The following is a 560,815-nucleotide window of genomic DNA, read 5'->3' as shown; positions in this document are numbered from 1 at the left end:
GCATGGCTGAAAAAAGGTTGACAACATCCGTCCTTATTCACTCAGCCTACTGGTCCCACTCGCACAGAACTACCTCTGACCTCTTTCTCCCCTCTCTCCCCAGATGAAATCCTGCGACTAGTGATGTCCAGCTGCCTGACAACCTGCCCACTGGACCAGATCCCCTCTTCCCTTCTCCATATCTTCTCCGGGGACCTTCTCCCATTCCTCACTTACATGTAAACAATTTAGTCATCTAGCAAATGATTTTATCAAGAGTAACTTACAGGAGCAATTAGGGTTAAGTGCCTTGCTCAAGGGCACATCGACAGATTTTTCACCTAGTCGGCTCAAGAATTTGAACCAGCAACCTTTCAGTTACGCTCTTAACTGCTAACTTCAAGGCTACCTTCCTCCCACTTCCCTCATCAACTCATCCCTGACCTCTGGTTGCGTCCTCTCTGACTTAAGGATCCCCTCCTCAAGAAACCAACATTCGACCCCCACTGATGTCAAAACCTACAGACCGGTATCCCTTCTTTCTTTTCTTTCCAAACACTTGAGCGTGCTGTATCTGACCAACTCTATCGTTATCTCGCTTAGTACGATCTTCTTGACCCTAACCAGTCAGGCTTCAAGACGGGTCATTCAACTGAGACTGATCTCCTCTGTGTCACGGAGGCTTTCCGCTCTGCCAAAGCTGACTCTTTTTCCTCTGTTCTCATCCTCCTAGATCTATCTGTTGGCTTCGAAACCGTGAACCATCAGATCCTCCACCCTCTCAGGGCTAGGCATCTCAGGCTCTGCACACTCATGGATTGCATCCTACTTGGCAGGTCGCTCCTACCAGGTGGCGTGGAGAGAATCTGTGTCTGCACCACGTGCACTTACTACTGGTGTCCCCCAGGGCTCGGTTCTAGGCCCTTTCCTCTTTTCTCTATACACCAAGTCACTTTTCTCCATCACATCCAAACATGGTCTCTCCTATAATTGCTATGCGGATGACACTCAACTACCTTTCCCATTCCCCTCTTCTGACACCCAGGTGGACACATCTCTGCGTGCCTGTCAGATATTTCAGGTTGGATGTCGGCCCACCACCTCAAGCTCTACCTTGACAAGAGGGAGCTGCTTTTCCTCCCAGGGAAGGCCTGCTGGCTCCAAGACCTCGCCATCACGGTCGACAACTCCCCCTCCCAAAGTGCAAACATACCTTGGCATGACCCTGTCGTTCTCTCCAAACATCAAAGCAGTGACTCACTCCTGCAGTTTCATGCTCTACAACGTCTGTAGAGTACGACCTTTCCTCTCACAGGAAGCAGTGCAGGTCCTAATCCAGGCAATAGTCATATCCCGTCTAGATTACTGCAATTCTCTGTTGGCTAGGCTCCCTGCTTGTGCTATCAAACCGTTACAACTTATCCAGAATGCTGCAGCCCGTCTAGTGTTCAACCTTCCCAAGTTCTCCCATGTCACCCCGCTCCTCTGTACACTCCACTGGATTCCAGTCGAAGCTCGCATCCACTACAAGACCATGGTGCTTGCCTACGAAGCAGCAAGGGGAACTGCCCCTCCCTACCTTCAGACTATACTCAAACCCTATATCCCAACCCGATGTTCTGCCACCTCTGGTCTCTGAGCGGAAGCTGACCCCTACGGGAGGTCAGCTCCCGCTCAGCCCAGTCAAAGCTGTTCTCTGTCCTGGCACCTCAATGGTGGAACCAGCTTCCACCTGATGCTAGGACAACAGAGTCCCTGCGCATTTTCCCGAAAATGTCTGAAACCCTACCTCTTCAAAGAGTAACGTAAATAAGATATCTTCCTCCGACCCCCCAAAAACTTGCACCTGACTTTTCCTACTAGCACTGACTTTGCTAACAATTTCTTTATTGAGGAAAAATGTACTTACTATGACTGTGATATGTGCTTGTCTCTCCTAGCTATCTTAAGATTAATGTACTAACTGTAAGTCGTCCTGGATAAGAGCGTCTGCTAAATGACTAAAATGTAAATGTAATTGTAGTTAACATGGCCAATTTGTAGGATAGCAGCCTACACAAGAAATAACTTGTAATGTTGGTAGCAGTAACCATCTGGATGTTACCGTAACAGTGTTGTAAAGTACTTAAGTCGTTTTTTTTTGGAATTGTACTTTATTTTACTACTGATATTTTTTATTACTTTTACTTTTACTCCACATTCCTAAAGAAAATACGTACTTTTTACTCACATACATTTTCCCTGACACCAAAAAGTATATACAGTATACAGTATACTTATAATGGTGTGTAAAGACAGTATGGGCAGTATATGAATAGAAAAGGTGTGTACAATCTTTCCATATCCCAGTCTGTTGTTTCCACTTGCTTCAAGATGTCCACCATTGTTCCTGTACCCAAGAAAGCGTTCTCTAGAATGTAGAGAAAAACGGGGAAATTCAAGAGGGTGCTATGAAATTAATGTAAAAACGTAGTTTTCTTTGCCCTATGTCATTATAAATCACATATATATTTTTTTAAATTGTCCATTGTGTATTTCCGTTTGCGGAATATTGAGGTCAAGCCTGGAATAAAAGATAAAGGGCTACCTATAATTAACTTGTACAAATATTTAGCGTCTATGTGGTAAATTGCACGTGTATATATACAGTTGAAGTCGGAAGTTTACATACACCTTAGCCAAATACATTTAAACTCAGTTTTTCATTTAACCCTTTATTTTAAGAATGTGAAATGTCAGAATAATAGTAGTTTGCGCTGTTCTGTGAAGAGCGTAGTACACAGCGTTGTACGAGATCTTCAGTTTCTTGGCAATTTCTCGCATGGAATAGCCTTAATTTCTCAGAACAAGTATAGACTGATGAGTTTCTGTTACGTCCGTTGTTGGAATGAGACCAAGGCGCAGCGTGGTAAGAGTACATCTTTCTTTATTTTGATGAACACCAAAAAAACAACAAAAGATAAACAAATGTAACGTTCTGCAGGCTACACAGTAACTGTACAAAAACAAGATCCCACAAACTAAGGTGGGGCAAAAGGCTGCCTAAGTATGATCCCCAATCAGACAATGAGACAACGATAGACAGCCGCCTCTGATTGGGAACCATACCCGGCCAACAAAGAAATAGACAAACTAGAATGCCCACCCAAATCACACCCTGACCTAACCAAATAGAGAAATAAAAAGGCTCTCTAAGGTCAGGGCGTGACAGTTTCAGAAGAAAGTCTTCTGTTTCTGGACATTTTGAGCCTGTAATCGAACCAACAAATGCTGATGCTCCAGATACTCAACTAGTCTAAAGAAGGCCAGTTTTATTGCTTCTTTAATCAGAACCACAGTTTTCAGCTTTGCTAACATAATTACAAAAGGGTTTTCTAATGACCAATTAGCCTTTTAAAATTATAAACTTGAATTAGCTAACACAACGTGCCATTGGAACACAGGAGTGATGGTTGCTGATAATGGGCCTCTGTACGCCTATGTAGATATTCCATAACAAATCTGCCGTTTCCAGCTACAATAGTCATTTACAACATTAACAATGTCTACTCTGTATTTCTGATCAATTTGATGTTATTTTAATGGACAAAAAATGTGCTTTTCTTTCAAACACAAAGACATTTCTAAGTGACCCCAAACTTTTGAACGGTAGTGTACAAACATACATACATACGTAACATATACAGATTTTTAAAAAAACATTAAAAAAGAAACAGAAGGCATTTGAACCCAGTCTGACACGAAGAGAAGATTCATATGGGAGACAAGCCTATACACAATCTACAGTTGAAATCGGAAGTTTACATACACTTAGGTTGGAGTCATTAAAACTGCCCGGCACCCTCCACAGCAACCCGCCAAAACCCCCACCATTTCTCCTTCACCCAAATCCAGATAGCTGATGTTCTGAAAGAGCTGCAAAATCTGGACCCCTACAAATCAGCCGAGCTAGACAATCTGGACCAGCTCTTTCTAAAATGATCTGCTGAAATTGTTGCAACCCCAACTAGCCTGTTCAACCTCTCTTTCGTATCGTCTGAGATTCCCAAAGATTGGAAAGCTGCCGCATCCCCCTCAAAGGGGGTGACACTCTAGACCCAAACTGCTACAGACCTATATCTATCCTACCCTGTCTTTCTAAGGTTTTCGAAAGCCAAGTTAACAAACAGATTACCGACCATTTCGAATCCCACCGTACCTTCTCCGCTATGCAATCTGGTTTCAGAGCTGGTCATGGGTGCACCTCAGCCACGCTCAAGGTCCTACATTTACATTACATTTAAGTCATTTAGCAGACGCTCTTATCCAGAGCGACTTACAAATTGGTGCATTCACCTTATGATATCCAGTGGAACAACCACTTTACAATAGTGCATCTAACTCTTTTAAGGGGGGGGGGGGGGTTAGAAGGATTACTTTATCCTATCCTAGGTATTCCTTAAAGAGGTGGGGTTTCAGGTGTCTCCGGAAGGTGGTGATTGACTCCGCTGACCTGGCGTCGTGAGGGAGTTTGTTCCACCATTGGGGTGCCAGAGCAGCGAACAGTTTTGACTGGGCTGAGCGGGAACTGTACTTCCTCAGAGGTCCTAAACGACATCATAACCGCCATCGATAAGAGACATTACTGTGCAGCCGTATTCATCGACCTGGCCAAGTCTTTCGACTCTGTCAATCACCACATTCTTATTGGCAGACTCAACAGCCTTGGTTTCTCAAATGATTGCCTCGCCTGGTTTACCAACTACTTCTCTGATAAAGTTCAGTGTGTCAAATCGCAGGGCCTGTTGTCCGGACCTCTGGCAGTCTCTATGGGGGTGCCACAGGGTTCAACCCTCGGGCCGACTGTCTTCTCTGTATACATCAATGATGTTGCTCTTGCTGCTGGTGATTCTCTGATACACCTCTTTGCAGACGACACCATTCTGTATACTTCTGGCCCCTCTTTGGACACTGTGTTAACTAACTTCCAGATGAGCTTCAATGCTGTACATCTCTCCTTCCATGGCCTCCAACTGCTCTTAAATGCATGGAAAACTAAATGCATGCTATTCAACCGATCATTGCCCGCACCTGCTCGCCCGTCCAGCATCACTACTCTGGACGGCTCTGACTTAGAATACGTGTACAACTACAAATACCTAGGTGTCTGGTTAGACTGTAAACTCTCCTTCCAGACTCACATTAAGCATCTCCAATCCAAAATTAAATCTAGAATTGGCTTCCTATATCGCAACAAAGCATCCTTCACTCATGCTGCCAAACATACCCTCGTAAAACTGACCATCCTACCGATCCTCGACTTCGGTGATGTCATCTATAAAATAGCCTCCAACACTCTACTCAACAAACTGGATGCAGTCTATCACAGTGCCATCCGTTTTGTCACCAAAGCCCCATACACTATACACCATTGCGACCTGTACGCTCTCGTTGGTTGGCTCTCGCTTCATACTCGTCGCCAAACCCACTGGCTATAGGTTATCTACAAGTCTCTGCTAGGTAAAGCCACGCCTTATCTCAGCTCACTGGTCACCATAGCAGCACCCACTCGTAGCACGCGCTCCAGCAGGTATATCTCACTGGTCACCCCCAAAGACAATTCCTCCTTTGGTCGTCTTTCCTTCCAGTTCTCTGCTGCCAATGACTGGAACGAACTGCAAAAATCTCTGAAGCTGGAAACTCTTATCTCCCTCACTAGCTTTAAGCACCAGCTGTCAGAGCAGCTCACAGATTACCGCACCTGTACATAGCCCATCTATAATTTAGCCCAAACAACTACCCCTTCCCCTACTGTATTTATTTATTTATTTATTTTGCTCCTTTGCACCCCATTATTTATATTTCTACTTTGCACATTCTTCCACTGCAAATCTACCATTCCAGTGTTTTACTTGCTATCCTTCCTTTACTTGCTATTTACCTCGCCACCATGGCCTTTTTTGCCTTTACCTCCCTTATCTCACCTCATTTGCTCACATTGTATATAGACTTATTTTTCTACTGTATTATTGACTGTATGTTTTGTTTATTCCATGTGTAACTCTGTGTTGTTGTATGTGTCGAATTGCTATGCTTTATCTTGGCCAGGTCGCAGTTGCAAATGAGAACTTGTTCTCAACTAGCCTACCTGGTTAAATAAAGGTGAAAACATACACTAAGTTGACTGTGCCTTTAAACAGCTTGGGAAATTCCAGAAAATTATGTCATGGCTTTAGAAGCTTCTGATAGGCTAATTGATATCATTTGAGTCAATCGTTGGTGTACCTGTGGATGTATTTCAAGGCCTACCTTCAAACTCAGTGCCTCTTTGCTTGACATCATGGGAAAATCAAAAGAAATCAGCCAAGACCTCAGAAAGAAAATTGCAGACCTCCACAAGTCTGGTTCATCCTTGGGAACAATTCCCAAACGCCTGAAGGTACCACGTTCATTGATACAGACAATAGTACGCAAGTATAAACACCATGGGACCACACAGCCGCTATACCACTCAGGAAGGAGAAGCGTTCTGTCTCCTAGAGATGAACGTACTTTGGTGCGAAAAATGCAAATCAATCCCAGAACAACAGCAAATGACCTTGTGAAGATGGTGGAGGAAACAGGTACAATAGTATCTATATCCACAGTAAAATGAGTCCTATATCGACATAACCTGAAAGGCCGCTCAGCAAGGAAGAAGCCACTGCTCCAAAACCGCCATAAAAAAGCCAGACTATGGTTTACAACTGCACATGGGGACAAAGATTGTACTTTTTGGAGAAATGTCCTTTGGTCTGATGAAACAAAAATAGAACTGTTTGGCCATAATGACCATAGTTATGTTTGGAGAAAAAAGGGGGGTGGCAGCATCATGATGTGGGGGTGTTTCGCTGCAGGAGGGACTGGTGCACTTCATAAAATAGATGGCATCATGAGGATGGAAAATTATGCGGATATATTGAAGCAACATCTCAAGACATCAGTCAGGAAGTTAAAGCATGGTCGCAAAGGGGTCTTCCAAATGGACAATGACCCCAAGCATACTTCCAAAGTTGTGGCAAAATGGCTTAAGGACAACAAAGTCAAGGTATTGGAGTGGCCATCACAAAGCCCTGACCTCAATCCTATAGAGAATTTGTGGGCAGAACTGAAAAAGTGTGTGCGAGCAAGGAGGCTACAAACCTGACTCAGTTACACCAGCTCTGTTGGGACGAATGGGCCAAAATTCACCCAACTTATTGTGGGAAGCTTGTGGAAGGCTACCCAAAACTTTTGACTAAAGTTAAACAATTTAAAGGCAATGCTACCAAATAACAAATTGAGTGTATGTAAACTTCTGACCCACTGGGAATGTGATGAAAGAAATAAAAGCTGAAAGAAATAATTCTTTCTACTATTATTCTGACATTTCACATTCTTAAATAAAGTGGTGATTCTAACTGACCTAAGACAGGGAATTTTTACTAGGATTAAATGTCAGGAATTGTGAAAATCTGAGTTTAAATATATTTGGCTAAGGTGTATGTAAACTTCCGACTTCAACTGTATGTATGTATGTATATTATTTTACTGCTCTAGGAATATAATTATTGTTTGGATAACCTTATTTACTATTATGTGTAGATTTTTACCTTACATTTTTTTCACTCTTTATGCGATGCGCAATGCAGAGAACACTGGAAGAATAATGATCATTTAATTACCACAGTGAATTATTGTAATGTTTGTTTATGTGCCAAGGGATGGGTTGCTAATTGGCGATTTGACACGAAAATTTTATTTCATTCATTCATTTTCATTCATTCATTCATATAATGAATCATTAGATTGTTCTCTACAATATTATAATCTTAATATACTTGTATTTGACAGTGTTGATAAAATAAGAACGTTAATTTGCTGTGACCATTGTACCTTTTCCATATTTGGCGTTGGCAGTTGGTATCATTTTGGGGTGTTTCCGTGGATTGGAACAATCACAATCAATGTGATACCCTAGTCATTTTCATCTCCAGATCCTTGGCTTTCATTGGCTATACTGCTGATCAATCTACATGAGAGGGGCTGTTTCTATGGTGATTTAAAGGGAAAGACACAATAAAAACATTGCAGAGGGAGGATATTGAACTTAGCTTTGTCAATAAATATATACTTAGTCCCTACTTTATTTAGTATTCCTTTAGAAAAAGAGTATGTTTTCACTCACGAACCTGCAGCCACTAGCTTGTCAGTTGACGTTTGAAGTTATCACCGTTCTGCCCCACAGAGTTCTATTGAGCAGTGACCACTTTTTGATCATGCCCATAATGACATTCCATTGACTTTAAACATGCTAAATTCTCAGAGTAAATTATTTGAAGCATATATGGTAGAGACATGGGGCTGAACTATTGTTTTTCTGACTCAATTCTCTACTAAATTGACATATTTGCAGAAACCTTGAATATATTAATAATTTAATGGGTGAACAATTACTCTGATGAAAACTGAATGATTCTGACCACTCCAAATCCCAACTCCCAACTTCAGTAGACAAGTTTTGATCCACGAGCATAAACTAGCTAGCTGTGAAGGGTTCATCAGAACAACTGACTGAACCAAATCCGTTCATCTCCTCTCGACTCTCAGCTGCGCGACATACATCATCAGTTTAAGCAAGGCTTGTCCGTATAGCCTCGCCCTAGTACATCACACAGTTTCTTAACCCAGAGGCGCAACATCGCAAAACTTCCGGGAACACTTGAGAAACAGACCAAACAGATCAGTCCGGAGTTTGGAGTTTGAGAAGTCCGTATCCATTGGCACCTATAGCTCTCTACTAGTGCCCATTATTTATGATCCTCCTGGATCAGCCTTTAGTATTTTTCTGTGTGTGTGTGTGTGTGTGTGTGTGTGTGTGTGTGTGTGTGTGTGTGTGTGTGTGTGTGTGTGTGTGTGTGTGTGTGTGTGTGTGTGTGTGTGTGTGTGTGTGTGTGTGTGTGTGTGTGTGTGTGTGTGTGTGTGTGTGTACACATGAGGGTGTATGTAGAGTATGTCAATGTTTAACTACTAATTCAGAGGTGAAAGGTTCAAACATCTCTACACAGTGCAAGGTCATGCAGGATATTCACTTAGATTGAGAGGCAGATTGTCACGGTATCTGATAAGATAATTTTTGATAACAAACTGTTGACAACTACAGACCAAATAACTAATTTGTATTTTACACATGCCAATCAGTTACAAACCTAGGTAGGCCTTAACCTAAATAAAAATGACAGTAATGTGAGAGACGTGATCCCTGGATATCCGGAGCATGGGGCTTAGTAGGGGAATTCAGACCTGCTGAGATACCGTAAGAGGCCGGAGGATGATCTGGCTTGGAGTGAACCCAGATTTCAACATCTTTACTTCTCCTATTTTACTGTGGACGACTACAGAGGCACCACTGACGTGCAGTAGCAAGGATTTGTGGTCACTGCAGAGCAAATGCTAAGGGTGAAGTGTGAAGGTCTTGTGAAACAGTAGGCCATCCTGCTCTTGCACAAGGAAACACTGGTCGGTGACAAAGCAACCATATATAAGTGTCAATTAGTTTACAGTAGTGTTCTACTGTAATTTGTATGTAGAGGTCAGAGATGCTTGGCAAGCCCCTATACCACCCAGAATACAATTACAAGTACAATTAAATGAAATGTATCACTTTCTCAAACAGTGATGTTACACATACAGTATTACAGTTCATAGGTCTGTGTGCAAACAAATAGAAACAACTGAACAATGAGATTGGTGTTGCAAGTGAACCTGACATTGGCAATATGCAGGCAGGCAGGGGCAGAAAAAACTGCCACCGCCTCACGTGATGGAAATCAACCACTATTGTGGCGTCAGACTCACAATGAGCCCACATGCAACGAGATATGGCATCTTTTCCTTCCTGAACAGATAGAGAACACGTTAAAAAGACTGCCTCTTATCAGTACTTATATTGTTATAGGTGAATGAATGTGTGCCTTAAATATACAAAACATTATATTTGATCTGTGAATTGAGTTTGTATAACACAAATCACATTTTATCAGACAAAGAAAAGCTTAGGGTCCTGAACACCTGTCTGTAACTCATTACTGAAAATATTGACCATATTTTTTATGTTAAATCCTTAATTATGTTGTTGAATTAGAAAGTTTAAGCATTTATCAAGTCATTGCTCTGTTCCTCAATGTACTCCTTGAAAACTTCCTAGATTACCAAGTACTGAAAGGGAAGGTCCAGTTTCATTTTTGACAGGATCTTCAAGTTCTTTAAATACAGTCTGAAATTGTTGATACCCTTGATCAAGATGAGCAATAATGACTGTATACAATAAATCATTCAAATACTGAGCTATATTGTATGTTCAAAATAATTGGGAAATTATATTTTTTATACTAGTACAATGAATACGATTTTGTTTAATAAATAATATTTTGGAGTCACTTTTATTGTAAATAAGAAAATATTTTGTTTCAATACACTTCTGCATTAATGTGGATGCTACCATGATTACAGATAATCCTGAATGAATCGTGAATATTGATGAGTGAGAAATTTACAGAGGTTCAAAGATCATACCCCCAAGACATGCTAACCTCTCACCATTACAAATAACAAGGAAGGTTAGCATGTCTTGGGGGTATGATCTTTGAACCTCTGTAAATTTCTCACTCATCAATATTCACGATTCATTCAGGATTATCTGTAATCATGGTAGCATCCACATTAAATGTAGAAGTGTTTAAAAACACATTATATTAATATTTATAATAAAAGTGACTCCAAGATATCACAATACATCATTTATCATTAATTTCTATTGGGCACAAAATAATCTGAAACACAACCAAAACGACCTACAAATGCATCCAACAAGTTTGTAGAGTCACAAGCTTGATGTAGTCATTGCGTGCTAGGAATACGGCACCAAATACTAAATTTGAACTACTTTATTTGTAAGAATCTTTAGGGGTGTCTATAATTTTGACCCCTATCTTTTTGAGAAAAAATGCATTACTCGTTATACAAAATATATTTCTCTGAGCAATTGTATTAGTATACAATAATAGAATTTTGCCATTGTTTGAGCATACTATATAGCTTAGTATTTTAATTATTTATTTTATACACTCATTTTTGATTATCTTTATCAAGGGTGTCAATAATTTCAGGAACCCACTGTATAACAGAAGCAAAATATCTAATAAATGTCTTATTGTCACAGTCTTATCGTCACAGTCTTCTTGTCAGAGTCTTTTTGTCACTTTGCTTTGCAGTCAGGAAAAAAACAAGTGTTGAAGATTAGGAGGTTTCTATTTTTAGCAATTGGCAATGATCAACAGGTTTATAACTATTTTCCATCATTGTTGCCTACTGTTCCAGATGAGTTGTGGATAGTTACGCAATAAGAGCCTTTCATTGTCACCTACACAATGTCTGACGCTCATCCACGTACAGGTGAGCTGGCACAGACAGGCTACCCAACAGGAAATGGGGTGTGTTGACACATTGTTTGAATGGATGAACACTCGACCCACATCAACCAAAATGTGACAAACCTCACGTTTGTTTTAACCTTTCAAATTATTTATATGATTAGGTGTAGCCACAACCATGTATTTACTTAAGTGATAATGCTAGAGGAGCCGGTGTTTAGGGCAAACCGTGCCAATATATCCTCCAAACACCTGCTTCGAGGGCATTATCATTTTATACAAAATAATATTTTTTTCTTAACTGACTTGCCTACTTAAATAAAGGAGAAATGAATATGAAAATAAAATGTAAAATATTCAAATAATGATTGACATATTTTTATTAAAAACACTATTTTGATGAATTTTTGATGAATTTATTCCACAAGATATAGTCCCGACACAAATCTAGGGTTGCTACACAAGTCGACTGGTCTTTCGTTCTATCGGTTCGGTTGGTAGAGATGTGACCCAGTTGTTCAGTCTTTTTGTTCTGTATCTATGGACGCGACCCAGTCATTCGTTCTAAATGTTCCATTGTCATACTGACTGGCAACATTCTTATCCCTTGCTTGCTAGCTAGCCAACTACGGCTAACTTACAGTCACGTCAAAAAATGCAGCCAGAATAACAGCAAAGTAGCTGCATTTGCGTTTATTTAACATGTTTTCTAGTGACATTTATTTGGATACATCCGTAAAAATTAGCTAATAGGCATAGAAAATGTGCTTACTCATCAGGACAATGTTGTTCAGAGGAGCTAGCCAACAACACAGCTAACACTATCACTTCAAACTGAAGCTGGAAAGACTGCAAACTAGCTGCATCTTTTTTCAATTGACATTTCTTTGTATATATCCATAAAAATTATGCCAGCTGATTCATGATATCTACTGGCTGAGAAACGATGCCTACCTGTCTCACCCGGTCTCCCAACATGTTCATTACTTTGGGACAGCTGGAGATAGAATTTGAATATTGTAACAATGTTGCAAATGTCGGAGAGACATAACAAGGTTAATACAAATCTCCACTGTTGAAAACAAAATGTTAGTCTAAAAGAAATGTGAGATAATGTCTAGATGCTTTTTATAGTGGAGATCAAGTTTATAAAGTGTCTGGCTGGGCTGATGAGACAGTGGATTGCGCAGCCACCAGAGCCGTGGTATATTGGCCATATATCACAAACCCCCGAGGTGCCTTATTGCTATTATAAACTGTTTACCAATGTAATTAGAGCAGTAAAAATAACTGTTTTGTCATACCCGTGGTATATGATCTGATATACCACAGCTGTCAGCCAATCAGCATTCAGGGCTAGAACAACCCAGTTTATACATTTCAACATTATATGGCAGCCATGTTAGCTCCCCATATAGTATTTTTTTTTTAATACTTTCAAACTGAATGTCTAGAATTAGCATTATGATGCATTTACATGACACTACAACATTCTATGTCAGCCATATTAGCTCCCCATTAACATTATATGGGCAATATTTAAACTCCCTAGTGGCGCAGCGGTGTAAGGCACTGCATCAATCAATCAATCAATCAAATGTATTTAAAAAGCCTTTTTTACATCAGCCGATGTCACAAAGTGCTATACAGAAACCAAGTCTAAAAACCCAAACAACAAGCAATGCAGATGTAGAAGCGCGGTGGTTAGGACGCTCATCCAGATCAGTGCTAGAGGCGTCACTACAGACCCTGGTTCGATTCCAGGCTGTATCACAACCGGACGTGATTGGGAGTCCCATAGGGCGGCGAAGAATTGGCCCAGCGTCATCCGGGTTAGGGTTTGGCCGGGGTAGGCCGTCATTGTAAATAAGAATTAGTTCTTAACTGACATTAAAAAAAAAAAATGATCCGAAACATACAATATACTTGCAGTGAAGCCGCTCCACAACTACACCACACCAGTCATCCAACAGACCCCCATTCAGAGCGACACACAGAAGCATCCAGAGTTAACTGACTTGCCTAGTTAAATAAAGTTTAAATTAAATTAAATTAAACAATGCTATGTCACTGAATGTATAGAATTAGAACAATATTAAACATTCTCATAGTTGGCTTAACTCTCTAAATAGACTGAGTTTAAAAACCATTAAGAACACCTTCCTAATATTGAGTCCTCCTTTTGCCCTCAGAACAGCCTCAATTCGTCAGGGCATGCACTCTACAAGGTGTTAAAAGCGTTCCACAGGGATGCTGGCCCATGTTGACATTTGTGTCAAGTTGGCTGGATGTCCTTTGGATGGTGGATCATTCTTAATACACACAGGAAAATGTTGAACGTGAAAAATCCAGCAGTGTTGCAGTTCTTGACACCAACCGGTGCGCCTATCACCTACTGTCTCAAGGCTCATGGAAAGAGCAGGTGTTCTTAATGTTTTTTACACTCAGTGTATATGTCTCTGGGTGTAGCTAATGATGATATATGTAAAAATGTATCATAGCTAAAAAAACTGTACATTTGTATCAGTAAATACAGTATGTCATGTATTGGGCAAATAACTGGGGATATCTTCAAAAAAACATTGCACAACCACTGACAAATTGACAATTTCTTCTGCCCCTACCAAAGTATGTACAACTTTGCATATAATGATTACATGTACCAATATGAAAAACAATGCAGTAGTGTCTAATGTTCTAGTGGAGGATGCCCAGGGAAGTCAGCTCAGTGAGGTTTGTTTACATTATCACCCTGTTGTCAACGTCATCAGTTGTTGCCATGTTCGATGAGCGCTGGGCCACAGGAAGGAAGCGGAAGAGGCAGAGCGTGTTGGGGGAAACACAAGCTCCAACGACTCAGGAGGACGTGTGTTTATACGCAGAGCAAACTGCTGTGACCTACATGACTGAACTGAACCTCTTTACACCAAGCCAGACCGCATGTGACATCTCAGCCTTAGCAGGCCTGAGAGTGACGGTGTGTCCACGCCATCAACACCCAGGGACAGGAACTAGTACTAAAGCTCATGGGTTAGTGTCATAACAACCGTCATCAAGGAGATCAAACTCGGAAATTATGTTGTGTTGGTCGGGATAGCAATAAGCCAATAACACTATTATAGTGAAACATCCACTTTCTGAAGATCAGTCACACTTCTATGTTTATTAATGAAAAATGACAAGGACATAATGTTCTCAGATGGATAGATAATGAAAGTGAATTGATCATTTATTCAGTGAAGAACATTTGATGGAGGTATTATGAGACATGCAGCTGCCTGGCCTGCATGCATGACTACCAGATACTACTGTGTACGTACCTTGACTAGACAAATGTGTCTGTTCTGATGACTCAAGCTCTCACAAGTCATTAAACATTTCTCGGATGTGTTTGGTTTCTGGAATTTTCAGAACCCCACTTGGCTTCGAGAAAGTAAGCCACAGTATAAGAAAGATCCTCCTTTTTTATTCTCTCAGGGCCACTCAGGGCTGGCTGGCTATTGGGAAGTTCCAGGTTAATGACTAAACCCAGGACACACATTGGAAAAGCCTGTAGGGCAGGGTTGACTCCCTTTCCGATAAGTACTGATAATGGAGTCACAGGTTCAACAGAAGAGGCTAAGCAAAGAACCAATAGCTAGGTTATCCCTTTCATCCCATTTTGTCACAGTAAGTATGTATAATGAAGATTATGCCTACATTGACCAATGAAGTGATCTAGTAAAAGGCAAATAAATACTAATCAACATTCAGCAACATTTGTTCACAGCAAACACAGACCATGAATATATGCAAAAACTATAAAACTTTATTCTGCGGCTTTATTTATTGACTATTAGGTGGTCAATCATAGGATCAGAACGATACACTATCGCATAAACTGTGCTTATTTTATCATAATCATCATCATTCTCAACAGCATCATCAGTACCACTATAAACCCCACTCTCTGAGGGTGTCTCAGGGGGAGTTTTGATATGCAAAAAAACATGTCCAGTTCACATGCACGTAAACTTTTTTCAGAGTACAGTTTCTTCTGAATAGAGCAGCTCTGCCTTTAAGACCACTTCCTGTCTCTGGCCACACCTTGGTAGTACTTTTCCCAATGCCGATCGGTTCAGCCTGTTCCATCCTGTTCCTTGACGTCAGCAGAGCCGTGTGGTTTGGGAGTGCTGCTATTACTCACTGCTTAGTTGTATTCCTGTGATATGGCATATGGTGAATGGTAGTGGTACAGTGTGGCAATGTTACTGCTGTCATGATAATGCGTATAATGTTACTTTACATGCGTACGTAGTACCATTTGTTTTCTAAGTAAGGGTACTCTGGACCTAATACAATATTGAAGCAGGGATGACCATTACATTTATTTCTGTGAATACTTTAAAAGTATTCCCCTCAGGAGGCTGAAAAGATTTGTCATGGGCCCTTAGATCCTCAAAAAGTTTTACAGCTGCACCATTGAGAGCATCTTGACTGGCTGCATCACCACTTGGTTTGGCAACTGCTTAGCATCCGACCGCAAGGCGCTACAGAGGGTAGTGTGTATGGCTCAGTACATCACTGGGGCCGAGCTCCCTGCCATTGAGGACCTCTATGCCCGGAGGTGTCAGAGGAAGGACCTAAAAAATTTCTAAAACTCCAGCCACCCAAGTCATAGGCAGTTTTCTCTGCTACCGCATGGCAAGCGGTACTGATGCACCAAGTCTGGAACCAACAGAACGCTAAACAGCTTCTACCCCCGAGCCATAAGACTGCTAAATAGTCAGTTAAATAGTTAACCAAATAGCTACCCAGAATATCTGCAGTGATTATTTTTTGCACAAACCTTTTTGTGACATCACATACACAGCTGCTACTGTTTATCTATCCTGTAGCCTAGTCACTTTATTCCTAGTTATATGTACAGAACATATCTACCTCAACTACCTAATACCCCGGTACTGGTACCCCGTGTATATAGCCAAGTTATCATTACTCACTGTGTAGTTATTATTACATGCTATTCCTTCTCTATTTTCTTTCTCTCTGCATTGTTGGGAAGGGCCCGCAAGTAAGCATTTCACGGTTAGTCTACCTACGCCTGTTGTTTACGAAGCACGTGACAAATAACATTTGATTTGAAAAGCCAATTTAATGCAATCTAATAATTGTAGATGTATCCTTGTACAAATAAAATTGCTTTGCCAATATGTATCCTAATGGAGAAAGGGAAAAATACACAAAAACTCATTGTTGACACAATGTTATCTGTTCAGAGGTCAGCCTGAGAATAAGATTCTGAACATGAGTCAGATCCATAACAGTGGTTTAAAAAAAGGATACATATATGGATACAGACAGATAATTATTGATGAGTAGTTACAGAAAACAGGAAAGTATGGGTTATACTGTGCACTAAGTGCCCAGGTATGTGAGTCATAAAGTTGTATGATGACACAAAGAAACTTCTCGACTTGTATGCTTATGTTGAAACCTGAGCTGTTTGTGTTCTGAAGAGCCCCCTTGTGGCAACTTCAAAACACTGGTCTTGCACAGTATGCAATATAGACACAGCCTACCAAGTTCATCACGGTGAAATAATACAGATAAAATGAGAACATTTCTTTGTCAATGAAAATGGAATCTATTTTGCCAGGTCAGCTTTACATGTCAATGGTCAAGTTCTTTAATTCTGCATTGCTAGAAAAGGACACAAGTAAGCGTTTCACTGTTAAAGCCAACTTACGCTTGATCTGAAATGTAATCAGAGGCTTCGTATCGCGGGTGTGACGCAATCGCGGAGTCTGCAGAGGCCAACTCAAACTCCATACCGCATTGCCGTGTGCCTCTCAAATTTCGTAACAATGCCGAGATCTCCATATAGCTCCGCATTGACATGATTGGTTGACAGTAGGTGAGGGCGGGAGGTCATGTATAAAACACTCAATTCCTTGACAACAGCTCTGCTCCACGAAGCGCAAAAAGTATTTTTGCTCTGACTTCTGTGGAGGCCGCACCGGCACCGCAGTAAATGATGTACGGCCACTGCAGACAGATTGGCTATGTACTGTCTTATATCTACATCTGTTCTTTACGAAGCATGAGACAAATACATGAGCAGTTTAAGTCAGAATTAGTTCACAAATGTCATGCAACAGGTCATACCGCTGTACGCTGGACACTTCATATGCTACGGATTCAGCTGCTTAATTAACGTCTGGGGTACAAAGGGTTCTCACCCTATCAAGTCTATTGGTACATCGTGGTTTTCATGGGAGAAGCAGCAGCTCAGAGATGTCTGATATGCACAGAAGATGTTACACTCAATCTGCTCCCTTTGTTTGACTGGCATGGCTGAGCCTAGCTTCAATTACCATTTTGAAGTGGGACATTTGCCACGTTCAAAACAACTGGGAACTCGGAAAAAACAGCTCTGAATGGGAAAAATAATTTGTAACGGTCATCCAAACCTGAATTAGCGACCTGAAGATCACTGACGTCATAATTTGACCTGTTATTTTTCCGAGTTCACAGTTGTCTTGAAACAAACTATTGCAATGCTCTTTCCATTAGAGACAGTTATGATCATTCAATCTCATACAAAATATTGATGGTGCGTTCAAGAAAAATACGAGGTCAAATCATGACGTCATGGATTTTCAGGTCCCCCCAAAAATCCTACATTACCACAGGCTTTGTTTATAATTCTGTATGAAAATAAAATCTTACATGACTCAGATCCAAAAAGTAGAACAAAAATCAGTAGATTTGTTTTTATTTAAAAAAAAAGGAATACAATGGATGTAAATAAAAATTTAAAAAATGGTTGGTGAGCATAAGTACAGAAGAACAGGAACATCTGGGCAAACACAAAGCTGCCCAGGTAGGTACTGTGAGTTCATCATTACTTGCAAATGCATAAAAAAGTCAGCAGAATGAAATCTGATCTAAATTAATTTTTTTAAGTATCAAGAGGGCATGTCCATGGGTAGGACATCATACATTCTAGAGAAAAGGTACAGCCATTTGATTCAGGATATATGTAGTTATTTTTGAGTCACTAAGGTAAACTGAATGCTAGTAGCTGAACTAATCTCATGAAAAACGTGTTTATTTACAAGTGCAGGACGTCTATGTGGAAAAAAGTGAACTAAAACTGACTGCCCTGGACATAACTGATCATCATTACAGTGTTTTAATCCCTGTGCTGGTGTTTGTAAGTTGGTTTGAGATCGCAGGCTCACTGTCCAGACAGGCAGAATGGGTTTTATCTTTCAGAGGCTGGGAAAATAAAAGGCTGATGGTATTTGTATTGCTAGCAAAGGGAGAGGAGGGTTAGCTGCTGCCTGTATCTCCATACAGTATGCTGAGCTGGCATTTTAATGCAACCTCCTGTGTTCAGATGCAATGCTCACCTGATGCATTTCACCCAGTTTGTTTCTTTAGTATGAAAAAGCCTCTGCATTGTTCATCCAAAGTGGGGACTTCTTTAGAAGTCACCATCCCTGAATGATACTGTATATCTAATGGGTTAAACAAATGTTGTGAAATCATTGGAGACTCCTTTATAGCAGACTTTAGCCAAAAGACAGATAAAAAATATGACATTTGTACATTTTTTTTTAAACGGGCTAAAATGTGAACGCAACACCTCAAACTATGCAAAAAAAAGAACAGCTCAATACATGCGTGCAGCACTTCCATTCAAAGCACATCATCAACTAGACACTCCTGTTTAAATGTAAAGTTTGAAATTAATACGTGGTGGGGGTCAGGGTCAAGAACCAGGAAACAATCTCGAATACATTTAAAATATAACTTATTATTAGCTTGTGATGTTTCCCACTAAGACAGCAGATAGAAATAATGCATCAGTAGAAAGCTCAGATAACACTTAACACTTGCGCGCACACACACAGTGTGCCTCCTGTAGCTTTAGCCAAAAGACCCTAAACAGGGAAGTGGTAGGGAGCTCTCCTATGGCCTGTAAATAACCCACTGAATCCACCCCTCATCCAGTGGAAGGAGAGGAGTGCAGTGTCTCCCTCGGATGGTGGCCACCACTTAGCCTCAGCTTACTCCTGGGTATATTACTGCCCCATCATCTCAAGTTCACCTGTTTTCTTTTCACTAACATCTCTGCAGCAACTCATTACGTTGGCACTGCAGGGTTGCCACTAACCAAGCACTGTAACTCCTCCAGAACAATTGTAAAGAACTGCAAAGGAAAGGACTACTTGGGAGAGAAAGGTGAATAGTCAATGGACATTTTTTTGCAAAGGCTGAAACGGAAGAACACATTTGCGTGTTATTTGGTAACTGTATAGAAGGTGCATGTGTCCCGGTAGGGTAGACTACTAGTAGACCATTCAGCTCACAGAACACAGGAACAAACACCTTCATTTACTGACGGTTAGAAAGAAACATTTGTTTACTCATTTGTTTTGAAAATCAACACCTGTATTTGGGATGTGATACCTGAAAATTGAGACCCTGAGCGTCCAAACTGACAGTTCATATGAGAGCTACGGTGGGTGACGAGGAAAAAGGGGCAGTCCCTTTCTCCCACACCCCTGCTCCGCATTTGTAAAGAAAACGAGTGAGTCTGAATCAATCGATTCTCTGAAGTCCAAACAATCCACTTGCCCAGCCAGCAGAGTAAAACCATAGGCAGAGGGCCGGCTGGCCAGCCTAATTCACCCTGCAAAAAAAACAGACAAGAGAAACGGAGGAGCAAGAGAGGGAGGAGGGTAGAGGAGATCAGTGGAAACAGGCCCGGTAACAGACATAAGCACCCAGGGCCAGGGCAGTGCAGAGGCAAACATTGGCCAGCAGGGGGTTCCAGGCCCCTAGAGCCTCAGGGCTATCGTCTCCTGCTGCCTGGTCCTGGTTCAGCCCCTGTTGTTTTTCTGGCTCGTGCAGTCGGTGGGGTTTCGTAGGAGCTTTGGGAGCTGGTTCTTTGCTTCCCGCCTGGCCATCAGGTTGATCACTGGATACAGTGGAAGACTGCGACTGGGCGATAGCACCTTCACCACTGCCCCTCCATCGCAGTTCAGTCTCTGGTGGGGCACTGCAATGGGAGAGATATTCCAGGGGGAGAAGGATGAAGAGTGACACTGAATATTGCGTGTATGAAGTCTAGACTGCTAAAAATCTAATTGAGCGGGCCTTATTTACCTACGAGTGTGGGAATCATTCTGCGCAACAACAACCTCAGGAAAAAATGAGATTGGTTCAACCGTGCCGTTGACAGATAGACCTGGAGGACGGGGGCGGGGCAGGGGAGGTGTGAACTCTGGAGGAACGTCCTCTTCGTTGGAGAGCTCTTTCCACGACTCCTTAAACATTTATGGATTGATGTGGGTATTATTTAAACATTAATAGGCTTTACAGAGAAGATATGAGCTTTCTCCATACATTATGAGGAGAGACATCTGTATCTAGATAGAGCTTCCCAAATAAAACACCCAATTGGCCTACTTTAAATTATTCATTAGAGGACAAGTATAAGAACATTGTGGCTAACCAGTTCCTGAAAATATATACAAAAGGCAAACACATTTTACAAACACCAGAGAACCAATTTGTATGTGCGTGTATGACCTACTATAGCACTTTGGTTCATGGCAGCAACTAAAAGATGGATTCAACTTACCTGCAATGATGCGTCTCCCATGATGCACCTGGCACCTTCAATAACAGCGAGGTAGGAAAATCTGAGTTGGTCGGGTGTTTGAATCAGGCCCATCCGATAGCGTCGCATCTCCAGCAGTACGTCACGAATGTGCACAGATGACGGGTCCTTGCGCATGGACATCTGCAAACAGATATTTCACAGCAAGTTTCATTGGGTAAGCTGACAATTACTTGACATGAAGTCATGATTCTTCATAAAGCCATTGGAAATGAGTGTCTGCACAACTCAATACCACATTTGCACAATTTCGGCTTGTGGGAGGAATAAAGTTTTACATTTCAAATTAGATTTCCAGTGCAGTACTGACCAGTAACAGGCAAGTGTCGACAAGACAGAAGGTTCCCGAGCGTCCGATGCCTGCGCTGCAGTGCACCACCACAGGCCCCTGGTCAGAGTTGAGGCACCCAGACTCCCGCACTTTGAACAGGAAGTTAAGGAAGGAGGCTGGAGATTCGGGCACCCCAAAGTCAGGCCAGGTGGTGTAGTGAAAATGTAGGATCTCTCTAGTTTCCCGAGTCTGTAGAAGGGGGACGAATTAACCAACTAAGCATAAAATAGAGCAGAGATTTCGATTACTGTATTGCCACCACCACCACTAGTATGAACATAAGTCAAGAAAAACTTTATAGGAATCTCAGACAAGCGTCAAAGAATCATGTTATAAATTACTTTGGAACATGATAGTCCTGAGTTCAGTTGCTTGTAGAAGGATATCAAAACACCCACCGAAGCTGCTTCAAAGCAGTGTGGAGGATTTCTAGGAATAGCCTGGATCTCTGCTGATAGTAATGATAATCAACAAGTACAGTCCTCTTATAATGAATGTGGGTATTTATACAACAGGTGGGTCTAATCCTGGATGCTTACTGGTTAAAACTGCGTTCCAGTCAGTGTCTATTCCACAAGTTACCACCGGCAAAGGTTATGACATTGAAATGCCTATTCACTGTTCAATCCACTGTCTCGTCAGCCCTGACAGGCAATTTATAAACTCGATCTAAACATTAACTCCCATTTCTTTGTACATGCATAAAAATGCAGATTCACGCAATCTCAAACTGAAGCTGGAAAGACTGCAAACTAGCTGCATTTTGTTTTGTTTGACTGGTTTTTCTATTGACATTTCTTTGTATATCCATAAAAATGCAGATTCATGATTTTGACTGGCTGAGAAAAGCTGCCTGTCTGTCATCTCAACTCCCGACACGTTCATTACTGAGGGACAGCTGGAGATCGAATTTCAATGTTTCAAATGTCAGACAGCCAGGTTTATACAAATCTTTGCTGTTGAAAACAAAATGCAAAGATTTGTATAAACCTGGCTGTGTCTGACATTTGAAACATTGAAATTATATCTCCAGCTGTCCCTCAGTAATGAACGTGTAGGGAGTTGAGATGACAGACAGGCAGCTTTTCTCAGCCAGTCAAAATCATGAATCTGCATTTTTATGGATATACAAAGAAATGTCAATAGAAAAACCAGTCAAACAAAACAAAACGCAGCTAGTTTGCAGTCTTTCCAGCTTCAGTTTGAGATTGCGTTAGCTGTGTAGTTGGCTAGCTCCTCTGAACAGTGTCCTAGTGAGAGCAAATTCTCTATGCCAGGTGAAATCACACATCATTAGCTCATTATGACATATCCAAATAAATGTCACTAGAAAACAGCTTAAGCAAATGTAGCTACTTTGCTGTTATTCTGACTGCACCGTTTGAAATGACTGTGTTAGCCGAAGTTGGCTAACTAGCAAGCAAGGAATAAGAACGCTGCCGGCCAGCATGGCAGCGGAACATTTAGAACGAACGACTGGTTCACGTCCATAGATATAGAACAAAAAGACTAAACGGCTGCGTCACATCTCTGGCAACCTAAACGATTTGTTTCAGGACTATATCTTGTGGAAGGATGAAATAGGATGAATAAATTCATCAAAATAAAATGTAATGAAAATGTCAATAATTATGTGAATATGGTGGTAACCCGTAGCCGGTGTTTGGAGGATATATTGGCACGGTTTGCCGGCCCGAGACAAACACCCGTGCCAATATATCCTCCAAACACCGGCTTCTCGGGAATGATCACTTAAATATAAACTACATGACCAAAAGTATGTGGACACCTGTGCTTCGAACATCTCATTTCAAAATCATGGGCAGTCATATAGAGTTGGTCCCCCCTTTGTGGCGACAGCAGCCTCCACTCTTCTGGGAAGGCTTTCCACTAGATGTTGGAACATTGCTGCGGGGACTTGCTTCCATTCAGCCACAAGAGCATTAGTGAGGTCGGGCACTGATGTTGGGCGATTAGGCCTGGCTCACAGTTGGCGTTCCAATTCATCCCAAAGGTGTTCGATGGGGTTGAGGTCCGATCAACAAACCATTTCTGTATGGACCTCGCTTTGTGCATGGTCATGCTGAAACAGGAAAGGGCCTTCCCCCAAACTGTTGCCACAAGGTTGGAAGCACAGAACCATCTAGAATGTCATTGTATGCTGTAGCTTTAAGATTTCCCTTCACTGGAACTAAGGGGCCTAGTCCAAACCATGAAAAACAGCCCCAGACCATTATTACTCCTCTACCAAACTTCAGTTAGCACTGGGCAGGTAGCATTCTCCTGGCATCCGCCAAACTCAGATTTGTCCGTCGGACTGCCAGATGGTGAGTGATTCATCACTACCGAGAACGTGTTTCCACTTCTCCAGAGTCCAATGGCAGCAAGATTTACACCACTCCAGCTGACATTGGCATTGCGCATGGTTATCTTATGCTTGTGTGCGACTGCTCGGCCATGGAAATCCATTTCATGAAGCTCCAGACGAACAGTTCTTGCGCTGACGTTGCTTCCAGAGGCAGTTTGGAACTCGGTAGTGAGTGTTTTAACTGAGAACAGACGATTTTACGCGCTTCAGCACTCAGCGGTCCCATTCTGTGAGCTTGTGTCCGAACACTTTGCGGCTGAGCAGTTGTTGCTCCTAAACGTTTACACCTCAAAATAACAGCACTTACAGTTGACAGGGCAGCTCTAGCAGGGCAGAAATTTGACAAACTGACTTGTTGGAAAGCTGGCATACTATGACGGTGCCATACTGCCAATGTTTGTCTACGGAGATTGCATGGCTGTGTGCTCGATTTTATACACCTGTCAGCAACAGGTGAGGATGAAATAGCTGAATCCACTACTGTTCACATACTTCTGTATATATAGTGTAGATCAGTAAATAGGGCACTGTACCAAGAAGTGTACATTTTATGCCTTAGTACCTAATTTAAGATTATAATAGGATGGTAAGAGGAGAACAGAAGATTACACAACGAAGGAAGAGGAATCTTACCGACAGATTTTCTAGCTCCAGCTGACGGACAGTGTAGTAGGATTTGATGTCTTCTGAAACAAGCGTTAGCTTGAAATTTGTGTCTTCAAAAACTGCCTCCCTCACCTCTCTAGGCGGCCAGTACTGGGCACACTTCACCTGAAAAATAGCCAGAAATTTCATAAGTGCATACATTTTACTGGGATGTTTACATTGAATAAGTACAATATTGATATTTTGGGTGAACAAGCCCGTTATACCGAAAACAGAGCAGTACTCTGCAACTGGAGGTCCATAGTGGTTAAAGGGAGCTCGTATAATTATTCTAATATATATACATATATATATATATTTTTTTTTAAATACTACTAATAATGGTAATACTCACAGATCCTTTCTCTATGACACGGTTCAGCATCACCACTCCCATGGTCCTCTGCTCCCATACCATCTCCCAGAAGTGACCACATGTGTTTGGAAGGGGCCCCTTTGGAGGAAGAGGTATTGTTAAGCATCTCGTCCATTTTTTTAAAACGTCTATCAGGCAGTTAAAAACACACCCACTGTAATGCATGTGACAGGCAGGCTACACTAGTCGTAGGCGCATGTCAGTTTAGAATCAAATTAAGTGTTACCAACTTTTGATATACAGTGCATTCGGAAAGTATTCAGACCCCTTGACTTGTTCCACATTGTTGAGTTACAGCCTCATTCTAAAATGTATATATTATTTATTCCCCTCAATCTACACACAATAACCCATAATGACAAAGCAAAAATGGGTTTTTATAAATGTTTGCAAATTTATTAAAAACATTTTTACAAAAATAAATAAAATCACCTGAAATATCACATAAATATTCAGACTCTTTACTCAGTACTTTGTTGAAGCCCCTTTGGCAGCGACTACAGCCTCGAGTCTTCTTGGGTATGACGCTACAAGCGTGGCACACCTGTATTTGGGGAGTTTCTCCCATTGTTTTTTTTTTTTTTTTAACCTTTATTTAACCAGGAAGGGCTCATTGAGATTTAAAATCTATTTTTCAAGAGCGTCCTGGCCAAGTTAGGCAGCACCAAGTCATTACAAAAATTACAGACAAACATGAAAAACTACAAGTAATCTAGTAAAACCATAGAATTCACAAGAGTATAACAAAAATCAAAAACAGCAAATTAAAAACAATGACAGGTCAGGGAATCAGTCTCAAGATCATTCATCAGTGATTTAAAAATACCAATCGGGACAAGTTCTTCCAGTTTAAAAGTATTTTGTAAGGCGTTCCAATACGACGGCGCAGAGTACATAAAAGCCCTTTTACCAAATTCAGTTCGGACATTTGGAACAGTTAGCAGGATAAAGTCCAGCGAACAAAGAGAGTACCCACCACATTTCTGAACAATAAAAATGGCCAAATAAAAAAGGTAGTAAACCCAAAATGTCTTTATAAATAAAAGTATACCAGTGCCTGAGCCTACGAGTGACTAGAAAAGGCCAGCCAACCCTGGTATACAAAGTGCAATGGTGCGTAAGGGTTTTGCAGTTTAAAATAAATCAATGCGCCATGGTAAAGGGTGTCAATTGATCTCAAACACTGAGCGGAAGCATTCATATATAAAATATCCCCATAGCCTAGTAAAGGCATAAATGTAGCTGATACTAGCCTCCTCCTGGCTTCAAAAGAAAAACAGGCCTTATTCCTAAAATAAAATCCCAATTTCAGCTTCAATTATTTTGTAAGTTGTTGAATATGCAATTTAAAATGCCTCCTTGCAGAGCCACTCAAGCTCTGTCAGGTCAGCTGGGAACTCTGGAGCTCTTTCAAAGTGAACATCGGGTTCTTGGTCACCTCCCTGACCAAGGCCCTTCTTCCCCAATTGCTCAATTTGCCCAGGCTGCCAGCTCTAGGAAGAGTCTTGGTGGTTTCAAACTTCTTACATTTAAGAATGATGGAGGCCACTGTGTTCTTGGGGACCTTCAATGCTGCAGACATTTTTTGGTACCCTTCCCCAGATCTGTGCCTCGACACAATCTTATCTCTGAGCCCCACGGACAATTCCTTCGACCTCATGGCTTGGTTTTTGCTCTGACATGCACTGTCAACTGTGGGACCTTATATAGACAGGTGTGTGCCTTTCCAAATAATGTCCAATCAATTGAATTTACCACAGGTGGACTCCAATCAAGTTGTAGAAACATTTCAAGGATGATCAATGGAAACCGGATGCACCTGAGCTCAATTTCAAGTCTCATCGCAAAGGGTCTGAATACTTATGTAAATAAGGCATCTGTTTATTTTTTTATACATTTGCAAAAATGTCTAAAAACCAGTTTTCACTTTGTCATTATGAGGTATTGGGTGTAGACTGATGAGGGAAACAAATATTTTATCCATTTTAGAATAGAGCTGTATCAAAATGTGGAAAAAGTCAGGGTTCTGAAAACTTAAAATGAAACCTCAGTGGGTGTGCATCTGTAAACCTCTTTGGGCTAGGTGGGACGCTAGCGTACCACCTGGCCAACATCCGGCGAAATTGCGGAGCGCGAAATTCAAAATTCGCATTATTAAACATTCATGAAAATACAAGTGTCTTAGATCGTTTAAAAGCTTAACTTCTTGTTAATCCAGCCGCTTTGTCAGATTTCAAAAAGGCTTTATGGCGAAAGCACACCGTGCATTTTAAATGGTGTCACCCCCCCCCCCAAAAAAAATCTGGATGGTTTCTCCTCAGGTTTTCGCCTACTATATCAGTTCTGTTATACTCACAGACATTATTTTTAACAGTTTTGGAAACTTTAGAGTGTTTTCTATCCAATACTATCAATTATATGCATATCCTAGCTTCTGGGCCTGAGTAACAGGCAGTTTACTTTGGGCACCTCATTCATCCAAACACTGTCCCCTATCCCTAAGAAGTTTTAAAAATAATCAATGTGATAATAATAATAAATGTAATAAAACATTTCTTCCAGGATAGGATGATTTTATTTATTTATTTATTTTTAATCGGAGATGCCCTTGCGCAACTGACATTCTGAACGTAGTAAAATTGCTGTAAACGCTTGACATTTTATTCCCAGTACTCCCTTCTTAGCCAGAGTACAAAAACCAGAGTACAAACCTGAGTAAGAATGTAGCTTCTCCGTGCCTCTTCTACAGAAATTAGGCTTGCGTTAATGTAGTCGTTCGTACCCAGTTGCAGGCTGATTCTGCTGTGGTCAACTGCAGAGAATGAAAGAAGGCTGATGAAAAGAAAACACTCAACTTTGCAATATCCCAAGGGACTTAGGATTTCATCTCTAAACACAATAACTTTGGTGCAGCTGTACAGTGCATCCAACAGGTCAATCTGACAAACGCAGCAATGTTTATTTCTTCTTCTATTCTAATCCACTCAACTAAACAGGAAATACTATCTAGGCCATTTCTCCTCATCTAAAACAAGAGAGCTGGAATGGTACTAAAGTAAATACTTCAAGTATTTTGAATGTCTGATGTTCACTTTACATCAAATCAGGAAACAAGAACATATTGACACACTGGTTGACATGTGACCAATCTGTCCCATAGGGTTTAGGTTCACTTTTTGCATCTTTGTGTAAAGAGGAAACCACAACAGCTTTGCTGTGTCTAGTTAACATGACGGAAGACTAAAAAAAGACATGACAACTGTAAAAGCTTGAACTGTTTAACTACTTGTGAGGCATCGGACCTTGAAAGATCCATCCGTTGCCATACATGAGATGTTTTAGACTACAGCTTAACACGGGTTCAGTCACAGTATGTAGCACCCAAATACAAGAAAGGCTATCCTGCATAGTGCGTCAACTATAGTCAATGTTTGAGCCTGTTATTGTAAATTTGTCATGCTTCTGTATACCTAGACCGAGGAATTGCAGGAGCTCAGTCTGACTAAATCCCCTTTTGTAGGCCCATGGATCAATTTCCCTCCCCCCCAAAATTGGGGGAACCCAGTCAGGGTCTCAACTTATTGTTGAGAGTTAGAATAGTAGAAAAAACGAAGGGATGTTTTGAAATTTGGTTGTGCCTCAGAAGCTAGCATTATTTACATATTTTTTTTATTGGTAAATTAGTCTAGCGGCCAGCTATCTAAACTTGTAGTAATCATGGTCGAATTACCAACCGTGGGGTCCCTATAGATTTTGTGTCACTCACAGACATAATCATACCTTTATTTTCACCACATTTAGTTGTGTTACAAAGTGGGATTAAAATGTTTTTTTTTTGTCATCGATCTACACAAAATACTCTGTCAAAGTGGAAGAAAGATTCTAACATTTGTTTAAAATAAAACACTAATATATTTTGATTACATAAGTATTCAACCCCATGAGTCAATACACCTTTGGCAGCGATTACAGCTGAGTCTTTCTGGGTAAGTCAGAGCTTTGCACACCTGGAGTATACAATATTTTCTGAATTATTTTTTAAATTCTTCAGACTCTGTCATGGTGGTTGTTGATTATTGCTAGACAGACATTTAAGTCTTGTCCTAGTTTTGACTTATATTGGCTTGAAAATCTAACTAGGCCACATTCAATGTCGTCTTGGTAAGCAACTATAGTGTACACTGAGTATACAATACATTAAGAACACCTGCTCTTTCCATGACAGACAGATCAGGTGAAAGCCATGATCCCTTATTGATGTATTTTTGTTAAATCCACTTCAATCAGTGTGGATGATGGGGAGGAGACAGGTTAAAGGATTTTTAAGCCTTGAAACATGGATTGTGGGTCTCAGAGGGTGAATGAGCAAGACAAAAAATGTAAGTACCTTCGAATTGGGTATGGTAGAATGTGCCAGGCATACCAGTTTGTGTCAAGAACTGCACCTCTGTGTTTTTTAAAACGCTCAACCATTTCCTGTGTGTATCAAAAATGGTCCACCAGGACATCCAGCCAACTTGCCAATTGTGGGAAGCATTGGAGTCAACATCCCTGTGGAATGCTTTTGACACCTTGTAGTCCATGCCACGACGAATTAAGGCTGTTCTGAGGGCAAAGAGGAGTGGGGGTGCTATTCAATATTAGGAAGGTGTTCCTAATGTTTGGTATACTCAAAGTATAGTTGGCCTTGTTTTAGGTTATTGTCCTGCTAAAAAGGTGAATGTCTTCCAGTGTCTGTCGGAAAGCAGACAACCAGGTTTTCCTCTAGGATTTTGCCTAACCCAGTCCTTGCTGAAGACAAGCATACACAAATTGATGCAGCCACCCCCATTCTTGAAGATATGAAGAGGTACATGGTGATGTGATGGATTTGCCCCCATCATAATGTTTTGTGTTAAGGATAAAGTAATTTTTTGGCAGTATTACTTTAGTGCCTTATTGCAAACAGGATGCATGATTTGGAATATTTTTATTCTGTAGTCTTCCTTTTCACTGTCAATGAGGTTAGTATTGTGGAGCAATTACAATGTTGATCCATCCTCAGATTTCTCCTATGACAGCCAATAAACTAAACTTTTAAAAAATCACCATTGGCCTGGTAACTGAGTTAGGAAGGACTTCCATCTTTGTAGTGACTGGGTGTATTGATACATCATCCAAAGTGCAATTTATAACTTCACCATGCTCAAATGGATATTACATTTCTTCTTTTTACCCATCTACCAATAGATGCCCTTCTTTGGAGGCATTGGAAAAGCTCCCTGGAATTTGTGGCTGAATCTGTTTTAGAAATTCACTGCTCAACTGAGGGACCTTACAGATAATTGTGTGTGGGATACAGAGGTGAGGTAGTCATTCAAAAATCATGTTAAACACTTATTGCACACAGTGAGTCCATGCAACTTATTAAGCACATTTGTACTCTACTTATTTAGGCTTGCCATAACAAAGGGATGAATACTTGTTGACATTTCAACTTTTCATTTTTAACATAATTCCACTTGGACATGGGGTATTGTGTATGTAAGCCAGTGACAAATGTAATCAATTTAAAATTCAAGTAGTAAACCAAAAAGGGGTGTCAATACTTTCAGAAAGCATTTCTCTCCAGCCTATGGCAAATGTATAGAATTGCAGAAAATAAGCTGTAAAATTGCTAAATTGTCTCTTTTTGTGGACCTCACCCCATCCAAGTTGCCCATCCCTGAACTAGATGGCATCAAATTCACAAAACTTACATGGGCTGACATCTCTGTAGCGATTCCGAGTTTTGTTTTCAGGTAATTTAGCAAGTTTGCAGGGCAGCTCACTTGATTGCTGACGGATTTCCTGTGAGCAAAACAATACATTTACTTACATTTCTTACCTTGAGTTTTATTTTTTTTGGGAGGCAAATGGTTGTTCCTATCGTTGCTTGCTCACTGGTATTCTCCCAATGGTGCTCAGTCTATTACAACCAGTTTCAACCCTAACGGAGTCTTAAGGAGAATGTACTATGGTGCAGACTTGTGTTGTGCTGATCCATTGTTTCTGGAGGTGCACATACAATGTTCTAAAGCTAGGGTCGTTCTTTACAACACAATAACAGGATACTTGGGATATCTACTGTAAATATGCAGTCAAGGCTATTTTCCTAAACCACATTTGTCCGCAGTTAAACAAATTATGCTGACACTAAATAATTGTCCCCATCACCTCAAACTCAGATATGACACATCTGGTCACAGCCACCTTTAGGCCTTGTCTGTAATCCAGAGTAGTCTAACAGTGTGTGTTATATATATCGTTAATAAATGTGAATGCAATTGTGGTTTGCCCCTTTTTCTAGTAACATGCATAATCATGTCTGAATTGTGGCATGGAACAAGTAGGGTGGAATCTGTCCGCATTTAGCTATCAATGACACTGTCAATGTGACAACACTAATCTGCTACAATGCATCTACCACGTGCAGGTAAACGTTACAAAATGTAACAACCGTCGCTATAGCCTACTCGATGTTACAAATGTATCATTCGAAACTGAGGTTTTCTAGAGACTTCACACATCCGACAGCACCGTGGAAGTTGGTACGTTAACTAAAACAAAATCGGAACAGGGTAGCCTAGCTAACGTTAGCTATATCAAAATTGGTACCCAGTAAACCAGAATTAATACTTTATAACAACGAGACACGTGTAATAAGTCGTTGTAGGCGCAATGTTCAAATCTAGCCTACTCAAACAGAACTTGCAACTTCAAATCCACCTTGATTTTCCTAGACGAACCTAACATTACCTGGTAAATGGCGTTCCAACTCCCGGGTTCATCGATTCCCCGAAACTCAGCTTCCATTGCCGTGTTACAGCCGCCTCTTTTCCCGACGACCAGTCGATATCTATTTCTAAAGGTTTAGCAAATTTAAGACGTTGTCCAACAAAGTCGACAACTCTTTCTATACTGTTCTTTATTTTAAGTAGCTAGCTAGCTACATAGATTACTGTCGTCTCTCTCGGCCTGGTTTTACCGGAAACACGCTGTGACAACCCCAGTTACGCTCCTCCTTGTCGAGACTGTCCTTGAGGGAATTCGATTATCTGGACCGGGTTACCATGGAGGAGTTTGCACCGGGTGAAAGGTGATTACATTCGTTTTAGAATCCGGGCGTGAACCAGGTGCCCCGTTCAAAGCCCAGGGTAAAATCGTCTCAAAACAAAAGTGAGGTAGTTTATGCTAGATTAAGCACATGTAGCAATCAGTAAGATTGTGTTTTCACACGCAAAAGTGATTGACTTTGATAACGTTATATCTGCCTTCCCAATGAAAACTAGTTTGAAAATTCACCCATATACATACAAAAGTATGTGGACACCCCGTCAAATTAGTGGATTCGGCTATTTCAGGCACACTTATTGTTGACAGGTGTATAAAAATCGAGCACACAGACATGCAATCTCCCTTAACAAACATTGGCAGTAGAATGGCCTTAATGAAGAGCTCAGTGACTTTCAACATGGCACCGTCATAGGACGCCACCATTCCAGCAAGTCAGTTTGTCAAATGTCTGCTAGAACTTCCCGGGTCAACTGTAAGAGTTGTTATTGCGAGGTAGAACCGTCTAGGAACAACAACGGCTCAGCTGCAAAGTGGTAGGCCACACAAGCTCACAGAATGGGACTGCTGAGTCCTGAAGCTTGTAGTGGGTAAAAATCATCTGTCCTTGGTTGCAATACTCACTACCGAGTTCCACACTACCTCTCAAAGCAATGTCTATCAGGAATCAAGGTAAGACCCAGATGCGTTGAATTGACAATGGTTTAATATTCCAACAGCGGCAGGCAATAGACAGGTCAAGGCAGGCAAGGTCAGTAAACCAGAGGTGGGGCAATGGTACCGGACAGCAGGCAGGCTCAGGGTAGGCAGAGGTCAATAATCCAGAGGTGGTGCAAAGGTACAGGTCAGCAGGCAGACAGTCTGGACAGGCTCAGAGTCTGGACAGGCTCAGAGTCTGGACAGGCTCAGAGTCTGGACAGGCAAGGGTCAGAACCAGGAGGGCAAGAAAAAGAGAGACTGGGACAAGCATAAGCTGAGACCAAAATCACTGATCGACTTGACAAACTGGCAACGACAAACAGAGAACACCGGTATAAATAGACAGGGGAAGATGGGCGACACCTGGAGGGGGGTGGAGACAATCACAAGGACAGGTGAAACAGATCAGGGTGTGACAATGTCAGCACAATAACTGTTTGTTGGGTACTTCATGAAATGGGTTTCCATGGCAGAGCAGCCGCACACAAGCCTAAGATCAACATACGCAATGGCAAGCGTTGGCTGTAGTGGTGTAAAGCTTGCCGCCATTGCATAGTGCCAACTGTGAAGTTTGGTGGAGGAGGAATAATGGTCTGGGGCTGTTTTTCATGGTTTGGGCAGGCCCCTTATTCCCAGTGAAGGAAATCCTAACGCTACAGCATAAAATTACATTCTAGAATCTAGATGATTCTGCACTTCCAACTTTGTGGCAACAGTTTGCGGAAGGTCCTTTCCTGTTTCAGTATGACAGTGCCCCCGTGCACAAAGCGAGGTCTATACAGAAATGGTTTGTTGAGATCGGTCTGGAAGAACTTGACTGGCCTGCACCGAGCCTCGACCTCAACCCCATCGAACACCTTTGGGATGAATTGGAACAGCGAATGCGAGCCAGTCCTAATCGCCCAACATCAGTGCCCGACCTCACTAATGCTCTTGTGGCTGAATAGAAGCAAGTCCCCGCACAAAAAAAAAAAAAGATTCAGAATGGTGACATTTGTGCGATCGGTTTTCCATCGCTCATTTGGACGTCACGTCAATGATATCATGTCACCATGTGGGACTGTGGGTCAATTAACCTTGTTGGAGTGGGCATCCTGATTCTAGTTTGTGAGCTAGGCAGGCTACTGCCTGGGAAGGTCTCCCACTCAGAGGTACGAGATGGGGAGGGGGCGGGGGTAGGTTGACCTCAGGTCTCTCCACTGGAAGCCCGAGATAGAGGGAGCGGGGGAGTCTATCAAATAGCGCACCTCTAACTTTGTACAGTACTAATGCAATTAGTTGTGCAATTTAGTTTGTTTCTTGTTTGAAGTGCAATAGTGTAATAATCAGATTCTCTTCTTTATAAGTGTGTTATTCTATTTGTGTGATGTAGGATTTGTGCAATTTACTTTTATTTGTGTTTTGTTTTTGTTAGCAATAGGGTAATAGTGTAATAATTCAATTCTCTTTTTATTTGTATTTATATACTACAATTTGTTTCTATTTGTCTTTGTTACTTCTTTTTGATATGAGTCTTATGTTTGTATATATTTATATAGTTTTAAATGTTATGATTATTTATTTGTGTTGTTCCAAATGTCTGAATTAGTTCGTGTAAAATGGTGCTGTTTTTTTGTTGTTGTATGGGGCGCTGAAGGAGGGGTTCGCCCAGGCACCCATACAAGCTAAAACCGCCACTGCCCGCAGCAATGTTCCAACATCTAGTGGAAAGCCTTCCCATAAGAGTGGAGGCTGTTATAGCAGCAAAGGAGGGGACTGACTCCATATTAATGCCCATGATTTTGGAATGAGATGTTAGACGAGCTGGTGTCCACATACCTTTTGTCATGTAGTGTATTTTATGGAAAAGAGATGTTGTATATTTCTGGACGATGCAACATGCTGCCTTGTTGGCAACATGACCGAAAACGCAGATTACTGTTCGATTTGAGAGGGCGCTGCACTTTCACCTCTTTTTCCTGGTCACGTCACGGGCCATAGACCGGTGTACTGGCTTTCCTTTAGAAAGCGCAGCCACAAAATCAAAGTTGGCTATATTGTAAAAATGCATGAAAACAAAAAATAGCTTTCTGGTCTTAATTTAGGGTTAGGCATAGCGTTAGCAGTGTGGTTGAGGTTCGTGTTAAGGTTAGGTTTAAAATCATATTTTAAGAAGATACATTGTAGAAATAGGCGGGGTTTATAATTTCGTGTCAGTGGGGAGCTGGTGTACCACGGCTCAGGTTAATAGAATTTCCTCCTTGGGGGGCTCTAATCCCCGCCCTCATTTCTTGATATTGGCCTACCTATCTAGTAAAAATGATTACCGAACTGTCAGGAATGAGGCTAACAAATCCAGTCCAATAACGGGGGTGGTGCCTAAAACGTCTATGCTATGGGCCTATCGGACCAAGATTGACAAACATACACCTTGTTTTCTGAATAAAATATATAACAGGATTCACAAACGTATATTACATTTTGTAAATGGTAGTTTACTGTGTCAAACGGATGAGCAAACGTGCATGGCTCAATCTGCCAATATGTCAGAAATGTAGATCCACAAGTTAATTTACAAATATTTGTATCACAATCAAACTATCCCTGGGACAAAATATACTCTTTAAACGTAAAAATAATAAATCAAATGTGGTGCACGATGTTGCACTTTTGGCACCATTCATAAAGGTCGAAACGCCACCTATCCTGAGTCGGTGCCCCCGGTGGTCTAAATCGAGCGCACCTATTTCTAGCAGGCTGTCACAACAGTAAAACAAAAAACCCTTAGCTTAATTTGTGAATAAGGGGAAAAAAATCCTATTGTTTTAATTCTCAGTGTTTGAGGGTTTGTTTGCATTGGTTCAGAGTTGACTTTAAATAGTTAAAAATGCACGTTCGAGGTGTGCGCACGTATGTGACGTATAGTGTTTTTGTCTATAGCTACACTGACTGCGGATAGCTGGCTAGCTAGATACAGTTGTTGCGGCATCCTTGAAATTAATATTTTGTTTCCGCTAGCTTAAGTTAGTAATTAGAAAAACCAATGAGCAATAGCCCACACTATTGCAGGAAATCACACGCTACCATGGATCACATTTGGCATCCTCCAATGTGACTAGGACGTCTGGACTAGTCTAGTGCCATTGGAGTTAGTTAGCAAACAAGCTAGCTAGCTGGTTTGCTTGCTAATGCTGTCTAGCTAGGTGGTGGGTAGTGTTTTTATTGATTAATACTGGGTGTGCCATTCGTATTGCTTGTTTGATAGTTTACCTGTCACATTCGTTCAAACCTTTTACCCATAGTTTGTGAATATTTGAAATGTAGCTAGCCAGCTAGCATAACTCGTAGCTAGCTAGTTAATTAGCTACGGTTAGCCGCGGCTATTTGGCCTTTTCATAACCAGCCGATGGTTAAATATTTTGAGTTATAATGTGACATTTTGTTTAAAGTCGTTCAACTCAAGTTGGACATTTGCCAGTTTAGCCAAAACAACGGAAAGTTCACTAGCAGCGTGAATCCAGGTCAAGGCACCAATGCGACCAACTGGGTTTGAACCCGGGTCATCTGTGTCAGACAGGGCAGTTATTTCTAGATTTCTAATAGATCTAGTTATATCGTTGTTCACTGTAATAAATGTACATTAATGTATTTTGCCTGCACAGTGCGCAGCTGCGAACATCAGTGGTTGAGGTCCCATATAATTTATCATCACTTTGCCATCTTTACACTTTGCCTCCAAACTATGTTAACGCTTTTGTCTTTTTGCCAGATATTGCAGCACGTTGAGATTCTTGAAACTTGAGGAACTCTTTGTCAAGTACAGTACAATGGCTCCCAAAGACATCATGACCAACTCCCATGCCAAATCCATCCTCAATGCCATGAACGCACTTCGTAAGAGCAACACACTCTGTGACATCACTTTGAGAGTGGAGAATACTGACTTTCCTGTACACCGCATTGTCCTGGCAGCCTGCAGTGACTACTTCTGCGCTATGTTCACCAGCGAGGTAACCGTTAGCCTATTTAAATAATGGTTAAAAAAATAAAAATTAAGCACAAGACTGGAGTTAATTTAGGCCTAGATAGACACATATGACACAGCACTTCCACAAAAGACCAATGATGACTGATCATCAGTGTCATCAGCGATAATAACTTTATAAATAAGTTTGCTGGTGGTTCTCTCTCTATATGCAGAAAGAGACAGGTAATAGTTGTTTGACTGGTTCGGAAGTTGACAATGCCCAAAAGAGTTTCTACATATCCCTTGTGCTTAGAACCGAGCTAAGATTTCTGTAGGCTAAAATTAAACTGATATTAATTTCCTTGAGCAATATGTCTTTCAGTGTGACTGCCATCAGTGTGACTGCCATCTGGTTATTTATAGCTTAATAAAAACGTGAATGGATCATATAGGCCTACCTCAAATATTAGGCTATTCCCAAACACGAAACAGCAATGACAGTGCATAGCAGAAATAGTCCAATGCTAATTATTTCTCTGTAGCTCGGTTGACCTAGTTTCTCTTTCCTTTAACATTTTTAGCTCTCTAAGAATCCCCAGGTGAGCATTGCTCTTTTACTAACAAAGCTGACTATAATCCACAGCTGCCTACACAAGTATGACAAATAGTAAACACAAGGAATCAGTAGGCCTATGTTTTTTGCAATGAGTGCGGAGTGCCCTGTGTCTGGCAAGAGCGACTACTAACCAGTAATTTAAACTGATGTGTCTGTCTTTGCCGTTGTGCTTTTGCAGTTGTCAGAGAAAGGGAAATCCTTTGTAGACATCCAGGGGTTGACTGCGTCCACCATGGAGATCCTGCTGGACTTTGTTTACACAGAGACTGTTTTGGTCACAGTGGAGAATGTCCAGGAACTGCTTCCTGCTGCCTGTCTGCTGCAGCTCAAAGGTAAGTTGAGAAATCTAAAAATAATATGAGAACCATTGCACTTTACTGTACATCCACTGTATTTACTTTGTGGAATAAACTACCGGTATGTCAGTTAAATCTAAATCTGCTCTTTTGTAAAAGGAAATGCACACACATCATCTTCCCTTATTAGGTTTGTGCAATATGACTGGCTATATTGTATTGCTAATTTGCTAATATAGTGGAAACATTGTTAATTTATGTCAAGAAGTTTTTACTTGAGACAGACTAGCAAATTAAATACTTCAACATTATTTTACAAAATGAACATACTGCACTCACTTAATGTGTGTATATGTTTCTTTATATTCCTCAGGAGTAAAAAGAGCTTGTTGTGACTTTCTGGATAGTCAGCTTGATCCCACAAACTGCCTGGGCATTCGTGACTTTGCGGAGACCCACAATTGCCTTGACCTGATGCAGGCCGCTGAACTCTTCTCCCAGAAGCACTTCCCTGAGGTGGTTCAACATGAGGAGTTTATGCTGCTCAGCCAGAACGAGGTTGAAAAACTAGTTAAATGTGATGAAATCCAGGTAAGCAAAGTAGATTTGGTGAGGTATTATTATACTTGTCGTAACGCTGTAATTACCATAGTAATAGTCGTTGTTGTTTCATTGTAGGCCTACATTAGGTAGCCTTGTAATTGCATATTAATGGAGTTGCGTTTTTGTAATTCCAACTAAATTTCTATGCAATTAAACTACAATTACTTAAGTACTAAGTAACAATATGTTAATACAATGTTACTCGTGTAATTATGGTGTTACTACACAGATATAAGAGCAGATTGATGTGAAGTGTTACCAAAGTCGAATAGTGTACTGAATTTATTTTTGAATTCAGAGAGCACACAGTCATGTTGCCTCAGGTGCATATCTTATCTCTATTCGCGGCTATCTTTGAATGCTCAGGGGGATACTTTTCACAAAAACCTTTAGTTGAAAGAAAAGGTGCAAGTGGAGACCTGCAGTAATCTCTATTAATGGGGCCCCCTTTGCAGATTTACCTGGCTCTGAAATCATGGAGAAAATAATCTGATTTAAGTATGCCTTTGTGCTCTGGAAATTCCAGTGTTTAACCGCACAGCGCATATCTTGCTGTATAAAAACATAATTGTAACCATGGGACTTGATTTATAGTTTACCAATTCATTCAAATGATTTTTGCTTGTCACGATTTTCGTGATCAAAATGTGTGTAATATACACTTAAAGTGGCTTGCGAAAGTATTCACCCCCCCGTGGCATTTTTCCTATTTTGTTGCCTTACAACCTGGAATTAAAATTGATTTTTGGGTTTGTATCATTTGATTTACACAACATGCCTACCACTTTGAAGATGCAAATATGTTTTATTGTGAAACAAACAAGAAATAAGACAAAAAAAATAAACTTGAGCGTGCATAACTATTCACCCCCCAAAGTCAATACTTTGTAGAGCCACCTTTTGCAGCAATTACAGCTGCAAATCTCTGGGGTATGTCTCTATACGCTTGGCACGTGTAGCCACTGGGATTTTTGCCCATTCTTCAAGGCAAAACTGCTCCAGCTCCTTCAGGTTGGATGGGTTCCGCTGGTGTACAGCAATCTTTAAGTCATACCACAGATTACACAATTGGATTGAAGTCTGGGCTTTGACTAGACCATTCCAAGACATTTAAATGTTTCCCCTTAAACCACTCGAGTGTTGCTTTAGCAGTATGCTTAGGGTCATTGTCCTGCTGGAAGGTGAACCTCCGTCCCAGTCTCAAATCTCTGGAAGGACTGAAACAGGTTTCCCTCAAGAATTACCCTGTATTTAGCGCCATCCTTCAATTCTGACCAGTTTCTCAGTCTCTGCCGATTGAAAATATCCCCACAGCATGATGCTGCCCCCACCATGCTTCACTGTGGGGATGATGTTCTCGGGGTGATGAGAGGTGTTGGGTTTGCGCTAGACAGAGTTTTCATTGATTGGCAAAATGTCACATTTTTTAAATTATTATTTAACTAGGTAGGCTAGTTGAGAACAAGTTCTCATTTACAACTGCGACCTGGCCAAGATAAAGCAAAGCAGTGTGACACAGACAACAGAGTTACACATGGAATAACATGGAATAAACAAGCCAATAACACAAACAAGTCAATGACAGTAGCAAAAAATACATTTATGTCTTATCGGACCAGAGTGCCGCCTTCCATATGTTTGGGGAGTCTCCCACATGCCTTTTGGCGACCACCAAACGTGTTTGCTTATTTTTTTCTTTAAGCAATGGCTTTTTTGGCCACTCTTCCGTAAAGCCCAGCTCTGTGGAGTGTACGGTTTAAAGTGGTCCTATGGACAGATACTCCAATCTCCGCTGTGGAGCTTCGCAGCTCCTTCAGGGTTATCTTTGGTCTCTTTGTTGCCTCTCTGATTAAAGCCCTCCTTGCATGTTCCATGAGTTTTGGTGGGTGGCCCTCTCTTGGCAGGTTTGTTGTGGTGCCATATTATTTCCATTTTTTAATTATTGATTTAATGATGCTCCGTGGGATGTTCAAAGTTTTGGATATTTTTTTATAACCCAACCCTGATCTGTACTTCTCCCCCACTTTGTCCCTGACCTGTTTGGAGAGCTCCTTGGTCTTCATAGTGCCGCTTGCTTAGTGGTGTTGCAGACTCTGGGGCCTTTCAGTACAGGCGTGTATGTATATATATATTATATATATATATATATATATATATATATATATATATATATATATATATATATATATTGAGATCATGTGACAGATCATGTGACACTTAAATTGCACACAGGTGGACTTTATTTAACTAATTATGTGACTTCTGAAGGTAATTGGTTGCACAAGATCTTATTTAGGGCCTTCGTAGCAAAGGTGAAAACATGCGTGCACCATTTTTCCTTTTTTTAAATTTTTATTTTTACATTTTTTAAACAAGTTATTTTTTCACTTCACCAATTTGGACTATTTTGTGTATGTCCATTACATGAAATCCAAATAAAAATAAATTTAAGTTACAGGTTGTAATGCCACAAAATAGGAAAACGCCAATGGGGGTGAATACTTTTGCAAGGCACTGTAGTTAAGTCTTAGTTGACTGTATCTACATCATTAATTAAAACTGTCACTTTGACTTGTTCCTCTTGAAGTGAAGTTGATCTCAGTCATTTGGAGAAATCAGTGTGATTGAGTGAATGCATTTTTGGCCTTGAGTAGTTATACTTTGGGATTTCCGTTATTACAACAAGCATGTTGTTGTCAAGGTGTGTGGTTGTGAATACATGTTGTTTCTGTTTGCAGGTGGACTCAGAGGAGCCTGTATTCGAGGCAGTGTTGAATTGGGTTAAACACAATAGGAAAGAGAGGGAGATTTATTTATCGGAGATGCTGGAGCATGTGCGGATGCCTTTGCTCACTCCGCGCTATATCACAGACGTCATCGACTCAGAGGTGAGGCAGCTAGACCACACACGGTCACATGATGTAAGCAGTTTTCTTGTCTAGGCCTTCCTATAATGGGTTTGTGTTAATAGATCAACAGCCAGTTTCCTCGACATGAATTAAGCATAGTCCTAGACCACTTTTACTCCACATACAGATGCGTACAAAGCTCTCCCTTGCCCTCCATTTGGCAAATCTGACCATAACTCTATCTTCCTGATTCCTGCTTACAAGCAAAAATTAAAGCAGGAAGCACCAGTGACATACCCCAACCAGAAGCCATGGATTACAGGCAACATTCTCACCGAGCTAAAGGGTAGAGCTGCCGCTTTCAAGGAGCGGGACTCTAACCCGGAAGCTTATAAGAAATCCCTCGATGCCCTCCGATGAACCCTGAAATAGGCAAAGCTTCAATACAGGATTAAGATCGAATTGTACTACACCGGCCCCGACACTCGTCTGATGTGGCAGGGCTTGCAAACTATTACAGACTACAAAGGGAAGCACAGCTGAGAGCTGCCCAGTGACACGAGCCTACCAGACGAGCTAAATAACTTCTATGCTCGCGTCGAGGCAAGTAACACTGAAACATGCATGAGAGCATCAGCTGTTCCGGATGACTGTGTGATCACGCTCTCCGCAGCCGATGTAAGACCTTTAAACAGGTCAACATTCCCAAGGCCGCTGGGCCAGACGGATTACCAGGACGTGTGCTCCGAGCATGTGCTGACCAACTGGCAAGTGTCTTCACTGACATTTTCAATCTCTCCCTGTCTGAGTCTGTAATACTAACATGTTTCAAGCAGACCACCATAGTCCCTGTGCCCAAGAACACTAAGGTAACCTGCCTAAATGACTACCGGCCCGTAATACTTACGTCTGTAGCCATGAAATGCTTTGAAAGGCTGTTCATGGCTCACATCAACACCATTATCCCAGAAACCCTAGACCCACTCCAATTTGCATACCGCACCAACAGATCCACAGATGATGCAATCTCGATTGCACTCCACACTGCCCTTTCCCACCTGGACAAAAGGAACACCTATGTGAGAATGCTATTCATTGACTACATCTCAGCGTTCAACACCATAGTGCCCTTAAAGCTCATCACTAAGCTAAGGACCTTGGGACTAAACACCTCCCTCTGCAACTAGATCCTAGACTTCCTGACGGTCCGCCCTCAGGTGGTAAGGATAGGTAACAACACATCCGCCACGCTGAGCCTCAACACGGGGGCCCCTCTGGGGTGGGTGCTCAGTCCCCTCCTGTACTCCCTGTTCACTCATGACTGCATGGCTAGGCACGACTCCAACACCATCATTAAGTTTGCTGATGACACAACAGTGGTAGGCCTGATTACCGATAACGATGAGACAGCCTATAGGGAGGAGGGCAGAGACCTGACCGTGTGGTGCAAGGACAACAATCTCTCCCTCAATGTGATCAAGACAAAGGAGATGATTGTGGACTACAGGAAAAGGAGGACTGAGCACGCCCCCATTCTCATCAACGGGGCTGTAGTGTAGCAGGTTGAGAGCTTCAAGTTTCTGGCGTCCAAATACACCAAGACAGTCGTGAAGAGGGCACGACAAAATCTATTCCCCCTCAGGAGACTGAAAAGATTTGGTATGGATCCTCAAAAGGTTTTACAGCTGCACCATCGAGAGCATCCTGACGGGTTGCATCACTGCCTGGTAGGGCAACTGCTCGGCCTCTGACCGCAAGGCACTACAGAGGTTAGTGCGTACGGCCCAGTACATCACCGGGGTCAAGCTTCCTGCCATGCAGGACCTCTATACCAGGCGGTGTCAGGCTCCAGCCACCCTAGTCATAGACTGTTCTGTCTGCTCCGCACGGCAAGTGGTACCGGAGCGCCAAGTCTAGGTCCAAGAGGCTTCTAAACAGCTTCTATCCCCAAGCCATAAGACTCAACAGCTAGTCAAATGGCTACCCAGATTATTTACACCCCCCCTACGCTGCTCTCTGTTATTATCTATGCATAGCCACTTTAATAACCCTATCTGCATGTACATAATTACCTCAATTACCTCGACACTGGTGACCCCACACATTGACACATTGACTCTGTACCGGTACCCTCTGTATATAGCCCCGCTATTGTTATTTACTGTTGCTCTTTAATTATTTGTTTTTCTTATCTATTACTTATTTTTTTTAAGGTATTTTCTTAAAACTGTATTGTTTTTTAAGGGCTTGTAAGTAAGCATTTCGCTGTAAGGTCTACTACACCTGTTGTATTCGGAGCATGTGACAAATAACATTTGATTTGAAATCCACTTTCAATGGAAATTCTCCATTGAGAATGATTTATGGTGTGCGTCTGGGAAACAGGCCTCAAGTGTTGAGCAGAGGTGTTATTACTGTCTTGATAAAGTACTGTATATGTTGTGACGTGTTCCAGCCCCTCATTCGATGCAGTCTTCCCTGTCGAGACCTTGTGGATGAGGCCAAGAAATTCCACCTTAGACCAGAGCTGAGGAGTGAGATGCAGGGGCCACGCACCCAAGCCAGATTAGGTACAGTACTGACCTCCATTTTTTTGGATTGATTTTCTTGTCCTAATAATAGGGATACAAGACAAGCTTAGTGGAAGTTACTACTTTATTCATGTGGAAAAAGTGATTACCATGTTGCTCTTTCAAGGTGCCAAGGAGGTCCTGTTGGTTATTGGAGGATTCGGCAGTCAACAATCCCCTATAGATATCGTTGAGAAGTATGATCCTAAAACTCAGGAGTGGAGCTTTTTACCTGTAAGTGTTTGTTTTTTTTATTACATATTTTGGCTCTCTGATCATGGTTAACTTATCCCAAGCATGTTTTTACAGAACATTGCTCGGAAAAGGCGTTATGTAGCTACTGTCTCCCTCAATGACCGTGTGTATGTGATTGGCGGCTACGATGGTCGATCGCGGCTTAGCTCGGTGGAGTGCTTGGACTACACAGCAGACGAGGATGGTGTCTGGTACACCGTCGCCACTATGAATGTACGGCGTGGCCTTGCCGGGGCGACAACACTCGGAGGTAGAGGATCTTCTCTGATTGACAGCCCTCATTGTCATGGGGTTTACAAAAACAAATAGCACTGAAGTGAGTTTGACTGACCTCAGGTGTAACAAAACCCTGCAAGTGTTTTCTAATGCAGACTTTCAAAAAGTTGTTGGAACATTTCCTTACATTTCTTTCCTCACTTTTCTGCCCACAGATATGATCTATGTTGCTGGAGGCTTTGACGGTAGCCGCCGTCACACCAGCATGGAACGATATGACCCGAATATTGACCAGTGGAGCATGCTTGGGGACATGCAGACAGCCAGGGAAGGGGCTGGCCTGGTGGTTGCTAGTGGACTTATATACTGTCTTGGTGGGTATTAAAGATGTTTGGTTTAAGTTTGTAATGGTGTTGGTGTATAAATATTTAAATTTTCTCCCTGTTTTTTTCCCCCACTGACCTTAGTGTAAATCCTTACTATGTGGACACCCCATCAAATTGGTGGATTCAGCTATTTCAGCTACACCCGTTGCTGACAGGTGTATAACATCAAGCACACAGTCTTGTAATCTCCATAGACATTGGACAAGCTTAGTGGAAACGCGTTCTCTGGAGTGATGAATCACGCTTCAGGCAATCCGATGGACAAATCTGGGTTTGGCGGATGCCAGGAGAACGCTACCTGCTCAAATGCATAGTGCCAACTGTTAAAGTTTGATGTAGGAGGAATAATGGTCTGGGGCTGTTTTTCATGGTTTGGGCTAGGCCCCTTCCAGTGAAGTGAAATTTTAAAGCTACAGCATACAATGACATTCTAAACATTTCTGTGCTTCCAACTTTGTGGCAACAGTTTGGGGAAGGCCCTTTCCTGTTTCAGCATGACAATGCCCCCGTGCACAAAGCGAGGTCCATACAGAAATGGTTTGTTGAGATCGGTGTGGAAGAAATTGACTGGGCTGACCTCAACCCCATCGAACACCTTTGGGATGAATTGGAACGCTGACTGTGAGCCAGGCCCAATCGCCCAAAATCAGTGTCCGACCTCACTAATGCTCTTGTGGCTGAATAGAAGCAAGTCCCCGCACCAATGTTCCAACGTCTAGTGGAAAGCCTTCCCAGGAGAATGGAGGCTGTTATAGCAGCAAAGAGGGACCAACATATTAATGCCCATGATTTTGGAATGAAATGTTTGACGAGCAGGTGTCCACACACTTTTGGTCATGCAGTGTATGTAATTTATTGCAGGTGGGTACGACGGATTGAATATCCTCAATTCAGTGGAGCGGTATGACCCTCACACAGGTCATTGGACGAATGTTACCCCCATGGCCACCAAACGCTCAGGTGAGTACTCCAGAGTATGAGGGCTGTATAGATTATATACAGTATGGCTCTCTCTACATATGGCTATGGTTAGTATGTCTGAAGGGCCTATACTCTTTGTTACAGGGGCTGGTGTAGCCTTGCTCAATGACCACATCTATGTGGTGGGAGGCTTCGATGGAACAGCGCACCTCGACTCGGTGGAGGTTTACAACATTAGGACTGACTATTGGACCACGGTAGCCAGTATGACCACTCCACGCTGCTACGTAGGAGCTACCGTCCTCCGGGGACGACTCTACGCCATAGCTGGGTAAGCCTAAACATCCCAACCCTGCTCAGAATTTAATCTTTTTATTTTTTTATTTTTAGGAAAGTGTAAATTCACTTTCCTTTCATATGTTTATTGCTTTTAATGACAGACAGATGAGAAACAATGAGGGAGACAGGTGAAGAGGAGATTCAGAGTGAAGGGAGGACACAGGGATTGAACCCCTGTCACCGGCTAACCGTTGTACATGTGCATAGAGCCGGGAGTGTTATCACTCGACCACGGCTCTGCACCCGACTTCAGTATTAAGAGATACTGAAGTGATCATTAATATACATTATGTATGACTCTTAATTGATTTATATTATTCTTGCTTAGATAACATTGTAATAAATCTGAATCATGAATGCAACCTCCTTATGGTCCAGTTTTCGATTATAAGCATGCGAATTATGTCATTGAACACAGCCATATGATGTATTGTTCATCCTCCCCTGTACTCTTTTGCCCTCTCTAGGTATGATGGAAACTCCCTTCTGAGCAGTATCGAGTGTTATGACCCTGTTATTGACAGCTGGGAGGTGGTCACCTCCATGGCCACACAGCGCTGTGATGCAGGAGTGTGTGTCCTCCGAGAGAAGTGAGATTTACCTCAGAACAACCTCAAAGGTCGGGTGAAGCGGAGGAGGGCAGTCATCTAGTCCTGAACCTGAATCTGATATTTACGTGCCACTACTATGGCGCGACAGAGGGATTATTCACTTGGAGGCCAGTGTGCTATATGTCCTCCCGGAAGTCTCTTGATTCTATTCATCAGACTTTCTCATCTGAGTTTAGTTACTTCTGTGTGATAAGGGACAGGGGGTGTACAACAGTGATTAGGAGTTGTTTCAGTCTCTTCATCAACAGTTGTTGCTTCCAAGAAGACATCCATCCCAACCCACTCGGTCGCATGACACACTTTTAGTGGTAGCTGTTGCTGTGGTAACCTGTGAGATTTTTGACTCATCTTTTAAAGTGCAATATATTTCTCTACTTCTGTTATGAACCGTTGGAGTAGAAGAAACAAGAGACTCCAGTTTTCTGCTGCTATATGCCTTATGCCCTTGTGGCCCACATTGAACTGAACATCCATGATGCCTCATTAGGACTGTGATTGTTGTCATGCCATCAAGTATGATGATTATTTAGCATTTGCCAGGTTTTCAGTCAGACAGTAAACCCTTTGTAGATTTTGTAATTCTGTATAAAGCGCTTTTAGAAATAAATCACTTATTGAAGAATTGCCATATTTACCTGACAGTCATTACTTTCAATGTATCAAAGATATTCAAATGAATGACATTTTAGGGAAAGCACCATAATTGTATTGTGGACTGCAGATGATTCCTTGCTCTTTTGCTGTTTCTGTCATCTTGTCAAAATCTCTGTCCTTTGCAATTGACTCCTCTGAAGATGTGTGTATGGTGCATGCATTTGTCCATAGTGGATTTGTTTGGACAAGCAAAATGACTTGACTTCTATTATCCAGGGCAAGTACAAAATCCTGAGGAGTCTTTTGTTACTTGAAAAAGTGAATAAACATTGTGATAATGTATCACTTTTATATTTGTTTTTAGTTATTACTGTAATGCAATGTGGAATTCGATGTTGAAGTGAACTGTTGTGACCTAGTAAAAGCCTAGTGAATTTGTCAAGGGTTTCGGACCTCTTGGTTTAATGGCAAAGTTGTTGGACTGACTGTCACACTCGCAGGGACCCGGGTTTGAGTCCTGGTTGGGCTAATCACCAAGCTAGTTGCATTGATGTCAGAAGTAGAATGACACTACTGTGGGACTATCGGGTGTGGGAGGATGTTCGGAGGGGCAGGGATGTGTTTCCGAAAAGAGGGGGTAGTCTTGTGATCCTTGATAAGTGCTTGGTGACGGACTGCCCCAAGGCCCTGGTTCAGTTCAAACCAGGCTTCCCCCCCCCCCCTCCCCCAAATTTCCAACAATATCTACATGTGCAGTACCAGTCAAAAGTTTGGACACGCCTACTCATTCAAAGGTTTTGCTTTATTTTGACTATTTTCTACATTGTAGAATAGTAGTGAAGACAAACTATGAAATAACACATTTGGAATCCTGTAGTAACCAAAAAAGTGTTAAAAAAATAACTAGGCAAGTCAGTTAAGAACAAATTCTTATTTACAATGACATCCTACCCCTGCCAGACACTAACCCGGACAATGCTGGGCCAATTGTGCGCCACCCTATGGGATTCCCAATCACGCCCGGTTGTGATACAGCCTGGAATTGAACCAGGGTCTGTAGTGACCCCTCTAGCACTGAGATGCAGTGCCTTAGACTGCTGCACCACTCGGAAGCCCAACAGTCTTGAAGGAGTTCCCACATATGCTGAGCACTTGTTGGCTGCTTTTCCTTCACTCATCCCAAACCATCTCAATTGAGTTGAGGTCGGGTGATTGTGGAGGCCAGGTCATCTGATGTAGCACTCCATCACTCCTTCTTGGTCAAATAGCCCTTATACAGCCTGGAGGTGTGTTGGGTCATTGTCCTATTGAAAAACAAATGATAGTCCCACAAAACAAACCAGATGGGATGTGTATCGCTGTGGTAGCCATGCTGGTTAAGTGTGCCTTGAATTCTAAATAAATCACAGACCTTGTCACCACCTAAGCAGGTGTGGTTTCTTTGCAGCAATTTGACCATGAAGGCCTGATTCACGCAGTCTCTTCTGAACAGTTGATTTGGAGATGTGTCTTATTTGAACTCTGTGAAGCATTTATTTGGGCTGCAATTTCTGAGGCTGGTAACTAATGAACTTATCCTCTGCAGCAGAGTTAACTCTGGCTCTTCTTTTCCATTGGCGATCCTCATGAGAGCCAGTTTCATCATAGCGCTTGATGGTTTTTGCAAATGCACTTAAAGAAACATTCAAAGTTGTTGAAATGTTCCACATTGACTGACCTTCATGTCTTAAAATAATGATGGACTGTCATTTATCTTTGCTTATTTGAGCTGTTCTTAAAAGGAAAAAAACCATTGAATGAGTAGGTGTGTCCAAACTTTTGGTACTGTAGGTGGAGTATGAACCAAATCACATATATTAAAATAATGTTGAGTGTTCACTAACATCACATTTTTTTTAATGTCACATCACTACTGGGATCCAATGACAATTCGACTAGAGAGCTCAGGTATTTCAGTAGTGTGTGGGCGGTGTGCATCGCAGACCCAGGCTATAAAATCACCCCTCGCATTCAACTGGTGCATGACATTGCTGTGTTGGCGGAGACACGTAACTCGTCTTTGTCGACGGAGCTGGAGCAAAAGTTTTTGCGCCTTTACTGTATGTTGAGAATTAAAAAATTCAACCGTTTTTACGCGTCTTCAATCATCTGAATCTTGACAGGGGAAATGGTATGTGCGCAATTTACATAACTTCTTAATTTTTTACTTTTTGCATTGAAATCCTAAATACGGGAAGTAAATTTTCCCCATGTCGGTGTTATTGTTAATATTTGCCATCCTCATTGGCAAATGTAATGTTCACGCAGTCTGAAAATTTAGACCAACCTTTACTCGACGATTTGACATGTTTCCTTTGAAAAATGAAAAACATTCAGCTTTTTATTGCCTTATGTCCATAACCTCAACCTGGTCCTACCATCTATCCATTCCGTTTGAATGTATCTGTTTATAAAGTTTATCGTTTGTTACTACGTTATTATAACAATGTAATACAGTATGTGCGGGAATGCATACTGTGGCTGCAAGAGAGGAATCCTAGGAATCTGTTGAGCCTTGGTGAAGAAGTAGATAGGTGGGTGGTATGGGGCAGACGCAGTTGGTTGGGTCACATGCTTGACAAACTTTCTTGAAGTTTTTAACCTTCAAATGGCAAATTATTTTGTTAAAACATTAGCCTACTTTACCTATATTTAGGCAAGAGTCTAGGAAAGCAATGTCGTGATACACTATCTTCCTATACCAATTGTGTACATAAAGGAAAATGTAGGCTAGTGTACAGTCTATGGGCCAATGCATGATTACCAAAGAGAGGCCATTTGCTTTCTCAAGAATCAGCCATTCAAAGTATAACAAGCATGCGAAGCCCCTTTCCTGTCATCCTCATACAATAATTTACTTTCTATTCACGATTTAGGAGTTCTATTTTTCTTTGTGACAATGTGTTATTACACAGCATTTTAGTGTTACATTTTACAGATGCCACTTGCTTTTCAAATGTCAGTTGATAACCACCTTGTTGAGAACCTAGAATCCCCTCCCCCTGGGATCCAGAGCCAAGACTACAAATCTGGACATGCTAAAACATGTGTCTGGCAGATTTCTTATAAACACTTTGGTACAGTTTCCCAGAGAGATTAAGCCTAGTCCTGGACTAAAAAATCCCCCTGAGTTTAGTCCAGCACTAGGGTCAATTTGTGTGTGGGAAACTGACCATCAAAGGAATAAATCCTTTGACCTTATTTGAGTTCAGGACCTTTAGAATCATTATTTAGAGTGACACGGTTACTTTAAATTTGGAGCCACTGTATTGCTCTCTACTTTTGGCATCACCTTTAATGACTTGAACCATGTGGTAATGGATACATGTAGATTTTTCCCTGGATTGATCTATTTCTGGTTTGCCCTTTTCGATCAACATTTAATTCAGCCCTCTTCAGTTATGACTGTGCTTACTGAGCTGTAACAACCAGCTAAATTAGAAAAAATAACATACAGGAATGTTGTTAATAATAAATCCTACATGTCAGCGTACTTTAATTCCTTGTACTGTTGTGTGTTCATATAGTCAGATTTACAGTATCTGGGTAAAATGGGCTTTGCTGTTTGTGTATTTTCCACTTCAGACAGACAGACTGTTTGAAGAACAGAAAGTAGTCGAGCTGTTGTTTTTGGCCAACAGAGAGAGTGTATCTCCATACACGTGGGCCAGGCAGGCGTTCAGACGGGCAATGCATGCTGGGAACTCTTCTGCTTGGAACACGGTGTGGGGCCTGACGGAGTGTTCAATGAAGAGGACCAGGGGCCTAATTCCCGGACTGACCCCTTCAACACTTTTTTCCACACCGGAAGTTCTGGCCGCCATGTTCCCAGGGCCATATTTGTGGACCTGGAGCCAACGGTGGTTGGTAAGCAAAGTCAATTGTAACCTTTTGTTTTATTCTCCTCTTTCTCGCCATCCATCATCCATGTTTCGTGTGTGTGTGATTACACATGTGTAGTGTAAATGCATATCCATCCTCATGGGCCAGACAGGAGTGCTAATTGGGAATGAATTCATGCGGGCGGGGACCTGTGCTGGATGGAGTATGGTATTCAAAAGACAAGACCATTGGTGGTGGCGGTGATGACCCCTTTTTACACTTTCTTCAGTGAGCGTGACTCAGGAAAGCTTGTAGAAAGTGCTGTGTTTGTGGACCTAGCCAGCTGTAATTGGTAAGTGGTGGTGTATAATATTGATACAAAGATGAAAATAAAGTTTAAGTTAAAGCTGCAATATGTAACTTTTTGGGCGACCCAACAAAATTAACATAGAAATGTGAGTTATAGATCTGTCATTCTCATTGAACGCAAGTCTAAGAAGCGGTAGCTCTGTTGCATGTGCGGCATTTCTGTGCTTCCCAATTTTTACTTTAGTTTTTGCGTCATTTACTTTCGGTTTTGTACACCAGTTTCAAACAGCTAAAAATACAATATTTTTAGTTATGGAAAATATATTTCACAGCGGTTTAGATGGTATAATGATTATCTACTCTATACTTGCTTGTTTTGTCACAAACTGAAATTAGGCAAACTATTAGAATTTTAGCAACCAGGAAATGGCGGAATGATTTCTGCATAGTGCATCTTAAAATGTTGAATAAATTAAATGTTTGTTAATGATACACACCCCAAACTTTCACAACAATAACAACTGGGCCAACAACAAATAAAATGAACGAATAAAGAAAGCCCACACACAGCATATGCTGCTCCAAAGTACAGACAAGTTGGCTGCAGTAGCCCTTGCCAAGTAATAAATAATTAAATTCATGTTACATAATATGGTGGGGCTGCTGATAAGCTACAGTATATGGTAAGTAGTGTGCATTAAGCAAAACACTAACTCCACTGTAACACGTCTACAAGTGTTACTATGGCACATTAATAAATACTAGAAATCCTGATTGTTAAAATGGTCAGTGGTGGGAAAAGTACACAATTGTCATACTTTTCTTGTTTCGTTTAAATAACGGACAGCCAGAGGCACACCAACACTCGGACGTAATTTACAAACGTATTATATTGATTTAGTGAGTCCTTTAGATCAGAGGCAGAAGGGATGAGAACATGCTATATTGATTTAGTGAGTCCGATAGATCAGAGGCAGAAGAGATGAGAACATGCTATATTGATTTAGTGAGTCCGATAGATCAGAGGCAGAAGGGATGAGAACATGCTATATTGATAGGTGCGTGAATTGGACTATATTGTTGTCCTGCCTGAGCATTCGAAATGTAATGAGTACTTTTAGGTGTCAAGGAAAATGTATCAGGAGTAAAACGTACATCTTTATTTTAGGATGTAGAGGAGTGAAAGTAAAAGTAGTCAAAAATAGAAATAGCAAGGTAAAGTACAGATACCCCAAAAAACTACTTAAGTAGTACTTCAAAGTATTTTTACTTAGTTACTTTACGCCACTGAAAATTGTGCATCTACATTACACTGCTGGAAGACGCAAAGTACAGCTTTACAGACTACAAAAGAATCTGAGCACAGGACTGGGAACCAAGAGCAAATCAACAATTGTGGTAATTCAGGTGACATTTCCTGTTGATGTCCTATATTTCTTGAAGAGTAATTGTTTTCCCCCCCAGATGAGGTCAGGACTGGGATGTACAGGCAGCTCTACCATCCTGAGCAGCTCATCTCTGGAAAGGAGGATGCAGCCAATAACTACGCCCGTGGACACTACACCGTGGGGAAGGAGATCATTGACGGGGTCCTGGAGCGTATCCGTAAAATGGTAAGTATCACATTAAGATCTGATCTTTGTCATACAGTCAAAGGAAGGATTTGAGTCGTAATATATTAATAATATAGGCTAATATAAAATAAATTGGCTAAGGCCAATATATTGTGCATCCCTAGTGTTGATAAATAGTTTTTCTCCCTAGACTGACCAGTGCACAGGGCTGCAAGGATTCCTCATCTTCCACAGCTTCGGAGGAGGCACCGGCTCTGGTTTCACCTCTCTGCTAATGGAGCGCCTGTCTGTTGACTACGGCAAGAAGTCCAAGCTGGAGTTTGCCATCTACCCAGCTCCCCAAGTGTCCACAGCTGTGGTGGAGCCATATAATTCCATTCTGACCACCCACACCACCCTGGATCACTCCGACTGTGCCTTCATGGTGGACAATGAGGCCATCTATGACATCTGTCGCCGCAACCTGGACGTTGAGCGTCCATCCTACACCAATCTCAACAGATTGATCGGTCAGATTGTTTCCTCCATCACTGCATCCCTACGATTTGATGGTGCGTTGAATGTTGACCTCACAGAGTTCCAGACCAATTTAGTACCATTCCCCCGCATTCATTTCCCCCTGGTCACCTACGCGCCCATCATTTCCGCTGAGAAGGCTTACCATGAGCAGCTGACCGTCTCTGAGATCACCACTGCCTGTTTCGAGCCATCCAATCAGATGGTCAAGTGTGACCCTCGCCATGGCATGTACATGGCCTGCTGTATGCTGTACCGTGGAGATGTGGTGCCCAAAGATGTGAATGCTGCCATTCAAAATATCAAGACCAAACGTTCCATCCAGTTTGTGGAATGGTGCCCCACCGGTTTCAAGGTAAGGAACATAATTGCCTCCCGCATATGGTTTATATTGCAATAGATAAGTACTATATTTCATTCTCGGTCTAAGGGGTAATTGATTTATTTTTCTTATTCTATCTAATCAGGTTGGGATCAACTATCAGCCCCCAACTGCCGTACCTGGAGGTGATCTAGCTAAAGTCCAGAGGGCTGTGTGCATGCTGAGCAACACCACTGCCATTGCTGAAGCCTGGGCTCGTTTGGACCACAAGTTTGACCTCATGTATGCCAAACGTGCCTTTGTGCACTGGTATGTAGGTGAGGGCATGGAGGAGGGAGAGTTCTCTGAGGCCAGAGAAGACCTGGCTTGTCTGGAGAAGGATTATGAAGAGCTGGGCAGAACAAGCACAGAATCTGATGATGATGAAGCAGGCGAGGAATATTAAGAACCAAAGAACCATGATCTCCTACCTGTCTATTAAAAATGTATAATTCCGTCTTCTTTGTATTCTTTCTATTTGTAACAATTCATTGTTGTATCTCTCTGCGCTGAACTAAAACAAGTTGTAAAAAACATATGGACAGCCAAATACACTTGTTTAATAACGCCCTGTTAATGTGTCAATTCCAAAGTGCCATGTTTTGCAATCGCAATGGCTTTCATCTTCTGAATAAAGTCCGTCTGTGTACAATATTGCGCAAGATATTTTTCTCTGCATATTTCATTGAAATTCATGATGAAGGACATGTTACAGCTGGGCCAAGCTCAACCTGGAGTAGACTGTATAACGTCACCCACATTCTGGTGACATGTTCTGTTTCACTAATAATTTATTAAGGGATTATATTTAGTTTACTAACAGTATATTATGAGTTTATAATAAACAGTAATCCATTGCTGGTTGCATTCAGTGAGCTGATGAATGTTGCTACTGGTCTATGGATCATTACCGTGGAGCGCATAGCCTACCGAAGATCGCTAACGTTATCATTTGTGACTAGCCTCAAAACTGTTACAATGTATCATGCATGATTACAAACCCCTCAGTGCTCGCCCACTCAGTGGCCACATCCAATCAAAATACTCCATCGGGGCTATTTAAAGAACAAGTTCCGGCAGTCGTGGAGTCACCTGAAAATATCCATCCGCGGTAGTAAACAATGGGAAGATCTCAATGCATATCTCTGCCGTCCTCCTTCGTCTCCTTCTCAAAACCCATTGGAGAAAGAGACTAGGAGAGAGGAAGCGAGGAGTATCATTTGAGAGAATACTATAGATGGGTTTGCTGACAACGTCACGAAAACCGTGTGCACGCTTTGATGTGGCAGAAGTCCAGAACGGGCATGTGGGAAATCGTAAGTGGCTCGTTTCAGCTACACCGAACAAAAATATAAACTCAACATGCAACAATTTCAAAGATTTTATTGTGTCACAGTTCATATAAGTTAATCGGTCAATTGAAATCAATTCATTAGGCCCTATCTATGGATTTCACATGACTGGGAATGCAGATAGGCATCTGTTGGTCACAGATACCTTAAAAAAAAGATAGGGGCATGGATCAGAAAACAGGTCAGTATCTGATGTGACCACAATTTGCCTCATGCAGCACGACACATCTCCTTCGCATAGAGTTGACCAGGCTGTTGATTGTGGCCTGTGGAATGTTGTCCCACTCCTTTTCAATGGCTTTGCGAAGTTGATGGATATTGGCGGGAACTGGAACACGCTGTTGTACACGTTGATCCAGAGCATCCCAAACATGCTCAATGGGTTACATACTTTATCTGGTGAGTATGCAGGCCATGGAAGAACGGGGACATTTTCAGCTTCCAGGAATTGTGAACAGATCCTTGCGACACGGGGCCGTGCATTATCATGCTGAAACATGAAGTGATGGCGGCAGATGAATGGCATGACAATGGGCCTCAGGTTCTCGTCACGGTATCTCAAATTGCCATCAATAAAATGCAAGTGTGCTCGTTGTCCATAGACTATGTCTGCCCATACCATAACCTCACCTCCACCAGGGGCACTCTGTTCACAACGTTGACATCAGAAAACCGCTCGCCCACATGACACCATGCAGTTGAAACCAGGATTCATCCATGAAGAGCAAACTTCTCCAGCGTGCCAGTGGCCATCGAAGGTGAGAATTTGCAAACTGAAGTCGGTTACGACGCCGAACATTTTAGAGTGACCTTTTATTGTCCCCCGGCACAAGGTGCACCTGTGTAATGATCATGCTGTTTAATCAGCTTCTGATATGCCACACCTGTCAGTTGGATGGATTATCTTGGCAAAGGTGAAATGCCCACTAACAGGGATGTAAACAAATTTGTGCACAAAATATAGGAGAAATAAGCCTTTTGTGCATATGGAACATTTCTGGGATCTTTTATTTCAGCCTAAGAAACATGAGACCAACATGTACGTCCTTTGTGTGGGTGAGCGGTTTGCTGATGTCAACATTGTGAACCGAGTGCCCCATGGCTATCCGTAAATTAAAAAAATAAGAAAATGGTGCCATCTGCTTTGCTTAATATAAGGAATTTGAATTGATTCATACTTTTACTTTTGATATACTTAAGTATATTTAGACTTGCTTCTATTCAGCCACAAGAGCATTTGTGAGGTCGGGCACTGATGTTGGGTGATTAGGCCTGGCTTGCAGTCGGGTTCCAATTCATCCCAAATGTGTTCAATGGGGTTGAGGTCATGGCTCTGTGCAGGTCAGTCAAGTTCTTCCACACCGATCTTGACAAACCATTTCTGTATGGACATTGCTTTGTGCGTGGGGGCATTGTCATGCTGAAACAGAAAAAGGCCTTCCCCAAACTGACTTGCCTAGTTAAATAAAGGTTCAATTGAAAAATAAAAAACTGTTGCCACAAAGTTGGAAGCACAGAATCGTCTAGAATGTCATTGTATTCTGTAGCGTTAAGATTTCCCTTCACTAAGGGGCCTAGCCCAAACCATAAAAAACAGCCCCAGACCATTATTTCTCCTCCACCAATCATTAAAGTTGGCACTATGCATTGGGGAAGGTAGCGTTCTCCTGGCATCCGCCAAACCCAGATTCGTCCGTCAGACTGCCAGATGGTGAAGTGTGATTCATCACACCAGAGAACGCGTTTCCACTGCTCCAGAGTCCAATGGCAACAAGCTTTACACCGCTCCAGCTAGCGCTTGGCATTTTGCATGGTGATGTTAGACTTGTGTGCGGCTGCTTGGCTTTGGAAACGCATTTCACGAAGCTCCCAACAAACAGTTATTGTGCTGTCGTTGCCTCCAGAGGCAGTTTGGAACTCGGTAGTGAGTGTTTTAACTGAGGACAGATGCTTTTTACGTGCTGCACGCTTCAGCACACGCCAGTCCCATTCTGTGAGCTTGTGTGGCCTACCACTTCACGGCTGAGCCGTTGTTGCTCCTTAATGTTTCCACTTCACCTCACAATAACAGCACTTACAGTTGATCGTGGAAGCTCTAGCAGGGCAGACATTTGACGAACTGACTTGTTGTAAAGGTGGCATACTATGACGGTGCTACATTGAAAGTCACTGTCCCCAGTCCACCTGGTCGTGCTGCTGCTCCTCCTGTTTCAACTGTTCTGTCGAACCCTGACCTGTTCACCGGACGTGCAACCTTGTCCCGGACCTGCTGTTTTCGACTCTGAATGATCGGCTATGAAAAGCCAACTGACATTTACTCCTGAGGTGCTGACCTGGTGCACACTCTACAACCACTGTGATTATTATTATTTGACCCTGCTGGTCATCTATGAATGTATGAACATCTTGGCCATGTACTGTTATAATCTCCACCCGGCACAGCCAGAAGAGGACTGGCTGTGCTCAGAGCCTGGTTCCTCTCTAGGTTTCTTCCTAGGTTCCTGCCTTTCTAGGGAGTTTTTCCTAGCCACCATGCTTCTACATCTACATTGCTTGCTGTTTGGGGTTTTAGACTGGGTTTCTGTAGACCACTTTGTGACATCGGCTGATGTAAAAAGGGATTTATAAATAGATTTGATTGACTGAGCTCTTCAGTAAGGCCATTCTATTGCCAATATTTGTCTATGGAGATTGCATGGCTCTGTGCTTGATTTTATACACCTGTCAGCAACGGGTGTGGCTAAATTGGCCAAATCCACTCATTTGAACGGGTGTCCACATACTTTTGTATATATAATGTACTCCATCTTTTTCAACATTACATAATTAATTCTGTGTAAATTATATACTAAATTAAACACAATGGTGTGTCAAAACAAACGTGTATTTGCATATTTATATATTCATGTGTGCATGAAATATTGGAATAATTGTAGAACTATATCTTAGAGTAATCACAATCCATGTAATAAAATCCTGTAATTTATATTGATTTAAAATGTCTAACATGAAGTAGGGTTGATTTCTAAGGTCATATAAATGAGTTTGCAAACAAAAAGAGGTTTTAGAAAAACTAAATAGTATCTACTTTTTTAGGCGGATGTAGTCACTGCCTTACAACATTCGTTTCGCTGTGCGTGTGTTTGACTGAACTGCCTCGTATGTTGATCCCGATTGCCTTCTGGAGAACCTGACATTGGAAAATTAGAAGGATAGACCTCCCGACAGATCATAGCAAGGTGACATTGTTGTGATCAGCCTACCTGTGTTTGAGCTCTAAGATTGGACCACGAAGATGACCCAGCCTCGGCCGGACGAGTTCAAGCCACCTCCGGAGTGCCCAGTCTTCGAACCAAGCTGGGAGGAATTTGCCGATCCTTTTGCTTTTATAAATAAGATCCGTCCAATTGCGGAAAAAACTGGCATTTGTAAGGTCCGCCCGCCTCCGGTAAGTGTGGTCTAGTTGCTGAATGGTTCAACTGAATCTTTAAAACCATTTTAACAACGAGAAGACTGACATCTACCATACACTGGGGGGTTTAAAGGGACATTTTCAACATGGCGGATTAAGGTTTTTTTGCGGATTCTTTTGTGTATCATTCAAATGTTTATTTAGCTAGCTACATAATCTAGCTAGTTTTTAATAACATTAGCTAGCTACCTGACCAGCGGAGTGTATTTGTGTAGCAACAGGAAACGTTGGTGAAAATGTATCTTTGTGCTTAACTGAAAACGAATCGGTACAACACCGGCAAGCTAGCTAGCTAACTGATTTGAACGAGTCGTGAGATTTATCTTTCGCTAGCGACTGATCAAACTAGCAATATCTGGCACAATGACCGTCAACGAAATCTACCAGTTTAGTGTAAAAAATGACAAACTAGCCATCGCTAGTATTACCTAAAACAGCGTTTCAATAAATAAAATGTAAATTTACATAACATTAGCTAGCTACAGACTGACATGGTCCTTCAACGTTACAGTAGCTAACTGGACTGGCAGGTGGGAATTAATGTCTAGCTAGCTTGCTAAATTGGCTAGTTTTGTCGTCAGGGGAGAAAACAATAGACATTTTTAATAACAGGAAAACTTTTGAAATTTGACTATGTATCACTGGTAATGCCAAAGCCAAACAGTCGTACGGTTAGTGTTACGGAGACGGGTGATGTTTATTGTTGAATGTTGTTTTTGATGACGTCATTCAGACAAACTTCTATCTTACCCATAACTAAGGATCACCTGTATTCATTAGTCTTGTTTGGTTTAGCCTAAACTTAAATGATTTCTCTGAAAATATTTTTTAACTGTTGACCTTTTTGGAAACTGAAACAAAAACCATTAATAACCAAAGAAAGAAGTAATCCATAAGTTAATAATAGACATAACGCATACATTATTGGTTATAACTATCAATCAATATCGAATGGCGTCAAAAATGAGTGTTAATAGCTAAGTAATTGGATAGATGTCTGGAGATATCCTGGTGAAATAGGATGTTCACTCAGTAGGCCCGACAGTTTTTGGGTGTTGTCCTCCATGTTGGCTTTGTGGTAAACCGGAGCTGTTGAGTTCCATCTGGCCATTTTGTTGGTGATGTTAGTTAGGCTAGTGTTTTTTTAAGATAATAAATCAATCGTGTTGTATGCTCTACAATGCTTATATTGTAACCCTAAATAACTAATTATATTGAAGGGGCAAAAGTACCTTGACCTATTTATATGTTAAATTAAAATAATCCTACATGTCTGCAATACCTCCTTTCAAAGAGACTCCATCTACCCTACATAACGCCAATTGACTTAGGTCCTGCCAATGTAAAGCGTTTTTGTTGATTTTGATGTAACTCAGTGACAACAGTAGACCCATAGACAGACTCACAGACTTGTAGGCTAAACATCTGTTACTGACAGGTGTTCCATATGGGACAATGACTGGTTTATTGTAAGATGTCCCCATACTGCTGGGTAGATGTGGTACACTTTGTATAATTTAGTGAACTATGTGTATTTCAGCTAGTAATTTAACTACATTTTGCAGTAGCTTAGTGGTAGTTGAACTAAATTTAAATCTTGGTACGGTTTTTAGTAGTTAACTTTTTGCAATGTAGCGATGTAGCCAACTACTGGAACTACACACTACTTTTTTTTGCTAAAATAAAATATGGGTGAAGTAGGCAATAATTCACTTACTTTTTCAGTTTCAGACCTGCCCAATTCTCACTTGAAGATATATATATATATTTTTTTGTTGATAAATTACACGTTCTGTTAACATCTGACTCCAGAGTGATCTGTCTTGCAATTTGTAGTCTATGACATTTCAAATTGAGAGATGGTAATTTATCACTAAGTAGTTTGGATGTAGTGAGCTACTTTTTCAAAGTAACTTCAGTTAAGTAAACTATATTTTTCTTAAGAGTATATTTAGTGTAGCTTAATTTCTTCCAGTGTGAAGTAATTGGAAGCTTGGTAAACTATATTTTCAGAGTAGCTTCCCCAACACTGACAATAGGCCATTTTATGATATGTGTGCTAAGGAATGCAAATTCTAATAAGTTGTTGTATGCTCACAGGGCTGGCAGCCACCATTTGCATGTAATGTTGACAGACTGCACTTCACTCCTCGGATACAGAGGCTCAATGAACTGGAGGTAAGGAGGTCACTTTGTATTATGTGTAACCTAGGTCTTAGTTTCCATATACAATACCCTTGATGGTATGCATCCCTTTGAAACCCAGGCCTATAGAGGGGAATAGAACTGATTGGTCAGGGTCTCGGTCAATGCAATTGTGTAGTTGACGAAGCACTGAAGGTTGCTGTTGTGCTTACCATTATTAATCACCCTTTTCAGAAGCTTTAGTGAAAGGAAGGTCAAAGGTTGCTTGTGCAGGAGTCGGTCAGCAGAAATCTTGTCTTTTCAGTTCGCAAATATTTGTTTGTTGCATCACATTGCTGAGTAAGGAGACTGATTATCACCTCTGTGATTTTCTACATTTCAATTCCTACAGTGACTGTTAGATATCACCTAGTGTATGTTCCCCTTTCCTAGGCACAGACCAGGATCAAGCTTAACTTCTTGGACAAGATTGCAAAGTTCTGGGAGTTGCAGGGGTGTTCTCTGAAGATTCCTCATGTGGAAAGGAAGATATTGGACCTTTATCAACTCAACAAGGTTGGGTGTTTTAGTATTGTTTCAAACTACTATGCATTTATTACATCTTAAATAGTATTTAACAGCATCCACTGACTATAATTAACTTTGACACATTTTATTTCAGAATGTTGCAGATGAGGGTGGATTTGATATTGTGTGTCGCGACAGACGATGGACGGCGATTGCACTTAAGATGGGCTTTGCTCCTGGCAAGGCTGTGGGCTCTCACCTACGGTCGCACTATGAGAGAATCCTCTACCCCTACAACCTCTTCCAGAGTGGAGCTAACCTCCTGGTAAGTTGGACAAATGCCCTAACACTCATGGTTAATCTGTCTGTGTCTGTTCATATTGTACTCAGGGCTTTATGCACTAGCTAATGCTGTGTTAAGCGCTTGGCTGGCTCATCTGTAGGCAAGTTAAGCACTGTTCAACCATAGTTCTACTGCTGTTATTGTGGAAGTACCGTATGTTTGTCTAATGTGAGGATAATTTTCAATATTGAATAAATGGATTGAAAACGGCAGAGAAAGCGTACTGAGTCAATATAGATTGGGTCTTTGTTGTTAACTTTGCAAGCTCTCTCTTGCTTTAGGCACCAGAGCTTGCTTCCAAGCTGATGCGTTTAGTGTCTGCCCCTGAACTTGACACGGTATGGCTGCCTCAAGGTTATTATCTAAGAATAAAAAAATGGCACATGTCTATGGTGGTTATGGCATAGTCTGGAGTTTTTGGTTACACAGAAATGTTACAGACCATTGTTTGTTTCAAATGGTCTCATTGTGCTTTGTCTGTGCACCGCTGACATAGTCTGGGTGTCCTTGCTGCCATAGGCATGTGTGCCATGTCTATTGTTGTTTGTATGTTTCGTCTACATATGTAATGGATTAACTGCATGTCTATTGTATAACATTACATTGTATATGATATCACTAATGTTCCTATCCTATGGTGCCTATGCCTGCAGTTTGTCCAGAAGCCAACCCTGCCACTTGACACAAGTGACAAGGAGTACAAACCCCATGACCTGGCCGAGAGGCAGCAGTTTGTCCAGCCAGCAGAGTCCTGCTGCAACAGCGCCCGCAGAGCAAAGCGGATGAGAGCTGAGGTGGATGCTCTTGTCGAACAGAGCCTCACACACTTGTCAGAAGAACTCCTCATAAACCCAGTAATTCAGATTGCAGAAACTACCCTGTAACCAACTACCTTACTCTATCTCCTTCAAATCCTTAAGTCACAAAATGGAGTGTAATTAGCTTAAAGCCTTGTGTGTTATCGTAATTATTCATGAAAGCATTGGCACATCACTGCTCTCTATTGCATATCAACTTTGTAACATCATTAGTGGTAATTAGAATAGTTAACTAGAACTCTATTTCCACTCACAGTCCGGTTGTGTGAAGATCGAACCAGGAACTAAACCCTGTGAGAACAGACCAAATCTGAGGAGGAGGATGGGCTCCTTTGTTGCCAAGCCCGAGACAGGTCAGTACCAACAAGGCTTTACTTTAACCACAGAAGAGTTAAAACAATATTTGTGATCGGTGCCAATATCCATATACTTGTATACCATTTAGAATCAAGCAATGTATATTAATATGTACTCTAGTGTGCATTTTGGAACGTAGTGTGTGATATTTGGGCTAGGGAGTATGATGCACCATGGGTCATTCATGAGTTAAATCATCTGGTGTTCCTCATTATGCTCATCATAAGTCATTTTTCTTTGCAGAAAAAGAAATTCCCATTCTAGTGAAACAGGAACCCATTGAGCCGGTGAGCGAGGCAGATGAAAACAAGTCTCGATATAAGAAAAAACCCAGTCTTGATGTCCCACCTCCTGCAGTGAATGTAGTAAGTGTGGATTTATTTGATCCATTCTTTGGATGAGAGAGAATACTCTAAATGGATTATCAACATTATTGCATCTTTACACCAGAACACGTTTTATACATTTTTGTGCAGCATATAGGTTTAAAAAAAAGTTGAATTGTAGATCCTTTGGTTATTCCACTTCAAGAATGTGTCATGTTTTTTATAGATGGTTCTGTTGGTATTATATAGTTCATTCGTTGTGTATTAACTGGAGTGAAGAGAATGCTTCTCTCAGGAACGACTGGAACAAAGCCCTTCTTCCCTCTGTTCTGTAGGTGGACCTGTATATTTGTCTGGTGTGTGGCAGCGGGAGTGACGAGGATCGTCTTCTGTTGTGTGATGGCTGTGACGACAGTTACCACACCTTCTGTCTCATACCCCCTCTAAACGACGTCCCCAAAGGTGACTGGAGGTGCCCCAAGTGCCTGGCTCAAGTGAGTAGTGATGTCTTTTCACCTCATCACACCAATAACCACATTTACACTTCACAGTCAATCTGTACTGGCTTCTGTGAATGTATGATATGAATGTGTTCAGCTCTTATGTATACATAATACCTTTGTTTGTCTGTGAAAAGAAAACTGTTATTAAGGTGTGCTTTCTACCCCTTGTTGTTTATTTTGAATAGGAGTGCAGCAAACCTCAGGAGGCATTTGGTTTTGAGCAGGCATACAGGGACTACTCTTTGCGGGCTTTTGGTGAAATGGCAGACTCCTTCAAATCTGATTACTTCAACATGCCAGTTCATGTAAGTAGAAAATGTCTAATCATCAAGGAAGTTCTAAGAATTTTGACCTGTTTTAATTTATTCACAACTGTCATAAATGGAATATGAAATAGCATTTTTAACATTATCAGGGATTGGCCATCTGGCATTTTGGGCAAATGCCAGATGGGCTGGTCCATTTGTTAGCCCAGTGGGCCTGTCTAGCTTCAGTTTTTTTTTTTTTTTTTTACAAAGTGATCATTATTTGGCTAATAATGGGGGCCTCGAAGATTTTTTTCTTCTTCCCCGCATGGGGGGGAATGGGCCGGTTTTAGAAATGCCAGGGCCGATTTCTAGTCCTAGTCCGCCCCTGCATTTAATTGTGCATTTGTTTCAGATGGTTCCCACAGAGTTGGTGGAAAAAGAGTTCTGGCGCTTGGTGAGCACCATCGAGGAGGACGTCACAGTGGAGTATGGAGCGGATATAGCCTCCAAGGAGTTTGGGAGCGGATTCCCCATCAGGAATGGAAGATTTAAGGTTTCAGAAAAGGATGAGGTAGGCACCTGTATTCAAATGAATGACTAACCAAACCAATATAGTATATCACACAGTAGACTCAGGATGAAATGGCTAAACTTTTTGTTCAATCTCATGGCTTATGTATCGGAATAAAACTTTTTTTTTTTTATGCTCAAAATGCTTTCTTGCAGATGTACCTGAAGTGTGGCTGGAACCTGAACAACATGGCGATGATGGACCCGTCAGTGTTGACTCATGTCACAGCAGACATCTGTGGGATGACTCTACCTTGGCTCTATGTAGGCATGTGCTTTTCCTCCTTCTGCTGGCACATCGAGGACCACTGGAGCTACTCCATCAACTACCTGCACTGGTACTGATGTTTGTTTAGGGATGTTGAAATAAAAAAATGAAGTAGTTACATACAATCATAACGCACCATTTTGCTTATGATCATTGCTATTTTGTTTTCCACATTTTCTGTATGGAGTCAAGACACTATTTACGTTTAGAATTTCACTTTAAATGCTTTGTTTGCATGATGTTCCTGAATCAAGCTCTGTATTTGTTTGTGAAAGGGGGGAGCCGAAGACGTGGTATGGAGCACCTGGCTTTGCTGCAGAACAGCTTGAGGCTGTGATGAAGAAACTGGCTCCAGAGCTGTTTCAGATTCAGCCTGACCTCCTCCACCAGCTGGTCACCATCATGAACCCCAACACCCTCATGTCTCACGGGGTCCCTGTAAGTTTCTGTGTAACTAGACTTACAACCATGTATTTCCATAGAATAGTATATAATTCCACTAACAGATACATTTTCTCTGAAATCAATATTTTCTGTGTCCCCAGATTTACAGAACAAATCAGTGTGCTGGTGAGTTTGTCATCACCTTCCCCAGAGCTTATCACAGTGGTTTCAACCAGGGTTTCAACTTCGCTGAAGCTGTAAACTTCTGCACTGTGGACTGGGTAAGATACTTATTGGCTTCAAGAGGATAGACCTGAGAATTTTCTCTTCCTTTACCTGAGCTTCTCATTGCCATTATTTTGGAAGGGGTAGTTTATGTGAAGTGGACTGTTTACTAATAGTCTCTCTTTGATTAATCTCAGATGGCATTAGGCCGCCAGTGCGTTGACCACTACAGACTGCTGCATCGGTACTGTGTTTTCTCGCACGACGAGATGATCTGCCAGATGGCCTCCAAGGCCAACAGTCTGGACGTGGTCCTGGCGTCGGCTGTCCAGAAAGATATGAAGGATATGATCAGAGAGGAGCAGGACCTACGAGATAAAGTCCGCAAGATGGTAAGGCGCCCCCACAACAGACAGAATTATACAGTTGAAGTCGGAAGTTTACACACTTAGGTTGGAGTCATTAAAACTAGTTTTTCAACCACTCCACAAATTTCTTGTTCACAAACTATAGTTTTGTCGGTTAGTACATCTACTTTGTGCATGACACAAGTAATTTTGCCAACAATTGTTTAGACAGATTATTTCACTTATAAATCACTGTATCACAATTCAGAAGTTTACATACAGTAAGTTGACTGTGCCTTTAAACAGCTCGGAAAATTACAGAAAAATATGTCATGGTTTTAGAAGCTTCTGATAGGCTAATTGACATCATTTGAGTCAATTGGAGGTGTACCTGTGGATGTATTTCAAGGCCTACCTTCAAACTCAGTGCCTCTTTGCTTGACATCATGGGAAAATCAAAAGAAATCAGCCAAGACTTCAGGAAGAAAAAAATGTAGCCCTCCACAAATCTGGTTCATCCTTGGGAGCAATTTCTAAACGCCTGAAGGTACCACGTTCATCTGTACAAACAATAGTACGCATGTATAAACACAATGGGACCACGCAGCTGTCATATACCGCTCAGGAAGGAGACGCGTTCTGTCTCCTAGAGATAAACGTACTTTGGTGCGAAAAGTGCAAATCAATCCCAGAACAACAGCAAAGGACCTTGTGAAGATGCTGGAGGAAACTGGTACAAAAGTATCTATATCCACAGTAAAACGAGTCCTATATTGACATAACCTGAAAGGCCGTTCAGCAAGGAAGAAGCCTCTGCTCCAAAACCGCCATAAAAAAGCCAGACTACGGTTTACAACTGCACATGGGGACAAAGATCGTACTTTTTGGAGAAATGTCCTCTGGTCTGATGAAACAAAAATAGGACTGTTTGGCCATAATGACCATCGTTATGTTTGGAGGAAAGGGGGGGATGCTTGCAAGCCGAAGAACACCATCCCATCCGTGAAGCACGGGGGTGGCAGCATCATGTTGTGGTGATGCTTTGCTGCAGGATGGGACTGGTGCACTTCACAAAATAGATAGCACCATGAGGAAATAAAATGATGTGGATATACTGAAGCAACATCTCAAGACATCAGTCAGGAAGTTAAAGCTTGGTCGCAAATGGGTCTTCCAAATGGACAATGACCCCAAGCATACTTCCAAAGTTGTGGCAAAATGGCTTAAGGACAACAAAGTCAAGGTATTGGAGTGGCCATCACAAAGCCCTGACCTCAAACCTATAGAACATTTGTGGGCAGAACTGAAAAAGCGTGTGCGAGCAAGGAGGCCTACAAACCTGACTCAGTTACACTAGCTCTGTCAGGAGGAATGGGCCAAAATTCACCCAACTTATTGTGGGAAGCTTGTGGAAGGCTACCCAAAATGTTTGACCCAAGTGTAACAATTTAAAGGCAATGCTACCAAATACTAATTGAGTGTATGTAAACTTCTGACCCACTGGGAATGTGATGAAAGAAATAAAAGTTGAAATTAATCACACTATTATTCTGACATTTCACATTCTTAAAATAAAGTAGTGATCCTAACTGACCTAAAACAGGTTATTTTGACCAGGATTAAATGTCAGGAATTGTGAAACTGAGTTTAAATGTATTTGGCAAAGGTGTGTAAACTTCCGACTTCAATTGTATATCAAAATACATTTGACTTTTCTCTTTTTAAGTCAGTCTCAAAAAGAAGACATTCTTAGAGGAATATGTCATTGCTTTATATTTGTATTTTCCAGAACACAATATATTGATATTAATAGGCAGAGGAATCAGACCTAAACAGTAGAACACTGTTTTGATGTATGAATTTACAGGAATATCAAACACTAATGGGACATTGTTCACGCCAATTAAGGAGAACTGTCTGTAAATGCGTACATCAATACGGTCTCTCTGGGGTCTCCATTTATAACATGTTTTTGTATTGTTCCCCAAGGGGGTGAAGCATTGTGAGCAGGCGGAATACAATCTCCTGCAGGATGACGAGCGGCAGTGTGCCAAGTGTAGGACCACATGTTACCTGTCTGCCATCACCTGCCCCTGCAGCCCTGGCCGGCTGGTCTGTCTCCACCACATCCAGGACCTCTGCTCCTGCCCCCTCACCAACTACACACTGAAGTGAGTAATGTCCACCAATATACTGTCTATGCCATCTACAGATGTCAGATCTTTACTTGATCACTCTTTTGTTGCGGATTATTTTCCTGCTGCATTGGGAAATTCAAATGAGCCTCGTGTTTGGATTTATTTTTGCAGTTCTCGTTCTCTCCATGCGGGGGCAGTCAAGTCATTGGGATCAGGGCTCGCCGTCTTAAAATAATGTCCTTTCTCGCTCCCTTAAATGCTATAGGCCTAAATCCTATTACTGCAACATTAAAATCTGCAAACATTTATCTGAAATGCAGCCATACACATCAACAACTGCCATTTTATTTAGCTTAATAACATACAATAGATATTGGTCTCCGCTAGGCTATTACATACACTAGACACTTTATAGTTAGGCTATGTATAATTTTCATAGGTGGGTAGAGTACTGAAAATCTGTGCTTAAGTAAAAGTACTGTTACTTAGAGTAAAAAAGTATCCGGTCAGAGAACTACTTAAGTACTAGTTACAAATTGAGTTTGGTAAAAAAAATGTACAGCTTATGGTAAATTGTGACTGCAAAAAAAAAAGAAAGGACAACAACTTATTATTATTAAACAACCACTTATTATTAAAGCCTGCCAGCACCATCTTGTAGAAGTCCCCCAGCACAGGTATGTCAATGAAGACTGACATCAAAGATAAAGTTTCAATTACGGTCATTCAATATCTATCAATGTGTACAATTTCTTAAAGGTATATGGTACTCAAGACATTGGAATACTTTTACATTTTCAATTGCATTAATGAAAATTTACAGAATTTCACTATCATGTCAAGTATTTGTGATGGTGAATGCATACTAAAAAGACTTACACCAAGTGGGATGTTTAATTCTTCACTCAGAATGAACAGGTAAATCAAACAACAATCAATATTGCAACGTCATTATCAATCATATTCCTAGTATGCAAATCAGACATATTTCACCATGGAATTAAATTGATGTTAAAAGTGATTTTTTTTGCATTTTAGATAACCCTTTTCCAAACCTTAATCTACTCCTTTTAACCTGCTACATTCATTCTCCTAACCTGCTACAAAAAGTCAATTTTAGACAAGCTGTGTCCCTTCCAGACAACCGGAGTTACCCTCCACCCTCTTCAGAACCTCTCCTTTCCACATTGAAGGGGATTTTATTTTCTTGGCTTGCCCATTCTCCGCCCCCTCAGTTGGACTGCTACAAGCTGTAAATAGAAATGCATTTTTCTAGTAAATGGCACAAAGCTTAGAGTTGATACACTGTGCTTATAGACCTTGTCATAGACCTTAAAGACCTTGCTTGTAGACCTTGTCATAAAAACAATGACATTTAGAGAAACACAGAGAGTGGGAGAGAGCAATGCGTGGGAGGATGCTGCTGTGGACTGACCCGTTGATATAGGTAACGTTAGCTAGCTACATGGTTGACACAGCAGCTAGCTTAACCAGTTTATCTAGTGGCAACCGAATGTGAAAGCTAGTAAACTATTGCCACACACATCTGATTCATCTGTTCACTCTTTATGCCAATGACAAGGTGGCTAGTTAGCCAACAAGACATATGGGGAGCTAAAAATAGACTAACTTTTTCTGTCAGATTCTGGGTGAGCCAAAACTAGCTAACTAGTTATTTGATTTGCACTTGTCCTCAAAACAATTTCAACAGCAGAATTATATCTTAACAATATTTCTTACTCCAGAAATACACAGTGTACAAAACATTAAGAACACCTTCCTAATATCTACAAAGTGTCGAAAGCGGCCCATGTTGACTCTAATGCTTCCCACAGTTGTGTCAAGTTGGCTGAATGTCCTTTGGGTGGTGGACCGTTCTACACACGGGAAACTGTTGAGCATGAAAAACCCAGCAGCGTTACAGTTCTTGACACGAAACAGAGTGCCTGGCATCTACTACCATAATCTGTTCAACGGCACTTAAATATTTTGTCCTTCTTTAACCCCTTAGACCCCAATAGAATTCTGCTGTAGATTACTGATCATTTAAGATGGAAGCTAATTTTCTCACACATTTCAAACAGACATAGCAAAAAAACAAATGACAATTTAACTTAGTTTTAAAGAGCATGACCTCTTCATTAATATGACGCCACATTAATTTTAACAAAGCAAATTTGAGAACAAGGCTACCTAAATTCTATCAGCATATTGATTGCACTATTCGCGGGGGTAATACACTCGACCACTGCTACTCTAACTTTCGCGATGCATACAAAGCCCTCCCTTCGGCAAATCCGACCACGACGCCATCTTGCTCCTACCGTCTTATAGGCAGAAACTAAAACAGGATGTACCAGTGATGAGAACCATTCAACGCTGGTCTGACCAAACGGAATCCACGCTTCAAGATTGTTTTGATCACGCGGACTGGGATGTGTTCCAGTCAGCCTCAGAATAACATGGACCTATATGCTGTTTTGGTGAGTGAATTTGTAAGGAAGTGCATTGGAGATGTTGTACCTATACTGTGACTATTAAAACGTACCCTATCCAGAAACCATGGATGGATGGATGGATGGATGGATGGGGGCATTCACACAAAACTGAAAGCGCGAATCACTGCATTTAACCATGGAAAGAGGTCTGGGAATATGGCTGAATATAAACAGTGTAGTTAATCCCTCCGCAAGGCAGTCAAACAAGCGAAATGCCGGTGCAGGGACAAAGTGGTGTCGCAATTCAACAGCTCAGACACGAGACGTATGTGGCAGGGTCTACAGGAAATCAGACTACAAAAAGAAAATCAGACACGTCACGGACACTGAAGTCATGCTTCCAGACAAACTAAAGACCTTTGCCCGCTTTGAGGATAAGTGCCACCGTCGCGGCCCACTAACAAGTACTGGAGATAATATACCACAATTACTTGAAACAATGAAGATACCAGGCCTGGTCTTCATAGCAGATTTTGAAAAGGTGTTTGATAAAGTATGACTAGAATCGTATATATAAATGTCTGGATTACTTTAATTTTGGTGAATCTCTTATACAATGGGTTAAGTTATGTACAGCAACCCCAGATGTAAAATAGTAAATAATGGTTACTTCTCAGAAATGATTGAGCTTTTAAGAGTAATAAAACAAGGCTGTCCATTGTCTCCATATCTATTTATTATGGCCATTGAAATGCTAGCTATTAAAATTAGATCCAACCAAACATCAAGGGGTTAGAAATCCAGGTAATAAAAACAAGTGTCAATGTATGCCAATGATTCTAGTTTTTTCTTAAGTCCATAATCTGGATCCCTGCACAGTCTCATTGAAGCTCTTGATCACTTTGCTAGCCTCTCTGGATTAAAACCTAATTATGACAAGTGTACCCTATTTACGTATTGGATTGTTAAGAGTTTACACTACCTTGTAGTTTACCAATAAAATGGGTGGATGTTGAAGTAGACATACTTGGTATTCACATCACAAAAAATATAAATGAACTTACCACAATCAATTTCAATAGGAAGTTAGCAAAAATAGATAATATTATGCAACCATGGAGAGGTAAATACTTCACATTGATGAACTCTGGTCCTATCACAGTTTACTTACTAATGGCACTGCCTACTCCAGATGACTCTTTAAAAATATATATATATCATATGAGCAAAAGATATTTCATTATATTTGGAATGCTAAACCAGACAAAATTAAACATGCCTATTTATATAATGAATATGACTTTGGGGGGCTAAAATGATTAAATATTAGATTTAAACCTCACTGAAAGCTTCATTCATACAAAAGTTATACTTGAACCTAAAATGGTTCTCCAGTAGACTAACAAAGGCTCATCCTTTGTTCATAAATGGCCTTTTTGCCTTTATACAGATTACATCTAATTTCCAACTAATTGAAAATGAAATTTGTTTAAAGTATCGCCCTTTCTTAAACAAGCCATACAAAGCTGGTTACAATTTCAGTTTTATCCTCCAGAAAAGAGAGAACAAATGTTAGGGTTAAATTCAAATATACTGATTAACAAAACATTCTTTGAAGAAAATGTTTAAATTGTATTATTTGTTTAATAATATGAAGAGAAATGGAGGAGGTATGTCACATGCAGTTATCAAATATATGGGAATATCTGCTCAATCCAATTTTACAAACAACTGATTGCAGCACTACCACAAAAATGGAGGAGGCAAGTGGAAAAGGGAGGAGGTAGGGAACTTGTTTGCCTGCCACATATTGAAGATAAATTGGCTGAAAGGAACTGGCATAAATAGAAAAATACCAGTTTCATCTGAGGACAAAAATGTTGACAGCTGCTCCATATAGGTTGCAAATTAAATGGGAGGAGCTTTTTGATGTACCAATTCCATGGCATATGAACTGGTACAAAAAACTACACTTGATTCAACCCTTCAACAGAGTTTTTCAATTTTAAATGATATATAGCATTCTGTTGGTGGCAAGAATTGTGTGTGTATATATACAGTGGGGAGAACAAGTATTTGATACACTGCCGATTTTACAGGTTTTCCTACTTACAAAGCATGTAGAGGTCTGTAATTTATCATACAGTGAGGGAAAAAAGTATTTGATCCCCTGCTGATTTTGTACGTTTGCCCACTGACAAAGAAATGATCAGTCTATAATTTTAATGGTAGGTTTATTTGAACAGTGAGAGACAGAATATCAACAAAAAAATCCAGAAAAACGCATGTCAAAAATGTTATGAATTGATTTGCATTTTAATGAGGGAAATAAGTATTTGACCCCTCTGCAAAACATGACTTAGTACTTGGTGGCAAAACCCTTGTTGGCAATCACAGAGGTCAGACGTTTCTTGTAGTTGGCCACCAGGTTTGCACACATCTCAGGAGGGATTTTGTCCCACTCCTCTTTGCAGATCTTCTTCAAGTCATTAAGGTTTCGAGGCTGACGTTTGGCAACTCAAACCTTCAGCTCCCTCCACAGATTTTCTATGGGATTAAGGTCTGGAGACTGGCTAGGCCACTCCAGGACCTTAATGTGCTTCTTCTTGAGCCACTCCTTTGTTGCCTTGGCCGTGTGTTTTGGGTCATTGTCATGCTGGAATACCTATCCACGACCCATTTTCAATACCCTGGCTGAGGGAAGGAGGTTTTCACCCAAGATTTGACGGTACATGGCTCCGTCCATCGTCCCTTTGATGCGGTGAAGTTGTCCTGTCCCTTTAGCAGAAAAACACCCCCAAAGCATAATGTTTCCACCTCCATGTTTGACGGTGGGGATGGTTTCTTGGGGTCATAGGCAGCATTCCTCCTCCTCCAAACACGGCAAGTTGGGTTGATGCCAAAGAACTCCATTTTGGTCTCATCTGACCACAACACGTTCACCCAGTTGTCCTCTGAATCATTCAGATGTTCATTGGCAAACTTCAGACGGGCATGTATATGTGCTTTCTTGAGCAGGGGGACCTTGCGGGCGCTGCAGGATTTCAGTCCTTCACGGCATAGTGTGTTACCAATTGTTTTCTTGATGACTATGGTCCCAGCTGCCTTGAGATCATTGACAAGATCCTCCTGTGTAGTTCTGGGCTGATTCCTCACCATTCTCATGATCATTGCAACTCCACGAGGTGAGATCTTGCATGGAGCCCCAGGCTGAGGGAGATTGACAGTTCTTTTGTGTTTCTTCCATTTGCGAATAATCATAGAAACTGTTGTCACCTTCTCACCAAGCTGCTTGGCGATGGTCTTGTAGCCAATTCCAGCCTTGTGTAGGTCTACAATCTTGTCCCTGACATCCTTGGAGAGCTCTTTGGTCTTGGCCATGGTGGAGAGTTTGGAATCTGATTGATTGATTGCTTCTGTGGACAGGTATCTTTTATACAGGTAAGAAACTGAGATTAGGAGCACTCCCTTTAAGAGTGTGCTCCTAATCTCCGTTCGTTACCTGTATGAAAGACACCTGGGAGCCAGAAATCTTTTTTGATTGAGAAGGGGTCAAATACTTATTTCCCTCATTAAAATGCAAATCAATTTATAAAATTTTTGACATGCATTTTTCTGGATATTTTTGTTGTTATTCTGTCTCTCACTGTTCAAATAAACCTACCATTAAAATTATAGACTGATAATTTCTTTGTCAGTGGGCAAACGTACAAAATCAGCAGGGGATCAAATACTTTTTTCCCTCACTGTAGGTACACTGTGAGAGACGGAATCTAAAACAAAAATTCAGAAAATCACATTTTATGATTTTTAAGTAATTAATTTGCATTTTATAACAGTTAACAACAGATAACAGTTTGGATCACTGGAAGTTCACCCATTACTTGGTTAATGACATTTGAGACGTAAACAACAAATGCCAGATGTCAGGCAGGGTTTGTCTGAGTGGAAATACTTTGGCTCCTATGCATGAATCACACATTTCTGGCAAATGTGGGCGAGGCACAGCTTGTTGCCTTTAAAAACAATGAGTGTATGACGACAGAAAAATACACTGCTCAAAAAAATAAAGGGAACACTAAAATAACACATCCTAGATCTGAATGAATGAAATATTCTTATTAAATACTTTTTTCTTTACATAGTTGGATGTGCTGACAAAATCACACAAATTATCAATGGAAATCAAATTTATCAACCCATGGAGGTCTGGATTTGGAGTCACACTCAAAATTAAAGTGGAAAACCACACTACAGGCTGATCCAACTTTGATGTAATGTCCTTAAAACAAGTCAAAATGAGGCTCAGTAGTGTGTGTGGCCTCCACGTGCCTGTATGACCTCCCTACAACGCCTGGGCATGCTCCTGATGAGGTGGCGGATGGTCTCCTGAGGGATCTCATCCCAGACCTGGACTAAAGCATCCGCCAACTCCTGGACAGTCTGTGGTGCAACGTGGCGTTGGTGGATGGAGCGAGACATGATGTCCCAGATGTGCTCAATTGGATTCAGGTCTGGGGAACGGACGGGCCAGTCCATAGCATCAATGCCTTCCCTCTGGCAGGAACTGCTGACACACTCCAGCCACATGAGGTCTAGCATTGTCTTGCATTAGGAGGAACCCAGGGCCAACCGCACCAGCATATGGTCTCACAAGGGGTCTGAGGATCTCATCTCGGTACCTAATGGCAGTCAGGCTACCTCTGGCGAGCACATGGAGGGCTGTGCGGCCCCCCAAAGAAATGCCACCCCACACCATGACTGACCCACCGCCAAACCGGTCATGCTGGAGGATGTTGCAGGCAGCAGAACGTTCGCCACGGCGTCTCCAGACTCTGTCACATGTGCTCAGTGTGGACCTGCTTTCATCTGTGAAGAGCACAGGGAGCCAGTGGCGAATTTGCCAATCTTGGTGTTCTCTGGCCAATGCCAAACGTCCTGCACGGTGTTGGGCTGTAAGCACAACCCCCACCTGTGGACGTCGGGCCCTCATACCACCCTCATGGAGTCAGTTTCTGACCGTTTGAGGAGACACATGCACATTTGTGGCCTGCTGGAGGTCATTTTGCAGGGCTCTGGCAGTGCTCCTCCTGCTCCTCCTTGCACAAAGGCGGAGGTAGCGGTCCTGCTGCTGGGTTGTTGCCCTCCTACGGCCTCCTCCACGTCTCCTGATGTACTGGCCTGTCTCCTGGTAGCGCCTCCATGCTCTGGACACTACGCTGACAGACACAGCAAGCCTTCTTGCCACAGCTCGCATTGATGTGCCATCCTGGATGAGCTGCACTACCTGAGCCACTTGTGTGGGTTGTAGACTCCGTCTCATGCTACCACTAGAGTGAAAGCACCGCCAGCATTTAAAAGTGACCAAAACATCACCCAGGAAGCATAGGAACTGAGAAGTGCTCTGTGATCACCACCTGCAGAACCACTCCTTTATTGGGGGTGTCTTGCTAATTGCCTATAATTTCCACCTGTTGTCTATTCCATTTGCACAACAGCATGTGAAATGTATTGTCAATCAGTGTTGCTTCCTAAGTGGACAGTTTGATTTCACAGAAGTGTGATTGACTTGGAGTTACATTGTGTTGTTTAAGTGTTCCCTTTATTTTTTTGAGCAGTGTATATATATTGGGCATACAACAATCTCAGCTCTGTGGATTTTGCTGCGAAGAGACAGAATCAATAGGGGCAATACCAGAATAAGTTATCTATGTAGCTTGTTTCTGGTCACAGGTTCAGGAATGGTTAAAAAAAATCACAACATGCAATTAAACTTAACCTTACAAATAGCAGTGTTGGGAAATTTGGAAAGCCAGTCAAATAATATAATACTCATAGGAAAGGTTTAACTTCAGCTCGCAATCTATGGATAATATACAATTTATAAGAGTTCAAGCATTTTGTAAAACATCACAATTGAAAAATATATGGGACATGGAAACCAAATGAGCGTGGTCTATGGTGATAGGTGGGATGGGCTGAGTGGCTGAGATTAAAGAGCTTATGTTTTGTAATATTATGTCACTACTTTATATAAAAGTAACAAATGTATATGTAAAATGTATGTATATGTAGCAAAAAAGCTGTAAAAAAAGATTTGCCCTCAGAGGGGGCTGGTGGGGAGGGGTTAATAAAAAAATATATTTAAAAAAAGACTTGCTCCCCTAGCTGAGTCCTGAAAGCATGCGCAGACCCGCTGGCTGGTGTGTTTACGGAAATATTCAATCGCTCCATATCCCAGTCTGTTGTTCCCACATGCTTCAAGATGGCCACCATTGTTCCTGTACCCAAGAAGGCAAAGATAACTAAATGACTACCGCCCCGTAGCACTCACTCACTCTGTCATCATGAAGTGCTTTGAGAGACTAGTCAAGGATCATATCACCACCTTACCGGCCACCCTAGACCCACTTCAGTTTGCATACCGCCCTAACAGGTCCACAGACAATACAATCGCCATCACACTGCCCTGTCCTACCTGGACAAGAGGAATACTTATGTAAGAATGCTGTTCATTGACTACAGCTCAGCATTCAACACCATAGTACCCTCCAAGCTTATCAAACTGGAGGCCCTGGGCCTCAACCCCGCCCTGTGCAATTGGGTCCTCTGACGGGCCGCCCACAAGTGGTGAAGGTATGAAACATCTCCACCTCGCTGACCCTCAACACTGGAGCCCCACAAGGGTGCGTGCTCAGCCCCATCCTGTACTCCCTGTTCACCCACAACAGCATGGCCACGCACGCCTCCAACTCAATCATCAAGTTTGCAGACGACACAACAGTAGTGGGCTTGATTACCGACGACGAGACAGCCTACAGGGAGGAGGTGAGGGCACTCAGGGTGTGGTGTCAGGAAAACAACAAAACAAAAGGAGATGATTGTGGACTTCAGGAAACAGCAGAGGGAGCACCCTCCTATCCACATCGAAGGGACAGCAGTGGAGAAAGTTAAGTTCCGCGTTGTACACATCAACGAAAAACTGAAATGGTCCACCCACACACTGTGGTGAAGAAGCGCCTCTTCAACCTCAGGAGGCTGAAGAAATTTGTCTTGTCACCCAAAACCCTGACTTTTACAGATCCACAATCGAGAGCATCCTGTCGGCTGTATCACAGCCTGGTACGGCAACTGCTCCGCCCTCAACCGCAAGGCTCTCCAGAGGGTGGTGCGGTCTTCATAACGCATCACTGGGGGCAAACTTCCTGCCCTCCATGACACCTATAGCACCCGATGTCACAGGAAGGCAAAAAAGATCAAAGACAACAACCACCCGAGCCACTGCCTGTTCACACTGCTACCATCCAGAAGGCGAGGTCAGTACAGGTGAATCAAAGCTGGGACCGAGAGACTGAAGAACAGCTTCTATCTCAAGGCCATCAGACTGCTAAACAGCAATCACTAACTCAGAGAGGCTGCTGCCTACATGGAGACCCAATTACTCACCACTTTTAACAATGCCACATTAAATGCCACTTTAAATGTTTACATATCTTACATTACTCATATGTATATACTGTATTCTATACCATCTATTCCACCTTGCCTATGTCGCTCGGCCATCGCTCATCCATATTTATGTACATATTCTCATTCACTCCTTTTTTAGATGTGTGTATTATGTAGTTGTTAGAACTGTTAGGTTAGATATTACTGCACATGCGGAACCAGAAGCGTAAGCATTTCACTACACTCGCATTAACATCTGCTAACCATGTGACAAATACAATTTGATTTCAATAGGAATAACACTCATTGTCTCCCATTGTGTAAAGACACTATCAAAAACGTAACACTCAACACAACGAAAAACCCTGGAGTATTTAAATTGTTGTACTTTTGACTAAAATTACTCACTCAAAATGTACCAAGTATAATATACCTATAGATATTATTTACATATAGAAACAATTATGCAAAATGTGACCAGAGGACAATATTCAGAAAGTATTTCAAAACCCACACAAATTAGGCTATTTTGATTGACCTCCGTAACAATGTAAAAATGCAAACAACTATTCCAAAATGTAGGTAACCTCTCTTAATAAGATTTAGTACAGACCAGGCCTGACACGATGTAGAAATAGTAGCCTACTTTGACAATTCAGTGAATGCAACCAGTATTATTACATAGATAAATAGAGAAGATACAAAATATTTTTAGGACAAATTCATAATTCACACTTTAGTGTTTTGAATTTAGCCAACAACATGTCATGGAGCTTCTGGAAGCACAGCCCCATCTTGCACAGAGCACCCAAAGGTGTTTTTTACACATTTCCCACTCTTTGTCCTGCGTCCACTCCGGATGCACACCACACACCATCTCTTGCTCCCTTCAAACTTCACCTGCTTTCAAATTAGTTACAACTCGGTCCACACTCCCTGGTGCCACACTCTTGGCTCCCCTCTTCCTGCCACTGTAGCCGTATCAAAGTGAATGCACAAGCTGCATTTGGAATGCCTTCAGAGACCAGGGCCTGTGGTTTCTGGGAAGGGGCCTTTGCAGGGTCCCCCACACAATGTATGCATTTATGATGATGTTGAGCATTACCCAAAACGCATACTTCCACCATTTTTCTGCCTGTGTCCAACATTGTAATAGCTCCTCAGTTGGTCGAGATGGTCAACCCTGCCCATATTCTTGTTGTAATCTATGACAAGCTCTGAAACATAAGTTCCTGCCACTTTTAAAAACCACTCCAAAACCCCTGCCACTGTCATTTTAGGCCCGGGCTCTGTGGTACACGGGTGAATGGTGGGACTTGGGGCAGACACACATGGAAATGTAGGCTCCCCTCTTCCTCTCCCTCCGCTTCCATCACTCTCCTCTTCCTCTCTCCCTCTAATCATCTATAATCACTCTTCCTCCCTGCCTTTTTCTGCTGACATCTGACTTGCTCCACATAACTTCCTTCGCTTTCACTGACCTAGAGTAACAGAGGGAGAGGAGCAACAAAAAGGATTATTTATTTTATTTAACCTTTATTTAACCAGGTAGGCTAGTTGAGAACAAGTTCTCATTTGCAACTACGACCTGGCCAAGATAAAGCAAAGCAGTGTGACACAGTTACACATGGAGTAAACAAGCCAATAACACAATAAACAAGTCAATGACACAGTAGAAAAAAGAGTCTATATACAGTGTGTGCAAAAGGCATGAGGTAGGCAATAAATAGGCCATAGAGAAATTACAATTTAGCAGATTAACACTGGAGTGATAAATGAGCAGATGATGATGTGCAAAAGAGCAGAAAAGTAAATCAAATAAAAACAGTATGGGGATGAGGTAGGTAGATTGGGTGGGCTATTTACAGATGGACTATGTACAGCTGCTCAGATAGTTGATGTTTAAAGTTGGTGAGGGAAATAAGTCCAACTTCAGAGATTTTTGCAATTCGTTCCAAGTCACTGGAAGGAAAGGTGGCCAAATGAGGTGTTGGCTTTGGGGATGATCAGTGAGATATACCTGCTGGAACATGTGCTATGGGTGGGTGTTGTTATCGTGAACTGAGATAAGGCGGAGTTTTACCTAGCATAGACTTATAGATGACCTGGAGCCAGTGGGTCTGGCGACGAATATGTAGCGAGGGCCAGCCGACTAGAGCATACAGGTCGCAGTGGTGGGTGGTATAAGGTGTTTTAGTAACAAAATGGATGGCACTGTGATAGACTGCATCCAATTTGCTGAGTAGAGTGTTGGAAGCTATTTTGTAGATGACATCGCCGAAGTCGAGGATCGGTAGGATAGTCAGTTTTACTAGGGTAAGTTTGCCGGCGTGAGTGAAGGAGGCTTTGTTGCGAAATAGAAAGCCGGTTCTAGATTTGATTTTGGATTGGAGATGTTTAATATGAGTCTGGAAGGAGAGTTACAGTCTAGCCAGACACATAGGTATTTATAGTTGTCCACATATTCTAGGTCGGAACCGTCCAGGGTGGTGATGCTAGTCGGGCGGGCGGGTGCAGGCAGCGAATGGTTGAAAAGCATGCATTTGGTTTTACTAGCGTTTAAGAGCAGTTGGAGGCCACGGAAGGAGTGTTGTATGGCATTGAAGCTCGTTTGGAGGTTAGTTGGCACAGTGTCCAAGGAAGGGCCAGAAGTATACAGAATGGTGTCGTCTGCGTAGAGGTGCATCAGGGAATCGCCCGCAACAAGAGCGACATCATTGATATATACAGAGAAGAGTCGGCCCGAGAATTGAACCCTGTGGTACCACCAGAGACTGCCAGAGGTCCGGACAACATGCCCTCCGATTTGACACACTGAACTCTGTCAGCAAAGTAGTTGGTGAACCAGGCGAGGCAGTCATTAGAAAAACCAAGGCTATTGAGTCTGCCGATAAGAATACGGTGATTGACAGAGTCGAAAGCCTTGGCCAGGTCGATGAATACGGCTGCGCATTACCGTCTTATCGATGGCGGTTATGATATCGTTTAGTACCTTGAGCGTGGCTGAGGTGCACCCGTGACCGGCTCGGAAGCCGGATTGCACAGATACACGGATACAATTGTAGTCAGGAACATTCTCACACTGTCACTCTTTCTTTTTCTCAACCACACACACACTAGTCCTAATACTGAGTTTCCATAAATTGTGTGATAGTTACACGCCTCCCATTCCCCACACACCCTCTCCCTCCCAATCAACTCTTGCTTTCTTGCCTGACAGAGTTTGCTAATGTTAGCTGATTAGTTACAAAGCTAGGAAAGTTTCCAAATTAATTGCATTGGTAGAAACAAGACAAAACAAGCAACTTGTTAGCTGGGTATGTAAACAAATATCCAACTCATCGTATGAGCTCCACTGCGCAGGCCTCTACTACCCTAACACGACAGATAATAGGAAAACGAGGCAATGTATAGCCTATGAATATCTGCACCTAGCAAACCATGACAAACCGTAACTTACGTCCAAAAGATAAACACAAATTACTCTAGCCTTCATTTCGGTGACTAGTTAGCTGGTTGTCTGTATGGCTAGCTAGGGAAAGTGACAGCTGAGGTTGACGCTTCGTGAGCGCAGGCCAAATTTACCGCTACACACACACACACAACTTTTCTTGCTTGACAGACTAACTAGCTAGCTAAAGCAAGCAGTTTGGGCCGTTTCCATATGAATTACATTGGTAGAAATAAGACAAAACAACCAACTAGTTAGCTGACTAATACAGCTAAACACGGCAACTATTTCCATGAGACGAAGAGCAATCATTCGAGCTCCACCGTTGATGTGCTAGCCTGTACCAACCAAGTTATCATGACTTGCTAATTTGTGAGCTATTTACATAGTAACTACCCAACTCGCTAATGGCGTGGTAGGGCTCCATTGTCCCTCTAACCACTCTGACATCAATGAAAATGCACTCACATCAAAACAGTATCTTGCTTTTAAAACTCACCTCACTTTGATTGATCAATTTGAAAAAGAAGTTCAACAACCGTTTGAATCTGAGTGCAAACATTGTAGTTGCGGATGTTTCAAATCCTAACAACTAAATGGACAGCACTTTCTACGGTGCCGATTAATTCAAAACACCATATGCAGGGTTCGCACAAGATGCTTGAGGTGCTTATAGTACTTGAATTTGCCACTGACATTTAAGTACTGGAATACCTTAATCAAACATTTTCTCGTTGGTACTTATATTAAAATGAGATTACAGAAAATGATAAAATGTTAGAAAAATTTATTGATCTTACATATTAATTTCCATTACTGCTGAGTTTAATTTCCTCACGTTTCGCGCTATGGTTTCCAGGCGAGCGAGCTCATTCCACCCACACTACCACTCAGCAAGGCAGGTACAGAACTGACTGATTAGGCGCCGTCAAACGTCACATCGATAGCTAAAATGCAGAGCAAATTTAGATTCAAGCCTGCCTTTTGTGCGTATGGAACATTTCTGGGATCTTTTATTTGAGCTCATGAAACATGGGAACAACACTTTACATGTTGCTTTTCATATTTTTGTTCAGTATAGTTTCCCCCAAACATGTTTTACCACTACATCACTGGACCAAACCACACTGTGTAAGGTGCAAAAAACGTGCCAGACTTTGACATTGCGAGCATGGGTAAATCAGCCCTGAAGGGGGAAAGAGACAACGCTGCATCCTGCGCTGGCGCCAGTTCTACATGGACTTTTTCTCTCCAGAGCTTGTTTGTCTCATTCAATGGGCGCCTGCGATATTCCACTTGATCGAGCGGCAGCCGTGCTCCTGCCATTCTGGTGGCCGTTCACGTTCCGTTTTCCTCACACAGCCCACTCGCCCTTCTCCCAACCGGCGACATTAAAGCTGCCAGTCGGAAGCAAGGCGCTTTTTCGTAGCTGTTAAGTAGTAGATTCCCAAATGCCCAATAAAAATACAATACACTTATTCAGTGGGAATTGTGTAGTGATGTGAATAGAAAATGTGTGTAGTACTGATGATGCTGTAATAACTTACCAATCATGTTTGCAGACCTGCCAACATGCACGCATTTTGCGTACCATCTACGCAATTCTCTGTCCATGTACGCAGGTACAAGTTCCGAGTTAAAAGTACGTATAAATAAATAGGGCCTGATTTTTTTTCATTTTAATAAAAAATAAAGCCACTGAGTAAATCTAACATCCCGATTCTCGAGTTGCAACACACAGACATGTACGGAGTGTGTGTCAACGGACATGGAGATTAATACACCATTATTCGCCGTAGCTACCCGGTGTCTGCCCCTCGTGTTTGTTGTTTTGCTGAGTTTGTCGACTGTCAGCTGTACGTAAACACATGGACAAATCCCATTTCGACTCCGTGTGTTGTGGGAAGGTAAACACTAATTGTTTCAAGCTAACGTTAGCGAACATAAAATGGACATTCAGTGGGCTCTGCCAGCAGTTGAAATTCAAATACGAAAAATAACTGGTCGCATTTGTGCGAGTGTGATATACATTTAATTTTGCATACCATTAGTTATATTTTCCATGTAACATTACGAGGATCATGCAACCTGATAGACTGTAACTGTCTTATGATCCACGTCACAAAAAACATTACAAAAGTAAAATAAAAAAGTAAATAAAACATCTTGGCATTAAATGGAGTCGGGAGTTTAGAAGACTGCGCGATGAAGAATGAATGAGTATTAGGTATAGAGGCAATGCTTCTAAAATGCCTTTTCACTAAATTTGAGATTTTGTCAATTTCGAAAATCTGAAAGGATGTATGCACTGCAAAGAAATACAATAGGCACCTATATAAGCTGAAACACCGGAGTTGAATCTCCAATTTGCCCCGCGCTTCTGGTACTCTAAAAAGTTGGACAGGGTTGGCAGGTCTGTGTATGTAGTAAATAAGTAGCTAAACATGTTTAGTATTATTGAGTAGAACTTGTAAGGTAGTGATGGCGATATACTGCCATCTGGTGGCGACTAGAAACAAGTGTATAATAGGAACTATTACAAATGGATGGTCCTAGAAAATAAATATTAGCGCTTGAAAAAGTACTTGAAAGTCCTTGAATTTGACTTGCCACTGTCTGTATGAACCCTGCATACGCATATTAGCGATTATGCTCATGCATTGGTCTATATATGAGCTGTACCCACTGGACCACACAGGTGCTAAAATAAACATTAAGCTATTTTGTCTAATTCTTGCCTTGAACATATAAAACATTTTTTTTTTTTAAACACATCAACCCCCCCCCAAAATATTGTCTATTTATTATATTCCACATAAGAATTCACACGAGACGCACAGTAGCCTGCATGTAGCTTATAAAGCGTATTGAACTGATGCACAGTGGACCTGCAGTATTAAGTTATTGTATAGCCTACAAACACTGCTTCCAGCTGCCCCCTGGCTGTGATTCTAAATATTAAATATCCTTTCAAATCCTCTTGCTGCAGGATTATTTTCGTCCTGTGACGAAATGGCTCATATTAAGATCCGACATCTGTGTCCTGTTCTGTTGTTCACACCAACTGCACACTGAAGTCCAGGGAGCACATTCAGCAGGGGGAACATTATATGAATGCATACATGATATATTATGTAAACATGTAGAATAAGGAATCACGTCCACTCTATGCAGGACATTTATGTGTTTCTGGTTTTGTCGGATGCCTCAAATATGCAGTGTTCTCTTGTCCACTGATATGGCTTCAATCTCCACAGATATTTATTTTAGTTTCTCTGCTTGCAGTTATAGATTTACACTGGATGATCTGTACCCCATGATGAACGCGGTGAAGCAGCGAGCTGAGTTCTATGATGAGTGGGCCTCCCACGTGACAGAGACTCTGGAGGCTAAACTGGACAAGAAAAAAAGTGAGAGATGAATTCACCTTGTCTATGTACTTGTCTCCATTAGCAGTGCTTTTTAGTGACGTATTAGGCTTAATATGGGTCCTGGAAACTGGCCCAGAGACTGCAATTGGTAGTGAATTAGGCCTCACACCCTTCTCATTGTAAAGCACTGTGGCTGTGTAATTAATTATTGTGACCGTCTCTCCTCAGGCTTGTCAGTCTTCCGCTCCCTCATCAATAAATCAGAGTTGAAGATGTTCCCTGACAACGACCTCCTGCGTCAGCTCCGTTTAGTCACACAGGATGCAGAGAAATGCTCCTCAGTTGCCCAGCAGCTACTCAACGGCAAAAGGCAGACCAGGTAACTTACACAGTCCAGTGAAAGAGGAGTACCACTGGTTAGTTTTCCTCCCTCGCCGCAAACATGATCCACTATGCCTGTGTCTTTTATTGTATTCCATAATAAACAGTGTTATTCTAATTTTCTCACCAATGCTGTATAAACATGTGCATATTGGAATATGAATCAGTATGATTCAAGGTTTGTCATAATTGCCTCTCCCAGGTATCGCTGTGGTGGAGGGAAGACACAGAGCCAGCTGACTGTGGAGGAGCTGAGGTCATTTGTCAGGCAACTGTACAACCTCCCATGCAGCCTTCCCCAAGCCCCCAAATTAAAGGTATTGTAAGCCAGTGTCTCAATGCCATCATGATATTGAAGCCATTAGAAAACAGAGGCCTCTGTTTAAAGCAATTGATCAGAGGATATTGGAATAAAACAAATCTCAATAGTTATTTTGATCATAACTGAATCTGAATTATGTTATATTTTTCTTAGGAGCTCTTGAATTGCATCGAAGACTTCCAGCAACACAGTGAGAAGCTCCTGGCAGACGAGACCACCGGCACAGCAGAGATCCAGAGTCTTCTAGACGTTAGCTTTGACTTTGACGTGGAGCTGCCTGAACTTCCATTACTACGGGAGAGGCTGGCACAAGCCCGCTGGCTAGAGGGGGTGCAGCAGGCCAGCACCCAGCGCTCCACCCTGACCCTGGAGACCATGCGGAGGCTGATAGACCAGGGCGTGGGTCTGACCCCTCACCCCTCTGCGGAGAAGGCCATGGCTCGCCTGCAGGAGCTGCTAACTGTGTCTGAACACTGGGAGGACAAGACCAGCAGCCTCCTCAAGGCCAGGTGAGGGCCGTACACTGAGGGTTTCTCTTTTACATCTGTAATCTGTAAACCAGGGATTCCAGTTTTTTTTGGTGGGTTGTGTATCTGATTTGAAAGAAGAGACCTAAATGTAGTTAAAGCTACTACACAGGATTTATTTTTAAATGTTTGCATTGTAATTTCTGAAAATCTTCATAATATATCTTGCGCTAATAGTGTAATAGTAGTGTTTCACAGTATTACTTATCCACCAGTGTTGTGATAGGCTGTGATATTCGCCTATTGATTTCTCCGGCCGGAGTGGCATCTGTTGTCAAACTGGGAAAGCTGTTCTAACTTTTTGGCTGTGTTATCTAGTGGAAATAGCTCTTTTCCTGGTTGCTAAAAATCTAAACTGTTCGCTCAATTTAAGTACATGTGAGAAAACAAGTACTGAATGGTGTAGGGAATTATTGTGATCACTGTGAAATATTTTTTCAATAACAAAAATATAGTTTTTTAAGCTGGTGGTCCAGCTTTAAACATCTGTAAAACTATATTTTTTGTTATTGAAAATAAATGTCACAGTGATCACAATAATTTCCTACACCATTCAGTGCTTGTTTTCTCACATGTACTTAAATTGAGCAAACAGTGTAGAATTTTAGCAACCAGGAAATGACAGCGATTTCCACTAGATAACTCAACCACAAAGTCAGAACAGCTTTCCCAGTTTGATAACAGATGCCGCTCCGGCGGGAGAAATAAATTGGCGAATATCACAGCCAATCAAAACACTGGCGGATAAGTAATATTGTGAAACACTATGATTCCACTAATAGCGCCAGATATACTATAGACATTTTCTGAAATTACAATGCAAAAATTCTACAAAAATCCTATGTGTAGCCCCTTATAAGGTAAACAAATATAAATGGTTTAAGGTCATCTTCTGTTTTTTGTTATTCTGGATCATTTAGACCGTGAATTTACAAAAATTATCCTCACACAGAGATTCAACTCTGGGTCTTGAATTTTACTGAACTTTCTCTACAAAATGAGCCATGTGGTTATATCACTTGTATTAAAGCTAGTGAGGTTTTGCTTTAACTAATGTACAAACATTAGCATTGGTGACTAGATTACTGATTTGTACATTAGCAGAACTATGTCAGTGTCCCTGATTTTGCTTCATTTTAATTCCAGCTAGTGCAAAATGCTGCTGCTAGAATATTCAACAAGATCTACAAAAAGTGAGCATGCATATCTAGTTCTGCTTCATCCCATTGGTATCCAGTGCATTTTAATAACCACTGTCACCAGCGTTTTCAAACAGCTTTTTTAATGGCATGGCTCTCCAAGGAATGTGCATCTATTCTGTGCGCTCCACATATCCACGGTTTACCTTTGAGTCTTTTTCAGTCCAGTTTTAAAGGGATAGTTCACCCAAATTACAAAAATACATTTGTTTCCTTACTCTGTAAGCAGTCTATGGACAAAGTATGACAGCTATCCATGCTTTGGTGTAGTTTCCAGCGTTATCCACAGGATTTTTAACAAGATGGTGCTGCTCCGTACGGCTGGGGGGAGGCCCAGAGATTTAGTCTTAGTTGTAGTCTTAAAATACCTTTTAGTCTAAGTCACATTTTAGTAATTTCATTCTTCGTTCGTTTTTTATATGTTGTTTAAAACTCTGGACAATTTTAGTCTAGTTTTAGTCACAGCCATTTTTGTCACACAGTGCGTTTAAAAAAAATATTAATTATGAATATTTAGGCTACCTCTAACTTGTGCACATTCAGATAGCCTTGGCCAAGTAGGCCTACTATCCCCTCGTATACCTTAGCTGGCAACATTGATATTGTGTCAGATTATAACCAATGCCAGCCATAATCAACCATATAGGCTATAAAACCTTGGCTAAGGTTAACCATTTACAGCTCCGATTTTTAACCCCATCATAACTTTCAAAGGGGGTAAATAACAGTGGTTTCCTTGAAAAGGGGAGAATTTGAGCTTTACTAAAATGACGGGAGTATTACTGTACTCCTAATATTCAACAAATAGCATTAGTTTTTCCCATAGGAAAAAAGCAACCGCAACTCGCATTTGCAGACCACGGCACAAGAACAGCAACGCGGATGAATAACAGCGCACATGGGAAAATATAGCTTCTGATGTGATCAAAGCAAAAATAGCCTACATGAATGTAAGAGAGAGTAAACATTGATTCCAGTTGAGGTTAGTTACAAGTGAAGTGTCCCGCCTTCGCATCAGTTCAAAAGATTGACATGTGACTGAAGTGACCTGGGAGCTGTGTGGGAGAGCCGGGCAGATCAACTCAGACTGCACAACTGAAAGATGTCAATTCTGCCAATGAGAGGATTGCGTGAAATATACTCCATGCATGTTTAGGATTGGACAGAATGGATGAAAAGGAGCTTTGTCAAATTAAATGTCCATTAGTCTTATGTGGAATTATTTTCTCGTCGTCACATTTTCATAAACTAAAATGAAAAGGAATTTGTAATTGTTTTTTTCCAGGACATCTCATCAAGTTATTGTCAGGATAAATTGGTGATTGACAAGTATGTTTTGTGATTTGTTGATTAAATTATAGCTGTTACTGTCGTACCTTATCCATAGACTGCTTACAGGTTAAGGAAATCAGTGTCATTTTGTAATTTGGGTGAACTATCCCTTTAATTGTCTGCATCTTTCTAAAGCTAGAGTTCATAAAAAAAATCTATTTGTCATTTTAGAGATTAATATGGTGAGAAGTACTGTTCTCTCTATCTCATCAAGGATGGCTGGATAGTTTTGTTTCTTTATGATTTTATTATCAGTATGTTCAACATTTCCTTTATTATAGAATTGTGCAAAGCCCATATCACGGTAACTGTATATGTAGCCTATGCAATGGTTTCAAAGTGTACCATGGTTGCAAGGGGACAGTATAGATAGCCTACCTGTAGTTAACTGCCAAAATAAAGGAAACACCAACAGAAACTGTCTTAATAGGGCGTTGGGCCACCACGAGCCGCCAGAACAGCTTCAATGCTCCTTGCCAGAGATTCTACAAGTGTCTGGAACTCTATTGGAGGGATGCGACGCTATTCTTTCATGAGAAAGTCCATCATTTGGTGTTTTGTTGATGGTGGTGGAAAACGTCTCAAACGCCGCTTCAGAATCTCCCACAAGTGTTCAATTGGGTGACTGAGAGACACACACACACACACCCTTTAAACCCCCTATGCTTCTGAGACCCCTCTTTCAAAGTCACTGATGTATCTTATAGCCATGGTAGCCAAAATAATGGGCAACTGGGCATTTTTGTACATGACCCTAAGCATGCTGGGATGTTAATTGCTTAATTAACTCAGGAACCACACCTGTGTGGAAGCACCTGCTTTCAATGTACTTTGTCTCTCATTTACTCAAATGTTTCCTTTATTTTGTCAGTTGCCTGTATGTGAAGCTACTTAGACTAAATGATCCATCAGTGGTCAGAGGAAAACGTTGCATGGTTCACAACCACCACAGCAGTTATGTCTGCTTACATCAGAATTATCAAAGGTTTGAAGCTTTAATTTACCTTTTGTAAAATATGGAGTGAGTAGAAACATATTGTCCAACAAGTGAAGTGAAGTGAAGTGTCTTAGGAATTGCCCCCCAAAATAATCATGATAGTACATGCATATATTTATTATTAATACACACCTGAGAAAATGTCTCCATAGTCCATACAGATTGATGAATATGATTTTTAGGCTTCCTGGCAGCTGGATAACTGGGCCCCCTTATGCTGGTGACTGACCAGTCTTCTGACCTAAATGTTGTGTTTTCTACTCCACCAGGCCTCCCCTCTCTATGGAAGCCCTCTCCGAAACAGCTGAGAAGGTGGCTGGTATCCCTGCTTACCTCCCCAATTGTCTGATGCTGAAGGACTCCATCAGTAGGGCCAGAGAGTGGCTTCAGGAAGCTGAGGCACTTCAGGTACAGAATAATACAACAGGTTTTCACACAGATGTCAGTTGAATAATATTTTTTTATACATGACTTTCATAGAAGCAATGCTTCCAGGTTGACATGTTATAATGTGTCAACTTTATGTATAGAAAACTTGAATTCTGTGTACTCTTTCAGGATGAAGATTCCATTCCATTGTTTTACAACCTCTCTGATATGGTTATTCGAGGACAAGACATCCCAGTCCAGCTTGGCCCTCTAAAGCAGCTGGAGTCCCTGGTGGCAGAGGTGCAGGCCTGGAAAGAGTCTGCAGCTAAAACTTTCCTCATGAAAAACTCTCACTTCACTCTGCTTGAGGTAATGTTCTAATAGCTGTAATGCACCACTCTCTGAAAGTTCCATGAGTGATGTACAGTATATAGCAGTTTATTTCCCAGAAATGCAGTCACTAGAATTCATCATTTGTTCTTGTCCACAGGTTCTGTGTCCAAGATGTGAAGTTGAAGCAGGTTCTCCGAAAAGGAAGTCCAAAAAAGCTAAAGACATCACTCAGCACAGCAAGAAGAAGATGGTGAAGCTTGACTGTCTCAGTGATGTGGAAAAAGCCCTCTCAGAGACCAAGGACTCTGCTTCTGCTGTAAGTACAGCTACACTGGCCATTTCTCAACTTTAATTTATATATTTTTTTTACTCAATTAAAAGAGTGCGTACCTTCTCTTTCTCTACTTTTTAGTACGCTAGTACTGGATATGTACTGTACCTCAATTCATGTTGGACATGAAATTATATGAATTTAAATGTTTTTACATTTCTTTACCAGCTGGCAACTCTCGGGGAGGTGCGGTTACAGGAGATGGGGGCCCTCTCCTCCCTCCGGGCAGCTAACGAGTCCAAGCTCCTTCCCACGGCAGACTGCATGGGCCTGAAGGTGTGTGTGTGTCAGAATCCCCCCATGGGAGCCATGTTACAGTGTGAGCTCTGCCGGGACGCCTTCCACAGCGTGTGTGTGAGGGCTTCCTCAGACTCCCGTTCAGCCCAGGCCTGGCTGTGCCCGCACTGCCGACGCTCTGAGAAGCCCTCCCTGGACAAGGTCCTGCCCTTGCTGGCATCGCTGCAGCGTATCCAGGTGCGTCTGCCGGAAGGCGATGCACTTCACTATTTGGTTGAGAGAACAGTCAGCTGGCAACAGCGTGCGCGACAGGTCTCTTCCTCCTGTGGACTACCAGACCTGGAGGAGAGCTTTGCAACTCCACCATCTCCGGATGGAAAGGTCAGTTAGTCATACCCCTCTTTTGAATTGTAGAGTTATCTATCCATTTTAAAGTGATATAATTCTGAATAAGAGACAATTATAATGCTAAATGACCAGATTGTTATATTTTTTTTATACAGCTAACATGTTTAACTCCAGAGTGGAACAGGACAACTCATGATCAGATGGTCTTCTACACCGAGCAAAGATGCATTCCTCTGCAGGGTCAGTTCTGTGGTATAAAGCAGGGTTGTAGAATCATTTTTAATTCATATCACCAACTGGACTTCTTGATAACATTTATTTTATTGATTAGCTAATTAATGTAGTATTTGAAATGCACTCAACTGATGACTACTGATTATTTAAGCATCTACAGTAGGTTGTACACATTTCCTTTTACATGAACAACCTGGTGTGTGCTGTGCTGCTGCAGATCTTAGTGTGGAGCTGGAGGAGTTGATGGTGGAAGGGCTCCTGCTGCAGGTGTCTCTTCCAGAGATCACACAGCTATACCATGTGTTACTGAACGGGCTGAGAACGCATCATACCAACGAACGCACATCACTGCAAGATGACGACCCTTCAGACTGTGACAAACTCAAGCAGTGCAACTCTCAGGGAAAAGGCTTTCCACAAAAGGTTTGTGAGCATGCCTGCTATCAACTACATTTAATTCAATTATACAGTTGAAGTAGGAAGTTTACATACGCTTAGGTTGGAGCCATTAAAACTCATTTTTCAACCACTCCACAAATTTCTTGTTAACAAACAATAGTTTTGGCAAGTCGGTTAGGACATCTACTTTGTGCATGACACAAGTCATTTTTCCAACAATTGTTCAGACAGATTATTTCACTTATAATTCACTGCATCACAATTCCAGTGGGTCAGAAGTTTACATACGCTAAGTTGACTGTACCTTTTTAAACAGAACGGAAAATTGCAGAAAATGAGGTCGTAGCTTTAGAAGCTTCTGATAGGCTAATTTACATAATTTGAGTCAATTGGAGGTGTACCTGTGGATGTATTTCAAGGCCTACCTTCAAACTCAGTACTTCTTTGCTTGACATGGGAAAATCAAAAGAAATCAGCCAAGACCTCAGAGAAAAACTTGTAGACCTCCACAAGTCTGGTTCATCCTTGGGAGCAATTTCCAAACTCCTGAAGGTACCACGTTCATCTGTACAAACAATAGTACGCAAGTATAAACACCATAGGACCACGCAGCCGTCATATACCACTCAGGAAGGAGACGCGCTACTGTCTCCTAGAAATGAACTTACTTTGGTGCGAAAAGGTACAAAAGTATACACACTAAAACGAGTCCTATATCGACATAACCTGAAAGGCCGCTCAGCAAGGAAGAAGCCACTGCTCCAAAACCGCTATAAAAAAAGCCAGACTATGGTTTGCAACTGCACGTGGGGACAAAGATTGTACTTTTTGGAGAAATGTCCTCTGGTCTGATGAAACAAAAATAGAACTGTTTGGCCATAATGACCATTTTTTAACCAGGTAGGCTAGTTGAGAACAAGTTCTCATTTACAACTGCGACATGGCCAAGATAAAGCAAAGCAGTGTGACACAGACAACAACACAGAGTTACACATGGAATAAACAATAAACATGCCAATAACACAAACAAGTCAATGACCATCGTTATGCTTGGAGGAAAAAAAGGGGGAGGCTTGCAAGCCGAAGAACACCATCCCATCCGTGAAGCACGGAGGTGGCAGCATCATGTTGTGGGGGTGCTTTGCTGCAGGGTGGACTGGTGCACTTCACAAAATAGATGGCATCATGAGGTAGGAAAATTGTGTGGATATACTGAAGCAACATCTCAAGATGTCAGTCAGGAAGTTAAAGCTTAGTCGCAAATGGGTCTTCCAAATGGACAATTACTCCCAAGCATACTTCCAAAGTTGTGGCAAAATGGCTTAAGGACAACAAAGTCAAGGTATTGGAGTGGCCATCACAAAGCCCTGACCTCAATCCTATAGAAAATATGTGGGCAGAACTGAAAAAGCGTGTGCCGAGCAAGGAGGCCAACAAACCTGACTCAGTTACACCAGCTCTGTCAGGAGAAATGGGCCAAAATTCACCCAACTTATTGTGGGAAGCTTTTGGAAGGCTACCCAAAACGTTTGACCTAAGTTAAACAATTTAAAGGCAATGCTACCAAATACTAATTGATTGTATGTAAACTTCTGACCCACTGGGAATGTGATGAAATAAATAAAAGCTGAAATAAATCATTCTCTCTACTATTATTCTGACATTTCACATTCTTAAAATAAAGTGGTGATCCTAACTGACCTAAGACAGGGAATTTTTACTAGGATTAAATGTCAGGAATTGTGAAAAACTGAGTTTAAATGTATTTGGCTAAGGTATATGTACACTTCAGACTTCAACTGTATGTATTTGTATGATTGACTTAAAAGTATTGGTTTATTACTGTTACGACGGTATCACGACTGTTGAAAAGAAGAAATACATTTGACTTAGTTTAAGAGGTGTTTTTAATCTCTTCAGGATGGGTTGATAAAGGAAGGAGTGAACGGAGCAGAGAAGAAGGCTAAGCGACGCCTGGAGAGGGAGGCTGTAGAGCCAGAGCGCAGGGACAAGGCCAAGAAGCTCCAGAACAAGAGACAGAAAATGAACAAAGAGAAGAATCTGGAACGCAAGGCGGCGTCGACCTCCTCGTCTCACTCCGACTTCTCCCAGTCAGATGACTCTGAAGAGGAGATGTGTCCAGCAGAGGGATGCCAGCAACCTGAAGGAGATGAGGTCAGTTTAACTTTTTTGATAAATCACTCACTGACAAGATAACAATATAAGATAAGCAATACTTTAACTGACAACCTTATTGACTGACTAGTAGAGTGTTGGTGTTTAAATAAAGGAGAGAGGGACAGAATGCCTAGTAGTTTGTTTGTAGAAGAGATTGTAAAATGTACTGAATGTTCAGTTCCTTGTCTGACTTATGTCACTTGGGTTAGATTTTATTTGAGATTTATTTGGCCTTTATTTATTTGGCCTTTTGATTTATTTCAGGTCGACTGGGTCCAGTGTGATGGCAGCTGTAACCAGTGGTTCCACCAAGTCTGTGTGGGTGTGACAGCCGAGCTGGCTGAGAAAGAAGACTATGTGTGTGACAACTGCACAATAAGCGATGGTCGCTGAGGAAATGAGGAGAGACTGGATGGGGAGTTTACTCCGTTAGCAACTCAGTCACACAAGTCAGGATGTGTCACAGACCCTGCCCTCATACCCCGCCCCCCCCAACCCAGCCCTTCTTGTCCCCATCCCCTTTGTAACAACGGTGCTATCTGCTCTTTATTGGGTTGTTGTCCAGAACTATACTGCTTGGTTACTTTTTTGTATTTTACCTATTTTTCTTTCCTCCTCTGATCTGTTGGTGGTTGTGACAGAATGTGGATCAGTGTGCTGCATGGGTTTCCATTGCATTGGGTGGTGCAAAGGAGTCAAACAATAAGTTACCCTGTAAAGATCAAAGGGGGTGTGGTATATGGCCAATATACAATGGCTAAGGGCTGTTCTTACGCATGACGCAATGTGGAGTGCCTGTATACAGCTCTTAGCCGTGGTATATTGGCCATATACCACAAACCCCTGAGGTGTCTTATTGCTATTATAAACTGGTTACCAACGTAATTAGCTAGAACAGTAAACAAGTAATTTTGTGTCATACCAGTGGTATATTGTATCACGGCTTTCAGCCAATCAGCATTCAGGGCTTGAACCACCCAGTTTTTATGTCTGATATACCACTGCTCTCAGCCGATCAGCATTCAGGACCCAAACTACCCAGTATATAATACAGTATATTGTACATGGAACTTCCTTGCATACAAAACCAGAGACTCAGAGGATGTGGGTTACGGTCCCCTTCTTCCCCCGCCCTCTTAAAAAAAAGTATAAATAATGTAATAGAAAGAACTGTATTTTTCAGGAAACCCAGTGCTTAGTACATGCATCTGAATAATATAATTATTCATACATTTTTGGTAAACTTGTTTTATTTATCTGAGGAATAATGTTTGTCTGAATTGATTTCAATGGGTTGGTCTCCTCTGAACTATGTGTTGGTGCTTTTAGCAATGGTTTGATGTACAGAAACAAAGTGTATATGCTGTAGGGTAAGTTACAGTTGTGGACTAGCAATGTAGCAGACAGAAGGAACTGTATCAACTGCCACATATGTGCTTGGGTGGGTTACTTTGGGAAGGAAGGGAGAGGGGTAGTTTGACATTGCAGTTTATATTGTGGAATAAAAACATTTTTGTTCTAATAGCAAAGGGACGGTTTTCATATTTTAATTTGGTCCACTGGATGATCTCATATCAACACTATAGCTTGTAGTAAAAACTCATAAAAGCAGGCTTATTACATGATGAATGCATGAGGGTACTTAGTGTTTAGTCAAACTCTGATTTAAAGAATCTGAATTACATTTGCATTGACATAATAGGCTACAAAGTATAATTCTCTTTTGATGATGACATGTACAATCATTCTTATAATGGGGCCATACAGCATAGAGACGATTAATAACTGATTAATAACAATTTGCATTTTTCGCTTGTGTTGTCATATGGCTTCAGTCCAGCTCCAGTGCTCTGATCTCCAATTGGGCATTGAGCTAAACAGTTCTTCTGAGAGGCGGTCCAGGCAATCTGATAGGCCAGTACCCTCTCTTTGTCCAAACTATTTCAATCGCATTGAAAGCCCATTTCAAATAGATACTGGTGAGGTCAATGAACCTGAACTTGGTGTACCAATATAATACAACTATTATTATCAAAGTTATTTTTGAGACCAGCAGTGCAAATTACTCATCGAGTTGCGCAACAGGACATTTTTTGTGGGAAATGATGTCTAGGAGGAAAGTGCGGAATCAACGCCCCGCTGAGAGCGAGGAGGACTCCGATATTGACAACCTGTTAGCCGCTCTGACACTCGCGGAGGTGGAAGAGCTGCAGAGCGAACTGACCGTTATTGACCCGGATCCAACTGTGCCAGTCGGACTCCGGCAGAAGAACCAGACAGACAAGCAGCCGTCAATAAAATACAATAGGGGGGCAATGCTTGACTACTGTGAGCGCGAAACCAAGAAACTCATTCAAAGGGAGCTGTCCTTTGAGGTATGATGACACTGTTTCCGCCAATGTCATTGTTAACTGTGTATAAGGGCAAGTTTCTAACCAAGAAAAAAAATGCAATAGTTGGAGTTCCTTGCTGTTTGAACCCTGAAGTGGTGTTATTACAATAGGAATAGTGTAGCCTTGATGTAGTTGTCAATCGAGTACATCAAGTACCAATTTGACAGTTTATTAAAGTGCCCAAGTTTATCAGGACCCTGGCTTCCAAACATGGTGCAGTGATTTCAGGATTCAACACCAGGGATGGTGGGGGTTATCAGGCAGATGAAGATACTATTGTGGGCAATGTTTCACAAACTTAAAATATAATTTCTGTCTCTTCTGGAAATAAATAATCATTGTATGGTGTTCGACAGAAAGTGGGGATACAGACAGATATATGATCATGTAGTACAAGCTGTAATGATCAGGGTAAAATCCTATATAGGTTCTTTCATGAAAGTAAATATGAGATACCACATAGGTCTCAGATCTTGACTATGACAATACCACTATTTCATAGAGTTCATTTGTTTTAAAATGCTACAGTGATATCCTAATGATAATAAAAAAGCTTAGACACTGAGCTTATCTGTTAATGTATGTTGGCACTCAGCTGTTGGATATAGGCTCCAACAGCTGGCAGGTAAGGAAACATAAGCCATGTTGAAACAGTCATGTGTATAGAGACTAATGAGATGTCTTGTTGTTTGAAAAGGATCCAGAGCAGGGGTACAGAAGACCCAGTTTGAACAGGCAAAATCATCCCTCTGAACAGTTGCTAGGCAGTGCAATTTTTATTATAAACAAATGAGCCCCTGGAGCCCTGAAGAAAAAATACACTACATAATCTTGAGATTTTATTTTCAGCACACAAACAAGACTAGGAGAAGTGTTTTCATTACTTGGCAACAAGTAATGTAATGAAGGTGTTATGTGATTACTGGGATTCTGAGTCCGAGTGTGTATTTGAGGGAATACAATTATGTTGAGTGTATGTAATTGATTTTACATGTGTTATCTCAGGATCTAAATGCATTTCATTGACAAGTATATTGACCACTATACCATGCCATGTATAAATAGCAGGATATGTGATTCTAACTATTCAAATGTTAACTAGACTGCTACATAATTAGTTATAAATACTAAATGTTCCATCCTACAAAGCTGTACATGGGCCTCTGTGGTGTAGACCTTCTGTATGTTGTTTTCATAAAGCCCCTTGAAATCTGGTTTTGGTGAAAAGGGTAAGAGACAGCCTCATAGAATAATGAGTCTTGCTAATGCTGGCATGCTGGTTCCAGTTCTAAGACAAATTAAATTCCAGAGTGAACGCTCCTCTCGCTCTGACCCATACTGCCTTTTAAGGAAACATCTGCCAGAGTTACTTACACAGTGGCTTACAGATCCCTACAGACGTTTCAGCCTGTAAGGGATGCAAAAACCCTGATTGCTATATGCAAGATATACAATTTTACCAAACAAACAGATGGTGCTCGTAGATGCAATGTTCCATCGGTTTTACATAGGCTGTTACGGACATAAACATTCCTGATGCATTCTGAAAATATTTCCAAACTGACAAAAACATACATAGATGTTACATTCTTTATTAAATAATGAATACTAGACTACACACTAGCGATTCAGTGGGGCTGGGTTAATTGCGGAAGACACATTGTATGCATTCAGTTGTACAACTGACTAGGTATCCCCCTTTCCCTTTCCTTCCCTACATCGTGAATGGCTTACTATAAAATGTGTAGTATACTGTAGAATACTATATTACACACTGTAGTATCCCTTGATCATGTGTAGTGCTTACTATAGAATGTTGTAAATACTACAGTATTATCCACACAAAAAACACTATAGTCAATACTACAGTAATGTCCACAAAAACACTTCAGTCTGCAAAAACACTTTTTTAACTGTAGTAAATACTTCATTATTTAATTAGCATATATCCATTCCCCTCCCCCATACTGCAATTTGTTCCACCCTTAAGTGGAAAATCTACATGACAAGTATAGACCATAAATTGTGTCCCTACAGGTTATAGATAAGAGCAGAAACTCTAACTATTTCTCCAGTAGATCTCCTGAAGGACAAAGATTCAATTTCTATGTCAAAGATAATAAAACAAAAATGTCCACAAAAATGTCCACAAGAACACTACAGTAAATACTACGGTATAGTACAGTCTGCAAAACACTACAGTAAATACTACTGTGTACTACAATCCAGAAAAACACTACATTAATTACTATATTATATACTACATATACTACAGTTATGTTACAACAGTATTTACACTAAAGTGAACTATAAATACTACAATACAATAGTGTTTTTGCAGACTTAAAAAAACACTACAGTGAATACTATACTATTTATACCATAGTATACTATAACATTTTTTCATGTGGGCTTGTATGATAAATGCAACTATCTTTTCTTATGTTTCTGATACTGAAGGAGCCAACAACTGACAGAGTGAAACGGGAACGCCTGAAGAAGATGGGGAAGAGCTGTGATAGTTTCTTCTACTTCAAGTCAGATGACCAGGATGACCAGGATGTCATGGACCTAAACTTCTCTGCTGTGGAGACCCCTAAGGAGGACATATCCAAGGACAAAGAAGAAAAACCTCAGAGCAAGAACTTGAAGGGTGAGGGAGGGAGTAGAGAGGGCAATGAGGAAAGGCCACATAGTAGGTTAGGGGGAGATGAGGACAAAGACCATGAAAAAAATGAAGATAAGATTGTTGAAAAAAGCAATGAAGTACAGGTTGAAGAAAATGAGAAAAAGGAGGAGTGCATAAAAAAGGAGAAAGGTAGTAACAAAACACTTGATCTTATCTCAAAATTACAAACAAAAAAAGAGGATACAAAAGAAAAGGAGCAAAAAGATATCAGAAAAAAGACAGTCTCTAAAACCAAGGATCTGATTTCAAGGCTTCAAGGGTATGCTGATAAAGATGATACTAAGGAGAAAGAGAAGAAAGAAAAACCTCAAAAAATGAAGGATAGCAAGATCGCAAGAGGAATTTTCTCTAAAGTAGAGGAAACGCAGAAAGAACTCAGGGGTACTGAGGTGAAAGAAAAGAGGAATAATGAGAGGGACAAAGATAGCGAAAACACCAAATCACACAGGAAACCAAGTAGAGTCCAGGATGAGACACAGAGAGACAGTGAAAAGAAGACAGAAAGGACTCCTAATAAAAACAGTAAAGCCAGCAATGTAAACCTAGAGAACAGCAGTAGGGAAGAACGCTCAGCTGGTGAAGTCATGGAGGGAGACAAGGAGGACGAGGAGGCCAGCATGTTTGATGAGCTCCTTGAGCATGTCAGAAAAGACGACCCTTTAATGACTGAGCTCAATGTCAACAACTCAGACGTCATCAAGACCCACACCCTCATCCAGTTTGCAGAGGCACTACAACACAACACACATGTCAAGACGTTTGCTTTAGCCAACACCCGAGCTGACGACCATGTGGCTTATGCCATTGCTTGCACTCTGCGGAACAACACGTCTCTGACCAACGTCATCCTTGACTCCAACCACCTCACTGGCAAGGGAATTTTGGCCGTGGTACACGCCTTAGAGAAAAATTTAACCATCACTGAACTGCGCTTCCACAACCAGCGACACATCTGTGGAGGCAAGACAGAGATGGAGATGGCCAATGTATTGAGAAACAACACCAGGTTGCTGAAGCTGGGCTACGGTTTTGAACTGGCCGGCCCAAGGATGACCATGACCAACATCCTGAGTCGGAACATGGACCTGCAGAGGCAACGTCGACTGGAGGAGAAGAAACAAGCACAAGCCCAGCCATCCCAGCAGCCTCAGCCATACCAGCCAACACATCAGACACCACAACCACAGACCAACACAAAAAAGAACACATTGCCTTTGGGGAAGTTTTCTTGCGAACCTTCAACTCAACCCCAATCCAAGTCTGTTGGTGAGACTAAGAGGACAGGAAACCTCCTGAAAACATCCCCCTTTTTGTCCTCCCCTAAACCCTCACCTGAACCCTTCCACAAGGTGAGCCCCAAAGCTGTGGGTAAGCTAAACCCTAAGGCTTGGGGTAGTAGGTCTGGACCAGGGTCTACAACACCTTCACCTCAGGCAGGGGATGGTGTATCTGGTCCTGGGTCTACACCACCTCCACCTCAGGCTCTTAAGGCTGGCCGATCTGGACCAGCACCACCTCCTCCTCCTTCCCCAGTGTTGGAGGGCCTAAGGAAAGCCCTCATGCCTGCCTCACAGAGGAAACTCAACGGGCAGACTTCACGCCACGGAGAGAGGAACACTAGGGACCAGTTGCTGGACTCCATTCGCAACAGCACAATGAAAGCTCTAAAAAAGGTTGGAACAGGAGAGGAGTGGAAGTTGTTTGTGAAAGCAGCATCCTAATAATATCAATACAATGTGATTAATGTGGTGAGCAGCCAACAGTATGAGGAATGACAGGAATTTTGATTACATCTGTAGACTGTAAATTACTGTAACATCTATATGAATCCAGCATTTCCCTTGAAATTACAATCAGGAAGAATGTAGCGTATTGGTAAATAAATAAAATCTAAATCTTTTACTCTCTGGCAGGTTGATGTTCCAAAGCTGCTTCAGTAAAGGGTGGGGATGACAGCAAGAAGAGGTTGGACTTGATACAAAAACAGAACAGCATTTGTTTTACATTAGTAGACCGGGGTGAAGCCCTGCCTCTGTTGTTGCTGCTGAGATATGGAGAGATATCTGATCCAGTTGGTACTTCGAGCCAGAAGGTGGTTATGGTGGTTTGTAATCATACAAAGTGAAAGCATCTTAGGCTACATTGCCTGCTGACTTCAGTCTCCCTCAGTTGAATCTCTCCCTCCTGTTCTCCCGAGATGCCCATATTTGGTCATTGCATTGAAGATACATTATGATGTAAGAATAACTCCTCTGTTCTTTTTAATTACTGGATGATGGCCAGTTGGATGTCCTGCTCTTTCATGTGAGGCTTTGTCCGGCGAAGAGGTGGGGAGAATGGGGGAGGTGCACGGCGGAAAGGGAATAGTTAAAAGGGGACGAGCAACTGGAAGGAAATGCTTACACATTGCAAGTCACCGTATTTTCTTATTTTCAAATGTTACGTGGCCATAAGCACAATGAACGAGGGCATTTGTTTGATGTTTATTTAAAGACAATTTTCCAGTGTCACTACAAAGGATGTAATTAAACATTTAACCAAACACATACTGTAGCTAGTATTGAACACACAACTTGTATATGAAGTGCGTGTGGGTTCATAATCTGGTCAATGTGTAATATAACAGCAGCCAATCTCTCTGTTAGTTGTCCATAGGGATACAAACTGCTTACAACATGCATGTATGAGGCACTTCCCTAGAGCTGGCAGGAGAACTCTTGAACTTTGCAAGCATTTCACTATGATGGATTGTGTCCTGAGAGGGAAGGGAATATATTTTGGGAATAGTTAGTGCTATCTGGAATCCTTGGGACATCCCGTCCCATCCCTATCCTAAATCCTAACCCCAACCTTAACTCTTACCTTAAGCATTTTACATTTCATCTTCAATGGGGTAGTTGGAATAGCAAAACTCCCGGATAGCAAGGACCTTTTGAGAAGGTTTTGAGAATGTTGTGTTTTGAATTCACTCATGAGGTGTACCATACAGATGTTTTACGTCATGAAAATATACCAAGACAATTCTGAAATGTATTTACAGAACCAAACAAAACATATTAATATGTCTGGTTTCGAGAATGCATCCGATAGCTAATAACCAGGTCATTAAATTCCTCCAGATGAACAATTGTGGAATATTCCGTCTGTTTTAGATGTCTACATCCGCCTTATAGAGGCTTTTGATTCAACAAAAGTAGCACCTGTCTGTAGCACTTCCTTCCTGAAATGTTGCAATCAGTTTATATTTTTCACTTCCTTAAGTAAGACAAAAACAGCCCTGAGCCACTGCAAATGATGCTGCTCAATGGAGACTGATACGGTGACAGTAGGAGCATTCGGGAGAAAAGTGGGTCTGTCCTCACATGTAGAGTATCTGTGGTGAAATTATTTTACAACTCAAAACATGAAAATCTATCTGAAGTTTCTCCTTTACTTGCCAGGTGAGATTTTAACACTCAGATACAATTGCAGACACTTTTTGTTGTTGTAGATTTGCTGTTGTTGTTGATTACAATTGCAGAAATCTTTTTTTTGTTGTTGATTATTTTATTTGTAAAGAGACCACTGCATACTGCACATTTTATAGAATAAAACTCTGCCAAACAATTTTATGTTTCTATTATTTATTTCATGTTTCAACTATTTGTTTTTATAACGATAAAAAATAACAATGTTTTTCTATTTTTTCAAGTTTTATGCTGTGATGCAAAAATGAGCAAATTTGGAGCGCACGGATATGAAGGTGGAGCTTTAGACATTGAGTGTTCATATCCAGATGGATATCAATATAAACCCAAATACTTGTGTCGCCATCCCTGTTCCAACAGTGACATTCTCATCAGAAGTGTGAAGGGTGAAGCATTTGTCCCAGTAGGAAGATTTTCAGTATATGACAATGTCCATGGATGTACTTTCATTGTCAGCATCCAAAACCTGGAATTACAGGACTCTGGACATTATTATTGTGGACTTGATAAGTGGGGAAGAGATCTTTTAACAAAAGTAGAGATCTCTGTGAGTAAAGGTATGCATATTATTTTGCTTTGATCTCCCTTTTGATTATCTTTGAATGCACAAACATTTTACCTGGTCTACCCTCTACTTACTATGTGTACCCACAGCTCCATTGGTCACTTCACTGTCTACACCTGCCCCTGTGATTGACAGGAAGGACCCCACTGAGACTAACAAATATGTTTCCTCAGAGGTCCCCACCTTTACACAGGTTGATATAACTTTGAATAGCTTTAAAAAAAAGAAGCTCCTATTGTAAAATTATTTTTGTTATATTCTAATATATCTTCTATATATTTTCTGTATACTTTTGTTTTTGCTCATTTTAAAGTTGCCATACAAAAAGTTACCTGTTGCAGATTGGGATGTCACACCTCCAACAACCTCAACTATTCGGATTGGTAGCCCAGGTAATTGAACATTCGGAGTGGCTGCGGATCCCACTTCTCTGGACCCCTCTTCCTGAACTTTAGGCTACTCTGTTTTGTTCAAACACACAATGGAAAACATGGGTTTGATTGAGATTTTGTTTAATTATTCTCACTCTAATTTAGGCTTTGTACATGTCCACGTTGTTGTGGGAGCTGTCCTTGGACTATTGATGTGTTGCACTGTGGTTGCACTTGGCCTACTCCTCAGAAAACAATCAATGTCACGCTCACTGAGTAAGACCAAGTATTCTCTCTTTGATAGCCTACCTACATATCATATTGTACTTATGAAAATACTATTATTTTGTTTATGATATGTTGAAGCCTATAATTTGTGTCCCTTAGCATTTCCATCATCTGAAGTATCAGATCCTGTAGATATTGCACAGGTGAATTGGATATTTGTTTTAAGTTGATGCTTTATCATATTTTAAATACAATTTTGCATGCCCTCATCAGACCGCAGTCATTAGGCTATATGCACCAACTCACTCAACAAATAAACTCTACCCAATGCCCCCCCCCCCCCTCTCTCTCTCTCTCTCTCTCAGGATGAAGAGGACACTTGTCATGTGTATGATGAGATAATTATGTACAGCTCCAACAGTGACTTGTACTGCACCATTAGGTTTTGTGAAACCCCACCGGAAATAGAAGACAATGCTCTCTACTCCCTCCTGACACTAAATGAACAAAGACCTCAGTGAGGGTCACAAGTCTCTAATCAACAGAGGGCATTCTCATAACACTGCCAACACATTGATGGTGGATGTGCAGTATCATTATTGCTATTATGTGTGTGTGCGTGCGTGCGTGCGTACATGCGTACGTACGTGCGTGTGTGTGTGTGTGTGGTTTACAGTTGAAGATTGTCAGATGTTTTCACTGTTTCCCTGCATCTGTTTCCTCTGATACAGTGCCTAGTGAAAATAAAAAAAATATAGAACATTTTCCAAAATATTGTATTATATTTTTTAAACGAAGATGTCTTGATTGCATATGTCTTCACACCATTACAGCTGTGAAACATTTTGAATGAGATTCTACCAACTTTGCTCTTTGAGCAACATTCAGTACGGTGCATTCAGAAAGTATTCAAACCCCTTGACTTTTTCCACATTTTGTTACGTTACAGCCTTATTCTAAAATTGATTAAATAAAAACATTTCCTAATCAATCTACACACAATACCCCAATATTGACAAAATTAAAACAGGTTATTAGAAATGTTTGCTAATTTGTTAAATATAAAAAACAGAAATACCTTATTTACTTAAGTATTCAGACACTTTGTTATGACACTCGAAATTGAACTCAGATGCATACTGTTTCCATTGACCATCCTTGAGATGTTTCTACAACTTAATTGGAGTCCACCTGTGGTAAATTCTATTGATTGGACATGATTTGGTAAGGCACACACCTGTCTATATAAGGTCCCACAGTTGACAGTGCATGTCAGAGCAAAAGCAAAGCCATGAGGTCGAAGGAATTGTCCGTAGAGCTCCGAGACAAGATTGTGTCGAGGCACAGATCTGGGGAAGGGTAACAAAACAATTCTGCAGCATGGAAGGTCCCAAAGAACACAGTGGCCTCCATCATTCTTAAATGGAAGAAGTTTGGAACCACCAAGACTCTTCCTAGAGCTGGCCGCCCGGCCAAACTGAGCAATCGGGGAGAAGGGCCTTTGTCAGGGAGGTGACCAAGAACCCGATGGTCATTTTGATAGAGCTCCAGAGTTCCTCTGTGGAGATGTGAGAACCTTCCAGAAGGTCAACCATCTCTGCAGCACTCCACCAATCAGGCCTTTATGGTAGAATGGCCAGACGGAATCCACTCCTCAGTAAAAGGCACATGACAGCCCACTTGAAGTTTGCCAAAAGGCACCTAAAGGTCTCTTAGACCATGAGAAACAAGATTATCTGGTCTGATGAAACCAAGATTGAACTCTTTGGCCTGAATGCCAAGCGTCATGTCTGGAGGAAACCTGGCACCATCCCTACGGTGATGCATGGTGGTGGCAGCACCATGCTGTGGGGATGTTTTTCAGCTGCAGGGACTGGGAGACTAGTCAGGATCGAGGGAAAGTCGAGTAAAGTACAGAGAGATCTTTGATGAAAACCTGCTCTAGAGCGCTCAGGACCTCAGACTGGTGCGAAGGTTCACCTTCCAGCAGGACCCTAAGCACACAGCCAAGACAACTCAAGAGTGGCTTCGGGACAAGTCTCTGAATGTTCTTGAGTGGCCCAGCCAGAGCCAGGACTTGAACCCGATCGAACATCTCTGAAAAGACCTGAAAATAGCTGTGCAGCGACGCTCCCCATCCAACCTGACAGAGCTTGAGAGGATCTGCAGAGAAAATAATAATAAAATATAAATTAGCAAACATTTCTACAAACCTGTTTTTGCCTTGTCATTATGGGGCATTGTGTGTAGATTGATGAGGGGAAAAAACGATTTAATACATTTTAGAATAAGGCTGTAACGTAACAAATTCTGTAAAAAGTCAAGGGGTCTGAATACTTTCCATTGTTTTTGTCAAAATTGCTCAGTAAATTTGTTTGGGAGTCATTGATGGAAAGCAATATTCAAACCTTGTCTTTGATTTTCAAGCAGATTTAAGTCAAGACTGAGACTGGACCATTCAGGAAGACTCAATACCTATTGGAAAGCCATTGTGATGTGTCTTTGGCATAACATTTTTTGTTATCTCCCGCTGAAAAATAAAACGCTATCCCAGGTTTAGGTATTCAGAAGACTGATGCAGGGTTTCATCTAAATTTTTTATCTGAGCTTTGCTCCTTTCATATTTTTGGGGATCCTAACAAACTCCCCAGTCCCTACCAGTGACAAGCATACCCAGAACATGATGCTTCCTTTACAATACTTGAAAATACAGAGGATCAACAACATTGCATTCACTCCACATTGCAGACCTGTATGACAAAGTGAAAAGAATGAAGCCTGTTTTACAAAATCCTCTCAAAATCATCAATTCTGATTGCGTCAAGGCCGTTAAGTAATATTGCAAGACAACGCGGGTAAGACATTTACTTTTTGACCTAAATTAAAAACTACAGGCTTGGGTCAAATCCAATACAACACAAAAGAGTGAAACCTTCTGTATTTTAAGTATTGTGGTGGCAGCATCATGTTATGGGTATGCTTGTCACCGGCAGGGACTGGGGAGTTTGTCAGGATAAAACAAAAATATGAAAGGAGCAAAGCCCAGGTAAAAAGTAACAGATAACCTGCTTCAGTCTTCTGAAAACCTTACCCTGGCATAGAGTTTTATTTTTCAGAGGAACAATTGCACAATTTTTTATGTCAAAGACACACCGAATGGCTTTCCAAGAGGTTGAATGTTCCCGAGTGGTCCAGCCTTAGTCCTGACTTAAATTAGTTGAAAATCAGAGACAAGGTTTGAATATTGCTCTCCATCAATGACTCCCACCGTAATCTACTGAGCTTGGGCAATTTTATATTGCGCAATAAAGACATCTGAATATTTTCTATAATTTTTCTTTAACTTTTATAATGTGGAGTAGTTTGTTAAGATACAGTTGAAGTCGGAAGTTTACATGCACTTAGGTTGGAGTCATTAAAGCTCATTTTTCAACCACTCCACAAATTTCTTGCTAACAAACTATAGTTTTGGCAAGTCGGTTAGGACATCTACTTTGTGCGTGACACAAGTAATTATTCCAAGAATTGTTTACAGACAGATTATTTCACTTATAATTCACTGTATCACAATTCCAGTGGGTCAGAAGTGTACATACACTAAGTTGACTGTGCCTTTAAACAGCTTGGACAATTCCAGAAAATGATGTCATGGCTTAAGAAGCTTCTGATAGGCTAATTGACATCATTTGAGTCAATTGGAGGTGTACATGTGGATGTATTTCAAGGCCTTCCTTCAAACTCAGTGCCTCTTTGCTTGACATCATGGGAAAATCAAAAGAAATTAGCCAAGACCTCAGAAAAAAAATTGTAGACCTCCACAAGTCTGGTTCATCCTTGGGAGCAATTTCCAAACGCCTGAAGGTACCACGTTCATCTGTACAAACAATAGTACGGTGTCACGCTCTGACCGTAGATTGCTTTGTATGTTTCTATTTTTTGTTTGGTCAGGGTGTGATGTGGGTGGGCATTCTATGTTTGTATGTCTAGGTTTTGTATTTCTATGTTTTGGCCGGGTATGGTTCTTAATCAGGGACAGCTGTCTTTCGTTGTCTCTGATTGAGAACCATACTTAGGTAGCCTGTTTCCCACTGTTAGTTGTGGGTGGTTATTTTCTGTTTAGTGTTGGTTGCACCTTGCAGAACTGTTTCGACTATTCTTTTTGTTGTTTTGTATTCAGTGTTCAGTCAGTTAAGCGAATAAAGATGAACACGTACCCCGCTGCATTTTGGTCTGACGATTCCTCTTCTTCTTCCGATGAATGCCGTGACAGAACCACCCACCACAAACGGACCAAGCAGCGGGGTAACAGGGAGCAGAGGTTGATGGACTCATGGACATGGGAGGAGATATTGGATGACAAGGGACCCTGGAGACAGGCTGGGGAATATTGCCGCCCCAAAGAAGAACTGGAGGCAGCTAAAGCTGGGGCGGCGGCGATATGAGGTAAGGCAGTGCAACAGGCACGAGAGGCAGCCCCAAAAAAGTATTTTTGGGGGGGAGGCACACGGGGAGATTGGCGGAGTCAGGCGAGAGACCTGAGCCAACTCCCTGTGCTTACCGGAAGCAGCGTGGTACTGGTCAGACACCGTGTTATGCGATGAAGCGCACGGTGTCGCCAGTCCCCCGCAAGTGCCATGCGAGAGTGGGCATCCAGCCAGGGCAGATTGTGCCAGCTCAGCGCGTTTGGTCTCCGGTGCGCCGGTTCCGTCCAGGGTATCCTGCGCCGGCTCTGCGTACTGTGTCTCCGGGGCGTTGGGAGGGTGCAGTTCGCACTATGCCTGCACTCCGCCCGTGCTGGGCGAATGTGGGCATTGAGCCTAAGGGAGAGGTGTGAGTGGTATGCACCAGATCTCCAGTGCTCCCCCACAGCCCGGTTCGACCTGTGCCTGCACTCTGGAGGGTCCGGGCTAAAGTGGTCATTCAGCCTGGAGGAGTGGTGCCAAGGCTGTGCACCAGAGCTCCAGTGCTCCCCCACAGCCCGGTCCATCCGGTGCCTCCTCCACGCACCAGGCCTCCTGTAGGTCTCCCCAGCCTGGTGGGCCCTGTGGCAGCCCCACGCACCAGGCTGTCTCTCCGTCTCCTCCCTCCAGGTTCTCCTTCCTGTCCGGAGCTGCCAGAGCCACCCTCCTGTCCGGAGCTGCCAGAGCCGCCCTCCTGTCCGGAGCTGCCAGAGCCACCCTCCTGTCCGGAGCTGCCAGAGCCGCCCTCCTGTCCGGAGCTGCCAGAGCCGCCCTCCTGTCCGGAGGTGCCAGAGCCGCCCGTCAGTCCGGAGGCGCCAGAGCCGCCCGTCAGTCCGGAGGCGCCAGAGCCGCCCGTCAGTCCGGAGGCGCCAGAGCCGCCCGTCAGTCCGGAGGCGCCAGAGCCGCCCGTCAGTCCGGAGGCGCCAGAGCCACCCGTCAGTCCGGAGGCGACACTCACTCCAGACTCGACCATCAGTCCAGTGGCGTCCTCTAGTCCGGAGCTGCCAGAGCCGCCCTCCTGTCCGGAGGTGCCAGAGCCGCCCTCCTGTCCGGAGCAGCCAGAGCCGCCCGTCAGTCCGGAGCTGCCAAAGCCGCCCGTCAGTCCAGAGACGCCAGAGCCGCCCGTCAGTCCAGAGGCGCCAGAGCCGCCCGTCAGTCCAGAAGCGCCACTCACTCCAGACTCGACCATCAGTCCAGTGGCGTTCTCTAGTCCGGGGTCGGCGGTGAGGGTTCCCGCTCCAGAGGCATTACTAAAGTGGGCCGAGCCAGAAGTGGAGCGGGGTCCACGTCCCTCACCAGAACCGCCACCGTGGAGTAATGCCCAGCCAGACCCTCCCCTATAGGTTCAGGTTTTGCGGCCGGAGTCCGCACCTTTGTGGGGGGGGGGGGGTACTGTCACGCCCTGACCGTAGATTGCTTTGTATGTTTCTATTTTTTGTTTGGTCAGGGTGTGATGTGGGTGGGCATTCTATGTTTGTATGTCTAGGTTTTGTATTTCTATGTTTTGGCCGGGTATGGTTCTTAATCAGGGACAGCTGTCTTTCGTTGTCTCTGATTGAGAACCATACTTAGGTAGCCTGTTTTCCCACTGTTAGTTGTGCGTGGTTATTTTCTGTTTAGTGTTGGGTTTTTTAAAATATTCTTTTTATTTCACCTTTATTTAACCAGGTAGGCTAGTTGAGAACATGTTCTCATTTACAACTGCGACCTGGCCAAGATAAAGCAAAGCATGTGAACAGACAGCAACACAGAGTTACACATGGAGTAAACAATAAACAAGTCAATAACACAGTAGGAGAAAAAGAGTCTATATACATTGTGTGCAAAAGGCATGAGGAGGTAGGCAATAAATAGGCCATAGGAGCGAATAATTACAATTTAGAAGATTAACACTGGAGTGATAAATCATCAGATGATCATGTGCAAGTAGAGATACTGGTGTGCAAAAGAGAAGAAAAGTAAATAAATAAAAACAGTATGGGGATGAGGTAGGTAAATTGGGTGGGCTATTTACAGATGGACTATGTACAGCTGCAGCGATCGGTTAGCTGCTCAGATAGCAGATGTTTAAAGTTAGTGAGGGAAATAACAGTCTTCAACTTCAGCGATTTTTGCAATTCGTTCCAGTCACAGGCAGCAGAGAACTGGAAGGAAAGGCGGCCAAATGAGGTGTTGGCTTTGGGGATGATCAGTGAGATATACCTGCTGGAGCGCGTGCTACGGGTGGGTGTTGTTATCGTGACCAGTGAACTGAGATAAGGCGGAGCTTTACCTAGCATGGACTTATAGATGACCTGGAGCCAGTGGGTCTGGCGACGAATATGTAGCGAGGGCCAGCCGACTAGAGCATACAGGTCGCAGTGGTGGGTGGTATAAGGTGTTTTAGTAACAAAATGGATGGCACTATGATAAACTGCATCTAGTTTGCTGAGTAGAGTATTGGAAGCTATTTTGTAGATGACATCGCCGAAGTCGAGGATCGGTAGGATAGTCAGTTTTACTAGGGTAAGTTTGCCGGCGTGAGTGAAGGAGGCTTTGTTGCGAAATAGAAAGCCGGTTCTAGATTTGATTTTGGATTGGAGATGTTTAATATGAGTCTGGAAGGAGAGTTTACAGTCTAGCCAGACACCTAGGTATTTATAGATGTCCACATATTCTAGGTCGGAACCGTCCAGGGTGGTGATGCTAGTCGGGCGGGCGGGTGCAGGCAGCGAACGGTTGCAAAGCATGCATTTGGTTTTACTAGCGTTTAAGAGCAGTTGGAGGCCACGGAAGGAGTGTTGTATGGCATTGAAGCTCGTTTGGAGGTTAGCTAGCACAGTGTCCAAGGAAGGGCCAGAAGTATACAGAATGGTGTCGTCTGCGTAGAGGTGGATCAGGGAATCGCCCGCAGCAAGAGCAACATCATTGATATATACAGAGAAAAGAGTCGGCCCGAGAATTGAACCCTGTGGTACCCCCATAGAGACTGCCAGAGGACCAGACAACATGCCCTCCGATTTGACACACTGAACTCTGTCTGCAAAGTAGTTGGTGAACTAGGCAAGGCAGTCATCAGAAAAACGAGGCTACTGAGTCTGCCGATAAGAATATGGTGATTGACAGAGTCGAAAGCCTTGGCCAGGTCGATGAAGACGGCTGCACAGTACTGTCTTTTATCGATGGCGGTTATGATATCGTTTAGTACCTTGAGCGTGGCTGAGGTGCACCCGTGACCGGCTCGGAAACCGGATTGCACAGCGGAGAAGGTACGGTGGGATTCGAGATGGTCAGTGATCTGTTTATTAACTTGGCTTTCGAAGACCTTAGATAGGCAGGGCAGGATGGATATAGGTCTGTAACAGTTTGGGTCCAGGGTGTCTCCTCCTTTGAAGAGGGGGATGACCGTGGCAGCTTTCCAATCCTTGGGGATCTCAGACGATATGAAAGAGAGGTTGAACAGGCTGGTAATAGGGGTGGCGACAATGGCGGTGGATAGTTTCAGAAATAGAGGGTCCAGATTGTCAAGCCCAGCTGATTTGTATGGGTCCAGGTTGCACCTTGCAGAACTGTTTCGGCTATTCTTTTTGTTATTTAGTATTCAGTGTTCAGTCAGTTAAGTGAATAAAGATGAACACGTACCCCGCTGCATTTTGGTCTGACGATTCCTCTTCTTCTTCCGATGAATGCCGTGACATACGGAAGTATAAACACCATGGGATCACGCAGCCATCATACCACTCAGGAAGGAGACGCGTTCTGTCTCCTAGAGATGAACGTACTTTGGTGCGAAAAGTGCAAATCAATCCCAGAACAACAGCAAAGGACTTTGTGAAGATGCTGGAGGAAACATGTACAAAAGTATCTATATCCACAGTAAAACGAGTCCTATATCGACATAACCTGAAAGGCCGCTCAGCAAGGAAGAAGCCACTGCTCCAAAACAGCCATAAAAGGACAGATTATGGTTTGCAACTGCACATGGGGACAAAGATTGTACTTTTTGGAGAAATGTCCTCTGGTCTGATGAAACAAAAATAGAACTGTTTGGTGATAATGACCATCGTTATGTTAGGAGGAAAAAGGGGGAGGCTTGCAAGCCGAAGAACACCATCCCATCCGTGAAGCACGGGGGTGGCAGCATCATGTTGTGGGGTGCTCTGCTGCAGGGGGGACTGGTGCACTTCACAAAATATATGGCATCATGAGGTAGGAAAATTATGTGGATATACTGAAGCAACATCTCAAGACATCAGTAAGGAAGTTAAAGCTTGGTCGCAAATGGGTCTTCCAAATGGACAATGACCCCAAGCATACTTCCAAAGTTGGGGCAAATGGCTTAAGGACAACAAAGTCAAGGTATTGGAGTGGCCATCACAAAGCCCTGACCTCAAACCTATAGAAAATTTGTGGGCAGAACTGAAAAAGCGTGTGCGAGCAAGGAGGTCTACAAACCTGACTCAGTTACACCAGCTCTGTCAGGAGGAATGAGAACACAATTCACCCAACTTATTGTGGGAAGCTTGTGGAAGGCTACCTGAAATGTTTGACCCAAGTTTAACAATTTAAAGGCAATGCTACCAAATACTAAATGAGTGTATGTAAACTTCTGACCCACTGGGAATGTGATGAAAGAAATAAAAGCTGAAATAAATATTTCTCTCTACTATTACTCTGACATTTCACATTCTTAAAATGAAGTGGTGATCCTAACTGACCTAAGGCAAGGAATTTTTATTCTGATTAAATGTCAGTTATTGTGAAAACCTGAGTGTAAATGTAATTTGCTAAGGTGTATGTAAACTTCCGACTTCAACTGTAGGTAGGAAAAGAATCCAATGTATTCCTTTTTGAGATTTAATTTTAAGGTAGCAAAATGTGAAGACCGTGAGTGTTCAGGTGGGCATTTGCGCTTCAGCAAACAAAGGAAAGGAGGGGTGCTGTGAAAGGGCTGTGTAGACTTGTACTAGGGACTGAATGTCTGTTTGAACAAGTAGAGATGGTTTATTTCTGAGAACTCCAGTGGGAAAGTATGCTATCTAATTGCACGCTACAGCATTCTGCTTTCCCACATTATCCAAACACGTTTCGTATGGCAGTATGCCTACTTGATAACTATAGGCTATTTATTACTTTGTTGTATAGTTTTTGTCACAGTCCTCAGTTTATAATGTGGAGACCATGGCAACAAACTTGTAATCTCTTATTTAATAATATTTGCACTCAGTGTGTACATGGTCGCCAAAATACTCAGATGATCCATATGGTTTTATGCCTGGACTACAACATTGTGAATACCCAGGTCGCCTTGAAACTACAGTAGTGTGCACCGTCCGTTGCCATTTATGGTTTGAGAGGTTAGCTAGGGAGTGACGTTTGTTAGGGAGTGACGTTTACAGTGCCGAACGAGGTTCGTTGATGTCTTGGTTGAAGTATATTTTCGACCTAGATTCATTGAAGTCAGCAACTCCAGTGAGGCGGCGGGGAGACCAAAACACGGTGAGTAACGATTATATCTGGCCATAACAACCGTTTTGGGCTAATCAATACTCCAATATAGATATAGGTCGGTGAAAATTTTAGAAATGTGTCAGATGGCAAAGTAGGACAGCTAACTATGGTAGTTGCTCGCTAGTCACAGCGAAAGTCTAGGCCGGATGGAAGGGAGGCTAACGTTAGCGAGCTAAAGCAGCTAAGTTAGCTAAAGCAGTTAGTTACAACAGCTAGCATAACAAGCCGAAGGGAGTTGGCTGTAGCTAGTTCGCCTTAGCTAACTAGCTATTTTGGCTAATTGGCAATTGATGGACATACCATTTAACAAGTTAGCCACTACATGGTTGGCTCACCCAGATCGTGGACTGTTAGCTAGCGGTAACTTTAAATCGGTCCAGGATGGCAAACGTAGGGGTTAGCTTAGCTAAATTGCTAGGAAGGCAACTTCGACAGCTAACTAAATAGTAACTTGGCTAGCTAAGTTAGATGCAGATTGTTACACCAGATAATGCGATTTAACCAACGATTTTTGGTATCCAATACTGGGAGTTACAGGTTAGGTACTGTTTGGTGTGATACATAGAATTTCCAACCAAGTAAAGGAATAATCCACCCCAGAAATACAATCAATTTGTTGAAAGCCTATGTTCAGTGGGTAAAAAGATGATCTCCATGATTTAACTTGTAAGTGGTCTGTTTGAAATCTTGTAGGAACTTGTCATATATATTCTTAACAAAAATATAAACACAACATGTAAAGTGTTTTATCCATGTTTCTTGAGCTGAAATAAAATATCCCAGAAATGTTTCATACGCACAAAAAGCTTTCTCTCAAATGTTGTGCCCAAATTTGTTAGTGAGTATTTCTCCTTTAACAAGATAATCCATCCATCTGACAGGTGTGGCATATCAAGAAGCTGATCAAACAGCATGATCATTACACAGTTGCACCTTGTGCTGGGGACAATAAAAGGCCACTAAAATGTGCCGTTTTGTCACACAACACAATTCCAATGATGTCTCAAGTTTTGAGGGAGCGTGCAATTGGCATGCTGATTGCAGGAATGTCCACCAGAGCTCTTGCCATAAGCCGCCTCCAACGTCGTTTTAGAGAATTTGGCAGTACGACCAACCGGCCTCACAACTGCAGACCCAGTGTAACCAAGCCAGCCCAGGACCTCCACATCCGGCTTCTTCACCTGCGGGATCATCTTGAGACCAGCCAGCCGGACAGCTGATGAAACTGAGGAGTATTTCTGCCTGTAATAAAGCCCTTTTTGTAGGGAAAACTAATTCTGATTGACAGGGCCTGGCTCTCCAGTGGGTGGGCCTATGCCCTCCCAGGCCCACCCATGGCTGCGCTCCTGCCCAGTCATGTGAAATCCATAGAATAGGACCTAATGAATTAATTTCAATTGACTGATTTCCTTCTATAAACTGTAACTCAGTAAAATTGTTGTTTTATATTTTTATTCAGAATACATGGTTCTCGTCTAGCCCAAAGGCCAGCAGAGGGCGATATTGAGTCGTTCCCATCTTACCATCAAAACGCAATGGATGCAGCCGATAATATCCCCGTGGACGGGTTCGTATCTAAAACATTCTCTATTCATGCTGCAAAGGCATCAATTTCCTCTTGAACTATAGTTAATGGTGAGAAGGTGAAAAAAGACAGGGACAATTTGTGCTCTTTATGAAACACCATTTTCTACCACCATGCGAAAGTGGCTAATGCCTAGGAATGCTAGTCCTGGATATTGCGTTCAGCCAATCAGGTTGCAGCAGTCTGTTCACCCCTGGCTGAATGCAGGGTGCAACATCAGTAAGTAGCATTAGCCACTTGCATGGCAGTGGAAAATTGTGTTTCAAAAAGAAAGTATGCATATTTCTCCCTCTCCTTCTCGCCATTAAATCTACTTAAGGATGAAATTGACGCCTTAGCAGCCTGAATGGAGAATGTTTTTAGGTACGAACCATCAATAGTACTATCTGCCGGCCTTTAGGCTAGTTCTCGTCACTGGAGATAGGGGATAACACACTATCACATTTTAATAACGCTTTTAAAACAATTACCTGCTTTTCAGACCACCAAATCATCCAATAAAATGGTATTGGCATACTTGTCTAGAACACATCCATCCACCTATATCGTCATGACAATGTATATATTACGTTTAGATGTGCTCAATCTAAACAGTGTAGCAAATTATTCAACACAGTTTCTCCAAGTACCATCTTTCAATGCGCCCTGTGTGTCTGGGAACAGGCTGTTGTTGCCATAACAACGTACTCTTGCACTCTGGGTGAGACTCCTAAATTGATAGTGCAGTTTGTTTAGGTGATTTTACAGCTAGCTAGCTACTTCATATGCAGATATTAACTGGTATTATTGTGTATAGTTAAGTTTGCTACTTAGCTAGCCAGCCAGCCCAGAGAGAGCATTGCATTGTGGGTTTAGTAGTTGACTTGAGCTGCAACAGATTTTCACATGCTGCTACTAAACTTATAACATTTGTTCACAAAAAATGTTGTGTTCACATATTACTGTTATTTAACACTGTTAATCATAGGAATTTGTGTTTTGTGGTGGAATTATCCATTTAACTTGGTGATACAATCTTCGTCTCGATTTGGCCAGTTGCAGGTGGTGCATTTTGAATTTAGAAAATGCTCCGTTATTACACTGAACAAAAATATAAATGCAACATGCAACAATTTCAAAGATTTTAGGGATGCATGATTATATCGGTGAACGTGTCGGAATCGGACGATATTAGCTAAAAATGCCAACATCGGTATTGGCCGATGGATGTCTAGTTTAACGCCCGATGTTCAAAACCGATGTCAAAGTTGACATGCACACCTACAGTGGGGAGAACAAGTATTTGATACACTGCCGATTTTGCAGGTTTTCCTACTTACAAAGCATGTAGAGGTCTGTCATTTTTATCATAGGTACACTTCAACTATGAGAGACGGAATCTAAAACAAAAATCCAGAAAATCACATTGTATGATTTTTAAGTAATTAATTTGCATTTTATTGCATGACATAAGTATTTGATACATCAGAAAAGCAGAACTTAATATTTGGTACAGAAACCTTTGTTTGCAATTACAGAGATCATACGTTTCCTGTAGTTCTTGACTAGGTTTGCACACACTGCAGCAGGGATTTTGGCCCACTCCTCCCTACAGATCTTCTCCAGATCCTTCAGGTTTCGGGGCTGTCGCTGGGCAATACGGACTTTCAGCTCCCTCCAAAGATTTTCTATTGGGTTCAGGTCTGGAGACTGGCTAGGCCACTCCAGGACCTTGAGATGCTTCTTACGGAGCCACTCCTTAGTTGCCATGGCTGTGTGCTTCGTGTCGTTGTCATGCTGGAAGACCCAGCCACGACCCATCTTCAATGCTCTTACTGAGGGAAGGAGGTTGTTGGCCAAGATCTCGCGATACATGGCCCCATCCATCCTCCCCTCAATACGGTGCAGTCGTCCTGTCCCCTTTGCAGAAAAGCATCCCCAAAGAATGATGTTTCCACCTCCATGCTTCACGGTTGGGATGGTGTTCTTGGGGTTGTACTCATACTTCTTCTTCCTCCAAACACGGCGAGTGGAGTTAGACCAAAAAGCTCTATTTTTGTCTCATCAGACCACATGACCTTCTCCCATTCCTCCTCTGGATCATCCAGATGGTCATTGGCAAACTTCAGACGGGCCTGGACATGCGCTGGCTTGAGCAGGGGGACCTTGCGTGCGCTGCAGGATTTTCATCCATGACGGCGTAGTGTGTTACTAATGGTTTTCTTTGAGACTGTGGTCCCAGCTCTCTTCAGGTCATTGACCAGGTCCTGCCGTGTAGTTCTGGGCTGATCCCTCACCTTCCTCATGATCATTGATGCCCCACGAGGTGAAATCTTGCATGGAGCCCCAGACCGAGGGTGATTGACCGTCATCTTGAACTTCTTCCATTTTCTAATAATTGCGCCAACAGTTGTTTCCTTCTCACCAAGCTGCTTGCCTATTGTCCTGTAGCCCATCCCAGCCTTGTGCAGGTCTACAATTCTATCCCTGATGTCCTTACACAGCTCTCTGGTCTTGGCCATTGTGGAGAGGTTGGAATCTGTTTGATTGTGTGTGGACAGGTGTCTTTTATACAGGTAACGAGTTCAAACAGGTGCAGTTAATACAGGTAATGAGTGGAGAACAGGAGGGCTTCTTAAAGAAAAACTAACAGGTCTGTGAGAGCCGGAATTCTTACTGGTTGGTAGGTGATCAAATACTTATGTCATGCAATAAAATGCAAATTAATTATTTAAAAATCATACAATGTGATTTTCTGGATTTTTGTTTTAGATTCCGTCTCTCACAGTTGAAGTGTACCTATGATAAAAATTACAGACCTCTACATGCTTTGTAAGTAGGAAAACCTGCAAAATCGGCAGTGTATCAAATACTTGTTCTCCCCACTGTATATAACGAAGGTATGATATGATGTAATGACGCCACGTAAAATTTTGCCCTATACGTGCAACACAGCATTCCTAAATTAACCCACAATGTCTGCTGTGTGGATCGAGCAGTCAAGCAGTCATTTCAAAGAATAACAAAATTTCAGCGAGACAACAAAGGCGAAATCCATTAAAGCCAAGATAATGGATTTTTTTGCCCTTGACAATCAACCGTTCTCTGTCGTGGGTGATGTTGGCTTTCGCCGACAATTCGAGCACCGGTTAACACTACCAAGTGCGCTATTTTTCCGATGTTGCCCTAACGGAGTTAGACAGTAATAGCGTCACTGCTATTAGCTTCACGACATGCATACTATGGAACTCCGTTTGGGTCTTTGCGTGTCAAAAATGATACAGTAGCACTGTCAAAGCTGAACAAAAAAAGTCAGCAAACAAGCAAACACCAGCCATGAACGATGTTTACAATACCGCGTTGGTAATAACGCATCATTTGTTCGACCGTAACTTCTGGGTTAGCTAGTTTTAGCTTGGTCCCTAGCACCAATACAACCAGCCTGAAAACAATGACCAATAAAAAATGCAGTCATTTTCATTATTCTTAGCAATGATTTAGGAATCCTTGTGAGAAAGTATTAGCTTGGTTGCCGCTTGTTGTTCGCCTATTGAAGTTGAACTTCAGTTCATGAAAATAAATAGCTAGCCAGCTACTTAACCCTGTTGTCCAAAGCTAACGTTAAAAGCATCCAGCTAGCTTCACCTTCCGGAGACACCTGAAACCCCACCTCTTTAAGGAATACCTAGGATAGGATAAAGTAATCCTTCTCACCCTCCCCCCCCCCTTAAAAGATTTAGATGCACTATTGTAAAGTGGCTGTTCCACTGGATGTCATAAGGTGAATGCACCAATTTGTAAGTCGCTCTGGATAAGAGCGTCTGCTAAATGACTTAAATGTAAATGTAAATGTAGTGATGCTCGACCGGCTTATGTGTTGTGATGCTAGCCACAATAAGGATTAGGCACAATAGTGGAATTTGCGGTTTGCCTTCAAAATCAAAGTATGTCATTGACAGTGAATGAATAGAATTATGGCATACTTTTATTTTGAATACTAACCGCAAATTCCACTATTGTGGCTAATCCTTATTGTAGCTAGCTTCACATAGATGGGTCCAACCACCATTAATCAAATAAGAATTGTCTTTTATAAATTAGGGTTATTTTAGATGACACCTAGCTATATAGTTAGCTACTGAAACAGATTGTTCTTCCCCAAAAACATAGCAAAACGACATTGTTTAAATCCATGAGCTAGCTAGCTTGTTTTATGACCAGCACTGTAGCACTGCGCGACAACTTTAAGAGCATCATAGCATACGTATTGACGAATCGTTGTGACATATGAAATACGAGTGATAGCGTAATCAATGTGTAATAACTATGTAAAAAATGTATGAACGCGTTAAAGTATTATGTGATGTGATGTGCAGTCATATTCAGGTCCTGATTGGTCAACAAGCTTATTTGACACGTTAAATAGTATATTCTTGGACACGCAAAGACCATAGAAATCCTGGTTCAGAATGAAACCACTGAACAACGAAACAGCACAGCAAGTAAGGGAAAGAAATAGGTTTTGATTATGTTTTACTGGTCATGGGGACATACGTAAATGCGAACATAATCATTTTATAGTCTGTGCATGTGTGTAACCTTTTATTTAACTAGGCAAGTCAGTTAAGAACAAATACTTAATTACAATGACGGCCTACCCCGGCCAAACCCGGACGACGCTGGGCCAATTGTGCGCCGTCCTATGGGACTCCCAATCACTGCCGGATGTGATACAGCCTGGATTTGAACCAGTGACTGTAGTGACACCTCATGCAGTGGCTTAAACCGCTGCATCCGTGTAACTATTTAACTGTACTAGAATGCTTAAAAGCCCGCAACATTTTTTATATCGGTTATCGGTATTGTTTTTTTTGCAAGGAAAATATCGGATATCAGTATCGGCCAAAAATGTTATATCTGTGCATCACTAGTAAATCAGTCAATTGAAATGAATTCCTTAGGCCCTAATCTATGGATTTCACATGGCTGGGAATAGAGATATGCATCTGTTAGTCACAGAAACCTTTAGAAAAAAAGATAGGGGTGTGGATCAGAAAACCAGTCAGTATCTGGTGTGACCACCATATTCCTCATGCAGCACGACGCATCTCCTTCGCATAGAGTTGATCAGGCTGATTTTGGCCTGTGGACTGTTGTCCCACTCCACTTCAATGGCTGTGCGAAGTTGCTGGATATTGGCGGGAACTGGAACACGCTGTCGTACTCGTCGATCTAGAGCAGGGGTGTCAAAGTCAAATGGACGGAGGGCCAAATAAAAAATTTAGCTACAAGCCGAGGGCCGGACTGTTCGAATGTTCATTGAAAATTTTTTAAATGACGCATATAGTCTAGTGAACCTAATTGAACCTACTGAAAACCTAACAAATATATTCCAATATGATCAGATAAATAAAGCAATATTTTCTTATGGCTCTGTCAGTAATCTTTAATTTTCAACAGACACAAAAGACAAATTTCCTTTATATAAAAATCCCCATAACATGAACATTAAATGAAAGAAACCGGTATTCAAGGCACCATCAGTAGCCTATATTTTCTATTTTAGCAAAAGTGGGCTAAATTTACTTCAAAGAAAAAAACAATAATAGCAATTTTCTATCATCCACTCAACTGAAATATTTTTAAAATATAATTGGATTGAAATACAATAAAATAAAGTGCAAAAATCTATTAATCAAAAACAACACTTTGTTTAAGGAGAAGTAACATGCAGTGAAAACAAATATTAAACTTTAACTTTTAAACTTGAACTGAGTAAAAACTCTAAATATGTGATTGCACAGTAATGTTCACTTGTTTGAGGTTGAGGGTGATACTTGGTGGTGTCCCATCTTTTCCACAAGTTCATCAATGTTCGGGGTAAGGCTCTGAGCTGAGGAAATCCTCAGAATTGAGTGGAGGTGTTCAGCAGTAAGTCGACTTCTGTGTGATGTTTTGTTCAGGTTCATCAAAGAAAACAGTTGTTCACACAGGTATGTGCTGCCAAACATAGACAACGTTTGAGCAGCCTGGATGCGCAGCTGGGGCATTGTGTCGGGGAGGAAACGGGCGAACTCCGCAGCACCCACTGCCGCATATTTTGCCCTCAGTGCATCATTGCATTGGAGGTCAATCAACTCCATTTGGAGGTTTGGTGGTGAGCTTTCCACGTCAACAGCAAATGGGTTACCGAGCAGTTCCAACCTGCTTTTTTGTGCTTCAAAGTCAGCAAATCGGCGTCGAAAGTCAGCGGCAAGCATACCTATTTTATCAGCCAACTGTGCGCTCGGGAACGCACTGGTAGAGAGCTTCTCTTTCATGGTCTGGCAGCTGGGAAAGTGGCTCAAATTTTCTTTCCGCATCTGCGTCTCCCACAGAGTCAGTTTGGTTTTAAATGCCTTCACTGTACTGTACATATCAGAGATGACATGATCCCGACCCTGCAGCTGCAAGTTCATTGCATTCAGATGACTCGTAATGTCACACAGAAAAGCCATTTCACACAGAAACATTTCGTCTCGGAGTTGTGTTGTGTCTTTCCCTTTGCTGTCCAAGAACAGACAAATCTCCTCACGAAGCTCGAAACATCTTTGAAGCACCTTTCCCTGGCTTAGCCATCGCACCTCTGTGTGATAAGGCAAATCACCATGCTCCGTTTCTAACTCCGTCAGAAATGCCTTGAACTGGCGGTGATTCAAACCTTTGGCTCTGATAAAGTTAACTGTGCGCGTGATGATGCTCATTACATGCTCCATTTTCAAGGCTTTACCGCACAACGCTTCCTGGTGTATGATACAATGATAAGCTGTCAGCTCACCTGTCGCGTTTTCCTCTTGCATCTTTTCCCGTATCTTCGCCACCAGTCCGCTCCTGTGTCCACACATCGCAGGTGCTCCGTCGGTTGTCAAACCCACGAGTTTTTCCCAAGGCAGCTCCATCTCATTTACACAGCAGCCTACTGCTCGGTGCGTCACCGTTGCATTGTGGGAAATGTAGTATTGGTGCGTGTAAAAGATCTGCGGGCTGCCGGCTTGCTGCGGTCTGCGGGCCGGTTCTAATAATAAATCAAGATCATCCCAGGGGCCGTAAAAAACCTTCTCGCGGGCCGGATGTGGCCCGCGGGCCTTGACTCTGACATATATGATCTAGAGCATCCCAAACATGCTCAATGGGTGACATGTCTGGTTAGAACTGGGACATTTTCAGCTCCCAGGAATTGTTCAGATCATGGGGCTGTGCATTGTCATGCTGAAACATGATTGTGGCAGATTAATTTGCATGATAATGAGCCTCAGGATCTAGTCACGGTATCTCCATACATTCAAACTGACACTGATAAAATGCAATTGTGTTCGTTGCCTGTAGCTTATGCCTGCCCATACCATAACACCAACGCCACCATGGGGTACTCTGTTCACAACATTGACATCAGCAAACCGCTCGCCAACACAACACCATACACTGTCATCTGCCCACTACAGTTGAAACTGGGATTAATCTGTGAAGAGCACACTTCTCCAGCATGCCAGTGCCCATCGACGGTTAGCATTTGCCCACTGAAGTCGGTTATGATGCTGAACTGCAGTCAGGTCAAGACCCTGGTGAGGATGACAAGCACGCAGATGAGCTACCCTGAGATGTTTGTGCAGAAATTCTTTGGTTGTGCAAACCCACAGTTTTATCAGCTATCCGGGTGGCTAGTGTCAGACATTCCGCAGGTGAAGAAGCCGGATGTTGAGGTCCTGGGCTGGCGTGGTTAAATGTGGTCTGCGGTTGTGAGGCCGGTTCGACGTACTGCCAGATTCTCTAAAATGGCGGAGATGGGTTATGGTAGAGAAATTAACATTAAATTCTTTGGCATCCGCTCTGGTGGACATTCCTGCAGTCAGCATGCCAATTGTGCGTTCCCTCAACTTGAGAAGTCTGTCACATTTTTTATGACAACTGCACATTTGAGTGGCCTTTTATTGTCCCCAGCACAATGTGCAGCTATGCAATGTTCATGTTGTTTAATCAGCTTATTGATATGGCACACCTGTCAGGTGGATGGATTATCTTGGCAAAGGAGAAATACTCACTAACAGGGATGTAAACAAATTTGTGCGAAAAAATTTAGAAATATTGTTTTTACATATGGAACATTTCTGTGATATTTTATTTCAGCTCATGAAACATGTGACTTGTTTATATTTTTATTCAGTATACAGTAATTGTTTTGCAACATGAAGTAATCCAACAATGTGTATGCCGCCATCTTGTCTATTTCAAATCTTCTCTCATAGGTTATGATCAAACGTAGCAGGCATAGAAGGATCCCTGAGCGGAGTCCCTACTTCTGTTTTTTTTTATGGGAAACTGAAGTTGGGTTGAAAATACTGTATCCCTGAAAACCAGAAACATCCGCTTTCTTCCGATTCCGTGGAGAGTGCATTGATCGAGACAGGTGAGTGTCATCATGACATGCTGCACTTTGGGGTGGAACCACCTGTCTCAATCAATGAGGGGGGGGGAAATGTAATGGAGAAGATGGCGACGTACACATTGTTTGATTACTTAATGGAGCAAAATATTTCTTTGTTTTAGTAACGAAGCCTTTTCTAAATTCAAATGCACCACCTGCAACTGGACACTGACATTTTAGAAGATGCATCTTTGGCAGAATCGAGAACAAAGCTAGTATCGCCAAGTAAAGGTTGGTAAAAATGTTGTGCTACACCAAACAGTACCTAACCTGTAACTCCCAGTCATGGATAGGGCTGTTACGGTGACCGTATTACCGCCACACCGGCGGTCACGGGTAATGATGGCATTCAAATTCCACGTGTCCGTTTAGTCACGGTAATTAGGCTTCTCCAACTCTGATGCTGCTGATGGTCATTAGTAGCCTACCAAACTTGCTAACTGCCTGGTACTCAGCACTCTATTGTCCCTCATCACTCTGACATCAATGCAAATGTAATCGAAAATCTAATCAAACACTTCGAGATTTCATGTTGCGCAACATTTCTATAGGCTATGCAATTTTGTTATCATATCCCTACCGGCCAAACCCTCCCTACCGGCCAAACCCTCCCTAACCCGGACGACGCTATGCCAATTGTGCGTCGCCCCACGGATCTCCCGGTTGCGGCCGGCTGCGATTTATGATTTACATTTAGTAAATGTATTTAGTATATGTAAAGATTAGATTAAGTCAAGAATAGTCTGCTGGGTGACAATATTAGCCTTTCACTTGTGAATGATGGCTAGTTTAAGGCAAGAAACGGCGCATGCCTTTTTTTTGGTGACTTTTTAAAATCATAGTCGCACACCTCATGTAGCCTAGCGCATAGGCTTATATGTTTTGTTAAGGTTTGTATCACAACTAAAGTTGCCAAATAACTTCTTAAAATGTAGCACATAATCTGCTTTACAACGGGTGTAGACCCTAAACTGGAATACATGCGCATTGCGAGAGTTTCATGTTTGGAGAAGATAATTTTCACCATATAAATGTACCTTTTTTATAATAAAATAATTGCATTTGTGGTCACTTTTGCAAATTTTTTATTTATTTTTTATTTCACCTTTATTTAACCAGGTAGGCTAGTTGAGAACAAGTTCTCATTTGCAACTGCGACCTGGCCAAGATAAAGCATAGCAATTCGACACATACAACAACACAGAGTTACACATGGAATAAACAAAACATACAGTCAATAATACAGTAGAAAAATAAGTCTATATACAATGTGAGCAAATGAGGTGAGATTAGGGAGGTAAAGGCAAAAAAGGCCATGGTGGCGAGGTAAATACAATATAGCAAGTAAAACACTGGAATGGTAGATTTGCAGTGGAAGAATGTGCAAAATAGAAATAATGGGGTGCAAAGGAGCAAAATAAATAAATAAATACAGTAGAGGAAGAGGTAGTTGTTTGGGCTAAATTATAGATGGGCTATGTACAGGTGCAGTAATCTGTGAGCTGCTCTGACAGCTGGTGTTTAAAGCTAGTGAGGGAGAAGTGTTTCCAGCTTCAGAGATTTTTGCAGTTCGTTCCAGTCATTGGCAGCAGAGAACTGGAAGGAAAGACGACCAAAGGAGAAATTGGCTTTGGGGGTGACAAGTGAGATATACCTGCTGGAGCGCGTGCTACGAGTGGGTGCTGCTATGGTGACCAGTGAGCTGAGATAAGGCGGGGCTTTACCTAGCAGAGACTTGTAGATAACCTGTAGCCAGTGGGTTTGGTGACAAGTATGAAGCGAGGGCCAACCAACGAGAGCGTACAGGTCGCAATGGTGGGTAGTGTATGGGGCTTTGGTGACAAAACAGATGGCACTGTGATAGACTGTTGGAGGCTATTTTATAGATGACATCACCGAAGTCGAGGATCGGTAGGATGGTCAGTTTTACGAGGGTATGTTTGGCAGCATGAGTGAAGGATGCTTTGTTGCGTTCTAGGAAGCCGATTCTAGATTTAATTTTGGATTGGAGATGCTTAATGTGAGTCTGGAAGGAGAGTTTACAGTCTAACCAGACACCTAGGTATTTGTAGTTGTCCACGTATTCTAAGTCAGAGCCGTCCAGAGTAGTGATGCTGGACGGGCGAGCAGATGCGGGCAGTGATCGGTTGAATAGCATGCATTTAGTTTTACTTGCGTTTTAAGAGCAGTTGGAGGCCACGGAAGGAGAGTTGTGGTGTGTAACGGTGTGTTCATGCTAATGGAACATTTGCGCTTATAGCCTACTGCTATGTGCGCATTGCTGTGCTCTTAATGTGAAGAAATAGCCTAATAGTTTATCAACGTTTTAAGCTAGACGTTCTGATTAGTTGCGTCAGGCTCATTGCATTAAAACAGTTTTTTTGATGCTAGTGGTCTATTTCTTTCTCGAATAGAATAGGTCAACTTTTGAACTATGGGGGATAGTAGATTAATATAGCCTCGTTATTGTTATTTTATTGTGTTTTATAATTTTTTACTTTAGTTTATTTGGTAAATATTTTCTAAACTCTTTCTTGGTTAAGGGCTTGTAAGTAAGCATTTCACGATAAGTTCTACACTTGTTGTATTCGGAGCTTGTGACAAAAAGTTTGATTTGATTTTGGATAAGGACGCACGCTGTTGCGTCCCCGATGTCTGTCTTCACTTATAGCCTTAGATAAAGATCTGATCACGTGAAGAAGAGCCATGTGAGTGAGAGGTGCTTTGCCACGCAGCCCGAAGAAGGGAATTATAATTATTATATTTAGCCCAAGGGCACAACGGCCACTGGCTGCAAAAAGCATGGATTCTTTTAGGGGGCATTATGGCCACATGAAGGGGGTGCAGTCGGGAAATTTGAGGCTTTATCAAGTGCTCGTCAAATTGTGAATGAGAGACTGATGAAATGTGTACAGCCTGTGCAAAAAACAAAGCTGAGCTCATGCCTTTTCATGCGACTTTATTCAAATCAATAGTCGCATCATGCAGTGATAGAATGTATTGACAATCAAAACATATAACCCAACATTTGTATCACAACTAAAGTTACATAACTCTAAATTAAGCATATAGGAATACCTGTTTCTTTGTTAACCGCTCAACACAGAATAGCAGCATGTGCGCACTCCCTTAAATCGTTTGAAGAAAATATCCTTTCTATTTTATTCAGTTCAATTCTATTCTTCATACTATAAAATAATGTCATGGAATTCGACGCAAATCTTGTCTGCTAAATGAACTAGTGTAGACCACAGCCTTATTGTATAGCCAGATCATAGCCTAACATAAGGACAACTTAAGCTCAGTGACTTTCAACGTGGCACCGTCATAGGATGCCACCTTTCCAACAAGTCAGTTCGTCAAATTTCTGCCTGCTAGAGCTGCCCTGGTTAACTGTATGTGCTGTTAGTGTCAAGTGGAAAGATCACTGTGTGCAATGCCAACCGTTGGCTGGAGTGATGTAAAGCTTGCCGCCATTTGACTCTGGAGCAGTGGAAACGCGTTCTTTGGAGTGGTGATTCACCCTTTGGTAGTCCAACGGACAAATCTGGGTTTGGCGGTTGCCCCAATGCCTAGTGCCAACTGTAAAGTTTGGTGGAGGAGGAATAATGGCCTGGGGCTGGTTTTCATGGTTTGGGCTAGGCCTCTTAGTTCCAGTGAAGGGGAATCTCAATGCTACAGTATACAATGGCATTCTAGGCGATTCTGTGCTTCCAACTTTATGGCAACAGTTTGGGGAAGGCCCTTTCCTGTTTCAGCATGACCATGCCCCTGTGCGCAAAGCGAGGTCCATACAGAAATGGTTTGACGAGATCGGTCTGGAAGAACTTGACTGGCCTGCACCAAGCGCTGACCTCAACCCCATTGAACACCTTTGGGGTGAATTGAAATGCTGACTGTGAGCCAGGCCCAACATCAGTGCCCGACCTCCCTAATGCTCTTGGCTGAATGGAAGAAAGTCCCTGCAGCAATGTTCCAACATCTAGTGGAAAGCCTTCCCAGAAGAGTGGAAGCTGTTATAGCAGCAAAGGGGGGGGGGGACCAACGCCATATTAATGCCCATGATTTTGGAATGAGATGTTCGACGAGCATGTGTCCACATACTTTCTGGCAAAGTAGTGTATGTAAATAGCAAGGGTGGCTAGTGTTGTCTTTTGAGAATTATAATTGGATGCATGACATGCCATTCAGGAGAACACCCATGTGCAATAAAAGCAAATAATTAACCACATTCCCATCAGGTGCCCCTTTGTATGCATTTAAGATTGTCAAAAAGATGTGTTATCCATAGATAAAATAATTGTCTCTCAATTTAGAGAACTCTGACATGTTTAAAGTAGCAGATGTTTTATAATCTGCCAGAAACTCTCTCACTCAGAAGTCTGAAAGAAGCCAGGAATGATTTGGCTGTCTGACTGATAAGCAAAGTCAGCTTTTATGCAGTAAATTGCACCTCAATTTTGAACAGAAATCTGAGTAAACACAGATAACCTTATGTTGCCCATTCATTGGCACATTCTGCATGGGTTTCTTTTGTAGTTCTAACAATGGTCTGGTTTTCTTATCATTTAGGCCTTTTTCAAGTTTTTATCATTTTTTATCATTTAGGCCTTTTTCAACTTCACTTTTCAAGTGAGTATTTTGAGACCATATTGATGGTGATGAGTAGATGATTCGGCCTAATGTACGCCTACCGTTTGACAAAATGTTTCCCACTCCCTCAAAGTGCAGGCCTAAGATTATTTTCAAAAAGTGAACTGCAACTTATATATTTATTCTGTCTTTTTCCTATCTTTGTGGGGATTCTCTGGCATAGCCTAAATCCTTTGGCTCCCACCACAGCCTCCACACCTGTGTGTCCTGGGAACTGCTAGCCTTCCCTCACCAGATGTAGTGGGGAGTTGTCGTTTCCAGCCTTGTACACGGTAGGTTATGTCCTTAAAGTGGGTGTTTTTGCTGGAAAATTAGTTTGTGCAGATACTATGCTATTAGGCTATATGCTGCTTGGGAATGATCAACTCGCATAGCGTTAGTAAAAAGAACCACAAAAAGTTGTCTAGCTACAGGTTTTCAGTCCAGTTAACTGCTGTCTACTGTGTTAACTGGATCTGAACCCTCAATGACTTGGAAGATATCAAGAGGCTAGTGTTCTCACTGCCAGTGGGCATGGTGGATGTGCCAACATCCTGTCAACATGGAAACACTCTCCATATCAGCTGTGCTTTGCAGGAATTCTAAGATTGGGATTGACCATGTGAAGTTCTACAAGCATTTATTTGCTTAAGTGCTACTCCAGATGTGTTATCTCTCATCAGAAAGAGGCTACTAAAGGCTGTGGCCACGTCAGATATAAATTAAATGCCTTTTTGAAACGTTTTTGGCAGACACTTTGTTTAGCATTCTTACTGCGTCTGTGGGTTCTAAGTATGCTTCTAGATTGGAGCTGATATCGGAATCAAACACACGCTGCCTTTCTTGGTCTGGTCATTATTTTACATCAGTGGTCATTCTCTTACTCTAATCTCTGTTCTGTTTTCTATATGCACAACATTTTCACAAAGGGCCTGAGGATTGAATGGACCTTTGTAGCATCCCTCATACCGCCCATCTGTCCATTGTAGGCTTGTGGTGCTGCTGTCCTTTGCAATTTGTTAGATTTGCGTAGTGGGTTAGGATTGTTTCTCTGCACATAAAACCAACATTTTCTCATGGAGTAGCTTTTGCCATTACCTGGTGGTTATTCCTATTTGACATAAGACATGTTGATTTATTGGTGGAAAAGATGCACGTTAAACACGTTGTTTCCAATATGGTCCCCAATGGAATAAGCACAATGCAGACAAAACAAAAATAGGTTTTGTGGGGATAATATTCTGGGGGAGAAGTGTCTCTCTTGGCAGGTGCCTCACATTTCCATGGCTGGCTCCAAGACAGAACAGGAAATGCGAATTGAATAGGTTTGTAATATCAAGGCATAAATGCCTGACTGTTTTAAGAGTTTTATAATGTTGTGCTAATTTTACAAGCCCTACTTATCACTGTGCCAAGCTGATGGAGGTGGCGACTCCTCGCCCCACACAGCCTGCTCCTAAGCATGCTAATGAGATTAAGCTATTTGTGGTACTGCGGCTATTACCCACCAACTCCATAGAGACTGAGCTGTGTGACAATTAGCATCAGCTCTCTGCCACTTACTCAAGTGTTAAAGATGTGCATAATCCCGAGGGTGGAACAAATCTCTGGGTTATTTTGGCTCTTGTCTATTTGTTTCCTTCTTTTGAAAAGGGAACATGGCCTCCTCATGTCAGCTGATGTCCCTGGGTAGTGGTGGGATGGAGGGATTCTTTTTTTGGCAGAGGGAGAGGAGTTTCAGTTCCTGAATATGTGTTGTCAAAGGGATACCACAAGCAGACCGTTATGTTCAGGCTGAGCTATGTATGAGTAGTTAGATAATGGGCAAGCTGAGGGGAATGAACAACTGCAAAATGTTACGTCTAGATCTGATGAAAGCTGAAAGACATTATTGGGTTCTCATCTGTGGCTGGCAATGTGTTAAATGTATATACATAGTGACGTAAGTAGGCCTAAACAATGCTCTCTCTCTTGTCTCTCCTCTTGCAGACCTTTGTGCTGTCTAGTGAAGTAACCCCACCATGCGTGAATACAAGCTTGTGGTGTTAGGCTCCGGCGGTGTCGGCAAATCTGCACTGGTGAGTAGTGCCTTGCCTAGGTTTTTATTAAGGCATTCTGGGTGTAAGTGATTTGAGTGGGCATTTGCTTTTGAGAATTGATATCACTATTTATGTTCTTCTTTCCTTGCTTATTCTCTTCCAGACTGTCCAATTTGTACAAGGTATTTTTGTGGAAAAATATGACCCCACAATAGAAGACTCCTACAGAAAGGTATGCTGCCCTAAAGTTACTAAGAGCTCCATTGCCACCACTTAAGTGTCAAAATGGTACTAAACTTTACTCCCTCTCCCACAGCAAGTTGAAGTGGACGGGCAGCAATGCATGCTTGAAATCCTTGACACAGCTGGAACAGTAAGTAGAACATGTCCACGTTAGCCATTGTAACAGATTGTATGACGGCAGTAAACGTTAGCCATGGTAACAGATTGTATGACGGCAGTAAACGTTAGCCATGGTAACAGATTGTATGACGGCAGTAAATATGACCAGTATGTCATGGAGTCTTTCATCTGCTGTTCTACAGGAGCAGTTCACAGCAATGAGGGACCTGTACATGAAGAACGGTCAAGGCTTCGCTCTTGTATACTCCATCACTGCACAGTCCACGTTTAACGACCTACAGGACCTGAGGGAACAGATCCTGAGAGTAAAGGACACTGAGGATGTGAGTATTGTTGTTATTCAGGGCTCAGTCACTGTCGTTGACACTGAGGATGTGAGTATTGTAGCTATTCAGGGCTCAGTCACTGTCGTTGACACTGACACATGACCCAAACCGGCTGCGCACATGCGCCATTGTGCATAAATGTATATTGTCCCCCCACACCAAACACGATCATGACACGCAGGTTAAAATATCAAAACAAACTCTGAACCAATTACATTAATTTGGGGACAGGTCAAAAAGCATTAAACATTTATGCCAATTTAGCTAGCTAGCTTGCACTTGCAAGCTAATTTGTCCTATTTAGCTAGCTTGCTGTTGCTAGCTAATTTGTCCTGGGATATAAACATTGAGTTGTTATTTTACCTGAAATGCACAAGGTCCTCTACACCGACAATTAATCCACACATAAAACGGTCAACCGAATAGTTTCTAGTCATCTCTCCTCCTTCCAGGCTTTTTCTTCTCCTGATCTGTGTCACAAATACAACTGACTTCTATTTTACCCCTTGGCAACGCAGACGCTCATTGGCGCAATAATTTAATAATATAGACTTCTACATTTATTTTGCAACGTGGGTATAACCACGTAATAGAAGTCAGTTCTATTTGTGACGCAGATCGCGCTGCAAGTCCTGCCTCTCCCATCTCCTCATTGGTGTAGTCAGCCTGGGAGGATATGAGTATTGTAGCTATTCAGGGCTCCGTCACTGTTGTTGATGTGCTTCCAACACTTAGGCCTTGTTGTCAATGCATTTATTACAGCTGTTATGATCACTATGATTTGTATGCAGTTATGTTCTAAAGTGCCTTCATAAATTATTCACACCCGTTTACTTTTTCCCCACATTTTGTTGTTACAGCCTGAATTTAAAATTGATTAAATTGAGATTGTGTCACTGGCCTACACACAATACCCCATAATGTCAAAGTGGGATTATGTTTTTAGAAATGTTTACAAATTAATGTAAAATCTGAAATGTGTATTCAACCTCTTTGTTATGGCAAGCCTAAACATTAAAATAAATTTGAAAAAACAACAGCATTTGCTTAACAAGTCAGAAGTTGCATGGACTCTGCGTGCAATAAGTGTTTAACATGATTTTTGAATGACTATCTCATTTCTGTATCCCACACATACTATTCTGTAAGGTCCCTCATTAGAGGAGTGAATTTCAAATGACAGATTCAACCACAAAGACATGGGATGTTTTCCAATGCCTTGCAAAGAAGGGCGCCTATTGGTAGATGGGTACAAATAAAGAAAGCAGACATTGAATATCCCTTTGAGCGTGTTGACGTTATTAATTACACTTTGGATGGTGTATCAATTCACCAAGTCACTACAAAGTTACAGGCGTCCTTCCTCACTCAGTTGCCGCAGAGGAAGGAAACTGCTTAGGGATTTCACTGAGGTCAATGGGGACTTTAAAACAGTTAGAGTTTAATGGCTGAGATGGAGAACTGAGGATGGATCAACATTGTAGTTACCCCACAATCAAATCAAAGTTTATTTGTCACGTGCGCCGAATACAATAGGTGTAGACCTTACAGTGAAATGCTTACTTACAGGCTCTAACCAATAGTACAAAAAATATATTAGGTGAACAATGGGTAAGTAAAGAAATAAGAACAACATTAAAAAGACAGTGTAAAATAACAGTAGCGAGGCTATATACAGTAGCGAGGCTATAAAAGTAGCGAGGCTACATACAGACACCGGTTAGTCAGGCTGATTGAGGTAGTATGTACATGTAGATATGGTTAAAGTGACTATGTAGATATGGTAAACAGAGAGTAGCAGCAGCGTAAAAGAGGGGTTGGGGGGTGCACGCAGTGCAAATAGTCCGGGTAGCCATTTGATTACCTGTTCAGGAGTCTTATGGCTTGGGGGTAAAAACTGTTGAAGCCTTTTTGTCCTAGACTTGGCACTCTGGTACCGCTTGCCATGAGGTAGCAGAGAGAACAGTCTATGACTTGGGTGGCTGGAGTCTTTGACAAGTTTTAGGGCCTTCCTCTGACACCGCCTGGTGTAGAGGTCCTGGATGGCAGGCAGCTTAGGCCCAGTGATGTACTGGGCCGTACGCACTACCCTCTGTAGTGCCTTGCGGTCAGAGAGAGGCCGAGCAATTGCTGTACCAGGCAGTGATGCAACCAGTCAGGATGCTCTCGATGTTGCAGCTGTAGAACCTTTTGAGGATCCCAGGACCCATGAGGGGAAATAGGCTTTGTCGTGCCCTCTTCACGACTGTCTTGGTGTGCTTGGACCATTCTAGTTTGTTGGTGATGTGGACACCAAGGAATTTGAAGCTCTCAACCTGCTCCACTACAGCCCCGTCGATGAGAATGAAGGCGTGCTCGGTCCTCCTTTTCATGTAGTCCACAATCATCTCCTTAGTCTTGCTTATGTTGAGGGATAGGTTGTTATTCTGGCACCACCCGGCCAGGTCTCTGACCTCCTCCCTATAGGCTGTCTCGTCGTTGTCGGTGATCAGGCCTACCACTGTTGTCGTCTGCAAACTTAATGATGGTGTTGGAGTCGTGCCTGGCCATGCAGTCATGGGTGTACAGGAGGGGACTGAGCACGCACCCCTGGGGGGCTCCAGTGTTGAGGATCAGCGTGGCAGATGTGTTGCTACCTACCCTCACCACCTGGGGGCCGGCCCGACAGGAAGTCCAGGATCTAGTTGCAGAGGGAGGTGTTAAATCCCAGGATCCTTAGCTTAGTGATGAGCTTTGAGGGTACTATGGTGTTGAACGCTGAGCTGTAGTCAATGAATAGCATTCTCACATAGGTGTTCCTTTTGTCAAGGTGGAAAAGGGCAGTGTGGAGTGCAATAGAGATTGCATCATCTGTGGATCTGTTTGGGAGGTATGCAAATTGCAGTGGGTCTAGTGTTTCTGGGATAATGTTGTTGATGTGAGCCATTACCAGCCTTTCAAAGCACTGCATGGCTATGGACATGAGTGCTACGGGTCTGTAGTCATTTAGGCAGGTTGCCTTTGTGTTCTTGGGCACAGGGACTATGGTGGTCTGCTTGAAACAACATGTTGGTATTAGACTCAATCTGTTGAAAATGTCAGTGAAGACACCTGCCAGTTGGTCAGCACATGCCCGGAGCACACGTCCTGGTAATCCATCTGGCCATGTAGCCTTGTGTATGTTGACCTGTTTAAAGGTCTTACTCACGTCGGCTACGGAGAGCGTGTTCACACAGTCGTCCGGAACAGCTGATGCTCTCATGCATGCCTCAGTGTTGCTAACCTAAATGACAGAGTGAGAAGAAGGAATCCTGTACAGACATTGGGGGAGCATGTCAGAGAAGATGGTGGCTTTGAGATAGAAATGTCATGGCTGATGTTTGCCAGTTTCAGCCATGTTCTTATTTCTGCCTCATGCAGAGTTTGTACATGATTGATTCATTGTCACATTATGGAGACTGATATGGCTTATATTTTTTTGAAAAGAATGAGGAAAGAACTGTCAACATCTCTCTATTTCTCCCTATTTTGTATCAGGTCCCCATGATCCTGGTAGGCAACAAGTGTGACCTGGAGGATGAGCGTGTGGTGGGCAAAGAGCAGGGACAGAACCTGGCCAGACAGTGGAACAACTGTGCCTTTCTAGAGTCCTCCGCTAAATCAAAGATCAACGTTAATGAGGTAAGTCCCACTGCTTTCACGTCGTCACCTGGACTGAATTAAAGTGTTTTATATCTCTTATTTGAAAGGAATTGCAACAACAACAAAAAAGTAATTATTGTCAAGTAAACAAGTGTGATTATCTGGAGCCTATGACAGAGTTAGTTAATGCATCTCTAACTACCAGCTCCTTTGCTCCTATTTAGATTTTCTATGACCTGGTCAGACAGATCAATAGGAAAACGCCGATAGAAAAGAAGAAAGCAAAGAAGAAGTCAAATTGCACACTGCTCTAAAGTTCTTACTTGCAGCAGCTCTGAGCCAGGTGAGATCCGGAACCTATATGTATTATGTTTTTGTACTGAGTCTAATTTGATCATAATCCCATGAGTATGTACTTGCATTGATATTTTTGCTTTCTATCAGAATAACCAGTCTCACGTTCTTCAGTCACGCATTCCATGTGCAATTGCTCTCACATGGAGTGTACTCTCCCCTACGTATTCATTTGGACAGTGAAGCTAAAAACCTTTAATATGGCTCTATACTCCAGAATTTCGGATTTGAGGTCAAATGTATTAGGCGACATGAAAGAATGTCACCTGTTTATTTGAGGGTATTTTCATATCTGTTTTGCAGTTATGAAATTAATGCACTTTGTTTCTAGTGCCCCCCCATTTGAAAGTGTCATAAGTATTTGGACAAAGTCACTTAGTGTATTACATTTAGTGAAAAGTTTAGTATTTGGGCCCATATTTCTAGCACGCAATGACTACATCAAGCTTGTGACAAATTTTTTGGGGGGTATGATATTTATGTCTCTAATTTTCTCACTCGTCATTATTCACAATTCATTCATGATTATCTGTAATCATGGTAGCAATGCAGCCACATTTAATGTAGAACTGTTCAGAAACATTCTTATTTACATTGACTCAAGATGACAATACATTATTTACCATTCATTTCTATTGGGCACAACATAATCTGAAACACAACCAAAACAAACTGCAAATGCATCCAACAAGTCACAAGCTTGATGTAGTCATTGCGTGTTAGGAATATGGGACCAAATACTAAACTTTTGACTATATTTAATACACTATAAGTGAATTTCATGACACAAAACGCTAACCTGCAAATTAAAGGTGACATTCTGTATTGTCGCCACATAAAACATTTTCTCAAATCCAAAATACTGGCGTATGGAGCAGAAATTCTAAGTTTTAGCTTCACTGTCCAAATAAATACGTAAGGGTGTGTAAATCAAAGCACCTCTGGAATATCATTCCTCTGTGTCTCTATTACCTGTAGGAAACTGAATTACACAACTGTTGCCCATTTGGAAGGTGCCAGCATTCCAAGACCTTTCAACAACGTTTGGAGAAGTTTGATAAAGGCAGACAAGTAATTATCTTCCTCACCACTCTAATATTGGAGGATTCTTCTTCTTTGATACTCTTCTCTGCTTCTTAATGGTTACAGATCTTTTTGTCTTTTTAAAATGTTGTCAATGGGTCAGCCTTGTGAGGAAGAGTTTTGCCTTTCCCCTGTTTTGGAAATTATAATTTAAAAGAAGAGACCACCATGCGGATTTGGGGAATTAGGTTGTTTTGATTGCAAATATTGTCAGATCTTCGGCACATTTCAAATGACAAAACGTTTGCAAAATAAATCATGGGAAATGTTGGCCTTTTTCATTACCATACCCTTCTGCACTAATTGTGTCAACAGTAATGCATCAATGTCCATATGTTTTCTTTCTCCTACTACTCTTAAGTACTTTTATTCATCAAATAACATATTTCCTAAGTGACTTTGTTTTATGGGAAGCTGTAAGGCTTTCATATTTCCCATAATATATTCTGATTACTTTTTTGCATAATGCTGTGGAAAATGTATATTTTATAGAATGGGGGAAATGAGACTTGATTTGTTTGTCTTGAGGCTGAAAATATATTGTACTAAAAACCAACTCTAATATTGCTTCTTGTTACCCTGTCACAAAAGATTTTCCAGCTTTTATGAATGATTAAATTTTAGTACATTTTCATTATATTTTGTCAATGCCTTTTTATTCCTCTACATAATAGTAATTAAGTCAAAAGGTCAATCTGAAATGAACATGCTCTCTCAATAAAAATACATGTACAAGTGTGTAACTCAGTGTTACCCAAACTCAGTCCTGGGGACCTCAATGTGTGCATGTTTTGTTTTTTCCCCTAGCACTATACAGCTGATTCAAATAATCAACTCATTATTAAGCTTTGATTATTTGAATCAGCCAGCTGTGCAATGCTATGGCAAAAAACAAAACGTGCACATGTTTGGGTCCCCAGGACTGAGTTTGGGAAACACTGGTTTAAACAGGTGTGTGGTGTGAAATGGATTGTGTTTTTCAGTGTTGTAGAGTCTGGTCTCGGGACTACAGTGTCTTGGTCTCGGATCCATTTTTACACGGTCTTGGACAATGAGAACATGTAATTTATTTCGAGAGCAGATGAGATCAGGGACCTCATAAGTTATAAATGTATGCATGGGTAATTTCTGGAAGACTGCGCACGCACAAATATTGAGATTCATAAACTTGGCGCAAGCTATACATACGCATGTTTCCCGTTATAAATCAGACCTGTTATAAAACTGTGTGAATGAGCATTATAACCACCTGAAAAACACCCATCATTCACCTTTTTATGGTGATTATGGAGCCCCACAATGCAGGTGTCATAATACCCATAACCTAGCAGTCAAACCGAAATGGTTCCAATTGTTTTTCCACCATACATTTTTCCCATAGGGGATTTTAGAAACACTTGAAATAAGGGCTGTGTTATGTGATATCTCATCCTGGCGTGATGTTTTGATAACCATGTAAATCTCTCTCAAACAAGGTGACTTTTATCCATATATTCAACTTTATTTACTCTGATTAGAAAATGTTAATTAGCTTCAACATAGACATCATGCAAAACTGCAAGCTCCTGCACGTCATCTCTAGCTGACACCTTTGCTAACAGCTATTGTCAATTTAAAACGTGCACAAGACAGTCCACAGAATTGTCAATTGAAAGAAATGTTGCCAATTTATTAGTTACTACATTTAGCTAACAGTTAATCCAGAGATTCTTACCTTTGTCTTCCAGATATTCATGCCGTTTGTGCTTCTTTATGATAACCACATACACAGCTAATTAGCATTTCATTTTGGGTGGGGGTAAATACAGGCCATTATATATTGATAAAAAGGCACCTTGTCCTAGAGAGATTTACACGGCTATCAAAAAAACTACATGAAACACAGACCTTATTTTAAGTGTTTCTAAAATCCCCTATGGGAAAAATGGATTGTGGAAAAACGATTGGAACCATTTCCCTGTTTGACCGCTAGGTATTACAGGTATTTTGACTCATACTGTGGTACTCTATAACGCCCTTCTTTGCTGTATACTTTGGAAGTATTGGAATTAGGCTGAGACATCCTAAGGGAAATAGTAATGGCAAACTTGATCAAATGTCTCTGGAGGTTGCAGAATGTTTGCGTTGGAACTAAAGTTGCTGTATCTATCTCTGAAAAAAAAAAACATTTACAAATAGTTTTGGACCTGTAAACAGATCGTTTGCGTTTAATAATGTTTTGCATTTACTTTTTCCCAAACCTAAATATACTGCACTGCCCGCGAATTCTAAAACATTTTCTACTGGGAAAAAATGTAAACTACTACTTGCAGTGGCAGCCTACACACTTCGTTGCAAAAGATCAACTGTCTGTTCACCTGTCAAATTATACTATAGGTATGTGTTATACACCGCTCTCCCTTTCGGCTGCATAGAGCAAAAACAAATTATAATAGTTTATCTAATAGGCCCAATTAAATAAGATGCGGATAGTAATTTGTTGTACGCTACTTCGTGAATATGAACTCATCATAGCCAGAAAAGGTGAGGAATTTATTCTGCAATGGTTATGTATATTTATGTATTATGTTTATAATTAAATACTGTCTACTCAAGAAATGTGACATTACAGTATTCAGACAGCCTACAATAAAAAAGGTGAACCGTCTGTTCTACGGTTAAACTGCACATCGCATTGCGCAAAATACTTGAAATAGCTTATCTATTAAATGAGAGCTGGGAGGAATGGTCGCCTATCCAAACTTGTTTTATAGGCATTTAAACTATTTTGCGAGTATGAAACCATCACTTTCAGAAATGAGGAGGAATGTATTCTGCAATGAAGATGGAAATAATAGGAAATAGATGCCTATTTCAAATTATTTTAGAATCCAAAGATAAAATAAATAGGCCTAGATTTGTGCTCCTCTCATCAACAGGAAATGATTGCATATTATTATATTTAGCTACCTGTTTTTTTGTTATGAATAACAGTAAATCTTAGTGGGGCAAAAAAAAAAATGTTATCCAAGCCAGCAATGCCACGACACAACACAACACGGCACTAAACAATACATGAATTGCACTATAACGGTGACAAACAGTGCCCACAAACTGTCGTGTGCCTACAGTCGTGGCCAAAAGTTTTGAGAATGACACAAATATAAATTTTCACAAAGTTTGCTGCTTCAGTGTCTTTAGATATTTTTGTCAGATGTTACTATGGAATACTGAAGTATAATTACAAACATTTCATAAGTGTCAAAGGCTTTTATTGACAATTACATGAAGCTGATGCAAAGAGTCAATATTTGCAGTGTTGACCCTTCTTTTTCAAGACCTCTGCAATCCGTCCTGGCATGCTGTCAATTAACTTCTGGGTCACATCCTGACTGATGGCAGCCCATTCTTGCATAATCAATGCTTGGAGTTTGTCAGAATTTGTGGGTTATTGTTTGTCCATCCGCCTCTTGAGGATTGACCACAAGTTCTCAATGGGATTAAGGTCTGGGGAGTTTCCTGGCCATGGACCCAAAATATGGATGTTTTGTTCCCCGAGCCACTTAGTTATCACTTTTGCCTTATGGCAAGGTGCTCCATCATGCTGGAAAAGGCATTGTTTGTCACCAAACTGTTCCTGGATGGTTGGGAGAAGTTGCTCTCGGAGGATGTGTTGGTACCATTCTTTATTCATGGCTGTGTTCTTAGGAAAAATTGTGAGTGAGCCCACTCCCTTGACTGAGAAGCAACCCCACACATGAATGGTCTCAGGATGCTTTACTGTTGGCATGACACAGGACTGATGGTAGCGCTCACCTTGTCTTCTCCGGACAAGCTTTTTTCCGGATGCCCCAAACAATCGGAAAGGGGATTCATCAGAGAAAATGACTTTACCCCATGGTTGACAGAGGAAGAACAATGATTCCAAGCACCACTCTCCTTTTGAAGCTTCCAGTCTGTTATTCGAACTCAATCAGCATGACAGAGTGATCTCCAGCCTTGTCCTCGTCAACACTCACACCTGTGTTAACGAGAGAATCACTGACATGATGTCAGCTGGTCCTTTTGTGGCAGGGCTGAAATGCAGTGGAAATATTTTGGGGGGATTCAGTTCATTTGCATGGCAAAGAGTGACTTTGCAATTGATTGCCATTCATCTGATCACTCTTCATAACATTCTGGAGTATATGCAAATTGCCATCATACAAACTGAGGCAGCAGACTTTGTGAAAATGTATATTTGTGTCATCCTCAAAACTTTTGGCCACGACTGTACATAAAGCTGTCCCATTAGCAGAGCTTTCTTTTCAGCACCATTGAGTGAATCCTTACCACCGCTACACCTGGATATCAGCGGAGCCTTGTCTGGCAGCGAAACAGTTATTATGCCTCATTTACTGCCTTTTCTAAAAACATAGCTGATATGGCTGACTTGCTTAAACAAATGTGGCTTCTACTGACTACCGAGATGTACAAACTATGACATAAGGGAACGATGAGCAGATAAGATGCAATGAGCAAGCTAAGATGGACGTAGTCAATATAACTATTTGTTTAGCACTTTTAAAATGTACAGCGATAGAATTCAGAACATGGACCATTCTTACAGTATTCTCTCTGTACACCAAGTCAGAACCGTAGGATAAATAAAGGGGGCATATAAGCAGACAATGAAAGCTCTTACAATATTTGATTATGACATTTCTCTAAAACAGACTATGGGTTACATGTGCACCACCACCAACTCATGATGTTATGAGGGGGAAAGGGACCAAATTATTAGGGTGAGGCACATGGGCTACTATCAGCTTACTACACAACATACACTTAGTATTACTTTCTCAGCTACAGTATACATATCTCCCTGGCATATTGCATCATTTATGCAGCAGCATACAATACATTTTTGGACTCACCTTGTTGTGCTGTGCTCACTTGAACAGGAACGTGGTGCGACGGTCCTTCTTGTGGGCAAATTTTGTCATCAAAGTCTGGCGTTCTCTGGATTGATGGTGCTTTCAAGACAACTGGAAACTCAGAAAAAACAAGGTTGAATCATGACGTCAGTGATCTTCATGTCAGAGCTCTAGAAAGAGCCCTGAGTTGCCGACTTGGAATTCCGAGTTGGATGACCGTTTAAAACATATTTTCCCAGTCGGAGCTCTTTTTTTCCCCAGTCTGAGATTTCAGTTGTTTTGAATGCGTCAGAAGTCATGCTGGATTGAGAGCATGGCCAATGTATTTGACCTTTTCTGGCCCATGGTGTTGCATGTGAATGTTTATGCTTTTAAGCTTGGAAAAGAAACCCTTAAACCCAGACTTGGACCACACATCCTCTCCACTGAATAGCAGGCTAGTGATTGCTTTGCAACACTTGCAGTTAGCCACTGATTCTTTCCAAACCACTCATTGTTGAATTTGCGATTTCCAACTTGTTGTGTAATGTTTATGTCCTATGGCGGATGAGCACCAATACGTTTTATCTAGAATTTCTCTTCATATGAAAATTCTTGAAAAGGATTTGCCCAAGTAGATTGTCGACTTGATTCATGACGATGACTGCTTGTCTAGCTTGCTAGTTAATATTTTTGAGAGTATGATGTTGACATGATCAGTCCAATCAAAGTATAACGCGATTTGACATAATTTTATCTGTGACCAATGACCTTGAGTCTTCTTGGATGGGCACTTCTTTTTTTTTTTCAATTTAAAGTTTTATTAAGTTTTCTTGTTTTTCAATCAACCAACAAAACACATTCCACGTTCACAGATGTGACAGACTTTAAAAAAATAAATAAAAATAACAATAATTTAAAAAAATATATAATAATAAACAAAAAAACCTTGCAGCAGCACTATCAAGGTTCTTATTAGCTATTTACAACCTTAGCTGAGATGACAAGCAAATAATGAGTTTTTACAGCACCTTACACAACATGTATCTGCTCATTTCCCTAATCACCCCCTTCACTCTGTCCAATTTCAAATATAGTTGAGTAGTGGAGATCAGAGTCTATCAAACTTGGGCTGTCTCTTGCTGAGGTCATAAGTGAGCTTTCCAAGAGGAAGAAAGTCAACAATCTGGTCAATCCACATTTTAAATGTATGAGAAGTATTAGAAGCCCACAATAGAAGAATACATTTCTTAGCAAAGTATGTATTAGTCATAAACAAATTTTCTCTGTCGGGATCAAGAACAAAGTCCTGCTGGGCATTAAGAAGATAGATACACGGGGTCATATCAAACTGTACATCTAGTATTATCTGTGCAGCAGTATGTATAGATTGCCAAAATCTGGCAATCCCTCTACAACTCCAAAATATATGCATATAGGTTCCACTTTCAGAGGTACATCTTTTACAGTTAGGAGAAATGTCTGTTTTCATTCTATGGAGTCTTACCAACCCCTACTCTGTGTATTTTCCGCTGGCTGCCCCACCACAACAGAAAGCACTGAGCTAGGCTGAAACACCTGCATTTTGGAGTTGCCTTATTCAAGAAAGCAAAGAAAAAAACATGTATGTATGCAACTTTATTAACTCATTGATTAATTTTTTCTACATTGTTTGCAAACTGATATGTGACACTTATTAATTCCTAAAAAAAATGCAAAACAGCCCACACAAAAAATATATACAGTACCAGTCAAAAGTTTGGACACACCTACTCATTCAAGGGTTATTAAACCCAATACAATGTTGAAAAACAGAACGCTTCCCACCACTAGATCAAATAACTAGATGTGAGCTGGACGTGATCCCAGCACTGCCACCAATGTAGCAGAAGAAAGTGAAAGCTGCAACAGGGAATCTAACCAAGGCTCATGCGTGGCAAAGTGAGCGGCCATTGCCATGAAAGCTTAATAGTCCTCTGGGCAGAGGCAGTAGGCCTACAATGCTGGCATATGCCTTGTTACAATAGCCTAAGTATATAACATGATTGACACAACCGTAATAATCATCATGAAACGGCTATAAGTGTAACCCAACAAAATGTATTATTTTACGTTAACCTGTTTAACTGTATTGATATGGCTTAATTGATCATAGACCAGACTCATTATAGTTGCAAATACCATGCAGTTGCACCTTGGGAATCTAAACCAAACAGATTTTTTTGCAGGTCTTCGGTTTCCCCACATTAACTGATTCATTAATTTCCCATAATGAAAATGTATCCCCATTCCCCAATCAAATACCTTCATCGATACCACAAATAAAACATAAAAATACAGCTTTTTACTCCAATCTGGCAACCCCCATAAAATCAGACATAGACCACTGCGCCTCCTGGGAGGCCCTACTAAGGCACTGCATCGCAGAGCTAGCTGTGCCACTAGAGATCCTGGTTCGAGTCCAGGCTCTGTCGCAGCCGGCCGCGACCCGGAGACCCATGAAGCAGCTCACAATTGGCCCAGCGTTGTTCTAGTTAGGGGAGGGTTTGGCCAGCCGGGATGTCCTTGTCCGATGGCGCTCTAGTGACTCCTGTGGCGGGCCAGGCGCATGCATGCTGACACGGTCGCCAGGTGTATGGCGTTTCCTCCGACACATTGGTCTGGCTGGCTTCTGGGTTAAGAGGGCGTTGTGTCAAGAAGCAGTGTGGCTTTGCTGGGTTGTGTTTCGGTGGATGTGCCGCTCTCGACTTCTTCCGAGTCCGTATGGGAGTTGCAACGATGGGACAAGACTGTAACTACCAATTGGGGACAAAATGGGTTATAAAATAAAAAATGTGACATAGCACCAGTATCCCAAAATATTAATGGAAAACAAACATAGAAAACAGCATTGGCATTAATGAGGCTACTATTATATTATAAATATTTCGGTGACAACCTGGTTGATTAACAATATTGGGTTGTTAACATGTTTGCTCAAAATGCATTTCTCTAATGACTTTCAAAAGATTGTTCTGAAGTTAGTCCAAACTAGAAGTTTCACCTAGTCGGCTCGGGGATTCGAACTAACAACCTTTGGGTTACTGGACTAATGCTCTACCTGATAGGCTATCTGTCCTCAATTTTGCATGTTGCAAATGCAATATGTCACGGTAACGTCTCTGTGGTGACGAGAGTAAACAGAACGAATCTCATAGAATTAGAATGAGACAGTTCGTTCTATTTCCATGGAATCGGCCCTCAGCCTAACATTTATCAACTTCCCGCGTGTCTGAAATACAGCAATGTTTTCAACGTTAGTAATGCGCTAACTGCTGTCCCCAATTGTCACAGTTCATCCTCCATCTAATTCAGGCCTATTATTCATGATGATTAGACGTTCCTTTTAATTAACTTCAAATGGCTTAAAAGCCAAACGATTATCCTAGAAAATGACCGACGCACCAGCCAAGCCCTATAACGTCGTCTGCAGGAATTGGAGAAATGCGACAGCAGCGGAACTTCGTGAGATGTGCCCACAGCAAAAGGCCCGTTATTTGGCTTATGAGGAACCACCTAAGGAGGCGCAGGGTGTGATGGCTGTAGCGCGGCAGAGGGTGTGTGCCAGGCTAACAGAGTGGAAAGGCAGACAGGCCAATGTGAATGCTGCGCAACAGTCAGAAAGAGCTAGGAGAGACACAATAATCGCTCAACTGAAGGCTGCAGAGGCGCGCAACAGGGTTCGCCTTATGAGGCTGCATCACCAGAACATTAGGGTAAGACCATAAAAGTTGCATAGACGTTTTTTCAACTTACAACAAGCCACCAACATATATGTCACTCCCATAGTACGTTTTGTTTTCTTTGCTACAGTGTATGTTCCACTGATTACATTGAATGTGAAAATATAGGCCTATACAGTATCTTTCAGTCTTCTCTTTACCTCTACCTGCTTGTTTTATTATTGCTCTCAAGACCCAAGATATAAGTCTGATGATCGCCTGTCAGCCCACTGCTCAGAGGGCTGTACGGCTGGAGCTTTTACTGCCACAAGAAGAGACAGGACTCAATGTTCAGGATCCTTTTGACAAACTCCAGGTTAGCAAAGCCATATCTAAAGACAACGTTAACATACTGAGCTAAAGCCTGACCTCATACTAACATGACTCTTCTGCAAGAACCAGGCAAGGCACTGTGGATATGACTGTCAGAGTAAAAATATAACGAGTATGTGAATCATGGAAATTGCAACAAATAAAACACTCACCTATTCATTCAGTTCTTTCTGTATATTTTTAGAGGAAGAGGGTTGAGCAGCTACTGGATAAGAGCTGGGGAACTCTGGAAAGAAGGTGGTGATGGGATGACAATCGGAGATGAACATGCTCTCTATATAAAAAATACCCACACTGAGCCTGTCCAAGCTAATCAACTTCATTGTTCTGTCTTGCTTTGTCTCATACATCCTCTCTGCAATTTTTTATACAATAATCTTAGCCCTACTGATGAACTTTTTAGATTTTTTACAACTCTGCTTCACATTTTCACCAGTAGGTGTCAGTATAATTAGAGACTGTACCAGGATCCATAGGCGCCTGCTTTTTGATAGCCCTATGTCTGTCACATCATCATATTAAGACATTTTAAAAGTACAGTTTCTTTGTGGCACATGGATCATGTAGGCCTAAATTACACCAAGGAGGAACCAGCTTCTTTATAGCAAATTACTTGTATGAAACAAAGGACTGAATGCACTTGTAAATTGACTTAATATAATATATCTTAGCAGGAAAGATATTACATTTCATATACATATTCCAATCAAATTTGTTTTTATTTTTCCCAAGGGAAATGTTCAAACAAAAAAAGAAAAAACACACACATACAGCCTCCATATAATTAATTTCATAATAAATAGTAAATTGACATTTTAACATCTGATATATGTTCTCATAACGGCCATCTCAGTATTGTTCGGTTCGGCACTGATGGAACGTCCAACTGTTTCGTCATGGCTCCCCTACCAGTGCAAATGCAGTATTTAATAAAACCGCACAATCATTAATCTTATGATCTAGCTTGCTAAAATTTCACACTACATTTCCGTTATATGGTAGAGCTAAATCAATCACATTTTTTTAATGAAATATCGTTTTCGCTTTCTCACCTCCCTTCGCCTTTTATTCCTCCCTTCCTTTCTCCCCCACACACGCATGCATTCACACACATACGCGACCCCCTCCTCCCTTCCATAATTTCCCCATCTCCCTTACCCACACTCTTCTCTACAACAAACATGGCCGCTAAATCTGATGGTGCACCAGTCTCGTTGCGAAATGACATCCTGCCCGAGTGCCTGCCCGGTTCAGATCAACGTTCGCCTCAGTGCCACCCTGATAGGAAGCGCTACTCGCTCCACGACTGCAGTTGGACGCTATGTGCCCTTTTGGTGTTCTTTTCGGACGGGGCCTCAGACCTGTGGCTGGCAGCGGATTACTACCTCAGTCGGAACTACTGGTGGTTTGCATTGACACTGGTCTTCGTGATCGTCCCATCTGTGGTGGTTCAGGTGCTGAGTTTTAGGTGGTTCGCCTATGATTATTCGGATACCAACGACAGTAGCACAGCTGCAGCAGCGGTCGCAGCATCGGGCGCCGAGAGCCATTTCACCACCAAGAACAGCGATCAACCGGGCGCTGGCCGCGATGCTGAGTTCGGGAAATTGCCTACTACGGGCACTATGGGAGGAGCCCGGGGTTGCTGCAGAGTTTTTATGTGGCTCTTTCAATGCTTCATCCATATATTTCAGCTAGCACAGGTCTGGAGGTAAGATCACCCATTCTCTCTCATATACGGATACTGTACTGGCTTGAGCGTGTGTGTGACAGGGTTCTGCGAAGATGGTGATCAAAGCATTCTAAAAGCCCTTGTAGCCCTACTAGACTGCGATGTCTGGGTTTGTTTTAACAGCTCAATCTTGACCTAATTGTTAAACGAATTTAAAAACTCATCCAGAGAGAAGGCTACTGTATTCACAATAGGGCCGATTCCGATTTAGGAATTTACGCCTATCCTACACACTTCTCAGTAATTCGTATTCAGATTTACACAAGGTCCACATAGCACGTTGGGGTCGATGAAACAATGACAACGTTCACATGCACACCAATATCCCGTTATTATTAGGGATACTCAAGTATTCTGTTTTGGAGTTGACACATGAACATCATATCCCGTTTACAATAACCCGAAAGAGGCTCGTATCTCATTTGTGAGAAACCCGTATAAAATGCCTGGGATATGCTGATTTTAGACGGGATACTGTGGCATGTAAAAATCTTATCTCCTTTACTGGGTTTTTTCTGGGTCTGCACAAGCTCAGTTTCGCATATCATTGGTGTTGTGTGATGATGTTTTCATCTGATTGTCAAACAAATCACTTCAAAAAGTAGGCTACCTGCACAGTTGGATCCACCATAATTCCATAATAATTTTATTTTGCTGATACTCCGTACTGGACAGTATAGCCCACTGGCTACTTTCCCCCTTAATTTAGACAACTTTCTGCTTATAATTTCCGACATTTGGTAGGCCATTTGTTTGTCAACTATAGTTAGATACATGCAGCTTCTTGTTTGTCATAACTTCTTGCACCAGAAGACTAAATAAAGTAGTTCTCACCAGAATAATGTTTTACATTGATATAATTAATACATTAGTAATGTAATTAACACCAGTAAAGTTGTATATTTCGTTTAGGCACCGGGGAGAAAACTCACTAACTCCAAAACAGTGGAAAGATTGGTCCTGTGCAAAATGTCATCAGTTTGAATGGTTTTAGGGAAATGAAAAGCTGAGAAAACAATTAAACATGTTTCTGGTAAGACTTCAGTTTGTTTTAGGTGCATATTTGGGGTTGAAATAGTGTCTGCTTGCATAACAGTGTCAAAGATAACACATTACACTTGCATTTTCTCAAGAGATGCTGAAATAAATTAATATTTCTCCACTCCTGTTCCCAAGACAAAATTAACATTTATTGTATAATTTCACAGCAAGAAATGCATAATTCTGCAGGAGTTAATATGATATTATGCTACATGTGAGGTTATAGGCCGACAGTCAGTTTCCATATTTCAGTTACTATTCCATTTAACCAATATGAACTTAATTGAGGAATATTCAGTTCATTCATTGATACAGGGATACTCCTGAGCGGGATATCAAAGGTAAATGGGTCCTGAGATCCTCAAAAGGTTCTACAGCTGCAACATCGAGAGCATCCTGACTGGTTGCATCACTGCCTGGTACGGCAATTGCTCAGCCTCTGACCGCAAGGCACTACAGAGGGTAGTGCGTACGGCCCAGTACATCACTGGGACTAAGCTGCCTGCCATCCAGGACCTCTACACCAGATGGTGTCAGAGGAAGCCCCTAAAAATTGTCAAAGACCCCAGCCACCCCAGTCATAGACTGTTCTCTCTGCTACCGCATGGCAAGCGGTACCGGAGTGCCAAGTCTAGGGCAAAAAGGCTTCTCAACAGTTTTTACCCCCAAGCCATAAGACTCCTGAACAGGTAATCAAATGGCTACCTGGACTATTTGCATTGTGTGCCCCCCCAACCTCTCTTTTTACACTGCTGCTACTCTCTGTTTACCATATATGCATAGTCACTTTAACTATACATTTATGTACATACTACCTCAATTGGTCTGACCAACAAGTGCTCCCGCACATTGGCTAACCGGGCTATCTGCATTGTGTCCCGCCATCCCCTCTTTTACGCTACTGCTACTCTCTGTTCATCATATACGCATAGTCACTTTAACCAAATCTACATGTACATACTACCTCAATCAGCCTGACTAACCGGTGTCTGTATGTAGCCTCGCTACTTTTATAGCCTCGCTACTGTATATAGCCTGTCTTTTTACTGTTGTTTTATTTCTATACTTACCTATTGTTCACCTAATACCTTTTTTGCACTATTGGTTAGAGCCTGTAAGTAAGCATTTCACTGTAAGGTGACCTGTTGTATTCGGCGCATGTGAGAAATAAACTTTGATTTGAAACAGCTTATCCCGAATAAGACCTTAAGTGGGATAAGAGCCACTATCCGGAATAATGTGCGCATGTAAACGTGGTCATTGGAAGCCCATACATTTTTAATGAAGGAAGCAAAGTGGGCGGGGGACCATTGGACGATGCAAGCATGGATGAGGGACGTGAAACGGCAGAACCAAAGTTGTGTCTCTGTACACATACAGAGGGAAGCCTGGCTTCCCTTGGCATCCGTGAATACACGCCACTGCATGTCCCAAATTATAGCACAACGTTAGCCTAATATGATCCACTAATAATAAGACCCTCAGGAACTGTTTAAACGGTCTTGACAGAGGAAATAAATGGAAATGGAATAGAATGATGCAAAATGTAAGCTACTCATTGAAGAAAACTAACACCAAAGTGGCAGTTATAAATATATATATGGGTATTACTTAGCTTGGATGTCAACATTTCATCCATGCAAATTATCTAATTAAATGTAATAGAAAATGTAATCTATGTAATCCCCAAAAGTAATTATTGATCATAAACAATAACTACTAATGCTGTATACTCAAAGAAAAGGTTAAAATCTCACCTTTCTGGTAAAAATAGTTATAAATTGCTGAGGTTTAGTCACTATTGAGGACACAAGCTCAAGTACACAGAACAAATATGATAAAAAATGAAATATTTGATATGATTTATTTCCTATTCAACAAAATGTATAAATAAGGCTTGAAATGACTTATATACTTTCTAAATATAGCATAATCAAATTATAAAATGACTAACTATAAGATTTCACCTGCCTTATAACTGTAAATACATATTTGTATGTTTAGTGTTAGAGAAAATGTGCATATTTTCTAAAGGTCTCTCTTGATCAAAACTTCTGCCCCTATCTTTGTGAACATATCACAGAGCTCTAGGAACTCACCTTTCATCTCATGTTACTATTGTCCGTCTGTGCCAAACAGAAAGGGTTTGTTTCAAATCAAGTAATTATTTTTGATAAATGACTATAAATCGATCTCTGCTATCATGATGAAACCACTCTCTCCTGCTGCACTACGACCTAATGCTTGCAGGCATTTGTCAGTGGCTGTGATGTAGGGTTCAGCCAGGAGTTGATGGACAGTCGGAAGAGCGAATTAAATGGTAGGAGGGACATCCCAGCTTCAAGTGGTTTCAGATTTCACATCATACGTCACACGGGCTCACAAAAAATACGACTGTGTACGTGGGAACCAGGGCTATCGCTCAATGCAAGCCATTTGTCACGGCTGTCGTAAGAACGGGACCAAGGCGTAGCGGATGTTGAGTTCCACATATTTAAATCAAAGAGAAACTTAAACAAAACAAAATATATCAATAAACGAACAACTAAACGTGACTACGTGGTGCACAAACACAAAACAATATCCCACAAACACAGGTGGGAAAAATAGCTACTTAAATATGATCCCCAATTAGAGACAACGATACCAGCTTCCTCTAATTGGGAATCATACAAAACACCAACATAGAAAATATAAACTAGAACACAACATAGAAATTATGAACTAGAATACCCCCTTAGTCACGCCCTGACCTACTACACCATAGAGAAACAAGGGCTCTCTATGGTCAGGGCGTGACACTATTTCGATATCCACTACGGTATCCACAGATCAATTTATAAGCAAAAATGTCAGACAGAACCGGTACCAGAACCACACAGGTCCGCTAAAAAGGGACCTTACATCTAAGAGGTTTTAAGAGGGCACACCATTAAAATTCGGAATAATGGCACGGCTCTAGACCGTATTCATGGTTTCCTCACACATACAGTTGAAGTTGGAAGTTTACATACACCTTAGCCAAATACATTTAAACTCAGTTTTTCCACAATTCCTGACATTCAATACCTGGACTTTGCTGTCCTTAAGCCATTTTGCCACAACTTTGGAAGTATGCTTGGGGTCATTGTCCATTTGGAAGAGCTATTTACGACCAAGCTTTAACTTCCTGACTGACATCTTGAGATGTTACTTCAATATATCTACATAATCTCCCTCCTCATGATGCCATCTATTTTGTGAAGTGCACCAGTCCCTCCTGCAGCAAAGCACCCCCACAACATGATGCTGCCACCCCCGTGCTTCACGGTTGGGATGGTGTTCTTCGGCTTGCGAGCCTCCCCCTTTTCCCTCCAAACATAACAGTGGTCATTATGGCCAAACAGTTCTATTTTTATTTCATCAGACCAGAGGACATTTCTCCAAAAAGTACGATCTTTCTCCCCATGTGCAGTTGTAAACCGTTGTCTGGCTTTTTTAATGGCGGTTTTGGAGCAATGGCTTCTTCCTTGCTGAGCGGCCTTTCAGGTTATGTCGATATAGGACTTGTTTTACTGTGGATATAGATACTTTTGTACATGTTTCCTCCAGCATCTTCACAAGGTCCTTTGCTGCTGTTCTGGGATTGATTTGCACTTTTTTCACCAACGTACGTTCATCTCTAGGAGACAGAATGCGTCTCCTTCCTGAGCAGTATGACAGCTGCGTGGTCCCATGGTGTTTATACTTGCGTACTATTGTTTGTACAGATGAACGTGGTACCTTCAGGCGTTTGGAAATTGCTCTCAAGGATGAACCAGACTTGTGGAGGTCTACAAAATCTACAAAAGAGGTCTTGCCAGATATCTTTTGAATTTCCCATGATGTCAAGCAAAGAGGCACTGAGTTTGAAGGTAGGACTTGAAATACATCCACAGGTACACCTCCAATTGACTCAAATGATGTCAATTAGCCTATCAGAAGCTTCTAAAGTCATGACATCATTTTCTGGAATTTTCCAAGCTGTTTAAAGGCACAGTCAATTTAGTGTATGTACACTTCTGACCCACTGGAATTGTGATAAAGTGAATTATAAGTGAAATATTGTTGGAAATTGTTGGAAAAATTACTTGTGTCATGCACAAAGTAGATGTCCTAACCGACTTGCCAAAACTATAGTTTTTTAATAAGAAATTTGTGGAGTGGTTGAAAAATGAGTTTTAATGACTCCAACCTAAGTGAATGTAAACTTCCGACTTCAACTGTAAATGTGGTGGAATTATTAGGGAGAAGTTGAAAATGTCAGTGAAGACACTTGCCAGTTGGTCCGAGCATGCAGTACACGTGCTGGAAATCCATCTGGCCCTGCGGCCTTGTGATGTTTAAAGGTCTTGCTCACAATGGCAATGGAGAGCGTGATCATACAGTCGCTCCAAACAGCTGGTGCTCTCATGCATGCTTCAGTGTTGCTTGCCTCGAAGCGAGCATAAAAAGGCATTTAGCTCGTCTGGTAGGCTCGCGTCACTGGGCAGCTCCCGGCTGGGTTTCCCTTTGTAGTCCGTAATAGTTTGCAAGCCCTGCCACATCCGACGAGTGTCAGAGCCGGTGTAGTAGGATTCAATCTTAGTCTTGTATTGATGCTTTGCCTGTTTGATGGTTCATCTGAGGGCATAGCAGGATTTCTTATAAGCGTCCGGATTATTGTCCCGCTCCTTGAAAGCGGCTGCTCTAGCCTTTAGTTCGGTGCGGATGATGCCTGTAATCCATGGCTTCTGGTTGGGATATGTACGTACGGTAGTGAGGTGGTACGTACATATTCCAGTCTGTGCTAGCAAAACAGTCCTGTTGCCTAGCATCCGCATCATCTGACCACTTCCGTATTGAGCAAGACACTGGTACTTCCTGCTTTAGTTTTAGCTTGTAAGCAGGAATCAGGAGGATAGAATTATGGTCAGATTTGCCAAATGGAGGGCGAGGGAGAGCCTTGTATGTGTCTCTGTGTGTGGGGTAAAGGTGGTATAGAGTTTCTTTCCCCTCTGGTTGCACGTGACATGCTGGTAGAAATTAGGTAAATGGATTTAAGTATGCCTGCATTAAAGTCCCCGACCACTAGGAGTGCTGCTTCTGGATGAGCATTTTCTTGTTTGCTTATGGCCTTATACAGTTCGTTGAGTGTGGTCCGAGTGCCAGTATCGGTTTGTGGTGGTAAATAGACGACTACGAATAATATAGATGAGAACTCTCTCGGTAGATAGTGTGGTCTACAGTTTATCATGAGGTACGCTACCTCAGGCGAGCAACACCTCGAGACTTCTTTAATATTATACACCGCGCACCAGTAGTTATTGACAAATAGACACACCCCCGCCCCTCGTCTTACCAGACGTAGCTGCTCTGTCCTGCCGATGCACGGAAAACCCAGCCAGTTCTATTTTATCCGTGTCGTCGTTCAGCCACGACTCGTAAAACATAAGATATTACAGTTTTTAATGTCCCGTTGGTAGGATAGTCTTGATCATAGATCATCCAGTTTATTTTCCAGTGAAAACGTTGGCCAATAGGACAGATGGTAGTGGCGGTTTACCCACTTGCCAATTAATTCTCACAAGGCACCCCGACCTCCACCCCCGGTATCTCAGTCTTTTCTTCACGCAAATGACAGGGATTTGGGCCTGGTCTCGGGAAAGAAGTATAACCTTCGCGTCGGACTCATTAAAGAAAAAATCTTCATCCAGTTCGAGGTGAGTAATCGCTGTTCTGATGTCCAGAAGCTCTTTTTGGGTGGCCTCCCGAGTGGTGCAGTGGTCTAAGGCACTGCGTCGCAGTGCTAGCTGTGCCACTAGAGCTCCTGGTTCGAGTCCAGGCTCTGTCACAGCCGGCCACGACCGGGAGACCCATGGGGCGGCGCACAATTGGCCCAGGGTCTTCTGGGTTAGGGGAGGGTTTGGCCGGCAGGGATGCTTTTTTCCCATTAGCGACTCCTGTGGCTGGCCGGGCGCAATGCACGCTGACACGGTCGCCAGGTGTACAGTGTTTCCTCCGATACATTGGTGCACCTGGCTTCCCGGTTAAGCGGGCGTTGTGTCAAGAAGCAGTGCAGCTTGGCTGGAAGGACGCACGGCTCTCGACCTTCGTCTCTCCCGAGTGCGTACGGGAGTTGCAGCGATGAGACAAGACTAACTACCAATTGGATACCCTGAAATTGGGGAGAAAAAGGGGTAAAAGTTAAATATATATAAAATAAAATAAATAAGCTATTTTTGGTCATAAGAGACGGTAGCAGCAACATTATGTACAAAATAAGTTTTTTTTAAAAGAGCACAGTTGGTTAGGAGTCCCAGAACAGGATGCTTTTGGATTACTTTGAATGAGCATAATCATCAGTGGGCAACTATAGCATGCAATTATGTGTGTACTGTGTGTATATGACATCCCCAGGCAGAGGAAACCAGAACAAAGAGTGTTATACTAACTCCTTGTTCACTGGGCTCATTGAGATACTGTAGTGTAGAGCTCTCTTCTGTCCCATGATCCCATCATCCCTCTAGCCATCACTTCTCTTTCACAAAATCAGTCGGCGGTAATAAAGTGACAAAAACAGTCCCTGCATTTCACTACATTTAGAGAGGTCAAATGAGAAAGTATAATTTTATATTGTCAAAGCAATCACTTCTGTAGCCTGGAGAGGAAAGGATGAAGTGACCAGACCAGCTCAGTGGCACTCTACCAAGAGATGACATACCATTACCAGTTATTCTGTCTGGATGGAGTGACAGCTCCCAGGCTGTCTGGAGAGTTTGATGTTCAGTTGCTAGAATAAGGCTGAACTGAGGCTGCAATGAGCCATCTGTCTTGGGATGGTGCTGGCATGTGGATGAAACAGATTGATATGGAGCGTCTCTCGATAGCTGGAGATTCTTCTCTCGCACAAATGATGACATAATTCTAATATCATACTCATGCCTTTCCCTCTCTGTCCCCATCCCCCCACCTCCCCTTTGATGTTCCACAGGTATGTCCATGCCCTGTACTTGGGGGTGCAGAGTCGCTGGCGTGGGGACCGCGAGAGACGTCACTTCTACTGGCGCATGATGTTTGAGAGTGCTGACATCAGCATGCTGCGTCTGCTGGAGTCGTTCCTGAAGAGCGCCCCCCAGCTGGTCCTGCAGCTAAGCATCATGGTCCAGGCCAGCCAGGTCCTCCCGTTGCAGGGTGAGTCACGGTCTGAACACAAATACTGACCTGAACCTTAATAATTACTAGTGACATCACCATCTCAAACTGCCCCATACAATCCACTGTGACTTTCACATTGATGGCAGGCATCGTAGCGGTTAAGAGCATTGGGCCATTACCCGAAAGGTCGCTGGTTTGAATCCCTGAGCCGACTAGGTGAAAAATTTGATGTGTCATTGAGCAAGGCACTTAACACCAATTGCTCCTGTTATTCCTTTACCTTTTCACTCACTAATGATATCACCCTCTCAAACTCCCCCATATAATGACCTCACATAGTCACAACTGCCAGATTTTCAATCCACGCAGTTAGTCACCATTCTTAATATAACAACAACAAAAAATCCCTTCACACAGAGCCACTAAGGATGAGTTCATATTTTTGGTGGCCACCACCCCCATCAAAGTTGCCCATCCCTGCTCTAAAGAATTCATTAACCTACAATAGAGCCTTCTGATTCACACAGACTCAGCAGCGTTCTCATGATAGTCAGCACATTTTACCCTGCTCAATCTGAATTATTCTTTCTCCCTCCCTCTCCCCGTCTCTCTCCCTCTTTCTCCAGGCCTCTCAGCCTCTGCCTCGCTGGTGTCCCTGTCCTGGATGATCGCCTCCTACCAGAAGGTTCTAAGGGACTCCCGGGACGATAAGCTGCCCATGTCCTACAAGGCCGTCAGTGTGCAAATCCTGTGGCACCTGTTTACCATCGGAGCCCGTACGATTGCCTTCGCCCTGTTCGCCTCCGTATTCCAGCTCTACTTCGGTATCTTCATCGTGGCCCATTGGTGCATCATGACATTCTGGATCATTCAAGGCGAAACAGACTTCTGCATGTCCAAATGGGAGGAGGTCATCTATAACATGATGGTCGGCATAGTGTATGTTTTCTGTTGGTTCAGCGTGAGGGAGGGGCGCACACGCTGCCGTATGCTCATCTACAGTGTGGTTGTATTCATTGAGAATGTGGCACTCACCACATTCTGGTATGTGTACCGTGGACAACATACCTCTGACTTCAATGCCCTGATCATAGTGTGTATGGTGGCTAGTAGCTACGCTCTGGGCATCTTCTTTATGTTAGTCTACTACTGCCTGCTGCACCCTGACGGTCCTATCTCAGGGTGGGGATGGGGGGCACCAGAGGAGGTAGCAATGGAGTCCTGCCTTTCCCCAGCTTCCTCTCTCCCTCCAGATGTAGTAGCGAGCCCCCCCAGGACTCTGCAGAGGACTAAAGGGGGAGAACGTGAGCAGATGGGAGGGGCTAATGCAGACGTGTTTCTGGTACGAACACTTAAAAGAGGAGCCAAGCCAAATCTCCCACCCCTCGCCCCTAGGACAGAAGGGCCAGTCATCCGTATAGACTTGCCCAGGAAGAAGTACCCTGCCTGGGATGCCCACTTCATCGACCGCCGGCTGCGCAAAACCATCCTGGTGCTCGAGGGTGCTGCTCCGGTCACACCAAGGATCCAGTACCGCTGTCTGGGCTCAGCCACAGAGGTGATGGAGTATGAGACCACAGTGTGAACCGCTTAGAGTACAGTTACTCAACTGGCTATCATCCAGCCGGCAAAGCCCCACAGTGGCACACAGCTGACTAACTCTCTCTGAGGATCAGTTCTGCTCTAGTCCCACTCTGTGCTGTAAAGCATCAAGAATACACTGGCTGGGAGAGGGGGAGTGCGTGCAAAGGTTTTCACATCAAATGTCTGGGATAGAAAGACAATGTCTGATGTGGCCTAAGTAGGTGACTACTTGAGGTTTGTATTTTGGTGCCGTGTCAGTATCATTTCTCTGGTTAGGGGGATGGTACAGGGAGAGTTATGGGCCAGGGGTCAGAGGTTAGGGATCAGTGAAAGTGCAGAAGGACAGAAAGAGGAGCTGGATAGCTGTCAATCAGAGGGAAACCATCCTCAATGAACGTGCTCCAAAATAATGTCCTCTCAAGCCAAGGCAAATACCATCAGAGACAATACCTAAACATTTATGAATACCTATGACAATATATCTGTTAATTTATTATGATTATACACCATAACAGTAGATAAGTCACATGGTTAATACATACCCGTCTAATTGAGCTACTGGAACAGGACATTTTGACCTGAAGATGACAGTGGAAGATCTTACTGCTGTGTGTGATTTGTCATAGCTATTTATGCATGTTTAAGTAATCTCAAAGCCTTAATAAGTGGTCTAAAATCCATAGGACAATTTCTAAAGAGAGAGAAATTGAGAAGATGTATTGGGATGAATGTTCAATACACTTTGTTGTCATACAGTTAGTGTGGTATTATGACAACATTCGTGAAGTACAATAAACATGAGGCTGGATACTGAATGTGCAGGATTGCAGTACCATGGATTGCTGTATTATGTCTAACTTGTCTGGACTCTGGTTGCCCTGTAGAAAATAGTTTAGATATCTTTCAATCTTCATGATGATGATACAGTGTGTGCTTTGTGTGTATCTAGGTGGTCATTGCTCCATAAAGAAATGTTCTATCTGTCTAACACTAAAAATGGAGTGCATTGTATCAACTTTAAATCCAGAAGAACAAGACAGAAACCTTATGTGGCTGAGAAGTGGAAACAAGGTTGAAACTGGGAGCATTTGTATATGAGGTGTGTTCGTGCACATTTGTATGTTGTATATTGGGGTTCATATGATATTGTGTTGTAGAAAGATGTTCTTAAATGCTGTCCAGGTAACTCAATTATCCCGCTAGCACTAAGATGAATACAATATCTCCACACAGAACCATCAACACAGCCACAGAACTATGAAGCCACGGCTCCACGTTGGTGCTAACTGTTGAGTCTGTTTATAAACACCACAACTTACCTTATACAGTGGTCTGGATTCATCCATCAAACCATACTGGTTTGGGTGGGCTGTAACTCAAATACACATACCAGAATGAAAGCCTTAAACTGGTCAAGCCAGACTGTTGCTGGTGACTGCAGGAAAAAAGAACAAAGACTTTCATTATGTTGTTGTTGGGAAAATAAAGAGCAATGTGTTTACCTTCTCCATGACCAATTCATTCTTTCAATGGGTGGTTTTCAGAAACCAAATGCAACCAGTTATCCAAAATATGGCTAATTATCCAAAACATAAATCCAGATTTCAAGTCAGGTAAATGCAGTTATCCAAATACAATAGAATAGTTTAAATGTGAAGCAGACAATCAAACAGATAGGGAGAGACAGACAGATCGATCTAATCATTCTGCTAAAGTGACAGATTATTCTGATTAGACTGTCCAGTGGTAAAAAGCTAAATCCTGTCTCATATAGAAGTAGATCAGTGGATTATGAAACACTACCCCGCTGGCTGCTGGCACCTGAGCTCAGGCAGAGGTCATTGGGTCAGGTGAGGCTGTCTACACAAAATTATTATATTTTTATCATCATAATTTTCAACTGAAAGTGGTTCACTTAACAGCCATTCCCATATCATATACACTCCCATCTGTATTAATTTGGACAGTGAAGCAAAAATGTGTACATTTGGTTCTAAACTCAAGCATTTTGTATTTGAAATAAAATGTTTCATATGAAGTGACAGTACGGAATGACACCTTTTATGTGAGGGTATTTTCATACACACCGGTTTTACTGTTTAGAAATGAAAGCACTTTATGTCTCTAGTCCCCCTCAAAAAATGCTAACCTCACCATTACCAATAACAGGGGAGGTTAGCATTTCTAACTCATCATTATTCAGGATTCATTCATGATTATCCATAATCATGGGAGCATCCACATTAATGTAGAAGTGTTCAGAAACATCTTCTATTCTTATTTCAAATAAAAGTGACTCCAAAATGACACAATACATTATTTACCATTCAGTTCCTACTGGGCAAGACATTATCCGAAACACAACCAAAACAAACTGCAAATGCTTCCAACAAGAGTTTGTAGAGTCACAAGCTTGACGTGGTCATTGCGTGCTAGGAATATGGGACCAAATACTCAATGACTACTTTAATATACTATAATTTCATTGTTCCAAATAAAACTTATTCAAAATGGGGGTCTAGATACATGAAGTGATATCTAAACAGATATATATGAAACATTTGATCTCATATCCAAAATTCTGGAGTATAGGGCCAAATGTACACATTTTTGCTTATCTGCAGCACAGTGTTATTCAATATAAATCACCAACCTTCTGGGTAAAGCAGGCTATTAAGAAACAGATCCCTATACTATAAATTGGTGATTAGGCTGAAATTAGTAGGACCATAGTTAATAGAAAAATCTATTAAAAGATGCCCAAAGTCTTGCTGATTAAATGCATAGGGTCGAATGTATTACAATACCTTGACTATTATGCATCTATTCGTTACAATGTATTATTATTATTATCTGTTGTTACATTGGTGGAGTTCGTTTTGCATGGCCCGGTGCCCCGGGTGGGTGGCTATTTCACTTAAGGACCAATGGAATGGTTAACAACTCCGCTAACCAGGGGCACCAGGCCACGCAAAACGAACAGACCAATGTGTCTATCAGTTGTTACAATGCATCGCCATCAACTCACAGCCAATCCCCTAAAACCAAACCGTACTTATTTCAATAATGATACGTTTTGAACCAATCAGCTTATGGTGGGCGTGGAGAGGTCCTCTCGCCGGCTAAATTCATTCCTCGTCGAACACAATCGTTCTATTATACTAGAATGGCGACTGCTGTTTTCGGTCGTCAATGTACAACAGGCAGTAATACTGCAAAATCACACAAAGAACACCTGCGAAAAGGTAAGGATTCACGACGGAGACAGGCGGCTCTTTTGTTCCTCAACAACATATCTTTAGACGGAAGGCCTTTGTATCATCTCAGCAATGGAAACCACGGTCAAAGGGAGGCCGCCGAGCTCCGAAATCGAGACGCCACCGGGGCACAGGCGACTGGACACCCTCTTTTCTCATCGAGTATCTACGGAACCGTCTCCCTTGTGGCATCGTCCTTGGCCGGTGGCGCTGCTCCTACTGTGGCGGGGATCAGTGGACTGAGCCCAGTCCCTCCTAATTTGGGCATGTCTACAGACACGGGCTCAAGTACTGCTGTGCGGTGCAGTGAGGTGTTTTTTGAGGGTGTTGACCCCATGGTTCCACCAGATACCCCTCTGTGCCCCACCTCTGGACCTCAGACATTCAATCCAAGTGCCAAATCATCATTTGTGCTCCAGACTCAGAATTCCGTTCCGGGAGATACACAAAGGTGGGAAATATTATCTAGCTACTACGTTTGTATTATAGGGTGGTAAACAATAAGGGATTAATCTGTCATAATAACCATCAGTCACGACTAGGTGTTACTCACTCTGCTTTTGTATTCATTGTAACCAACATTGGCTGTTTCAAAGTTTGACAGAATAGGCCTGATTTATAAATGTGGTCTATTTACTTCCGCATATCTCATTTCAATATAGAAATCTACGGTAACTCAAATGGCCACAGACTAGACCTTACGTCGAAATTGTAGTTATTTAAATCTATTTCTCAAAACAATCATTAGAACGTCTTAATTGTCAGCTGCCACATTGAAAAAAATCTTATTTCCCTGTCAGTCCTTTAAAAAAAACCTCTGCAGCGACAAATGTAGCTGAGGAACGCTCAACTCTGTTCTAGTATAAAGGCGGAGTAGAGTTTTGATTCAATAAGTTGTGCAACACTTGTAGCTGAGGAACGCTTAGTTCCTTTTAGCAAAGCTAGTATCTTACACACTAGCATTGCTAGGAATTAGCTTGTATAAAACAAGATAATAGCCCGTCAAAGGCGAGAGGTTAAATACAATTCAATTTCAATATACTCCGAGTCTGCCCTGCAGATTGTCTATAGGGTTGGTCCTCATGCAGGGGGAAATTGGTCGCGCGATTTACTAGCAACACCCTTTACCATCGGTCGATATGTACAAATGTCAATTCTGAAAACGCTTACCTGTACCCGTTTGTTATGTACAACCGCGTTCCTTCCGCGGGATCCGAAATTCACACGTTTTAATAAACCCTTATCAAATACATCCACCGACCTTTTCCTAATTTGTGTTGCTCAACTCAGCGCGAATGCGCATGTGCCAATTGTATCTTGGCTTACATCAAGGACGCTACGTGAGCAACACAAACGTGAGAAAAAGTAGGTATTGTTTAGGTTTGGACCACGGTTGTACAGGACAAACATACGTACTGTAGGCCTACAGGTAAGCGTTTTCAGGTTTGAACTTTTTTCAAGTCTTAACTGCTGGTAACTCAATGTTGTTACTAGCAAATCGGCGCCCAGTTATAAACACTCAACCCTGCCTTGATATAAGAGAACAGTTGGACGATCGCTTAGCTGCTTATAGCAACGCTAGTATTTACACACTGGGGTTGCTGGAAATTGGCTTGCAAAAAAACGGAATAGTCCGCCAGAAGTTAAAATATTCTGTCCATTGTCTGTATAGTTGGTCCTTATGCAGAGGGCAATTTGAGAAAAAAACACAATGGAACTTAAAATGAAACTTTCCACACCTGGGTCTGTTGTAGACCTATGAAGTTCCTCTCCTTACTCGTGTCAAAATAAAAGTCCCCTACAAGTTCTTGCTTGTTTTGTGCAGGTATGGCGCACGTGCTGGACTTTTATTTTGACATGAGGTTATCAGAGAGGAAGTAGGTCTAAAAAGATACCCATGTTTGAGAAATCTGTTTAATTTTTGTTCTATTAGATTTTTTTTCTTCTCAATTTCCCCCTGCATAAGGACCAACCCTATGGGCAATCGGCAGGGCAGACTCGGGAGTAGGTTGAAATTGAATTTTATTTAACTTCTCGCTTCTGAGGACTATTCGTTTTTTACAAGCTAATTCCTAGCAATGCTAGTGTGTAAGATACTAACAATCAAATTGTATTGGTCACATACGGATATTTAGCAGATGTTTCTAAAAACAGCTAAGCCTTCCTCAGCTACAAGTGCTGCACAACTCATCACTAAATTAAACTACAGTTTCATACAATTATCTGATATTTCTTACATATTTAGTTGATATTGGTTTGTTTATTTTAACATTCTTTGTAATGCTGTGCTTTGTGTAAACATTACATTAATTGTTGTCAGACCTTCTGTGTTATCATCTCACCTTCTCCTCCTGCCACCACATCTGTCTTGCTCTGCATCTTACCTCTCCGTCATTCTCTTTGAACATGTTTAGAAAAACAAACATATAACTTCAACTCCCTCTCACACAACATTGTGATTTTGGCATTATTATTCAGACATGTCATGTAAATTAATCTTTAAGGTCTTCCTTAGTTTATTATTTCAAGAAAATGGTTCATTCTTCCTCCATATTTGTTTACCTCCATATTCTAAAACTCACTGACAAATTATATGGTACTGTTGCGACCTGTTGGTCCAGACATTAGACATTACTAATGTTGACGTTTAATTGACAATTATGTGTTCTCCATTTTGTCTTAGATCACGGAATCATTCGGGCTCTCCAAAACCTGCAAGGGTGGGCAAGAAGGTCCACTTTATCAAGAATATGAGGCAGTACGACACAAGAGGAAGCAGGTGAGTTTAAGTAGTAGATGAGGGGGTGCAGGAGATGTGTGGAGTAAACTGTGTATTCTAATGAAGTGAACAACCAAAACAAAATGTATAAAGCATTCTTCTATAGGCTCAACAAGTGGTATCAAAAAAAGTAATTCTAAATGGCATTTTAGTGACCCATGACATACAGGAAATGAATTGCATTCATAAGCATAGCCTTTATAGAGAAGAGGGAAGAAGATAACAGAACGACTGTGTGGATTGCAACAGTGCATTTAATCAAATCAAAACACCAAAAAGGTGTCCAGTGGAATTATAACCCTCCCTGGCATTAACAGTAAAATACCCCTTATGTAAGATGGGACTGAACTATCACGCTCAAGCTGCACTCAACCTATTCTCACTCTGTTTAACTTAGTCTCTTACTCAATGTGTTTTTTATGAATGAGGAACCTGGGTGAGGCCTATAGGGCTACAGCCTAGTCAGGTTGTCTTAGAAAGAAAAGTTTCCCTGGATACACAAAGATAAGACACACATTTTTCTAAACTTATTTGTTTCAACAAGGCAAACAGTTTTAGAAGCCCTCTCATTTTTCCCTACCTGAAAATTACTTAATCATAGACAATATCACGTCCATAGTCGTTTTTGCATGTTTTCCTGAACTTAGTGCAAAATGCAAATACAGGATCACACGTTGCTGGCATGTTGTAAGATGTTTTGCAATAACCAGAGCCATGTATATAGAGAGATGGGACATTGAGGTTTCTGTATCATGATGCATTTATGTGCACTGCAGCCATGTTGGCGCACAATTAACATTACATGCGGAATATAATGTCTAGAAAGAGCATTATGGTGCATTTACATGACACTTAAAAATTAAATGGCAGTCCTGTTAGCGCTCCAGTAAAGATGGTATCCGCAGTAGGGGAAACTGCGCCACTGACCACCCAACAGCCGTAGTTATTGTTTCTGTTTTGTTAACAAAGCAGAGCTGGGAGCGGCGCGGATTTGGTAAAAAAAAAGTTAAACCGTGAATTGCATATGCTGCTGTTCTATCGCGTGTGCAATGATGTCCGAGGGGGAAACAAATGTGTTCGTTGTTTGCAGTAACTTCTTGGTTGTTGTAATATTGCAAACGTACTGTACCATGGAATCGGTACATCACAAATCTATTCCCAACTATTTTGCAATCTGTATGGCACAGTTGTCAACATCCTGGTCCTCAAATGAAACTGGTATACATTCCTATTTATGCTATTTTTATTCCTCCGCCAGTTTTGATCGTTTATATTGGGCAGACAGACCCGTTCCCTACCGCCTCCCGCTGCCACCCGCCTCCTCCATTTTTGGGGCAATGCTGTAATCAATTGGTTGTACTCTTGGATTGAGCAGACCTTCCCGTACAATTCTGATAACTCCATGAAGGACATAACTCTACCATTACAATATCATTTAAGAACAAAATACCCTTTTCAAACATCTTTCCCATAAATACAGGTATTTTATCAACCAGCACATTTGAGTTCAGCCATAATATTTGTTGTAATATTTGTTCTATCTTTCCAGGGGGATGAAATTGAAATTGTAGCCAGTTCTGCAATGCTTGTTTGAAAAAGACAGATACTTAAAAAAAAAAAGTATCATTTTCAATTAATCGAAAATGAGACATGGCAATCTGCACAAAGGCAAAAAGGCAGTTTTTAAACAATGGATGAGCTTCTCTTATTAATCTACTTGAGAACCATTTAGGGTTCAAATAAAACTTTTGAATGAGTGAAGCTTTTAGAGAGTTTAGTGCTTTTATATTTAATAATGTCAACCCACCCAATTCATATTCATTATATAGGTATGCTCATTTTATTTTGTCTGGTTTAGCGTCCCAGATAAAGCAAAATATTTTTTGCTCATATGATTTGAAAAACGAATCATCAGGAGTAGGCAGCGCCATAATTAAGTGAGTAAACTGAGATATGACTAAGGAGTTAATCAGGGCAATTTTTCCATAAATAGACCGGTATTTACCTCTCCATGGTTGCAGGATCTTGTCTATTTTTACAAGTTTTCTATTGAAATTCATTTTGGAGAGCTTATTTATATATTTTGTGATATGAATACCGAGTATGTCTACTTCACCATCAGCCCATTTTATAGGTAAGCTGCAAGGTAATGTAAAAGTTGTATTTTAGAATGTTCCGATATGTAATATTGTACACTTATCATAATTAGGTTTTAGTCCAAAGAGTACAGAAAAGTTATCTTTAATGGGACATTGCAGGGATCTAGCTTGCGGACTTAACATAAAACTTGAGTCATTGGCATACATGGACACCTTTGTTTTTAAGCCTTGGATTTCTAATCCTCTAATGTTATTGGATCTGATTTTAATAGCTAGCGTTTCAATGGCCATAACGAATAGATATGGTGACAGCGGACACCCTTGTTTAACTCCTCTTGACAATTCAAAACTCTCTGAGAAGTAGCCGTTATTTACTATTTTACACCTGGGGTTGCTATACATTATTTTTTACCATGAGACTTGATATTGAGATCAGGTGCATTGTTTCCATTGATCGTCCTTGAGATGTTTTTACAACTTGATTGGAGTCCACCTGTGGTAAATTCAATTGATGGACATGATTTGGAAAGACACACAGCTGTCAATATAAGGTCCCACAGTTGACAGTGCATGTCAGAGCAAAAAACATGCTATGAGGTCAAAGGAATTGTTCGTAGAACTCCGAGACAGGGTTTTGTCAGGGGACAGATCTGGGGAAGGGTAACAAAACAATTCTACAGCATTGAATGGCCCCAAGAACCGTGGCCTCCATCATTCTTAAATGGAAGAAGTTTAGAACCACCAAGACTCTTCCTAGAGCTGGCCGCCCGGCCAAACTAAGCAATCGGGGGAGAAGGGCCTTGGTCAGTGAGGTGACCAAGAACCCCATGGTCACTCTGACAGACCTCCAGAGTTCCTCTGTGGAGAAGGGAGAATCTTCCAGAAGGACAAACATCTCTGCAGCACTCCACCAATCAGGTCTTTATGGTAGAGTTACCAGACAAAAGCCACTCCTCAGTAAAAGACACATGACAGTTCGCTTGGAGTTTGCCAAAAGGCACCTGAAGGACTCTCAGACCATGAAAAACATCTCATCGATGATCAATGGAAACAGGAGGCACCTGAGCTCATTTTCGAGTCTCATAGTAGGGTCTGAATACTTATGTAGGGTCTGATTACTTATGTAAGGTATTTCTGTTTTTTGGTTGTAATAAATTTGCAAACATTTCTAAACCTGTTTTCGCTTTGTCATTATGGGGTATTGTGTGTAGATTGCTGAGGAAATTGTTTTATTTAATCCATTTAATAAGGCTGTAACGTAACATTGTTTTGAAAAGTCAAGGGGTCTGAATACTTTCTGAAAGCACTGTACACATTGTACTAATAAGTGCATTACTAATGCTGTAGTTAACTGTAGTTTGGGTCGTTCTTGAATTGCGGTGGCATTTGGGCACTACATTAAAAAATGTAATTAAAGGCTTTCCATTCTAAATCAACTAATATGCTTTTTCTTTTTACATTAGGATAACGTGCCACCAGTAGGAGTAGTAACACCAATGAGACATTTTTGGTTATTCAGGATTTTCATAACCGTAGGCCAGATACTCAAATCTAAGGCCATTAACCCTTTAAAAATGTATTTAAGTGATATGGTTAGGGCTGCCATACAGTATGTACCTTTTTGGGCGACCCGACCCGTTTAGTAGTATGTGACTGTAGCTGTTGTTTGTGTAGACTGACACTGCGGATGTTCTGTGTGCCTGTACTTGCTATCTGTGTCCTGCAGGATCATGATGATTTGTGCCAAGCGGTCTCTATGTGCTGCTTTCTCAGTGCTGCCCTATGGAGAGCGTATTCACCTCAGGTACAGACACATAGCCCTAACCAACTAGAGCCCACCTAATCCCTCTGTCTCACTATATGACCCAGCCATCCTCTCGTGTGTCCTGAATCGCCATCAGGAAAGGTTTTGTGTTATGATGATCACAGGTTTTAATGTGGAGCTGCATAATAATTATATAATGTATGCCATTTAGCAGACACTTTTATCCAAGTGACTTAGTCATGCATTCATACATTTTATGATGCATGATGGTGACATGAGTAGATTCTCTTTCTGCACACCCAGTGACCCAAAGTTGGAGGCGCACAAACTACAGCTGTCCTCTGGGGTGGCATCTGACCTGTTCCCTGGCCTGGAGGGCCTGGGGGTGGAGCTGGGTGCATATGGAAAGGTAAGGTTGCACTGGAGAGTAACTGCACACTGTCTGTGCTTTGTGTTCGTAAACGTCTCTCTTTCCTCATCAGACGGTATCGTACGCCCAGTTCCTTTTCCCCACTAATGCCCTGGTGAGACCGAAGAGCAGTGGAGCACTAGAGCCCAGCACAACACAGACCCCCCTGTCATGTAACCAATGCAATGGCCAGAAGAACTACACCACCCCGTCTCGACTCAACAGCACCATAGGACAGGACCTGAGTACGCTCCACTTCACTAGAATACAGGTTACATGCACTCTCTCTTTAGCAAATTGTTTTTGCAAGTATTACTGTCTTCTCATTTAATATCATTTTTACAGATATAGAAGACCTGGCAGACTATGATCCCTACCTACTCAGTGACCCTCAGTGGCCTTGCGGGAGACACAAGAGAGTTCTTATATTCTCATCATATGTGGTAAGCATTCATATAACATTATACATGTTACATACACCTCACCACATTACTTTGTGACTAGACAATACATCACACGACACACTGCAGTCCAGAATGCTCTGATTTTGTTCAGTAGCACCATTATGAACTTAAAACAATCCATATTGTAAGGGATTTTATGACAAGTAAACTTTACTGCACATAGTAAACAGCATCATAATGCAATCTCTATGAATAGGATGAAAGCAAAGTTCTCATATTTATCTTGTTCCCTGTCTTCCAGACGACTGTTATTGAGTATGTGAAGCCGTCGGACCTGAAGAAAGACATGAATGAGACGTTCAAGGAGAAATTCCCCTATATTAAACTGACCCTCAGCAAGATAAGAAGGTGCACGGTGCATGAACACGTTGTGCATTTTTGTCTACTGTCTGTTTCAATCTCTGAAAGTCACATTTGTATCTTTGTCTCCAAACCATGCATTTACATATGCAAATCCTGCATATCTGCCTACCATACACACCCATGTGTAACCTCCCTCCTGTTTGACAGCCTGAAGTGGGAGATACGCGCGGTGGGAGAGGAGTGCAGTTTGCAGCCGGTCACAGTGGCTATGGCATTTGTGTACTTTGAGAAACTGGTGCTGCAGGGCCGCCTGAACAAGCAGAATAGGAAGTTGGTGTCTGCAGCCTGCGTCCTACTGGCAGCCAAGATCAGCAGTGACCTGAAGAAGCAGGAGGTCCGACAGCTGATTGACGTAAGTGAAGTCGTTTTTTTACATGTACAGTTGAAGTCGGAAGTTTACATACACTTAGGTTGGAGTCATTAACTAGTTTTTCAACTACTCCACAAATGTCTTGTTAACAAACTATAGTTTTGGCACGTCGGTTAGGACATCTACTTTGTGCATGACACAAGTAATTTTCCCAACAATTGTTTAGACAGATTATTTCACTTATAATTCACTGTATCACAATTCCAGTGGGTCAGAAGTTTACATACACTAAGTTGACTGTGCCTTTAAACAGCTTGGAAAATTACAGAAAATTATGTCATGGCTTTAGAAGCTTCTGATAGGTTAATTGACATCATTTGAGTCAATTGGAGGTGTACCTGTGGATGTATTTCAAGGCCTACCTTCAAACTCAGTGCCTCTTTGCTTGACATCATGGGAAAATTAAAAGAAATCAGCCAAGACCTCAGAGAAAAAATTGTAGACCTCCACAAGTCTGGTTGATCCTTGGGTGCAATTTCCAAACACCTGAAGGTACCACGTTCATCTGTATTAACACCATGAGACCACGCAGTCGTCATACCACTCAGGAAGGAGACGCGTTCTGTCTCCTAGAGATGAACGTACTTTGGTGCGAAAAGTGCAAATCAATCCCAGAATAACAGCAAAGGACCTTGTGAAGATGCTGGAGGAAACATGTACAAAAGTATCTATAGCCACAGTGAAACGAGTCCTATATCGACATAACCTGAAAGGCCGCTCAGCAAGGAAGAAGCCATTGCTCCAAAACCGCCATTAAAAAAGCCTGACTACGGTTTGCAACTGCACATGGGGACAAAGATTGTACTTTTTGGGGAAATGTCCTCTGGTCTGATGAAACAAAAATAGAATTGTTTGGCTATATTGACCCTCGTTATGTTTGGAGGAAAAAGGGGGAGGATTGCATGCCGAAGAACACCATCCCAACTGTGAAGCACGGGGGTGGCAGCATCATGTTGTGGGGTGCTTTGCTGCAGGTGGGACTGGTACACTTCACAAAATAGATGGCTTCATGAGGAAGGAAAATTGTGTGGATATATTGAAGCAACATCTCAAGACATCAGTCAGAAAGTTAAAGCTTGGTCGCAAATGGGTCTTCCAAAAGGACAATGACCCCAAGCATACTTCCAAAGTTGTGGCAAAATGGCTTAAGGACAGCAAAGTCAAGGTATTGGAGTGGCCATCACCAAGCCCTGACCTCAATCCTATAGAGAATTTGTGGGCAGAACTGAAAAAGCGTGTGTGCGCAAGGAGGCCTACAAACCTGACTCAGTTACACCAGCTCTGTCAGGAGGAATGGGCCAAAATTCACCCAACTGATTGTGGGAAGCTTTTGGAAGGCTACCCAAAACGTTTGACCCAAGTTAAACAATTTAAAGGCAATGCTACCAAATACTAATTGAGTGTATGTAAACTTCTGACCCACTGGTGATGTGATGAAAGAAATAAAAGCTGAAATAAATAATTCTCTCTACTATTCTGATAATTCACATTCTTAAAATAAAGTGGTGATCTTAACTGACCTAAGACAGGGAATTTTGACTATGATTAAATGTCAGGAATTGTGAAAAACTGTATGTGGCTAAGGTGTATGTAAACTTCCGACTTAAACTGTACATATTGGTCATTTAGCAGACGCTCTTATCCAGAGCAACTTACAATCAAGTAGCACTCCTAACATGCAATTATATTATTCAACCTACCCATTTAAGCATTGCATACATTTTTTAAGAATTGAAAATACAGTACCTTGTGTGTTTAAAATGTATGGATAATTTTGCTCACGTCAGGATCACTTGAATGAATTTAATTGTTACGGTGATCAGAGCATTGGGCAGTATTGTAGGAGGTTGTCTTCTCGTTCTTAGCCCCCCTTCTCTTTCTCTCTCCATGGTTGAGTAGAAGCTGGAGGAGCGTTTTCGTATAAACAGCCGGGAGTTGATTCCATTGGAATTCCCTGTCCTGGTTGCCTTGGAAATGGGGCTCTACCTCCCTGACAGCAAGGTCATGCCGCACTACCGCAGGCTGGTGCAGCAGGGCTAAGCTGGAGCTTGGAGGTGGCCCGGAGAACTGGCCTGTGCCAGTTTTGATATTTAAGTCCTGATGATATTGATTGGAAATGCTGATCCTGAATCAGCACCTTGAGAGATGCACCTTCTACCCTAGAATCTGTTCAGGTGTAGCAGGCCAGCCCAGCCTACATGCTCCTTATAAAAATAAATATAACTGTTTAGGTACTCTATTTATTTGATTGAATGCAATCCAATATCTTGATAACTTGATATGATAATATCTTGATGAAGGATTTTTAAGAATATTTTCTGCAAAGCTGTTGGACAGTTTTTTCATTTTTTTTTTCATGTTTTGATTCTTGTTGGGTCAGCTTGTACTGAACTTCTTTCTGGGTGGTATATGGCATTCTGATGTGAATACTTTTTTCATAGAAGGGTTCAAAACCATGTTTATTTGTACAAACAGTACACCTTAAATATTTGCTAAGAAATTGCTAAAAAACTGAGTGTAGGATGGCAACCTGATGGGGGTGTCTGTAAGAACACACAGAGGACTTTTACTATTCTCTAGTTTATCTCTTTCAGTCCTAAAGGCATTGGTGCTCGGATGAGTGGCAATGATGGGTTACATGTGATCCGATGACAGATGTAGATGGTTTTAGTTGTCAGTACACGCATCTGTTTGTGTCCATTGTACTGGTTTGGTTGCTTGTGAGAAGAGGGCTAACGACTGCAGGTGAGAGCACAGGTGGTTGTTATGGAGGTTATGCATGCTGCTTGATGGAGGTGTGTGGCGACTAATGGGGGGCAGGCTAGGCCATGGTGAGTTACATTTTTTGTTGTTGATTTCTATAATAGAAAATGCTTTATTGAAGAGATGATAGTGTTGGAAAGTCGGAAGGGGTTATATTTGGCCTATTTCACACATATGCGGCACACACGCATACATGTGTGCTGGGTCAGCGGCTGTAACCGCAGGACCACACAGGCCACCGAAGTATGAGTTTTTACATTTGGCCTGCATCTATAAGCAGCCAAAAGGCATCTCCCGAGGGTTGACTTGTTGTTCAAAGGTTTAGTTATTATTTTTTAAATCAATAAACCAGATTAAGACTTGCAGTGCATTCAAAACGCATGACAGCGCTCTGTTATAGATGTCACAGATCACGTTAAAGGTGGTGATTGTTCCTTCTAATCCTCTGTACGTTCATTTCGAGCTGTGGGAAGAAGTCTTAACTTAAACTCTATTTAAAGGATGTGTCTGATAAGGTCCGCATAATGTGATGTTGATGATTGCCATATCAGTTTGAAATAATTTAGCCGCCCTGAAGTATTTCCCCGTCCAAAGGTACAGAAATGTTTTTTTTATGTGTAAATGGTGCCTGGTATTGGTATCTTTGCTCATTGTAGCTTGTGTTGATCTTACTATTTATTCACTCACTTTGAAAATGACACATCAGTCATTGGACTTAAAAGGCCTCAAATGTGATTGAAATGACACTCTGGCCAGCCCAGAACTCTCATCCTCACAAACTATACTGTAGAACCATCAGCGTTTCAGTTTTTATTGTATAATTCGTTTAAAACTTGGCTTATAAGGTATTTTATTACCCTTTTCTTGAGTTGGAGTCTCAACAGTTTTGATCATGTCAGTACTGTAGCTAGCAATCAGTCTAATTGTGTAGACTTTAAATCACCACTGTGCAATCAACTGCCTCTTTGATGTTGGTGTTATCAATCTTCTATTACACAAATTACTTTTCTGCTGTGAATGGTTTTGTTAAGTTGCATGGTTAATGTTCAATCAAACCTCATATCAGCACCTGGTTGGTATTGTATATCAACACTCAGGTATAGGATTTGCAATAAGTATTCTTACCATATTGTTCAAAGTGCTGGATCATCCACAAGCCAGTTGTTATATTTTTTTTTAGCTCTCAGGAAATATTTTTGAATTAAAGCTTTTTTCCCCGCTGATCATTCTGGGATCATGGGATTTATCAAACAGAAAAACTCTGGAATGAGAGCAGGTAGAAACCAGTTATTTGTGTCCTAAAAAGTGGATTTATTTACAGTATTGTGTATTTCTCTTCATTTGCGTTGTATTATGCCACTTGACAAAACCGTAAGTGCCTAAAACCACCATGAGTTGAATGATGTATCAGTCCTATCCAGATATTATTCCCTCTTGTATTTCACTCTTATTGCTGTTGGGGTGTTGTTTCACCGTACCTGTGAATATCATGGAAAATTGGACTGCATAATGTGAAGCTCATTGTTCTGTGAGTGATCTTGGAAAAAACATTTTGTACAGTAATGTGCAGATGTCTGCTGTGGTGTGACTGGATGTCTTTGTTTTGCAAATGTATGCTTAAAAAATTACCTCATGTAATTTGTTTAGAATGTGAAATGGTAGAACTTCTGAAAATGTTGTGCTCATGGATGGTGTCAATTTTGTAAACGTATATATATTTTTTCAAATCAGAAAATATATTTAAACATTATCTAACCATTAAGACCACATGACTGGAGTGTTCTTTTTTTTTTTTAGGCCAGGAAGCTACGGGTCACATTGGCACATGTAGCTGTCACTAGTTTACCAAGGCCCAAATCCTAAACAGTCACAATATTCTGGTTTGCAATATATCAGGGAACACATTTAATGTTATGTTGATTCAAGCTCTGAGGATTTGAGCATGTGTGCATCAATTTGTTATAAATTTAACACCCAATTGAGAGGGTAGGTGTCTTACATTCCATTAAATATATATTCTGATAGGAAATGGTAGACCGCTTCAGTGCTCTAAATAACAAATCAGCTAGTAAATTGTTTTAATAAAATATTTAATGAAACTGGACTAACACAGGTACTAATCCAAACTCATATCTTCGTCATCATCCTTGTCTTTGGAATCATCGTTCTCGTGGTCAGACTTGCTCTCTGTCTCCATGGCTCCATAGCAAAGGCCTCAATGTCTGGAATGGAGGAAAGCGCAATTAGAATTTCACTCATGAAAACAGCAGGTCATAACCTCTTATGGAAATCTTATTCAAAATGGTAGACACTAATGTTATGTAGGAATATCTGCACAGGCAGACCTGCATGTTATGTGTTCTCTATACAATATATACAAACAAGGTCCCTGGGTTCATGTTTTGTGGGCAGATACAGGACACTGACCTCCTTTGTTAGCTGCATCCACAGCTTCTGTTGGCAGCCCAAACTGGTTCATTAGAGGCCCCAACTGCCCTGAAGCCAGGGCACTACTGAACAGACCCATGGCCTACAAAGAGAATAATCACTGCTTTACATCATACATACTCATACTGTAGTATATGAAATTTAGCACTCAAGTGGTAACTAAAAGAAAGACCAGGATCACTTTATCATACTATAGTAAGTGTTCTAAGAAAACACTGCTACTCAAGTGTGCTCTACAGAGAAAGGAAGAGCACTGCTCAACACATACTCAGAGCAGTTTGTGTGTGTGGTATACCTGCTGAAACTGTGGGGAGGTGAGTATGTGGTGGAGCTTGTCGGTGCTCTGAGGCAGGGCCTCTCCTAACGGCAGGAAAGGCAGCAGCCTCTCCTGGACCTCAGCATTGGCCAGGAGAGGAGCCATGATTTCAGGGGTAACAACACTGGCCAGGTTCACTTTAGAGAGAACAAACAGTCATTCATATTTCATACAGACATCAGACAGGTGATAAATACAGAGGGCCATTCTCAACTTCAGTCATGGATCTACTGCTGCAAGGTTTTATTTCACTGGTAACAGCATGATTACAGTCCCTTATTTCATTGTAAATGTCTTCAAGAGACTCCTTATTGCTCTGTCCACTGTTCTAAACTGTTGAGCTGTGTTGTGAGCTGCTCTATAATTTAGTTTAGTCCCTCACCTCCCTGCCCGGCTGCAGGTACATTCACGGTTGCTAGGATACTCTGCAGGTCACTCAGCTGGATTGGCTGGGTGGGGCTGGCTGCCCCGGCTGTGAGGGAGGGGGAAACAGGGGTGGCGGGTGAGGCCATGGGTGACACTGCACTGGTGGCAGATGGGGTGATGGGTGTGGTTGGCACCTGGGAGGAGCCCAGCTGGGTGACAGCAAAGGTGGGGGTGACCTCAGGAGACTGAGATGGACTGAGCGGGAGAGAGACCGAGAGACTAGCTAAATTCACAGGGGTTGTAATAAATGTAGAATAAGCTATCTGTAAAAGTTGGCTAAGTATTGAGTGTGTAGTCTAAGCTGAAGAGAGACAAGTGTATAAATGTACTAAATTCATTAATTTAGTAGTGAAGTAGTCTGTTGTCTTGTGGTACCTTGAAGAGGAGTTGCAGGACCTCCACTACTTAGCAGGCTGGCCAGGCCCGGTTCAGCCAGAGCCCCAAGACCTCCTACAGACAGACACATGACAGAAATAGGGAGCGGATTATTAATTTGTCTCCCAAAGAATCCTGTTATGATAGACATTGTTGCAATTAATGACAACCCAATAGTCAGGCACTCCAGAACACATTCTCAGTCAATCCAGCTATCGGCTGTTTAAAGCACATTGCTACGAGTGGTAAAAAAAGACTGTACACTAAACAATAGCCACTTACCAAGACCTCCCAGTCCAGTAGGTCCAATGAGCTGTATGAGCTGGTTGTGACTCATGTTACCGAGGAGACTGCAGTCCATCCTCGCCTAGGACAGGAGGAAGAATGCAAAATGTTCCCAAACGGATCAACACATCATGCACAAGGAGAGGCTGAGTGGGGAAGGAACTATTGTCTCTGAGAATGCATTGCTTCCTGTGTCAACATGCCACAGTACCTTTGCACTCTGTTTGAGTGTGTGCACCGTACCCTTCTTTAATCCTTACCACTCAGAGCAGACAGTTCATGCCCGCTGCTGCCTCCACTGTCCAGGGCTCCAGGCATAGGAGGGTTGTTAAGATACTCATTCACGTTACGGCAGTACTCCTCATCCTTATCAGCCTTGGACTCCTATAACAGAGAAACACTTTATTACACCAGGAACTTATTTTTCTCATACAATTGGCAGCTGATAACATTACCTTCCTCTCCAGATAAATATACAAAGGCGGCAGGCGTGGTGTTGGGTGTGTTTAGACAGGCTGCCCAATTCTGATAATTTTTCACGAATAGGTATTTTGACCAATCAGATCAGCTCTGAAAATGATCTGATGTTAAAATATCTGATGTGATTTGTCAAAAGACCAATTAGTGGGGGAAAATATCAGAATTGAGCTGCCTGTGTAAACACAGCCATAGGATCTTCATCATGCCATACACACCTGCATCCAGAAGAACAGTCTCTTGGAGCCAGCCATGAACTTCAGAACAAACACCCGACCAGTAGTGCACTGGTTCACTCTCTTGAACTCACAATCGTCGGGGAAGATGATCAGGTCCTGAATAGGGACAATAATATTAATCACAAAGGTTAGTTAACCATGACAACACAAAGGACAGAGAGCGAGAAAAGTGCCACTGACATCCACGTTTCCAGAGGTCCGATCCTTCCAACAGAAATTAATGAGGGAGTCGTCAGTCTGAACATAGAATTGTCCCTTGCGCTTGCCTGGAGTCACTGTGCTACCCTTCATGGTCATCTTCCCTGCCCGAAACTCAACCAGGAATTTGCTGGAGGAGCCGCGGGACCCTGACACCACACTGGGAAACAGAGCTCCCGACATGATGATCTGGTGTTGGGCAACGATGATAAACAATGACAAAAGTTAGCTTGCTAGCCTAGCTAACGTTAGCCATCGAGTCAGCTAGCTTCCGAATTTTAGCTAGCTAGCTACTGGTATATCAACAATGTAGCAATCTAACCTTTAATTGCATTATCCTGAATTCAACATGTATCTAGCTACTTAAGTAATAGTGCCAATAGATACATATTTTTTAAAACACAAATTTACATTTTACTTTGAGATAGATGATGCCAGATGGCCTTGGAATCAGATTACGACACTGACTAGAGGAGAACGCAGCAATTTGATAGGTGAAGTGTCGTTTCCTAATCAACGGCTCTTTTTGGTGAACGTTGGGAACCGAATTGCATCGGTGAAAGAGCCAATTCATTTGGCTCTCTGGTTTGCAAACTGCTACTGCTTTTTGAGCTCAAAACAACGTTTAAATGTAGATACGTTACAGAATAATGAACTAAATAGGCTGAATTCTCACTGCAGAAACAATAAATAGTGGGGAGAGCATGGTCCACGATACTTTTTGCAGTGTTAAAAAAATATATATCAGGTGATCTAATAATTAGGCCAGGTAAAAATGTATTTGAACGCGCATTTCATAATGGTAGCCTACTTTTTGGCTTTTACATTGGATATTTTTTTTCTTATTATTTCTTAGTCAAACCTTTACTTAACACCCATCCCGGATCCGGGAGCATCCTCATCAGTAAAAGCTGACTAGCATAGCCTAGCATAGCGCCACAAGTAAATAATAGCATATAAATATCATGAAATCACAAGTCCAATACAGATTCTTGTGAATCCAGCCATCATTCCCGATTTTTAAAATGTTTTACAGCGAAAACACAATATGTATTTCTATTAGCTAACCACAATAGCCAAGACTCAACCGCATATTTTCACCATGTTTCTACCGCATAGGTAGCTATCACAAAACCGACCAAATAGAGATATAATTAGTCACTAACCAAGAAACAACTTCATCAGATGACAGTCTTATAACATGTTATACAATAAATTTATGTTTTGTTCGAAAATGTGCATATTTGAGGTATAAATCATAGTTTTACATTGCAGCTACCATCAAAAATATCACAAAAGCAGCCAGAATAATTACAGAGAGCAACGTGAAATACCTAAATACTCATCATAAAACATTTATGAAAAATACATGGTGTACAGCAAATGAAAGATAAACATCTTGTGAATCCAGCCAATATTTCAGATTTTTTAAGTGTTTTACAGCGAAAACACAATATAGCATTATATTAGCTTACCACAATAGCCAAACACACAACCGCATTTATTCACCGCATAGATAGCATTCGCAAAAACCAGCAAAAGATATAAAATTAATCACTAACCTTGACCAACTTCATCAGATGACAGTCTTATAACATCAGGTTATACAATACACTTATGTTTTGTTCGAAAATGTGCATATTTAGAGCTGCAAACCGTGGTTATACATTGCGAATATGTAGCATCGATTCAACAGAATGTCCGGAGCTATTTTGGACACTCACCTAATCTGACCAAAGAACTCATCATAAACTTTACATAAAAATACTTGTTGTATGGCAAATGAAAGATACACTGGTTCTTAATGCAACCGCCGTGTTAGATTTTTAAAAATAACTTTAACATAACAAACAGCTTGCGTTATTGCGAGACAGCGCCCGCCAAAACGGCAGAGAATAGGAATCAACATTTTCCACAGAAATACGAAATAACATCATAAATTGTTCTTACTTTTGCTGAGCTTCCATCAGAATCTTGTACAAGGAGTCCTAGGTCCAGAATAAATCGTTGTTTGGTTTTAGAATGTCCTTTTCTCCTGTCGAATTAGCAACCTTAGCTAGCCATGTGGCGCGAACATGCCCATCTTCTCTATACGCAAAGAACGGAAAATTCCAAAAGTCCCAATAAACGTTGAATAAACTGATACAACTCGGTTGAAAAAAACTACTTTATGATGTTATTATCACATGTATCAAATAAAATCAGAGCCGGAGATATCCGCCGTGTATACCGAACGCTTTTCAGAAGCAAATGTCGACGTACTTCGCGCGCCAGAGAAGACAAAGAAATTTCCAGACCTGTCACTCCAAAAGCTCTTGTTCGGCCTCAGATCAAGCTAGACACCCCATTCCACCTTCCACTGCCTGTTGACATCTAGTGGAAGGCGTATGAAGTGCATGCATATCGATAAATATTAGGCAATTGAATAGGCAGGCCCTGGAACAGAGCATCGTTTTCAGATTTTTCACTTCCTGTATGGAAGTTTGCTGCAAAATGAGTTCTGTTTTACTCACAGATATAATTCAAACAGTTTTAGAAACTTGAGAGTGTTTTCTATCCAATAGTCATAATAATATGCATATTGTACGATCTAGAATAGAGTACGAGGCAGTTTAATTTGGGCACGATTTTTTCCAAAGTGAAAACAGCGCCCCCTATTGACAAGAAGTTTTTAAGCATTTTGAACGAAGAGCCGTTTGATGAGAAAAGACTCGGAATGCCCATCACTAATAGGAGGGTGAAACCACTGTACCAAATATTTTTTTTTATAGCTAACCTAAAACAGACCACAGCCTGTCGCCCAATGGGAGCATATTAACCATAGTGGGCAGAACAAGCAAGGAGTAGAGCCAAGCACGAACTAGCAAGATCCTATTGGCGCATTCTACCATATATTTCCATATTTCCGTTAGGAACACATACTCTGGGATGTGCGAGTGCAATAACTAAATTTGCTCTTGCGTTCCTTCTAAACAATACAATTTTTTGAAACTTTGGCAAAGGGTAATGTCTACAAAACTTTGTCCATTCTGTTCGTAACAGATTGTAGTTTTGGGAACAGAAAACTGTATTGAGATCAAATGTTTCATCGATGAGAAAATTTGAAGAATGTCGGCCAAAATCCATCTCGCTCCATCTTCTCCCACTGCCGTCGATTGGGATATCTCTCATCACCATACAGTGCATTCAGAAAGTATTCGGACCCCTTGACTTTTTCCACATTTTGTTATGTTACAGGCTTATTCCAATTTTTTTTTATTTTTTATTTTCTAAAAAAATCCCACAGGTTTAGACATTTTTGCAAATGTATAAAAAATAAATGAAATATCACATTTACATAAATATTCAGATCCTTTACTAGTACTTTGTCTTCTTGGGTATGATGCTACAAGCTTGGCACACCTGTATTTGGTGAGTTTCTCTCATTCTATTCTGCAGATCCTTGTCCTGTTGGAAGGTGAACCTTCGACCATCTGAGGTCCTGAGTGCTCTGGAGCAGGTTTTCATCAAGGATCTCTGTACTTTGCTCTGTTCATCTTTCCCTCGATCCTGACTAGTCTCTCAGTCCCTGCTGCTGAAAAATCTTGGCTCTCTCTAATTTTCTCCTTCTCTCTTTCTTTCTCTCGGAGGACCTGGGCCCTAGGACCATGCGTCGGGACTGCCGCCCGTGGTGACTCCTTGCTGTCCCCAGTCCGCCTGGCCTTGCTGCTATTCCAGTTTCAGCTGTTCTGCCTGCGGTTATGGAACCGCCACCTGTCCCAGACCTGTTGTTTTTCAACTCTTGATGATCGGCTATGAAAAGCCAACTGAAAATTATTCATGATTATTATTTGACCATGCTTGTCACTTATGAACATTTTTGAACATCTTGGCATAGTTCTGTTATAATCTCCACCCGGCACAGCCAGAAGAGGACTGGCCACCCCTCATAGCCTGGTTCCTCTCTAGGTTTCTTCCTAGGTTTTGGCCTTTCTAGGGAGTTTTTCCTAGCCACCGTGCTTCTACACCTGCATTACTAGCTGTTTGGGGTTTTAGGCTGGGTTTCTGTACAGCACTTCGAGATATTAGCTGATGTACGAAGGGCTATATAAAATAAAATTGATTGATTGATTGATGACCACAGCATGATGCTGCCACCACCATGCTTCACAGTAGGGATGGTGCCAGGTTTCCTCCAGACCTGACACTTCGCATTCAGGCCAAAGAGTTCAATCTTGATTTCACCAGACCAGAGAATGTTGTTTTTCATGGTCTGAGTCTTTTAGGTACCTTTTGGCAAACTCCAAGTGGGCTGTCATGTGCCTTTTACTGAGGAGTGGCTTCCGTCTGGCCGCTCTGCAGAGATTGTTGTCCTTCTGGAAGATTCTCCCATCTTCACAGAGGAACTCTAGAGCTCTGTCAGAGTGACCATGGGGTTTTTGGTCACCTCCCTGACCAAGGCCCTTCTCCCCCGATTGGTCAGTTTGGCGGGGCGGCCAGCTCTAGGAAGAGTCTTTGTGGTTCCAAACTTCTTCCATTTAAGAATGATGGAGGCCACTGTGTTATTGGGGACCTTCAATGCTGCAGACATTTTTGGTACCCTTTCCACAGACCTGTGATTCGACACAATCCTGTCTTGTAATTCCTTCGACCTCATGCCTTAGTTTTTGCTCTGACATGCACTGTCAACTGTGGGACCTTATATAGACAGGCGTGTGCCTTTCCAAATCACGTCCAATCAATTTAATTTAGCACAGGTGGACACCAATCAAGTTGTAGAAACATCTCAAAGATGATCAATGGAAACAGGATGCACCAGAGCTCAATTTTGAGTCTCATAGCAAAGGGTCTGAATACGTATGTAAATAATCCATTTTAGAATAAGGCTGTAATGTAACAAAATGTGGAAAAAGTCAAGGGGTCTGAAAACTTTCCCGAATGCACTGTATTTGGTGGTGAGTGGAAATGCCAAATCGACGCTTCAGATTTATACATCCGGTGAAACATCTGGCTCATTGTTCTATCTGTGACTGTACTGTTGGTATGACTGTTGTTGTTGTTGTTCTTCTTCTTCTTCTGTGGTTGTCACGATAGTCATAATGAGCGGACCAAGGCGCAGCGTGAGTATAGTTCCACATATTTTTAATCTCCGTGAAACAAACAAAACAATAAAGAAACAACGAAACGTGAAGTCATGACGTGCACACAGGCAACTAAACACAAACAATATCCCACAAAACACAGGTGGGGAAATGGCTACCTAAATATGATCCCCAATCAGAGGCAACGATAAACAGCTGCCTTTAATTGGGAACCATATTAGCACCAACATAGAAATAGAACATACTAGAACACCCTAGTCACGCCCTGACCTACTACAGGGCGTGACAGTGGTTTTTATATGACAGTGGGCAACCAACTTTAAGGTCCATTACCGCCACCAACCGGACTGGAGTGTGTACCAGAGACAGGAAAAATCTAAATCCTACCTGTTATTCTCATCTCGAAGAACTAGGACATGTTCCACTCTCTCCATCTCCTCCTAACAGTGATTACACCTCCCAGTGAGATGTTTTCCTACCGAAACCACCTGTAAAGTAAAAAATAAAATGGTACAGAAATATGTTTTAGAGAAATAATTGAATTCAAATTGGAATATATTAACATGACAATACATTCACATTTCCGGGCATACTTATTATTGTTGCATAGTGAACACACCTGGTTGACCACTCTTCTCCATCCTTGGAAGGTTATTTGCGTGCAGCTCTCTGTTTTTCCTCTAGTCTGTCCTTTTCTACACTTGCTGCGTCTGCAATATATAAAACCACCTCATTTATAAAACAAACCCATGTGCTCCATTTTGTGTGTTTATCAATGAATCTAGAATGTTGTTATGGAATCGTGTGTAAGTATCTGTGTTCCAATGTGAGTCAATACCCAGGTCTCCATTCTCCATGGCTCTGACGTCAGGTCTTAGATGGCATTCTTACGCTGCCAATAGCCTCACCATGCCAGGCTCCAGCTCATTCAGAGTCATGGTGAAATGATACATCTATACCACAGAGAGAGAGAGCAAGGATCAGAGTCAGGGTTAATTAGAAACACAGGAGAGACAGAAAGAAACACAGATATACATCATATCCCTAATGGCTCTGTGTGTGTGTGTGTGTGTGTGTGTGTGTGTGTGTGTGTGTGTGTGTGTGTGTGTGTGTGTGTGTGTGTGTGTGTGTGTGTGTGTGTGTGTGTGTGTGTGTGTGTGTGTGTGTGTGTGTGTGTGTGTGTGTGTGTGTGTGTGTGTGTGTGTTTGTTACCTCTTCTGAATGTGCAGGTCATGGAGTTATTCTCCACAGTTAGACACTTCCTGGTATCACAGAGACGGTCTCTTGAACCTCAGGCATATCCTCAGTCTCCTTTTCTCCAGCACTTTGCTAATACATACAATACACATTAGCCTACTACAATCTACAGACAGTTGCATTCACACAAACTTTAAAGCAACATATATAGCCATAATAACTAGAGCTGCTGTAGCACACTATGCCAACAGTACCTACAAATACACTTATACCATACCTTCACCTAAAGCCACTGCATGTTTATGTGAAAGGAAGAAACACTGTTTAAGAAAAAAATGTTTTGCCATTGTTTAAAAACAATTGGACAAATCACAGGTCTGTGTGCTCCCCTGTTTATTTTTCTTAGTATCCCCCCTCCTCTGACTTTTTGTTGGCTTCATACACTTTAGGCTCCACACTGTACATACACTCTGTTCACTTCCCATACAGCACACGGCGCCATACAGTTACCGATGTCTGATATTATAAAACACCCCCAAAAATGTATTATCCGGTGAAATAATTCAGTTTACGCTGTGCTGTGGTTTTTGGTTCGTTAACTTCACAATAATTTTTTCTAAGCTGCGCTCGCATTCTACACATGGTGTATTTCTTTATATTTTTTCCTATGGAGGGGGTAGGCATGCATCAACACGGCCTTCCAGGATGCAATCAAAGGCACTAGACTAGATCTAAGTAAGAGGACTCTATTCTTCTCTCACCTCTTAATCTGAATGTGGCCTTCCACTTTGTGCAGCTCTTTCACAAACATGCCGCACAGCTTGAAGTTCAACACACACTTGTCCCCCGTGCTGACCAATCAGAAGAGGCAGGAGGTAGAACATTAACATAGTAAATACAAATAAATAATAATAAGCGTTGGGTGTGAAACAAAGAATAAAGGTTTGGTCTTTTCTGTCTTACTTGTGGTTGACTATTTCCACAGTTCCATATTGCTCAATCCAGAGTTTTCCCATGATGATATGTACACAGCAGAGGGTTTGTCCATGTATACGCCTCTATGTCTGCAACAAAACAAGTCATTAATAAGTCACTAGCTGTTGATGTGAGAAAGAGAGTCTGTATATGTGCTTAGTACACACAGATGTCAACATACATACACTTTCTTACACACACTCAATCAAATCACAAGCAGCTCCAGTGTCATAGTGCCTTTAGGCTCCACCTCCACGCTCTTGCCCCAGAACTTGAGTTTGGGGTAGAGGGAGCCGTGGAACTCAAACTCCTGCTTCAGAGACTGGGCATGGAAGGTACTACTAATAGGTGGATGGTGGCTCACTTGTTCTGAAATCAACCTGTACCCCTCGTCCTCACACAGACAGACAAGAAGCAAACTTTAAAAAGTGCTTAATCCGACACTTAAAAAATAAATAGATTATCCAAATAGAGTCGACTTATTTAAAGAGAGCGATAACACAGGAGAAAACAAAGTATGTCATTGTGTGAGCCTCATCTTCAGTTCCCGGTAAGAGCAGGTACATTAATAGGCTTTTTGAGTGGAGGGTATCAGTGTATCCTATCTGTTTTGTTTAACCTGCATGCGGTCTATGGAATCTGACAGGATGCAGGCTTTGTGGATGAGGTGAGTGTGTTCCATGTACTCTGACATTCTCTGGAGGAAACTCAGGGGCTTGTTGAACATGATGGGCATCGTTATCTTGGACAGCTCCTGTATAAATGCAGCAAAGGACCACAAAAATATAGAGCGATTAATAGATATTAGCTTGTTTATTCCATGTAGCCTAAAGCGCTTATATGAACTCCTGTGGCTAAAACAGAACGTCATCCATTTTGTATCTTTGTTATGATTTCTGTTTGTGCGTCTGTATAGCAAATGGTTTTTGGGGCATAGAAGTGTTGAAGACATCTTAAACTTGTTATTACATCTACATCTTCACCATGCCAATGCATTTCTTCAGTATGCCCAATACACTGTAGTCACATCTGGAGATCATTGGAGCAAGTAGGGTTTTCCTGTAACAAACACACACTATGGACACAGAATACACATGCAAACGGTGATACTGCAGGACATAGATATTTCCTTTGCATTCTCACCTGCGCTCCCACACTCCATTTCCTGTTGTGTACTGGCATTGGATGACTGCTTGCTGTCATACACTAGGGCATCTTTAAAACTGACCTCACAGGAGTCATCTGGTTCCAAACCTGAGATACAATAAAAAGGGTCACACTAAGCCAGTGGTTTCCAACCAGGGGTACTGGGACCCTGGGGGGTACTTGGCCTATATACAGAGGATACTAGAGAAGACTCATGAGACCATAGGGGCCTACTGGTAAAATGCACAGGGGGTACTTAAGAGGTACTCCCGGCAGAGCAAAACCAAAAAAGGTTGGAAGCTCTGCATTAAGTAAATACAGTTACCGATGTCTGATATTATAAAACACCCCCAAAAACGTATTATCCGGTGAAATAATTCAGTTTACGCTGTGCTGTGGTTTTTGGTTCGTTAACTTCACAATACATTTTTCTAAGCTGCGCTCGCATTCTACACATGGTGTATTTCTTTATATTTTTTCCTATGGAGGGGGTAGGCATGCATCGACACGGCCTTCCAGGATGCAATCAAAGGCACTAGACTAGATCTAAGTAAGAGGACTCTTAGTCCTGACACAATAGAAGTCTCTGGGCAAAAACTGGCAAGGTTTTTGTCAATTGTGTCCTCCATTTTTGTTACCATCACCCTCAGCAGATGAGATGGCTCCACCAGTCTAGTGTCCTCAGTGTAGCACTTCCTGTTGATAAAGGTTGTTGCATCAGAAGATCCTTTAGCATAGTTATGCTCAGAACCCATGTGGACCAGCAGCCTCTCGCATGCCTTGCAGTCATGGAGGATTTGCTCTTTCTGCACCTCATGTGCAAGCCATCCGCTTATATAGCTCAGGATCTCATCCATCAAACAATCACCATCTGCATCCCCTTTGTGTTGATCTGTGTATTGGGGAAATCATATTTGTGAGTAATAAAAACACCTATTTTTAATGTTGTTTGTGTCATATTGAAATTGTTTACCATTGTAATTGCTGTAAGATCACTGTCTGAAGCAGTGGGAAGATTCTCTGAGTTGGCCCGCTTCGTTGGGACTAGAGCCGGAAGCAAGAGGTGTAGGAAAAGTGGTGTCTTTGCCGTGGAGTAGTTTTTTTATTTATTTTACCAAGCAAGTCAGTTACAAACAAATTCTTATTTATAATGACGGCCTACACCTGCCAAACCCAGATGACGCTGGGCCAATTGCGAACCGCCCTATCTGACTCCCAATCACAGCCAGTTGTGATACAGCCTGGATACAAACCAGGGTGTCTGTAGTGACACCTCTAGTACTGAGATGCAGTGTCTTAGACTGCTGCGCCACTCGGGAGCCCAGTAGGTTGTCATCTGGATCTATCTGGCAATTTGTGTTACTAGTACAGGCAGAGGGGTTGAATCTGTGACCACCTTTACCCATAATAACTGAGAACAGATTTTAGAAGAAAAAAAATACAACTGAAACATTAGGATAAATGTTTGAAATACCCTCTGATCTTTCATCTCCTTATTTCCTTTTATGTTGTCATCTGAAGGTGAATGCAGGAGATGAAGGCAGAAGAGGAAGGCCCAAGAAAACATGGCAGAGAACATTGGAGACTGAGCACCAACAACAACTAGCACAATGGGCGAGTGATTCAATGTAGAGGGCTGCGGGTCCCGACAGAAATCATTGCGGCGTGGTCAGCATCTTTCATGCTGCGGGTGGGAGCGAGTGGTCAGACAGACTACCTTGGGTTTACATTTTTTTTATTGTCCCATAGATTATTTGGAAACGATCGTCTTTCTGCTTTGTATGCGTTAGCCTAGGCCTACATATATTGGACGATGGCTGGGTTTGGGACCTCTAATTCAATGTAAGACTCATGATTACCCTACATAAACAGACATGATATTACATTACAACTCACAATTTACCTCTAAGCTGTCCTGATTAAGTTTGGCTGTGCCAGGCATTTTAAAGCACTTTCCTCTGCTTCATTCATTATTTTTAGGACACTCCGTAGGGTTAGTTTAAAGCCTCGCTGGCATGGTGGAGTAGTTCCTGACCTAAAAAGAAATTGGTGAATATTTTTTATGATCCTGTTTTGTATGTATTATACTTTGTCAAATACACAGGAGGTTGATGGTACCTTAGTTGGTGAGGACGGACTTGTGGTAATGGTTGGAGTGAAATAAGTGAAATGGTGTCAGATACATTAAACACATGGTTTCTATGTGTTCAATGCCATTCCATTTGCACCGTTCCAGACGTTATTATGAGCCGTCCTCCACTGATCAAATAGTGTGTCTAGTGGTCAGAATGGGAGTCCAAATAGTCCTGCATTACAGGAGTAATATAATCTTGGTTTCTACAAAGCGTGACAGTGAGTGGGTCCTAGTCTAGTTTGAGTTGGAAGAAGCTTGGCATATTTAATGTATTAGTTTTAAATCAACTTACTTAAATTGCTTCCGAAGGAAATCCAGCTTGAAGTTGTTCTCTTGTCTGAGAGCCCTCCTCCATGGATTTCTATCCCAGCAAGATCTAGAAGAAAAAAGTTTGCGTTAGTTTGATAGTGATTTCTATGTGCAAGGTTTTCAACTGTGTAATACACCTTTTACGTATTTAACCTTCATTTAACTAGGCAAGTCAGTTAAGAACAAATTCTTATTTACAATGACGGTCTACATCCTTAGGCAGTTTCCTAGCTGCCACATAGTTTGCATTCCTCAAATATATGAAGTATTCCTTATTACTACTACATCATGTTTTATGATGTTCCATCTTTTCATGCCAACATGTATTAATATTGGTATAGTTATGTGGTAGTACAGTACTTTCAAGCAATAACAGGTTAGTGTAGAGTCTTGAATGTATAGTGTATGAATTTGTAAATTATTGTCGATATTTATGTTCATGTGCTTCTTTACCTGCAGAGACAGTGTGGCTAAACACCGGTGTTGCCAGTTTCACTCGCAGGGAGGCAGAAGGACAGATGAACCCTGCAGCTAGGGAGTCCTCAATGTAGGTCTCCATAGCCTTGGTCTCCAGACCCGACAGAGTACAGTCGTCCCCGGGGTGGAGTGGTGCCTGCGAGAAGGTCGATCCCGAAGTCATAGGGTCGGTGCGGCGGAAGTGAAGTGGCCTGGGCCTCACTGAACACCTCCCGGAGGTCCTGGTACTCCGCGGGAATGGCGGTGGTCCGGGGAAACTTCCGAGCCCCCAGGAACACGTCCCGGGGCAGGCTGCGCTGACGTCAGGCAATGAGTGTGGTAGAACGTTCTCCAGCCCATGATGGCACCAGCAGACTAGTCAATAAGGGGGTTGTGTCGCTGGAGCCAAGAGAATCCAGATACCACGGGAACCTGAGGAGACTTAATAAGCAGGAATTGGATCATCTCGCTGTGGTTCCCTGACACACGTAGGTTGATGGGGATGGTATTGTGAAACGCAAAACGGATGCTTCACATTTATACACCCGGTGAAATATCTGTCTCATTGTTCTGTGTTACTACACTCCAATGTCTTTGGATTTTTCGACAGCCGCGCGCTAAACGGGTGCTGAATCACAGATTCAAACGGCTAGCATACGTCATCTAACGACTGAAAGTGCCTAAATACAATTTAAATAATTTAAGGAATGTAATACATTTTATTTATCAGTGGGCGGAGAACAAACCCCTCTTCACATTGTTTAAGATAGAAGTGAAATATTATTTTGTAATGATCAGTAAGTGTAAAAACAAAAAAGCAATACGTACCATAAAACTTTTTGACAAATTGAATATATATATATCGATATGTAATACCGCTGTCTGTTAGGTTTATGTACTCTTGTTTGTATATTTCTGTACTCTTGTTTGTATATTTCTGTTTTGTATTTGTTTTATTCATAATTTAAAAAATGATGGACTACGGTGTCGCTCCGAGGACAAAGCACTGATAAACGAGTTGTCACTAGTTACTACAGCCACAAAGTAAAAAAAAAAATTGCTTTTTGGTCCTAATTTAAGGTTAGGGTTGGAATAACGTTAGCAGTGTGGCTAAGGTTAGGTTTAAAAGCAGAGTTTAAGAAGAGAAATTTGACATAATTACGACTTTGTGGATGTGGTAACTAGTGACGACCAGAATAACGGGTGCTATAATACATCACCTCATCTGATAGTCTCAGTGGCAGCGTTGCAAGAGTTGTAATTTCTATTTTCTGGCCACTTGAGGGAGTCATTTATCAAAAAAGAACATGGGCGCACTGGGGACACCCGGAACCTCAGCCGCCCAGAACTGAATTGAGTACACCCATTGGATGGACTGTTTCATTTTCCCATACGTTTGTCTAGAAATAATAATATGTTTGCATGGCAAAATGTAGCCCATCACAGCAATAGAATAAATGAAAATTGGGATTTCAATATAACATTCCATTATATTCTATTTTGGAATGAAATTGAGGAATAACTGGAACCGCCTTTATAGCAATTCAACGTCTATTCCACGTTGGTGTAACAGTATAACTTTAAACCGTCCCCTCGCCCCGACACGGGCGCGAACCAGGGACCCTCTGCACACATCAACAACAGTCACCCACGAAGCGTCGTTACCCATCGCTCCACAAAAGCCACGGCTCTTGCAGAGCAAGGTGCAACACTACTTCTAGGTTTCAGAGCAAGTGACGTAACTGATTGAAACGCTAGTAGCGCGTACCCGCTAACTAGCTAGCCATTTCACATCCGTTACACTCACCCCCCTTTCAACCTCCTCCTTTTCCGCAGCAACCAGTGATCCGGGTCAACAGCATCAATGTAACAGTATAACTTTATGGCGTCCCCTCGCCCCGACCCGGGCGCGAACCAGGGACCCTCTGCACACATCAACAACGGTCGCCCACGAAGCATCGTTACCCATCGCTCCACAAAGGCCGCGGCCCTTGCAGAGCAAGGGGAAACCCTACATATTGGTTTCAGAGCAAGTGACGTAACTGATTGAAACGCTACTAGCGCGTACCCGCTAACTAGCTAGCCATTTCACATCCGTTACACTCACCCCCCTTTCAACCTCCTCCTTTTCCGCAGCAACCAGTGATCCGGGTCACGGCACCAATGTAACAGTATAACTTTATGGCGTCCCCTCGCCCCGACCCGGGCGCGAACCAGGGACCCTCTGCACACATCAACAACGGTCGCCCACGAAGCATCGTTACCCATCGCTCCACAAAGGCCGCGGCCCTTGCAGAGCAAGGGGAAACCCTACATATTGGTTTCAGAGCAAGTGACGTAACTGATTGAAACGCTACTAGCGCGTACCCGCTAACTAGCTAGCCATTTCACATCCGTTACATTGGTTCAACATCAACAAACGTTGATTCAACAAGTGTGTGTCCAGTGGGTAGCCTCATAGTTAATTAGGCTATTACTCCAGACATTAGGCTATTACTCCACGACTTTCTTTTTGTGATGAGTGTTTTGTCCTATATTGTTATTTATTTTGAATCCCAACCCCTGTCCCCGCAGGAGGCCTTTTGCCTTTTGGTAGGCCGTCATTGTAAATAAGAAGTTGTTCTTAACTGACTTGCCCTGTTAAATAAAGGTTCAATTAAATTAAATAAACAGTATGAACCAGGGGCGCAACTTTCACTGGGGGCGGGGGGACATGTCCCCTTCACATTCTGAAATGTACTTTTTTATCCCCCCCAGTTTTATCATTGGAATGTGATACAAAACGGTGTTCATTCGACTTGATTAAAAAATTAAATAATAATTATGTCCCCCCACTTCTAAAACCAAAGTTGCGCCCATGATATTAACATATGACCAATAGACCGTAGCCTATAATGTTGCGTTATGCTCAGTGCAGAATGCATGATGTGCAAAGCCCATAATTTGCCACAGTGCTCGCGCGAAAGATGGGCGGGGTATGCTTACATTTCTTGTCCGGTTTAAATCAAGCAATGTGACAGCACACACTTGACCGACTGACCGAAGGATGAACTGAAGTGCGCTGGTCTCTCCTTCCTTCTGTCAGTCGCTTCTACAGAAAATTCTGGAAATTCTGTTATAACTCATTCCGTTTATTTTGTTGGACTCAACAAATAATAATAGACTGTATTAATTAATTAAGGGCAATTCTTCATTTTATGCACTAGGCTATATATTAAGAAAAACGGAAAAGAAATGAACAGCAGAGATGTTGACAGTCCGGTGCCAAGACAGGCGCACAGGGGACAAAGACAGCCCAAGGCGCAACAGGGTGTCAGCATGAAGAAAAAGCGAACCCCATCGAATGCGCCGCCCAAACATGCCCCAGGCTCATCCAGGTCAACAGGGACTGTCCGGCGCATCATGGACAAAGGGAAAGAGATTAAACTGGAGAAAGGGAAGCGCAAAGGAAGGGGCGCACCATCCGTTACCGAGTGCCAAAGAAATCTAAGCACACCGAGAAAACGATATGAAGCTAGCAATGCTTCGAAGGATTTGAGCAAGGATTCAGGTTGTGTGTCAGGGAAGCTATCCTACTCGGACAGAAGTTCTGACATTTCTGACTGGACGGAGGGATTTCTGACTGCATCGGCGGGAAACCAACTTTCTGCGGACACTCCGTCTCCAAGCTGCGAGACTGGCCCAAGTGGTGGAGAAAGAGATGCAAATAGAGACAGGTCGAGTGGGAATGCACAAATCAGTATACGCGATATGAGTACTGGAGGCAGCGCATTCAAACGGCTAGGCCTATTACAGGACAATTCTATCATGCATTCTGTCGGGGATGGAAACCATTCTCCTGGATGCGGAGGGTCCGTTCTTGCTTCCCTTCCCTCGCTGAATGTCAGCGGAGCATCCATAGTTTATTCAGAACCGACCCGGGAGCTCGTGGACGAGACGCACGAGGATCTTGTCAGAGAAAACGACGATTTGAGATCGGAAAATGAGTATTTGAAAGTAAGATGATTCATTAAATGTACATGTCATTACGCGTAAAATGGGGAATTTTATTATTTCACACATTGCCTCAAGTCTAGGGGCTTGGTCCCTCTTATTATAAAGAATAGTTGAATATCGACTGATTTGAATATAGATTAATACTGAAGGATTGAAACCAGAACGCAGGCACGCACATGACATCAGTTGTTGTCAAGGTTAGACAGACAGACTTTCCTTAGCAGAGCAGCTTAGATACTTTCTGTAATTGGCCATGTCAACCTTAATTACTAGCATGCAGGAGCCGCAGCAAGCACAAGGATCATCAAAAGGCATCACTCACAGTGGGAAAAATTATCATTATCTGGCTAATTAATTGGGGCCTCAATTTTTTTTTGTTGCCATGTGTTAGAAATGCCAGAGTCGATTTTTGGTCCCATCCCCCCCCCCCCCCCCCCCCCCACACACACACACACGATGATGCTGTTGATGATGATGATTGTTGGTTGTCCTGTCCAGGATGAGATGGAGGAGATGCGCTGTGAGATGCTGGAGATGCGGGATCTGTTCCTGGAGGATGAGGTGTGTCAGCTTCAGGAGCTGCGGCTGCAGCTGGAGCAGGCCAACAAGTTGTGTCGCATCCTGCAGTACCGCCTCCGCAAGGCCGAGCGCCGCAGCCGCAGGGTGGCCCAGACTGGCCAGGTGGAAGGGGAACTGGTCCGCTCCCTGGAGCATGACGTCAAGGTGAGGGGTCTGTGTGTTTATGTGTGTGGAGTGCTCACTCAAAGCAACTTTTCATTTTCAGGCATCTTTGTCCTGTAGGGAATGTACTGTAATCCCTCCTTCTCTTGCTCTGTTGCATAGTGTTATCAACAGGGTCGAGTGATTCATTATGATTCCAGTCAATGTACCAAACCCCGAAAAAATCCCTTTGAATGGCTGTACATTCCACTCTACTGTTTCATGAGTTCAGGGTGTTTTACATCAACTGCACTGCTCACATCCTATGACTCAGTTTTTTAAATGCACATTAAACTGTTATTACAGTATTTAACAATGTTTTATGGCTCAGCTTACTGTTACATCCTGTCAGATGTGCTTCAAGAAATGTGAAGTATGTCTGTTTAATATATCTGTGAGTGTGTGCGCTTTTGTTTGGGTTTTGTTGTGGTGGAGTGGCATTTTTGTGGTTGCCACTTGCTGTGAACTGCCCAATTAAAGACATTAAAGAGATATTATGACAAATACAATTACTCCGACCGACCAGCCTCAATGGGTGAGTGGGTAGAACACTGTGGAAAGTTTACTGGCATGTGGGCTGATTCCTCTGTTGGAGGCTGCAATGCTGCAATGTTTCTTTGCTCAGCTGTGTGTGGTGATAGAATGCCCACCGGTAGCATGGCAGAGAATCTGGTACTTTTGGCTTCCCCCTTACCCCCTCTTCCCCTCTTCACATTCTAACACAGAGATGTTCTGTCTTTTTGTATTACTGCCAAAAGATGTAAAAATACAGATACAGTATAGTTTCTCTTGGAGAGAAAATAGCACAATATAATAATGTGCTGAACACCACCTTACAATCACATGCACCATCTGGACCTGCCCTAGGTTGCTCCTCGAGGGATGTTTCATTCACCTTATTACAATGCAGAAAACACAGGGCTGTTGTTTTGAAGGCTGATATCTGGAAAATTATCTTGAAATTTTCTATGACAAAATTATTGTTATCTAATGCACTATTACATTAAAAACAACCTCTAATTCCCTCCAACGAAGACAGTTGTCTGTTAGTGTTTTATAGTATTTAAAGTTTGTTGTGGTTGACTTCTGTTCACAGGTAGCAAAGAGTGTATCCCTCCGCCTGCACAATGAGTTGGAGTCCGTGCAACAGAAGAACTCCCGGCTGGAGTGGGAGAACGAGGCGCTTCGGGAGAGGCAACAGGAGCTGGAGGTGGCAAAGCAAGTTCAACAGGACGAGATGGAGAAAGCCAGAGAAGTACTGCTTTTACACACCACCATCAACTACTACTATCCACCACCAACTGTATTAGTTTAATTAGCATATACCCTGCCCATTCCCCTCCCCAAAGACCAATTTGTGCCACCCATAATTGAGAAACCTACATGCCAAGTATAGACCATATATTGTGTTCCCTACAGATGATAGGAAAGAGCAGAAGCGCTGAACTATCCATTCAGACCCCAGTCCCACCTACAGGTTATTGAAAATGTGTTATTTTAGTATTAGTCCAATGGGTTTCCTCAAGGAAAAAACCTGCACTCTGTCAAAAATAATAAAACAAAAAAACTATAGTAAATACCAGTAATTTCTGCAAAAACACTACAGTGTATACTACAATCCACAACGACATGCATTAATTACTTTAGTATATACTACAGTTTTCTTTTACGACAGTATTTATACAATATTTACCTGTAAATGTTATAGTATAGTACAGTAAATACTACATTATTCACTACAGTGAATACTACAGTAAAGTCCACAAAAACATTACAGTGAATACTATAATATCTATACTATCGCATACTACAGAATCTTTTCATGTATAAGAGTCCTATTCCTTCACATAGTACTCTATACACTTCAGTTATCCCATATCAACCAGTTACTCCCCATGCATCCTACTGTCACTCTGAAGTGAGGTGACACAAGACCCTGACTGGATCCTAGGACTTTGCTGGGCCTAAGGCTCAGGGCATGGCTAGCATCTGACTGCTGGGCGATGGGCAGTGAGTGAGGTAGAGTGGTACGGCATGTAAATAAAATAAATTTTTATTTGTCACATGCGCTGAATACAACAGGTGTAGACCTTACAGTGAAATGCTTACCTACAAGCCCTTAACCAATAACCCCATTTAAAAAAATAAAAGGTACAAAATAAAGGTAAGAAATAATTAAAGAGCAGCAGTAAAATAACAATAGCGAGACTATATACAGGGGGTGCCGGTACAGAGTCAATGTGCGGGGGCACCGGTTAGTCGAGGTAATTGAGGTAATATGTACATGTAGGTAGAGTTATTAAAGTGACTATGCATAGATAATAACAGAGAGTAGAAGCAGCGTAAAATAAGGGGGGGGGGGGGGGGGGTGGGCAATGCAAATAGTCTGGGTAGCCATTTGATTAGATGTAAAGGAGGCTGAACTTGGGGGACACAGTTAACATTTTTCTCACCAGGGTCTACAGAAAGAGAGAAAGAGGGACCAAAATAGGTAAATAGTTATATCTCTCTCTCCTCTGGTTCTATTAAGCATGGGTAAATCTGGGTCAGGAGGATGAATTACAGCATCAAAAAGGCTGTGGCTTAGGTACTGGCATACTGCCATACTATCACTTAATTCCATGTCATCAACTGGTGGCCATGGAGTCACCCATGCAGGTCTTTCTTAATGACAGTGCAGTGCAGTGCAGTCCAGCTACGCGTGTTTATATTTAATCCAGGATTCGGTGCTTTGTCGTCAACTCAGCCTAGTCTGCTCATCTGAGACAGCTGCTACTCCTTTTGATCCTGACTAGGAAATCCACTTAGATGACCTAATCTGGGTAGACTATTACCAGGGAACCTAGTCAACATCAGTGTAAAGGAAGATTTTAACGACCACCACGGTTACTGCAATATGCCTGTCTTGGTTGCTGCCTTGCTTTCAGACAGACCTTAAGGGTGGTGATAATAATATCATATTGGTTGTCACAGTGCTGTTTATTGTTGTTCTTTTAACACCAGACTCATCCACTGTTCACTGCCTCGGGGTCTATTTATTTCAGACCTAGTTTTGATGGGGCTATTCCCACTGCAAAACCTCAGTAAGATTATTATTTTTAGTACTTTAACCCCAGTGATCCCTGCTTGAGACATGAGAAAGACAGAGACTGACACGGTGACGCCAACCTACATTCCTCTCATACTCTGCTGTGCAAACATACACAACTCATACAGGAAGTTCATGTTGGGACGTTATAAGACAGACAAACAGTGTGTTTGTAATGGAACAAATTAATTTGTGTACACATGTACTTTGACTCTCTTGGTTTGTTTCTCTTGTACATTAAATGCTGTGTGTAAACATTGATATCCTGTAAGAATCTCAAAGAATATTCAGAGATACCGACAGGAGTGACAGACAGGAAGGAGACAGGGGAGGAAAGCTGAAAGAAAGTTGGTTTATTAGGATGACATCTATATCTTCTCCTCCTCTGTCATGTTTTCATAGGGTGGTAACTATGCCGTTAATGATACTGTTGAATCATCAGAATTCTTTGACATTTGTTTTACTTTACTTCTCAGAGTTCTCTGAAGAGGAAAAATGTCAGATCACCAACCAGCAAGACTGAGAAGAAGCTGTCTCCCCAGGTAAAGATCTAATATAATATTTTCATATGAGTGACTTCATTAGAGTACATTTTAAGTCATCTTTAATCACATTGTTGTGCCATTTGACTTCTCAGGATGACAGTGCCGATCTGAAGTGCCAGCTTCACTTTGCCAAGGAGGAATCAACTCTCATGTGCAAGAAGCTGACCAAGATGGTGTCGGAAAGTGAGTGCATGCGTGAGGTTCTGTCAAAGTACCGCTCGGCCTATGGAGACGTAGATGCTGCTGCCCACTCCTCTGAGGGTGGTACTGCCAAGTCCCCCCACACCAGGGAGGCAGAGGTCAAGGTTCACCTGCGGCTGGTGGAGGAGGAAGCGACGCTGCTGAGCCACCGTATTGTAGAGCTGGAGGTGGAGAACCATGGCCTCCGGGCGGAGATGAGCGACATGAGGGAGAGCGTATTAGGAGGAGGAGTAGAGGAGGAAGAGGAGCAGCCACAGAAGGGGGCCAGGGACAATGGGGATCTACCACCGCTTTATGTGAGGGATGTAGAGGATTGTCAACAGAGCTTGAGGATGGAGTGTATGCAGTTTGAGCAGGAGAAGAGGGAAGAACAGAGAAGGAGTGTGATTGAGTGTTCTCAGGAGGAGGTGATGGAAATACAGCGTAGAGACCAACCTCAGACGGAGAGATTGAGTCCCCTCAGTCAGATCCCTCTCGAGGGATCTGTAGGTGGGGAATGGGAGCCCCTGGACAACCAGCAGAGTTATACACGCAGAGGCAGTGTTGCCCATGCCTTGAATGTGAAAGACCATGAGGCCCTCCTTGCCTTGCGAGATCATGCCTGCCTTGTGACCTCAGCTATCCAGCTTTTTGTCTCACCGGCCAAGAATGGCCACAGCTCCCCTCCCTTATCTCCCCACATCGCCCGGGCAAAGTCTTACCCTCAGGGTAAAGCCCATCCTCTGGCTCTGGACCCACTCATGCAAGAACACCTGTATGAGGCTCTGGAGCTTCTGCAGGCAATGCTGTTAGCCTTAATGGGGAGGGTGGAGTTATTGGTGACACAAGGAGGAGAGTTGAGGGTTGAAGGAAATTGGGATCCCACCGCAATCCCATCCCTGGCTGATCAGGACACACAAAACAACACAGAGGTCTCAGCCAAGAAGGAAACAGGTGAAGGCCTGCGCACAGCAGTGGTGAAGGAGAGAGTAAGACGAGCAAGTAAGTAAGTAACAATGAAACGAGCAAGTAAGTAACAATGAAAGCCAAGATTTCAAGTATGTTAAACTTCTATCTTTTTTTTTACAGAGCAGAGATCTTACGACTATGTCTATACTACACGGGTTGCTGCAGTACTTGGGCACAGAGCTGCAGGACTCAGAGGACAGCATGGCAGGACAGGATGCGAAGGCCACATGGGCATCAGACTGGAAAGGTTTAGTCTCCAAGGTGAGCTAATGCCACTGTCCCGCTGTGGGCTCAGCCTATGAAGTCACTGTCCAATTACATAAGTTGATACTTAAGATCATTATCCCTTACAATGATGGATACACCACTATTACGTTCTAAGGCAAGTGGATCAGACAGATATCCTGATTCTGAGAAATCATCAGAGACTGTAATACCTCACTCTTTCTTTTCATAACTCAGATGGAGTGCAGCACAGGTAAGACTGATGCACATGAGTATCCAGACCAGCCAGGCCATCCTAGAGGCATACAGAGTGAAATAACTGAGGTAAGGAAGTATTTTATTTTCTGTTTCCTCCAGCCACCAGGCTCCCATGTTTATATGTCCTGTGTTGTGTTGTGTTGGGGAGCATGTGATTGGATGTGATTCAGCAGTAAGCCCAGCTGATGTCTTCTATCTGGCAGGGGTTCTCCCTAGCCTGCCTGCACGCAGTACAGACATCATGAGATCAACAGTGCCACAGTATTTAGGCTAAGCTCTTGTGGGGGCTACTGCCAAAAGCAGAACTAACATGTGCATCCACTGCATTACAACACCCAGACAGACCCAGAGAGGGAATATGTGAGAGGGAGGAAGTGAGCAATGAAGAGAAAAAGAGAAAAAGAAAGAGCCAGAGAGAGAGAAAGGGGAGAGAGAAAGGTAGAGTGTGGGGGAGAGAAAGTTGGAATGAAGTCTGGGTTTGTGTGGATAGAAAAGAAAGCGCACTGAACTCATGACTGACTGGCTCGTGGTCGGTGTGTCATTGTTCAAAAACAATGAGTAGGCTACATTTCAAGTGTAAAACATTCACTTTGTTTATAGTACATCTACGTGTCTTCATCATATCCCGTTGTTTCAAAACAGGGAAGTGGTTTTCTTCCACATGTTGAACAATAACTTAAAACAGGTTTGTGGTTACCATGATCACATTTTAATGTAAAGAAGATTATTTTTCTGGCAAACAGAATAGCAATTTAAATCAAAAAGACCAATTGCAAATATTTCAGCTGTTGACAGGAGACAGACAGAAATACGAGACGACTAGCTAGCTACTAGCCCGTGGTGTTGCTAGGACCAGTGAGCCTTTGAATTGGGAAGAGCAGATATATTTCTTTACATGGCTGTTTCCCCTGGGTTTCTGTGCTCTTTCCACCATAATATGAAGATACTCTTATTTCCCCACAGACAAGAAATAAGACCAAACCAGACCGCTCTACATTAGGGTCCAAGAAGAAGAACTGGTGTTACCTCAGCCAAGAGGCTGCCCAGCTAGACCGAGAAGACCCCTTTAAGACCTGGGACCACCCCATCATGCCCCCTAGCTTCCCTAATCTAAACTTGGACCAGTTGACCCTGGAGAGTAGCCGCACTGCCCCAGAGAAGACTGTCCTCCGCATCTACTACAGTCCCCCGTCTGCACGGAGAGTCCATCTAGCTCATCTGAGGCACATTACCAACACTGATAGAAATTCTACTACCAGTGTAATCTCTACCAGGCTTAGTACGTCCCAAAGCTCTCTCACTCCCTTATGTCTGAGGCTCTCCGCTAACTTGAGCGACGACATGAAGGAGATGACAGCTAGCTTACGACAGGCAGTTCACTCCAGTTCGCCGGAGAGGAGGAAGGGGAGGGTGATCGTGAGTGGGGGATGGACAGTGGACGTGGCCACCACAGGGACTCAGACCCAGATGCACCCACAGATGGTGAGTGTGGGTCTACAGACGGATGGGCCCTACAGTGTAAGTGCAGTGAGAGGCAACCCTTTACGCCTCTCTGCCCGCACTCAACAGATCTCGACTTCCCTTGAGAGGCTCCCAGGGAGAACCGAGAGGTCCAAGTCAGGCTCCACCTCCCCAAAAATGTACCGCAGATACTCTGCCTCTGCTTCATCTTCATCGTCCATCTCCCCTTCCTCCACAACTGGTTTCACCACCACCTCCAACTCCTCCACCTCCTCTGCCACTCCTGGCAGGGAGGGTGTTTTGTGGAGCCTTTCCCATCGGGGTCCTGCTGGGCCAACCTGGGCCCGCCCCATCAATCCCAGAGCTGGTCCAAGGCTTATTCACCATAGCACAATAAACAGTGAATTGAGCAGTGGAGGGAACAACACTAAACCCACCAGAAAACCTGGTGGTGCCATCCGGTACGGCCTAGTCACAGAGTTCCTGCGCAAAATGAGTGGTCGAGCAGACAAGCCAGCACAAGCAACAGCACCGTGCGGGGGGCAGAAGGGGAAATGCAGTCCAACTCATAAAACCCTGGAGGTTATGCCCACTCGCCCCCCTGCTGCACCAGTACACAGGAACGACAGTGTCGCCAGGATTGGGAACCAGAGGTTCATGAAGCAGAGAGAGGAAGCGTGCCGCGGCCAGAAGGAGGATAACTGCCCCAGTCAGAACCAGGCTCTCAGAAGAGACCTGAGCCTGGAGAGTAAATTGACACTGGAGGTGAGTACTGTAGGCCTATCCAACACAGGATCCACACACTGAACACATACTGTACCTCACGTATATTCAACTTATTGGCTAGTGGCTCATGTCTGTCCACACATACTAGTTAGCATGCTTGGTTTTGAGAAGGATCCACAAACTAAACAAATACTGTACTCACTGTACTGAGCCTCACTCTCATATTCAACTTACTGGCTAATGTATGTTATTCCTCTGTCTCTCCCTCCCCCTCTCTCTCACTCCATCCATCTCTCTCTCAGGATGGGAACTATGACTGTAGCAGTTCCAAGTCCTTGTCCTTCTGCTTTGCCCGATCATCTCGCCTTGGCCCTGACCAAGCTACAGCATAATAGATATTCCTCCGCTGTAAACGGTTGTGGGTCAGGAGAGCCCAACTCCAACTGTGAATAAGGGGGTGGAGCAGTATCACATTGACACCACTGGACAGCTGATAAAGATTACAAGGGACATGGAGAATCCAAGGCCTGTGTTCTGGAATTCTGCTTTCAGTCATCAGGATGAATGGATAGAGGGAAGTACTTCAGAACCCATTATGATAGGGGGTATAGTAATTTGAGATACATACATGCCTATTATCTGCCTGTAGCATGTCCTTTTTGAAAGAGAAGGAGTTATGTAAGAAATTCTGTGCTAGATCATCTTTTTTCTTCTTTCAGTTCAGCCCATGGCACTTCACCCTTTTACAATATGCAACAACCTTTTTGGACACACCAAGGCACTTACAATTGCCAGTACTCATTGATTTTGTATTATCTTATAGAACTAAATAATATTTCGTACATCTGTAAGAATATTGTCGGAATGAATAAACTACTATACTATGCAATTCTGTACTGTAATTAATGCTGTCCATACTTGTACTGTACGTACAGTGCTGTTCGGAAAAGTATTCAGACCCCTTGACTTTTTCCACATTTTGTTACGTTACAGCCTTATTCTAAAATTGATTAAATTATGTGTTTCTCATCAATCTACACACAATACCCCATCATGACAAAGTGAAAACTGTTGTTTTTTTACAAATGTATTAAAGTAAAAAAACAGAAATACCTTATTTACATAAGTATTCAGACCCTTTGCTATGAGATTTGAAATTGAGCTCAGGTGCATCCTGTTTCCATTGAGCATCCTTGAGATGTTTCTACAACTTGATTGGAGTCCACCTATGGTAAATTCAATTGATTGGACATGATTTGGAAAGGCACACACCTGTCTATATAAGGTCCCACAGTTGACTGTGCATGTCAGAGCAAAAGCCAAGCCATGAGGTCGAAGGAATTGTCCGTAGAGCACCGAGACAGGATTGTGTCGAGGCACAGATCTGGGGAAGGGTACCAAAAAATGTTTGCAGCATTGAAGGTCCCCAAGAACACAGTGGCCTCCATCATTCTTAAATGGAAGAAGTTGGGAACCACCAAGACTCTTCCTAGAGCTGGCCACCCGGCCAAACTGACCAATCGGTGAAGAAGGGCCTTGGTCAGGGAGGTGACCAAGAACCCGATGGTCACTCTGACAGAGTTCCTCTGTGGAGATGGGAGAACCTTCCAGATGGACAACCATCTCTGCAGCACTCTACCAATTAGGCCTTGATGGTAGAGATCGGCCAGACGGAAGCCACTCCTTAGTAAAAGGCACATGACAGCCCGCTTGGAGTTTGCCAAAAGGCACCTAAAGACTCAGACCATGAGAAACAAGATTCTCTGGTCTGATAAAAACAAGATTGAACTCCTTGCCCTAAATGCCAAGTGTCACGTCTGGAGGAAACCTGACACCATCCCTACTGTGAAGCATGGTGGTGGCAGCATCCTGCTGTGGGGATGTTTTTCAGTGGCAGGGACTGGGAGACTAGTCGGGATCGAGACAAAGATGAACGGAGCAAAGTACAGAGAGATCCTTGATGAAAACCTGCTCCAGAGCGCTCAGGACCTCAGACTGGGGTGAAGGTTCACCTTCCAACAGGACAACAACCCTAAACACACTGCCAAGACAACGCAGGAGTGGCTTCAGGAAAAGTCTCTGAATGTCATTGAGTGGCCAATCCAGAACCCGGACTTGAACCTAATCGAACATCTCTGGAGAGACCTGAAAATAGCTCCCCATCCAACCTGATAGAGCTTGAGAAGATCTGCAGTGAAGAATGGGAGGAACCCCCCAAATACAGGTGTCAAGCCAGTAGCGTCATACCCAAAAAGACTTGAGGCTGTAATCGCTGCCAAATGTGCTTCAACAAAGTACTGAGTAAAGGGTCTGAATACTGTCATATCCGTTCTTTATTTTTAATGAAATAGCAAAAAAAATCTAAAAAACAGTTTTTGCTTTGTCATTATGGGGTATTGTGTGTAGATTGATGAGGGGGAAGAAACGATTTAATCAATTTTAGAGTAACCTAACAAAATGTGGAAAAAGTCAAGGGGTCTGAATACTTTCCGAAGGCACTGTATATGTACTATAACCATGTGGCTGTCTGTTAGTACTCTGTGTTGGTTGAGCACGTCTGACCAGTGTTAAAGTCATAACCTACTGGCCCTGGTTCTGATCAGTGGCCTGAGCAGGTTATAAGAGCAAAGTTGACAGCTCACTTTGAGACGTAACTCAGCCACAGAAATGTGGGTCTTAGAAGGGGTGAGGAGGATAGGGTATATGGCCAGCTGTTCATAGCGTGTCACATGCACACAAACAAAGCGGAAATCACACTAAGCAGTTAATGAGATCAGATGTCCTGTCACTGTGTAGTCAGGGAAGACTTACAGTTCCTCCCTCCCGCTCTACATTCCTCTCTGACTTTCACCCCTGATGTCAACAACAGTTTTCCCAGATATTATCCAATTGCATAGTGCAGTAAACAAGAGCTTCATCATAGAAAGATCATCCCCGTCTGCTGAGTGGAGGACTATGTAAAACGATGTATTTGATACCATTCCACTGATTTCGCTCCAGCCATTACCACAAGCCCGTCCTCCCCAATTGAGGTGCCACCAACCTCCTGTGGTACACAGACAAGATTTACTTGGGTCCCAGCCCATGTGGGGTGGAGGGGAATGTGGCAGCTGATGTACTGGCTAAACAAGCACTTTCCTCCTTGTCGCTGGCCCACACTCCAGGATAGTAGGTGGCGGTAATGCACCATAACGTTGACGGCCAAATGCCGATGAACCCCCACCGAAGAAGACATATTTTCTTTCAGTTGGACAAGAAAACATCGTACAGATACTTACGGTGTAGTAGATTAAAGTATATATTTGCATATTTCAATACATGTATCAGCTTCATGAGCGACAATAACATTCTACGCGTGAAATGGAGTCTGCTTACAGTCGGTTCGATTCATATGACTTCGAGGTGGATCCGAATTTCCAGAGTGGTTTGAAAAATCTTCAGGCTTCCAGCGAGGAAACTGTTTTGGGGATTAAATTATTATTTTACAATCGGTACGTGTTGCTGACATCATATTTTACCAATCATATACATGAGCACTAAATGGTGAATAAATAGTACTATATTTGTTTATTATCAAAGAGTGCGCTCAATAACTCAATTGTTTACATTTTTGTTGATGGGGCATAAAACTGATTCGGCGCCGCCAAATGTCACATCGATAGCTAAAATGCCGGCAACTGTAAATAAAAGCCCACCTGCAGAATATTTATGTTTATTCACGGTTTTCGCCAGACCCGTCCAGGGATGTAGTAGAGGATAAACGCCGTTTAAGCACCTTTTTATGTGTGAAATAGCTTTTACTCGCCTTTTTATTTAGTTAATTATATTTTAACCGCGTATTATTGCGTCACTCATCTCTCTGTCCAACGGGAAACTGCCTACGAACTACCTTAGGCCAGACCTATAGTGTGAGAAGTGCGTGAGAGGTCGCTGACAGTGGGATTTTTTTCAACATCCATCGATTCCTGGGGTGTCAACAGACATCCCCCAAACAAAAACCCCCTGACTCTCGGAGAATGAGTGTACAACTAGTAAAAGTCGTTGATATTTCAGTCAGATGTCTAGTTAGCTATGTAGCTCAAGGGCTCTCTGGCTATAAAGATGGACTACTATAAATTCTCATAACAAAATACCTTTTCTTAACAGTGAGTAGTGAGACAGACAGTGGTGAGTCAGGCTGCAATGAAGGATGCAAAGGAGATACACAGCAAGAGGTAGCATTGAAGCAAGTAGGGAGAGAGGTTAGTAGTACAGTGCTTCTCAAATTTGGGCTCCAGGACCCATGTGTGGTCCCCTAAAATGTAAATAGTGTCCCCTGAGAGAATCTTTAATCTTAATAAAACACATTAATAACTTGTTTCTCTTCAAATGGGTAAGGAATACAACATTTTAGAATGAACTAAGGGCCTTTCACACTGTCAGAATTTCCTTTCATGTCATGATGTGTTGGGACAGCCTGTGTAAGCTAAAATCTAGTGAAATATAAAGAGAATCTATTATGTACTCGGAACAAAAATATAAACAACATTTTTCAGTATTGACTTACCACTCATATATGTAGTAAATAAGTAGTGAAAGGTATTATTGAGTAGAACATCTAACACCATTCCCAGACTGAACGTGCACCATTGTGTGCAAATTGATTTTGTCCCCCCACACCAAACGCGATCACGACACGCAGGTTGGAATATCAAAACAAACTCTGAACCAATTATATTAATTTGGAAACAGGTCGAAAAGCATTAAACATTGATAGCAATTTAGCACGCTAGCTAATTTGTCCTATTTAGCTAGCTTGCTGTTGCTAGCTAATTTGTCCTGGGCTATAAATGTTGAGTTGTTATTTTACCCGAAATGCACAAGGTCCTCTACTACGACTATTAACCCATACATAAAACGGTCAACCGAATCCTTTCTAGTCAACTCTCCTCCTTCCAGACCTTGTCTTCTTTGCACTTTATATGGGGATTGGCATCTAACTTTCATAGTATTACCACGACGACCGTCCGACCTCAGTTCATCTTTCAATCACCCACGTGGGTATAACCAAGGAGGAGATGGCACGTGGGTATCTACTTCTATAATCCAAAGAGGAGTTGGGAGAGGCAGGACTTGCGGACTTCAGCGTCACAAATAGAACTGACTTCTATTTTGGCGCTTGGCAAGGCAGACACTCGTTGGCGCGCGCGAGCAGTGTTGGTGCAATAACTGAATAACATGTATGTGTACATTTATTTTGTAATGCACGCGACGTGAGCGGTGTGGTCAGAATGTAAGCTAGTGATCAATAGCATTTTTTTTCATTAGGTTTTTGCAATATACTGCCATCTTGTGGCGACTAAACAATTGCATATAGGAACTATTACAAAGCGATGGTCCTTGAAAATAAATATTAGTGCTTGAAAAAGTACTTGAAAGTCCTTGAATTTGACTTGCCACTGTCTGACTGAACCCTGTAATGGGATATTTCATTAGAGCAAATGTACTTTTTATTTTCAAGAGGATCATTTGTTTACAAGTCTCCCAATAGTAGATCCTAAGTTTTTCTGTTGACAAAAGCAAAACAGTTGTATTCTCCTCTGTAAGCCATTTTCTTCGAAAACCATGAGGTATTGAAATGACCATGGCTATATGTAACCGATGTGAAATGGCTAGCTAGTTAGCGGTGGTGCGCGCTAATAGCCTTTCAAACGGTGACGTCACTCGCTTTGAGACCTTGAAGTAGTGGTTCCCCTTGCTCTGCAAGGGCCGCGGCCTTTGTGGAGCGATGGGTAACGATGCTTTGTGGGTGACTGTTGTTGATGTGTGCAGAGGGTCCCTGGTTCGCGCCTGGGTCGGGGCGAGGGGACGGACTAAAGTTAAACTGTTACATATACATCTTAAAGATTGTGACTATTTGTTTGTTTTTCACATTCTTCATTGTATTTATCTTTGCTAGATTCGTCGAGCCCATTGACTTGGATGGGTACAAGCAATGGCGTGTAAGTTCTACTGCCCTGTCCTCGACATCCTCCATGGGTGACAACATTGAACAGTTGGAGAAGTTTGACCACTTGACTATTGCAGATTCAAATTCTGATATTTGTGAAAGTACCACTGGTGGAACCTCAGCGAACACAGATGCAGCCCTTTCATTCAAGGAAGTGTTCCGGCTAGTCCAAGCAGGAGAGGAGGTCCCAGGCCTGTCAAAGCTGGACATAAAACCTAATAACCAAACTCCAACTCCCTCGCAGATGGAGAGGAGGACAAAACCCTGGGAGAACTCTAAGACACACATGTGACTTGTACACATTACCTTTTCCCTCACTGTCCACCTTTGAAGAAAAGTTCATTTTGACCAGCTGTTAATATCCTCTAAACTTGCAATAAAAACATTTTTTGTTGTTGCTTTTCACCATTTGATCAAATAAGATAAAAATCGTCATTGCATTGTTCCTGTAGAACTTTCTCGATCTGATCTAAAACAACTACACCAAACATGTTAAATAGTTCCAGTTTGACTCCTTTTATTTCTGAGGATAGTGTATTAAGCGAGGGTGATATTAGCACCGTGGAGTTGCTGGTTGTGGAGGAGCAGCCATGTAGTGTGATTGGGGCCAGCGCTTAGTGTTCATCTTCTGCTTGGTGGCAGTGTCTGTCCTCGTGACCTGTGCTGATGGTCCTTCAGAAGCTCTGGGATGGGGAGCAGAATGCTGTAGGGCATGGCCTTGTCAACTGTCAACTACAGAGACAAAGACACAAAATAAATAAACAGGCACATCCTTATCCCTTTTGATTTTGAACAACAGAGATGGTGACTTAATACTCTCTAAAAAATGACAGAGCACTACACATCTGAGGCCAGGAAACGGTCCCATAGAGTCAGTTGTAGGGCTTTACTATATGTCGTCTTACCTGCTCTTGACTGCTGAAGGTTGGAGGTCAGAGGCACAGGGCGGAAGGTGATGTCTCACTTTCTGTTTGTATGCTTGTCCTGAAATGCTGCTGGTCTGAGGGAAGGACTGTTAAGGCAACACTCAATTGTTAGGCAAAGTAACCACACAAGAAAATGTGAGTTGCAGTCAGTACTTTAATGTGATGTGTGTAGACGACTGGTGAGTGTGGTTGGAATGTGTCTGGTGGAAAAAGTACCCAATTGTCATACTTGAGTAAAAGGAAAGATATCTTAATAGTGACTCAAGTAAAAGTGAGTCACCCAGTAAAATTCTACTTGAGAAAAAGTATTTGGTTTTAAATATACTTTAGTATCGAAAGGAAATGTAATTGTTAAAATATACTTAACCCTTGTGTGGTGTTCATGTTTTTGTTATTCACCCAATGTTTGCGGGTCTGATGGACCCACAACATTATTGTTTAAAAAAAAAAATACAGCCATTACAATTTACATAAAAAGACTTAATGAATACTTAGATGTTGACATATCAATTACAAGCAGTATAGACAGCATACATGGTTAATATTTGCCATTTACCTCTGCTAGATCACAGTTGTCAATAAAAGCACTATTAGTTTTATAAAATTAGATTTTTTGTTAACAAAAATCTATTATAATCAAGACATGGGTGGAATAATCATGTTTATCTTGAACACAAATTAAACAAGGTTTTTATCACTATTGATGTTTATTGCTTTGAACTGAACAAATTGTAAGGACAAATTTTACATACAGTATTTTATGGAAATTATAAATGAGCCCCATTGAAAACTAATTAAGGCTGGTCTACACACCACACGAGGGACAGAGTTTTACTGTATGTGTGTTGCAAATGTATTTCTTGCACTTGATGCATGTGTACTGTGTCTTCCTGTCTTTCTTGGGTCCACACACATTGTAGTGCTTCTTCTTGTTGCTACCGGCTGCAATCTAGAATGATGAAAACACTTACTCACTCACTCATTCACATATATAGTTACAGTAGGCCAAGGTAGGAGAGTCAGACACGCACACATGAAACAACATCACTCACACTTACTTCCGGTATTGGAGTTGTTGGTTCTGTGGGTCGGGCGGATGGGGCATCCTCATCCTGAATCCTCCTCACAATGGCTGCAGAAGCTGAGGTCCTTGGGATATGTTGCCTCCTTTGGATTTAAGGTCTCACCAATGCCTTGCCCAGCTCCTCAAGAAAGAGCCATCTCATCTGGAGCTTCCCTCTGTTCCAATCTGGGTTCAACGCCATCCAGATGACAAACACGTTGTACTCCGAGATGTCCAAGATGTTGAAGAATATCACAAGTGGCCAGCGTAGGGTTCTTCTTTTGCAAGTATCCAGTCACCAGCTTGTCTAAATTGTCCACCCCTCCTTTTGTGGCATTGTAATCCATTATGATTTCTGTTTTTTGATGTTCCTGGCCACAGATCCTCCCATCCCTGTGCAGCGTACTCATGAGTACCACATTTTTGCCTTTCTTTGGCACGTACGACACTAGAGACAAGTCGGCCGTGAACACAAACTTAGAGGAATTGATTGGCCTGTTCCGTGTATTCAACAGCTGAGGTGGGAGCTCTGGCTTGTTTTTTCGTACTGTTCCTACCATCGTCAGCTTCCTCTTGAGGAGCTCCTGTCCCAGCGTGTGTGAAGTACAAAAGTTATTGCATGTGATGTTGTGGCAACGGAGTCCCTGTGTCACGTCCAGGACAACCTGCATCCCTTGGTTCTTCTCAGGGGCTCCTCGATCTGGCTTCCCCGTATACACTTGCAAGTTCCACGCATATGATGAAGCAGCATCACAGGCAGCCCAGATCTTGATTCCATATCTGCAGGTTTAGATGGTATGTACTGCTTGAAGGTGCAGTGGCCCATAAATGGCATAAGCTACTCATCAACAGTAACGTTGGGCCCAGGGTTGTAAAACAGGGGAAAGCAGTCCACCCACTTGTCTCACACTGACCTGATTGCAGCTAGCTTGTGTCTCTGCCGCCGAGTTGGTCTGGTGTCTCGGTTATCGAAGCGGATAATCCTTGAAATAATGTGGATGTTTTGCAGAAACATTGTTGCACGGAAAAGTTCTCTGCCAGTTTCTGCATCCCGCAGTGATTCTGTGGGATGTGGAAACAGCAGCAAGGATACGAACCTCAAAGTATGTATATAAATGAGTTTTATCCATCTCCCCATTCTCTCCAAAAACACGCATTGCCTCCAAATTAGTGCAGTGCAGAATGATTTTCTGGATGGTGTCTGGGATGAACAGTTCAAAAGAAGACTTTACATCCTGCACATGAGTAACTGCCATCCGCGTCGGCCCTAGTTGCATCCTTATCACATTGGCAGCCATGCGGGGTGGCTCATTCCTTGGGCAAGAAGACCATTCAATTTCACAATTTTTTTTACATCCATATTTCTCCTCCTGCTGGCTGCTGACGGGCAGGTCCTGGGGCTGGCTGAGGGTCAATATCATCCTCTTCTTCTAACTCACTGTCAGACTCATGATCCTCATCTTCTGAAAATTCTTAATCTTCCAAAGTGGAAGACGTTCCTTCCACACTAACTTCTCTCTCTGTAAAAATTATTTCTAAGGCCTTCTGAGCAGAGATAATTTTTGCCATACTGATTGATTGTGGTAAGGAGCCACACATGCAAAGCTATTTATTTGTTGTGTCCCTCCCCCAATTTGCACCTTGCTGGGGTAGAGTGTGGGAAAATACAGAGTTTTGTACAATGTATCGAAAGAATGTATTGTAATAATATTGTGCAGGTTCCCACAATACATTGTGTAGTTTCACACACTACAAAGGGTAAAAAGTGCAAGAAAACCGGGAGACAGGCAGACAGACAGGGAGACAGACAGGTTCTTGGTGCTATGTTGAAACAGCAGGCCCAGGGAGGAGAAAGACAGAGTGAAGGCACACAGCAAAAATGTTTGTTTCATTTTTACTTGTTTTCACCTACACACACACTCTTCCACACTTCTATTACCCTCGGGTCCAGTGGACCCGAACACCACATATGTAATATAAATGTGTAGGTGGGTGCACAATGTGCACTCAATGAAAATGTGTTATTTTACATGTTCTTCACAGAAAATTAGCCAAGTCCAATGAGTCTCAGGTTGAAAAGATCATTAATTGGGGCCTCCCGGGTGGCGCAGTGGTCTAGAGGCTAGCTGCGCCACCAGAGTCTCTGGGTTCGCGCCCAGGCTCTGTCGCAGCCGGCCGCGACCGGGAGGTCCGTGGGGCGACGCACAATTGGCATAGTGTCGTCCGGGTTAGGGAGGGTTTGGCCGGTAGGGATATCCTTGTCTCATCGCGCTCCAGCGACTCCTGTGGCGGGCCGGGCGCAGTGCGCGCTAACCGAGGGGGGCGGGTGCACGGTGTTTCCTCCGACACATTGGTGCGGCTGGCTTCCGGGTTGGAGGCGCGCTGTGTTAAGAAGCAGTGCGGCTTGGTTGGGTTGTGCTTCGGAGGACACATGGCTTTCGACCTTCGTCTCTCCCGAGCCCGTACGGGAGTTGTAGCGATGAGACAAGATAGTAATTACTAGCGATTGGATACCACGAAAATTGGGGAGAAAAGGGGATAATAAAAAAATAAAATAAAATAGATCATTAATTGTATAATGTTTCTTTTTGTAAACATTGAAAATGCGTCCCACAGACCCAAACAGCCCGCTACAAGGAGTTGCTAGAGCGCGATGAGCCAAGTAAAGCCCCACCGGCCAAACTTTCCCCTAACCCAGACAACTGTGCGCCGTCCTATGGGACTCCCAGCCACGGACGGTTGTGGCACACCCTGGGAATGAACCCAGTTCTGTAGTAATGCCTCTAGCCCGTTCTGTAAGCTTGTGTGGCCTATGACTTCGCGGCTGAGCCGTTGTTGCTCCTTGATGTTTCCACTTCACAATAACAGCACTTACAGTTGACCGGGGCAGTTCTAGCAGGGCAGAAATTTGACGAACTGACTTGTTGAAATGGTGGCATCCTCTGACGGTGCCACTTTGAAAGTTACTGAGCTCTTCAGTAAGGCCATTCTACTGCCAATGTTTGTTTATGGAGATTGCATGGCTGTGTGCTCGATTTTATACACCGGTCAGCAACGGTGTGACTGAAGTAGCCGAATCCACAAATTTGAAGGGGTGTCGGCATACTTTTGTATATATAGTGCAGGGATCATCAACTAGATTCATGCGCGCCATTTTTTTCTTGAGTGGATGGTCGGGGGACTGGAACATAATTACAAATTATTTGTAGACTGCAAATTGCCCACAAGAAACCCAAACAGATACAATATTTGACTAAAGTATAATAATTTCAAACCTTGCTTACATTTGATCAGGTGTCTTTCTGTTATGTGTGGAAATACTTAGGAATAGGTTTCCTAAATTAAAAACACTTGGAGCTGATTTCCTGGTGTTTTTACATGTTTTTTATGTCCAACAATGAAAAGCCATATATATTTAACCAGTTAAATAAAACCAGCTGCAGGCCAAAATCGGGGAACCCTGATATAGTGTATCATACTAAGTGTCTCAGATTTACAGTATGTACAGAATAATACGAAATGCTCTGAGACCAGGTTGGTTCCAAAGGCCCAGACCATAATGACTGACCATAGCCACACCAAATGTTTTAAAACGTTGTCTCCTGCTGAACGCGCCTGAGAACGGCAGCGTGGAGGAGAAGAGTCAGGATGTTATAGGATGAACAGGGATGAAACATCGGCTGTCGTGGTTCCGAAATACAAAACTATGTTGAAAGGATATAAGACATATTTCATAAACCAAAACAATATTATAAAAATATTAATGTGCATTTTGTTATAGAGTGGGTAATCGGCGTCTTGAAGGGGAGGTTCCATATTCTTGATGGGCTACTTCCTTTTCAGTTTGTGAAAATAGGGAGGTGTTTTCAACTTTGATAAATATGTCAACAAATGTGGTATTCAACAATAACATGTTGGGGGATGGGTAGTGTCCAGACTCCTAATTCAAGAGCTCAAATTAAAGTAAAATCTTAACATGAAAATCAAAGCAGTATACCTGGTCAACCTAGTCAATTAAGCCAAATCATCTGTTATTGTTAGCTCATTAGACACATTCCTTAGTGTTGATATGATTGACTTAATACATGTCCCAGCATCTACCAGCATCTACCTTACTGAACTGCTCTACACCCTGCACTGGCTGTGTGAAAAGGCAATGCAACATTGCTCTCCTTCAACGTGAGCAAGACAAAGGAGATGATCGTGGTCTACAGGAAAAGGAGGGCCAAACACGCCCCCATTCACATCGGCGGGGCTGTAGTGGAGCGGGTCAAGAGTTTCAAGTTCCTTGGTGTCCACATCACCAACAAACTGTCATGGTCCAAACACACCAAGAAAGTCGTGAAGAGGGCACGACAAAGCCTTTTCCCCCTCAGACTGAAAATATTTGGCATGGGTCCCCAGATCCTCAAAAAGTTCAACAGCTGCACCATCGAGAGCATCCTGACCAGTTGCATCACCACCTGGTATGGCAACTGCTCGGCATTTGACCGTAAAGCGCTACAGAGGGTAGTGCATACGGCCCAGTACATCACTGGAGCCAAGCTTCCTGCCATCCAGGACCTACAGTGGAGAGAATAAGTATTTGATACACTGCCGATTTTGCAGGTTTTCCTACTTACAAAGCATGTAGAGGTCTGTAATTTTTATCATAGGTACACTTCAACTGTGAGAGACGGAATCTAAAACAAAAATCCAGAAAATCACATTGTATGATTTTTAAGTAATTCATTTGCATTTTATTGCATGACATAAGTATTTGATCACCTACCAACCAGTAAGAATTCCGGCTCTCACAGACCTGTTAGTTTTTCTTTAAGAAGCCCTCCTGTTCTCCACTCATTACCTGTATTAACTGCACCTGTTTGAACTCGTTACCTGTATAAAAGACACCTGTCCACACAATCAAACAGACTCCAACCTCTCCACAATGGCCAAGACCAGAGAGCTGTGTAAGGACATCAGGGCTAAAATTGTAGACCTGCACAAGGCTGGGATGGGCTACAGGACAATAGGCAAGCAGCTTGGTGAGAAGGCAACAACTGTTGGCGCAATTATTAGAAAATGGAAGAAGTTCAAGATGACGGTCAATCACCCTCAGTCTGGGGCTCCATGCAAGTCTCTCTGCCACCGCCCGGCAAGCGGTACTGGAGCGCCAAGTCTAGGTCCAAAAGGCTCCTTAACAGCTTCTACCCCCAAGCCATAAGACTGCTGAACAATGAATCAAATAGCCACCTGGACTATTTACATTGACCCCCCCACCCCCACCCCCTGTACATGTACAAATTACCTCGCCTAATCTGTACCCCCGCACATTGACTCGGTACCGTGTACAGTTGAAGTCGGAAGTTTACAGACACTTAGGTTGGAGTACTCCAGACATTTCTTGTTAACAAGCTTTAGTTTTGGCAAGTCGGTTAGGACATCTACTTTGTGCATGACACAAGTAATGACAAGTAATTTTGCCAACAATATAACTCACTGTATCACAATTCCAGTGGGTCAGAAGTTTAAATACACTAAGTTGACTGTGCCTTTTAACAGCTTGGACAATTCCAGAAAATGATGTCATGGCTTAAGAAGCTTCTGATAGGCTAATTGCCATCATTTGAGTCAATTGGAGGTGTACCTGTGGATGTATTTCAAGACCTACCTTCAAACTCAGTGCCTCTTTGCTTGACATCATGGGGAAATCAAAAGAAATCAGCCAAGACCTCAGAAAAATAATTGTAGACCTCCACAAGGAGGAAAGGCTGCTCAGCAAGAAAGAAGCAACTGCTCCAAAACCGCCATAAAAAAAGCCAGACTACGGTTTGCAACTGCAAATGGGGACAAAGATCGTACTTTTTGGAGAAATGTCCTCTGGTCTGATGAAACAAAAATAGAACTGTTTGGCCATAATGACCATCGTTTTGTTTGGAGGAAAACGGGGGAGGCTTGCAAGCCGAAGAACACCATCCCAACCGTGAAGCATCAGGGGTGGCAGTATCATGTTGTGGGGGTGCTCTGCTGCAGGAGGGACTGGTGCACTTCACAAAATAGATGGCATCGTGAGGTAGGAAAATGATGTGGATATATTGAAGCAACATCTCAAGGCATCAGTCAGGAAGTTAAAGCTTGGTCGCAAATAGCTCTTCCAAATGGACAATGACCCCAAGCATACTTCCAAAGTTGTGGCAAAATGGCTTAAGGACAACAAAGTCAAGGTATTAGAGTGGCCATCACCAAGCCCTGACCTCAATCCTATAGAAAATTTGTGGGCAGAACTGAAAAAGCGTGTGCGAGCAAGGAGGCCTACAAACCTGACTCAGCTACACCAGCTCTATCAGGAGGAATGGGCCAAAATTCACCCAACTTATTGTGGGAAGCTTGTGGAAGGCTACCCGAAACGTTTGACCCAAGTTAAACAATTTAAAGGCAATGCTACCAAATACTAATTGAGTGTATGTAAACTTCTGACCCACTAGGTATGTGATGAAAGAAAAAGCTGAAATAAATCATTCTCTACACTATTATTCTGACATTTCACATTCTAAAATGAAGTGGTGATCCTAACTGACCTAAGACAGGGAATTTTTACTAGGATTAAATTTCAGGAATTGTGGAAAACTGAGTTTAAATGTATTTGGCTAAGGTGTATGTAAACTTCCGAACTTCAACTGTATATAACCTTGTTATTGTTATTTTATTGTGTTACTTTTTATTTGATTTCGTACTTTAGTTTATTTTGTAAATATTTTCTTAACTCTATTTCTTGAACTGCATTGTTAGTTAAGGGCTTGTAAGTAAGCATTTCACGGTAAGGTATACCTACACTTGTTGTATTAGGCGCATGTGATAAATAAAATTAGATTTTTGTAGACTCTGCTTCTTTCTCCTGAGAATGCAAAACATGAATTGTGACATCATTTATTATGTTATTTGTCATGTGATTCAGACAAAACAATGAATTTCAATAAAAACCTAATAACGTTTTACCTTATTTATAAATTTTCTATTTATACAGAATAGTCTTTTAATTAACCAATGTGTTTTACCTGAACCTCCTTGTCCATCTCTTGTGCTGAAGTTCCAACAAGCCGAGGGTAAATGTGGCCTTGCACAGAATCTGCTGATGGTGTCCACTGCCTTAATGATAAAATCCTCATATCGTGGGACACGGAAAATGAAACTTTGCTGGGGAGTCCAGGTGATAAAATCAGCATGACAGACAAACATCTGCAGCTGCACCTGTGAAAACAAATGGAAAAAAGTAGCATGCACCTCAGCCCCATGACAGCCTAACAGTATAGGCTCTATCATGGGGATGACCTTCAGGCTGGTGTAATTCCACATAATTCTATATGATGCTTTCACACTGATGTATAATGGTAATAAGATTAAAATTGCACAGTGACCATACCTGAGTGTAGAAGGAGGAAAATAAAGTATTGAGATGTTGTTACGGGATTTTTGTGTTTAATGACTAAAATATGTATACATTTGACTTATAACTAAACAGAATACTACTATATTACTGTAAGAAGGAATCTTATTATAATCATAAATGTTGAATGTTATGTGTTCCTTGTTAGAAAGAATGGGTTTATCTTCAGACAGGCTAGAATGATGTCTCTACCCAGGGAGGGGAAAGACCTTGGGTTGGTTGTAGATAGTTTAACAGGTGGCAGACAGTAATGAGAACTCGAACTATACTGCCATTGTATCCAAGAGGAGGATGGACATTAAAACCTATGACATCATCTTTATTATATAACCTGATGTAAAATGTATTATGATCAGTACTCTCGAGAATAAACGCTATTGATTGATTGATTTTAAGACTGGTATCTGTCCATTTTATGCTGATAATTATCTTACAAATTCTTATTTATGGGCAGAGTGTTTTAATTGAATTGGTTAATAAACACAGGAATGAAATTCCTTTAACAGATGTCCCCTGTTGTCTTCTGTCCAGTGGTCAGTTGAGTGGTCATTTGCCCATTTAAAGGGATACTTTGACTCAAGTACTCCTTTGCCCAGTGGCGTGCCGTGGGCCTGGGGCCTGGGCCTTCAGTGAGGTCCTACACAGTCTCACCCGAATTAATCCACCTCTTATTACCATCATTATGATGCCATGGCTCTAGACACTATACATTTAGACAGAAACGCAGTATAACCAGGCGTTGCGTCACCTTCAAATTGACATTTTTTATTCAGAGAATTGCAGGGGAAGAGTACAATACAGTACAGTTCAACTAATAGGCAAGAACATAGTCGAGTGCAACAGTTATATTAATATTCTTCTTCTATCCACTTCTGGTCCACAAACTTTGAGCTTTAAGTCCCCCCCCCAAAAAATACAGTGTGTTCACTAAACAGCGCATTGTCGCACCCAAAGCAGTTTCACCGTGATGATAAAGACACATAACTATTCACTGAAAATAAAAGAAAACAAATAATTTGCAACATAGGCTATTTGCCAATTTATTTTGTTAATATATAGGCTATTTAATATTAACAAAATAAAATGCGAAACATACATACACATTTAATTAAAAATAAAATGCATTGTATTCCTACTCACCAAAGACTGATTATTTGAACACAAAATCCTTCCTCCTTTCTTTCCTCAAGAAGACTTCAATGACTCTGTTGTACAGTCTATCTGTGCGTTTTAGTTCCACCAATAAGTCATTTTCTATCGACATGGAGGCTAATGCTGAAAGCCGAGTCTGTCCAGTAGCATTTCTGGAATACGTTTTGATTCGCTTTAAGGCCGAGAATGACCGCTCGACAGAAGCCGTGGACACAGGGATAGTCACTGTCACACATGTCAATGTGTAAAGTTGCCCCATGTCCTCATTCAGATTTTTCTGCTTAAGGAAATCATACATTACAGTCAGTTCTGTTTTTAGCTTGGATAGGTCGAACAGTGTTCCGTGACTCTCTGTTAAGCTGGAGAAGGCTGTTTGCTGGAATTTTTTCCGGTAGGTCTGAAAGTGCTGGGGGTCCAGGAGGGAGAGAAACATAAATTTTTTGTGGTCTTGAAACCTGTTTCGTATCTGGCAAAGAATGTTGTCCAGAATATTGCTGTGGAGTTGTTGGTAGTATGTGCGAGGGTCTCCTTGTGCTGGGCCTCTGCGTGCGCTGGGTGAACTTGAGATGCGCGCTGTGTCATCGTAGATTTGACTGAACCTGCGCCTCTCTCGCTCAATTGTGTCACAACTCGTTCACCCTTGTCAGGCAGAATTGTACATCCAAAGTTTGTTTCTGTAGAATTCCAAAAAGCACATCCGAATAATTAAAAATCCCATTGAATGTTTCAAGCAAAAAACAAAACTCAAAATCATCCAAACGTGCATTAAATCCATCAGCCATAAGCACAGTATCCCCGTCATGTTCCAGTAAGTGGTTAAACAGCTCCTTTAGGGCAACTCTCTTTTCAAAGACTGCATTGACCAATCTAGATGTATATTGCCACCTCGTTGGTGCAACCTTAGGAAGACGACGCTTGCAGATGTCATCCAGCAGTTGCGTGCGCTTAGGGGATCGTGAGAAAAATGCTGCAAGGCCATTGAGGTTGGCAAAGAAGACCTTGCATTCTTTAAGCTTTGAGGCTCCGAGTCAGTACTAAATTTAGTCGATGTGCATAGCAGTGAATGAATAAGGCCATCGGTGCCCTCTCCTTAACTTTAGCCTGCACCCCATTGAGTCCAGATGCCATGACTGCTGCGCCATCAAAACACTGTGCCACAACTTTATCCAGACTACATTCATTTCCCTCCAAGAAACGGAAAATAAGAGCGGCAATGTCATCAGCTCGCTTGCCGCTTGTCACATCTTCAAATCGGATAAATCGCTCCTTGACTCCTGTGTCTGTCACATAACGCAGGACGAGTGAGAGCTGTGCTGCATTTCCCACATCTGTTGTCTCGTCCACCATAACAGCAACAAAGGGAGCTTTTTTAATCTCCATTTTGATCTCTTCTCCCATCACTTCAGCAATAGCATAAATTAGGTAATTTTGTATTTTGCCTGACGTCCCAATGAACACTTTGTTAGTGGACAGGTGGTATTGTAAATCTGTGTTGCTTTCAGAAAGAAAAGAAGCTCCACGTAGTTCCCTTTGTTTGTGGAGTCAGCACTTTCATCGTGTCCCCTAAATGAAAGTTCCTGTTTACCCAAAAACATGACACAATCAATGAGTCTTTTCAATATTTCCCTATTTTTCTTCACCTTTTCATTGTGCAGCTCCGTTGCCCTGCGCGCTTGTTTGTTGAGCTGTAGATCCACTCGGGTGTCCCCAAAAGTTTTCAAAAGCACCATTGCTAGTAAGTGCCCAGCCGTACTTTGGTGTCTCGTTGCTGCCTTGGTTAGACAACTTGCAAAGCCAGTGTGGCTCCAAACACCAAATCGATCACTTGCAAATAATAGGCATTCCCAGCAGTACAGTTTGCAGTGCTTCTCGGAGCCTGTGAGCCATTGATAGCGCTCGTAGTTGGAACTTTGAAAGTGGCGGACGAACCCCTTTCCCGCCTGTGACAGGCTTTGTAGCGTCGGCGTCGGGCGACCTCTCCTTACAATGTCTAACTTTTCTTGAAAAGTTCGTCTTGAGAATGGCGTTATAATTATATCCTCGACCAAATCGATATCTTCTCCTCCTTCCGCCATTGTGGGTTGAAAAAACAGCTTAGTAGTATGCGAATTAATTCGTTTAACAAATTCAGTTTCCTAGTTCTGAGGTTCTGCATAGACCTGCCCATAGGACCTGCCTCTCAATATTGGTAATCCAATCAAAAGACGTGCACGCACTACGCCTGCTAGCTAGCCAGCAGGCGTACAATAGCCAACTCTAAAGCTGATTGGTTGACACTAAATTTTCATTTCCATTCACTTTAAGCTACAAGCGCCCGTACTGTTGATTCTGAAGGCCTGAGGGCAGATTTTAGACCCCTGGCAACACATGATGGCTGAATATGATTGGATAAAAGATCTAACATAAAGACCAGCCCTCCAAATCTCAACCTGGGGCTGGAAGCAGTGCAACCAAGAGGAAAGCTATGAAGAGTATAACTCTTACTCTGGGGAATAATTTAATACATATTTGTGGGAAAATATATTTAAAAAAAATTATATTCTGATGATGTTTAGGCCAGCAGAGAAGGCCTTGCTGGCCCACCACTGCCTTTGCCACAGCACTCACATGATATGTATCCATCACAAGAAAAGTCTATATATGGCATGTCTTTAAAATTCTACAGCCTGCCTTTTCTGCTTTCAAGTTAAAATGCACCCAGAAATATTCTTCAAAAGACAAGGGAGATCTCTGCTGGGCAACCCAGCTTTCCATCTTCGACCAATCTATCGAAGCGCAGCTCAGAGTAAATATATTTCTTGCATTTTCCTTTTCCAAATGGGCGGTTATGTAGATTGCATATAATTCTGTATTTACGATAGCATAGCTTCATAAGGTCCGATAGAGACCCAATCCTTTTGTTCCTCAGTCTTCCCACTCTTTCATTCAAACCCAACCCCCTTTCTTTGTGTAACCAGCTGTCATATCGATTTTCGTCCACTAGAGACGTTTTCTTTTATGACATAATTAGTAATCAATGTATGATCCATCCTGTGTATATGTAATTCAGGTATTTAGTAAATAAATATTTAAACCAAATGTATTGCTGATTCAACTTGTTAGCCAGGGTTCGTGAAGATAACCAATAATTTTACGACGTTCAGATGAGACTGAATAAGGTGACGATTAATAATTGACTGCTATTGATATAAAAGATTACCAGGTCTTTAAGGGTTTATTCGGAAGACAACAGCTATAAACATTCTTCCGTGGTGCCCTGACTTCCTAGTTAATTATATTTACATGATTAGTTTCATCAGGTAATATTAATTACAGAGAATTGATTTTATAAAATAGCATGTCATATCATTTAATCCATAGTAAAGACATGACAGTATTGAACCAGGGTTGTGAAAACATCAGCATGGTCCTTGAATGGTCCCTTATCAATGAGAGCATCTGGAGCAGCTGCTTTTCCTGTGAAGTTAAAGCTTTGGGGATGGGTCTCCTCCAACTTATCACACAAGTCAGAGTTATACTTAAACTAAATCTTTAATCACTTATTAATAAGGGAGCAGGTCAATACAACACACACATATAAAGTGAATCGATTGAGTGCTCTACGATAATGATGGCTGGTCGACGATTCACGCTCAGATGATTTGTTGAGAGCCCCGAGACAAAAGTACAAAGGTCTTTTATAGCCAAGATACACCCCTTTCAACCTATATGACGAACAACAGATATATAGAATGGGTCACAAGGTTAAGATCTGTATGAAAGATACCTATAATACATAGCAGACAGTATCTGCTGTGTCAACAGTTTTCATTGTGTCTGGCCCTCCGACTCCAAACTGGAACCATCTCTTCCTGGTACAGTATAGAACAGAAACATTAACTCATGCTCTGGAATGCTCTTTAGGTTTTATCACCAAAAGACATTGTACATCTCCTGTCAGTGTTATCTTCCAGAGGCCCATCCTCAGTAGAACACACACACAATAGTTAAGAGAATACTCTATTCTGTTACATAAAACAACCATTTGATGCAATAAAAGTATTATAACATAGTCTTGAAATTTTCCACCATACTTCCTAGTTTATTTTTTATTTATTTTTCACTGTATAATTCAATATCTTTAATCATCGTTGGTTCTACTGTTTAGGTGGATACCAGGCACAGGCGATGCTAGTACATGCCACGCTTGTGTAACCCAGGCAGACAGAGGCTTCCAACTTGAACAGGAGAGCAGCAACATTTGAACAGCTTTCACCTAGTCTAAAGAATAAATGAAGGCAGTCAGTTATGCTACCAATTCCATTTAATTTCCACCAATCCAGATTCCAATGCTGAAAAAGTACTGCTCTTTCAGGAAGTACATTTTTGGAATTTAAATGGAATTGACCCCCAACATGAAGTCAGCTTTGAATATTTTCTGAATTTAAGTGCACTTTAAAAGGTATGTAGTTACTGCTTTTTGCTTACCCTCCCATGCTGTCACAGTGAGCAGCTTTTATCTTCCCATAATTTTTAACAGCCAGTCAGGTGTTGTGAGGCTTGTCAGTAACCCTCGAGGATGGTTTGACCTTGGTCTTGAAAATAGTCCTGTCAGAAGCTTCAGATTTTACACGGTAAATCACGTGCTCTCATCCACAGAGATCTGTAGTTCATTTTATTTGCTGTGTAAATGTCTATTCATGAAAATAAAAATGAAACTATTATTAACTATTCCAAGTGAAAATGTACAGATGCACTAACAACTTTAAAGTTTGAATTCAAGTAGCATTAAACTGTAAAAACAACAAAAATGTATTCCATTTGGTTGACAAGGCCTTGTCAAGCTAAATTGTTTATACAGCCCACTGTTAAATCAAGCAGCCATCCACACTCAAGTTAGAAGCATCAGTAAACGTAGGACTGCTAACCAAACCTGAAAAATCAAACATCTCACTGACAGATATATTATTATTTTAGTTATAGGCCTTTCGCGCTGACATCCAAGTTGGAGGTTGATGGAAAAGATGATAGTGAGTAGGATGATGTATTTATTGGAAGTTATGGGTTTGATGAGGGTAGCACAGAGTGGGTTCAGAAAAGGGAGGTCTGCCATGGATGCCCTGATAACAGTTAGTAAAGAGATAGCCAAGGCCCTGACAATAAAAGAGGTGATGAGTGTTGTGTATTTTGACATTGAGAAAGCTTACGATACCATGTGGATGGAAGGGTTGTTGATCATGTTGAGTGCATTGGGGGAGGTCTGTATAACTGGATCATGGACTTCCTGTTCGTTCGAGTCATACGGGTGAGGGTGGGGTCAGAATTGTCAATGTGGTTTGAAGTGGACAATGGTACTCCTCAGGGAAGTGGTTAGTCTGGTGTTGTTCACCTTGATGATAGATCACATATTTAAGGAGGTGGGACAGGGAGTGGGTGTGGCCTTGTATGGTGATGATGGGGCTGTATGGAAGAGAGGTGGGAATGTGAAATATGTGATGAGGAAGATGCAAGAAGCTGTGGGAGTTGTGGAAGATTGGTCTCTAACATGGGGGTTTAGGATGTCTGTGGCCAAGTTCTGCTTTATGGTGTTTTCTAGGAGGAAGGTTAAAGATGTTAGGTTGCAAATATACAGTCAGGATATAGGTAGGGTGTGTGAGTTGAAGTATTTAGGTATGTGGTTTGATGACAGGCTTACGTGGAAGCGACATGTTGAGTATATTGAAATTAAGGATATGAAGATGCTGAACCTCATGAGAGCCGTGGCAGGATATGATTGGGGGTCGGATAGACAAACACTTATATATGTATCAGGCATTGATCAGGTCATCTGTGGATTATGGGTGCTTTGTATATGGATCTGCGGCCAAAATGGTACTCCAGCGCCTGGATACTATACAGTCAAGGGTCCTGAGATTGTGTGTGGGTGCCTTCAGGACAACACCTGTTGAGGCATTGTAGGTGGATAGTGGGGAACTGCCACTGAGGATAAAGCGGGCCAAACTTGCATTGGCGTACTGGGCAAGGTTGAAAGGGAGTTCAGAAGGACATCCTGCGGTCACGGCAACTGGGGAATGCTGGGAGCGAGGAGTGGGTAAGCAGGGTGGACAATCGGGCAGAAAGTGGTAGAATATGGACTGGGGAGAGAAAGATAGGGCCTTCAATTGCATTGGAGAACGTTCCACCCTGGCTGTTTCCGAAACAAGGTGTAGATGTGGATATGATTGAGGGTAGGAGAGAATGGGGTGAGGACGTGAGATGGTGTGTGTAGAGATATATAGATAACCATTGTATTTTTAAGTATATAAATAGATGGTTCAAAGGCTCCAGTCAGTGGTAGGATGGGGGCAGGGGTGTATATCCCAGATTTCAGAGTATGTAAGCAGTTAACTGATGTGTCAGTGTATGCGGCCGAGTTGATGGCCATGATTACAGGTTTGAGATGGGTGGAGGAGGTGAAAACACTCAGTGGTGATCTACTCTGATTCGGTTGCAGTGTTGAGCAGTGTGAAGACGGGCAGGTCAGATAGGGGAGACTTGTTTGTGGAGATGATGGTACTGTTAATGGGATTGGAGAGGATGGGAGTGGTGATAAGCTTTTGCTGGGCCTGTCATGCCAAATAATGTCCCCCGGACAAATAGTGTCCCCCTCTACGTCACAATGGGATTCGATAAACTATTAGCGTCCGTGCTATATCAATGGTATGATGACCTTGGAGGTCATTACAGCTGCAGCTTAACTTGGTATTTCTTTGTAGAATTTGACCATATGCAGTGTTGTATTACTCAAGACCGGACTCAGACCATACTCAAGACCAGACTCCGGTCTCGAGTCCGGTCTTGAGACCACATTGTGAGTTTCTCGGTCTTGTCTCAGTATTGGATACATTTGTACTTGGTCTTGACTGGGTCTCTAGGACTCCTAATTTCTTCCGGAGACTAGCCCAGACCAGTGGAGTTAAAACAAATAATTATCAGCTTCCATTTAGAAAGCGCATTAAAACCGCTTCACCATGCCAAATATATACACTCCTTTCTTGAAACATTAATACCTGCAAACTTTATATGTATTATAGACATCTTTGCTCAGTGGAGAACCTATTGAACCTAGGCCTTCAATGTGTGACAGGTTCGTGATGCTGAAAGGACAACAACGGTAATACCAGCGCACTCATGTAGGAGAGTGCACTTTTTGTAAAATACAAAGGGCCAGTGCCATAGTGGAGGCTATACACAGGTATGCCTCCCCACATGCACAAAGTAGCTTACACAATCGCAAAGTGTGTGAAATATATTCAAATGCGCGCTGCACACATAGCTTAGTTTCAGCAGAATATAATTTGCAGGCAGCAATAGCAGCAGCTCTCAACTGGTTTTGGCATGGAGCAGCTCACAGAAGAATGACATTGGTAGGCGGTAGGGTAGGTAGAAAAGACCTACCAAACTTATGACATCTACCAGTAAATGCTAACTAAGACAACAATGGGTATGCATACCAGGTATTGAAAACGTTTGGTCCGAAGTCTTTGTTAGTAGGCTATTTGTGATGCCCAATTCAGTCATCATGCCCTGTTTGTATCAGGGGCGTAGGAAGATTGAGCAAAAACAAAAAAATATTACATTATTATTACAAAAATACTCCTCAGCGACAATGTTTCACACAAGTTATTTTCAAAGACATGGATAACAACAGCAAGCAAGCTCCAATAAAAAAACACAGTACCACTCACCAGATGATGATCATTTGAAACATAACTTCTTGTTGAAATTTAGGAGAAATTAGCCACAACATCCTCTTCAATAACACCTGCTGCAGCCGCTGCCAACTAGCCTACAACAAAAGATAGCTAGCTAGACCTTGGGAAAACTACTGCTCGCTGTTGTGCAGTGACCTGTTTGGCCTTTGAGAAGGCAGAAATTTCCACGTTTTTTGTAAAAACGGTCCCACCCATTTCAAGTAAAAATGTAATTGGTTGATTACACTGACACTCCAAAATGTTGCCCTAATACAGTTGAATGGCAGATGCCTTCTATCTAGCTTCTGATGGCCTAGCCAACCAAGCGGTTTCTGTTTTCTTTCTTCCCAAAACAGACTGCAACTCTTTGTTAAGGGTTTCAGTGACTTCCTTAGCGGTGGTTGCTGATGTGCATATGGTTTAATCATCAGCGTACATGAACACACATGCTTTGTTTAATGCCAGAGGCAGGTCATTGGTAAAAATAGAAAAGAGTAAAGGGCCTAGAGAGCTGCTGCGGTACATTCCACTAAATAAAACCCTCTGAGTTATATTAGATAGAAAGCTCTGAATTCACAATATAACAGAGGTTGAAAAGCCATAACACTAACGTTTTCTCAACAACAGGTTATGGTAAATAATATCAAAATCTGCTTTGAAATCTAACAGTACCACTCCCATAATTTTATTATCACTGTCTTTCAGCCAATCATCAGTCATTTGTGTCAGTGCAGTACATGTTGAGTGCCCTTCTCTATAAGCATGCTGAAAGTCAGTTGTTAATTTGGTTACAAAGAAATAACACTGTATTATGTAAAACACAATTTTTTCCAACAGTTTGCTAAGAGCTTTAAAATCTCATTTTCAATGTCTGTGTCCAGTGTCTATGTGTTTATATGTTAAGGGGGTAATACTTGTTATGTTATCCATGTAAAGAAATATAAACATTTTTATAATTAAATGTATGGTGTTTTCCGTTTATGCGCATAGCCAGTCAGTTTCATTGTTATGCTATACATTGTTATATTATGGTTGTAAATGATAAAATCAAGTAATTACTACTTCAGTAAGGATATACACTTTATTCAGTGACTTTAAGTTTGAAACTTTTTGATCTGATCGACAGTTCCAAAAAATGTATGAAGTGCAATTGCTAAATAATTCCAATAGATGGCAGCATAAGACCACAAATGACATTTCTCCCTAGATAAACCATTGTCCCCCGTCATCAGCAGCCAGCTTGCGGTCACAGGAAATCGCCCGTGTATGCTCTTTTCTGTCCATTTCCACACCGCTAACGCAATATGAAGGACTTGAAAAAGTAACAGATTACTGTGACTGGTCCTATCTGGCCGGACCGCAAGCAGGTCCCATCTGGCCGGCAGACCCTATCCGGACCTACCTACATGGCCGGCCGGACTAATCTTTGGAATTAATAAGAAATATACACTTGATTTCTCAGATGCCTCTCCAATGTCTTTATGGTCTGCTATGAAATAATAACTTTGAATTGCTAAATACTTCCAATAGATGGCATTCATAAGACCACGAAGCATCAGTTATAGGCTACAAGCAGCAATATGATTGACATAAAATAGCATGCAACCAAAGACTATATGCCCCATGATTTTCTGAAAATAATTACTCATTACTTTACAGTATATACACTAGTTTAAAAGTTTGGGGTCACTTAGAAATGTCCTTGTTTTCCATGAAAACATGCATGAAATGAGTAGCAAAATTAATAGGAAATATAGTCAAGACGTTGACAAGGTTATAAATAATGATTTCTAATTTAAATAATAATTGTGTCCTTCAAACTTTGCTTTCGTCCAACAATCCTCCATTTGCAGCAATTACAGCCTTGCAGACCTTTGGCATTCAATTTGTTGAGGTAATCTGAAGAGGTTTCACCCCATGCTTCCTGAAGCACCTCCCACAAATTGGATTGGCTTGATGGGCACTTCTTACTACCATACGGTCAAGTTGCTCCCACAACAGCTCAATAGGGTTGAGATCCGGTGAATGTGCTGGCCACTCCATTATAGACAGAATACCCACTGCCTGCTTCTCCCCTAAATAGTTATTGCGTAGTTTGGAGCTGTGCTTTGGGTCATTGTCCTGTTGTAGGAGGAAATTGGCTCCAATTAAGCGCCATCCACAGGGTATGGCATGGCGTTGCAAAATGGAGTGATAGCCTTCCTTCTTCAAGATCCCTTTTACCCTGTACAAATATCCGACTTTACCACCACCAAAGCACTCCCAAACCATCACATTGCCTCCACCATGCTTGACAGATGGCGTCAAGCACTCCTCAAGCATCTTTCCATTTTTTCTGCGTCTCACAAATGTTCTTCTTTGTGATCCGAACACCTCAAATTTAGATTTGTCTGTCCATAACACCTTTTTTCCCCAATCTTCCTCTGTCCAGTGTCTGTGTTATTTTGCCCATCTTAATCTTTTATTGGCCAGTCTGAGATATGGCTTTTTCTTTGCAACTCTGCCTAGAAGGCATCCCATTCGCCTCTTTACTGTTGACGTTGAAACTGGTGTTTTGCGAGTACTATTTAATGAAGCTGCCAGTTGAGGACTTGTGAGCCGTCTGTTTCTCAAACTAGTCACTCTAATGTACTTGTCCTCTCGCTCAGTTGTGCACCGGGGCCTCCCACTCCTCTTTCTATTCTGGTTAGGGCCAGTTTGCACTGATCTGTGAAGGGAGTAGTACACAGCGTTGCACGAGATCTTCAGTTTCTTGGCAATTTCTCGCATGGAATAGTCTTCATTTCTCAGAACAAGAATATACTGACGAGTTTCAGAAGAAAGTACTTTGTTTCTGGCCATTTTGAGCCTGTAATCGAACCCACAAATGCTGATGCTCCAGATACTCAACTAGTCTAAAGGCCAGTTTTATTGCTTCTTTAAATCAGAACAACAGTTTTCAGCTGTGCTAACATAATTGCAAAAGGGTTTTCTAATTATCAAGTAGCCTTTTAAAATTATAAACTTGGATTAGCTAAAACAAAGTGCCATTGGAACACAGGAGTGATGGTTGCTGATAATGGGCCTCTGTACGCCTATGTAGATATTCCATTTAAAAAATTGTCCGTTTCCACCTACAATAGTCATTAACAATGTCTACACTTTATTTCTGATCAATTTGATGTTATTTTAGTGGACAAAAAATGTGCTTTTCTTTCAAAAACAAGGACATTTTTTAAGTGACCCCAAACTTTTGAACGGTAGTACAGTGGGGCAAAAAAGTATTTAGTCAGCCACCAATTGTGCAAGTTCTCCCACTTAAAAAGATGAGAGGCCTGTAATTTTCATCATAGGTACACTTCAACTATGACAGACAAAATGAGAAAAAAAATCCAGAAAATCACATTGTAGGATTTTTAATGAATTTATTTGCAAATTATGGTGGAAAATAAGTATTTGGTCAATAACAAAAGTTTATCTCAATACTTTGTAATATACCCTTTGTTGGCAATGACAGAGGTCAAACGTTTTCTGTAAGTCTTCACAAGGTTTTCACACACTGTGCTGGTATTTTGGCCCATTCCTCCATGCAGATCTCCTCTAGAGCAGTGATGTTTTGGGGCTGTTGCTGGGCAACACGGACTTTCAACTCCCTCCAAAGATTTTCTATGGGGTTGAGATCTGGAGACTGGCTAGGCCACTCCAGGACCTTGAAATGCTTCTTACGAAGCCACTCCTTCGTTGCCCGGGCGGTGTGTTTGGGATCATTGTCATGCTGAAAGACCCAGCCACGTTTCATCTTCAATGCCCTTGCTGATGGAAGGAGGTTTTCACTCAAAATCTCACGATACATGGCCCCATTCATTCTTTCCTTTACACGGATCAGTCGTCCTGGTCCCTTTGCAGAAAAACAGCCCCAAAGCATGATGTTTCTACCCCCATGCTTCACAGTAGGTATGGTGTTCTTTGGATGCAACTCAGCATTCTTTGTCCTCCAAACACGACGAGTTGAGTTTTTAACCATCAGTAACACACTACGCCGCCAGGGACTCAAATCCTGCAGTGCCAGACGTGTCCCCCTGCTTAAGCCAGTACATGTCCAGGCCCGTCTAAAGTATTTAGTCAGCCACCAATTGTGCAAGTTCTCCCACTTAAAAAGATGAGAGGCCTGTAATTTTCATCATAGGTACACTTCAACTATGACAGACAAAATGAGGGGAAAAAATCCAGAAAATCACATTGTAGGATTTTTTATGAATTTATTTGCAAATTATGGTGGAAAATAAGTATTTGGTCACCTACAAACAAGGAAGATTTCTGGCTCTCACAGACCTGTAACTTCTTCTTTAAGAGGCTCCTCTGTCCTCCACTCGTTACCTGTATTAATGGCACCTGTTTGAACTAATGAGCGTATTCTCTCCTCATGAGAGACAGTTTCATCATAGTGCTTGATGTTTTTTGCGACTGCACTTGAAGAAACTTTCAAAGTTCTTGAAATTTTCCGATTTGACTGACCTTCACGTTTTAAAGTAATGATGGACTGTCGATTCTCTTTGCTTATTTGAGCTGCTCTTGCCACAATATGGACTTGGTCTTTTACCAAATAGGGCTATTTTTTGTATACCCCCCTACCTTGTCACAACACAACTAATTGGCTCAAACACATTAAGAGTGAAAGAAATTCCACAAATTAACTTTTAAGAAGGCACACCTGTTAATTGAAATGCATTCCAGGTGACTACCTCATGAAGCTAGTTGAGAGAATGCCAAGAGTGTGCAAAGCTGTTATCAAGGCAAACGGTGGCTATTTAAAGAACTGGTTGTTCTCCATTTCTGTTATCATGTATTAGGGAAAGGGGGATACCTAGTCAATTGTACAACTGGATGCATTCAACAGAAATGTGTCTTCCGCATTTAAGCCAACCTTCTGAATCAGAGAGGTGCGGGGGGCTGCCATAATCGACATCCACGCCTTCAGCACCCAGGGGACAGTGGGTTAACTGCCTTGCTCACGGCCAGAACGACAGATTTTTACAATGTCAGCTCGGGGATTCGATCCAGCAACCTTTTGGTCACTGGCCCAACGCTCTAACCACTAGGCTACCTGCTGCCCTGTTTTTTTTCACATCTTATGAAACATTACTGTAAAAAAAGAAAATAATTCTAACATTGACAGTGCTCAGCAGCGAGAACCTCTCATTCCAGTAGTTGAGTACACCATCGTGGCTGACAGACAGGTAGCGTCCATTGTGAGCACGGCCCTTAGGACCCCGAGGTCCAGCCATGATCCCCAGAGTCTGTCTGTCTTCTTTTTTTGGCTGGGGGCTTGAATGGGTAATACTTCAGCCGGACAATGACCTCACAGTGTGCACTACACAGACAGAGACACAAAAATTTGAAGGATGCAAACAGTGCACACGTACTACTTAGGAACCTGTAAAACATAGCCTATTAAATGCCACTTATACAGGCACAAATCTTGAGTGGTTTGGGTAAGTAGAGTGGTCTGTACTCTAAAAGCATGTAGTTTAGATATTCATCCTGTATAAACAACACAAAGCTTTTGTTAAAGAGAGTAAGAATTTAAATGTGTTTACATGTTTTTCACATACCAGAGTTGGTCAACTGACGACAAAACAGCACTCCCATTCATTGTCTTGTTTTCCTCGCTCACCCAGTCCACACTGCCATCACAGTTGGTGTCCACCTTCATAAAGATAACGTCCAGATCCTCATCATCCACATCGCATCCCGAAACTGATCCATATCCAACCCTGACAGAGAGAATGATACTGGGGTAGACCACTAGTTATGGGGAGGGGGTATAATATGGTCAGGTCACTCACCCCCTCCTCCATCCGTGTCAGACTCTCTGAATATGCTTTCGATGTGGCGAAGTTGCTGTTTGTTGATCTGATTCTCCACTCCCCCCTGAGCCTGCATGTCTTTCTCCCCGAGATCACTGTTCTTCCTGAATGCTCCGTCTCCCACCTCAGTCAGGATTAAGTCCACATTTGATATTAAAACCATAATTTTCACTTGAAAATGTCTTCGGAATGGGAGATTAATTAAAAACTGTGAACAAAATGTGGGTGACAAGGTCACAAAAACCAAATTAGAATGGAAACGTTGTCTGTGCCAATAAAAAGAAGAGCACTTTGGGGAGCATACCAGTATGTGGATTTATTTTGTTCTGGATTTACCTGAGCTGTGGTGTGTTTCTGCTTGTCATCAGAGGCGGAGCTGTGAAAGGTTTTGATTACACAGGCAATTTTATTCAATGAATAGTCAAGAGATTCAAAATGTGATTTAGTGATCAAACACATGCATTTACAGTTTAAACCTAAATTGATATTACCGTCTGACCTTCTTCACAGTGCCCCTGTGACAGTCCACAAGCTCACACTGGCCATGGCTTTACACCTTTGACACTGGCTGAAATTCTCACAGAAGAGTAAAGCTCTTTTTGTCTTCATAACATTGTATTCAGTGGTTTTCAGGAAGTTTTTCTTTTTCAACAACAATTAAACCAAATTTTGACTACAGCAATCAAAATGTGGGGGGATATAAAAAAGTTATTTTCCAAGCTTTTTTGTTTATAAAAAAATACGTAGTCTTGATGGCACAAAGATGACAGTCGGGAGACAGAAATGAAGGGGAGACAGAGAAGTCCTTACTATTTGACACAATTGTTACACAAAAAGAAGATAACCAGTTTTCCAAATCTGTTTTGCATCTTGACACACACCGAGAAGCTTCTGGACGAAGAGATGCAGGAAAACATGTCCAACGACCCAGTGAATAGCCTTGTAGACAAACAACCTCTGCAGTTACCCAAGGCCCGGGCCCCATACTGGGCCAAGCAGATGGAAGCAGAAACCGGATGCCAGATCAAAATGCAAGAATGGGGGTCAGTAAAGGACAACAGTATGAACAGAGGCAAACCCGGCATGGAAGATCTAGACCTGTACGTACTGATCAGCGTGAATGACAAGGCAGAACGCGCCCGGGTCAGAATGAGGAAAGCGTTGGAGGTCAGGAAAATCCTGGTGCTTACAGCAGAGGGAAAGAAAACATGAAGATGCCAATGGAGCTGGCGATTCTCAATGGAACATACCAGAATCAAGACACGAATAGGTCCTCCGTCTCACAGTGGCCCCCACAAGGCAGGTGCTCCCTATTGCGGACCCCCAGAGACCAGGCAGGGAGCCCCATCAGGAACAGCATCCGGCCCATCCAAAGGGCTGCCCTGTTGCCCAATGATGGCAGCATCAACATCACCCAGAATGACAAGTACACCCTGCTACCAACGTCTCTGCTTGGGTCCCACATCACGCCCAGTGGAGCTCTAGACCTTCATTGTTTTTATGGCCCTTTACTCTGGGCATGTTTACATTTATTTTTAATGATCAGCCAATATCACTAATTCTGTTTTGATTTCTCTAGTTATTCTACCAAGAACCAACTGCCAATAGCAATGCAGAAGTCTGTCAGGACATTTTAATGAATGGAGAAATAAATTGAATTAGAAAAATTTATACATTTGAGTTTTTAATAACATAAAACTTGTCAAAACAAGTTATTTCTTCAACCTAAAAACATTTAATTTCTCCAATCAATACTTAATTTCTAAAGACAAGAGATGCTTATAGAAACCTTATATTGCTCCCAAGTTTAAAACAGACTTCCGAGGTCTAAAAGACAGCTCTCAGTTCCTCTGCTAAGAGCGTATAGTTCTGCTCTTATTGTAGACTAGAAGGAAGTATTTCTTCATTGTGGACAGGCAACCATACATCCGGTCTTTGCCTTACATGAGGAAGTAAATTAGAACATAGGTCGGTAGAGATGCTATTCTCTGTAGTGTAAAACTAGCCTACATACAACACACAAACAGCAGAATGAGTCTATAATTTAGCATTTAAGTAAAAAGTACAGTATTTTATTTAAAGGTTATCAATAAAACATTACTTTTTTTACTTCAAAAAAAGTAATGTGATGAATAACTCCCCAGATAAACAGGAAACTAAATACAAATGCTGATCGCCTAAACCACAAATTTGAACTCAAGTATATAATGAATATGCGTAAACATACCATAAAAATTACAATAATTTCCATTGGCAGAGTAAACATATTCATATATTTTTAATAATTAATCGTATTTGCAAATATATCAAAATGACCTAGTACAGTTTTGTTTAGGTCAATTGGAAATAAGGAATAGAAAGACCTGAACATATTTCAAAAGTAACAGGCCAAAGTTGAAAGGCACAGCAGAGGCCAGAATAAGAACAAGGCAGAAAAGAAACCAGAAAGGAATGGCCCTATTAGAATTTCATCTTGGGTTCTTCTTCTCTGGTGGCTGGATCAGCAAGCTCTCTGAAATGTATTATGGTCCAAAGAACACTTGGACCAACAAAGACTTGGACCAAGGGGGCAGCCAGTGTATGATCCAAAGGCAACTTAATCCACAGTGGCAGTATGTGTGAGTAAGTGCATGTTCATTAGAGCACACGAGTGCGTATGCATGTACATTGCACATGCAAACGTGTGATCACTAACCTCTGTGTGTGTGTGTGTGTGTGTGTGTGAGATTGTGGCATGGACTAGAGTTGTGTCCATTTTTCATCAGAACTCTTCTGGTTCTTCTCCTTCAGCATCGGAATCAGGAATAACAAACCCCTCCTGTAAACAGGTAACAATTTTTATTTAAATATTCAAATACAAAGCTACATTAGTTTCCTACTACAGAATCATTGGTTATGAAAAAATTATATGAACACTGAGCCTCTCAGCTGTTTGTGTGTGTCAGAGAGAGTATTCTGGTGAGGTGTCACTCACATCAGTGGCATATAGAACATCCATAATCTTCTGCATAGTTGTATCTGCCTCTCCATCCACTTCTTGGCAGATGACCTCAATAGACCTCAGCTTTCCAAAATAAAAGTCTCTCTCTTTCTCCATGTCCTGGACAGTAGCTTTCAGGGAACTGACCTGAGGTGAGAGCAGCAGAGGGCATACAGGAGAATGAATGGGCGGGGCTGTCATGACTCATGTTACAACTAAACAAGCTTCAATAAACTATTCAACTAGCACACAAAAAGCCATACAGGAGATTGAGGGGAAATCTCATCGTCTCATCAAAACAACTTATGTTAGCGGTTACACTCCGAAAGACCATACCTCCTGGGATAGCTCCTCCCTCTCCACGTCCCCTGCTGCTCCGGGCCTACGCAAGGCACTCCCTGCTGACTTGGGCGGGGGTTTGGTCACAGTTGTTGTAGACCTCATGGGAGCTAGATCCAACACAAATCAGTTAGCAAACTAGGAAAGAATAATATAGCTGTGGACTGTGTATGCCCTCAACCTAAGACACACAACTGCACATTAACACCCACTGACTCCAGTGTCTAGCCTTACAGCAATATTCCTTTCCACAGTGACCATGACTGTGATAGCCCACCATAGGTGCCCGTTGGAGATCCGTTTGACCATTAAACCACCTTACCGACTCTCGCAGCTGGTTTGATAACAGGTGGGGAGCTGTGGGGCTGTACTGAAATAGAAATGCATACAGTATGCATTTAAGGGTCCAAGCATCAAAGACACTGGATCAATCTTTTTTGTTCCACCAGCTGACAGAGTAACTTGGATTATAACGTGACTTAGACCCCTCATTGTTGCTTGCAGCTATATTTTCAATTAGGTATTTAGAATACAATCAAAATGTTAGAAATTCTAAATGTGTCTTCCTCACCAGTGCTGGGCTTCCTGGGCTTGGGTGCGACCTGCCCTGGGTTGGGCGTAGGAGCAGTGTCCTGGCCTTGGCGAGCACTGACCGGGTCATAATCCTTCCCATCGTAGTTGGCTTCAAATAATTTCTTGAACCACTGCACAAACTCAAAGTTGTCCTGGAACTTGCCTTTTATCAATTTATCAACAGGAATGATCTGGAAATGTATTAAAAAGTGTCACAATCTCAATGTCTGAAATGTAGGAATAGCCAAATAGCCAACAGTACACTGAGGTAAAAAAAATTAAAAACTAAGCACTCACCTTGTCAACCCCCATCTTCTTAAAACTGGTCTGTAGAAGTTTGAAGTTGTGGAGGAACTCAGTCTCTAGTTTGGCCTGGAATTTAACCTTCTTCAATGGTATGCATCCAGGGAAAAGCATGTCCATGAACTGACAGTAAGCAGCACCTGTGTGAATGTGATAACATAATTCAATTACCAGCTAATCAGGTTTCAACTTCTATAGGCTATTAATACTCTGCTCCTGCAATTACCTTTCCCCAACCCACTGCAAGGTACACTACATGACCAAAAGTATGTGGATACCTGTTCATTGAACAACATCTTCCAAAATCACAGGTATTAATATGGAGCTGGTCCCCCTTGCTGCTATAACAGCATCCACTCATCTGGGAAGGCTTTCCACTAGATGTTGGAACATTGCTTCAGGGACTTGCTTCCATTCAGCCACAAGAGCATAAATGACGTCGGGCACTGATGTTGCGCGATTAGGCCTGGCTCGCAGTCGGTGTCCCAATTAATCCCAAAGGTGTTCAATGGGGTTAAGGTCAGAGCTCTGTGCAGGCCAGTCAAGTTCTTCCACACCGATCTCAACAAACCATTTCTGTATGGACCTTGCTTTGTGCACAGGGGCATTGTCATGCTGAAACAGGAAAGGGCTTTCCCCAAACTGTTGCCACAAAGTTGGAAGCACAGAATCGTCTAGAATGTAATTTTATGCTGTAGGCTTAAGATTCCCCTTCACTGGAACTAAGGGGCCTTGCCCAAACCATGAAAAACAGCCACAGACCATTATTCCTCCTCCACCAAACTTTAACAGTTGGCACCATGTAGTCGGGCAGGTAGCATTCTCCTGACATCCACTAAACCCAGATTCATCCATCGGACTGCCAGATGGTGAAGCGTGATTAATCACTCCAGAGAACGCGTTTCAACTGCTCCAGAGTCCAATGGCGGTGAGCTTTACACCACTCCAGCCAACACTTGGCATTGCGAATGGTGATCTTAGGCTTGTGTGCCTTTGGTCGGCCATGGAAACCCATTTCACGAATCTCCCGACAAACAGTTATTGTGCTGACGTTGCTTCCAGGGGCAGTTTGGAACTCTAGTGAGTGTTGCAACCGAGGACAGACACATTGAAAGTCACTGAGCTCTTCAGCAAGGCCATTCTACTGCCAATGTTTGTCTATGGAGATTGCATGGCGGTGTGGTTGATTTTATACACCTGTCAGCAATGGGTGTGGCTGAAATAGCACTAATTTGAAGGGGTGTCCACATCCTCTATATATACGAAAGGATCTAGATTAGCAAAAGGGACTACATTCCCTGTGACGGCCCAAGCTACTGTGGCGAGTACAATTTCCCTAGATGGTGAGTAGTTTCTAAAATGGTGGTAGATGTAAATATAGGCCTATACATATAAAGGGGTTTTGCACAGGAGGTTGATGAAATCCAAGATGGCGTAGCAGTGTAGACGTGTATTTTTTAGTGCTCTCGTGCACATTGTATTTTTTCGTACTTCTTGTATATATTTATTATTATTTTTTCTATCTCTTTTCGATTTTCAATTCGATTATACCTTCCGGTAACCTACCTCACCCAATGTGGTACGGAATCGCTATCATTTTTTATCTTTGGAACACATCCACGAACCCCCAGTAGCTAACCAGCTACAAGCTACCAGCTACAAGCTACTTAGCCATTTTTAACCGATGCTAGCAGCTTTTACCGTTGGAACTGTGGAACACATTCAAGAACCCCCAGTAGCTAACCAGCTACAAGCTACCAGCTACAAGCTACTTAGCCATTTTTAACCGATGCTAGCAGCTTTTACTTTCGGCACAGACACCAGCCCTGTTATTAGCCTGGATATTACTCACCAATTTAACAGCATCGGACTGTCTCTCGACAACAACGCCGGATCCCTGCCGTAATCCCTGAGCCACTACTTCTGATCCTCACAGCTAGCCTGCAGCTAACGCAGCTAGCACAGCTAGTGCCACTGCTACGAAGCTAGCATCAGTTAGCAAACACAATTCTACAATCACAACCTCTCTCTCGCCATCCGGCCTGGATTCTCTGTCGACACGTCCACATCTGGTCTGCAGACGAATACCCCATCCGCTGTACCCTCAACCGGCCTCCGTCTGAGCAGACCCCCTTCGTCTGAGCAGACTCACCCCCCCGGGCTACTAACTTTAAACACCGCGTGCTAGCTTAGCGGCGACTTCCCTGCTCCATCTACGGCTGCCCCCTGGACACTATGATCACCTGGCTACATAGCTGATGCCTGCCGGACTGTCCATTAATTTACGGTACTCCATTCTGTTTACTTGTGTTTTATCTGTCGGCTCTGTGTTTTAACTCAGGCTCTGTGTGTAGTTAATCCGACCCTCTCTGCCTAGTCGTCGCCATTTTTACCTGCTGTTGCTGTGTTAGCTGACTAGCTGCTGTTATCTCACCTGTTGTTTTAGCTAGCTCTCCCAATCAAGACCTGCAATCACTTTATGCCTTACTGTATGTCTCTGCCAAATATCAATATGCCTTGTATACTGTTGTTCAGGCTAGTTATCATAGTTATCATTGTTTTGGTTTGCAATGGACCCCGTAGTTCCACTCTCCGTACCTCTGATACCCCCTTCGTCCCACCTCCCACACATGCGGTGACCTCACCCATTGAGACCAGCATGTCCAGAGATACAACCTCTCTTATCATCACCCAGTGCCTGGGCTTGCCTCCGCTGTACCCGTGCCCCACCATACCCCTGTCTGCACATTATGCCCAGAATCTATTCTACCACGGCCATAAATCTGCTCCTTTTATTCCTTGTCTCCAACGCTCTAGGCGACCAGTTTTGATAGCCTTTAGCCGCACCCTCATCCTACTACTCCTCTGTTCCTCGGGTGATGTGGAGGTTAACCCAGGCCCTGCATGTCCCCAGGCACCCTCATTTGTTGACTTCTGTGATCGAAAAAGCCTTGGCCTCATGCATGTCAACATCAGAAGCCTCCTCCCTAAGTTTGTCTTACTCACCGCTTTAGCACACTCTGCCAACCCTGATGTCCTTGCCATGTCTGAATCCTGGCTTATGAAGGCCACCAAAAATTCTGTGATTTCCATACCCAACTATAACACTTTCCGTCAAGATAGAACTGCCAAAGGGGGAGGAGTTGCAATCTACTGCAGAGATAGCCTGCAAAGTTCTGTCATACTTTCCAGGTCTATGCCCAAACAGTTCGAACTTCTAATTTTAAAAATTAATCTCTCCAGAAATAAGTCTCTCACTGTTGCCGCCTGCTACCGACCCCCCTCAGCTCCCAGCTGTGCCCTGGACACCATCTGTGAATTGATCGCTCCCCATCTAGCTTCAGAGTTTGTTCTGTTAGGTGACCTAAACTGGGATATGCTTAACACCCCGGCAGTCCTACAATCTAAGCTAGATGCCCTCAATCTCACACAAATCATCAAGGAACCTACCAGGTACAACCCTAAATCCGTCAGCATGGGCACCCTAATAGACATTATCCTGACCAACCTGCCCTCCAAATACACCGCTGCTGTCTTCAATCAAGATCTCAGCGATCACTGCCTCATTGCCTGTATCCGCTGCGGGTCCGCGGTCAAACGACCACCCCTCATCACTATCAAACGCTCCCTAAAACACTTCTGCGAGCAGGCCTTTCTAATCGACCTGGCCCGGGTACCCTGGATGGATATTGACCTCATCCCGTCAGTTGAGGATGCCTGGTCATTCTTTAAATGTTACTTCCTCACCATATTAGACAAGCATGCTCCGTTCAAAAAATGCAGAACCAAGAACAGATATAGCCCTTGGTTCACTCCAGACCTGACTGCCCTCGACCAGCACAAAAACATCCTGTGGCGAACTGCAATAGCATCGAAGAGCCCACGCGATATGCAACTGTTCAGGGAAGTCAGGAACCAATACACGCAGTCAGTCAGGAAAGCAAAGGCCAGCTTTTTCAAGCAGAAATTCGCATCCTGTAGCTCTAACTCCAAAAAGTTCTGGGATACTGTAAAGTCCATGGAGAACAAGAGCACCTCCTCCCAGCTGCCCACTGCACTGAGGCTAGGTAACACGGTCACCACCGATAAATCCGTGATGATCGAAGACTTCAACAAGCATTTCTCAATGGCTGGCCATGCCTTCCTCCTGGCGACTCCAACCTTGGCCAACAGCCCCCCCCCCCCCCCCCCGCTGCTACTCGCCCAAGCCTCCCCAGCTTCTCCTTTACCCAAATCCAGATAGCAGATGTTCTGAAAGAGCTGGAAAACCTGGACCCATACAAATCAGCTGGGCTTGACAATCTGGACCCCCTATTTCTGAAACTGTCCGCCGCCATTGTCGCACCCCCTATTACCAGCCTGTTCAACCTCTCCTTCATATCATCTGAGATCCCCAAGGATTGGAAAGCTGCCGCGGTCATCCCCCTCTTCAAAGGGGGAGACACCCTGGACCCAAACTGTTACAGACCTATATCCATCCTGCCCTGCCTATCTAAGGTCTTCGAAAGCCAAGTCAACAAACAGATCACTGACCATCTCGAATCCCACCGTACCTTCTCCGCTGTGCAATCCGGTTTCCGAGCCGGTCACGGGTGCACTTCAGCCACGCTCAAGGTACGAAATGATATCATAACCGGCATCGATAAAAGACAGTACTGTGCTGCCGTCTTCATCGACCTGGCAAAGGCTTTCGACTCTGTCAATCACCATATTCTTATCGGCAGACTCAGTAGCCTCGGTTTTTCTAATGACTGCCTTGCCTGGTTCACCAACTACTTTGCAGACAGAGTTCAGTGCGTCAAATCGGAAGGCATGCTGTCCGGTCCTCTGGCAGTCTCTATGGGGGTACCACAGGGTTCAATTCTCGGGCCGACTCTTTTCTCTGTATATATCAATGATGTTGCTCTTGCTGCGGGCGATTCCCTGATCCACCTCTACGCAGACGACACCATTCTGTATACTTCTGGCCCTTCTTTGGACACTGTGATAACCAACCTCCAAACGAGCTTCAATGCCATTCAACACTCCTTCCGTGGCCTCCAACTGCTCTTAAACGCTAGTAAAACCAAATGCATGCTCTTCAACCGTTCGCTGCCTGCACCCGCACGCCCGACTAGCATCACCACCCTGGACGGTTCTGACCTAGAATATGTGGACATCTATAAGTACCTAGGTGTCTGGCTAGACTGCAAACTCTCCTTCCAGACTCATATCACACATCTCCAATCCAAAATCAGATCTAGAGTCGGCTTTCTATTTCGCAACAGAGCCTCCTTCACTCACGCCGCCAAACTCACCCTAGTGAAACTGACTATCCTACCGATCCTCGACTTCGGCGATGTCATCTACAAAATGGCTTCCAATACTCTACTCAGCAAACTGGATGCAGTTTATCACAGTGCCATCCGTTTTGTTACTAAAGCACCTTATTCGACCCACCACTGCGACCTGTATGCCCTAGTCGGCTGGCCCTCGCTACATGTTCGCCGTCAGACCCACTGGCTCCAGGTCATCTACAAGGCTATGCTAGGTAAAGTGCCGCCTTATCTCAGTTCACTGGTCACGATGGCTACACCCACCCGTAGCACGTGCTCTAGCAGGTGTATCTCACTGATCATCCCTAAAGCCAAAACCTCATTTGGACGCCTTTCCTTCCAGTTCTCTGCTGCCTGCGACTGGAACGAATTGCAAAAATCTCTGAAGTTGGAGACTTTTATCTCCCTCAACAACTTTAAACATCTGCTATCCGAGCAGCTAACCGATCGCTGCAGCTGTACATAGTCCATCGGTATATAGCCCACCCAATTTACCTACCTCACCCTCCCCATACTGCTTTTATTTCCTTTTCTGCTTTTTTTTGCACACCAGTATCTCTACTTGCACATGATCATCTGATGATTTACCACTCCAGTGTTAATCTGCTAAATTGTAATTATCTGATTTATTGCCTACCTCCTCATGCCTTTTGCACACATTGTATATAGATTCTCTTTTTTTCTTTTTTTCTACCATGTTATTGACTTGTTTATTGTTTACTCCATGTGTAACTCTGTGTTGTTGTCTGTTCACACTGCTATGCTTTATCTTGGCCAGGTCGCAGTTGCAAATGAGAACTTGTTCTCAACTAGCCTACCTGGTTAAATAAAGGTGAAATAAAAAAAAAATAAAAAAAAATGAGGAGGCCAGCTAATTATGGCTGGAATGGAGTGGTATCAAATACATGGAAACCATGTGTTTGATACCATTCCAGCCATTACTATGAACCCGTCCTCCCCAATTAAGGTGACACCAGCCACCTGTGGCCGATGGTGGTGTAGTTAGCGGCCTCAAACTTCCAGCGCATAGCTAGCGGCCGAGCAGAGGGTGCATTGATGATACGGTACCACTACTTTCAACCAACCTTCATCTGGCGATACTGTCTTTGTTCTCGATTCTGAGGGCACCTGTGTCAAACTTCAGTTTCCCGTTGCAGGTGGAACTTTAATTTTTTTTTTAATATTCAGAAAGATTTAATCCACTTTTTCTATCGAGTGAGAAATGGCCTATCACATGTGTGCAAATCTTTGTTTGGGTCAAGTGCTGTCATCTTGTTCGACATGTGGCCACCACTGCTTTGCTTAGAAATGACAAGCTGATGGGAAATACGAGATGTCTGGTCGCTATGTCGGCTTTTAACTTCACATATAGCAAAAATACGATTTATACATTTTCTGAATATTCCGTTTTCGGAGTTCCACCTGCAACTGAAAACATGAATGTATAAAGCACAGATGCCTTCAGAATCTAAAACGAATGAAGTATCTCCAAGTAAAAGGTTGATCGAAAATAACTGTACCACACTTTGAATGAGCCATCGGATCAACAGCCATCACAAGCTAGTTAGCCAAGCCAACGTACTTCTGGTTTGACCCAGACGTCATCTTACTGACCTGAGCACAACTGCTCAATCTTGGAGTAGTTCATCTGTACAGACTCGTTGATCCAAGAAAGCATATCATGGCGACTAAGGTTGTCGCCGGTCACAGATGTAGAGTAAACGTTCACAGCCATCTTCTAACGTTAACTTGGTAAGGGAAGACATGAGAATAATGTTAGGAAGGAGACAGACACATCTAACTTGCCTATTTTACATTACCTATAAACCCGTTACATTTTAGCTAGTTAGCTAAGACACGCACAACTATTTATGGTTAACATTAGCTAGCTAGTCAAAGCTTTGGCTAACGTTACGCCCTGCTAAATTATCGGGTTAGCTAAACTAGCTATCGTTATATTAAACGAGTTGGCCATCGTTGACAGTGAACTAAGTACGAGCTAACATTAGTTATAGCTATTATGTTAACGTTATACCGCTAACGTTGGTATAAAAAAATCGAGTTTCGTTTTAGCTAATACTTAGCTAATCCGGAACTGTTAGCTACCGATACAACAGCTAGCTAGCTATCAAACACACCCATCATTCAACAACGACATCGCTAACGTTAGCTATCTAGCTAATTTTACTGACAATGAACAATTTAAGACACATGCTTTTGAACTTACATTGTCTTAATTTTCCACCAGTTAAATCAAATTACTCCAAAATACAAAAAGGTTAAAACTTGTAGATACTTTCTCGCCGTTCACCGGCGGCTTATTTCGTTAGTGTCTTGGCTCTTGCACAGTTGTGATGTAGCTAGCTAGCCTGAATGACCTGAACATTGGAATATCTCAAATTGAACACCTCGCGTCCTCGTCTCCTTCTCAAAACCCATTGGAGGAGAAGGTCAGAGGGGCGGGGCCTCTGGCTTTCTCATCCAATGAGTTTCGGAGAGCCGAGAGAGGACGCGAGGAGGCTACAAATGAGATCTTCCCCACGAACTCGTCTTCTTCTTTAAAATGTATTAAGGGATCGCAACCATAGACTGTAAAAAAAAAGATCGCAACTAACTGAAAGGCACATACACTGCCACCTATGGTACAGGAGTGTGAAACCGGTCACGGCCTATATATGCACCACAGAGGAAACAATGAGCCAGATATTTTGCCTGCTTTATACATGTGAAGCATCTGATAGGTGTTTTATTCACTACCAAATATGGTGATGAGAGGAAGCCCAGTGACGGGTAGTGGGAGAAGATGGAGCGAGCTGCCATAGCCTGAGGGACACTGAATAATAACATCTGCATAGTAAGCAGTAACTTACTTATTATGACTGTTATTGTTATTACTGTTATTGTTATTAGTATTATTATTGTTGTTTATCATTCCAAATAGTAATGGTATGGGTGGTAATGGTAATGATAGCAGTTTAATGATGGTGGTGGTGGTAGTGGTGCATTACTCCATACATTACATTCGACTATTGACTGTTACCATTTTATTGTTACTATTTTTATATTTAATTTTGTATTATTATTTACTGCCATTCTATATTATTATTTCTCATTGTTTTAATTGTATTACAATGTATATTGTATACATTGTTGCTTTGGCAATATTGACACAATGTTTTTCATTCCAATAAAGCAGCTTGAATTTGAATTTGAGATGGATTTTAGCCGACATTACGAACATTTTCTCATCGATGAAACATTTGATCTCCATACAGTTCTCTGTTTCCAAAACTAGAATCTGTAACAAACAGTGGACTGCGTTTTGTTGACTTTACCATTTGCCGAAGTTTATAAAAATTGCGTTGTTTAGAAGGAGCGCAAGGGCGAATTGAGTTCATGCACACGCGCACTTCAGAGTAGGCGTTCCCTAACGGAAATATGCAAATAAATGCTAGAACATGAATAGCATGTCACTAGCTCGTGCCTGGCTTTGCCCACCTCCTCGCTTGTTCTGCCCTCTAATGCATGTGCTCCCATTGGAAAGGACAGGCTCTGGTCTATCTTGAGTTAGTTATACAAATCTTTGCCTATACTACTACTACTACTACTACTACTACAGGTAACTACCAAAATAACGGAAAGACCAATAGTGTCTTAATAGGTCATTTGGCCACCACGAGCTGCAAGAAAAGTGTCAGGAACTCTATTGGAGGGATGTGACACCATTCTTCCACAAAAAACTCCATAATTTGGTGTTTTGTTAATGGTGGTGGAAAACTCTGTTTCAGGCGTCGTACCAGAAACTCCCCTAAGTGTTCAATTGGGTTGACACCTGATAAAATAATTTATATGTTTAAAGATAATGATTAAATAATTCAACTCTGACACCATATAATTGTATGAAATGTATTAGAATCATAAAACTATAATCTGATGTGTGTAGTTTTAGTCAGAATTAGAACAAGGACCTTTTGTTCCTTTTTAGTATGTAAGCAGGGTGCAAGTGGGAAACAAATGATAAGAGGAGCTATCAACAGACAAGTTGTAATACTGTGTTCCTTACAGGACATGCTGTCTCCACCAGTGGAGGGGAGAAACTGTTAGGCTTGCAGAAAATTATGAAACATGTTGCAGATTAAACAATGTATCTGTGTAGTGGAAAAACACTGACTGTCTGAGCAAGGCGTAGCTTAAGATTTGAACTTGTTTGTGTGTGTTATAAAGACTGTTTGCATTCTTGACTTTAGAACGTTCTCGTGAATAAACTGTACTAACCTTTTGCATAAGCTGAGTCTTTGCCTAATGTAAAAGGTTGCGTCAATCAAATCTGGTATCAGGATCAAATGTGATTCAGAGTCACCGAATATACTTTAATTATATTTATTTAACACAAGTGATAAATGGTAAATGCAATTTTCGTATATACGGGTTCACTGTATCACCACGCAGGGTAAAGCAGAACTGACTGAAATAGTACAGACATCTTCTTTTATACTGTGACAGAGGTAGTTCCAACTTTGGAGTTGGCCAGTCACAGTAGAGGCTTAGCGTGGTTTAAACTTGCTAGCCTATCGGTGGTGCCCAGACACAGCACTCAGGATTCAAATGTCCGGAATGGTGTTTGTGAAGATTGAGCTGATTTGTTGGTTTCTACACATTCCTCAGTTCCTGTTTTCTTGTTATTCAGCATTTTTTCATCTTGTCTCAACCTTGTGGTTTGCACAGTCGACACCCTAGATTAACAACAGCTTTTCTGCAGTCACGCTATGTTTTGTGATTAACATGTCCTTTTTCTATAAGGCATATATTTATGTTAAAAGAGAACAAAACCATCCTTCACACTAATTATTATTAAACCTGTGGTCTTACAAACCTCGGGGATTGGTCAAAGCTATTGATTGTTAGTTATCATTGTGATTGAAAATTCTCGGAACACACCTGGGAACACACCATGGCAAATCGTGTTACATCAGCAAGTTGAGCAGTCTTCGTCACTGAAGCTCCTGCCAAATGTGTGCGAACAATCACACCTCTTTCAAAAGTCACAGATCTCTTGTTCTAGCCTGGTAAACAAAATAATGGGCACACATTTTTTTTTAAATGACCCTAAGCATGATGGGAAGTTAATTCCACACCTGTGTGCAAGCACCTGCTTTCAATATACTTTGTATCCCTCATTTACTCAAGTGTTTCCTTTATTTGGGCAGTTACCTGTATATTCTATTTATTTTACCTTTATTTAACTAGGCAAGTAAGTTAAGAACAAATTCTTATTTTACAATGATAGCCTACCCCGGCCAAACCCTCCCCTAACCCGGACGACGCTGGGCCAATTGTGCGCTGCCCTATGGGAGTCCCGATCACGGCCGGTTGTGATACAGCCCGGGATCAAACCAGGGTCTGTAGTCACACATCTAGCACTGAGATGCAGTGCCTTAGACCGCTGCGCCACTCGGAAGTCAAACTCTTAGCTACCGAACCCAGCATTTCTAATAAAATAAATCAAATCAAGGTTTATTTGTCACGTGCGCCGAATACAACAGGTGTCGACCTTACAGTGAAATGCTTACTTACAGGCTCTAACCAATAGTGCAAAAAAGGTATTAAGGTGAACAATAGGTAGGTAAATAAATAAAACAGTAAAAAGACAGGCTATATACAGTAGCGAGGCTACATACAGACACTGGTTAGTCAGGCTGATTGAGGTAGTATGTACATGTAGATATGTTTAAAGTGACTATGCATATGATGAACAGAGAGTAGCAGTAGCGTAAAATAGGGGTTGGTGGGTGGGACACAATGCAGATAGCCCGGTTAGCCAATGTGCGGGAGTACTTGTTTGTCGGCCCAATTGAGGTAGTATGTACATGAATGTATAGTTAAAGTGACTATGCATATATGATAAACAGAGAGTAGCAGCAGTGTAAAAAGAGGGGTGGGGGGGGCACACAATTCAAATTGTCCGGGTAGCCATTTGAATACCTGTTCAGGAGTCTTATGGCTTGGGGGTAAAAACTGTTGAGAGGCCTTTTTGTCCTAGACTGGCACTCCGGTACCGCTTGCCATGCGGTAGTAGAGAGAACAGTCTATGGCTGGGGTCTTTGACAATTTTTAGGGTCTTCCTCTGACACTGCCTGGTGTAGAGGTCCTGGATGGCAGGCAGCTTAGCCCCAGTGATGTACTGGGCCGTACGCACTACCCTTGGTAGTGCCTTGCGGTCAGAGGCCGAGCAATTGCCGTACCAGGCAGTGATGCAACCAGTCAGGATGCTCTCGATGTTGCAGCTGTAGAACCTTTTGAGGATCTCAGGACCCATGCCAAATCTTTTTAGTTTCCTGAGGGGGAATAGGCTTTGTCGTGCCCTCTTCACGACTGTCTTGGTGTGTTTGGACCATTCTAGTTTGTTGTTGATGTTTACACCAAGGAACTTGAAGCTCTCAATCTGCTCCACTACAGCCCCGTCGATGAGAATGGGGGCGTGCTCGGTCCTCCTTTTCCTGTAGTCCACAATCATCTCCTTAGTCTTGGTTACGTTGAGGGATAGGTTGTTATTCTGGCACCACCTGTCCAGGTCTCTGACCTCCTCCCTATAGGCTGTCTTGTCGGTGATCAGGCCTACCACTGTTGTGTCGTCTGCAAACTTAATGATGGTGTTGGAGTCGTGCCTGGTCATGCAGTCGTGGGTGAACAGGGAGTACAGGAGGGGACTGAGCACGCACCCCTGGGGAGCTCCAGTGTGGCACTCCCTACAAACCTCACTAACCCCCCCCCCCCCCACCCCTGACCCTATCAACCAAACTCTCCCTTTATACATCATTCAGTTCACAATAGACTAATAATACATGATCAACCGTTTCCTCTACCATACACCCATCACATATTCCAGTATCATGTCAATTTCAAAGAATTCAATCCCATATGCCCTAATCTCATCCTACTCAACATAACTTCCTCCCTTCTGTTCCCATTACATGGCACTAGGTTACCGCCCATACAGCTTTCCTTGTACTATAAAAATGTATCCCCTTAGAACTTGCATCCTATTGCCTCTGCCAGCAATCCAACCCAGTCTTTCAGATCAATGTTTTAACCTCTCCTCTACCAAGCTGCACCTGCATATCCACTTTATTCATTTACATTGCTTTCTTTGCAATTATACAGTATCTACTATATCATTTACATTGACTCCTGTATGAGCAGGAATCCAACAAAACCTCTGTACCATTTATTTGTAATTCTAACAAAATCGTAATTACTTCAAACCATAAATCCTCTCGATCTGATTTTCCAGATATTGAACTACACAAAACTGATGCAGAATCCATACATATTTATACTCTTCTTGGTTGCACATCCTCTATCCATTTCAATCCAACAATTATTGCGACCATTTCTGTTGAATATACCGATCTATTATTTGTTAATATCTTGCATAGATAAACATTGAACTCAGGAATAAATACACCTGTTCCTGTAGTCACGTCAATGGGATCTTTCAAACCATCTGTGTACACTGCCAAACAAGAATACAACGTATTACTAATATATTGATCCACTATTATTCTTACATGATCTTCTTCACACCACTGTTTCATTTCTTTGTTCAGGTTAAGATTAATATATGGCCTTGTATAAAACCACAATAGCACATTTCACCTACAGGCTTGGAGTGTACACAATAGGCTATGGTCCCAGAGACCACCTATAAGCTTTAAGCGCACACACACTATAATATAAAATCAATAAATTAACCGACTGACAACAAGGACAAAGTACAAATAATACAATTTGGGAAGTTTATTTCTAATCTCTAACACGACTGTAAACGTGGGACAAAAGCTCTACATGGGGTTATGAGACTGACAACTATACATTAAACTAGTCTGTGGACAAGTAGACATGTTTTATACAACCTGACCAATATTAAACATACCATGCAAGAAAATAAGAAAACAATTGCATAATATAGCACCAATAGGAGTCTAGTGAAGACCCTAATAACATAACATTTGAGGTATTGGTATAAAAGTATTATTAAAACACAGTACACAGAACGATATTGTTCATTCCTTTTGTTTCATTTAAAAAAACGAATTAATAAGGCCAGCATCTTACGTACGTAAATCACAGTCCAGACGGTGTTCAACTGATGGTGCTGATTAAAAACAGAAACGGTAAGAAAAAACACATTTGGTATCGAGTATGTGTTCGCTCTCTGAGTTAAGAGAAGTTTGATGTCATTCACCACACTGACACACAGCATGAGAGGAAGGTATGGATGCTGGAGGGGAACAAGGATTCAAAACTAAACTGATAATGAGTTAAGAATCTCAATAACCCCAAATGACAAACAGTACTTATGATTTCAGAATGTAGAGTAACTTCAAGCTGTTCTATGAAAGATGGTTGTGTTGTGGTATATTTCAACAAACTTGTTGAGAGAGGTGAACAGAACACTGGAGTTAAAACATCACTTCAACTTAACACACAGTCTACTGGTCATAACAGCACACGTCAAACACAGGCATGAAACCGAAGTGGGTATTTTATGACTAGGCCCTCCATGTGACCTTCATCAGCACCCTAAGAACATACAAGGGAATTTTAAAATAGTTGCTTTCACAAACTTACACGCTGCCGGTCTGATTTACTGAAAGGATTACGAGACAACGTTTATGATGTATTCCTTTCGTCAGATTTTTGTCCAGCTCCCTTTGAAATAATAAAGAATTAATAATAATTACAGGAGAAAAATAGTTCTACACGTGTTGTTCCTGGGTTTTAAACAATTGTTTAGTAGGCACTTGCAATTAAAACCGTTCCTCTGCCCATTGCTCCAAGAGAGAGGGAGAATGTACACAGCTTACTATTTAAATCAAAGCTGCTAGGACTGGCTTTCAGCAACTTTTTCTTTGAAGAAAATAAGCATGCAGGTATATATAGTATCCACATGCTTGACTATATCACCCAAATTAAAGTCTATAAATGGCAAGTGAAACAATGTAAGTCAAAATGTGTGTCCTGTGACCAACTCTATCATTAAAAACCTAAACACACTCTAGCACCACAGAGAGAGTAACAATGGTGAATATTGGCCAAGTTAAAATACAAAACAAACACGAGGCACATTTTCTGCCTTAGTTTGAATATGAATTTCAGATTTTCAATTCTCAGAGGATCTTTTTTTCCAAACAAGTAACAAAACATTAGAAGGTTCAGTCATATTTACAAGTGAATATGATTTTATGACTATTTATAAAATTTTATGAAATACAGAAAACTGCAGATTTAAGACACAGATCGGTATTGAGGTAGATAGTGGGCAGGGTTTGAGGTCTGACCTCACCATCATTGACAAACGTGAACTACTCCAGACAAACCGAAATAACCAAAAAGTGTCAGTGCATTCTGGGAATACTGTGATTATATGACCACACTGCATTGAAACAGCTGCTCATTAACTGAAAACAAATAAAACAGACAATACAGACAGTGGTACAAAAAGACTAATATGATTGAGGTCAGTCTGATAAACACAAGATAATTTCATTTGCTGAAAAGCAGGGCAGGATAAGTATACTGTTTTTATCCTCCCCTTCAACAATCAGCCATTTCATGTTGCTGTTGTTGTTGACAGTGCAGCATACAGGAACGTGAGGTTCCTACTCACAGGCAAAGTAGTCCTTGAGTGGCGCGAAGAGGTGCCTGATAACTGGTACACTCCATGATTGGCCCAGTACTTTTTGCCGCTGGCTCCGACCCATGTTGTTGACATCAGTGTAATGCTTGGGAAAGCCAAAGATCCTGCAGGAAGGTCAATCACATAACGTGGAAAATGTTAGAACAATGTCAAAACAACCTGAGGGTAAGTGTATTTGTAGCAGAAATTACAGATTACATTCACTTAACTTCCACACTATAAGACCATTGACTTTGACAAGTGAGAGCTGTATCCATGAACAATCATGGTATAAGAATAATGGTAACTATAACAACTTAAAACAATGTAATTACACTGTAATCACTTCTATATTCTATGCTGTCCACCCCTACCCTTTTACTCTCAATAATAAAGGCTTACTTCTCCATCTCTGCGCACCAAAGGGTGTCCTCCTTGCCATTAAAGTCGACAGGTAGGGGCCCCATCTTCCCCCGTCTGATGGAGTTGGACTTGGTGGTGATGGTACGAACTTTGTTATACTATAAGGGAAAGAACAGACAGATAACAATCATATCTTTAACCATGTTTCAAATATGGACATCCCATCTGATGCTAGAAACTCATTCATACATTTGAAAATATACACTGCTCAAAAAAATAAAGGGAACACTTAAACAACACAATGTAACTCCAAGTCAATCACACTTCTGTGAAATCAAACTGTCCACTTAGGAGGCAACACTGATTGACAATACATTTCACATGCTGTTGTGCAAATGGAATAGACAAAAGGTGGAAATTATAGGCAATTAGCAAGACACCCCCAATAAAGGAGTGGTTCTGCAGGTGGTGACCACAGACCACTTCTCAGTTCCTATGCTTCCTGGCTGATGTTTTGGTCACTTTTGAATGCTGGCGGTGCTTTCACTCTAGTGGTAGCATGAGACGGAGTCTACAACCCACACAAGTGGCTCAGGTAGTGCAGCTCATCCAGGATGGCACATCAATGCGAGCTGTGGCAAGAAGGTTTGCTGTGTCTGTCAGCGTAGTGTCCAGAGCATGGAGGTGCTACCAGGAGACAGGCCAGTACATCAGGAGACGTGGAGGAGGCCGTAGGAGGGCAACAACCCAGCAGCAGGACCGCTACCTCCGCCTTTGTGCAAGGAGGAGCACTGCCAGAGCCCTGCAAAATGACCTCCAGCAGGACACAGCAAACCTTCTTGCCACAGCTCGCATTGATGTGCCATCCTGGATGAGCTGCACTACCTGAGCCACTTGTGTGGGTTGTAGACGCCGTCTCATGCTACCACTAGAGTGAAAGCACCGCCAGCATTCAAAAGTGACCAAAACATCAGCCAGGAAGCATAGGAACTGAGAAGTGGTCTGTGGTCACCACCTGCAGAACCACTCCTTTATTGGGGGTGTCTTGCTAATTGCCTATAATTTCCACCTTTTGTCTATTCCATTTGCACAACAGCATGTGAAATTTATTGTCAATCAGTGTTGCTTCCTAAGTGGACAGTTTGATTTCACAGAAGTGTGATTGACTTGGAGTTACATTGTGTTGTTTAAGTGTTCCCTTTATTTTTTTGAGCAGTGTACATTAGAATTAATCTGAACTTCAAACTTTTAACTTCAACCTCTCTTGCCAGTGAAGTACTGATGGCGCAACTGAATTATAAAACCATCTAGAAGCAAGAGCGTATTAGTGTTACCTTGGCCGTGCGTCCAAGCTCCAGACAATCCTGCAGGTTCACTTTGTCATCCAGAGAGGTAGCTAGAGGTCTAAGGAGAGAAACACATACAGATGAGTGAACTCTCTGCCAAACCATCTTAAAGATATTTTACTTCATGTAGATGAGTTGAACATAAGAAAAACAACATGATATTGAGAGTGCATGTGTTAGTGTTTATCAGTAGGTGTGTGTGTAGAAGTATGGGGATGTGTCTATGTGTTAGTTGTTTATACAGTTGAAGTCAGAAGTTTACATACACCTTAGCCAAATACATTTAAACTCCGTTTTTCACAATTCCTGACATTTAATCAGAGTAAAAATTCCCTGTCTTAGGTCAGTTAGGATCACCACTTTATTTTAAGAAAGTGAAATGTCAGAATAATAGTAGAGTGATTTATTTCAGCTTTTATTTATTTCATCACATTGCCAGTGGGTCAGAAGTTTACATACACTCAATTAGTATTTGGTAGCATTGCCTTTAAATTGTTTAACCTGGGTCAAACATTTCGGGTAGCCTTCCACAAGCTTCCCACAATAAGTTGGGTGAATTTTGGCCCATTCCTCCTGACAGAGATGGTGTAACTGAGTCAGGTTAGTAAGCCCTCCTTGCTCGCACACGCTTTTTCAGTTTTGCCCGCAAATTTTCTATAGGATTGACGTCAGGGCTTGGTGATGGCCACTTCAATACCTTGACTTTGTTGTCCTTAAGCCATTTTGCCACAACTTTGGAAGTATGCTTGAGGTCATTGTCCATTTGGAAGACTAATTTGCGACCAAGCTTTAACTTCCTGACTGATGTCTTGAGATGTTGCTTCAATATATCCACATAATTTCCCCCCCCTCATGATGCCATCTATTTTGTGAAGTGTACCAGTCCCTCCTGCAGCAAAGCACTCCCACAACATGATGCTGTGACCCCCGTGCTTCACGGTTGGGATGGTGTTCTTCGGCTTGCAAGCCTCCCCCTTTTTCCTCCAAACATAACAATGGTCATTATGGCCAAACAGTTTTATTTTTGTTTCATCAGACCAGAGGACATTTCTCCAAAAGTAGGATCTTTGTCCCCATGTGCAGTTGAAAACAGTAGTCAGGCTTTTTTAATGGCAGTTATGGAGCAGTGGCTTCTTCCTTGCTGAGCGGTCTTTCAGGTTATGTCGATATAGGACTCGTTTTACTGTGGATATAGATACTTTTGTACCTGTTTCCTCCAGCATCTTCACAAGGTCCTTTGCTGTTGTTCTGGGATCGATTTGCACTTTTCACACCAAAGTACCTTCATCTCTAGGAGACAGAACGCTTCTCCTTCATGAGCGGTATGACGGCTGCATGGTCCCATGGACTTGCATACTATTGTTTGAACAGATGAACGTGGTACCTTCAGGCGTTTGGAAATTGCTCCCAAGGATGAACCAGACTTGTGGAGGTCTAAAAAAAATGTCTGAGGTCTTGGCTGATTTCTTTTGATTTTCCCATGATGTCAAGCAGAGGCACTGAGTTTGAAGGTAGGCCTTGAAATACATCCACAGGTACACCTCCAATTGACTCAAATTATGTCAATTAGCCTATCAGAAGCATCTAAAGTCATGACATAATTTTCTGGAATTTTCCAAGCTGTTTAAAGGCACAGTCAATTTAGTGTATGTAAACTTCTGACCCACTGGAATTGTTATAAAGTGAAATAATCTGTCTGTAAAACAATTGTTGGAAAAATGACTTGTGTCATGCACAATGTAGATGTCCTAACCGACTTGCCAAAACTAGTTTGTTAACAAGAAATTTGCGGAGTGGTTGAAAAACGAGTTTTAATGACTCCAACCTAAGTATGTAAACTTCCGACTTCAACTGTATGTTTACCTGTTCATGCCCGGGAGGTTTCCCCAGAAGTAGCGAGCTCTGTGAGCTGGGCTCACTTTTACTGAATCGATCAGGATGGGATTGCACTGGAAACAGATTATTAGTCATTATGAAATGAATACGCAAACATACAGCCAAATGTATTGACCAGAGAGACAGTGAGAAAGAGCCAGAGAGTGAAAGAAGGAGAGAGAGACAGGCCTCATTGACCATGAAATAGCATCTTCGTATAGAAATACCTAGTATCTTTACCTCAAGGAAGCGACAGATGTCAGCCTTGTCATGACCGCTCATGGCCACCACATTTTCAAAGAGCCAGAAGAATGGCCGATCATCATCTTCCCTTGGCCTCATCATGGTCAGCATCCTGTAATATTCAAAGAACAGCCTGCCTGTGCCCTCTGGAAACAGAGACAGAGAAAACCAATGAAACACCATTAAAACAATTTTACTAGGCCAATGGAAAGGTAAGCATGTACATGTAACAGTAGGCTACTCTGTTAACTGCTGATAAAACAATGTGACAACGGACTGGATAAAGTGCTTCAGACATTTGCTCTCTACATTGTCTCGTAGAAGCACTCTTTCTACTTTGAAGTCAGGAGGTTCCTTACCAAATAAGCCCTTCCGAGCAGGGTTGACGCAGGCCAGATCATTGCAGGGGCTTCCTCCAATCAGGAGGTCAAAGGGACCCCATTCAGCCAGCTAAAGCAAACACACAGACACACAAAGGTTACCCTCTTAGAAAAAAGGGTTCCAAAAGGAAAGGGTTCTACCTGGAACCAAAAAGGGTTCTTCAAAGGGTTCTCCTATGGGGACAGCTGGAGAACCCGTTTAGGTTCTAGATAGCACATTTTTGTAGAGAATGACCATAGGAGTGTGTGTGTGTGTTGTAATGTGTTCTAACATGAATGTGTGTGTGTATGCTGAACTCACATGTTTCCTGGTGATGGTGCGTACGTCGTTGATATGCTCTATCTGGCCCTGGTGTTTGATCATACCCTCAGCAATCGAGTTCCCACAGATCTCAGAGGCAATGTAGCGTTTTATGATGAAGCCCAGGTCTTTGAGCACCAGGTACCCTGCAAGAGCACAATGGTCATACACAGCCATCCAACACTATAAACCACACCTAAAAAAGACCAAACCCTGACCTTTCTACACACAGTAACCTGTCAGATAACAGAAGAAACACCTGCCATTGCATACATCCTCATACAACACATCACAATCACTCATCTGTAACAATCTCCCCAAGAAGAATGAAAGCCCATATTGAGAATGTACAAACCTGTGGCAATCCCATCAAAGAGAGACAATACCCGGATGGGTCTGCGTTGATGTGCAGGGATGGAGGGATACATCCTGTGGGGTTCAAATTCGAGGGCACTGTTGTTGACGAAGAACTCTTGAACACGCACGCTCCAGTCAGGCCGTAGCTTGAGTGATCCGTTGCACTGGGATGGTAAGCACATGAAGCAGCTCCATGGGTCCACGTCCTTCAGCTGGTTAAAGGTTCCATCGCCAACCAAAAAGTTCAGGCAGTCCTTACAGAAACACCTGAGGAAGAGAGAGAGAGAACGACAGAGAGGATATGCATGTAAAAGAGGAAATGGGAGTGAAAGAAGAGAGAGGGGAAAATGTACTCTTGAACAGTGCTTACCTGCAACAGCTGGCATTGCCACACAGAATGACCTCTTGGCCAGCACAACAAACAGTGCAGTAGGACTGGTAGCCATCTTCGTCGTATCTGTACAAAGTCTCAATAAAGTTCTCCTGTAAAGGTTACAAAGGGACAGCTTTACCATGAGGATGAGGGTAATTAATGTCAACAATCTTTCAAATGATAAGCAGACATTATCTAACATGTCTATGTTTACATAAATAAACTGAACAGTCATTAAAGGAATAGGAAGACGTAGTTGGTTTACCTTACACTTCTGGCAGAGACTCCCTTCAAACAGTGGGTGGAAGGTGTGGATTTGGGGGGTTCCACATGATAAACAGAATTCTGAGGTGATACAATAATTAATTGTATACATTAGTATAGTAAAATTACTGATTCCATTATATGCCATCTTTCAAAAGCGCAGAGAAATACAGAGCAAGAAAGTACAATTACTGTGGAAAGAAATCGAAATACCTTCAATTTTCTTGCCTTTCATAACCTCTTGTACCATTGCCCCTATGAACAACAAAAAATTAATTGAATTGATGTAAATATAATTATTTAGTGACAGAATAATTAGAAATAATGCCCTCATTAATGAATATGGATTACGGTGGGTATAGGACTTACCTCTGCTGTAGCCCTGATTCCCAGAGGATGGTCTGTTCTTATTCACAGACTTCTTCTTAGCTGGGGGTTGGTAGTCTGACAGAGCTGAGTCTGAAGATTCTGCCTTCAAATCTTTGGGAATGAAACAAAACAAAAAGAAACTGAGATGACCTGCTAATACAAGTGTAATTACAGTGTTACTACACAGGAATAAGTGTTACCCTGTTGTGGAAATATAATAGAAGCAACACAAAGCACTACGGGGTGAAGTTTCACCTAGGTACAGAGCTTGGTCAGCTTCCCCTCCCCCAATCCTAACTTTAACCATTTGTGGGGAGATCACCGTCTAGGAGCATCTTCACTCTAAACCACATATACCTGCAGGGGCTGGGGGGTTGAACCCATCTGGTCCAGTGGGCTGGAATCCACTGTGGGCCCAGTTCAGCATCAACTTAAGCTCCTCTTGTTTATTCCCCGCTGCAAGAAAGGACTTCTCACAGCGTTCACCAGCCAACTGCATTGACATGAAATATGAGTGGTGAGTGATGTGGTGCTTTGTGGTATTATACAGTATGGAATATTGTGATATATATGTTAAGGTAACAAACAGTGATGTACAGAGCTTTACATTAGAATGTTATACAGTGATAAAATAATTCCAGCCCCACCTCAAGGACCTGGTAGATGGCATCTTTGTAGGTGGGCAAGCTGGCATAGGAATTCTTGCAGAAGCACTTCGCAAAAGCTGCAAAACGCAGAAGCCTCTCTGTACAGATCTAAAACACAAAAGAAAAGGAAGGATTCAGATCAAACATCAATCTGTTCTGCAGATCAATCTTGTTATTTACAACGAGTCAAGTCAAGTCCTCACCTCGGAAAACATGCCGTCTCCAAACCACTCTACCCGGCGCATGGATACAGGCGGTGTTTTGTTGGACTTCCAGAGCACCACCAGTCCAGGCCACCAGGAGAAGCACTTCACCTTTCCCCACACCAGCTCTCCAGTGGGGAAACCCTTCCCATCCTACAGGGTGAGACCCCGGGAGATGGAGGGTTATTCACATGGGTTTACATGATAAGGAAGCATGTTGCCATGCATAGCAAATATTTGTGATACTAATTGTCGTGAAAGTAGGAACCTGGTAATTAACGCCCTTCTTTGCTGCCCTGGGACTCGGAGTAGACACATTGGATGCTGATGTTTGATTCTCATTCTTCAGGGGCTGAAAATCAAAAATATTTATGCTTGAATACACAGATAAAATATTCTGAAGACAATGACAAACACATTCACAGATTAACCTGAAAAATGTAAACAAAGACACTTGAAAGGTTGTCTAATGGGTGACTACAATTGTAAATATCATTTGTTTCCTTCTACATGTAATACACTACTCTGGTACTTGGTTTGTCAGCATTTATTTAAGCAACCCAATCCAGCTGACCATGGTGCACAATTTCAGAGTATTGAGAATGATAAAGGTGAGGAAATGTGAGACTACCATGTCCATAAAAAGTGTTAGAAGGGAAGTCAGAATGTTAGAAGCCGAATCACAAGAGCCACGCACAGACATGATGATGTGCCAATGACAGCCAAGCACACCTTTATAACGAAATATACATGTTCTCTTGTTTTGACAGTACTGCGCCTTTCACTGTCCCATTCGCCAGAGGTCAGAGGGGCTCTCCTACAGGCTGGTGGGCGAAGATATAGGAGGACGGGCTCATTGTTATGGTTGGAATGGAATTAATCCATGTGTTTGATACCGTAGCCATTACAATGAGCCTGTCCTCAGGTATCTCTGCCCACCAGCCATCACAGGTAGGAGCTCTGAGAGTACCTACCGTCGCAGCCTCGGACTCCTGGTCCCTTTTGCTGTCGTTGTCAAGAACCTGTGGCTTGGCCCAGGCACCAGCATCGGCACCAGCCGGAAATACAGTTCTCGCCTGTGGCTTCTGGCGTAAGCTGCTCTCCCAGCCATAAATGCCCCTAATGTTGCCCTGAGGGACAACACACATGCACACACACATTACACACATCGTGCGCACACACACACACACATTTACGCATTCAAGCACTCACACACACTCACCTTCTCACATCCAATAACTAGCCCACTACTACAAACCGTAAAACAGACCCACATGAAAAAAATTGAAATAAAAAGATAAAAAAGCTACTGATGAGGTTAGTTTGTTAGACCAGGGTGAAAAGCTGGCATGCACTTGTTCTAGGCATAGTTTAAGGTTTTTGAATTCAAAGAATGTAAAATCTTAGAGAATGGTTGATTGGACAAGCAACAGCAGAGTTAGGCATACTGCTGACCTCGATTTAACAAGGCCTGTAGAGAAAAGTTTACCATAATGTCAAGATTTGGAGACATCCATGCACACAAAAGATCCATGAACGCTTTGCTTTGTTTGATTTGAAAGAATTATATTGTTTCCATTGTCAGGTGTTGTCACATGCAGTTTATTTGGGGTTTAATTTGTCACCCCCCCACTACGAAAGGTAAGACCATGGTAAAAACAAGCATAGCCTCCAATATCTATGTCTGTTTTCTACTGGGAAGCTCTGTTATGCGAAGTTGATTATGAGTCCCAAGAAAACAATAACGTCACTAACGTAGCTAAAGTCCCAAGAAAACAATAACGTAGCTAAATCTTAAGTTACCATATTTGTCGAATTGGTTCACCCAATACTGCCAGACATGAAATATGGTTAAAAAAGAAAGAAAAAAGAATACTAAACATTACCTCCATAGTATTTGTCCAAATGACATCATCCTCAACGAACACAGTATTGTCCTCATTCTTTGGTCCATCTACAAACACAAATTGTATTAAACCAAATAACATTTTTTATTCAGAAAATACATGAGTTTTGCCTGAAATTGTCCAAAGGTGAAAAGACAGAGCATAGACAACTAAAGAGACCGGGTTTCATTGAAAAGCATTGAGGGAAATTTGAATTTCAGTTTACATTGACTGAATTTAAATGGAATTAACCTCAACCATGGGAAGAGCAGTAGGCGGATTGTGAAGCATTCTCTGGTAATGTGTCACCTGTACACTGCTTAAATGGAGTACAAAGGTCCAATACAGCTGTTTTTATCTCAATAACAAATACTTTCTTAAGTACCCTACAGTGATTGTTTTCAATTAAAATGGTCAAAAAGAAGAAGAAGCAGGCCAAAACTCCATCCAACCAAAACAGGCTGAAATTTCAGGCAGTCTTTTCAAACAGCTCCTAAACTAACTGGGCATTATTATCGTTTTCACAATTTCACAGTATAATTTCAACCTCATAGCGTGGAAATACATAGAAAACACAGGAAAATCACTGCACTGGGCTTTAAAGGGGTCAATCAGCAGTTGAAACAATAACAAAGTGTCGTCCCCGCCACTGTTTCGGTAGAAATCTGAGGGACGGAGCTGGAGAAATGTAACCACTTTAAAATTCATAGACAAGTCTATGGATTCAAGGACTGACCATCCATGATATCAACATTATCATTTTAAGGCTTTACAGTGTTTGCTTACATTTACTTTGTTTACAAACATTGGAGTAAAACAAGCTTATTTTTGGGGTTCTGATAGGAAAATACAGTTGAATTAAGCTCACGAGGCATTTAGAAGTTATATTCTTCAGGAATCAATGGGTACATATAATTCATTTATAAGTCCAAATATGGATGTAGCAACTGCTGATTTCCCCTTTAAGTGATCTAGATGATTACCAATGATCAACTTCAGTAACTGTCAATATCTTATCTTACTGATTATCTTCTGCAGCCGCACTGTGCATGGCTTCACTGTCCCATTAAGGTAATTCACCTCTGGAAAACAAGACATTGATGCTTCCATTATTAAACAGGGATCCTGTGATAGAAGTATGTGAAACACTGAGAGAATAAATGGACAGTGTAAGATTACAACCCATATACTACTGTAATATGCCATCATGACTACAACATTAGATGATTAGATTTGTAGCTGTTTTGGTGCCATGTCAAAATGCATTTTTGCTCTCAAGGCTTGTGCATACCAGACAATGATAAGGGCACCACACACATGCAGAGATGATGACAAATGGTTTCTAATATGTGACAGAGCCCATGTCAGGGTATTTGCATGCACACGTTTTGAAATTCATATGAGAGGCATACAATTACAGCTAACTCAACCAATGGTATGGTATGTTAATAGCATCCCCTCTATGATAATACCATCCCCTTTAAATAACAATAATAATTTCTCACAACAACAACAAAAAATATGTCTATTCAGTCTGTTAAACTTACACAACAACTTCTATAAGACTGTCCAGAAATGTAAACCTGAAGCATGCTCATGCTACACTAACCTACCCCCAAAATGGAGAGCTGCCACCATCCTGAGCATTTCAACCCATTAAAGCTAACCCTTTCATGTGTTAATCCACGTGATAAACTGCTTACCGGTACACACACACAAACTAATGCTAAACCAAAATGGAGATGTACCTTAAAAAAAGCATTTGAGTGCTCTTGTGGGTGCTACTCAACACATTATTAATACACTTAATTATTATAATTATATCACATTCTATTAAATTCCTATCCCAGTCCCCTAATGAAATAACGTACCTGATGGAATCTTTCTGGAATGACCTCGACTTTTCTTCTTCCTGCCAAGCCCGTTGACACTTATGTTGTCTGAGAGAGTGCTATCATTGGTAAGGTCTACTTCCTGAATGGAGTCCAGCTCACTGTCTGTCACACTGTCAGCGAACTGGGCAGCATCCCCATTCTCCACAGCCTGAGAACACAGACACAAATAATATAGATGCAGATACTCACACACACACAGACACACACACACACAGTGCCTTTGGAAAGCATTCAGACCCCTTGACTTTTTCCACATTTTGTTAGGTCACAGCCTTAATCTAAAATTGGTTACATTTTCCCCCCACATCAATTTACACACAATAGCCCATAATGACAAAGCAAAAACAGGGTTTTAGAATTTTTTTCGAATAAAAATTAAACTGAAAGGGCCTCCCGGGTGGCGCAGTGGTCTAGGGCACTGCATCGCAGCGCTAGCTGTGCCACCAGGCTCTGTTGCAGAGCCTGGGCGCGATTGCTGAGGAAATGTTTTTATTTAATTCATTTTAGAATAAGGCTGTAACGTAATAAAACGTGGAAAAAGTCAAGGGGTCTGAATACTTTCCGAAGGCACTGTAAGTACATAAATGGGACAGTACCAACGCAATAACTTCCATGCAGGCATGCAGTGACATACAAGTGTGTGATGCTTTTTATCTTTCACATACCTGTGTGAAGACCTTCTGAGCTTCAAGTGGGGGGCAGGGCATGGCTAAGAGGGTCAAAATAAGTTTCCTGAAGATGGTGGTCGACCCAGAAGCCTTCAGCACAGTGCTCCAATGTTTCTCCAGCGAGGGTGCTGCCGAGTCATTCTGGACCCCTCCATCACATCTGTTTTCTCCCTCCTCTGCCAGCTGGTATTCCAGGAACTCCTTGTTCAGCTGGCCGATCTCCTCGGGTGAGCTGCAGAGTCCCAGTTTGGCCCCCAGCTCTCCCACAGCCTTCCCCGTGACCTTCAGTCTGCCCTGAGGGCTCAGTAGCTGGGCCATGCTCCTCAACACGCCGTCACTAAGAGGCAGCCCCTCCGCCACGCTGGCTGTGAGCGCTGTGTAGAAGGACAGAGCCTGTTCCTGTAATAACTGCAGGGCTTCACTTCCTGTCTCTGATGACTCACACAGGAAGTCCTCCACTACAGCCCCACCCACGTTCAGCTCTGCCCCTGGCAGGTGGAACTTTGTGGTCTTGAGGAGAAAGGCGTCACGTTCCTTAAGGAAGCGCACGACGGCTTGAGGACGGAGGAAACTGGAGGCATAGGAGCGCAGGAGGCCGCTGGCATCCTGTAGGATCTGCACCAAGTCCGCCCGGGCTGAGCCCTCATGGTGATGCAGTCGCTCCTGGAAGACACGGAGGGGCGCTAGGGCCTGGTCCAGAAACATGAAGATAGCCCTGAGTTTGGGATCCTGCAGCTGTGTGCAGATCAGCTTAGCCTTATTATCTATGTTATCCTCTTTGTTACAGGAGCTGAAGTGGGAGATGAGATCGGTCCACATTCCCAAAACCTTCCTGACTAACATGCAGAAGTTAAGGCAGCAGGTGGTGAGGGGAAGGGTGAGGCCATCAGTACCGCTAATGCTGGAAAACAGTTCCTTCAGGTTGTCATCCTTGGTGGAGCAGGAGGAGTAGTGAGAGTAGATATCTACAATAAGCTCCTGGGCCTGAGTGGAGAGCTCCGACACCCCAGCATGGCAGGCTGCATCAGCCACTCCATACAGCCCACTTAGCATCACCATGTTGGGGTTGAGTTCCCTGAGTTGTGAGCATATTGGCTCTGAGGCAGAACCATTACCATCTGAGTAGAGAGCAGCGAGGTTAGCTGCAGGAAGCCCAAACCTCTCCAAGTCCTCCACCAGAGCTGCAGCTGTTTTCTCTCCAGCATTGTCATCATTTGGAGGCTGCAGAACATCCAACAGCCTGATGCAGTGCCTGGCTGCCTTTACATCAAAATACCCCACTAGAACCACAGAAGCCATGTCACTCTGCCCTAGCACCACTCCTCCGTACATGTATATGCAGTAAGGAGTCTTTTGGCAGGCAGACACTATGTCCTCTGGGTACTGTAGTCCCAGGACATACTGGCCGTATCTGTTAGACACTTGGTCCCCAGCCGCGGAGGGACCAGAGACACAGTTGGCTTGAATGAAGCGAAAGACCAACTCACTACAGGGTGGAAGGTCGCTGCAGCTGCCCTGTCTGCTTTTCCCTGACTCTGGCGTTAGGGTGCCATCACTGGCAGTCAGGGAAAGCTTGCGGTGCTTCTTGGACTGTGAGTGACACTTCAGGTCAAATAGACCTGAGTGATAGATGTTGAGGTTAAGATCGCACAGACTGCAGTAGGCATAGATCTCTCCCAGAGTGCTAGCCCCCACCCAGGAGTAAGTCTCATTCCATATATCCTCATAAATAATACGGTTCATTTGATACTTCCCTAAAGCTTCTTCATCCGTGTCGGTTTCCAACCCCCCTGTCAAAAAAAGGAAGACACAAATTGATTAACACAAAAAGATCAACAATAATCTATCTTCTATAAGGTCATAAACAGCACAAATAATATTTCAACCCATGATATGTAAAATACTGAACACCTGATTGACTGGGGCTGGCAGAATTGCGGCCCTTGAGGTGAAGTCTCTGAGGAGAATGGAAGCGGAATTTGGCAGGCTGGATGTCCTGGCCCTGGCGAGCCTCCACAGGGTTATACACCTGCCCTGCCAGGTTAGCCTGGAAAAACCTCTTGAACCACTTCAGGAATATGAAGTTGGGCTGGAACTTTCCGTTTATCAGCTCCTCCACTGGAACAGGCTAAAGGGGAGGGAGTTGGAACAATAAGCAAATACCACAAAGAAACTAAGGGAGAATCCCTCTGCCCATATATAAAATATTAACGTACAGTAAAAAAGATCCTTGACTTAAATGTGATGGACAAAAAGCTATGGGTGTAAGTAATTTATTTTCAGAAACAAAATGGGGTGTAGTCAAACCTTAGTGACACCAGTCTTGTTGAAGCCAGCTTGGAGCATATTGTAGTTGTGGAGGAAGTCTGACATGTCCTGGGCCTGGAACTTCACTGTGCTGAGGTCGATGCACCCAGGAAAGATCCAGTCCATCAGCTGGCAGTAGCAGGAACCTTCACACCACACCCACACAAAAGACGTTTAAGACCCTCTAGTAACCAGGGAGAGCAGTACAGAATAGAGGTCGACCGATTATGATTTTTCAATGCCGATACCGATACCGATTATTGGAGGACAAAAAAAGCCGATACCGATTAATCGGCCGATTTATATTAAAAAAAACGTTTTTAAATATATATATATCATACACACACACACATTTTTGTAATAATGACAATTGCAACAATACTGAATGAACAATGAACACTTATTTTAACTTAATATAATACATAAATACACACACGCACACAGCTCTGAAGTGATAATGATACTGAAGAGTCTGCTTAGGAGACAAATACTCTCAACTGTTTGAATAAAAATAGAGTTTAAGTTACCTGTGATGAATGTTGAAAACAAAAACTTTAATTTCTATATGCAGGAAATCCTATTTTAATAATGGGCATGGTAAGAATTGACAACCAAAGTGCGAGTCATAATTCCCATGACACCTTTTAGCAAAATCTGAAAAGCGGTTCCTTCATTTATTCCATAGGATATTTTTAGATTCACTTAAAATAGGGTCTGTGTTTCGTGTAGGCTTACATCACCGTGCCAATTTTATAACTGTGTAGATATCCATAGGACAAGGTAACTCTGATCAATATTGGCAAAATATAAGCGAAGATAAAAAAAATTGTAGAGTGGATTTATGAAAATATGTTGACAAACGTTACCTTATCCTAGTGAGATTTACACGGGTATCAAAACGTCGAGGCGGTTTAAGCCTGCACGAAACAGACCTTATTTGAAGTAGATCAAGACATTCTCTATGGAAGACATGAACGGTAAAATAACGAAGGAACCCCTTTCAAATTCAGCCGCAAGTTATTACAGGAATTATAACGTGTCGACTATTTCTCTCTAAACCATATACCTTTGACTAATCCGGAAACTATCACCTCGAAAACAAAACGTTTATTCCGTTCTGTATTTTATCTAACGGGTGGCATCCATGAGTCTAAATATTCCTGTTACATTGCACAACCTTCAATGTTGTCATAATTACGTAAAATTCTGGCAAATTAGTTCGCAAAGAGCCAGGCTGTTGCATATACCCTGACTCTGCGTGCAATGAACGCAAGAGAAATGACACAATTTCACCTGGTTAATATTGCCTGCTAACCTGGATTTCTTTTAGCTAAATATGCAGGTTTAAAAATATATACTTGTGTATTGATTTTAAGAAAGGCATTGATGTTTATGGTTAAGTACACATTGGAGCAATGACAGTCATTGATTGATTGTTTTTTATAAGATAAGTTTAATGCTAGCTAGCAACTTAACTTAGCTTACTGCATTCGCTAACAGGCAGGCTCCTCGTGGAGTGCAATGTAATCAGGTGTTAGAGCATTGGACTAGTTAACTGTAAGGTTGCAAGATTGGATCCCCCGAGCTGACAAGGTTAAAAATCCGAGGCAGAACGTTCCTAGGCCGCCATTGAAAATAAGAATGTGTTCTTAACTGACTTGCCTAGTTAAATAAAGATTAAATAAAGGTGTAAAAAAATATATATATATATTAAATTTAAAAAATTCTGCAAATCGGCGCCCAAAAATACCGATTTCCGATTGTTATGAAAACTTGAAATCGGCCCCGATTAATCGGCCATTCCGATTAATCGGTCGACCTCTAGTACAGAATAGCCTGTAGTCTCCAACAGGTCAATCACGAGCTACCAGTAGCTCGCAGCCCAACTATGAGTAACAATTCTGAAGGTACATGCAATTTTCACATTTTCCACCGCAAACTGTCATAATCAAATCTCACAAGTATCAGACACTGCAAGCTCCCAGCTACTTTCTAATAAATGTAAAACTGACATTATCCCACTCCTGATTAGTCACTATTGGCTTAAAAAGACAAACCGAACACAATATCTGCCAATTAAATGGCAGAGGACATGGTGCACTACTTTCTCTTGCATACTAAGGACCCGGGGAAGAGTTTGCAGGGGAGAGGAAGAGAAAATAACGTGCCTATTTGAAAGCTAGAAAATAACGAGTAGATCACGACAGGTTACATTTTTTAAAAGTAGCTCTCATGCTAGAAAAGGTTGGAGACCCCTGCTATAGTGAAACATGTGCTTTTCATCAGACATTAGAGAGAAAGGTACCTGTCCACTAAGTGTCAGGAGTCTACATTTTCTATATGACAAAAGCATTGTAGACGGCTCTAGGATTCTTGTTATAGCATAGAAATGAACCTGTGTGACCTAGTGAGACAGTACCTGAGCATATCTGCTCCACCCGGGTGAATTTGATGTCCAGGGTCTTATTGAGCCAGTCCAGCAGTTCAAAACGGCTGCATTTCTCTGCAGTGGCATCTGGGGTCTGGTCCAGGTCCACATTTGTCGCCATTTTTCTGTTATTTAAAAACTGACATAAAAACAGACAACATTTCACGTGGACGGCATAGCATTTCTTTCAAATATAACATTTGAACCTCTGTAATATTTTTTTATAAAAGTACTGGTTTCAAATGTTATACACCAACAACTAAATGACAATCCTTCTGTATTTAAGCCTATATTTTCTTGGGTCAAATTTGTAATTACCAGTGTCACATTTTGATTTCTTGACAACAGTATATCTGTCATCTGAAGCCATAACAGCCCCCAATCAGGCAAAAAGAAGATGGGGACCACTCTTTCATAGGAAGGTCCAAAGCTCTATGTTGTCATAACAACTGACATATCTATTCCATAATTAAACCAACCCTGTTCCCCTTCAGGGGGCAGCGTAGGGTATTGGGGTAGACAACAGACCAATGGATGAGGCCACTCAATCTTTTGTTCTACAGAGAAAGGGCTGCTTGACTTTTTGTTGTTGTGTGGCAATAGTCAAAGGACAGTTCTTCTCCAAATCAATCCTACTATTTTACACAACTTATTTCAGTAATATTAGGCGATCCTTTATAAAGGCCTAATGGTTGTACAATATTAAACAGACCCCTTTAGGGGTTCATCATAAGACTGAAGGACTCGGAAAAGGGAAACTGCCAATGCAACGGGTAGTTTATTAGGTTTAATTAATGTGTAAGTATATGGGTGTTTTACATAGGCGAATTCAAATGATCAGATTCATGGGAGAATATTGCAGGCACACGTTTGCAAAACGTGCAAACCACATTGCTTTCCCTGTCTCTGTTAGTTCTTAGTTCGACACGCTGTGCCACTAGTTACCATAGCCACAGTCCTAATTTTGGCTAAACACGCCTCTTTCTACAATTTATCTTCTTAAAATTTGATTTTAAATCTAACTCTAGCCCGAACCACACTGCTAAGCTTATGCCTAACCGTAACCTTAAACTACAACCAAAAAGCACATTTTTGTTTTTATGCATTTTTGTGGCTGTGGTAACTAATGATAACCGCCAGCTGGTTTCATTTCTCCCCCTTCCCATGTGTATAAAGAACTCTCGCGGGGTAATTTTTGCCGCGAATGTTCCATGCAAAGGAAGAGCAGTGCAGTCTTTTCTTTATATTTTCTCCGATACAGGTTATTGCCAGACATGCACACTGCAGCTCAGGATATGTTAATACTGTAGCCTAGCTTCTGTTGTCAACAAAGCTGTTGCCTTTATACTGATGGGTAATCCAAGACATTATGACACTATAGGCTACTGTACTTTTTTCATCTAATCTTGTTCTTCAGCATTGCCATCTAATCTAATATTCCCTAACAGACATGTAAACAAATACTGTAGACCTATAAATTATAAAAGACAGGGCATTACTTTTACTGACATTGTATGACCGGAGTAAGCATGCCGGTTCCTAGGCAGTTGACTTGTCTTTTGTGTCGTCAACCAGTCTTTGTGCTTTTGTTAATAGGTGGTAGTAGACCAATTGGCATACACAATGTTGGCTTTAAGCAATAAATATACACGTAATCATAGCGTCAACATTCGTGTCGTGGCGCATGCGAAGTCGTACAGTGAAGAATGATAACTAGTGGCTTTAAAATATGAATCATGGGTTACCTACCTTTGTTGTCCTTCCTCTTGGTAGACTGCCACCGGGTTGGAGAACCACGGGCTTCTTCCCCGATACTGTCTCTGATGACGTCTCCCCAACCTGGCTATTTGATTGGCGGACTGTACGAAAAGGGGACGTCCCGTATGGCTATACATACAATGGTAGCTAAAGTTAGAAAACATGGCAAGGCCCAGATGTTGAAATTGTGCAAAATTATACAATTGTATTTGTATTTTATTCGCGTTTGCTCGACGATTTATGGAAACACTGTTAAAAGCTTGTGCGTAATGTCCCGTTGGCGACCGCGGTTGATCGGCGCGAACTTTATTGCCAGTTCTTGACCGTTGGCCGACCAGGAAAAACCAGTCGTGGGCTATAAAGGGCCTCGTGCTAGTGCTAGACTTGGACTGAAATAAATTCGAGTAGAGACCACCCCCCAGGCCGTGGCCATGGTACCCACGTAAGCCCTGGGTGGTACAGAAGAAAGGGGGCCTCGACCCCAGGAGAAGGGTCCCCCACAACATCCAAGGTACCGGCGGCCACGGCTTGACAGCGCTGCGCCGCCTAGGGGAGGGATCTCATCTGGGCCCCGAGGGACAGGACGGTTATTGATTTGGAAGACAGGAAAAGGCGAGCTTGTACAAAGGACCGAAGACAGCTTTTTAACAAAGTGACAATGTTTTCATGTCTTAAAAATCTTTTACTTTTGTTAAATCATTTGTACACATTTTAAATGGTTTTTACAGATTGGATGTTTTACAAGAAAAATTACTTTTATTCATGGTTGTTTCTATTGTTTTTAACAACATGTAATTTTTAACAAATTCAAATGTAATATTTAACTGCTGTGTTTTATGCTTTTATGCCATTTTATGTCTATTTATTTTATTTTTTATTTCACCTTTATTTAACCAGGTAGGCTAGATGAGAACAAGTTCTCATTTACAACTGCGACCTGGCCAAGATAAAGCAAAGCAGTGCGACAAAAGCAACAACACAGAGTTACGCATGGGTTAAACAAATGTACAGTCAATAACACAATAGAAAATCTGTATACAGTGTGTGCAAATGAAGTAAGGAGGTCAGGCAATAAATAGGCCATAGTGGCGAAGTAATTACAAATTAGCAATTAACACTGGAGTGATAGATGTGCAGATGAGGATGTGCATGTAGAAATACTGCAAAAGAGCAGAAAAAAGCAAAAACACATATGGGGATGAGGTAGGTAGTTAGTTGGATGGGCTATTTACAGATGGGCTCTGTACAGCTGCAGGGATCGGTAAACTGCTCTGACAGCCGATACTTGAAGTTAGTGAGGGAGATATAAGTTTCCAACTTCAGTGATTTTTGTTCCATTCGTTCCAGTCATTTGCAGCAGAGAACTGGAAGGAAAGGCGGCCAAAGAGGTGTTGGCTTTGGGGATGACCAGTGAAATATACCTGCTGAAGCGCATGCTACGGGTGGGTGTTGCTATGGTGACCAGTGAGCTGAGATAAGGCGGTGCTTTACCTAGCAAAGACTTAGAGATGACCTGGAGCCAGTGGGTTTGGGGACGAATATGTAGCGAGGACCAGCCAACAAGAGCATACAGGTCACAATGGTGGGTAGTATATGGAGCTTTGATAGACTGCATCCAATTTGGAGGCTATTTTGTAAATGACATCGCCAAAGTCAAGGATCAGCAGGATAGTCAGTTTTACGAGGGTATGTTTGGTAGCATGAGTGAGGGAAGGCTTTGTTGTGAAATTGGAAGCCTATTCTAGATTTAATTTTGGATTGGAGATGCTTAATATGAGTCTGGAAGGAGAGTTTACAGTCTAGCCAGACACCTAGGTACTTATAGTTGTCCACATATTCTAAGTCAGAACCGTCCAGAGTAGTGATGCTAGGCGGGTGTTGGCAGCGATCGGTTGAAGAGCATGCATTTAGTTTTACTAGCGTTTAAGAGCAGTTGGAGGCCACGGAAGGAGAGTTGTATGGCATTGACGCTCGTTTGGAGGTTTATTAACACAGTGTCCAAAGAAGGGCCAGATGTACAGTATACAGAATGGTGTCGTCTGCGTAGAGGTGGATCAAAGAATCACCCGCAGCAAGTGCGACATCATTGATATATACAGAGAAAAGAGTCGGCCCAAGAATTGAACCCTGTGGCACCCCCATAGAGACTGCCAGAGGTTCGGACAACAGGCCCTCCGATTTGACACCCTGAACTCTGTCTGATAAGTAGTTTGTGAACTAGGCGAGGCAGTCATTAGAGAAACCAAGGCTGCTGAGTCTGCCGATAAGAATAAGAATACGGTGATTGACAGAGTCGAAAGCCTTGGCCAGGTCGATGAAGACGGCTGCACAGTACTGTCTTTTATCGATGGTGGTTATGATATCGTTTAGAACCTTGAGCGTGGCTGAGGTGCACTCTTGACCAGCTCGGAAACCGGATTGCATAGTGGAGAAGGTACGGTGTGATTCGAAATGGTCGGTGATCTGTTTGTTCACTTGACTTTCGAAGACTTTAGAAAGGCTGGATTTGGGTGAAGGAGAAGCGGGGAGGCTTGGGCCAGTTGCTGCGGGGGGTGCAAAGCTGTTGGCCCGGGGTTGAGGTAGCCAGGTGGAAAGAGTGGCCAGCCGTAGAGAAATGCTTTTGAAATTCTCGATTATCATGAATTTATCGGTGGTGACAGTGTTTCCTAGCCTCAGCGCAGTCGGCAGCTGAGAGGAGATGCTCTTATTCTCCATGGACTTTACAGTGTCCCAAAGGTTTTTGGAATTAGTGCTGCAGGATGCAAATTTCTGTTTGAAAAAGCTAGCCTTTGCTTTCCTAACTGACTGTGTATATTGGTTCCTGACTTCCCTGAAAAGTTGCATATCGCGGGGACTATTCGAAGCTAGTGCAGTGCGCCACAGGATGTTTTTGTGCTGGTTAAGGGCAGTCAACTCTGGAGTGAACCAAGGGCTATATCTGTTCTTAGTTCTACATTTTTAGAAAAGGGCACGCTTATTTAAGATGGTGAGGAAGTTGTGTGATGAAATGACGTACAAAAATATATTTGAACTGTTTTTAAAGGAAATGCAACAATAAAACTTTTCCAAAAGAAAAAAGAAATAAGTTCCTGAACTAATTTTGGGTGCTGGTACTGATTTATATTTAGGTGCAGGAGCTCCACAGTACTTTTGAGCTAACATTCTATAAGAGGAACAGGAGCTCAATCAGTAGAACATTTGAGGTTTTGGCACTCGGCTCTGGTGAGCTCCTGTCCAAGTCAAGCACTGGATATCACAAAGGTCAACATATAGCCTAGCATAAAAGACCAGACTACCCTGAAATAAAAGGAAATCAAACAGACTAACTAAATTGAAGCAGTTTTTTGGGCATTGTAAAATGTACAACACCTAGGCTAAATTGCAAAGCCAGGCATTATTGACATGTCCATCCCGTGGTTTAGAAGATGGCGGTGCATGCTCGAGGAGTTGGCCCGGGTGCTTGCATGTGGACGGTTGAAAGTGGGCGACTATAGTTTGGGCTACAAATGGACAATTTTGGGATGGATAATTAAATCATAATGAATCATATGGATGGACCAGCCATTTTTTATTGATACATTAAAAACTTTTGTCAGTCACTAATTGGCAGAAAGTAGACCCTAGTTATTCAGAGTAGTATACTCAACTCCATGATATATGCATCTTAATAGAGTTGAGTTGCAGTGAGCCTGGGCAACTACCTCCAACTACATCGAGTTCGCCATCTGTAGATACTTGTAAAAAAAAAAAAATCATGCTTCCCTTGTACCTATGTTTGTGCTGTTTATTTGCAAGCTTTTCTTTGTGTGCTGAAATCTGAAGGTTTTGATAAAAAATAGCATTTTATGTGACTCCTGCCAAGGTAGCCATTGTTTGTTAACAGAGGAGCAGCCCATCATTGCACAGCAGATATTTTAGTTTGGGCAGGGGATGCATAGAATATTTTTTTTATAAAAAAAATGATGTATTCCAAATCCAAGTGACAACTCTATAACAATCAGGACAAGCACAGGTACACAGAAGGCCCTAAGCGTTTAAGAATGGATATTTATAAAAGTATTGAATGGTAGTGCACGCTTGAAGTCGTAACTTCCTACTCAATTGTAAAACAGTAGATTACAAGGAGCAGTTTGACACAGTCACATAAAGTGAAGATTTTTTATTTTTTATTTCAGCACCCAAAGAAAAGCCACTATTTACACAGGACAAACATAGGTAGAAGGAAAGCATTAAATAATGTACATTCTCACAAGTATCGACTTATAAAGTAACTCATGTAGTGGCATCACACTCTTCTGGGTGCATCGCACTGGAACCCTATATGGAAGATATCCATTATTACAGGGATCTAAACTAGAGCTAGGTCTAGGCCTACAGTATTAAATCAATAAGTAATCATGTAAAGGGTATTGCATTTAGCTGGTCAGTTATTTACAGATAATTGTTCTGATGATATGTCATGGTTTTACTTGAGTTTGTTACAGCCTAACATTTTTGGTCAACAGACCTATAGGCCTATATAATCATGTTAGGGCCAGGGGTCTTTGAATTACTTAATCCAGACTTGGGGCCTGGCTGGCCTACAGACTGTGATCTAGGGGATGTTACACATACCAGGACAGAAAGCTCTGTGCCTATTGGGATAGGAAACGTGGGCCTAGTATAGTAGGAAACTATAGACTGAAGACCTAGTAGGGCAATTACGACAGGACACTGAACACCTCGGACCTCAGAAGGGTCCCCCACGGGAACGTCAGGAGGGTCCCCACAGGGACGTCAGGCGGGTCCCCTATGGGGAAGTCAGGAGGGTCTCCCAAGGCTGGAGCTTACGGGAAGTTCAGAGGGGCTAGCATGAACCCCAAGCCTGAGACAGGCAGGGCCCACCAAGCAGGGGCTGACAGGGTCTGGACAGCAGACATGGACTTAGACACTGCAGCAGAGACTGGAAGGAGCTCCCAGGGAGGAGTTTGGAGACGTCTTTGAACAAGAGCAGGCTGGACGTCGAAGGTAGGACTAGACAGATCCCACCATGCTAGGTCTGAAGAGGTCTGAGTGGTGAGCTGGACTTCGCATGTACAGCTGCTGCAGGCAGGGCTCCCACATTATGGACTAACTGACATTCTGAGGTGTCGGCTGGTGTAGGAGTAGGGTGCTCTCTCAGGGTGAGCTCTGGTAGCTCTTCCGTCCCTGTTGAAGGCTGTAGGACCAGGTCAAGAGCAGGTGTCCACTTGAGCACAGTGGTAGGGTGCTCCCCCAGGGTGAGCTCTGTTAGCTCCTTCGTCCCTGAAGAAGGCTCTTTGGTCACTGTGATGGACTCCACAATGGGTGTCGGCTGGAGCACAGTGGTAGGGTGCTCTCCCAAGGTGAGCTCTGGTAGCTCCTCTTGGAAGTTCATCTGGTTGTGGGTGTGGTTTGGCTAGTGAAGTCATGAGCTGTTCTATCCTATGCTCCATCTGTTTTAGCTCCTGCTTGGCCTCAAGTAGCACCTCGGGCCTCTCCCTGACAGCATGCAACTGTAGGAATATTTTAAGATAATACACAATGCAGAGTACAGTCAATAGGGAATTAACGATCAATGGAAATAGTTGGTTTTCAGTTCAACATCTGTTTAGAATCTGTGTAGGAATGTCAGGCCCAATTTTACTGCAAGGAATTATAATTGGTCAACCACAGACTAGGGTTGGGGGTTATCAATTACATCCTGTCCCTTTGTTCTGTGGAGAAAAACTGAGGACAGGGAAGAATGAACATCTACTTCTCAGCAATACATTTATGATTTGTCCTTATTTTAACCTAAAGCATTTGTTAAAGACATTTGGTAGTACAATATTATGGGGAATGGGAATGAGAGGGCTACTTACACCGTGTTGGAAAGTGATCACAGCAGTGATTGGAAGAGGGTATGAGGCATGAGTTGAGGTGTTCAGAGGCTTGACCAGTGCAGGACAGGATTTGACTGGGAAGACAAAAAACAATAACACAACACACTACACAGTTAGACAAAAGAGCTAAGAATGAGTTAGTCCAAGCAAGGAGTAAAATCATTGATGTGTAATAATGTGATTGTTTTTGTGTATGTGATTGACATAAAATTGATAGGGGTACTCATAGTGCTTGGAGAGGAAACATGAGACGTGGCTTCAGTTCATGTCAGGAGAGAGTTGACAATAGTAGTGGAGTGGTCATCACCTCTTAATCAGGGAACAGGAGGGGGCTTAACTGTAAATACAAATAGCAGATACATTCCAATACAGCTGAGCCATCGTAGGTTTTTACAACGTGTTTCTCTATGAGGGTAAACTCAAGACATCTCAAAATTCATAAAGTCAAACACAGACTGCGTGTCTCGCCCACTTGACACATGAAAGTAGCCCAAGAAACGTTACCTGACAATAACTGACAACTGCAAGCAGCCTGATGGCACCAAAGGTCCGAGAGCGATGGTGCAATTTTTACCCCCTGGGGCCTGGAGTTTTTCCTGTTAACCTAACTAGGAGAACTCTGGACCCTATGAAGTATGACAGTGAAAGGTTTTATATGGGCTATGATGGTTTAAAAAAACTCCTGGCCCTGGGGGGGATGAAACCCCTGTCAAACTGCAACTACCTTATATTTGTTCATATAAATTATATTTAGACTAGATTAAGGAGGGGGATTTCCTCTACCCAGACACATAGACAACAACTGATAGACAATAGAATTCACATGGCTGAGCTTGCTTTATGCATGTTTGCATCATGCAGGCCTATGCATAAAATATAAAATATTTACTCACATCTGTCATCACTATTATGTTGATTGATTAATTCCAGTTAATAATATTGGATTAAAAACGTATAGGCAGCCTAGCCAGCCCAATTTTGAATATAAACTAAATTTGATCACATTCACATTTTCTCCTGACACACAAATGGACTATAAATACATTACATTACCAATTAGTTTACCCTGACCAGATGGACAGGCAGAGGTCGACCCTCGCTTTTAATTCACACCTTTTCTGCACCTTTTCCGTGTTCTTCAACAAAAAGTTTACAACATTTTCTACAGTGTTGGCCATTCTACTATTCTGGCAGAGAAAACTGCACACTCGCGCTGGTAGCTAGCTAACGTTAGCTAATGAAGAAAAATTTAAATAAATTGCGCTAACTGGACACAAAAATAAAGTTCTAAACCCAAGAAAACAATTTACTAATATACCTCTTCAATCTCCTGTATTTATTTGAGTTGAATAATATCCCAAAAATTCTCACCTATCACTATTCACTCTTAATCTCTATCCAACAATGTCACCAAGATTCTCAACACATAGAACCCCCATAATACTCTGTGGCACAATCCCAATACAACACACTAGGTTCATTCTCTAATCCTAATTTTATGATTGGATGGACAACATGTCAGTTCATACTGCAAACACTTTGATTGTTTGGAGGATGTCCTCCAGAAGTGGTCATAATTACCATGTATGTCTATGGAAGGGGGTGAGTCCTACGAGCCTCCTAGGTTTTGTATTGAAGTCAATGTAGCCAGAGGAGGATGGAAGCTAGCTGTCCTCCGGCTACACCATTGTGCCACCCCAGACAGTGCTTTGAAGTTAGTGCATACCTTCACTGCAAAACAATGTATTTCAATCAATTATTTGGTGAAATATAAATATATTTAGTATAGTTTTATCTTAAAAGGATAACTATTTTAATGTTTCTAATGTTTTTTTCACTGAGGATTTTTTCCACATTTTGTTGTGTTACAGCCTGCATAAAACATTTATAAAATTCAGATTTTTTTTTATCACTGGCCTACACACAATACCCCATAATGTTAAAGTGGAATTATATATTTCAACAAAAAAAAAGCTAGAGAATTGAATGTTAATTTCTCTGCCATAAGCCGCCTCCAACGTCGTTTTAGAGAAATTAGCACTACGTCCAACCGGCCTCACAACCTCAGACCACGTGGAACTACGCCAGTCCAGGGCCTCCACATCCTACTTCTTCACCTCAGGGATCGTCTGAGACCAGCCACATGTACAGCTGATGAAACTGTAGGTTTGCTGAATGTTTTGCACAAACTGTCAGAAACCATGTCAGGGAAGCTCATCTGCGTGCTCTTCGTCCTCACCAGGGTCTTGACCTGACTGCAGTTCAGCATCGTAACCGATTTCAGTGGAAAAATGCTCACCTTCAATGGCCACTGTGCTTTTCATGGATGAATCCTGGTTTCAACTGTACTGGGCAGATGGCAGACGTTGTGAACAGAGTGCCCTATGGGGGGGGGGGGGGGGGGGGTTATGGTATGGGCATGCATAAGCTACGGACAATGAACACAATTGCATTTTATTGATGACAATTTGAATGCACAGCGATACCGTGACGAGATCCTGAGGCCCATTGTCGTGCAATTCATGGTCTGCCATCACCTCATGTTTCAGCATGATAATGTCGCAAGAATCTGTATACAATATCTGTAAACTGAAAATGTCCCAGTTCTTCCATGGCCTGCATACTCACCAGACATGTCACTCGTTGAGCATGTTTGGGATGCTCTGGATCGACGTGTACGACAGCGTGTTCCATTTCCCACCAAGTTCTCACAGCCATTGAAGAGGAGTGGGACAACATTCCACAGGCCACAATCAACAGCCTGATCAACTCTATGCGAAGGAGATGTGTCGCGCTGCATGAGGCAAATAGTAGCCACACTATTTGTAAAATCTTTGAAATTGTTGGAAGTTTGCGTTTATATTTTTGTAGAGTCTTACTCCTGTAAGAACATTCAAAGATAAATATACAACGCAGAGAACTAGAGATCAAGAGAACTAAATATCAATGGTACTAGTTGTTTTTCTCTAATAGAGAACTAAAGATCAATGGAAGTAGTTGTTTTTTTGTTCAACATCTGTTTAGAATCTGTGTAGGGGTTCTAATTTGGACTCATAGCTGTGTGTGGCAAGTTCTCATTGGTTCAAACTATCTATACATTGAAGCCTGAAACGGGATACTTTGTATTTGGCCATTGGCCCAATTTTACTGCAATGAATTCTAATTGGTCAACCACATGCTAGGTTTTGGTATAAACGTTGTTCAGTGGAGAAAAAAATGAAAACAGGGAAGAAACAACATCGACCAACAACTATTATTTGTTCTCTTTGAATAAATATATATTTCTCCCCCGATCTGCTTTGGGCTCTGTGTCGAAGAATAACATCAACTGCTAACACATGGTGCCTTGACCCGGATGACTTGGTCTTGACCAAAAAACTCATCGACTGTGTGTTGATCCAGGAGAAAAAGGGAGGGTGGCACCCAACCCATATCGGGAGTCAGCTCATGATTTCCTGATTGACTGCATATTGCTATGTGATTCTAGACCTACATCATCTAAAAGAACCAAATCAGGTTAATATTTTCTAAGTGCATGCAATTAGTGATACATATCTGTTAAAGCTCTATCAGTTAAAGGGGCGGCAGGTAGCCTAGTGGCTAGAGTGTTGGGCCAGTAACCGAAAGGTTGCTGGATCAAATCCCTGAGCTGTGTGGGGGTTAATTTCTTTACTATCAAATGAGGAGAGACAAACTTATCACACAAGTCAGAGTTATACTTAAACTAAATCTTTAATCACGTATTTCAATCAATTATTAATAAGGGAGCAGGTCGGGGGGACAAAATGGCTCCGTAGAGAGAACACTGTGTTTCAGCGAGCGTTTATTGACTCTCTCGGGTAAATAACTTTAAGCTGCACCTCCGCAGCATTGGATAACTTTTTTATTTTATTTGAATCTGATCATGAAACAGTCGTGTGAGTTCTCACGTGCTCCGGTTCAGTAATATTCATATTTTTATTATTCTTCTTGCTAAAGTAACTGCCGCTATAGCTCAGGCTGAGATATGGGTGAATCTATATTGGTGCCCAGGCTTGGTTTTAGGTGGAAGAGCCTCAATCTCCTATTGATTTTCATTTCCATATATATAAAGGATGAGGCTATTGAGTGGCAATGCAGACTTAAGAGTCTACATTGGAAAGTTGAAATCCCCTGCATGTTAGCTAGTGGGAAAACCCCCTTTTGGATCTTTACATGTTTAATTTTTGGGTTTAGTATAGTTCGAGTTCAGGGTTCATATCGTTTGTTTATGCTCAGTGAGATAGAAGATAGTTCAACACATGGAAAAGGTACCACCCCACTTTTACTGTAGGATTCAGTCTGGATATTGAATGGTCAAAGTGCAATGGCAGGTAACAGACTGCGTGTATGTACATGGAACATTAGAGGGAGCCATAACCCCATTAAAAGGAAGAAGGTACTGTCTTTTTGGAGAAAAAAAAATATGGATATTGCCCTGTTGCAAGAAACTCATTTGGATGATAAGGAGCATCTGAAATTACAACAAGGGGCGTTTGGTCAAGTGTTTTTCTCATCATTTACATCCAGAAGTAGAGGTGTAGCAATTCTTGTGAAAAATAACTTACCACTTAAGGTCTTGAATTGTGTGAAAGATAAATTTGGTCGCTTTGTTATAATTAATGGTACTTTACAAGGGCAGAACATCTCCATAATGAATATTTACTTCCCCCCTGCCCACCCCCCTGATTTCCTCACTAAGGTATTTCTAGACTTTTCAGAATTAAACTCAGACACTGCAGTGGTTGGGGGGAGATCTTAATTGTTTGTTGAACCCCCTTATTGATAAGTTTCCCAGCGGTATAGCTCCACTCTCTCCTCGAGCTAAGTCACTTGAAGCTATTTGTGATGACCTGGGGTATGCTGATGTTTGGATAACTTTTCACCCCTCCAACAGAGAGTTCACTTTTTTCTCTGCACCTCATGGATGTCAGACTAGAATAGATTACTTTTTTATGCCCAGGACGTCTTTGCAGTCTGTTTTATCCGCTAGGATAGGAAGCATAGTCATATCTGATCATGCAGAGGTGATCCTGGACATAAAACTCAATGGGGCGTTCAATCTGTCAAGACATTGGAGATTGAATACAACCATCCTTAAAGACCATACATTCACATCATATTTTATTACAGAGTTTAAAGCATTTTTCTATATTAACTCTCAATCAACAGATAACCCCTCGCTCCTTTGGGAAACCTATAAAGCGTACGCCAGGGGTCTGATTATGTCATACACAGCCACTAAGAGGTGGAAAAAGCGTTAAAAGCAAAAAACGTTAGAGGGTGAATTAGGAACTAAAGAGAAGGACTATATTAAAACTCCCACTCCTGCCCTATTAAAGGAAATATCAGTTCTTAGATCAACGTTGGACTCTCTCCTAACACAGGACGCTGAAAAGAAAATGAGATTTGTCAGGCAAAAGCTACATGAACATGGCGATAAGCCAGGAAAGTACTTGGCGTACCTAGCTAAAAAGAGAGCTGACTCACAGTCAATTGCTACTATTACTGATTCTGATGGCAATCATTTATATGAAAATAAATTGATAAATGACTAATTTAAGAAATTTTATGCAAATCTTTATGCCTCAGAACTGCCAAATGATGCACCCAAATTAATGGAGAACTTCTTTTCTAAGATTGAGCTCCCTACTATCTCCGAAGAACAGAGGTCTCTCCTTAATGCCCCTATTACCGAGGAAGAGATAATGTTCGCAATTAAGAATCTGCAAAATGGTAAGGCCCCAGGACCAGACGGGTTTTGTAGTGAGTTCTATAAAGAGTTCCATGGCCTGATCCTTGAGCCATTGTGTGATATGTTTAACCACTCATTTTCAAATGACCAGCTCCCTCAAACGCTGAGGTAAGCCAACATATCACTTATTCTCAAAAAGGGAAAATGTCCAGAGTCTTGTTCCTTGTACAGACCAATTTCCCTTCTGAATGTGGATAGAAAATTGCTTTCTAAAATTCTAGCCACAAGATTAGAGGACTCACTGCCACTAATTGTGAAAGGAGACCAAACTAGCTTCATTAAGGGCCGTAAGTCATGTAACAATGTCAGGCGGCTTCTTAATGTAATTCAAGCCTACCAACAAAGTGCTAGGGATGGTCTTGTGCTCACCCTAGATGCTGAGAAAGCATTTGATCGTGTGGAGTGGTCTTACCTATTCTTTGCTCTAAATAAATTTGGTCTGGGGGACAACTTTATAAAATGGGTGAAAGTTTTATATGATGATCCTCAGGCTGCTGTCCTTACTAATGGGCTAAGGTCAAATAGCTTCTCTATATACAGAGGTACCAGACAGGGCTGTCCTTTGTCCCCTCTCCTATTTGCACTCGTTATGGAACCACTGGCCGAGGCCATCAGGGTAACGCCTGCTATACAGGGGCTGCTCATTGGTGATGTTCACCATAAAATAAGCTTGTATGCAGATGATGTCCTGATATTCAGCTCTAATCCCGAGACTTCAACTACATCTCTTATTAATATTATTGAATTATTCAGCGAATTCTCAGGGTACAAGATTAACTTAACTAAATCAGAGGCTATGCCACTTGGTAACCTTCACTCTGTACCTAATACTTCTCCCCCCTTCCCTTTTAAATGCTCTCCCTCAGGTTTTACGTATCTGGGTATATTTGTAACTCCTAAATTCCAGTAAATGTACAAAGACAATTTTGTTCCCTTGTTTGATACAATAAGACAGGATCTGGAGCGCTGGAACTCTCTCCCAATTTCTTGGTTGGGTAGAATATCCCTCTTGAAAATGAACATTTTACCTAGACTACTTTACCCAATCCAAATGATCCCAGTATTACTCTCCAATAAGGTAATAAAGGATGTAAATGGATGGCTAAGTTCCTTTATATGGAGTAAACGCAAGCCAAGACTTAAGATGGCAATATTGCAGCTGCCAAGTTCTATGGGGGGCTTGTATCTGCCCAATATCAGGTTCTATCAGTGGCGTGCCCATCTATGTTATATTTCTGATTGGATCACAAACGATGACTCCTCTATTTGGTTAGACATTGAGACTTCTCTTTCAAAATACCCCTTACAGGATCTTTTCTTTTTCAGAAGTTTCAAGTCTGTAGAAGATCACTGCAATAATCATATTACACTTAACACACTCAAAGTATGGAGGTCAGTTCAGCGCTTCCTCGGAAGGTCCAAACTAACCTCTGCTCTTACCCCAATTCTTAACAACCCAGATTTTGGTCCAGGATTGCTGGATGCTGGCTTTAACTTTTGGCTTAATAAGGGCATATGCAGACTAAATGACTTATTTGCTGATAAGATTGTATTGTCATTTGAGCAGATGGTGGAGAAATATCGACTCCCAAAGCAGGACTTTTTCCGCTTCCTACAAGTAAGACATTATATTGTGAAGAGCACCACCTTAATTGGTAACCCTGATATGTCTGTCATTGAAAGAATGCTTTTTTTTCCACAAAGGAAAATGTCTGTTTTATGATGCTTTAAGGTCCTTTTCTGCTGTCGACACACAGAGGGTGAAACAAGTGTGGGAGAAAGAATTGTCTGTTACTATTGACGAAGAGATGTGGGAGGACATTTGGAGATATGCAAAAACAATATCTATATGTAATCGTACTAGAGCAATTCAATTAAGAGTAATACACAGATTGCATATATCCCCAAATCGCAGACATGCTTTTAGCCCCTCTTCCTCTTCTCCTCAGTGTCTTAAATGCAAAACTGATACTGGCACCCTAACACATTGTTTATGGTTATGTACCAAAATACAAAGATACTGGTCTGGTGTTCTGCAAGAAATTGAAAAGATCCTAGGGGTTGATCTAGAATTGGACCCAGTTTCTTTACTGTTGGGTCTCCCTCGTAGGCATGTTACTTCTGTGGGTACCTTTGCAGCAAGGAAAAACATCATTTTACAGTGGATTACTGATAAGGTTCCTTCTATTAAAGATTGGCATAAGACACTATTTGAATGGGTGCCTCTGGAATATTTGACATGTACATTGCATTCTAAAACAGATCAGTTCTACAAAGTATGGGAACCCTATCTAAATTACCTAGAACCTGAGGTATCAGCTATTATGCTGCAAGGATTGTCTTAGAATGGTGGTGATCTATGTATTTCAGAATTACACTGTACGTTCCATGTGTGGAACCTAACTTCTTAGTTTAAACTGAGCTTTTTTGTTTAATTTCTGTTTGTAAGTTTGTTTAAAATGTATGTATTGAGAGATGCAATGATGGGGATGGGGTGAGAGAAGAGGGGAGAGGAAAATGGTGTGCGTGTGTGTGGGTGTGTATGTGTGTGTATGTATGTATATGTATATGTATATATATATATGCGCAGGTATGTGTAAGTGAGTGCTGTTTTTTTTTGCTTTGCCTCTGTTGTTGTATCTCTTAATATGGGTGAAAATTGTGAAATTCCAATAAAAATACTGTTAAAAATAAATAAATAAGGGAGCAGGTCAATAGAACGCACACATATAAAGTTAATCGATTAAGTGCTCTACGATAATGATGTCTGGTCATGGCTGGTCAACGATTCATGGTCAAATGATTCGTTGAGAGCCCCGAGACAACAGTATTTTATAGCCAAGATACACCCCTGTCAACCTACATGACGAACAAGAGATACAGTGGGGAGAACAAGTATTGATACACTGCCGATTTTGCAGGTTTTACTACTTACAAAGCATGTAGAGGTCTGTAATTTTTATCATAGGTACACTTCAACTGTGAGAGGCAGAATCTAAAACAAACATCCAGAAAATCACATTGTATGAATTTTAAGTAATTAATTTGCATTTTATTGCATGACATAAGTATTTGATACATCAGAAAAGCAGAACTTAATATTTGGTACAGAAACCTTTGTTTGCAATTACAGAGATCATACGTTTCCTGTAGTTCTTGACCAGGTTTGCACACACTGCAGCAGGGATTTTGGCCCACTCCTCCATACAGACCTTCTCCAGATCCTTCAGGTTTCGGGGCTGTCGCTGGGCAATACGGACTTTCAGCTCCCTCCAAAGATTTTCTATTGGGTTCAGGTCTGGAGACTGGCTAGGCCACTCCAGGACCTTGAGATGCTTCTTACGGAGCCACTCCTTAGTTGCCCTGGCTGTGTGTTTCGGGTCGTTGTCATGCTGGAAGACCCAGCCACGACCCATCTTCAATGCTCTTACTGAGGGAAGGAGGTTGTTGGCCAAGATCTCGCGATACATGGCCCCATCCATCCTCCCCTCAATACGGTGCAGTCATCCTGTCCCCTTTGCAGAAAAGCATCCCCAAAGAATGACGTTTCCACCTCCATGTTTCACGGTTGGGATGGTGTTCTTGGGGGTTGTACTCATCCTTCTTCTTCCTCCAAACACGGCGAGTGGAGTTTAGACCAAAAAGCTCTATTTTTGTCTCATCAGTCCACATGACCTTCTCCATTCCTCTTCTGGATCATCCAGGTGGTCATTGGCAAACTTCAGACGGGCCTGGACAAGCGCTGGCTTGAGCAGGGGGACCTTGCGTGCGCTGCAGGATTTTAATCCATGACGGCGTAGTGTGTTACTAATGGTTTTCTTTGAGACTGTGGTCCCAGCTCTCCTCAGGTCATTGACCAGGTCCTGCCGTGTAGTTCTGGGCTGATCCCTCACCTTCCTCATGATCATTGATGCCCCACGAGGTGAGATCTTGCATGGAGCCCCAGACCGAGGTTGATTGACCGTCATCTTGAACAGTTGTTGCCTTCTCACCAAGCTGATTGCCTATTGTCCTGTAGCCCATCCCAGCCTTGTACAGGTCTACAATTTTATCCCTGATGTCCTTACACAGCTCTCTGGTCTTGGCCATTGTGGAGAGGTTGGAGTCTGTTTGATTGAGTGTGTGGACAGGTGTCTTTTATACAGGTAACGAGTTCAAACAGGTGCAGTTAATACAGGTAATGAGTGGAGAACAGGAGGGCTTCTTAAAGAAAAACTAACAGGTCTGTGAGAGCCGGAATTCTTACTGGTTGGTAGGTGATCAAATACTTATGTCATGCAATAAAATGCAAATGAATTACTTAAAAATCATACAATGTGATTTTCTGGATTTTCTAGATTCCGTCTCTCACAGTTGAAGTGTACCTATGATAAAAATTACGGACCTCTACATGCTTTGTAAGTAGGAAAACCTGCAAAATCGGCAGTGTATCAAATACTTGTTCTCCCCACTGTATATAGAATGGGTCACAAGGTTAAGATTTGTATGAAAGATATCTATAATACATAGCAGACAGTATCTGCTGTGTCAACAGTTTTCATTGTGTCTGGCCCTCTGACTCCAAACTGGAACCATCTCTCCCTGGTACGGTATAGAACAGAAACATTAACTCATGCTCTGGAATGCTCTTTAGGTTTTATCACCCAAAAGACATCGTAAATCTCCTCTGTCAGTGTTACCTCCCAGAGGCCCATCCTCAGTAGAACACACACACAATAGTTAAGAATACTCTATTCTGTTGCATAACACAACCATTTTGTAACGGCTTCCGTCGGTAGAAGGAGAGGAGGACCAAAGCGCAGCGTGGTATGTATCCATATTTATTAGAATACTTCTTCAATACGAACAAAACAATAAACAAACAAAAACCAACGAAGCTACAGTCCTGGGGCCTGTTGCACAAAAGTAGAATTAAGACATCCGGGATAAATGACTCAGCTGAGCTCAATGAAGCCAAAACATGTGCGTCCAGGCTTAATTGGTTGCACAAAGACCAAGCCAGGATGAGCAGACACGGATTCATTAAGCCAGGTGAAACCAATCCTGGATAGGTGCGCGCTCACGGCTCACTCAAATAGACCCCGCCACAGATCACAGATTAACTGATTTACCATGGCAACTAGAGCCGCGTACTTTTCCCCGTCGGAAGCACAAATCCTCATGGAGGCATACGAGGAGGTAAAAGATATAATTAAGAAGAAAGGCAACACCGCCACAGTGATAAAGCAAAGAGAAAAAGCGTGGCAAAGTATTGCAGACCGCCTGAATGCGTAAGTAGTGCACAATTACACACTCACCGCTCCGCTGAAACATCACAATTACAATTCAAATATTTAATTCACATCTCCAAAAATGCAGTTGTACTGTAATTATGAAACGGTTAAATTTTTAATTGAAATGCACTGCAGATATGAGTGAAATTGTGTAAAGTAACTCCATCACACTGTATAAAGCTATGATAAATTTTTTGATATTTTTACTGAAAACAAGACAAAAATACCAAGTAATTTTTTGCAGTGTGACTCCATTAAATGTGTGTGTGTGTGTGTGTGTGTGTGTGTGTAGATTAAACATGAACGGGCCAAAACGGACATGGCAGCAGGTCAAAATCAAATACAAGAACATTCTGCAGAATGGTATGGTCCCTGACTAATATTTAACAAAGCACAAGCATATATTGTACCCAGAAGGTGCCTGCTCACACATTGTCTGTACTGTTTTAGCAGTGAAAAAGAATACCCACAGACAAGGCACGGGTGGTGGGTCACCAAAGGCTGACCTTACCCCAGCAGAGGACATGGCCTTGGAGCTAAATAAAGGCAGGCCCGTCTTAGAGGGGATCCCTGGGGGGAAAGAGACGAGCATAGGTTCCTCCCAAGATGCCACCCGCTTCATTCAAGGTATGTCCTTCCATCTCTACATGGGATACAACCACATTCATATTGAATCAATTTGGACTGTCTGACTTTGGTTTACCTATTGCCTTGCAGTGTCTGGCAGCACTGTGTTCCTGTTAGAGCCACCAGCACAAGCACCAGACGATGCTGATCCAGTGAGTACTCCATCAAAGGCATACTGTAGGCCTGGCATGTCTTGTCTACTAGCTTCAATATGAATCCGATTAAATGTGATAGGGTGAAGGCCCCAGTGCAGCAGCAACAGCACATGATGGAGACGATGATGAGGAGGAGACCATCTCTCTGGATTCCAGAAGGCATGAGGTATCATGTTAAGACTGTGAAAGTACTATTTACTCTACAATGGTGAGGAGTCCTCATCAAAATCAAAAAATCTAATTTCTTTTACAGGACCCAGATGCTATACAGTGGGAAAACCAGCCTGGCAACATAGTGCGTATTAATAAAAGGACACCACATCCTGCCAAATTCCAGCTGCGCTAATTGTATTGTGTTCACAGAGCTCACAAGCTATCAGAAAGTTGTATGGCAACCACCTCCGGCGCCAAATAGAACTGGCAGACATAGACATTCAGTACAAGAAGAAAAAGATGGAAAATCTTGCACTGGAGTCCGAAATAAAAAAGAGGACAATTAGGAAACTGGACCTTGAAATAAAAAAACTTGAGAGGGAGGTGAGATATGCCTTCAATGTACACTGTATGCTAACTGTAACACAAATGTATTAATCATTATTTTTCTTTCCTCCCCCAGCTCCAAGAAGATGACACAGCTCAAAATAAAAATTAGGTATATTCTCGTAAAGTCAAGTGAGCCATGACATATGAGCTCTTATTGTGAGCACACAGGACGGTGGCATCTTTCTAAGGTTTTTTTTATTTTCCCAGCAATCAGTACAACCAAGTCATCGTTATAAGGCATCGCCCTCTTTTGCCCACCCCCCCAGCACCAGGTGTGGCCACTAGCCTATATGAAGGCCCAAAATTGTGTGTTCCTTTCTGCTCTGACAATGGCATGCCCATTCGTGCGAGATGTGGTGGATGAAGAAGCACTTGTGCTGAGGAGAGCCTTCAGGCGAGAAAGGGTCTTCAGGGACCGGTTGGACCCACTGGCCTTCCCTGATGACCATCTATATGAAAGATACAGGTTTTCTGCAGATGGCATCAGGTATCTATGCAGACTACTGGGTCCCAGGATTAAGCACCGCACTGCACGGAGCCATGCACTGAGTGTGGAGCAAATGGTTTGTGTGGCCTTGCGCTTTTTTGCTAGTGGAGCCTTCCTGTACTCAGTGGGGGATGCAGAACAGCTGAACAAGGCCACAATTTGCAGCACAATAAGGAGTGTGTGTCTGGCTATCAAAGCATTAGCAGATGTCTTCATCTCCTTCCCTGGCCACAGAAGACTCTGTGACATCAAAGAGGAGTTCTATAGGATTGCAGGTAAGAGGATCTACAAATTACAGGACAACTGTTAACACATAGTAGGATACTCATTACTTTGTGTGACAGGTTTCCCCAATGTCATTGGTGCAGTGGACTGCACACACATAAGGATAAAAGCCCCCTCAGGTGCCCATGAGGCCGATTTTGTGAATAGGAAATCCTTTCACAGCATTAATGTTCAGGTGAACATAACTTTTTGATATTGTCCATTGACGAACACTCTGCATTGCCAGTGATGTGCATTGATTGGTGTAATATTCCTCATCTTATGATTTCAGATGGTCTGCAATGCTGACTGTGTGATCAGCAATGTTGTGGCAAAATGGCCTGGCTCAGTCCATGACTCCAGAATCTTTCGGGCCTCTGAAATCTATCAGTGCCTATCACAAGGTAAGCCACACAACCCCTATTTATAACCATCATGGCTGTGTCAAGAATATCACTGTGTTTATGAGGTAGTAATGATGAGATTTTGTGTTGACAGGTGAATTCTCTGGTGTGTTGCTGGGAGACAGGGGGTATGGCTGCCAGCCTTTTCTCCTGACACCTTTCACAGACCCCCAGGAAGCACAGCAGGCCTACAACCATGCCCATGCCAGGACCAGGGCCAGAGTTGAAATGACCTTTGGCCTCCTGAAGGCACGCTTTCACTGCCTTCACAAATTAAGGGTCAGCCCTGTTAGGGCATGTGATATTACTGTGGCTTGTGCTGTCCTCCACAATGTGGCCTGCCTGAGGAAGGAGAGGGCCCCCAGAGTGCCACCAGCCATGGACTGGGACAATCCGGCAATCTTCCCTGATGACGACAGTGGTCGGCTGCTGAGGGACCAATATGTGTTGAATTATTTTAGTTAGTATGTGTGCTTTCAATTTTGGTTAAATATGTCCTGCGGTGGCAGAAGAATTTGGGTTTTTTTGGGTTCGTTTTTTGACGAATTTGGCCTCTTATGATGTTTGTGCGGTATACTGTGTGTAATACAAGGCTGCAGGGAGGCTACTGCATCCATTCATTTGTCTGTTCAGTTGATGTGTATGGATTTGTCCTGCATTTATTTTAGTGTGCAGACATGCAGGGTGTGTTATATACAGACCTTTGAATGTGTATGTATCATTTTGTATAATATGCTTGGATTCTGTGCTTTCCATCTTGTAGAGTCACTGTGACTTCAGTTTCGAAAGGAGCTGATGGTTTACCTGCTTTGTTCAAGGTATGTCCTTCCATCTCTACATGGGATACAACCACATTCATATTGAATCAATTTGGACTGTCTGACTTTGGTTTACCTATTGCCTTGCAGTGTCTGGCAGCACTGTGTTCCTGTTAGAGCCACCAGCACAAGCACCAGACGATGCTGATCCAGTGAGTACTCCATCAAAGGCATACTGTAGGCCTGGCATGTCTTGTCTACTAGCTTCAATATGAATCCGATTAAATGTGATAGGGTGAAGGCCCCAGTGCAGCAGCAACAGCACATGATGGAGACGATGATGAGGAGGAGACCATCTCTCTGGATTCCAGAAGGCATGAGGTATCATGTTAAGACTGTGAAAGTACTATTTACTCTACAATGGTGAGGAGTCCTCATCAAAATCAAAAAATCTAATTTCTTTTACAGGACCCAGATGCTATACAGTGGGAAAACCAGCCTGGCAACATAGTGCGTATTAATAAAAGGACACCACATCCTGCCAAATTCCAGCTGCGCTAATTGTATTGTGTTCACAGAGCTCACAAGCTATCAGAAAGTTGTATGGCAACCACCTCCGGCGCCAAATAGAACTGGCAGACATAGACATTCAGTACAAGAAGAAAAAGATGGAAAATCTTGCACTGGAGTCCGAAATAAAAAAGAGGACAATTAGGAAACTGGACCTTGAAATAAAAAAACTTGAGAGGGAGGTGAGATATGCCTTCAATGTACACTGTATGCTAACTGTAACACAAATGTATTAATCATTATTTTTCTTTCCTCCCCCAGCTCCAAGAAGATGACACAGCTCAAAATAAAAATTAGGTATATTCTCGTAAAGTCAAGTGAGCCATGACATATGAGCTCTTATTGTGAGCACACAGGACGGTGGCATCTTTCTAAGGTTTTTTTTATTTTCCCAGCAATCAGTACAACCAAGTCATCGTTATAAGGCATCGCCCTCTTTTGCCCACCCCCCCAGCACCAGGTGTGGCCACTAGCCTATATGAAGGCCCAAAATTGTGTGTTCCTTTCTGCTCTGACAATGGCATGCCCATTCGTGCGAGATGTGGTGGATGAAGAAGCACTTGTGCTGAGGAGAGCCTTCAGGCGAGAAAGGGTCTTCAGGGACCGGTTGGACCCACTGGCCTTCCCTGATGACCATCTATATGAAAGATACAGGTTTTCTGCAGATGGCATCAGGTATCTATGCAGACTACTGGGTCCCAGGATTAAGCACCGCACTGCACGGAGCCATGCACTGAGTGTGGAGCAAATGGTTTGTGTGGCCTTGCGCTTTTTTGCTAGTGGAGCCTTCCTGTACTCAGTGGGGGATGCAGAACAGCTGAACAAGGCCACAATTTGCAGCACAATAAGGAGTGTGTGTCTGGCTATCAAAGCATTAGCAGATGTCTTCATCTCCTTCCCTGGCCACAGAAGACTCTGTGACATCAAAGAGGAGTTCTATAGGATTGCAGGTAAGAGGATCTACAAATTACAGGACAACTGTTAACACATAGTAGGATACTCATTACTTTGTGTGACAGGTTTCCCCAATGTCATTGGTGCAGTGGACTGCACACACATAAGGATAAAAGCCCCCTCAGGTGCCCATGAGGCCGATTTTGTGAATAGGAAATCCTTTCACAGCATTAATGTTCAGGTGAACATAACTTTTTGATATTGTCCATTGACGAACACTCTGCATTGCCAGTGATGTGCATTGATTGGTGTAATATTCCTCATCTTATGATTTCAGATGGTCTGCAATGCTGACTGTGTGATCAGCAATGTTGTGGCAAAATGGCCTGGCTCAGTCCATGACTCCAGAATCTTTCGGGCCTCTGAAATCTATCAGTGCCTATCACAAGGTAAGCCACACAACCCCTATTTATAACCATCATGGCTGTGTCAAGAATATCACTGTGTTTATGAGGTAGTAATGATGAGATTTTGTGTTGACAGGTGAATTCTCTGGTGTGTTGCTGGGAGACAGGGGGTATGGCTGCCAGCCTTTTCTCCTGACACCTTTCACAGACCCCCAGGAAGCACAGCAGGCCTACAACCATGCCCATGCCAGGACCAGGGCCAGAGTTGAAATGACCTTTGGCCTCCTGAAGGCACGCTTTCACTGCCTTCACAAATTAAGGGTCAGCCCTGTTAGGGCATGTGATATTACTGTGGCTTGTGCTGTCCTCCACAATGTGGCCTGCCTGAGGAAGGAGAGGGCCCCCAGAGTGCCACCAGCCATGGACTGGGACAATCCGGCAATCTTCCCTGATGACGACAGTGGTCGGCTGCTGAGGGACCAATATGTGTTGAATTATTTTAGTTAGTATGTGTGCTTTCAATTTTGGTTAAATATGTCCTGCGGTGGCAGAAGAATTTGGGTTTTTTTGGGTTCGTTTTTTGACGAATTTGGCCTCTTATGATGTTTGTGCGGTATACTGTGTGTAATACAAGGCTGCAGGGAGGCTACTGCATCCATTCATTTGTCTGTTCAGTTGATGTGTATGGATTTGTCCTGCATTTATTTTAGTGTGCAGACATGCAGGGTGTGTTATATACAGACCTTTGAATGTGTATGTATCATTTTGTATAATATGCTTGGATTCTGTGCTTTCCATCTTGTAGAGTCACTGTGACTTCAGTTTCGAAAGGAGCTGATGGTTTACCTGCTTTGTTTTGTCCTTATTCAATAAAGGAACATAATGTTACACATTGTGTTTTTATATTCATATGGAATGTGTATTTGTTTATATGACAGAGTACTAGGGCCACACTGAAGAAAAAGGATAAAGTCATAAATTTATGAGGCTGGTTCTTTCTGCAGAAAAGCTACATATTGTTTTTACAGTTTTGATACTTATGACAATGTGATACTTAATATTCTGGCACATCAGCATGTCTTTGTTTATGAAACCATACTGAAGTACAATTTCACGAAATGCCCCACATCTGTCATTTTAACAACTGTCCTCCTTTAAAACAACTGGTTACAATATTATGACTTGTGTTTTTTTCCCCTCTGTGGCCCTAATATTCTATCATTTTATATATAGCCTTATAGTCTATGGGAAACTGTAAATTATCTAATGATAGCAACATCATCTAAAAATCATTTTTTATCCAAAATCATTGAAATTAATGATCACAAACGTTTAAATAATAACAGTGGGTCTAGTTATATGTGATAACAATGTATAGTGAGCAGTGAAATAACTATTGGTTTCCATTTGTGGTGACTGCTGACTGACATTAGGGATGAGATTAAATAGATCCTGGAATTTAGCCTGGTCTGGAGCAGGCTAGCTCCACAGAATAAATCTCCATGGTAATTTATACCATAACATATCCTCCTGCCCCCTATCCATCTTTAGTGCAACCGGATTACGGATCAATTGAGCCAGGATCACCAAGATATCCTGGCTTAATCCCTTATCCTAGTTTTGTGCAACAGGCCCCTGAACTAGAGAACATAAAACACATGAACGCATGAACAGGAACAATCACCCACAAACCAACAGTGAAAACAGGCTACCTTAATATGGTTCCCAATCAGAGACAATGCAAAACACCTGCCTCTGATTGAGAACCATATCAGGCCAAATGACAAACCTCAACATAGAAACACATAACATAGACTGCCCACCCCAACTCACGCCCTGACCATACTAACTAAAGACAAAAACAAAGGAAAATAAAGGTCAGAACGTGACACATTTGATGCAATAAAAGTATTATAATATAATCTTGCAATTTTTCCACCATAATCCCCCATTTTGAGAATCCTCTCAACTTAAAAGAAAATTACAAGATTTAAGAACATTCATTCACATGTAGAAAATGCATATATTCTACATTATCCAAGAAGCATAAAAGCAATAACTCATTGCATGGGTTCCAGCACGTGACCGGCTGCCATAGCACTGGCTCAGCCTCCTTCCAAGAAACTTAGCACTGTCTCCCATTTCAACCTCCAACACATTTTCTAAGCACTCTAGCAATTTGTCTGAAAAGGTTTTGATACACAGTCACCTGCACGAACCCATGAAGAAAAACAAAAAATGCATACAGTTTATGAGATTCAAAGCTATATCTTCATAGACAGTGAAAAGCACATATTTAATGCATAATGCAGCGCATGCAACAATGGAGTTTAATAAAATAAGCTTTAGTTATCTATCACACTCCAATGGATCAGCATGGTTTGGTGGTAATGACTATTTCCATCCCAGAAACTAAAATTAGCATATCTTGTTGGACAAATCCAGGTAGTGACTCCTAGTTAAAGTAAAATGGATTCCATTGGTTTCTAATGAACATGACCCAAGACAAGCATCATGATTCCACTATTTATAAGGCAATGCCTGTAGATCCAAGAGATTAGGATCAGTTTCACTGTCACGTTCCTGACCTGTTTTCTGTTGTTTTGTATGTGTTTGATGGTCAGGGCGTGAGTTTTGGGTGGGCAGTCTATGTTTTCTGTTTCTATGTTGGTTTTGGGTTGCCTGGTATGGCTCTCAATTAGAGGCAGGTGTTTGACGTTTCCTCTGATTGAGAGTCATATTAAGGTAGGTTGTTCTCACTGTTTGTTTGTGGGTGATTGTTCCTGTGTCTGTGTAATCCACATGGGACTGTTTCGTTTGTTCGTTCGTTTTAGGTAGTCTGTTCCTGTTCTTGCGTCCTTCGTCTATATTCGTAAGTTCGTTTGTTTCAGGTCTGTTGCCTTCGTTTATTGTTTTGTAGTTTGTTCTAGTGTTTTGTCAGTGTTTCGTCTTGTAAATAAATTCAGTTATGTATTCATCACCCGCTGCGCCTTGGTCCGTTCATACACCACCAGACGAACGTTACAGAATCACCCACCAAACCCAGATCAAGCAGCGGGTTAACGGACAGCGCACGAAACAGGATTTCTGGTCTTGGGAGGAGATCATAGAAGGAAAAGGACCATGGGCGAAGGTTGGAGTTAATCGTCGCTCTGGGGAGGAGCTGGAGGCAGCTCGGAGAGCGGAGGAAACCGGAGAGAGGAACCGGCGTTACGAGGGGACGCGTCTAGCACGGAAGCCCGAAAAGCCCGCAAGTACAACCCAAAAATTTCTTGGGGGGAGGCTAAGAGGTAGTGGGTCTAGGGCAGGTAGGAGACCTGCGCCCACTTCCCAGGCTAACCGTGGAGAGCGGGAGTACGGGCAGACACCGTGTTACGCAGTAGAGCGGACGGTGTCTCCTGTACGTGTGCATAGCCCGGTGCGGGTTATTCCACCTCCCCGCACTGGTAGGGCTAGATTGAGCATTGAGCCAAGTGCCATGAAGCCGGCTCTACATATCTGGCAACCAGTACGTCTCCTTGGGCCGGCTTACATGGCACCAGCCTTACGCATGGTGTCCCCGGTTCGCCTACATAGCCCGGTGCGGGTTATTCCACCTCCCCGCACTGGTCAGGCGACGGGGAGCATACAACCAGGTAAGGTTGGGCAGGTTCAGTGCTCAAGGGAGCCAGTACGCCTACACGGTCCGGTATTTCCGGCGCTACCTCCCCGCCCCAGCCCAGTACCACCAGTGCCTACACCACGCACCAGGCATCCGGTGCGTTTCCAGAGCCCTGTTCCTCCTTCACGCACTCTCCCTATGGTGCGTGTCTCCAGCCCAGTGCCTCCAGTTCCGGCACCACGCACTAAGCCACCTGTGCGTCTCCAGAGCCCTGTACGCACTGTTCCTTCTCCCCGCACTCGCCCTGAGGTGCGTGCCCTCAGCCCGGTACCTCCAGTTCCGGTACCACGCACCAGGCCTATAGTGCGCTTCGAGAGGTCAGTGTGCCCTGTCCCTGCTCCCCGCACTAGCCTTGAAGTGCGTGCCGTCATCCCGGTACCTCCAGTTCCGGCACCACGCACCAGGCCTACTGTGCGCCTCAGCAGGGCAGAGTCGGCCGTCTGCCCAACGCTTTCTGCACTGCCTGTCTGCCCAGCTCCGTCTGAGCCATCTGTCTGCCCCGCGCCGTCTGAGCCATCCGTCTGCCCAGCGCCGTCTGAGCCATCCGTCTGCCCAGCGCCGTCTGAGCCATCCGTCTGCCCAGCGCCGTCTGAGCCATCCGTCTGCCCAGCGCCTTCTGAGCCATCCGTCTGCCCAGCGCCTTCTGAGCCATCCGTCTGCCCAGCGCCTTCTGAGCCATCCGTCTGCCCAGCGCCTTCTGAGCCATCTGTCTGCCACGAGCCATTAGAGCCGCCCGTCTGTCCCAAGCCATTAGAGCCGCCCGTCAGTCAGGAGCTGCCAGAGCCGTCCGTCAGTCAGGAGCTGCCAGAGCCGTCCGCCAGTCAGGAGCTGCCAGAGCCGCCAGCCAGTCAGGAGCTGCCAGAGCCGCCAGCCAGTCAGGAGCTGCCAGAGCCGCCAGCCAGTCAGGAGCTGCCAGAGCCGCCAGCCAGTCAGGAGCTGCCAGAGCCGCCAGCCAGTCAGGAGCTGCCCTACAGTCATGAGCTGCCCTACAGTCATGAGCTGCCCTACAGTCATGAGCTGCCCTACAGTCATGAGCTGCCCTCCAGTCATGAGCGGCCCTCCAGTCATGAGCTGCCCTCCAGTCATGAGCTGCCCTACAGTCATGAGCTGCCTACAGTCATGAGCTGCCCTACAGTCATGAGCTGCCCTACAGTCATGAGCTGCCCTACAGTCATGAGCTGCCCTACAGTCATGAGCTGCCACTCAGTCATGAGCTGCCACTCAGTCCGGAGCTGCCACTCAGTCCGGAACTGCCACTCTGTCCGGAGCTGCCACTCTGTCCGGAGCTGCCACTCTGTCCGGAGCTGCCACTCTGTCCGGAGCTGCCACCCAGTCCGGAGCTGCCATTAGTACAGAGTTGTCCCTCTGTCCTAAGCTATCCCTCTGTCCGGAGCTACCTCTCTGTCCGGAGTTACCTCTCTGTCCTGAGCTATCTCTCTGTCCTGAGCTACCTCTCTGTCCTGAGCTGTCTCCTCTATGTAGGAGGGGCTTTAGTGAAGGTTCCTGGACCATGGTCGGGGGCGAGGGTCGCCACTCAAAGGACGCTAAGGAGGGGGACAAAGACAATGGTGGAGTGGTGTCCTCGTCCACCGCCGGAGCCGCCATCGCGGACAGATGCCCACCCAGACCCTCCCCTTGAGTTTTAGGGGTGCGCCCGGAGTTCGCACCTTGAGGGGGGGGGTTCTGTCACGTTCCTGACCTGTTTTCTGTTGTTTTGTATGTGTTTGATGGTCAGGGCGTGAGTTTTGGGTGGGCAGTCTATGTTTTCTGTTTCTATGTTGGTTTTGGGTTGCCTGGTATGGCTCTCAATTAGAGGCAGGTGTTTGACGTTTCCTCTGATTGAGAGTCATATTAAGGTAGGTTGTTCTCACTGTTTGTTTGTGGGTGATTGTTCCTGTGTCTGTGTAATCCACATGGGACTGTTTCGTTTGTTCGTTCGTTTTAGGTAGTCTGTTCCTGTTCTTGCGTCCTTCGTCTATGTAATTTCGTTTGTTTCAGGTCTGTTGCCTTCGTTTATTGTTTTGTAGTTTGTTCTAGTGTTTTGTCAGTGTTTCGTCTTGTAAATAAATTCAGTTATGTATTCATCACCCGCTGCGCCTTGGTCCGTTCATACACCACCAGACGAACGTTACATTCACTCTTCGGATCAGAGTTCACCCTCTCCATTCACCAAGCCATGCTGAGAATAGTGTCAACATCTTTAGTTCATAACAACAATCAAAACAATCAATCCCTAATACATTAATTGCTTCACTCATATAGTTATTAACATACTAAACTCAAATCAATCCTTCAGTTTTAAAAATCATTCTGTTTCCAAATCATAATAAAAAAACAGTTAATTATCCAACCAAAATTTAGAATGACATTGCTCAGTAATTCAAATTGGTCCTATCACTCAAAGTAAAAAAAAAACTCAAATTAATACACATCAACATTGGCAGAATGTACATTTATATTAACATCCAGTATAATTATCCCATAATTATACTATATATATTTTTTTTAATCACAATCATAAAACAGACCAGTATCTCAATGCATTCCAAATCAAAATTTGTAAGTCGCTCTGGATAAGAGCGTCTGCTAAATGACTTAAATGTAATGTAAATGTAAAATTACTATACTTTTATGTGGTGTAGGCCTCTACAATCAACCCGATACCCCAAAAGTCTAAAATAATTTTGGGCAAAGATGACTAAACCCCCCCCCCCCCCCCACTGATTCTTCTGGCGTCCTTTTCGTCTTCTTCAGATAGCTTTACAGTTCAAAGTGGATGACCATGATAATGTCCCAATTTCAATGTCTCACCTGAGCCGCCATCACCTTTCCCACCCATTATGTTTTGTCCATTCGTCAACCAGTATACCAGCAGCATAAGAGAAGTTTAGAACAGATCTCTCCCCATGCTCACTCCACGTGGACTCCTCTCACACTCCTGAGAAAAGACATGAGAGAAAAGCAGTTGATAGCTTAGATCGGATGCTGTACACCGGTTGCTGGCTCGAACTAATTTCTCTCGGTGCTGACAGGGCCGTATTGAACGCCTTTGTCACTCTTCTTCAGCCAGCTAGAGGGGGGTTTGAGGTACACACACTGTTTGGTACAATTATCTCTTCCATGCATTAAGATACATTTACATTACATTTAAGTCATTTAGCAGACGCTCTTATCCAGAGCGACTTACAAGTTGGTGCATTCACCTTATGATGTCCAGTGGAACAACCACTTTACAATAGTGCATCTAACTCTAAGGGGGGGGGGGGGGGGGGGGTTAGAAGGATTACTTTATCCTATCCTAGGTATTCCTTAAAGAGGTGGGGTTTCAGGTGTCGCCGGAAGGTGGTGATTGATTCCGCTGACCTGGCGTCGTGGGGGAGTTTGTTCCACCATTGGGGTGCCAGAGCAGCGAACAGTTTTGACTGGGCTGAGCGGGAGCTGTACTTCCTCAGAGGTAGGGAGGCGAGCAGGCCAGAGGTGGATGAACGCAGTGCCCTTGTTTGGGTGTAGGGCCTGATCAGAGCCTGAAGGTACGGAGGTGCCGTTCCCCTCACAGCTCCGTAGGCAAGCACCATGGTCTTGTAGCGGATGCGAGCTTCAACTGGAAGCCAGTGGAGAGAGCGGAGGAGCGGGGTGACGTGAGAGAACTTGGGAAGGTTGAACACCAGACGGGCTGCGGCGTTCTGGATGAGTTGTAGGGGTTTAATGGCACAGGCAGGGAGTCCAGCCAACAGCGAGTTGCAGTAATCCAGACGGGAGATGACAAGTGCCTGGAGTAGGACCTGCGCCGCTTCCTGTGTGAGGCAGGGTCGTACTCTGCGAATGTTGTAGAGCATGAACCTACAGGAACGGGTCACCGCCTTGATGTTGGTTGAGAACGACAGGGTGTTGTCCAGGATCACGCCAAGGTTCTTAGCGCTCTGGGAGGAGGACACAGTGGAGTTGTCAACCGTGATGGCAAGATCATGGAACGGGCAGTCCTTCCCCGGGAGGAAGAGCAGCTCCGTCTTGCCGAGGTTCAGCTTGAGGTGGTGGTCCGTCATCCACACTGATATGTCTGCCAGACATGCAGAGATGCGATTCGCCACCTGGTTATCAGAAGGGGGAAAGGAGAAGATTAATTGTGTGTCGTCTGCATAGCAATGATAGGAGAGACCATGTGAGGATATGACAGAGCCAAGTGACTTGGTGTATAGCGAGAATAGGAGAGGGCCTAGAACAGAGCCCTGGGGGACACCAGTGGTGAGAGCACGTGGTGCGGAGACAGATTCTCGCCACGCCACCTGGTAGGAGCGACCTGTCAGGTAGGACGCAATCCAAGCGTGGGCCGCGCCGGAGATGCCCAACTCGGAGAGGGTGGAGAGGAGGATCTGATGGTTCACAGTATCAAAGGCAGCCGATAGGTCTAGAAGGATGAGAGCAGAGGAGAGAGAGTTAGCTTTAGCAGTGCGGAGCGCCTCCGTGACACAGAGAAGAGCAGTCTCAGTTGAATGACTAGTCTTGAAACCTGACTGATTTGGATCAAGAAGGTCATTCTGAGAGAGATAGCAGGAGAGCTGGCCAAGGACGGCACGTTCAAGAGTTTTGGAGAGAAAAGAAAGAAGGGATACTGGTCTGTAGTTGTTGACATCAGAGGGATCGAGTGTAGGTTTTTTCAGAAGGGGTGCAACTCTCGCTCTCTTGAAGGCGGAAGGGACGTAGCCAGCGGTCAAGGATGAGTTGATGAGCGAGGCGAGGTAAGGGAGAAGGTCTCCGGAAATGGTCTGGAGAAGAGAGGAGGGGATAGGGTCAAGCGGGCAGGTTGTTGGGCGGCCGGCCGTCACAAAACGCGAGATTTCATCTGGAGAGAGAGGGGAGAAAGAGGTCAAAGCACAGGGTAGGGCAGTGTGAGCAGAACCAGCGGTGTCGTTTGACTTAGCAAACGAGGATCGGATGTCGTCGACCTTCTTTTCAAAATGGTTGACGAAGTCATCCGCAGAGAGGGAGGAGGGGGGGAGGGGGAGGAGGATTCAGGAGGGAGGAGAAGGTGGCAAAGAGCTTCCTAGGGTTAGAGGCAGATGCTTGGAATTTAGAGTGGTAGAAAGTGGCTTTAGCAGCAGAGACAGAAGAGGAGAATGTAGAGAGGAGGGAGTGAAAGGATGCCAGGTCCGCAGGGAGGCGAGTTTTCCTCCATTTCCGCTCGGCTGCCCGGAGCCCTGTTCTGTGAGCTCGCAATGAGTCGTCGAGCCACGGAGCAGGAGGGGAGGACCGAGCCGGCCTGGAGGATAGGGGACATAGAGAGTCAAAGGATGCAGAAAGGGAGGAGAGGAGGGTTGAGGAGGCAGAATCAGGAGATAGGTTGGAGAAGGTTTGAGCAGAGGGAAGAGATGATAGGATGGAAGAGGAGAGAGTAGCGGGGGAGAGAGAGCGAAGGTTGGGACGGCGCGATACCATCCGAGTAGGGGCAGTGTGGGAAGTGTTAGATGAGAGCGAGAGGGAAAAGGATACAAGGTAGTGGTCGGAGACTTGGAGGGGAGTTGCAATGAGATTAGTGGAAGAACAGCATCTAGTAAAGATGAGGTCAAGCGTATTGCCTGCCTTGTGAGTAGGGGGGGAAGGTGAGAGGGTGAGGTCAAAAGAGGAGAGGAGTGGAAAGAAGGAGGCAGAGAGGAATGAGTCAAAGGTAGACGTGGGGAGGTTAAAGTCACCCAGAACTGTGAGAGGTGAGCCATCCTCAGGAAAGGAGCTTATCAAGGCGTCAAGCTCATTGATGAACTCTCCAAGGGAACCTGGGAACCTGGGGGGCGATAAATGATAAGGATGTTTTAAGCTTGAAAGGGCTGGTAACTGTGACAGCATGGAATTCAAAGAAGGCAATAGACAGATGGGTCAGGGGAGAAAGAGAGAATGTCCACTTGGGAGAGATGAGGATCCCAGTGCCACCACCCCGCTGACCAGAAGCTCTCGGGGTGTGCGAGAACACGTGGGCAGACGAGGAGAGAGCAGTAGGAGTAGCAGTGTTATCTGTGGTAATCCATGTTTCCGTCAGTGCCAAGAAGTCGAGGGACTGGAGGGAAGCATAGGCTGAGATGAACTCTGCCTTGTTGGCCGCAGATCGGCAGTTCCAGAGGCTGCCGGAGACCTGGAACTCCACGTGGGTCGTGCGCGCTGGGACCACCAGGCAGCGGCCACGCGGTGTGAAGCGTTTGTGTGGTCTGTGCAGAGAGGAGAGAAGAGGGATAGACAGACACATAGTTGACAGGCTACAGAAGAGGCTACGCTAATGCAAAGGAGATTGGAATGACAAGTGGACTACACGTCCACTTGTCATTGGACGACAGATACCGTATGATGTCACTTTTCATGATAACCTCGAGAGGACAGATCAGAACAACAGTTTAGTTTAGTTCATTAACTATATGATAAATTATTACTTTTACCAATTATTCTTAATACAAATGTCTAAACATATGTCAAAGAGAATAACAACACATTCTATTGAAACTATTCTTTCAAATTGGCTTATACTCCCCATCACACTGTCAACTTCATCACAGAGCCACAGGATCAGGAAGTTAGACCTATAACCCATTGGGAATAGAACAGAACAAACAACACAACAATACACTCCTTCACATATCATTCCATACACTCCTACACATCACTCAAGGTGTGAACTTCAATCCAAATCCTCAGAGGACTGTTCCCTCCCCCATTTTTTACACATAACTCCCCATGTGAGTAATGTGTATAAAAACACTACTGGTCAAAGAATAAAACAAAATTACAAAAAACAAATCAAATTAAAATCACTGCTCTTAAGAACTCCATAAAGAAAAATTATTGTACCCATATGGTCATAGGAAAATAGACTTAAGGCAGCCTACCCTTAGTCAAAGGCAACGCCCTCTCCTTCTTCACATTGGTCCAAATCACAAATATGGCTAAGAACTATAAAGTTCATCATAATAATAATAATTATCAATATTACAAATTACCTTCAAATAGGTATTACAAATGACCATAAATATCCAAATGGCTTCCCAATGAGGGTGATCAAACCACAATGGAAAGTCATGACAGAGGTCATAGGTCATACAAACCCTTCAAAGAAGTGTTTCTTACTATATTGGACAAATTAATGGAAAACAGTCAAACATTTCATACATGTTGTATCCCAGGTTTCCAGTACATTCCTTTATCAAAATAATTCATGTGTTTAATAAAACTCAGAAAATAAAAACTTCTGAAAATTCCATTATTGTGCGTGCCCCTTTAAGATACCTTGGCACTAAGCAAATGGAACACTCACTAAACCCAAAGAAAATAGAACACACAAATCAAACATAGTATTTTAAAAACACCAACAAATAGTCATAACAAGTGTGTTGTGTGTGGGTATTTGCAAACCTTAAGGTAAAAACAAACAAAAACGTCCAGGCCTTATTAATTTGGTAGTTGACGGCCTTAATCTCACTCACTCTCCCCAAGATTATAGCCCCAGCAAACATTTCAAAGAGAGACAATGAAACCCCCATTTTCCCAGAAAAAATACAAAACATTTTGTCAGCATTCACTCTACTACACCGATTCAGCAACCCAAAAGTTTTAACTACAAACAAAACCTGATAATAACGATAAATCCACTGTACTCCCTCAAATCATTAATCATTAGTTTTAAACTTCCTCAATGTTTATATATGCTTAATTTAACATGCGCTAACCTAAGATACAATTATCCTGGTATCGTTACTAGCCGAATGTCCAGCTAATATGTGATAGCTGTTTCGCCTTAGATTGTTCCTGTTACCCCTCTAAATGTAATATTTTTTTCTGTGCCAAATGTAGTAAATTTCTCAGCGTAAGGAATCAGTGATATTTAATCCCAGGCATTTAATAAAAAGTTGTTAGAGACATGGTCACCTATGTCTCCTTTAACATACATACAGTCGTGGCCAAAAGTTTTGAGAATGACACAAATATTAATTTTCACAAAGTTTGCTGCTTCAGTGTCTTTAAGTATTTTTGTCAGATGTTACTATGGAATACTGAAGTATAATTACAAGCATTTCATAAGTGTCAAAGGCTTTTATTGACAATTACATGAAGTTGAAGCAAAGAGTCAATATTTGCAGTGTTGACTCTTCTTTTTCAAGACCTCTGCAATCCGCCCTGGCATGCTGTCAATTAACTTCTGGGCCACATCCTGACTGATGGCAGCCCATTTTTGCATAATCAATGCTTGGAGTTTGTCAGAATTTGTGGGTTTTTGTTTGTCCACCCGCCTCTTGAGGATTGACCACAAGTTCTCAATGGGATTAAGGTCTGGGGAGTTTCCTGGCCATGGACCCAAAATATCGATGTTTTGTTCCCCGAGCCACTTAGTTATCACTTTTGCCTTATGGCAAGGTGCTCCATCATGCTGGAAAAGGCATTGTTCGTCACCAAACTGTTCATGGATGGTTGGGAGAAGTTGCTCTCGGAGGATGTGTTGGTACCATTCTTTATTCATGGCTGTGTTCTTAGGAAAGATTGTGAGTGAGCCCACTCCCTTGGCTGAGAAGCAACCCCACACATGAATGGCCTCAGGATGCTTTACTGTTGGCATGACACAGGACTGATGGTAGCACTCACCTTGTCTTCTCCGGACAAGCTTTTTTCCAGATGCCCCAAACAATCGGAAAGGGGATTCATCAGAGAAAATGACTTTACCCCAGTCCTCAGCAGTCCAATCCCTGTACCTTTTGCAGAATATCAGTCTGTCCCTGATGTTTTTCCTAGAGAGAAGTGGCTTCTTTGCTGCCCTTCTTGACACCAGGCCATCCTCCAAAAGTCTTCGCCTCACTGTGCGTGCAGATGCACTCTCACACCTGCCTGCTGCCATTCCTGAGCAAGCTCTGTACTGGTGGTGCCCCGATCCCGCAGCTGAATCAACTTTAGGAGATGGTCCTGGCGCTTGCTGGACTTTCTTGGGCGCCCTGAAGCCTTCTTCACAACAATTGAACCACTCTCCTTTAAGTTTTTGATGATCCGATAAATGGTTGATTTAGGTGCAATCTTACTGGCAGCAATATCCTTGCCTGTGAAGCCCTTTTTGTGTGGGTTAGGGTTAGGGTTAGGGTTAGTGTTCCGCATGGTTGACGGCACGTGTTTCGCATGGTTGACAGAGGAAGAACAATGATTCCAAGCACCACCTTCCTTTTGAAGCTTCCAGTCTGTTATTCGAACTCAATCAGCATGACTGAGTGATCTCCAGCCTTGTCCTCGTCAACACTCACACCTGTGTTAACGAGAGAATCCCTGACATGATGTCAGCTGGTCCTTTTGTGGCAGGGCTGAAATGCAGTGGAAATGTTTTTTGTGGATTCAGTTCATTTGCATGGCAAAGAGGGACTTTGCAATTAATGGCAATTCATCTGATCACTCTTCATAACATTCTGGAGTATATGCAAACTGCCATCATACAAACTGAGGCAGCAGACTTTGTGAAAATGTATATTTGTGTCATTCTCAAAACCTTTGGTCACGACTGTATAGCCATCAAAAAATATATATATATATTTTTAAAATCCTGTTTCATATTTTCCATAATTAGCTATTAATATTTGTAGTAATATAGGAAATGTATGCAAACGATTTTACCAGTCTCACCATTACCAAAATTACATTATTACAAGCAATTATTATATTAGCAAACAATTATTGTGAATCATCCTATATTGTCCCTAACATCTTTTACTCCTTCGCAACAGTTGTGGGATATGCACATACACCCACACACTCATACACACTCAACCTTTTCTCCCCACACAACCATAGGCTCAGATTCTCAACAGTTGCACCATCCCAGAGCCCAATTCAAGAAAGGTCTTGATTTACGAGTGCATATACAGTTGCAGCTGTATGAGAAGGCCTGCAAGACTGTGCAAAAAAAATAGCAGAAATTGAGAGATTTTATTAACCATTGTCACGTCCTAGATGATGGAGGTCAAATGTACACCTTTTCCCTGAAACACCCACAACACGGTCCCCCGTATTGACCATATTCCCAAGCATCTCCATGCAGTCAGTATTTTGATTTTGTGCCACCAGGGACACAATAATATACCCCCTCTCTGAATGTCCGAGTGTGACCCCCTCCCCATGGGTTACTGCAGCTAGTGTTGCCAGCACTGCCACTGCCTGGGTGGGGGCACCCCACTGGAATCCCCACCGGCTAGGTACAAGGTCGTCAAGGTTCTCATTAGCAGCTTTGAGAATTTCCTTGTATAGTATGCTCTCCCTTTAGGGGGCTTTGGTTTTGCAGGACCAACCCTGCCAAGCAGGCTCAGAATCTTGAGGGGGCAGTGCTGCTCTAGGTCTCTAACCGCATTTTGGCTGCATACAGGCCGCTTACAGCAGGCCCATAAAACAGTTAGGGACTTCTCCTTAGTATCTGGGTCATTCAGGTGGGTGTCTAGGGTATAGGGTTGTGGACCGTTCCTTCAATATAGGACCATAAATAAAATAGATATGTAATTTATTTAAAAAATGTAGTTCCCCATGATAGGAAAATAAATAAATAAAATGTATAATTTATTTTCAAACAGTTCCACCATGATAGGACAATAAATAAATAAGATGTATAATTCATTAAAAAAATTATATCCATCATCTGAACAACATTGAAAGCTCTCTCACATCCCCGTTCACAGCAATACATTGGTTCTGGGATATGCAACCACAGAACATTATGCCGTTCTGCAATTTCCTTCGGGAACTGGTCATTCATGCCAATTTTGGTCCCAGCAAGTCTTTTACCCAGGCTTTTAACCATTATTTTATCTATAAAGGAAGCACATTTGGCAACGATTGGGCGTTCATACCTTTGTTCTCTCTGTCCGAAGCGGTGTACACGTTCGAGTTGGATTTTGTCGATAGCTTCGTGTGGAATCTGAAACGCTGTAAGGAGGAACTCGAACTACAGATTCAGGAACTTCTTTCTCTTGGATACCTGTAAGTACCAGATTCTCTCTCATGGATCTAGTCTGTATGTCAAGTAAGGCTTCTCTCAGAACGATGTTCTCCTTTTTAACTTCTTATGGCTGCAGGCGCAGTATTGAGTAGCTTGGATGAAAGGTGCACAGAGGTGCCCAGAGTAAACGGCCTGCTCCTCAGTCATAGTTGCTAATATATGCATATTATTATTAGTATTGGATAGAAAACACTCTGAAGTTTCTAAAACGGTTTGAATTATGTCTGTGAGTATAACAGAACTCATATGGCAGGCAAAAACCTGAGAAAAAAATCCAAACAGGAACGTTCAAGTAAATTCAAGATTTATGTTAAAAACATTCTAAAGGTTGATTCAATACATCGTTTGACATGTTTCTACGGACTGTTACGGAACTTTTGGACATTTCGTCAGGTTATCTATGTTTGTTTTTCTATGTTGGGTTTTTCGTTTGGCCTGATATGGTTCTCAATCAGAGGCAGGTGTTAGTCGTTGTCTCTGATTGGGAACCATATTTAGGGAGCCTGTTTTCTATTGTGTTTTGTGGGTGATTGTTCCTGTTTTATGTGTACTTGTGTTCACGTTACGGGACTGTTTCGTCGTTGTCGTTTGCTTGTTGGTTTTTTGTTTTTGTTTTGTTCAAGTATTCAAATAAAATGAATACTCACCACGCTGCATCTTGGTCCGACATTTCTTACTCTCCCTCCCTACTTACAGGCTCTAACCAATAGTGCTGTCTTATCCGGTGTCCTGTGTAAATTTAAGTATTTAAGTAATTCTCTCTTTCTCTCTTTCTTTCTTTCTCTCTCTCGGAGGACCTGAGCCCTAGGACCATGCCTCAGGACTACCTGGCATGATGACTCCTTGTTGTCCCCAGTCCACCTGGCCGTGCTGCTGCTCCAGTTTCAACTGTTCTGCCTGCGGCTATGGAACCCTGACCTGTTCACTGTGATTACTATTATTTGACCATGCTGGTCATTTATGAACATTTGAACATCTTGGCCATGTTCTGTTATAATCTCCACCCGGCACAGCCAGAAGAGGACCGGCTACCCCTCATAGCCTGGTTCCTCTCTAGGTTTCTTCCTAGGTTTTGGCCTTTCTAGGGAGTTTTTCCTAGCCACCGTGCTTCCACACCTGCATTGCTTGCTGTTTGGGGTTTTAGGCTGGGTTTCTGTACAGCACTTTGATATATCAGCTGATGTACGAAGGGCTATATAAATAAATTTGTTTGATTTAGCGAGGTTATAAAAGTAGCGAGGCTACATACAGACACCGGTTAGTCAGGCTGATTGAGGTACTATGTACATGTAGATATGGTTAAAGTGACTATGCATATATGATGAACAGAGAGTAGCAGTACTGTAAAAGAGGGATTGGCGGGTGGCGGGACACAATGCAGATAGCCCGGTTAGCCTATGTGCGGGAGCACTTCTTGGTCGGCCCAATTGAGGTAGTATGTACATGAATGTATAGTTAAAGTGACTATGCAAATATTATAAACAGAGAGTAGCAGCAGCGTAAAAAGAGGGGTTGGGGGGGCACACAATGCAAATAGTCCGGGTAGCCATTTGATTACCTGTTCAGGAGTCTTATGGCTTGGGGGTAAAAACTGTTGAGAAGCCTTTTTGTCCTAGACTTGGCACTCCGGTACCGCTTGCCATGCGGTAGCAGAGAGAACAGTCTATGACTGGGGTGGCTGGGGTTTTTGACAATTTTTAGGGGCTTCCTCTGACACCACCTGGTGTAGAGGTCCTGGATGGCAGGCAGCTTAGCCCCAGTGATGTACTGGGCCGTACGCACTACCCTCGGTAGTGCCTTGCGGTCAGAGGCCGAGCAATTGCCGTACCAGGCAGTGATGCAACCAGTCAGGATGCTCTCGATGTTGCAGCTGTAGAACCTTTTGAGGATCTCAGGACCCATGCCAAATCTTTTTAGTTTCCTGAGGGGGAATAGGCTTAGTTGTGCCCTCTTCACAACTGTCTTGGTGTGTTTGGACCATTCTAGTTTGTTGTTGATGTGGACACCAAGGAACTTGAAGCTCTCAACCTGCTCCACTACAGCCCCGTCGATGAGAATGGGGGCGTGCTCAGTCCTCCTTTTCCTGTAGTCCACAATCATCTCCTTAGTCTTGGTTACGTTGAGGGATAGGTTGTTATTCTGGCACCACCCGTCCAGATCTCTGACCTCCTCCCTATAGGCTGTCTCGTCGTTGTTGGTGATCAGGCCTACCACTGTTGTGTCTTCTGCAAACTTAATGATGGTGTTGGAGTCGTGCCTGGCCATGCAGTCGTGGGTGAACAGGGAGTACAGGAGGGGACTGAGCACGCACCACCCCTGGGGAGCTCCAGTGTTGAGGATCAGCGTGGCAGATGTGTTGCTACCTACCCTCACCACCTGGGGGCGGCCCGTCAGGAAGTCCAGGATCTAGTTGCAGAGGAAGGTGTTTAGTCCCATGATCCTTAGCTTAGTGATGAGCTTTGAGGGTACTATGGTGTTGAACGCTGAGCTGTAGTCAATGAATAGCATTCTCACATAGGTTTTCTTTTTGTCCAGGTGGAAAAGGGCAGTGTGGAGTGCAATAGAGATTGCATCATCTGTGGATCTGTTTGGGCGGTATGCAAATTGGAGTGGGTCTAGGATTTCTGGGATAATGGTGTTGATGTGAGCCATTACCAACCTTTCAAAGCACTTCATGGCTACGGACGTGAGTGCTACGGGTCTGTAGTCATTTAGGCAGGTTGCCTTTGTGTTCTTGGGCACAGGGACTATGGTGGTCTGCTTGAAACATGTTGGTATTACAGATTCAATCAGGGACATGTTGAAAATGTCAGTGAAGACACCTGCCAGTTGGTCAGCACACGCCCGGAGCACACGTCCTGGTAATCCGTCTGGCCCCGCAGCCTTGTGTATGTTGATCTGTTTAAAGGTCTTACTCACGTCGGCTACGGAGATCATGATCACACAGTCGTCCGGAACAGCTGATGCTCTCATGCATGCCTCAGTGTTGCTTGCCTCGAAGCGAGCATAGAAGTGATTTAGCTCGTCTGGTAGACTCGTGTCACTGGGCAACTCGCGGCTGTGCTTCCCTTTGTAGTCTGTAATAGTTTGCAAGCCCTGCCACCTAAGACGAGCGTCGGAGCCGGTGTAGTATGATTCAATCTTAGCCCTGTATTGACGCTTTGCCTGTTTGATGGTTCGTCGCAGGGCATAGCAGGATTTCTTGTAAGCTTCCGGGTTAGAGTCCCGCACCTCGAAAGCTGCAGCTCTACCCTTTAGCTCAGTGTGAATGTTGCCCTGTAATCCATGGCTTCTGGTTGAGGTATGTACGTACAGTCACTGTGGGGACGACGTCCTCGATGCACTTATTGATAAAGCCAGTGACTGATGTGGTGTACTCCTCAATGCCATCGGAAGAATCCCGGAACATGTTCCAGTCTGTGATAGCAAAACAGTCCTGTAGTTAAGCATCTGCTTCATCTGACCACTTTTTAATAGACCGAGTCACTGGTGCTTCCTGCTTTAATTTTTGCTTGTAAGCAGGAATCAGGAGGATAGAGTTGTGGTCGGATTTGGTAGAACTGATTTAAGTTTCCCTGCATTAAAGTCTCCAGCCACTAGGAACGCCACCTCTGGGTGAGTGGTTTCCTGTTTGCTTATTTCCTTATACAGCTGACTGAGTGCGGTCTTAGTACCAGGATCTGTCTGTGGTGGTAAATAAACAGCCACGAAAAAGTATAGCTGCAAACTCTCTAGGCAAGTTCCCAAATTCCTAAATTCCTAAATTCCCAATCTGGCCCTCAACCATCACGGTCACCTAATAATCCCCAGTTTACAATTGGCTCATTCATCCCCCTCCTCTCCCCTGTAACTATTCCCCAGGTCGTTGCTGCAAATGAGAACGTGTTCTCAGTCAACTTACCTGGTAAAATAACGGTAAAATAAAAAAAATAAAAAAATAAAAGTAGTGCGGCCTGCAATTTATCACAATATACTCTACTTCAGGCAAGCAAAATCTAGAGACTTCCTTAGATTTTGTGCACCAGCTGTTGTATACAAATATGCACAGACCGCCCCCCCCTCGTCTTACCGGAGTGTGTTGTTCTATCTTGCCGGTGCAGCATATATCCCGCTAGCTGAATATCCATGTCGTCATTCAGCCATGATTCCGTGAAACATAGGATATTACAGTTTTTGATGTCCTGTTGGTAGGATATTTGTGATCGTACCTCGTCTAGTTTATTGTCCAATGACTGCATGTTGGTGAGTAGTATTGACGGTAACGGCAGCGTTCCCATTCGCCTTTTCCGGGTCCTGACCCGGCATCCGGCTCTTTGTCCTCTGTACCTGTGTCGCTTCCTCTTGCAAATAACGGGGATGTTGGCCCTGTCGGGTGTTTGGAGAGTGTCCTGTGCATCTTGCTTTTAGAAGAAGAAATCTTTGTCTAATCCGAGGTGAGTGATCGCTGTCCTGATATCCAGAAGCTCTTTTTTGCCATAAGATACGGTTGCAGAAACATTATGTACAAAATAAGTTACAAATAACGCAAAAAAACTCACATAATAGCACAATTGGTTGGGCGCCCGTAAAACTGCTGCCATTTCTTCCGGCGCCATTTTGGACTACTACAATGGACAATGTGATAGGAACATCAGCACAGGTGGCGGAATTGGTGGCTTTGACAGAAGCATGCAAACAGGCTGAAGGTGTTACCCATGATTTTGGAAAAATATGGAAAAACAGAGGATTCATGACATCACTGGCGCTCCTGTGAAGATTGGACCAGAGGTGATGGCTCTACTGAATGCTCTCCAGTTGCCTGCACAAGTTGCAATTATGAAAATGAAAGCACATGGAAAAATATTTACAGACAAGAGTAAAGGTAATGACCTGGCTGACAGAGCTGCCAAGGCAGCTGCCAAGTGAACACCTCTGTCACCTAAACTGATTAGGAAATACACCTTGGATGCAACACATTAGAGACATGCAGAGCAATGCACCAAAAGATGAAGTGTGGGAATGGATGGCTGCAATGAAAAAACTCAGTCAAGAAGGTGTGTGGAAATACAACCTGAGATGTGTAGTGCCAAATGCACTCTTACCCTACTTGGTGACACAGATCCACTCTTTGGGACACATTGGTGTGGATAAGATAATTTATCGCTTTGTGGGCAAATGGTGGAATCCTCGTGTGCGGAAAGAGGCTGACATGGCGAATTACAACATTTGTATGGAAAACAACACCAAGGGACGAGGGAAAGTACAGACACGACAAGCAACTGCCCCACCAGGACCCTTCAGAAATCTACAGCTTGACTACATCACACTGCCCAAATGTAAAGGGCCGGGAGATGTGCTGGTTGTTGTTGATTGTTTCTCACGATGGGTTGAAACCTACCCTACTAGGAAAGGAACCGCACAACACACAGCCAAAATACTGATTCGAGAAGTAATTCCCAGATGGGGATTTCCCTACCAACTAGATTCAGACCAAGGCACTCATTTCACAGGAACAGTGTGTCAGGAGGTAGCTCGTCTTCTGAACATAGACTGGCAACTACACTGCCCTAACCATCCTCAATCAAGTGGTCAGGTAGAACACACAAACCGGGTTTTGAAAGAAAGACTGTCAAATATGCATCAAGAAGGGATAGCGTGGCTGGATGCATTGCCTACGGTCTTATGTAATATACGGTCCACTCACAACAAAACTACAGGTTTGAGTCCATTTGAGGTTGTCACAGGTCGACCCATGTCACTACCAGGCACGTCAGATTTTAGAAAGGCAGACGTACACATTATGAGTGACACAATGCTTAACTACTGCATACAACTTTATAATGCAGTAGGGGATGCAGACAGACAAGTGAAAAAGGCATGGGGAAAATGCCCGAGGGGAGACATGCCATAGTGCCAGGACAGTGGGTGATGGTAAAAAAATACGTAACAGACACATTAGGGACAAAATGGGAAGGTCCTTATAAAGTTTTGCTCATAACGAGGTCAGCAGTGAAGGTACAGGGCAAATCACAATGGATACATGTCACTCATTGCAAGGTTGTCCATTTTGATGACAAAGTGGAGCCTGGAGAATAAAAAACGGATTGATTAGCTTTCAGGGGCCGATCTCGGGTGAAGAGGCATAGTAAGCCAATCAGAACCTGATAAGCGTTTATGTTGTACACCGCAGTCATCATGTTAGGGATATCTAGATGACATGTTCACTTTTTCCCAAAAAATCGGGACATGCTTACTTAGGGAGATCTAAGTGAAATATAAATTTCTCCTGATACCAGGACATGTTTACTTTCACTCTTTTCCCCTCCGTTACAGATTACGAGTATCTACCTTCTGAGGCTGCAGCAATATCCCCTGACCCGAGGCCTGTACCTAAAACGATACAAAGTCAACGGTGAAGTGTTCGTTAGAGATGTCCTTATCAACCAGTGGAACAGAAGAAGATTTCCTCACTACCGGCAGGCTGTCAGAACATACTCTCTAATAGTTATCTATGTGGGACTGATACCGGTGTGGAACAGCCGGTCAATCTTAAAGGACTCTGTGAATGATTACCTTGCCAATAGGATGATTGAATATTATTGTCTTGCAGACAAGTGGAAGATGTTATAAATTATTTTTCTTGTAAGTTTCCTCCTAATACAGGATGTGGGTGGTGTTTCCAATTCTAACACAGAGATGAAATCAGTCAGAAAGAGTAGAGCACACAAACATAAAGGAGTCACACAGAAGGAGGAAGATTAGCACACCATGAAGAGTAAGCAAGGTGAGATCCGTTTTCATGCATTTGGAAAGGAGGACACTAATGTGATGTGGCTACAACAGCCTTCGTCACAGTGTTTCTAAAGTTAAAACAGTGCCACAACAATGACCAGTTTATTAAACACTACAGAAGGTGGCTTTATCACTGCCCAAACTGCACATGCAGCTCCCCTGTCCAACACAACCTGAGTTTGTTAACCCACAGAGACTTAATAAATGTGCGTTTAGCCATTGCTGTAAATGATTTGACTTTGAGACAAACACATGGTGCCCAAACACAGTTTGTTTGCTTGGCTGTGGTAGGCTTCTAAGGCAATAGTCTGTTGGAAAAGTTTGAATTAGCAGTGTTACTGTAGATGTTGCTAATGCATACCATCAAAGAGTGAGCTTTAAAGGGATACTGCGAGATTCTGGTAATTAAGACATTTTTATACTTACCCAGAGTCAGATGAACTGGTGGATACCATTCTGGGTAAGAAGAAAAACAGCTTAATTGTCAGAATCTTGCAATATCCCTTTAAGAAACAGAGGTCAGTATGTGGGCCAAGGTAATAACTTCTTTCAAACCCTCAGTTAAATAGAGAGGGAGGTGGGAGAGAATGGGTTGTATTCGTTAGTGAGAGAAAAAGGGAAGGGAAAGGGGGAGTCTTAAAAGGAGAGAAAACAGAGACAGGAGTCAGAGAGAAGGAAGGGTTGTGGTGTAGGATAATGCTTTAAGGATAAGCACTGACAGGTGCGATCAGACATGTCACATGTCCAGGCCAAAGTGGTTGTCAGTGTGAGCATGGGGGATCACTATAAGCATGTCACAACCAATCAGGGAGCTAGATTAGGGGTGCAGGGAATGTTTGTGTCCCCACCACAGTAAACTTGTTATTGCCACGGATCAGAGCTGGGATTGACAGGGGAGAAGGGATAAACACAGGTGGCTGCGACAGTTAAAAAAGACAGCCATGATAAAGTGTGAAAGTGTACCTGTGTATGTAAGACTGTGTATCAAGTTCTCTCACGTCACCCCGCTCCTCCGCTCTCTCCACTGGCTTCCAGTTGAAGCTCGCATCCGCTACAAGACCATGGTGCTTGCCTACGGAGCTGTGAGGGGAACGGCACCTCCGTACCTTCAGGCTCTGATCAGGCCCTACACCCAAACAAGGGCACTGCGTTCATCCACCTCTGGCCTGCTCGCCTCCCTACCTCTGAGGAAGTACAGTTCCCGCTCAGCCCAGTCAAAACTGTTCGCTGCTCTGGCACCCCAATGGTGGAACAAACTCCCTCACGACGCCAGGTCAGCGGAGTCAATCACCACCTTCCGGAGACACCTGAAACCCCACCTCTTTAAGGAATACCTAGGATAGGATAAAGTAATCCTTCTAACCCCCCCCCCCCTTAAAAGAGTTAGATGCACTATTGTAAAGTGGTTGTTCCACTGGATATCATAAGGTGAATGCACCAATTTGTAAGTCGCTCTGGATAAGAGCGTCTGCTAAATGACTTAAATGTAAATGTAAATGTAAGACAAGCAGATGTATGGAGATCTAAAGGGCTTTTTGTATCTATGAGATTAGGTAAGAGGAAGGGAAAGTTTGTGGCATTTGCATCATGTTTGTGTCATGTTGGTAGAGTAAAGAAATAACTTCTTATTAAAAAAAATATTATGAACAAAGGAGTAGTGGGTAAATGCAATAAACCCTTCACGCTTCTGACAGAATTGGAACATTTTCTTGGGTAAATATTTTTTCACAGGTAGTACACATAGGTATAGTATAAATGTTTTCTGGTAGGCCTTCTAACTGACCAGGAAGACTATTTCTTGTCCAACAGGATTTGTGATTTATTGTCTTGAGCTTGCCAACCTTTGTATGTCAAAGTTTAATGTGCTCTGGTAAGTGAGGGCAAGGTCACCAGGGTCACACACACACTTATAATATGTTGTGCATTATACCCTTCACAATGGCTGTGCAAAGAGAGTGTAAGGGGTTGGATTTGGCTTCACAGGAAGTGTGGAAGGTATGGTATGTGAGGGGTTGTAAAACATTGGACTTGAGCCAACACCTGTCTTTCCACTGGGATGGGGTTCAGAGGGGCCAGAAGCAGGAAAACTTCTTCAAACTGAAACACAATTTTCCAGATCATGAACATTTGTATATAAATCAAATCACATTAAATAAATTTGTATAGGTCACAAAGACATATTTAGCAGATGTTATTATGGGTGTAGCGAAATGGTTGTGTTCCTAGCTCCAACAGTGCAGTAGTATCTAACAATTCACAACAACACACACAAATCTCAAAGTAAAAATGTTTAATTAAGAAATATATAAATATTAGGACGAGCAATGTTGGAGTGGCATTGACTAGAATACAGTAGAGTACAGTATATACATATGAAATGAGTATAACAGTATGTAAACATTATTAAAGAGACTGGATATTCCATGTCTATGTACATAGGGCAGCAGCCTCTAAGCTGCAGGGTTGAGTTACCGGGTGGTAGCCGGCTAGTAACAGTGACTAAGTTTAGGGCGGGGTACTGGGCGGAGGCCAGCTAGTGATGGCTATTTAACAGTCTATTGGCCTTGAAATAGAAGCTGTTTTTCAGTCTCTCGGTCCCAGATTTGACACACCTGTACTGACATCGCCCTCTGGATGATAGCAGGGTGGACAGGCCAGATGCTGACATCAGGTGCTGTAAGTGTCCTGAGGGCAGGCAGTGTGCCCCCGGTGATACTTTGGGCAAACTGCACCACCCTCTGGAGAGCCCTACGATTGTGGGCGGTGCTGTTGCCATACCAGGCGGTGATACAGCCCGACAGGATTCTCTCAATGGTGCATCTGTAAAAGTTTGTGAGGGTCTTAGGGGCAAGCCGAATGTCTGCAGCCTCCTGAGGACATAGCTTTGCAGCCTAGAGAGGGACTTGATGCACACCTCAAAGACCTCCATGGCTCTGAGTCTCAGTTACAATGGGAACCACACAAGTCCCCAAAAAAGTACAGCCTGCACACATGCACATGCATGCACTTGCACACACAGTCCTCACATTGTAGACTTCACTAAGACTTTAGGATTGTTGAACAGCGCCATCTATCGTCTTGGGTTCTGACTCACTTAATGCAATGAAACCCACATTGTTGTATTTACACAGTATTGTAGGTTTTCCCCCCAAGGTGAAATAAAATCACAGACGTTTTAAGAATTGTGATACCCATGGTTATATATAGATCAATGAAATATATAATACAGATGATAGAAAATATAATATTTTTTATCAAATGTATTATCTATCCATTTTTATCTTTTGCTATTCTATAACCTTTTATTTCACACATTTGGCAGAATAAATCGGAAAGATTATCTGTAATATCCAAATACTATAAGTAGCAATTCTATTTCTCTAAAGGCCAGAAGAAACTGGAGAATCTCAATGCAGGTGTTATTGGCTGAGTGTTTGCTGCATGGGTATAAATAGAATGACTGTATATGTTTGTGGGGTTTTATGAGTTTGAAAAGTGTAACTCTTCCAATTCAACATCCTATGACACCTATTGCTTACTCCTTTCTCTCCTCTCCACAAAGTGCTTCCTGCGTATTAATACCATGTGGTTTCCAACTGTAGATTCTTCTGTAGTCTATAGAGCAAAGCTAAGGCCCCCTCTTTGTGTTATCAGCCTCTCTCTGGGAGCGCTATTAGAGTTGAGTAAACAGACCCAGAGTTAATCAGCCTATAAGAGTCTCTCAAACGATCAGAGCCCAGCCCATAAACAGCTGCAATGGGGTTGGGGGAGAAATAATTGGCCTGCAGTATATGCTCTAGCTCTTTGTCTTTGTGACACACACACCTACACACATGCACACGCAAGTACAAGCACACACACACAAACAATTGCCAGACTATGCTCAAAGGTATTCAATATTTAATTTTGTACTAAAGCATGAAAAGAAATATGCAAGCATAATTGTCTATATCTTCCTCTCTCCCTCTCTCCCATACCTCTTTTCCTTCCATGATTAACCAGGCCTATCGGCCTCTATGGTCTGTCATTTCCTGTTACTTAGTTACCAGTTGCCATGATTTGCCTGGGCCGTTTGTGTTTCCATGGTAACTGTGCCCATTCTGTTGTCTCCCGGCTGCCTCCTGGCTTTCCGGTCCCAATGGTTTGGGATGAGTTGGACGCAGAGTGAAGCATATGTAGGAACTCCTTCAAGACTGTTGGAAAAGCATTCCAGGTGAAGCTGGTTGAGAGAATGCCAAGAGTGTGCAAAGCTATCATCAAGACAAAGGGTGGCTACTTTGAAGAATCTCAGTCTAGTTTGTTTACTACATGATTCCATATGTGTTATTTCCTAGTTTTGATGTCTTCACTATTATTCTACAATGTAGAAAATTGTCAAATAAAGAAAACCCTGTGAATGAGGAGGCGTGTCCAAACTTTTGACTCATACTGTATATTTTATAGAAATAAGTACATTTAAAAACATAATTAGATGAACTGAGATTGTTTGTTTGATTTTGCAACCCTGAGCTCGCCACCATTCCAGATCAGTAATCTAAATTCTGGTGGTCCAGAAGTTAGATGACTAATTTCTGGTCCATAATACCATGCCTGAATAAACAGGTAACCCAATCTCCCCCACCAAACTGAAAGCAGGAGTTCTAAAGAATGACCTCCAGGTGGCAGCAGTCAACAGATCGTCTCTCTGAGAGTGGAGTATCATATGGAGAAGATCAGCACAGAAAGAAGAAGGTGCAGTTACCAGTATGTTTGGGATCAGTGCGCAGTGCAAGGTTAACTTGTCATTCTAACTGAGACTGATTCAGCAGCCTCTTATTCTCTCATTCAGTCTCACATTCTCTGTCTCCATCCATCTCTGCCACACTCTCTCTCCTCTCTCTCTCTCTCTCTCTCTCTCTCTCTCTCTCTCTCTCTCTCTCTCTCTCTCTCTCTCTCTCTCTCTCTCTCTCTCTCTCTCTCTCTCTCTCTCTCTCTCTCTCTCTCTCTCTCTCTCTCTCTCTCTCTCTCTCTCTCTCTCTCTCTGTCTCTATGTTTCTCTCTCTCTCTCTCTCTCTCTCTCTCTCTCTCTCTCTCTCTCTCTCTCTCTCTCTCTCTCTCTCTCTCTCTCTCTCTCTCTCTGTCTCTATGTTTCTCTCTCTCTGTCTCTGTCTCTCTCTCTCCCTCGCTGCCTGACACACTGTAAGCTCAGCCTGTCAATACCAGAGTCACCCCTGGCCACCCCTGGTGTGGAGAATCATTGAAGTGGGGGTGGGTGGCAATAATTCCAGCGCTATATCGCCTCATTAGGAGTGAGAAAGTGTGACTTCCCACCAGCTGAACCTCATTTGATTGTGGAATGGGATGCAGTAGTACACTGGACAAGGTTAAAGGTCCTCTAAGTCAGAGGTCTTGTCTTGTGTGCGCACGTGCGTGTGTGTTTGTGTCATGTATGCTCGCCCATGTCTGTGCTCAGTGATGGTGTGTCTATGTTTGATCCAAATTCATTTCAGGTTCAAGTATACCAAACCCACACACGTGCCTTTGGTTATGTGATTTATCAGATTGAGCAGCGTTTACATCAGTGTTCCTGTGACATCAAGAGTTAACAAACAAGAAAAACTGTGAAACAACTTAACATTCCTACTCTGGTGGCATCTCAAACCATGTCCCTAGCAGATGCTGGGACTTATGTAGCCTTGAGCCGGGCCATTCAGTGGGCTGGCTAATCCACACAAACTTCACTAATGCTGGCCAGTCCTGCCAGAGAGATATTACATTTACATTTAAGTCATTTAGCAGACGCTCTTATCCAGAGCGACTTACAAATTGGTGCATTCACCTTATGATATCCAGTGGAACAACCACTTTACAATAGTGCATCTAACTCTTTTAAGGGGGGGGGGGGGCTAGAAGGATTACTTTATCCTATCCTAGGTATTCCTTAAAGAGGTGGGGTTTCAGGTGTCTCCGGAAGGTGGTGATTGACTCCGCTGACCTGGCGTCGTGAGGGAGTTTGTTCCACCATTGGGGTGCCAGAGCAGCGAACAGTTTTGACTGGGCTGAGCGGGAACTGTACTTCCTCAGAGGTAGGGAGGCGAGCAGGCCAGAGGTGGATGAACGCAGTGCCCTTGTTTGGGTGTAGGGCCTGATCAGAGCCTGAAGGTACGGAGGTGCCGTTCCCCTCACAGCTCCGTAGGCAAGCACCATGGTCTTGTAGCGGATGCGAGCTTCAACTGGAAGCCAGTGGAGAGAGCGGAGGAGCGGGGTGACGTGAGAGAACTTGGGAAAGTTGAACACCAGACGGGCTGCGGCGTTCTGGATGAGTTGTAGGGGTTTAATGGCACAGGCAGGGAGCCCAGCCAACAGCGAGTTGCAGTAATCCAGACGGGAGATGACAAGTGCCTGGATTAGGACCTGCGCCGCTTCCTGCGTGAGGCAGGGTCGTATGATATGTATCAAAATAATACCACATGAAGAAACTAAAAACAATAGTCTCATCTGTGTGTGGCTGGGTAAAACATTGATTTATTTATTTTCTCTCTCTCTCTCTCTCTCTCTCTCTCTCTCTCTCTCTCTCTCTCTCTCTCTCTCTCTCTCTCTCTCTCTCTCTCTCTCTCTCTCTCTCTCTCTCTCTCTCTCTCTCTCTCTCTCTCTCACACACACACACACACACATTGTTATTTGGTCAGGGACCTATTGATTGAGTTGAAGCTGTTCATTTTTCAGTGTTAGGATATGGAGGAGAGAGCAGAGGGGTGGTATTATTGTCCAGAATTCCGTTGTGTGTTGGTGTGAGTCAGGGAGGGAGGATGGAGAGATAAGGATGGGGCATCCCACCTCTGCTGCCCTGCTGTCATGGCAACAGGAGCAGTCACCACCAGCAGCAGTCCCAGCATGGTTCTACAGAGACCTCACACACATTTGGACACAGAGAACACACTGGAACATTATAGAACACTAGCCAGGTGAATGCCAAAACAAAGAGAGCATTAAGAGCATTTTACCTCAGATCGGAGTCTATTGAACTCCATGGATTTTCTTTGGGTCAATGTGGGTGGAATAGCACATAGACAGACAGAGTTGATACTTTACATGCTTGTGTATCTCTCACTGTAGGCTATGTGCAATAGTTATAATTTTTGGGTGGGACAGATGCTAAATTTATATTTCCTATAGGTCTATAATTCAGTCTTCTGTCCGGACCAGATCTGATATCAGTCTATTTTTGTAAGTGAAGACAAGAGACTGCTTTCTCATGACAACCAAATTAACAGTGTATATTTAAGATGTCTTATTCATATTTGAGGAGATTCTTCAACGAATCATAGCTCTTCATTGATGCAGAGGCGTCGTCGGTGTATCGGACATTCTACGATTAGGCTGCTGCCTATAATGCACCTTGTAATTTCCCATTCCCTTACAGATAACGCCTTTAAATGAACCTAAGATGCTTGGTTTTACAGGTTGCCTTTATATCCTATTGCTTTTTTGAGAATATAATTTCTACGGAACGTCCTATAGGCGGTTCGGGATGGTGCACGCGCAGGTCCCATTCAAACAGGTGGGAAGCAGGGAAACATCCCCGGTGCGCGTGACTGGTTGTGATGATAGGATAGCCTACATAACTCAATACCGAGTAACCTAAATGTTTGAGAATTGTCACGGTTTTCACTTGAGCCTGCATCAGCTCGGATGTCTAAAAGTAGGTAATTAGAAAACCACAGTTCAATGTTTTTCTCTCATCCTTTGTTCTTTATTGTTTAGTGAGCACTGTGTTTTTTAATCCATATCTCAGCTTCCAGTCAAGAGACCACAGTTCGTTTACGCACAGGTGGGAAATACCCGCTCTATAGGACAGCCCCCTCCCTCAGTTCCTCATCGGAATATGTGAGCAAGTGACATTTTGCCGTTGTGGTTCGGGACAGCAGGCAAAGCGTCTCTGCAAACAGGTGTGCAGCTGCTGCCCAAATCAGTTTCCTACGCCTTTAATCCAGTTTAAGGAAAGGGAGAAAGCCATCCCATTTGCGGAACCATCCTCCTCGACGCGGGACGGGCAGAGGAGGGGGAAATCTGCATTTTAGTAGCCTAGCTATTATAGCCTATTATTTGAAGGGACAAACGGGTTATAAGAGCGAACGCTATGGCAACAAAAAAAGCATCATGCACTGATATAACGAAAAGGAGCCAGAGTCCCGTCGTTTTAGAGGCTGAGATGTTCCGTGAATTTCAGGACTGGTGCCTCCGGACATATGGGGACTCGGGTAAAACAAAGACCGTCACCCGGCGAAAATACAACAAAATCATGCAGACATTGTTGCAAAACGAAGAGTCTGACAGCATGTATGTCGACAATAGTCACATCAATGCTAAATTCAAATTCTGGGTGAAGTCGAAAGGGTTTCAAGTCGGGAGCAACATCCTCGGGGAGCACAAGAAAGGAGCGTCAGGGAAGCCCGTCCTATATGTCCCGGTCAAGTCAACGGTAAAGTGTGCGTGTTTGTGTGTGTATGCGCGCGGTCGCATGACACGTCCCATACCATCAGTTAAACCTAGGCTATTTGATTTCACCACAACCACATGTACCTGTCATAGGCTATTTGATTACAACTTTTCAGTGTTTGGTTTTCCCTCCTCACCCTAACCTATTCACAAACTCTAACCTATTCCGACTCTCATCCTCTGAACAGAGCAGTCATACTCCCATCCCCATCAGCTGTCATAGCAACGCCGGTGCATAAAGAGGCAACATCGCCAGTGTGGGGTATCATTCTGTGCTCGTCTCGCGAATGACTCGGTTAATGTTCTGTTAACGAATCGTTATCATTATTTTTTTATTATTAAATGTAACCTTTATTTAACTAGGCAAGTCAGTTAAGAACAAATTCTTATTTACAATGACGGCCTACACCGGCCAAACCCGGACGACGCTGGGCCAATTGTGCGCCGCCCTATGGGACTCCCAATCACGGCCGGTTGTGATACAGTGCGTTATGCTACTAAGCAGTATTTATGAGTAAATAGCCCATTCACAAAACAATGATAAAAAGTAGGCATATGCCTAGTAGCCTATGTCTGGTCCAGACTCCTGCCATGTAGAACAATTGAGTGAACAAGCATACATTGGGTGCCAGCAGCGTGCCCAAAATGGGGGATGTGTGGGGGGTTGGTGTGTCCCTTGGAGGAGGGCATTGTATGGAAGGTGGAGATGAGGGTTTATAGATTATCCAAATATTTGATCATGTTCACCTTTACCTCGTATGATAGCATAAATCCACAAAAGCCATCCTATTTTCAATGGGGAGGGCTAATTGCGCACCATAAGCCTTGAACATCCTAGCCTAAATGTATTGTAGCCATTAGCATATTTTTTTTTGTTTGAATGTCTTGAACTAATTGACAAACATTAATTTCTATTGACAAGATGGTCATGCTATGAAAAGTAAAACTAGCTATAGTTACAGTAGGATATGTGTGCACCCCACCACTTAGCATTGTCCTGTGCAGGATAGATGCGGATCGGTCCACATGCACTCCTTGCGCTGGTACACTACATTGCATGTATTTTTATGACTTATTCCCCTTTGTGCATTTATTCACATTCATCAAACGTTCTATTCTGATGTTTGCTTATAAATAGATAACAGTGATATTGCATTTGTACAGTGTTTGACATGAGCGCAGTAACCGTGCGTATTTGGTCTTTATGGGGGTCTCAGGCAGGAACAAAAGAGTAGGCTATTCAGCATCAGTATAATGGCATCCTTCCTCCATTAAAGTTAAAACCACTTCTGTTTAGGATTTAAATTCGAATGATTTCACCATTTGATCATCTCATACAATAGAGATTGATTTGGATTTTGTTAATCCTGTTTTAATCTAAGGTCATAATCTAAATGATTTATTTAGGTCGGCTATTTTTAGGGTTGGAGATGGATGGATAGCCATTCTGATATAGTAATTGTCTAGGATGACTGACCAAAGGTTAAGAATACATACACCATTTAGGCACAGTATAGTTGTCACGCCCTGACCATAGATTGCTTTGTATGTGTCTATGTTTTGTTTGGTCAGGGTGTCTATTTCTGTGTTTGGCCTGGTGTGGTTCCCAATCAGAGGCAGCTGTCTATCGTTGTCTCTGATTGGGAGCCATATTAAGGTAGCCTGTTTTTCATTGTGTTTTGTGGGTGATTATTTTCTGTTCAGTGTTTTTTGTATTCACTGTTCAGGACTGTTTCGTTCTCGTTATTTTGTTTTGTGTTCATGATAATAAATTATCAATATGGACACTTACCACGCTGCACATTGGTCCTCCTCTTCTCATTCCAATGACGAGCGTTACAGAATCACCCACCACAACCGGACCAAGCAGCGTGGTACCCAGGAGCAGAGGGTTCAAGACTCCTGGACTTGGGAGGAGATCTTGGATGGCAAGGGACCCTGGGTACAGCCGGGAGAATATCGCCGCCCCAAGGCAGAGCTGGAGGCAGCGAAAGCCGAGATGCGGCATTATGAGGAGCTAGCACGGCAGCGCAGCTGGGACGAGAGGCAGACCCAAAAATGTCTTGGGTGGGGGCACACGGGGAGTGTGGCTAAGCCAGGTAGGAGACCTGCGCCAACTCCCCGTGCTTACCGTGGAGAGAGGTGGACCGGGCAGGCACCGTGTTATGCGCACGGTGTCCCCGGTGCGCAGGCATAGCCCGGTGCGTTACATCGCAGCGCCTCGTATCGGCCGGGCTAGAGTGGGCATCGAGCCAGGTGCCATGAAGCCGGCTCAGTGCATCTGGTCTCCAGTGCGTCTCCTCGAGCCGGGGTACATGGCACCAGCCCTACACATGGTGTCCCCGGTTCGCCAGCACAGCCCAGTGCGGTCTATTCCACCTCGCCGCACTGGCCTGGCTACGGGGAGTATCCAGCAAGGTAGGGTTGTGCAGGCTCGGTGCTCGAGACCTCCAGTGCGCCTCCACGGTCCGGTCTATCTGGTGCCTCCTCCACGTACCAGGCCTCCAGTGGCAGCCCCACGCACCAGGCTGTCTCTCCGTCTCCTTCCTCCAGGTGCTCCCGTCTGTCCAGCGTTGTCAGAGTCTCCCTCCTGTCCAGCGCCACCTGAGCCGCCCCATTGTCCAGCGCCGCCTGATCCGCCCTCCTGTCCAGCGCCGCCTGAGCCGCCCTCCTGTCCAGCGCCGCCAGAGCTGCCCGTCAGTCAGGAGCCGCCTGAGCCGCCCGTCAGTCAGGAGCCGCCTGAGCCGCCCGTCAGTCAGGAGCCGCCCGTCATTCAGGAGCCGCCTGAGCCGCCCGTCAGTCAGGAGCTGCCTGAGCAGCCCGTCAGTCAGGAGCTGCCTGAGTCTCCCTCCAGTCCGGATCTGCCAGTCTCCCTCCAGTCCGGATCTGCCAGAGTCTCCCTCCAGTCCGGATCTGCCCCTCAGTCCAGATCTGCCCCTCAGTCCGGAGCTGCCCCTCAGTCCGGAGCTGCCCCTCAGTCCAGAGGTGTCCGTCAGTCCAGAGGTGCCCTTTATTAGGGTCCCCAGTCCAAGGTCGGCGGCGAGGGTCGCCGGTCCAAAGACGCCACTTAAGCGGGCTAAGACTATGGTGGAGTGGGGTCCACGTCCCGCGCCAGAGCCGCCACCGCGGACAGATGCCCACCCAGACCCTCCCCTATAGGTTCAGGTTTTGCGGCCGGAGTCTGCACCCTTGGGGGGGGGGGGGGGGCACTGTCACGCCCTGACCATAGATTGCTTTGTATGTGTCTATGTTTTGTTTGGTCAGGGTGTGATGTGGGTGGGCATTCTATGTTGTATGTCTAGGTTGTCTATTCCTGGGTTTGGCCTGGTGTGGTTCCCAATCAGAGGCAGCTGTCTATCGTTGTCTCTGATTGGGAGCCATATTAAGGTAGCCTGTTTTTCATTGTGTTTTGTGGGTGATTATTTTCTGCTCAGTGTTTTTTGTATTCACCGTTCAGGACTGTTTCGTTTCGTTCTCGTTATTTTGTTTTGTGTTCATGATAATAAATTATCAATATGGACACTTACCACGCTGCGCATTGGTCCTCCTCTTCTCATTCCAATCACACCAACCCCCACCATGGTGTTGGGTCAAGCTCTCCAAGGACCCTTAAGATTAGTGTGAACAAAAGACTCAAATTACAATATCTAGATTGAAATATCAGTACCACTAAGGTGTGTATTATTCAACCGATTCTTCCTCAGGTGTGTTACCTGTGTAAATGCATAGCCTTTATTTTTCTGCTTAATTAAACACTTATTTCCAATAGGTTATATTGTTTTCATGATAAAGCCTCTTGGCAGGTGCATCTAGAGTCTGATATTTAGTTTTGTTTGTCTTTCTTTTTTTCTGTCTATGATGATGGAGTGTTACATTACCTTTTTGATGATGGAGTGTTACATTACCTTTTTGATGATGGAGCGTTACATTACCTTTTTGATGATGGAGTGTTACATTACCTTTTTGATGATGGAGTGTTACATTACCTTTTTGATGATGGAGCGTTACATTACCTTTTTGATGATGGAGCGTCACATTACCTTTTTGATGATGGAGCGTCACATTACCTTTTTGATGATGGAGCGTCACATTACCTTTTTCTTTTATGTTTGTTATGGATGACATGATAGATTTTTGAGCAACAACATGTATTACCCACAGGAATCAGTCTACACTTTACGTGTTATTATGTCATATTATAGTTCTTAAATGTCCCTTTTTTCAACACTTTATCAATCTTACATTGCTTGTGGGCCACAGCCTTTAATTTTGACACAGACTGATGTCCAAGGAACAAACCCAGAAATTGCTAAACTGAAGTCAATCTGTAAGGGCCAAGTTTGTAAATGTACAGTAACTTAATCTACAGGAATACAAGGTTGGAGCCTGGGCAGGGAACAATTTTTTACTCCATGCATGAGTGAGAAGAGCATGCAAATTATGTTATAGAGGACTATGTGGGATTTCCAGTCCTACTAAATGAGAGTATTCCTGAATATCACATATGTAATTATTGATGGGAAACAGCAGTGGACTCCCCCATGTCCAGCCCCCACCTGTGCAAAACTCCACAACAAAGAGAAAAACATAAGCAAACACAAGGCAGTAATTACAGTATTAATTAAATCATTAATTAAAGTGGGAAGTAGAAAGTCAAATAGTGAAGTTGAGGTGCAATTAGATGCGAGAAAGGCCCATGTGTATCAATGTGAGTGTGGAGGGGGTTTGTGTGTCTGTTCTCTTGTCTGTCAGCCAGTGGTATGTCATCCTGGACTGTTCCCTTGCTGAGTGGTAGATAGTGTATCAGTCGATTTAACGGTCATGTGCTATCAGTCCTCAGATCTCTTTCTCTTCTTCATTCTCTCACTCTGTCTGCTTCAGGCCTACGCCATGTCCCACCCAAATAAATACATACAAGATACAGAGAAAAGGTACACCTAGACCTGCCCTCCCTCACTCTCTCTCTCTCTCTCTCTCTCTCTCTCTCTCTCTCTCTCTCTCTCTCTCTCTCTCTCTCTCTCTCTCTCTCTCTCTCTCTCTCTCTTGCTCTCTCTCTCTCTCTCAATCTCTCTCTCTCTCTCTCTCTCTCTCTCGCTCTCTCTCACACACACACACACACACACACACACACACACACACACACACACACACACACACACACACACACACACACACACACACACACACACACACACACACACACACACACACACACACAGACAGACAGACAGACAGACAGACAGACAGACAGACAGACAGACAGACAGACAGACAGACAGGCAGGCAGGCAGGCAGGCAGGCAGGCAGGCAGGCAGGCAGGCAGGCAGGCAGGCAGACAGACAGACAGACAGACAGACAGACAGACAGACAGACAGACAGACAGACAGACAGACAGACAGACAGACAGACAGACAGAGAGTACAAAACCACAATGCCCCCCGGTACCCCCCCTGTGTGGTGGGGGTGTGTTTCCACAGCGTGTGCGTTGGCGGCCTCTCTGCAGCTGCTCCTGGGGTGTGCCAAGTTTCACTGTGGGGTCTAAATGAGGGGGTGGGGGTGTCGGCGGGGATGGTGTGGTGGTTGATGGGCAGAAAGGAACCTGTTTTCAGTTGGTGTAAACACAGAGATAGTTATACAGGATAGCCCAGGAGTGGAAGGAAGGAGACAGATACTGACTAAAGGGAATTGTGGATTTAAACAGTTTTGCAGCACGGGCCTTGTGTAATCTTAATTTCAGACAGTTGATGGGATTGTATGGAATCTCTGTCTCTCTTTCACACTCTCTGTCTCTGCCTATATCCCAGTCCTCTCTCTCTTGCTCTCCTTCTGTATGACTAATGCTGCGTTCAAGTCATGTCGGAAACTGAGACATCTCCGACTTGGTTACTAATTGTAGAACGATGATACCCGAGTTTCCAACTTGGGAAGTTTTAGAATCAACCAATAAGAAGCTCTATCAAATAACTTATGTTCGTTTTAACTCGGTAGTTCCGAGTTTCCAACATATGTAGTGTTGTGTTGGCTCTCTTGTCGTGATGTGTGTTTTGTCCTATATTTTTATTGAATTTATGTTTATTTTTAATCCCAGTCCCTGTCCCCATAGGAGGCCTTTTGCCTTTTGGTAGGCCGTCATTGTAAATAAGAATTTGTTCTTAACTGACTTGCCTAGTTAAATAAAGGTTAAATAAAAAACTAAAATGTTGTGAACGCAGCAGAGCAGCCAGTGCTTAGAGAATCCAGCAGGCCTCAGTGTGGGGATGCAACTTCGTTTAACTCATTATGTCGTGATTAGAGCCCAAGCAGAGAGGAGGTGAATATAACCATAGATAGACCACGGCACGGTGAGACTCTCTGCAGTCATACACTACTGTAGACATGCACACTGTAGTGGTACATTCACACACCACTATTACTTCATTAATTCATACCGGCCTGTTATTTTTAGTTATACATTACTATTAGCAGATATAAAATACTCTGCCACCATATATAGTATAGTCTAACACTAATCTGGTTTGCACATATAATCATTTATTCAGCAATAGGTGTGCCCTCCATTTCAAAGAGGAATGTTGTGTTAATTTCTCTTTTGTTGCTCAGAATATGGCAGTGAATGTTTTTTTAATGGATGAGAGCGGTTGCTTTTTGTTGCCATGCCAACAGCAACCTGTAAATATCTCTATCCCTCATTCACAGTCTGGGTTTGGTAGGACTTTCTCACCACACACAGCACAGCCGTAGGCATGGGACTCCATATGTAAGCTACCCGTGTTGAGACTAAGGTTGTAGGAAGTGCTGTCATAAAGGGCATAAAGGGTTAATTGACGTCTTAAACGCTCTGTAACCCTGTAACCCAGTGAACTGTAAACCAGTGAATATATTATTGTAACTTAATGAAAGACAACAGAAAGAAAAGGCTGAGCGGTGTTGGAGTAGTTGAGTATGTCCCCCTCTGAGGCAGACATGGAACAGAAAGGAAGTACTAAATATTTGTGTTCTGCCATCAAAATGGAGCATGAACATCATCATTATTATCTGATTAATTATTCCACTTCTCCTGATAGCTCCCCTCTGTCAGAAGGGCACAGAGTCAAAAGAATAGTGCTCCTTTCATTCAACAACATTTGCATTAATGCTAACAGTTTTGCATGGCACAACTCCAGCATAATCTAGCCATTGTTTTATCCCTCCTGTTCAGTCTCTATGGGTTGGCACATGGGTTATTAAGTCTACACCAAATGCTGAATACCTTACCCAAAGCCACCACTTCACTCTCCACCTGGCGAGATGGGGGAGAATTGACCTTAAAGCGGCAATCGGCAGTTGAAACAATAATAAAGCATTCTCCCCACCCCTGTTTCGGTAAAAAGCTGAGGGATAGGGCTGGAGAAATGTAACCACTCTCAAATTCATAGACATAACTATGGATGCAAGGATTGGCCATCCATGATATACTGTATATCAAAATTATAGCTTTAACCATGTTTTGAGGCTATATAATGTTTGTTTGCATTTGCTCTGTTTCAAACCTTGGAGTGAAATAAGCTTATTTTTTGGTTCTGATGGGGAACGACAGTTGAACTAAGCTCATGAAACATTTCTAGGTTAATATCATGGGGTGGCAGGTAGCCTAGTGGTTAGAACGTTGGACTAGTAACCGAAAGGTTGCAACATCCCCAAGCTGGTAAAAATATGTCGTTCTGCCCCTGAACAAGGCAGTTAACCCATTGTGCCTAGGCTGTCATTGAAAATAAGAATTTGTTCTTAACTGACTTGCCTAGTTAAATAAAGGTTAAAACAAATATTCTTCAAGAATAAATGGATACATTTTATTAATTCAGATGTCCAAAAATGGATGAAGCAGATTGCCCACTTAATATAAAAAGCACAAGGCATTATAATAAAGACTGCTTTTGATGTCGATGTTTCTGCAACAAGGCCTCTCTCAAACCATATCTCCAATTTACCTACTTTTTTAGGAGTGATTGTGTGCTGTGGTTATTTTAGTGCTTCTTTGGCAATGGGGGAGTGCCTCCAGTGCCTCCTCAATCTGATCCCTAAACAGTTCATTTTACACATAATAAAATATATTGAATTTGGGCCCTCAGTGTCCCCTAATAAGTAATGTGCAAGGTTCCTCTGCGTTGGATGTAGATGACACACATTTTTTTGTGTGAATGACGCCTCTTTATAGGACAAGTGAATTCGATATGTCTACATATTTTAAGCCAATGTGTTCCTAGCCTTTTGATAATATTTTTGTAATTGATCTCTAGTAAGCTGTGCACGGAGTATCATATCACAGTGGGTTCATATGTGAGTGTGTGTGTTTTTGTGTAAAAATATGTATGTTACTGTGTGTGTGTGTGTGTGTGTGTGTCTGTACAAAGAGGGGGTCGTTGATCGCCCTGCTCGGTTTTCCTCCTCTAAGCACCCTCTCTGTTGCCATGGAGAGACAGTTCTTTGCTCCCATAGGAGGAGAAATTAACACCATTTTTAACTGGTCTGGAGGCCTCGCCCCTGTGTGGGAGAGGAGACACACACATGCACACATACACACATACGCACACACACACACACGAACACACACACACATACACACGCACACGCACACACATACACACACACGCACGCACGCACACACACACACAGCCTTACGACTCAGTGTTGAATCTTACTACTACACTCTGCTACTGTAATTTTCTTATGCAGTAGTAGGACCAATATTTAACAAACTACACCAGAGTAACATAAATAGAAAATATATAGTAATTATGTAGTAATAACACAATGATAAAAGGAATGTGTTAGGCCCAGATTGCAGAATGAATGTGTAGTACATCAGAATGTTCCGTTTGGGGGTGGTGACTGGAACATCAACATAGTCTAGAGAACAGAGTGAGCAAAGGAACAGGGAGAAAAAAAAGAGAAATGGGGGAAATAAAGGAGGGTGGCTGGCAGAAAGAGGAGAGGGTGAAGGTACGTATTAAAAAGAGGGTCAAGGAGATTATATTTTACATCTTTTTCACCCTATTAGGTCGTCCTAGTCCCTTAGCGCCTTCCTCACTGTGGTACCCCCCTTCTACCCCCTCCCCACTGAGGACACTAGGGCTTTCCTATTTATGCGTCTATTACCTCGCTGATGGGTTTACCACGATGAGATGGGACTTTAAAAGGTGACCTGTTGTCACATCTGCAATGAGATAATCTGAATCATTGGCGCTGTTGAAACAGCCATCCTTTACCCCAACTGTCCTTCTTTCTTTCTTTGGAGCGCCGTCTCTCTGTCACAGCCACCCATAACCAACTGCATTGGGGCGGCAGGTAGCCTAGTGGTTAGAGTGTTGGACTAGTAGCTGAAGGTTGCAAGATCAAATCACTCAGCTGACAAGGTAAAAATATGTCGTTCTGCCCCTGAACAAGGCAGTTAACCTATTGTTCCTAGGCCGTCATTGAAAATAAGAATTTATTTGTTCCTATCTGACTTGCCTAGTTAAATAAAGGTAAAAAAATATATGATTACAGCTATATTTTCATGTACTGTAGCCTATTATACCTCATAATTATTAATTAGTTTACACATAAACTACCAGTCAAAAGTTTTAGAACACATACTCATTCAAAGGATTTTCTTTATTTTTACTATTTTCTACATTGTAGAATAATAGTGAAGACATCAGAGCTATGAAATAACACATATGGAATCATGTAGTAACTGTCAAGGCTCAGGAGAAGACCCAGATGCAGACTGTTTCGAAGTAACAAAAGTTTATTACAAAAACAGGGCAAACGACAGGTCAAGGGCAGGCAGAGGTCAGTAATCCAGAGCAGTGTCCAAAAGGTACAGAATGGCAGGCTCAAGGTCAGGGCAGGCAAAGGGCAGTAATCCAGGGAGGTGTGACAAGGTACAGAACGGCAGGTGGGCTCAGGGTCAGGGCAAGCAGAATGGTAAAAAACGGGGAAACTAGAAAACAGGAACTAGAGAAAGACAGGAGCAAGGGAAGATTGCTGGTAGGCTCGACGAAACAAAACGAACTGGCAACAGACAAACAGAGGTATAAATGCATTGGGGATAATGTGGAAGATGGGCAACACCTGGAGGGGGTGGAGACAATCACAAAGACAAGTGAAACAGATCAAGGTGTGACAGTAAACAAAAAAGTCTTAAACAAATGAAAATATATTTTATATTTGAGATTCAAATAGCCACCCTTTGCCTTGATGACAGCTTTGCACACTCTTGGCATTTTCTCAACCAGCTTCATGAGGCAATCACCTGGAATGGATTTCAATTGAAAAAAGTTAATTTGTGGAATTTCTTTCCTTCTTAATGCGTTTGAGCCAATCAGTTATGTTGTGACAAGGTAGGGGGAGTATACAGAAGATAGCCCTATTTGGTAAAATACCAAGTCCATATTATGACAAGGACAGCTCAAATAAGCAAAGAGAAACGACAGTCCATCATTACTTTAAGACATGAACGTCAGTCAATACGGAACATTTCAAGAACTTTGAAAGTTTCTTCATGTGCAGTTGCAAAAAAACATCAAGCGCTATGATGAAACTGGATCTAATGAGGACCACCACAGGAATAGAAGACCCAGAGTTAACTGCTACAGAGTTCATTAGAGTTACCAGCCTCAGAAATTGCAGCCCAAATAAATGCTTCACAGAGTTCAAGTAACAGACACATCTCAACATCAACTGTTCAGTGGAGACTGTGTGAATCGGGCCTTCATGATCGAATTGCTGCAAAGAAACCACTATTAAAGGACACCAATAAGAAGAAGAGACTTGCTTGGGCCAAGAAACATGAGCAATGGACATTAAACCTATGGAAATTTGTCCTTCGGTCTGAAGTCAAAATTTGAGATTTTTGCTTTCAACCGCCATGTCTTTGTGAGACGCGTGTGGGTCAACGGATGATCTCCGCATGTGTATTTCCCACTGTAAAGCATGGAGGAGGAGGTGTTATGGTGTGGGGGTGCTTTGCTGGTGACACTGTCAGTGATTTATTTAGAATTCAAGGCACACTTAACCAGCATGGCTACCACAGCATTCTGCAGCAATACTCCATCCCATCTGGTTTGGGCTTAGTGGGACTATCATTTGTTTTTCAACAGGACAATGACCCAACACACTGCCAGGCTGTGTAAGGGCTATTTGACCAAGAAGGAGAGTGATGGAGTGCTGCATCAGAAGACCTGGCCTCCACAATCCCCCGACCTCAACCAATTTGAGATGGTTTGGGATGAGTCGGACAGCAGAGTGAAGGAAAAGCAGCCAACAAGTGCTCATCATATGTGGGAACTCCTTCAAGACTGTTGGAAAAGCATTCCAGGTGAAGCTGGTTGAGAGAATGCCAAGAGTGTTGAAAGCTGTCATCAAGGCAAAGGGTGGCTATTTGAAGAATCTCAAATATAAAATATGAAACACTTTTTTGGTTACTACATGATTCCATATGTGTTATTTCCAAGTTTTGATGTCTTCACTATTATTCTACATTGTAGAAAATAGTAAAATTAATAAAAACCCTTGAATGAGTAGGTGTTCTGAAACTTTTGACTGGTAGTGTAGCTGTACTGTACCTGTAGTATTGCTGCTGGCGGTATTTGAGACAACATATAACTGTAAATCCTATGATGTATGTGGTGTGATGGCTGTAGGGCTTTATAGTGTTTGCTCCCACTACTCCATTGAGGATAAAGTGCCCTTTCCATTTTAAATGTTTGCTGTGTTTTTCTCCCTTCCTCTATCCACTGGCCTGTCTGTGTGACCCAGCTGCCTCCAGCCCCCCCGACTCGTCTATGTGCAGGACTACTCTCTCCTCTTCTCCGTTCTCTCCTCTCCTCCTGCTCTCTCCTCTCCTCCTCTCCTCTCACTGTGGAGGGGGGGGGGGGGGGGGGCGTCTGATTCAACCCCCCAGTCTCCTAGCAACAGAGCTGTTTGGAGTGGGACAGGGAGAGGAGAGAGAGAGAGAGAGATAGGAGGGGATGGGGAGAGCAAAGTCCTATGGGATTAGAAAGATGGGGAGAAAGAGAAAGGGGAAGAATGAGAGCGAGAGAGAGTTGGAGTTGAGTGTTGATAGGTTTATGTGGTGATGGTGATTAGGGCTGCTGACATGTCTTCCTCCTGTAAAACGCTGTGATGCTGATGAGAACACATAGTTACACAACCATTCAACAGCTGGTCTCCTCCAGCAACGCAACATACACCTTGTGGACTATGCTGAATATACAGACAGAGGAGCATTTAAACACACAAACATGAGCGTGCGCAAACGCACACAGACACAGACACTGACACACACACACACACACACACACACACACACACACACACACACACACACACACACACACACACACACACACACACACACACACACACACACACACACACACACACACACACACACACACACACACACACACACACACACACACACACACGCAACCCTTCAAAGGGATCCAAAATCTTTTAACAAAATGGATGGCTGTATTGACTCTGGGTTGATTCCTGCCAAGGGTGATGGAATCTTTGCTGTACCACAGTTCACTCAAAAACGAGGAGGCATACGAGGCAACAACAGCTATAATCTTGGTTAGTGAGATATAAAGTGTTGTAACACTGGTAGATGTCCAAGTATGTGCAGTACAAAAGCATCCTAGGTTGGATTACTATTCTGGAGAGAATGCAAAAAAAATAACGTACCGGCTCACTCACTATTTTTGTCCTGAATAATGATGATGTCATCAGGAAAATGAGACAGGAGTGATGATGTTAGCATTATCATTAGGCTATTACATTTAGAACATGCTGACAGGGAAGGAGAGTGGCGAGAGAGAGAGAGAGAGAGAGAGAGAGAGAGAGAGAGAGAGAGAGAGAGAGAGAGAGAGAGAGAGAGAGAGAGAGAGAGAGAGAGAGAGAGAGGAGTGGGGCCGGATTAAAACAAACCTGCTCTGGGAGCTGGTTTTAGTTGCCATGGCAACGATCATTACCTTGCACTTGGGAGAGCAGGAGCAAGGAGAAGGGGAAGAAAGAATGAACGGGACAGAGGGAGCGAGGAGGAGAAGGACACAGTTGGAGGAAGAAGAGAGAAAGAAACGTCAGATAGCAGGAACAGGATAGAAATGTCAAAGGAGAGAAAAATAGTGAGATTCCTCAGTGATGCCAGAGGAGAACTTTCTGAACTCTGGACCCTCCTCCGGGAACACTAGAACACATCCCCTGACATCTCACAGCTAGTCACAAAGCACAGCTTTTGGAACCTACATGTGTGCTGTTTACCAGGAACTCAACTAGATGCATATAATATTCCATTATTTTGTTTCACTGACCTCAGCTTCTGTTCAGAGCTATTAACCATGCACATAAGCCTCAGTTCACATGTTCTTTTGTTTACATGAAACTAATTTCTCGAGGAAATAATACACCAGATAAACCTAAACAAGGATGTTATAAAGAATAGAGACAAATGTAACAATGAAATACAGAAAAGTTGAGGGAGAAAAGGAGAGAGAGAGAAAACCCAGCGGTGACCACGCGAAAGAAAGCCCATGTGGTAGGTAGGCTATTAAGCAGAGAGGCCGCTGTAGTAGCAATGTGAGTTCCAACCACACCTGCCCGAGAGAGAGATTGTGGTAGTTTCTATGGTTACGGGGTCAGCTACATGGGAATCAGGGTAGCTGCTGTAGGAGTAGCTTTCTGCATTGGACAGGACTAGAGGTGGTGTTATTTTTAAACACTGACTGCAGGGATGAGGTGGTGTTGGTGGTGCCCATCAAATGAAGCCCTAGACATCTCTCTCTCTCTCTCTCTCTCTCTCTCTCTCTCTCTCTCTCTCTCTCTCTCTCTCTCTCTCTCTCTCTCTCTCTCTCTCTCTCTCTCTCTCTCTCTCTCTCTCTCTCTCTCTCTCTCTGCATTGGAGCAATCTCAGAGTGTGTGTAACAGAGAAAGAGACTGACTCTGCAGGGGTGAAGAAGCTCTGCTAAGGGGAAGCTAATCTGGCAGCTAATTCCCTAAACACAAAATAAATCAGTGCCCACCGCAGTACACTAGACCCAGTGCTATCCCCAGTCCCAGCAGTGCTCTGGACAGTGGGTGGGTGATGATACCAAAAGCCAGAAGCAGCAGCCTGGATCAGTGACATCTGTCAGGAGACACTCTGTTAGGCTAGCCCCAGACACAGACAGGCACCCAGCCTGTAGAGCTGGGATCTACATGGACACAGACAGGCACCCAGCCTGTAGAGCTGGGATCTACATGGACACAGACAGGCACCCAGCCTGTAGAGCTGGGATCTACATGGACACAGACCGTAGCACTGGACATCTCAGGAGAGCTGATCCAGTGGTGATTTTTCCTGCACCCTGTTTGAGTTGCTCCATATTCTTCTCTCCTGTGTGCTGATCCATATTACTCTGCTGAATCATATTCACTGTTCTCAATGCTTGAATAAGAAAGCCATCTTGTTAACATTCACACTACGAGCCCTGCATCAGCTAATAGCCTTGGGGGTTAGGATATTTTCAGATTTTCATGACTATTATGTTTCAGATATATTTTTCCATATAGAACTGATACACACACGTGCATGTGTAAAGGACGTCACACTGCTTGCTTAGTGAGTACACTTCCTCCCGATTGGGCCCACAGTTGGTGCGAACTCGGGACCTCTGCTTTGCTAGCACACGTGACCGCTCTTCTAAAGCCTCTTACCAGTTGGCGTCACACTAAAAGCTAGCTATTTGCTGTCGCAAGGGGGGACACTTCAGGCTGAGGAATGAGTTTCACACATCCCCATGTGGTATACATGCATGTGCTCACACACACCCTTACAAAAATAACACGTTAAAAAACAAATCACGTGAAAAATAAAAACACATCTATATCATATGAGTGAGACGTGGTTTTGGGACAGGTGTGAAGTTTCAGCTGTTTTCCCCTCATGAAAAAAAAAGTTTCCACTTTTTACTTTTTTTTCTCTGGTTTCTTTTTTACCACATCCAGCTACTTCTGGTCTCCCATCCAGGAACCAACCCTGCTTACCTTCAGAGGCAAACTAGTAATGCGATGCAGGATACTATGTTTCTGGAATTAAATTGCCAAAACTTGCAACTGGAAAAAAGGCAGCGAAAGCAAAGGCCGGTGTAACATAACCAAAGATGGGGAAAATTGCAGGAAAGAGGGAGACGTTTTATTTAATCATGTTATAATTTAAAAAAATCCCTGATAATTTTTTTTGGGGCAACCATTTAGATTTTATTTGTTCTCACATTTCGAAATTATTTCCTTGAAATGTTTTGTTTTTGCTATCAATATTTTGGGTTTTATGTTTTGCTTTCAATATCATTATTTTTGTTTGCAATAGTAAGAATTTTGTTCTCGACTTCAGAAGTTTGCTTGATATTAATGGCATAAAAGTAACTCACTCACTAGAAGATTGCACCATATAATAACACTATTACTCTATTTAAGGTGTTTAAAGCGGCAATCCTTAATTGAAACAATAACAAAGTGTTTTCCCCACCACAGTTTCAGTACAAATCTGAGGGATGAGACTGGAGAAATGTCCTGCTCTCAATCAGTAGACTACGCTATGGATGCGAGGGCTGTCCATGATATCAAAATGATCGTTTTAACCATGTTTTGAGGCTATACAGTGGTTGTTTACATCTACTTTGTTTCGAACATTGGAGTAAAACATTTTATATTTTGGGTTCTGATGGGATACAACAGTTGAATTAAGCTCAAGAGGTATTTATAGGTTATATTCTTCAAAAATCAACGGGTACATATCATTAATTTATATGGATGTAGCAACTAAGGATTACCCCTTTGACAGGCAGTGACCTTCATACAGCAGAACTATGTCGCCATTTGCACATGATCCATTAAACTACCTCCCAAAAATGTATTCTGTCGACTGTTCCGCAAATGTCCCGCAAAATCGTTGCCTTGGCCCACATTTGGGATTTTTTGTTGTGGTCTCCCTAATTTCACGAGTGGAAACATTGCTACTGTTAACACCATCCTTTCACATGTACGGAGAATAACATTAGTTCAACCAAACATGTGAATCTGCAATTCCACATGTCAAAGTGAGATTTTTTACACAGTTGGAGTTTTCTTACATGTAAAATATGATTTTCACATTTGCAATTGAAATTCACATGTGAGGTGAAAACATGTTATTTTCCTCACGTGAAAAAGTGGTGTTAACATGTGAACTCTAAATGTAATACATGTGAAAATGCAATTTTCACATGTGAAACTGCTAATTTGACGTGCTTTTTTTGTAAAGACATGCACACACACACACACACACACACACACACACACACACACACACACACACACACACACACACACACACACACACACACACACACACACACACACACACACACACACACACACACACACACACACACACACACACACACACACACACACACACACACACACACACACACACACACAGGCCTCAGTTTCCTCAGGCAGGGTATTGAATGTTTCCCTCTCTGTCTTCCAGTGTGCAGATGCAGGCTCGGCCCAGTACAGCTTGTCCCTGAAGAGGGTGGCAGTGGTGGAGGACTTCTTCGACATCATCTATGCCATGCATGTGGAGATGGGTGCCGACCCTGGTAGAGCACCTAAACACGCTGGCCAGAAGAAGACCTACAAAGCGGTAAGAAGCCGTCCCGCAAGTGATTTATTTTGTCCCTCCAAAGTTTTTAGAAGAAAAAAAATATATATATATGTTTTGGGGGGGTTCGTTTTTGCTAAAAAAAATACTAAAATCACCCAGTATTCTGCTAAGAATGAGTTTCATTTAGGAAATCTGTTCACCAAGTATTCACACAAATGAAAAAAGAGACATACTGTATGTGATTGTGTCTCAATGTAATCAAGGTATGAAATTATTGTTATTTTCAAATACAATCTGTTTGGGGCTTAGTTGTGGTCAATTTGCAGTGTACAAATTATTATAATTATGATCCGGCCCCCTCATCGTCCGCGCCGACAAAAATCGGCCCTCGGCTGAATCTAGTTGCCTACCCCTGCTAAAGACTGTACTAAAACATATTCTTCCTATTCTCTTAGAGACTGCCACATAAAATATACATATTATAGACTGGCTATTTCTTATTCATATCATCAGTAGCTACTAAGGAAAAAAGGCATCCTCAACGGGAGACAAAAGTAAAATCCATACATACCACATAATCAACAGCATATGCATTCCCAGATTAAATTGTTTTATGGTGTATCTGTATTCACCCAGTCCTAGTGTATTCACCCAGTGTATTCAGCATCTAGTTAGGTCTGAGATGCCATGTCTGTGTCTGCAGCTGGGAGGTCTTTGTCTGTTTTGTGAGATAGTTTTTTGGGAAGCATGGCTGTTACACCCCCCAGGGACCAGGGCCTTTTCTCCCTCTTGCCTCTCGCCCCTGCCCCGTAGAGAGGTCCTGTCATGTCTCATAGTACGTACCCTTTTGAGAAGGCACTGAGCGCCATTGGGGCATAATATGAAGCTGTCACTGTGGCCTTCTGGGAAGTGCAGATTCCTCTGGGTGGCCTTTCCTTCTCCTCTGCCTCTGGGGGAAGGAGAGGGGGGGGGGGGGTGAGCTGGGCACCCCTGCTGCCTCGCCATGGTCACATGAAGGTCGCCTTGTTTAGCAGGGAAATGCCAGGGGGGGCAGAGAAGCAGAGATAAACAGGGAAGGGAGCTAGAGCGTGAGAGAGGGAAATATACAGCCAGGTCTGAAATGATTGGCACCCTTGATAAAGATGAGCAAAAAACACTGTATAATATAAATAATACAAATACTGAGCTATGTTATATGCTACAAAAAGTGGGAAATTATATTATTTTATACTAATACAATTGCTCAGAGAAAGAGATTTAGTTTAACAAGTAATAAAAACAATCTGAAAAAGATTTTGTTACGGTTCAGCCTTATTCTAAAATGGATGAACTAAAACATTTTCCTCATCAATCTACACGCAATACCCCATTATGACAAAGCGAAAACAGGTTTTTCGAAAAACAGAAATACCTTATTTACATAAGTATTCAGACCCTTTGCTATGAGACTCGAAATTGAGCTCAGGTGCATCCTTGAGATGTTTCTACAACTTGATTGGAGTCCACCTGTGGTAAATTCAATTGATTGGACATTATTTGGAAGGGCACACAACTGTCTATATAAGGTCACACAGTTGACAGTGCATGCCAGAGCAAAAACCAAGTCATGAGGTCGAAGGAATTGTCCGTAGAGTTCCAAGACAGGATTGTGTCGAGGCACAGATCTGGGGAAGGGTACCAAAAAATGTCTGCAGCATTGAAGGTCCCCAAGAACACAGTGGCCTCCACCATTCTTAAATGGAAGAAGTTTGGAACCACCAAGACTCTTCCAAGAACTGGCTGCCCGGCCAAACTGAGCAATCGGGGGAGAAGGGCCTTGTTCAGGGAAGTGACCAAGAACCTGATGTTCACTCAGACAGAGCTCCAGAGTTCCTCTGTGGAGATGGGAGAACCTTCCAGAAGGACAACCATCTCTGCAGTACTCCACCAATCAGGCCTTTATGATATCGTGGCCAGACAGAATCCACTCCTCAGTAAAAGGCACGTAACAGCCCATTTGGAGTTTGCCAAAAGGCACCTAAAGACTCTCAGACCATGAGAAACAAGATTCTCTTGTCTGATGAAACCAGGATTGAACTCTTTGGCCTGAATGCCTTGCCTCACGTCTGGACGAAACCTGGCACCATCCCCGCGGTGAAGCATGGTGGTGGCAGCATTATGCTTTCAGGATGTTTTTCACCGGCAGGGACTGGGAGACTAGTCAGGATCGGGGGAAAGATGAACAGAGTACAGAGAGATCCTTAATGAAAACTTGCTTCAGAGCACTCAGGACCTGACTGTGGTGAAGGTTCACCTTCCAACAGGACAAGGACCCTAAGCACATAGCCAAGACAACATAGGAATGTCCTTGATTGGCCCAGCCAGAGGCCGGACTTGAACCAGATCAAACATCTTTGGAGAGAACTGAAAATATCTGTGCAGCGACGCTCCCCATCAAATACAGGTGTGCCAAGCTTATAGGCGAAAGGCGCTTCAACAAAGTACTGAGTAAAGGGTCTGAATACTTATGTAAATGTAATATTTGCAACAACAGAAAATGTATCCTGTTTTTGCTTTGTAATTATGGGGTATTGTGTGTAGATTGATGGGGGGGGGGCATTTAATCCATATTAGAATAAGGCTGTAACGTAACAAAATGTGTAAAAAGTCAAGGGGTGTGAATACTTTCCAAATGCACTGTAAGTAGATGGTAGAGTCAAACGGTCAGGGCTTCGGCAGTAGCCAAGAGAGAGAGAGAGAGGTTGTTGGAGTCCTTGAGGGAGGATTCCTTCCTCATTCCTCACCATGCCACATAACACAGCATTAACATAATCATTGATCTCAGGCTTTAATAACAGTTCATGCCTCCTTTGCTCCTGTCCTTCCTGACCTGTGCTTTGTCCTCTGACCTTTCCCCTGGCACAGATAGCGGAGACATATGCCTTCCTGCCCAGGGAGGCAGTGACACGCTTCCTAATGAGCTGTGGAGAGTGTCAGAAAAGGATGCACATCAATCCCAACACTGCAGAGTTTAAAGGTAACTAACTTCCCAGTCAGTCTACTGGTTCCTTTTTATTAATTTACTGTATATATTTATTCAGTCATTAAATCCTTGTTTGAAAAGAAATGCTTCTTTCAATTTGATATCTATCTGAATAGCAACAATGTCAAAGACTTCTAATGCATCGTTATAACATGTATCACCTTCCTACTGCCTTTGTTAAAATTATTAATTGCAATGCTACCACAAATAATGAAATATTTAATTGACTGCTAGTACATTTATAGCTCCATATTCGTTGTGTTTCACACCCTCAACTCAATGTCCAATCTGTCGTTTAAATACATCTTAGGTCTCTGTGTATGTTTCGTCAGCCAATTAAAGGTGTGGACTTTGGTTGAAAGCAGAGGCCATCAAATGATGTAAGAAAGACCCAAGAGGTCCTAAATTATGAAAGAGATGTTACAAGAGAAGTAGCATGGGGTCCCTCTAGTGGCCATAGTGTGGAACACAGAGGGCTTCCCATTTAGTTTACAGCATAGTTGTCAAACTCATTCCACGGAGGGCCGAGTGTCTGCGGGTTTTCGCTCCTTCCTTGTACTTAATTGATGAATTAAGGTCACTAATTAGTAAGGAACTCCCCTCACCTGGTTGTCAAAAACCTGCAGACACTAGGCCCTCCATGGAATGAGTTTAACGCCCCTGGTTTACAGCATTAGAACAGCAGTCCATGACTCCAGATCAAATCAAATCAAAGTTTATTGGTCACGTACACAGGTTTGCAGGTGTTATAGCAGGCGCTGCGAAATGCTTATGTTTATTGGCTCCAACAGTGCAGTAGATTGTATCTGAAATAGAATACAAATACAAAAGAGAAATCAAAACAAAAAATCAAGAAATATAGAGTCCAATTAACAATCCAGAGTAGATATATTAGAGTGAGCATGTGTCAGAATCCAGAATATAAATATGTGTTGTGTATAGACAGTATACCATTTGGAAAGGAAATATTAGGATGAGCTATTTTGAGAATAGAGTATATACTGTACATACACAGTGAGAAAACAACAGTATATAACAGAATATGAAAAAAAGGGCCACAGTGCCTACTGGTTGTCATTATTGCCTTAAAATCAGAGACTGCTTCTAATTAAGATCAGAGAAACCAGAGAAACCAGATCAGATGAATGAACTCTCAGGTCAAAGAAAACCAATAGACAGTGCAGGGGAGTGGCAGAGCCCAAAGGGAAAGTGGGAGAAGTCAAAAAGTTCTAAAGGCATCTCTGTTTGGTTTGAGCCATGAGAGTTTTGTTCAGTTAAAGTGGTACAAAAGAGATCATACCTGGCTTGTTTTACTTGATTGTTTGTCTTGAAAAACATCTTACTGTATCTACAGTGGGGAGAACAAGTATTTGATACACTGACGATTTTGCAGGTTTTCCTACTTACAAAGCATGTAGAGGTCTGTAATTTTTATCATAGGTACACTTCAACTATGAGAGACGGAATATAAAACAAAAATCCAGAAAATCACATTGTATGATTTTTAAGTAATTAATTTGCATTTTATTGCATGACATAAGTATTTGATACATCAGAAAAGCAGAACTTAATATTTGGTACAGAAACCTTTGTTTGCAATTACAGAGATCATACGTTTCCTGTAGTTCTTGACTAGGTTTGCACACACTGCAGCAGGGATTTTGGCCCACTCCTCCCTACAGATCTTCTCCAGATCCTTCAGGTTTCGGGGCTGTCGCTGGGCAATACGGACTTTCAGCTCCCTCCAAAGATTTTCTATTGGGTTCAGGTCTGGAGACTGGCTAGGCCACTCCAGGACCATGAGATGCTTCTTACGGAGCCACTCCTTAGTTGCCCTGGCTGTGTGTTTCGGGTCGTTGTCATGCTGGAAGACCCAGCCACGACCCATCTTCAATGCTCTTACTGAGGGAAGGAGGTTGTTGGCCAAGATCTCGCGATACATGGCCCCATCCATCCTCCCCTCAATACGGTGCAGTCGTCCTGTCCCCTTTGCAGAAAAGCATCCCCAAAGAATGATGTTTCCACCTCCATGCTTCACGGTTGGGATGGTGTTCTTGGGGTTGTACTCATCCTTCTATTCCTCCAAACACGGCGAGTGGAGTTTAGAGCAAAAAGCTCTATTTTTGTCTCATCAGACCACATGACCTTCTCCCATTCCTCCTCTGGATCATCCAGATGGTCATTGGCAAACTTCAGACGGGCCTGGACATGCGCTGGCTTGAGCAGGGGGACCTTGCGTGCGCTGCAGGATTTTAATCCATGACGGCGTAGTGTGTTACTAATGGTTTTCTTTGAGACTGTGGTCCCAGCTCTCTTCAGGTCATTGACCAGGTCCTGCCGTGTAGTTCTGGGCTGATCCCTCACATTCCTCATGATCATTGATGCCCCACGAGGTGAGATCTTGCATGGAGCCCCAGACCGAGGGTGATTGACCGTCATCTTGAACTTCTTCCATTTTCTAATAATTGTGCCAACAGTTGTTGCCTTCTCACCAAGCTGCTTGCCTATTGTCCTGTAGCCCATCCCAGCCTTGTACAGGTCTACAATTTATCCCTGATGTCCTTACACAGCTCTCTGGTCTTGGCCATTGTGGAGAGGTTGGAGTCTGTTTGATTGAGTGTGTGGACAGGTGTCTTTTATACAGGTAACGAGTTCAAACAGGTGCAGTTAATACAGGTAATGAGTGGAGAACAGGAGGGCTTCTTAAAGAAAAACTAACAGGTCTGTGAGAGCCGGAATTCTTACTGGTTGGTAGGTGATCAAATACTTATGTCATGCAATAAAATGCAAATTAATTACTTAAAAATCATACAATGTGATTTTCTGGATTTTTGTTTTAGATTCCGTCTCTCACAGTTGAAGTGTACCTATGATAAAAATGACAGACCTCTACATGCTTTGTAAGTAGGAAAACCTGCAAAATCGGCAGTGTATCAAATACTTGTTCTCCCCACTGTATCTCTATGTCAGTGGAGGCTGCTGAGTGGAGGACGGCTCATAATAATGGCTGGAACGGTGCAAATGGAATGGCATCAAACCATGTGTTTGATTTATTTGATACCATTCCACCTATTCCGCTCCAGCCATTCCCACGAGCCCGTAATCCCCAATTAAGGTGCCACCAACCTACTGTGCTCTATGTTCTGTACAGAAAATGATCGACCAACATCCCTGGTCCCGGACCTCATTGACTACAACATGCCCCTGACGGCCACCTACCTGAAACAGATGAAACTACAGTGCATGACTGCCAATGAGCGGGTAAGGCATAGTGTGTGTGCGTGTGTGTGTGCGTGCGTGTGTGTGAATGCTGTGCTGTGTGTGTGTGAGAAAGAGAGAGGGGGAGAGAGAGAAAAAGAAGAGAGTGACGTTGGTGTGTGTGGGGGGGCTGATTGAGAGAAATCATCAACATTTCTCACATATCCACAACTTTCTATTACTTTGTGAGTTGGAGAGACACTGAGAGGTTTACATTCTCTGGAACCGGAGGACCCATTCAACTGTAATGTTTTGCAAAAATAAAATCCCAGATTGACTCAGTTCATCATCTTAGTCTAGAATTTCCCATTCAGCACAAGGCATAGGCCTACTAGAAATTATAAAAAAGTGTGATTTTTTTTTAAAGATGGAGGGGTGGGAATCAACAAATTAACCAAACAAAGCATAGGAGGCAGCAGCAGATTTACCAATCAAAATCTAAAGACACCAAGAGATTAGACTGTATGCCACTGTAGGATACTGAACTCACTGTACCGTGATAGTAACATCAGAGGCAACGCTCCGCCTTGTTCTCCTCCAACACTGGACTTCAATGCATACCCGTGCAGTAGGATTTTTGTGAAATCACCGGAAGGATAGAAGTGTTGTTGACAAAGAGAGGAAGCATGTATTATACAACTTGCTGTTTTTTATTTAGGTGAAAACCAGGACCCTATCTAGGTAAGAGCTATTCCCTGTGCTTAAACCCATGTTTAGTAATGTGTATTTTACACATTTATATTTATTTATAATATTGACAATAATTTGATCCATCGTCTGTGTTGGCTAGTAGCAATATTATGCCTACTAAACATATTTTTCAGATATTGTAATGATGCAGCTCACTGTCAGTTCCGTTTTGAATGAATCTCGCCTTTGCGTGCCCAGATGACATTATGGCAGCAGGGAATGTTAGCCTATGTCATCATGATGTCACTTTTCACAGCTTTTGTTTGGAGATTGTGCATGTTGTTTAGACATGCATAAGTGGCTAAATTAATCTCTATATCTCTCTGCCACTCTCTCTCCCTCTCTCTCAATCTCTCTTTCTCCCCTCTCTTCCCCTCCTCTCCCTCTCTTTATTATGTCATGCATCACTAATAGAGCCTTCAGTAAATGCCTCAGTCCTCTACAGAACCCTCAGAGGGGTGTGTTGTGTTTCCTCAGGAGGATAGCAGTGTGTGCTTAGTGCTTATTGTACTGTACTGTATGTGTGGGGTTCTGCCAAACGTGTTCTCTTGCATTCATGATATATTTCAAGGTTTTTATTCAGAGGCATTAGCAAGTGTATTCATAAATTAGCTAACCCCATCGGCAAAACCCTTGGCCTGGAAAGAGCAGATTTTGTTTTCATCATGCATATAAACCAGGGCTGCTTGTAAGTAGCCTAAATTACTTAAGTTCGCGAGATCAGGCGGCTTGCAAGGCTAGCTTGTAAGTAACCACTTTACCAAAGTATTGGTCATTCATTCTACAAGAGGACCAAAAGCATGTTGATTGGCGGCGACAAGACAACACTGAGATGTTGACAGAGACAATATCAAATATGGACGTATTGTGGAGGTTGTTTCTCTGTGTTGGGTTGCTTCTCTGTGACTAGGTACTCCAGTGTATTGCAGAATGTTACATTCAGAGTTGTTGTCCTCCCTGTTGGTAGAGGTTCAGTAGCAGGTAGCCTGGTGGGTAGGAGCGTTGGGTCAGTAACCCAAAGGTTGCTGGATCAAATCGCTGAGCCGACAATGTAAAAATCAGTCTTTCTCTTCCTGAGGAAGGCAGTTTACCCCGAACAACAACTGCTCCCTGGGTGCTGATGGGGCGCTGATGAGGTGAATGTTAATTAAGGCAGCCCCCCACACCTCTCTGATTCAGAGGGGTTGGGTTAAATGTGGAAGACACATTTCAGTTGAATGCATTGTTGTACAACTGACTATGGACCCTTCCTCCCGCTATATAATAAAACAATGTTCAGCACCACCATCGTCGTAGTCTGTGTTTGTTGTTTATTTTCCTCAAGCTCTGGCAACGAACCCACTCTGGTCCATTCCTGTCTATGTTCCGCTATAGTGAGCATGTTTGAGGTTTCTTCTTTCCACAGTTAAAAATAGCAGTACTGCAAATACACATTATTTAACAGGGAGATTTTTTCCCTCATTCTTACCCTTTTGCTGTCAAAGTTCCACAGTGGTGTTGGCAGTGTCAGGAGAAAATGGCGTTGGCTAACTGTGACTGTGTACAGTGCTTTCTATTGACATTTGTAATAATGCATATTATTATGTGTGTTTGACATGTGTACTGAATGCTCGCTCACATGAAAATAGTGTATGTGATTTTACTCCTGTAGTCTGCTGCTCTCTACAAGTTAATGTGGGAGAGGTGGAAAAATGATTGTTATCGATCAATAATGACAAACTTCCTGGCATTGACAACTTAGATGGAAAGCTACTGAGGATGGTAGTTGACTCTATTACCACTCCTATCCGTCGTCTTTAATGTGAGTCTAGAGGAAAGCCTTTGTCGACAGGCCTGGAGGGAAGTCAAAGTCATTCCGCTACCCAGTGGCGTTTTTAGCTTGTATGGCTCCCTGGGCGGACCCCGCCCCTCCCGCCAATGTAAAAAAAGCACCATTCTGCACTAACTATAATTTTTATTCAGACATTTGGAACAACACAAATCAATAATCATAATATTTAAAACTATATAAATATAAAAATATATACAAAAATAAGACTCATAAATATCAAAAAGAAGTAACAATGACAAATAGAAACACATTTGTGTTGATTTGGCACTGGAGCATCAATACATTACCCATCCCTCAACACTGTCAATCAAGAGTCAAGACTAAACCAATTCACCTTGGTGGTGTGCAGACTGGTTTTATATTATTCTTAACGATTTCGCTCAAACCATAAAAAATGCAACAATATGTCTGTGAAACTATATATTCACAGTATTATGTGATTTATTTGGTAGCATTTCGTAGTGTGACTGATTTTACTAATTGCATTAGCACTGTACAAAGTTAGAGGTGAGCTTTTTGCTCATTTCTCTGTAAACAATGGGCACTCAACATGTACTGCACTGACACAAGAAATTGACAATAAGAAGATTGTGGGAGCTGTACTGTGAGATTTCAGTGCAGCCTTTGATAATATTGACCATAATCTGTTGTTGAGTAAATAGCTTTTTTTATGTAAGCTTCTCAAACATGTAAAGTGTGTGTACTGCAGGGCAGCTCTCTAGACCCTCTACTCTTTTCTATTTTACCAATGACCTGCCACTGGCATTAAACAAAGCATGTGTGTGCATGTATGCTGATGATTCAACCATATACGCATCAGCAACCATAGCTAATGAAGTCACTGAAACCCTTAACAAAGAGTTGCAGTCTGTTTTGGAATGGTTGGCCAGTAATAAATTGGTCCTAAACATCTCTAAAACTAAGAGCTTTGTATTTGGTACAAATCATTCCCTAAGTTCTAGACCTCAGCTGGATATGGTAGTGCATGGTGTGGCTGTTGAACAAGTTGAAGAGACTAAATCACCTGGTGTTACCTTAGATTGTAAACTGTCATGGTCAAAGCATAGATCCAATGGTTGTAAAAATGGGGAGAGGTCTGTCCGTAATAAAGAGACGCTCTGATTTTTGGACACCACACTCCACAAAGCAAGTCTTGCAGGCTGTAGTTTTATCTTATCTTGATTATTGTCCAGTCATATAGTCAAATGCTGCAAAGAAAGACCTAGTTAAGATGTAGCTGGCCCAGAACAGAGCCACTTTTGCTCTTTATTGTAATCAGACATGCCACCAGAGGTGTTGAGAACAAATTCAAGGAAACATACAGTATTATACAGAGCCATGAGTGTATGGAACTCCCTTCCATCTTATATAGCGCAAGTGAACAGCAAATCTGGTTTAAAAAAACGAATAAAGCGACACCTCGCGACATGTATGTGTAACTGAACGATACCCTCACACACACACTACATGTTAATGTTTTTAAATGTATATCAATTGTATAGTCTTTAGTCTGTAATGTCTTGTTCGTTATGTGTCGGATCCCAGTAACACTAGCTGTCACCATTGGCGTCGGCTAATGCGGATCGTAATAAATGAAATACAATCAAATCTTCAGCAGCCTATTCAATCGTCCTCAGGGACGAAATCGTAATTTGAGAAATGTCTCAATCTTTCTCTCCTCTTTCTCTATCTCTCTCTCTCTCTCTCTTCTCAGGATGAAAGTTCGGTGAGCAGTGAGGACATGGATATGGCTGAGCCCACGTGGGTCTCTGCTGAGCGTCCCCCTGTCCCTGAGCTCAGTCCCCCCAATGGAGGGATGGTACACAGCCCACAAGCCGCATTGAAAGAGGAAGACGGTAAGCCTTTTCGTGTGTTTGTGTGTGAGAGTGTGTGTGTTTTTGCGTACTGTATGTTTGTTTGTTTACAGTATGTCCCTGTTTCCATTGGTTGAGTGGGATTTGGGATGTACAGTCGTGGCCAAAAGTTTTGAGAATGACACAAATATAAATTTTCACAAAGTCTGCTGCCTCAGTTTGTATGATGGCAATTTGCATATACTCCAGAACGTTATGAAGAGTGATCAGATGAATTGCAATTAATTGCAAAGTCCCTCTTTGCCATGCAAATTAACTGAATCCCCCCCCAAAAAATTCCACTGCATTTCAGCCCTGCCACAAAAGGACCAGCTGACATCATGTCAGTGATTCTCTCGTTAACACAGGTGTGAGTGTTGACGAGGACAAGGCTGGAGATCACTCTGTCATGCTGATTGAGTTCGAATAACAAACTGGAAGCTTCAAAAGGAGGGTGGTGCTTGGAATCATTGTTCTTCCTCTGTCAGCCATGGTTACCTGCAAGGAAACACGTGCCGTCATCATTGCTTTGCACAAAAAGGGCTTCACAGGCAAGGATATTGCTGCCAGTAAGATTGCACCTAAATCAACCATTTATCGGATCATCAAGAACTTCAAGGAGAGCGGTTCAATTGTTTTGAAGAAGGCTTCAGGAAGCCCAAGAAAGTCCAGCAAGTGCCAGGACCGTCTCCAAAAGTTGATTCAGCTGCGGGATCGGGGCACCACCAGTACAGAGTATGCCAGTATGCCTGCTGCCATCAGGAATGGCAGCAGGCATGTGTGAGTGCATCTGCACAGTGAGGCGAAGACTTTTGGAGGATGGTCTGGTGTCAAGAAGGGCAGCAAAGAAGCCACTTCTCTCTTGGAAAAACATCAGGGACAGACGGATATTCTGCAAAAGGTACAGGGATTGGACTGCTTTCCGATTGTTTGGGGCATTCGGAAAAAAGCTTGTCCGGAGAAGGCAAGGTGAGCGCTACCACCAGTCCTGTGTCATGTAAACAGTAAAGCATCCTGAGACCATTCATGTGTGGGGTTGCTTCTCAGCCAAGGGAGTGGGCTCACTCACAATTTTGCCTAAGAACACAACAATGAATAAAGAATGGTGCCAACACATCCTCCAGTTTGGTGACGAACAATGCCTTTTCCAGCATGATGGAGCACCTTGCCATAAGGCAAAAGTGATAACTACGTGGCTCGGGGAACAAAACATCGATACTTTGGGTCCATGGCCAGGAAACTCCCCAGACCTTAATCCCATTGAGAACTTGTGGTCAATCCTCAAGAGGTGGGTGGACAAACAAAAACCCACAAATTCTGACAAACTCCAAGCATTGATTATGCAAGAATGGGCTGCCATCAGTCAGGTTGTGGCTCAGAAGTTAATTGACGGCATGCCAGGGGGCGGATTGCAGAGGTCTTGAAAAAGAAGGGTCAACACTGCAAATATTGACTCTTTGCATCAACTTCATGTAATTGTCAATAAAAGCCTTTGACACTTATGAAATGCTTGTAATTATACTTCAGTATTCCATAGTAACATCTGACAAAAATATCTAAAGATACTGAAGCAGCAAACTTTGTGAAAATTAATATTTGTGTCATTCTCAAAACTTTTGGCCACGACTGTACGTTAAGCAGGTGTGGGAGAACCATGTACTAGTAGTATAGGATAGGGAGCACTTTGTGCTTCTATTAATGTACTAATCCAACCAAATCCATCATTATGTGTTGTGTTTCACTACCCCACCCCAACCTCAATCATCCCTAATGTCTGAGGGTTCTCCAGCCACCCCCACCTCCATCCATGACTAACTCATGATGGGAAAGTGGACATCCACTAAGAAACTACAGATATTAAAAACTCTAGACAACCAGACACTCTGGTTACCAGCTTGTATTGAATAGTATATTCAAAGTAAAAGTCACAGATTTTGCACTGGCTGGATTCTAGCTAGTCAACACAATAGAAAAAAGCCATATCAGCCCTCACAGGCTCAGCACAACAATGGAAATGCCTGTGAGAGGGGCCTTTTAGATTTGGATGGGGGAAAGGGAGACTTTGATGGCTCCCATGCCTCAAGGAAAAGGTGATGGTAGAAATGAGTCGTCTTCGTGGTTTAACAGCATAACCCCACATTAGTGTTATTTTGACAGATTATTACTGTTCAATTGTACTTTGCATGCCACCCTGTGAGGTTCTGTTTCCCCCTTAGCTTCTCCCCCATTACATCCTCCCCTACCATCCATTCACATCCTCCCCTACCATCCCATCACATCCTCCCCTACCATCTCATCACATCCTCCCCTACCATCCCATCACATCCTCCCCTACCATCCTATCACATCCTCCCCTACCATCCCATCACATCCTGCCTTACCATCCCATCACATCCTCCCCTACCATCCCATCACATCCTCCCCTACCATCCCATCACATCCTCCCCTACCATCCTATCACATCCTCCCCTACCATCCCATCACATCCTGCCTTACCATCCCATCACATCCTCCCCTACCATCCCATCACATCCTCCCCTACCAACCTATCACATCCTGCCTTACCATCCCATCACATCCTCCCCTACCATCCCATCACATCCTCCCCTACCATCCCATCACATCCTCCCCTACCATCCTATCACATCCTCCCCTACCATCCCATCACATCCTGCCTTACCATCCCATCACATCCTCCCCTACCATCCCATCACATCCTCCCCTACCAACCTATCACATCCTCCCCTACCATCCCATCACATCCTGCCTTACCATCCCATCACATCCTGCCCTACCATCCTATCACATCCTGCCTTACCATCCCATCACATCCTCCCCTACCATCCTATCACATCCTGCCTTACCATCCCATCACATCCTGCCCTACCATCCCATCACATCCTGCCCTACCATCCTATCACATCCTGCCTTACCATCCCATCACATCCTCCCCTACCATCCCATCACATCCTCCCCTACCATCCTATCACATCCTCCCCTACCATCCTATCACATCCTGCCTTACCATCCCATCACATCCTGCCCTACCATCCCATCACATCCTCCCCTACCATCCCATCACATCCTCCCCTACCATCCTATCACATCCTCCCCTACCATCCTATCACATCCTGCCATACCATCCCATCACATCCTGCCCTACCATCCCATCACATCCTGCCTTACCATCCCATCACATCCTCCCCTACCATCCCATCACATCCTGCCCTACCATCCCATCACATCCTGCCTTACCATCCCATCACATCCTGCCTTACCATCCCATCACATCCTGCCCTACCATCCCATCACATCCTGCCTTACCATCCCATCACATCCTCCCCTACCATCCCATCACATCCTGCCCTACCATCCCATCACATCCTGCCTTACCATCCCATCACATCCTGCCTTACCATCCCATCACATCCTCCCCTACCATCCCATCACATCCTGCCTTACCATCCTATCACATCCTGCCCTACCATCCCATCACATCCTCCCCTACCATCCCATCACATCCTCCCCTACCATCCCATCACATCCTGCCTTACCATCCCATCACATCCTCCCCTACCATCCCATCACATCCTCCCCTACCATCCTATCACATCCTCCCCTACCATCCCATCACATCCTGCCTTACCATCCCATCACATCCTGCCCTACCATCCTATCACATCCTGCCTTACCATCCCATCACATCCTCCCCTACCATCCTATCACATCCTGCCTTACCATCCCATCACATCCTGCCCTACCATCCCATCACATCCTGCCCTACCATCCTATCACATCCTGCCTTACCATCCCATCACATCCTGCCCTACCATCCCATCACATCCTGCCTTACCATCCCATCACATCCTCCCCTACCATTCCATCACATCCTCCCCTACCATCCTATCACATCTTCCCCTACCATCCTATCACATCCTGCCTTACCATCCCATCACATCCTGCCCTACCATCCTATCACATCCTGCCCTACCATCCCATCACATCCTCCCCTACCATCCCATCACATCCTCCCCTACCATCCTATCACATCCTCCCCTACCATCCTATCACATCCTGCCTTACCATCCCATCACATCCTGCCCTACCATCCCATCACATCCTGCCTTACCATCCCATCACATCCTCCCCTACCATCCCATCACATCCTGCCCTACCATCCCATCACATCCTGCCTTACCATCCCATCACATCCTGCCTAAACCATCCCATCACATCCTGCCCTACCATCCCATCACATCCTGCCTTACCATCCCATCACATCCTCCCCTACCATCCCATCACATCCTGCCCTACCATCCCATCACATCCTGCCTTACCATCCCATCACATCCTGCCTTACCATCCCATCACATCCTCCCCTACCATCCCATCACATCCTGCCTTACCATCCTATCACATCCTCCCCTACCATCCCATCACATCCTGCCCTACCATCCCATCACATCCTGCCTTACCATCCTATCACATCCTCCCCTACCATCCCATCACATCCTGCCTTACCATCCCATCACATCCTGCCCTACCATCCCATCACATCCTGCCTTACCATCCTATCACATCCTCCCCTACCATCCCATCACATCCTGCCTTACCATCCCATCACATCCTGCCTTACCATCCCATCACATCCTGCCTTACCATCCCATCACATCCTCCCCTACCATCCCATCACATCCTGCCTTACCATCCCATCACATCCTCCCCTACCATCCCATCACATCCTCCCCTACCATCCCATCACATCCTCCCCTACCATCCCATCATATCCTCCCCTACCATCCCATCACATCCTCCCCTACCATCCCATCACATCCTGCCTTACCATCCCAGCACATCCTCCCCTACCATCCCAGCACATCCTCCCCTACCATCCTATCACATCCTGCCCTACCATCCCATCACATCCTCCCCTACCATCCTATCACATCCTGCCCTACCATCCTATCACATCTTCCCCTACCATCCTATCACATCCTGCCCTACCATCCCATCACATCCTCCCCTACCATCCCATCACATCCTCCCCTACCATCCTATCACATCCTGCCTTACCATCCCAGCACATCCTCCCCTACCATCCCATCACATCCTCCCCTACCATCCTATCACATCCTGCCCTACCATCCTATCACATCCTCCCCTACCATCCTATCACATCCTGCCTTACCATCCCATCACATCCTCCCCTACCATCCCATCACATCCTCCCCTACCATCCTATCACATCCTGCCCTACCATCCTATCACATCCTCCCCTACCATCCTATCACATCCTGCCCTACCATCCCATCACATCCTCCCCTACCATCCCATCACATCCTCCCCTACCATCCCATCACATCCTGCCTTACCATCCCATCACATCCTCCCCTACCATCCCATCACATCCTCCCCTACCATCCCATCACATCCTCCCCTACCATCCCATCACATCCTGCCTTACCATCCCATCACATCCTCCCCTACCATCCCATCACATCCTCCCCTACCATCCCATCACATCCTGCCTTACCATCCCATCACATCCTCCCCTACCATCCCATCACATCCTCCCCTACCATCCCATCATGTCCTCCTCCTCCTTTCCTCTCTCCTCATCTCCATCCCTCTCTCCCCCATTAGAAACACAGCCCTCCACAGTGGCAGCACACCCTATTTAGTTTGACAGTTGACCCCAATACCCTCATCTTCCTATACAAACACTGAGAGCACAACATATAGCATGTAAATCCACCCCAGCCCTCAACACACACACACAAATAGAGTGATTGCTAAGGATAGAAATGGTTGAGTAAATAAATAAACACACATTTACTCTTACAAAAACAACTACATTGCACATCCTCACAACACACCAAGTCATCTTACTTATATGACAGTTAGCAAAAACCTCAATTTGTAGGATTTGGCAATTCACATTTTCAAATGGGGGCCGGGAAAAGGAAAATTTTATGAATAATAATATCTGGATTTATTGAGACTAATTAATTTATTATATCATGCCTCTCTCTCTCTCTCTCTCTCTCTCTCTCTCTCTCTCTCTCTCTCTCTCTCTCTCTCTCTATATCTCTCTCTCTCTCTCCCCGCCCTCTCCCCCTCTCTCGCTCGCTCTCTCTTTCTCTATCTCTCTCTCTCTCTCCCCGCCCTCTCTCCCTCTCACGCTCGCTCTCTGTCTCCCTCTTTCTCTTTCAGATGACGACTCTGAGAGTGCCAACGGACTGCCATCCCTGACTCCCCCGGAGGCAATGGTTGTGGGCAGTGTCCCTTCAGATGGTGTGGCTCCATACAGGGAGGTGACTGAGAACGGGGTGAGTGCTCCCCTGGACTTTAGCACCACCACCTCCTCCTCTTCCTCATCAGAGGACCAGCAACCCATCAATCTGACTGACAGACTGCTGCCTGTGGGGAGCCCTGTTGGGATGCCCTACTCAGCTGACCCTACGAGGAAGTCCCCTGGGAAACCAGACTACGGCAACAAGGTAAGAACAGAAAATACATTTGAATATGGCGTGTTGGTGATAGCCACACCAGATATTTTATTACAACTTGAATGCTGTTTTGTGTCCTTATCTGTGGCAATAGTAACAGTGTTTGTTTCTTTGTGGGTGTTTACAGTCTCCTCAGCACAGCTCCGGAAGCTATGACTCGTTGAAGACAGAACTGAGCATGAGTGCTGAGGACCTGACCTCTGGGCATGCTCAGATCATCGATGATGATGATGACGATCATGACGACCACGATGACAGTGACAAGATCACTGACGCTGAGGGAATGGACCCAGAGAGGCTGAAAGCATTTAATGTAAGAGTATCATCGCAGCTGTCACAACTAAATATATACTTCAAGAAATTGAAGAAATTGGCCTTTATGCAACACAATTTGTCTTCATGCAACCCAAATATCTACAAAGAAGTTAAGTTAGCACTTTTTCAAAATAATATAAATGTCAGAGGGAAAATGTTAAATGGCACTCCTCAACCTTAAGACCATTGTCATGTTATTGTGCATTTTAAATGTTTTTTTGCATTCACTATATCTTCTCATCTCTCCCCCCTCTTTATTTAATCCCGCTCCTTTTCTTTGCACCCTCTTTCATGCTCTACCTCCATGTTTACTCCCCCACTTCTGCTGTTGCTCTTTTTGTCTGTTTACACATACCCCTCCTGCTTCCCCCTACTCTACACCCCCTCCTCCTCTCTCCCCTCTACACCTCCCATCATCTCGTCTCCCTTCTAAACCTATCTCCCCCCTCTCCTCCCTTATACACCCCATCCTCCTCTCTCTCCTCCTTTCCCCCCTCTATCTCTACCCTCTCAGATGTTTGTTCGTCTGTTTGTGGATGAGAACCTGGACCGCATGGTGCCCATCTCCAAGCAGCCCAAGGAGAAGATCCAGGCCATCATCGAGTCGTGCAGCCGACAGTTCCCTGAGTTCCAGGAGCGCTCCCGCAAGCGCATCCGCACCTACCTCAAGTCCTGCCGCCGTATGAAGAAGGTTGGTTTTGAGGTAGGCACTGTTCCCCTCAGTATCCTCCCTATAGTCCCTAACCCCCCTCCCCCTATTTAGTACGAAGGGGGGTTGATTGTAGAGTGGACTTTATTAGTTGCCATATATGACAATGACTTCAAGTGAAATCCCAAGTTCAAGAACATTGGAAAACAGCAGCACACGAACATGCCCAGACCATCACTTCTAGCTCAGAAGCCCCAAAAGGACAGCACGTCATGGCTGTGCTTCATAACAGACTTCAATCATTGTTAAAAAAAAATTATCCTGAAACATTGGCCTATTCTACAAATAGAGCTGATGCTCCAGCCTGGTGTGTTCTCAAACAGACGATCAGAGATACGCTGGTCCATTCTTTCCAAAAGCCTTACTGTTCAAACTGGGAACTATAAGTGTGGAAGATGTACTCAATGCAGTGGCGATTTTAGCATGTAAATCTTGGTGGGGCAAACAAAATAAAACAATTGGGGATGCCCAATGCCTCCAAAGCCACTACACAACACTGAAACAATACATGAATTGCACTATAACGGTGACAAACTCTGCCCACAAACTGTTAGGGCCTACATAAAGCTGTCCTAACAGCAGAGTCCCAACAGCAGTCCCAACACCTTACCACTGTTACACCTGGCTATCTTGTCTGGCAGTGAAACAGTTCATTCAGCCTAATTTACTGCCTTTTAAAAAAACATAGCTGATATGGCTGACTTGCTTAAACAAATGTGGTTCCTACTGACAATTGAGATACACAAACTATGGCATAAGGGGACAACAAGCGGATAAGAGGCAATCCGTAATTTCGATTAAGACATTAATGAGCGAGCTAGGACGGACGTAGTCAATAAAACTATTTGTTCAACACTTTTGAAATGTACAGCTACAGAATTCAGAACATGGCCGTTCTTACAGTGTTCTCCCTGTACACCAAGTCAGAACCGTAGGATAAATACAAGGGGGCATATAAGCAGACAATGAAAGCTCTTACAATATTTAATGATTACATTTCTCTAAAACAGGTTATAGGTTAGCTCGTTTTTTCCCAAATTCCCAGTTGTCTTGAACTCACTGAAGTCAGATTTCCCAGTTCCGAGTTAACAGTTGTTTTGAGCGTGGCAGAAATCATGCTGGATTGACAGCATGGCCAATGTTGAATGTTTATCATTTTAAGCTTGGAAAAGAGACCCTTAAACCCAGAATTAGGACCACACATCCTCTCCACTGAATAGCAGGCTAGTGATTGCTTTGCAATGCTTGCAGTTAGCCACTGATTACTTCCGAACCACTCATTGTTGAATTTGCGATTTCCAACTTGTTGTGTAATGTTTATGTTCAATGGTCGATGAGCACGATACGTTTTATCTATAATTTCTCTTAATTATTTCTCTTCATATAACAAGGATTAAAAGGATTTGCCAGTAGATTGTTGACTTAATTCATGATGATGACTGCTAGCTAAGATTTAGAAAGTATGATGTTGATCATAAGTATGATCTTGATCGTAAGATCATTTAGAAAGTATGTCCAATCAAAGCTACTGTAGATATAACGTGATTTGACGTCATTTTATCTGTGGCCAATAACCTTGAGACTTCTTAGATGGGCACTTCTAATGTAACTATATGGCAGCACCCAATGGGCTTGAATTTTGGAGCTCTACCCTTAGATTTTGCTATGACGTAGAGTCCCAAAGAATGACAGAACACTGAGCCAGTCACGGCGCAACTAGAGAACATTACCAATCCCTACGCTCCGTATTTTCCCCTGGCTGTCCCACCACCACAGAAAGCATTGAGCTAGGCTGAAACACCTGCATTTTGGAGCTGCTTACTCAAGAAAGCAAAAAAGAGACCATGTTTGTATGCAGCTTTATTAACTTAATGATTTAGATATTTTTTTTTTTACATTGTTTGCAAAGTGATATGTGACACGTATTAATGCCAAAATAACATGCAAAGCCCACCCCCCAAACCCACCCCCCAAAATATATATATTATAGTTTTTTGGGGGGTTGGGTTTGCCTGTTTTGCATGTTATTTTGGCATTAATACGTGTATATATATTTTGGCATTAATACGTGTATATATATTTTCAGTTTGTTTTAGTTTTTTGTAGCTAAAAATGTGGTGCTCAAAACAGAATGACGTGTCACCACTGGTTCAATGTAACAACACTGCAACCTGTAAATACGTCCCACACCCTCTCACTGGCCGAAAGTTCTACTAGAGACTGTGCATCAACTGTAACTCTAAGATGCTCTTGATTCTCTAATTTAGAAACATTTTGGAGTGCCGCAGTTTCCCAGTGTTCTTGAACTTGGAATTTCATTTGAAGGGGGTTGATTGTTTGTAGAGACTGGGATGGCCAGGATTTGTAGAAAGCTATCATTTTGTATCTGCCCATGTACAATTTCAAGTTTCATGAACATGCATAAATATACACTAAATTCACTCACACATGAATATTATACTGCACACCCTTAACACCATTGTCTGTGCTGTCAGACACGGCCCACACCCCCACACCTCACCTCTGCCATGGCTGAGAACATTCTCGCTGCTGCTTGTGAAAGTGAGACACGCAACGCTGCCAAGAGGATGCGACTAGATGTCTATCAAGACCCTGTGAGTGTACATGTATTTGTCACGCCCTGACCTTAGTTCCTTTGTTATGTCTCTATTTTGGTTTGGTCAGGGCGTGAGTTGAGGTGGGCATTCTATGTTTTTGTTCTATGTTTTATATTTCTATGTGTTTGGCCAAGTGTGGTTCTCAATCAGAGGCTGCTGTCTATCGTTGTCTCTGATTGAGAACCATACTTAGCTAGCCTCATCCCACCTGTGTTTTGTGGGTAGTTGTTTCCTGTTTTGTGTTTGCACCTTTCAGAACTGTTTCAGTCGTTCTCTTTGTTATTTTTGTTATTTCAGTGTTCATTAAATAAATATGGACACGTACAACGCTGCACCTTGGTCCTCTCCTTCCAACAGCCGTTACAGTATTTGTGTGTTCACAGCATGTGTGTATTTGTTAATTAATGTTATTTTGGAGTGTGTTCATTTGTGTGTTTGTTTATCCATGACAGTAAATGAAGTCCATGTTCTTCTGTCGGTAACATCATTACCAGTATGTACATACAGTATGTAGCTACAGTAGATTCAAATACTGTATATCTTGCTAAAAATGTACATGTTCTTATTACTATGTGATTTTTCCAATAAGTACAGTGTAATAACTATTGTAGCTACTCCTGTAGGAGGAACCTGCTACTGCTGATAAGAACGGCTCCAGGGACCCAGCCTCAGTTGCCCCCTCAGGCTTCTCCCTGGCTGCCTCAGCCTACTCCCAGTCCCAGGACCCAGCATACACCAACGGCACCAACAGGGGCCTCAACTACAGCTTCCGCAGTTACGGAGCAATGAGCAACAACCTGCCGACCACTGGTGCCACCACCACACAGACCAATGGTAATTAGCTTCTACCTAAGTCCTAGACTGAGATTCAGTTAGAATGTGTTTTTGTACTGTATGTACCTCTATCTATATTAGTGTGATTATTGATTGCCTATATTGTATATCAATAATGTAACATTTTATATAGGCCTTCTGTATATAAATAATCGGTAACACTTTATTTGGATAGTCCATCTGAAGATGCTCAACAGGGTATCTACAGACTATCAGTCATTTTTTAACGAACTATCTACTAGCCTAACCTTAACCCTTATGCTAACCCTAAACTTAACCCTTACCCTAACCCTAGCCCTAACTCTAACTTTAACCCTTACCCTAATGTTTTTCTCAACCTTACCCTAACCCTAACCTTAGGAAGCAGTTGCTTAGCAACAGCTAGTTTGTTGACAGTATGAGCATCTACAGATGGACTAATATAATAAATTGTGACCCAGTAATCTTGTGCTTTCTTTACTGTATGGGGTTATCACACTTAAAGTACACTATCATTTCTCTCTCCAGGTCCCACTGATCTCAGTATGAAGTCTGTGGCTCCCACATCCTCTTCCTCCAGTTCTAACAGTCACAGTGGTCAGGGTGGAGGTGGGGGAGGTGCCTCGGCTCAGCTCAGCCCCCCTGAGGTCACAGCGGTGAGGCAGCTCATCGCCGGGTACCGAGAGTCTGCTGCCTTCCTGCTCCGATCTGCAGACGAGCTGGAGAACCTGATCCTGCAGCAGAACTGAACCATAACCAGGCCAGACCGGACGAACTATGCCGTGCCAAGACCCGTCTCCCCAGGCTGTCTGTCTGTACTATCACCCTCAGTCAAACACATTCAGACAGACAGACACTTAAGAGTTTAACTGAGTAAAGTGTCAAAGTAAAAACTAGGAGTCAAACTACATCGCGCAATTGGGCCATGTAGATAGTAGATATATGGTCACAGGAACACAAACAATTTACAGAAATATAAAATCCATACATTCACACTAATCTTAGTGCCCAGTTAGCTTTTACATTCCCATAACAAACCTACTCCTCACCCACTTAATTTATACCCCCAGAAACACCGCCAAGTCACCTCCTTCCACGGATTTTCTTTCTAAACTGAGGAGGTATTTGTCAAACATGAATTGCTGCTTCAGATTTGGCATTATGCCACTGCTCTGTTAACCTCAACATTAGTTTTTAAAGTTTGAAGGTTTAGGTATGCAAAGTGTGATCATAGAAAAGGGGGATGTTAAACCTGTAGGGTAAAGTACTGTAATGTGTCCAAACCTACAGGCTTTGGATTGCAGGCAAAAGGTTAATGCTTCTGGGAAAAGTGTGTAACAGGGTGCAACATGGAAGATAATCAGTAAATGTAAGCCAATTTCCACATACTCAGTCTTTTTGTGGGACTTTGTGCAAAGGGAGGTCTTCTTAGCGTACCTCTACCTCCTCCTCATGCTTTTAGTCTCAGCATGATGAGCTAACATGTAAAACATTCCCCAGAGATAGCAGATTTACCACAAACATCCCATAATATTTTGTAAGGCTCCGCTGGGAGCAGTAACGTAATTTGTCAATCAGGAATGCTGTGTAAAAAGAAAGTATGTCTCATGGCAGCACTGTAGCTTCATTGTTGTCTGTTCTGAAAGATGCTCTTCTTTATCTGGAACCTCATAACTGAGGCCTTTCATTGACTGGCACCAATCAGACAGATGTGAATAGGACAGAGGACCTGATATACAATGATAGTAGACTTGAGGTCAAATAACCTTTGTTAAGTCATTTGAGATTATTTCAGAGACTAACAGTTTGTGTTGGTTTAAGTCAGTCAGATATGAACAGCATATGGTTGTGTCATAAACTTTGTCTCATGAACGTCACATGTTCGTCTCATGGAAATGTATGGTGAATGCATTGTGCTCCTTGTAACGGCTGTTGGTCTGCTATAGAAAACGATTTCCCTCAAAATCCCACCATATTCTCTCCACCTCAACTCCTTTTTCTTACCGGTCTTTGCATTTCTCATTAGCAGAAATTATGACATAAAACACACTGTTTAAAAAAGAAGCAAAAGACAATCTTGATCATGTGTGATGGCATCACAGTTTACTCAACAGTTCCTTGCTATGGTGTGTGTACTGTATGTGAGAGCAGAACAGAGTACTGTAGCCGTAACATCCTCTATCAACATACTTTGACAGGCCAGTCATTTGAGCACTCTGTCCTAAGTGGTCGTTTTATTGTTGGTAAACGTTGGCATTATTTCTGTTTGTTGTGTAAGTGAAGTGGAGTTGCCCTTTCAAAGCTCTTTAGTAAAAAAAATTGCTCGGTACACTTAAACATTCCAAACAAAGACTAAATATTATTTTAAGTAGTCAACCTGGTCAGCACCTTAAACAGTGCATTAGGAAAGTATTCGGACCCCTTGACTTTTCCACATTTTGTTGCGTTACAGCCTTATTCTAAAATTGATTACATCGTTTTCCCCCCTCAATCTACACTCAATACCTCATAATGGCAAAGTACAAAACATTTAATTTATTACATATTAAAAACTGAAATATACATTTACATAAGTATTCAGACCCTTTACTCAGTACTTTGTTGAAACACCTTTGGCAGCGATTACAGCCTCAAGTCTTCTTGGGTATGACGCTACAAGCTTGGCACACCTATATTTGGGGAGTTTCTCCCATTCTTCTCTGCAGATCCTCTCAAGCTCGGTCAGGTTGGATGGGGAGCGTTGTTGCACAGCTTTTTTCAGGTCTCTCCAGAGATGTTCAATCGGGTTCAAGTCCGGGCTCTGGCCACTCAAGGACATTCAGAGACTTGTCTCGAAGCCACTCCTGTGTTGTCTTGGCTGTGTGCTGAAGGTCGTTGTCCTGTTGGAACGTGAAACGTCGCCCCAGTCTGAGGTCCTGAGCGTTCTGGAGCAGGTTTTCATCAAGGATCTCTCTGTATTTTTCTCTGTTTATATTTCCTTCGATCCTGACTAGTCTCCCAGTCCCTGCCGCTGAAAAACATCTCCACAGCATCATGCTGCCACTACCATGCTTCACCGGAGGGATTGTGCCAGGTTTCATCCAGATGTGACGCTTGGAATACAGGCCAAAGAGTTAGATCTAGGTTTCATCAGACCAGAGAATCTTGTTTCCAATGGTCAGAGTCCTTTAGGTGCCTTTTGGCAAACTCCAAGTGGGCTGTCATGTGCCTTTTATTGAGGAGTGGTTACCATAAAGGCTTGATTGGTGGAGTGTTGCAGAGATGGATTTCCTTCTGGAAGGTTCTCCCATCTCCACAGAGGAACTCTGGAGCTCTGTCAGAGTGACCATCGAGTTCTTGGTCACCTACCTGACCAAGGCCTTTCTCCCCCGATTGCTCAGTTTGGCTGGGCGGCCAGGTCTAGGAAGAGTCTTGGTGGTTTCAAATTTCTTCCATTTAAGAATGATGGAGGCCACTGTGTTCTTGGGGACCTTCAATGCTGTAAAAAAAATGTTGGTACCCTTCCCCAGATCTGTGCCTCGACACAATCCTGTCTCGGAGCTCTACAGACAATTCCTTCGACCTCATGGCTTTGTTTTTGCTCTGACATGCACTGTCAAATGTGGGACCTTATACAGACAGGTGTGTGCCTTTCCAAATCATGTCCAATCAATTGAATTTACCACAGGTGGACTCCAATCAAGTTGTAGAAACATCTCAAGGATGATCAATGGAAACAGAATACACCTGAGCTCAATTTCTAGTCTCATAGCAAAGGGTCTGAATACTTATGTAAATATATATATTTTTTTTTTTAAAAAGCTAAAATGTCAAAATACCTGTTTTCGCTTTGTCATTATATAGTATTATGTGTAGACTGATGAGGAACATGTTTTATTTAATCAATTTTAGAATAAGGCTGTAACGTAACAAAATGTGGAAAAAGGGAAAGAGTACGAATACTTTCCGAATGTACTGTAGATTTGTCAGATAATTCATATAAGAGAGGAATACATTTCAGTGTAATTAATAATAAATGATGTCAGCAGCACATATCTACTACATTGCTGTGATGATGATCATTCCAAGAACAGGTCAGTCTAAAATGACATACACAAAATAATCTGTAATTTATTTATGGTCACCATCCATGACAAAATTTGACTTCTTTATCATATTTCAAATGTATAATCTATTGCAAGTTTGGAAGCACTTTACAGCTCAGGATAAAATTACATGGTATATATTTGTAACCGGACATTGTTACAGAACAATCATACTTGATTCACATATTCAATTTACATATTTAAGATACTCATGCCTGACAATGGGTTGATCATGGTGGTCTATGATGAGAGCTGATCTGAGTGTGTGTTTAACTTTTTAGTTTGGATGTCTGTATTGATTTAAATGTACATGATTTTTGTCCACTAAACTGATCATCTTATGGATAACTTATTGTGGAAATCATTATTAAAATGCACAATATTGGGTTTTAAAGTACATGGCAAGGCTCATGCAAGAATCAGCCAATCTCACAGTCTTAACTAAATAACTTCAATCTGAATTTTTACTAGCAACACAAGAAAAGACTGTTTTAAAAGAGAATTATATTTTGCACGCATCAGACTTCAGACATTTTATTTTAGCTAGACTAGTCAGGCTTTAGAAACTGTTATTTTGAAAAATCATGGGGGCTCAGGCATGTGTACACATTTGAATGCATTTAAAAAGTTAATTTGAATAGACTCATTTGGATTAATCAACTTGATAGCACCTTTTTTTCAAAGAGTGTAGGTATAGCTATCTAGAACATACTGTACGAGAATCCTTTGAAGAATAATTTGTGGTTCCAGGGTAGAACCCGGGTTCTACGTAGAACCTTTTCCCCAGAGGTTTCTACATGGAACCCCCAAAAGTTCTACCTGGAATCAAAAAAGTTTCTCCTATGGGGACAGCCGAAGAACCATTTTAGAACCCTTTTTTCTAAGAGTGTACCCGCTGGGGGACACACTGGCTGAATCAATGTTGTTTCCATGTCATTTCAATGAAATTACGTTGAACCAACGTGGAATAGACGTTGAATTGACATCTGTGCCCAGTGGGTAGGGCTCTGTCCTGATACACTCAAATGTCTTCCATGTCTCCTTCACCTTGCCCCTATTTTACTTTTGGCCAGCCATAAGCTCCAACAGCCATCAGTAAACTGCCATCTACACTTAAATTTACATTTTAGTCATTTAGCAGACGCTCTTATCCAGAACGACTTACAATTAGTGCATTCATCTTAAGATAGCCAGGTTAGACAACAACATATCACAATACAGATACACATTATGTTATTGATGCCGGGTTGATCTAAATTCACGTTTCTAACGCATCACTTTTCTTTGTGTGTCCAGAAAAGGGTCTCTTCTTAATTTGTCTTAAGAATACAAGCTACATTTCATGTGTGTGCTGCAGTTACTGTGACCAATGAAACGCAACCATTTGTAGACATATTTTATTCCAGTGGATTTCTCGTTGCATTGGCAGGACAATTTAATGTATAGATGTTTTATAAAAATGTAGCGTAAAAGCCCTAGTAACTTGTGGATTGCTGATGTGGTCAGATATATGTATAGCTGTACAAAAGGTTGTAAAAGAAACATTTTAAACCTAAATAATTTTTCTGTGGTGTACAGCACGGTTCCAGAAAATGTATGTGGTTTCAAGTTCAACCCTTGCCTGTTTTAACAGTTGGTGGTGCTCTGTAAAACTTCTATTGTTCTTGATATTATTTTACTTGTTACTTCTCTTGCATTGGCCAGAGACTGTAGTTCTGTGCAGGGGGTTGTAATGTACTGTATACCAATGTGAAGCTTTGTATTTTTTCTTTCTGTTTTTTTGGACTCAGTGAAAGTGTGATGTTTACATGTACAGATTTTTCCAAATACTTTACATTTTTGTCCATGATATTTTCTCACCTACCCTTCCTGTTTATATTTGCTCAGACATTTCTTTAGTGCATTATATCAAATGCATACAGATGTGACTGCTTTGAAAGGTGGTCAGATGACATTCACATGGTCGAAGTGAGGCTAGACTAAGACAACCAGGTTGGGGTTGGTATCTGGTGATGGCTGATAGCATCAGACTCTTTAGGGATTCAGGAGTGAGAGTGAGCTTCATGCCAGTTCAAAGTGCACCATGAATAGCCTACTTCTGTCTGAGATTTATCAGTAGCATAATGATACACAGATTCCTATTGAACGATTGCAGATAACCCAGCCACCTTTTCCCTTCTGAATAGCCGTGTTTTAACAAGCTTCTGGCGGGTGGAGTCAAAAGGATCATTAGCATGTAACTCAATCACTGAGCAACATAATATAATGGTAGGAGGATTACAGTAGTTAAAACGCAATGGTAGCCACTCATTCTATGATGATTCTATTGTGATCACATTCCCTGGTTGTTATAAGGTACACTTTGACCTCTCGTAACAGCTCCTCAGTGATGTGATGTAAAAGCCATTCCCCTCTCCTGGTCCTCAAGGGGAAACACAAGAACCTCAGGAAACGCTGAATCTCTGAGTTTATTTTTGTTCCATTATGATATTTACTGATGACAGTAAAGTCTCTCTACCTGTTACCATAACATTTATATGAAACGTTTATCATTGTTTTGTACATTTATCATTGTGATTTAAAAGTGGAGCTTTTTCCAGTACATGTGACTGAATATTTAGATTTTTTTGAAAAGTGTTTATAGGTATAAATATGAATTAATATATGTGAAGCGACTAAAAAGACAAAAGAAAAGGCAGAAACATTTTCATCTGTTTGTTTCATGCAAAGCCGCCCAGGCAGGATATTCTCTGCCTCTTACATATCACTAATGATGAGGGACTTGTTCTTGTTTTGAAATAGCGCTTTTTCAGTGTAACGTCAACGCTACGGTAAAAAATGTTGGTTACCAACAGCAGAATTGCAAGCTTCTCTTCAGAGATGTCAGTAACTGAATAAAACTGAAACTTGGCTACTTTGATTAATTTCTTGGATTGGGAATGTAGTGCAGACAATGTTTGAGAGAGATGGAGAGACAGATATGGAGAGATAGAGTTGGAAAGATGGAGTAACCTTGTGGATAGATGTGCTCTGTTGCCATGGTGAGGCCTTAATTCTCTTTATATAGATACTGTATATAATAACCACAGAATGACCAGGTTACGGATGCAGCTGTACATAATACTTTTCGATGTCACTATCTGAGCTGCTGCACCTCCTGAATGTGCCTATATCCACTGACTCCAACACAGTTATAAAGATTTGTCCATACTCTGTCACATTTACCTTTGCCTTGCCAATCACTTTTTAAAAAATGAGTTGAAGTACATAACTATTCACTGTCTCCTTCCAAGGCCTCAAATACGTTTAAAATGTGTATACTTAATCTGTCGTGTAGAGATAATTATGCAGCATTTCCAGTCCATCCAGCTCTGGAAGCCAGTAGAATGATGATGTCATAAGATGCAAAACATCAAACAACACCTGAGAACGAGGGAACAGAGTAAATGTCTCTCTGCTTTGGGGAAGGTCTTCTGACCGTGTACCACTATGCAAAGAACCGTAGTGACAGCCTAAGTCCACAGGAGTTCAGCAACGAGACAGAATGCAGCAGCAGGGAGACTGAAAGTCCAGTCCATTTAAACTTCAGCAAACCAATAACAGCCACGAGGGCGCAGCATAGAACAATGGCCAATTGACAGTAACAGCACTGACTGCAGATTTGTGGGATTTTTTGAGCTTCACAGATGCTTTAAGTGTGCCCATACATACAGCATCTGCTAATAGCCTGTGTGTTTGAGTGAATTACCTCAGTCCAAGTGGACAATCTCTTTGCAATTGACTAAGTTAGTGTGTGTAAAGTTATTATCAGGTGTATCCATTCCAAAGAACTGAGAGTATTCTGCATCATGTGAAGAAATAATGTCAATACTATTTCCCTAAAATGCAATCCTTCATTTAAATTAGAAAATTACTTCATTTCACAGGCGTCTTCAGTTCAAATGGGGTCCTGAGCAATGGCCTAATAAAATAAGTATTTCAAATCAAATCAAATGTATTTATATAGCCCTTCTTACATCAGCTGATATCTCAAAGTGCTGTACAGAAACCCAGCCTAAAACCCCAAACAGCAAGCAATGCAGGTGTAGAAGCACGGTGGCTAGGAAAAACTCCCTAGAAAGGCCAAAACCTAGGAAGAAACCTAGAGAGGAACCAGGCTATGAGGGGTGGCCAGTCCTCTTTTGGCTGTGCCGGGTGGAGATTATAACAGAACATGGCCAAGATGTTCAAATGTTCATAAATGACCAGCATGGTCAAATAATAATAATCACAGTAGTTGTCGAGAGTGCAACAAGTCAGCACCTCAGGAGTAAATGTCAGTTGGCTTTTCATAGCCGATCATTAAGAGTATCTCAACCGCTCCTGCTGTCTCTAGAGAGTTGAAAACAGCAGGTCTGGGACAGGTAGCACGTCCGGTGAACAGGTCAGGGTTCCATAGCCGCAGGCAGAACAATTGAAACTGGAGCAGCAGCACGGCCAGGTGGACTGGGGACAGCAAGAAGTCATCATGCCAGGTAGTCCTGAGGCATGGTCCTAGGGCTCAGGTCCTCCGAGAGAGAGAAAGAAAGAGAGAGAGAGAGAATTAGAGAGAGCATACTTAAATTCACACAGTACACCGGATAAGACAGGAGAAGTACTCCAGATATAACAGACTGACCCTAGCCCCCCGACACATAAACTACTGCAGCATAAATACTGGAGGCTGAGACAGGAGGGGTCAGGAGACACTGTGGCACCATCCGATGATACCCCGGACAGGGCCAAACAGGCAGGATATAACCCCACCCACTTTGCCAAAGCACAGCCCCCACACCACTAGAGGGATATCTTCAACCACCAACTTACCATCCTGAGACAAGGCCGAGTATAGCCCACAAAGATCTCCGCCACGGCACAACCCAAGGGGGGGGGGGGGGCGCCAACCCAGACAGGAAGATCACGTCAGTGACTCAACCCACTCAAGTGATGCACCCCTCCTAGGGACGGCATGGAAGAGCACCAGTAAGCCAGTGACTCAGCCCCTGTAATAGGGTTAGAGACAGAGAATCCCAGTGGAGAGAGGGGAACCGGCCAGGCAGAGACAACAAGGGCGGTCCGTTGCTCCAGAGCCTTTCCGTTCACCTTCACTCTCCTGGGCCAGACTACACTCAATAATATGACCCACTGAAGAGATGAGTCTTCAGTAAAGACTTAAAGGTTGAGACCGAGTCTGCGTCTCTCACATAGGTAGGCAGACCATTCCATAAAAATTGAGCTCTATAGGAGAAAGCCCTGCCTCCAGCTGTTTGCTCAGAAATTCTAGGGACAATTATATTTACATTTAATGGCGACTGAGTAGAGGTTTTGAACGAATAGGTTACATGTTTCTGGCTGCCTACGGTTACATGTCTGGCTAGGATCAAAAAGCAAAAGCAATTTCACAATCAGGGCACGGAAATGGACCAAGCATCCAGTTGGAGGGAGAACTTAGTCCTGTCTTGACCTGCCGAGAAGGTACCAGAAGCATGGGCTGGATTTCCCTCTACCATGTTTCACATGCAGCAATTTATCAGACCTCTGATGCTGATTGGGGTTGCGTTATAACTGAATCATAACAGTAACTTGCTTATTCTTATAAACATATTCTTATAAACATATTCTTATAAACTTATTCTTATAAACTTATTCTTATAAACATATTCTTATAAACATATTCTTAGAAACATATTCTTAGAAACATATTCTTATAAACTTATTCTTAGAAACATATTCTTATAAACTTATTCTTATAAACATATTCTTAGAAACATATTCTTAGAAACATATTCTTATAAACATATTCTTAGAAACATATTCTTATAAACTTATTATTATAAACATATTATTATAAACATATTCTTATAAACTTATTATTATAAACTTATTATTATAAACATATTCTTAGAAACATATTCTTATAAACATATTCTTAGAAACATATTCTTAGAAACATATTCTTATAAACATATTCTTAGAAACATATTATTATAGCGTTATAACACTAACTTACTATTTGTATTACACAACTTATTCTCCAGAGTTTATTCTTTATCACTTTATGCTTCTGAGTTTCCCAGAAACATGTGGAGGTGACCTGAGTGGTAGTTTACTGCCAGGAGCCCTCTGTTGTTGTTGCGTAAAGACGTAACTGAGCTTATCAATCATCAATCACTTCCGGGATCTCTGTGTTTATGTTGAAATTTCACATTGGGACACGTGCAAATACTCAATACATGATCCCAGTGTGTACACATTCTCCCTGCGTTCAGAGATTGGTGGCCCTAGCCACAAACCAACTGAGACAGTGATACAAACAATGTGTTCTTTCCCACTCATAATACTTATAGGTTAGTGGTTTATTCTGTTTAAAGGGTTAAAGGGGAGAACATCCTGACCTTGGCCTTAGCTTTAGCCTTAAACCTAACCCTAACCCCTACCCTAGCTTCATGTCCACATCCCAGTTCCATCCTAACACTAACCTCAACCCTAACTCTAACCCTAGCTTCGTCTCCACATCACAGTTCAACCCTAACACTAACCTCAAGTCTAAGTCTAACCCTAGCTTCGTCTCCACATCACAGTTCAACCCTAACACTAACCTCAAGTCTAAGTCTAACCCTAGCTTCGTCTCCACATCCCAGTTCAACCCTAACACTAACCTAAAGTCTAAGTCTAACCCTAGCTTCATGTCTACATCCCAGTTCAACCTAACACTAATCTCAACCCTAACTCTAACCCTAGCTTCGTCTCCACATCCCAGTTCAACCCTAACACTAACCTCAAGTCTAAGTCTAACCCTAGCTTCATGTCTACATCCCAGTTCAACCTAACACTAATCTCAACCCTAACTCTAACCCTAGCTTCATGTCTACATCCCAGTTCAACTTTAACCCTCAACCTTAAACCTAACCCTAACAAATCATATCAACATTTATTTGTTACATACACAGTTTAGCAGATATTATAGCGGGTGTAGCAAAATGCTTATGTTACTAGCTTCTAAATATGCAGTAAAATGTCAAACAAGTACACAAATAATTAATACAAAATACAAAAAACACCCAACCAGAGTAATATTAACGCTGTGTCCCACGCCTAATAGACTCCATGTTACTGTAATATTCTGTGTGATGTGGAGAACCCCGACATCCCACATCCCCTCCATTCCTCCACCTCCCAACTCTACTGTGAAAGTTTGGAGGCTGCATTCTAGCTCAGTAGATCTAGTGAGTCACAGCTCAGACTCGGCCAGGCAGCTGCTATAGGTTTGCCCCAGATTCCCCTTATATCACTGAGCCCATGATGAGGGACTGTCTATCCGGGACTACCGGGCCTGCTGCCACACAAGGCCCAACCTGAGACCACATATAAAAATGATATCTGAACCGACTCACCTCTTACCCACTTTACGTAATGTCTGTTTCTCTGTCTGTTTGTCTTTACCTCTCGCCCTTTCATACGGTAGTGAAAGTGATATTTGTGTCTCTCTATCTCTCGACCCCCCCCCCCCCCTCTCTCTTTCTCACATACTGTGCTCCCCTAAACTTTGAGCAGGGTAACCTACAATATCCTCTGTCCTCTGAGGTAAAATAAGGAGTGCCAGTCACAGCGCATGCTCGGACCATGCGTGTGCTGGATGCGAGATTCCCATGTCTGTAGGTGTGACAGATTTAGAGACTGGAATATAATTAGAAATGCTAAGTCAGGAATAGCAACAGGGAGGGCAGGGGAGAGGAGGGGGCATTGAGTGTATTTGTTGAAGGTTATGGTGTTTGTTGAGGCAATGGTATTTAGGTGCTTAATCTTTAAATCACACATTGACACAGGTCAGGTGCTCTGAACAATCTTTGTCAGTCACATGTTTAGTTTTGTTCCAGGTTATTGTTTTGTTTGAACCCGTTTTAAACTGTTAATAAGGATTGCTCCTTCCGTTTTTCTGGCCTGTTATGTTCATTTCCTATGTTCCAGTGGCTGAGTAAGATAAGTTCAAGATTCTGTTCTTAAAGCTCTCCCGGTTGTACAGTGGCTTCTCAAACCTTATTTTTTTTCTGTTTAGTTTCACGGTCAGTCTGCAAAACAAAACAACTACTGTTTTTTGGAGATTGTATATATTTTTACTCCGATTTGGTGTTTGGTTAGTCTGGTTCAAGACACATGCACCTGCTCTATCAACTCCGATGTTGACAGATTGTTGATTCCTCTCCAGTTACAGATCTGTCAGCATGGCAAGAACGTGAAAGTGTATTGTGCATGCGCACAGAATATCTTCCATGCATAAATGAAACGCTTAAGCGACCGCAATAACTATTTGGTGCTATACATATCACACTGTGCATCACAACATGTACTGTAGGCTATGTCACAACATGTACTGTAGGCTATGTCACAACATGTACTGTAGGCTATGTCACAACATGTAACATGTACGTACAGTTGAAGTCCGAAGTTTACATACACTTAGGTTGGAGTCGTCAAAACTCGTTTTTCAACCACTCCACAAATTTCTTGTTAACAAACTATAGTTTTGGTAAGTCGGTTAGGACATCTACTTTGTGCATGACACAAGTCATTTTTCCAACAATTGGTTACAGACAGATTATTTCACTTATAATTCACTGTATCACAATTCCAGTTGGCCAGAAGTTTACATATACTAAGTTGACTGTGCCTTTAATCAGCTTGAAAAATTCCAGAAAATTATGTCATGGCTTTAAGAAGCTTCTGATAGGCTAATTGATATAATTTGAGTCAATCGTTGGTGTACCTGTGGATGTATTTCAAGGCCTACCTTCAAACTCAGTATCTCTTTGCTTGACACCATGGGAAAATCAAAAAAGAAATCAGCCAAGACCTCAGATTTTTTTTTTTAGACCTCCACAAGTCTGGTTCATCCTTGGGAGCAATTTCCAATCGCCTGAAGGTACCACGTGCATCTGTACAAACAATAGTACGCAAGTATAAACACTTGCGTACTATTGGTGATCCTAACTGACCTAAGACATGGAATTTTTACTAGGATTAAATGTCAGGAACTGTAAAAAACTGAGTTTAAATGTATTTGGCTAAAGTGTATGTAAACTTCTGACTTCAACTATATGTAGCCTGTATGTCACGGCCGTCAAAAGAACTGGACCAAGGTGCAGCGTGGTGAGCATACATATTCCTTTTTATTAGGATGACGCTGACAAAAACAATAAACAATACAAAACAACCGTGAAGCTTAAGGCTAAGTGCCACAAACAACGTTAACTTCCCACAAAGAAAGGAGGGAAAAGGGCTACCTAAGTATGGTTCCCAATCAGAGACAACGATAGACAGCTGTCCCTGATTGAGAACCATACCCGGCCAAAACATAGAAATACAAAATCATAGAAAACAAAAACATAGAATGCCCACCCCAAATCACACCCTGACCAAACCAAATAGAGACATAAAAAGAGGTCAGGGCGTGACACTGTATGTAAGAGCCATGTCTACAGGTCTCTTTTGCTAAATAGATTTTATCTCAATGAGAATAACTTGTATAACTATACAGTAGGTTCAATTAAATGGTTAACTACAGTAACTGGAGTAAACATTGTTGATGACTTCAGTCAGTGTAAAACTAGTAAACTCTTCCCATTAACTCCATGCTTTAATGAACAATCCTGAAAGTGTATTTTATTGGATCCTTGTTGATATAACTAGGTGTTGACTCCACCATGCCAATATGTTGAGATCATAGAAAGACTGTATCAAAAATATAGTTGACATTCACTTTTATCCCCAAGAGGTTGTGCGAAACAATGTTAATGACTGCAATAACGCAGAATGTTCCACAGGTGGTTGATCTATATTTCAGAACAGAACAGGTGTAATGTATTATATAAGCCATCGTCTTTATCAATTAGCTGTTGCTAATCACATTGCAGCCTAACCGTGTTAATTCCATTCAGCAAGTACATCAACACTGGCTAGCAGCATGTTGTAATACAGATTCTACACATCAGTAATGACATGAACAAACCTGACAATGGAGTTCTCAGGATTGTTATCGGGTTACATATTGTGGATGCCAGAACTGCTCCTTCTAAAGTCTGTCTATCCCCTTTCATCAGAGCCATGGACACTTCACATGTTCAATATAGTGGCTATGAGTTATAGGAATATTCACGCTTGTTATAGAAAGTAAGTTATTATAAACTACACTTTCTCACTAACTAGGCTAATCAGGTGAAATAACTAGAGAGCAATTTCTGCCCTAAACTTTTCTGTGTGTAAAGTTTATATAAACAAAAATATTAACAAAAAATATATAAAATAAAATATTTAGGGACTTATTTAATATAATTCAAGAAAAAAGTATTAAATACTTTGATTTATTTAACAGCAAAAAGCATGATATCAGACAGACACTAGGGGGGGAAAAAAATTGTTTGGCTTTTTTAGTCTTTAATTATAAAAAGATAGAATATATTACTTATAAACAAAAAGGGAGGAAAAGCAGCCTCCATCCCTAAAAGGTAAAAAAAAGTAGTCTCCGCTATCTCCATCTCCATGGGGTAGTGAGGAGTGGGATGTTGGGTGTTGAGGAGAAGGAATTAGGAGGGTGGTGGCCTCCCATGTTCCATCTTCCCAGAGTCGCTGCTTTCACTGAGCTGCCTCTTCAACACCATCTCCCTGGCAATACAAGTCACCCGACCGTTGTTCACCGTGTATGTTCCACTCCTGCAACAAGAGGGAAATATTGTTTAGACAGAGGTACATGGCTACAATTAGGCCTAACAACTGGTTACTCAAAATTAGACATTTTACAAAGAAAGGAGAAATCAAGCACAACATTTAAACCATGCATGGATTTGATTAATTTATGTGACTCTTAGGTTAGTGAACTCACTTCTGTTCAGATCCAACCATGCTGCCAGGCTGGTTCTGTTTGTTTGCAAAGAAGAAAGAAGACCACCAGTGACCAGAGTCCTGTCTCTGCAGACCTAAGAAAAATAATACAAAAGGAAGATTAGGAACCTGGTCAGATCAAGTTGCACAGAGAGATATAGGATATGTTCCTAATTAAAGGCATTTGTCAGAGTGAGAGTTGTCTGAAATGGCACCCTTTTCCTTACATAGTGCACTACATTTGACCAGGGCCCTTGGTAGTGCACTATATAGAGAATAGGGTGCCATTTCAGAGGCACCGTTGCAGTTATCTGATCATCTGTACCTGGGGGGTGTGGAATGACTTCGCCAGCGTACTCAGAACTGCCACAAGAGCTATTGCTAGAGGTGGATCCTATGCGCCTTCTGTAGTAATCATGGGTGGCGATGAGAGAGCCGGTAGATGGAATTGCTGCCATTTTCTTCAACCTTTCCTTCAAAAACGCTCAAAGATGGAAGATGGGAAACCTTAGGGAGAGAGAGGAAAGGAGAGAGAAGAATGGGTTATTACGAGTGTGGAAACAGGAACCTTGCAAGTAGAGGCAAGTGATACTGGGATGAGCCAAATAATATTGTCTATGAATGCTGCATGCTAGATCTCACTGAATGTGCCATAACACAACATCCTGAACATAGACAAAAAGCTGTGCAAAAGCCTTTGTGCAAATTGACGACCTATTTCATGATTACTAGCATTATCCATTAACAGAAGCATATCATTAGCCTATTATAGGCAGGTCTCAATGTTGGCTTAGAGAGGTCAACAGTTGAGAGTCTGATTTCAACACCATGTTCTGAAAATAACTGGACAGTGCGGGGCTGGGGTTTGCAGGTATAATGTCCCAACTTCCGGGAACCTAGCCAGGAAACAGAGTGCTGTGTACCGGCTAGGTGCGTGGCAGGGCTCAACACTGGGGCTAGCCGCTACAGGACCTCTAAGGTACTGACTAAGCTACTCGAAAAACAGAATATAGCGGTAAGCAGGACTATACAGGAATCAAAAACCTTTTTTCTAAGAGAAAGGTTGCCAACAGTTCAACTGTGGTAATCACTCACACTGACATCTCAAACACTGCAGTGGAATGAAACATGCCAAAAATGTGATTTTACTCCCCAACCAAACTACATTACTATAAGCAAAAGTGAATAGTTTACTGAGAAGCAACCTCATGATTACATGTTCGATGCTAAGTCAGTTCTATCATGTCCGAACCGGTCCAAACAGGACAGAAGCTCTTGTCCAGATGGCTGGGGATTGCCAGCCTAATTCTCGTCTGTGCTACATAGGCAGTTGCAAATAAAACATCTCAAGGATAAACCAATTCCCTTCGCACAGTGGAAAAATAAAGTTTAAATAAATGTTTACTGCTGTGGGGCACATTAGATGTGTGTGAATATGCATCCGCATTACACATTATATTCATACTGTTTTACTGTATTCTAGTCAAGGCTCAACCTTTATAACTACTGCTGTACACACCTTTTATATTCATGTACTGTCCAAACTGTATATACATATATATTTATATTCCGGACTCTGACATTGCTCATTCTGATATTTTTTTATGTGTGTATATTGTTAAGGTTAGGTTATGGTTAAGGTTAGGGTAAGGGTTAGGGTTTAGAGTAGGGAGGTCCCAAGGATCCTAGGGAGCAAAGACAATGCCAGCAGGGGACCAATACAATATAACCTCATGTGCAGTACAATAAATGACAGTGGCACTGGCAGGTGCATAATAAACAACAGACTATCCAGATAAAATGTAGATGCAAAGAGACTAAAACATCAGCAGTCAAAATCCACATACCACATACCTATTACATTATTAAAGACAATGTGAAATGTGAATTTGTAATGATTTGTGCCAGGACAATAAATACAATATCATTTAGTACCATAGCTCTTTCTTTAATAGGTTAATATATAGGATTGGAAATACATTGTCCATTATTAGAAAATATAGGTTATACAATTGACATTGAAGATGGCATAGTCAGAGGCCCATATTGTTTGCCTTAATCTAAAAGCAATCAAATCAATCTTACCTTTTTACTTGGCGTTTGGTGATGCTGAAAAACAACAAAGGATTGAGGATGAGGGTCGGTTGGCAAAGATCAGTGAATTACACTAAAGGACTATTATTGCCCATTTGTGGGTATATTCTCTGAAAGGACCCTTCAAGGTCTTTATGGTGTCGTTATTGTAGGAATAGGCAGGCTACTGAAGAGCGAAAGGCAGGTAGCTTTATACAGTGCAGAATATGACGCCTACTGGACGAGCTGCTCATGGGCGTGGACAGGGCACTTTTATACAGCGTTTGCACTAGGCAAGGCAAGCACAAACATGCGTTGCAATCAATGAAATCACAATCATTTGGTTGCAATGCCCTTGCCACGTCAATTCTGTGGAAACAATAAACAACACGAAGAACTGATTATAAGTCAGCGAACTTTAACCCAGTGAATGTTCTGATTCATTGTTTTAATTTGGTTTTCTAGCTATGGCGTGGAATTTCGCATTTAGGAATGAATCATAACTCTAGCAGAACATATGCCATGATGTCATTATCAGAATGTATTATTTTCAGTGTTTGTAAGTTGTTTGGAATCAGACAAGTGTAACAATTGTTCCTAAAAGAACTGTATAATATCTTCGGATTTTCAAGGTTAAAAACTATATTGTAATTAATTATTTTAACCTTCCCTGGTGGTCTAGTGGTTAGGATTCGGCGCTCTCACCGCCGCGGCCCGGGTTCGATTCCCGGTCAGGGAACACATTTTTCTTTGACAAAAATGACTGTCAATGTGAAACAGCAATAATCATGTTTATGTATCTCGTTATGCTAACCGTAAGTTATGTTATCCAAAATCATTACACATGAGACCAGACCACATATAATACGTTTTAATAAAAAATTCTCAAAGTACAAAAATACTTCACTGTACATTTGGGATTGTTATGTTCTTAGAATGCAGTAGCAGGATATAAGCTAACAGTAATATTTTCCTTCAATCAACAGGACAATATAAATAGCTGGATATTGGAAATACTATTTACCATTTTAAATTAATGAATGGTTGGAACCAACACTGACAAAGCTATACAAAATGCATTACTCCTATCTCAAAAGTGAAGCTACATCCTATAAAATTGTAGAAAAACATTTGTACCTTGATGACATTCAATTCACAGTATGACATTTTAAATCTCTCCCACCCCACTCCAACATCAACAAAAAAGTTAAATATCTCTGCATAGCCCACATGGAATCCATAGAAACTGTATTTGGTAATTTATTCATTCATCAACATCCTACAAATGTTTAATGTCTGATGGGATAGTGTGGACAATGACATCAGGTGAAAGTGATTAAGGGAGTATACTGTAATAAGATCACAGATGGAAAATTAGGTGGATTATGTTAGAAGGAACCACTGTTCTGAGATGGGCTTCTGCCAAACCCAGAGACATTTCCGTCATTCCCTCGACTCCCGGACACCTTGTTCTATGTGAGAGACAGGAAACAGTAGAGAGATGAGGAATTGAATATCAAAGACGAGACAATACAATATTTTCTGTTCTTTGTGTTTGTTTGTGATTGTGAGAGAACACAGACACTAACCTTCACGCTTCCCACCATGTCTTCAAAGGACTTGAATGTATTGGAATGTCTAAGGCAGAAAGAATGATCTCTAAAACAATGGAAATCACTTTGAGGTACAGTACCATTTCAGGTTAAACGATTCACTGAAAGATAAATCAAACTAAATTTAACTTTAAATTAAACTTTTTTTACTTGCAGCATTAATGTAATTCTAATCTCGTTCACCAGAGTCTTCCTCCCCAAGCGCTGTTCGCAATTAGCCTGGGGACGAGGTTAATATCATTCAAATGTCATTCACCGCCTATGGAGGTACTGCAGGAAGTGGTAGTAGGGCAGAATTTCAGGGATGTCAGAGAGTGAAACAGGCGTGCCCAGTGTCTTACCTCATACTCATAGCAGGCACACTGATGGAGTGGCCCAAGGAGGGGCTGGTGTTTCAGAGAGCAGAAAGAGAGACAAAGAGAGATGAGTAAGAGCAGTGCAGCATGTAGTAGGGCAGGCCTACAGCAGTACAGCATGTAGTAGGGCAGGTCTACAGCAGTACAGCATGTAGTAGGGCAGGCCTACAGCAGTACAACATGTAGTAGGGTAGGCCTACAGCAGTACAGCATGTAGTGGGGCAGGTCTACAGCAGTACAACATGTAGTGGGGCAGACCTACAGCAGTACAGCATGTAGTAGAGCAGGTCTACAGCATGTAGTAGGGCAGGTCTACAGCAGTACAGCATGTAGTAGGGCAGGTCTACAGCAGTACAGCATGTAGTAGGGAAGGCCTACAGCGGTACAGCATGTAGTAGGGCAGGCCTACAATAGTACAGCATGTCAGCAAGAACAATAGATAATATCAGTAGCAGCTTAATTAGGTGAAGGGTGAAAGGTCAGCAACATTAACGTGCTTCTATCAGCAGTTCACTCAGGTCTAAACGAATGCAACACTTCACTCAGTAGTTAGTTAGTTATAGTTAACTAGTTAGTTAGTTAGTTTAGGTAGTTCACTCAGGTCTAAGGTAATATAGTATTGCAGGGCCGAGGAGCCTGGATCCCGAGGCTAAAGCTAATGCAACAGTTTGAGAATACATCACATCGAAATCAAGATGTTTCATCATCACAAAGCTTCAGAGGTGAGACAATCTGGTGCAGTAGGCTGGAGGCCAAGGCACTCGTACTATCCTTACCGAGGTGGGCTTGGCAAAGGCAGTGCTCTATCCGGTAAGTGTGCAGCGTCACAGGAAAGAGATGGGGATAGAGAGATGGGTCAGATACAGTAATCAAGAGGCCACATGGAGGTGTAAATTGGCAGTGCGCTGTATGAGTGTGTGTGTGTGTGTGTGTGTGTGTGTGTGTGTGTGTGTGTGTGTGTGTGTGTGTGTGTGTGTGTGTGTGTGTGTGTGTGTGTGTGTGTGTGTGTGTGTGTGTGTGTGCTTGCCATTAATGGAAAGCAAAAATGCATCACATCGGTAGCTACCCTTTACACAGGCTCCATTTAAAGGCTTTGTAGGAACAGTACAGTAGATAAACAGATATTGTTGCCAACTAAGACAGGCTGATCTGATTGGATTAAGGCTGTTGTTTTCTCCCTGGCATTCATAAACAAGTCCGAAAGAAGAAACCTTTGTCCTCAACAAATGTGTCCTGTGAAGATGAACTGCATGAAAATAGCTGAATATACAGTATTTAGCTGGATTAAAAAGATGGATGGATAATTTAACGGATTAAGAAAAGAGATTACGAATATGAAGGGTGGCCCCAATGGTGGACGGATGAGTTTTAGAGGGGGTAAAGGAAGATGGAAAGAATGGGAGGATGTATGGGAGGATAATAAAAGAGTCAAGGGAAGGCTGAAAGTTACCTCATTTCTCCCAGTCTCTTTGTGATGGCCACACCCATTGTGGACATGGCAGCAGTGCTGATCTGTCCTGCATGAGAAATAGTGTCATGGGTCATCTTATACCTAGAGACACAGAGAGGGAGAGAGTGTTGACTATATGAAGTGACAGGAGTTTCTTTTATTGTTGAAAAGGGCAATTCACAATCTCTATGTCACTGAGGTACTGTGTTCAATTACCCAATAAGTGGTATTCTATTCATATTTGTATTTCGACCACATCCTCACATTCCACTTTTGTGTCTCCTCCCATTCCTTAAAGTAGATTTAGAATTGGAACAACAAAAAGGGAAATCTCTGAGACAACGTCACAGTGACGAGCTCCGTGTAGCAAACAGCAGCAGCAGGACAAAGGGAGTGAACATGGATGGACATTTACATTTTAGTTATTTAGCAGACGCTCTTATCCAGAGTGACTTACAGTAGTGAGTGCATACATTTTTCGTACATCATCTTCACCCCCGTCCTAGTGCATATAGCCAGATATCCCCACCCCCTCTGTTTTCACCAAATGAAGTGCTTCCTCCCTGGCCAGGCCAGCCTGTTGTGTTAATGCTACTGCCAGTGTTAAGACAGGCTATTAGACAGGCTATTAACAGGCATCTGATCCTAGTTGACCTTAAAATCCCATCAGCTGTCCCCACATATTACTTGTTAGTTGACATGTGAGAACAACAACACTTTCGGAAAACCCCATCTTGGTTAAATCAACATATAGTATATAATGCATATGAAGGATGTAAACATAGTAACCACTCACGCGTTAGATTGGCTGATGTCCTCCAGAGTAGCTGAGGCAGTCAGATATCTGTAAAAATAGAGGTAGATTATCATCACGGCTCCATCTTGGAGAACACTAAGTACCAAACATGAGTGTGCCTTTCAGGAGTACCCAGCAACTATCACATCAGGCTAAAACAGGGTGCTGACGTTGCATGCTTTCCCACAACATTCTGCCAGAAATAATAATAGCTACAATAGCTGCTTTGGCAGGCATGGTTGTTGTTTGACCTTTGCCCAACTTTTACTCACATTAGGTCAGAGTCAAAACCTCCCTGGTTCATTTGCAAAGGCTCTTCATTAGTTTGAAATCTATTCACAGTTTTGGAATGCCTTCAATTCTGATACTATTCTGATGCTATATCTGATGTACTATTGTCAAGCTCTTTCTAATACCTCAGGTTACTTTAAGAAATTTTTCTGGTGGTGGTGATGGTGTATAGGTGGTTGAAACAGCGTGACATCATGATGGCATCTCACAGGAAGTACTTACATGTTGGAGGTTTGGACTTCATGCCAGCCTTTGGACATGTTCTGTTTAATCTCACTGAAGGGGCCCATACCCAGCTGCCTCTTGATGTCCACCGCATATTTCTCTTTGGCCAAGAGCACCTGCCGCAATGTCTGCATCTCATCCTCTGTCTGAGCAGAACAAAATGACAGAAAAGTTTACCTTCAAGGAACCAGAGGTAATAATAATTGTATTGGAAATTATTCTATGACTTGTCTTTTTCCATTCATTTGGGTACGGTGCTAAATCAAATCTTTACAAAGTATTATCCTAAGAGACACATTCATCATACATGAGTATGACAATGTTTGACAACATGAAGAATGGGACAAAATGGCAACGTTGGACAGACACAGAGGGAATATTACCTTTGCTAGCTCCATCTTTAAATCATCCTCATCCTCCTCTGATAAACCGTTAGTCAGACCATTTCTTGATATTCCAATGGAAATGTTCCTTGGTGAAACATTCCCCCCACTGCAACCTTTTAAAGGAGTATAGATGTTACTGTCTGAGATGCAAACCATAGATGCTTGGGCATACATTTTCGATCAGTTGTTGACATTAATTACAGTAGCTACTGGCCATTCAAACATACAGTTCATCTTCATGAAGTAAATCATCTTCATGAAGTAAATAATACATTCATGTAGTCTAGTCAAGGACAGGCTGAAAATGTCCTGAACAAATGTGTAGCTACATCATGTAGGGCAGCCACTGTGTTGACCCAGTACGTTGTACTCATTTTCGCCCAGTGCGCTGTCCATGGTAAGGAATTATATGGCTACCTGTAGATCTAACAATAACATTGCGTGTGGCCAATCACGCATAGCAGTAGAGGCTAGGTAGTCTAATATAAAGTATTGTATCTACCCGCGTGATTCTGAGTAGTATGTCAGTTGGTAATTAAACAATTGAACAATCTAGACTTAGTAAATGAAATGCAACCGACTTACCTTGCCTATTCATGATCAGCAGACGTATGAAAAACTCAAGTTTCACCCGGTACGTATTTTCCGTGTTCAAGCTAACGTTGCTCTTGCTAAATGGAGTCCAATCCCTACTCGTCGATACTAGATCTCTCAAATGCTTCTCTATGCTCAAATTCAGTCTCACGCAATGGTTTACATGCCTAAGCCATTTACAGAAAAGCGAAGAAAACACTATAATGTAGTCTTATTGGAAAAGTAATGTTGTTTATTCAAGAGGAAAAAGCAACCTGTAATTATGAGAATGAGAGTTAATCTTCCGCACGTGAGAGTGTGTGATAATGGGGAGTGCGCTCCGGTTAGGTAAACAAATAATAGGTATTTGTATACAGAAGATGCGCCACATTGATCATCGATGCTATTTTACAGTATAAGCTACTTTCCCAATTCATGTTGTAAGAACGTTGCTGCTAATGCGGGAAACGCAATTTTGGCACCTGTGCAGACTGCTGGATCTTTGGGAAAGTATCCATCAGGTGGTAAAATGAGTGAGGGCGCGAAACAGAGGATTCCACAGCACGGGCTCTGTCTCCATCTACTGGCAAAATTAATGCACCAAGCCGCCTTTCATGTTCTAGTGTAGGTTTATTTGAAGGTCCCGGTAGTCCTACGAGAATATTATATTTGCAGCATACTTGTAGAAGCATGAGAATTGAAATGATAAAGAAAACAACAGTAAATGTTCAGGAACATTTATTTAACAACAGCAGATCAATGACCCACTTTGTTTTCTTTCACACACACATTACCATGCTACAACATAAAGGTCCAGATTTATACGTAATATTTAAGTGTATGTACAACAGACCTTAACCATTAAACCATGCGTTGCAAAATTTAATGGCCACATCAACAACAAAAAACATACCATTTATAACTATAGCCGTTCATCATCAAAACATGACAAAATAAGTTAACTTAAATAAAATGAATTTCACAAAATTACTATATCACTATCATTATACTATATACTATGTCGTCTGTATCGATACATTTTTATGGAACTATTTCCTGATCATTGGTTCAGTAGTTTTTTGAACTCACATTGCATTCAGCTCATTTAACAATTAGCATTTTCCAACATCTCAATAAATAAGCGATAACAGGTAGGTATATCTATGGGGCGGTTTCTGAGGAGGGCACAGCAAACACTGTAAAAGGACCACACATGTCAAACAACCATACCATCAAAAGCAGAGGGCAGATGAGAGGAGCTCAGACATCCATTGTAAACCATTGAAACATAATTGGCATTAATGAAACAAACAAATTATGATAATGGCAGGTTATGCATTAGTTACACTTTACATATATTTAGTTGTATATATTTATATTAAAAACATAAATCTATTCTGGTTATAGGATAAGAGCTGCCTGTGGTAGTGCTAGCCCACTGATGAAATTACTTATGACCTAAGAAAGTACCAATATCGACACTCAAAATTCAATGATGGTAAAAAGAAATGAACACAGCATTGGACAATTACAACACTTCTGAATTCCCTTCAACAGAATTATAAAAAACAAGATGATAATATTCTTCAAATGCTCCCAACTTTTCCCTACACCCATACAGTAGTCTTTTTCATCACATCTAAACATAAATTAACAGTGCTTGGAATGAAAATATGTCCCCCTCTAAATTGGATCAGGTCATGGTCCTTGGCTTAGACAGTGTGGGGTAACACTCTGAACCACAAGAAAATTACGCACAGGTAAAACATAAAATAACTGGATATTGAGAACAACCACTCAAATGTGCAGAGAAGTGTTGCTCAGAGATGTCTGGGTCACATCCCAACAATCCAACGGGACTGCGGGTGGCACAGTGGCAAGTAAAACTAAACAAAATATACATGACTACATATGTTAACAAACCTATGTATGATATTTATCTTCTGGTGTTAGTCAGTTCTTCGATGCAGGGAAGTCAGGGGCAAGATTACAAGCATTCAATTCGGGTTTTAGGGGCAGGACAAAGCAATGCTTCCTTCACACAAGAACAGACCAAACCAAACCAATTAAATTCAAGACCCACCAAATGTTAAGAAAGCAATGTCACCATCAGTATTTCATGATATTGCTGTCATAAAATGCAGCTTGTGTGCCCTGCCCTCCCTTTCCACCCTTCTACACGCACAGATCTCAGCACAATATAACCACAATGCAATGGGAAGGGCACAAACACAGGTAAACAGGAGTCCAAATCTATGGGTTTAAGTGGCTAAAGGAAAGGAGCTATGTGTTTATAACTGGCATCAGCTGATGGCAATTCTAAACTGAGAATTGTGTAGCTCTATTTTGAATGTTTAGTGATGACGTCATGCAGCAAAGACAATGAACAGAAACACCTCACTATCCACAACCTCCCTGAGCCGAACCTCTCTTATCAGTGAGCAAAAACATAAAGTAAACTGTGCCCCAAATGAATCACACTCACATGTGCAGCAACAGTATGATTTTTTTCTCCAAATGAAGACAATTATTTATTTATCTCAAAACAGTGCATGCTACACAATGACATGAAATATGGATAGGGGACTGTGGGGTTGGAGGATTGTGAGGTCAAAGGCCAAAGAATATGAAAGAACAAACGGAAGGGAAGCAAACGTTTTCTTTCTCTTTCTTCCTACATTGAGGCGGGAGTGGACCACTCTGGAGCGGGTGGAAAGGGGAGGTGTATCTTAAAGAGTTCTGTATGTGGGCCACGCTCACTCCTCCATCTCCTCTCCAGGACTTGGCTCTCTTAGTGAAGTTTAAACAGATTGCCCTTCTCGTTCATCCTTTTAAGGTGGAGCAGGGTAGCAGGCAGCGCCACAGGCCAGGACAGGGGTGGGGTTTAGTTGAAGCCCATGTCGGTCTGATAGGTAGAATGGTGACCATCTGACGTCAACTGGGTGGTCTCTGTCGCTGATGGCTGCACCAAGATTGCTTCACCACCAGCCTCTGTCAGAGAGAGAGCGACACACACACACACACACACACACACAAGGTAAGATATACATGGTCAGTAATGATGGCACTCCATAGTAAATGACCATGCAATTGAAACAAGTCAATGGTCAGTGATGAAGTGATTTGTGTTCATGCAGAAACATGTTTCTTACACAATAAGCAGTCGATCTCACCTCTCTCATCAGACTGCATCTGGGCCTCCAGGTCCTCAGGGGACACATAGAAGTCAGGCTCCTGGCCCTCTGGAGGCCGCGGTTTACACTTCCCACAGCAGCAGTTACAGCAGCAACACAGGCAACAGCAGAAGTAGCAGCCAGTGGCCAGGCCACAGAACACAAACAAGGCCTGCAGAGAGAAAACAAGGCAGTGTGTGAGTGTGTGAGAGAGGTGTAAGAGTGATCAAGAGAGTGTGGCAAGAAGATAAAACAATAACAATCAAGGAAAACAGTGTTAGAGAGGCTTTGTTTTGTTTTTACAGGGTTTGTGTTATAAAATATGCCATTTAATCTTTAACACAAAGTCAATTCTACATGTCGACCCCCCCACCTCCCTATGGCACCTCGCAGTCTCACCTTAGCCCACCAGCTGGACAGGACAAAGTAGGTGTTCACGTTCTCCTCGCCAAACTGCTCAGCCACGTACAGTCCCAGGGAGCCGTACTTGTCATAGATGTTCCGCTTGGTGGGGTCATTCAGAATGGCATGGGCATTGTTGATCTCCTTAAACTTGTCAGAAGCTTCCGGGTTATCTGGGTTCTTATCAGGGTGGAATTTCAATGCAAGTTTTCTAAGAACACATAAGAGTGAGAATCAGATAGTACCAATTAACAAAACATAAGACTATATTTATATGTGGCACAACTCTAGAAAATAATGTGGCTATATTTTTATTGATGAGTATTACAGTTTTTCCCAATTGCTAAAACACAATTTTGCAAACTAGGCTGGTTTTATCAAAATACTTAACACAATTCACAAAACCACACACCCAAACGGCAAAATACCTCATATATCCTGCAAAATGAAGCACTGCAACCAAAACTACATATAGCATTATCAAAATCAAACGTTTGCACGAAATGGCACACACTCCATTCATATTACCAGATTTTTGTCTAACCAACTACACACTGTTGGGCATAATGAAAAGCCCTCTCATCTTTAGTATGCTTTGCCATAATACTAAAATAGTTCAAATTGTAGAAAATTCTTCAGATGCACAGAAATATTTGCAGATACACACACATGCTGTTGAAACATTTTATTTTTTTATTTTTCACCAAACAAGTCCGTGCAAAACATATGCACAGCAGATATATTTACATTGGACTGAACAAAAATATGCTCACAAAAAAACAGTAAACTGAAAAAGAAAATTGCAGAAAAAATGTGCAGAAAAAATATACAGAAAAAAAGAGGCAAGAAAAATAATTAGGCAGCATCTTGCCGCACAGCTGGGTCTGGCCACAACGCCTCGTCCACATCACAGGCAATATCTTCCCTTGCCAGACATCGAGGGAAGAAGCGCCTTGAGTGCCTTATCCATCCCTGAATCGCACCCACATCAATCTCATCACATGCCTCTTCCATAGCCTGCACAAGAGGCATGCGCACAAAGGGCTGCCGGTCGTATACCTTCCACCGCCATGCCGAAAATAATTCTTCTATGGGGTTCAGAAATGGTGAGTATGGTGGGAGGTATTACACGAGAAATGGTGGGTGGTCAGCAAACCAGTTTTGGACTGGGGCTGCATGATGAAAGCTTACGTTGTCCCATACTACAACGTACCGGGTTCTTTGATGGTCTGCATCATTCATACGCTCTGGTGGTATGAGAATGTTGTGGAGTATGTCCAGAAATGTGAGAATATGGGCTGTGTTGTATGGTCCAAGGTTGGCATGACGGTGGAGGACACCATGCGGATTGGAGATGGCAGCGCACATTGTGATGTTCCCACCACGTTGGCCAGGAACATCTATAACGGCTCTGTGGCCAATGACGTTTCTCCCTTCTTCTGGTCTTTGCTAGGTTGAACCCAGCCTCATCTATAAAGATGAACTCATGTGGGATTGCATGAGCATCCATTTCCAGTACTCCCTGAAAACAAAGAACAAAAGCAGTCAATATGGTGTTATCCAGTACACTGGGAAACAATGTTGCGTGTAGTGTACTGCAGTCAATATTGTACTTACATCCACATATGCTCGTCTGACCTCTTTGTTTCTTTGAGAGTTTCTCTCAAACGGCACCTTATAAAGTTGTTTCATTCTGATTTGGTTTCGCTTGAGAATGCGAGCCAATATGGACAGACTGACTCGTTGAATGTTGTTGAATATGGTGTTGTCTTGGATGATGTGGCTTTGAATTTCTCATAATCTGATTTCATTATTTTCCAAAACCAAGTTTACAATGGCAGCTTCCTGTACCCCGGTGAACATTTGGCCCCTTCCTCCACCATGGTTGCGTCTCTCAGTCCTTTAGAAAAACTAAAAAACTAAAATATAGGGCTTGGACAATGCAGCCTAAAGATATATCCCCCACAGTAGAGTAAATTCTACAGGAAATTTGTGCAGTTAGTGTATGACATCAGACATTCATGAAGTAAACAGGTGTCACCCAACTGATACACTATGACATGGGGTGTACTACATAGTGTGAAAGAAATTTTGGTTACATACCTGTACTCCAGTCTAAATGTCCGGATGACACAGGCGACAGTAAAACGTCTCAAGTTGGGCTGCACTCTCTGTCCAGCCTCTCGCATTGTCAGCCCATGGTTGATGACATGATCAACTAAGGTTGCTCTGATTTCATTTGAAAGTTGTTGTCTTCTTTGGCCATGAACTCCTCTACCAGCTCTACCCCTACCTCTCACTCTTCCTCCCCCTCTCATTCTCACCCTCCCTCTTCCTCTCTCTGCAATGGCTTCCATTGTTGTTGTAAAACAAAAGGTGCTCACCTGTGGTCTTTTCATAGTGCTTACTTCCTGATTGAAGTGGTAACAATTAACCATTGGGGTGTTTGGCCAGGTGGCACATGTATTGGCCAATTAGCTCATGTAGTGTCATTTTGAATGGCAGTGTTTTGAAATGGCAAACATGTGACTTTATGTCAGATTGTTGTGTCTTATGCAGAGAACTGTGTGCAGTGCATTTAAAAAGTGCCATTTTGAATTGCAAAATGTGTATGAAGCAGAAAATGTGTTTAGACTTTTGGAGACTTGAGAAGAGGTTTTGCTCTCTGTGTGTCAGTTTAAATAATTGTGCTGTGCATGTCATTTTAGTGTGTTAGCAATTGGAAAAAACTGTAGTATAACTGCTACAGTAAGTGGCTGCGCCTCTCTGACTGACCTGTAGGATTTCTTGATATCGTCGGGAGTGGCTAGCTTGTCAATGCCAAGCACAATGTAGAGTGATTCACCAGAGGTGGAGAGTGAGCGCTGCCTCGCCTGTTCTTGTGCTGCCATGATGCCTCACGTCCTTCACAATCTGAACACATAGAAAAGGAAGAATTGCACATGTTTATTTACCAATGAGTCATCATTACACTATTATTCAGCCTATAGCACCCTGTGTGTTGACTGAAGCAGTGTATTTTTCATTCTCACAAATATGTGGTTCTGCCCCAAATTCACTAAATACTCCCACACTCCAGGAATCTATTGCACACCTTATATCCCTACCGCCACTCCAAAATGGTGCACTCTCAGCAGGGTTCCTACCCTGTAAGAGGAAAGAGTAAAGTAAATCATCTCGCTGTGAACCTAGATGCCCTCTCCCTTTCGACAACAGATCAGACAACCTAGTCACATATTCTTACTGTATATCTATTGGGTTTCTACTTAGAATAGGCCTACAAATGTCAGGATCCTGTAGCTATAACTAAATCAATAACAAATTCACTTACATGAGATATGAGTGTTGTCATTCTCAGTCACTCAGTGTCTAATTGAGAACTGAGGTCTCACACAAATCACTGATATTAATTGCAATGTGTACCCTTCGGGGGTCTCTTTTCAAAGTAGCTACTCTGTCAACTCTCTCACTGTCAATTGTTTGGATTGTTGATAGGAAATCTGTAAGAAGTTAACGACAAATCACAAACATCAAGATGCTACAGCTTCAGACTGCACAAGGGCATACAGCATTCAGAGAACCCCAAGGGCCTACAGCATTCAGAAAACGTCAAGGACCTTCTGCAGTGATGCTAAGGCCGAAATGCTTAATTTTGAGCATTTTCCATCATAGGCCTGTCCCTGAATAAAAAAAGATGTAAACTCAAATAATGTAATTAATTGGATCCTACATTTCAAGTAATTAGTGTAAATGGTGAGACTTTATGTGATGTGGTCCTGGGGAGGAGAATCGTTATTGACTTCCAAGGAAGCAGCTGACCATAGATAGGCTAGATTTATTGAGATGGCGCACTAGCCGTAAAATACCCTTTCTTTAACCTCCAGACAAACTATTCAATTTTTTAGTCAATGACACTAATGACTGACCAAACAACAAATTGTCACAAAAATCGACTTTTGCAAAATGTCAAAACCCGTAAGCTCTGAGGCTGTTAAAATCCGTACACTATAACGCTGTTCAAATAAATGGAATACATGATCATCATTCATGGAATGTCCGTTTGCTATAAGGACAACTAGAATATTATGATATATATTCAGGATTATTTTTGAATCTGTAGCCTAAATGCGATGCTTGGAGCGATTAGTCTATGTAGCTGCATCAGCAGCAGCACTGCGCAGCATCCATGTTGGTTTGTTGCTGGCCTTCTCTAAATGCAAGACAGGACTCGTTCAAATCAGCAGTAATTTTCAAGGGCAAGGGAGAATAGGTTTAAAAAATAAACAATCCACATCAATGCTTACCTCTTGAAGTCGGCTTTGATGCGCTGTATATGGAAATGATCCAGAGAGATATAATAACGGTGTCTGATTATGGTTTCATCCCAGAGAACCGCGCGTACCCACCAAACCCAACCATGGACAGCTGCAGCAGTATATTGGCCCCGCCCCCGACCACCTTCCAATCGACCTGCGCGCCGCACGATCATTGATTGGGATGCCCCTCAGCCTTATTACTGCATTATAAACTAATGTTTACTAAACATAAATAAACATAGCTACAACGGGATGAAGTAATTTGCTTTTGAAGGAATTTTGAAGAGATGTAATACAGTAAAGTAGGCCTAGGTGATTCTCAACCAGATACCCCCTCAGAGAAAACACTAGTATGCCTACTTTTGCAAAAAAAATAGAAGTGTTGAAACTGCAGTAAAAGTGCAGCAACTGTAGTCGACTATGGTATTTTGAATGCAGCAATTGCAGAATAATGGCAGATATACTGCACTCTAACTGCAGTTATATACATCTGACTGCAATCTTTTTTCGTCAAAGTACCCTAAGAAGTAATACCTGTCTTTGCTTAACTTCATTTTCACATTGCGTTAATTCCACAGAACATACTTTAGGTATAGGTATATACAATGAGGTGAAACGTTTAGAACCTTGCAGCCCAATTCTACAAGACATAAAATATCTGTTCCACGAAATACATTTCTATTTGAAAGTTTTTGCAACGTTGAACTCTTCTGAACAGACCCCATCACTGCTACTGTTCCTTGGTAACCATGACATCATTCCACTGGCCAATCATAGTTATGTTTCCCCAAATCACGTTCAGTTGTCGTGATTCACGCGAGAGAGCTTGAAGCAACTACACATCCGTAGTCGATTGTTACAGGTATATTTAATTGAACAATAAAGCTGACTACTATATTTGATAGCGATAATATATATTATTATGTATCGTATTGTACTCTTCGCTCATGTTAAAATTACATGTTGGTGGGTGATGCACCAACAAGCTAACGTTAGCTAGCCATCTAGCTAGTATCAACACAACAAATAACGATAGTTAGCGAGCTAATTTCAGACTAAATGTTTTGGTGTGTGAGACCAGAATATTCGCTCTGTTCCTCGCAAAAATGGTAGATATGATATCATTGTTAATAGCCAGCTAACCTTTCGAAATTAAAGGATTTAGTTAGCTACATAGCAAACGTTGTTTTGTTCTTCTAACACCACTCGACCACACCGAGGTAAAGTTGGTTTTATATTCACACATTCGGACATTCATCATTAGCCATTTAACGTTACACATGTAAAAATCAATAACTAATTCACCGTTTGTCACAGAAACATCAAACTAGGTATGATTTATTCTATAAATGTATAGCATACTTTTACAACCTTTTTTTGTCGTTGAAAAATTCCAGTTTTGATTTGATAGAAATACATAAAATCTATAAAATGTAATTTAAAGAAGTATAAATCAATAAGTAATTCACCGTTTGTCACAGAATCATCAAACTAGGTATGATTTTTTTCTATAAATGTCTAGTATACTTTTACAACCTTTGATTTGAATAAACATTCCAGTTCTGATTTGACAGAAATACATTAACATCTATAAAATGCCATTTAAAGCTATATAAATCAATAACGTTTTCACTGATTATGACAGAATCATCAAGCAAAGTATGATATTTTCTATAAATGTCTAGCATACTTTTACAACCTTTGTTTTGAGGAGAAATTCCAGTTTTGATTTGATATAAATACATAAAATCTATAAAATTATATTTAAAACTGTATAAATCAATAACTAATTCACCATTTGTCACAGAAACATCAAACTATGTATGATTTATTCTATAAATGTCTAGCATACTTTAAAAAAACTTTGTTTTGAGTAAAAATTCCAGTTTTGATTTGATAGAGGGCATGTAGTACGTCTAGAGGGCGTGTGGTCAAAGTTCTAACGAGTCTGTTATACCCTATTAGAAATTCTGCATCTTCAGTCATTAAATTAGATTACAGGAAAAAACTACAGGATGAAGGGGTCAGGCCTTACTAACAAAGAAGACAGGTGGATGGATCAAGAGGAGCAAGACAACCAAGAGGATCAACATGGACATTCCACAATGGAGATAAGGAAAACTAAGAGTGAACCATAACATACACTACCGTTCAAAAGTTTGGGGTCACTCAACTGGCAGCTTCATTAAATAGTACCCGCAAAACACCAGTCTCAACGTCAACAGTGAAAAGGTGACTCCGGGATGCTAGGCAGAGTTGCAAAGAAAAAGCCATCTCTCTCTGTCAAGTGTCTGTGTTCTTTTACCCATCTTAATCTTTTATTTTTATTGGCCAGTCTGAGATATGGCTTTTTCTTTGCAACTCTGCCTAGAAGGCCAGCATCCCGGAGTCGCCTCTTCACTGTTGTCATTGAGACTGGTGTTTTGCGGGTACTAATTAATGAAGCTGCCAGTTGAGGACTTGTGAGGCGTCTGTTTCTCAAACTAGACAGTCAAATGTACTTGTTCTCTTGCTCAGTCGTGCACCTGGGCCTCCCGCTCCTCTTTCTATTCTGGTTAGAGACAGTTTGCGCTGTTCTGTGAAGGGAGAAGTACACAGCGTTGCACGAGATCTTCAGTTTCTTGGCAATTTCACGCATGGAATAGCCTTCATTTCTCAGAACAAGAGTAGACTGACGAGTTTCAGAAGAAAGTACTTTGTTTCTGGACATTTTGAGCCTGTAATCGAACCCACAAATAAATGCTGATGCTCCAGATACTCAACTAGTCTAAAGAATGCCAGTTTTATTGCTTCTTTAATCAGAACAACAGTTTTCAGCTGTACTAACATAATTACAAAAGGGTTTTCTAATGATCAATTAGCCTTTTAAAATTATAAACTTGGATTAGCTAACACAATGTGCCATTGGAACACAGGAGTGATGGTTGCTGATAATGGTCCTCTGTACGCCTATGTAGATATTCCATAAAAAATCTGCCGTTTCCAGCTACAATAGTCATTTACAACATTAACAATGTCTACACTGTATTTCTGATCAATTTGATGTTATTTTAATGGACAAAAAAATTTGCTTTTCAAAAACAAGGAAATTTCTAAGTGACCACAAACTTTTGAACGGTAGTGTATGTTATGGTTCACTCTAAGTTTTCCTTATCTCCATTGTGGAATGTCCATGTTGATCCTCTTGGTTGTCTTGGTACTCTTGATCCATCCACCTGTCTTCTTTGTTAGTCAGACCTGACCCCTTCATCCTGTAGTTTTTTCCTGTAATCTAATTTAATATGACTGAAGATGCAGAATTTTATGTCAGGCCCCTTCTAATAGTGTATAACAGACTCGTTAGAACTTTGACCACACTCCTTCTAGACAGACTACATGCCCTATATCAAATCAAAACTTGAATTTTTCCCTAAAACAAAAGTTGTAAAGTATACATTTATAGAATAAATCATACATAGTTTGATATTTTTGTGACAAACTGTGAATTAGTTATTGATTTATACAGTTTTAAATGGAATATGATAGATTTTTTTGTATTTCTATCAAGTCAAAACTGGAATTTTTACTCGAAACAAAGGTTGTAAATGTATGCTAGACATTTATAGAATAAATCATATCTAGTTTGATGATTCTGTGACATGGTTAATTAGTTATTGATTTTTACATTTGTAAATGGCTTTTAGCGAATGTCTGATGATTGTCTGAATGTGTGAATATAAAACCAAATTTACCTCAGCCTCGACCACAGTCACTCTCGACATGTCGGTGCAATTACTACTTGGTAGCTAACACATTTTTTTATTCAAACTTCGCAGGATCCCAATGTCAATGATGAATTACGCGGAAAAGTCAGAAGATATTACTAAAGATGAATGGATGGACAAACTGAACAATGTACACATACAGAGGGCGGACATGAACCGGCTCATTATGAATTACCTTGTGACAGGTATTCCACGATTCACACTTTTGTGTCAGTTGCTGCTAAAACAACCTCCAATCTGAGCCGCTCTATCCCAGTTAACCGTTCTGAATCTTCAGCTTGTCTCTACTTACAGAAGCAGAATCCGACATTTTTCCTTGATCTATCCGGTTGATTTTTCTTGTGATTTTGATGGTCTCACTCTTGTCTGTGTTTGTGCAGAGGGGTTTAAAGAGGCAGCCGAGAAGTTTCGGATGGAGTCTGGGATCGAGCCCAGTGTGGACCTGGACTCTCTGGATGAGAGGATAAAGATTAGAGAGCTGATCCTGAAGGGACAGATACAGGAGGCCATCGCACTCATCAACAGCTTACACCCAGAGCTGCTTGACACCAAGCGCTACCTGTACTTTCACCTGCAGGTACAGATGCCCTCAGGGGATTGATTTAGGATCAGAGCTTGTCCAAGACAACAACATCTATTGTGGATGTCCATTGCCCACACCAAAACACTTGATAAAACGTATATTTAATTTGTTTGCCAGTAGCATACCACCCTGCATCCAACTGCTGGCTTGCTTCTGAAGCTAAGCAGTGTTGGTCCTGGTCAGTCCCTGGATGGGAGACCAGATGCTGCTGGAAGTGGTGTTGGAGGGCCAGTAGGAGGCACTCTTTCCTCTGGTCTAAAAAAATAGCCTAATGCCCTAGGGCAGTGATTGGGGACATTACCCTGTGTAGGGTGCAGTCTTTCATATGGGATGTTAAACAGGTGTCCTGACTCTCTGTGGTCACTAAAGATTAAAGGTCGACTGATTATGATTTTTCAACACCGATACCGATTATTGGAGGACCAAAAAAAGCCGATACCGATTAATCGGCCGATTCTTTAAAATGTATTTGTAATAATGACAATTACAACAATACTGAATGAACACATATTTTAACTTAATATAATACATCAATAAAATCAATTTAGCCTCAAATAAATAATGAAACATGTTCAATTTGGTTTAAATAATGCAAAAACAAAGTGTTGGAGAAGAAAGTAAAAGTGGAATATGTGCCATGTAAGAAAGCTAACGTTTAAGTTCCTTGCTCAGAACATGAGAACATATGAAAGCTGGTGGTTCCTTTTATTCCCAGGTAAGAAGTTTTAGGTTGTAGTTATTATAGGAATTATAGGACTATTTCTCTCTATACGATTTGTATTTCATATACCTTTGACTATTGGCTGTTCTTATAGGCACTTTAGTATTGCCAGTGTAACAGTATAGCTTCCATCCCTCTCCTCGCCGCTACCTGGGCTCGAACCAGGAACACATCGACAACAGCCACCCTCGAAGCAGCGTTACCCATGCAGAGCACAGGGAAAAACTACTCCAAGTCTCAGAGCGAGTGACGTTTGAAACGCTATTAGCGCGCACCCCGCTAACTAGCTAGCCATTTCACATCGGTTACACCAGCCTAATCTCGGGAGTTGATAGGATTGAAGTCATAAACAGCGCAATGCTTCAAGCATTGCGAAGAGCTGCTGGCAAAACGCACGAAAGTGCTGTTTGAATGAATGCTTACGAGCCTGCTGGTGCCTACCATCGCTCAGTCAGACTGCTCTATCAAATCATAGACTTAATTATAACATAATAACACACAGAAATACGAGCCTTAGGTCATTAATATGGTTGAATCCGGAAACTATCATCTCGAAAACAAAACGTTTATTCTTTCAGTGAAATACAGAACCGTTCCGTATTTTATCTAACGGGTGGCATCCATAAGTCTAAATATTCCTGTTACATTGCACAACCTTCAATGTTATGTCATAATTACGTAAAATTCTGGCAAATTAGTTCGCAATGAGCCAGGCGGCCCAAACTGTTGTCTATACCCTGACTCTGCGTGCAATGAACGCAAGAGAAGTGACACAATTTCACCTGGTTAATATTGCCTGCTAACCTGGATTTCTTTTAGCTAAATATGCAGGTTTAAAAATATATACTTCTGTGTATTGATTTTAAGAAAGGCATTGATGTTTATGGTTAGGTACACGTTTTTAGCAACGACAGTCCTTTTTCGCGAATGCGCACTGCATCGATTATATGCAACGCAGGACACGCTAGATAAACTAGTAATATCATCAACCATGTGTAGTTATAACTAGTGATTATGATTGATTGATTGATTGTTTTTTATAAGATAAGGTTAATGCTAGCTAGCAAATTACCTTGGCTTCTTACTGCATTCGCGTAACAGGCGGGCTCCTCATGAGGCAGGTGGTTAGAGTGTTGGACTAGTTAACCGTAAGGTTGCAAGATTGAATCCCTGAGCTGACAAGGTAAAAATCTGTCGTTCTGCCCCTGAACAAGGCAGTTAACCCACCGTTCCTAGGCCGTCATTGAAAATAAGAATGTGTTCTTAAACTGACTTGCCTAGTTAAATAAAGGTGTAAAATAAAATATAAAAAAATCGGCGTCCAAAATTACCGATTTCCGATTGTTACGAAAACTTGAAATCGGCCCTAATTAATCGGCCATTCCGATTAATCGGTCGACCTCTACTAAAGATCTCATGGCACTTATTGTAAGAGTACAGGTGTTAACCCCAGTGTTCTGGCTGAAATTCCCAATCTGACCCTCATACCACCTAATCATCCCCAGCTTCCAATTGGCTCATTCATCCCCCCTCCTCTCCCCTGTAACTATTCCCCAGGTCATTGCTGTAAATGACAATATGTTCTCAGTCAACATAAAAAGTCCCTCTCCATTTCTTCCCTCCTTCCCCTTTTCCTCTTTGTAGCAACAGCACTTGATTGAGTTAATCAGGCTGCAGGAGACAGAGTCTGCGTTGGAGTTTGCCCAGACACAGCTGGCAGAGCAGGGGGAGGAGAGCCGTGAGTGCCTGACAGAGATGGAGAGGACGCTGGCTCTTCTTGCCTTCGACAACCCGGAAGAGTCGCCCTTTGGAGACCTGCTTAACATGATGCAGCGACAGAAGGTGTGTCTGTGTGTGTGGCCTATCATCTGTATAATTGTTTATTAGGCTATTATATACTGGGTGATTCGAACCCTGAATTCTGATTGGCTGACAGCTGTGGTATATGAGACCGGATACCACTGGTATGACAAAACATTTCTAATTACGTTGGTAACAAGTTTATAATAGCAATAAGGCACCTCAGGGGTTTGTGGTATATGACCAATATACCACGGCTAAGGGCTGTATCCGGGCACTCCGCGTTGCGTCGTGCTTAAGAACAGCCCACAGCCATGGTATATTGGCCATATACCACGCCCCTTCGTGCCTTATTGCTTAACTATAGCCTCTTTACACTACATTAGCTTGACGACGCATACTAGATCCACGACACATACAGTGCCCTCCGTAATTATTAAGAGAGTGCATTTTTTCTTCTTTTGGCTCTACTCCAAAAATCAAACAATGACTATGAGATTAAAGTGCAGACTATCAGCTTTATTTTGAGTGTATTTTCATCCATATCGGGTGAACTGTTTAGAAATTACAGCACTTGTTGTACATAGTTCCCCCATTTTAGGGGAGGAAAAGTATTGGGGAAAATTCACTTATGTGTATTAAAGTAGTAAAAAAAGTTAAGTATTTGGTCCCATATTCATAGCACGCAATAACTACATCAAGCTTGTGACTGAAATTTGGTGGATCCATTTGCTGTTTGTTTTGTGCCCAATAGAAATGAATGGTAAATAATAATGTATTGTGCATTTTGGAGTCACTTTTATTGTAATAAGAATAGAATATGTTTCTATTTTTGGGGGGGTATGATATTTGTGTGTCTAACTTTCTCTCACTCATCATTAATCTTTTTTTTTCTTTTTTTCTCACCTTTATTTAACCAGGTAGGCTAGTTGAGAACAAGTTCTCATTTACAACTGCGACCTGGCCAAGATAAAGCAAAGCAGTGCGACACAAACAACAACACAGAGTTACACATGGAATAAACAAACATACAGTCAATAATACAATAGAAAAAGTCTATATACAATGTGTGCAAATGAGGCAGGACAACGGAGGTAAGGCAATATATAGGCCATAGTGGCGAAATAATTACAATATAGAAATTAAACACTGGAGTGATAGATGTGCAGAAGATGAGTGTGCAAGTAGAGATACTGGGGTGCAAAGGAGCAAAATAAATAACAGTATGGGAATGGGGTAGTTGGATGGGCTATTTACAGATGAGCTATGTACAGGTGCAGTGATCTGTGAGCTGCTCTGACAGCTGGTGCTTAAAGCTAGTGAGGGAGATATGAGTCTCCAGCTTCAGTGATTTTTGCTGTTCAGAACGAACAGTCATTGGCAGCAGAGAACTGGAAGGAAAGGCGGCCGAAGGAGGAATTGGCTTTGGGGGTGACCAGTGAAATATACCTGCTGGAGCACGTGCTACGGATGGGTGCTGCTATGGTGACCAGCGAGCTGAGATAAGGCGGGGCTTTACCTAGCAAAGACTTATAGATGACCTGGAGCCAGTGGGTTTGGCGACGAATATGAAGCAAGGGCCAGCCAACGAGAGCATACATGTCGCAGTGGTGGGTAGTATATGGGGCTTTGGTGACAAAACGGATGGCACTGTGATAGACTGCATCCAATTTGCTGAGTAGAGTGTTGGAGGCTATTTTGTAAATGACATCGCCAAAGTCAAGGATCGGTAGGATAGTCAGTTTTACGAGGGTATTTTTTGGCAGCATGAGTGAAGGCTGCTTTGTTTGCGAAATAGGAAGCCAGTTCTAGATTTAATTTTGGATTGGAGATGCTTACTGTGAGTCTGGAAGGAGAGTTTACAGTCTAACAAGACACCTAGGTATTTGTAGTTGTCCACATATTCTAAGTCAGAACCGTCCAGAATAGTGATGCTGGACGTGCGGGCAGGTGTGGGCAGCGATCGGTTGAAGAGCATGCATTTAGTTGTACTTATGTTTAAGAGCAGTTGGAGGCCACGGAAGGAGAGTTGTATGGCACTGAAGCTCATCTGGAGGTTTGTTAACACAGTGTCCAAAGAAGGACCAGAAGTATACAGAATGGTGTCGTCAGCCTAGAGGTGGATCAGAGAATCACCAGCAGCAAGAGCGACATTATTGATGTATACAGAGAAAAGAGTCGGCCCGAGGTTGAACCCTGTGGCACCCCCATAGAGACTGCCAGAGGTCTGGACAACAGGCCCTCCAATTTGAGAAACCAAGGCTGTTGATTCATTCAGGATTATCCGTAATCATGGTAGCATCCACATTAATGTAGAAGTGTTTCGAAACATTCTATTCTTATTTACAATAAAGGTGACTCCAAAATGCACAATTCATTATTTACCATTAATTTCTATTGGGCACAAAATAATCTGAAACGCAACCAAAAATAAACAGCAAATGCATCCAACAAATGTGTAGAGTCACAAGCTTGATGTAGTCATTGTGTGCTATGAATATGGGACCAAATACTAAACTGTTTACTTCTTTAATACACATGTAAGTGAATTTGTCCCAATACTTTTCCTCCCCTAAAATGGGGGCACTATGTACAACAAGTGCTGTAATTTCTAAACGGTTCACCCAATATGGATGAAAATATGCTCAAATTAACACTGACAGTCTGCACTTCATAGTCGTTGTTTGATTTTTAATCCAACTTTTTAAAGTATTGAGCCTAAAGAAGAAGGAACAAAAAGAAAACGCTATCCCGATAATTACAGAGGGCACTGTATTTTTGTATGGTAAAGAGACGGATCTAGCATCAAATCGCTCTTTCCCAAGCCACCTCCACAGGTAGTGTGGGACACGTGTACACCAAATACCCCCCTCTGAGTGGTATAGTGTAAAGACAATGGCTCTCTGATGCCACATGCCCCTGCAAGAATTACCTTAATTATCTTAATTCCAGGAGACAGCGTTTTTCTTGTTAGCCAAATTGAAAATTAAATGCTTTTAAAATGTCCACACATTTGTGAATCATTGCATTAATCAAGTGTGCAACATTATGTGCAATATGGTTTAGATCCTTATTTTGTTTGTCTATATACTATGGTATTTACAGTATGCTAATCGCTGCAAACACACATGAGGCAGGAATGTGGCTTTGGCCATACCACATCCAAGGTTAATGTAAAGATACTGTAAACAGATAAGATGCAAATCTGATGTTGAAGAGTCAGCTCTTACTACACATATTTTTACTAATGTAAAGAAAGAGCCTTAATGTGCATGAGTAAAAGGGTCTCTTTTTGGGGGTGTTCTATGTGTGACTGTATTCCTGTAATTTAAACACCTTTCTTTCCTTTCTCAATGCTCTTCAGGTGTGGAGTGAGGTGAACCAGGCTGTGCTGGACTATGAGAACAGGGAGTCAACACCCAAACTAGCCAAGCTACTCAAGCTGCTGTTATGGGCTCAGAACGAGCTGGACCAGAAGAAAGTCAAATACCCCAAAATGACAGACCTCAGCAAAGGCACTATTGAGGATCCCAAGTGAAATGAACGAGCAGGGACATGGACTACCACACTTCCTTTCTCCTATTTATAAGCAGTCGACTGGATGATAACGTAATAATAACATATATTATATACCAATATAAATACTTTTTTCATGTTGAATATATGAAAGGACTTAATTGATTGTGCAAACAGTATATGGCTGTATTTTAAAAAGTGACAACTGCTATGATGATATAAACATTCAACAGAGTACCCACATTTATAGACATTTTGAAAGACAAATTTAAATTGCTGGTTTATATTTGATTACCTGAAAAATAAGTATTATTCACTTTTACTTGAGTATCATGGTGAGTTCTGAGTATCATTTTGTTTTATTTGTTTTTAAGTCACTGGGTTGCCACGCTGAGTTTGGGAGTTATGATTTTATACATATAAGGTAGAGTTTAAGACTAAATTAGGCTCATGTGTAAAGGAAAGAGAGGAATAGGCTATACGCCACTTTTTCTAGATAAAGGGTTTGGATTAATTGGAAAGTGTTACCCAGCCTTTTATCTACTGTACTTTGATAGGTTATAACCGGTAATCTGGTATTAACCTGTCTACTGCTGGATGAAATTATTGCTTACATGGAAATACGGGTTTCTTTTAAATGGTTGGCTGAGTTTACATTCCCTTCTGTCTTTGAAAGACACATGTAACTCAGCCTTGTATTGTTTGTTTGTTTTGTTGAGGATTGAAACGTTGTAGATGGTGGAAACCTTGACCTTTCACAGTAGAAGGGCTGTACTTATTTCTCTCCTACGGGAGTAGAGAGAAGTTAGGTACACATGACCAGTTTGCTATTAAGAGTTAGTTACCAGTTAGAATTTTTACATTTACTGCCCAGATGCATGTAATGTAATGTTGAATTGGTTAAGGTCATTACAGAAGCACTCATGCCTTGTTTATGTTATGTGGGAGTTTAAATATTTGTTTATTTTGTACCTGCTGCTAAATGTCCAGTCTTCATTTCATACAACTTTTTATTGTACTGTAAGACAATGTGATCATAGAGACTACAGATAACTCCCCTCTTATTATTGGACGTTTTTGAGGTAATATTTGCAGATATGGAAATAAACAATTATTTTGAGTGACAGTTTTATTGAAATACGCCCTTATACAGTAGGTAATGTATGACAATCCATTAAGAGCATTGTTTCCTGCATTGTGTAGCCTTGCTGCTCAGGTTCATTTATTTATTGTGAATGTGCAATTTCGGCATAGAATGGATGAATAGTATGTCACCAGTTGAAGCATTGGCTCACTACTGCAGTAGTCGTGGAATCTGAGGGCGCGTTCTAAATTGTAAACCCTGCCATCACACATTGTTGATTGGCTGCCGCTATTTACAAACTAGACGAGATGGAACGCGTTATCTGTTGCACTGATTGCAAGAAACCAGTCAGTCAGCCAGCCAAGCTCAGTCAGAGATATGCATGTTTCATGTTGCCCACTAGTTTTACCTGTCCAGCTTGTTTGCCAAGGCTGTGTCCGTATTTTCTTTAATCAAAGCGCACGTTTCCCGACGAAATCTACGTGTAGAGCGGTGGACGGTGAATTTGAAAATACACCAGACATTGAATGGCATTGTGGCAAATATTTGGTGAAACTAACCATGACTTTGAAGTTCCCGGGGAAAATCTTCCTAACAAAGTATTCGCACACAATCGTTCGGGGGGAGAGGAACCACAGCGGCAGACTGCGATATGGCCCAGGTAAGGAGTTGTAATTCTGCTTTCGGTGCTTTGCCTATGGCAGAAGCTGAAAATGTTAGATTTGAAAACTTCTTCACTGTAGCGGTTACGTGGTGAAAATAGACATGTCAAGCAATGTTTTTTTTTATAATACGTGAAAGTCTCAAAGTATTTGGTATTTAAATATACAGTCCTGGCCAAAAGTTTTGAGAATGACACAAATATTAATTTCCACAAAGGTTGCTGCTTCAGTGTCTAGATATTTTTGTCAGATGTAATTATGGAATACTGAAGTATAACAAACATTTCATAAGTGTCAAAGGCTTTTATTGACAATTACATGAAGTTGATGCAAAGAGTCAATATTTGAAGTGTTGACCCTTTTTCAAGACCTCTGCAATCCGCCCTGGCATGCTGTCAATTAACTTCTGGGCCACATCCTGACTGATGGCAGCCCATTCTTGCATAATCAATGCTTGGAGTTTGTCAGAATTTGTGGGTTTTTGTTTGTCCACCCGCCTCTTGAGGATTGACCACAAGTTCTCAATGGGATTAAGGTCTGGGGAGTTTCCTGGCCTTGGACCCAAAATATCGATGTTTTGTTCCCCGAGCCACTTAGTTATCACTTTTGCTTTATGGCAAGGTGCTCCATCAGGCTGGAAAAGGCATTGTTCGTCACCAAACTGTCCCTGGATGGTTGGGAGAAGTTGCTCTCGGAGGATGTGTTGGCACCATTCTTTATTCATGGCTGTGTTCTTAGGCAAAATTGTGAGTGAGCCCACTCCCTTGGCTGAGAAGCAACCCCACACATGAATGGTCTCAGGATGCGTTACTGTTGGCATGACACAGGACTGATGGTAGCGCTCACCTTGTCTTCTCCGGACAAGATTTTTTTTCCGGATGCCCCAAACAATCGGAAAGGGGATTCATCAGAGAAAATTACTTTACCCCAGTCCTCAGCATTCCAATCCCTGTACCGTTTGCAGAATATCAGTCTATCCCTGATGTTTTTCCTGGAGATAAGTGTCTTCTTTGCTGCCCTTCTTGACACCAGGCCATCCTCCAAAAGTCTTCGCCTCACTGTGCGTGCAGATGCACTCACACCTGCCTGCTGACATTCCTGAGCAAGCTCTGTACTGGTGGTGCCCCGATCCCGCAGCTGAATAAACTTTGAGACGATCCTGGCACTTGCTGGACTTTCTTGGGCGCCCTGAAGCCTTCTTCACAACAATTGAACCGCTCTCCTTCAAGTTCTTGATGATCTGATAAATGGTTGATTTAGTTGCAATCTTACTGGCAGCAATATCCTTACCTGTGGAGCCCTTTTTGTGCAAAGCAATGATGACGGCACGTGTTTCCTTGCAGGTAACCATGGTTGACAGAGGAAGAACAATGATTCCAAGCACCCCCCTCCTTTTGAAGCTTCCAGTTTGTTATTCAAACTCAATCAGCATGACAGAGTGATCTCCAGCCTTGTCCTCGTCAACACTCACACCTGTGTTAACGAGAGAATCACTGACATGATGTCAGCTGGTCCTTTTGTGGCAGGGCTGAAATGCAGTGGAAATGTTTTTTGTGGATTCAGTTCATTTGCATGGCAAAGAGAGACTTTGCAATTAATTGCAATTCATCTGATCACTCTTCATAACATTCTGGAGTATATGCAAATTGCCATCATACAAACTGAGGCAGCAGACTTTGTGAAAATGTATATTTGTGTCATTCTCAAAACTTTTGGCCACGACTGTACATATATATTTAAGTAATAAGCCCCGAGGAGGTGTGGTATATGGCCAATATACCAGAACTAAGGGCCGTTCTTAGAACGACACAACGCAGACTGCCTGGACACAGCCCTTAACCGTGGTATATTGGCCATATATCACAAACCCCCGAGGTGCCTTATTGCTATTTTTTATTTATTTATTTATTTTATTTCACCTTTATTTAACCAGGTAGGCAAATTGAGAACACGTTCTCATTTACAATTGCGACCTGGCCAAGATAAAGCAAAGCAGTTCGATACATACAACAACACATAGTTACACATGGAGTAAAACAAACATACAGTCAATAATACAGTGAAAAATAAGTCTATATACAATGTGAGCAAGTGAGGTGAGATAAGGGAGGTGAAGGCAAACAAAATATATATAAAAATAAATAAAAATATAAAAAGGCCATGGTGGCGAAGTAAATACAATATAGCAAGTAAAAAAAACACTGGAATGGTTGGTTTGCAGTGGAAGAAAGTGCAAAGTAGAGATAGAGATAATGGGGTGCAAAGGAGCAAAAATAAATAAATGAATACAGTAGGTAAAGAGGTAGTTGTTTGGGCTAAATTATAGATGGGCTATGTACAGGTGCAGTAATCTATGAGCTGCTCTGACAGCTGGTGCTTAAAGCTAGGGAGGGAGATAAGTGTTTCCAGTTTCAGAGATTTTTGTAGTTTGTTCCAGTCATTGGCAGCAGAGAACTGGAAGGAGAGGCGGCCAAAGGAGGAATTGGTTTTGGGGGTGACCAGAGAGATATACCTGCTGGAGCGCGTGCTACAGGTAGGTGCTGCTATGGTGACCAGCGAGCTGAGATAAGGGGGGACTTTACCGAGCAGGGTCTTGTAGATGACCTGGAGCCAGTGGGTTTGGCGACGAGTATGAAGCGAGGGCCAGCCAACGAGAGTGTACAGGTCGCAGTGGTGGGTAGTGTAAGGGGCTTTGGTGACAAAACGGATGGCACTGTGGTAGACTGCATCCAATTTATTGAGTAGGGTATTGGAGGCTATTTTGTAAATGACATCACCGAAGTCGAGGATTGGTAGGATGGTCAGTTTTACAAGGGTATGTTTGGCAGCATGAGTGAAGGATGCTTTGTTGCGGAATAGGAAGCTAATTCTAGATTTAACTTTGGATTGGAGATGTTTGATGTGAGTCTGGAAGGAGAGTTTACAGTCTAACCAGACACCTAGGTATTTGTAGTTGTCCACATATTCTAAGTCAAAGCCGTCTAGAGTAGTGATGTTGGACAGGCGGGCAGGTGCAGGCAGCGATCGGTTGAAGAGCATGCATTTCGTTTTACTTGTATTTAAGAGCAATTGGAGGCCACGGAAGGAGAGTTGTATGGCATTGAAGCTCGCCTGGAGGGTTGTTAACACAGTGTCAAAAGAAGGGCCAGAAGTATACAGAATAGTGTCATCTGCGTAGAGGTGGATCAGAGACTCACCAGCAGCAAGAGCGACATCATTGATGTATACAGAGAAGAGAGTCGGTCCAAGAATTGAACCCTGTGGCACCCCCATAGAGACTGCCAGAGGCCCGGACAACAGACCCTCCGATTTGACACACTGAACTCTATCAGAGAAGTAGTTGGTGAACCAGGCGAGGCAATCATTAGAGAAACCAAGGCTGTCGAGTCTGCCGATAAGAATACGGTGATTGACAGAGTCAAAAGCCTTGGCCAGGTCAATGAATACAGCTGCACAGTATTGTTTCCTATCGATGGCGGTTACGATATCGTTTATGACCTTGAGCGTGGCTGAGGTGCACCCATGACCAGCTCTGAAACCAGATTGCATAGCGGAGAAGGTATGGTGGGATTCGAAATGGTCGGTAATCTGTTTGTTAACTTGGCTTTCGAAGACCTTAGAAAGGCAGGGTAGGATAGATATGGGTCTGTAGCTGTTTGGGTCAAGAGTGTCCCCCCCTTTGAAGAGGGGGATAACCGCAGCTGCTTTCCAATCTTTGGGAATCTCAGACGACACGAAAGAGAGGTTGAAGAGGCTAGTAATAGGGGTGGCAACAATTTCAGCAGATAGTTTTAGAAAGAAAGGGTCCAGATTATCTAGCCCGGCTGATTTGTAAGGGTCCAGATTTTGCAGCTCTTTCAGAACATCAGCTGACTGTATTTGGGAGAAAGAGAAATGGGAAAGGCTTGGGCGAGTTGCTGTGGGGGGTGCAGTGCTGTTGACCGGGGAAGGGGTAGCCAGGTGGAAAGCATGACCAGCCGTAGAAAAATGCTTATTAAAATTCTCAATTATAGTGGATTTGTCGGTGGTGACAGTGTTTCCTATCTTCAGTGCAGTTGGAAGCTGGGAGGAGGTGTTCTTATTCTCCATGGACTTTACAGTGTCCCAGAACTTTTTGGAGTTTGTGTTGCAGGAAGCAAATTTCTGCTTGAAAAAGCTAGCCTTGGCTTTTCTAACTGCTTGTGTATATTGGTTCCTAGCTTCCCTGAAAAGTTGCATATCACGGGGGCTGTTCGATGCTAATGCAGAACGCCATAGGATATTTTTCTGTTGGTTAAGGGCAGTCAGGTCAGGAGAGAACCAAGGGCTATATCTGTTCCTGGTTCTAAATTTCTTGAATGGGGCATGCTTATTCAAGATGGTGAGGAAGGCATTTTTAAAAAATGTCCAGGCATCCTCTACTGACGGGATAAGATCAATATCCTTCCAGGATACCTCGGCCAGGTCGATTAGAAAGGCCTGCTCGCTGAAGTGTTTCAGGGAGCGTTTGACAGTGATGAGTGGAGGTCGTTTGACCGCTGACCCATTACGGATGCAGGCAATGAGGCAGTGATTGCTGAGATCTTGGTTGAAAACAGCAGAGGTGTATTTGGAGGGCAAGTTGGTTAGGATGATATCTATGAGGGTACCCGTGTTTACGGAATTGGGGTGGTACCTGGTAGGTTCATTGATAATTTGTGTGAGATTGAGGGCATCAAGCTTAGATTGTAGGATGGCTGGGGTGTTAAGCATGTTCCAATTTAGGTCGCCTAGCAGCACGAGCTCTGAAGATAGATGGGGGGCAATCAGTTCACATATGGTGTCCAGAGCACAGCTGGGGGCAGAGGGTGGTCTATAGCAGGCGGCAATGGTGAGAGACTTGTTTTTAGAGAGGTGGATTTTTAAAAGTAGAAGTTCAAATTGTTTGGGAACAGACCTGGATAGTAAAACAGAACTCTGCAGGCAATCTTTGCAGTAGATTGCAACACCGCCCCCTTTGGCCGTTCTATCTTGTCTGAAAATATTGTAATTAGGGATGAAAATGTCAGAATTTTTGGTGGTCTTCCTAAGCCAGGATTCAGACACGGCTAAAACATCCGGGTTGGCAGAGTGTGCTAAAGCAGTGAACAAAACAAACTTAGGGAGGAGGCTTCTAATGTTAACATGCATGAAACCAAGGCTATTACGGTTACAGAAGTCATCAAAAGAGAGCGCCTGGGGAATAGGAGTGGAGCTAGGTACTGCAGGGCCTGGGTTCACCTCTACATCACCAGAGGAACAGAGGAGGAGTAGGATAAGGGTACGGCTAAAAGCTATGAGAATTGGTCGTCTAGAACGACTAGAACAGAGAGTAAAAGGAAGTTTCTGGGGGCGATAAAATAGCTTCAAGGAATAATAATAATAATGTACAGACAAAGGTATGGCAGGATGTGAATACAGTGGAGGTAAACCTAGGTATTGAGTGATGATGAGAGAGATATTGTCTCTAGAAACATCATTGAAACCAGGTGATGTCATCGCATATGTGGGTGGTGGAACTGAGAGGTTGGATATGGTATAGTGAACAGGGCTAGAGGCTCTACAGTGAAATAAGCCAATAAACACTAACCAGAACAGCAATGGACAAGGCATATTTACATTAAGGAGAGGCATGCTTAATCGAGTGATCATAAGGGTCCAGTGAGTAGAGGTTGGTTGGGGTCACGGCGATCCAGACAGCTGGCCGGGTAGATGGCTATCGGTAGCAAGATAGCATAGGATGGAAGTCTATTTTTTAGTTGGTAAACTGGTTACCAACAATTAGAGCAGTAAAAATAAATGTTTTGTCATACCCATGGTATACGGTCTGATATAACATGGCTCTCAGTCAATCAGCATTCAGGACTCAAACCACACAGTTTTTAAATATATATAAATTATTTCGATTTGCTTATATTAAGCAAACCAGATGGCACCATTTTCTTGTTATTTTAATTTACGGATAGCCAGGGGCACACTCCAACACTCAGGCATAATTTACAAAGGGAAGCATGTCTATTTAGTGAGTATTTTTACTTAAGTACTTTACACCACTGGGTTCAATATGTGTTTCGGTAGCCTGGTTCCAGATCTGTTTGTGTGATCATGTCAACTCCCTGTCATTCCAGTGACAAGGAGCTGACAGGATAACACAAACATATCTGGGACCAGGCTAGAGTTTCTGTGTGTTCACAACATTCACAATGGTTGTAGAAGCTCCAGTGTGAAAGTAGATTTAGATCTTGGTCACACTTTCAATTAATTTGCACATATTTGTAGTGTTTTACTGCTCTATGTAACTTAACAGAAGTATCTAATATTGAACTAGATCCCTGTTTGTCTTTAAATTAGACATCACATAAAATATTATAAAAAATATTTTAGCTTGCTTTGTCTGCTGAAACTTTTATCTAACGCTGGTGGCTTCATTAAGGCACTTCACGTGATGTAGTCAGAAAAACTGGTTTGCTGTCTTCTCTACTGATACATAGTGCTATTTGCTATTTGTGCTTTTTGAGGTTGGTTCAGATTCAATAATTTTTTTAAACACCCTGAAACTACTTCCTACGGCTATGCTCTATGTCACCTCACGGTCTGCATTATTCTTGAGTAGAATAAATAACCTCAGACCAAGACAAGTAAATGACCAATGGATTATGGTAATTGTAGTTAATTACCACATTTTTATGCGCTAAACTATGCAGAATATTGGCCTGTTGGAAACTACAACTCCCTACTACATCGCACAGTTCAGGCTGGATCTTTATCTCTAGAGAATCTATGCGATGTGCGCATTGAGTTCACAGAAAAAAAAATTGTTGAGCGAAATGGAATTCAAATCATTCAGCTGATGTCGGTCAGTTGTTGTTTAAAAGTTGTTTTAAAAAACGAAAAATAACTGACATTTTGGTTAATCGCTCAGCACTACTGATACATGATGTAGGGGATGAAATGATAATAGGCCAATTATCTGGTTTTTACATATAGTGTCATGTAGATTATCAGTATTATCATCCATCATTACCTCTCCCTCTCTTTCTTGCTATTTGCTTCCAGGCCATTGGCTCAAAAGTGGACGGTGATGCTCTTCTTGGGCACGTGTCTCCTCTACTGTGCCAGGATGGCCATGCCAATCTGTGCTGTCAACATGGCCACCACATTTGGCTGGAGCAAGACGCAGTCGGGTGTGGTAATGGGGGGCTTCTTCTGGGGTTACTGCTTCACTCAGGTGCTGGGAGGTCATGTCAGCGACAGGTGGGTCAACCTCTGGTGGTCTGAATGAGAGAAACAATGGCTACCTATTGGGATTGGGATTTGTATTATTTGATCTTGAGTGATTGCCTGTTATATAATGTCCATGTTAGAAGCTGGAAATCACCTTTCTTGTGTGCTGTGAAGACTGCTCTGACTCTGCTCATGATTGTTTGTTTTGCCAGAATTGGTGGTGAACGGGTCCTACTTCTTGCCACTACGTCCTGGGCTTCCATTACAGCATGCACCCCTCTGTTGGCGCAACTGGGCATCAGTTCCCTCACCTCCATGACGGTGGCCAGATTCCTTATGGGGCTATTACAAGGTGAGAGGGTGGAAACAGAGAAAGTCTCCACCCTCTGTCTCCTCTTTTGGAATGGTTTGGTAACTTTGATAACAGCTGCTTTCCCTCAGGTGTCCACTACCCCTCTTTGGCCAGTCTTTGTTCCCAACGAGTAGATGAAGGGGAAAGAGGCTTTCTGATGAGTACCATGGGCAGTGGCTCTTATATGGGGTAAGTTATACATGTAATAACTGAACACAGGTCTCTAATTATACCAACACCCATCTCTGATTTATAATTTAATCATACATAGCTTTATCTGAAATATGTTCTAAATGCTTCTTCCTCATTGTGCTTCTATGCTTCTGAGTCAGAACACTGATGGTGGGAGGACTGGGGTCCGTGATGTTGGAACGCTATGGCTGGGAGAGTGTGTTCTATGGCGCTGGTCTGCTCTCGGGACTGTGGTCATTGACTGTGTGGAGATTTCTACTGAGAGGTACTCTAGGGTAGCAATATAATAATCTATAGAACTGGTGCTTTGTGCATGAATATATTTTGTTTTAAAGTATCAAAAAATGTGCATTGGATGTGTTGTATGTAATAGTTGTTTCATTGAATTAAGTGGTTGTTCTAGGTTCTAGATTTCATATGAGGTAGGCTTCTATAATATATTTCTAGTTTGAAAGTATCTACAAAATGTAATGCATGTATTATACATGTTAGTTGTTTCACTGAATGACGTGGTTGTTATGTACGATTCATGAGGTTGGCTGCTATAATCATACTGCTTTATATGGTAATGTATGTGTCGGTTGCAGGTCAAATGAACACAATCCAAGTGCTGTCAAGCCATGGATCCAGTTCGGGTCTGTCAAAGAAACGCTGGCTAAAAATGTTCAAACAGCCCTCTGTGTGGTACAGCTCAATTTTTTGCATATGTTGATTTTGGATGTAATACAGTATGGCACGTGGATGTTATGCAAATGGTTTGCAACTTCTTGTTTTTACCTTGATGTTGCCTGCTTGCCTGGCTCTACTGCTCTTTTTGTCTCTTGTTCTCCCTCTTTCACATCTCTTCAGTGCCATGGTCTTTGCTCACCTATGCTTCAGCAGTACTTGTTACACATTGATGTCATGGCTACCAACCTTTTTCAAAGATACATATCCGCACGCCAAGGTATTACACCTTTATCTCTTCAGCCACTTTCTTTACCTTATCCAAAACGCATGTCTTACCTATACTGGCCTTCTTCACCCAAAATAATAAATAGTGTAACCATTGCAGTTTAGTGTAATCTGTATTGTAACTCATACTTCTAATATATGTTATTCCAGGGATGGGTGTGTAACGTAATTCCATGGTCGGTTGCAATCGCATCTGCGCTCTTTGGAGGCATAATTTCGGATCACCTCATTCAGCAGGGTATAAGAATGACAGATTAGAGTACAACATTTGTTTGTTTTGCTGCTTCCTTAGTAAGTTAGTAACAGTCTGTTTTTTGTTCTAGGATTTCGAACATCATCTGTTAGGAAGATGATGCAGGTAAGCTTACCTGGTTTAGAATCGCTAACTTATATTCTTGTGTAACTGAACCCAATATTCAGTGGTTTGTGGACAGAGAGAAAGTACAGGTATGCATAAGAGATTTGTTCAGACAGGTTAGAGCTCCCCATTTTCATGCCAGACAAGGCAATCAGACATATCCTTGGGGCTCAGGCAATTATTTCCCCTGACTAACATACAGTGAGGTCTGAAATTATTGACACCCTTGAAAAAGATTGGCAATAATGACTGTATAAAATGAATAATGAAAAAAAAACAGTAAAAAAATTATATTAATTTAAACTAATACATTTGCTCAGAGAAAGATAATACTTTTTTTCTCAAAAAGGTAGGGGTCAAAATTATTGACACCCTTAAAGATTCTTATAAATAAAGTAGTCAAAGTTTAGTATTTGGTCCCATATTCCTAGCACGCAATGACTACATCAAGCTTGTGACTCTACAAACTTGTTGGGTGCTTTTGCAGTTAGTTTCGGTTGTTTCCGATTATTTTGTACCCAATAGAAAGTAATTTAAAAAATGTATTGTGTCATTTTAAAGTCACTTTTATGGAAAATAAGAATAAAATGTTTCAAACACTTCTACATTAATGTGGATGATACCATGATTATGGATAATCCTGAATGAATCGTGAATAATGATGATTGAGAAATACAGAGGGTCAAAGATCATACCCCCAAGACATTATCAATAACAGGGGATGTTAGCATGTCTTATCTGTGACCCTCTGTAACTTTCTCACGATTCATTCAGGATTATCCGTAATCATGCTATCATCCACATTAATGTATAAGTGTTTAGACATGTTTTATAATTTTGTACAAAAGTGACTCAATAATGACATAAAACATAATTTACCATTCATTTCTATCGGGCACAAAATAATTTTAAACACGATCAAAACGAACTGCAAATGCATCCAACAAGTAGAGTAGAGTCACAAGCTTGATGTAGTCATTGCGTGCTAGGAATATGCTACCAAATACTGAACTTTTGACTACTTTACTTATAAGAATCTTTAAGGATGTCAATCATTTTGATCCCTATGTTTTTGAGAAAAATTATATAATTTCCCTTTTTTGCATACAATATAGCTCAGTATTTGAATGATGTATTTTATACAGTCATTATTGCTCATCTTTGTCAAGGATCTCAATAATTTTGTATCTGACATAACAGGATTAGTTACAGTTCAGTGGCTTGCGAAAGTTTTCACCCCCATTGGCATTTTTCCTATTTTGTTGCCTTACAACCTGGAATTGACATGGACTTTTGGGGGTTTGTATCATTTGATTTACACAGCATGTATACCACTTTGAAGATGCAAATAATTTTTTCTTGTGAGATTTAAAAAACGGAAAACTTGAGCATGCATAACTATTCACCCCCCCAAAGTCAATACTTTATAGAGCCACCTTTTGCAGCAATTACAGCTGCAAATCTCTTGGGGTATGTCTCTATAAACTTGGCACATCTAGCCACTGGGATTTTTGCCTATTCTTCATGGCAAAACTGTTCCAGCTCCTTCAAGTTGGATGGGTTCCACTGGTGTACAGCAATCTTTAAGTCATACCACAGATTCTCAATTGGATTGAGGTCTGGGCTTTGACTAGGCCAATCCAAGACATTGAAATGTATCCCTTTAAACCACTCGAGTGTTGCTTTAGCAGTATTCTCAGGGTCATTGTCCTGCTGGAAGGTGAACCTCCATCCCAGTCTCAAATCTCTGGAAGACCAAAACAGGTTTCCCTCAAGAGTGTCCCTGTATTTATCGGCATCCATCATTCCTTAAATTCTGACCAGTTTCCCAGTCCCTGCCGATGAAAAACATGGTGGTGTTGGATGGTGTTCTCGGGGTGTGAGAGTTGTTGGATTTGCGCCAAACATAGCGTTTTGCTTGATTGCCAAAAAGCAACATTTTTGTCTCATCTGACCAGAGAACCTTCTTCCATATGTTTGGGGAGTCTCCCAAATGCCTTTTGGCGAACACCAAACGTGTTTGCTTATTTTTTTCTTTAAGCAATGGCATATTTTCTGGCCACTCTTAGGTAAAGCCCAGTTCTGTGGAGTGTACGGCTTAAAGTGGTCCTATGGACAGATACTCCAATCTCTTCTGTGGAGCTACGCAGCTCCTTCAGGGTTATCTTTGGTCTCTTTGTTGCCTCTCTGATTAATGCCCTCCTTGCATGTTCCATGAGTTTTGGTGGGTGGCACTCTCTTGGCAGGTTTGTTGTGGTGCCATATTATTTCCATTACTTTATAATGGATTTAATGGTGCTCCGTGGGATGTTCAAAGTTTTGGATATTTTTTTATAACCCAACTCTGATCTGTACTTCTCCCCCACTTTGTCCCTGACCTGTTTGGAGAGCTCCTTGGTCTTCATGGTGCTGCTTGCTTGATGGTGCCCGTTGCTTAGTGGTGTTGCAGACTCTGGGGCCTTTCAGAACAGGTGTATATTTACTGAGATCATGTGACATATCATGTGACACTTAGATTGCACACAGGTGGACTTTATTTAACTAATTATGTGACTTCTGAAGGTAATTGGTTGCAACAGATCTTATTTAGGGGCTTCATAGCAAAGGGGGTGAATATATACAGTTGAAGTCGGAAGTTGACATACACTTAAGTTGGAGTCATTAAAACTCGTTTTTCAACCACTCCACAAATTTCTTGTTAACAAACTATGGTTTTGGCAAGTCGGTTAGGACATCTACTTTGTGCATGACACAAGTCATTTTTCCAACAATTGTTTACAGACAGATTATTTAACTTATAATTCACTGTATCACAATTCCAGTGGGTCAGAAGTTTACATACACTAAGTTGACGGTGCCGTTAAACAGCTTGGAAAATTCCAGAAAAATATGTCATGCTTTAGAAGCTTCTGATAAGCTAATTGACATAATTTGAGTCAATTGGAAGTGTACCTGTGGATGTATTTCAAGGCCTATCTTCAAACTCAGTGACTCTTTGCTTGACATCATGGGAAAATCAAAAGATATCAGCCAAGACATCAGAAAAGAAATTGTAGACCTCCACAAGTCTTGTTCATCCTTGGAAGCAATTTCCAAACTCCTGAAGGTACCACGTTCATCTGTACAAACAATAGTATGCAAGTATAAACACCATGGGACCACGCAACCGTCATACTGCTCAGGAAGGAGACGCGTTCTGTCTCCTAGAGATGAATGTACTTTGGTGCACCAAGTGCAAATCAATCCCAGGACAAAAGCAAAGGACCTTGTGAAGATGCTGGAGGAAATGGGTACAAAAGTATCTATATCCACAGACAAAGATCGTACTTTTTGGAGAAATGCCCTCTGGTCTGATGAAACAAAAATAGAACTGTTTGGCCATAATGACCATCGTTATGTTTGGAGGAAAAAAGGGGATGCTTGCAAGCCGAAGAACACCATCCCAACCGTGAAGCACGGGGGTGGCAGCATCATGTTGTGGGGGTGCTTTGCTGCAGGAGGGAGTGGTGCACTTCACAAAATAGTTGGCATCATGAGGCATAAGGACAACAAAGTCCAGGTATTGGAGTGGCCATCACAAAGCCCTGACCTCAATCCCATAGAAAATTTGTGGGCAGAACTGAAAAAGTATGTGCGAGCAAGGAGGCCTACAAACCTGACTCAGTTACACCAGCTCTTTCAGGAGGAATGGGACAGAATTCACCCAACTTATTGTGGGAAGCTTGTGGTAGGCTACCCGAAACATTTGACCCAAGTTAAACAATTTAAAGGCAATGCTACCAAATACTAATTGAGTGTATGTAAACTTCTGACCCACTGGGAATGTGATGAAAGAAATAAAAGCTGAAATAAATAATTCTCTCTACTATTATTCTGATATTTCACTTCCTTAAAATAAAGTGGTGATCCTAACTGACCTAAGACAGGGAATTTTTACGAGGATTAAATGTCAGGAATTGTGAAAATCTGAGTTTAAATGTACTTGGCTAAGGTGTATGTAATCTTTCGACTTCAACTGTATGCACGCACCACTTTTCCGGGGGGGGTTTATATCATTTTTTGAAACAAGTAATTTTTTTCATTTCACTTCACCAATTTGGACTATTTTGTGTATGTCCATTACATGAAATAAAAATACAAATCCATTTAAATTACAGGTTGTAATGCAACAAAATAGGAAAATGCCAAGGGGGATGAATACCTTTGCAAGGCACTGTATCTCTTGAAATGGGGAATTTAGAGTTAAAGTGGCACTCCAGTCTATTTTTCACCTTCTTTATCACCTGATTTACTTTACAAAAGGTAAGTCATGACATAGCACAAGTGGGGGGTGTGCTTTTCCTCTTTAGTTTTCTATTGTTCCTCAAGCAATGGTGAGGCTGATGACATCACAGATTCCCATCAAAATGCCTTACTCCCTTGAAGTTTGCATTTGTGTCTAAAAAACACAATTTTGTTCAAAACATTTTTTTTTTACCCTTCAATGTGTGTAGTTTACTGTCTTTATACTTTGGTTATCGCTTTTCAACAGTAAATGTTCACAAATCGCTAGAGGACATCTTTAAATAAGTCGATCAGTGTGTTTCTCTCTCTCATACAGTTCATGTCCATGGGTGTGTCCAGTGTGTTCCTCCTGCTACTCTGCAGGCCACTCTCATTCCCTTCCGCTGTGATCTTTGTCTCCGCTGCTGTGGGCCTGGCCACCTTCAACAGCAGGTGTGTTTCTGTGTGTGTTCATGTAACATTATTCAATCCACATAATAGAGGTATACCCGTATTACTGGATGAGAAGGGTAACTTCTCATCCAGTAATAGAGTTATTAGTATACTAACCCATTGCCATTGTCCCCATGCGCTAGTGGTGTGTCTGTGAATGTACAGGACCTTGCCCCATCGTGTGCTGGAGCCTTGTTTGGTCAGTTTGTTTTTACAATTTTAAAATTGAACCTTTATTTAACTAGGCAAGTCAGTTAAGAACAAATTCTTATTTACAATGACGGCCTACACCTGCCAAACCCGGACGTCGCTGGACCAATTGTGCCCAGCGTCGTCCGGGTTTGGCCGGTGTAGGCCGTCATTGTAAATTAGAATTTATCTTAACTGGACACTGTCAGTGTCTTTGGGTATCATTGTCTTCCCATTCCATTTGTTCCATTTTGATTGACAAACAAATATTTTGTTCCCAAAAATGTATATATTATTTTCTCCACAGGATTTATGAATATGTGTGGGGCTTTCACAGGTAGGTATTAGATATCAATCCCCCATGTATACTGTACATCAGAATGATATAATGCTCACGGTTAAGTGTATTATAGGCCTATGTACTGTATTTGACTGTGTAAATGAGACCAGTTTGTGTATCCCACAGGTCTGGTGCTGGTCTATGTTTCTGGATACCTGATTGAGGTCACAGCTTCCTGGGGTTATGTGTTCTCACTCATCGCAATGGTGAATACCATAGGCCTCGGAGTATTCCTCATGTTTGGAGAAGCCAACCGTGTGGACTTGTGGAATTTGTCCGAAGTCACTCGTGTATGACCCACACAAAGACACTGCCAATAACTTAGTGTGTATATCTGTGTAGGCCATAATGTCAGTCTAACAAAATGGTTTGTGAAGAGGATTGTAGGCCTAACTACAATAGGCCTATGAAAAAATGACTTGTTTCTGACATGTTTTAAATTACGCCTTCGTGCACCAGGTCTGAGAATAAGATGGTTTAAAATATTTATAATTCTATGTTGCTTCACTTGGTAGAACTTTGAAAACATTATCTATTGTCCCTGAAATTGAAAAGCGAAACAAGACAACAGTAAACATGTCATCCCCCACGAATGATGCAGCGACCTCCATTGGGCCAATTGAGATATCTTGTGTGACTAACACATTTTAGTTGACCACAGATTAGCTTTTATATATCTAACAATGAAAATAAATGTCTTCAAAAATGGAAGGCAGTTAGCCTGGGTACCAGTCCAGGTCTTGACATTCAGGTAAATTTGCCAGTGGCACACCGGGCCAGTACCAAGTGAAAACTACCTGCCTGAATTTTAAAATAACTGACCCAGGCCAAGATATCAGGAAAGGTAAGTTATGCACCCAGAATTTAAATCTGGGTGATTTCACGTTTCATTTACAGTTTGGGCAAATACCTTATATTAAAGCCAACCATAAAATCTGATATTTATTTACACTGATTGTTTGGAAAACAAAAATAAAACCATGCCCCCTCTCAATGATGACATATAGCCTATATTAAACCATTTAAAATGTAATATTCCCCTCTAGAAATTTGCCTAGTAACATATTGATGAAAAGCAATATCTTTAGATGGTCCATATGATCAGGCAGGTGTGCTATTTTAGCAATAAGCATGATCACCTGTCTGACGCAGCATCAAGGCTATATGGCTGAAGCATGGGGTTGCTCCTCTGCATGGTTTACCCCAAAGGGCTAATCATTAGTTATGTCACAGACTAAATATGATCTTGTTGCTTGTATAATGTCTTTAAAAAAAACTCCCACTGGCATTCATAAAATCATGTAATTGTTATGTTTATAAATTGTGTGAATTGTACAGTTAATAGAGGCCTACGTAAACACATGCGAATGGCTGACGCGCTTCCCGCAGTTACTTTTTTTTATTGTCATGACAGATACAAAAGATTGTAAAACGCTGCCAATTGGGGTTGAGAAATAAATGATAGCCCTGTAACGCTGGGATCCCGCTCTTTCACTAATTTCCATCAAAACTGTTGTATTTTCCAGAGATTGCATTTAAGATTGTTGCCCAGAGACTGGGTTTATTAGAACAGATTTATTTCTGCGCAGCAATCAACGGTGTCCAGAGTTCTGCGCTCTTGCCACCTGACAGTTGATATTCAACTAATAAATAAACGACATTGCTCATGAACAGCTTCGGGAATTAATCAGATTTTTAAACAATTATATAGGCCTAGACTACAGCATAGAATTATTACAATATTGATTTTTGTATTTAACCAACAAGTGATTTGTGTAAATAGGCTAATGTTCATGTATTGACAAGCAAGCAGCTCCATAGTGTAGGCCTACATGGTCCGTGGACCTTACATAAACCTTTATTTGCTAATAATGACATCGCTATGTCATTGGACAGGGGATGGACAGGGAATGCTTTGACATTATTGACACCGCTTGGAAGCAGGTTGATAACAAGTGTGAAGCGTCAGCTGTTGGGGAGATTGTGAATGTATGAATACAAGTAGCTTATATAGCCTATATATTTTTTGAAAATGTAGTCTACTGTCCCAAGCGGGCCATATGAAAGCTTGATTAACTGGCCAGGTCAGCCGGTAGCCCTGAATGTCGAGCTTTGCAGACTCTAGCTAAACCACTCCTTATATAGTTTATACTCCATGTCATGTGCCAAATAAAAAACGCCACCTGCTGGACAAGACAGATTTTGTGCCGAGTTATCCCTCTCACTTAGCCTATTCCTCTCTGGGGGGACTCACAAATATCAGTTAATTACTATAGCTCCCGCCTTGGGCCAATTAGTGTAATTTTGTAAATGCCAGATTTCAATGGCAAAACGCATAATTCACCGACCTTTCGTAAACATCGGGCCAGTGCTGTCCGAGATATCGCGTGTGACTAACAGATGGAGACCGATCCACAATCCCTCCCCGATTTCACCTTGGGGGACAATAAACAGAGCTAGTAAAAAGCAACTTTACGGGCATCAGTGCAGTTTCAGCACCATAGTCAGTGGGGAGTGGCTATGGTAATGACAAATCAGCAGTTGCGACACGTCATTCAGGGCCACCTGTTTTGAGCCCCACCTGTTTACCCCCCCGCCCCCCAAAAAAAATATATGTATATATCTACCGTAGCTTTGATGGGACTGATCATGTCAACATCATACTTTCAAATTCTTAGCTAGCAAGCTAGACAAGCAGTCATCATCATGAATCAAGTCGACAATGTACTGGCAAATCCTTTCAAGCCTTGTCATATGAAGAGAAAGTATAGCTAAAACGTAGCTATTGGACATAAACAATACACAACACGTTGGAAATCGCAAATTCAACAATAAGTGGTTTGGAAGGAATCAGTTGCTATCTGCAAGCGTTTCAAAGCAATAATGAGCCTGCTATTCAGTGGAGTCGGTGTGTGGTCCAAGTCTGTGTTTAAGGATTAATTTTCCATGTTTAAAAGGATAAACATTCACATGCAACACCATGGGCCAGAAAGGGTTGAATACATTGGCCATGCTGTCAATACAGCATGACTTCTGCCGAGTTCAAAACAACTGGAAACTTGGAACTGGGAAATCTCAGACTTCAGTGAGTTCAAGACAACTGGGACCTCGGAAAAAAACGAGCTCCAACTGGGAAAATACGTTTTGAACAGTCATCCAACTTAGAATTCCAGGTTGGGAACTCCGGCCTCTTTCTAGAGCTCTGACCTGAAGATCACTGATGTCATGATTCAACTTTGTTTTTTTCCCGAGGACCCAGTTGTCTTGAAAGCACTATAAATCCAGAGAATGCCAGACTTTGATGACACGGTTTGATGACAAAATTTGCCACAAGAAGGACCGCAGCACCACCTTCCTGTTCAAGTGAGCACAGCACAAGGTCAGTCCAAAAATGTATTGTATGCTGCTGCATAAATTATGTAATATGTCAGGGAGATATGTATACTGTAGCTAAGAAAGTAATACTAAGGCTACTAACAGCTTACTACACAACATACACTATGTGCCTCGCACTAATCATTTGGCTCCTTTCACCCTCATATAGCCTATAGCCTGTTTAAGAGAAATGTAATCATCTAATTTCGTAAGAGATTTCATTGTCTACTTATATGCCCCCTTTATTTATCATACGATTCTGACTTGGTGTACAGGTATAATACTGTAAGAACGGTCCATGTTCTGAATTCTGTCGCTGTACATTTCAAAAGTGCTGAACAAATAGTTGTATTGACTATATCCGACTGAGTTCGATCATTGTCTTAATCGAAATTACGGATTGTCTCTTATCCCATAGTTTGTACATCTCAATTGTCACTAGAAGCCATATTTGTGTAAGCAAGTCAGCCATATCATCTATGTTTTTTTAAAAGGCTGTAAATGAAGCTGAATTAACTGTTTAGCAGCCAGACAAGGCTCCGCTGATAGCCAGGTGTAGCAGTGGTAAGGATTCACTCCATGGAGCTGAAAAGTAAGCTCTCCTGTTAGGACAGCTTTATGTAGGCCCTAACAGTTGTGGGCACTGATTGTCACCGTTATAATGCAATTACTGTATTATAAAAAATAACATGCTAAAATCGCAACTGCAAATCAGATATTATGTATTATGGAAACACTGGAAGTGAACAGTACGTTGGTTAACATTTCTTTCTGCAGATTACTTTACTGCAGAAATATCCAAGGTGTGTCCTATTCTCAAATATGAATAGATCATCATGATTAGGCAATTCTCATTTGCTGTGATGAAGCTGAATGATGTCTGTGTGTACTGCTGCTGTGCAGTGTGAAATATTGTGCAGGTTTAGTGGGGCGGCTGATTTATTGTGCAATAATGCCCCATTCTGCAAAATGTCAACTGCTCAATTCAAAAACATTTCGCTGATGAGAATCTGGTCGGTTTATGGTGGGGGGAGTTTGACCCTGTCCTGTCCATGACGTCAAGCTTCCTCGATCTAATCCTCGAGCATTGCATTCAATAAGCAGACGTCTTGAAAGGGAAGAAGATAAGGAAATCCTGCTAGATTGGTTCAGAGATGGTGAAAACAAAACAAGTGGACAACTGTTTCGGAAAATCAAGGTTACTATGTAGGGCAAATGTATTTCAACCGGTGTCCTTTCTCGCTGTATGCGGTATCACGGCTGGAGCGGTGCTGATGATGCGGACGCCTGATGCCTGGACCATTGTTTTAGGCCTAGCCTGTTAAATGTAGGCTATTCTATAGCCAAATACGGACAACATTTCATAGGCTTATGGCTACTACTACATCATTCTTCTGATCCAAGGGTGTACATTGACAGTGAGTTCTTGTTTGAAAAAATAACTTGCTAATAGGAGTCAGTGCGTCAGATATGGAAACGAATGGATGCTTCTGTTGATAATGCTTCTGGAATGATAGTGGCTCCCTGTTGAAACTGGACCAATGTGTATGGACACTGATCGGTGTTTTTTTCTGACACTGTGGATCCATATGAGATCGGATTCTAGGCTATACCTACATCAAATACATTTTAACAGCGTGCGCCAAATGCTATATCGACGTTGTTGTGTAGATATGCCTTTGTGATCCGATTCAACTTTACATTCCTGACGAAAAGGTAATGAGGTAATGGTGATCTGGAAACGGTCTTGCTTGTGTTTATTGGCCTTATTCCAGGGAATCAATTAATCTGTAATCTAGGTACATTTATAGGGAAAATTTGGATTACCGCTTTTCGTGTTCACGGCAGACCTTGATTTAATAACAATACAATTAAGGCACGCGGTGAATGCCAAGAGAGGAATCACCTTAACGTCGATCCAAATCATTAAAGTAATTGTATTTTTAGGCAATAACAAATATCAACGTAGTTAGCCTACAGTGGTGAGAAACCTAGCCTACTGCAACTATGAGCTCTTGGGATGAAACACTGGACAAATAGGTAAAGGTAAGGTCAAATTTGACCTCCCTATTTTAAGTAAACAGATAGCCTTGGTTTGATGTGCTGTGAATTATGTACAGTTCTGTTTGTTAAATAATAAAGACGTTTTGGGGTTTGGACTATGCCATTGGTTTCAGCAGAGAAATGTTTTTGACCCAGGTGTGATACAGTTGAAGTCGGGAGTTTACATATACTTAGGTTGGAGTCATTAAAACTCGTTTTTCAACCACCCCACAAATTTCTTGTTAACAAACTATAGTTTTGGCAAGTCGGTTAGGACATCTACTTTGTGCATGACACAAGTAATTTTTCCAACAATTGTTTACAGATAATTTCACTTATAATTCACTGTATCACAATTCCAGTGGGTCAGAAGTTTACATACACTAAGTTGACTGTGCCTTTAACAGCTAGGAAAATTCCAGAAAATGTCATGGCTTTAGAAGCCTTTGATAGGCTAATTTACATAATTTGAGTCAATTGGAGTTGTACCTGTGGATGTATTTCAAGGCCTACCTTCAAACTCAGTGCCTCTTTGCATGACATCATGTGAAAATCAAAATAAATCAACCTTTTATTTATTTAATTTCACCTTTATTTAACCAGGTAGGCTAGTTGAGAACAAGTTCTCATTTACAACTGCGACCTGGCAACCTAGACCTCAGAAAAACATTGTAGACCTCCACAAGTCTGGTTCATCCTTGGGAGAAATTTTGTGGGGGTGCTTTGCTGCAGGAGGGACTGGTGCACTTCACAAAATAGATGGCATCATGAGGGGGGGAAATTATGTGGATATATTGAAGCAACATCTCAAGACATCAGTCAGGAAGTTCAAGCTTGGTCGCAAATGGGTCTTCCAAATGGACAATGACCCCAAGCATACTTCCAAAGTGGCAAAATGGCTTAATGACAACAAAGTCAAGGTATTGGAGTGGCTATCACAAAGCCCTGACCTCAATCCTATAGAAAATTTGTGGGGAGAACTGAAGAAGTATGTGCGAGCAAGGAGGCCTACAAACCTGACTCAGTTACACCAGCTCTTTCAGGAGGAATGGGACAAAATTCACCCAACTTATTGTGGGAAGCTTGTGGTAGGCTACCCAAAACGTTTGACCCAAGTTTAACAATTTAAAGGCAACGCTACCAAATACTAATTGAGTGTATGTAAACTTCTGACCCACTGGGAATGTGATGAAAGAAATAAAAGCTGAAATAAATCATTCTCTCTATTATTCTGACATTTCACTTTCTTAAAATAAAGTGGTGATCCTAACTTACCCAAGACAGGGAATTTTTACAAGGATTTAATGTCAGAAACTGTGAAAAACTAAGTTTAAATGTTTTTGGCTAAGGTGTATGTAAACTTTTGACTTCAACCGTATGTCAACATCCAGTATACTTTAGGCACCACTCTCTCTTATCTAAAAGAATAAGAATGGGTTTCCCCCCAAAGGGAAACAGGGTTACAAAGGGAAACATACTTAGATGCAGACGTGATACCTTTCACTCACAATGGAACAAACCAAAAACATTTACAACAGATAGTATACCTTTAATAATGACCATGATCAAATCTAAGAATGTGATAGTGACCTTTGATACAATGCATATTTAATTCAGGAGTGACTTAAACATTTGTTTTCTACGTTTATTTTCTTAAAATGTTCATATATTATCATGAATCACTTCCAATACCATTATATAAATCTGACTCCCTCAATCACACTCCCTCTCAGTCTTTCACACTTGCATACGGACATACACAGTACAGCAAGCCCCCAAAAAATTAAGGAAATCACACAGATACCATGAAGACCATTCTCTGGGTTTTCATACACTTGACATTAAATCAGTAACATTAATTATAAGGATACACATTTCAGGCGTTCTCAATTAGCTTTGCCAGTACATTAAAGCTTAACATTTCTGAGGATGAAGTGGAAGGGTTATAGAGAGAAAAATATCAACATTTTAATTCTGTATGGAAATGACAAGGCGCAGAAACAAAATGACAGGCCAATCTTGAATTTAAAAGCAGTACATGCTACATTTTGTCCCCAAAATGACTTAAACAGGGACCCCCATTGTTGGAATGACAGGGAACAGAGAAATGCAACAGATATGATAAAGGAAAGACATGATTTAAAATAAGGGAAAAGACAATCGTATTGTCCGGCTAAGAACCTGAACTGAGTATGTTTGCATTTCCACCCCATCAAAAACAAAGAGAGAGACCTCCCTTGAGAGGGGATGTTCTAGACATCTTTCCTTTGAATCTTTTTGCTGATACACTTGAGGTACAGTAGAGCAAATATCATTTAATTGACAGTGTTGTCAGTAAGAAATGTTAAGGCTCCACTAAGCCAAGTGATACATTTTTAAACTTTCACTTTATCCATAATATCAATCAGTTGCAGAAGCTTTTTGGATAGACAATCTTCTACCATCCACAAACCACCCTCAGATGGACAAGGGCAAAACAGAACACTTCTTCTGATTATGCAAAATAAAACTGTTCCATGTAGTTATCAAACATTTGTCAAGATTCTGTTGTCACGTTCACTCTTCCTAAATCAGAACAAGCAATACAAGCACTTAAAGTTTCTCCAACACTCACACCACAAGTTGAACAGTCACTGAATATCAGCAGCATGTTTTTTAAAGACGTGCAGATAATTGTTAATCATAATTAAGGATGTGCGTGTGGGGGTATAACAAATAGGAGACCAGGGTTAAAATACAAAATAAAGAACACTAAAAATGATGAAGCAATTTGATCTGTGCGCACAACTTGTAGACTGGGAACCAGACCAGGAGCAAGGTGGCTCAAAGTTTGATGTGGGCCAAAGTCATCAAAATTAAATAGAAAAAGAAATTTAAGTTAGAAATTTCTTTATGTCCTCTTGTTTTTTTATGATCTAAATTTCAATATGTCCATCCAAGTACAACCGTTGATCAAGCTATAAGGAGTAGTCTTCTATTGTGGTTTACTTCGGTTTTGGTGTTCCTTGGTTGGGGAGGGGAAGAAAAACAAAATGGTTATCATTAGAAAACTGTTAATAAATTAATAATCTTCCACCCCACAACCATGGTATATTATTTCCTTAGAGACATAGTGTAGAATGTCGATGGCCAGAAGCCAAATAGAAGTTACATTTTAGAAAAGTTTCTTTACCTGATCAAGTCGGGACCCTCGCTGTATTGGAATTGGCTCATAGGTCTGTTGAAAGAGAAGAGGAATTTCGTTATGGTTACACCTCCTGCACAAAACGCAATAAAATGGCAGCAAACAAATACAAAACAGTAGACATTTCGCTGTGATAGGACAAAATAAGAAATACAAACTCAGGTTTGCATCCCTATGTAAAGGAGATGTTTGTTCTGGTTTATGGACCATTACAAACATTGACGAAACCCATCCTTAATTAATGATCAGTTCAGGATCTTTGCGATCAACAGGAGACTAATGATTGATTACCTTTCTGACAACCTCCTCTTCCTCCTGTCTCTTCTCATAGTGGGAGAAGTCATCAAAGATGGAGGTGGTGTGTTTGAAGCCCACAATGATCTTCAGCACTTGCTTGGCCTTCTCCAGAGGGACCTCCTGAGTGTCCCTAGAGTTGGTCACCGGCTTGTTGTCGTTGTTCTCCAGCCTGATGTGCCTCAGCTGGCTATTGGGCACGTCCTTCACAAACAGCCAGTCCACATCAAACTTGCCTTTCCACTTGTCCTGCGCCCAGACGCCAGCACTGGTGCCATAATCCACGGGCGAGAGCATCTCTGCCACGCCACAGAAGTGCCCACTGCCATTAACACTGAACAGCAGATAGACAGGGCCTTTGGCACTGATGGCACGAAAGGCTGAGTCCAGACGCTTGTTGCCGTGCTCTGTGCTGCACCAGATGGAGTACTTTATGGAGCGGTGGATGTCGTCCTCAGAGTAGCTCTTGATGATGAACACGCGGCCGTTCTTCAGGTTCCAGTCAAACTCCTTAGGGTTGTAGCTGTGGGCAGCCCTCAGGTTCTCCAGTACAGGGTGGTTCTCTAGACCTGAGCCAGAACCTGGAGGAACACCCCCTCCATTCCCAACACCCCCGCCACTAGAGGAACCGCTGCTGTCCATGCTGCCCCCGCCGTAGCCCGGATTACGGTTGCGCGGGGCAACCCAGCGGGTCTGAGGGGGCGGGCCTAAGTTGTGGTTCTGGTATGACTGTGGAGGGGGCGGGCCCATGGTCATCTGCTGCACAAGGGACTGGGCAGATTGAATGGACTGCTGAGGGGGAGGGGGGAGCCCGTGGGGAAGGTGGGCATGGCTATGAGAGTGGAGCTGCTGATGTTGGTGGTGGGGGGGCAGCGGAGGGGCCACTTTGCTTATAGGCCCCTTGTTATCCCATGTCCCAATGTCCATGTTGTGTTTGATGGGCGGTGGTGGCAGAGCTCCCCCCATGGGCATGCCTGGCTTGGCCTTGGCCTTCAGCAGCTGTGGCTTGGCTGGTTTGCTGGCAATAGCGGCCCAGGACGTGGGCTTAGGAGGGGGCATGCCAATTGGTGTTCCACCGTTGCCTGTAACAGCCTGAGCTACAGCACCACTACCGCCGATCACAGAACTCACGCTCTTCACACCTGAGCCACTGCCAGACACATCCCCACCCATCTTCAGCCCCAGCATCCCTTGTTCAAGGCTGTTCATACCTGGTGCCTTGCTCAGAGTGTCACTGTGGAACCCTGTTTGGCCATCAGGGACTAGTGTGCCCCCCAGGGAGCTGGGAGGGTAGCTGTAGCTGCCCCCATAGGCTGAACTCTGAGTCTGCTGGCCTTGAGACCCACTGGTACCCCAGGCGGAGAAGGCCGGGTTCTCAGGGAAAAAGTTAAACCTATGCGGGTAGATGCTGCTGCCAAGCCCCCCAGGCTGGCCAAAAACAGTGTCATGCATGAAGTGGTGGTCTCCATTGCTGAGGGGCGCATAGGGAGTCAGGTAAGGGATAGGGGGGTCGCCACCGGTGGACCAAGGGGCCTCGCTAAGAGGGTAGGGAAATCCAATGGAGGGGGCATAGTAGCTGGACAAGTAAGGGTCAGTCATGGATTGGTAGCTGTTGTTCTAGAAAACAGAAAAGGAGTGTAAGTACAATTTGTTTTTTAAATCCTGACACATTAAACTAAATGTCAACAACATGACCTACCACCACCAATACTCCAATGACCGTTAGCTTATACCCCAACAACCCTGATTTTAAGACTTAAAAGGGTATGCGTGCAGTACTTAGACATCACACATCATCTGTAATGATGTCAATGGAGTAATAATATCTGCTAACAAGGTAGCCAAGAAAACATCCATCCTCCTGTGAGACAGTATTGATTTGTGGTCCTCCCCTGCAGCCAAGTTGAAAAATATTCTATCATGACAAAGATACACACCATTATTTCAAAAGTCACTCACCTGATTGGATTGGCCAGTGAGATAGGGCTCAAAGTCATTATCATGGACAGTTTCCTTCTGGTGGAGTGAGCCATTTTGCACTGAAACCGGAAAGACTGATAGTAGGGTTATTTATCACTGTCAAATCAAATTGTATTTGTCACATGCTTCTTAAACAACAGGTGCAGACTAACAGTGAAATGCGTACTTAACAATACAGACAAACACACAAGTCTCCCTCCTTAATTCACCAAAAAACAAGACATGATTATTGTATGCCTGCCCGAGAAGACCATAGAAATCTGATGTTAGCAATGTTGTTCTGTAGTACTGTAACACTTCAATAACAAGGCATCACTGAAATCATGTCAAAGAATCTGGTGTGTTGACCGTTAGCTAGACTATTTGCGAGAGAAAATTATACTTGGGTCATATAACCGGGGTTACTTCAGTAAACCTCCGGTAGCAGCTGCAGTGCATTCAGAAAGTATTAAGACCCCTTGACTTTTTCCACATTTTGTTATGTTACAGGCTTATTCTAAAATTGATTAAATCATTTCCCCCCCTCAATCTACACAATACCCCCATAATGACAAAGCGAAAACCGGTTTTTAGAAATGTTCGCAATATATACATAAAAAAACAGAAATATCTTTTTTACATAAGTATTCAGACCTTTGCTATGAGACACTATATTAAGCTCAGGTGCATCCTTTTTCCATTGATCATCCTTGAGATATTTCTACAACTTGATTGGAGTTCACCCGTGGTAAATTCAATTGATTGGACATGATTTGGAAAGACACACACCTGTCTATGTAAGGTCCCACAGTTGACAGTGCATGTCAGAGCAAAAACCAAGCCATATGGTCGAAGGAATTGTCTGTAGAGTTCCGAGACAGGATTGTGTCGAGGCACAGATCTGGGGAAAGGTACCCCAAAAAATTCTGCAGACCAAGAACACAGTGGCCTCTTCCATTCTTAAATGGAAGTTTGGAACCACCAAGACTCTTTCTACAGCTGGCCGCCCGGCCAAACTGACCCATCGGGCGAGAAGGGTATTGGTCAGGGAGGTGACCAAGAACCCGATGGTCACTCTGACAGAGCTCCAGAGTTCCTCTGTGGAGATGGTAGAACCTTCCAGAAGGACAACCATCTCTGCAGCACTCCACCAATTAGGCCTTTATGGTAGAGTGGCCAGAAAAGGCAACTAAAAACTCCCAGACCATGAGAAACAAATTCTCTGGTCTGATGAAATCAAGATTGAACTCGTTGGCCTGAATGCCAAGCGTCACATGTGGAGGAAACCTGCCACCATCCCTACAGTGAAGCATGGTGATGGCTGTATCATGCTGGGTGGGATATTTTTTTGCGGGGGGGACTGGGAGACTAGTACGGATCGAGCGTAAGATTGACGGGGAAAAGTACATAGAGATCCTTGATGAAAACCTGCTCCAGACCACTCAGGACCTCAGACTGGGGCGAAGGTTTACCTTCCACAAGGACAACGACACTAAGCACACAGCCAAGACAAAACAGGAGTGACTTTGGGACAAGTCTCTGAATGTCCATGAGTGGCCCAGCCTAAGCCCAGACTTGAACCAGCAACACTCCCCATCAAACCTGACAGAGCTTGAGAGGATCTGCAGAGAAGAATGGGAGAAACTCCCCAAATACAGGTGTGACAAGCTTGTAGCGTCATACCCAAGACGACATGAGGATGTAATCGCTGCCAAAGGTGCTTCAACAAAGTATTGAGTAAAGGGTGTGAATACTTACGTAAATTTAATAATTCCAGGGTTTTTGTTGCAAAAATGCCTAAAATACTGGTTTTGCTTTGTCATTATGGGGTATTGTGTGTGGATTGAGGGAATAAATAAGAGAACATAAATTATGATCTTTCCTACACAGATGATAATAAAACTGCCTGATGATCTTCTGAATTTCCCAATATGTTTGATGCATTTCAGTCACTTAAAACCATACTTCTTTCAAATTAAAATACTGTAAAATGCACTGTCAGACTGATTTGTAAGACTGTCATAGCCCCAATTAAAAAGGTAAACATGGTCCGTTGATTTCATCACCTTTTTACATGGTGGGGTCGTGATTTTTTGTATTTATATCAAAATAGGGTAGCAGGCCAAAAAGGTTTGGGAACCCCTGCCCTAACACGACTTGACTTCATCTTTGACCAATGTTACTGTATTGCAAGAGCCAGCATTGTATTTACACCGCAGGTGCATTGTTGGCAACTCATGTCTGTGCTCGCGACCCGCCACCGGCTGAGCAGTCATCGTCTAGCAAAGCTACTATAACGTTAGCTACAGTGCTCTTACCTTTAGCGTCTTGTCCTTTTGAATTCTTCAGTCCCGTGTAATTGGTTTAAATGTAAAAAATAAAAAAAACATTTTAGCATTCTACTTTCTACCCAAAAATACACGCGCACTGAAAATTAGAAGTTCGCTTAGCTACATTAGCTGGCTAGCTAACTACAGATATAAGGCTCAATCTTTGACATAGCGTTAGCACATATGAAAGGGGTTAGTTATCATAATATTGGGCGTCGTTAATTCTGAAAACGACTTGCTAGCGCTGGTTAACCACTTTTGCAACAGATTAAAGTTTTCCTAACAATCGGAAATGCAGACTTTTAGCAAACCACATTGCTAAATGCTAACTACCTAACCATTACTCCATTTGAGTAAACGTTAGCTAGCTAGTTGGTAGCATCGCATCTCTCAGCAATGGAAACAGGGATGGATTGGACGCATAACCCCTTTTATCAAATTTAAAGGCCTTCTTGACGCTGAATGGATATATTCCCGGCAAATACAGCCTGCCTACCTGAGGGTCAATACTTGTTGCAGACATAATTCATGAAGCAAGCCACTGGATTTGTGTAGAAGCCTTTCAATTAGACGTCTGTTCTCTCAAAAACTACGTTTTCTTCGGATCCCAGTAGACTAACGTTAGCTAGCTTGCTAAAAGCACGTTTTTTAAATTCTAGATACTACGTTACAGTCAGTAGCAAGCTAGCTCCACTGTTCAATTCTGCCAGTCCCCATGCGTTTACTTAAATCCAATTTGGAGCTGTTCCGAAGGGTCCACTGTTAAGAGTTTATTTGAGCTTCCCCCCCTCCACCAAATTTCATTTACTGTGCTTTGATGGCCCTATTCACTTCCCCCACTGGCAGGTTCATCCGGGGTCTAAATGAAGGGGATTGACGTCAGCGGCACAACAGGCGCGGTGCGTCAAAGACCAAACGTCGGAAGTAATTCATCTTCAATGGGAGCACCGCGGTAGTCGCGTTTCAATATCGACTGTGATTTTAACCTTCTGCCGCGATGACGAGCCAGCGCGCTAACCAATCGAACGGAAGAGTGATGGGGAACGTCCAGAAACGGGCAGAATTATTTGGGGCTCAATCTACTATATTCAAGGTAAAGCTTTGATTATCAAATAAAAACGTGCTAGAGAAATAACTCTATTGCAATTTAGATATACATTACGATATTATCTTGACGACTGCAAGTCACTTGAGTAGGCTTACGTGTGCACCAAAGGCATGGGATAGTCTACAATCCAGGCTTCATCTAGATATGTTAGTGCCATTGAATGAATTTAAAACGTTGATAGAAGACTGTTACAGAGGATTGTAAATGCTTCTTTTAGGCAGAATCATGTTGTATTGTATTGTTGTATGTTTTAATTATGTAATGTATTGATTGTTGCTGCCTTCTTGGCCAGGTCTCCCTTGAAAAAGAGACTCTGGGTCTCAATGGGCTTTTCCTGGTTAAAAAATATATTTTTGTGTTTAACCTTTATTTAAGTACTATGAGACAAAGTGTGAAACAGTGCAGTGAAGCAATTTAGTGAGTTGTTTCCTTTCACACTTTTAAAATTATGCAATTATTCTGTTGTGTTTCTCTAATTGACCGACAAACACTTTGTTATAAGTGCTTAATAGAGATACTGTATCATAGGCTCTGAGTACACTACAGCCCTGCAATACTTATATCATATTCTGATTTGATGGACTGGACTCTGAGTTGAAAAGATTTGAGCAAATATTGAATAATATTGAGTGATACTCACTGACCAACTCAATGATTAACATTGGGTTGGTAGCCTAGTGGTTAGCGGCAGGTAGCCAAACCGAAAGTTTGCAAGATCGAATCCCTGAGCTGGCAAGGTAAAAATCTGTCGTTCTGCCCCTGAACAAGGCAGTTAACCCACTGTTCCTAGGCCGTCAGTGAGAATAAGAATTTGTTCTAAACTGACCTATCTTGTAAAATATTAAAAAAATATGATTTTTATCAGTAGTAAGGAAAGTAAATTAGTAATATGACACTAACAAAACACATTGCACACATTAGCTAAAAGATAAGTGCTGTTTATTTCAACAAAATCCACTTAAAGATACATTCAGAGCTTTTTTCCAGCAGTGACATCTACATTCACAAGAAATTCAGAGGTAGGCCTAGGAGATGTTTCCTGATTATATCTTTAAGATTTTTGATTTTTACATGAACCACTGACGTTAACTTATTTCTATCACAATATTGAAGATTATTTACTAAATGTCTTTATTTTCCTCTGGTGTCTGGAATCAGTACATTCTCATGTATGAACTACTGTACTGTACTGTACTGTACACACACACACACACACACACACACACACACACACACACACACACACACACACACACACACACACACACACACACACACACACACACACACACACACACACACACACACACACACACACACACACAGAGAGAGAGACACACACACACACAGAGAGAGAGAGACACACACAGACGGACACACAGACAGACGCCTTCACATACACTACCGTTCAAAAGTTTGGGGTCACTTAGAAATGTCATTGTTTTTGTCCATTAAAATAACATCACATTTATCAGAAATACAGTGTGGATTTTGTTAATGTTGTAAATGGCTATTGTAGCTGGAAATGGCAGATTTTTAATGGAATATCTAATTGCAAAAGGGTTTTCTAATGATCAATTAGCCTTTTAAAACTATAAACTTTAATTAGCTAACACAACGTGCCATTGGAACACAGGAGTGATGGTTGCTGATAATGGGCCTCTGTACGCCTATGTAGATATTCCATTAAAAAAACAGCCGTTTCCAGCTACAATAGTCATTTACAACATTAACAATGTCTACACTGTACTTCTGATCAATTTGATGTTATTTTAATGGACGCAAAAATGGCTTTTCTTTTAAAAAAAAGGACATTTCTAAGTGACCCCAAACTTTTGAACGGTAGTGTAGGTCCAAATCCTAAATTGAAATCTGTAGACATAACTTTGATAAATTGCACGTGACTGTAATTTTCGTGCAAATCTCTCATTAACATCAATGTAGGACACACAATTATATGATTCAGTCCATATTCAACTGTTTGCATAAATGCTTATTTTTACAGAGTGCCATTATGTCATAATACAACAAATACTATTTCCTGTACACTGATACATGTTATGTCAGAAGTATCAGTAGTGTTTTGAGTGTACCTGTTTTGACCTAGCCTGGGTGCCAGTCTGTTTCTGCTCTCTTGCCAACTAGGAATAGTAATGCCAAACAACTTGACAATGACAATGGAGCAGGCAAAAACACAAACAGATCTGCAGAGGTGTAAAGTAACTAATTACAACTACTCTCATTACTATAATTGAGTAGCTTTTCCAAGTACTTGTACTTTTTTTGGTATTTTTTCAAAGTCAGTAATTTTACTTCTACTTGAGTAAAATGTTATATAAGAAACAGTACTTCTACTTGAGTAGGTGAGTGAGTGAGTGAGTGAGCGAGTAGGTGAGTGAAGTGAGTGAGTAGGTGAGTGAGGTGAGTGAGTGGAAAGAGGGGGAGTGAGTGTGTGTGAATGTCACCCGGTCCCATGGACAAGTAACAAGTAACGAAGGGGGGATGAATGGGTGTAGGATTAGACATGTTTATTTCTGGAGTCTGAAGTATATTGAAGTCTGTCAACTTTATTGTTTAGGCACTTTATTTTGTATTGCTTTTTAAAATCATAAATACACTTTGAATGTTTGCTTTATTTTCTAATATTAATAGTATTATTTTGACAAATCCTTAGTTTTTTTTACATGCAGATGTGCCTTGTTGCACTGAACTTAGTTCCTAGTTCCTTGCACTGAACATTAATTTCCTCTCTTTCTTTTTAAATGTAATTCATGGAAAAGATCATGTGTAACAACTTTTAGGTAACCTTAGCGAAATTAGCTAAGTATCAAGTCAATGTTTTTATTTGAAAAGTCACTTCTTTATTTTTACTTACTTTTATTTTATTTTAAATTAGCTACTTTTTTACTTTTACTTGAGTAGTTTATTTACACCAGTAATTTGACATCTACTTGAATAAAATGTCATTAAACTAACAGTGCTTCTACTTACTCAAGTAAGTATATAAATATTTCGGTACTCTTTCCACCTTTGCAGATCTGGGATTAAGCTAGTATTGACCATCATTGCATTAAACAGAGAACTCATGCTGGTTTACTCTAGTATGCATTAAGAGTGCTGGTAGGCAGAGGAATTATATTTTGTGAGCATTGTGGGAATGTCTTCTGTTTCACTGACTGGATGTATTCCACTCTCTTGTACCTCTTCTGCCCTCCTTGCCTGTCAGTCATTTTCAACCCACTTGCAACCTTTACTTATAGTCTGTAAAACAAAACATGATGGCGAGATAATAAGGTAACTGCACAGTCTCACACAGAAACATATTGAATACACTTAGAAAAGAAGGTGCTACCTAGTACCTACGGTAAAAAGGTTATTCGGTTGTCCCCATAGGACAACCCTTTGAGTAACCCTTTTGGTTCCAGGTAGAACCCTTTTCGGGTAAAATGTAGAACCCATTCCACAGAGGGTTCTATCTGGAACCCTAAAGGGTTCTCCTATGGGGACAGATGAAGAACCCTTTTGGAACCCTTTTTTCTAAGAGTGTACTACAATATCAAATATGTGCCAACGCACGCCCACAGACACACACGTACGTTTGTATGGTCTGGAACGACACTGTGTGTGCCGAATATGTATGATTTTGTTCCCCCTGAGAAAGTAATGGTACATACAGCCCAATTCTGAACACTGTAAGTACAACTGCGATGGTTTAGATGGATATTATAAACTGGGTGGTTCGAGCCCTGAATGCTGATTGGCTGAAAGCCATGGTATATCAGACCGACTGGGTGGTTCGAGCCCTGAATGCTGATTGGCTGAAAGCCATGGTATACCACAGGTATAACAAAAATGTTGTTGTACTGCTCTAATTATGTTGGTAACCAGTTTATAATAGCAATAAGGCACCTCAGGGGTTTGTGGTATTTTGCCAATAGACCACGGCTAAGGGCTGTATCCAGGCACTCCACGTTGCGTCGTGCTTAAGAACAGCCCTTAGCCGTGGTATATTGGCCATATATCCCACCCCCTCGGGCTTTATTGGTTAAATTAACCCCACCAATGAAATTAACTGAAAAATATATTTTTTTTAACAGAATTATATGAATAAATATATAATGATGCAACACTAACTTGATCAATGTACTTTTTCTATGGAATCTTCTCTTTTAACCTCTAGACAGTTTGAACCAACTCATAATTAAAAGGGTATAAATTATTACAATAACTAAAAAGTGGGGGGGAAGGAAAAAAAGAGGCATTGCCAGTATTACATTTATGTGCCTGTGACTTAATGCTTTAGTATCTGTTCTAGTTTGTGTGTTTTCTTGTTTGTTGTGACCACGTGTAAAATGCACTTTGAAAATTCACATACAGCTGTCCTCCTCTGTGAAGATGCTGACCACATAGCAGGCGTAGGCAAATCCCAAGAACTGTAGGCACAAACACAGAGACCACAAGTTCAACATTACATTACAATGAAGAACACAGCATAGATACGTTCTGAATTTATTTCTGAGAGGGAGAGGGAGAGAAATGGGTGGGGAGGTGGACAGACAGAGACAGCAAGGCAGCAGCTCTGGGAACCTGGCTCTCGAAATGACAGCCTCTTCTCATCATAATGTAGGCATAAAGAGGTGCGTCAAAATACTCTAAAACTTGCCTCTATGGCCTCTCAAGGACCCACACCATATGTCCTCACCTTAGCTCACTGATACCCCGACATCATGGCAGTCACTACACTTACACCCAGACAGGTAGGGCAACCCAAGGGGATGTCTAGAGTGAGGGATATGGGGAAGGACCAGATTAGAAGAAGATTGAACATTTACAGTTAGCGGTTTAAATGCGTGGTAGAGTGCCATAGGATGAGGGGATTTTATCTGGCTGGGGAGAGGGTCTTTGTTTAGCAGAGGAGCCTCTGGTTGAGGGCCATTTGACTGCTCTGCTCGGAGCGCAACGTCCAATTGGTTGGTTTAGAGAAAGAGCTCTAGGGCCAGAGATTACACTGCAGTGCTGAGGCGTCATTCTGCCTAAGAACCTAGGGGAAACGCAAAGAGAGAGAGAAAGAGAGAGAGACTGGAAATGACAGCCTCTTCTCATCATCAGCTTTTCAGCTCCTTCAAGCACCTGCCACGGAACTCCCACTGACATGCTGATGGCCTCTCTTTTTCTTCCTCACCTTCCTTCCAGCCCTACTCTGCTTCCTCTCTTCCTCTTGCCTTACCTTTGCTCTCTACATCTGTGGTCTGTTCTCAATGCGATTTAGATGTAGTTACACTGGAATCTGTCAGAATTGTGAATGAATAGAATGTCATTGTGGATCCATTTGGGTCTTTCAGTGAGAGTGTTACAAAATACATATTCTGGGTGAACTCTGGGGAGTGTTGACAGTTGAATTCTGGTGAGAAATGTTTAACATTTTATAATGTTACAGGTTTTTTCATCTCTCCTGAGAGAGAGAACTCACAGAGATTAGGATTTGTACGATGCAGTGTAGGACCTCTATGTATTGATATTCCAGCCAGCATCCCAGAGCAGAGATTAGTTCTGGGCTCTCCAGACTCTGCCATCTAGTGGCAGGAAGGTCCCTGTCATCACAGCCTGGACTGTTGTCTTTCCACCATGAACGGTGTGAGGATACACCCAGAGAAAGCAGGTCGCTCTCCTGTAGTGACACAGCATATGGGTTGTTCATGATAACATGTTTATGGTATATAATTGTTTTTGGCAAAAAAGAGACTGATTGATTCAATGCCAAAAGAACACACAATTCAAGGTGTGGCAAAAATATTAGGCTAGTTGATAGTGGGTCTGAATATTAGTGACCAATACCTTGGAAAGGCCTCCCAGGTCCAAGTAGAGACAGCTCACAAAGACATTCCATGCCACCCATAGTAATGTCCACAGCAGGTACTGAGGGATGAACATATATTTGATGAGCATTTTAGACACATACAGTACATTCGGAAAGTATTCAGACCCCTTGACTTTTTCCACATTTTGTTACGTTACAGCCTTATTCTAAAATTGATTTTAAAAAAATGTCCTCATCAATCTACACAGGTTTTTAGAAACAGAAATACCTTATTTACTTAAGTAACCAGACCCTTTGCTATGAGACTCGAAATTGAGCTCAGGTGCACCCTGTTGCCATTGACAATCCTTGAGATGTTTCTACAACTTGATTGGAGTCCACCTGTGGAAATTTCAATTGATTGGACATGATTTGAAAAGGCACACACCTGTCTATATAAGGTCCCACAGTTGACAGTGCATGCCACAGCAAAAACCAAGCCATGAGGTCAAAGGAATTGTCCGTAGAGCTCCGAGACAGGATTGTTTCGAGGCACAGAGTTCCTCTGTGGAGATGGGAGAACCTTCCAGAAGGAAAACCATCTCTGCAGCATTCCACCAATCAGGCCTTTATGGTAGAGTGGCCAGACGGAAGCCACTCCTCAGCAAAAGGCACCTGACAGCCCGCTTTGAGTTTGACAAAATGCACCTATCCGACCATGAGAAACATGATTCTCTGGTCTGATGAAAGCAAGATTGAACTCTTTGGCCTGAATGCCATGCACCACGTCTGGAGGAAATCTGGCACCATTCCTACGGTGAAGCATGGTGGTGACAGCATCATGCTGTGGGGATGTTTTTCAGTGGCAGGGACTGAGAGATTAGTCAGGATCGAGGGAAAGATGAAAGGAGCAAAGTGCAGAGAGATCCTTGATGAAAACCTGCTCCAGAGCGCTCAGGAACTCAGACTGGGGTGAAGGTTCACCTTCCAACAGGACAACGACACTAAGCACACAGCCAAGACAACGCATGAGTGTGGTTCAACAAAAAATTGTAAAGGGTTTTTACTTTTTCATTATGGAGTATTGTGTGTAGATTGATTGAAAAAAATATTTAATCCATTTTAGAATAAGCCTGTAAGGTAACAAAATGTGGAAAAAGTCAAAAGGACTGAATACTTTCCGAATGCACTGTAATGTGTATCTATTTATATGGCGGCAAATCACTATACAAGACAGAATTGAAACAGTGGCCAAAGCTATTCCACAATAGTTATACAAATGGCTTTGCCTTCAACACAGTTCCATTCTCTATGAAGAATTGACACATTTCATTGAATTATCCATGTTGATTACAAGGTGGGGGCAGATTAACACAAAAGTAGTGTGGCCTAGATGTGACTTACTAGAACAACATAGCGTGGTCTGTACTGAATGGTGCCAAAGAGGCCGAGGATAACCATAATTATGTGCAGGAAGTTGACCATGATGGGAGCCCACTGGTACCCAAGGAAGTCAAAAGCCTGCCTCTCCAATGCTGTCATCTGGTGTGTCAAAGGGAGAGAGCAGGAGGGGGAGAAAGAGATGGGGGGGGGGGGGGGTTAAGAAACTCTATTACAGTATTATGCATGATAAAGCATCTTATCAAGTCAACCACTCACTGGGTCCAGACTCTTCAGAGATACTAATCTACAGTTGGTTCTGAATCAATGAGAGATGGATGATGGTGTTGCGACTTGTTAAATGGACATTTCCCTCCTATATACCCTATAAAGCATCCACTGCACATATTTTTCCCCCTATGCTGACTGCTCTCTCTGGGTTGTCAAGGTAACTGAGCCACGGGGGACAAAGCATGTTGCATGGAGAGGGGAAGAGCAGGGATATGAGTTCTGTCCTCTGAGGTCGCCCTTCTCCATCACTCAAAAGGGGGGCAGGGTGGGAAGAAAGAGCAGGGACAAAGTCTGAGGTTCAGACAGAGTGGGGGTTGGCTCCCTTTCCCCATCGGCAACTCATACTAGCAAGATAAACATGAAAATGTTGTACTCTAAAACACACAATAAATTAGCATGAATACAAAAATCTTAGCTAGATAAAAATGTATATTAACTGATGTTTGATTGACCCATAATATTTATATTATATTAATAGAACTTACATATGTTTTTCTCAGAACACAAATATAGGCTATGTGTCCAACTATTAGGCTACATCATTTTACTACAACATATTTTTATTCAATTTAGTTGGATATGGAAATGTTAAGACTCTTTGACTTGGGGTTCGTGAGTCGTGGGAACTAGCTATAATGTACAAATGTTTATATCTAAAATTGTAAAATTTGCCTACTTCCTTTCCTCATTCTGAAAATATGAACAATATCAGTTTTCAATTTCAACAACATCAGCCAGCGGAAGTGGCAGTAATCATTCAAGAGAAGAAGTAAAGCAAGGCAATGGTAGCAGGTGTGTTTTGAAAGTATGTATACAGTAGATAGCATCATCACAGAAGAATGATCTCACCAATTGGAGAGTGCAGAAGAAGATCAGCATACATCGTCCTGAACAGCACCCCATTATCTCTCTGCGTAAACAGGTTTCAAATACGCGAATCGAAACCGCAATATGACTTTTAATAAATTCAGAGGGGCAAATTGAATAGTCCTATATCCAAACAAGCTCTCTGGTGCGGGGACGTGTTGTGGTTTGCGGAGGTGGAATTAAACTGGCCGAGATGAAAAACACGTAAGGTCTGTGTTACAACGAGGGGGAGGGTAGGGGGCATAGTAATAGCCCTACTCCAATGCTTCGGTAGGTGTGGCGCTAAGAACGCTTGGACTACTAGTGTAAAACGCCAGCATGTGGTGGTGCTGGTGTAAGGGACAATACACGTTGAGTAGACCCAGACAAAATGGTCTCCGTGATATTTTCTCAAATACAGGACAAACATATATTGGTCCATTCTTACCCCCCAAATTGTTAACTTTCACGCAACCCTCATCTGTGGTCACTTACAAACATTCCGTAGGCCTAGAGGAACCCACTGGTTCCCACATTGTGGACCGTGGAAGTAGACGCCTACTAGAAATGGAAGTCAAACTCATGTAGTCTATAAACCAAACAGGGAAACCCGAGCACAGGAAACCTGCGCACGTCATTGTGCGTGTGTTTGGTTGATGCTGAAGGACAGCTGCACTCAATAGGCCGGGTTGGAATCAGTGATGAGGGCACACTTTTTCATATGGCTTTTATTTTATGCTCCAGCTTCTAGTGACCTGTGACACAGTAAAATAGGCTCCGGAATAATAGGCCTATTCGTTTTAATCCAGTGATGTATACCACATTAGCCTGACCAACCAACCTTTTTTTAGCCATCCTTGGTGATTACAAATCAATACCACTCACCACATTAGTATTACACATTTATTAGTAGTCTACACCAGTGGTGTAAAGTACTGAAGTAAAAATACTTTAAAGTAGTACTTAAGTCGTTTTTTGGGGTATCTGTACTTTACTTTACTATTTATATTTTTGAAAAGTTTTACTTTTACTCTACTACATTCCTAAAGAAAATAATGTAATTTTTACTCCATACTCTTACACTCAAAAGTACTCGTTACATTTTAAATGCTTAGGGGGACAGAAAATGGTCCAATTCACACACTTATCAAGAGAACATCCCTGGTCATCCCTAATGCCTCTGATCTGGCGGATTCACTAAACACAAATGCTTTGTTTGAAAAATATGTTGGAGTGTGCCCCTGGCTATCCATACATTTTAAAAACAAGAACATTTAGCCGTCTGGTTTGCTTAATATAAGGAATTTGTAATTATTCGTACTTTTCCTTTTGATACTTAAGTATATTCAAAACCAAATACTTTTAGACTTTTACTCAAGTATTATTTTACTGGGTAACTTTCACTTTTACTTGAGTCATTTTTTATTAAGGTATCTTTACTTTTACTCAAGTATGACAATTGGGTACTTTTTCCGCAGCTGGTTTACACATGGTCATCTATTTCAGCACTGGCGTCCACATCTGTATGATGACTTAGATATTAAATATTATTCCAGTCTCCATTGCATTCATTCGCTTCCCGGTCCTTCCGAGTGATGGCGCTAGATGGAAACAAAAGACTAATAATTGGGGTTCTCAAATTATCTCCGTCACATGGTTCTACCATTGAGCTGAGCGAGGAATAGAGTCTAGAGAGATAGATGGAGGGGGTTTGAGAAACTGTGGAGGAAAATCTGACAGTTCGATACAACACAGGTGATACAGTGGAAAATAGTTAATCTGTCTGCTTGCTTTGCTTTTCCCTTTGGAAACGGTTCGCATTCACAGGGGGTGGACGGAGGTGTCAAAAAATGCCAAACGCAATGATGCATTATGCTCATGTTTTCTCACACACAAGAAACTCCGGTTATCGCCTTTAATTGATTATGCTAGTGGGGAGTGGATGGTCCGAGTGGAAGCAGAATTTGAAGGAACCGACCAAGGTGGATGCTGCGCGCCGTCGCGCATCCCGAATCGCTGAGCTGAGTGAGTATGATATTAGCTCCTGGCACAATGCTCTGCCTTAAGCATGTCTGTCAGCCTGTGAGAAATTATCATATATATACATCATTAGATTCTAGATGTTTTTGCTGACATACATTTGATTAGCCTTTTCACATTTTGCCATTTGATCATTGATTGGTCAGCTTATTATATAGCATTGCGCGATTTTTTCCTTTGTGTTGTTCACAGGCTCCGTAACCATAATTTCTAGTGGTCATACATACAGTACAGCAGACACGTGTGCAACAGCCACAATGTCGCTGCACTGCTTGGCTGTTGTGATTCGACGTCTAATTAACCGATTTATCAGAGGACCTGGATGCGAGCAATATGTACACGTTTATGTGTAGCCTACGTTGATATCGTATGCTTAGCATTCAAGAAGCCTCTGTGAATCATGAAAGATAATTAACATTAGACCGATACAATTACTGTCTTCTGCCCCCTCCCCTCCTTCAAAAAGGGGTAATGGGGGTCTGTCTTTGTCGTGTGAGTTGCAAGCTGTTGACCTCAGGGACGCAAGCAACACCGGCGTTGTGCGCTCATTTTCACTTTGATCTTGACATGTTTTTTAAATGCTTTAATTATGGAGAGAACCATAGACTAAGGGGTAAACGAATAGAGATCACCAAGTTTAGTCAGACTGTGAATGAAACCACACACACACCACTGCATCGATTTTAACCTTTTGGGGGATGGCATTCTTTGACAAATGCCTTGGCACTGCCAAATTCGCCTTGCGTGATCTATCTGTTCACACCGTCACCTCTGTCATGGCCAGTGTCATGGTGTGCCATGCCTGCTCGGTGTTTGGGCTCTAACCTGTTGTCTCCGGAACCACCGCAGTTTGAGCTGTCGGGGTTCTCGATGTTAAAACCCAGCCTATGAGAGTGTTGTGGTTGGTGCAGGCAAGGGCGCGAATCATTATACGGGCACATAGCAGACTACTGGACTGATGGTTAGGAAGCGTTTAACACCCTCCTCTCTATACGCACGCGCGTGTAGCCTACGTGTGTTGCTTACTTGTGGAGAATACATATGTTTGAGCCTGCTACAGGATAAAATGTATCAAAGGAGAAATGTGGTTTGGGATTTGCTTTTGTCAGCTGTATAAGGTCAGCTTATTATTACAAATGAATCTCAGTTGGAGTTCAGAGACATGGAGGTGGAGAAGAACCACAGGGCCAGTATATAAGCAGCTTCCTGTAGCCTATGAAGTCTTTATGGCACCCAATACTCACACATATGCATGGATGAAAACATGCAACTGAGAATGCTCTCACAGACAATATTCTCCCTCACTCAGGGCTAAAATGGTTCATCGTTATTGCAAGCAAGCATTTGACCTCTTTCACATCATCACAGGATCATACATCTCTTTCTTTCTCTCACACATGCACACACACACAGACCCATGGGTTTTGAATTGTGGGAAATTGTGCTCTGTGGTGTGTGTGTGTGTGTGTGTGTGTGTGTGTGTGTGTGTGTGTGTGTGTGACTGGAATGACTCAGATATAAGGTGGGTCTGCTCTCTCCCAATTGATTGATCAGAATTGAAGCAGATGAGCTGCTATGCTTGCTGTGGCCAGGGACAGTTCAGGACAGAGAGAATAGAGACAATGAAATCTGTTGGCATATGAGTGTGTGTGTGTGTGTGTGTGTGTGTGTGTGTGTGTGTGTGTGTGTGTGTGTGTGTGTGTGTGTGTGTGAAAGGTTTTGATGATGTGATGGATAAGCAGATTACTGACCACCAGTAAAATGCATTAATTTGGCATCATACTATGTCTCTAGGGGACGTTCATCATGTGATCATGTTTTGGTGTATTGATTGACTGTATTGGTAAACAATAAGGCTGATCAATGGGAATTCTACTGGAACGTTAGGCTACCTAAAGTTTCCAGAATGTCACGTTCCTGACCTGTTTTTCCTTTTTCTTGTGTTTATTTAGTTGGTCAGGGCGTGAGTTGGGGTGGGTTGTCGAGGTGTTATTTTCTATGTTGGGTTGTTTGTGTTCGGCCGGGTATGATTCTCAATCAGAGACAGCTGTCAATCGTTGTCCCTGATTGAGAATCATACTTAGGCAGCCTGTGATTCACGTGGTTTTTGTGGGTGTTTGTAGCTCGTGTCAGTGTTCGTACCACACGGGACTGTTTTCGGTTTTGTCACGTTTGTTGTTTTGTATGTTTAAGTGTTCAGTTATTGTTCATTAAACTATGACCACTTTCCACTCTGCATATTGGTCTGATCCTTCTCGCCTCTCCTCCTCGTCCGAGGAGGAGGATTACGACGACCGTTACACAGAAACATTCCCAGTTGGATGCACTGAGGTTTAGCCACTTAACCTTTCTAGAACCTCAACCCCGGATCCGGGATCACCCCCCACCCCCCACACACTGATTAGCATAGATAGCATAGCTTCAGAAGTAGATAGTAGCATCTAAATATCATTAAATCACAAGTCCAAGACACCAGATGAAAGATACAGATCTTGTGAATAAAGCCACCATTTCAGATTTTTAAAATGTTTTACAGGGAAGACAAAATATGTAAATCTATTAGCTAAACACGTTAGCAAAATACACCACTATTCTAACTCCATCAGTTTCTTACTCCTTCAGGTGCTATCACCAATTCGGCTCAACTAAGATATTGATATCCACTAACCAAGAAAAAACCTCTTCAGATGACAGTCTGATAACATATTCATGGTATAGGATAGTTTTTGTTAGAAAAAAGTGCATATTTCAGGTAGAAATCACAGTTTACAATTGCACCGACCATCGCAAATCGACTAGAATTACTAGATAGAGCAACGTGTATGACCAATTTACTCATCATAAAACATTTCATAAGAATAGACAAAGCATAGCAATGGAAAGACCCAGATCTTGTGATTCCAGACAATATTTCAGATTTTCTAAGCGTTTTACAGCGAAAACACAATAAATCGATAAGTTAGCATACTACATGTGAAAACGTTACCAGAGCATCGATTCCAGCCAAAGAGCGCTATAACGTAATCACCGCCAAAAGATATTAATTTTTTCACTAACCTTCTCAGAATTCTTCCGATGACACTCCTGTAACATCATTTTACAACATACATATACAGTTTGTTCGAAAAGGTGCATATTTAGCCATACAAAACCGTGGTTACACAATAAAAATACTAGGAAATCAAGCCTCAATATGTCTGACGTCATCTATCAGAGTGATCTAGTTTAATTAAAAGCTAATCATATACTTGACTAAAAAATACAGGGTTGACAGGAATCGAAAGACAAATTAGTTCTTAATGCAACCGCTGATTTACATTTTTAAAATTATCCTTACTTTTCAATACAGGGTTGGCCAAGTGAAGCTATACCAAACAAAATGGCGATGTATGCGTTTAAAATATTTCGACAGAAACACGGTTTATCATATTAAATATTGCTTACTTTGAGCTGATCTTCCATCATATTCTTGGGCAATGTATCCTTTCTATGTTATAAACGTCTTTTGGTCGATAGATGTCCTCTGTCCTTCGAAATGTCCACTAACAACGACCGAGACCGCGAAACGTTCCCAAAGCTAGAAAGTGCACGACAAATAAATTCCTCAGAATCGCACTAAACGGATATAAATTGCTATAAAACGGTTAAAATTAACTACATTCTGATGTTTTTAACAACTATAACGACTGAAAACATGACCGGAGAAATATAGCTGGTTAGAAAACGATTTGGAACGAGGCAGGTCCGTTGGCCTTCACGCTTGAGGCGCACGTTGAGAAAGGGCGGTCTCTGTACATTTTGGTCATTTATAATGGCTGTGAACGTCCCATCGATTTCATTGAAAACGTGATGACGTACAGACACCCAGAGGAAGACGTAGGCAGTGTCGGTTTCTTCATAGCATTCACTGTGGCCTTATAAACAGACCCCAGATCAGAGGTAAAAATTTCTGAAATCTGAACCCTGTCATGAAAAGTGCTGTAAAAATTGTTCTGTACCACTCAGAGACAAAATTTCAACTCCTATAGAAACTATAGACTGTTTTCTATCCAATAATAACAATAATATGCATATTGTACGATCAAGAATTTAGCACGAGGCAGTTTAATTTGGAGACCCAAATATGCTAATGCGGAACAGCACCCCCTATAGTTGCAAGAAGTTAACACAATTACCTCTGTCCACTCACTGTTCTTGACACCCGAAAGAAGTGTCAGAACTGCCATTAGCAGTATTTTGGAGACCACACAAGTGACTTGGAACCCCCAGACATTACAAATGTCTCTTTTTTGATACATGTATTCTCTTTGTGTGTATACTCCTTAGGGTAACCCTAGCCTACCAACTCTAAGGTGTTGCTGTTACTCCTCTAATTGTCTATGGATTATATTACTGGAGCATTGCATGCTTCAGTTGGTCTTTCATATTCGTTTTAAACTAAAGGAACATCCTGTAATAATTTATTTCCCTGTGCTCAACTGATAGCATAGAAATCACCCAGAGAGAGGTGGAGAGAGGGAGTGCTGACATGTTTTAATTACTGGAGCCCTAGATTTGAGGCAGAGGAAGATCTGTTTGTATGGGCCTGGGGTTTATGAAGGATGTTCCAGTTACTCGCTTCTCCCACACAGTTTTTTTTTGTTTCTTTCACTGACTTCTGCATTCCCTGTGTCTGTCTGTCTGATCTCCTTCTTGGCTATAACAAGCAAATCACAGAATGTGAGTCTCTTTACTAGGATAAAAAGGATCCTGTGAATACATGAATGTTTCTATGCCAAATAATTAGAAAATTATTCAGTTGTTGTTGTATTGTATTGGTAGAAAAATATTTATTAGTGACTTTGGTTTTGTTTTGAAGAGTGGGCCTTTGCAACCAGCCATGAGGGGGCAATCTTTACTGCATATGATGCTTAAGGGCTGATGGTAGGTTAACAAGCACAGCCACATTTTTTAAGATTTCAATCCCAGTACCTTATACCCCTCAGATCCCGTCTTCACAAAACAGATGAGCATGGAGATACAGGCATAAATACATAATGTAGGCATAAAGAGGTGCGTCAAAATACTCTAAAACTTGCCTCTATGGCCTCTCAAGGACCCACACCATATGTCCTCACCTTAGCTCACTGATACCCCGACATCATGGCAGTCACTACACTTACACCCAGACAGGTAGGGCAACCCAAGGGGATGTCTAGAGTGAGGGATATGGGGAAGGACCAGATTAGAAGAAGATTGAACATTTACAGTTAGCGGTTTAAATGCGTGGTAGAGTGCCATAGGATGAGGGGATTTTATCTGGCTGGGGAGAGGGTCTTTGTTTAGCAGAGGAGCCTCTGGTTGAGGGCCATTTGACTGCTCTGCTCGGAGCGCAACGTCCAATTGGTTGGTTTAGAGAAAGAGCTCTAGGGCCAGAGATTACACTGCAGTGCTGAGGCGTCATTCTGCCTAAGAACCTAGGGGAAACGCAAAGAGAGAGAGAAAGAGAGAGAGACTGGAAATGACAGCCTCTTCTCATCATCAGCTTTTCAGCTCCTTCAAGCACCTGCCACGGAACTCCCACTGACATGCTGATGGCCTCTCTTTTTCTTCCTCACCTTCCTTCCAGCCCTACTCTGCTTCCTCTCTTCCTCTTGCCTCACCCTTGCTCTCTACATCTGTGGTCTGTTCTCAATGCGATTTAGATGTAGTTACACTGGAATCTGTCAGAATTGTGAATGAATAGAATGTCATTGTGGATCCATTTGGGTGTTTCAGGATATTCTGGTGAGTGTTACAAAATACATATTTTGGGTGAACTCTGGGGAGTGTTGACAGTTGAATTCTGGTGAGAAATGTTTTACATTTTATAATGTCACAGTTTTTTTCACCTCCTGTCTTTAACACTTTTATGACACGTTTTACACACAATATACAATATATAAGTACGTCCATTAAGTAGTAACGTAACGCAGAAGTGTGATAAAGCATGTTTCCTGCTTCAATGTATTGCCAAAAGAGCTGTATGTAGGGGTTGACAGTTGCTCTAGTGTAGCAAAATATATTTTATTAATAAATTATATTAACATATATCAACCAGAGATTTAAGTGCGAGCGTTCGTGCTCTGTTGAAAGCACTCTGTGTCGTTCTTGTGAGAACAGCTGAAGGCGGTTTGGATGAAACCATATTTTTGGAGGAATCAGAACATTGTCTCCCTTATCATTTACAATGTTGACATGTGCCCTAACAGCACTGTACAGACCACCACCACACCACACTGCAATGGTAAGGCTAAAGCTAATTTAACGGAGCTGTTTCAGCCATTTTGGATCACCACACTAGTATGCTAATGAGCTACAATACAAACCATGTTAGTGCATACCAAATTGGCTCATTGGTCCCATAGCCACTGAATTGATCTGACCACCATTGACACTCTTCTGGCTAAAATGAAAACAAAGTGTGTGCATTCCACTGGTTATCTACTCCCAATCCCAAAGAGGATATAAGATAAATGCTTCAAAGATACAGTATCAACACTTGGCAGAAGCATGCATACAGTATCTGTTGGTGATGATATTCCCTGTCAGGAATTTCCATATGTTGGGAATTTCCACATGTTGGGAACCCCCCATCCCCCACACACCTCCCCACCTGTTTCCTCTATACTGGAACAGGATTCAGTGCAGAGCTCTCTGTTTGTAGGAGACAATTTATGTGTGTGTGTGTGTGTGTGTGTGTGTGTGTGTGTGTGTGTGTGTGTGTGTGTGTGTGTGTGTGTGTGTGTGTGTGTGTGTGTGTGTGTGTGTGTGTGTGTGTGTGTGTGTGTGTGTGTGTGTGTGTGAGGGAGAGAGAGAGAGAAGGAAATAGGAGTAACCTAGTAGGAGTTAATTGAAGAGGGGAAAAGCACCTGTGAAACTGGACATACTGTTCCTACTAATTATCTAGCAGCTGGTTTGAACCAGTGTTCGAGAGGAGATGGGGGTGGTGGGGCCTAAAACAATGTTGTACTGTTAACAAGGACAGCAAGGCATATTATACTGTACCTCAGCATGCTGTGTGTCCTGAGGATTTAAATGTCAAATGTTTTTCATGCCATGTTATGGCACTCCATAGTTAGCATTAATATATTCAGAGGCACAGATGTCCCAATAGCCACATGCAGAGGCAAAGTTGATCCTCTCTCACCCCCCGCCTCTTTCCTTCCATGTACTAATTGAGACCGTACCTACTCAGCCTCAACTGTTGTTCAACAAGAGGCTATGATATGCTCTGGGGAAGTCATGAAAGTTGAGGGTATAGAGACTTTAGACTCTACTGTAGACCAGAGTGGGATAAGTCATATGAATCCTAACGTTTGAAGAGTGTTACAGTATATTCTCCAATAAATATATCTGCGAGAAGAGGTTTAGGAACCTGTTTCAAAATAGGCTAGTACCTTGATGGTTGCTGGTTCAAACCATTGGTGGTGAATATTTTTTCTTCTGTAAATATGTAGTTCAATAAGTAAATAATTAGTAAACCTTGAAGAGTGTCCCTGGACAGTTATATCAGAAACACATCTGCATATCTGATGTTCCTTGGAGATTTGGAGGGCATCATTAAACAATCCTGATAAGAACTTGTCCTCATTGTTTCAACCAAACTGCCTACCTAAAACATCTCTTTCACTGAGAGAGGAAAAAGCTTGGAGGACAAAAAAAAAATCGAAGAAAATATGGTTTCCTCTGTTCTCTGTCTTCTCTTTGGTTTTGGAATAAGATAACAATGTGGGCCTCCTCTGTCTGTTCCCGTGTCTGTCTGTATTGCAGAAATTTTAGCTTCGCTGTGACTCATTGACTCTGCAATATTTACAGTGTTTTGAACAAATGTTTAAAAACTTTGGAAAATTATGATAATTACAGAGGTGAAGAATTATATTACACTTAAACAAACAAATATATCAGAATATCTTCAACTGGTGTCTCAGGGATGATTGATATCTGTGTGTGGAGGAAATGTCCTGGTAAGGATGGTCCCTGTGTAGACTGAAGACTAAGTGTATGGTTTAGACTACACTGTGTTCGTTTCAAAGACATAAGTCCAGCACAAATTTGAATCTGGATATCAACTCCATTGCTGGGACTGATATTCATCAAGAACTATGGGCTCTTTGGACACTACAGGGTAGCGACCTAATGTTTTTGTATCTGTCAGAAAGCAATGGGGGAAAAATGGCCCAAATCCTTAACAAGCCCAAAGGAAGATAAAGAGGCCACAGGGTAAATGACAGTCAATGGAGGGGAAGAGAGACAGAAAAGAGAAGGACAAAGAAAATGAGTGGCAGAAATGCTATGGTTGACCTTTTTGTATATTCCTGTCTTTCTTTTGTTTGTTATTGGTGCAACTAGAGCAATAGAAGCAACTGTTGTGTCATAACATGTTCTCCATTTATTTGAATTATATGTTTGCCCCAAACACCATTTTAATTCTGTGTTCTTAAATAAGACCAGCTGATATGTATGACAAACAACCCATCTCTTTCCTCTCCTTCTCCATCTCGGCAGATCCCAGGGAGGTTGTGGTGTGCATGTGTGTGGTGAGTGTGTGGTTGTGAGAGAGAGAGCGCCAGCGCTCCCACATGGCCTCCATGCAGGACGGGCTGAACTTCACGTCTCCTACCTACGGCAAGGTCCTGCTGCTGGGTGCCATCGCTGCTGCCTCAGCCTTCATCGTCACCATCCTCATCGTGGTGCTCTGTGTGGGCTGCCAGAGGTGAGATGAGTTAATGTGCATGATCATGTGCACACATGGATATACACACTTTTATGAGTAACGGAGTTAAGACCTCTTGGGGCACGGATCCCTTTAGCGGGATCATTTTCATCAACAACCGCTGAATTGCAGAGCGCCAAATAAAAAAATAAATAAAAAATAAATATTTAATTTCATGAAATCACAAGTGCAATATAGCAAAACACAGCTTAGCTTGTTGTTAATCCACCTGTCGTGTCAGATTTTTTAAATATGCTTTACAGCGAAAGTAATCCAAGCGTTTGTGTGAGTTTATCGATCACTAGACAAAACATTACAAACACCTAGCAGCAATGTAGATTGGTCACGAAAGTCAGAAAAGCAATAAAATTTATCGCTTACCTTTGATGATCTTCGGATGTTTGCACTCACGAGACTCCCAGTTACACAAGAAATGTTTATTTTGTTCGATAAAGATTATTTTTATATCAAATAACCTCCATTTGTTTGGCGCGTTATGTTCAGAAATCCACAGGCTCAGGCAGGTCATGAAGGGCAGACGAAAATTCCAAATAGTATCTGTAAAGTTCGTAGAAACATGTCAAATGTTTTTATTATCAATCCTCAGGTTGTTTTTAACATAAATAATCTATAATATTTCAACCGGACGGTAAACTATTCAATACAATAGAGAAAGAAAATGTTGAGCTACCAATTTCGCGCACAAGAACTAATCAAAGAACACCTGGCTATCCACTGACGCGATTTGATAAATCTCGCTAATTTTTCAGAAAGCTTGAAACTATGTCTAAAGCCTGTTCACAACCTGTGGAAGCCATTGGAAAAGGAATCTGGTTGATATCCCTTTAAATGGACGAAAGGCAGGCAATGGAACAGGGATTTTTCAAAATAAGAGGCACTTCCGGGTTGGATTTCCTCGGGTTTTCGCCTGCAAAATCAGTTCTGTCATACTCACAGATAATATTTTGACCGTTTTGGAAACTTTAGAGTGTTTTCTATCCTAATCTGTCAATTATATGCATATTCTAGCATCTGGGCCTGAGAAATAGGCCGTTTACATTGGGAATGTTCTTTTTCCAAACATACAAATTCTGCCTCCTAGCGCCAAGAAGTTGAACGTACTGTAAACTCAGTCCACAGCTAGTTTGTAATTTTGCCGATCTAATTAGATATCTTTTGATAGTTCAAATGGTCGGTACGTTGTCAAGGAGGATGGTTACGTGTGCTAGCAAGGCAGAGGTCCTGGGTTCGAGCCTCTCGGTCTGAGCCAAATCGGAAGGAAGTGGTATTCGCTTAGCAAGCAGCGTGACGTCCGTAACACCTGTACGAATGCACGCACACGCACGGACACAACTGTTTGCATGTTTATAATACATTAACTGTTGTGTTTAATATAGGAAGGGAAAGACGCATAATGTCTCCAGTGAAAGTGGGAAACACAGGTTGATGGACATGGTGAGTCGTAGAGATCACTCCAATAACCACATTTAACACTTTAGGTAAAACATGGATACATTTAGCATTCACAAGCAATTGATAAAAACATTTGTCTGTTTGTGTGTTGTTAGAGTATACTCAGGCAGTCAAAGCTGCGTTCCATCAGCAAGTCGGACGGTGAGATGAACAAGCTAAACTGCAATGGCAAAAGTGAGTAGAACTCTTAGGCATAAGAGTGTCACTGTTCAGCTCAGTTTGTAGAAATATTCACCACATAACAAACAATGATCCTTACCACTTTTACAAGGCTTTTTTTCATATACTGTAGGTGAAAGAATGCCAAACTTTCTGGTTTCCATGTGTCCTGCAGAGTCATCTAAAAAGAACCGTCCGTCTAGCATGGACCTCCTGCCCAGCCGCCGGTCCAACTCCGACCTCCGCTCCGGGGGAAGGACGCTACCCCAGATCCCCTCTGGCACCGGAGAGGACGGGGAGCACACCTACTCTGAGGTAGGTCAACGCTCCTCCCCAAAGCGTGGCCCTGATAACAACCTCTACGCCATAGTGGGCAGGGCCGGAGAGACCGACACCCCAGCCCCTCCGGCCGTCCCAGCCAACACCCCTGCTCCCCCTGATCTAGATGGGGATGGTTTGAATGAACCGCTCCCCGAGCCTGAGCCCATGCCCCAGGCTATGGCTCATCCGCAACCCCCGGAGACGACTGCAGAGTATGCCTGCGTCCGGAAGCTCCGGAAGGTGGACAAGGCTGTCCCCCAGAAGAGAGACAGCGGGACCGATATGGGGGAGGCACCGGTGCCGCCTCCCCGCCACGCCCCACCATCACACCCTGCCCCGCCTCCGCCACACCCTCACAGCATGAAGATGCCCCGGAAAAACGTGGATGCTTTCAAGCTGCCCACCTTCCCCAAGGTTGGTAGAGAAATGGCTGATGGTACAGAATGATAAAGATAAAGTTTGTTCATGTAGGAAGTCCTTGCCAAAGTCATACCTTGACGAAGGCAATGTGTTCAGAAATGTTAATTCATTTCACTGCATTTTTCTGCCTATTTGTACGTGTCCTTGCAGTTCCCTACATGTATTACTAAAGGCTGTATTTGTGTTTGTTTATGTGTTTTGTAAAGAGAGCAATGAAAGTCGATTTCTCCTGATGCCTCTTTGCAGCTCAAGCAATTCTGTTAAGAGCTAAACATTTAATTGTAATGTTTAGAGCCAAATGAAATGCATTTATATGTCTGTTTGCACACATTTCCTCTCTCACGGCCCATTTTAAAACCTCTTAAGGATCGGACTCTTTTTTTCAATTTGCGCCTAAAGTGACATACCCAAATATAACTGCCTGTAGCTCAAGACCTGAAGCAAGGATATGATATTCTTGATACCATTTGAAAGGAAACACTTTGAAGTTTGTGGAAACGTGAAATGAATGTAGGATAATATAACACATTAGATTTGGTAAAAGATAATACGAACACAAAAATATGCGTTTTCTATTTAAAAAAAAGAGAAAGGCTATATATCCAGATAGGAGTTTATGTGTAATTTAGATATTGGCCACCAGATAACAGCAGTGAGTGTGCAAAGTTTCAGACTGATCCAGTGAAGCATTACATTACTACACTATTTTTTTTATCAAGTCTGCCAGGAGTTTGCCCAAATGTGCCCGAATTGGTCAATTGATACATTTTCAAGTACATAACTATAGAGAACATACAAAAATGCTATGATAATAAAAATGTTAAGTTTACACACATCCAGGAATGTCAAACATGATGGATAATTACCTTCCCTTCAGAAAAAACACTAACCTTCACACATCTACAGTTGATGTCGGAAGTTTACATACACTTAGGTTGGAGTCATTAAAACTTGTTTTTCAACTACTCCACAAATTTATTGTTAACAAACTATAGTTCTGGAAAGTCAGTTAGGACATCTACTTTGTGTATGACACAAGTCATTTTCCAACAATTGTTTACAGACAGATTATTTCACTGTGTCACAATTCCAGTGGGCCAGAAGTTTACATACACTAAGTTGACTATGCCTTTAGACAGCTTGGAAAATTACAGGAAATTATGTCATGGCTTTAGAAGCTTCTGATAGGCTAATTGACATAATTTGAGTCAATTGGAGGCGTACCTGTGGATGTATTTCAAGGCTTACCTTCAAACTCAGTGCCTCTTTGCTTGACATCATGGGAAAATCAAAAGAAATCAGCCAAGACCTCAGAAAAAAATTGTAGACCTCCACAAGTCTGGTTCATCCTTGGGAGAAATTTCCAAACGTCTGAAGGTACCACGTTCATCTGTACAAACAATAGTACGCAACTATAAACACCATGGGACCACACAGCCGTCATAGTGCTCAGGAAGGAGATGCATTCTGTCTCCTAGAGATGAACGTACTTTGGTGTGAACAGTGCAAATTAATCCCAGAACAACAGTAAAGGACCTTGTGAAGATGCTGGAGGAAACGGGTACAAAAGTATCTATATCCACAGTAAAACGAGTCCTATATCGACATAACCTGAAAGGCCGCTCAGCAAGGAAGAAGCCACTGCTCCAAAACCGCCATAAAAAAGCCAGACTACGGTTTGCAACTGCACATGGGGACAAAGATCGTACTTTTTGGAGAAATGTCCTCTGGTCTGATGAAACAAAAATAGAACTGTTTGGCCATAATGACAATCGTTATGTTTGGAGGAGAAAAAGGGGGCTTGCAAGCCGAAGAACACTATCCCAACTGTGAAGCACGGGGGTGGCAGCATCATGTTGTGAGGGTGCTTTGCTGCCGGAGGGACTGGTGCACTTCACAAAATGGCATCATAAGGAAGGAAAATGATGTGGATATATTGAAGCGACATCTCAAGACATCAGTCAGGAAGTTCAAGCTTGGTCGCAAATGGGTCTTCCAAATGGACAATGACCCCAAGCATACTTCCAAAGTTGTGGCAAAATGGCTTAAGGACAACAAAGTCAAGGTATTTGAGTGGCCATCACAAAGATGAGCAAGGAGGCCTACAAACCTGACTCAGTTATACCAGCTCTGTCAGGAGGAATGGGCCAAAATTCACCCAACTTATTGTGGGAAGCTTGTGGAAGGCTACCTGAAACGTTTGACCCAAGTTCAACAATTTTAAAGGCAATGCTACCAAAAACTAACTGAGTGTATGTAAACTTCTGACCCACTGGGAATGTGATGAAAGAAATAAAAGCTGAAGAGACACCATTTGAATATAAAAATAGATTTTATCAAACAAAACTATGGTACATTTTATCTCTGGGACTCTCAGGGTGACAAATCAGAGCAAGATTACGGAATGTAAGTACATTATTTACCTTCAGAGGTGAATGTATCAAACCAGCCGTGATGAAAGTGTTTTGTTGTTGTGCACTCTCCTCAAAAAATAGCATCGCATTTTTTCACTGTAATAGCTAGTGTAAATTGCACTGGTGTAAAGTACTTAAGTAAAAATACTTTAAAGTACTACTTAAGTATTTTTTGGGGGTATCTGTACTTTACTTTACTATTTATATTTTTGATTACTTTTACTTTTACTTCACTACATTCTTTAAGAAAATATTGTACTTTTTACTCCATACATTTTCCTTGACACCCAAAAGTACATTTTGAAATCTTAGAAGGACAGAATTTTTTTCCAAATCATGCACTTATCAACAGAACATCCCTGGTCATCCCTACTGTCTCTGATCTGGCGGACTCACTAAACGCACATGTTTCGTTTGTAAATTATGTCTGAATGTTGGAGTGTGCCCATGGCTGTCCTAAATGGTGCCGTCTACTTTGCTTTATATAATGAATTTAAAATGACTTATAATTTTACTTTTGATACTGAGAAATAGGCAGCTTACAATGGGAACGTTATCCAAACATAAAAATTCTGCCCCCTAGACTTGTATACTCCTTAACAGAGGGGAGCAAAAAGGGATTTTGAACAGTAAGCCTGAAACATTACTTTTCATTACAGTCCGCCAAGTATTGTACAAAAGCATTGTTTTATTTGTTTTATTTTTGTGTTTCATCTTAATCATATGTGAAGTTGACAACCTATTCATACTGTTCTCTGATTGGCTGGCAGGAGGCAGTGTTCATGGGTAATGGAGAGCAGTACATATGGAAGCCTCCAGAGGATGATGACATCACCATGCTCCAAAACAAACCGTTAGGCCCTCTGAGTCCTCACAGTGGAGAGAACATACAGCCTTCCACTGCTATGGTGAGTATGTATGTCATTACAAAGTACTGTATGTGTGTATGGTGTTTATCAGTTTGATTAGTACTGAGGGTTGTTCTGTGCTGTGTGGTTTACAGGTTGCAGAGATGTACTCCAAGGTATGCAAACCAGGCAAGAAGAAGAGAACTGTTCCTGCGTCTCCTCCAGCAAACATTGGCTTCCGGACCTTGGGGCGTGGTGACCGGGACCGGGAGCGAGATGGTGGGTTCAGTGTGGTGGTCAAGCCCCAGACCTGGGCCCCGCAGGAGGGGAAACCCGTCAGAGGAGCCTCTGCCACTCTGGAAGACCACTGTTATGAGTCCATCGAGACGGGGGAGGAGTGCGACTCCACTTATGAGCCTATGGAAGGTGGTGGCGGTTGGAAGCGAGTTGGAGGAACCGAACGGCCTCCCAACACCTGCGCCACACTCAGGCCCAGGAGGAAGAAATCCCATCAGCCCTTGCAGCAGCAGCAGCCTCCCCCGCCGCCGCCCACACAGCAGACCCCCAAGTTACAGCACCTTCCAGCCAAAGCCCTGCTGCTGCCCGGGGAGAACCTGTACGAGAGCATTGGGGAACTGAAGCAGGGCGGAACTGCCAACTCCAGCACCACTACCATCTTCACCTTCAACGACGGCATGGAGATGTATGTCACTGGGCTCTAAGGCTGTGACCTACCTGACCTCTTACCTCCTTCCCAGCATTTAAAAAGACCACGGTCGGGAAGAGCTGGTTGAGCCCCTCTCATCCTCACTCACACATACTGTCTACATTACAGTCATAACTTCCTGCCTTTCAGAGCCTAGGGCAAAAGGGTTGGTCAGTGGTTAACGGGCTGAAGAGAAAGTCCTTTGCTGGGTCAAACCCCTATCTTGAATCCAAAGGTAGTGATGAGAAATGAGCACAAAACTATTACAGAGAAATCTGTAGGATGGTAGCACTATTTTAACAATGTGCACAGCACAATTAGTGGGAAAATTGCCTAAATTCTTCCCCCATTTTAGTGGGTAAAATCATAGAAATAAACTCAGCAAAAAAAGAAACGTCATCACTGTCAACTGCGTTTATTTTCAGCAAACGTGTAAATATTTGAATGAACATAACAAGATTCAACAACTGAGACATAAACTGAACAAGTTCCACAGATATGTGACTAACAGAAATGTAATAATATGTCCCTGAACAAGGGGGGGGGTCAAAATCAAAAGTAACAGTCAGTATCTGGTGTGGCCACCAGCTGCATTAAGTACTGCAGTGCATCTCCTCCTCATGGACTGTACCAGATTTGCCAGTTCTTGCTGTGAGATGTTACCCCACTCTTCCACCAAGGCACCTGCAAGTTCCCAGACATTTCTGGGGGGGAATGGCCCTAGCCCTCACCCTCCGATCCAACAGGTCCCAGATGTGCTCAATGGGATTGAGATCCGGGCTCTTCGCTGGCCATGGCAGAACACTGACATTCCTGTCTTGCAGGAAATCACGCACAGAACGAGCAGTATGGCTGATGGCATTGTCATGCTGGAGGGTCATGTCAGGATTAGCCTGCAGCCTTAGCCACATGAGGGAGGAGGATGTCTTCCCTGTAACGCACAGCGTTGAGATTGCCTGCAATGACAACAAGCTCAGTTCGATGATGCTGTGACACACCACCCCAGACCATGACGGACCCTCCACCTCCAAATCGATCTCGCTCCAGAGTACAGGCCTTGGTGTAACGCTCATTCCTTCGACGATAAACACAAATCCGACCATCACCCCTGGTGAGACAAAACCGCGACTCGTCAGTGAAGAGTCCAGCGATGGTGGGTTTGTGCCCATAGGCGACGTTGTTGCCAGTAATGTCTGGTGAGGACCTGCCTTACAACAGGCCTACAAGCCCTCAATCCAGCCTCTCTGGACCCTGGAGGGATTGTGCGTTCCTGGTGTAACTCGGTCAGTTGTTATTGCCATCATGTACCTGTCCCGCAGGTGTGATGTTCGGATGTACCGATCCTGTGCAGGTGTTGTTACACGTGGTCTGCCATTGCGAGGACGATCAGCTGTCCGTCCTGTCTCCCTGTAGCGCTGTCTTAGGCGTCTCACAGTCCGGACATTGCAATTTGTTGCCCTGGCCACTTCTGAAGTCCTCATGCCTCCTTGCAGCATGCCTAAGGAACGTTCACGCAGATGAGCAGGGACCCTGGGCATCTTTCTTTTGGTGTTTTTCAGAGTCAGTAGAAAGGCCTCTTTAGTGTCCTAAGTTTTCATAACTGTGACCTTAATTGCCTAGTGTTAGTGTCTTAACGACTGTTCCACAGGTGCATGTTCATTAATTGTTTATGGTTCATTGAACAAGCATGGGAAACAGTGTTTAAACCCTATACAATGAAGATCTGTGAAGTTATTTGGATTTTTACGAATTATCTTTGAAAGACAGGGTCCTGAAAAAGGGACGTTTCTTTTTTTGCTGAGTTTATAATTCATTTCCATGGTTAAAACAGTGTTATTGTACTGGCATTTCTGGAGCCCTAGTTTACGAACGAGCACAACTTTCAGTTTTCTCCCTATGTAGCACTTAGTCTGTTTATGGCAGACCTTTCCCCCAAGTTGGTCGATGTGTGATTCAGGAAGGAATTAAAATAATAATATAAAATAAATTAATATTAATCAAAGGACTTGAAAGCTCAGGGACAAAGAGTCAAATTATGAGAGAATAATTAACTAAATTGCAAAAATGTTGGCATTCTTCCTAAAAAAACCTACGAATTTTGACCATATTCACAGATAAAAATACCAGATATTTTTCCCTTTTCATTTGTTACATATCACATGGACTGTCTCCACTACCATCTGTAAATTAAGTGTTTTACTTCAGTTTTACTGTTTTTACTTGTCAATCCTTTTCCTGCACTTTGCCTGCTTAATGTTGCATGCTAAAAAAACTCTAACAAAAATCAAGCACTGTCATGTGGTACCGAAGAACATTTATTTTGTTTTTTTTACTGATTGTTTGGTTGTTATGTTGCTTTGTTTCTCTTAGAGAGCACAATGTCATTCTAATTCAGGATAGCTTTGGCTACTAGGAATCTCTGGCAATCGTTACTCTCAAGTTGGTCACTGCCTTCGTCTTCAACACAGAGAGGAAAGGATACTACTATCTGAACCACAGGGGCCATATCATGTCAAGGGGACATACTGGTGAAGTCTACACAAATCTAATAGCTCCATCCTCAGTCTCAAAACTGTGGCTCAATCAAGATACTGCTTCAGCCTCACGATGGTGATTTCACCCTCCTAACCTTTGAACGCAGGTGGAGTATTCATTAACAGACTCTCTGTAGCGATCTCATCACTACACTGATGAACATTTTTATGTCCTCTCAATTGCCAGTGATATCCTAAATGAAAATAAAAAATTCAGCTGTGCAGTGACAACAAATGATAACGATACAACAGAGATATTGTAAAGGAGCGTATCTGAAGTATAACACAAAATGTAATCTCAACCTGGACACTAAAGAACTTCATTTGACCAAATATACCCAGCACATAATGTGGTTATTATTCTGTATGTTGATGCAATGTGTACGTGAGTATGTTACAAAAAGAGAAAGAATAATAAATATATAATTGGTGTCAAGAAATCTATCTTTTACTATTTATGTTTGGCTGTATTTTTGGAATGACTTATCTGGTGACAAAATTGCAAAGCAATGAAACAATGTGAATTTTGATGTTTTATTTTATTTTCCCAAGCCATTTAAGTTATGGTGTGTTATTTGAAAAGCCCAGCTAAGTTTTATGTGGCAGCTAATGTTGTGTGTTTGCTAATCAGACTACAGGGTCTTGTACTCGAAGCGTGTAATTAAGTGCTAAAAATGCTAAAGATTGTAATGTTTTATATCAAGATTACTATTCATGAAAATGTCAGTCAAGTTTATACTTTTGTAATAAAGTGGCACTTTGAAAAATTGTTTTCTCTAAGCTTCACTTAAAAATATATATAATCTAAACATGTACCTCATGTGCCTTTTATTAGACGGGATTAACTCCCCCAGAAGGTAATAATTATTTGTCCAACCATGCCAGCTAACTTCACTAGACCACAGCACAGTCTAAAGCTGTCCCTCCATTGAACTCTTTGTCATATGCGCTGTTCATGATCTGTTAAGATATTATAATTATGCCTATTACAACATCATGATCAAAGCATTGCCATATAATAAAGACACAAATCAAGCACAGGCTGGGTTTAGACAGGAATCCCAATTCTGATATTCTTTCTACTAATTGGTCTTTTGACAAATCACACCAGATATTTTTCGAAGCTGATCTGATTGGTCAAAAGATTAATTACTGAGAAAAAAAAGATCAGAATTGGGCTGCCTGTCTAAAAGCAGCCATAGTAGGCAAAATAATATAAATCAATATCAAACTGCTCCTGAAACCAAAGGCAGCTCTGAAAAACATTGGTGGTGACTAATGGAAGACAAACGTTCTACAATCGGGCTACAGATTTATCACAGGAAAACATGATTTAATTGGCTATTAAGGCATTAAGAAAGTTGGATGCATTCAAGTAGATGTTTATAATTTTTGTACACTTATTTTACCAGGTAAATTGACTGAGAACACATTCTCATTTACACCAACGACCTGTGGGATAGTTAAAGAGGAGAGGAGGGGGGTGAATGAGCCAATTGGAAGCTGGGGATGATTAGGTGGCCATGATGGTATTAGAGCTAGATTGGGGATTTAAGTAGATGTAAGTAAGGGTGACTGTTTCCTAAATGATAATCTGACATTCACTTTATTCCATAATTACACTCTAATAACACATGCATTTCCCAGAGATAAATGTTCAAATGTGGCGGCATGTGTGTGTGTGCGTGCGTACAGAAGGGTCTGCGTCTGACTAGCTGGAGAAAAAAATAGGTCACCCTTAAAACAAAAAGCTTACAGTCAACATCGCAACCGTCTGCTGAATTTTCATTGGTGGGCTTGTCTCCATAGTAACAGGTTAACCTTGAGGCAGTAGTCACATGGGCAGGCGAGTCTTGTGCTGTCTTGGAGAATGCAACATGCATTGCATGACATCCATGATCACAGCCACCTACTCTGTGAGGGCTATCACAGAGAAATATTGTGATTATAAATAAACAAATTCCCCACAAAACAATGTTCTCTCATAACTCTAAATGTAGGCTATGCTTGTCAGAGGTAGAAAATATAATGCATTCAACATTCATACATATGTGTGTACTATGTTAGGTAAAAATGACTACAATAAACGTAACGTATTAATGTATGTCAAACCCTAAAAAATTGGGGTAAGATAGATACAAAGATATCTAATATTTGGCATTTAGCATCAAACATCAGCACATGTCATGATCTCTTTGTTCAGGTGAAGATCATTCTCGATTAATTGCTAGTGACTGTTCTCTCAATCATGGGTGGAGGATTCAATACCATTTCAACTCAACACCTTTCAAATTGCAATACCTTTTCAAATACTTGAAAATAATGGGCAATTTCCAGTACATGATTTGTAATTTCACTCAATAAAAGGAATGGACCAATTGCAGACCGTCATATGATTTCTAGTGTGGTTTGAGTATCTGGGTGCACACACACAACATGGCAACACAGCAACTAAAATTGAACAATGCTTCCCCCTACAGGTTAGGAAGCTTCACTACCAAACTTTCAATAATCTATTTAATATAAAATTGCCAAGATAGCATAGCAATTGTCAAGATAGCATCCTCTTCAGAAGGGATGAAACTGATTCAGTTTCATGTAGCCCCATATATAAACATGTTCTGCTTGAGCAGTCCAGAACTGAACAATACAACTGTATAAATAGAACAATAATCCCTCCATTTAAATCTTGTAATACGTACCATAAAATAGAATACAAAATGTCTTGCTGTACATAAATGGGAGTAATGTCTTGTTTATAGAGAACCATTTGTTGTGTCTGTCTATAGCAGCTAAATGGAATCTGACTGGTGTTGCTGGTTAATCATGCCCTTAACTAGCCTTGTTAAACCAGCCTGATTATCACAAATTCACAGTATGGTTTCACAAGGCTAGCCTTTAACCTTGTGTTTCACAGAATCACGTTCATGTTTGTTGTTTGGGGCGCTCCTGTTCCTCATCGTCACTCCAGCCTGATGATCCACCATCTGTCCCAAAGTAGCGGTCCCCAAAGTCCCCTGTATTGACAGAAAACACAGAAATATAGAGTTAAATGACATGGAGCAACACATCAGACATCACCGCGAAGAGCACATTACTGAGATGGATTACAGAAAAGTGTAGTCATTGAAGCAGAATTCTAATTAAATAGGCCAATCAACATTACTGACTTCCCACTGGGCAAAAACTGGTTGAATCAACTTGGAAAACTAAAATGGATATGCAAAAAGTCATCAATGTAAGGGCATTTCATATTTTCTTTTCTTTCACCCAACTTTTAACCTAAATCCAATGACATGGTGAAATGTTTTATTGATTTCACATTGAATTCACGTTAGTTGACAACTCAACCAAATGTATATCAAAACTAAACGTTGAACTGACGTCTGCGCTCAGTGGGTTACAACAGGAGGGAGTGGTTTGTACTAGTGTATGGGGTAAGACATGTTAGCTATATCAATGCCAAACCCACCAATCCCTGGAATGACTTGCAGGAAGTCATCAACACTCTTGTCCACAGCTGTGGTGATGATTTTGACCTTGGGGAAGGCGTAGGCCACCGAGTGCACCCCCAACTCTGCCATGAGCAGAGAGACCAGCGCAATGTTCTCCTCCTGCACCTCGTGGTCCTGCATGGACACATCAAAACACATTTAGTGCTATGGCCATCACTTTAAAACCCAGCCATTTAGTATGGTTAGTAATATCATAGAAATACAACTACTAATTATAATTCTATGGTTATTATAGCAATGAGTGATTCATCCTGAAGACAGGGGCTCTCTGTTATTATGGGATGGGGATGTACATTACTGCCCCCTTACCAATAGGACCCGTACAGCCATCATGGCTGCAGCGCCTGTAGACACAGTGCTGTCCATTAGAATGACATGGTCTTCGCTGATGTCTTTTGGCAGACGCAGGTAATGCAACTGGACAGGGATGAAGGAGAAACAGGGTTACCACAGAGATACGGTCAGGAAGAGGAGGCAGATCTTGTTACTAGGGAGACACCCAGTGAGGTGGATATACGGTAAGTGTGACTTTTCTAAATAGGACCACTTCTCCTCTCTTCAGCCAATAAAGATCTATTATATTCTGTTACTTTCTAAAGTACCTCTGGTTCTCCTGAGTCCAGGTTGGTCTGGATGAGGATCTTGCCGATGCGGACATCCTTACACACAGCCCTCAGAGCAGGCTCCATGGTCTCCCCTGCCCGCAGGATAGACACACCTGTGATCTGGGGGGAGGAGGATGGAGCTTCAGCATGGTGACAAACACACAAAATCCATACTACTAGAAAGGAATACCAAACATAGTGCAGGGAAACAGGAGTAGTGTCAATGACTGTACAGTACCCACCCCTTTTCCACTGAAGCTTCTCTTCCCATCATACTCCTGGCCCTGTGGGGTCTGTACCGTACATGGCTGTTACATGATACAATAGGGATGAAGTTAGCGACATTATGTCTAATCATATATAACAAAATAACATATTACAGTAGAATACACTATAAACATTGGTAAATAATGTCCACATACCTGAGAGGGCAGGAATGTTAGAGCATGTTCAATAAGGAGGCGCATCAACCTCTTGGAGTAGAAGATGAACTCGTCTCGACTGGTCTCCTGATTCCTGGATTACACAAATTAGTTGAAGGAGAATGAGAAAAAAAAGAAGTGTGTGTTGGTTCTAGACTGGCTCTATTTGAACGTGATCTGACCTGATGATGGTATGCAGGCCTTTAACCTGAGGCGTACCCTCCAACACACTGAGGGTCTGGGGGAGGGGCTGAGTCTGCTGGGCCGAGGCCAGGACCGCCCTGGAGGAAACAATACAAAGGAGAATACATTTGAATAGGTGACAATGACTAGACACTGTTCTGCTCTCCCACTAGTTCTTCAATAAAAGGAGTCCATGTAGTCACCCTGAGACACCTGGTGGGGGTATTGTGAATAACACCACTACAAAAACTCAAATACGGGGGAGGGAGTGAGGAGGTGTAAGATGTGTAAGCCTACCTGACACTGAGCTCACGCTGCACAACGAGAGAGAGAAAGAGACAGGGAGAGAGATCGAGACAGAATGTACAAGAAGGTGAATGAAACAGAGAGAGAGAGAGCGAGAGAGAGAAAAAGAAAGAGCGAGAAAGGCAAAGAGATGTCAGTCACTCATCCCCTCACAATACCTCTATAGATACTCTAGCATTCTGCCACTGTGTGGCACCATCTTCTCATGCACTGCAGCTCAGAAATATTAAGAACACATTCCTGATATTGAGTTGCACCCACCCCCTCTTTGCCCCCAGAACAGCCTCAATTCGTCAGGGCATGGACTTTACAAGGTTTCGAAAGCGTACCACAGGGATGCTGGCCCATGTTGACTCCAATGCATCCCACAGTTGTGTCAAGTTGGCTGTTCTTTGGGTGGTGGAACATTCTTGATACAAGGGAAACTGTTGAGCGTGAAAAACCCAGCAGCGTTGCAGTTCTTGACACAAACCGGTGCGCCTGGCATCAACTACCATACCCAGTTCAAAGGCACTTAAATCTCTTGTCTTGACCATTCACACTCTGAATGGCACACATACACAATCCATGTCTCAATTGTCTCAAGGCTTAAAAATCCTACTTTAACCTGTCTCCTCCCCTTCATCTACACTGATTGAAGTGGATTTAACGAATTTAGGTGACATCAATCAAGGGATTATAGCTTTCACCTGGATTCACCTGGTCAGTCTGTCATGGAAAGAGCAGGTGTTCTTAATGTTTTGTACGCTCAGTGTATATACAGTCTACTGAGTATAGTGTTCTGTTGCTCACACACCTCCTCCATCTGCTTGTGGACATGCTGGACAATCAGGTCAATGGCCACCATGTTACCACCACCTGGCAGAGGGAATCATATTTTCACTTAGAAACAACATATTTTAATTTGGAGAGAAACATTTCAGTAGCTCAAATGGCTACCTCATAATTAACAATATCTGCACAGAATATCAGCTATGAAACAATAGTATATCAGCAGGATATATATGCCTTCATATTGGTATTAGCTGCCAATGGCTAACAAATATTATATTGAGATCGGCAGATGCCAAAATGCAGAATGCAGAAATATTGCACTTTTGACCTTTCTAACGGGTAGTGCTCCATCTCTCACCTCGTGGCACAACGATGTCTGCCAGTCGAATGTAGGGTTCAATGTACTGCTCAAACGCAGGCTTCACAAACTTGTTGTACTGCTTGATGACCCCCTCGATGTCCCGCCCGCGCTCTGTGATGTCCCTGCGAAGCCGACGTACCAGCCGGATGTCTGAGTCAGTGTCCACAAAGATCTTCATGTCTAGGAGCTGGAGACAAACAGAGCAGCAATATAGCACTATGTTCCTGTACCTTGCAGTCACAGATGACTCAACTGATTCAGTAAAGAAGTCATAAACATGTGATGATCATACAGCCTTACCTCCAAAAGCTCTTTGTCTGCAAAGGACATGATCCCCTCAAAGATGACCACACTTGCACCATACACAGTTTTCTACACAGGGAAAAGACAGACACAACAGAAATGCTCAGAACTGCAACAGCTGCCAGTTATACCCTTCTTCTGTTTATTTATGGTGGATAAATATATCAGGAGAATCTAGAATTCTCCCTTGGTACATGGCCATTCGGTTCTGCACTCACCCAGTCTTTCTGTCTGCCGTGTGTAGTGAAGTCATACACTGGGATCTTCACGCTCTTGCCCTGTTTGAGTCTCTTAACAGTGGCAACTAGCAGCTCAAAGTCAAACGCCCCTGGGTGGTCAAAGTTGTAGTCGTTACTGGTTGCCAGGGTCTGCTCCTCAGGGGTCAGAACCTAGGGGGTACAGGAGAGCAAACTTCAGGGAAGGATGGACACAGAAACACAATGGGATCTTTCATAGGGTAAAGGGAAAAGGTGAACGTGTAAAAACAAAAAGTTGTAATGCTGCCTACTCATGTAGTGTGTGCTCATGTAGGTTACTTTCTAAATGTAATCCATTACAGTTACTAGTTACCTGTCCAAAATTGTAATTAGTAATGTAACTTTTGGATTACCCAAACTCAGTAACGTAATCTGAATACTTTCATTTACTTTCGGATTACTATCCCTTTAAGAGGCAGTAGAAGAAAACAGACTTGTGGTCAGACTTGCTCAGGTGGAACAAACCTAAACTTGTGCCTTTTTTCATGCTGAATTGAATGTCATTGAGAAAAGGTGTCAGGGCCTCCCGGGTGGCGCAGTGGTCTAGAGCACTGCATCGCAGTGCTATGCTGCGCCACCAGAGTCTGGGTTCGCGCCCAGGCTCTGTCGCAGCCGGCCGCGACCGGGAGGTCCGTGGGGCGACGCACAATTGGCTTAGCGTCGTCCGGGTTAGGGAGGGTTTGGCCGGTAGGGATATCCTTGTCTCATCGCGCTCCAGCGACTCCTGTGGCGGGCCGGGCGCAGTGCGCGCTAACTGAGGGGGGCGGGTGCACGGTGTTTCCTCCGACACATTGGTGCGGCTGGCTTCCGGGTTGGAGGCGCGCTGTGTTAAGAAGCAGTGCGGCTTGGTTGGGTTGTGCTTCGGAGGACGCATGACTTTCGACCTTCGTCTCTCCCGAGCCCGTACGGGAGTTGTAGCGATGAGACAAGATAGTAATTACTAGCGATTGGATACCACGAAAATTGGGGAGAAAAGGGGATAAAATTAAAAAAAAAAAAAAAAAAAAAAAAGAGAAAAGGTGTCATAATGTATTTTTTCAGAAACATCCTTTCTGTATTTAAATCTAATCTATGAAGTAATCAACATATTTTTCAAAAGTATCTGTAATCTGTTTACAATTTGTTGCTGGTAACGTAACTGATTAAAGCGATTTTTTTTTGTAATCAGATTACATGTAACCGATTACATGTAGTCAGTTACTCCCCAACCCTGTGTGTGTGTGTGTGTGTGTGTGTGTGTGTGTGTGTGTGTGTGTGTGTGTGTGTGTGTGTGTGTGTGTGTGTGTGTGTGTGTGTGTGTGTGTGTGTGTGTGTGTGCGTGATTGCGTTTATGTGTGCATGTGTGTGTGTGCTTGCATGTTGAGTCCATGGGTTAGGGGCATGTTGTTCCCTGGTGTTCTATAAACAGACATGATGGAAGGAAGAAGGGAGGGAGGGGGAGGGGATTACCCAGGCTGTGGACAGTCTCTTCCTCATGTGCTTCACATGTGATTAACATCATTAAGAGGGAGGGATTGTGGGTAAGCTCATTCATACAGTATCACGAAGGTGTCTGTCAACAAGTCTGTTGTGAGGAACGGAGAGGAACTCCCCTTAACCTACAGTAGCATGTCCAGATGCTAAATCTCAAGCAAGCCAAATGAATGCCAGTCTCTCACCTTGTAGAAGGAGTCCATGGACAACAGCACTACCCAGGGGACATCCAGAGCCTCAATGATCTTATTGGCCACCGTGGTCTTCCCTGAAGCACTGCCCCCACACAACCCTGCACAGACAAACACACATGTATGTTTAAGTACAACAACAAGTCATACAATAAGGAAAGACCATTACAACACTCCACATACAACATAAAAAATTCACAATTAACACTACACACACTGACAATTAAATAAGGCATACACCCATAACGGTTGTACCGATGACGAAGGCCTCTTTGGACTGTGCACCGTGCTCATCATACCAGGGGGGTCTGCCGGCTGTGTAAATGGTGCGTGTGCCGGTGCGAAGCAGGGGAGGCTCTGTCTTAGTCTGGGATGTGCTTTTCCTGCGTGGAGCCGTGATAGGAGAGCCAGGCAGGAGCCGATCTAACGAGTCTTCCCCACTACCACTGTGAAACAACAATCATCATATCATCATTAACCTGTTATTAACATAGAGCTTTGGGTACAATTACAGTACAAGAAAAAGGAGGGACGTTTTTTAGGAGTGTTATAAAGTACTATAATGGTCCCTTTCGTAGGTAACGTCACTGATAAGGTTTATACCAACACCGTCACACCCTTGTTTACTATCAAGCTCAACTGAAGGTTAAAAACCAGCTTAGCGGTTACATCAGACTCTAAATACAAATTTAGTACTGTTTAGGCTCCACTAAAGCCCCAACATAAAAATCTTGATTTGTTTCAACATATGTTTTTGGTAGATAGATCCTGCATTTCCCTGTACCTCTCATCATCAGTATGTCTCAACTGACATGGGATGGAACAACTCATAACAACTCCCTCAACACACACAGGCTTCCACAGCCCTGTCTGTGTTTTCTTAGTGCTCACACACAGGCAGCATCCATTCCAATAAGTATGCACCACTATGTAAACAGACCACTTACCTGCGGGTCGTCATGGACCAGCAGCCTGAGATTCTGGCTCCAGTGTATGCAGGCAGAGTCATATCTGCAGCGAAACAGGGAGGGCTGGCTGCTCCAGCTCAGGCCCAACAGTTACAGTACTCACTACAGTACTCACTACTAACACAGTAGAGCTCACACAGGCTAACGCTTACTGAGGCAGCAAACGTGGTCAAAGTTAACCCCCATAGAAAAGAGATTACAATCCACCTGGCGGACTTTAGAGGGAGACCTGTTTTACAATCTACCCACTGAATCTAGCCTCTCTCTTAGGTTCCTCTTCTCCTATCTCTTCCCTAATCTCAGCTCAGACCAGAGTAAGGAAAATGTCACCAATTCTCTCCTTTTACCTCTCCACTTTCACCTCCCTCCCTTGTCTAAGTGTGTTTAAGAGGATCACAGAGTTGGTGACTGTTATTAATAGAGGCCTGTTTACACCAAGACGCCCTCTGCTGATCTTCCTCTTCACGTGCATAGTCTCACAAGTGAGCCAGACCTCTCAGTACCGTATTAGAATGGCTGGAGTAAGTCGAGGCTACCAAGTGCAATGCTCCAAGAGGAAGGACGTGCAGGCATAGTACTGCAGGGTGATCATGCTCCCAAGTGTTTGCCTGATTACGACTCTGTCTCTAACCTGCGCTCAGTTGCTGTTTTATCATATTTGTCACAGTTTTTCCTTGCACAATGCCAGGGCACTGCATTTCATTCAGCATGTGTCCATTGATGGCACAAATTTGTTTTACCATTGTGTAGGCTACCTAGTTATTACTATAACAAACTACACACACTCAAATACTACACTTTTAGCAGATACATACTGAGAGCAGAGCAATGCAATAGCGTCATGCTGTTGTGTTCTGTGCTAGATCCAAGGCAGATGTCCATTATTAGACTGATCCTATTACGCGACTGCTTGGTGACATACTTTATTGGCGACGGCAGAGCAGCTGACACACAGCATTAAAATTATCATTGGTAAATGATCAAACTTGATATCCGACTCAGTTAACCGGTATTTGAATTCAATGTATAAAACTTCAACATTCTATGAATCCCAACTTGACTGTGTGTTTATGCGCAGGTGGGACGTTACAGCTAAGCAAGCCACTGTGAGCTCTGGGAGGTCAAATGATGCCGTAGTAAATTAGGCTACAACGAAAGGCATAAATGCAATGCAGTGCTCAGCACATAGTCATATATTTCAGACTTCGTTTAAACAACATCAGCTAATACAAGGTATAAGAATGAAATAGTCTATGCTGTAAGAACCAGTACCTGTCTGAGCGCGATGACATTTTCTTCCCGCTGCACTCAGCTTCCTCTCGCTCTCTTTGGTGCCGGCTGGTGGACAGCGCCATGTATTCAAGAGGATTGTGGGTAATGTGGTTGATCTTCACCAGTAGTGGATTGGAGTCACAGAAAAATCATGTAGGCCATTGTTAAATACATAATACATTTTTATTTGTCTGAAATAAGGAGCCCTTCCCCATAAATGTATTTCACAACAATCTATCCAATTTACAATTAAGCCCCAAATTAGAGTACTCTATAGGATACTTCCAAGAGGAACCATTGTGACAAAAATATATAATTCACAACAAACCTTGCACAGCTGTATGGTTAAAACATAAAATAACATAAAAATAGGCAACAAGACAAAAACAGCCAATCTGACATGAAGCCTTTAATAACATCCTTTAATTTCAAATCACAGATAGAACTGTCCCTTTAGTTGATGGAAAACCAATATCCAACTTTTCAAAGTTGGGGCTGTGCTCTATTGATCACAGTTCTGTATGTATATTTGGGAGTGTTCCATCTCCCCCGGTTCTGTATGTATATTTGGGAGTGTTCCATCTCCCCCGGTTCTGTATGTATATTTGGGAGTGTTCCATCTCCCCCGGTTCTGTATGTATATTTGGGAGTGTTCCATCTCCCCCTGTTCTGTATGTGTATTTGGGAGTGTTCCATCTCCCCCGGTTCTGTATGTATATTTGGGAGTGTTCCATCTCCCCCGGTTCTGTATGTATATTTGGGAGTGTTCCATCTCCCCCGGTTCTGTATGTATATTTGGGACTGTTCCATCTCCCCCGGTTCTGTCTGAGTTGGATATGGCATGTGATCATCTCATGTGTCCTCGTCAGAGTTAATAGTTTCCATGTGGTTCACATTACAGTCCTAGTTTCTGACTGGTGTACAGACTCCCTGCTTGTACATGGTTGAAGTGCTCTATAATCTTTCCAGTTTTCACTGTAAACAACCCAGTCAGAAATGGAATGTTATGTTACGATAGATTTCCAAAGGAGCCACCTGTTACAAGAGAAAGGCAAGGAGAGAAAATAGGAACTGTTAGAAAAGCATTCAAATGTTATCTGTAATTTACACACACGCACGCACACACACACACACACACACGTACACACACACACACGCACACGCACACGCACGCACGCACACACACACACACACACACACACACACACACACACACACACACACACACACACACACACACACACACACACACACACACACACACACACACACACACACACGCACGCACGCACACACACACACACACACACCTCTGCTAAGGAGCTGCAGGTTTCGTCCCTCCTCTTGCATATGCAGTTGAAGCACCTGCTGTAGGAGCTCCTGCCTCAGTGTCTCTTGCACCAAGCCCATCCTCTCCAGCTTCTCTCCATTCAGACGCAACAGAGCACGGCCTGACAGGGAACAGAGAGAGGAGGCTGTCATTAAGTGATTCAACTGTCACTACTCATACACACCCACACCTACTGTATTGTGTATTTTACTAGCATTTTCTGACGATGAATTATGTTTTTTCTGCTAGTGCACTTGTATCCACCCACACCTGCTGTATTCCAATCTCATTGCATGATTATTAATGAATGTTTTTGTGCTAGTGCACTTGTACCCTTTGATACCTGTATTGGGTAAAGAGTATTACAAGCATAGTTATTCAACTAACTCTACTCTGCCAGCCATCCATGCTTACTGTATTTTAGCCTCCTTTTATGATTGTAAATTATGATTTTGGGTTAGTGCACTTGTATCTACTCAAACCAACTGTATTTTACTATGATTCTGTAATTATGAATGATGTTCTTTGTGCCAGTAATACACGTGTCCTAGTTGATACCTGTGATGGCGTGATGAGAGAAGGCCTCTACGTAGGTCAGGTAGTTGTGAGGACAGTGTTTCTTCAACCACCTGCAGACGTCCTGCTGAGTCCATAACACCACAGGCCGGATAAGACTAGGCTGGGTGGGGCTGGTGTGGTAGATTCCATAGGAGTCGCCTGAACGGCGCTGAAATACACCCAAGCACACACACCGAATATTTTTTTCTGCAATGTCATATTTCCTTTTCTGGCCCTCTACTGCTTCCATTATCTCTCAGACCCCTCCCCTCCCATTTAAGTGATGTATTTTAACCTTGAGTGCCTCAAGGGATGACAACCTCACCACGTCAGTTAGACTAGCACATCCTTCATCCATCAAAACATCTGTTCAAACACCCAGGGGTCTTTCTTTCTTCTGGTCACCAAGGACCACTTTCATGATCTTAGCCACACAGATATAATGCATGACAATGCAGTTGCCAGGAATATAGTGATGGGAGTGACTTTCCTTCAGTGGTGGACAAAGTACCCAATTGTCAAGTAAAGATACCTTCATAGAAAATGACTCAAGTAAAAGTGAAAGTCACCCATACTACTTGAGTATCAAAAGTAAAAGTATAAATAATTTCTAATTACTTGTATAAAGCAAACCAGATGGCACAATTCTCTTGTTTTTAAAATGTATCGATAGCCAGGGGCACACTCCAACACTCAGACATCATTTACAAACAAAACATTTGTGTTTAGTTGGGTTGTTCTCTTGATAAGTGTTTAAATTGACCATGTTCCTGTCCTGCTAAGCATTAAAAATGTAATAAGTACTTTTGGGTGTCAGGGAAAATGTATGGAGTAAAAAAGTACAGTATTTTCTTTAGGAATGTAGTGAAGTAAAAGTAAAAGTTGTCAAAAATATAAATTGTAAGTACATATACCCCAAAAAACGACATAAGTAGTACTTTAAAGTATTTTAAAGTATTTTAACTTAAGTACTTTACACCACTGCCATCCTTTACTTAACTCATGTTCATACCACTTTAGCTTATCTCTGCAACAACAGCATTTCTGGCAAAGTCATGCAAAAGCTAATAAGCCTTGGTTACTGTACACATGCACGCATGTACATACACACACACACACACACACACACACACACACACACACACACACACACACACACACACACACACACACACACACACACACACACACACACACACACACACACACACACACACACACACACACACACACACACACACCAAGCAGCTGTGGGTGTCAAGTTTCACATTTTATTAGTCATATCTATGGGATACATATGGTATACAACATCTAACGAAATGCTTACTGCAGGTTCCTTCTCGACAACGCAACAATAAGAAATAATATAAGATAAGAATACAAACAAAGTCAACGGCTCAGTATAAACATTTTAGCATCAGTATAATACAGGAAGGCACACTTTATAGTCCAATATTTACACGTGTTTCAGGGAAGAGGGGATTGGGGGCAATGTGTTTAAATTGAGGAGCTTAATAAGAGTCTGGTAGCAGCAGTTGTGATGTGTGTGTAGCATGAATATACACTACATGGCCAGAAATATGTGGACAACCCTTCAAATTAGTGGATTCGGCTATTTCAGCCAAACCCGTTGCTGACAGGTTTATAAAATCGAGGACACCACCATGCAATCTCCATAGACAAACATTGGCAGTAGAATTGCCTGTATTGAAGGGCTCAGTGACTTTCAACATGGCACCGTCATAGGATGCTACTTTTCCAACAAGTCAGTTCGTCAAATTTCTGCCCTACTAGAGCTGCCTCGGTCAAGTGTAAGGGCTGTTATTGTGACGTGGAAACATCTAGGAGCAACAACGGCTCAGGCGTGAAGTGGTAGGTCACACAAGCTCACAGAACGAGACCGCTGAGTGCTGAAGCGCGTAGCATGTAAAAACTGGAGCGATGGACTCTGGAGCAGTGGAAAAGCATTCTCTAGAGTGATGAATCATGCTTCACCATCTAGCAGTCCGACGGATTAATGTGGGTTTGGCAGCTGCCAGGGGAACGATACCTGCCCGAATGCATCGTGCCAGCTGTAAAGTTTGGTGGAGGAGGAATAATTGTCTGGGGCTGTTTTCATGGTTTGGGCTAGGCCCCTTTGTTCCAGTGAAGGGAACTCTTAACACTACAGCATACAATTACATTCTAGACGATTCTATGCTTCCAACTTTGTGGCAACAGTTCGAGGAAGGCCCTTTCCTGGTTCAGCGTGACAATGCCCCCGTGCGCAAAGCGAGGTCTATATAGAAATGGTTTGTCAAGATTGGTGTGGAAGAACTAGCATCACTACTCTGGACGGTTCTGACTTAGAATATGTGGACAAATATAAATACCTGTGTCTGGCTAGACTGTAAACTCTCCTTCCAGACTCACATTAAGCATCTCCAATCCAAAGTTAAATCTCGAATCGGCTTCCTATTTCACAACAAAGCCTCCTTCACTCATGCTGCCAAACATACCCTCGTAAAACTGACTATCCTACCGATCTTTGACTTCGGCGATGTCATTTACAAAATAGCCTCCAACACTCTACTCAGCAAATTAGATGCAGTCTATCACAGTGCCATCCGTTTTGTCACCAAAGCCACATATGCTACCTGTATTAGAGGCCGACCGATTAATCGGAATGGCCGATTAATTAGGGCCGATTTCAAGTTTTCATAACAATCGGAAATCGGTATTTTTGGACATCGATTTGGCCGATTTCTTATTATTTTTTTTATTTGATTTTTTTTACACCTTTATTTAACTAGGCAAGTCAGTTAAGAACACATTCTTATTTTCAATGACGGCCTAGGAACGATGGGTTAACTGCCTTGTTCAGGGGCAGAACGACAGATTTTTACCTTGTCAGCTCGGGGATTCGTTTTTGCAACCTTCCGGTTACTAGTCCAATGCTCTAACCACCTGCCTTACATTGCACTCCACGAGGAGCCTGCGTGGCAGGCTGACTACCAGTTACGCGAGGGCAGCAAGAAGCCAAGGTAAGTTGCTAGCTAGCATTAAACTTATCTTATTAAAAAACAATCAATCTTAACATAATCACTAGTTAACTACACATGGTTGATGATATTACTAGTTTATCTAGCGTTTCCTGCGTTGCATATAATCGATGCGGTGCCTGTTAATTTCTCATCGAATCACAGCCTACTTGATTTAGCACTGTCGTTGCACCAAACCTAACCATAAACATCAATGCCTTTCTTTCAAATCAATACACAAATATATATTTTCAAACCTGCATATTTAGTTAATAGTGCCTGCTAACATGAATTTCTTATAATTAGGGAAATTGTGTCACTTCTCTTGCGTTCCGTGCAAACAGTCAGGGTATATGCAGCAGTTTGGGCTGCCTGGCTCGTTGCGAACTGTGTGAAGTCCATTTATTCCTAACAAAGACCGTAATTCATTTGCCAGAATTGTACATAATTATGACATAACATTGAAGGTTGTACAATGTAACAGCAATATTTAGACTTAGGGATGCCACCCGTTAGATAAAATACGGGACGGTTCCGTATTTCCCTGAAAGAATAAACGTTTTGTTTTCGAAATGATAGTTTCCCGGATTCGACCATATCAATGACCAAAGGCTCATATTTCTGTGTGTTATTATGTTATAATTAAGTCTATGATTTGATATTTGATAGAGCAGTCTGACTGAGCGATGGTAGGCAGCAGCAGGCTCGTAAGCATTCATTCAAACAGCACATTCGTGCGTTTGACAGCAGCTCTTCGCAGTGCTTCAAGCATTGAGCTGTTTATGACTTCAAGCCTGTCAACTCCCGAGATTAGGCTGGTGTAACCGATGTGAAATGGCTAGCTAGTTAGCGGGGTACGCGCTAATAGCGTTTCAATCAGTGACGTCACTTGCTCTGAGACTTGGAATAGTTGTTCCCCTTGCTCTGCAAGGGCCACGGCTTTTGTGGAGCGATTGGTAATGATGCTTCGAGGGTGGCTGTTGTCGATGTGTTCCTGGTTCGAGCCCAGGTAGGGGCGAGGAGAGGGACGGAAGCTATACTGTTATACTGACAATACTAAAGTGCCTATAAGAACATCCAATAGTCATAGGTATATGAAATACAAATGGTATAATAGAGAGAAATAGTCCTATAATTCCTATAATAACTACAACCTAAAACTTCTTACCTAGGAATATTGAAGACTCATGTTAAAAGGAACCACCAGCTTTCATATGTTCTCATGTTCTGAGCAAGGAACTTAAACGTTAGCTTTTTTACATGGCACATATTGCACTTTTACTTTCTTCTCCAACACTTTGTTTTTGCATTATTTAAACCAAATTGAACATGTTTCATTAATTATTTGAGGCTAAATTGATTCAGTATTGTTGTAATTGTCATTATTACAAATAAATTTAAAAAATCGGCAGATTAATCGGTATCTGCTTTTTGTGAGTCCCCTAATAATCGGTATCGGTATCGGCGTTGACAAATCATAATTGGTCGACCTCTAACCTGTATGCTCTCGTTGGCTGGTCCTCGCTACATATTCGTCGCCAAACTCACTGGCTCCAGGTCATCTATAAGTCCTTGCTAGGTAAAGCTCTGCCTTATCTCAGCTCACTGGTCACCATAGCAACACCCACCTGTAGCACGCGCTCCAGCAGGTATATTTCACTGGTCATCCCCAAAGCCAACACCTCCTTTGGCCGCCTTTCCTTCCAGTTCTCTGCTGCCAATGACTGGAACAAATTGCAAAAATCACTGAAGTTGGAGACTTATATCTCCCTCACGAACTTTAAGCGTCAGCTGTCAGAGCAGCCTACCGATCGCTGCAGCTGTACACAGCCCATCTGTAAATAGCCCATCCAACCAACTACCTCCCTCATCCCCATATTTGTTTTTGTTTTTCTGCTCTTTTGCACACCAGTATTTCAACTTGCACATCCTCATCTGCACATGTATCACTCCAGTGTAAATTGCTAAATTGTAATTACTTTGCCACTATTGGCCTATTTATTGCCTTACCTCCTTACTTAATTTGCACACACTGTATACAGATTTTTCTATTGTGTTATCGACCGTACGATTGTTTATCCCATGTGTAACTCTGTGTTGTTTTTTTTCGCACTGCTTTGCTTTATCTTGGCCAGGTCTCAGTTGTAAATGAGAACTTGTTCTCAACTGGCCTACCTGGTTAAATAAAGGTGAAATATATATATATATTTTTAAATGCTCTCGTGGCTGAATGGAAGACCCCGCAGCAATGTTCCAACATCTAGTGAAAAGACTTCCCAGAAGAGTGGAGGCTGTTATAGCAGAAAAGGGTGGACCAACTCCATATTAATGCCCATGATTTTGGAATGAGATGTTCGATGAGCAACTTTTGGTCTTGTAGTGTATATGTGTGTGTGTGTGTGTGTGTGTGTGTGTGTGTACTGTATGTCTGTGTGGGTGTGTGCATGAGCAGCTGGTCAGTCCAGTTCAAGTGTTCAGCAGTCTGATGACTTGTTGATATAAACTGTCTCTGAGACTGTTGGTATCAGACCTCATGTTCCGATACCGCCTGCCCGACAGTAATGTTATTGTTCTTACATTATCATATATACACACTAAACCCATCACTAATGAAGCCTATCATATAAAAGGTCCACCTGCAGATCAAACGCAGACATTCATCTGAAACTATAAGATCAGGGAACATAGTTCTGTGAGCAATGAGCATCAGCATCAAACCAGAGTGCATGTGGGTCAGTCTTATCCCAATACCAAATTCCTTCATTTGGAATCTCAGCAGGATATGGGTGACTAATCAAATGAAGCCTTTGATCATTCATTCAATTTAAAAATCAATGAATGCAGTGTTCTCTCCTTTTCTGCTCTGCTCTTCTTCTCCAGTGTAGAGCAGCCCCACTTAAAGTTCAAAAGGTTTGAACTCAACATGCTAGTGCTACACCCCTTGGCCTGAATTTGGCCAGCAACAAACAAAAACAAATAAGCTCTCTCCCTGCATTTTTTATCACAGACATTCATGATACAATATTATGTAATACATTGCAGTGATCGTGAAAGACACAAAGCACGAAGCATATGCATGCATGCATGGAAGGGGAAGGGAAGTATCTCTGTCATCAACCCACATTTGTAGGGTACTCGGAAACCGCAATGTATAGCAGAGATTCCTTCATTCATTGGTAAAAAAAACCCAGGCACATTGTAATTGCAATAACACGATTTAAAAGTCAATTAAAAAAACACAAATGGTTCACTGCGCTGTAATACCACGTAAAGGGAATACTATAATATATCAGATAGGGTGCTAGTGGGTAACTACCCCCCCCTAAGAACATGTCTAATTGCTGACACAAAAGAGCAACGTCTGGGAAAAAAATTGGTATGTGGATGAAGGTCATGCTTAGGCGAATAAACTATAAAGGTAAAAAAATGGCTACAGTTGACACTTTTTCAGTTATTTCATGAAATGTTGTTTTCAAAAAAGGGCCTTTTTTTTATACCGGGTGTAACTGCCCCCCCCCCATAGAAGAGTATGGCATAGGGTTTCACAGAAGTGTGTTAAAATCCATTTAATCAGTTTTATTTAGAAATTCTTTAGTAAGTAATACTTCAAGTCTAGTTGTCTTATTTTAATGATTTCAATAAAATATGGGGGGGAAATGGTGTTACACATGTCACCATTAATAACTGCACTATGAGGAGATGTGATGTAAAGTCCCTCTTTTTAACTCATTACTTTTCTTTGTTCTTTCTTTGCTGCTCATTTTCTATACAATACATTATGTACAACTGCACTAAATATGATTTGAATAATGCAAGATTTTAAATCCTTACAGTCTTTAAAATGACATTCAGGAGCAAAAGGTTTTCAATGGTTGTTTTTTAAAATTTGTAATATAATATTGGAATGGAATATAAATAATAATGGAATAATGGAATATAAATAATAACATTAAATAACATTGGAATATAACATTTAATAACAATAACTTAACTAATTAACTCAGTGTAACATTGATGTGGCAACTCTCTTATGCTCTGCTATTGCACGATTCAAATTTGTACCTGTAGGTCACAAATAAAGCTATCCCCAGTAAAATTGGAGCACAACTCACGAGCCCACCTACTCCACTGCTCACACCTAATCCAGTCCCCACCTGTGACTGAAAACAAGGGGAGAGATGCCCCATGGGCTAGTTACCCCCTATTACCCTACCATTAATTGAACCTGGCACCAGGAACCAAGAACCAGGACCCCCACCCTCCTCCAAATCATAGAGCTATGGCCCAGTACACATAAAATTGATAGACATGCTTTGTTATAAAATATATCTGCCAGAGCACATACTGTAAGGTTCACCACAGCCATTAGATGTCATACAGTATATTGCCCATTTTAGATCTCAGTCCACAGACAAAGGCTGGTGTTTCTGTACATAGGAAGGACAGCAGTTCTTTTTAAAATTATAAAAGGCTGGAGAGTCTGAGTGCCCCATAGCCCTCTGGGTAAACAGCATCTTCCATTCTCCACGAACAAAGTGCTGCTCGTGTTGGAACAATGGATAAAGTCCATTGCATTTGTCATATAATATTTTTATATTTTGTCTTTGTGAAGAGAGAAGCTTTTGTGTTGGTAAATTACACAGGGCCAGAGAGAAGCTTACATACACGTCAATTAATAATTGAAAAAGACTGATCTGAGAGGAATAATAACCCATGAAGCTCTTTCCTTTTTAAAAATGTACATGTGCATCTAGAATAGGCCTACCAATTAGAGATGTAGTGGATGACTAGAAGCAGATACAGCATAAAAAGGCAGCCATTAGCATCATGGCAAGTGTTCCATATAAAAGACAATGAAAGGGTGTGAAAGAAAGGTTGTCTGTTTTTAATCAGAACTCTTTTTATTGATTTGAAAACATCTGATCTGTGATTATGATCTGATATGCTGAAATAGAGATCTAAAATAGTTGAGGTACTCCACCTGATATTTCTCTGTCCCAGGCTGTTGGAGCAGCTTCACTGTCCGGCCCCCTGCTGTTTTCTGACCCCGCCCGTCATGCCAAGTCAGGTTCCCTCCCGTCCGTCGACTCAGGTGGTTGAAGTCCTCCGGCAGCGCTCTGTATTCCACAGCAGGCCGGCAGAAACTGAAACTGGAGGCCGCTAGAAGAGTAAAAGAGACAAATACAGTTTTGATTTGAGCAATAGGATTTGACTATAACAGTGGCAGTAAAGTCACAGGCTTGTGGTGCTTGAAATTCTCTCACTGACTGTGCTGTAATTTGCACTAAAAATGACATGTGAAATCTGGAAAAATATAATATGCCAAAGAATTGTAAAATCCTGGGTGCCTTCTCATTGAGAGATGGTCTCAACCATCATTACTAGGTGTTTTTCCAGGCAGACCAAGCAGGTGTTATAATGGCTGAGCCATTAAACTGAGTCATTATGAGCTGATGTTCAAAGGAACTTCAACTTTTACCCAGATAGCTCCCAGGCATTTCTGGCAACTCCACATGACTACTGCATATAAATCAGTCGCTCATCATTATGGTTAGTTACTGGCAGACACACACCCTATCCCATTCTACAGGCAGGAAGTGTCTTTTCAGTATCATAATGAAGGGAAAAGGTGCTAGCTAGAGTAAACACACCATTACTGCAGCATAACCTGGCAACCAGCCACAGGTAATTACTAATTAATGTGCCAGATTGGGTTGATTTTCTGGATGTGTTGGAAGTGATGTTTTGAGTAGTGTGTGTGTGATGTTCATTCAAATGTTTCTTTAATTGACACAGGTTTAGTTTAAATGAGGACAGAACACGAGACAGTAGAGGAGAGCGAGAGAGGAGATGAAATGGTATATGTTGGTCCTTTTGCTTGTGCCCCTCCTCTGCATCATCCAGTATCCCCCTTATTCCAGACCCCCAACAGAGCCAAGGTTCGCAAAGGCAGCTCGTTATCAAGCCAAGCCATATGAATGCCACTGGTGGAGAACATTTCATAATGGACATCACCCTTCGATATCAACCCTCTAGTCTAGGTCTTCAGCATGGGGCATGGGTGTATGTTTCTTCATGCCACTTAGAAAAGTAACTTCAATAAATATACACTAGAAGTGTTTGAAAACATCGAATCTGAGATGTAGCCAATCTTCAGTGAACAACTGGTTCATTCATAAGATTTCAAAATAGGCGTTAAATTGTAAGGAATGGGTTATATGGCCAGTGATCACTGTAAGCAAATTGACCCTAATCCGTCACCCTTAATCGCTATCAATTTCAGCACCACGCCGTCCGGACAGCGGTTTCTGTTTGTGCTGCATAAAAATTCCACCTAAATTCTGAAATCTAAAACCCAAAATAAGCAGGGGAAGCGGTCATGCAAGTTCAGCAAAACTAATGCTACACTGCGCACTTGTTTAGCTTAACCTGGCTTTACCGATAATAGAAAGTATATCACAAGAGAAGATAGGGGATGATCCGTCTATTGAGATGTCCGCATGCACGACTATTGGATCTCAATTACCGTCCACAGCCATGCCGTTTCACCTTTCCCCGTGACAGCACTAGTAAAAGTATCCAACAGGTAATCCTCGGTTTGTGAACTCCTCCGTGCCGTCAAAGTATACACTGGCAGTATGGGCTAATAATTAGCAGACCGTGAGAGGATCGTGAAAGTTACCGCCACTCAGGTGCCACTGCCAGTAGACAACTCGACATGTCGTGAGTTCATCGGTTATATCCAGGGTTGAATGGAGGAATTAACACATACAGCGTTCAAATAGGCTGCCAAATGTCAAAATTGACACTGGAAGCGTTTCACTAAGTAAAAAAATAAACACAGATACGCTCTAGCGCAAGCTCTTATCAGATGGTGCAGCTAATAGTGTCCTGTCCTGGGTGAAGTTATGAGTCTCTTTCGGTGCGGAATGTCCCAATGATGTTGGCTGACTGGTTCTGTCAGTGCGGAGCTACTGCATGTATGTGTGGTTCATCTCGTCATGAGAATCACGCGCGCGGCTTTTTCTCAAGAGCCAGCATGAGCGGTCTCAAAGTGCTGCCCAGAGCCCTGTAATTAGCGCAGCCAGTGGAGAGACTTTGAACACCGGCTGATGAAAAGCCAGCGCAAGACTCACACGCTAGAGGCAAAATAGAATAGAGAACATGCAGCATAAGGGATCCATCCTCCTGCCTTTATTTACTAAAGAAAAGTAGCCAGAGCTCTGGGGCTCCTGGGGGCCATACATTTCACCAAGATGACATCCATGGTGGAGCCTCAGAACAAAGATAGCCAAGGGGAAACCCAAGGCTTTAGGCAGTGGCCCTTACTGTAAATAAGAAGTCAAAAGGTCAAATAAGGGGTGCTTATATTTGTCCTGATTCACACATGTACAAGTGTGTGGTGAAATAGTAATGTGTTTTTAGCATATCCCACTTCCCCTAAGACACCCTTGGAGAGTGGGGTCATGGCATGGGATCAGTTTGACAGTTTGACAGATCATCAGGCTGCTAACTGTCAACAGAGTTGACATGTTACACCAGTGAAAAACCATGTGGCTTTTAGTGAACTACGTCTGTTCTACCCATTCTACTTCTATATAATTGATGGTTGGATACAACCATTACTAATGGTTGTGGTTGGATATTAATTTTTTTATTTATTTTTTTTACCTTTACTGAACTAGGCAAGTCAGTTAAGAACAAATTCTTATTTACAATAACGGCCTACCCCGGCCAAACACTAACCGCTGGGCCAATTGTGTGCCGCCCTATGGGACTCCCAATCACGGCCAGTTGTGATACAGCCTGGAATCGAACCAAGGTCTGTAGTGACGCCTCTAGCACTGAGATGCAGTGCCTTAGACCGCTGCGCCACTCGGGAGCCCATTGATGGTAAATCCCAGAATACCTGCTGGACCAATCAGCCCCACAAACCACACGTGGGACATACTAACCCAGTGACAACAAACAGCTGATTCCTTTAGATCTAATTACCAGGGCATGGGCACATGACTTCTCGGGGTGTAGGCCTATCATTGTTGCTATGACAACATGACTATCTATGAAGCAGCAGATACTTTAGGGGGCACATAGGGGCTAATGTATTAGCATGGGCACATTTGGCCTGGTAAGAGGCCTAAAATATGAAAGGGAACTGGAGGGAACATCAAAAAGCCTGGGATATTAACAGTAGGTTAAGGCTGGTCTGCAGAGGACCAGCCTTTTGTTTCTTGGTGTATCAATGGATAATGATTAATTCTCCAACAGTTTCAAATGCAAATGATTAAAGACATGGTCCACTAACAACCCATTTGGCCTAGAGGCTCAGCACACAATAAGAATGGACAAACGTTTTCTCTCTGAAGGAAAAATAATACTTTGGCACATTATTATTAGATATTTTTTATTAACTTGTATTTATTCAGGGGAACCCAACTGAGACCATTGTCTCATTTACAATGGTGCCCTGAGGACAAAAATTACATAAATACAGCAACAACAAAAAATATAACAAAACTACAAGACAGCTATAAATAAATTACATCAGGTTATTACTACAAGTTATAAAATAATAAATTGAAACAATTTCACACTTTAGTGAACTAATTTAACAATAGTTTTAAACTGCATTATTGGAACCAGGCAAATCAGGTGTAATTTGTTTTGTAAGGTATTCAATAACTGTGGTGCATTTAAACTAAAGGCGGATTTACCAAACATTGTGGAGACTAGCAGGATTATCAAGCTTCTCTAAATGGTTTCACTACACCAGGGGCAGAGCCTCAAACATTGTTCTCATCTATGGAAAGGTCAAACACCCATTGCTACAGACCCAGCAGGTTCTGCTATGAAATTGAACTTTCATGACAGTCTCTTGTTCCCATTGACTAGCAATAATAGTAGTAGGACTGAGTGAGAGGTGTTCTGTAAGTGCAGGTAGGTATTGCCTATCTTCAGATGTGGACACAGAGCCATGAGGCCTGATTAACACAAACACACCGAACTTCTCACATGGGTGTGGGTGTGCCACAAGCTATTGCTTCCCCATGTGGCCATTAAATGAGGTCTGCTCTTATCAACATTTGTCCTACATCAATATTATCTCATAATGAATGAATACCAAGATAATGTGATTAATAACCCAGACATAGTATATGTGCAAAACACAACTCTGTCATACATAGACAATAATACTGAACACAAACATTTTCCCTTTTAAAGCATGATAGTGGTACTTAGTGTTGGTAGTGATGGGGATCCTTCCGGAAGCGGCAGAGGAAACACAGGCCTACACAAATGAAAGTGTACACTCAAACAAAAAACTGAAAAAGAGAGCTGCAGATAATTCCCGAACCTAGAATAATCTCTCTGCACTAAAATACAATCTCATTAGTGTACAATTGATGGGGGTTTTCCTGCATGTAAAATGATTAAGGTTATGTTGTTATTGTCAGTAACATACTTTTTATGATGTAATTTGATGGATGATTCCCAGTTAAACACTGTCACACTCTTCTTCAGACACAATAACCTTGGTGAAACATAGAAAACATAAACCTCACTTTAAAGAGTTTACAGGCAGGCTCAGAATGTAGAAGTCTGGTGTCAATAGTAAACAGTCAGAAAGAGAAAGAGAGCAGGGTAATTTAAAAAATGTGGGTACGCACACACATGCACACACACGCACACACACACACACACACACTCCATTCTATCTATTCACTGGCGACTCCACACAGAAAAGTGTGTGGCAGGTAAATTAGACCTCTTCTTTTTCATGTTGATAGGTATGTGAACATTCTAAATCTGAAGTGAGCGTTACGATGGGGAGGTGAGCAGAGGCGTCGAGCCTGGAACAGCTGTTACATTGTGATGTCAGTCGGTGCCATTTCTGGTGGAGTAGCCTGCACTACTAGAATAAAGGTGTGCTTGTGTTGCATGACTAGTCCAGGACCAAACCTAGCTCCTGTGTTTCGGAGTATGTTAGGTCCTGCCTATGGAACAATGAGGACTTGTTTACAGATCAAATGGTGGAGTAGCTTGGAGCTAAGGGATTGGAAACACACTTATACACCAAATATGCGTGCGCGCACACACACACACACACACACACACACACACACACACACACACACACACACACACACACACACACACACACACACACACACACACACACACACACACACACACACACACACACACACACACACACACACACACACACACACAAAGTTCTATTATTGTGCATCAGCAGGTGACAGGGAGTTCCCAGGTAAAGAAGGTGGGACCAGGCACAAACAGGAGACAGGAAATGACCCTTTAACTAGGGCCAATCAAAAGCCAGCTCTGAAATAATGGACACAATGTTAGTCCTGTTCCTGACAGACTGCAGGCTAACTAGGTCCAGCTAATAAATCATTCCTGGGTTAGAAACAGTCCAAAGCAATATGTTAACATGGTTTTCCCATATTTCCTCACTATAAATACACAAATGAATGGGTGCTTTTAACCTAAATAACCACAAAGTAAGCCCAGGGGCTTGACTCCTGGGTAAGACCAATGACCGCAAAATTCCAAAATGTTGTATTTTAACCCATCACGTCTCCAAAACAGGCACATGTCTCACTGGTATGTAGTCTACCTGATGAGTCACACTTTCTCTAAAAGCAAACTCTCTACACTTCACAAATAGAAACGTGTACGATTTAGGGGACTCAGGTTATTGAGAACGTATATGTACATGGCTTGTAGGACTACATTATGTATGTGTAGCTGATAGACGCACACACACACTACATGTTTATGTATTTAAATGTATGTCCATCGTAAAGTCTTTTGTCTGTAATGTATTTTTCATTATATGTCAGACCCTAGTAAGACTAGCTGTCACCATTGGTGTCGGCTGATGGGGATCCTAATAAATCACATCTACATCTAAATCATTCCACCTGTGATATACCCACTAACTAGCCACCTCACTCGGCACTGATGCACTGAACAAACACAGATGCTGTGGTTGAGTGTTGAGTATGTGGGTTCTCTGGGGGAGGAGGTACAGAGGGGTGGGTGTGTTTCAACACAGGCTAGTTGTTTGTCTTTGTTCCTGGTTGGTCCTGTTGGTTTGCCGTTAGGTCTGGGTGGGGTGTGGGTGTGAGAGTGGAGTGAGAGACCAGCTGTGTAGCAGTAGCCATGTTTCATAGATGTGTCCAGTGCTGGGTAGAGTAGAGTGGTGGGTAGAATATACTCTGTCTATGAAGCCTATGAAATGGCCAGAGCAGGGGAAATGCCAACTGCCATGCTTCATTTACATCATTAGCTGTTTGTTTTGTTTTGCAAATGTGCTGTGTTGATCGGAACAGAAAAAGTGCTTACTGGTTATTACGTAAGGGTGACAGGGTGTTCTGATGTCCCCTTAGTAGTAGCCTAAAATTCAAGGGCATAACCCACGACATAACCCTGACCATAGAGATACATTCAATTACGTGTTGCATTTAATTCCTTGACCCTGACTGTCTCTTCAGCTGACCTTTTACTCATTGAGATAATCATACTATTAGACATGGGTCATTTAGGCTAAGATCAAGTAACTCATATAATATCCATAACATAACGGATTCCGAAAAATAGATATCGCCTCAGTGCCCTGTTATTAGTTATAACCTAAGACAGTAGCTGTGTATGTTGGGTAAAGGATCGGCGACTGTTTGTCCGACCCTGTTAATCTAGAGGTGTATTATATCATAATGCGTGACGAAGTAGCAGCAGCCACAGTAATGGTGGTAACCTATTCATGGTAGCACTGTTATATGGTATTAATGAGCATTTACACATATGGGGGACTCAGGCCTCTCCCTCCAGTCTCACACTTGTGTTACTTTCAGGAGGGCAATGTGGGAGGGGGGTATGCAAATAATGCCAGAGGGTGCTCCCTATTAGGGTCCAACAGCAGCCCTTTTAGCTCACTGTGGACTGTTGTCACCCCGACAGAGAGTCATAGCCACAGACTGCACCAGGACCACATTAATAGACTGTCTCTTGACTTGGCTTTTCCTAAGTGCTGAAGAACTCTCTCTCTGTGACAACCTTTTTCCATGTCTTCTTCTCATGAATGGAATCTGGTTACTAAGAATGAAGTCTTTGCTTTAGAATTGAATGTTTTCTAATTCTGTGAGGTATTTTTAGTGAGATGCTGGCATCTCAACTATACATCCTTTTTACATTTGTCTGATGCCATTGAAAAATCAAGTATGATTCCCCCCAAGCGGAGTTGAAACTTGACTTTGAGGCAGACCTACTTTTTCTTTAAAAGCTATACTGCCATTGTTTCTGTCTTCAGGCAGCAGTTCTTTCATTTTATTTTTCGTCTACCTTTCCTTGAGTGGGAGCAACGATGCACATTGCAGTGGCATTACCTCCCATCCTCCTCCTGTCAGTCACTCTGTCTCTGGCTGATGCCAAGTTCTACAGACCCTCCCAGTACATCCTCTACAAGACTGGGCCCAATCTTCATCCCTATGTCCATGGGAAGCCCACCAGCAGGCTCAAGTGAGTACTCATTCTGAACATAAACTGGGCTGTTCCCTCTAGGGAGGTGGCGCTGGACATTAGCTCCGCTTTTGATGCTCAGTTAAAGCTGGTTATCTTACTGTGTAGCAGTCTGTTTGTTTTTGTTTTCATTTTAATATCTAAGCCAGTTAGAAATGCAAGAGGGCTTTTAGGTTTAGAAAAAGGTGCAAGTTTAAGAATCTTATCCAAAGTGTGTTACCTCATTCTCTCATTCTTTTCTCTCTGACAGAAACCACTGTGCCTATGTTGTTGAGAAGACTGTTTCATTCACCATGCAGGATGGGGTAGCTCCTTATGTCAAAGCTCAGTATAACAAGTGTGCCTGGGGTCAGAAGTGTCCAACCCTCATGTGAGTTCATCTTCATAATTGATACTACACGATATAACTATTACAGATTGTATCATAAATAGGCCTACGGCCTCCACAATTACTACTGTTATTGCTACATCTACAACGAGGACTACTGCTGTAAAACTGCTGTAAAAACAACCAGTATTATTAGTTCTACTGCTCTTGCCATATGAAAAGGGTATGAAAACAGCATTCACAGGTGTCAACTTGGTAGTTGCTTGTGCTTATGTTGTTTCTTTCATTAACCCTCAGATATCATGTGATGTACAAGCCTGTCTATAAAGTTGCACATAAGACTCTCACTGAGCTGGAATGGCACTGCTGTCCAGGATACTCTGGCTATGGCTGCATGGAGGGACCCCCAGCCTACCAACACCCAATTAAGGCGATGCCTCCATTCAAGGGCCCACCATTCAAAGGCCCACTCATTAAAGGAAACCCCTGGAGTCAGAGCAAGGGCCATCCTCCCATGAAATCGTACCCAATGCTTACCAAAGGCCCTCCCATGAAGGGACCTCCTCCTATGAAGTCATACCCAGTGAAAGCAAAAGGCCCTCCTCCCAGCAACGTGAAGTCCTACCTTATACGTCCCTTTGGGCCTCCTCTGACCCACCCCTCCTACCGAGGGTCATCTTCCAAGCCTTACACCTTTGGGCCACAGCACCACCACCAACCAGACCACCATGAGGGTCCAGACTATCACCAGCCTGAACTAGACCACCAGGGGCAAGACCACCAACAGCCTGAACTAGACCACCAGGGGTCAGACTATCACCATCCTGAACTAGACCACCAGGGGTCAGACCACCACCAGCCTGAACCAGACCACCAGGGGTCAGACCACCACCAGCCTGAACCAGACCACCAGAGGCCAGACCCCCACCAGCCTGAACCAGACCACCAGGGGTCAGACCCCCACCAGCCTGAACCAGACCACCAGGGGTCAGACCCCCACCAGCCTGAACTAGACCACCAGGGGCCAGACCATCACCAGCCTGAACTAGACCACCAGGGGCCAGACCACCACCAGCCTGAACCAGACCACCACTGGCCAGACCACCACGCGCCGGACCATCACCAGCCTGAACCAGACCAGGAGGGGCCAGAACACCAGGAGCCAGACCACCAAGAGCTAGACCATCACCAGCCTGAACCAGATCTGGAGCCAACCAATCACCAGCAGCCTGGACCAGATCATCCTGATCACCCAGACCTCACTGATCATCCTTTTCAGTCAGAGTTGGAGCCTGTCACTGATGAAACAGCTCCCCCTGCTGGCAGCCAAGAAATCGATGGTGAGACTGGGAGTGTTATTCCAATGCATATTCTGTACTGCAACACAACATAAATATTACATTCAATATTAATAAGATTCTAATATTGTGTCCTCTACTGCTGGCTTTAAAGTTAATATCTATATGTATCTAGAGTGCTTAACTGTCCTGAAATTCCATTGATTTTGGCAACATTCTTCAAAGACTTAACATCCTTAAAATGAGCATTTATTCTTAAATTACATTTTCTCTCGCTCTCTCCCTGTACTCTTGTGAGTATGATTGTGTATGTAACATTCTTCTCCCCTCTGTAGGCCAGCCTCTGGACACAGTGGACAGTGAGTCTACTGAGCGTCTGGACCGGATGGAGGAAGACGTGCGGAGGCTGTCCCAGGGTCTGGAGACGCTTAGGGGGGCGGTGAACGGACTCGAGGATGGCCTGCGCGCCTCACTATGGGAGGACGCCAACAGGATGCTCTCCGCCCTGCTGTCTGCAGCACCAAGCCCTGTCCCCGCTCTGTCCTCTTCCCCCCACTCCACTGTAGGCTTTGCAGACATCCCTGGAGGAGAGCCTGATGCAGAGGGGCTGGATGGGGGCCAGGCTTTACCAAGGTTGGGCGAGCTGACAAGGAGGGTTGAGGAGCTCCGGACTGAGCTACAGGCCAAGGCTGCTGAGCTGGAGGAGCTGAGAGGCAGTGTGATCAGGAATGACGGAACCCTCAAGAAGATGTCAGGCGGTGCAGATAGCTTGACAAGGGCCGAAGCGAGAGACAGCCAGAAGGCAATGGAGGATCTGGTGGATGCCAAGCTTGGCGGGGCCCGGACGGAGATCCTGGGGGAGTTTGAGAAGCGTGTCGAGAGTGCAGAGAGCCGCTGTGGGGAGAGGGCCAGGGAGGTGAGTCGACAGTGCCACAGGGAGCAGCAGGAGAGACAGGATCTGATGGAGCTGGCCCTGGAGGTCAGCGCCACTGGGCTTAGGAAGGAGCTTGGATACCTGCAGACTCAGATCCAGGGACATGACCTGACAGAGGGCTGCTGTGGTAGAGTCACTGGCCTAGGTGAGAGGGTGCATCTGCTGGAACAGTTGGTGGCAGGCCTCAACCAGTCCCAGGGGCACCTGAGAGTGGAGCTGGGTGGGCACAAGGACCATGTAGAGGCAATGCTGGAGGGGCGGCTGGAGGACGTGGAGGCCAAGCTCAACCTGACTGAATGTGGAAAGGTCAAGGGTGGGAGCGCTAGCAGCAGTGGTAGTGGTGGGGTCCAGGGCAGTAGCTCAGAGGGAGAGGTCGGGGCAGGCAGCCTGGAGACTCGTCTGGAGGGGAAGCTGAAGGCTCTGGAGGGTCGTCTGCTGACAGCATTGGGGGATCTGGAGAATGCTACGGCCCCTGCCTTGCTGGAGGGCCATGTCGTGCCCACGCTGGAGACAGAGGTGGAGTCCCTCAGGAGGAGGCTGGAGGTGGACGTGGACAGAGTGCAGAAACAGCTGAGCGGCCTGGAACTACTCTGCAACTCCTCCTCTCAGCCCATTCTCCAGGGAGACGAAGCCACATCAAACACTCATAGGGTGGAGGAGGATAAGACAGGAGTAGGAGAGGAGAAGGGTCTCCTGGACATGGAGAATAACCGTCTGAACAGTCTTAATGTCACCCTGCAGAGCCTCCTGACCAGACTGTCCCAGAGGGAAGACCACCAGGAGGGAGAGGAGGGGAGCTCAGTCCAGGGTGAAATCATGCTGCTCAAGTTCAACGCCCATTCCATGAACCTCACCCTGAAGGGCCTGAAGGACTCTGTAGGGTTGGTGGTCCAGGATGTGGGGCGCGCCAACACCACCTGGCAGGAGCGGGAAGAGCGCCTGGCCCAGCAGGTGAAGGGTGTGGTGCAGCTTTTGGGGCGCCAGGCCTCCATGTTGGGGGTGGGTGAGAAGAGGCTGACCCGGATGAAGGGAGAGCTCCAGGAGCTGAGGAGGCGGCTGGCCGGGGAGGTGCAGGGCTGCCGCTCCACTGCGCTTGGAGTCCAAAAGGAGGTGGTGGAGGTGGGGGGCCGCGTGGCCAGCGTGGAGGGCCAGTGTAAGGGCTTCAGTCACCTGGCCAAGGATCTGGAGAGGATCAGGGCGGAGTTGGAGAGGCAGTCAGATGGATACCTGTCCCAGGTCAACGGTACCCTCACTAATCACGCTCACCAGCTGTCTGAGCTGAGGCAGGAACTCAGGAACTGCACGTGGAATGCAGAGCCCACCCAGCAGAGCCTGTACCTCCTAGAGCCAGAACAGTTAAGAGAAGACCAGTAACCTGTCATGAAATCTATTACCGTAAGAGGGAGGCCAGAGTTCTGTACTGAGTGATAATGGACAATTATCTTGAGCCCCAAAGGACTGGTGGGTGAGCTGGAGACGGTAGAAACAAACAGGCAATGTTTCAACCCACTGGCGTGGCATAGATGATTTTTTATAGAATGTTGTTTAGCAAAATGTTTTATATTGACACTTTTATATAGATTTTTTTTTACTGTTGTTTAGTAGGCATATGAGTTTACAGGTATCCAAGATACTACGTTTTTATTTTGTATGATTATTGTCTTTTGTATTTTACATTTTGTATAAAACCTTACAAGTTCTTTATGATCTGCATTCCTCTTGCTGTTAAAGTATTGTCTGTATAATAAAGAGGCGTTGTGTCACTGTTGCTAGTCTGAAATGTATATAAGAATAAGTAATACTTTGACAACAGTAAATACAAAGATGTCAGTGAGTGAACACAATAGCAAAAGCATGACATATTAGGCCACATCTAAAGCCACCAGAGGGCAACAGAGAGGCATTAGATTCCTCTGTCACCGCACATTGAGAATAATCTGAGCAGAATCAAGTATGGACAAATCAGTCTGTCTGGTTTATTACACATATTGGAAAAGCCCGTTGACACTGAACGGTCACTTGCACCTTCAATCTCATCCATATGTGGAATGTAAAATACAAGATGTAGTTGCTTATACACTGAATATATTATTCAATCAAGATATTGAATTAAACCACCAATACCCCCTCATAAACACGTGGTGTATGACTCTTCTGAATGTATATAATATATATGAAATTAGACTAAAAGCATCATCAGGGTGAGGACTAGACATACACTAGAGACTGTTGACTATCTGCCAGACATCCTGTCTCCCACTAATTCACTCATTCTGTTCTCCAAGCACATCTCTGATCGGTCATTTATGACGGCCCATAGGTGACCTTCCTACTAACCCCCACTTATCAGTCCCTGTTCCCCAATGGACATCTCACCAAATGCCGGATTTGTGTGAGATGAACTGCTGTTGTGTTAAATGGTTTTGGACACAGATGTGGAGAATGGTGGTGCATTGTAATTGATCGATGCCTGGGAGAGAGAGGAGAAAAAAAAACAAGACAGAGATAGGAAATGTAGGAGGCTAGACTGGGTGCTGAAGGATAGAGTCATCTGCATGCACGCAACAGCACTATGGTTAGTTGTACCCAGAGGGGCCCTGCCACATGTTATCACCTTCAGACCATTCTCTTAGGCACCCCCTCCTCTCTCTCTCCCGCATAACTGTCCTTTTCTCTCTCACTACTTAATTCATCCATTTTCTCTCTCGCCCCTTGTCCCTCTCTGTCCCTTTGTCTGTCCCTCCCTCTCTCACTTTCTCCCCCTTCTCTCTCTCTTTCTCCGCCCTCCGCCCTCTCTCTCTCTTTCTCTCTCTCTCCGTCTACCCACTATGCACTGATCAGGTCTGTTTCAACCCGGGTAGTTGGACTGTAAATTATCACTAATCTGTTGAATTTGGCCCTCAGACAGAGTCCTTCCTACAGTTCACTGTCTCTATTTTAGACTCCTAACGCCCTATGTTGTGGCAAACACACGGTCATTATGTTAATCAATTAACAAGAGGCGATGCTGGCATAAAGACAGAGGACATAGAGGAGTCACATCTGACTGTGGAGCAATGATTTCAGGAACCTGAACTGCTTCACCTGGTAGCCTCTGAGCACAGACAGCTAATGAGTAAATAAATAATTGGCTACATAAAAATGGTGGTAAACTGTGATGAAGGGTCATAAATGTCAGATCAGATCAGGAACAAAGCCACAAATCTCTAAAGTTTCTAATTTTAAATGGACTTTGTTGGTTGTTTCACAAACCCTAACACATTCTCTGATAGCATGCATGGACCTATGCTGCATTAATGGCAAATCAGAGTTCAAATTGATGAGAGATATTTGCCTAGAGCTTCCTTTTGAAAGAGGCTATACAGACCTGCATGAGGCCCACATTGAGTGAGAGTCGAGACTAATGGATTCAGTTTAGTCATTCGTCCTGATGAGCCCTTCCCAGCTAGCCAGTTTATATTGGCTAGCTGGAAATAACAGCAGTATGGCGCTAGTTACAATTTATAAACGTGATGTTTCTTCAGATGGGAAATAACTTGTAGTATTGGTCACCATCTGGAATCTGAATGACCAGTGTAACGGTGTTGTATCGAGATGCTTCCCACTTGGTAGGTGAGGAACGCTCAACTCATAAGAGAACGGAATTGAACGTTCCTCAGCTACCCACTGGGCAACACCTGTTCCCCCCGGGCAGCTGTGTCACATGTCGCTGGTGGTAGCTAAAGTCACCAATTTGTTCCATCCCACTTCATTATATTTTGAGTAGGATAGCAGCCTAAAAGAATAATTTGTAATATTGGTAGTAGTAACCATTTGGATGTCACTGTGATAAAGTCTACTGCTGCTCAATGGGGAGAGTTTGCACTGCAACACAACTACGGGCACAGTTTGTCATTCGATCCCGATGCCTGCATGCTGAGTACTGCTGTCATGTAGGAATATCAGGCCAGGGTGACAGGTAAAGGACATTTGTTGATTTTGTAGTCCGATAAAAACTGAATGATTCTGAACACTCCCAAGTCCCATCTTTGGCAGAAAGTTTTACTTTCTCAATAAAATGTCTAGTCACAAGCATAAACTAGCTAGCTGGGGAGCGTTAAGACAACTGACTGAACCAAATCCGTTTGTTGAGTTTCGCTGCGCAACATAAATGTCATCTACTTTGGGCACCAGCCATGTCCGTATAGCCTCTCCCCTTCCTATTGGTTGGGAAACTCAGATATCATCTTTCCATAATGACTTTCCAAGTCGGAAATTGTCTAGCTTCCTAGTTCCCACATGTCATGAATGCAGCACAACTAGTCCCCACATTGACACCACCGGACATTCAAAATCGCAAGGTTATTATTGTATTCATTTACAGTAAGCCTGTGGGAATGTCAGGGAGACAGTTTGTAGATGTGGAAGCTATTCATGATGAGTATTAAAGTTTGCCATATTAAATTCCCTCCCTAGCTTGATATAACAGATATTTAATTTACCAACACCCACTTCCTCCTTTTCATCAGCAGCACACAAAAACAAATTCATCCCATAATCCTATTTCTCGTAATCAAATCACAATCACATTTCTCCTCGGGGCAAACAACACAGCATTAGATTTCTCATTAAAGAGGCTTAGCAACAAGAAATTCCCTTTCCATCAAAAATTCATTCTGGCATAACGTTCTTATGTCTTGTGAACATGATTGTCAGAAGATGAAGAGAAGGAAGCCGCATGACAGAAAATCAACTTCTTTAGAGATAAAGGTTGTCTGAGCGAGGCGCCATCTCTAAACACACATCTCCTCTTGGCTGTGGCAAGGTTGTGATGTGATGCCACTAACAGTGCTCTTATGACAACACTACCTTACTGCTTCCTCATCCTTCCTCACACATCATGTAGCATTTTGTGAAAAGTAAAGTAGGGGGTTGCGTCCATCAAATCAAATCAAATTGTTAAATCAAATCAAATTGTATTTGTCACATGCGCCGAATACAACGGTGAAATGCTTACTTAATGAACAATGCAGTTTAAAGAAAATAGAATTAAGAAAATATTTACTAAATAAACTAAAGTAAAAAAGAAAATACAAAGTAACGCAAAAAACTATAATGAGGCTATATACAGGGGATACCAGTACAGAGTACAGGTCAGTCAATGTAATTTGTACACGAAGGTCCATATGAATAAGCCCATGATTCTGAGCCTATAAACTCTGATGAGACAGAGACTATTTGGCTGTTTGGCTATTGGGCTTGGCCCACAAACATTCCGATAACTGGTGGGAAGATGATTAAAGAAAAACATGGATTAGAGAAGGGAAAATTACTGAACCAACAGTAGCTACAGAACAGAACTGCTCTCCTCCTTGAGTATATGAAGGACATGATGGGGGAGAAACACATTTCTGGGCTGAGCTCTTTATCTGGGCTCATCACAGTATACTATCGCTCTCTCTCTCTACCACTTCAACTTTCTCCTCTCTGTCTCTCTCTCGCTGTGATCTTGACAGGCAGCTTTTCTGCTCTTTCCTCCCTTAGATTACATACAAGAGCTGGCTTGTACTCCGCCAGAACATCGTTGCACAGGTTGCAATCCTGCTGTTGTTCATTTAACTTACACTTAATTTACCAATAGATGTCACTACTGGTCGGAGAGTGCAGTGCGCTCATTAGCCTTCCCGGGTCTAAATAACCGGGTCTAAATAATTAAATAACTGTTTAAAAGAAAAAAGACAACAAAAAGGAGCAGAAGCCTCATTTTGAGATCATCGGGACTGCTGTTCTGTGCTGTTTGGCCTCTGTAAACAAGCCTGGGACCAGCATGGAACCCAAAATAAACACACACATGACAAAGGGGACACAGAATCTGCCCCCTCTGAGTCAAACATCCAGGGTGAAGAGGACAGGGCAGTTTTCAGTCAGTGCTCAGCTCGACCTGACATCCTCCTCACCTCACAGAAATGAAGAAAAAAAGAAGAAAAAAAGAAAACATTTTTTGATTAAGAACCTGGACATTTACATGCTGCCTCAGAAACATTCTGCTACCAGAGACATGCAGACAAACATCATAGGTGTTCCCTTTTTGTTGTTTTACCATAATCCTGCCATTATTTTGTCTTATTGTGCAACCAAAATTAATCATACATCCGTTAGCTTTAGGCAACTAACAATTATTTTACTGTAAATATAGAAGATCAAAGAAAGGCAAAAGAAGAATCACATCAATTGGTTCAACACTGACAGAGAGAGTTAGATTTCAACGTCTATTCCGCGTTAATTTCATTGAAATTACATGGAAACAACGTTGATTCAGCCAGTGTGTGCCCAGTGAGTTGAGGATAGAGGGCGCTATTTTCACTTTGGGGAAAACTCGTGCCCAATTTAAACGGCCTCGTACTCTATTCTTGCTCGTACAATATGCATATTATTATTACTATTGGATAGAAAACACTCTCAAGTTTCTAAAACCGTTTGAATTATATCTGTGAGTAAAACAGAACTCATTTTGCAGCAAACTTCCTGTCAGAAAGTGAAAATCTCAAATCGAGGCTCTGTTCCAGGCCCTACCTATCATTTTGCTTGAGATTTATGACTATACATGCACTTCATACGCCTTCCACTAGATGTCAATAGGCTGTGAGAGGTGAAATGGGGTCTCTAGCTCTTTCTATGGTGAAAAGAGGCCTCTTGGAATGACAGGACCCCAATTTCCTCTGTTCAGGATGATGCGGGATGGACATCAGCTTTGGCTTCTGAAAAGCTTTCCCTATAGACGTGTAATATCTCCGGCTTTGATTTTATTTGATAAATGTGACAATATCATCGTAAAGTATGTTTTTTCAATATAGTTTAATCAGATTGAATTTTTCCCGGGAGTTTTTGCGTGTTCCGTTCACTGCGTTTGTTCACGAAGGAGAGCTTAGCGGCACTTGGCTAGTTTTGCTTGCTAATTCGCGAGGGAAAAAGGCCATTCTAAAACCAAACAACGATTGTTCCCGACAAAGGACCACTTGTACAACATTCTGATGTAAGATCATCAAAAGTAGGACCCATTTATGATGTTATTTCATATATCTGTCGAAAATTGTTTACTATTAGTTTGCGCCCAGATTTTGGGCGCTCTCTCGCCATAACGTAAGCTGGATGTCGTACTGAAGTTATTTTTTAGAATTCTAACACGGCGATTGCATTAAGAACTAGTGTATCTATCATTTCCTATACAACATGTATTTTTTAGTAACGTTTATGAATAGTTATTTGGTCAGAATAGGTGAGTGTCAGAAATAGATCCGGACATTCTGGGAAAAAGCTGCTACATGTTTACAATGTATAACCACGGAATTCAGCTCTAAATATGCCCATTTTCGAACAAACCATATATGTATTGTGTAATATGATGTTATAGGACTGTCATCTGATGGAGTTTGAGAAGGTTAGTGAAAAAATTAATATCTTTTGTGTCAGGTTTTGGCCAGGACTGTTTGGTTTTGTTCACTAGATGTCCCCCTTGCACCTTTTTTGTACCTTTTGTTTTTCTTGCCCTAATTATTGTTTGCACCTGTAAGTCATTCCCTTGTTAGTATTTAAACCCTGTGTGTTCCTTAGTTCCTTGCTCAGTGTTTGTATGTTAGCACCCAGCCCCAGCCTTTGTGAACATTTTTCTCTTGTTGGATTTTCCAGAGGTTCTCTGGTTTTGTTCTCGTGTATTTTTGGATTGGTCTTTTGAGGTTTGTTTTTTCCCTTGCTGTTTTTACCACTTTGTGGATTTTCTTTTGTATTTTGGAAGATATCTATTTTTTATTAAACCACCATCTCTAGTACTGCTGTGTCTGCCTCATCTTCTGGGTTCTGCCAATTATTAGTGACTGTTTCTCGCACCGGGTCCTGACATTTTGCTGGTTTATTCGCTATGCTAACGTGCCTAACGAATCAATGCTGTTGTGTGGTTGGCTATTGTAGTAAGCTAATATAATGCTATATTGTGTTTTCGCTGTAAAACACTTAAAGAATCGGAAATATTGGCTGGATTCACAAGATGTTTGTCTTTAATTTGCTGTACACCATGTATTTTTCATAAATGTTTTATGATGAGTATTTAGGTATTTCAATTTGGTCTCTGTAATTACTCTGGCTGCTTCGGTGCTATTTCCGATTGTAGCTGCAATGTAAAACTATGATTTATACCTCAAATATGCACATTTTTTTGAACAAAACATAGATTTATTGAATAACATGTTATAAGACTGTCATCTGATGAAGTTGTTTCTTGGTTAGTTTGGTTGGTTATTGGTTAGTTTGGTTGGTTTTGTGCATGCTACCTGTGCTGTGAAAAATGTCTGTGCTTTTTTGTATTTGGTGGTGAGCTAACATAAATATATGTGATGTTTTCGCTGTAAAACATTTTAAAAATCGGACATGTTGGCTGGATTCACAAGATGTTTATCTTTCATTAGCTGTATTGGACTTGTTAATGTGTGAAAGTTAAATATTTTTTTAAATATATTTTTTGAATTTCGCGCTCTGCCTTTTCAGTGGAATGTGGGAGGAGTGGCGCTAGAGGAACCCCGGTCCTAGACAGGTTTTAATAACAAAGTTATGTTGAAACATGATGAGAATAAGATGGATGGAGTGTAATAAAAAGACAGCTTGGCTTTATGTGAGGACTGAGTGTTCTCAGACCTGCTGTTATAATAACACTCTTTCCCTCATAAAACGACATATGTATGAATTTATGCCATAATGACACATTAAGCCTTGAATTTGTCATCTTATAAACCTTCATTTCATCCAGTCTTTCTGCTAATAACTGATACATGATCAAACAACTGGGGTAAAGCAGAAAAGCACACACCGGGCTGGAATCTGACACAATTAACCTGGTTCTGACACACGTGAATCTAATGTCAGAGCAACCTTACATTTCTAATATTAAAACTTGACTTTCATCAGGACATAGGGAATGGAAGCATAAAATCTTCCATGGGATGTCTAGCCCTGTAGCTGTACAGGGCCTATAGTGAAAGTCTACACACCCTGGGCACAATTTGCTGCCTTAAAATGAAATGTGGAGATATATTCAATTAGATTTTTTTCCTATTGTTCTACACAACCTACTCCACATTTCCAAAGTGAAAGACAAATTATAGACAAATTACCAAATTAAACAAAGATGTCTTTATTGCGAATGTCTTCACAGCCCAGAGTTAATACTTGGTGGAAGAACCTTTGACAGCCATTACAGCTGTGAATAATTCTGAATAAGATTCTACCAACTTTGCTCTTAGCGCAACATATATCCATTGCTTTTGTCAAAATTTCTCAAGCTCAGTAAATTTGGTTTTGGATCATTGATGGACAGCAATATTCAAACCTTGTCTCTGCATATTTAAATCAGGACTGAGACTGGACCAGTCAGGAACACTCAACACCTCTTGGAAAGCCATTCTGGTGTGTCTTTGGCATTAACATTGTGTAATTGTCCCACTGAGAAATAAAACTCTATCCCAGGATTAGCTATTCAGAAGACTGAGGCAGGGTTTCCTCTAACTTTTTACCTGTGTTTTGCTCCATTCTCATTTATTTTGATCGTGACAAACTCCACAGTCCATGACAAGCATACCCATGTCATTATGTTGCCACAAAATGAACATGCTAGCCAGCTCACCAGATCAGCATGAGTCACTGACAGCCCCTATAAAAAAAAGCATGTATCAGTGATCAAGTTGATTGAAGAGTGGTGGCAGCCAGAGTGGGTGTTCTGAGTGTGTGAGGACTGCAATCCCCTTCTGGGAGCGTTGAGTTGATATAGCAGCACCTCTGCTCTTTATGGCTCTTTGATGGTTCCCTGGCAGCCCCTGAGCCACAGAGCAGCTCACAGAGCAGAGAGCCCACAGATCTAAGCTGTTTCCATGGCTGTCAGTCCCAGTCCTGGAGCTCTATGCAACCAACCTTATGGGCGTGAGTGACAAACTGTGATGGCAGAGTGCTCCAGGTGGTGTTTAAATGTTCATCATTGTTACAGTGGGGCTCAACATTAGAGGAGCAGAGAGGGGGACACCATTTCTCCCAGGGGGAAGTCTGTTTTCCAGATGGCTGGTGTAATCATTCTGGGGCCATCCAGGACTTCACTCAACCCATCCCATGTAAATGGTAGCCAGGTACTGTACCAGTCAAAAGTTTGGACTCATTCAAGGGTTTTTCTTTATTTTACTATTTTCTAAATTGTAGAATAATTGTGGACCTCAAAGATATGAAACAACACATATGCAATCATGTAGTAACCAAAAAAGTGTTAAACAAATCAAAATATATTTTATATTTGAGATTCTTTAAAGTAGCCACCCTTTGCCTTGATGACAGATTTGAACACTCTTGGCATTCTCTCAACTAGCTTCCTGAGGTAGTCACCTGGAATGCATTTCAATTAACAGGTGTGCCTTGTTAAAAGTTCATTTGTGGAATTTCTTTCCTTCTTAATGCATTTGAACCAATCATGCGTTTGAGCCATATTATGGCAAGAACAGCTCAAATAAGCAAAGAGAAACGACAGTCCATCATTACTTTAAGAAATGAAGGTCAGTCAATGTGGAAAATTTCAAGAACCTTGAAAGTTTCTTCAAGTGCAGTCGCAAAAACCATCAAGCGCTATGATGAAACTGGCTCTCATGAGGACCGCCACAGGAAAGGAAGACCCAGAGTTACCTCTACTGCAGAGGATAAGGTAATTTGAGTTAACTGCACCTCAGAAATTACAGCCCAAATAAATGCTTCACAGAGTTCAAGTAAACAGACACATCTCAACATCAACTGCTTGAATCAGGCCTTCATGGTTGAATTGCTGCAAAGAAACCACTACTAAAGGACACCAATAAGAAGGGACATGCTTGGGCCAAGAAACATGAGCAATGGACATTAGACTTTTGGAAATCTGTCCTTTGGTCTGATGAGTCCAAATTTGAGATTTTTGGTTCCAACCGCTGTGTCTTTGTGAGACGCAGAGTAGGGGAACAGATGATCTCTGCATGTGTGGTTCCCACCGTGAAGCATGATGGAGGTGGTGTGATGGTGTGGGGGTGCTTTGCTGGTGACACTGTCAGTGATATATTTAGAATTCAAGGCACACTTAACCAGCATGGCTACCACAGCATTCTGCAGCGATACACTATCCCATCTGGTTTGCGCTTAGAGGGACTATCATCTGTTTTTCAACAGGACAATGATCCAACACACCTCCAGGCTGTGTAAGGGCTATTTGGCCAAGAAGGAGAGTGATGGAGTGCTGCATCAGATGACCTGGCCTCTACAATCACCATACCTCCCAATTGAGATGGTTTGGGATGAGTTGGACCACAAAGTGAAGGAAAAGTGCTCAACATATTGATGTTGTGTCCTTCTTTCCTACTTCAAGCCCTGACTGAACTGTTACCTGGGGTTGAGGTAAGGACATCAGCTGAAAAATACAGTTGAAGTCGGAAGTTTACATACACCTTAGCCAAATACATTTAAACTCAGTTTTTCACAATTCCTGACATGTTATCCTAGTAAAAATTCCCTGTCATAGGTCAGTTAGGAATGTGAAATATCAGAATAATAGTAGAGAGAATAATTTATTTCAGCTTTTATTTCTTTCGTCACATTCCCAGTGGGTCAGAAGTTAACATACACTCAATTAGTATTTGGTAGCATTGCCTTTAAATTGTCTAACTTGGGTCAAACCTTTCGGGTAGCCTACCACAAGCTTCCCACAATAAGTTGGGTGAATTTTGGCCCATTCCTCTTGACAGAGCTGGTGTAACTGAGTCAGGTTTGTAGGCCTTCTTGCTCGCACACGCTTTTTCAGTTCTGCCCACAAATGTTCTATAGGATTGAGGTCAGGGCTTTGTGATGGCCACTCCAATACCTTGACTTTGTTGTCCTTAAAACCTCTTGGAAATAGGGGGCGCTGTTTTCACTTTGGGGAAAAATTGTGCCCAAATTAAACGGCCTCGTACTCTGTTCTAGATCATACAATATGCATATTATTATTACTATTGGATAGAAAACACTCTGAAGTTTCTAAAACTGTTTGAATTATATCTGTGAGTAAAACAGAACTCATTTGGCAGCAAACCTCCAAACAGGAAGTGAAAATTCTGAAAATGGGGCTCTGTGTCAGGGCTTGCCTATTCAATTGCCTTATATTTATGGATCTGTATGCACTTCATACGCCTTCCACTAGATGTCAACAGGCAGTAGAATGTTGAATGGGGTGTCTAGCTTGATGTGAGACCGAATGAGAGCTTTTGGAGTGACAGGTCCGCCCTATTGGCAGTATTCAGCTGCGCACCAGGGAACACGACATTGTCTTCTGAAATGCGTTAGGTATACACGACGAAATGCTCCGTCTCATACTTTATTGGATACATATGAGAAAAACATCATAAAGATGGATTTTCAACCGAGTTTGACCAGTTTATTCGACGTTTATTGTGACTTTTGGAATTTTTCGTTCCATGCGCCAAGAGTTGATGGACACGTGTGCGCCACAATGCTAGCCAAAGTTGCTAATTCGACAGAAGAAATGGACATTCTAAAACAAAACAACGATTTATTGTGGAAATAGGACTCCTTGCACTACATTCTGATGGAAGATCATCAAAGGTAAGAGAATATTTATGATGTTATTTCGTATTTTTGTGGTATATGTTGGCTCCAACATGGCGGAGAATTGCTGGGCGCTGTCTCAGAATATTGCATGCTGTACTTTGTACTAAAGTTATTTTTTTTAATCTAACACAGCGGTTGCATTAAGAACCAGTGTATCTTTCATTTGCTGTACAACATGTATTTTTTAGTAAAGTTTATGAGTTTTTTGGTTAGATTACGTGACTGTCCAAAATTTCTCCGGACAATTTGGTGCATTATGGCGCCGTATTCACAATGTAAAACCAGGATTTGTAGCTATAAATATGCACATTTTCGAACAAAACATAAACGTATTGTATAACATGATGTTATAAGACTGTCATCTGATGAAGTTGTTCAAAGGTTAGTGATTAATTTTATCTCTATTTGTGGGTTTTGTGAAAGCTACCTTTGCGGTGGAAACATGGCGTTGTGTGTTTGGCTATTGTGGTGAGCTAACATAAATATATATTGTGTTTTCGCTGTAAAACATTTTAAAAATCGGAAATGTTGGCTGGATTCGCAAGATGTTTCTTTCATTTGCTGTATTGGACTTGTGATTTCATGAAATTATATTATATGATATCCCTGTGGCGCTAGGCTAGGCTATGCTAGTCAGCTTTTTTGATGAGGATGATCCCGGATCCGGGATGGGGGGTCCGTAGAGGTTTTAAGCCATTTGCCCCAACTTTGGAAGTATGCTTGGGGTCATTGTCCATTTGGAAGACCCATTTGCGACCAAGCTTTAACTTCCTGACTGATGTCTTGAGATGTTGCTTCAATATATCCACATAATTTTCCTACCTCATGATGCCATCTATTTTGTGAAGTGCACCAGTCCCTCCTGCAGCAAAGCACCCCCACAACATGATGCTGCCACCCCCGTACTTCACAGTTGGGATGGTGTTCTTCGGCTTGCAAGCCTCCCCCTTTCTCCTCCAAACATAACGATGGTCATTATGGCCAAACAGTTATATTTTTGTTTCATCAGACCAGAGGACATTTCTCCAAAAGTACAATCTTTGTCCCCATGTGCAGTTGCAAACCGTAATTGGGCTTTTAAATAGCGGTTTTGGAGCAGTGGCTTCTTCCTTGCTGAGCGGCCTTTCAGATTATGTCGATATAGGACTCGTTTTACTGTGGATATAGATACTTTTGTACCTGTTTCCTCCAGCATCTTCACAAGGTCCTTTGCTGTTGTTCTGGGATTGATTTGCACTTTTCGCACCAAAGTACGTTCATCTCTAGGAGACAGAACGTGTTTCCTTCCTGAGCGGTATGACAGCTGCGTGGTCCCACGGTGTTTATAATTGCGTACTATTGTTTGTACAGATGAACGTGGTACCTTCAGGTGTTTGGAAATTGCTCCCAAGGATGAACCAGACTTGTGGAGGTCTTGGCTGATTTCTTTTGATTTTCCCATGATGTCAAGCAAAGAGACACTGAGTTTGAAGGTAGGCCTTGAAATACATCCACAGGTACACCTCCAATTGACTCAAATGATGTCAATTAGCCTATCAGAAGCTTCTAAAGCCATGACATAATTTTCTGGAATTTTCCAAGCTGTTTAAAACCACAGTCAACTTAGTGTATGTAAACTTCTGAGCCACTGTAATTGTGATACACTGGAATTGTGATATAAGTGAAATTATCTGTCTGTAAACAGTTGTTGGAAAAATTACTTGTGTCATGCACAAAGTAGATATCCTAACCGACTTACCAAAACTATAGTTTGTTAAAAGAAATTTGTGGATAGTTGAAAAACTAGTTTTAATGACTCTAACCTAAGTGTATGTAAACTTCCGACTTCAACTGTATACTTTTTTTTAACATGTTGGCTCGCACATAATCACATTTCTATTCTTTTTAGCTTTAGTTAATATGACTGCTTCGATGACTGCTTTGTCCTCTCATCTTAATATCCTATTAAAAATAAATACTCTATTCAGAGAAGGATTCCTTTGAAGTACCCACTTGAACATTTTATCAAAATACCCTGATATCAGTGATTGCCTCAATCTGTTCTGGACAGTCAGTTTGTGGATTTCTGGACAACCAGTTTCTTCCATCTATATTCCCAGGTTATGGGCTGTCTGTTCTCTGGCATAAAGTAAGACACAGGCACACAGTAAACAGGTTAGAGCTTTGTATGCCAATGAGTCCGTCTCATGCATCACCCAGCAAACTGAGACTTGAATAAGAGACAAGCAGCGATGCTGATGTGGACAGGCACCCATGTCCATCTCCATTCCACATCCTGTTACTGTCTTATTAGTGAAATAATAACATTATAATGGAAAGGCTTTTCATGGCGGTTTGCTGTACGGTGATGCTATTGATTGATATCAAGTAGAAGTTGCTACTGTTATGTATCTGTTCAGTGACAAGTTGGTTCTCCTGTGTTCAGATGTTTGCCAATTTTGAATGGTCAAGTAGCAATATGTTAGTAATTCATTTATGCAGATTTTAATGTCAACCATGCATTTAAAATGGGCATTTACTGTTTGCTAAATATAAGTATCTGTCTGATGGTGTCATTTTGAGGTGTTTAAAAAACAGGAAATGTTGATGAATGTGAGCGAGATAGGGTTGTAAACAGACAGGAAAATATGCCGTCACACAGAGAGGGGGAGTAGTAAACAGATAGATGTAGAGGGACAGAGAGAGAGAGAGGGAAAGAGAGAGAGAATGATAGGTGAAAGAGAGAGAGAGAAAGAGAGAGAGAGAGAGAAAGAGAGGGGGAAAGAGAGAGAGGAGAGAGAGAGGGAAAGAGAAAGAGAGGGGGAAAGAGAGAGAGTGAAAGAGAGGGGAAAGAGAGAGAGGAGAGAGAGGGGGGGAGAGAAAGGGGGACGGAGAGAGTCAGAAAAAGAGAGTGAGGGAGTCAGAGAAAGAACGAGAGGGAGAAAGGGGAAGGGAGAGCGAGCGAGTGAGAGTTGTTTGGAGAAGGGGGAAAAAGAGAAAGGGGTAAGGGGACGGTGGTACTTTGTTTCGTCCGTGACACTCAGAGCCTCCCAGTCAGTGTTATTCTGATTTCTCTCTCTCTGGTTCTCTGGTTGGATTGGCATCACCCTGGGCTTTTCTTCCTGGCTGCACTACGAGGACCCACTGCATCTCCAAGGAAATGTGTGCAGGCAGATGCACTGTCTGTCTGTGTATGTATGTGTGAATGAGTGAGTGTGTGCCTGTCTCTGTTAATGCATTCCTGGCTGGATGTTTGCGTTGTGTGTGTTTATGTGTCAGAAGAGGAAGAGGCAACAGGGCTACCGTTGGGGTTCTGCAGTGTGAGTGACCTAGCTAGGGTCCAGTCTCTCCCGTGTAGCCGGTTAGGAGCTCTGTCCTGCTCTCCTCTCCACCTGGCCTCCATGAGTTTATCTGAGGACACATATCTCCTCCCTGGAAGGTAGGTTCCATAGAAAGGCACGGTGTGTGGCTGCATGGTGTGGGGCTGTAGGCAGGGTGTTCGGCTGGTTGCATGGTGGATCCTGTCTGTCTACTGTCAGTTCAGTGTTGGGGATTAGAGAATTACAATGCTGGTTCAGAGGATCACTGTTGCTGATGCAGCTCGCTCTCTCCATCTCTGTCTGTTTGTCTGTCTGTCTACCTTCTTGTGCTCTCTCAAAGATGTTAAAGTTTAAGCAATAAAGCCCGAGGGGGTGTGGTATATGGTTAATATACCACAGCTCAGGGCTGTTCTTAGGCACGACGCGAGGCGGGGTGTCTGGATACAGCCCTTAGCCATGCTATAATGGCCATATACCATAAACCCTGTGGTGCCTTATTGCTGTTAAAAACAGGTTACCAACGTAATTAGAACAGTAAACATGTAGTTTTGCATCATACCCGTCTCATATACCACGGCTTTCAGCCAATCAGCCTCCAGGGCTCGAATGACCCAGTTTATAATGGTTAGTTTGGTACTGCTATAATTAAGTGTTTGTGACATATCACCTGATGTAATATTGTTGTCAGGGGAACAGCTGAAAAGCAGGATTCAAAAGTGAGTCATGTCCATGCATGCGTTAATATAACTGGATGTTATCCAATAAGGTTGAAGCACTATCTGGAGTAGATTTAGATGTTCTGTGTTGTGGGTCTCTACTGATTAGATCAAGGCAACAGAGGACTGTGTCTAGCTGGACTTTTGTAGATTGCATATTTCATAAATGAAAAACGTAATGGCAGATGTTAGTACTAGCTTTTAGAGTTCATGGACAGTTGCATGCTCCAATCTTACATAATGTCTCCTCACAAACATGAATAAAACCATTACACGCTTATTGACTGTGAATGGGGATAACTAACTGTGAATGCTGCATAACACCTGCAGTCTCCCTGACTACAAAACAAAACATTACCTCTCCTCTCGGTAGAAAGAAAATCCACCCCTCACCTCTTCGGGACCTCAGTATGGGTGATATTGCCAAAGATAAGTGGGGCACTGGTTCAGTGAACCCCCAACATCTGACCTCTCCACTGTCCACTGGCAAAGGATTCAAGCAGAATAATAACCTGAAATTGCACGTGAAGATCCACGTGGGAGAAACCATATCATTGCAATCTTTGTGACAACTTTTCCAGCACTAGCACCCAGTCATGACTGAGAGGCTTGAGAGACTCAGTGGTATGAGAGGAGGCCGTTTTTGAGATGAGGAGGAAGAGGAGGCCATTTGTTAGATGAGAGGAGGAAGAGGAGGCCGTTTTTTATGGCTGATGAGATAAGGTAGGCCCTACTACATCTTAAAGCCCATTCAGATCATGTGTTTATAATAATCTAATGTAAAAGAGACATCACACCACATGCATACTAGGCAACCAGAGGGTTGACCCACGCTCCGGGTCATATTTAGATTCATGACTATGACTAACGCGACTACATACAATAACTGCATATATATTTTTCATATGCTGACAGACACCAATTTCCAGCTGAGTATAGGCTACATGCAGTCGCAGCATTTGCTGGCCTATAGCCAAAACTCTAGTCAACAATAACCCCATCAATCATCTTCAAAACCAATCATCTCTTCAGTCCAACTGAGACAGTGGTTCTGGTAAGAATGCTGCCCCAAAAAATGACAGTACATTAGCTCTGGGCAGTTACTGTTGATGAATGTAGTCTACCATTCAGCACAGACCATCAAAGCCGAGTTATGCTGTGGTATGTCGTCAGAACATTGTGTGAAACTGCAGCATTATGGTGACTAGTTTAGTTGTCTGCTCTGGGTCGGTTGAGAAGGCTGTTACATGGAGAACACACACGGTTCACCTCGGTCCCACGACCTCATGGAATCTCCCGAGGCCCACTAGGGGGACATGACACATAACATGCCCCATGTGACGTGTGTGTGAGGCATGGGGTTTTCAACATAATTACATAGCCCATACTTCATAATTACATAGCCCATACTTCATAATTACATAGCCCATACTTCATAATTACATAGCCCATACTTCATAATTACATAGCCCATACTTCATAATTACATAGCCCATACACAATTCTACTCAATCATCATAACTGGCTTTGACCTCCAAAATTCAATGATCCATTCTAATGCAAGTGAAAACAAAATGAAAGGCATCCAGACGGACCGTATCATATGATTACCGTCTGAACTGTAGCTCTTTTATAACTACAGCCAAGATGGAGACACAGTTTGAAGGTCTTGGCAAGGTTTTTTTATGGATGCACTGCAAGCATAATCGTGTCACCGCTCACATGCTCATTCATGCGGCGAATGCCTCACAACCAAAACTGCACTGTACACGGCCACCGCCATGCTTCAACAGGCACTGATTCCCCAGTTATCTCTGCTGAGTCAAAACAACAAAACAAAACAAGCGACATTTCTCATTAAGGTGGAGTCTTACGTCAGACTGAATCAATTTACCTGAAGGGGAAAAGGTAACATTTGACAGACATCCAGCCAACAGTAAGATGAGAGCATCAGACAGACATGATCAGACCCCAGTGTCTGGAGTCTGGACCTTCGTCTCCGGAAATCAAACTCAAGTGTTTTAGAGACAACAGTCACAGAGCAAAAGAGGAAGTCTGAGAGTCACTGAGAAATGCAGGCAGATGTGACCATTCAATCACAGGGTTCAGTGTCTCTGCAATTATCAGCATTACTACCTGTGTTCAAACATGTAGAGACTAGAGACACATAGAGGGAGATACAGGAAGGCATAGATACACTATGAAAAACAACACAGTAGTGTGTCAATTGTAAATCATTGATTTTCAATATGTGTGCAGGCCAATCTAAGTTTGGTTTGGATGTCTAAACTGGCTCTGTGGCAACATCTTAAATGGTAACCTATTTCCTATATAGTGCACTACTTTTGACTAGGGCCCAGTGGTGCACTAAATAGGAAGTAGTGTGCCAATTGGGATGCAACTGTGTCAGTCACTATCCAGGGCAGCCAGTTAACTACAGCTGACCATTAGCTGTTGCAGAGTTCAGCTGGCCCACACAACATCAGATCAGCCACAGTTGACCAGCGCTGCAATTCAGCTGGTCAACCTGTGGTCATTCAGCTTTCTAATGTAGTGACAAGCATGCATGCATGGATGCACACGCACACACACACACACAATCACACTTGTGCTGTACTCATGTAACAAAGGTTGGTTATGATTCCACTGCAGAAATATGTATTTGATGTTTATGTATTCCTATTGGTTGACTGAAATTACATATCAATAAGGTGTTTTGCCATTGGTGATGCTGGCAGATAGGGGGAGATCGCAAGCATTAATTCTTCCCAATCTGATATTGACATGTACGAGATCACTATGTGCATTTCCTGATATACAGTATATAGACATGTGCCTTCAGAAGTCTCCAGCGCCAGAGAAGATGGCAGACGTTTTACGTGCTCCTAACCAATTGTGATTTTATGATAATTTTTTTGCGTTGTTTGTAACTTCTTTTTTTACTTCTTTTGTACGTAATGTTGCTGCTACCATCTCCTATAACCGAAAATAACTTCTGTACATCAGAACAGCGATTATTCACCACGAACTGGCAGAAGTTTTTTATCCATTAACGAGTCTGACGAGCCCGACGTGAACGACATACTGCTTTTCCGGGAACAGGCCCAAATCTCTGTCATTTGCGTGAAGAGACGACGGAGAAAAGAGGACGGAGGTCGGGTTGCCTTCTGAGAATTCGTAGGTGATCGAATAAACTCCCCCTGCCTTCCGTTCTACTAGCTAACGTGCAATCATTGGAAAATAAAATTGACAACCTACGAGGAAGATTAAACTACCAACGGGACATTAAAAACGGTAATATCTTATGCTTCAAGGAGTCGTGGCTGAACGACAACATTATCAACATACAGCTGGCTGGTTATACGCTGTATCGGCAGGAGAGAATAGCGGCGTCTGGTAAGATAAGGGGTGGCTGACAATGCATATATGTAAACAACAGCTGGTGCATGATATCTAAGGAAGTCTCGAGGATTTGCTCGCCTGAGGTAGAGTGTCTCATGATAAGCTGTAGACCACACTACCTACCTAGAGAGTTTTCATTTGTATTTTTCGTAGCTGTCTACATACCACCACAGTCCGATGCTGGCACTAAGACCGCACTCAATGAGCTGTATTCCGCCATAAGCAAACAGGAAAATGCTCATCCAGAGGCGGCACTCTTAACAGCCAGGGACTTTAATGCAGGGAAACTTAAATCTGTTTTACCAAATTTTTATCAGCATGACCACCTTTACTCCACACACAGAGATGCGTTCAAAGCTCTCCCTCGCCCTCCATTTGGCAAATCTGACCATAATTCAATCCTCCTGATTCCTTCTTACAAGCAAAAGTTAAAGCAGGAAGCACCAGTGACTCGGTCAATAAAAAAGTGGTCAGATGAAGCAGATGCTAAGCTACAGGACAGTTTTGCTAGCACAGACTGGATATGTTCTGGGATTCTTCCTATGGCATTGAGGAGTACACCACATCAGTCATTGGCTTCATCAATAAGTGAATCGATGACGTCGTCCCCACAGTGACTGTCGCTTTCAAGGAGCGGGACTCTAACCCGGAAGCTTATAAGAAATCCCGCTATGCCCTCCGACGAACCATCAAACAGGCAAAGTGTCAATACAGGACTAAGATCGAATCGTACTACACCGGCTCCGACGCTCGTCGGATGTGGCAGAGCTTGCAAACTATTACAGACTACAAAGGGAAGAACAGCCGAGAGCTGCCCAGTGACATGAGCTTACCAGACGAGCTAAACTACTTCTATGCTCGCTTCGAGGCAAATAACACTGAAACATGCATGAGAGCACCAGCTGTTCCGGACGACTGTGTGATCACACTCTCCGCAGCCGATGTGAGTAAGACCTTTAAACAGGTCAACATTCACATGGCCGCAGGGCCAGACGGATTACTAGGATGTGTACCTCGAGCATGCGCTGACCATCTGGCAAGTGTCTTCACTGACATATTAAACCTCTCCCTGTCCGAGTCTGTAATATCAACATGTTTTAAGCAGACCACCATAGTCCCTGTGCCCAAGAACACTAAGGTAACCTGCCTAAATGACTACCGACCCGTAGCACTCACATCTGTAGCCATGAAGTGCTTTGAAAGGCTGGTCATGGCTCACATCAACACCATTATCCCAGAAACCTTAAACCCACTCCAATTTGCATACCGCCCTAACAGATCCACAGATGATGCAATCTCCATTGCACTCCACACTGCCCTTTCCCACCTGGACAAAAGGAACACCTATGTGAGAATGCTATTCATTGACTACAGCTCAGCATTCAACACCATAGTGCCCTCAAAGCTCATCAATAAGCTAAGGACCTGGGACTAAACACCTCCCTCTGCAACTGCATCCTGGACTTCCTAACGGGCCGCCCCAGGTGGTAAGGGTAGGTAACAACATATCCGCCACGGTGATCCTCAACACAGGCGCCCCTCAGGGGTGCGTGCTCTGTTCCCTCCTGTACTCCCTGTTCACTCATGACTGCACGGCCAGGCACGACTCCAACACCATCATTAAGTTTGCCGATGACACAACAGTGGTAGGCCTGATGTCACGAACCGGCTCAAAGCCCGTAACAAAAGGGAGACAACGTGGAGATAAGGAGTAACAATATATATATTTATTAAGTAAAGTAACTGGGTATAATATACAATGGTGTGTGTAATCAGTAATCAGTAGTGTAAGTGAGTGTTTTGCATGCATGAATGTGATAATGCAGGGTGTTGAAAGATGCTAAAGTAAACAACCAAAAAACCACCAAGAAACACAACAAAATCTATAAAGGTGTCTGCATGGAGAGAGTCTCCTCCATGAATGGGGAAGTGGTGTATTTATCCTGGGAGACACCGGGCCCAGGTGTTTCCCATGTAGCTGACGACCCTCCCAACTCCGCCCACCGACATCCTAATAAGGAAACAAGAACAAAGAGAGAATACGGCAGACAGAGTGGGAGGGTCGTCACACTGATCACAGACAACGACGAGACAGCCTATAGGGAGGAGGTCAGAGACCTGGCTGTGTGGTGCCAGGACATCAACCTCTCCCTCAACATGATCAAGACAAAGGAGATGATTGTGGACTACAGGAAAAGGAGGACCAAGCACGCCCCCATTCTCATCGACGGGGCTGCAGTGGAGCAGGTTGAGAGCTTCAAGTTCCTTGGTGTCCACATCACCAACATACTAACATGGTCCAATCACACCAAGACAGTTGTGAAGAGGGCACGACAAAGCCTATTCCCCCTTAGGAGACTGAAAAGATTATGGCATGGGTCCTCAGATCCTCAAAAGGTTCTACAGCTGCTCCCTTTCGAGAGCATCCTGACTGGTTGCATCACTGCCTGCTATGGCAACTGCTTGGCCTCCGACCGCAAGGCACTACAGAGGGTAGTGCGTACGGCCCAGTACATCACTGGGCCCAAGCTTCCTGCCATCCAGGACCTCTATAGAAGGCGGTGTCAGAGGAAGGCCCTAAAAAGACCCCAGCCACCCTAGTCATAGACTGTCCTCTCTGCTACCGCACGGCAAGCGGTACCGGAGCGCAAAGTCTAGGTCCAAGAGGCTTCTAAACAGCTTCTACCCCCAAGTCATAAGACTCCTGAACATCTAATCAAATGGCTACCCAGACTATTTGCATTGCCCCCCCACCCCCCTCTCTATTTTATGCCGCTGCTACTCTCTGTTATTATCTATGCATAGCCACTCTAATAACTCTACCTACATGTACATATTACCTCAATTACCTCGACTGGCCAGTGCCCCCGCTTATTGACTCTGTACCGGTACCCCCTGCATATAGTCTAGCTATTGTAATTTTACTGCTTCTCTTTAACTAAATATTACTTTTATTTCTTAATCTTATTCGTATTTTTTCAACTGCATTGTTGGTTAGGGGCTTGTAAGTAAGCATTTCACTTTACAGTCTACACCTGTTGTATTCGGCGCATGTGCCTAATAAAATTTGATTTGAGAAAGTATTCAGACCCCTTGACTTATTCCACATTTTGTTGTGTTACAGCCTGAATTCTAAATGGATTCAATCTTTTTTTTATCACCCATCTACTCACAATAGCCCATAATGACAAAGTGTTTTTCAAAATCTTTGCACATTTATTGAAAATTAAATGTAGAAAGTAGCAATAACCAACAACAAACTTGACAGAGCTTGAATAACTTTTTTAAGAATAAGTGTGCAGGCTCTTAGAGACTTACCCAGAAAGACTCATAGCAGTAATCGCTGCCAAAGGGGATTCTAACATCTATTGATATTTCTGTATTGCTGCTATGAGTTTTGAAAGGGATGACACACATCACATTGGTCTGTAATGAAGCTTTCCAATTTACTGTATATTCAACATGTTAAAAAAGGTCCGAAGGGCCTCCCGGGTGGCGCAGTGGTCTAGGGCACTGCATCGCAGTGCTAACTGCGCCACCAGAGTCTCTGGGTTCGCGCCCAGGCTCTGTCGCAGCCGGCCGCGACCGGGAGGTCCGTGGGGCGACGCACAATTGGCATAGCGTCGTCCGGGTTAGGGAGGGTTTGGCCGGTAGGGATATCCTTGTCTCATCGCGCTCCAGCGACTCCTGTGGCGGGCCGGGCGCAGTGCGCGCTAACCAAGGGGTCCAGGTACACGGTGTTTCCTCCAACACATTGGTGCGGCTGGCTTCCGGGTTGGAGGCGCGCTGTGTTAAGAAGCAGTGCGGCTTGGTTGGGTTGTGCTTCGGAGGACCCCGTACGGGAGTTGTAGCGATGAGACAAGATAGTAATTACTAGCGATTGGATACCACGAAAATTGGGGAGAAAATGGGATAAAATTTAAAAAGAATAAAAAAAATAAAAATAAAAAAAGGTCCGAGAGGTTTTGGTTGTTTGCCTTAAATTTAAAAAAAAACAAGAGATGAAATATTCATGTCAGACGGCGCCTGGGATGAGACGTGAATGAGAGGGTCTTTTTGAAGTAGTATCATGATGGAGTTCTTATTGGTGTCTTTGTTAGAGTAGCAAAGCCTGGCTGTCTCTGTCTTTGAAAGAACACCCTCAGTCTCCGTTGTATGTAACATTTGAACGTTAAGTAGGCCAATGATATGAACTCAATGATCTTGGTGCTTGGTGAGGTTTAAATAAAGAAAACCTGCTTGTGATGGTTAATAGTTATGGCACACATGGTTTAATTTACCCCTGGCTCAAGTACCCAAGTGAGTCACTAGATAAACACTAAACTGACTTGAGATGAAATTAGAGATATAGGTGGGTGTGACTTAATATGTTTGTTTAAATTCACATTTTCCACCCACAAATTCATGAAGGTTAAATATGACTGATACATTAAACATACACAGTTCCATGCGTTGTCATGACACAATCAGCAAATTCAGACAACCAACCCATTTGCCAATGGTCTGTCAAGCATCCATGTAACATTATAGCCTACACGTACCTGAACATATCTCATAGGGTTGTTATGCAATCCTGTGGAACATAATGTCAGTCTATTGGAAATTGATATTCAGGTCAAGGGGAAATGTATGGAGTAATGAGTTGTGTAGTGTTCCACCTACCAGACTCAATTACTGAGAATCACTACGTTATTATAGCCTTCCTTATACGGCACCGATGTTGTAATACATTAGAAGCATTTCCTAGAGTTGTGGTGACGTAATTATGTCTTGCTGTGTAAGATATTAAAATACTGATTGGAGCATGGCAACACGTTCAAGGATGCTCCCTATATGATTGAAAGGTGACCTAAAGGTTTATTTTTAACACAGTTCCCTATTGACTTTGCTGTCTGTCAGACTGGGCACGTAGCACTTCATATTAGGGTGTACTTTATAAAGGGGTTATAAATAGCTTATAAACGGTTCATTTGTTTATAGATAGTTAATAATCTGATAGGCAATAAACTTATCCTATCCTTTATTCAATTTCAGTTACTATACATGCCCTAGAAAAGTAAGCACACTTGGTAACTTACATAACCTCAAACCCATGAGGAGGGATGCTTGGTAACCTACATAACCTCAAACCTATAAGGAGGGATGCTTGGTAACCTACATAACCTCAAACCTATAAGGAGGGATGCTTGGTACCTACATAACCTCAAACCAATAAGGAGGTATGCTGGAGGGAGACAGAAGAGGGAGCACGCCCCCATCCACATTGACGGGGCCACAGTGAAGAAGGTGAAAAGCTTCAAGTTCCTCAACGTACACATCACTGACAATCTGAAATGGTCCACCCACACAGACAGCGTGGTGAAGAAGGTGCAATAGTGCCTCTTCAACCTCAGAAGGCTGAAGAAATGTGGCTTGGCCCCTAAGACCCTCACAAACTTTTATAGATGCATCATTGAGAGCATCCTGTCAGGCTGTATCACCGCCTGGTACAGCAACTGCATCGCCCGCAACCGCAGGGCTCTCCAGAGGGTGCTGCAGTCAGCCCAACACATCAGCGGGGGCACACTGCCTGCCACCCAGGACACGTACAGCACCCGATGTCACAGGAAGGCCAAAAAGATCATCAAGGACATCAACCACCCAAGTTTGACCTGTTCACCCTGCTATCATCCAAAAGGCAAGGTCTGTACAGATGCATCAAAGCTAGGACCGAGAGACTAAAAATCAGCTTCTATCTCAAGGCCATAAGACTGTTAAATAGCCATCCCTAGCCGGCCTCCACCCAGTACCCTGCCCTGAACTTAGTCACTGTCACTAGCCGGCTACCACCCGGTTACTCAACCCTGCACCTTAGAGGCTGCTGCCCTACGTACATAGACATAAAATCACTGGTCACTTTAATAATGGAACACTGGTCACCTTAATAATGTTTACATACTGTTTTACTCATTTCCTTTGTACAGTTGAAATCGGAAGTTTACATTAAAGTAATTAAAACTCGTTTTTCAACCACTCCACAAATTTCTTGTTAACAAACTATAGTTTTGGCAAGTCGGTTAGGACATCTACTTTGTGCGTCATGCACAAGTCATTTTTCCAACAATTGTTTACAGATAATTTCACTTATAATTCACTGTATCACAATTCCAGTGGGTCAGAAGTTTACATACACTAAGTTGACTGTGCCTTTAACAGCTAGGAAAATTCCAGAAAATGTCATGGCTTTAGAAGCTTCTGATAGGCTAATTGACATAATTTGAGTCAATTGGAGGTCTATCTGTGGATGTATTTCAAGGCCTACCTTCAAACTCAGTGCCTCTTTGTGTGACATCATGGGAAAATCAAAAGAAAGCAGCCAAGACCTCAGAAAAAAAATTGTAGACCTCCACAAGTCTGATTCATCCTTGGGAACAATTTCCAAACACCTGTAGGTACCACGTTCATCTGTACAAACAATAGTATGCAAATATAAACACCATGGGACCACGCAACCGTCATACCGCTCAGGATGGAGACGTGTTCTGTCTCCTAGAGATGAACGTACTTTGGTGCGAAAAGTGCAAATATGTCCCAGAACAACAGCAAAGGACCTTGTGAAGATGCTGGAGGAAACGGGTACAAAAGTATCTATATCTACAGTAAAACAAGTCCTATATCGACATAACCTGAAAGGCCGCTCAGCAAGGAAGAAGCCACTGCTCCAAAACCACCATAAAAAAGCCGGTTTGCAACTGCACATGGGGACAAAGATTGTACTTTTTGGAGAAATGTCCAATGGTCTGATGAAACAAAAATAGAACTGTTTGACCATAATGACCATCGTTATGTTTGGAGGAGAAAAGGGAACGCTTGCAAGCCCAAGAACACCATCCCAACCGTGAATGATGGGGTGGCAGCATCATGTTGTGGGGGTGCTTTGCTGCAGGAGGGACTGGTGCACTTCACAAAATAGATGGCATCATGAGGTAGGAAAATTATGTGGATATAATGAGGCAACATCTCAAGACATCAGTCAGGAAGTTAAAGCTTGGTCGCCAATGGGTCTTCCAAATGGACAATGATCCCAAGCATACTTTCAAAGTTGTGGCAAAATGGCTTAAGGACAACAAAGTCAAGGTATTGGAGTGGCCATCACAAAGCCCTGACCTCAATTCTATAGAAAATTTGTTGGCAGAACTGAAAAAGCGTGTGCAAGCAAGGAGGCCTACAAACCTGACTCAGTTACACCAGCTCTGTCAGGACGAATGGGCCAAAATTCATCCAACTTATTGTAGGAAGCTTGTGGAAGGCTACCTGAAACGTTTGACCCAAGTTAAACAATTTAAAGGCAATGCTACCAAATACTAACTGAGTCTATGTAAACTTCTGACCCATTGGGAATGTGATGAAAGAAATAAAAGCTGAAAGAAATCATTCTCTCTACTATTATTCTGACATTTCACATTCTTAAAATAAAGTGGTGATCCTAACTGACCTAAGACAGGGAATTTTTACTAGGATTAAATGTCAGGAATTGTGAAAATCTGAGTTTAAATGTATTTGGCTAAGGTGTATGTAAACTTCCGACTTCAACTGTATATACTGTATTCTAGTCAATGCCATCCTATTCAACTATTGCTGTATATATACCATTCCATCCTACGTATTCTGCAGACATACTAAATATTCTATCCACATACTGTCCATAATACCTTTATTGTATATACATCCCATCACATATACAGTTCCAGTCAAAAGTTTGGACACACCTACTCATTCAAGGGTTTTTCTTTAAACTATTTTCTACATTTGTCACGTTCCTGACCTGTTTTCTCTTGTTTTGTATGTGTTTAGTTGGTCAGGGCGTGAGTTGGGATGGGCAGTCTGTGTTGTTTGTTCTATGTGGGAGTGTGTTGGTTAATTAGCCTTATATGGTTCTCAATCAGGGACAGGTGTTATTCATTTCCTCTGATTGAGAATCATATATAGGTAGGCTGTTTTACACTGTTAGTTTGTGGGTGATTGTCTTCCGTGTCTGTGTATGTTGCGCCACACGGGACTGTTTTCGGTATGTTTGTTCGTTCGGTTTTTGTGTAGTCTGTTTTCCCGGTTCGTGCGTTCTTCGTGTTACATGTAAGTTCTTACGTTCAGGTCAGTCTACATCGTTTATTGTTTTGTTAGTTAGTCAAGTATAGTTTGTTTTCGTATTGTTTAAATAAATAATCATGTCATATCACAACGCTGCGCCTTGGTCGAATCACTACTCCTCCTCTTCGTATGAAGAGGAGGAGGAACACCGTTACAACATTGTAGAATAATAGTGAAGACATCAAAACTATGAAATAACACATATGGAATCCTGTAGTAACCAAAAAAGTGTTAAACAAATCAAAATATATTTAAAACTTTAGATTCTTCAAAGTAGCCACCCTTTGCCTTGATGACAACTTTGCACACTCTTTTCATTCTCTCAATCAGCTTAATCTGGAATGCTTATCCAGCAGTCTTGAAGGAGTTCCCACATATGTTGAGAACTTGTTGGCTGCTTTTCCTTCACTCTGCGGTCCAACTCATTCCAAAACATCTCAATTTCCAGATCGCAGTTGTAAATGAGAACTTGTTCTCAACTGGCCTACCTGGTTAAATGAAGGTGAAATAAAATAAAAAATAAAAAATTGGGTTGAGGTCTGGTGATTGTGGAGGGCAGGTCATCTGACGGAGCACTCTATCACTCTCCTTCTTGGTCAAATAGCCCTTACACAGCCTGGTGGTGTGTCGGGTCATTGTCCTGTTGAAAAACAAATGATAGTCCCACTAAGCGCAAACCAGATGGGAGTGTGTATCGCTGCAGAATGCTGTGGTAGTCATGCTGGTTAATTGTGCCTTGAATTCTAAATAAATCACCAACAGTGTCACCAGAAAAGCACCTCCACACCTCCTCCTCCATGCTTCACGATGGGAACCACACATGCAGAGATCATCCGTTCACCTACTCTGCGTCTCACAAAGACACTGGTTGGAACCAAAAATCTAAAATTTGGACTCATCAGACCAAAGGACAGATTTCCACCAGTCTAATGCCCATTGCTTGTGTTTCTTGGCCCAAGCAAGTCTCATCTTCTTATTGGTGTCCTTTAGTAGTGGTTTCTTTGCAGCAATTCGACTATGAAGGCCTGACTCATGCAGTTCCCTCTGAACAGTTGATGTTGAGATGTGTGTCAGAACAGAAATTACAAGATGATGTTATAATGCTGTTATTGCATCAAATGGATGTTTTAAGCAACCGAATAGGGGGTTCTTAGAACATTTTCATCGGTGTGTGTTCTACTGAGGATGGGCCTCTGGGAGGCTTAACACTGACAGAAGATTTACGATGTCTTTGGATGATAAGCCTAACAAGACCGCATTCCATAGCATGAGTTAATGTTTCTGTTCTATAAGGTACCAGGGAAAGATGACTCCGGGGCCAGACCCTGGTCTCTACATAATGAGAACAGTTTTACCGCAGATACTGTTGGCTATGAACTATAAGCATCTTTCATACAAATCTTAACCTTGTGACCCATTCCATACATCTGTTGTTTGTCATGTAGACTGAAGGGGGTGTATCTTTGCTATATAAGGCCATGGTATCTTTTGTCGTTGGGCTCTCAACGAATCACTTACGGGTGGTTCGTTGACAAGCTCCATTACTGCAGTAATTAAATAATAAAGTTTACTTGTTTTAATAATTCCAGTAATTACACAACATCATCCAATCAAATCAAATGTATTTATATAGCCCTTCTTACATCAGCTGATATCTCAAAGTGCTGTACAGAAACCCAGTCTAAAACCCCAAACAGCAAGCAATGCAGGTGTAGAAGCACGGTGGCTAGGAAAAACTCCCTAGAAAGGCCAAAACCTAGGAAGAACCCTAGAGAGGAACCAGGCTATGAGGGGTGGCCAGTCCTCTTCTGGCTGTGCCGGGTGGAGATTATAACAGAACATGGCCAAGATGTTCAAATGTTCATAAATGACCAGCATGGTCAAATAATAATAATCACAGTGGTTGTCGAGGGTGCAACAAGTCAGCACCTCAGGAGTAATTGTCAGTTGGCTTTTCATAGCCGATCATTGAGAGTATCTCTACCGCTCCTGCTGTCCCTAGAGAGTTGAAAACAGCAGGTCTGGGACAGGTAGCACGTCCGGTGAACGGGTCAGGGTTCCATAGCCGCAGGCAGAACAGTTGAAACTGGAGCAGCAGCACGGCCAGGTGGACTGGAGACAGCAAGGAGTCATCATGCCAGGTAGTCCTGAGGCATGGTCCTAGGGCTCAGGTCCTCCGAGAGAGAGAAAGAAAGAGAGAGAGAGAGAATTAGAGAGAGCATACTTAAATTCACACAGTACACCGGATAAGACAGAAGTACTCCAGATATAACAGACTGACCCTAGCCCCCCGACACATAAACTACTGCAGCATAAATACTGGAGGCTGAGACAGGAGGGGTCAGGAGACACTGTGGCACCATCCGATGATACCCGGACAGGGCCAAACAGGCAGGATATAACCCCACCCACTTTGCCAAAGCACAGCCCCCACACCACTAGAGGGATATCTTCAACCACCAACTTACCATCCTGAGACAAGTCCGAGCATAGCCCACAAAGATCTCCGCCACGGCACAGCCCAAGGGGGGGGGGCGCCAACCCAGACAGGAAGACCACGTCAGTGACTCAACCCACTCAAGTGACGCACCCCTCCTAGGGACGGCATGGAAGAGCACCAGTAAGCCAGTGACTCAGCCCCTGTAATAGGGTTAGAGGCAGAGAATCCCAGTGGAGAGAGGGGAACCGTCCAGGCAGAGACAGCAAGTGCGGTTCGTTGCTCCAGAGCCTTTCCGTTCACCTTCACACTCCTGGGCTAGACTACACTCAATCATATGACCTACTGAAGAGATGAGTCTTCAGTAAAGACTTAAAGGTTGAGACCGAGTCTGTGTCTCTCACATGGGTAGGCAGACCATTCCATGAAAATGGAGCTCTATAGGAGAAAGCCCTGCCTCCAGCTGTTTTCTTAGAAATTCTAGGGACAATTAGGAGGCCTGCGTCCTGTGACCGTAGCGTACGTGTAGGTATGTACGGCAGGACCAAATCGGAAAGATAGGTAGGAGCAAGCCCATGTAATGCTTTGTAGGTTAGCAGTAAAACCTTGAAATCAGCCCTTGCCTTAACAGGAAGCCAGTGTAGGGAGGCTAGCACTGGAGTAATATGATACATTTTGGGGGTTCTAGTCAGGATTCTAGCAGCCTTATTTAGCACTAGCTGAAGTTTATTTAGTGCTTTATCCAGGTAGCCGGAAAGTAGAGCATGGCAGTAGTCTAACCTAGAAGTAACAAAAGCATGGATACATTTTTCTGCATCATTTTTGGACAGAAAGTTGATTTTTGCAATGTTATGTAGATGGAAAGAAGCTGTCCTTGAAATAGTATTGATATGTTCGTCAAAAGAGAGATCAGGGTCCAGAGTAACGCCAAGGTCCTTCACAGTTTTATTTGAGACGACTGTGCAACCATCAAGATTAATTGTCAGATTCAACAGAAGATCTCTTTGTTTCTTGGGACCTAGAACAAGCATCTCTGTTTTGTCCGAGTTTAAAAGTAGAAAGTTTGCAGCCATCCACTTCCTTATGTCTGAAACATAGGCTTCTAGCGAGGGCAATTTTGGGGCTTCACCATGTTTCATTGCATAGCAGTGAAAGTTAACATTATGTTTTCGAATGACATCCCCAAGAGGTAAAATATATAGTGAAAACAATAGTGGTCTTAAAACGGAACCTTGAGGAACACCGAAATTTACAGTTGATTTGTCAGAGGACAAACCATTCACAGAGACAAACTGATATCTTTCCGACAGATAAGATCTAAACCAGGCCAGAACTTGTCCGTGTAGACCAATTTGGGTTTCCAATCTCTCCAAAAGAATGTGGTGATCGATGGTATCAAAAGCAGCACTAAGGTCTAGGAGCACGAGGACAGATGCAGAGCCTCAGTCTGACGCCATTAAAAGGTCATTTACCACCTTCACAAGTGCAGTCTCAGTGCTATGATGGGGTCTAAAACCAGACTGAAGCACCTTCTTCAGGAAGGCTGTGAGTTTCTGCGCAACAGCTTTTTCAATTTTTTTTTGAGAGGAATGGAAGATTCAATATAGGCTGATAGTTTTTTATATTTTCTGGGTCAAGGTTTGGCTTTTTCAAGAGAGGCTTTATTACTGCCACTTTTAGTGAGTTTGGTACACATCCGGTGGATAGAGAGCCGTTTATTATGTTCAACATAGGAGGGCCAAGCACAGGAAGCAGCTCTTTCAGTAGTTTAGTTGGAATAGGGTCCAGTATGCAGCTTGAAGGTTTAGAGGCCATGATTATTTTCATCATTGTGTCAAGAGATATAATACTAAAACACTTGAGTGTCTCTCTTGATCCTAGGTCCTGGCAGAGTTGTGCAGACTCAGGACAACTGAGCTTTGGAGGAATACGCAGATTTAAAGAGGAGTCCGTAATTTGCTTTCTAATGATCATGATCTTTTCCTCAAAGAAGTTCATGAATTTATTACTGCTGAAGTGAAAGCCATCCTGTCTTGGGGAATGCTGCTTTTTAGTTAGCTTTGCAACAGTATCAAAAATAAATTTTGGATTGTTCTTATTTTCCTCAATTAAGTTGGAAAAATAGGATGATCGAGCAGCAGTGAGGGCTCTTCGATACTGCACGGTACTGTCTTTCCAAGCTAGGCGGAAGACTTCCAGTTTGGTGTGGCGCCATTTCCGTTCCAATTTTCTGGAAGCTTGCTTCAGAGCTTGGGTATTTTCTGTATACCAGGGAGCTAGTTTCTTATGACAAATGTTTTTAGTTTTTAGGGGTGCAACTGCATCTAGGGTATTGCGCAAGGTTAAATTGAGTTCCTCAGTTAGGTGGTTAACTGATTTTTGTCCTCTGACATCCTTGGGTAGGCAGAGGGAGTCTGGAAGGGCATCAAGGAATCTTTGGGTTGTCTGAGAATTTATAGCACGACTTTTGATGCTCCTTGGTTGGGGTCTGAGCAGATTATTTGTTGCGATTGCAAACGTAATAAAATGGTGGTCCGATAGTCCAGGATTATGAGGAAAAACATTAAGATCCACAACATTTATTCCATGGGACAAAACTAGGTCCAGAGTATGACTGTGGCAGTGAGTAGGTCCAGAGACATGTTGGACAAACCCCACTGAGTCGATGATGGCTCCGAAAGCCTTTTGGAGTGGGTCTTTGGACTTTTCCATGTGAATATTAAAGTCACCAAAAATTAGAATATTATCTGCTATGACTACAAGGTCCGATAGGAATTCAGGGAACTCCGTGAAGAACGCTGTATATGGCGCAGGAGGCCTGTAAACAGTAGCTATAAAAAGTGATTGAGTAGGCTGCATAGATTTCATGACTAGAAGCTCAAAAGACGAAAACGTCATTTTTTTTTGTAAATTGAAATTTGCTATCGTAAATGTTAGCAACACCTCCGCCTTTGCTGGATGCACGGGAGATATGGTCACTAGTGTAACCAGGAGGTGAGGCCTCATAACAGGAGGTGAGGCCTCATAACACAGTAAATTCATTAGGCTTAAACCATGTTTCAGTCAGGCCAATCACATCAAGATTATGATCAGTGATTAGTTCATTGACTATAACTGCCTTTGAAGTGAGGGATCTAACAAGTAGCCCTGTTTTGAGATGTGAGGTATCACGATCTCTTTTAATAATGGCAGGAATGGAGGAGGTCTTTATTCTAGTGAGATTGCTAAGGCAAACACCGCCATCTTTAGTTTGCCCAACCTAGGTCGAGGCACAGACACGGTCTCAATGGGGATAGCTGAGCTGACTACACTGACTGTGCTTGTGGCAGACTCCACTAAGCTGGCAGGCTGGCTAACAGCCTGCTGCCTGGCCTGCACCCTATTTCATTGTGGAGCTAGAGGAGTTAGAGCCCTGTTGTGTTTCGGAGGACGCACGGCTCTCAACCCTCGCCTCTCCCGAGTCCGTACGGGAGGTGCAGCTATGGGACAAGACTGTAACTACCAATTGTTGGTAGATATGTTGGTAGATAAGATGAGAGCACCCCTCCAGCTAGGATGGAGTCCGTCACTCCTCAACAGGCCAGGCTTGGTCTTGTTTGTGGGTGAGTCCCAGAAAGAGGGCCAATTATCTACAAATTCTATCTTTTGGGAGGGGCAGAAAACTGTTTTCAACCAGCGATTGAGTTGTGAGACTCTGCTGTAGAGCTCATCACTCCCCCTAACTGGGAGGGGGCCAGAGACAATTACTCGATGCCGACACATCTTTCTAGCTGATTTACACGCTGAAGCTATGTTGCGCTTGGTGACCTCTGACTTTCATCCTAACATCGTTGGTGCCGACGTGGATAACAATATCTCTATACTCTCTACACTCGCCAGTTTTAGCTTTAGCCAGCAGCATCTGGCTAATGTCGGTAGCCCTGCCCCCTGGTAAACAGGATGATGCTTCGTTTATGTGTCTGTTACTTGAACTCTGTGAAGCATTTATTTAGGCTGCAATCTGAGGTGCAGTTAACTCAAATGACCTTATCCTCTGCAGCAGAGGTAACTCTGGGTCTTCAATTCTTGTGACAGTCCTCATGAGAGCAAGTTTCATCATAGCACTTGATGGTTTTTGCGACTGCACTTGAAGAAACTTTCAAGTTCTTGACATTTTCTGGATTTTCTTGACCTTCATGTCTTTTTTAAATGAATACATTTTTTCTCCCTTTCATGGTATACAATTGGTAGTTACAGTCTTGTCCCATAGCTGCACCTCCCGTACGGACTCGGGAGAGGCGAGGGTCGAGAGCCGTGCGTCCTCCGAAACACAACCCAGCCAAGCCGCACTGCTTCTTGACACAATGCCTGCTTAACCCGGAAGCCAGCCGCATCAATGTGTCAGAGGAAACACTGGCGACCGTGTCAGCAAGCATTGCACCCAGCCCACCACAGGAGTCGCTAGAGCGTGATGGGACAAGAACATCCTTGCCAGCCAAACCCTCCCATAACTCGGACGACGCTGGGGCAATTGTGCACCGCCCCATGGGTCTCCCGGTCGCGGCCGGCTGCGACAGAGCCTGGACTCGAACCAGGATCTCTAGTGGTACAGCTAGCACTGCGATGCAGTGCCTTAGACCACTGCACCACTCGGGAGGCCTTGACCTTCATGTCTTCAAGTAATGATGGACTCTTGTTTTCTCTTTGAGCTGTTCTTGACATAATATGGACTTGGTCTTTTACCAAATAGGGCTATCTTCTGTATACCACCTCTACCTTGTCACAACATAACTGATTGGCTCAAATATGTTAAAAAGGAAAGAAATTCCACAAATTAACTTTTAACAACTTGTTAATTGAAATGCATTCCAGGTGACTACCTCATGAAGCTGGTTGAGGGAATGCCAAGAGTGTGCAAAGCTGTCATGAATGCCAAGAGTGTGCAAAGCTGTCAAGGGTGGCTACTTTGAAGAATCTCAAATATAACATATATTTTGATTTGTTTAACACTTTTTTGGTTACTACATGATTCCATATGTGTTATATCATAGTTTTGATGTCTTCACTATTATTCTACAATGTAGAAAATAGCTTATTTCCTGCAATTTTACACATTTTGGCATGGGGTGCAGAGACAATGTTGCAATTTTAAAGCAAATTTTCATACAATTCTAATGTGTATTCATGTGATATTTGAGTGACTCGAACATTACTACAAAATCGATGGGCTAAAAAACCTAGCTAAAAAACGTTAGCTGAAATAGACTAGTTGATCTGGACATTTCTGAAAAGTTAATAGCTCTCTAAGGTATACAATGACTGTCATGACACGAGGAAAACTGATGGTGCACTACCCAATTTAGAAATTGCATCTTGTGCATTCTACTATTACAACTATCAAGAGTAAGTTGAAAGCCGGACTCAGTTCCTTAAAAAACTATGTTTTTTGGGGGGGAACTCGTCGGGCCCCCACATTTTGGGAACCACTGGTCTAGAGAGATTGTAGCCTCTGGAGGACTGGGAGGCCCACTCAGAACACAGTGGTGCTCCAGGCCCTTTGTGGTCTGTATGGAACATGTTTGTCTTTGTATGGAACATGTGTCTCTGATTACTCTGATATTCAGTATGGTAATACTGTAGCTAATCAGGCTGTATTAGCAGAGACACATGTTCCAGGCTGTATTTCCCTATATTACAATGGCATAGTACAGTCGTGGCCAAAAGTTTTGAGAATGACACAAATATTAATTTCCACAAAGTTTGCTGCTTCAGTGTCTTTAGATATTTTTGTCAGATGTTACTATGGAATACTGAAGTATAATTACAACCATTTCATAAGTGTCAAAGGCTTTTATTGACAATTACATGTAAAGTTGATGCAAAGAGTCAATATTTGCAGTGCTGACCCTTCTTTTTCAAGACCTCTGCAATCCGCCCTGGCATGCTGTCAATTAACTTCTGGGCCACATCCTGACTGATGGCAGCCCATTCTTGCATAATCAATGCTTGGAGTTTGTCAGAATTTGTGGGTTTTGGTTTGTCCACCCGCCTCTTGAGGATTGACCACAAATTCTCAATGGGATTAAGGTCTGGGGAGTTTCCTGGAAATGGACCCAAAATATCGATGTTTTGTTCCAGGAGCCATTTAGTCATCACTTTTGCCTTATGTCAAGGTGCTCCATCAGGCTGGAAAAGGCATTGTTCGTCACCAAACTGTTCCTGGATGGTTGGGAGAAGTTGCTCTCGGAGGATGTGTTGGTACCATTCTTTATTCATGGCTGTGTTCTTAGGAAAAATGTGAGCCCACTCCCTTGGCTGAGAAGCAACCCCAGACATGAATGGTCTCAGGATGCTTTACTGTTGGCATGACACAGGACTGATAGTAGCACTCACCTTGTCTTCTCCGGACAAGCTTTTTTCCGGATGCCCCAAACAATTGGAAAGGGGATTCATCAGAGAAAATGACTTTACCCCAGTCCTCAGCAGTCCAATCCCTGTACCTTTTGCAGAATATCAGTCTGTCCCTGATGTTTTTCCTGGAGAGAAGTGGCTTCTTAGCTGCCGTTCTTGACATCAGGCCATCCTCCAAAAGTCTTTGCCTCACTGTGCGTGCAGATGCACTCACACCTGCCTGCTGCCATTCCTGAGCAAGCTCTGTACTGGTGGTGCCCCGATCCCGCAGCTGAATCAACTTTAGGAGACGGTCCTGGCGCTTGCTGGACTTTCTTGGGCGCCCTGAAGCCTTCTTCACAACAATTGAACCGCTCTCCTTGAAGTTCTTGATGGTCCGATAAATGGTTGATTTAGGTGCAATCTTACTGGCAGCAATATCCTTGCCTGTGAAGCCCTTTTTGTGCAAAGCAATGATGACTGCACGTATTTCCTTGCAGGTAACATTGTTGACAGAGGAAGAACAATGATTCCAAGCACCACCCTCCTTTTGAAGCTTCCAGTCTGTTATTCGAACTCAATCAGCATGACAGAGTGATCTCCAGCCTTGTCCTCGTCAACACTCACACCTGTGTTAACGAGAGAATCACTGACATGATGTCAGTTGGCCCTTTTGTGGCAAGGCTGAAATGCAGTGGAAATATTTTTGGGGAATTCAGTTCATTTGCATGGCAAAGAGGGACTTTGCAATTAATTGCAATTCATCTGATCATTCTTCATAACATTCTGGAGTATATGCAAATTGCCATCATATAAACTGAGGCAGCAGACTTTGTGAAAATGTATATTTGTGTTATTCTCAAAACTTTTGGCCACGACTGTACAGTCCCCTTAACACATCTACCCCAACATACTCCACATGGAAATCAACAGCTACTGGCTGAAGTGCCCATATTCGAACTCTTAACAAAAGGCTTAGTTCAGTGCTCAACCTGAGCAGTCAAAATTAGTTTTTCCCTGTGTTTTATATCACATTGTACAACAGCTGATGAAACTAACACTGTACAATTGTGAACAATTGTGATCAGCGTTATTTCCTGATAGTTGCTGGTTGAAAATACAATCTACACAGGACCATCTAATCAGCAGGTTTGCATGGGCAGGAGTTTTGGCTTTCCATGGTGACATCACCATGCGGTAAATTTTTTATAGACCAATAACAAAGAGCATTCCAAACCTCCAATAACAGCTAGTTTTCCGCTCCCCACTTAAACCACTCCCAAACAATCCTAGCAAATTCTTGCTTCAGAAATAGTGTTTTGCTAAAAAGCTACTTTTGCCCATTTTAACGGAAATCTTTTACAGTAAGGTAATTAATTGCTACCCAGAAATGATTTGATATTGATATAAAAAAGGCTGCATTGGGCCTTTAAAGCTTTCCAATTCTGATATTTATCCAAAGCAGATAAATGTAGACCAGATGGAACGACAAAAATAGTGTAGCGAATCCTTTGTTGTTGCTCACCTTCATGATCTTTTTGTCCACTCTCTGATGTTTTCCCTCATCACTCATTCACTGATTATTAAATTAGTTGATTCAAAGAGAACTTGTGGCTGTAATTAACGCTAGCAAACATTACGTAATGACATAATTGTCAATTAACTGTGCTACTGTTCTCTGACTAACAGTTACACTCCCTTCTGTCCACCCTCCTCCACTCCTTCTCTCTCTTTCTCCAGATGGGAAATGCTTCAGACACAGCCCTGTTTGTCTCCACAATCTCAAAGGAGCTTGACTTCCTCATGGGCATACTCTACAGCATATTCTGTGAGTTCATATTCACTGCCAAGAGGTCACATTTATTCACTGTTTATCCATTCACAACAAATTCTCACATTTGAGTAAATTAAATTCCAACTAGCTAGTTATCCAGTCACATGCAGCTCAAATTAAGAGAACATTTGAGGCATATACAATCAATCCATTCATAGAGTACTGGTAATGCTTTTATGCCTGGATGTATACCCTCTGATTTTCACATTCATAATTCTTCATCTATGTCTTCAGTTGTTCTTCTCGCTTTTTCATTTTATCATATTTCATTCTCTTTCTCTTCTAGGTGTTCTGTCTCTCCTGGGGAATGGCATCTTGATGCTTGTTGCGTATCGTAAGCGCTTGTCCTTGAAGCCGGCCGAGTTCTTCATCATTAACCTGTCCATCAGCGACCTTGGGATGACCCTGTCTTTATTCCCTCTGGCCATTCCCTCTGCATTCGCTCACAAGTTCGTCATTTTCTTTCTCTCTTCTGGCTCATGGAACAAAAAACTAAACAAAAAAACACTTGTTTCTCTCCCACACTGTTATTCTGACTTATGATTATGAAGCAATATAACATTTTATACTGCCTAACTCTCATCTCTCTCCACTGTGTAGGTGGTTGTTTGATGAGATCACCTGTCAGTTCTATGCTATGTGTGGGGTTCTGTTTGGTCTGTGCAGCCTGACCAACCTCACAGCTCTCTCCTCCATCTGTTGCCTCAAAGTCAGCTTCCCTAACTATGGTGAGTTAGATGTCAATGGGATATGATCAAACCTTTCTCTTTTACTGTACGTTAATCTCTGAGATGGTGAAATAGTCTGTTAAAACTGATGCTAACTAATTTGCCCTTTAGAGATGAATAAAGCACAATCTTATCTTATGTCAAAATGCACATTTCTCCACCTTCCTTTTCCCCCTTTGTCCCATTTTCCATCCCCAGGTAACAAGTTCTCCTCGTCCCATGCCTGCGTCCTGGTGGTGGCTGTGTGGTGTTACGCCTCTGTGTTCGCCATCAGTCCCCTGGCACAGTGGGGACACTACGGGCCCGAGCCTTATGGCACTGCCTGCTGCATTGACTGGCACGCGCCCAACCACGAGCTGTCAGCCCTGTCCTACATCGTCTGCCTGTTCCTTTTCTGCTACGCTCTGCCCTGCACCGTCATTTTCCTCTCCTACACCTTCATCCTGCTGACGGTGCGCGGCTCTCGCCGGGCCGTCCAGCAGCATATGTCATCCCAAACCAAAACCACCAATGCACACAGCCTCATTGTCAAGGTCAGAGGGTATCCCTGTGTCAGCAGTCCAGTTCACAACAACAACATCAACAGTTCAGGGATTATGCAATTCTGTGTGTGGATAGACGAGTATAGTTTGCAGGGTCTGTGGCAAAGTTATAATGCATTATACCGGCAGACTTTAAGTAAAGTAATATTAAATATTCATTCAATGTTTATTCCTATTTATATATGCAGAAATGTTTTTAATTATGTGTGTTTCTGAACAGTTGTCGGTAGCAGTATGCATCGGTTTCCTTGGTGCATGGAGCCCTTACGCCATAGTGGCCATGTGGGCGGCATTTGGTGATGCCACCATCGTGCCTCCTGCTGCATTCGCCCTGGCGGCCATCTTTGCCAAATCGTCCACCATCTATAACCCTATGGTCTACCTGCTGTGCAAACCCAACTTCCGCAAGTGTCTTTGCCGAGACACGTCCACATTCCGCAATAGGATCTGCAGGGGCAGCCCCCGGCCTGAACAGAAAGACCCCTTTGGATCCATATCACAACCATCCCAGAGAAACAACAAGGAAATGAGCATCTCATACGGACAGCCAGAGAGCCCCGTGGCATGTCTGCACTGTGCTGAGGATGGAGCTCCTTGCCAAACAGGGACCACGTCCCAGAGGACTGCCTGCATACTGACCGGCTCCACCTACGGCGAGGTGACTGTCAGTCAACTCTCTGCCAATCTGCAGGCTGATTTCCTCTAGTATTGCATCAGAACTGCATCCTACCCTAATCGTTCAGACAGGGATGGCGAGATTGCCAGGTGGAAAGATATGGCCAGGAACGGAGAGACTGACAGTAAAATGGCAAAAAGTCTTGGTTGAATCATATGTTGCAATCTGGCACACAAGCCAACATGACAGTATCTGTGTCAGTGAGAGATGATGGGCCCATCTTAACTCATCAGCATTTTATGACATTTCTATGTACCTCAGCAGCTGTTGCACTCATTCTTACCACAGCAAACAAGAGAATATTGCTAGAGTCCAATGTCTTACAAGTTGGTCAACGCAAACAACCAAGAATATTAAATTGTACAAGATGACAAAACACAAAAGTGTTAACTGAACTATTTAAATATATTTATAAAAGACAACATTTATTATTATTATTAAGTGCCGTAGATATATCCAGGAAAATCGTGTGGCAAGGAGACAGAACTAATGAAAATAGGTGCCCAATGATCCCACACATCATGCAATGTTCACATCTGTGTATCGGGGGCGATATGAAAATATTAAAGCTAATCATCATCAACTCATCTGGTTATACTGTGCCGGTGAAGAGAGAAACCTTGGCTGAATTTTTCCTGACATATTTCCAATACATTGCTGATAGAATTGGGCTGTAAAGTAGCCCTGGTTTTCCTTCAGACCATTGTGTTGCTGTGCTGTAGACCTTGATGTGTATTTGTAATAAGAGAGCATACCTATAGTATCATTATGACCTTATTGTAACTGTGGAACAAATGTTTGAGGAAGTTGCTGTAATTATCAAATTTTATTACAAAACGTTGAAACAACCAGTCTGGTGCTTGGTTATAATTGTTTGAAATTTAACTCATGTTTCAAAATTGTAAATCAAAACTGACATACCTTTTGTTCTGATGGGCCAGTAGGTTCAGACACTCTGAATGCCATGGGTCAGGTAAAAGAACCTCATTATTTGCAGTATATCAAAAGTCTGTAATGACATTAGGTAAACAATCATCTCTGTTTTTAAGGTCATATTAGTCTCTGTGTCATTCAGAACTACAAACCTGTATCAACAACATGGACAGTTGGACGCAACAAACTGTGACTGAATATTTCATTTTCCTGTTAGCATGGTTCCAGGTTGATGACCTTTACCTTAATTGCCTTTGGCATTATCTGTTGAGCAGATCCAAAGAGCGCAACCAACAGAATCTCTGAGAACTTCTGTTTCAGATAATTCCAATATTATTAAGGCAGTTGTGATGCAACTCAAGTAATTCTGGCACAACATCAAGGATAGGTGGAAAAGTATTGCTATGGAACCTCAATTCACAACTTGCAAAATATGTTCCTTTTGATAGAATTTCCAACATATGCCTGCTAAATGCAGATAATATATATATTTTTTGGGAAGGGGAAAGTCTGTGACTCCTAAAATTAAATAAACATAAAACAAATTATTCTGGCAGGTGGTTTGACTGTGTGTTGGCATACAGAGTTTTGTGTGGAGTATTTTATGAGCAGAGTCAATCTAGCTAATCAGTCAGAAATCTCCATTCTCTCAAAAAGGGGTTGTGGTGATGGTGCACAGGACATGAAATCTCGGCTGCAGTCACCTCATTTTTCCACTTGTTTGATCTGAGATGAATCAGAGTGAACAGGAATTTGCATTTTGTACGAAAAGTGGTAATTCTATATGAGTGCCCCGCATAGTTGTGTTTCTTAAGGCCTACAACAACAACCCCACTGACTTTATCAAAGCTGACAGGCTAAATAATAATGAGTGGTTCACAGTGAAAGCAGTTACATAACAAACAGATGTAACTCTAACATGCAGTGAAGCTCAACATCTGATTAGGTCATTTTTTGTCATGCGTATATACTGGACAAGCTTCACCACTGTTAAAATTCTTACATTAGTACAGTAAAAAGTATTAAACGTAGTGGAAATTAAAAACATGCAAAACAGACAGTCACGCTGTCTTTGTAAGATACCTTGCTACTCATTAAATACAAGCTGATGATTAATCTGGCTATTTGCCTTTTGTTTCAAAATGAACTGCAGTGCACCATTCAAGACGTTCATCCCTGTCACTCCCTTCCCTCATCACTGTTCACTCCCTCTCACAACTGCTCTTTCTTTTTCCTCCCATCTCCCTTTATCATCCCCCTCTCTATGCTCTCCCTCTGATGAAACCCTCAAGTGATTATAGTGGGTCATGGGGTTTGGATCCTCTTGCTACACCAGCTGTTCCAGAGCTTCCGACTGCTCATGGCACACAGTCAGCGCACAATGCAAATTTATTTTGGCGTGTTTATTTCTCAGCATGCTATCCACGCCTCAGAAGATACTGGGGGGCATTTCTGCTCTGGTGTGTGGTGTGTGTGTGTGTGTGTGTACGCTGGAGTTGGTGTGTGTGTTTGTGTGCGTGTAAATTAGTAATTCCATTTCGCCTTGTATTTATACAAATGTCAGTTATGTAATTAGTATGTCAGTAGTAAGGGTTGTCCTGCTCACTTGACGGCTGGCTTGGACTTCTTCAGATAATATTATTTTTTAGGGGCTTATTTGAGTACCTCAGTGAGTCGAATGCTATTTCATTTGCTTTTAAGGTACTGAAATAGTAGTAGAGGGAGATGTATTTCAATGAAGTCAAATTAAGAAACAATACAGTTTCTACGGCCCAGACGAGAACACAAAACACTACTAAAGAGGTATCATTATAAGCAACAGGAAACAGAAAGTCTAGGACTTACAGAGGCAAGAGAGTAACAGTGCCCCCAGCTGGTTGCAACAGGAAGCACACTGGAGTGAATACATTTAAATGAACATCACATGCCAAGACAATTATGGGTCAATTTAGATAGTTACTGTAGTTAATCAATGAACTTCCTCAAACTCTGGATGTCATAATAAAATAGTTTGTATTCGTTTTAGGGTTGAGCAACTTCCAACGTTTTAGTTGGCGCTGGCATGCTCTAGCGCTCACACGCAATTTCGGGATAACGAAACATGATCTGTTCAAGTTGACAAGTTTTACTGTAGCTACTTCAGAGATAATTTTTTTTTTTATGGTTACAATCAAAACTGTAGCATAAAAACGTTTAAACCTCACGCATGTCACCCGGTTAGACTAAAACCACACGATGTAACTAAATTGGTAGCTATCACTTTGCTCGAGACAGATTGGCTCGTGCCATGTTGGTGCCAAATACGCGGGTAATGTGAGTAAATATTGTTAATCTCGCGCCATTACTAGCTTTTCAATTTGTCACCGCCTTCAAAACAGACGTATTTTGGACTGAAACGTGTGAGTATCAAATTATTCTATTTTATTTGGAAAAGGATGTTAAAATTATTTAGACATTTTACATTTTCTCCATCTAGTTAGTATTAGGGACACCTGTAAACGAAGGTAGCTAGCCAGGTCAGAGGTTAGCTCCAGTTTGTTGTCAACGACGCTTTCGATAAAGAGGCTCGTTTTCATACCATGAGCTACAGTAACGTTAGCTAGCTAATGCTTGTTAAACAAATATTTTGCAAGTGAATTGTGCCGTATCCTATATAAAATTAACCACATGTATTGTATTATCAAACCAAACCCGCAGCAATATCAACAGTGAGGACCAGATAGACCACCAAGGCTTTGACCATGATGTTCTACACTCAGCTCTTCACTTCCAAGCGCGGGCCTCTGGCCAAAATCTGGCTAGCAGCTCATTGGGTACGCAAAATCACAAAAACTCATGTGTTTGAATGCAATTTGGAGAGCACCATCAAACACATAATCTCCCCACAGGTAACAGTACACTTTGTTTTGTCTTCCAAAATATATGAACAGGGAGATAAAATGTATTTGCCTCTGACTGAGTTAGCTCACCATGTTCTTTTTGTCTACAGTAACTTCAAATCAAATCAAATTTTATTTGTCACATACACATGGTTAGCAGATGTTAATGCGAGTGTAGCGAAATGCTTGTGCTTCTAGTTCCGACAATGCAGTAATAGCCAACAAGTAATCTAACCTAACAATTCCACAACTACTACCTTATACACACAAGTGTAAAGGGATAAAGAATATGTACATAAAGATATATGAATGAGTGATGGTACAGAACGGCATAGGCAAGATGCAGTAGATGGTATAGAGTACAGTATATACATATGAGATGAGTAATGTAGGGTATGTAAACATAAAGTGGCATAGTTTAAAGTGGCTAGTGATACATGTATTACATAAAGATGGCAAGATGCAGTAGATGATATAGAGTACAGTATATACATATACATATGAGATGAGTAATGTAGGGTATGTAAACATTATATTAAGTGGCATTGTTTAAAGTGGCTAGTGGTACATTTTTACATAATTTCCATCAATTCCCATTATTAAAGTGGCTGGAGTTGAGTCAGTATGTTGGCAGCGGCCACTAAATGTTAGTGGTGGCTGTTTAACAGTCTGATGGCCTTGAGATAGAAGCTGTTTTTCAGTCTCTCGGTCCCTGCTTTGATGCACCTGTACTGACTTCGCCTTCTGGATGATAGCGGGGTGAACAGGCAGTGGCTTGGGTGGTTGTTGTCCTTGATGATCTTTATGGCCTTCCTGTGACATCGGGTGGTGTAGGTGTCCTGGAGGGCAGGTAGTTTGCCCCCGGTGATGCGTTGTGCAGACCTCACTACCCTCTGGAGAGCCTTACGGTTTTGGGCGGAGCAGTTGCCGTACCAGGCGGTGATACAGCCCGACAGGATGCTCTCGATTGTGCATCTGTAGAAGTTTGTGAGTGCTTTTGGTGACAAGCCGAATTTCTTCAGCCTCCTGAGGTTGAAGAGGCGCTGCTGTGCCTTCTTCACAACGCTGTCTGTGTGGGTGGACCAATTCAGTTTGTCCGTGATGTGTACACCGAGGAACTTAAAACTTTCCACCTTCTCCACTACTGTCCCGTCGATGTGGATAGGGGGGTGCTCCCTCTGCTGTTTCCTGAAGTCCACAATCATCTCCTTTGTTTTGTTGACGTTGAGTGTGAGGTTATTTTCCTGACACCACACTCCGAGGGCCCTCACCTCCTCCCTGTAGGCCGTCTCGTCGTTGTTGGTAATCAAGCCTACCACTGTAGTGTCGTCCGCAAACTTGATGATTGAGTTGGAGGCGTGCATGGCCACGCAGTCGTGGGTGAACAGGGAGTACAGGAGAGGGCTCAAAAAAACTTACTCCGTTATCCAATGAATAATACCTTGCCTTTCAGGTTTCGGTTTCATGGCCATAGCTATAACGTTATATGTCTCAAAGTATATGAAATTGTTTCTGATACAGCTCACCACATACCTGTAGCCACACAATGAGCACATCATCTATAATATATGATATAGCCCGACTTAGGCTTGCCCCTCTGTCTATTTTTATGTCTCTGTGCTTGTGTGCAATTATCTCAAGGCTGTGAAGGATTGCGTCAATACAAATCTGGTATCAGGATAAAATGTGATTCAGAGTCACCGAATATACTTTAAGTATTTTTATTAAACTCAAGCGATAAATGGTAAATGCAATTTTCGTATATACGGGTTCACTGTATCACCACGCAGGGTAAAGCAGAGAACTAACAGGATGTAAGTAAACAGCTGTTCTTATACTGTGATAGACGTAGTTCCAACCCGTCTGTTGGCCTATCACAGTAGAGGCTGAGCGTGGTTTAAACTTGCTCAGCCTATCGCCGGCGCTCAGGCTGGTCCCAGCCTCTTGGCGCTCCTTGGTGTCCGGCGCTGTTGCTGTGTAGATTACGCTCCCACACCCTAGAGACTGAGGTCAGACAGTTCTGTAACATTGTTTGAGCTATTTGCACCTGCATAGAAAGCATACTGTTCTCGCTCAAGGTTAACCACAGCTTCTCAGCACACTTATCTGGGGCAAAATGTTACTTCCAGCACACACACAGGAACCCAGACCAACAGTTGCTAATATTCAATCACATGTGTTATAGTATTGGGTTATAGTGCAATAAACACAGATCCTCACAAGGCAAAGATCGGCTTGCGGACTTTTGGCCACCTACTCCTGGGAGTAGTGAGGATATACTTCAGAAAAGCCAAATATTTACTTGCTGACTGCAATGACGCTGTTGTCAAAAATAAAGTAGCCTTCAGACCAGGTTAGCCAAGTATCCTTTTTGCGTTGTCAATGTCAACATTTCAAGGTGCTGCAATCTAGAGCAAATTATACCATATTAGGGTCTGGTGCCTGGCCTAAAATGATAACAAATAAAGTATATATATGTATATTTATATTTAACAAAAAAATTATTTAAACTTTTTTTACAACCTGGTGCTGCAGCCAGTCTACAAGGTGGCACAGCAGCCCTCTTACATGCTTTGTGTAGAACCCTGCATTTTAAAGACAGGATCTCCATGATATTCTGATAATTGGAAACATATATCAGTTGAAGTCTTGTATAAAATTATACATTTATTTATGTCACCATTAGGACAGACTGCCATGCCTGTTGAAGGACTGGAGGCCACACTTAAAGCCATCACGTTGATGGAGGATTTCACTGACTTCGATTCCCAGCTACCAGACACAAAGTACTTTTGTTTTCCTTTCTCTCCTCATTTAACTCACTCACATTCAAAACCAAAATGTATGTTCCCAATAGGCCCTACGCCATTAAGGCTAGTGTCAGTGTTTCAATTAGTGATGCACCGATATTACATTTTTGCCCGATACCGATATCCAATATTTTCCTTGCCAAAAAACCTGATACCGATATAAAAAAGAATTGCAGCCTTTTAAGCATTCTAGTACAGTTAAATAGTTAAATAGTTAACATACACACATGGACGCAGCAGTCTAAGGCACTGCATCTCAGTGCAAGAGGCGTCACTACAGTCCCTGGTTCGAATCCAGACTGTATTACATCCTGCCGTGATTGGGAGTCCCATAGGGCGCCGCACAATTGGCCCAGCTTCATCCGGGTTTTGCCGGGGTAGGCTGTCATTGTAAATAAGAATTTGTTCTTAACTGACTTGCCTAGTTAAATAAAAGGTTACACACATCACATTTACCAAAAAGTTATTTTGTTGGCATTTACATATGTCCCCATTACCAGTAAAACATCATCTAAACCAATTTCTTTCACTTACTTGCTGTGCTGTTTCGTTGTTAATTCGTTCAGTCGTTTCATTCTCAACCAGGATTTCTATGGAACGCCGTTTGGGTCTTTGCGTGTCAAATAACACTTGTTGACCAATCAGGACCTGAATATGATTGCACATCACATAATCATTTAATGCTTTCATACATTTTTTACGTAGTTATTACACATTGATTACACTATCACTCGTATTTCATATGTCCCAATGATTCATCGATACGTATGCTATGATGCTGGTAAAGTTGTCTCGCGCATCTACAGTGCTGGTCATAAAAAAAGCTAGCTCATGGATGCAAACAATGTTCTTCTCCAAAAACATAGCAAAACTACATAATCTGTTTCAGTAGCTATAGTTAGCTAGCTAACTATATAGCTAGGTGTCATCATCTAAAATAACCCTCATTTATAAGACAGTTCTTATTTGATTAATGGTGGGCGGACCCATCTATGTGAAACTAGCCACAATAAGGATTAGCCACAATAGTGGACTTTGCGTTTAGTCTTCAAAATAAAAGTATGGTATAATTCTACTATTTGTATTCATTTGCATCACTGTCAATGACACACTTTTATTTTGAAAGCAAACCGAAAAATTCCACTATTGTGCCTGATCCTTATTGTGGCTAGCTTCACAACACATAACCCGGTCAGCCTCACTAGCCAGATGAAGCTAGCTGGCTGCTTATAACGTTAGCTTTGGGCAACAAGGTTAAGTAGCTGGCTAGCTAGATTCAGCAAAAAAAGAAACGTCCTCTCACTGTCAACTGCGTTTATTTTCAGCAAACATAACATGTGTAAATATTTGTATGAACATAAGATTCAACAACTGAGACATAAACTGAACAAGTTCCATAGACATGTGACTACAGAAATAACTGTGACCTTAATTATCTACCTTCTGTAAGCTGTTAGTGTCTTAACGACCGTTCCACAGGTGCATGTTCAGTAATTGTTTATGGTTCATTGAAGAAGCATGGGAAACCGTGTTTAAACCCTTTACAATGAAGATCTGTGAAGTTATTTTGATTTTTACGAATTATCTTTGAAAGACAGGGTCCAGGAAAATGGACGTTTCTCTTTTTGCTGAGTTTATTTATTTTCATGAACTGAAGTTCAATTTCAATAGGCGAACAACAAGTGGCAACCTAGCTTATAGTTACTCATAAGGATTCCTAAATCATTGCTAAGAATAATGAAAACGACTGCAGTTTCTACTGGTCATTGTTTTCAGGCTGGTTGTATTGGTGCTAGCTAGGTACCAAGCTAAAGCTAGCTACACCAGAAGTTACGGTCGAACAAATGATGCTTTATTACCAACGCGGTATTGTAAACACATCGTTCATGGCCGGTGTTTGCTTGTTTGCAGACTTTTTTGTACAGCTTTATCTTTTTTGACACTCAAAAGACCCAAACGGCGTTCCATAATGAAAGAGATTTGCGTCAGTTCAAATCTGGAATCAGGACAAAATGTGATTCAGAGTCACTGAATATATTTTAAGTATTTTAATTAAACTCAAGCGATAAATGGTAAATGCAATTTTCGTATATACGGCTTCACTGTATCTCCGCGCAGGGTAGAACAGGGAACTGGCAGGAAGTACGTAAACAGCTGTTCTTATACCGTGATGACGTAGTTCCAACGCGTCTGTTGGCCTATCACAGTAGAGGCTGAGCGCGGTTCCAACTTTGCTCAGCCTATGCTGGCACTCGAACTTGTCCAAGTCCCTTAGTGCTCTCTGTCCACATCTGGTTGTTGGGTAGATTAGATCCGTCTTGTGTCTTCCCCGATGCTACACTCAAACAGTTCCTAATATGGTATTGTCCAGTAATCTACCCTCCCTGGTTGGCTTAGAGATATGCACCCCTCCCCTCTCCAGATTGACCACAGCTTTTATGGCCTGTCACTCAATGTTGGTCAGTCTTTACACACCTACACATCTGTATTGTTTGTGTGTGTGTAACAAAACAATATTCATCTTCAAACAATATGCTAGCGGGCTATAGTGCATAAACATAAATCCTAACAATTTCCCCCTTTTTACACCCTCATGGGGTGTAACCAACTTATATATCCATATACTGGGTTGTCGTTGAACCCAGGAACTTGAAACCTTCAACCTAGGAGGATAGTTATTTTCATGAAATGTATCATTTTTATGCAAAACAATATAAAAAATATAAAAAAACATTGGTGGGGTTTTCGATTCCCCCTTTTGACACCCCCAAGGGTGTCATCACAACAACATGATTACATACAGAATATATATTAAAAAAATTAAACCCTCTGGTCTCTCCCTCTATACATCTTGTACCAGGTGGGCTCCTTGCCACCCGGGAACTTCAAACCTTCACAACAGGGAGGACAAACGTAATGACCTGGATAAAAAGTATATTGTTTTTTTTTATTATTATTATTTTTTATTTTATTTTTATACGACAACCTCACCCAAAACAAACCAAGGGTCATCCTTAGTCAGACCCATCTTTCTCCTGTAGTTTGATTCAGCATCAGCATCTCCATCCGGAGCATCAAGCAAAGGCATCATACCAGAAGCCTTTGCTCCATCTGTAATAGATTTCTTCAAACAAGGTATGATTCAAGCAGCACAACACATTAACATAAGGAATACAACTACTAGGGTCAGAAATCCAGTAACCATCAATGCAGTGTACTTACCAAACCAACCATCCAGCCAGGGGAACAGTCCATCCTCCTCCACACCTGCAAAACCCTTTATCTCCACAGATAACTTTTCCAACCCGCTCAGAGCTTTTGAAATGCTCCCATTTGGACTGGTATTATTAGGAATAAACGTACAACACTGTTTTCCAAACATCTTACAAACACCTCCCTGGTTGGCCAGAATCATGTCTAGTGCTAGCCTATTTTGTCTAGCGGTTTGAGAGGTGGCATTCAATTGTTCATTCAATTGAGCGTCACGTTTCTGCCGTCTCCTGGGTTGGTCCCGCGCCTCTGTCATGTGTAGCTCCCAGGAGTTGGTTAGCTGTAACCTCAATAATAGTCAATGGTGTTATCAGACTGGCCAAAGCACATGTGCCATGCCAGTCTCCTTTCAAAATGGAGGTCAACCGCCTGACAGGTCCACACATCCACCATACATCAGCAACACCTCTAGTTTGGTTCAGCCCTTCAACGGGCCAGGTGGCATTAATAGTGACATTAGTGATGCAGTCAGCAGTAGGGAGCCTCCCATAGTCTATACCCCTACCTGTACCAGTGATACAGCTGTAATTTCCCCCATATGCTTTAACTCCCCACGGTGCCTTCTGGGGAGGGACTTCTGGGAACACAAGACTCAGAGCTTTACACAGGGTCGAATTTAGCTTATGGTAAAAACGCTCCAATATGCACATCCAACCTCCCCACTTGTTTAGGGCAAATGGGTGAGTAGCCAGAACAGGTCTAGCATGTCCACAGATCACACAGTCTTTTCTATTAAGTGTTTTGGCGGTGTATCTCATATAGGCTAACCACATGTTCTCCCTACCCTCATATCCAGTTTCAGTCCCCAATTGGTCACTGTCTGATATATCCTTTACATTTATTACCTGTACCGGATTGGAGAGCTTAGGTGATGATGTGGAACACGGTCTTGAAGTGGTGGAGGAGTTCGGCTGAACCTGGCCTTGGCCTGTTGGAACTGGTGGTGGTTTTGGCAGTACTGTGACGGTAACCATCCCCATCGTATCCCAATCAGACAGCTCAGAACGACCAGCAGTCCTGTAAAGCCCCACCCTCTCCCAGAGAACACATCATCAGCCAGAGGCCAAGCCACACTTTCACTTCTATGAACGTACACAGTGATGAGAGGGCGGGGTCAGGGAAATCTTCATTAAGGAGTTGACCCCCGAACTTTATTAGCTACGGTTCTTCTCCTTAACTCTGTGATCATTCGGCAGTGTCAGTGTGTCCTACCCTCTTGTATTGTGTGATATGAACCCAGGTAGTTCTTTCAGTTATTCTCACTGCGAATGCAGTCACCAGGAGTGCTTGGTATGACCCCTCCCACCGTGGCTGCTTCCAGTCCTTTTTCTTTAGTGATTGGACTCAGACCCAGTCCCCTGGCCCGTTCATGTGGGTAATCACCTCCTGTAGTTCTCCTGTAGAGCATAAAATCTTGGACATACGGGTTTGGTTAATTAACAGTATTTTAATGTGTTCTGCTAGAACCTCTGTCATTCTATCTGTTCTATCTGATTAGCTAGAATGTCATCCATTATTATCCTAGTCAACCATCTCTAGAAATGTTTAACTAATAGGCCACACCACAACGTGTCCTATTCCATCCCCCTTTTGATACATGGCTCCGCCCTTGTATCAATACTGGCACAAATCTAACAATTCTCTGTCAAGTGTCTTATCTACTTTAAGAGTTATCAGTGCTGCCCCTTAGTTCCTGAAACCAACCAAGTCTTCATTGTGTTTTTAGGCCCATATGCTTAAAATCAGCTTAAAATGTCCAATGGTGCCCTCTAGTGACTTTTCACCTTCACTACTATCCCTAATATTAATATCACCAATTTGTTCTATCAAATTACCTTAAACTCAAACGCCAAGGCCCTTATATTCTCCATTCAAATGGTTTTTCAATGAGGCTGATCAAACCACACTGAAAAAGTCACTTTTGGAATTCATACCCCCACTTTTATGTGTGTGTATACCTTTAAGATATTTTTTCGCTGGGAAATTTAGAAATCCCCTCTAACCCAAACGTTTACTACAAACAAAACCTAGTAGTTATAACTGTCCCTTTAACATTAGCTATCATAAACTTTTACGATTTAAACTATTCTGACCTTCCTATCTTATAGCAAAATATCTGTGATGGCCACCTAGCATTTTTGTTGCTAGTTTTTAGCATCTTTTTAGACTACCCTGACGATATTCAGCTACTTTTAAAATTCTATTTGGAACTTTTAACAACTTCTGAAAAGTGGCTCAAAGCTATAATGCACGCATTTTCCCTCTAAATGACAAACTATTTTCTCTGTCCCTTCCTCAGTCACAACATCATTGCTTCGATAAACCAAAACCAATTTATCACCATTGTATCACTAATGTTGGATCTTGAATAGAATTTACAACATCAATCAACATCTCTTAATCAAAATTATACTGCCAGAAGTACAGTAAAGAGTGTACCTAAACAACGGTCAAATCCATTTGCATAACGTTATTGTGTATCCCAAGTACTGTCGCAGTTTTACGTTATTCCACAACAAATCACTTGCCTCTAGCAACTTACCCTGAAAATTAGTATCCAACCCCAAAACTAACTCTTATTCCTGCCTCTAGGCAAAAACATACCCCATACTCCAAATGAGTTTTGCACCAAAACTATCGTAAAAGTAAAATCAACTTTTCAACTTTCTCCACTCCTGATGACATTCTATGTTGTGCACTTAAATGTGTATGTGTTTGTAAATTATTTTAAATGATCAACCTAATGTTGTATCTTATTTTAAATGATCAACCTAAATCTACCTTTTTAATACACTCAATTCTGCAATGTGGATCCCCTAGGAATATACAGTCGCCATCTGAAATATTCAATGTACTTTCATGCGCTAGGCAAATTGTCCCATATGAACTGTGTCCCTGACACTTCCTTTTAAAACATTCATTCTTGGTATTAGTGCGCCGACTAAATACCCAATGCACCACAATTACACGGCAAACTTATCTTTCTTATTAGACACAACCTTCGCCGTTATATCCACGTTTACCTCACACCTCACATGCACAATAGGTTCGCCGACCTATTCTCACACAAATTAGTAGATCTCTGTTCTACTCAGTGCATTGCATTCGCTATCATATGGTAATTTAACCTCATTAGTCCCCAACTATTCTCATATTTCCCACACTCATGTCTTCACATTCACACAGTACATTTCATTTACACATTGCATCTTTGAATGATTTTGATCAAATTAAATTGCATTTACCACTCTCGGTATGATATTGTTTATATACTAGATAGAACGTTAAATTTGGTAACTTACATCAGACTTGTATCTCACAAATAAATTTGGATAATGCCAATATGCAGAACTTTAGTATTTTATACAATAGGTATCTGCTTACCTTTTTAGTAGACCGGTCCTGTTTTGTGAGACACGTCGTCTGACGACAGTCAGTGCCAATTGGCTGGTACGCCAATGTCCAGCGTTCCTTTTACCAGATCACCGTCGGGGATCACCATGAAAGAAATTTGCGTCAGTTCAAATCTGGTATCAGGACAAAATGTGATTCAGAGTCACTGAATATATTTTAAGTATTTTAATTAAACTCAAGCGATAAATGGTAAATGCAATTTTCGTATATACGGGTTCACTGTATCTCCGCGCAGGGTAGAACAGGGAACTGGCAGGAAGTACGTAAACAGCTGTTCTTATACCGTGATGACGTAGTTCCAACGCGTCTGTTGGCCTATCACAGTAGAGGCTGAGCGCGGTTCCAACTTTGCTCAGCCTATGCTGGCACTCGAACTTGTCCAAGTCCCTTAGTGCTCTCTGTCCACATCTGGTTTTTGGGTAGATTAGATCCGTCTTGTGTCTTCCCCGATGCTACACTCAAACAGTTCCTAATATGGTATTGTCCAGTAATCTACCCTCCCTGGTTGGCTTAGAGATATGCACCCCTCCCCTCTCCAGATTGACCACAGCTTTTATGGCCTGTCACTCAATGTTGGTCAGTCTTTACACACCTACACACACATCTGTATTGTTTGTGTGTGTGTGTAACAAAACAATATTGATCTTCAAACAATATGCTAGCGGGCTATAGTGCATAAACATAAATCCTAACAATAATACGACAGTTTATCGTGAAGCTAATAGCAGTGATGCTATTACTGTGTAACTCCAGTACGGCAACGGGCAACATCTGAAAAATAGCGCACTTGGTAGTGTGTACCGGTGCTCAACCAGTCAAACATCACCCATGACGTGGCGTCGTTAGTCATGTACTTACTTTATATAGGTATGCACGTCAGCTTTGACATCAGTTTTGCACATCGGCAGATATATGTTCACCGATATCGTGCATCCCTATTTTCAATAGATCATGGGGGTGTGGAGGCTTCACGTAGCAGTATTTATGATGTTTATATCGAAAAGTAATTTATTTTCTCTCCCCTCTGACCCTAGTGCCATAGGTGTTGTGGACCATTTTTCACTGAATCAGTGCCGAACAGAGGACATCACCCTCAAAGAGGATTTTGGAAATAGCTTTCTCACATTTGATGACTTTGGTAAGGGTTAGGGTTGCTACTCTATAGTGCCTGCCTGTGTCTCTTTCAATGTTATTTTCCTTCTCACCATAGCGCACCTTTCTCTCCTCCACTCACATTGCTGTCAGTAACTTACTCTGACTTACTCTGTGTCTAATATTTGTAGGTGATGAGACCCAGTCTCACCAAGGGGGCATGTTAGATGTGAGTTTCCTGAGCACGGAGATACTTTTGGCGACGAGGACAAAGGCATTGACATCTTGGGTAATGTCCCGACCTGGATTTTTAGCAGCAGATTCACTTGAAGATAACATATCTGTTGCACATCTGAACACATCGATAAGAGACATTACTGCGCAGCCGTATTCATCGCCCTGGCCAAGGCTTTCGAGTCTGTCAATCACCACATTCTTATTGGCAGACTCGACAGCCTTGGTTTCTCAAATTATTGCCTTGCCTGGTTTACCAACTACTTCTCTGATAGAGTTCAGTCTGTCAAATCGGCGGGCCTGTTGTCCGGACCTCTGGTAGTCTCTATGGGGGTGCCACAGGGTTCAATCCTCGGGCCGACTCTCTTCTCTTTATACATCAATGATGTTGCTCTTGCTGCTGGTGATTCTCTGATACACCTCTACGCAGACGACACCATTCTGTATACTTCTGGCCCCTCTTTGGACACTTTTAACTAACCTCGAGACGAGCTTCAATGCCATACAACTCTCCTTCCGTGGCCTCCAACTGCTCTTAAACGCAAGTAAAACTAAATGCATGCTATTCAATCGATCACTGCTCGCACGTGCTCGCCCGTCCAGCATCACTACTCTGGACAACTACAAATACCTAGGTGTCTGGTTAGACTGTAAACTCTCCTTCCAGACTCACATTAAGCATCTCCAATCCAAAATTAAATCTAGAATCGGCTTCCTTTATCGCAACAAAGCAGCCTTCACTCATGCTGCCAAACATACCCTCGTAAAACTGACCATCCTACCGATCCTCGACTTCAGTGATGTCATCTATAAAATAGCCTCCAACACTCTACTCAACAAACTGGATGCAGTCTATCACAGTGCCATCCGTTTTGTCACCAAAGCCCCATACACTACCCACCAATGCGACCTGTACGCTCTCATTGGTTGGCCCTCGCTTCATACTCGTCGCCAAACCCACTGGCTACAGGTTATCTACAAGTCTCTACTAGGTAAAGCCCCGCCTTATCTCAGCTCACTGGTCACCATAGCAGCACCCACTCGTAGCACGTGCTCCAGCAGGTATATCTCACTGGTCACCCCCAAAGCCAATTCCTCCTTTGGTCGTCTTTCCTTCCAGTTCTCTGCTGCCAATGACTGGAACAAACTGCAAAAATCTCTGAAGCTGGAAACACTTATCTCCCTCACTAGCTTTAACCTTTCTCGCCCCGCTAGCGGAACACCCACAACATTCCGCTGCCTTCGCAGAGCGCGAAATTCAAAAAATATTTTTTAGAAATATTTAACTTCCACACATTAACAAGTCCAATACAGCAAATGAAAGATAAACATATTGTGAATCCAGCCAACATGTCCGATTTTTAAAATGTTTTACAGTGAAAACACAATATATATTTATGTTAGCTCACCACAATAGCCAAACACACAACGCTATTTATCCACCGCATAGGTAGCTTTAAAAAAAAAACGACAAAATATAGATATAATTAGTCACTAACCAAGAAACAACTTCATCAGATGACAGTCTTATAACATGTTACACAATACATTTATGTTTTGTTCGAAAAATGTGCATATTTGAGGTATAAATCATAGTTTTACATTGCAGCTACAATCACAAATAGCACCGAAGCAGCCAGAATAATTACAGAGAGCAACGTGAAATACATAAATACTCATCATAAAACATTTATGAAAAATATATGGTGTACAGCAAATGAAAGATAAACATCTTGTGAATCCAGCCAATATTTCTTATTTTTTAAAGTGTTTTACAGCGAAAACACAATATAGAAATATATTAGCTTACCACAATAGCCAAACACACAACCGCATTTATTCACCGCAAAGATAGCTTTAGAAAAAACCAGCAATAAATATAAAATAAATCACTAACCTTTGGACAACTTCATCAGATGACAGTCTTATAACATCATGTTACACAAAACATTTATGTTTTGTTTGAAAATGTGCATATTTAGAGCTGAAAACCGTGGTTATACATTGTGAAAATGTAGCAACTTTTTCCCAGAATGTCCGGATATATTTCTGACACTCACCTAATCTGACCAAATAACTCATCATAAACTTTACATAAAAATACTTGTTGTATGGCAAATGAAAGATACACTGGTTCTTAATGCAACCGCTGTGTTAGATTTTTTAAAATAACTTTAGTACGACATACAGCTTGCGTTATTGCGAGACAGCGCCCGCTAAAAGGGCAGAGAATAGGACTAAACATTTCACACAAAAATATAAAATAACATCATAAATTGTTCTTACTTTTGTTGAGCTTCCATCAGAATCTTGTACAAGGAGTCCTTGGTCTAGAATAAATCGTTGTTTGGTTTTAGAATGTCCTTTTCTCCTGTCGAATTAGCAACCTTAGCTAGCCAAGTGGCGCGAACATGTCCATCTTCTCTCGACGCAAACAACGAAAAACTCAAAGTCCCGATAAACGTTGAATAATCTGATAAAACTCGGTTGAAAAAACATACTTTACGATGATATTATCACATGTATCAAATAAAATCAGAGCCGGAGATATTAGCCGTGTATACCGAACGCTTTTCAGAAGGCAATCTGGGGTTCCTTCTCGCGCCTTCGAAGACAATGAAATTTCAAGACCTGTCACTCCAAAAGTTCTTGTTCGACCTCAGATCAAGCTAGACACCCCATTTCACCTCCCACTGCCTGTTGACATCTAGTGGAAGGCGTATGAAGTGCATGTATATCGTTAGATATAAGCCAGTTGAATAGGCAGGCCCTGGAACAGAGCCTCGATTTCAGATTTTTCACTTCCTGTCTGAAAGTTTGCTGCAAAATGAGTTCTGTTTTACTCACAGATATAATTCAAACAGTTTTTCGAAACTTGAGAGTGTTTTCTATCCAATAGTAATAATAATATGCATATTGTACGATCTAGAATAGAGTACAAGGCCGTTTCATTTGGGCACGATTTTTTCCCAAAGTGAAAATAGCGCCCCCTACACACTAACAGGTTTTAAGCACCAGCTGTCAGAGCAGCTGTCACGATCGTCGTCTGGAGAAGGAGAGGAGGACCAAGGTGCAGCGTGGTAAGTGTTCATTATTTTAATTAAAATATGAAACACTTGACAAAATCAACAAAAAACGATAAACGAACAGTCCTGTAAGGTGAACACACAAAACAGAAAACAACCACCCACAAACACAGGTGGGAACAGGCTACCTAAGTATGATTCTCAATCAGAGACAACGATAGACAGCTGCCTCTGATTGAGAACCATACCAGGCCAAACACATAGAAATACAAAACAAGGACAACATAGAACACCAGACATAGAATGCCCACCCAAACTCACGCCCTGACCAACCAAAAAGAGACATAAAAAGGATCTCTACGGTCAGGACGTGACAGCAGCGCACAGATTACTGCCCCTGTACATAGCCCATCTATAATTTAGCCCAAACAACTACCTCTTCCCCTACTGTATTTATTTATTTATTTTGCTCCTTAGCACCCCATTATTTCTATTTCTACTTTGCACATTCTTCCACTGCAAATCTACCATTCCAGTGTTTTACTTGCTATATTGTATTTACCTCGCCACCATGGCCTTTTTTTGCCTTTACCTACCTTATCTCACCTCATTTGCTCACATTGTATATAGACTTATTTTTCTACTGTATTATTGACTGTATGTTTTGTTTATTCCATGTGTAACTCTGTGTTGTTGTATGTGTCAAATTGCTATGCTTTATCTTGGCCAGGTCGCAGTTGCAAATGAGAACTTGTTCTCAACTAGCCTACCTGGTTAAATAAAGGTGAAAATAAATAAATAAAAACATCAAGAATGTTTCAAAGACAAACCTATGCAATGTCTCAAACCCCTTTCCAAATCTTGAATACTTCATGGCCAGTTTGTCACGCCCTGACCATAGTTTGCTTTGTATATTTATATGTTTTGTTTGGTCAGGGTGTGATCTGAGTGGGCATTCTATGTTGTATGTCTAGTTTGTCTGTTTCTGTGTTTGGCCTGATATGGTTCTCAATCAGAGGCAGGTGTTAGTCGTTGTCTCTGATTGGGAACCATATTTAGGTAGCCTGTTTTGTCATTGTGGGTGATTGTCTATGTGTTAGTTGCCTGTGGCTGCACTGTTATATATAGCGTCACGTTCGTTTTGTATTAGTTTGGTTAGTGTTTCTTCATAAATAAATAGAAGAATGTATTCACTTCACGCTGCGCCTTGGTCCTCCTCTCTTCCACATTACGACGATCGTGACACAGTTCCAGTGAGAATGCTTTTTTGATGGACCTTTTCCCAGCCGAACCACAAAATGTGATGCCAGAGATTGCTCCCGTGAACATTAACCAAGAAGGTGATTTTTTGTGTTTATTTTGGTAGTCTTTTAGGAAACTTTATACCCTGTCTAAATATTCAGTGTAATTGTAGATTGATATGAAGGCGTCTACATCTGTATGAGACTACCAAAGACAGTACGGTATGAAGATAAGCAGAAACTGCTTCTCCAATAGATATCCCTGGTAGCGCTTGTAGGCGATGTCATGGCGTCGTTGGCTAGCTAAGCTCATGCGCAGAAACACGTCACCGGGTCTAACAATCGTCTTGTGCCGAACTGCGCGAGCAGTTCCTTTGATGTAAAGTTGTTTTTGACAAAAATGAAAACGTGTCAGTTTGCTACTTTAGAGTTGGAGTAATAATGTTTTCAACTAATTAAGACATTGGCTCAAATCTAGGTTGTGACTTTTGATTTAGAGGAAAATTATTCCTTAGTTGTAAATTTTTCACTTCTCTCATTGACTTCTCAAACCCCAGCCTGGTCTGCTTGGTCTGTTTCACCAGCGTTCCCAGAGGTGTTCCCAGAAGTCTCGCGATGCTGCGCCTCTGGGTTTAGAATCTCTGTGGTTATACTTTGTGCAAGCATTGAAGCACCCTCTCTCACAGCAAGAGGCAACGCATACTGGAAAATTATAATTTCATTATTCATGTGCTAATTCCACTTTGCTGTAAACTTTGCAGGAAGTAAATTAGATTTTTCCGTTGTTGAAACTTTTCCCAAAATTGGGAGCTTTATCATTATTACGTTATACAGTGAAATATTAATCAATTGTATGCTGTCCGTGTCTACTTTTTGTTATCACAATAGTAGACAGAGACAGCATGCCCTTCATTCCACAACCCTGCATTGCAGGTCGTCCAGACTCTCCTACATCTGTACCCATGGAGGAGGATCGCCTTGTCCTGAATGAGACAACCCCTGTCCTGAATGAGACGACTCTGTTGGTCAATGAGGAGGAGGGCTTCGCTCTGGAGCCTGTCGCTGTGACCCGTAAATATTTACCTGCCTAACAAGCAACATCTTGGCACCACAAGGCCATTCTCCAAAGCACACTTACTGTCCCCCAAACACAATTATCTAACTGGACACAACCTATATCATATATCAAAGCCATAAGTAACACACTACCTTACTTATTATCTGTGGTGGAAACTCCCAAGTGTGAAAAGCACAGGTAAGGTAAGCCAATGGAGTTAAACCTTCTGTTTGTCCTTAGCGACCTTCGAGAGGAAGAAGGGGAAGAGGAGAAGGAGACTGGTGGTGGACCAGGCCAAGGAGCTGTCCAACCAGGCCATCAGGGAGCAGCTCACTGACTATTCAGATCTCACTGCCCCACTGGACATAGCCCCACCCACCCACCAACTCATGCAATGGAAAGAGAGTGGAGGGGTGGACAGGCTCTTCAGTCACCTCTGTGCCCATGTCATTCATCCACACCTTCAACAGGTAAGCAGGGTGTGAAATCAACTTATGTCCCATCATAGGTTGACATATTTACCTTTAATCAAATCAAATTGTATTGGTTGCAAACATATTTAGCAGCTTGCATTTATAGCTCCAACAGTGCAGTAATATCTAACAATACACAACAATACACACACATCTAAAAAGTAAAAGAATGGAATTAAGAAATATATAAATATTAAGACGAGCAATGTCGGTGTTCGCAGTATAAATATATATACTGTATGTGATGTCATGTATAGACAACATGAATAGAATATGTAGTATATTTGAAGAATAATATATGTACAGCAATAGTTAAATAGGATAGGCCTTGATTAGAATACAGTATATACAGTTGAAGTCGGAAGTTTACGTACACTTAGGTATGCGTCATTAAAACTCGTTTTTCAACCACTCTACACATTTCTTGTTAACAAACTATAGTTTTGGTAAGTCGGTTAGGACATCTACTTTGTGCATGACACAAGTCATTTTTCCAACAATTGTTTATAGACAGATTATTTCACTTATAATTCACTGTATCACAATTCCAGCGGTCAGAAGTTTACATACACTAAGTTGACTGTGCCTTTAAACATCTTAGAAAATTCAAGAAAATGTCATGGCTTTAGAAGCTTCTGATAGGCTAATTGATATCATTTGAGTCAATTGTTGGTGTACCTGTGGATGTATTTCAAGACCTACCTTCAAACTCAGTGTCTCTTTGCTTGACATCATGGTTAAATCAAAAGAAATCAGCCAAGACCTCCACAAGTCTGGTTCATCCTTGGGAGCAATTTCCAAACACCTGAGGTACCATGGGACCACGCAGCTGTCATACCGCTCAGGAAGGAGACGCGTTCTGTCTCCTAGAGATGAACGTACTTTGGTACGAAAAGTGCAAATCAATCCCAGAACAACAGCAAAGGACCTTGTGAAGATGCTGGAGGAAACCGGTACAGAAGTATCTATATCCACAGTAAAACGAGTCTTAAATCGACATAACCTGATAGGCCGCTCAGCAAGGAAGAAGCCACTGCTCCAAATCCGCCATAAAAAAGCCAGACTACGGTTTGCAACTGCACATGGGGACAAAGATCGTACTTTTTGGAGAAATGTCCTCTGGTCTGATGAAACAAAAATATAACTGTTTGGCCATAATGACCACTGTTATGTTGGGAGGAAAAATGGGGAGGCTTGCAAGCCGAAGAACACCATCCCAACCGTGAAGCACGGGGGTGGCAGCATCATGTTGTGGGGGTGCATTGCTGCAGGAGGGACTGGTGTATTTCACAAAATAGATGGCATCGTGAGGTAGGAAAATAATGTGGATATATTGAAGCAACATCTCAAGACATCAGTCAGGAAGTTAAAGCTTGGTCGCAAATGGGTCTTCCAAATGGACAATGACCCCAAGCATACTTCCAAAGTTGTGGCAAAATGGCTTAAGGACAACAAAGTCAAGCTATTGGAGTGGCCATCACAAAGCCCTGGCCTCAATCGTATAGAAAATTTGTGGGCAGAACTGAAAAAGTATGTGCGAGCAAGGAGGCCTACAAACCTGACTCAGTTACACAATCTCTGTCAGGAGGAACCAGTGTTCCATGACTATGTACATAGGGCAGCAGCCTCTAAGGTGAAGGGTAGAGTAACCCGGTGGTAGCCGGCTAGTGACAGCGACTAAAGTTCATGGCAGGGTACTGGGCGAACGCCGGGTAGTGGTGACTATTCAACAGTCTGATGACCTTGAGGTAGAAGCTGTTTTTCAGTCTCGGTGCCAGCTTTGATGCACCTGTACTGACCTCACCTTCTGGATGGTAGCGGGGTGAACAGGCTCGGGTGGCTGAGGTCCCTGATGATCTTCTTGGCCTTCCTATCTCATTTGTTATACTAAAAAGTACAAGTTTAGCTTAAGAATGTTGTTCCACTTACGTCAAGCCTTCAATATATAAATGTTGGATTCCATACTTAAGTGAGGAAATTGAGTTCACATCTGTAACCAGTGATGTATAGCAGCAGTGCATTTTTTGTTTTAACAACTGCCCCCATTCTGCCTCTGCAGCTCTATTCCAGTGATATGTTTCGGGGGAAAACAGATCGAGTGGGCAATGACGATGACCTTGAAGAGATGAGACAGGAGAGACATGAGGGTAGGAGGTCATATTCACACAGAGCAACAATTTTATAGAAATGATCGTCTGAGAATACAAGTCATTACATTTCATGAAATTGGGAGAATTGAATTTCACATTACCTTTGAACTGTTATGTTTCCTATTTGGGTTAATACATTTTATATGTGTGTATACAGTGGAAAGCGATGTGAGCGACCTGCCCAGTGAGTTCAGTGTCCTGCATGAGACTATGGATCCTGAGAGAATGGGACACAATGTGGAGCTCACTCCTCTGCACCACCATGGGACTGACAACCCATCTGAGGACGTCTGGGACGCAGTACATGTAAAGAGTTCAACATGAACACCAGCTAAGCTTTTTTTCGCCATTAAAAAGTGTTTATATAACCTTTATTCAACCAGGTTTTCCCATTGTCTATAACTTTTTCTGACAACATTCCTTGTTCCCCCTTTCTCCTTTTCTCTCTTTTTCTTGTCTCAGGATGAGAGTAGATTTGAGGTTTCTCACCCTGAGCTTCCTTTGGAGGATTCCATGCATGTTCATCCTTCTGGAATGGAGAGGGAAACTCCATCGAATGTGACATGGAACACACAGGTTCTTTCACATGCATTGAATACACACACAGAAACACACACATACACGCACGCTTACACACAGAAAAGCACAAACGGGGCCTCCTGATTGGCGTAGCGTTCTAAGGCGTTACTACAGACCCGGGTTCGATCCCTGGCTGTGTCACAGCCAGCCGTGACCGGGAGACCCATGAGGCGGCGCACAATTGGCCCAGCGGCGTCCGGGTTATGGGAGGGTTTGGCCGGCCGGGATTTCCTTGTCCCATCACGCTCTAGCGACTCCTTTTGGTGGGCCGGGCGCCTACAAGCTGATTTCTGTTGCCAGCTGGACAGTGTTTCCTCTGACACATTGGTGCGGCTGTCCTCCGGGTTAAGCGAACAGTGTGTCAAGAAGCAGTGCGGCTTGGCAGGGTCGTGTTCCGGAGGACGCATGGCTCTCGACCTTCGCCTCTCTGGAGTCCTTAGGGGAGTTGCAGCGATGGGACAATACTGTAACTACCAATTGGATATCACGAAAAATTGGTTAAAAAAATTGTGTGGTGTGATGTACTACGGTACACTCTGTAATGTGTTGTTATACCAAACTACAGTCTATGGTGGACAGCCAGGATGACTTTGAGGAGAGGAGGATGACCAGCCGAGCACAGGAACTACTAAACACTCTCAAAGTAAGAACTCAGTACCCCTATGCAGCAGGGCATTCATTCTTACCCTTTGTCAGCTTTTTAGCTTGATTACAATCAGACCCAGAAATCCACCGAGTCACAGATGACGGATTTAAAAGATTAAAGGACATGATTAGGGGACAGTCGGTGGAAATGAAATTGCTGCAATGTGCGATTGTGTGTTGTGTTATAACAAACTGGGATGGGATTTTCCCTGCTTTTCTGACATTTATCCTTTATATAATCAATCCGTAACTGACCTATCCCCTATAAACAAAATTCAAATTTTTCTATGTTGTCCTGATGACATCCCTAAATAGATTCAGAGCAGCAGAAGCAACGCCATGTTCAGCCTGCAGACGCTGTGTGAGAGGAACAGTCGCTCCCAGGCCTCGGCTACCTTCTTTTGCCTCCTGGTGCTGAAGAAACAGCAGGCCCTGGACCTGCACCAGAGCGAGCCTTACGCTGACATTATAGCCACACCTGGACTCAGGTTCTAAGAGGCGAAGACGCCTGCTAATTGTGCCTTGTTCATAGACTCACTGCTATCTGTCAACAACTGCACAAAACTCTAGCGGTCTAGACACCCTCGTCATACGTGGACCTTAGGAGGGTAGCATCTCATAGCATGGACACTAATTAAGAACTGATTACACCAATAAATATTATTTGGATAATATTTATCAAACTGGGTTGTGATATCCAGCACTAATGAGATAGTTATGGCACCTCTATGTATCTCCCAGGACCCAGACCCAAGTCACTCCCTTTGTGAGAAAGCAGGGCCTGCTACAATACATAATTTGGACTGGACAGGGTTAACATCTGATTTGTCTCATTGGGTCAGAGTAAAGGTTTTGGAATGTTCTGTTGTTTTGTTCAGGAGATTTAGGTTTACTTTACTTGTTTAAATAAGATGGTTTTGTTATTGTTCATTATGCCGACAGACTAGGATTTGTTAGATTTACCAATTTCAGTAATTTAATAAGGGTAGTTTTAGTTCAGTGTTGTAATTAAGCAATTGTTTTTAATCTTAACGATCTGTAAGTATAACTGAATCTTATTCAATGAAATGTATGAGCAGCCTTCTTCAATGTTTGTAAAGTATGTATATAAAGTCTCAATTAAAAGAAGTACAAGTTCACCATAGAAGGATGTTGAGCTAATACTTTGAAGAATAATGAGGATACAATGGCAATGATTTTAATGAATCTATTTCAAAATTACACATCTACATACAACACTGTTGCCCTGGCCTGATGCATTTTTGGTTCCAAAAACCCATGCCCCTTGTAAATAAACATGTTGGCAAGATACTACTATCAGACCATCCCCAGATGCCCCACCATCGGTAGGTGTTAGATAATTGCCGAATGATGCGCCATGATTCATTGTGTCAAAGAGAATCCGATGCATTGTACGTAATTACCAAAATATCTTCGTAGCAGGTTCTCAGACCTGTGTGAAGCTAGCCACAATAAGGATTAGCCACAATCGTGGAATTTGCGGTTCACCTTCAAAATAAAAGGCTGATACCCCATTTCATGGACTGAAGAGCCATAGGTAAGGCTGTACATTGCAATATGAATGTTCATTACAATAGGCTGAATATTGAGGTGATTTCCCACATTTAAAGTTCCTTAGTATGAGCTATGACGCTATTTGTGTAAACTTCAGAATTGTAATCCTTGGATGTCACGAGTATTTTTAATTATTGTCTTGTTGAATTTATATAATAACATTCCGACCTTGTTTAGCATTATCTAGTGCAATTATTGCGTGATTCCACTATTGTTATGTTTGAATCACAATGTGGAACTTTTATTTTGAAGGCGTTACAGCAAATTCCGCTATTGTGGCTAGCTTCACACAGGTGGCTCCCGGCATGGACTCATCAGTAGCACAGTAACCATCTACATGCCACTGGTGACGGTTCTCAGGCGTCCATACACAAGTCCGACGGGGACATATTCTACTCCACGATGTAGGACTATTTATCGGCCTGCGCAAAAATGGTAAATGTTGGGAATCGTATCATCTTGTTAGTGTACTGCTATGTCAGAGATCACAGAGTCAGGTAATCGCTGCATCAGAGAGGAGGCTGGTGTATTGAATCCCAGTAGCCTATGTAGGGCACAGCCAGGGCTAAATTCGTTTGTCACCTATTTCTGCCTCGTCCCGAAGATTCCAAACGTTGGATGGAATGTTTGGGTTCACCGGAAAGTGATGTTGGCTGGTAGGATTTTGCTTTTAGATTTGCACTGGCATATAATCTATGGTATAGTAGTTGTTTTCTATAATGTCAATGTCTCTCGTAGTGACGCACGGAGATGCAACTGATATTTTTAGTGCTAATGGCTTTCTGCGTCTTGTCCATTCATCAACAGCGCACGCGTCTATAGGAAAAGAAGACATTGATTAAAATATTGGAAATTTTAGTGGCAATATTCAGTTTGTTCATGAGCGAAAAGCCTGTACAGCGCTCCTTGCCCTTCTGCATTGTACAGATGACGTAAAGCACCATGCTCAACCTTATTCAGTAATTTCACAGAAACCTAGGTAGGTGGCATTAATGTGAATCAAATGATCAGCCAACATTAAACCTTATTCCCGTTAATTCACCCTCATCCTACAACCCAGTTATGCCGTCTGATGCTGCTCACAATTACATAAGAAGTACATTGCTTGACCCACCACCTGTTGTGCAGGGGCTCTACATTATCCACTTTAGGGTAGGCCTAGTTGTGATCCCTGGCTCTCCCATGCTTTCCTGTATTGATCAATTGTACTGTGTCCTCAAATGTCCCATTGGCACAGTGACAGTAGACAACCATATCACATGGCATATCACAGACATGCCTTGTCTTTGTATCTCTGAGCTGCTTTGTGCTCAGCAGGGATTTTCTCTTTGATCATACTTTTTTGCTCTATTATTGTTTGAGCCAGGCTGCTCAGCTCAGTCAGCCACAGATGTGCTGATGCTGCAATCCTGTTTGTACAACACTTTTTAAAAATCAGTTTCTGTACAAACTGGTCTGGTTTTGTTATGTTATTTGTCATTTTTGGCTCTTGGTTCATTGGATTTTGCCGGTGGATATTAAGATTTCTGTTTATTCCCGGCTGTCTGTGGTTACCAGGGATGGGTTGTGCAGCAGTGAGATGGGCGATGGACTCACAGAATGCCCTGTCTCTGTCCTGGTCTGTCCTGTGAAAGGCTTCTTTATCTGTTGAAGGGCTCCTGATGGCCAGACTGGTTTACTCATCAATGGGCTCCTAACATGCAGGGCAGTCATGGCCACAACAAACAGTAGGCCTACCACCCCGCCCCCCCCCCACCAAAAAAAGACTTTATTATCTTATGATGAATGTGTTTTTTTAATACACAGCTTGAGACCATGACAAAGGATTATGTCCTTGCCCAGGGATTAAAAGTGGTATCTGGTGGGTAGAGGAAATGTCCACAAAATGGATTGCTTTTCTATGTTAGTTTTTAATGGATTATCTCCTGTCTACATCCATTCTGTTTTCTCTATCTTTGTACATTATGTATTGTACAGTCCAACTGTAAGCCATCTTCCTAGACTTCATCTTGGAGCCAGCAGCAGAGTGATAGTGGTGGTCCACACCCATGTCACTTCCTCCCAGTCGGAAGCCCTCTGCAGGTCAGCGCAGGTACTGCTGCTGCCGTCTCTTGCTATTGTCTTTTTTTGCTGTGTGATGATCCCAAGTGATGATGTATGAAAATGTTAGGGTAGTATAGTGAGTGAGTTTTTGGAAGCAATCCATTGATTTTGTTTGTTTTCTTAATGTTTGTGACTGAAGATAAGAGTCTCATCAATGTGTAACATTAACATAGCCTCTCTGTTACAGGCGGTCAGTGGCTACTAGCAGTGGGCGCCATTCCCATAGCAATGCCTCCAATACCAACACTTACCCCACCAACACTTACCCTGGCAGGGCTAGTGAGGGCAGTCCTACAGCCCGGACATACCCTGGCACACCCAGGTAAGACACAGCATCTGTACATCATATGCAAAACACAAGCGAACATAGTTTTGTTTTAGGAATCTTTTTTTTTTAGGTTGAGCCCAAAATATCATGCAATAAAAATGATTCAGAAGAATACCAAGCAAATGTTTTCAGAAAAAGGTGCAGCATAAAAGGGGGGGAAATAAAAGGGGGGGAAAGCATTTAATGTAGTCTTGAGATTCATAATTTATTTTAAAAACCGAAAGACCCCACTGATATCTTCTAGCCTCTTCCCCAGCCTCTGTTATGATGGCAGTTTTTATCTGATGATTGATCTCTGATGCATAACTGGTAACCACTATACACTCTCCTTCACACCCCTATGCAAACCCAGGTGTCAGGCGAAGCACACCACCTGCAGTGATAACCATGGGATCCGTCCCCCCACACCAGAACAGTACCTCACACCCCTGCAGCAGAAGGAGGTGTGTATCAGACACCTGCGAGCCAGGCTAAGGGAGAATGTTGAGATACTGCAGCACAGGTGAGTCCGGAGGGATGTGTTGTGACACAAGCAGAATGTTCCTGATCAATGTGATACTTCAGATCTAATGGCCAATAGAAGTGTCTCATTCACAACCCAGCTCTTGGGTTGCATGTAACCACGCTATGACTACAAAAATAGCAACATCAATAACGGTCTTCCATTTCACTACAGAAACTGGGATTGTATCTCATGCCTCTCAAGGCAAACCACACATTGATTACTTTTCCTTGGGAAGCCCTCATATTCTCAAACCCCTCCCCCTCTCTCCTTCTCTCTCTCAGGGACAGTGAGATAACTGAGATGAGGACCCAGCTGTGTCGGATGCAAGAGGACTGGATAGAGGAGGAGTGTCATCGTGTGGAGGCCCAGCTTGCTCTAAAGGAGGCGCGCAGGGAGATCCAGCACCTACATGAGGTTGTGGAGACAGTACGATCAAATCTCGGCACCCCAGAAAAATCCCCCCACAACCAAAAGCCATACCTTTCACCGCAGGGACCCAGACCTGTCAAGTCCCGCTCCTGTGGTTGCTCCCCAGCCAGCACCCTGAACCGCAGCACCACCTACACCCGGCTGAGCAGTGAGGGCCTGCATCTGGGCCTGCATCTGGACCGCAATGGAAACGTCCCAGGGCCTGACCTGCGTGCAGCGGCACGGGCAGAAGGGGGACGGACCCACCTGCTCCTGGAAGCAGCCCTTCTGTCAGAACAAAACCCAGCCGGCTCGGCCCGTGGCCCCTTCTCCTCCACCATGCCACACTCCTCCGCCTACGAGAGACTGTACAGCGGGGGGGCTGTCCTGCCTGTCTCCCACTCTTGCCATTCCCTAGGTAACAGCTGCAGGTGCAGCGGACACACCTACATCCCGCATCACCACCTCTTCCTGCACCTCCCTCAGGAGGAGCCCCCGGCTGCAATGGCAGCGGCTGCTGCTGCTGCCCCCGTGACAGATGTGAAACCGGAAGTCCGATCCCAGGCCTGCAGCCCCACCATGACCTGGGTCTCAGAGGAAGGAGGGGGAGAAGAGCTAAGCATCATCTCCCTGGCAACAACCGACAACACCCCAGCCTACTCTGAACAACAACCGTTCCCTACCTTCTTGTCTTCCTCCCCTCCTCCCCAGCTCTCCTACAACCTAGAACCACTGCCTCCAGATGGCCCAGTGGAGATGACAATAATGCCAACAGTGGCCCAAACCTGCCAGCCCAAGCCTGTGTCATTGTATTCACCAGAGAGGCAAGGGAGCGTGACAGTGGTGGAGAAGGAGGAGGCTGTTGAAGTTGAAATCGTTGTGGAAGGGGAAGAGGGGGAGGAGAGGGCTCCCCAGCGGAACTTCTGGAGCCGATACTTCCTGGTGGACCTGTTGGCGGTGGCCATGCCGGTAGTGCCAACAGTGGCCTGGCTGTGCCATGGGGCCCCGCGGGAGGTCATGCCTGTCTACCACATTGGCTCTCTGCTCCGGGGTTGCTGCGCTGTGGCCCTTCACTCTCTGCGACGCAGGGGATGTGGCCGGGGCCATGACCCCACAAGCATGAATGGGGCGAACAATATCTGACAACTTTACTCTTTAGTCCCCTGACTCCCCTCACAGCAACCATGCAACCCCAACCTCTTACGAGCCACAGCCACAAAGGCAATTATACAGACTTTGATTTGGACTTAAACTCCTATTGCTTTTTATTCTCCACCCACCACGTCTGATTTGAGGATGAACTTGAGATTTACATGATCCGATTGTATTGCAGTTGACCTTTGTGAATTTTGTTTATTGGTTACAGCAGACAGGAATTAGGCTAATTGTATAGTTCAAGCCTGTTTCTGTTAGATTTGTAATCATGCCTTGCTATCAAAGAAAATCTAATGCAATAGTGATTTGATGGGGAATGCATGAGCCTGCTTAAATTGACTTTTTGACACTGGTCTACAGTGTCTCCCGTAACTGTACATTGCATGTAACCCTGAGAAATGTTCAGCCTTTTGCCATTACCTCACTTTAAACAGACTTGCTACATTTGAACCTTGAAGACTTTGATGTATGCTTCATGAATCTTCTAGTGTTGTCTTTGAAATTGGGGTGAATATGGTTCATCTTGTTAGAAACATCAGCAACATTTTATTTTAGTTTCTAGAGCTAAGTGAATGAGGGATCTGAGTAGGAGTTCTAGTTGAATGTCTTTGAATTCTTTATTTGCTCAAGAAAATAGATAGAAAAATACACGTGTTTGCACAACGACCAAGAGATAGAGAATCTATTACATTTCAGGGATCCAAAGTTTATCTTCTGGTTTCATTCATTTTATTTATAGTCCAAGGATAAGATAAACATTCTGAATAAGACTAGCACTGTCATTATCCATGCAAATGCTGAATGCCAGTGCAAGTCATAAAAAATGCCAACTAGGTATTTATTGTTGTTAAGGCACATATACCATTTACTAAATTTCGCAATTTACAATTAAGAATATGATCAATAGTTAGCCTAGATATTTGTTTCAAACATTGCACTTTTTTTCCCACCTTTGGGACTATACTGTACTACTTGAAGTTTGTAGTGGCTTTGCATGTCATCAAACATTAACCATGCCAGTCTTCTTTAGAGCCACATCGTGCCGCTAATGCTACATTGACGACAATTATTCAAATTCAGTGGTCAAAATCAATGAGGAAAAAGCAATGATGAAATGTCTTTACTTGGGTTGATAAATTGCACAAAAAGCTGTAGAATGCAAAGTGTAAATAGGTCTGGATGTATTTCCTCTTCCGTTTGAAAATAAACTGAAAGTTGCCTTTGTGTGTCATCTATTGAAGTGTTGTCTGAGAGAATTAAGGACGCATTAGAGACGCCTGGGAATCAATATGAAATAAAAATAAATTCAAAGTCTCTTTTTGAAGTTGATAGAACATCCTGTCAAAAGCTCTAAGGGATGAGGAACAATTGTTTTCAACCAATGGGGTGAGAGTTGACTCACTGTGTTTGGGGAAATTTAATTTTACAGATGCATAGCTTGCTGAACAAGTTCCTTCAAATCTGGTTTTAGCACTTTACTAATCCTCCTCTGAAAACAAAATCATGCAACTTCACAAATCTTATGGTACAATTATGGAATAGTACTGTGAATGATATTTGGCCCAAAACAAAGGGTCTCTATTTTGCATTCCCTTGTGATTACTAATGGTGTTCAAACATGCCCTCAGCACTTCTCAGAGCAACACTAGAAATAATTGGTATACAGTTGTCAGATACTGTGCAGCATTAAATCAATGATACAAGGAAAATTGGAGAAATCAGACCAAACTATCCTAGTTTAGAGAACAAGGTCAAGCCTACTGGGGAATAAAGGGTGATAATTTTATTGAAACATACCATATAAAAATTCACCCATTTTGTTGCTTGAGAGGATAACTACACCTGCCAGCATGTGAGTTCTGCACTATAATAATGACCATCTTTAATTACACATGTAATATTTGGCCTTACCAAGTGTGTGCCACGCTTGTTTATCTATTCAGTGTTTAATACAGAAAGGTAACGCTACTGGGGAAAATATATATTAACCAAATCTTTAAAAAATGAAAATGCCACCCAAAAAACTATTTAGCTATTTGTTTCATTAGTCCATTGTTGGTAGTCCCAAAATATTTTGAATGTCAGCAATCATACCAGCAGTATTTCTGTATTTTGAAAGTTATATCTTGAAAACTTGATTGCTGACTTGGAAAACATTTTGGGTGGTTTTCATTTCAGTAAACTTCTGCAATCCAATTACATTACTCCAATCCATTTGGGGAAAGTCATTTATTCATATTTTTTTTTCTCAATTATCATGTCCACAATAACACATTTTCTGAAAAGCAAGGCCACTCAGAGCCACAAGAATGAGATCAAATTGAATATTTGTATAATGATACTTTATCCAAAATTGTGTCAGTACCTACCCCTGATGGCAGGTATGACTTACAAATTTCACAACAAAAAAGACCATAAAAACATACATAATAAAATGACATGACATCTGAAAGGTATGGCCTATGACTTGTTAGGGTGTTCTACTACAAGATATATCAAGAATAAGGTATTTTAAGCAAGTGACACATTTGAATGGAAAGGAGAGTGAAGTGGTGAAGCTGTAGATGTGAGTCTTTTACAGGAGTCAAGTGCATTTATCTTCCTTTTGCCTTTTCGTCCATGTTCCCGAGATAGGAGTCAACCTGCAGAAGGGGACAGGGATGCAATTCTGTGGTTAACAGAACAGACACGACATAGGGGATTATGAGAGATGAGCACCAAAGCTTGTTAAAACACACCAATGAGCACTTAAGCTCATACAACTATAATTTACTCCAACAATGTAGTAGTGCAATTTGAACAGGATATTTGTCTGCAGAATTGTCTCACCCTGAAAATCTGAGTGGAATTAAACATGTAAGTGCACACAAACATCACTCCAGGCCCATCAGCTCCACATCAAAGATGAGGGTAGAGTTGGGTGGGATGATACCAGGGTGCCCTTTGCTGCCATAGGCAAAGTCCGGCGTGCAGGTCAGAGTTGCCCTCTGGCCCACACTCATCTGTGGGGAAGGTGACCCAAAAAGAGAGGTCATAGTATTATTGTCGAGACACCTCTAATATAACCCTATAATGGCTTGTGTCCTTGCAAATCACCCACAAGCCAATTTTTAGATTTTCAAAATGATTGAAACAAGTGGTGCAATCGTACAAGAGAATAATGGGGATATCTAATGCAAACACACCCAGGAGACCCTTCTTACCTGGCCAACCCCCTCCTCCCAGCCACGGATCACCTCCTGCTTGCCAATCTTGAACTTGAAAGGCTTGCCTCTGTCCCGGGAAGAGTCAAACTTGGTTCCATCAGTCAGTGAGCCTGCGATAGGATTGAGAGAAGATAAACGTTAGTTATACTTGCCGAGTTAAATTAAATAAATACAGCCGTGTACCTAAATTACATTATGTCCCCTCCCAAATTGTTAGCTAGTATCCATGGATTAAAATATTTAATTACAGTCCACTGGACAAACATTATCGGCTACTGGCTAACTAGCCAACTTATTTGCTAAAGATACATTCATCTTAATTAAATCCATTCTCACTGATTTGAGAAAACTGTCAATTAGCTAGCTTGCAAGTAGTAGTATGGCAACTAGCTACAAACGTTAGCTTAGCTGGGGTGTAACGTTACAACTACTTTAACCGTAGAAAAATAACTTTGTTTAAATTAACTAAGCAAATCGTCTAACTAATTGTTAGTTATGAGACAATGTCCGTTTGGCAGATTACACACATTATATAAATATAACATTTACTTTGTTGCCGACGCAAGTGGATAACTGACAATAGCTAGCTAAGCTATCAAGCAAGTGCCTAGCTTGCTGACTCACCGACATAATGCACAACGCATGTCTGTCCTTTTTTGGGAAATGTCTGTCCTAAAAGATGGAAGAAATTGAAAGAATTAGCTATGTATTGTGTTAACGACTTAATATTTTGAATTTAGCAACATCCTCTTGACTAATTTAATCATATTTACTGTTTTTTCCTTACCATCACCCGGGGTTATGGTCTCGATTTCTACTCCCATTTTACTCGCCGACGCACTACAATGCAAACGGAAACTGGAAGTCAAGCTCATTGAATTCAAGAAAGGGGGAGGGCATTATAAAATGGCCAATACCAGTTATATGATGAGAATTAGTGTATGCCTACTTGGTCATATTTTAGTCGCATCTACATTGATGTAGTGTCATTTTTCAAGGGAGATGATGATAACGTAAAAAATAACAACTGGTTGACAATCAAACATTTCTAGAAAGATACAATAATTCAAGTTGATGTCATTAACACGTTTGCAATCTAGTTATGCGAGTAGTCATACCATATTTAAAAAAAAATAAGACAACCGTGATGGCAACATGACGTTTCGATACAATGTTATAAGTGCCTACAGATAACTTGTTCGTTCGACATCTTTTTGTGTCGGTAAAATGTATTATGAAAGAAAAGGCGGTGGAAACGCCTTTATGCGCAAATATTGATATAATAACCATCCTATTGAAGTAAACTTTGAGTCACGCGATGATATCATAGATAGATCAGATATCCCACCGGATGTATAAGTGTGAAGCATCCGGTTGGCGTTTCTACTCACTACCAAATATGGTG

General features: G+C 42.4%; 28 protein-coding genes, 3 long non-coding RNA genes, 1 other non-coding gene and 3 pseudogenes across 74 annotated transcripts; 21 read left to right on the top strand and 14 right to left on the bottom strand.

The window, feature by feature from the left end:
* Window positions 1-18,149: 18,149 nt before the first annotated feature.
* On the bottom strand, window positions 18,150-31,847 carry LOC139557544 (tyrosine-protein phosphatase non-receptor type 1-like). 2 transcript variants are annotated; one of them, XM_071372513.1, is made up of 9 exons: window positions 31,582-31,847; window positions 30,543-30,633; window positions 27,516-27,616; window positions 24,784-24,882; window positions 24,417-24,554; window positions 21,395-21,604; window positions 21,046-21,207; window positions 20,568-20,728; window positions 18,150-20,460 (listed from the first exon to the last, which is right to left on the bottom strand). In XM_071372513.1, the coding sequence occupies exons 1-9, from the start codon at window positions 31,636-31,638 to the stop codon at window positions 20,151-20,153; spliced, it is 1,329 nt and encodes a 442-aa protein (XP_071228614.1). In that variant the 5' UTR covers window positions 31,639-31,847; the 3' UTR covers window positions 18,150-20,150. The 2 variants fall into 2 exon arrangements, with proteins under 2 accessions (XP_071228614.1, XP_071228615.1); XM_071372514.1 differs by lacking the exon at window positions 27,516-27,616 and having other exon boundaries at window positions 31,582-31,813.
* A 3,639-nt stretch (window positions 31,848-35,486) lies between these two features.
* On the top strand, window positions 35,487-47,148 carry LOC139557542 (kelch-like protein 12). 2 transcript variants are annotated; one of them, XM_071372510.1, is made up of 13 exons: window positions 35,622-35,780; window positions 36,344-36,584; window positions 37,123-37,140; window positions 37,336-37,489; window positions 37,827-38,044; window positions 40,795-40,944; window positions 43,361-43,475; window positions 43,603-43,709; window positions 43,785-43,980; window positions 44,162-44,320; window positions 45,194-45,292; window positions 45,398-45,584; window positions 46,060-47,148. In XM_071372510.1, the coding sequence occupies exons 2-13, from the start codon at window positions 36,402-36,404 to the stop codon at window positions 46,184-46,186; spliced, it is 1,713 nt and encodes a 570-aa protein (XP_071228611.1). In that variant the 5' UTR covers window positions 35,622-35,780; window positions 36,344-36,401; the 3' UTR covers window positions 46,187-47,148. The 2 variants fall into 2 exon arrangements, with proteins under 2 accessions (XP_071228612.1, XP_071228611.1); XM_071372511.1 differs by lacking the exon at window positions 37,123-37,140 and having other exon boundaries at window positions 35,487-35,780.
* Window positions 47,149-48,783: 1,635 nt separating this feature from the next.
* On the top strand, window positions 48,784-54,070 carry LOC139557543 (tubulin alpha chain-like). Its single transcript, XM_071372512.1, has 5 exons — window positions 48,784-48,967; window positions 50,478-50,703; window positions 52,432-52,580; window positions 52,732-53,412; window positions 53,525-54,070. The coding sequence occupies exons 1-5, from the start codon at window positions 48,965-48,967 to the stop codon at window positions 53,822-53,824; spliced, it is 1,359 nt and encodes a 452-aa protein (XP_071228613.1). The 5' UTR covers window positions 48,784-48,964; the 3' UTR covers window positions 53,825-54,070.
* A 3,812-nt stretch (window positions 54,071-57,882) lies between these two features.
* Window positions 57,883-94,846, top strand: LOC139557539 (lysine-specific demethylase 5B-B-like). Of its 7 annotated transcripts, none has more exons than XM_071372503.1 (29): window positions 57,883-58,218; window positions 60,343-60,420; window positions 60,820-60,942; window positions 61,049-61,219; window positions 61,519-61,575; window positions 61,891-62,031; window positions 62,312-62,408; window positions 62,656-62,777; window positions 63,074-63,232; window positions 63,427-63,546; window positions 63,902-64,060; window positions 64,216-64,397; window positions 64,603-64,765; window positions 64,873-64,992; window positions 65,134-65,328; window positions 67,273-67,454; window positions 84,045-84,169; window positions 84,359-84,509; window positions 84,714-84,828; window positions 84,987-85,342; window positions 88,763-88,876; window positions 89,158-89,296; window positions 89,447-89,626; window positions 89,748-89,906; window positions 90,090-90,539; window positions 90,662-90,746; window positions 90,958-91,163; window positions 93,060-93,314; window positions 93,582-94,846. In XM_071372503.1, exons 1-29 carry the CDS (start codon window positions 58,066-58,068, stop codon window positions 93,708-93,710), a joined length of 4,686 nt encoding a protein of 1,561 aa, XP_071228604.1. In that variant the 5' UTR covers window positions 57,883-58,065; the 3' UTR covers window positions 93,711-94,846. The 7 variants fall into 7 exon arrangements, with proteins under 7 accessions (XP_071228604.1, XP_071228602.1, XP_071228603.1 ...); XM_071372501.1 differs by having other exon boundaries at window positions 61,891-62,091; XM_071372502.1 differs by lacking the exon at window positions 61,519-61,575 and having other exon boundaries at window positions 61,891-62,091.
* Window positions 94,847-94,921: 75 nt separating this feature from the next.
* lmod1a (leiomodin 1a (smooth muscle)) lies at window positions 94,922-103,802 on the top strand. Of its 2 annotated transcripts, XR_011671406.1 has the most exons (9): window positions 94,922-95,692; window positions 98,171-100,072; window positions 100,313-101,839; window positions 102,091-102,423; window positions 102,521-102,624; window positions 102,745-102,823; window positions 102,968-103,078; window positions 103,190-103,233; window positions 103,396-103,802. XR_011671406.1 is itself a non-coding variant. In XM_071372509.1 (3 exons), the coding sequence occupies exons 1-3, from the start codon at window positions 95,306-95,308 to the stop codon at window positions 100,337-100,339; spliced, it is 2,316 nt and encodes a 771-aa protein (XP_071228610.1). In that variant the 5' UTR covers window positions 94,922-95,305; the 3' UTR covers window positions 100,340-102,005. The 2 variants fall into 2 exon arrangements, 1 of the variants encoding a protein (XP_071228610.1); XM_071372509.1 differs by lacking the exons at window positions 102,091-102,423; window positions 102,521-102,624; window positions 102,745-102,823; ... (1 more) ...; window positions 103,190-103,233; window positions 103,396-103,802 and having other exon boundaries at window positions 100,313-102,005.
* Window positions 103,803-112,339: 8,537 nt separating this feature from the next.
* Window positions 112,340-136,060, top strand: LOC139557553 (ras-related protein Rap-1A-like). Of its 6 annotated transcripts, XM_071372534.1 has the most exons (11): window positions 112,860-112,968; window positions 122,827-122,987; window positions 123,128-123,236; window positions 127,822-127,930; window positions 129,627-129,715; window positions 129,840-129,908; window positions 129,993-130,049; window positions 130,222-130,362; window positions 133,882-134,025; window positions 134,211-134,329; window positions 135,319-136,060. In XM_071372534.1, exons 5-10 carry the CDS (start codon window positions 129,659-129,661, stop codon window positions 134,298-134,300), a joined length of 558 nt encoding a protein of 185 aa, XP_071228635.1. In that variant the 5' UTR covers window positions 112,860-112,968; window positions 122,827-122,987; window positions 123,128-123,236; window positions 127,822-127,930; window positions 129,627-129,658; the 3' UTR covers window positions 134,301-134,329; window positions 135,319-136,060. The 6 variants fall into 6 exon arrangements, with proteins under 6 accessions (XP_071228634.1, XP_071228637.1, XP_071228638.1 ...); XM_071372537.1 differs by lacking the exon at window positions 127,822-127,930 and having other exon boundaries at window positions 112,844-112,968; XM_071372533.1 differs by lacking the exons at window positions 122,827-122,987; window positions 123,128-123,236 and having other exon boundaries at window positions 112,340-112,968.
* Window positions 136,061-141,920: 5,860 nt separating this feature from the next.
* Window positions 141,921-157,334, bottom strand: LOC139557538 (uncharacterized). Of its 2 annotated transcripts, XR_011671405.1 has the most exons (4): window positions 157,223-157,334; window positions 145,444-153,339; window positions 144,544-144,617; window positions 141,921-143,092 (listed from the first exon to the last, which is right to left on the bottom strand). It is a non-coding gene; the product is annotated as an uncharacterized lncRNA (long non-coding RNA). The 2 variants fall into 2 exon arrangements; XR_011671404.1 differs by having other exon boundaries at window positions 144,544-153,339.
* On the top strand, window positions 145,387-157,409 carry LOC139557535 (XK-related protein 7-like). Its single transcript, XM_071372498.1, has 3 exons — window positions 145,387-146,102; window positions 154,156-154,355; window positions 154,946-157,409. Exons 1-3 carry the CDS (start codon window positions 145,387-145,389, stop codon window positions 155,902-155,904), a joined length of 1,875 nt encoding a protein of 624 aa, XP_071228599.1. The 3' UTR covers window positions 155,905-157,409.
* Window positions 157,410-158,951: 1,542 nt separating this feature from the next.
* Window positions 158,952-180,248, top strand: LOC139557536 (CDK5 and ABL1 enzyme substrate 2-like). Of its 2 annotated transcripts, none has more exons than XM_071372500.1 (9): window positions 158,952-159,611; window positions 161,844-161,939; window positions 165,765-165,842; window positions 166,107-166,212; window positions 166,286-166,457; window positions 166,558-166,655; window positions 166,918-167,024; window positions 167,187-167,391; window positions 178,566-180,248. In XM_071372500.1, exons 1-9 carry the CDS (start codon window positions 159,070-159,072, stop codon window positions 178,608-178,610), a joined length of 1,449 nt encoding a protein of 482 aa, XP_071228601.1. In that variant the 5' UTR covers window positions 158,952-159,069; the 3' UTR covers window positions 178,611-180,248. The 2 variants fall into 2 exon arrangements, with proteins under 2 accessions (XP_071228601.1, XP_071228600.1); XM_071372499.1 differs by lacking the exon at window positions 178,566-180,248 and adding an exon at window positions 169,309-171,936.
* Window positions 172,246-175,667, bottom strand: LOC139557537 (proteasomal ubiquitin receptor ADRM1-like; annotated as a pseudogene).
* A 6,346-nt stretch (window positions 180,249-186,594) lies between the features above and the next one.
* LOC139557533 (microtubule cross-linking factor 2-like) lies at window positions 186,595-197,311 on the top strand. 3 transcript variants are annotated; one of them, XM_071372497.1, is made up of 8 exons: window positions 186,595-186,722; window positions 190,729-190,953; window positions 192,047-192,205; window positions 194,515-194,580; window positions 194,676-195,765; window positions 195,853-195,993; window positions 196,195-196,281; window positions 197,179-197,311. In XM_071372497.1, exons 2-7 carry the CDS (start codon window positions 190,735-190,737, stop codon window positions 196,212-196,214), a joined length of 1,695 nt encoding a protein of 564 aa, XP_071228598.1. In that variant the 5' UTR covers window positions 186,595-186,722; window positions 190,729-190,734; the 3' UTR covers window positions 196,215-196,281; window positions 197,179-197,311. The 3 variants fall into 3 exon arrangements, with proteins under 3 accessions (XP_071228598.1, XP_071228597.1, XP_071228596.1); XM_071372496.1 differs by lacking the exon at window positions 186,595-186,722 and adding an exon at window positions 189,100-190,230 and having other exon boundaries at window positions 194,676-195,769; window positions 197,179-197,229; XM_071372495.1 differs by lacking the exon at window positions 186,595-186,722 and adding an exon at window positions 189,101-190,230.
* Window positions 197,312-201,598: 4,287 nt separating this feature from the next.
* Window positions 201,599-204,796, top strand: LOC139557531 (uncharacterized). The gene is made up of 2 exons (XR_011671402.1): window positions 201,599-201,893; window positions 204,341-204,796. It is a non-coding gene; the product is annotated as an uncharacterized lncRNA (long non-coding RNA).
* Window positions 204,797-204,886: 90 nt separating this feature from the next.
* On the bottom strand, window positions 204,887-222,861 carry LOC139557532 (uncharacterized). The gene is made up of 4 exons (XR_011671403.1): window positions 222,665-222,861; window positions 222,431-222,503; window positions 213,418-213,610; window positions 204,887-210,943 (listed from the first exon to the last, which is right to left on the bottom strand). It is a non-coding gene; the product is annotated as an uncharacterized lncRNA (long non-coding RNA).
* Window positions 222,862-229,270: 6,409 nt separating this feature from the next.
* LOC139556864 (protein quaking-A-like) lies at window positions 229,271-230,472 on the top strand (annotated as a pseudogene).
* On the bottom strand, window positions 230,184-242,490 carry LOC139557529 (microtubule-associated protein RP/EB family member 1-like). Of its 4 annotated transcripts, none has more exons than XM_071372492.1 (8): window positions 242,302-242,421; window positions 239,641-239,774; window positions 232,706-232,851; window positions 232,407-232,599; window positions 232,158-232,205; window positions 231,833-231,945; window positions 231,491-231,643; window positions 230,184-231,334 (listed from the first exon to the last, which is right to left on the bottom strand). In XM_071372492.1, the coding sequence occupies exons 2-8, from the start codon at window positions 239,759-239,761 to the stop codon at window positions 231,278-231,280; spliced, it is 831 nt and encodes a 276-aa protein (XP_071228593.1). In that variant the 5' UTR covers window positions 239,762-239,774; window positions 242,302-242,421; the 3' UTR covers window positions 230,184-231,277. The 4 variants fall into 4 exon arrangements, with proteins under 4 accessions (XP_071228593.1, XP_071228592.1, XP_071228595.1 ...); XM_071372491.1 differs by lacking the exon at window positions 242,302-242,421 and adding an exon at window positions 240,254-240,460; XM_071372494.1 differs by lacking the exon at window positions 232,158-232,205 and having other exon boundaries at window positions 242,302-242,490.
* A 3,318-nt stretch (window positions 242,491-245,808) lies between these two features.
* Window positions 245,809-265,460, bottom strand: LOC139557515 (DNA (cytosine-5)-methyltransferase 3A-like). 3 transcript variants are annotated; one of them, XM_071372460.1, is made up of 25 exons: window positions 265,360-265,460; window positions 263,602-263,749; window positions 261,183-261,328; window positions 260,787-261,003; window positions 258,873-260,665; window positions 258,184-258,355; window positions 257,335-257,394; window positions 256,313-256,380; window positions 255,401-255,556; window positions 254,695-254,778; window positions 254,427-254,579; window positions 254,224-254,331; window positions 253,934-254,069; window positions 253,577-253,687; window positions 253,421-253,462; window positions 253,209-253,288; window positions 252,941-253,053; window positions 252,569-252,837; window positions 252,214-252,359; window positions 251,892-251,982; window positions 251,530-251,678; window positions 251,278-251,363; window positions 249,403-249,472; window positions 248,108-248,226; window positions 245,809-247,830 (listed from the first exon to the last, which is right to left on the bottom strand). In XM_071372460.1, the coding sequence occupies exons 2-25, from the start codon at window positions 263,729-263,731 to the stop codon at window positions 247,689-247,691; spliced, it is 4,641 nt and encodes a 1,546-aa protein (XP_071228561.1). In that variant the 5' UTR covers window positions 263,732-263,749; window positions 265,360-265,460; the 3' UTR covers window positions 245,809-247,688. The 3 variants fall into 3 exon arrangements, with proteins under 3 accessions (XP_071228561.1, XP_071228562.1, XP_071228563.1); XM_071372461.1 differs by having other exon boundaries at window positions 265,356-265,392; XM_071372462.1 differs by lacking the exon at window positions 255,401-255,556.
* Window positions 265,461-281,914: 16,454 nt separating this feature from the next.
* LOC139557522 (putative nuclease HARBI1) lies at window positions 281,915-285,580 on the top strand. 3 transcript variants are annotated; one of them, XM_071372474.1, is made up of 11 exons: window positions 281,915-282,293; window positions 282,589-282,659; window positions 282,747-282,923; window positions 283,014-283,075; window positions 283,158-283,244; window positions 283,332-283,373; window positions 283,442-283,615; window positions 283,695-283,730; window positions 283,829-284,383; window positions 284,665-284,776; window positions 284,871-285,580. In XM_071372474.1, the coding sequence occupies exons 1-8, from the start codon at window positions 282,136-282,138 to the stop codon at window positions 283,728-283,730; spliced, it is 807 nt and encodes a 268-aa protein (XP_071228575.1). In that variant the 5' UTR covers window positions 281,915-282,135; the 3' UTR covers window positions 283,829-284,383; window positions 284,665-284,776; window positions 284,871-285,580. The 3 variants fall into 3 exon arrangements, with proteins under 3 accessions (XP_071228575.1, XP_071228576.1, XP_071228574.1); XM_071372475.1 differs by having other exon boundaries at window positions 283,829-284,568; XM_071372473.1 differs by lacking the exons at window positions 281,915-282,293; window positions 282,589-282,659; window positions 282,747-282,923; ... (3 more) ...; window positions 283,442-283,615; window positions 283,695-283,730 and adding an exon at window positions 284,453-284,568 and having other exon boundaries at window positions 283,833-284,383.
* Window positions 285,581-285,598: 18 nt separating this feature from the next.
* LOC139557521 (putative nuclease HARBI1) lies at window positions 285,599-288,314 on the top strand. 3 transcript variants are annotated; one of them, XM_071372472.1, is made up of 9 exons: window positions 285,599-285,746; window positions 285,829-285,915; window positions 286,003-286,044; window positions 286,113-286,286; window positions 286,366-286,401; window positions 286,500-287,054; window positions 287,124-287,239; window positions 287,336-287,447; window positions 287,542-288,314. In XM_071372472.1, the coding sequence occupies exons 6-9, from the start codon at window positions 286,583-286,585 to the stop codon at window positions 287,910-287,912; spliced, it is 1,071 nt and encodes a 356-aa protein (XP_071228573.1). In that variant the 5' UTR covers window positions 285,599-285,746; window positions 285,829-285,915; window positions 286,003-286,044; window positions 286,113-286,286; window positions 286,366-286,401; window positions 286,500-286,582; the 3' UTR covers window positions 287,913-288,314. The 3 variants fall into 3 exon arrangements, with proteins under 3 accessions (XP_071228573.1, XP_071228572.1, XP_071228571.1); XM_071372471.1 differs by having other exon boundaries at window positions 285,829-286,286; XM_071372470.1 differs by having other exon boundaries at window positions 285,599-285,915; window positions 286,003-286,286.
* Window positions 288,315-316,640: 28,326 nt separating this feature from the next.
* LOC139557516 (nucleolar protein 4-like) lies at window positions 316,641-362,579 on the top strand. Its single transcript, XM_071372463.1, has 11 exons — window positions 316,641-317,291; window positions 333,846-334,001; window positions 336,867-336,978; window positions 340,136-340,245; window positions 344,478-344,619; window positions 350,830-351,116; window positions 351,253-351,438; window positions 351,955-352,143; window positions 354,645-354,764; window positions 355,391-355,601; window positions 356,109-362,579. The coding sequence occupies exons 1-11, from the start codon at window positions 316,950-316,952 to the stop codon at window positions 356,327-356,329; spliced, it is 2,076 nt and encodes a 691-aa protein (XP_071228564.1). The 5' UTR covers window positions 316,641-316,949; the 3' UTR covers window positions 356,330-362,579.
* A 6,252-nt stretch (window positions 362,580-368,831) lies between these two features.
* On the bottom strand, window positions 368,832-372,862 carry ppdpfa (pancreatic progenitor cell differentiation and proliferation factor a). Its single transcript, XM_071372490.1, has 4 exons — window positions 372,644-372,862; window positions 370,884-371,065; window positions 370,560-370,653; window positions 368,832-370,390 (listed from the first exon to the last, which is right to left on the bottom strand). Exons 2-4 carry the CDS (start codon window positions 371,014-371,016, stop codon window positions 370,264-370,266), a joined length of 354 nt encoding a protein of 117 aa, XP_071228591.1. The 5' UTR covers window positions 371,017-371,065; window positions 372,644-372,862; the 3' UTR covers window positions 368,832-370,263.
* A 436-nt stretch (window positions 372,863-373,298) lies between these two features.
* trnae-cuc (transfer RNA glutamic acid (anticodon CUC)) lies at window positions 373,299-373,370 on the top strand. Its single transcript has one exon. It is a non-coding gene; the product is annotated as a tRNA-Glu (tRNA).
* A 116-nt stretch (window positions 373,371-373,486) lies between these two features.
* LOC139557525 (tumor protein D54-like) lies at window positions 373,487-378,932 on the bottom strand. Of its 4 annotated transcripts, none has more exons than XR_011671401.1 (10): window positions 378,334-378,932; window positions 377,746-377,861; window positions 377,360-377,508; window positions 376,847-376,894; window positions 376,051-376,152; window positions 375,377-375,403; window positions 374,586-374,630; window positions 374,395-374,463; window positions 374,221-374,269; window positions 373,487-374,103 (listed from the first exon to the last, which is right to left on the bottom strand). XR_011671401.1 is itself a non-coding variant. In XM_071372487.1 (10 exons), coding segments are annotated over exons 1-9 (537 nt in total). In that variant the 5' UTR covers window positions 378,347-378,932; the 3' UTR covers window positions 373,487-374,103; window positions 374,221-374,268. The 4 variants fall into 4 exon arrangements, 3 of the variants coding, with proteins under 3 accessions (XP_071228588.1, XP_071228585.1, XP_071228586.1); XM_071372487.1 differs by having other exon boundaries at window positions 374,428-374,463; XM_071372484.1 differs by lacking the exon at window positions 374,395-374,463.
* Window positions 378,933-379,042: 110 nt separating this feature from the next.
* LOC139557523 (dnaJ homolog subfamily C member 5-like) lies at window positions 379,043-386,358 on the bottom strand. 5 transcript variants are annotated; one of them, XM_071372479.1, is made up of 6 exons: window positions 386,201-386,353; window positions 384,991-385,043; window positions 384,672-384,809; window positions 381,894-382,107; window positions 381,495-381,666; window positions 379,043-381,312 (listed from the first exon to the last, which is right to left on the bottom strand). In XM_071372479.1, the coding sequence occupies exons 3-6, from the start codon at window positions 384,785-384,787 to the stop codon at window positions 381,206-381,208; spliced, it is 609 nt and encodes a 202-aa protein (XP_071228580.1). In that variant the 5' UTR covers window positions 384,788-384,809; window positions 384,991-385,043; window positions 386,201-386,353; the 3' UTR covers window positions 379,043-381,205. The 5 variants fall into 5 exon arrangements, with proteins under 5 accessions (XP_071228580.1, XP_071228582.1, XP_071228581.1 ...); XM_071372481.1 differs by lacking the exon at window positions 384,991-385,043 and having other exon boundaries at window positions 381,474-381,666; window positions 386,201-386,358; XM_071372480.1 differs by lacking the exon at window positions 384,991-385,043 and having other exon boundaries at window positions 386,201-386,357.
* Window positions 386,359-386,997: 639 nt separating this feature from the next.
* Window positions 386,998-397,716, top strand: LOC139557524 (glucose-induced degradation protein 8-B homolog). 2 transcript variants are annotated; one of them, XM_071372482.1, is made up of 5 exons: window positions 386,998-387,074; window positions 390,028-390,161; window positions 390,357-390,553; window positions 392,925-393,122; window positions 396,445-397,716. In XM_071372482.1, exons 2-5 carry the CDS (start codon window positions 390,035-390,037, stop codon window positions 396,616-396,618), a joined length of 696 nt encoding a protein of 231 aa, XP_071228583.1. In that variant the 5' UTR covers window positions 386,998-387,074; window positions 390,028-390,034; the 3' UTR covers window positions 396,619-397,716. The 2 variants fall into 2 exon arrangements, with proteins under 2 accessions (XP_071228583.1, XP_071228584.1); XM_071372483.1 differs by lacking the exon at window positions 386,998-387,074 and adding an exon at window positions 387,106-387,432.
* A 293-nt stretch (window positions 397,717-398,009) lies between these two features.
* Window positions 398,010-414,860, top strand: LOC139557520 (voltage-gated purine nucleotide uniporter SLC17A9-like). The gene is made up of 13 exons (XM_071372469.1): window positions 398,010-398,341; window positions 405,396-405,593; window positions 405,776-405,915; window positions 406,005-406,104; window positions 406,248-406,372; window positions 406,695-406,791; window positions 406,957-407,053; window positions 407,212-407,299; window positions 407,385-407,419; window positions 412,020-412,135; window positions 412,279-412,334; window positions 412,632-412,661; window positions 412,791-414,860. Exons 1-13 carry the CDS (start codon window positions 398,208-398,210, stop codon window positions 412,958-412,960), a joined length of 1,386 nt encoding a protein of 461 aa, XP_071228570.1. The 5' UTR covers window positions 398,010-398,207; the 3' UTR covers window positions 412,961-414,860.
* A 4,750-nt stretch (window positions 414,861-419,610) lies between these two features.
* On the bottom strand, window positions 419,611-426,717 carry LOC139557517 (YTH domain-containing family protein 1-like). Of its 2 annotated transcripts, none has more exons than XM_071372464.1 (6): window positions 426,346-426,717; window positions 425,838-425,862; window positions 423,520-423,614; window positions 421,558-423,177; window positions 421,255-421,299; window positions 419,611-421,086 (listed from the first exon to the last, which is right to left on the bottom strand). In XM_071372464.1, exons 1-6 carry the CDS (start codon window positions 426,370-426,372, stop codon window positions 421,057-421,059), a joined length of 1,842 nt encoding a protein of 613 aa, XP_071228565.1. In that variant the 5' UTR covers window positions 426,373-426,717; the 3' UTR covers window positions 419,611-421,056. The 2 variants fall into 2 exon arrangements, with proteins under 2 accessions (XP_071228565.1, XP_071228566.1); XM_071372465.1 differs by having other exon boundaries at window positions 423,520-423,599.
* Window positions 426,718-427,879: 1,162 nt separating this feature from the next.
* On the bottom strand, window positions 427,880-435,550 carry nkain5 (sodium/potassium transporting ATPase interacting 5). The gene is made up of 6 exons (XM_071372489.1): window positions 435,275-435,550; window positions 434,159-434,296; window positions 432,793-432,873; window positions 432,428-432,625; window positions 431,333-431,390; window positions 427,880-430,218 (listed from the first exon to the last, which is right to left on the bottom strand). The coding sequence occupies exons 1-6, from the start codon at window positions 435,326-435,328 to the stop codon at window positions 430,208-430,210; spliced, it is 540 nt and encodes a 179-aa protein (XP_071228590.1). The 5' UTR covers window positions 435,329-435,550; the 3' UTR covers window positions 427,880-430,207.
* A 1,348-nt stretch (window positions 435,551-436,898) lies between these two features.
* Window positions 436,899-455,690, top strand: LOC139557519 (phosphoprotein associated with glycosphingolipid-enriched microdomains 1-like). Its single transcript, XM_071372467.1, has 7 exons — window positions 436,899-437,296; window positions 445,838-446,045; window positions 447,443-447,500; window positions 447,614-447,692; window positions 447,853-448,412; window positions 451,603-451,740; window positions 451,836-455,690. The coding sequence occupies exons 2-7, from the start codon at window positions 445,912-445,914 to the stop codon at window positions 452,400-452,402; spliced, it is 1,536 nt and encodes a 511-aa protein (XP_071228568.1). The 5' UTR covers window positions 436,899-437,296; window positions 445,838-445,911; the 3' UTR covers window positions 452,403-455,690.
* Window positions 455,684-465,633, bottom strand: LOC139557518 (uridine-cytidine kinase-like 1). Its single transcript, XM_071372466.1, has 15 exons — window positions 465,551-465,633; window positions 463,566-463,756; window positions 463,305-463,411; window positions 461,608-461,778; window positions 461,387-461,458; window positions 461,084-461,273; window positions 460,748-460,809; window positions 459,943-459,959; window positions 459,645-459,743; window positions 459,463-459,556; window positions 459,283-459,348; window positions 459,038-459,160; window positions 458,745-458,852; window positions 458,393-458,549; window positions 455,684-457,937 (listed from the first exon to the last, which is right to left on the bottom strand). Exons 1-15 carry the CDS (start codon window positions 465,631-465,633, stop codon window positions 457,846-457,848), a joined length of 1,632 nt encoding a protein of 543 aa, XP_071228567.1. The 3' UTR covers window positions 455,684-457,845.
* Window positions 465,634-465,749: 116 nt separating this feature from the next.
* LOC139557526 (sterile alpha motif domain-containing protein 10-like) lies at window positions 465,750-477,467 on the bottom strand. The gene is made up of 5 exons (XM_071372488.1): window positions 476,985-477,467; window positions 475,440-475,618; window positions 467,439-467,607; window positions 466,861-467,001; window positions 465,750-466,585 (listed from the first exon to the last, which is right to left on the bottom strand). The coding sequence occupies exons 1-5, from the start codon at window positions 476,995-476,997 to the stop codon at window positions 466,560-466,562; spliced, it is 528 nt and encodes a 175-aa protein (XP_071228589.1). The 5' UTR covers window positions 476,998-477,467; the 3' UTR covers window positions 465,750-466,559.
* A 4,975-nt stretch (window positions 477,468-482,442) lies between these two features.
* Window positions 482,443-487,335, top strand: LOC139556837 (EMILIN-3-like). Its single transcript, XM_071370946.1, has 4 exons — window positions 482,443-483,007; window positions 483,258-483,377; window positions 483,633-484,675; window positions 484,969-487,335. The coding sequence occupies exons 1-4, from the start codon at window positions 482,853-482,855 to the stop codon at window positions 486,939-486,941; spliced, it is 3,291 nt and encodes a 1,096-aa protein (XP_071227047.1). The 5' UTR covers window positions 482,443-482,852; the 3' UTR covers window positions 486,942-487,335.
* A 13,732-nt stretch (window positions 487,336-501,067) lies between these two features.
* Window positions 501,068-528,370, top strand: LOC139557511 (opsin-5-like). Of its 2 annotated transcripts, none has more exons than XM_071372449.1 (6): window positions 501,068-501,615; window positions 524,288-524,375; window positions 524,668-524,830; window positions 524,982-525,109; window positions 525,308-525,642; window positions 525,872-528,370. In XM_071372449.1, exons 2-6 carry the CDS (start codon window positions 524,288-524,290, stop codon window positions 526,355-526,357), a joined length of 1,200 nt encoding a protein of 399 aa, XP_071228550.1. In that variant the 5' UTR covers window positions 501,068-501,615; the 3' UTR covers window positions 526,358-528,370. The 2 variants fall into 2 exon arrangements, with proteins under 2 accessions (XP_071228550.1, XP_071228551.1); XM_071372450.1 differs by lacking the exon at window positions 501,068-501,615 and adding an exon at window positions 502,498-502,935.
* A 1,631-nt stretch (window positions 528,371-530,001) lies between these two features.
* On the top strand, window positions 530,002-551,274 carry LOC139557514 (double-strand-break repair protein rad21 homolog; annotated as a pseudogene).
* Window positions 551,275-551,992: 718 nt separating this feature from the next.
* LOC139557512 (syntaphilin-like) lies at window positions 551,993-557,428 on the top strand. Of its 5 annotated transcripts, none has more exons than XM_071372456.1 (5): window positions 551,993-552,140; window positions 553,707-553,797; window positions 553,996-554,130; window positions 554,489-554,638; window positions 554,923-557,428. In XM_071372456.1, the coding sequence occupies exons 2-5, from the start codon at window positions 553,754-553,756 to the stop codon at window positions 556,190-556,192; spliced, it is 1,599 nt and encodes a 532-aa protein (XP_071228557.1). In that variant the 5' UTR covers window positions 551,993-552,140; window positions 553,707-553,753; the 3' UTR covers window positions 556,193-557,428. The 5 variants fall into 5 exon arrangements, with proteins under 5 accessions (XP_071228557.1, XP_071228553.1, XP_071228555.1 ...); XM_071372452.1 differs by having other exon boundaries at window positions 551,997-552,140; window positions 553,683-553,797; window positions 553,982-554,130; XM_071372454.1 differs by having other exon boundaries at window positions 552,006-552,140; window positions 553,683-553,797.
* Window positions 557,429-558,418: 990 nt separating this feature from the next.
* LOC139557513 (peptidyl-prolyl cis-trans isomerase FKBP1A-like) lies at window positions 558,419-560,392 on the bottom strand. 2 transcript variants are annotated; one of them, XM_071372458.1, is made up of 5 exons: window positions 560,198-560,392; window positions 560,035-560,082; window positions 559,408-559,520; window positions 559,034-559,206; window positions 558,419-558,846 (listed from the first exon to the last, which is right to left on the bottom strand). In XM_071372458.1, the coding sequence occupies exons 1-4, from the start codon at window positions 560,283-560,285 to the stop codon at window positions 559,078-559,080; spliced, it is 378 nt and encodes a 125-aa protein (XP_071228559.1). In that variant the 5' UTR covers window positions 560,286-560,392; the 3' UTR covers window positions 558,419-558,846; window positions 559,034-559,077. The 2 variants fall into 2 exon arrangements, with proteins under 2 accessions (XP_071228559.1, XP_071228558.1); XM_071372457.1 differs by lacking the exon at window positions 558,419-558,846 and having other exon boundaries at window positions 559,032-559,206; window positions 560,198-560,356.
* Window positions 560,393-560,815: the final 423 nt, after the last annotated feature.

Source organism: Salvelinus alpinus, chromosome 28 (assembly GCF_045679555.1).
Source record: "Salvelinus alpinus chromosome 28, SLU_Salpinus.1, whole genome shotgun sequence".
Classification (NCBI taxonomy): Eukaryota; Metazoa; Chordata; class Actinopteri; order Salmoniformes; family Salmonidae; genus Salvelinus; species Salvelinus alpinus.
Note: the sequence above shows the minus strand (reverse complement) of the source record. Positions and strands in the feature narration are given on the sequence as shown.

Coding starts and splice junctions, on each gene's coding strand:
- LOC139557544 (XM_071372513.1), bottom strand. CDS start 31,638: ATGGAAGCTGAGTTTCGGGGAATCGATGAACCCGGGAGTTGGAACGCC. Junction 30,634..31,581: donor GTTGGAACGCCATTTACCAG/GTAATGTTAGGT, acceptor TTTTGCTCACAG/GAAATCCGTCAGCAATCAAG. Junction 20,729..21,045: donor TGGGAGACGCATCATTGCAG/GTAAGTTGAATC, acceptor TAAATGTTTAAG/GAGTCGTGGAAAGAGCTCTC.
- LOC139557542 (XM_071372510.1), top strand. CDS start 36,402: ATGGCTCCCAAAGACATCATGACCAACTCCCATGCCAAATCCATCCTC. Junction 43,476..43,602: donor ACGCACCCAAGCCAGATTAG/GTACAGTACTGA, acceptor TGCTCTTTCAAG/GTGCCAAGGAGGTCCTGTTG. Junction 43,981..44,161: donor CGGGGCGACAACACTCGGAG/GTAGAGGATCTT, acceptor TTCTGCCCACAG/ATATGATCTATGTTGCTGGA.
- LOC139557543 (XM_071372512.1), top strand. Junction 50,704..52,431: donor CCTGGAGCCAACGGTGGTTG/GTAAGCAAAGTC, acceptor TTTCCCCCCCAG/ATGAGGTCAGGACTGGGATG. Junction 53,413..53,524: donor GGTGCCCCACCGGTTTCAAG/GTAAGGAACATA, acceptor CTATCTAATCAG/GTTGGGATCAACTATCAGCC.
- LOC139557539 (XM_071372501.1), top strand. CDS start 58,066: ATGACCCAGCCTCGGCCGGACGAGTTCAAGCCACCTCCGGAGTGCCCA. Junction 64,398..64,602: donor TCCATCAACTACCTGCACTG/GTACTGATGTTT, acceptor TGTTTGTGAAAG/GGGGGAGCCGAAGACGTGGT. Junction 91,164..93,059: donor GAAAAGGCTTTCCACAAAAG/GTTTGTGAGCAT, acceptor TAATCTCTTCAG/GATGGGTTGATAAAGGAAGG.
- lmod1a (XM_071372509.1), top strand. CDS start 95,306: ATGAACCTGAACTTGGTGTACCAATATAATACAACTATTATTATCAAA. Junction 95,693..98,170: donor AAAGGGAGCTGTCCTTTGAG/GTATGATGACAC, acceptor CTGATACTGAAG/GAGCCAACAACTGACAGAGT. Junction 100,073..100,312: donor CAATGAAAGCTCTAAAAAAG/GTTGGAACAGGA, acceptor ACTCTCTGGCAG/GTTGATGTTCCAAAGCTGCT.
- LOC139557553 (XM_071372533.1), top strand. CDS start 129,659: ATGCGTGAATACAAGCTTGTGGTGTTAGGCTCCGGCGGTGTCGGCAAA. Junction 129,909..129,992: donor TAGAAGACTCCTACAGAAAG/GTATGCTGCCCT, acceptor CCTCTCCCACAG/CAAGTTGAAGTGGACGGGCA. Junction 130,363..133,881: donor GAGTAAAGGACACTGAGGAT/GTGAGTATTGTT, acceptor ATTTTGTATCAG/GTCCCCATGATCCTGGTAGG.
- LOC139557535 (XM_071372498.1), top strand. CDS start 145,387: ATGGTAGAGCTAAATCAATCACATTTTTTTAATGAAATATCGTTTTCG. Junction 146,103..154,155: donor CAGCTAGCACAGGTCTGGAG/GTAAGATCACCC, acceptor GATGTTCCACAG/GTATGTCCATGCCCTGTACT. Junction 154,356..154,945: donor CCAGGTCCTCCCGTTGCAGG/GTGAGTCACGGT, acceptor CTCTTTCTCCAG/GCCTCTCAGCCTCTGCCTCG.
- LOC139557536 (XM_071372499.1), top strand. CDS start 159,070: ATGGCGACTGCTGTTTTCGGTCGTCAATGTACAACAGGCAGTAATACT. Junction 166,656..166,917: donor TTATATTCTCATCATATGTG/GTAAGCATTCAT, acceptor CCTGTCTTCCAG/ACGACTGTTATTGAGTATGT. Junction 167,025..167,186: donor ACCCTCAGCAAGATAAGAAG/GTGCACGGTGCA, acceptor CCTGTTTGACAG/CCTGAAGTGGGAGATACGCG.
- LOC139557533 (XM_071372495.1), top strand. CDS start 189,469: ATGAACAGCAGAGATGTTGACAGTCCGGTGCCAAGACAGGCGCACAGG. Junction 190,954..192,046: donor CCCTGGAGCATGACGTCAAG/GTGAGGGGTCTG, acceptor TTCTGTTCACAG/GTAGCAAAGAGTGTATCCCT. Junction 195,766..195,852: donor GGAGAGAGTAAGACGAGCAA/GTAAGTAAGTAA, acceptor TTTTTTTTACAG/AGCAGAGATCTTACGACTAT.
- LOC139557529 (XM_071372492.1), bottom strand. CDS start 239,761: ATGGCTGTGAACGTTTACTCTACATCTGTGACCGGCGACAACCTTAGT. Junction 232,206..232,406: donor GCCCAGGAAGCCCAGCACTG/GTGAGGAAGACA, acceptor TTTCTATTTCAG/TACAGCCCCACAGCTCCCCA. Junction 231,335..231,490: donor ATGTTCTATATGCCACTGAT/GTGAGTGACACC, acceptor ACCTGTTTACAG/GAGGGGTTTGTTATTCCTGA.
- LOC139557515 (XM_071372460.1), bottom strand. CDS start 263,731: ATGGCGACAAATGTGGACCTGGACCAGACCCCAGATGCCACTGCAGAG. Junction 254,332..254,426: donor GAGACGGCATGTTTTCCGAG/GTGAGGACTTGA, acceptor TTTGTGTTTTAG/ATCTGTACAGAGAGGCTTCT. Junction 251,983..252,213: donor GCACCATCACCAGGAAACAT/GTGAGTTCAGCA, acceptor TGTTTGCTTTAG/CTGGCTGAATGGGGTCCCTT.
- LOC139557522 (XM_071372473.1), top strand. CDS start 283,912: ATGAAGGCCCAAAATTGTGTGTTCCTTTCTGCTCTGACAATGGCATGC. Junction 284,569..284,664: donor TTCACAGCATTAATGTTCAG/GTGAACATAACT, acceptor TTATGATTTCAG/ATGGTCTGCAATGCTGACTG. Junction 284,777..284,870: donor CTATCAGTGCCTATCACAAG/GTAAGCCACACA, acceptor TTGTGTTGACAG/GTGAATTCTCTGGTGTGTTG.
- LOC139557521 (XM_071372472.1), top strand. CDS start 286,583: ATGAAGGCCCAAAATTGTGTGTTCCTTTCTGCTCTGACAATGGCATGC. Junction 287,240..287,335: donor TTCACAGCATTAATGTTCAG/GTGAACATAACT, acceptor TTATGATTTCAG/ATGGTCTGCAATGCTGACTG. Junction 287,448..287,541: donor CTATCAGTGCCTATCACAAG/GTAAGCCACACA, acceptor TTGTGTTGACAG/GTGAATTCTCTGGTGTGTTG.
- LOC139557516 (XM_071372463.1), top strand. CDS start 316,950: ATGGCAACAAAAAAAGCATCATGCACTGATATAACGAAAAGGAGCCAG. Junction 340,246..344,477: donor GCATGACTGCCAATGAGCGG/GTAAGGCATAGT, acceptor CTCTCTTCTCAG/GATGAAAGTTCGGTGAGCAG. Junction 354,765..355,390: donor TAGATGTCTATCAAGACCCT/GTGAGTGTACAT, acceptor CTACTCCTGTAG/GAGGAACCTGCTACTGCTGA.
- ppdpfa (XM_071372490.1), bottom strand. CDS start 371,016: ATGGCAGCAATTCCATCTACCGGCTCTCTCATCGCCACCCATGATTAC. Junction 370,654..370,883: donor AGTCATTCCACACCCCCCAG/GTACAGATGATC, acceptor TATTTTTCTTAG/GTCTGCAGAGACAGGACTCT. Junction 370,391..370,559: donor ATGGTTGGATCTGAACAGAA/GTGAGTTCACTA, acceptor CTCTTGTTGCAG/GAGTGGAACATACACGGTGA.
- LOC139557525 (XM_071372484.1), bottom strand. Junction 375,404..376,050: donor AAGAGACTGGGAGAAATGAG/GTAACTTTCAGC, acceptor CTTACCGGATAG/AGCACTGCCTTTGCCAAGCC. Junction 374,270..374,585: donor GTGCCTGCTATGAGTATGAG/GTAAGACACTGG, acceptor TTTCTGCCTTAG/ACATTCCAATACATTCAAGT.
- LOC139557523 (XM_071372476.1), bottom strand. CDS start 384,334: ATGGTTAATTGTTACCACTTCAATCAGGAAGTAAGCACTATGAAAAGA. Junction 381,667..381,893: donor TGTCCAGCTGGTGGGCTAAG/GTGAGACTGCGA, acceptor TTCTCTCTGCAG/GCCTTGTTTGTGTTCTGTGG. Junction 381,313..381,494: donor GATGCAGTCTGATGAGAGAG/GTGAGATCGACT, acceptor TCTCTCTGACAG/AGGCTGGTGGTGAAGCAATC.
- LOC139557524 (XM_071372482.1), top strand. CDS start 390,035: ATGTCAATGATGAATTACGCGGAAAAGTCAGAAGATATTACTAAAGAT. Junction 390,162..390,356: donor TATGAATTACCTTGTGACAG/GTATTCCACGAT, acceptor GTGTTTGTGCAG/AGGGGTTTAAAGAGGCAGCC. Junction 393,123..396,444: donor ACATGATGCAGCGACAGAAG/GTGTGTCTGTGT, acceptor AATGCTCTTCAG/GTGTGGAGTGAGGTGAACCA.
- LOC139557520 (XM_071372469.1), top strand. CDS start 398,208: ATGGCATTGTGGCAAATATTTGGTGAAACTAACCATGACTTTGAAGTT. Junction 406,105..406,247: donor GGCAGTGGCTCTTATATGGG/GTAAGTTATACA, acceptor CTTCTGAGTCAG/AACACTGATGGTGGGAGGAC. Junction 412,662..412,790: donor TATGTGTGGGGCTTTCACAG/GTAGGTATTAGA, acceptor TGTATCCCACAG/GTCTGGTGCTGGTCTATGTT.
- LOC139557517 (XM_071372464.1), bottom strand. CDS start 426,372: ATGTCTGCAACAAGTATTGACCCTCAG. Junction 423,178..423,519: donor TCACTGGCCAATCCAATCAG/GTGAGTGACTTT, acceptor TCTGTTTTCTAG/AACAACAGCTACCAATCCAT. Junction 421,300..421,557: donor AAGAGGAGGTTGTCAGAAAG/GTAATCAATCAT, acceptor CTCTTTCAACAG/ACCTATGAGCCAATTCCAAT.
- nkain5 (XM_071372489.1), bottom strand. CDS start 435,328: ATGGGGTGCTGTTCAGGACGATGTATGCTGATCTTCTTCTGCACTCTC. Junction 434,297..435,274: donor TCTTCTGCACTCTCCAATTG/GTGAGATCATTC, acceptor TTGACACACCAG/ATGACAGCATTGGAGAGGCA. Junction 431,391..432,427: donor TCGTACAAATCCTAATCTCT/GTGAGTTCTCTC, acceptor TTGTGCCTACAG/TTCTTGGGATTTGCCTACGC.
- LOC139557519 (XM_071372467.1), top strand. CDS start 445,912: ATGGCCTCCATGCAGGACGGGCTGAACTTCACGTCTCCTACCTACGGC. Junction 447,693..447,852: donor GCTAAACTGCAATGGCAAAA/GTGAGTAGAACT, acceptor TGTGTCCTGCAG/AGTCATCTAAAAAGAACCGT. Junction 451,741..451,835: donor TACAGCCTTCCACTGCTATG/GTGAGTATGTAT, acceptor TGTGGTTTACAG/GTTGCAGAGATGTACTCCAA.
- LOC139557518 (XM_071372466.1), bottom strand. CDS start 465,633: ATGGCGCTGTCCACCAGCCGGCACCAAAGAGAGCGAGAGGAAGCTGAG. Junction 463,412..463,565: donor CAAAGAGGCCTTCGTCATCG/GTACAACCGTTA, acceptor TTGTCTGTGCAG/GGTTGTGTGGGGGCAGTGCT. Junction 461,459..461,607: donor ACGGCAGACAGAAAGACTGG/GTGAGTGCAGAA, acceptor TTCCCTGTGTAG/AAAACTGTGTATGGTGCAAG.
- LOC139557526 (XM_071372488.1), bottom strand. Junction 467,002..467,438: donor CTCTCATCACGCCATCACAG/GTATCAACTAGG, acceptor GTTCCCTGTCAG/GCCGTGCTCTGTTGCGTCTG. Junction 466,586..466,860: donor CCTGCAGCTCCTTAGCAGAG/GTGTGTGTGTGT, acceptor CTCTTGTAACAG/GTGGCTCCTTTGGAAATCTA.
- LOC139556837 (XM_071370946.1), top strand. CDS start 482,853: ATGCACATTGCAGTGGCATTACCTCCCATCCTCCTCCTGTCAGTCACT. Junction 483,378..483,632: donor CAGAAGTGTCCAACCCTCAT/GTGAGTTCATCT, acceptor ATTAACCCTCAG/ATATCATGTGATGTACAAGC. Junction 484,676..484,968: donor TGGCAGCCAAGAAATCGATG/GTGAGACTGGGA, acceptor TCCCCTCTGTAG/GCCAGCCTCTGGACACAGTG.
- LOC139557511 (XM_071372449.1), top strand. CDS start 524,288: ATGGGAAATGCTTCAGACACAGCCCTGTTTGTCTCCACAATCTCAAAG. Junction 524,376..524,667: donor CATACTCTACAGCATATTCT/GTGAGTTCATAT, acceptor TTTCTCTTCTAG/GTGTTCTGTCTCTCCTGGGG. Junction 525,110..525,307: donor AGTCAGCTTCCCTAACTATG/GTGAGTTAGATG, acceptor TTCCATCCCCAG/GTAACAAGTTCTCCTCGTCC.
- LOC139557512 (XM_071372452.1), top strand. CDS start 552,043: ATGCCACTGGTGACGGTTCTCAGGCGTCCATACACAAGTCCGACGGGG. Junction 552,141..553,682: donor TATCGGCCTGCGCAAAAATG/GTAAATGTTGGG, acceptor TGTATTGTACAG/TCCAACTGTAAGCCATCTTC. Junction 554,639..554,922: donor GTTGAGATACTGCAGCACAG/GTGAGTCCGGAG, acceptor TCTCTCTCTCAG/GGACAGTGAGATAACTGAGA.
- LOC139557513 (XM_071372458.1), bottom strand. CDS start 560,285: ATGAGCTTGACTTCCAGTTTCCGTTTGCATTGTAGTGCGTCGGCGAGT. Junction 559,521..560,034: donor ATGCGTTGTGCATTATGTCG/GTGAGTCAGCAA, acceptor ATCCTATCGCAG/GCTCACTGACTGATGGAACC. Junction 559,207..559,407: donor GGGAGGAGGGGGTTGGCCAG/GTAAGAAGGGTC, acceptor CCTTCCCCACAG/ATGAGTGTGGGCCAGAGGGC.